General features: G+C 41.4%; 6 protein-coding genes, 2 non-coding genes and 3 pseudogenes across 19 annotated transcripts; 5 read left to right on the forward strand and 6 right to left on the reverse strand.

The window, feature by feature from the left end:
* Positions 1–9,926: 9,926 nt before the first annotated feature.
* LOC139440239 (protein Shroom2-like) lies at positions 9,927–108,314 on the forward strand. Of its 6 annotated transcripts, none has more exons than XM_071220414.1 (10): positions 9,927–10,178; positions 60,459–60,610; positions 70,712–70,837; positions 72,790–75,199; positions 76,446–76,543; positions 94,848–95,597; positions 98,380–98,919; positions 100,071–100,242; positions 103,404–103,676; positions 105,602–108,314. In XM_071220414.1, exons 3-10 carry the CDS (start codon positions 70,779–70,781, stop codon positions 105,866–105,868), a joined length of 4,569 nt encoding a protein of 1,522 aa, XP_071076515.1. In that variant the 5' UTR covers positions 9,927–10,178; positions 60,459–60,610; positions 70,712–70,778; the 3' UTR covers positions 105,869–108,314. The 6 variants fall into 6 exon arrangements, with proteins under 6 accessions (XP_071076515.1, XP_071076510.1, XP_071076511.1 ...); XM_071220409.1 differs by lacking the exon at positions 9,927–10,178 and adding an exon at positions 11,430–11,785; XM_071220410.1 differs by lacking the exon at positions 9,927–10,178 and adding an exon at positions 11,430–11,785 and having other exon boundaries at positions 103,407–103,676.
* A 13,112-nt stretch (positions 108,315–121,426) lies between these two features.
* Positions 121,427–122,074, forward strand: LOC139440603 (claudin-34-like). The gene has a single exon (XM_071220434.1). The coding sequence runs from the start codon at positions 121,427–121,429 to the stop codon at positions 122,072–122,074; it is 648 nt and encodes a 215-aa protein (XP_071076535.1).
* Positions 122,075–146,517: 24,443 nt separating this feature from the next.
* On the reverse strand, positions 146,518–399,331 carry LOC139440591 (lysine-specific demethylase 6A-like). 6 transcript variants are annotated; one of them, XM_071220416.1, is made up of 28 exons: positions 398,873–399,331; positions 398,625–398,688; positions 386,386–386,494; positions 341,816–341,865; positions 313,404–313,462; positions 311,017–311,137; positions 288,344–288,398; positions 285,693–285,727; positions 245,386–245,476; positions 243,819–243,945; positions 237,444–237,542; positions 237,104–237,323; positions 235,859–236,014; positions 234,221–234,316; positions 233,242–233,625; positions 220,801–221,552; positions 201,225–201,354; positions 192,478–192,583; positions 191,826–192,031; positions 183,256–183,320; positions 183,106–183,180; positions 182,533–182,681; positions 166,888–167,002; positions 164,424–164,611; positions 163,295–163,436; positions 154,926–155,052; positions 151,504–151,674; positions 146,518–149,644 (listed from the first exon to the last, which is right to left on the reverse strand). In XM_071220416.1, the coding sequence occupies exons 1-28, from the start codon at positions 399,022–399,024 to the stop codon at positions 149,615–149,617; spliced, it is 4,074 nt and encodes a 1,357-aa protein (XP_071076517.1). In that variant the 5' UTR covers positions 399,025–399,331; the 3' UTR covers positions 146,518–149,614. The 6 variants fall into 6 exon arrangements, with proteins under 6 accessions (XP_071076517.1, XP_071076518.1, XP_071076516.1 ...); XM_071220417.1 differs by having other exon boundaries at positions 233,242–233,331; positions 245,386–245,479; XM_071220415.1 differs by having other exon boundaries at positions 245,386–245,479.
* On the reverse strand, positions 248,746–248,849 carry LOC139440626 (U6 spliceosomal RNA). Its single transcript, XR_011650820.1, has one exon. It is a non-coding gene; the product is annotated as a U6 spliceosomal RNA (small nuclear RNA).
* Positions 258,297–261,137, forward strand: LOC139440572 (serine/threonine-protein phosphatase 2A 56 kDa regulatory subunit alpha isoform pseudogene; annotated as a pseudogene).
* A 5,430-nt stretch (positions 399,332–404,761) lies between the features above and the next one.
* On the reverse strand, positions 404,762–404,931 carry LOC139440621 (U2 spliceosomal RNA; annotated as a pseudogene).
* Positions 404,932–414,634: 9,703 nt separating this feature from the next.
* LOC139440592 (ATP-dependent RNA helicase DDX3X-like) lies at positions 414,635–434,820 on the reverse strand. The gene is made up of 18 exons (XM_071220421.1): positions 434,657–434,820; positions 433,819–433,950; positions 431,084–431,144; positions 429,780–429,827; positions 424,049–424,178; positions 423,145–423,300; positions 422,973–423,072; positions 422,495–422,630; positions 421,535–421,620; positions 421,010–421,108; positions 420,767–420,927; positions 418,398–418,542; positions 418,151–418,295; positions 417,729–417,910; positions 417,538–417,655; positions 417,100–417,253; positions 416,678–416,802; positions 414,635–416,497 (listed from the first exon to the last, which is right to left on the reverse strand). The coding sequence occupies exons 2-18, from the start codon at positions 433,861–433,863 to the stop codon at positions 416,418–416,420; spliced, it is 1,971 nt and encodes a 656-aa protein (XP_071076522.1). The 5' UTR covers positions 433,864–433,950; positions 434,657–434,820; the 3' UTR covers positions 414,635–416,417.
* A 46,724-nt stretch (positions 434,821–481,544) lies between these two features.
* Positions 481,545–481,651, reverse strand: LOC139440625 (U6 spliceosomal RNA). Its single transcript, XR_011650819.1, has one exon. It is a non-coding gene; the product is annotated as a U6 spliceosomal RNA (small nuclear RNA).
* Positions 481,652–481,998: 347 nt separating this feature from the next.
* LOC139440569 (U2 small nuclear ribonucleoprotein auxiliary factor 35 kDa subunit-related protein 2-like) lies at positions 481,999–565,489 on the reverse strand. Of its 2 annotated transcripts, XM_071220361.1 has the most exons (10): positions 565,421–565,489; positions 565,063–565,142; positions 558,192–558,264; positions 538,060–538,168; positions 537,734–537,820; positions 530,818–530,936; positions 528,009–528,222; positions 515,952–516,007; positions 485,134–485,243; positions 481,999–483,308 (listed from the first exon to the last, which is right to left on the reverse strand). In XM_071220361.1, exons 1-10 carry the CDS (start codon positions 565,456–565,458, stop codon positions 482,851–482,853), a joined length of 1,344 nt encoding a protein of 447 aa, XP_071076462.1. In that variant the 5' UTR covers positions 565,459–565,489; the 3' UTR covers positions 481,999–482,850. The 2 variants fall into 2 exon arrangements, with proteins under 2 accessions (XP_071076462.1, XP_071076463.1); XM_071220362.1 differs by lacking the exons at positions 481,999–483,308; positions 485,134–485,243 and adding an exon at positions 495,057–495,129.
* LOC139440600 (bifunctional purine biosynthesis protein ATIC pseudogene) lies at positions 549,425–550,550 on the forward strand (annotated as a pseudogene).
* A 4,477-nt stretch (positions 565,490–569,966) lies between the features above and the next one.
* LOC139440593 (thymosin beta-4) lies at positions 569,967–570,937 on the forward strand. The gene is made up of 2 exons (XM_071220422.1): positions 569,967–570,111; positions 570,513–570,937. Exons 1-2 carry the CDS (start codon positions 570,012–570,014, stop codon positions 570,545–570,547), a joined length of 135 nt encoding a protein of 44 aa, XP_071076523.1. The 5' UTR covers positions 569,967–570,011; the 3' UTR covers positions 570,548–570,937.
* Positions 570,938–576,716: the final 5,779 nt, after the last annotated feature.

Below are 576,716 nucleotides of genomic sequence, written 5' to 3' on the forward strand. Positions count from 1 at the left end.
TCAGAGCTGAGCCTGCTTCCTGCAGACCCGGAGCCCGGGCTTCCTGTCGGCCCCCGGGGAGGGCAGGCAGGCTCGCGCGGCCAGATGGGAAGCAGAGCCGGGAACAAAGGGCTGCCAGGGCCACCACTTCAAAAGCGTCCGCCCCCGCACGTTGGGAGCCCGGCAGCTGCTTCGCTGGAGTCCGGGGCAGGCCGACCTTGTCAAAGGCCTAACTGCTCGGGCTATAGAACGGCTGTCCTGTCCGAGCCTCGGTCTTTAGAAAGCACGAGTCCTGCCATCTGCTTCAGACAGCCCGGCTCCTCCGGCCTGCGCGCCGGGAAAGCCGAGGTCGCTTCTGAAGACGAGGGAGTGGAATGCGCTTTGAAACAGAAGTGAGAGACCTGTCCATCGGCCCTAATGCCGAGGGTTGGGGTGGCCGGCCCACGCCCAGGTGTCTGCGTTTCAGCCTGTGCTTTCTGTCCAGGGTGCGCATCCCCACCTCTCCGCTTCCCGCGGGCCAGTCTGCACGCGCTGCGTGACTCCCGTGCCCAGCTGTCCATGCCCTGGCCAGCGTCCTCGGTGGAATCAGGTGACACAATGAAGCTGCAGATGGGCCTCAGAGCGAACCTGCAGAAGGATGGGTGTAAGGCTACATTTCTGGAGCCCTGGCCAGGTAGGTCAGTTAGTTAGAGCATCATCCTCATACACCAAGGTTGGGGGTTCATTCTCTCTCTCTCTCAAATCCGTTTCTAAGAATTAAAAACAAGAGATTTCTGAACTGTCACACCCGTGAGAGGGAACTCGAAAGTAGCCTGGAAAATAAAACGGAGACTTTTTTGTAAAACAGTGAAAGTACACCATGCAGAAAGGTAAACAGGTGAAGCCCGCACTGGCAGAAGCACCCAGAAGTACCACAGACACGGCAAGCAGCACGAGCTGACACTGCACTGAGCACAAAGGCAGAGATACCGGTGCCGTGGCACTCAGAGCCTGTAGGTGGGTGGAGGACATTTCTGCGTCCACCCCCTGCCTCGCCCTCCCTCCCTCCCACGTGAGCACCTGGGCTCCATCCTGCATTTCTCTTCGCTCCACCATCCACAGTTTGCCTGCCCTGTCCACGTGCTCAGGCACACCGACCTCTGGGAGAGGCCCAGGGGGTCCCGTCCCCTGCCATCGAGATGTCCCAACAGCAAGGCCACGGCATGGCCAGCACCCAGTAAAGGGCTTAGTCATCCACGGGGAGGGAGTGTGGAAAGAGTTAGGGGTTGAACATCATTTAAAATTAAACTGTACCTTCTCCAGACTAGAGAGGCATTGAAATAATTTTCAACCTGACAACAGAATTCATCCACTCTGCCAGGCATTCCCCTCGCAGATCTCATGGAAAGGCAGATTCTGCTCCGGGATGCCTGGGGTGGGTGTCCAAGGCTCTCTGACTCACGGTAGCATTTGTACGTCAGGGTGGAAAAAAAAGGGGGGGCAACACCCCGGCCACACTTAAGCTGGGGAGGGCTTCTTTCAAAATAGAGGCTGACACACCCTGTCTGGTGTGTCTCAGTGGATTCAGTGCCAGCTTGTGAATCGAGGGGTTGCCGGTTCGATTCCCAGTCAGGGCAGAAGCCTGGCTTGCTGGCCAGGTCCCCAGTAGGGGGTGTACGAGAGGCAACTACACATTGATGTTTCTCTCTCTTTCTTTCTCCCTCCCTTCCACTCTCTAAAAATAAATAAATAGCCCTGGCTGGTGTGGCTTGGTGGTTGAGTGCTGGCTTGTGAATCAAACGGTCGTGGGTTTGATTCCCAGTCAGGGCACGTGCCCGGGTTGCTGGCCAGGTCCCCAGTGGGGGTTGTGCAAGAAGCAACCACACATTGATGTTTCTCTCCCTCTGTAACAAAAAAATTAAATAAATAAAAATAAATAAATAAAATCCTGAAAAAAATTTTTAAAAAAGAGGCTGACAGATTGATCACCAGCCAACTAGGCCAAAGACAGTTCTAAACGTACAGGACCAGCCAGGGGTGGAAGTGGGAGGTTCGGAGAGATGAGTAACATCCTTCTGGCTCGGAAGCCCCGTCAGCAAGAAATGCCTGGGAGTCGCTTGGCTCAGGATGCTGGGAGGAAAAGGAAGCGCGTGGAAGAGGAAGCAGCCAGATAAGGGCTGGGGGAGACAAACAAGGGGTTTGTGTTGAGAGAGAGAGCACGTCCTGAGAATGTTCTCGGAGGAAAGCTAAAGAAAGGTCACTGGGTGGAGACGGGAGAGGCCAGGGCTCCGTGTGGGCGAGCGGTTCACTTCCCTCGGGGAGTGCCCGACAGATTCGGTTTTCATCACGGCCTAACCCACCATTCCGTAAAGGAAGAGAAACCGTGAGCAGGCCGACGAAGTAGGCGTAGCAAAGGCAGCTGCCCAGAAAGTGGCAACAGACCTCGGCGATGGAATAAAGACCAAGGGAAATAAAAGGAAGCCGAAAATATACCAAAAGGAGGTCGCTGGTGAGATGAGTAGCTAATGCTAGTGTTTTAAAACAAATATTTTCTTTAATAAAATAGCTCTCATATTTTTAAATCTTTTATTTAATGAAATCGAGTCTTCCGTGCAGCTTTCCCCAGGTTTGCTCTGAGGCCCATCTGTGGCTAAATCACGTGGGCTGATCCCGCCAGGTCAGTGTGGCTAAGCTGGTTGCAACATCGTCCCATAAACCGAAAGGTCACAGGTTCGGTTCCTGCTCAGGACGCATACCCGAGCTGTGCATTCGATCGCCTAGTGGGGCTTGTGGGGAAAAATTGAGCCTATCAATTTTTCTGTCCCCCTCTCTCCCCCTCCCCCTCTCTCTAAAATCCATGAGCACGTTCTCGGGTGAGGAGAAAAATAAATAAACAAATAAATATTTAATGAGCAAGAGAATGAAGCTGAAAATAAATGGGCGAGCATGACCTATTAACAGTAGTTGGATGATGAGTTAAATTAAGTCAGGGACGGTGTTTTTGTTTACCTGTGAATGCAAATGCATGTTTTGAGGGTTTTCTGGTGTGCAGGAGAGCATGAGTCATTCCCCAGTCCTCGCAGGTAAGAAACAATCACCCTTACATTTACACGTCTGAGGACCTTGCTCTATTATTCTTCATGAGGAGGACCGGTCCTGAAGCTAATCGTGCAGTGCTGGCACTAAAGGGGCGAGATGCAGAGAAAGACTTGGAATCGTCCTCAGCGTGGCTGCGTGTGGCTGCGTGTGGCTGCGTGTGGCTGCGTGTGGCTGCGTGTGGCTGCGTGTGGCTGGCTGGCTCCCTCCCACCAGAACCGGATGTGGGGATTCCCGGGGAAGCACGTATTTGGGAATTTCCAGGGAAAACCAGCAGGGGTTGGAGGAGTGTGACTCCTGGGAGAGGGAGACCAAAGAGAGGGGCTTCCCTTGACCCCACGAAGTGGATAAAGATGCTCGGGGTCATCTACAGAGCTTTCCAAGGGGAAAAGTGTCTGTCCCTCCTGTTTTGGCCTTGACCCCTTTTCTGTGCCCACGGCCCCAGGGAACTGAGTAGCGGATATGCCACACGATGAACAGGTTTTGGATCTGGGCTTAGAAGAGCCCCAGGAGCCTGATGCGGGCTTGTTGTTGGCCTTGAAACAGGAGTGTGTGCATTCTGAAGGAGCCTTGCTCTTCCCGCCGAACAACAACAGAAATTCAAGCGTTGAGACACCGCACTCTAGGGGGTAACTTCAGCTCAGCGACTTCAGGCAGCGAGTCCTGTGAGCTCAGGCTTCTCTGCCTGAGCAGACGGGAGACAGGACCCAGCGTGGGAAGGAGAGGGGCGGGGTGGGCCTCCACAGGAGGAAGAAAACTGGACTGACGTGACTATTCTCATTCCAGGGCCCTGGGTGCCTGGCGTCTTGTGTAAGGCTCACCGCCATGCTGTGCCTCATCGTTTTGTGTCTAGTTTACGTGTGAGGCAGGGCAGGAGAGGAGGAAACCTGCCCAAGGTCACGGGGTGGCCGTAGTAAGCACTTCCCCCCTGGGGGAATCTGAGATTCCCATCCCTGTCACCTGGAAGTCTACAAACTAGTCAGACCGAGGAAATGCGCCTTCCCATCTTGACGAGGCATGCGGTTTGCAGAAGTTGGAGGCAGGGCGCAGACAGCCGCATGAGATGCCACGGGACTATAACTGTACGTGCCCGGAAGGGGGCAGGGTGCCGGGAGAAGGGAAATGAATAGGGTGCCCGTGGGAAGGGAATAGGAAACCCACACTGACCTCAGGGGCTGGGCTTGTGGTTGGAACGCCAGCGGGCCCGTAGATAACACAACCAGGTGTGGACGTGGTCGCGCCCACCGCAGAGACATCGAACTGACCCGTGCGGGAGCGCCTGTCTCGGAAGGACTGCGGACACGCACCCAGGAGATGTGGACACCGGAATCCTCACAGAAGGCAGAGAGCCGGGGACAGAGACAGCGACAGAGAGAGAGAGAGGGAGCGAGGGGACATGCAAAGTTATGCAGTGCAAGCCTAAGGCACTGTGGCCCCTTCCCCCAGCCGGCATCCTGGGCTAAAGGCATCCACCTGTCCCCCCTCCTACCCCCGTTTCCCCTTTGTTTCTGTGCTTTAAATAGACTGAATCCACAGTGTGATTCCCGCATCGGCATCCTTATTTGGTCTCACTGATACCCTGCCCAGTTAGGACCGTGGCTGCTACCATTGTATCCAGGTGATTGCTCTCAGAACTCCTGCGCATCGGGAAAGCCACCGGGTGACAGAGCCAATCAGGACAGGGAAAACCTCCCCTGCGGCTGCACGGAGTCGGGCCTGGCCACACTCCCTCGCCCTGTAACCCAGCTGCCTGTCACCACTGTCCGGCCCTGGGCCTGGCGGCGACCTCCTGCGTGGCAGGCTGAGACGCTAACATCGCGTCTGTGCGTTCGTTCCTCAAAGCCATGGCCAAGTTCAGACCTGAAGAAAGAGCCAGACAAGCCTGAGTAGGGCTCCGTGCTACAAACGGCCCGGCCAGCCCTCTTCCGAACCGTCGAGGTCAAGAAGAGCAAACCAAGACAGAGGAACTCCCAGGGCCAAGAGCCTGAGGACACAGGACAGCTAGAGGCCCCTGTGTCCGGGGACCCAGAGCGGGCAAACCCACCTAAATTTGCGAGTTTAATTAGTAGCAATGTATTCATGCTGCTTTCTTAGTTTTGACGCAAACACTGGAGCTATGAAAAACGTTAACGTTCCGCTCGGGGAAACTGGGTAAAGGGTATACAAGCCCCCTCTCTATTTCCGTGGCAACTTTCCTGTCAATCTCAAATAATTCCGAAATAACATATAATTTATGTTTTCTTAAAAGTCATTCATGGGATATTTGCCGTGCCGCTTCCTACACTGTATAATTATGCAAAAGTAAAGAATGATCACAATCAGCCCCGGCTGGCTTGGTTTGGTGGATTGAGTGCTGGCCTGTGCGAACCTAAGGGTCGCCGGTTCAATCCCCAGTCAGGGCCCATGCCTGGGTTTTGGGCCAGGTCCCCAGTAGGGCGTGCGCAAGAGGCAACCACACATGGATGTTTCTCTCCCTCTCTTTCTCTCTCCCTTCCCCTCTCTCTAAAAATAAATTAAAAAATCTGTTTTTCTAAAGAAAGAATTATCACGATCAATTAAGGCTGTAGAAACTTCGTACATTTGCCCAGAAGGAATCTGTTCCTTGTAGTAAAAATTGTACCACCTTGCAGAGAGTCGTCCTCCGCTACTTCCCGGTATTTCTGCTGCTAGCCAAATACGCCTACATTCCTTGAAGTTCAGGCCAATAGATCCATTGAGACACATATTTTGGCAGGCGGCCAGGGGAGGAATTTCCTGAATTCAAATTAGCAGGTCCCCTCGAGAAGCAGTGGGTCTCGGCGGCCCCCCCTTGCTGCAGCACCCGAATTATTTCAGGTCTCAGGATGCACAGACAGTCCCTTCTCCAGGGCACATGTGGCCGTGGTTGATTTGGGGGGTGAGAGGGAAAGAATGAAGTAACTGTTACTGAGCTCCCGCCGTTTGCGGACTCTGCTGGCCGAGTCACTTTATTCCACGGCCCCGAAAGAGCTGGTCAGAAGGGCCCGTTCACGTGCCTTTGCCGAGAGCCTCACAGAAGTATCTTTATTATTTTTCCTCTCAATGCGTGGCACTGGAAAGGCATTCCGTGACCACGAGTGATATCAGACGGAAGCCGTGGAAGCTTCGCCCTGCGCCCTGGGAAGCAGTGTGTTGGAGAAGTCGCTGAACTCTTGCATGTGGAAGTATTTTTTTGCTGCTTGAAATGGCTCGTGTTGGCTTTCACTAGCCCCCCTGCATGATGTAGGGGACTCAGGCCCTGCAGTTGGTTGGCAAGGCGATCCCTACGTTAATGAGGACTCAGTTAATTGCGGTAGTAAAGTCCCTTTCTTTCTCTCTCTTATCTTTATGGGCTGAGGGCAGGACAAGCCTTTCCCCAAGCGCCCTGGGGGGAAAGCAGATAACTGGCCTTGCTGTGCAGCAACGTAAAATTAGCAGCCTGAGCTTCGGGGCTTTACCCACAGTCCTCCCTAACAGAGTGCCTTAGAGTACCTGGCCTGGTTTCCATCTGGGTGTCTGCAGGAAACTGGCTCTCGTTCCCAAAGATAACAGGTCTTCTTCCCTCCTGAACCTGGAGCTGTTACCCTGTTTGGAAAAAGGCTTTTTGCTCTTTGCTTGTGAGGTTAAATTCGGCATTTTGGGAGGAAGAGAGCATCCTTGCTTCTCCAGGGGGGTCCTAAAGGGGCCTTGCACACTAGTGTTCGCTAGAAGAGCGGCAGGAGCCTGGGCCCTGATAAAAGATGAGAACACTGTGTGTGACCTTAGAGGTGGAGGAGATGGGAGGGGCATGGCCGGCCGCCAACCCAGGAATGCCAGCAGCCACCAGACCTGGAAGGAGCAGGGGACAGCTTCTCCCCTACAACCTCCACAGGGGGCACGGCCCTGCTGACCTTGACTTCAGACTTCTGGCCTCTAGGAAGCAAAAAAAAAAAAAAAAATCTCTTGTTGTAAGCCGCTTATGGTGATTTGTGACAAGAGCCAGCCCTAGGAAGCTAGAAGCATCCCGGAGGCACCTGAGATTTCCACGTGCCCCAGAGAAACTCCTGATTGTCGTGCCTCACCTGTCCTTGGGCCACCAATTGCCATGGGTCAGCTGCCACTCAGCTCGGTCAGTTCAACCAGGATACCTCTTGTTTTTGATGCCCCCTCCATTCCCCACCACACACACACACACCGGGGGAGGGGAAGCTGAGGCTCAGCGGGCAGAGAGAGTCAAAACGAACCAGACTCACTCAGCAACTTCTACACTCATTGACGAGATTTCCACCTCCCCACAAGAAAGCATTCCTTGGCTCCCGGTTCCCACCCGCTGAACCCTGGCCCCACTTCCTGTCAGCCTTCAAGATAAAAGTTCAGTTGTTCTGTCCTGGGTGTGCTTTGAAATACTTTAGAGGAAAAAAAAAGAAATCGGCAGGGACAAAACAAGAGTTTTACTTCTGTGTCCATTGGCAATCTCCACCACGTAAGATGAAAAATTAAAACAGAAATTCCCCTCTGGTGTTCTTAACTGTTTTTTCTTCTCTTCTGTTTGCTTTGTGTCCTGCTGAAAGCTGGCAGTCACCGGCCCTTGGGCCGGGAACTGCATGCACTCTAATTGTTTCATGCCCGCTGGTTGCTTTTTCTTCACAGCTCAAGTTAATGTTCCATATTTCCTGCATCCTTCACATTCCTGCCGCACCTCTCCCCAGGACCCGGCCTAAAAAATTCTCTAGAGACGCATGCTCATTGGCTACCTTGTAAAAAAACAAAAAAACAAAAAAACAAAAAAACAAAAACATAAACCAAACGGACAACTAGCCAATGTCTTTCCAAAACTATCTTTTAAAATATAAAACCTTTGAAAGTAGTAGCGCCAGCCAGGTGCTCCCTCTTAAGTACTGCTCCTGATTTGGAGAGGTGGGTGGTGTGTTTTATACATACGTGTATATATTTCATAAAGTGGATTAGCCATTGATTATTCTTTGAAAGTTGGTTCAGTTTGCCTTTTACGTGTTGATTAATTAATTTCCTATTGGTAACATTGTATATTAAAAGTGTTTAGCCCTCGCTGGGTAGCCGAGTTGGTTAAAGTGTCGTCCGGATACACCAAGGTTGTGGGTTGCATCCCCCTGGGCAGGGCCTGTAAAAGGAACAGCCAACAAATGCATGAATAAGGGGAACAATGTATTGGTGTTTCTCTCGAAAAGCAATTAAAAATGTGTTTTAGCCCCCATGTATTTAGTCCTCTCTAGTTCCCAGCAGGTAACTTGGCTGGTTACATAACACGTTTTATTTTATTTTATTTTATATTTTTAAAATATTTTATTTATTTATCTTTGGAGAGGCGAAGGGAGGGGGAAAGAGAGGGAGAAAAACATCAATGTGCGGTTGCCTCTCATGCGCCCCCTACGGGCGGCCTGGCCTGCAACCCAGGCATGTGCCTCGACTGGGAATCAAACCAACGACCCTTTGGTTCACAGTCTGGTGCTCAATCCACTGAGCCACACCAACCAGGGTGTACCACATTTTAAAGAGCATTTCTAAACATAGCGGAATTGGAGCTGAAACACAGCTAGAGGGGCACCCAGTTTTATAGGCCAAGCTTCCCCAGCGGTCAGCTTCAGCCTCTCTCCTGTAAGTGGGTGTTTGCAGGTGAAGGGAGCTGCGCAATGTGGCCAGTGTCTAAACTTCTTACGGAGGGAGGTCCACCCACTCCCTCAGTGAAAACTGCCCTCCCTTGCTGGACAAAAAAGGAGACGTGGACTGCACCGTAATGATAGCAGGGGAAGCGCATGCGTCCTCCAGGGGAATGGTCAGTGACCTCAGGCCAACCGTGCAATCCCTCGGGGCAGGGGGCGAGGCACGCCCTGAGAAAGTGCGCCAAAGTTAACCAGGACGACTGTTTCCTAGCGGCTCTGGCTGCTTTCTCCCTCAGCCGAGCGCGGGGCCCTCAGATGCAAACTCCACACGTTAAGTTAAGGGGTCTGCACAGTAGGTAAGGGGGCCAGCACAGGCGGAGACCACGGGTCTGTCCCTCACTGCCCTGCCCGGGAGGAAGTTTCTCCCCTGCAGGTCTGTAAAGATTCCAACTAACAAGACCCCCGGGCAAACCCTTAGGGAGGGGAGGTGGTGGGCGGGGGCCTGGGGCATTCAGCCTTCATCCCAGGACCAAGATCTGCTGCAAAGTGACATTGCAACGTTTACAGTAAGAGCTGAAAGGTCACAGGTTCAATTCCCAGTCAGGGCACATGCCTGGGCTGTGAGCCCGGTCCCCCAATTTGGCAAATGTGAGAGGCAACCACACATTGATGTTTCTCTCCCTCTCTTTCCCTATTTCTAAAAATAAATCAATACAATCTTAAAAAAAAAAAACCCTCAGCAAAGTGGTGTTAAAGATGAGTGTACATTTGCACCGCAGTTTAAGAAACAAAGAGAACAGCCCTTCTGCATGACAGATGGGTAATCTCATCGCAGAGACACAAGGAACATAAAATGTTAAAGACGGCTTTGGCTGTGATGGACAATGACATTGGTGTCCCTGCTTTAACGAATGCAGTGGCCTGAATTGCAGCCCTGGGTGAGAACTGGGATTTCGGTCAATACCACCTGTGGGGGGGATGGAAACAGGTGGCTGTTTGGGGGCCTGGGGACTTCGGAAAACTCTACGTGTGTGTGTGTGTAATAGGGTCCTTTATCATTTGGCTTATCATAGGCATCCACTTTGTAAATGAAACTTGTTATTTGCAGATGATCACAGATTCACATATTGATGCAACAAATAATACAGGGGCATCCTTTGCACCCTGCCTCTCCCAACGGTTACATCTTGCAAAATTGCGGAGCAACGTATTAACGTTGATACAATGATACAATGCGCCGAGTGTATCCAGATTCGCCGTTTACGTGTCCTCCTGTGCGTGCGTGCTTGTTTACTTCTGTGCAATTTCATCGGTCTGTGGGGATTCGGGTGGCCACCGCCGCTAAGGTACACTTGAGAGGGATTCTTCCCGGCGTACGCACTCCTTAAGTCTCGGTGGAAACGGGAGAAAAAAAATTGCATCACTGCCGTAACTACAGGCATTCAGGACACTGCAGGCTGGAAGGTGTTCACGGGGCAGCAAGCACTGCTCAGCCAGCACAGGCGCTAGGTAAGTCTGCATCCTTATTTCAACTGCCTGGATGCTCCGCAGGGCGGGCCACGGAGTGCAGACCCGTCGCCACTGGACCGCTGAAGAAAGAGACCCGAGCTCGAACTGCTCGCCCTGGCGGTGCCGCGGCAGAGCCCAGGCAAGGACCCGGGTCCCTCACACTCTGTCCAGTGCTGTCCCCTCCCGTCCTTGCCTCCTACTCCCACGGTCATCACCAGCTCGCAGTGCCCGGGTGGAACGGCTCGGAGGCAACAGGTGTGCGTCAGCGTCCAGCTACACAGCAGCTAACACTACAAAATTGTGGTCTGCAAAGCGTGCCAATGCCCACCAAGACAGGTTTCTTTATTCCGGACTTGCACGGACATTGGAGAGGAGCGGCACTAGGCGGCACGAGCTCCATTCACACACATTCTGTCGTTCCAGACCAGCACCTCGCCTCCGTAGGGGATGCCGCCGTGGGTCACCAAGTCCCAGCGACAGAATTTCGTGACCGGGAGAACAGGCTTTGGACGGACCAACTTTCTGGGATGTAACTATAAGGAAGGCCGGCAAGAGGCCCCATTTCTCATCTGGGCTGGGCGCTGTAGGAGGGAGTTGGTGGGAGGACGGGCAGTCCCTCCTGCGGACAGGTCCAGCGCTGGCGTCCTGGCTGCGGGGGTCGCCCCTTCCAGCGGGTCGGGGCTCACGGCCCGTGCAGCCTGGGCGCTAGCGGGGGGCCAGGTGCGTGCGCGCGGGACAGTTCCGGCCTCACCTGCGCGGCCGCCCGCAGCCCGCGGTCCGCGCCAACAAAGGCGGCCGCGCAGGGCGGGCCGCGCGCTCCAAGATGGAGGCGCCAGGGGCTCCAGCCGCCGCCTGGCCCGCCTCGCGCGGGCGCTTCCGCCGACTCACCTGCCGCGCCCCGGTCTCCCGGGAGGCGGGCTGACGCGCCCCGAGCCTCCGGGGGCGGTGCTTGAGCCGGAGGGGCGGTGCCTCGCGCCACTGACCCGGTCCCCGGGCCCCGATCGCGCGCCCCCGGCCCGGGAGAGCAGCGCGCGCCCTGAGCGCGCCCCCTTCCCGCCCCGGGAACCCGGGGGACCCGAGCGCGCGCCCCGGCGCCTGTCTCCGCCCCGCTGCCCCCGCGGGCACCTCGCCAGGCCCGAGCGCGCCCCACCCCCAGCCCGCGGAGCGGCGCAAGCCCCCCGCGCGCCGGCCCACCGCTCCGCGCCCCGCCCCGCCGGCCCGCCCCCTCCTGGCCCGCCCTCCCGCCGCAAGTCCTCCCGGCTGCCTCCCGGCCCGGCCGGCACTTTCCTCTCAAGTTGCAGCGCAAGTTCGCCGGTGGCTGGCGGCAGGGAGGGCGCTCGGAGCTTCCTCGCCCACGGCCAGCCGGGGCTCCCCGAGTGCATGGGCGCGGGCCGCGAGGGCCCGGAGGGCTGAGGGGCCCCGCAGCCCGCGCGTCCCGCGCCATGGAGGGCGCCGAGCCCCGCGCGCGGCCCGAGCGCCTGGCCGAGGCCGAGGCGCGGACGGCCGACGGCGGGCGCCTGGTAGAGGTGCAGTTGAACGGCGGCGCCCCGTGGGGCTTCACCCTGAAGGGCGGCCGCGAGCACGGCGAGCCGCTGGTCATCACCAAGGTGAGGCGACCGCGGGACCCGCACGGTGACAGCCCGCAGGCGGGCGGGGGGCTCGGAGCGGGTGGGGGCAGAGGCCGGCGCCGCGCGATCGCGCCCCCTCGGCTCCAGGGCGCGCGTGTGCTCGGAACAGCTGTGGGGAGCGGGGCTCCGGGCCACTCATAGGTGTGTGGTCCGGACGCCACTCCCGCCGCCGTGTGGCGGCTTCCAGCCCCGCTGGCTCCCGGCGCCGCGGAGAGTTTAAATGGCTTCTGTTCCGGGTCCCCTCCCCTCCCCCTCCGGGAAGGGGCCCGGCAGGGTCTCCGGTCACTGCGGGTCTCGCACCTGTGGGGCTGCCCCGAGGTGTGGCAGAGACGGCCCCGGGTGCCCAGGGGTGGACAGAGCCGGCCCCCCGGTGCTTGCCGCTGCGGACCCCCGCGTCCTGCACCCTCGGAGCTGCGCGCTTAGCCCCGGGAAGCCCAGAGCAGCAGCTGCTGCCAGCGCGGCGTGTCGATTGCCATCAGCCCATCAATATTTACTGACTTTCGGCTCCCAGGGCCATGGCTGGCTGCACTTGCGCCGACGCGCAGAAACTTTTCGGCCGCCTTTTGTGAAAGTGGAGCTTGAACTCCCACAAGAAGAGAAATGCCTCGATGTGCTTCCCTAGGAAGGTGGTTTTTGCAAATGTGCGGATATAAGAGGGGCTACTTCTGAACTGAGTTTTCTGGTCTGGACACAGAAAGGCCGCCCTTGAAACGGGCCAGCGGAACCTGTGAAAACGTCCCATCTCCCGTCCTGGGTACCTTCGGCTTAAAACGTGCGGATTGGTCAGCTCCTTTGGGAAGGGTTGGGCCGGATCCTTGCTAGGGACAAAGGTCCCTTTAAAATGGAAAAAACGCTTGGCTGCTGGAAGCGCTTGAAGGTGACCTACTGGTTTTCGCTGCTTTTCCGGGCTCGGCCGCCGCAGGAAGAAATCTGGCGACTCCCGACCCCCCCCCCCCCCCCCCCCCCCGCGCGCGGTGCTGGATTGGGGAAATGAGTCTCGCTTTGTCATTCAGAAAGCGGAGGCTGTGACACCACACCTTTCTCCTCTGTGTTTTCTCTTCGTTTTTCTATTTACACATCTGGCGATGTTGAGGGGAGGGTTGGGTAGGTGGGTCCTGGCTTCAGGTTGAGCTGGGTTCTTTGCAAAAGAGGGTGGGCGGTCATTGGAGGGTCCAGCAAGGGCGCTTTGCCCCCACGTGGGTGCGTTACAGGGTGTTTGGCCTGGGCCTTTTCAATAAAGGCTTGCCGGCGCATTTCTGATGCCGAAAGTTCAAAACATGTTGGGGAAAGGACTCAGACCTGTAGTATTTCATGCCACTTTTTAAGAGCTACACAGCCCCTGCACCGTTACAGGAGGTCAAAGGAGGTTTGCGGTTGTTTTGTATGGAAAATAATGCCATAATTAATGAATACAGGCCCCAGCTGGTGTGGTTCAGTGGATTGAGCACTGGGCTGTGAACCAAAGGGTCACCGGTTCCATTCCCAGTCAGGGCACATGCCTGGGTTGCCGGCCAGGTCCCCAGTAGGGGGCGCATGAGAGGCAACCACACACCGATGTTTCCCTCCCTTTCTCCTTCCCTTCCTCTCTCTCTAAAAATAAAGTATTTAAAAAATAATAAAAAATAAATATTAATACAACTATAAAGCCTGTTTTGTGTGCTCGCGATTGTAAGCCTATTTTTGCTTCGCCGTGCGTCTTTTTCATACTTGCCTTGGTAGACGATGCAATGAGTTGTAAAACATGATTTAAGGGGAGGTCTGGGCTTTTGGCCTGAGACAGTGTGACGCAGCTGGGAGTCACTTTAAAATGGATTTGTTTTAGCCCTGGCCGGGTGGCTCGGTTGGTTAGAGCATCATCCCCGGACACCAAGGTTGTGGGTCTGATTCCTGGTTACAGTGCATACAAGAAGTGACCAATGATTGCGTTAATCAGTGGAGCGACAACTTGATGTTTCTCTCTCGTTCCTCTCTCTCACAAAAAAAGGAGTTGTTTTACCAGAAACTGGGTAAAGGGACTCTAAACCACCTCCTTGTATATATAGATACCCCGAGTTCTTTTCTTAAAAGAGATTTTATTCATTTTTAGAGAGCGGGAAGGGAGGGGGAAAGCGAGGGAGGAACATACCAATGTGAGAGAGAAACGTGAATGGGTGGCTTCTCCAACATGCTCCAAAGCAGTGTTGGGAAGCTGGAACCAACGGTACCCCTCGCATGTGCCCTGAGTGGGAAGCAAACCTTTCACTTCTCAGGACGAGCACCAGCCAACTGAGCCACACTGGACAGGGGCCACCTCTTTTTTAAAAAAAAAAATTTGCGCCCTGGCTGGTGTGGCTCAGTGGATTGAGTGCCAGTCTGCAAACCAAAGGGTAGTGGGTTTGGTTCCCAGTCAGGGCACATGGCTGGGTTGCAGGCCACATCCCCAGTAGCGGGCACGAGAGGTAACCATACATTGATGTTTCTCTCCGTCGTCCTCCTTCCCTTCCCTTCACTCTAAAAATAAATATATAAAATCTTGATTTTTTTTTTTTTGCTTGACAGTCTATTAGTTTTTTTTCATTACAATTGACAGTACTATGTCTGTTCTAGGTGTACAAGGTAGTGATTAGACATTTCTGTAACTTACAAATAGATCACCCTGATAAGTCTCGTATCCATCTGGTAACCGGTACCCCAAGTTCTAAAAAACCCCGTGTATTCTTAGTGGGCTCCCATTCTCCCTGTCCAAGTGGCCCCCATTCTAGAAACTGAAGGTGGGACAGCCTGGGGCCTTGGGGGGGGGCACACATTTGAGACACTTTGCTCCTGATTTGGCCTGTGGGTTGGCTCTGTGTTTAGCCCTTCCAGATTGTGTTTCAGGATTTCACAAAATACAGCGTGTTTGATCCTTCTCTGAGGTGCTCATAATGTCCATCCCTTAAAGTGCTGCTTAGTTGTGTGTGTGCTTTTTAAATTACATGGGACTGAAGCTTCTTTTCTTTATTTATTTTTAGAGAGAGGGAAAGGGAGGGAGAGAGGGAGAGAAACATCAATGTGCAAGAGATGAACCAATCAGTGGCCTCTTGCACACCCCCAACTCAGGCATGTGCCGGGACCAGGAACCGAACCCATGAACTTTCAGATTGCGGGCCAGTGCTCAATCCACTGCAGAGGTTTCAGAACAGTGTGGGAGTTGTGTATGAGTTTTTCTGCACACTCATAAGTGGTATTGCCCATATTACTCACAGACTCGTCTTTTCTTCTGGATTGGTTATTAGTGATACTGGCTTACAGTGTAACAGTTGCTGGTTATTAACAGTCTCGTTAGTAGAAAGGATGAAGCAAAGTGTGTCTACTTGTAACCACTTCAAGAATGGAAATAGACTACTTTTGTGATGGAGACTGCCTGTGAATGTTTCACCAACAATTTGGGTTAATCCCAGTTTCTAATCTTTTCCTATAGCTACAGAAAAAATCTTCAGGGCTCATTAGATAGTAATTCTTCTCATTGATTTTGTGCATTTTTTTTAACTATCACCCAAGCATATGTTTACTGATTTTATAGAGAGGAAGGGGGAGGGAGACAGAGAGAGAAATAGGTATGAGAGAGAAACATCGATTGGTTGCCTCTCGTGGGCAACCCAACTGGGATCAAACCTGTGACCTAGGTATGTGCCCCAACTGGGAATTGAACCCTCAACCTTTTGGTGCCTGGAGTGACGCTTCCACCAACTGGGCCACGTGACCAGGGCTTGATATGCTGTGCATTTACAAAAATTCCTGATTAGCCCTGGCTGCTGTGGCTCTACAGTGGGTTGCATGTCAGCCCTATAGACAAGGTTCGAGTCCCCGTCAGGCACATTCCTGGCTTGTGGGCCAGGTCTCCTGGTTGGGGGGTGTGAGAGGCAACTGATGGATGTTTCTCTCCCTCTCTTTCTCCCTCCCTTCCCCTCTCTCTAGAGGTAAATAAATACAACCTTTAGCCCTGGGCTCCTGCCCCACGCACTTCCTGTTTGACAGCACTGAGGTGGAAGGGGCTGGACCCAGCGTGGGAAGCACACTCGTCTTCTGGCAGTGAGGCCTCATTTTAACCTCAGGGCCGTGAGCACCTTGAAACTGGAAGGCATGCCCCAGCAGGGCCGCTCCTATCCCAGTCTGCAGGCGGAGGCGGAGGCCTGCCGTAGCCCAGTTTATACATGGGCCCTGGGGCCACAGCCCTGGCAAGTGTGGAGAAGGACCTTGCGGACCAGGTCTTGACCTTGGACGTCCGTGCTGTTTGTTTGTGCAGTCCCTGCCGTCTGCTCCCGTGTGGGATCGGTTGCCATGCCACGTGGAATGACTGTCATGCCCGTGGCATGCCAGTTTCTAAACCTTGGCCCTGTGGAATGCTGGGCTGCGTAGTTTTGCGTGGGGCTGTCCTGTGTGTGGTAGGATGTGGAGCGGTGTCCCCGGCCTCGACCCACACGGGCACCCCTTCTCCAGCTGTGACAACCAAAAAAAGCCTCTAGGCTGTCCCATGTTTCCTGGGTGCAAAATTGCCCTCGTTGTGTTAACTGTGTGTCTCCCACCTTTGCTCTGGGAGCACGTCCACTTGCAAAGCCCGTGAGTCATTCTCTGTGGAGACACCGGCCTTGTCCGATCTCCTGGTTGTGGTTGGAGGCCCCTGGCGCGGCCAGGGCCCGCGTCTAGGGCTGTTTCCCTCCCAGGCTCTAGCCCCGATGAAAGGCTTTATTTACCTAGCAAAGCACAAACAGATACTTGCTTCATCTGCACTTTTGTAGCTGGAACAAGGAAATGGAGTAGGAGCTGCCCAGCACTGTGTTGTACCAGCTGGGTAGGGACTGGCTTCCTCTAGGGAAGGGGACACCCACTGCCCGGGAGTGGCATTCTTGGCATTTGAAGCACCTGTGTGAAGTACCACGGGGCTGCCACTGCAGCTGGCCATTTGATGAGGCAGAGGAGAGACATCAGCCGCTTCTCCCTGCTGCTGCCTGGGAGGGTCCGGCCCTGCCCCTGGCCTGCGGAGCCTTTCACTGGTTTGAATTCCTGGGACTGCCTTCACAGTGGGATATCTTCAACTGTAAGGAGATAAGACACCGAAAACCCCGCTATGTCTGCCTGTTCCTCTCTCCGTCTGTTCCACAAAGGAGACCTTCCGCGGGGGTGAGGAATGGATTGGAGGGGGGCCGATTTCTAAAATGTCAGTGGAGGGGTCAGAATTCCAGGGAAGCATTCAGGGCCCCAGCTGGGTGTCAGCAGGCCCCCTGTGGCCTCAGGAATGTCTGTGCCGGGGAAGGAATGGAGCCCCAGCCCCTCCTTGCGGCATTTCTTGGAGTCCCCCATCTCAGGATGCCAGAGTCTTGGCCAGCGGCCTCTCAGGCACCCTTAGAGGGGCCTGGCTGCGCCTGATTTCAGGGTGCCTTTCGGGGACCCAGAACCGCCCTGGAGTGGGTGGGAGGCTATGGGCTGGGGTGCCCCCCACCTTGACTCACCGTCCCAGGGGCTTCAGACTGTTGAAACATTTCAGTACATGGCAGATGAAGGCCTTCAACGTCCTTTCTAGTTTGGGTCCTGCAGGTGACTGAAGGGAGTCCTGGTATGTTGGGGAAGGGGCTGTCTCACAGCCAGGTGGCAATGTGCCAAGTAACCACGGCCAGATCTCTGGGTAGCGCACAGTGGGAGGGCCTCTGGTGATGGGTGGCAGTGGGAGGCACTGGCACCTGATGTGCCGTCCCTGGAAGTTTGAGAAGGGGCCTCATTGTATGGGGCCATGGTGTCATTGGTGACTCAGACACCCTGATCAGAACAGGTTGTCCTGATGGAGTCAGATTTGCTCCCAAGAGCCAAGTCCTTTGTTGGTGATCTCTGAGGGTTTGGAGAACGAAGGGTGTGTTCATCGAGCAGGTCCTCAGGGGCTGACGCATCTCAACCTCTCCGGGGGTTTCGCTGCATTTCTGGGTCGAGCGCCGGCCCTGAGGTTTGCTGCTGCTTTTCCAGGGCCGGGCAGAGCTAAGGGGCAGCGGTGGTGAGGGCCGGGCTCCCCCGAGGCAGCACACCCAGGTGCTGTGGGTGCTGCGGTCTCAGCCACAGTCGGATGAGTGATTCTGAAGACTCATTGGTATAGAAGTATTATGGGGGAGTGGGGGGAAAGAGGTGACTTTTTTTTCCTGTGCTCAAAGACCCTTTCCGTGGCCAACCAGCTTGCCAGTGGGCACTCCGATCTCTCTGTGTTGCCCTGTCCCAGCCTGCGCCTGCCTTGGCCAGGCAAGCTCCGCCCCGGCTGCTCTGCAGGCTGCTGGGTGCAGGGTGGGGAATCGGCAGGCAGTCTCCGGTCCCATGGGCGGGGGGGGCTGGTGCCTAGGGTTTTGAGGTTCCACCCATGGAGAAAAGTCTTTCGCAGGAGACGTTAACTTAGTGGGACTCAACCTCTATAAATGCAGAGGCTTGTGTGGTGAGAAAGCTGCAGGCGGCTTCTCCACAGCCCTGAATTTGCTCTCCCGGGTTCAGTTCTGAGTGTTTCTTCACTTGTCATAACAGTTGTCTTTGGGGAAGACTAGAACGAGTTTGCCTGAGAGCTCAATGTAGAGTAGTGCGATAATAAAAGGCCTATGAAAAGAGTGTTTTACCCAGTCCCGAGGAGACAGGCGGGGGTTTCTGAACTCACCTGTCTGTTGCATGGCCAAAGGAATGCCTGTGAGGTCGTTCCCCACCCCCCCACCCCCAGCCGGGGTGGTGGTTCTGTGTCAGCATGCAAATAAACCTGGGTCTGTGGCTCTCTTCCGGGCTCGGTGGAGCTTTTCTTGGACGCTGGGCACAGTGTACACGGTCGGCAGGATCATTTAAGGATTTGAAGGCTGAACAGACGTTTTATTCAGGTCTGTCTTTTCACTTTCAAACCCTGTGGCCAGGCAGGAGGGTGGCTCTTGGAGCAGAAATTGCCCCCCAAGTTCTCCCGAGCTGACACCTATTCCCCCCCCCCCCCCCGCAGGGAGGATTGGGAAAGAGCTCGCTGCTGCATGGTGCTGTGTTTGTTTTTTTAATGGGATAAAACTTACTAACTTATTTATTTTAGAAGGGGGGGATGAGAGGGAGAAAGAGAGGGAGAGAAACATCAGTAGGTTGCCTCTCGTACACGCCCCGGACCCAGGGACCGAACCTGCAGCCCAGGCAAGTGCCCTGACTGGGAATCAACCAGCGACCTTTCACTTTCTGGGACAACGCCCAACCAACCAAGTCACAGGGGTCAGGAGTCTTTGGCCTTTGTAAAATATGGCCAGTGCCCACCAAAGGGGGTCTATCCTGGAGGAACTGTTTCCCGTTATCTTCCCCCAGCGGACATTTGCATTGTCCTGCGGTAGATCGAGCCGGTTCTGTTCCACCGTGTGAATGTCAAGGCTACTTTTCCCGGAGAACAGAGCTTAGTAGAAGGAGCCTAGAGTTTTGTTAAAAAAAATGATTGGACTAACCCTTTTTTAGGTTCAGACGACTGGGGTTGTTCTGCAAAGCCAACATGTTCTGAAGTGCAAAGCAAAAGTATCACTTTTTACCTGGGCTGTTTTGTTGTTGTTGTTTTTTTTAATCTCTAGGGTATTTAGTTGTAGGGACTATCAGCTGCCTCCCCTGGGTGGGGATGGGAGGGAAAGTGTTTCCCAGATTATCTTTCTTTTGAGCCAAAGGGACTGAGATTTTCAGATCAAAGGCAAAATGTGAAGGTCAGCCCCAGCCCAGGCAAGGGAGGGTCTGAGAGGTTGAAAGTCAACATTTTTACTTCTCCCTAGAAGGAAGGACAGGGCCAAAATGTTAGTGTATCTTTTTGAGTTTTTGTTTTTATCAGAGTGGTTCTTGTGCAGTTTAAATAATCAGAAAGTTCCTCAGGCTTGTCCTTAGCACACCAGCTCATTTCCTGTTCCCTGGAGACAGCCATTGAAACTTTGTAGCCGATTTCTGTTGGCATTTGCTCACCTTCTGTATTGCTGCTACTTTTGTTTGCTCTCATTGGAGGTAAACTAGTGACTTCCTGCTGTAGCAGACTGGGATTTAGCCTCCCTGCCCCCACACCTCCTTCTGCCACAAACTAACTACCCAGGCCCCTTTTTTGGGTCCCTACACTGCCAATGTGTACTTACATTATCATTTTGGTTAGAAAAGAGTTTTTCTTTTTACAAAGATTTTATTTATTTGTTTTTAGAGAGAAGGGGGAGGGAGGGAGAAAGAGAGGGAGAGAAACATCAGTGTGTGGTTGCCTCTCATGCCCTCCCTACTGGGGACCTGGCCTGCAACCCAGGCATGTGCCGTGAGTGGGAATTGAACCAGCGGCCCTTTGGTTCACAGGCCGGTGCTCAATCTACTGAGTCACACCAGCCAGGGCCGGCCTTTCTGTTTCTTGACCCTTCGACCCAGCTCTCACTTTTTCAATCTGATGTTTTCATTTCTTAGTTTTTTGTTCTTCTAGGGGAATTTTGTGCAACTTTATCTTCCAATTTTTCCACTGGGTTTTAAATGTGTGCTCTTGGTTGTTTGCAATTTCTAAACTTGTTGTCGTTCTCGACTGTTCCTTGTTGATACCAGAGGGATCTTCTTTCCCCATGGTGGAGGATATTTAGTTGTTGTTTTTAATGTTTTTTCTGCATGAATTCAAGTGCTGACCTCTGCTGCTTTTTGTTTGTCCTGGCTTCTCTCTTCTCTGCTGGAGGCCGTCTCCAGTGTCCCGTGTCTTTGCTGCTGCAGGTAGTTGAGAGTGGGTGGTGCAGCCGGCTGTGGAGGCCGTGTGCAGGGAGAGAGGGCTTCCCTGGGGCTCGTTGCAGGCTGTAGCTTTGGGTGTCTCTTCCCGGCTGGCTGCTCCTGCCCTTGTCAGCCATGATTTTTCCTCCACTGGAGATAAGTTTCTGGCACCAGCAGATCTGAAAGGGGAGGTGAGATCTCGGGGACCTCTGCCGGTTTAGAGGAGCCCTAATTTGTTCAGGGAGGTTAGAGGGGCCGGTCACCTGCCCCCTACTCTGGCCACGGCGTTTCCGGTTTGGGGGGAAGGTGCTCGCTACTGGAAGTGGCAGTGCTTGGAGGCAGAGCTGGATCTTGCCCTTTGTCCCTAAGCATTTCTAATCCCTAATCCTTCAGGCCAGCACAGTAGAATCATCCCCATTTTACTGTACTAACATGGGGACGAAATGAGGTTACACGTAAAGCTTGCCCTAGTGAAGTAAATTTCTTCTCTGCGCTTCCTCCCCCCACTTCCCTATATGATCCCGCTTCGTTAAGAATGTGGGAAACTCTAAATAATGTTAATGTATGGGACCGCCAATATGTAAAGAATTGAGGCTGGATTTTGTATGGGAACGTGTTAATGCATGTGGTAGAGATTCTGTTACTGATTTTGAGCATTTAGTATGGACTGGAAAGAAAGCATTTAATTAAAGGACATCTCTTGTCAATCACCAACACGTTCACTGTGCTATTTACCACCCACTGGAGTGATTCTTTCCTCCTTTCTAAACACTAACCCCATGTTACTTTTTATAATGTTTTTTCTTTTTATGATATTAGTGAAGGATAGCTCTTTCAGACCAATTCAAATCAGGTCACATATTAGAAGGTCTCCCAAGTGTAGAGTTGGACCCCACCACGCATGGGAGAGGTCTGTGCACCTGTCTTCTTCCTTCTGCACACAGTTGGACTACATTTCCCAGCTTCCCTGGCAGCTAGGTCTGGGCATGTGACAGTTCTGCCCAATCAGGTGAACTTGGGAGTGAGGGCTGCCTGTGGGAGCCGTCCCTGCAGTCCCTGCCGCTGGTGGTCTGGAACTAAGGTGGCTCTAGGACCGCCCCTGATCCTGGGTGCCTGAATGACAGCAGGGAGCTGCTCCAGACTTGGACACCCTCCCAGGAGTACCACTATCTGAGCAAGAAATCCATAAGCGTCCGTAGTGTTTGGGCCGTGACCCGGTTCTTGCATTATTTGCTCTAAGAGTGAGGCTATTCCAACAAATGGAATCTAGAGGAAAATGCATTTTACTTTTGAGAATCCACTTCGCTTCAAGAGATGGAATGTGTAGTGCTTAACATGATTGTGCACCCACGCAGGGTGCCGTGCCGCTCTCCTTCGTGGAAGCAGCCACTCTGGGCCGGATGGCCAGTTAGCGCCCAGCTGATGCCCCAGAAGGAGCCCTGCATGCCCACAGTGTTGGCTTCCTTCCCCCTTAGCTTTTTCTCTCAGCTCCTAGTGGGATGTTCACCTGGTTTGGCTTTGCCCCTCCCTGCCGAGGGTTGCCTGGCAGCTATGGAGAGCTGAGGCAGCAGGCAGGGAGCAGAGCGTCCCCTGGCCAGGCCAAGAGCCCTCACAGAGGGCGGGCGAGGCAAGGAGGCTGGGTGCCGGCTGCTGGTGTGATGTGGGGGACAGGACCTTCCTGGTTGCATTCTCCTTTCCTTCACTGCCTGGGCTGGAGCGCAGAAGATGTTGCCTGGGAGGGTTATACATTCATTCAGTCCTCATGAACGGGCTGCCTGTATCAGATGGATGAGCTGATAATGTTTGCTGGCAGACTGTTTTCCCCCTTGGGGGCCAGAGCATGGGACACATGAATTAGACCATCAGAGAAAAGGAGAGAAAGGTGGAGTTGGTGCTGGGGATCTGAGTGTGGGGGAGTGGGGATGAGGGGGGGTGCTCAGAGCCTGGGAGTGGTAGCTCCCAGGACGGGAAGGTACTTCCTTGCCTGTGGCTTGCAGATGCTGAGGCTGAGGAAATTCTGCTTCTGTCTCCGTTCACCGGGCGGATGTTAGTACATTTGTAAGCACTGCGATGTTTATCTGGGCTAATTGTACACAGGCTTGTAAATTTGTACGCATGGGGATACTGTTTTTTCTTGTTGTAGAAACATTAAAACCATCTTGGAAAAAAGTGAAGATAAAGGAAAAGAGTGATCAAAACATAGAATTATATTATTTCCGGCGGTATAGCTGTATTGATTTCTTCCCTCCCTGTGGAATTCTTTGCTTTGCACCATATATTAAAAATGGATCTAATTATTAATTGCTTCAGGGTAGTTTTCCCTCTTTTTATTGATGGTAATTTGAGACAGAGAGAGAGAGAGAAACATTGATAGGATGTTCCTCTTATTTATGCATTCATTGGTTGACTCTGGTATGTGCCCTGACTGGGGATTGAACCTCCAACCTTGGTGTATTGGGACGATGCTCTAACCCACTGAACTATGTAGCCAGGGTGAAGGTGAATTCTCTTAAGAGTTACAATGCGAAATTGCAGACAACTGTAATTGAAGAACAATCAAGTAAAAAAAAAAAATTACATTACCGCCCCAGGCAGTGTGTGGCTCAGGGTCCTCCCGAAGACTGAAAGGTTACACCTGCCTGGGTTGTCCACCCCGCCCTCGGTCGGGGTGTGTGCGGAAGGCAACCCGTCAATGTTTCTCTCTCGCACTGATGTCCCTCTCCCTGTCTTCCTCCCTCCCGTCTCCTCTCTAAAATTACAATATTAAAAACAGAATGACTTTGCCGACACTCTTTGGAAATCAGCTGATCGCTTAAAGGAGGCTTAGTTTTGTGACCGCCACTTGGAATTTAAAACACGACACGTTTTGTATTGTTGAGTATATTGCGTTTTATCACTTAGCTTTTTCTAGGCAGGCCCATACAAAACTAAAAACCGCCTGCAACTTCTGGAAAAGTGCGTCCTTTCTCTTGGTCAGGCATGTCAGTGGGTAAACAATTGCGCTTTTGATGGTATGTGTGGCTGGCTTTTCATTTCCCTTCATGTCGACATGCTGTGAATCTGGAATGAAAAGCTTCGTAAGGAAACATCTGGACTTGTAAAGATAGGCCTGCTGCTGCTTGAATCAGATTTATTTGGTGTGCCTGTGACCGCAAAAATCTCACACAGCTGATGCCACCAGGGCATAGGGGGCTGGGGGAGGGGTGGGGTAGCCCTATTTCCGGCTCCTTCCCCATTTCTGGGGGGGGGTGTTCTTGAGGAAAGGCTTTACACCCTCACAGCGGGGTGCCCGGTGGTGGGATTTTACCCACCAACGGAAACTTGATGTTCTTGTCTGCTGGTGACTGAGGGGCTCCTGCTTGTGTCCTGGGACAGGAAGTGGGTTTGCTTCCCCAGGGTGGCATTCTGAAGTGACCCCTGGTGGTATTGTCCCCTGAAAACGGTGTCTCTTGTCTCCTGGAAAGTCGTTGTTTTGCTCATACGTCTTTCCGCGGGCCCTTTTTCCCCTTTGCCGTCCACTGCAGTGTTGGTTTCTCCTGATGTCTCGTCCCTCTGCTCAGACCGCTGTTGCACGCCTGTGTGCACTCCCGAGCCCCGGGCACGCCCCTGCAAACTCGGTGGGATCCAGATGGTGCCCATTCGTCCACCCATCTGCCTCGCCTCCTTTCATTCCCCTGCTTTGCCAGTCCTGTGCTCAGCTTTAGCCCCAAGTACGGACTCTCTCTCCCTGACCTTTTGCAGCCAGTTGACCCCCAAGTGCTGTGGAGCTTGACAAGTGCCTGCTGTTTGTTGCTTCTTTCTCATTCCCGTGATGTCCTGTCTGCATTATTGCTTGTGTGCACAGTCGCAGTGGTCTTGAAATGGCCCCCTGCCTCCGACTCTTCATGTGTCTGATGCCTGCAGACGTCCAGCCGCACAGGGCTCCCGAATGTCTCACGCCCTGGCTGGGACCCAGTGTCAGGAATCGTGACCTCAGCGACGGCTCGTCGAATACTTCAGCTGGGTCCACGCGGCTCTCGCTCTCTCAGCTCCTGTTTCTCAGCCTCGTCTGCCGTGTCCTCTCCCCGGCCTCGGTCCTTTAGGCCTGCACCGTCCCTTCGTTAGCCGCTTGTCCCATGTGACTCTTGAGCCCTTGAAATGTGGCGTGTCCAAAATGAGATGTACGGCAAGTGAAAATACACACTGGATTGTAGGCTTAGTCTGAAAAAAAGGGCGATGCAAAGTATCCCATTAGTAATTCCTTTAGAGTGATTACCTGTTGAAATGGTAGTATTTTGGCTCTTTTTGGGTTAAATAAAGTCTTTTATTAAAATTAATTTCATATATATGGAGCGCGCAGGAGGTGCTGGCGGAGATCTCTGGGGCAGCAGAAGGGCAGATGGGTGCAGGGGTGTGGAGGAATCGGGGAGGCTCAGGCTGCTGGTGGGGATGAAGTGATGGGGTCTGGGTGGTCCCCCAGAGGCACAGGAGGTCCCACCCACGTTTGCATGGGGGATGCTGCAGAAGGCACCCGAACTAGGGGTGTGGCTGCAGGTGCCACTGCCTCTCCCATCCCACCCATCCTGTGGAGTTCAGGGCTGAGCAGGAATGGGGGCCCCAGCTCCGACAATGTGGGAGGCACCTCTAGAAAGTTCTGTGGGGGGAACAGGTGCGCCCAGGGCATACCCGGATCTCCCTGTGCCCAAGCTGCATTTGGACGATGGGCAGGTGCGGTCTTGACCCACCTGCTCAGGGCTGTGTGGAGCAGGTGTGCTGGGGTGGCTCCCCAGGGCACTGGCCCTTCCCCGCGCTTCCTGACAAACACATGGCTTTAGCTTTGGTCTTACGTGTGTGTTTTCTGTGCTCGGTCCTACTGCTCCTAAAGGAAGCAGTTCAAACAGGAGCCAAGTAAGGATGTCCCACGCAAGTGCAGGAGAGGTGTTGGCTGGGCTTCTCTGGAAGCAAAGATGACAGTCTTCCTTTTTTTGAAAAAAAACTAGCATGCAGCCTGCTCTTTCCGGTGGACAGAATGTGTCCAGTTAGGAGTTCTGTAGGCGAAGAAGAGGCAAAGTAGCTGAAGGCGCCCTAGCAGACACGGAGAGTGGGGCTGTGTGCACCGTGCTGTCTGCTTTCAGGGTTTACCGGGCAGGTATGGGAGTGACCTTTGGCCTGAATAGAGAAGAAGGTAATTTCAAGTTCAGACCAACGGGAAGGCAGAGTGAATGAATATTAAACAGGTTTGGGGCCCCAGGTACAATAGCAGCATTGAAGGCCAGGCTTGGCCCTGTAATGCAGCCGCAAGCTGTATCCCGATACACGTGTGTTAATCACCACGAAACTGTAACTCATCAGATGAGTCACCTGTCTAATTTTGTCCAGGTTCATAACCATTCTGGTTCTGTGGCTCCTGCCAAATTAACTCCACTCTGGAATAAAAACCGGTTGTGCAATCCAAGACATCCGTGTTCTCAAAAATTTCTTGTTAGTCTTCATCCTCCTAAGATTGTGTTTGAATTGTCCTCATAAGCAATTACATTTTCCTTTTGTAGTCATGCCATTAATTCATGTGGAGTTGTATGACGTGCCTTAAAACTCCATCAGGTATGCGTTACTCTTCTCACAAAGGGGCAGGAGGGTACAAAGGTGCTCTTGTTTATGGCTTTGGTTTGGTTGTAATCATGAAGTCATGTTTCTGATTTAAATGGAGAAGCAGCGTGTAGGGTTTAGGTGAAGGAGGTTAGTACAGTCCAGTTTCCCCTCAAATGTTTTTAGTTCCACTGTTTAATAAAGTTAGTATTTTTAAATTTTATTTTATTCTTTTGAGGATTTTATTTACTTATTTTTAGACAGAGGGGAAGGGGAGAGGGAAACATCAATGTGTGGCTGCCTCTTGCGCGCCCCCCTACTGGGGACCTGGCCCACAACCAGGCATGTGCCCTGACTGGGAATCGAACCAGTGACCTTCGACCTTCGGGTTTGCAGGCTGGTGCTCAGTCAACTGAGCCACACCAGCCAGGGCAGCTCAACTGTTTAAACGTTAAAGGACCATTGATTTCTAGTAAGAAAAACCATATAACCTGGCATATATCAAGCTAGAGATCTTCCAGTGGTTCTCCCACCGCCCAGGAATCATGTATTTGAACACCCCGCGGACAGCTTCCCTTACCCGCGGCAGAACTCAGCGCCCAGTCCCGGGCACCGCAGGGAAGGCTGCGGGGGGCGCTCTGGGTGTGGGCGTGTCGGCGTGCGATCGACAGCCCGCTAGGCGGCGCAGATCCCAGCAAGCAGGCCTCCTGCCCTGGGAACTGTGCAGTGCCTGAGCTGGGCTGCGCCCCTTAACGCGGCCGTTCCCTTCTGGTAGGACACGGCACTCCGCTTCAGCGCCTGGGGAGCGCAGGCATCGCGGCTGCAATCCCCGTCCCCGCAGATGGCTCCTGGGGGCGGGCGCCCCTGAGCTCCCGCGGGGACTTCTCAGGACTGGGGAGGAAGGAGGTCGGGCAGTGCAGCAGCTTTACTTCCGTTAAGGGAGTATATCGTGTTCAGAGGCCACAGTCGTGGCAGGAAATTTCTCTTCTGGGTGAGTTCACTCTCCTTCCACGGAAGCTTTGGACAAATAGTCCCTGAATATCACCCTGTGGAATTTATGGAGCAATAATATATGCTTGTTATAGCTTAAAAGACTTATATAGAAAAATTAAGGTTTTGAAAAATTTTCTTTGGGGGGTTTGTGGGTCCCATGGGATGCAGAAGAGACTGGGGGATTGATTGTAGAGGATGATTTTTGATACAATAGGATGCTGATGAGAAGGGGATTGTAGCGGGGTATTGTGGGTACAGTACTGTGCGGAAAAGAAAGGGATTGTGGGTCCAATATCATGCGGAAGAGAAGGGGATTGTGGGTATAATAGGAAGGGGAAGACTGGGGGGCTAATTGTAGAGTTATTTTTGGTACAATAGCAAGAGGAAGAGAAAGGAGGATTTGAGTTTGGGGTACAGCAGGATGCAGAAGAGAACGGGATTGTAGAGGGGTATTGTGGGCACAATACTATGCGGAAGAGGGGGATTGTGGGTAGAGTAGGTGGCCGAAGAGAAGGGGATTGTGGGTCAAATAACGTGCGGGGAGAGAAAGGGATTGTGGGTACAATGGGATGCGGAAGAGAAAGGGGTTGTAGGTACAATAGGATGCAGAACAGATAGGGTGGTTGGTTGTAGAGAGTTATTGTTGAGCCCAATAGAACGTAGAAGAGAAGGGGATTGTGGGTACAATAGGATGCAGAAGAGAGGGTGGTTGACTGTAGAGAGTTATTGTTGGGTCCAATGGAATGCGGAACAGAAGGGGATTGTGGGTACAGTGGGATGCGGAGGAGATACGGGTTGTAGGTACAATAGGCTGCAGAAGAGATAGGGTGGTTGATTGTAGAGAGTTATTGTTGGGTCCAGTGGAATGGGGAAGAGAAGGGGATTGTGGGTCAAATAAGGTGCAGGGAGAGAAAGGAATTGTGGGTACAATGGGATGCGGAAGAGAAGGGGGTTGCGGGTACGATAGGATGCAGAATAGATAGGGTGGTTGACTGTACAGACTTATTGTTGGGCCCAATGGAGTGCGGAAGAGAAGGGGATTGTGGGTACAGCGGGATGCGGAAGAGATAGGGGTTGTAGGTACAATAGGCTGCAGAAGAGATAGGGTGGTTGATTGTAGAGAGTTATTGTTGGGCCCAATGGAGTGCGGAAGAGAAGGGGATTGTGGGTACAGCGGGATGCGGAAGAGATAGGGGTTGTAGGTACAATAGGCTGCAGAAGAGATAGGGTGGTTGATTGTAGAGAGTTATTGTTGGGCCCAATGGAGTGCGGAAGAGAAGGGGATTGTGGGTACAGCGGGATGCGGAAGAGATAGGGGTTGTAGGTACAATAGGATGCAGAAGAGATAGGGTGGTTGATTGTAGAGAGTTATTGTTGGGTCTAGTGGAGTGCGGAAGAGAAGGGGATTGTGGGTACAGCGGGATGCGGAAGAGATAGGGGTTGTAGGTACAATAGGATGCAGAAGAGATAGGGTGGTTGACTGGAGAGTTATTGTTGGGTCCAATGGAGTGCGGAAGAGAAGGGGATTGTGGGTACAGCGGGATGCGGAAGAGATAGGGGTTGTAGGTACAATAGGATGCAGAAGAGATAGGGTGGTTGACTGGAGAGTTATTGTTGGGTCCAGTGGAGTGCGGAAGAGAAGGGGATTGTGGGTACAGCGGGATGCGGAAGAGATAGGGTGGTTGATTGTAGAGAGTTATTGTTGGGCCCAATGGAGTGCAGAAGAGAAGGGGATTGTGGGTACAATGGGATGCGGAAAATGGGGACTGTGGGCACAGTAGGTTATGGAAGACAAAGGGGACTGTGGGAGAAAGCACACGTGGTCCTCAGGGGGACTTGGTAGCTAAGGGATGTTGTGGGAGGACATATAGTGTGCTGTGGGAGGGACAGGTACCGATGGAAAGGATAAGGGTTGTAGGAGGAGGAGAGCTGTGGTCCCCAGGAGAATAATGGGACAGAGAAGGGAAAAGTACCCCACCCTTGGTCCAAAAGGAGAGAAAGCACGTGGACTGTATGTTAGGTTTCCCTCATTCGCTGCCCTTGTGACCACCCCATCCCAAGAGACCACAGTTTCACTGTGCAGAAAGGCCTTGCCTCATGAAAAGAATTCTGTGCACACGATCCCATGACAGCATGAAATTTCCATTTTGGCTTTTGGGGCTCTCAGAAAATGGTGAGAACCTTTCAGCGCTCCGCTCCCATAAACTCAGTGGGGGGTGACAGAAGGAAGGGGCTGGCATTTCACAGTTACGCCCTTGTTCGCCCTTGTTCCTTCCCCTCCTCGTCCTGCTGATGAAGATGCACCCGGGTCCCCCTTAGTGTTCGGGAGCGTGGGGCTTAAGAACGATCTGCTCGCACAGCTCTTACGAGGTGGAAGTTCCAGGACATTTACTTTATTACTTTTTAAAATATATTTCATTGAGTTTGCTGGTACAGTTGTCCCATTTTTTCCTGCTCTTTATTCCTCTCCATGCTGTACCCAACCCCCCCCCCCCCCAGCATTCTCCCCCTTAGTTCATGTCCATGGGTCGTACATATAAGTTCTTTGGCTTCTCCATTTCCCATACTATTCTTACTCTCCCCCTGTCTATTTTGTACCTACCATTTATGCTGCTTATTCTCTGTACGTTTTTCCCCATCCTTCCCCCTCCCCCTGATAACCCCCCATGTGGTCTCCATTTCTGCAATTCTGTTCCTGTTCTAGTTGTTTGCCTACTTTGTTTTTGTTTTAAGTTATGTTGTTGATAGTTGTGAGTTTATTGTCATCTTAGTGTTCATAGTTTTTGATCTTCTTCTTTGTCTTTTTCTTTAACATTTCATATAATAAGGGCTTAGTGATGATGAACTCCTTGAACTTGACCTTATCTGGGAAGCACTTTATCTGCCCTTCCATTCTAAATGATAACTTTGCTGGATACAGTAATCTTGGATGGAAGTCCTTGCCTTTCATGACTTGGAATACTTCTTGCCAGCCCCTTCTTGCCTGTAAGGTCTCTTTGGAGAAATCAGCTGACAGTCTTATGGGAACTCCTTTATAGGTAACTGTCTCCTTTTCTCTTGCTGCTTCTAAGATTCTCTCCTTCTGTGTAATCTTGGGTAATGTAATTATGATGTGCCTTGGTGTGTTCTTCCTCGAGGCCAATTTCTTTGGGACTCTCTGAGCTCCCTGGACTTCCTGGAAGTCTATTTCCTTTGCCACATTGGGGGAGTTTTCCTTCATTATTTGTTGAAATAAGTTTTTGATTTCTTGCTGTTCCTTTTCTCCTTCTGGCACCCCTATGGTTCAGATGTTGGAACATTTAAAGATGTCCCAGAGGTTCTGAAGCTTCTCCTTATTTATTTTAATTCTTGTTTTCTCATTCTGTTCTGGGTGGATGTTTCCTTCTTCCTTCTGCTCCAAACCATTGATTTGAGTCCCATTTTCCTTCCCGTCACTGTTGGTTCCCTGTATGTTTTCCTTTATTTCACTTTGCATAGCCTTCACTTTTTCCTCTATGTTGCGACCATACTCAACCAATTCTGTGAGCATTCTGATTACCAGTGTTTTGATCTCTGCATCTGATAGGTTGGCTATCTCTTCATCGCTTAGTTCTATTTTTGGTGCTTTGATTGTTCTTTTATTTGGGCCATTTTTTTTGTTTTGGCGCACCTGTTACGTTGTAAGGGGCAGAGCCTTAGGTGCTCACCAGGGCGGGGCAACCCAGGTTGCTGCCTTGAGGCACTGTATGTGGGAGAGGAGGGGCCAGAGAGGGAACAGTGCCACTTGCTCAGCTCTCGCTCAACTTTCAGTCACTTCCCCTGCTACCCACAAGCAAATTGGGCCCTTCTGGTGCTGATTCCTGTGTCGGTGGGCTTGTGTACACTCTAGGACCCTGTGGGTCTCTCCAAGGAGCTTTCCTATGGGAGTTTCTCCCGCTACCACCTGAACCCCCACAGGTGTGTTCAGTCAGAGACTTTGAGGCTTATTTCCCCGCACTGGAGCTCTGGGTTGCTTGGTCTGTCTTGCTCCACAGTGTTCCTCCCGGTTTATCTGCATGTGAATGTGGGACCGCTTGCTATGCCAGCCTCTGCCTTGCCTGCCGGGGTCCATCAGCTGCCTCGGTCCATCAGCTGCCGCCTTGCTGTGAGTCGTCTCCGCCCCTCCTACCGGTCTGGATGAATGTTCCTTCTTTATCTCCTTGGTCGTCGGGCTTCCATACAGTTCCATTTTCAGGCAGTTCTGGTTATATTTTGATTTTAAATTTGTCGTTCCCTTCTTTTGGTTGTGCAAGGAGGCACAGTGTATCTGCCTCCATCTTGGTTGGGAGTCTGTTTATTTTTAATTAGACACCATGTGCTCCAGCCACGTTCATGGTCCTGTAGGCAGGGAGTGTGTGTTCCAGGGAGAAAAGTGAGGATCTCCTACCTCTTGGTGCGCAGCCTCCCTGGATGCACATGGCAGCCGCCCCGAGACCTTGAAACAGGGTGGGCCCCTCAGGCTGCAGTCCCACCAGAACCCAGAACCACCGCCTGTGCCCTAAGCTCTCCAGGCGACCCCACCTTGGCCTGCAGCTGTGCTGGCCCCTTCAGCATGAGCTTCCCCCACTAGCAACTCCAGGGGCACGGTTCCCCTGGGATCAGCGTCCCCAACTCCTCGCCCAGCGCCTGACACGTTTTACGTACTCTGTGCACGTGCCGTGCGGCGACCTTGGTCAAAGTCAAGGATGCCTTTCTTTTCTTCATGTTCAGTTGCACGGCGGGTGTCGCAGGCCCTTCTGTCATGGAAGCCATGCCGTTTGTGTGTAAACCTAGCCTCTGCATCGCCGCTGGCGTTGGGTGGCCCACGCGGTTGAGTAATTTGAGGCTCTTGGAATATCGGAAGTTCATTGCAAATAACCGCTCGTGGGTAGCTCCCATTATACTTTCTAAAATCTCTATTCCAAAAAATAAATGTCCTTTAGCTGGTATCGGTCGTTATAAAACAGTAACAACAGCGGTATCACTACACGCCTGCTTACTTCTCACGGGGGGGGCCCGATTTGGGAAAGGTCAACCAGAGGCACAAATGCTTCGAAACAGGACCTGCTGACTGAGTCTCGGGGCCTGTGTGCAGCTCAGAATCCGCAGCAACAAGTGATTCGTGGAGACCTCCCTGTGGGTTTGGGTAGCTAGATGACAAGGAAGGACCTCCCGTTTCTCCCGGCGCAGTGTATGGAAACCCCGGTGCACATTCGATTCACTGGGGCGGGTGGCGATGCCGGGCTTTGAAAGCTGTCGCTGCCGGGATACATCCCAGACCCCTACAGTCAGGAGCTTCGGGGAGGTCTAGGGGCCCAGGATTCCACATCTCACCAGGAGATGCCAAAGATGCAGCCAAGGTGGAGAATCAGGGGTTCACGTTTTTGCCCTAACTCATGTTTGGTTATAGACGGGCCTCAAGAGTTTGTGGCAAAGCTGAAGAAAAAACAAAATTCAGTTTACCTGGCCAGAGGGAAACCTGAACAGGTGTGTCCTGTGAGTTCTGGGAGGCCATGTCGGTCGGTTCCTTTGGGCAGGGAGCAGGGTCTGGCCTTGCCTGGGCTCTGGTGGCCACGGGGTCATGGGAAGGAAAGGGGTGGTCTCTGTGCTGAGGAGGCTGCAGTGGGGGGATTTGGAACTGGAAAGAGAGTCAGGGCGATGAGCTGTGTCGCACAGGGCCCTGGGACCACTGTGGGTAGCAGGTGCGGGGTGCAGTGGGTTACAGCAGGGGTTCTCCAAGCTGGGTCTGAGAAACAGCAGCTGCCGCCTCGCAGAGCTCGTCTGCCATGAAGACTCTTGGGTGCTGCCCCAGGCCGGCTGCGCCAGAAATGGGGGTGCGGGCCCCGGCTGGGGAACCTCAGCTGTATCTTGTCTGTTCCTCACGCCGACCTATGGAAGTGCTGATGTTTCCCCTGCAGACTGGGGGAATCAGTACTGTTTTACACATTCCAGCTGTCGGAAACCGAGGCCGGGGGTGTTTTAGTCGGAGTTGAGAAGCTGGTAGATGGCAGAGCCATGTGCCAAGGCCGGGCTGGTGCCTGTGGCTGTGCAGACGGGCTCCCGGGCGTGGGGCAGCTCGCTTGCTCCGCCCCTGCCCCCCAGGTTCCCCTTCAGCACGGCTACTGCCACACTTGACAGCAGCACAAGAACGGAGGTGTGGGAGCGTGTGGCCCACACGTGGTGTGAGGTGTCTAGCTTCTAAAAAAACCTGATCTGGGCCTTTGGGACGTTGGGTTACCTTTGGGATGTGGGAGATGGGTTACTTTCCCTTTCTACTTCATGCACAACTGCAGTGCTCGGGTGGTTGGTTAATCCATTATTTCTTTATTCTTAAAAGGTTTTATTTACGTATTTCTAGACAGAGAGGAAAGGTGGGAGGAACAGAGGGAGGGAAACAATTGATGTGAGAGAGAAATATCGGTTGCCTCTTGTACGTACCCCAGTCAGGGACCAAAACAAACCAAAACCCTCAGCGAGGTGCAGCATGAAGACCCCAGAATCGGGGGCAGAAAACCGGATGGGAACCCCTCCCCGTGCACTGGCCTTGGCCAGTCCCTTAAACTCTCTGAGCTCAGCGTTTCCACGCCTGAACTTGGGAAAATAACCACGCGTGGGGCGGTGTGCGTAGTGGGCTGCAGTGTGTGTGGAAGCGCCACCGCGGTGCACACCTGTGGCTGGATGTGGTATTTCCAGCAAACCTTCGCAGGTCCTCCCCTTTCCGAACGTCCTAGCAGTAGGCGTGACTGCAGCGTTGGGGCAGGAGCTGATGCCCGGGGCAGTGTGGTGCCAGTGATTGGCGCTGGCCCCTCACTGTGCGCAGTGGGACAAACAGCTGCAGGGGGCCGCCGTGTGTGCAGACAGCAGGTGGCTGGCTGCGCGCTCTCTGCTTCCCTTTCAGGCTTTCAGCCGACAAGAGCACGTCGAGGGTCCTTGGGTGAACGCTTGGGAGAGCCAGTCCTGGTACGAGACATTTTTCCTACTTGTGAGAAGTGGGCAGAGCACCTCAGGGTGGAGAAATTCCTGTTGGCCGAAGGGGACTCACCAGCAATAAAAGGTGTCCTGAGGCCAGGCAGAAAGGATGACTCAGCCTGGAAAACTCGCACACCTGTTGGTTGCCACGGAGTTACCTGAACACGCTTGTGAGAACATTCTAGAGGGGGCAGGAACCCAGAGTGCTTACTCTGCTTGTGTTCAGGGTGAGAAAAGCGAGGCCCCAGACTTCACGTGATGATTCAGTGTCAGGTTCAGCTGGCAGACGTTCCGACCCCGTGCTCTTGAGAATCATTGGTTAGTGGTTCCAGAAAGTCTGTCAGTTTATTTCACAGCCCCGTGGCCGGGCCAGGTGCTCGTGAGGGTTTGCACCTGGAGGACCCAGGATAGGCACTTGTCTGGATTTCGTTGGCATGATAGGGTTAAGAGGAAGCAGGAAGCCCACATAGCCTGCGGGGTTAGGGATGTGGAGCCAGCCCACGCAGCTCGGATCAGCCTTTGAGAGTGCCGGGTAACCACAGCGCAGATGCCCATTGTGGGGCGTGCTGAGGGTGCTCTCAGGCAGTCCGGGTTAGGAAGCCGTTTGTTGAGAAGTGGCAGCTGGGGAGGGAGTGGGTGCGGCTTGTGCGAGGGGCGCTCCCCTGCAAGCCCGACTAGCCAGCAGGTGCGGCTGTGCCCAGTGCAGATCGGTGTGTGGCGGGGCCGGGAGTCACCGGCTCCTTATTGGACGGCAAAGCATGCACACTGCGGTGGGGCCCTGCCCGTGACACCTGGCTGGCTGGTCCACCAGGTGTTCCCTGGTGAAGCTCAAACTGTCCAGTGCGTGAGCTGTCTGTTTTGTGTCGGGGTTGCAGTAGAAATCCACCACGTCCAGGGTCAAAGGGAGGGTGAGGAGGACTTGTGTCTCCTGGTTCCCGAAGCCAAGCCGAAGGGGGCCAGGTGGGAGGGTTTTCACGGGAGGCTGCCCTTCTGGGCCAACAGGAGAGGAGAGCTGGGAGGAGGGAGGTGCCCGGGCTGCCGAGAGTGTTTCCCTGCTGCTGGCGAGCGGGTGGTTTCTGGTAGTTCTGCCGCAGGAAGAGGCAGGTGATCCACGGCTCTGTTTGCTAGGGAAGGACAGGCCTGGACAAAGCCGCAGCCTCCTGGGAGGCGCCTCGAGCACTGTTCTGTGTGCATGGCAGCCCCTTAGCCTTGCTGTGACAGGTGGACCTGTGGGCCTCTGGCACTGCTGGTCCCCACTGCCCCGTGCTGGAAGGCCCGCACGGCTGCCTGCTTTCTGTCTGGTTTTCGTCTGGGCATTCTGTTCCGCGCTGTCTCAGTACTTGTGGAATTCCCCTCCCAGGAGAGGCCTGCGAATGGTTCAAAGCAGTGGGTGGTGTTGGATTGGCAGGCGGTGGTTGCTCCCCGAATCTGTTGTGAATCTCAGCCTCCTCGGGCCTCACTGTTGGACGCCTAGACAGCGAAAGCACTTAGGAAGCTTGGAGCACTGAGTCAGGGACCCGTGGAGCCCTGGGGAGTGCGCACAGAGAAGACACCCACAGCCTGCTCCTCCGTGTGCCTGGCTATCTGAGCCGACGACGTCAGAGACTCAGAAGCTGTTTTGGTTGCAAGAAAACAAAGCGCAAATCCACACCCTCGGTGGAGAAGGGGATGCGTGGACTCGCCCAGCTGGGAGGTCTCCAAGATGCGTCAGGCCTGGTGGGAGAGGGCGTGCCCGTGTCTCCTCCACCCCCACCCCCGCTCACTTGGATCTGCTGTCTCCTTCCTGCGGGCGTTACTTCTCAGCTCTGAGCATGGTCCTTCACTCCCGCCCAGCCTCTCAGGCTCCCAGCTGTGCGGCAAGCGTCAGGCGTTTGGCTCTGGCCGGAGACGTGTTTGGTTGCAGCAAGCGGAGGCCAGGGATGCTGCTGACCACCCCGCGTGTCAGCAGGGCCGAGTGCAGGACCCGTGTGCTGGCCCCATCTCTCGCTCCACACTGCCCCGTACACGCAGCACAGTGATATGAGCCGTCCGTGTGTCCAGCTCTTAAAGTGCGGATGGACAGCTCGGTGGACACAGGATGAGATGAAGCAAGGGTTGCTCACGCGTGCTTTATAAAATACCTGCCCTGGCTGCTGTGGCTCAGTGGATTGAGCGTGGGGCTGCAAAGCAAAGGGTCACAGGTTCGATTCCCAGTCAGGACACGTGCCTGGGCTGCAGGCCAGGTCCCCAGTAGGGGGCGCATGAGAGGCAACCACACATGGATGTTTCTCTCCCTTCCCCTCTCTCTAAAAACAGATAAATAAAGTATCTGATACTGGTCACCAATGACATTGGGTGCCCCGCCCACCCTCCTGCCTGCCCCTCCTCCTCCCTGCTCCTCCTCTTCCTCCATCTTGCCTTTGTTTGTACAAACCTTCGAGCCATTTTAGCTTCCATTCCTTTTCCCTGCCTGGGAGGTCACCCCGTCCTTTTCTTCATGTGTCATCCACTCACCTGGGGACACCGTGGTGTGATGGAGAAAACAGTGAAGTCCAAGGGCATAAATAAAGGATGTGCCCCAAGGTCACGTAGCTGGGTTACAGCAGAATAACGTCCAACTGACCCCAAGGATGCCTGAAAGACGGTCTGTTCGGGCTGGGTCCTTTAAAAAAGGTTTATGTGAATGGTACAAAATTAAGTAGTTCTGGAGAGTCATAAAAATTAGTCATCCTAGCGCCGGCTTTCGGAGATGCACGTAAATTCATTGCAGGCTTCTTACTTTGCTGTCTCTCCGTTGTGGAGTGTTTTTTCCAGCTGCAAGTGTGTGGGCTGGACAGATGAAGTTATCGGGGCGACTCTGTTTTAAGACTTTCCTTTGTTTTTTTACCGGGGTTTTAGATACACAGTGAAATTGAGAGGGAGGTGCAAAGGTTTCCCCGCCCAGCTCCGGCCTCCCCCATCATCAGCATCGTTGCTCAGAGCGGGGGACATTTCCTTCTCAGGAGGGACCGGCATCGATACTGACAGTCTGTCAGAGTCCGCAGTGTACTTGGGGTTCGGTCCGCGTGCCGTGCAGCCGATGGGCGTGCGCAAGTGTGCCCACCATTGCAGCCTCACACAGGGGCTTCCCTGCGCGGTACCCTCTGTGGTCCCCTGCTCACCCCTGCCTTCTTCCCGCCCCTGGCAGCCGCTGATCTTTGTACTGCTGGCGTGGATTTGCCTTTTCCGGAACTGGAATCGCACAGCGTGCAGCCTGCTCTGGCTGGCTTTTCTCACTTACAAATGTGCATTAAGGTCCCTCCGCATCCTCTCATGGCTTCGTAGTGCTTTTTTTTTTTAGGTTTTAAGAAACAGGGACTTTTTCTTACAGCAGAAGATGTGGAACATAAAATGAACTACTTGAACCATTTCTAAATATATAATTCAGTGGTGTGTTTCTTTTTAGCACTGAAAACATCTGATTTTCACATTTCTCGTGGAGCAGAAAATTGTTCCTAGGTTCGGAAAGAAATTTTGACATTTTCAAAATGAGTCAGGTGATGGTAGTTAGCCCCTGTCCCCATGTACCCGCCTCCTGCCTGGACTGCAGCTTCTCTCCTGTCTGTGTTGCTCCCCACCGTGTCCCCAGGAGTGTTGTCACCTAGCTAAAAGGGACAGCTGTCCCCTCTGTTCCGACACGTCTTGCTCCATCCCCCCCGCGGGTTTGTCCTCTCGTTCTGGGAAGCTGATGTGTGTCTCTGCTCTCTTGGCACAGCCAGCTCCTCTGGGACCTTCCCTTCCTGTGTGGTCACCTGTCTGGGTTCTCAGTGCCCGTCGGGCACCGTTGGCTCTCGGTTCCATCTCTGCTTAGCGCCGCTGTGTTTATAGACTCAGGTGTGGTTCAGCGCTTCGCAGTCATTCCACGCTGCGGCCTCTGCTGCTGTGAAATCTGCCTTTTCCTCTGGAAGTGAAGGCGTTCAGGGCGTGGCTGGAAATGCCCTCTGTCAGGAGGTGTCGGGGAGCAAGGTCAAGGGCTGCAGGTCAAGTTTGGTGGGAAGGGGGCTGCTGGATAGAGGAATCCCCAGGGACAGTGGAGTGGGCAAGGGAGAAAGGAGGTCAGGGGGCAGGTGCAGGTGGGTGGAGAGGACCAGGCAATGGGCACAGACTGGGAGGAGGTGAGGGAGAAGGTGCAGGTGGGAGCACAGGACCAGGTGACGCGGACGGGGAAGCAGTCGAAGGAGAGGAAAGCGGACAGGGTGGAATCACAGCGGCCCAAAGGAGCTTGTTTTCTGTGTCGTGGTGGGAGGCTTCCTACCCTGCCTTCCCTGTGACTACCTCCAAATTTGCAGGTGTTGTGGGCGGTTCCCTGAAACCCCTGGAGCCCCTCCGGGAGAGGCTAGGACAAGCATGTGCAGGAGGAACAGGGAGCCCCAGATGGGCCGGCCAGAGCGCTGAGTGTGGTGCAGGTTTGCACACGGAACCAGGCTCCACGCAGACACGTGGCAGGTGTGCCGCTCCTGGGCCTGGCTTTCCTGCCGCAGACCTGCACCAGCTGGGGAGGAAGGGGGGTTGCCAGGGGCACCGTCTGGCCTGGCTGCTGGCATGGAGCGCGCAGGCAGCTGCCCTGAGATAGGTTCTCGAGTTTCACCAGCAGACTCCGAGGGAGGTGGCGTTAGGAGGGGCCCTGCCAGGTGGTCCTGCGGGGCCAGTCAAGGTCATCTCCGTTCATCCTCCTTGGTCCCAGCGCCCAAAGGCTTACAGACAGCTTGGCCGCCAGGGAAAGTAGCTTTCACCCTGTTAACCTTGGAAACAGCCCACGGATTTGGGAAAAACACCGTACCCAGGTTGACTGTAAATACGGTAGCCTACTGTTTCCATTTCAAAATTGGGAGTCAGGAAATTTGACTCTTTCCTTCTCGACAGGTGACCTCCCGTAAAACACATCCCTTAGGCTTGAGGACCAGCGGACCACGGAAGAACGGTGGTGGGGGGAGAGGAACGTGCCCGGGACGGAGGTGTCTGTCTGTGCTGACTAATCCCTGGGAATGAGTGTATCTGTCTGTGCCCTTCTTCCTGTCCCTGTCTCCCCACCCCCCGCCTTCCTTCCCCTCCCCCTCCCTCTGCTTTTCCTCCTTCCCCTCCTGGGCCCCAGTCCCTCTATTCCACTTTTTCTTGACAGGGAGCTCAGGTGAAATATGGGACCACTGTCAGCCTCCCTTTGCTCACCTGTACAAGGGGGCGGGAAACCCTACCTTGCAGCGTTCATTCTGTTATCTGAGGGATGCGTCCCGCATTGCCTGATGTTTAGATGGTGCCCGACCCATGGGAGCTCGAAATAGGTAAGAACACCTGGGAGCCTCACCTGGGCACCTGTGGGACACCTGCTCTCCCGTGCCAGCTGCCCCTTTGTCCCTGTGTCGCTGGCCTGGTCTACGCCCCAGCTGGCCGGTGTCTGTTTCTTTCTCCCTCCCTGTCATCCGGCCCCTTCCTTTTCCATCACAGTTTGAGGCAGGTACGGGATTGCCAGTCCGGGATGTTCACTAAGTTTGGGGTGAGGGACTGTCCTCCCTAATCCGTGGATTGTTGTCCTTTGAATAAAGGACATAAAATTCTTTAAAAAAAAAAATGATGTGAGAGAGAAAAACATTGATTTGTCGTTGCACTGGTTGCTTCTTGTATGTGCCCTGACCAGGGATTGAACCCACAACCTTGGCGTATTGGGATGATGCTCTAACCAACTCAGCTACCCGGCCAGGGCCAACATCAAAACCCACTCTGAGTGTGCAGTTCTGGCGCCACGCTGAACAGCCGTGGAGGCGGGTCCCACCTTCTGCAGGCACTCCGGGAGGTGGCCGGGCTCTGGGGCCTGGGGGAGGCAGGTTGCTCCGGTCTTTATCAATTCCCCCTTGTAAGCAGGCATGGTGGGTTTTTTCTTTTTTTCTTTTTTTTAAAGCTATCAGAGGATTGCTAGAAAAACCTAATAAAGCAAATATTTGAAAAATGTGTTTCATGTCGGCTGTCGGCCTGACCTCAGGAAGTAACTAAATTCTTGCAGCGTGGAGAAAAATCCCCGGCTTCATCAAACTGACAGCCGAGCGGGAGGGCCTTTGCCTCTGAAGGGGAGGCCTGTTCTCTGCTTAGGTTTCCTTCACATAAAATGCAGGGTGGGGCGGGGGGTGCACATGCCCCGTCTGGCCCTCCTGCCAGTGCAGAATGTGGTACGAATGAAGAAAAGGCCGTTTTGACAGAGGCGGGTGCCGGGGGTGTGTGACCGTGGGTCGCGCCCTGCACAGGGCTCCTCCTCTTCGTGGCCCTGTGTTCTTTGTGGGCTGGAGCTGTCAGGACGGGGCCAGATGCGTGCCCCCCTGTGCCTCTTGGGCGCCAGCCCCTCCTTCATGGGGTCACAGTGTGGCAGGGCCCCGAAGTCTCCTGTGGCCTGGTGGGGTGCCTTCCGTGGGGCTCTGCGAGTCCTCCCAGCCTAGGATGGGGCGTGATGGCTGTGCCCCCAACCTGGGCCAGGCCACTGGGTGAGGGGGGTTGTGGTGGGTCAGTGGAGGAGCTGAATCGGTGGCCTCGGCCACTTCCTTAGCCGGGGCAGGAGCACTACGGCCAGGCAATAAGTATGGAGCTGGCCGGGGCTGGGGTTGCTGGGGCATTTCATTATGTGTCGCGGAGCTTGGGGATTCAAATGCCCGGTCTGCTAAGGAGGGAGAGGTCACAGTGATTTGCACGGAACTAGGTGGACTAGGGAGCAGCTCCTCACAGTACATCCTTTGTTTCTTGTGAAAAATTTACACCAGGTCCAAATCTAAGTCTTTCAGAGTTAAGCCAAGAGGAAGAAAAAGCCCTCGAACGGGAGGCTTGTTAAGACCCCTTCCTCAGGCCTCGATTGAGTTTGGAAGCCACTTGCCTGTGGCGGGCAGGGAGGGCCGGGCGCACATTGTCTGGTGCCACCGCCTAGGGGCCGCGGTCCCGCTTCCCGGGGGGGGGGGGGGGGGGGGACATCGGAAACCCGCAGGCCTGCAAGCATGGAGTCACTTTCTGGACTGAAATTTCAGCAGGGGGCTCTCTGTGTTGAGAGCGCCGTCCCTGGGGAGTGTCAGGTGACCCCCAATATTAATTATTTCTGCCACTTCCTGGTGGGTGCGCTGTACTCTTCCGCAGCCACTGTGTACCCTGCAGGGGGCCAGCTGGGGTTGGGTTTCTATAGCGACCAGGTGGCTTGTAGTCGGCGGGGCTGGGGGGCAGGCTTGCTGCCAGGCACCTCTGGTTTGAGTGCAGTGTATGGTTAGGGGTTGGTCACCTTCTCTTGTCACCTGCGTTCATCCAGAATCTGGCCAGAGAGGAAACCCTGTCTGCAGTCTGGCTTCTCCAGAGGTTTGAGTTTCCCTGTACCCCTAATCCTCCGGCAAGCCAGCAAGCTGGGGAGAGTGAGTCTTTGCAAACTGCAGCGGAAACCCCTCGCCGCCTCGGGACCTAAGAGCTCAGGAACCACCACCAGGTCTGGGAAAAGTACCCCCGGGGAGGCTACGCCCTTGATCCGTATCTGAAATTCTGGAGAAGGGTATGCTTAGCAAGCCAACGCTTTCACCTCAGGGTGAGAATCGTCCGCCTGAATTTCCATGGTTGCTAAGTGAAAGCAGATTGAGAATTCTGTGCACTGGTTCAGACCGTGGACTGTTCCGCGGCCACTGCAGCTGCTGTTTATGAGGAGTTTACACGACCAACTGTGCTTACAATTTAACGTTGCGTATGCAACACTGAGGGAAAGGCGGGACGTGGGTGAGCGTTCCCTTCCACGTCTTTGTGTTTTTATGCAGTTTAAAAATGTCCCGTACTGAAGATGTCTTAAGAAAGCACATTACTGTTCTACACAAACTTGCTTTGCAAAATACCTGGCTTCTCCAAGCAGTGTGTTTCTTGAAGACTGAAAGATTTGTTTCTCTTTTAACAATTTTTCGGGTCCAGCCCTGGCCAGGCAGCTCTGTTGGTTAAAGTGTCGTCCTGCTGATGAGCCAAGGTTGCAGGTTCGATCCCTGGTCAGAGCTCCTACAGGAATCCACCAATGAATGTCTCAATATGGGGAACAATGAATCAATGTGTCTGTCTCTCTCTTTTCCTTCCTTTCTCCAAAATCATAAAAAAAATTTTTTAAATTTCTTCAGGTCCTTCATGGCACTGAATATGGTAAAATAGTATATATGCAGAGGTGCTTGTAATGCACAAAATGTATAAATTATTGTACACACCGTTCGGTATGTTCACCAACCCCTTCTCTGTTTGTCTCACGTCATAGCTGGTAAAACCCCGGGCCACCTTGCATTCTTAAGAAGCGAACGAGGAGACGCCGGGGGAGAAAGCAGTGGGCGAGGTAGAAGAGCGAGAGCTGTTTATTGTTTTTGCTCTGCTGTGTGCCACACACAGGTGCTCACAGAATCGTCCCTCACCCTGAGGGCTCGTGTAGCCTCTTTCTCACCCAAGGTCATGCAGCTCAGCACGGGGCAGAAGGGGTTGAGGTGGGTGATGCTGGGTACTGTGCAGCCGTAGCTCAGAATGAGCCCTGCGAGGAACGGGTACGGGTGTTGCCTGTACGCGGCCGTGGAGCTGGAGCTTTTGGGTTGGAGGAGCCCGATGCTGCGTGGAGTGCGTCTGTCATCTGGCAACGCCACGCACAGGCGCTCCGTGTGGCACATTTCTCTGGTCGATGACTTCCCGCCCTTCGTTTCTCTCCGTTCCTGTAAACTGAGGGGATGCGGACCATTTCCCTCCTAACCTGCTGCGCTGTTAATGATGGACGCGTTGTTGGTTAAAGGGATTTGTGGACGTCCATGTGGGACATGGAGAGCTTTGTCTGCAACATCCTCCTTTCTTTTCCTTTGAGGCATCCGCCTGGCTGGGTGCTCTGGAGGGAGTTTCCACCGCCAGGCCACACAGTGGCTGCGTGCCTCTTCACCCTAGACCAGAGGTGGCTGGGAGACATGGAAGCTTCTAGAGTCAAACGGCTGAGAGTCCAGGGGCTGGACCGCACCGGGCCATCAGTACTCGCTGGTTCCCCACTGTGTTTTCTGCCTTTGTCTGCCCCTCCCAGTTTGTCCCCCCCAACCTCCCCCAACCCCTGCCCTGCCCAGGTACTGGTGGCAGGCTCTCAGGGCCGTCCCATCTTGTCCGTGGCCTCTGCCACCTTGCCCATCTTCCAGAGGACTCGGCGGCCTCCTGACTGCCCTGCCCCTTCTCACTCCAGCAGGGGATGTGAGCATGTCCGTGGGCCCAGTCCTGTTCATGCACGCAGGTTCCCTATATTGGGAATGGCCTCTGCTCCACGGGCCATTAAACGTAACCATGGGCAAAGGGGGCCACTTTCCCACTTCCCCCCAGCCCGTGTGGGCTGGCTGTGTTGCCCTTCGTCAGGCCTGTGGACCTCCTAAGTACCCCTGTGAGCTCCTCAGTTGCAGGACCCCTGGTGCTCTCTGCCACCCCATTTTCTTCCGTGTGTTACCTCCCCTACAGCGCCCTGCACCTCACCCATTCTTGAATGCCACCCCGGAAATCCACTTTCCCTTGAGTTTTGTCTGCTCATCCCCAGTGGCCATGCCTTCTTCCTCCCACGGCCCGTGGACCTTTGTTGGGTCAGGCTGTGCAGCCTGGTGTTTATTTCTGGGGATGTGTGGAGCCACGGGGATGCTGCTTTTGCCTCCCGATGGGGTCACCGAGCCCCCGCGTTCCCTTGGCTGTGTCCCCCCCACCCCGGGTGGGCCTTGCAGTATGGTGGGGACCCCTGTGTCTTACCAGATGGTGGTTTTGGAACTCTCATGTGTTTTTGTCCCAGCTGAGCGGTGAGCCGGGAGCTCTGGTGGGTGCCTCTGTGGGGATCGGGCAGGGGTGAAGGGACCAGGGTGGGCCCCTGGGGACAGGAGGGCCCACGTCAGTTTGCACGGACCCCGTTAAGGGAGGTAACACTTCCCGCTTCTGTGGCCTGGTGGGATGTTTGGAGTGGGGGCTTACGGACCCCTGGTTTTCTTACCAGGGGCAGTCTCAGGAAGGGCAGGGGTCCCCATCCTGCAGTAGGGGACCCAGGTGCTGAGTGGGAAACAGGTAAAGCTTACACACTCCCTTCCGGGGCCAGTCCAGGTTTTCCGACTCCTCCTGCCTTGGGTCGTGTTATCAGTCCTTATCATGCACACACATTCCAGCGTTTCAGGAACTATTGTCTGGGGGCACTGAAGGAGCGAAGGTACTTTTTAGAGCTTTAGAGCGTAGGTTCCTTCTTAAGTCCAGAGGAAGGGTGAACCTCAGCAGACCCCTTGGCCGAGGACAGGCTGACCTGGGGGCTCCCAGACCTTTACAGGCCGTGTTCTTGGGCGGGGCCTCGTTTTTCTGTTCAACCAGGACATCTGAGAACTTTCTAGGAATCGGGCTTATTGTTGGAAAGTCCTTGAAGCTCAGTTTAACTCTGTAGGGGTTTTCTGTACGTCTGGTGTCTCAGAAAGGAGCGGCTGACATATGGATGTGCACTTGGTAAAGGACAGTGAGGATGTGTTTATTACCCTTGGGGAAGTGCTCCCGCCAGTGAAACTTAAGCCTCGCCTCCGTTTTTAATATATTTCTGTGCTCAAGTGTAACTTGCGTTCAGGGAAGTGACCCAAGAATGAGTTAAACAGCTGGAGGCCTTTTTGTGGAATGAATGTAGCACCGTAATCTGCTCCCCGGGTCAAGAAGTGGAACATCACGCCCTGGCTGGTGTGGCTCAGTGGATTGAGCGCCAGCCTGCAAACTAAAGGGTCGCTGGTTTGATTCCCAGTCAGGGCACATGCCTGGGTTGTGGGCCAAGTCCCCACTAGGAGGCGCTCAAGAGGCAACCACACTTTGATGTTTGTCTCCCTTTCTTTCTCCCTCCCTTCCCCTCTCTAAGAATAAATAAATAAATAATTTTTTTAAAAATGTGGAACATTGCTACCTGGCCCCACGGGGCTCCCCAGCGTCTCCGAAAAGACGTCAATAACAGCTCCCCTGAATTGTCACACCTTTGCGTCTGTTTGACCTTTGTAGATGTGGAGTAAATAGACTTCTTGCATGGACGTTTTTTCACTCAATGTGATGTTTCTGAGGATCATATCATGGCTGATAGCTGTCATCGTTTATGTATTTTCTTTGCTAAACTTGAGCAGTTTTTCTTCATTTTTTTTTTTTAGAGGGCATTTCTGAAAAGCTTTCATGTCTTTGGCCTTCTTGCGGTCCCTTGTCACCCGTCCCCAGAGAAGAGCCGTCTTGAACACGGACTTGGTGTCTGCGCCCGTGCCTGGCTGCCCCGTGGTGGGCGTCTGCCTGCCAGACCCTTCATTGATTCCCAGGCACGTGGTGACTGTTTCCGTGGCGCTGGGCGGCGTGGGAGCCTGTGGCTTCTGGCTGTCACGTCCTGTGCTGGGCGGCGTGCGGGCAGGCTGTGTGAGGGTGGCGGGGTGTTTCTGAGAGATGCGACCTAGGGTCCCAACGCACAGAACTTCCCACTTTTTTTTTAATCCCGACCAAGCCTGCAAGCTAGGTACGTGCCCTGACCAGGGATTGAACCAGCAAATTTTGGGTGTATGGAGCCCTGTCCAGGATGTGTGCTAAGTGGTCGTCCATACTACTGTGCCGTGGAAGAATCTGGGGCTGGTGTTTTGTTCCCGAGAGCTCCGGACGGCGGCAGCTGTGTGGGGGTGTGGGCAGCGAGCTGGGACTGGGGCCGGTTTCTGCCCTGGCTGTCGCTGACGTCCCTCTTTGTTCCCCTCCTCTCCCCTGGCACCTCCTGGGACAGTTCATAGTCCTGCGGGGTCCCCCTGATTACCTGCCTTACTATGATAAACCCCCTTTGCCTTTGGAGCCTGGAATGGCCCGGGGCCCAGAGCCCTGTGCTCCCTGGGTCCAGTCCGCCCGGCTCGCGCTCAGAGAGAAGCCACTGGGGGTGCTTCTAACTCACGCTCCTGCGCTCCTGCCCGACCCCGTGGGAGTTCCCGTGTGCAGACGGTAAGCGCTGTTCCGGGGGCACGTGGAGAAGTGGGCACACGCCCGCGAGTCCTGTGTCCTGTGCTCGTCCAGATACTGCTGCCTCCCCTTTCTGGTTACACGGTGTTATTCTTCAGCTTCTGCTTTTACAAAGAGACAAAGTTCAAAACCTTTTCCTGAGGTCCAGCTATGCCTTACCGACCGTTCAGGCTGGACTTGAACTCGAAGCCGCGGAGGTGCCCCAGGTGGCTGGAGTCTGTTTTCTCGTGTCGGAGTCTAGTTTTGAATTAACTGGGGGTCGCAGTTGTGGGGAAGAGGCCTCTCCCTGCCTCCTCCTGGGCCCGTAGAGAGCCGGGGTCCAGCAGAGGGCCTGCCTGTGAGAGGCAGACTCTCGGGAGGTGGACGGAGGTGTGTGGCACTGTGGGGCGTGACCGCCAGCTGCCTGAGTACCGGAGCCCCTCAAGTCCTTTGCAGGCGGTTAGTGCCCGAGAAGAGGCTACACGATAGTCCCCCAAAACCCGAGACTACCTCCCGGCAGCACATTCAGCGGACGCTTTGATTAATTGGCACTGTGAATTAACTAGACTTTTTTTTTCCATGCTCTGCTTTTAAGAAGAATCCTCCCACCTCCTCCCTGCCTTGGCCCCGTTGCAGGTACCTAAAGCGCTCCCTGCCGCTGCCCAGACTGCCCACAGGCATTGTCCAGCTGAGGTCTGTCTCCTGCGGCGGGCGGGGTTCTCACGGCCTCTGAGGCTCGGTTCTTGGGCCACCACCTAATTTCTACTCGGGCTGCGTCTGCCACAAGCCTACTTGTGCGCCCAGTCTCCCCTGGGGCTCACATCACACTTACTAGTGCGCAATCTGCGTGCACTCAGTTTAAGGCTCTTTTTACTATTTATTTTATTTTATTTAAAGATTTTGTTTATTTGTAGAGAGCGGGGAGAGAGGGAGAGAAACATCAATGCGTGGTTGCCTCTCATGTACCCCCCACTGGGAACCCAGCCTGCAACCCAGGCATGTGCCCTGACTGTGAATTGAACCGGCGACCCCTTTGTTCACAGGCCTGTGCTCAATCCACTGAGCCACACCAGCCAGGGCCAGTTTCAGACTCTTGAATTAGACCTGCGAGAAGAATGGTGATTGTGGAATTGCAGTTGCAAAAGTTTTTTTTTTTTTAATTCATTTTTAAAGAGAGATGGGAAAGGGGAGAGAGACAGACAGACATCCATGGGTTGTTCCACTTCTTGATGCATTCATTGGTAGCTTCTTGTATGTGCCCTGACTGGGAATCGAACCTGCAACCTTGGTGTATCGGGACAACAGTCTAACCCACTGACCTGCCCGGCCACGGCCATGTGACAAATTTTCTGCACATGGATTATATCTCAGGAAGAGCATTTATTACCCTCTTGTACGGGCCGAATTGTGTCCGCTAAAAAGATAGGTGCACTTCCTAACTTCTCGAACCCGTGGATGTGACCTTATTTGGAGAGAGAGAGGGTCTTTGCAGGTGAGACCACGTTAAGGTGAGGCCCACTGCATGAGGGTGAGCCCTGCCCCAAAGATGAGGGACATTCTTCGGACAGAGTCACACAGGGAGGGAGAGCAGCATGTAAGGACAGAAACACGGACTACGTGCATCCTTAGACTGAGGAGCACCTGGAGCCACCAGAAGCTGGGATGGCAAGGACGGGCCCCCTGCTTGAGCCTTCAGAGGGAGCACGGCTTCATCTCAGGCTTGCAGCCTCCAGCACTGTGGCACAGTAAATGCTGGCTTTGGGCTACTAGAAGCCCTAAAACACCTTTCCTTTAGCCACAAGAAAAGGCTACCAAGACCAGCACAAGGAGCTGCCGGCACGGCCACCTGACTGTTCCAGATGGGACCAGGTGGTGCCAAGCCTGGGCTTCCCGAAGAACCCACAGCTGGCCCTGCAGCCTCACCCCTCCTGCTGGCTCCGTGCCTTCTGGGTCCCAGCAGGTGGGGGAGTGCGCCCTGCCCGCCTTGGAGGCTCACAGTCCTGCCCCGGGGAGGAGAGACCAGGGCTCTGTAAGTAGAAGCTGGTGGTGCCGGGTCTGGGAGTAGGGTGAGCGCAGGGGGAGGCAGATATGAGGACCACACCACCCATGGACCAGATCTCACCGGCGGGGTGCCAGGGACTGAAGAAACAGCATAGATTTCCCGCTTTCCCCAGAGATACAGACACAGATGAGAAGCAAACCATGGACCTTTGCTGGGCCTCTCGACGTCTTTATCATCAGTTCAGCCCTGACTTTTGTCAAACTCTCTCTTAGCTGTAAAAAGTTTTGTGGCCCTGACTGGGTCACTCAGTGGGTTAGAGCGTTATCCCGATACGCCAAGTTTGCAGGTTCAATCCCCGGTCAGGGCACAGACAAGAATCAACCGATGAATGCATAAGTAACGGGAACAACAAATCGATGTTTCTCTCTCTCTCAAGTCAATATGTTTCTCTCTCAAGTCAATAAATAATTTAAACAATTTTTTTTAAAGTGCTCACATTGTAGGCATTAAAAAACATGAGCAGGTTTTGACGTGGAGAATCACACTTGAAACCTTACACCCGGAAGAAGGAATAGAAGAGACAGTCTTAAAAAACAAAACAAAACACCCAAGTACTTGTAAAAACACTCCACACCTTTTAAGGAAAGCCTCTGTGGGAAGGCATTTCCTGGAGCTCCTTGGTAGGGGCTGATCTGGGCCTCCGCTGACTGCCAGACCCTCCTGGATGCTTTGATCCCAGGTAAATAGCACAAATCATTTCACCGTCTCTCATGTGCAGCAAAGCCATGGACGGTCCCGAGATGATCCAGGGCCTCTTTGCCTCTTTAAGGGAGCCTGTTAAAATGTACCTTTCCTTATCTTCGGATGGTGCCCTCAATGTCAAGATTTGCCAATAGGCCTTTTTTTTTTTTTTTTTTTTTTTTTAAAGCAGCTATGTTTGGAATCCTTCACCTTCCTATGCTGGTTTTGTTTTCATTAAGAATCTGTCCTGGGAGAGAGCCGCCCCCTCCCTGTTTTGCAGCCCAGTAAGTGGAACTCGGAAATATTTCCTTATCCGCCCTAACAGATAAGTGTATGTTTCGCGTCCAGTTCTGTCCCGAAACGGATGGAACAGGGTGCAGGAGGTGGAATGAAGCCAGGCTGTGGCCAGCTGCGAAAGTGGCGCTCAGCAATTCAGTTTTCCACTCGGGAGAAAGTAGAGGCAGGCTCCTAGGTGAGTTCTGACCCCTGGTCGAAGTTTGCACCCCCGGCCCCCAAAGCAACGGCCAAAAGGCTTCTGAACGTGCCTTGCCTCCGCGGTGGAAGCAGCATGATGGTGTCAGAAGATTTAAGCGGCTTTGAGTCTTTATACCTTGAACAGTACTTTTTAAAAAAGAGATTTCATTTATTTATTTTTAGAGAGAGGGAAAGGAAAGGAGAAAGAGACGGAGAGAAACATCCATGTGTGGTTGCCTCTTGTGCGCCCCCTACTGGGGACCTGGCCTGCAACCCAGGCATCTGCCCTGACTGGGAATCGAACCAGTGACCCTTAGGTTCGCAGCCCGTGCTCAATCCACTGAGCCATACCAGCCAGGGCTGAGACTTTATATTTGAAAGATTTGAGACTGTTTCTGTTTCCTGCTGAAGCTGTGAATGAGCTCGGGAGCTGTGAAGGGGACTCACGGAGCAGAGGTGTCGTCTCGTGGGAAAAGACAGCAAAGTGTTCCTCGCACGGTCTCCTCATGAATGGAGTGGTGGTGTGAATGTTTAGTGTTTCCTTTTTTTTTTCTTTCCTTTTTTTATGTGACAGAGAAGGGTTACAAGTTAGATAATAATCTGGCTATTTTGGTTTCATTCTAGCTTCAATGTGCAGTAGAGAAAGGAGACTACCGATGAAACGGGGAATGTGTTTAGTGTAATATAAACCCTGCTTTCATGGAGTCCTGTTACATTTACACTACTTAGTTTTTGTAAGTGTCTAACTCTCATTCCCCTGCAGTGTGGTATTACTGTAAAAAGAGCATTCTGGCCCTGACCAGGTGGCTCAGTTAGTTGGAGCATCGTCCGTATTATAGCAAAAGGTTACCGGTTCCATCCCTGCTCGGGGTACGAATAAGAGGCTACTGATGAATGCTTTTCTGCCTCCTTCTCTCTCTTTCTCCTTCCCACTCCGTCCCTCCCTCCCTGTCTCTCCCCCTTCTGCCCTCCCTCCCTCTCTCTAAAATCAATAAACGTACCCTTGGGTGAGGACTTTTTTTAAAGAAAGCCTTCTACCAGTCCATCCGTGGGTCAGCAAGGAGTATAGCGCCAGATGGGCAGAAGTGTAGTGACTCACAGCTGGTAGGTAGATTTTTCGGGCAGGTGCTCCGTGTGTTACTGTTGAATAAAAACATAACCACAGCCACACAGTAGTTTCTCTTCGCCTGTTTCTCCGCCATGGTGATACATTATACCTCTCAATGTTTTTTTTTTCCCCCATTATAAAAGCTAACAACACTTTGCTGTTTTGAACGGATTCTGTGTGGTGGTGAGTTTTACACATCGCAGACGTTGGGGAAGTGCTGTGGGTTTGTAAAGAATACTGACTCATTCTGCAGTACCCATGTCTGTGGGTGAGTTCCTCTGGGTGGACACTGTACCTGGCCCCTGGCTGCAGGCCCCGGGCTGGTCACCTAGGCTGGGGGGGGGCTCGCTGCTGCTGCGCAGGCGGCGTCTGGCTCTGGTCCCAGCTCTGGGACACATGAGGTCTCTCCGTCCTGGCTGCCCGGCACCTGCTGCCTCTGTGGGCATGTGTCTTTGTTCACGGCCAGAGGAAAGGGACAGAGTGGCCCCAGATGTCTCTGCCCCTTTGATGCCGAGCCCAAGGCTTTCCTCAAAGCCCCCAGCTGGCGCCGGCTTCCCTCTCCTGCCAGGAATGTCAGGGCCAGCCCTGCCTGCGTGGGCCACCCCTTCCTGCACGCACGGGCCACTGGCTCGGGGGTGGAGGGGGCAGGCTCCAGCTTCAGGGAGAGCAGGGCTGTTGCCCACCAGCGATGGTGAGATGCTCGGCATGGTGGGGGGGGCGCTGCTTCTGAGAGACGCCATGTGCGAGCTGGGAGAACTTGGCGCCTGAACGAAGCTCCAAGAGAGGTCTCCTCTGAAGAGGCAGGGAGGGGACACGAAGGTTGGCCTCTCTGCAAGGTCCCGGACAAAGAGGAGTCGCAGGGACTTGAGCACCCCGGCTGGCTGGGTGGGTGGGGCTCCCACGTGGCACCGTGGGTCCGCACGTGGATGGGGGAGTGTGTGCCGCAGACACAGGCCGGGAATTACCCAAACCCACAGTGCCTTGGGGTGACTTGTGGGTGACCTTCCAACATGATTTGGCTTTGGTCTGTTCTGGCCTTAAAAGCAAAGGGTGCCCTGGCCGGTGGCTCAGTGGTTGGAGCATTGTCCCAGGTACGGAATGGTTGCGGGTTCGATTCCCCGCCAGGGCACATGCCTCGGTTGTGGGTTCTATCCCTGGTCAGGATGCCGTTGATATTTCTCACATAGATGTTTCTTTCCCACTCCCTCCCTCTCTCTCTCTCTCTCTCTGCTCTTTCCTCTCTAAAACCAATAAAACATATGTTGTCCTCACTGGTGTGGCTCAGTGGATTGAGTGCTGGCCTGCAAACCTCAGGGTTGCCGGTTCGATTCCCAGTCAGGGCACATGCTTGGGTTGCGGGCCAGGCCCCCAGTAGGGGGCGCACGAGAGGCAACCACACATGGATATTTCTCTCCCTCTCTTTCTCCCTTCCTTTCCATCTCTCTAAAAATAAATAAAATGAAAAACAAAACCAGAAAAACTCGGAGGAAGTTCGGCACCCTGCCCATTTGGGGTGTTGGTGTTCATGGACATGGGCCCCCCAGTGGCCAGCTGTGGGTAGGGGTTGCCTCGTTGCAGGGGACTCCCTGCCATGTCTGCAGGGGCCCCTCTCGAGGTCGGGTGCCCGTGCAGCCCCTCCCCGGCGGGCAGGTGCACGCAGGCCTTCCTGTGTTCCCCACAGTGTGCTCAATGTCCGTCTGTGTCTGCTTGGGCTGCTGGAGCAAAATGCCCCAGGCCGGGTGTCTTGGAACCAAGCAGCGTTGCAGATGTTGCCAGGCCGGGGGTCTCCCTTGTAAGAACTCCAGTGCCACAGAGGAGGGCTCCACGCATGGGGCCACGTCCCGGAGTCCCCACCTCCTCCCAAGTCAGTTTTGGGGAAACGCATACTTTCCGCCCTGAAAAGGGTTTTTCGAAAAGAGAGCCAGCTTTCAGGGTGGGTGAGATCGCCTGCATTTTGCCCAAGAAAAAGAGGAAGAGGACTTTGCATGCGACGCCCAGAGGCGTGGTGAGGGGGCCTTGGCGGGGGTCCTTCGGAGCAGCCGCGTTATCTGGAGGAACAAGCCAGGCGGCTGCCTCTTTGAAACATCAGCAGGCTGGGAACGGCCATTAAAAATAAACAGCCGCGGCTTCTGCAAAGCAGGGACACTTTGTTCTCGTGTCCGGCAGTTCCTTTTCCTGCTTCTTCACCGCCTATCGGCTGATCTGTCAGATTCCTGTTTCGCTTTGAAAGCGGCAGCATGAAATCATGCCACTTAATAATGCCTGTCTGAACCGGTGCTTTACATGTTCCCGCTGCTGGTGTCCAGAAAGTCGGCAAGGAGCGGTGGGGCTGTGTGTCCAGGCTCAGGGGCGCTCGGCCCTGACCGTGCCTGCCCGTTCCTGAGGTGGCCATGGCCAGAAAGTGCGCTTGGTTTTTTCTGACCGATGGTTATCTTTAACTTCACCTGAAGCAGTTTTGTTCGATGGTATTGTGACAGCTGTCCTCTCAGTGTGCATTTTTCAAGCACTTATCAAAATTGAGTGAGTTTTTGTGTAGCTATTTCAGTATTGAACACGGAAGAAAAAAAACACAACATTACAGCATATGTATTGTGCTTTGTTATTTCAAGAAAGATAAATATACAGCCGAAATGCAGAAAAAAGATTTCTGCCGTGTGCGGAGAAGGTGCTGTGACGGATGGAACGTGTCAAAGGTAGTTTGCGAGGTTTCGTGTACTGTTGACATTTCGGCCAAATAATTCTCTGCTGTGGGGCTGTCTTAGGTAGGGGAAGATGTTCAGCAGCACCCCTGCCTCTGCCCACCAGAAGCCCATAGCGGGAGACAGCTGACATACTCAAAACATCCAAATCGCTGAAGTTATTGGTGAAAATGAAAACCGTGCCTTTTAGTTCATGGAAGAAACGTAACAGGCATTTTGGCCGACAGTAATACCAACCAGACAGCACAGGATGGTGGGTGCTGTGGCGTCCGCAGGGCCGAGCCGGGCGGAGTGTGTGCTCGGGCAGCCCGGGGGGTGGGGCGGAACAGAGGGGACCCTGTCCAGAAGGCCTGCAGGCAAGAAAGACCCTTTTCTCTGGGCAGAAAGGCTGCTTTGTTGGGACGTGTGATGCAGGGGCGGACGGGTGGTGTCCAGAACCGCAAGGCCTGTCCTGCATGGTAATGCTGTGGCTTGAGTCCACGCGGTGGCCGGTGGCTGTGCCCAGCGCCGTCGCAGGCCCTTGCTGGAGAAGAGGCAGGGAGACTGGAGCTTGGTGCAGGGCGGGCCGTGCAATGGGATGGTAGAGGTGTCTTGTTTTATGTAGGTCGTCTCAGATACTCGATCCTTTTTCTGCAGTAGTGGTTCTCAGCTGGGAAGAGGGGGATGTTTTCGGTCACCCAGGGGATATTGAGTAATACCTGGAGACATCTGTGGTTATTACAAGTTGCGGTTACTGGCCTCTTGGGGGGGCGGGGACCCGGGACGCTGCTGAATCTCCTGCGGTACATGGCACGCCCCACAGCGGAGGGCTGCCCAGTCGCAGACTTCAGAGTGTTGCTGCGGAGCCCTGGCTGGGTGTTCCCATCGGTTACGGCGTCGTCTCCGACCCACCCAGGTTGAGGGTGGGCCCCGGCCACGGCTCCGGCAAGAATCCACCCGTGAATGTATCAGTAAGTGGAACAAGAAATCAGCCCTTCTCTCTCACTCTCTAAAAATCAATGTAAAATTGTTTTTTATTTTAAAAGACTATTTCATCGTACAGCATGCACATGCCTCATTTCTTTATCCTCTCGTCTGCCGATGGGGACTTGGGCTGCTCCCGACACCTGCATTGCTCATGTGACCTTGAATTGACCACCTGGGAAAACAGCCAGGACACCCTACCATCAGCGACGCGTCCCTGTGTTAAGCAAAAGGCCCACACCCAGCGTCGTCAGCATCACGCCAGCATCGTCCATAGTAGCTGAAAACCGGAAAGCACCCACACGTCCGGTAAATAAAATACCGGCGAGGCAGACAGTAGGGTACCGCTCCTCCGTACTGTAAGCTGCAACAGGGTCTTCTGTCTAACGCAGGGCCATCCGGATGGGCACTCTGGAAATCGTAGTCCTAGTTCAACCAAGAGACCCTGCTTCTGTGGCTCAGCGCGGAACACCCGACCTTGCATGCTGGACATGTTCAAAAGGCCGTCTGCGGAAAGGCTTGCTTCCCCCCGCACCACCCCCACCCCACCCCGTTGCTTGGTTGCAATGCCAACTATTTAAAGCATGACATATTTTAAAGAGGTATTTGTGTCTCAGCCTGAGAACTTAACTACCACTTAAATCATGTTGTTTTTATGGCGGAAATGTGGCCTGGCGTCCACATGATCCACTTAGGCAGAGCTTTTCCAAAACACCCCTTTTGTAAATTGTAACTTTCTGTGGTTTAGAAGTGTCCCGTAATGCTACAGTAGCTAAACAAGGGGGGAAAGAAACTTGGCATTTAAAGTAAAGAGTAAGAGCATCTAAATAATTGAGCTTGGGATTTTTTTTTTTTTTTTCTCCTGGCAAACAATCTGTATAAAAGGACTTCGTTAGAAACCACGCTACAGTAAACACCTTGGCTTTTGGGACATGAAGCTGTCTTGCTGGAGCGCTTGAGTTGCTACTTCCCTCATGTTGCAAGAAGGGGATTGTTTGTGCCTGAACTTGAGAGGCAAACAGCTCAGCGTGGGCTGTGCCGCTGCTTGGGACAGTAAAAGTGTTAAAACACACAGAACAGTTTGTAAACATATTCGTGCAGTTCCCGAGGGTTTACAGTGTATTTTTCATGGTTATGTCAGCTCGTTTCCCCCGATCGTCCCGGGACGTCAGACAGCCAGCTCTCGTTGCCAGTTTTGGGGGTGGCAAACTGTGACAAAGAGGAATTAGGTGACGTTATCCCAATGTCATAGTTAAGTAAGTGGTGGAGGCGGGTTTTTTTGGATTGGATCGCCCCTCGTCTTCTTGAAGCTTTCCCCGATATTCCGCTGCTCCTCCACGCCATCTCCCGCACCCTGTACTTCTGTTCCCCCCTGCCCTGTGCTGCCAGGGTCTCGGGCGTGTCTCTGTTACGGCACTTGTCACAGAGAATTTATGTCCATCCGGGCCCAGTTAGGAGGTGGAAGCCACACAGTGCGTTTGAACCGGGGACACTTAATATAAAGCTGCATCCAGCAAACTGGCCAAACACCCGAGACAGCCCTCTGCTCATGTGTTGTCTGTCAGGCTCGGTGGAGCCTGCGCCCTCGACATCCAAGGCCCCGCAAAGCCTAAAATATTTGTTGCTGCGTGGCTCTTTACTGTAAAGAACTTAGCAATCGCAGCCCTGAGGAGCACCCCTCAGCCCGGGCTGAGGCAGGTCGGTTCCCTCAGGGAGCCGGCTGCAACCCCAGCCCTTGCAGACTCAGTGTACTCGGACTGGGTGGGACTGAGCCGCGGACGGTGGAGAGGCTCGTCCAGTGCACAGGCCAGCTGGCTGGGGTGCCAGGGGAGCCGCCAGACAGCGGGCTGGCGTGCCCTTGGAACCTCCTGGGAGGCCACCCGAGGCGCTGCTATACAAGTCACTGGGAAGGCACCCACGGCAGTGCCGCTGGGGTTTTCTGGGGAGTGGCTCTGGGGCGGTGCCACGCCGTTCCACACGGTGGCTGCCAGGAACGCAGGCTGCTCCTGCAAGCCTGTGCTCTGCCAGCGTCCCGCCGGCGCCGCCTACTGCCACACCGTGCTTACCGGGTGCCAGGCAGCCGGTGAGGTGGGGAGAAATGCTCTCAGCCCTGCACCCCTCTCCCAGTGGAGGACAGCGACGGGCGTGTTTGCAGGCTCTCTGTGCTCCACGGACGGTGTTGGAATCGGTTGTTCGCACATCTTCCTGTTTCTGGATTGTAGCTCCCCTGTCAGGGTGTGGTGTTTAAAATACAGAGTCCTGGAGCTGCCCAGTGTCTGCAGAGGAGGCACCCCCTCGGCCTCGCCCTGCCCGCATGGGCCCTGGGGCCACGGGCCCTCCATGAAGGTGCCACCTCAGGGTGCAGTCCAGTGGTCCTGGCCTCCGCGCTGCCCCTCCCGACTGCCTGAGGCCAAGGCCCTTCCCTGGCCGCTGTCCCTCCTCGTCTTTCCTGGAGCTCAGTCTGCTCTCTTCAGTTTCTCTCTTGACCTCAACTTGCTAACGGCGGCCTCCACAGTCTCCAAATCTTGTTTTCGTCTTCCCCCGAGTCTTCTGTTGATGTTTCAGGTGGCCTTGTGTCCCCTTTGCCCAGGTGCTGGTCACCCCGCCAGCACTGGCCTTCCGCAGCTCGCTCTCGCCTGGCTCTGCCCCGGCCGGCTGGGCCACGTCCACCTTTCTCGTCATAGGCCCCACTGCCGCCCGATGTTCGGGGGGCTGGAAGTGGCCTTCGAGACGCTCAGGCCACAGCCTCCTGTTGCTCGGCACTGGGCTGAATACCGACTTGTTCATCTGGGTGGGGTTAGGGTTTATTTTGTTAGTTTTCAAAAAATATTGTTCTCTCGTTTTTCTTGCTTTCTGGGTTGTTTTTTTGTGTGTGTGTGGTCAACCATGAGGAAAGGAATTTTTCTCTCGTGGTTGAGATTTTATGGGTTGTTGGGAGGATCGGTGCGCAGGCATTTCCACGTGTGCAGAATGCTGACGGTGGTGCGTGCCGACAACCTAAGTTACGGAGCTGCGATTCTTTTCTGAAGGGTTATTGCAACGACGTTCCAAGGTGACATGGGGAAGTCCACTGCAGGGCTGGCTGTGCAACCTTCTGGCGTCTCTGAGCCACACTGGAAGAGGAACAGTTGTCTCGACGTGGAATACGTGGCAACATGTAGTCACAAAGAAATCCCATCACGTTTTAAGTAAATTGACGATGTTGGGCCGCATTCACAGCCGTCCTGGGCCGCATGCGGTCCTCGGGCCGCAGGTTGGACACCCCTGCTACAGAGTATGAAGTACCGCTATCTTCAAACGCATCCGTCCCACGCTCTCACACTTCCAAATCAGGAAACGACATGCCGCCGTTCTGATTTTTGTAGCAAATTAGTGAAGGCACTTGGGAAACTGGATGCTTGTGCCCTGGGACAGGGACAGGCCAAGATCCCCCAGTGGTTTTTATTAGGAAAAGTACTGAAAACAACATGGAGATAAGAGGTCATTTTATGAAGATTTTATGTATTTATTTTCAGAGAGAGGGGAAGGGAAGGAGAAAGAGGGAGAGGGAAACATCAATGTGTGGTTGCCTTTCACACGCCCCCTACTGGGTAGCAGGCCCGCAACCCAGGCACGTGCCCTGACTGGGAATCGAACCGCGATGCCGTGGTTTGCAGGCCTGCGCACAATCCACTGAGCCACACCAGCCAGCGAAGAGGTAACTTTAAATGTCCCAGACATAGTGAGTGTAGACTGGGACTGCAGACTGCCTTTCACTGTGTTGTGTGTGATCAGCTGTACACGCCCCCCCCCCACCCCCGCAAGGGGGTGCCAAGACCAAGTGCCGGCTTTGCTTGCGGATGCATGGGCGGTGACAAAATGAGCATCGCTGTCTGTGGAGCGGGCTGTGGAGTCCCAGCTGGCAGAGCCCTCGGGCTGTGAAGCAAGTGCCAAGTTGGGCTTTGTTTCTCACCAAGTTCAAGTGTGATCAGTTCCACGTCATGTGAGACAAGGGGCGGGGCACACGGGAGAGGAGGGACGTTCAAGAAGCTGCTTTTTCTTTTACTGAAGATGTTTCTCTGGCAGCACGAGAAAGGTCAGAGAGATACTTTCTCTTGGCGAGGAAGCCACGGGGAGGAACACAAGCCAGCTGCCTCCTCTCCCAAACCCAGGCCCGTTTTCGTGGGAAGGGCACTCAAACTATACCTGCTGGGGCTGGAACCTGCCTTTTCACGGACACCTGGGGCATTTGCCTGCACGTTGTCGTTTGAGAAATACGGGTCCACCCGCCTGTATGTGTCTTCCAGGTACAAACTGTCTCTTTCAAGACCCCCCCTCCCCGTCCCCTGCACTTTTGTCTGGCCCCTCCCTCCCCAGAATTCTAAATGGGTGAGGCCCAGGAATCTGTCCTTGGTGGTTTGTCTCCTGTCCACGTGGCCTTCTTTGGTCTCCCCACCTCTCCAGTGTTTACATACCTCCTGCCGGGGGTCACTCCATCTGTGGGTCACCTTGCTATGGGAACCCCCTCCCCCACCCAGCTGCTCACTGCATCCTCCCTGTCGGCGGCCCCTTGGCCTCTCCCATGGGGCATGTTCGCCCTTGAGCCCCCCACCCTGAGGAACCGACACCCTGGCTCCTGTGGCTGAGGGGTCATCTTGGGTGGGTGCAAATTTATTTACAATCCGTCTATTACTAGGTGGGGATGCAATTGTCTAGACTTTGGAAACCTGTTGTGGAGTGATTGAGCTGCTTCCTGTGTGCGTTGGGGGTGGTCTTCAGTTTCGTCTGTGGTGTTGGTACACGGTGCAAGATGGCTTTATTAACTGAAGGGGTCCGCTGTCCTCAGGTCGAGGTGGAGATTTTGGGAAACTGTGAGGTTTCAGAATCGAGGCATCGTCAGGGGCTTAGTTCCCAGCTCACGAACTCTCGGAGGAAAACCGACCGCTTCAGCGGCCGGTGCGCCCTTGACCTAGCTCCAGAGAGGTTCTCTGTGGTGTCCAGTTCCGGGACTGTGAACTTGGCACACGGCACGCCGCTGTGCTCCTGACTGTTCCTTTTCTTCACGAGTTTTCCTAGCGGTTTGTAAAGAAATGGCTTTTTTGGTACAAAGCTGGGGTTGGCAGACTTTTTGTGTAACCAGCCAAGCAGTAAATAGTTTTGGCTTTGTGGGCCAAACTTCTCGGATCCGTCCTGTAGCAGCGTGTAAACACGTGGATGGTGGTGTATTCCGATAAAATTGCATTTCCCGCCCCGAAAACAAGAAGGCAGCTGCCTGGATGTGCTCGTGGGCCGACGCTGGCCAAAGAGTAGTACAGAAAATAGGCTGGCTTCAATGATACTGAATGGGAGTATTACTAGGTCGGAAAAACGAGGGTAAGGGTTTAAACATCAAGATTTCTCAGAATGGGTAACAGTCACGCTTCCAGGAAGCCCATGAATACATATTAATGCATATGTGTTTAGCCCTGAGTAGAAAATATGGTAAAAATGCTGTCGTTACGACCATACTTGAAGAACCCAGGTAATACGAAGGTGCAGGGTTGGGGGAAATTGGAACCTGCGTACGCTGATGCGGAATGGAAGGTGAGGCAGGCGCTTGCGAAAGCAGCGGGGCACGTCCCCAGAATGCTCACTGTCGTTCCCATGGGACCCGGCAGTTCCACTCCTAGACAGACACCCAAGGGACGTGAGGACACGTACGCAGAGACTGGGACGCCAGTGTTCGTAGCAGCAGATAGCCCAAATGCACACACAAGTCCAATTTCCACCCCCTGACGAGTGGATGAAGAAAACGCCGCCTCCGTACAAGGGAATGTTACGCAGCCATGGGAGGGAATGAGCCTCTGACACCTGCCTCCTGTGGGGGAACCTGGAAAACATCACGTGGCCTGGTGCGGGGGGGGGGGGGGAGAAGCTGGGCACAGAATGCAACATTGTATAGCTTATTTGGTTGACGCCCCCCTAGGACTGCAAAGCTGTGGAGACAGAGAGTACATGAATGGTTGCAGGGGCCCCAGGAGGGTCAGGAACAGACAAGTTCATGGGCTTGCGGTTTCTTGTGGGTTAGCGGCGCGTGCCAACATGGATGATGCTGGTCTCTGACAAGTCTGTGACTATATTGGGTATTGATACGGTTGAATGGCGGGGTGTTTGAATTAGATCCCAATACAGCTCTGACACATCATGTTAAGGAGGCCCAGGATGAAAGCATGAGACATTGTGCGTGAGTCATGCAAATGACCCGCCGTTATTGTTTGCATAAAGGAGATTCAGAGAATGTATCAGAGTGTCTGAACCCACCGGGCTTGGTTGTGTGTCCTGGCGGAGGCAGACCCTGTGTAGAAACCGCCCAGCCTCTGGGGCCAGAGGACCCCTTTCCCTCCTCGGAACTGCAGGCCAGTCAGTCATGGGGCCTGTGGGTGGCTGGCATGTTGTCCTCCTGGCTGAGCCCTGGGCCCCGGCTTTGCTGATTTCGGGGGGCTCACCGGACATGCTTCTTTGTTGCAGATCGAGGAGGGAAGTAAAGCCGCCGCGGTGGACAAGTTACTGGCCGGAGACGAGATCGTGGGCATCAATGACATCGGGCTCTCAGGGTTTCGACAGGAAGCGATTTGCCTGGTGAAGGGGTCCCATAAGACCCTGAAGCTGGTGGTAAAAAGGTAAGGCCCATTCCTCCTAGCACGGTTACCAGCACACACCGCGCGGAGTGGAGCAGCAGCACGGGACGTCTGTGGCCATCCTGATGTGGACTTAAATTGTGTGTGTGAGGGGGGGATGGGTGTACATAGCTGTGTTTCTGCATTCATGCATGCACACATATGAGATTGTTATCTCTTGGCCAAGGATGAATTAAGCATTAAACATTTAAACACATTCCTTGTATGACCACTGCTTGTTTATTTTGATTTGTTAAGTGAATCTCAATAGTTGTATCTTTCTTTGGCAATGTGTGGATTATTTTCTTGGCAGAAAAAAACTGTGCTTTTTGTTCCAAATGAAGTGATGTGTGGTTGCGTGTTGCTTCCACAGGGTGGCAGTGTGCTGGGATTTGGGGTTTTATGGCGAGAATTGTGTTACTGCAGGTGGACCGGAAAGTAGCTCCCAGGTGTTCCCAGAGCTGCGCCCAGTCTGAGGGTGGCCAGCGGCCGGTTCCTAGAAATTAGACTGTTGGTAGCAATTTGGATGATGTGGAGACGTTAGAAAGTGAAATTAAGGACTTGGCGGTTTCATACACAGGAACTATGTCAGTGTCCCTGAATTCCACAAAGGTATTGGGGACTTGTTTTCACATAGAAATAATTCTCCACCTTGCGTTTGTTAGTTTTCTAATTCCCAGGAAAGCATGCCTTTTTTTTTTTTTTTTTTTAATAGCAGGATTAGTGCGGTCTTTCCAAAGCCGGCTGTAAATTTTAAAAAATAAATGGACTCAAGCACTTCCTTCAATTCTTTTTTTTTTTTTTTTTAAATGCAGACTTGAAGACAAATTCCCAAAGGACTTTCCTTTTCAAAAACCTTTTGGGGACAAAAACAGCATTTAAGGAAGGGGGTTCATAAATGAAGAAAGAGAAGCTTTCATTCTTTGCCAAATTACTTTAGCAACCTTATCTCGAAGGGGTATAGGCTATCCTTCTTGTCAATCAGAAAAAATGACATCGCAGGATGGCCGTTTCGGAGCCCTTTGGGGAAGATGGGGCATGAGAGGTGCAGCCATATCGTATAATTATTCCTTTTTGGCCGCCTTACTGAGCCTCCTCACGCGGGCCGTGTGTTTCACCACAGTGCAGGTAGACGTGGTGCTGTGGTGGTGAGGATGCTGAGGGAAGATGGCCTCAGAGGTCAGGCAGCAGTTAGAAGCATCTCTGGGCTGATTGCGGGCCCCTCTCCTTCTGTCTCTCCATTGTGTGGTAGAGCTGCCAGGGCCCCCGAAACTCCGAGCCTGTGGGGACAGAGTTGTTCCTTCTGCAGGGCAGGTGCCAGCTTCGTGGTTGCCGCAGGCAAACTTGAGGCTGCTTACCGCAAGTGCATGGTGCACAAAGACGAAGGAAGGACGTGGTCATGTTGAATCGAATTGAGGTGGACAGCACCTGGATGCACATCACTGAGCATCTCTCTATGTGATGGGGATGCTGAGACCCAGGTGTGTGTTCTGTAACACCTGTCAGTGTGACTCCACCCAGCCCTGGGAGGCAGCAGCAAATACCAGGGGCAGAGCCATTGACAGTGGGGGACAGAATCGGGAGACAAGACTGTCTTGACCCACTGCATCTAACGAGATCAGACAAAATGTTTGGTTGATGTTGGGTCTTATTCTAGGGTCCAAAAAGCACATGTCAAATAACAAAGTTGGCAAATGGTAATAGAGGAAGACAATGGGATTGGTTGGCACCCCAGGAGGAACTTGGGTGAAAGACACACGCTGGCAGTTCCTGCAGCAAGAGGTGTAAATAGGAAACAAGCTTGTAGGAATCAACGTCTATTTAAAAACGAGACCCTGGGTTTTGAGTTGCAAGTTATGTCATAGAGCAGCAGCGCCGCCTGCTGGTGAAAGTGTGGGAAGACAAGGACTTAGTTGATAGGATGCTGATTCAGTGACAAATTAGGCATTTTTCCTGGCGAGCAGTTTGGCAGTGCCGTTTCAAAAGGCAGAGCGTGGACGCAGAATGTTATTTCTGGGACCATAGACACTGAGCGGAGGGAGGTTCCCCAGATGACTTAGGGACATCCACACTTAGGAACGCTGAAAGCTTTGATAGACGCGGGAGGCTGCTTGTAAAGTCCCCTTGGATGGGACACACACATGCATTTATAGCTATGTCCCGTCTCTAAAAAAAGTTGTTTGTTTTTAATAGTGGTAAAGTCCACATACCAAATTTACTGTCTTAACCAGTGTTAAAGTGTGCTGAGTGGATCGTGTGCTCTTGGGAAAGCTGGTGACTTTATTTAAAGGCCCTGTGTGAATAATTCACTGACGGAGCCACAGACACAGAAATGTCATCTTGCTCTTACCCAAGAGTGTGTCTGAGTACTCAGTTGGCTTTGTTGAATCTGGTTCAACCACCTGCCTGCCTGAGGCGCCCCAAGAAAGAGTAGCCTTGTGATACACACAGAAGTTAGGGTTCTGAGCGGTGTGGGGAGGGGGGCGGGCCAGGTGTGGCTGTTGTGGGGAGAGAGGTGTGTGTGCCTGTGTGTAAAACACCCACGGTTCTGGAAATGGAATGGGCACCGTGGCCCACGTCCTGACTCCCTCCAGCCTGGGGGCAGCTGCTGAGTCTGCTGCCCCGCAGGCCGGTGTGGTTTGGGGGGGGTGTGTGTGGCGGGCAGGGCCCCCCTGCAGGCGCAGGTGGGGCGGTTTCACAGAGCCTTGGCGTCTGGTTTCAGGAGGCCTGGGCCGCGTGTATCTCATCATCTTGCAGGAGCCAGGCCTGGGGAGCTGTGCATGAGGAGACACAGGATCCCTTTCTCTCCCAGTGAAGTTTCTTCCCCAGACAAAGGAGCGAGCGCTGCCTCTCCCCGCTGTGCTGCCAGCTGGAAACAAAGAGTTGTAACAGGAGCCTCGCCCAGTGCACAGATGTTCTCCTTGGGGTGCCCAGGCCGTGTTGGAGGGCGGGGGTTCTGCCCAGGTGCTGCAGCAACCGTCACACCGGCGGGAGAGGCTGAGCAGGAGGTTTTTGCCTTGTCCTTCCTCCCTGGTGCTTTGCTGTTCCATCTCTGCTTGGCCAAGGAGGTGCTGTGGGCAGGAAAGCTCAGGGCGCACGGGGTAACCTTTTCTTTGTCTGTCTTGCTGGTTGTCCCCTGCATTTTTGTCCTGGGTGTGCAGGCCGCAGCCCCCGGAGACCCTGCTGGTGAGTTCTGCAGTGGATTGGGCTGCCAGTATGGTCCTAGTCGGCCCCAGGAGATTTTGCCAGTGGTTGTACCGCTGCTTTAAGCCAATGAGCTTGCAAAAGGTTAAGACCAGAAACTGGGTCACCAGCGGCACTTGCTGATAATGCCGATTAGTGCTGCTCAGGAGGTAAGCCCCTCACTGCGGCCGGGCAAGAGGCCAGTGGCCTGTGCGCCCCTGTGGCTAGGGCTGTCCCTGTGGGACACACTCCCCCATTTTTGTCACTTCAGAGGCAAATCACCGTACATCCAGCTCTTAATTACGACATACAATGTCGAACGCCTTGGGGGAAGTTTCTTTTAAATACCATGTTACAAACTATTTCGTACAGCTTGTTATGAGAATTCCCATCTTCCGAAATTTACACGGTGACTTTTGCTGTGTGTACAAGGATACTTCACCAGAGATCTTACTCCCCCCATCCACCCCGCTTTTTTTTTTCCAGTCTTACTCCTGATCGAAAAATTTCGCCAGGGCCAAATTATCAAGAGGGTCCATTCAGCTCATTTCCTACGTCTTTGCTGCCCGCCTTGAAGCCCGTGTGACTGATTCCATCCGTCCCCTCTGTTGGCGTCCAGGAGCTGGTGAACTCGCCCTGGGAGGAGGTTCCTGGCAGGAACTGTGGGGTCAGGCAGACGGAGTGGCGGGTGATGCCCTGGGAGAAAGGAGAGGCCAGATCTGGTGGCAGCACCGATAGGAGCGTGTGCCTTACAACACGCACGGGTTCGTGATGTCCCTCGGTTGCAGTGAATTGCGCACGCGGCCGGCACCGTGTCCCCCACGCCTGGCTCCTTGGCGCTGTCCTGAGCGGCCAGGCCCTTTGGCAGGTTGTGTCTCCCCACCGTCCCCTGTTTGTGGGCTCTTCCTGGGGGCAGGAAACAGTGTGTATTCTGAAGGAAGGTTCGTATCTTAGCGGGGGTGCTGGTGGGAGCTGGCAAACGTCGGTGCTTGGGGGAGCGGAGTCTGAGATCATCTGTTCAAGTTGCAAGGGAAAGTTTGCATTTTGAGAATATTGGAGATGATCGTCAGTTGCTCCTGTGCCTGTTTTCGTGATAAAACAGAGTAAAGCTGGAGGTTTATGCCGGAGAGACACCCTGACTTGTTTGGGCTGTTTTCCATTATTGCTTTTTTTTTTAATGGTGATATAACTGACGTATATTAGTTTCAGGTGTACAACGTAATGACTCAATATATGTACATATTGCAAAATGATCACAGTGAGTCTAGTTAACAGCCGTCACCACGCAGAGTTACAAATCATTTTCTGGGGGTGAGAACAGTATAGCTTTTATTAAAATCAGGAGGGGAGAAAACACCATGGAGATCAGAATGGTTTCATTTTGGAGAAAGTTGCCTGTGTTGAGATTTAGAGTTTGCGTATGGCATAAGCACTGAATCAGATGAATCTCTAATTATGTGAGATGTTTCATTTTCTAAGTCAAGTCGAGGCAGGTAAGAAGATGTTTTTCCCCAGCAAGGCATGAAAGCGATGTTTGTAAAGTTTCCTTCGAAAACATTGCTGGTTTGTACTCTATTAGGACATGCAGAAAATGTTTCACTTAGTTTTGTTCCTTGGTTGTTACAAATAGATAAGACTCTCAGCCCTGCCGCTCATCCTTACGCCTACTTGTAATTAGTTACGTGAATGGTTACACATTGGTTGGAACGTCCTGCGTTTCTTTGCAAAGACACCACTCCGCTGAAACGTGGCGTGGAAGCGTGTGGGCGCCCTTGCACACATTTGGGGTGCTGCACTGTGGACGCGTGGTTTGGACAAAGCCTTTTCAGCGCTGCTGGTGCTGGTGAGACGGTCTGTGCTGCTTTTTCCCCAACACGAACAGGTTTCTCGATGGGAAGATGATACGAGTGAATAGAAAAAACGGAAATCTCTTGACTGTGCTCCAGTGCTGCCTGGGTTCATGACGTGACATTTCCACGTGGTCTTTTCTGCTAAAGCAGCCCGGAGGAACTGCAGAGGCCGAGCGAGAGCCGAGCACTCCCCTTGCTGGGGCAGATAAGGGGTGTGGGCCTGGGGCAGAGGCACCCCGCCAGGTTTGTCCCATGGGGATGCTGCTGGCCCTGGCGTGTGTTTAAAATGCAGCGTTGATGATTTCTGTCCGTGCCAGCCACTGTGGTCCTTTGGGAATTTGTATCTTTCCTTAATTCTCCTCACGTGTAGAGGCAGGAACTGCTCGCCCCTCGTCCCGTACGACTGTAGGTTTTATCAAGTGTGATCACCCCATGCACAGCCTTGCCCTGTCTGAGAACTCTGTGCCGTAGAGAGTTCCCCAAAAGGCTGGCAGGGGCTGGGAATTTTTTTAGGGTAAATATATGTGGTCATTTATACCGTGCTCTGCCCTGTGTTTCTGCATGCATGTCACGTATGTAAGAAGCACGGCCGGCAGGTGGTTAAGCTCACACTGTTGAGCCTTGCACTCTGGGGGGCCAGAGGCTGAGTATTAGGCTGGCAGGCACGCCCCCGGCAGAGGGACGGGAGGACGCACACCGTCTGCAGTTTGTCCTGAGGAAAGATCACGGAGCTGTTCTTTCAAGGCCGAGCCAGCTTCGAGACCCAGGCGTGGACGCACATCAGTGATCCCACAGACAATGCACCACAATGAGTGTGGGGAAGGGGCAGTGAGGGGGCCGGGCTGGCACCGGGCTTCTCAGGCCTGGGCTTGCGGCTGAAAGGCCAGGGGTCTGGGCCAGGTGCCTGGGGCCCCGGAGCATGAGCTTCCTTCTGTGGAAAGCAGGAGCAGATGAAGGCTTTGGAGAGAGGCTGAGCACTGGCCAGACTGAGGGGCAGGGACATTGGTCTTGCAGGCGGTAGGCAGGTGGCCTGTACCTGTCAGGGACTTGTTGCTCTGTTTCCCTGCACCCTCTCCCGTGCCTAAGTCGTGGGGTCTCCCTGCATCTCCCTGCACGGACCCTTGGCAGGGCTTCCCAGCCCCCCACATTCACACCTTGGCCTCCCAGCCCATACCAGACTGATACTGTCAGACGCCCCAAGTTCATGGGGAGCAATGCAGCCCTTGTTTATTTTGTGAGGCTGTGCCTGTTGGCCTCCTTGGAAAAGGTTAGAGAAATACCCCAGCACTCAACGGGATTTTTTGTGTTTATTTTTTGGAGGGGCAGTTCTGGTCTTTAGGGGAATGACAAGTATTTCATTGAAGCACTTATCTTAATTGATTTTTTAAAAATGAATTTTGGTATCTAGTTCTTAACGCTGAGTGATGTCCTAGCATTTTTATGGATTTGTGGTGTAACCCCTGTCCTTCTAAAAAAAAAAAAAAAGACCAGAGGTGGTCATTGGGTGTTTACATAGCATGTAAGGTGGTTGTTTTTTAATTACATTTATTGGGGTGACGTTGGTTAATAAAATTTTACAGGTTTCAAGTGTACAGTTCTGTGATCCATCACCTGTCTATGCATTGTGTGCCCACTAACCAAACGGACATGTTCTTCCATCGCCATATATTTCGTGTCCTTAAAATTATTATCCTTATTTTTAAAGATTTTACTTATTTATTTTTAGAGAGTGGGGAGAAAGGGAGAGAAACAGCCATGTGTGGTTGCCTCTCGTGTGCCCCCTACTGGGGACCTGGCCTGCAACCCAGGCATGTGCCCCTGACTGGGAATCGAACCTGTGACCTTTTGGTTCGCAGGCCGGTGCTCAGTCCACTGAGCCACACCAGCCAGGGCAAAATTATTTTTAAATTTTGAAATAAGTTTAGATTAGCTTTGTTGTGCAGTTTGCGGGAAAGGTTTCATGGGGAGCCCTCATTAGAATGAGTGATTTTACCTGGAATACCGTAAAACCGAATGTGAATTGGCCATACCATGGCTTTTCGGTAATTGGACGAGAGGACTCTTATGCTCTGTGCTGATTAAAGGTTCTGTTTTGCAAGGGTGGCCGTGGTACAGAGGATGCTCCCAGAGCCCTTGGGCTGCAGGATGCGAGGGACCCGGCCTGTGCGGGACGATCTCTTCTGTGTAAAAACACCCAGAAGGAAATGCACAGAGATGTGTCCTGGGTTATCCTTACATCATGTGGGATTCCCTTTTGTCTTGTCGTAGGCCTCCTAATTTTTTTTCATTAAAAATTTGTTGTTGATTAGAGAGAGAATGAGAGAGAGAGAGAGAGAGGGAGAGAAACACCGGTTTGTTGTTCCACTTATTTGGGCATTTATATGTTGACTTGTGTGTGCCCTGAGCGGAGATCGAACCCACAACCTTGGCGAATGGGGACGACGCCCCAGCTAACTGGACTACACAGGCTGGGGCAGGGCTCTCCACGTTTAAGTGTTCCGTGTTTTGTACAATAAGATGTCCAGACACAGCAGCCCTTTGACTGAGAAGAATCTGCAATATAGACACTGGGATGACCAGGAGGCCTCAGCAGTGTCTCCAGGGGGCTTGACTGTGGGCTTGTCCTGCTGCGGTGGTGGGGGAGGTCTGTGCAGGGGAGGGGTCAGCCCTTCCCCTCGCTAGGTTCCTCCCTGGGGTCCCTGCGCAGAAGCACTGTGTCTGGGCTGACCTGTGCTCTCCTCCCTCTACGGCTGGAGGTATGGATCCGCAGCTCTCCCAGCCTTTCCAGTCTGCCTCTGGGGTGGCTCTCCCATTCACTCATTCATTTCTATTGAGTGTGGGAGTGTGTCTCCTGACCTAGCGGACACCTGGTTCAGGTGTGGTTTGCAGCATCAGCTGGCTGCGTTTTTTCGCTTGCAATGCTCACAGCTCCGTCAGGAGGCAGGGCAGGGTTCCCCCCACCCCCGCCTCCCCCTCCGAACCAGCACAGCCTGGTGCTGGTCTCCCAGGCTATCCCGGCAGGGCGCTTTGTTCCCCTGTCTTGTGGCCCGTCTGTGTGCTCCTCCCACATCTCCAGGGACTGGCGGTTTAAAGCCACCTGACTGGGTACCGAGCGTGGGAAGAAAACACCTGAATGATGGGGCCAGAAGGGTGCTCAGCCTGCCCTCGGTTCTGCCGCATCCGCGGCTGTGAAGCTGCCCGCAGGGGCGATGACTGTGTGAGGACGCTAGGTGGCACCAGACCTCTCTGTCCCCACAGCGCGGCGCTGATTGTCAATCCCGCCGTTAAAGGCCTCAGGGTGCTGGCCCACACACCCCAGGAACCTCCTGCGGTCCCCAGAGGTGGTCGTTGGGTGTTTACAGTGCTTGACAAAAGCACATACAGTTCAGGAACATTCCACTCTCCCCTCTGCCAGTGACACTCTCGGCTATACCTTGCAGGTGTAAGCCTTTCCACTGGATTTTCTTTTATTTATTCTTAAAAAAAAAAAACAGCCCCGATTAGTACTGTAACTGTTGATTGTGCCTTTTATTTTTTTATTTGATTTTTACAAAATCCTTACCCAATGATATGTTTATTGAATTTAGAGACAGAAAGGGGGCGAGAGACAAACATCGATCCGTTGCCTCCTGTATGCGCCCTGAGCAGGGATCGAACCTGCAGCTTTTGGTGCATGCTCTGGGATGATGCTCCAGCCGGCTGAGCCACCCGGCCAGGGCACCCGTGTCTTCTTGCAACACACACATGGACCTGCGGGTTAGCTTTCTAGAAGGAAGAAAACACCTACCCCTGCAGTGGTGGTCCAGGAACCGCAGCCCTAGCCCACGTGGAAGGCATTTTTCCTCCCAAGCCTGCCTTTCCTCTTCGCTGTCTGTTCCAATCAGCCGGGGCGATTCCCTTCATTAGCTAGCCCTGAAGGACGATGAAGGAGGTCGCGGACGTGGTAGCGCAGAGAACGCCCTCTGAGCGTGCCATGCAGGTGGCCAGGACCTTCCTGACGAGGATCCTGCGGCACGCCATGAGGTACAGTCTTGGTTCTGCCGCCCGTGTGCTTCCGCGGTGGGCTGTGTTCGTCTGTTGCTTCGGTGCACGGGGAACTGTCATGAAGTCAATGTATTCCCCCTTCTGCCCGCCAGGTGTTCTTCCTCACTAATGCCCAGAGTTGTCAGGTGGTTTATGTTCGAAATGCTTTTTGGTCTTTCCTCTCGAATAGCCTTTATTGCATGATACCTTTGACTGCATTTGCCTGCTTGGGAGAAGGCTTGATATTCTACAGGGACCCAACGAGGCTCGATTTTTGGGCTGTGTGCCGGCCACTACCAGGCTCGTTCCCTGCTAAATTGAGGAACTGCAAATGCCAGAGGTGCCTGGAGGCTCTGTTATGCGTGCACCGCACCTGGAGGGACTTCCTCCTGGGCGCATCTGCCACACCTGGGCAGCTGTGGCCAGAAAACTAACAGACCACCCATGGGATGGTGGGGACCGTGGAGCGAAGGGTGGGGAAGGCTCACACCACATTCAGAAGCCGTGGACTGGCCCTGGTGAACGAGGGCATCGTGAGTCCCTCAACAGGGCCCGGTGGTTCACATCCCAGACACCTGAAGAGGTTCGGAGGCGTATATGTCTGCTCATCTGAGGTAACTACAACATTGATACATGTACTCCAGGGAGGAAATAAACAGAAGCAATCCCAACGGGGACCCAGCCTAGCGGGTGACTCCTTGCGCTTTTCTCCAGCCCTGGTGCTTTGCTCCCGGCCAAAGCTGCTCCGAAACGGGAAGACTGAGAGGTTCTGTCTGCGGTCCTACTGTGGGAGGGAAGGACAAGTTTGTTTTACTTAGCTAGAATACATTGGAAGAATAAGGGCTGGCTCCCCTTTTGGAGCCTGTGGTCGGCATTCTACACTGGCATAAGAGACGTTTCAACACAGCGTCCGTGCCCAGGGACAAGCAGAAGAACCTGAAATTGATGCTCTCCAGCAGGTGGAAAGAGCTGGGGCTTCTCTCCACACTTGGCGAAGAGCTGTCCTGGGTGGGGGTGGCGTCCCTGAGTCATCTGCCTTCTTTTTCAGGAGGAACGAGCTGAGCTGGCGGCCTCACTCCTGGCACGCCACCAAGTTCTCCGATAGCCACGCCGAGATGTCCACCTGTCAGCTGTCCTCCGCCGGCCCCTCCTGGCACGGCGGACACCACGCCAGGTAGGCCTGGGATTCCGGCTAGCAGGGGCAGTTGGATGCTTGGCGCACAGCCTCACCTCTGTCATGACGGTGTCCGCCTTGCCTTCAGTGATTGTGTTTTCAGAGGAGAAAAGGCCGCTGGTTGACACCCCATGGCTGGTAGGAGGCACTAAATCCGTGCACGGTGCGGGCAGGTATGCCGTATTTGAAAACAAACCCTGGAATACCAAGAGCAAGGACGAACAACTTGCTCTTCATTTATATTGTGTAATGGACCAATCGAGAGCCTGGGGCTGACGTCCTTGGGCTAGCTGAGCCAGGAGTTCTGAGCCACCATGAGCCCACAGCCACACCCTGCGTTTGAGATGTCTTCACGCACATTGAAAGGTCAGAGCAACATGGGTTGAGCAGGTGTATCGTGCAGAAGCTCGCCCAGGTGCTGCTGTGGAGGTAGGGAAGCCCGGGGCTTCAGAGCCTGCACGCCCCAGTGGCGACCGGCCTTGAGCCCACCTTCCCGCCAGCGGTTCCTCACTGAGTGAGAGATGGAGAAGGTGGCCATTCAGTGGGAGAGGCTGTGCTGGTTGACCCAGCCCATCAAGGTGAGAAGGCTAAGCCAGGCGAGCAGGGCACAGCACCTGGGCACTGCGGCTTCACGGGGCTCCCGCTCGTCATAGCGTAGCGGCCAGTGTGCCAGAAGGATGACAGTAATAGTAACAGTGTGGCTGTTCTGTGTGTGTATGTGCACGCCCATGAATCCGTGTGCTGGGCTGTGGGTCTCTGCGTGTGCACATGTTCACACACGCGTGCAAGCACACATGCATGCCAGGACACGAGCACACTGCATTTGTTCATGCATATGTGCATGTGCGATCTCACACACCTGCATGTGTGCGTGCGTGTGCACCCACGTGTGCAGATGCACACGTGCATGCCAGTGTGCACACGTATGTGTGTCTACCGGCATTTGTTTGCTCATGTTGCATGCATGTGAGTGCAGGCATGTCTGCACACGTGTGCACCTGTGTGCCCGTGTATGTGTGAGCGCGCGTATCTATATAAGTGTGCTTGTGCCTGTCGGTGTGTGTGTTTGGGGCTGCCATAAGCAGGTCAGGTCGGGTTTGGGCAGCTGGCACTAGTCTTCTGCAGCGTGGAAGCGAGCTCGTGGGAAGTGACGGCCGTCCGTGCCAAATACAGCACGAGCTCTTCAAAGGGACAGGAGGTGATGGTAAAGGGACAGGAGGTGATGGTGAGGGAGCCCCAGGCAAGTTTGGAGAACCGCCGACTCTCTGCCGAGTGGTAAAGCCCCGGTGAAAAGTGTGCCGTTTAGTTTGTGATGGAGCCGATTCATATTCTAGGATCTCCATGAAGCCCACATTGAAGCCCACATTTGGTGGTTTCTTGATGGAACAGACAGATGTGCGGCCACGTTTGTATGTCCTTGCCCATAGGATGTCATGGAAGAGTGAGCTCAGGACTGTTGGTGGGAGGGTGGAGAGGACAGGCTCCGTTTCTGTGAGGGGTGCCTGGTCTGTCTGCACAGCGGAGAATGCAAAGCTCCCTCCCTCGCATGACTTAGCCAGCACACCGCCCTGGCTTCTTCCTGCTCACTCATCGTGGTCCTCTGCAACCTAGCCGTGGGGCTTTTGTTTGTTTTTAAGATTTCATTTATTTTATTTTTAGAGAGAGGGGAGAAAGAGAGGGAGGGAAACATCCACGTGTGGTTGCCTCTCATGCGCCCCCTACTGGGGACTTGGCCCACAACCCAGGTATTTGTCCTGACTGGGAATCGAACCCGTGACCCTTTGCTTTGCAGCCCTGTGCTCAATCCACTGAGCTACGCCAGCCAGGGCTGTTTGTTGTCGATTTTCACCTTGAAGCACAAATGTTCTAGATCTGCTGAGCATGACTGAAACCACTTGGCCGGCCTGGATACAGTGCCAGCCCTGAAACCCTGTGGTTCTTCTCGTCCCCAGCTCGTCCTCCCAGGACCTGTCGGGCGCGTGGGAGCAGACGACCCTGCAGCGCACCTCGGGCCACTTCAGCTCCCTGGGCAGCGTGGACAGCCTGGACCAGCCCTCGCAGCCCTTCCCCTCTGGCCGCCTCTCGGCTGCCAAGTCCAACAGCAGCATCGACCACCTGGGCGGCCCGAGCAAGAGGGACTCGGCCTATGGCTCCTTCTCCACCAGCTGCAGCACGCCTGACCACACCTTGCCCAAGGCGGACGCCTCCTCCACGGAGAACATCCTCTACACAGTGGGCCTGTGGGAGGCCTCTCGGCCAGCTGGCAGCCGGCATGACCCCCCGGGCCTGGAGGACCGGCTCGGGCACTTGGCGTGCAGGCTGCCGTGCGAGCGCAGCAGGAGTCCCAGGCCAGAGGACGGGCCCGAGCCGAAGCTGCCCACATCGGGGCGGTCCAGCTTTGGGCCTGTCTGGTACGTTCCTGATAAGAAGAAAGCCCCCGCTTCCCCGCCCCCACCCCCACCCCCTCTGCGCAGCGACAGCTTTGCTGCCACCAAGAGCCACGAGAAGGCCCAGGGCCCTGCGTTCTCAGAGGCGACCGCCACACAGCACTTGGCGGGCTTGACGCGGGCCCAGCCCCGCGGCGACTGGCGAGCAGAGCCTGCCGATGCCCAGCGCAGGCCAGCACGCCCGGGAGACAGCAGGAGACCTGGCAGCTCGGGCTGTGCTGCGGATGGGCACCTGGACTGCTCATGGCTGTCCACCACCCACGGGGCCCCCAGCCGGCTGCAGGCTTCTCTGTCCAGCACCGACGTGCGCTTCCCGCCGTCCGCCTACGGGTGCCAGCACCCGCGCCAGTACAGTGACGAGAGTCCCTTCTTGCATGAGGTCCCCGGGGCTGCCACGGTGCCGGCAGGGCAGCTGCGTGGGGTCCTCGCCAGGGTTCGGCAGGAGGCTCCTGCCCAGCGTTTTCAGGATGACAACGCCTCTCAAGCCAAGTGGCCCCATGCTGCTGACCGGAAGGGGGGTAGCGGTGGGCAGAGCTACCACCGCTCTGTGAGCACCAGACAGGGCCTTCCTGGGGGTCCTCAGCTGTCACAGCCCCGTGACAGCTATTGGCGTTGCGGCTCGCCTCTGGGTGCCCTGGACGGTCCCGCCACACAGCTGGTGGGCCAGAAGCCCCGCGGTCACTTCCCGAGGCACGAGGGTGCCCAGGAGAGGGAGAGGGCCGACCCAGGGGACAGAGGAGTGGGCGGCTGCTCCTCGGGAATGGAGGAGCCCCCTGGGGCCGGCCACGGCGACCGAGCCAGCGTGAAGCAAGTTGCTGATGCCTTCAAGTGGGCCCACGGGGACAGTGGCAAGATCTCCGCCCACAAAACGCCCATGTTGCACTCGCTGACCCAGGAAGGCAGCCGGTGGCCTGTGGAGGGCCAGGAAGCGGGCACTGAGAGGCCTCCGCCCTTTGATGCTCAGGTGGGCAAACCCACACGGAGGAGTGACCGCTTCGCCACCACGCTGCGGAACGAGATCCAGCAGCGGCGAGCCAGGCTGCAGAAGAGCAGGAGCACCGTGGCGCTGGCTGGGCCCGATGAGGCCGAGGGAGAGGCCAGCGGCTGGCGGGGGGCCGCTGCCCCAGGACCGTCTTTCCTAGGTACCTACAAGGACCACGTGAAGGAGGCCCAAGCCCGCGTCCTGAGGGCCACATCATTTAGGCGCCGTGACTTGGATCCCAGCCCCGCGGAGCGTTGCACAGGGTCCCCAGAACCCACGGCCGGGAGCCACCGCCCACAACCCAGCCCTGTGTCCCCGACTTGGGAGGCAGGCCAAGCCCGGCCACCCCCGTGCGCAGGTGGCGCGCCCCACGTGGCTCGCATCGGGGGCCGCAGGCGGTTCACGGCCGAGCAGAAACTGAAGTCCTACTCCGAGCCAGAGAAGATGAATGAGGTGGGGCTCTCTGGGGACCGGCACCCCCGCCGGCACCCCGAGGACACCGTGGGCACCTTCGCCGACCGGTGGAAGTTTTTTGAGGAAACCAGCAGGTCTGTTGCGCAGAGGGCTGGCCCGAGGCAGGTGCTCTCCGGAGGCCCAAAGGAGAAGCTGGACAGGCCGTGGGCCGCCGGCCCCGGGGACCAGGGCCCCGAGCTCCGGCTCCAGGGAAGGGCCCGCACCACCTCCTTCGGAGAAAGTGCTGGCGGCCCCAGGAAGGCGGGAAAGGTGGGCACGCCGGAAGCGCCGCAGAGGCTGGGAACCTTTGCGGAGTATCAGGCCTGTTGGAGGACGCAGAGGAGAGGCCCGGACGCCAGGGCCTCGGGACGGTACCACTCCGCCGACGACATCCTGGATGCCAGCCTGGGCCCACGCGAGCCGCTGCAGCACGTGCACGAGCGGTCACGGTCATCGCCGTCCACGGAGCTCTACAAACAGGTGAGCCTCGCTCTTGTTTTATCCTCACCTGACGATGTATATTTACTGAGCGAGGAAAGCGGGAGAGAGAGAGACAGACAGACAGACATCGATCAGTTGCCTCCCCACTTGGGGCGCAACCTGGCAACCTGTTTGGCGCGCAGGAGGGTGCTCCAAGGCGCTGAGCCGCAGGGCCAGGGCGACGACAGTGTTCAGGGCCCTAATTTCCCCTGGAGTTCGCAGCCCTGTTGCTGTCATCCCGTGGCTCCCCTGCCTCCCTCTGCCCCGTGAGCTGGTCCCTGTGACCTGGGAGGAAACTGTGGAAAACGGTGCCTTGTCTTCAGAAATGAAAAGTGGCGTTTTAGGTAAACGGTTAAGAAAACTAGTAATAGCCGCTTTTCAAACGTGGGTGCCATTGAGTATTTTTAGTGTCTGTTCTTTTAGTATTCTTTTTTATTTTTTGCCAATGTTTTAAAAGACTGCTCAGGGGCAAACGTAATGAAAAAACCCTGCATTACACTATACAGAATTGCACTGTTTTTGAGGCGAGAGTGTTGATGGTCAAACTTGACGGGAAGCTTTCGCACAAGCACCGTCTTTGTATCAGTGCTTCTGAGTCGATAGCTGCCGTCTCCCTCTCTCTGTCTCTGCGTTTGGGGCTCCCGAACCTGCCCGTCTGTGTGTCACACAAAAGGTTTCCTGTGGCAGCCCCTGGTGAGTCTCGGAAAGAGTGAGCGGCAGGATTAGCACAGAGCAGTCAGGGAGAGAGGCCTGGGCCCGTGGGCTCGGGGAGCACTGTGTTGTGCCCTGAGGGTGCCCTGGCCCATGGCCCGTGGCCCGTGCAGAATGACCGCCGAGAATTCCACGTTTGCTCCGTCAGGAGACAGGAATCCCAGAATCAGCACGTCTGGGGCTTGGGGCTCTGCTGCAGTGAGTCGGCAGCAGCTGGGTTGCATTTCACTTTGGTTGTGGGTTTTTGGGGTTTTGGTGTGTTTTTTACTTTTTTTTGGGGGGGGGAGCCAATTGTGTCCCACGGCTACCAGACCTCATGGAGTGGACTCAGGGTCTGGCCGCATCGTCCTGGTACAGCCCGTTGCGGAGCTGAGCTCCCAGCCCTGTGGCCGAGTGCCAGTCAAGGCGGCAGGCTGCGTCACTGACCCCGTGGTCCTGGCTCACGGGGCGAGCCCACAATGACAGGGTTCATAATAACAGATGTCTTGAAGGAAGCGGCTTGTTGACACGAGTGTCCCTGTGCCGCCCTTGGCAGGAAGCGCCTGTTGAGCCGCGGCGACAAGCAGAGGACCCTGGGGAGCACGGAGAACTTGCCTCCGCAGTCCGGGACGAGGAGCAGTGTCCGGCCCCAAGGTAGGCGCCTGACTTTGGGTTTGGGGTTATCGAGAGAGCTTCCGGGGGTGGGCATCTTGATGGGGGTAGTTGCTTGGTGAACGGGGTTGGGCGTGTGGTTTCGGCGAAACCCAAAGGGGTTGCTAACGGCATTCCAGTGTCCCCGGGTGCCCCTCACCCCTGCCCTCCACTGCGAGTCTTGGCCGGAGCCACAGCCCCAAGGAGGAGGAGCCCCAAGGGCAGCAAAGCCTTCTCATGCCATTGCGGTATTTTCCGTTCTGAACATGGCTGCTGCGTGTTGTGTGTGGTAAGGTTCTGTATGTTGGCAGGAGAAACCCGGTGTCATGCACTTGAATGAAATGCTTCATCCAGGATGCTGACAGAAGGGTGCTTTCGTGACCTCGCTCGCAGCTGGGTTGCAGGGGCGCGGTCTCCGAATCCGAGATGCCTCCAGGGTTTGTCAGTGAGAAAGGAATAGGGCTTCTCCGAATTGGGCGTATCTCATGAGTCGATTCTGAGCCTCATTGTAGACGTCAAGGCCGTTGGCTCCCGACGAAAGCTCAGAGCACCTGTAAGGACGTGGGTGGCGGCGGGAGGGACAGCTGCATGCCACAGTTGTAAAGTGTTGCAGGTATAGCCGTTTCATCGTAGCGAGGAAGGAGTTCACATTAAGTACATAGTGTCCCTTGCCCTTCACGCCGGAGGGATGCGGAGGAGAAAGGATCAGTGCCCGCGGGAGCTGTTGCGTGATCCCATGTAACAGGCCGGAGGGAGGGGAGGGGCGGGAATACACGTGTACGGTAGGCCCGCTGCGTGCCGAGTGTTCTCACACCTTGGGAATCTCTGCCGATGGGTGCGATGTTCCATTCAGACACCACCCTCAACGTTCCAGGTTCCCTGGCAGAAGTAACCCAGTGAAATGTTTGCTTTTGAGAGCTGGATGGCATGGGGTTGTATTTCACTTGCCTGGAAACTGAGTGCTGTTAGCCGCACACGAGGGGATGGGTGTTTCTGTGGCTCTGCGGACCCGGGAGTGGTATTGTGTGTGTGTGTGTATGAGAGAGAGAGAGAGAGAGAGAGAGAATGGGAAGTGAGGAACCAAGCACCCTGCACGGCTGACCCTGAGAAGCCCCGGGTAAGAGGGAAAGGCCGATGCTTAATACACCTACAGAGTGTGAGGGGCACAAATACAGCTTTATTCCTGCGGATTCCAAACAAGTCAGAGCCGAGTGCTGGCTGGACTTTCTTCAGAGCCCGCTCCTGGGCCCTGCTGGGAGGGTGCGCCGTGGGTGCGGCCGCGGCTTTGGGTGCAGCTGCCCAGGGCCCCCTGCACCCCAGCTCTGGACTTGCTTCTGCGCTCAAGCCTTGAGTGTGTAACTGAAGCTGCAGAGGGTTGGTGTGCTGCTTGGAGCTGAGCCCCCTGCTGTGAGCAGAGTCCCTGTGAACAGCCGGGATGGACGTATTCTGTGTTGTAAGGGGCTCTATCAATAGCGAAAAGGTCGACAGGAAGGGGGAGGGTCCGCACTCTCCCTGTGTCACGGCCGGGTCTTCCAGCAGACTGTGTAACTGCTCTGCTCTGCAGAAATTAGTTCCGGAAGCTTTCTGCTTTTGAGCTACAGACCTAGTAATTTTCAGAATTGTGGGTGCTTTTAAAGCGTGGCAAGCCGCAATGAAATGCTAGCACAGGACTAGGGAGAAGTGGTTTCTAACTTTTTTCAAGACAGCGTTTCTTTTCTGAAGTGTTGGCCAGAAATATTGCCCTGGAAACATTAAATTTGATAGTGAAAGGAATGAAAATTCAGGCAAGGGACGGTGTTTTACTCACTCACCCCCAAAAACTACAAATGCAAGGATTTCAAGATGTGCAAATATTTCACATAAGTTTAAAGTAATGTAAACCAGTCTGTATAAAGAATATAAATTGTATAAATTGCAGATCTGGTACACGGTACATGAGTATAAAAAGTTTTTCGTTGTCCTTTTTTGGGATGACAGAAGAGCATTAAAATATGATTATTTGGGCAAGGGAAATAAAGGAAAAAATAAACAAATGGGACTACATCAAATTAAGAAGCTTCTGCACAGCTAAAGAAACCAGCCTCAAAATGAAAGAAAAGGGAACCGACTGTGTAGGAAGACATATTTGCTGATGATACCTCGGACAAGGGTTTGATGTCCAAATGTATGAAGAACTCACACGACTCCACTCCAGGAAGACAAACAACCCAATTAAAAAACGGGCAAAGGACCTGAACAGACACTTCTCCAAGGAGGACATTCAGAGGGCCCAGAGACATATGAAAAGATGCTCAGCATCACCAGCCGTCAGAGAGATGCAAATTAAAACCACAATGAGGTACCACCTCACACCGGTCAGGACGGCCATCATAACCATGGATGGGTGGGCGGGTGGGTGGAAGAAGGGACTGATTGGTGGATGAACGGACGGATACCAGCCTGAGGTTCCTTGAGTGAGTCCTTGTAGATGACGGGGAATGTGATTCCCTGTTGGCCCACTTTGGGAGCTGAAGTTCTGTTTAGATTGTAGAATACATGAGTGGAAGTGAAATGGGCTTTCCTTTCCTTGTCCTTCTGTGCTCACGTGCCATTTGGAATGAAGACACAAACATCTCAAAATACAGGTGGGGAAGCATGGGTGTGTTTTCCGGGCCGGTGTTTATAACACGTGTCAGAAAGCAGAGCAGTTCCACGTTTGATTATTGCTGCTCCACTCGGAGCATCTGGGATGAGCATTGTGTTCTGGGAGGTGCTGGAGCTGAAGCTGAAAGGGGACCTGGGGGTGGAGCAGTCAGGGGCTGGAGGCTCTGGCAGGTCCCTTCTTCTTCACCGCCTTCTGGCCGCTTGCACCCCATGTGTGTGAGGGGCTGGTGCTGAGCGGCACCGCTATATTCCATTCGCACAGATGGGAGAGGAGGTCGGGAATGACCACTTAGCCCCAATCGCAATCACAGCCACTAAATGGAATCCAAATGAAATCAAGGTCTTCAGGGAAGATGTGCCTTCATATGTATTTATTTATATGTTTTTGATCAGAGGTTTTATTTATTTTTACAGAGAGGGGAAAGGAGAGAGAAAGGGAGAGAAACATCAGTGTGTGGTTGCCTCTTGCACGCCCCCTACTGGGGACCTGGCCCACAACCCAGGCATGGGCCCTGACTGGGAATTGAACCAGTAACCCTTTGGTTCACAGGCCGGCGCTTAACCCACTGAGCCACACCAGCCAGGGCTGCTTTCATATTCATAAGCAAGCTAAAACCCACCTGAGGGTCACCTTCCCTTGTGTTTTTTCCACAAGTTACCATGCGAGAGGTAACTTGCTGGACAGAGGTGAGGGCCAAGAGTGGTTATTCGTGTATGAGTAGATTTCAGGGGAAGACAGACAGATTTCCCATCCAAGCTCCACCTCGTTTGTGGCTTTAAGGAGGGCGTTTACGTCTCCGGGCCTTCAATTACAGGAGGGGCAATTGAAGCTTTCTATTCTGAACTGCCTGGCTGGGTAATTAGGAAGCTGGAGTAACAGGGCGAAACTCAGGCTTGGGGGACTTGCAGGGCTGAGCCCTGTCAGGCCTGGCGTCCTCCCACCGCATGCTGTGTGCACTTCTCATCATCTGAGAAGTGAGAAACAGCAGCCGGCGGAACAATTCTGTACCCAGGGTCTGCTAGCTTGTGTTCTATGTGCGTGTGTGTGTGTGTGTGTTTATATATGTTCGTATACTTTTAATTTTTTTAAAGATTATTTATTCTTAGAGGGGAAGGGAGGGAGAGAGAGAGAGGGAGAGAAACATCAATCTGTGGTTGCCTCTCAAGCGCCCCCTACTGGGGTCCTGGCCAGTAACGCAGGCATGTGCCCTGATTGGGAATTGAACCGGTGACCCTTTGGTTCCCAGGCCAGCGCTCAATCCACTGAGCCACACCAGCCAGGACTTAAATGGTTTTTTTACAAAGAGAAACATCGTGCCCTGACTGGGCTTGAACTTGCAACCTGAGCACCTCAGGACCATGCTCTGAGCTCCCAGGCAGGGTGCTGGCTTGATTCTGCGTCTTCACTGGCCCCTCTGTTTTCTCCTCGCGTCTCCGCCCACATGGTTTTAGGAAACGCAGAGTCAGGGCAGGCGGCCGCAGGTTTGCTGACTTGCTGGTGTGGTCGTGTGGCTTCATGTTATTTGGGAGGCAGCTTTTCATGCCTGTGGTTGCAGGGTTATGGGGCTTGGGGTTGGGCCGGGGAGAGAGAGGCTGGGGAGAAAGGAGCAGAGGGTGCAGAGGAGGCTGGGATAATCCCTTACACGAAATGCGGAAGCTGGGGGGAAGTGGGGACCCACACTGAATGAACCCTGACGTCTGTGTGGACAGGGTAGGGAAGCGGGCCTTCTGGTGGGATTCTGACATGCGCGGGTGGGGTGGCTGCTGTCCAGGCCTGCAGATAGCGGCAGCTTCCTCGGGCGGTGCCCACCCTGGGGACGGCACCAGGGCTCCCCCTCCAACCCTGTATGAAGCAGGCAGGAGTCCAGGGCACTCTCTTCCTGAGTTGGATGGGCGTCCACGGCTTGTTCCGAGGCCATAACCACTCTGCTCGTGTCTCCTTTTATCTGTCGATGGCTCTGCTCCGGGCCTGGTCGGTGCATCTGGGTTGACGTTGCATAGGAAGTTATATCCTGCGGTGCTCGTGCCTTCGTCCAGAACTGCATCCGAGCACCCCGGCACCCGGCACCTCTGGATCCTTCCAGCCACACTTCCTTCCCTGTGCCGGGGTTTCAGCCAGTGTCCGTGGTTTAGCGCCGAGATGGACAAGGCAGCGGCCACTCACATAGCCATCCGGATTTCAACAGACACTATTGTGTCCTCATAGGGCGGTGACAAGACTGAGCATCACCTCGAAAGCAGGTGTTAGGGAAGCAGGAAAGAGTAGAAACCTGCTTCAACGGAGATAAGGAGGTAGGTCGTCTCTGACCACCTCCTAGAGGCCCGGCCACGTGGGTGCATCCTTGCTGCCCGACCCCGGGCTGCCCGCAGCCTCCTGCATTTTCAGGACAGACGGAAAGCAGGCCCCCGAGGCAGGCAGCCTCTCTATGTGGGGTGAGTGCAAGGCCATTACCGTCTTTGTCTGTAAGGTTATGTTGATGACTTGCTTTTAATTTTTTTTTTTAAACTTTATCGTCCGTGCTATTTCAGACACCCCCACTTTGCTCCCCAAGACTTGCTTTAATTTTTAACTTACTCGCCGTTACTGGCTTTTTTTGAAGTGGGCTGTTAAAAAAATTTTATTATTTATTTTTACATTGTGGTCGGATCCACATCGTGTAAAATTTACCAATGGAATGGACGTGTGTAGCTCAGCCACATTCTTCGTGGCGGTGCACAGCCATTGCCACTATGGAGTCCCAGAACGTCTTTGCCATCCCGGTGGGAAACTTGGTGTCCGTTCAGCGGTCACCCCTGAACTGGGTTTCTTTCCACGCTGAACTCGCAACGGTGCCCTGTGCCTGTCGTTAGAGTGTGCGTAGTAATGCGCTCTTGCCGCCCGAGGCTGGCCCTCAGAATCCCTTCCCCGCACGCTCCGTGTTGAGGGGGGGTCGGTTTTGTGTAGCTCCTCTCACCGACGGATTCACCTCGTCAGTTGTCTGAAAGCCCACACACTGGAAGTGAAAAAGGAGACTGGTTCTGAGCCACCCCTTTCTCCGAAGCAGTCATAAATGCATGCGCCTATTTCTCAGTGTGTGAAAACCTACACGTACCCCAGAATTCATGAAGGGGCGCGGGACAGTCAGGAGCACTTTTTACGTCGGCACCTTTTTTAGAGCTCCCCCCCCCGCCCCCTGCAGCCTTGTTTCCTGCCCCTGCCCACGACAGAGCTCCCCACCACCTGCAGCAGCCCCGGGACTGGGAGGAGAGGGAGGTGCAGGCGGTGCAGGAGGTGCAGGCAGAGACACAGAGCAGGTGCCTGAGAAGTAGCGTAGCCTTGAGGTTTCCTCACACACAGCGCTTGCAGCCTGCGCGCCTTGCAGTTTTGATGTTTTTGGTGAAGTGCATGACCACACCGTGTGTGTGTACGTGTGTGTGTGTGTGTGTGTGTGTGTGTGTAGAGGGTGTGTTTCCTTGTCCGTGGCGATAACGTCGTCGTCCCTGGTGGGACGACAGAGGAAGGCCAGGCTGTCCCGTGTAAACCAAGCTCTGGCTCTAGACAAGAGACAGGACGTCGGGGTGACAGGCCGACAGAGCCACGTGCTGTTCGTCAAAAGACGAGCGATGCATCATGTGGTGGCAACAGGAGCCCAGGCAGCTCGACCCAGGAGAAACCCCTTGGCAGTGCCTGGGGCTCAGAGTCACAGTTCACTCTCAGCGACCCCGAGGCGCCCCTCCCTTCGTTTACGTATTGTTTTAAATGTTTGACTTCAACCAGCAGCGGTATTGAACGATGTGGACAGTCCAACCCCCCTGCCCCCACGACCCTGGCAGCCTCGGCCTCGGACGGGGGGCGTCCGGGCTCCCTGCAACCCGCCATTGTGTCAAAGTAGTGTAGACATCGTTTCTCTCTCCTGTAACTTACAGGTTGCTTTGTGTTGGATCCTCTAAGGAGTGTAGAAATAACGAAGTAGGTATTTTATACTGAGGCACTATTAGCAACGTAATGAAAGATAAACGGAGCTATGTGTTGCTGCATCTGACACGTTCCTAACACCCGGAGCGGGCGAATCCAGATGGACTGAAGTTAGATGAGCGGTTACCAGGAACTAAGGGATGGGGGGCAGGGCGTGACAGCCCGCGGGCAGGACAGTGTTCTGGAATTCCATAGCCGTGATGGTTGTATAAGCTGTGCATATAGTGTTACAGAGCAAGGGGGGGGGGGTTCACGATAAATTATTACAGAAAGGATCCCCCCATTTCTGTCTCTAGAGGTTCTTCCCCCCCACACCCACCTGCTAGGTCCGCAATGCCCGCCACCAGAGGAAAGATGTCTCTCAATGCCAGAGACTGGTGAAAAGGAAAGGAATTGTTTATTTAAAAGTTACACAGACTTAGAGTAATGACTTAATGTCTTCAATAAGATACTGAAGTCCTCTAGAATACCCACAGATGCATAGCCCTTCCCTCTCCCTGTGCCCAGTCCGGGGTACCGTGTCTCAGGAAAAGAAGTAGAAGTCCGTGATTCAGGCTCCTGGCACCATCAGCTGTGTGGCTGCTGCAATCTCCAGTTAATCCAAAGCCATGTGGCACCTTCTCATGGCCCACCAGCAAGAGCCCTTTCTCCCCTTTTCTTCCTGGCAAAGTCTCTCCTGCTGCCTAAGACGCGTAGCAAAAAGAAGCACTCCAAAACCACATGGTCCTCTCTACTCTCCTTCAGAACCGTGTGGCCCTTTTCCCCATTTCAGAACCGCGTGGTCCTCTTCCTTTCCCCTCAGAACCTCGTGGTTCTCCTGTTCACTCCAGAACCGTGTGGCCCCCTATTTACTTAAGAGCCGCGTGGTCTACTCTCTATTCACTTCGGAGCCGTGTGGTCTACTCTTTCTATGGCTGCTGGGCCTAGGTTTAAATCCCAGTGCCCATCTTCCTTTGCAGCCCCATTTCCGACTCCTCCTACAGTCAGTTACACCTGCCAGCATCCCTGTATTCTTCCAGCTTCACTGGGCTGCCATAGTAAGTCTGGGCAGGTGTGGCCCCATGGCGTGGAGCCAATCATCTCCAAGCTCTCACGCAGGCCCTGTAACCAGGGGGAGTTGCTTCCCAGACCCGTCTTGGGTGGAAGTCACTCCCATCTCCCTGGCTCAAAGCAGGGCCACAGGTATTTAACATATCCATGAAACCAGTTAAAGGGTATAGATATGTTAAATGACTGTGCCAGAGGTTAGCTGCACAGCTGTTGCTGTACGAAACAGCTCTGAATGGCCCTGCTCCCTGTGTCCCTTCCCCCAGCTCAGAATTGTAGTGTTGAATTGTACTCTTTCAGAGGGTGAATTTCACGGTGCAGTAGTGCCCCCCACCCTTACCATGGGTTCAGTTACCTGAGGTCGGCCGCGGCCCCCAAACAGTAAGTGGAACACTGCACACCTCAGCAATTTGTAGGTGTTACACCGTGCGCCGTCCTGAGCAGTGTGGTGACATCTCGTGTCCTCCTGCTCTGCCCTGCTGGCGCCTGGTGCCACCCCTGTGTGCGGCGAAGTGTAGTGTGTAGTATTGGGGCGAATGAGCAAGGGTCAGAAATAATTGCTGTGACTGGGGAACAGGTTCCAAGAAGCAGGTAGAAAAGAGGAAGTCCACCCCGAAGGTTAAGTGCAGGACTCCGGGTGTGGGGTGGGTGGGGGTCTCCAGTGGGAAGGGGCTGGGAGGGACCCCGGGGGGAGCGGCACTTCCGGGGCAGAGCGGGGACACGGAACTCTCAGCTGCATGGGGGTTGGGGGCAGCGCTCAGGGGCTTCTCAATACAGATCATTGTGAGGGGGACAGAGTGCGTGGGTCGGGGTCAGCCTACGGCTCCTTTGTCTGCTCCGCTGAATGCCTGGCCCACAGTGAAACTTCTGCAGACACTTTCTTCCTTGTTTGCTAGGCTACATTCCTAATGAGTGCGTAATAAGCCGGAGACTTGCATACATACGCATGGATGTGAAACGCGCTTCTGAACGTGTCTCTTTAAACTTCCTTACCCCATCGCACTTTTTGTTAGGGTTGCAGAGTTGAGCCGTGGATGACAGACGTTACGTGATTATTCCCCGTAGTGAATAGAGAAAGCCTTGAACACGAAAAAGGAGGGCACTTAAGCCTTGGGGGGTGGGGTGGGTGTAAAAGGGCTCCAAGCCCCCCAGGGTTGGAGCGCAGGAGCCTTGGGAGCGTCCCCAGAGGTCAGGAGTTGGCCGGGAAGTAACATGAAATCCAAGGGCGGCTGAGTCACGGAGCAGCGCGCTGTCGGAGCCTGCGTGAACCTGCCTGTCACCAGGCAGCAGGCACGGACAGGCCAGCCGCAGGGAGCGTGGCTTCGAGACTCCCTGCTGCTGCAAGCAGTGACCCACAAGGGCAGCGGCCGACAGGGGCTGCGGGTCCCTGGAGCAAGCTGCATGTGCCCGGTGCAGCGCGCAGAGAGCCCGGTAAGACAGCCCCGTGTCCTCCGGACAGCATGTCCAGGACGCGCCCCGGTGCCTGCCGCCTGGGCTTGCAATGCCTCTTTTGTTCTCCCGTCTGCTGGAGCGGGCTGTCAGCTCGCAGTGAGGACGGGGAGGCCCGGGGACATCTGCACACTGTCTCCGCGCTATTGTTCCGCCTGAAGATGAAAGATCGTGCGCATCGGGGTGCAGGGTCCGGGCACGCGCGCTCGGCGTGCGGCGGTGCGCGCACGCGCGTCCGAGCTGCCTGTGTGCCTGCAGATACATGCAGTTTGGCAGCTGCAGCAGCTTGGCTTTGGCCTTGGGACGAGAAGGCAGTGCTTCTGAGCACCGCTTGTGCTGGGGTGGGGGGCGGCTCCTGTGAGGTGTGCAGACCCTCCTTCCCTGCAGAGGGCTGGTGGTCGGCCCAGGAGGCTGGCTCAGGATGCCAGCCACGCGAGAGGACCCGCTCTCCCTTGCTTTCTGCCTTTTGCTTTTGCATGGCCCGGAGAAATCAGCGTTCTTACTACTGAGGCGTTGAATGTGGATATTGAAAGGACATGGTGAGTCAGCTGCATCGAATTGGGGAGAAAAAAAAAATGAAGCGAGGTGTGCATGTTCGGTCATGAAGAAAATGCTCTGAGGCTAGATTCACAGGCGGCCGGCTCGCTGCGGTGCGGAATGTCAGTGGGGAAGATGGACTCTGGTGCCGAGTAGTTTCTGGTGCTTCGGCTCCGCTCTCCTTGGTGTGCTGACCATGTAGAGGCTAAATTTGCTGTACGTGTGCCGTCATTTTCTGGGGTTTTGTTTGTTTGTTTGTTTTTTATTGCCTTTTGTAGTCTGATAAAAGAAACATTGTTATTACGTTCGGCTCTGTTTCTCTGCGATGGAAATGTGTCTGCTCACGGGTGCTTTGCTGTGTGCGGACAGAGGGTGCCGTGTGACAGGGAAATTGCTGCATAGTCCCGTGTGCACATGCGTGCAGACACGGGCTCGGCATGTGCGGGCTCGCACGGGTAGGAGTCGTTGGGAAATGCATGCTTACTGGTCATGCCAGGTGAAAGGGCAGAAGGAACAGCTTCACCCATCCACCGGGCAGCACTGATAATTGGACGGCCGGCCGGCGGTGTTCCACACGGTTGGAACACGGACCGATTGAGTGTGTGAGAAAAACCCCAGTATTTTCACGTGTCACAAAAAATAACAAGCTTGGGGACAGATTTGATGGCTGGCCGGCATACTTCTCTTTCCTTTGCAGAGCAGGGCCTTTGAGGGCATATCGTAGACATTTTTTTGTTTTGTTTTTTTTACGATTGTGTTGCAGAAAACTACTTCGTGGGTGGTAGAAAGAGGGGCAGCTCTATGCTTTTGTCACGCATAGGGAAAACATTCTACACTTTGTGATCTCTCTCTCACACACACACAGGGATGCATGCTCACACACACACACACACACACACATACCCCTTAAGGAAAAGTATCTGCAGAGGTAGCATGAACCACATGCACACAACAGCGGTTTTACATGGGCCGCTGCGGCCCAGCTGCAGTGAGAGACACCCCCCCAGTGAGTGTGCCCCAGCTGCTGCTTTCTTAGCAGGGACTGCCCCCTCTCCCAGAGTCCACCCCTGAATGGGGGGGGGGGGGGAGACGCTAATATTCCATGCAGCCGTCACAATGCATTTCCCTGGCTCTCACCGCCTGGAAGTCTTTACCTCTTCCCTGCATGACGGTGGAAGAAGATCCAGGTGGGGAAGCAGTCGAAACCCGGGCCGTTGCTTTCTGTGCATCCTTTCTAACCGGTCTTTCCCCCAGTCCCTGCATGGCTGGGTTTTTTAGCTCGCTTTGCCCCCAGGAGTTGGGCAGTTGGGGCATTTGTAGGAGACTCGGAGGCAGAGATCTTTGAGTTAATTCCGTTTTTCCCCCCTTGAAATAGTGTTTGCAGAATGCTTTGAGTTAATGCCTTGAAGTTCACAGCCTTTTGACACGAGTGCCTTGGGCCTCCCCTGCAGGTGCCAGGCTCATTTTGCAACAGGCAGGCTGGCGTTTGGGACTGGATTCACAGGGCGGCTGATGTGTGGAGTGGCCCTTATGTGCAGTAGGGTTGGTCTTGAACCGGTGGGTTCCTGCGAAGTCATCCCCCACCCCGCGCGACGTGACAGGTGCTACAGATGAGCCTGGCCCGCATGTAGACCTGCTGCAAGCTGCCGGCTCAGCCCGTTCTCTCATTAACTTGCTCATCACGTGTCTGCTGTGCCAGCAATGCAGAGGCAAGGGATTCCAGCTTGCGCTTCCCGGGAATGCAGGACGGGGACCCCCAGCCAGGCTGAGCGACCGGGCACGCGGGTACCAACGCTGCATGCACGCGGACTTCCCTATTTTCATCCATCAAATAAGGCATTTGGGAGAAATGATTCTTGAGGCCCCTTTGAGCTGTGATGATTTTTGATTCCCTGGGAGAGAAGGCAGGACTTGAATTCCCATTTAGAAATTGCACATCCTGCCCTGGCTGGTGTGGCTCAGTGGATTGAGCACCAGCCTGGGAACCAAACTGTCAGCGGTTCGATTCCCAGTCAGGGCACAGGCCTGGGTTGCGGGCCAGGTCCCCAGTAGGGGGCGTGAGAGAGGCAACCACACATGGCTGTTTCTCTCCCTCTCTTTCTCCCTCCCTTCTCCTCTCTCTGAAAGTAAATAAATAAAGTCTTCAAAGCAAATACCCATTTAACATTTATACCCATGTGCACACACATGTATGTTTATATGTATACATACACATCACACAGATACACATGCCATAGACATGTAATAGTAGAGCATATCAGGTTAACTTTCATGTGCAATAAATATCTGGAGTCTATTGGATACAGAGTTCTTTTCCAAATGTGGTTCACCTGAGTGGCAGTACTCCGACAGTAACCTGAGCTGTGCGAGTTTCAGCATTTGGGGTTACCTGCAGTTGTGACGGAAAGGAAGACACCTGCCCTGGGTGGGGGGCTCAGTTGGTTAGAGCATTCTCCCACGCACCAAAAGGCTGCTGGTTCGATCCCCAGCCAGGGCACACACCCGCGGTGCAGGTTCAATCTCCAGTCCGGGCACGTACAGGAGGCAACAGACTGGTTTTTCTCACACCCACGTCTGTCTGTCTGTCTGTCTGTCTGTCTGTCTCCCCCTCCCTGTCCTGGTGAATTTAGGGGGAGACACAGCATTCCCTTCCTCTCTCTCTAAAGATCAGTTAAAAATAATATCCTCAGGTGGGGATGAAAATAAAATTTAAAAAGGAAGACAGCCGAAGCCAATGATTTTTCGGTTAATTCATAGCGATGCTGTTCGAATCCTCCCCCGAGGACATTTTGTAAGTTTTTCCTTCGGCGAGCCACCTGACTGCATTTGAACATTTGGGGTGCGAATGTGTCAAAATAAATAGAGGTCCTGTCACCACTGATGGAAACTGACTGACAAGGGGGAAGGGCTTCCCAGTAACCACTTCATACTTTTATAGGGTCATTGCTTTGTGGAGAGATTGAGTTACTTCAAATGGCCCTTCGTGGGCAGACACACCTAATTAGCGTCTGCCAGTGGCGTGTGGGTGCGTGATGTTGAACTGGAAGACGGGAACGGCGGCGTGGAGATGGGGCCGCCCATGCCTCTTGGGGGACACGTCCTTGCCCAGAGCTTTGAGCCTTGGCACAGGTGCCCTCCAAGGTTAGCTCGGCGGCCCCTCCGTGTCCGGGAGCGCTGAGTTGGAAGAACCGCTAAGTCAGAAGAACCGCCTTCTCGGGAGACAGTTTCTTAGGTGCCATTGGCATATTGTTGCATTGGTTATGGGTGTGTGATTTTGCTGGGGACCAGGGAGCCTGCAAAGTCCAATGAGGCACAGACAGCAGCTCCCTGGAAGGAGCTGTCCTCTCTCGTTAGGGAAAATGACACCAACGAATGGCCCTAGATTTGGTGCTTAAACAGCAGGCTTTGATTTCTCACGCTTCTGGAGTTTGGAAGGCCAAGGTCAAGGCAGCAGGCAGTTCGGTTCCTGGCGGGACCTATCCCTTGCTTTGCCCATGGCCGTCTTCCTGCTTTGCCCTCACGTGCTGGAGAACTGAGGGGAGCAAGCTCTGTGAGGTGTCTTTTATAAGAGCCCTCCTGGAACGGATGGGGGCTCCATCCTCAACGTCCCAAACACCTTCCTGCCTGGTGGCATCCTGTTGTGCATTAGGTCTGAACAGGCGAATTTGGAGGGGACGCAGCATCCAGTCCCCAGCAGCAGCGTACGTGGCTGCGGCGCTGGGTGGTCGGAAGGCTCAAGAAATCAGGTGGGCGGCAGGTGGGTGGGGGTGGGGGTGGAGCAAAAAGGACAAGGAACATGGATGTGGACCACAGCGTGGCGACTTCTGTAAATGTACATGCTGAACGTGAAAACTACATTAAAGATTAAATTTTTAAAAATTCGCCGGCTGGCTTTGCTCCCCTCCAGTCTCCTCCCCTTCCTTCCTCTATCCCTCCTCCCTCCTTCCCTTCCTCCTCCCTCCTCCCTCTTTCCCTTCCTCCTCCCTCCTCCCTCCCTCCCTTTCGGCTGACTTTGCCTCCCAAAATTCAAGTTGCGAAAGCTGTCAATAAAGTCACCCTGTGATTTGTTGACACGGGGTGATTCCCCACCCCTGTCACTTCCGTGGCAGAGAATTTAGGTCCTTGGCATCACCTGCATCGCGCTGGCCACCCTTGCAGGTGAGGACGTTGCATCGTTTAGAAGAGTTTTAGGCAGGGACACAGTGAGGGCCGGGGAGAATGTTCCGGGCACCGGAATTGCAGTCGGCTGTGACTGGGGGCGTGAACACTGCACTCTATACACTTGCCAGGGCTCCCCAGACGGCACACGGCCCACCGATCAGTGAGTGTTATGGTACGTAAGTTGCATCTCGTGGTGGGGTGCGGGGAGGAATGGACTTGGAAAGATTGGATCACGTGAAAACCTTCTATGTCCAAAGCTAGATTTCTGGGCATTCAAACACACATTAACAAAAACAAACAAACAAAAGTGAAGTGGCTCAGAAGCAGAGTGTGTAGATACAGGCGCCAGATTTAATGTGAACCCAGATTCCAATACTGCTTGCGACCGGGGCCCTAACCTACGTTTTTATCAGCGACAGATCATACCTCATGGACACCGCGTACCTCAGCTTCATGGCTGAGCTGAAGGAACGTCTGCCGCACAAAGTAACACTTTTCCAGGGGACGCGGGTCTGGTGGTACCTTCTGATGGTGACGACTTCCAGTGACAGGCCGCGGAGCTCCGCTAGCTCCCCACACAGGCCGCCTCGCGGCACCGGTGCTCCCTCTAGTGGCGAAAAAGAGGCCAGCAGAGTTCAACAGTGTAGCTTTAAAAACTCATTTTACCCACCACTGCGTGTAAATAGTCTCTTCCGTCTCCCTTCCCTAGCATCCTGTTCAGAGTGCTTATGAAAATGAGCAATTATGTGCTTGGTTTTTTTTTTTTTAAACACATGGCTTGCCTTTTAGACCGAGGGGGTCAGCAAATATACAGGCCGAGGGCCCCATCCCTGGGCCCAGGGTTCGAGACGCCTTTCTGGGTTAGGAGGAGTAGGATGGGTCCTTCCAGGCCTGGTGGGTGCTCCAGCTCACCGTTTTTTCCCGGCGATGAAAATCTCATTGGTGGGGGGGGCATGTGAAGCCAAAGAGAACCTCAGGAGTGGCTTTTCGTCTTCACAGCCAAGTGGGTGGACACGCGGGCGGACAAGTGGGCAAGCCGTTGGGCAGGGGAGGCCCCACACAGCGGGTTGCCATTGCTGGCTGGCCATCTGGATTTCCTGGAAGGTTTTATCCGAGACAGAGGCTTCCTCGCCGGGCCCCACCTCTGCCCAAGGCCTGCCTTTCTGATGGAACACTTGGGTTTCAGGAGAGCTTGGATTAGTGCGTCTCAAACGCCCAAGTGTACTTCCCGTCAGAATGCCCTTGAGGAAAAGGGGACGGGCCATGAGCCCAAGATGGTTGGCTCTGCGTCCTGGAGACGTGGGGAATGGACCGTGTGTTCTCTCCTGCACACGGTGGAAACGTTCTTGCTCACAAAACTTTAATACCCACGTGTAGAACTAAAAATGTTGCCCCCCGTCAGGGCAGGGGATATCGTGAGTGGGAGGGAAGTGACAGTCACCTGGTTTTCTGAAGGCATTGCTTTCCCCACGTGGCATCAGAATCACGGAGGAGAGCACGGTTGGGGCTGGCGCCGAGACAACAGCTTACGTGGAGCCCCCGCCGTAAAGAAGTGACTGAGTCCGGGTCCCAGACTCGGGTCTGCAAGACACAGCCTTGGGGTCGAACTTGTGGGAGCAGCTCTCTCCTTCAGCATCGCGGGCGTCTGCCCGTCCAGGTGGTGAATGTTGTCTGCGTGCTGGACACTGGGATGTAAGGATGGTCAGGTGCCATCCACGTTGCTGGCGTGGGATCTTATCGTGGCAAGTGTGTGCCTAACAAGACCCCATGCCAGTCAGACGGGGGCTCGTGCTTTCCGATGGCGCCTGAGCCGCACGGGGACCGCGTCAGAACACGCGGGGTATCCCGTGTCCCCCGACTCCAAAGTGGCTCGCAAGGGATGGCCCCCTGGTGCGTGTGATTTCCGTCATCCAGAGAGTCAGAAATCGTCCTCCCATGCACACCCACACACATACACGGCACACGATCCAGACAGACAGAAACACACAGACTCTGTATGTTGCAGTCCCTTGGAACCTATTAGAAACACGGATTGGAACGTGACCCTAGCAGAACCCCCAATTCCCACTGTTGTTCCTTTTTTGGGGGGGGGCCTGATTTCCTGAGTTCTTACCAGCTGGGACAATAAAACCAGTTCCTGCTTCGATGCCTTTGAGTTTGCAGGTCTGGGGGGAGAGGAGGAGAAAATGGAAGGTGGGCTGGTCCCGAAACTGCTGTGTGTAGGGAATGGAACTGAGTGAGGTGTAGGGCCGCAGCACGGGGAAGCACGCTTGAGAGTGAGCAGCGACCATCAGCGTGCCCTGTCCTGGGGAGCAGCGTGCCCCGGCACGAAGGCCGGACGGAGCCGCCCTGGGCAGCTGGGCTTTGTCTCTGGGTTGTTACTTACTTCACAGCGGGTCTTTGCTCCCGCAGGTGAGCCCTCCGCCCACATCCGGCTGCATCTGGCAGCCTAGCCAGTGTCAGGCACTTTGCCTGCAGAACTCATCTCAATTAACACACTCGGTGTGACTGCAGATGGTCAGAGGCACCGAGATATGAGCAGTAAATTGTCTCGAATTGTATTCTGCATTTCTGTGGGGTGGGGAGTATTTATTAAATAGCGGGCACCCGGTGCTTTTATCAGCGGGCAAGAGTTTTAGCAGGACAGGAAGGAAGAGGTCTCGGTGTCCCTGGAGTCTGTGGACAGCGATACTGGGCACACACTGCTGAATAGGCGTCAGCCGTTTCATTGTCCAGAGCAGCTCAGTGCCTTTGGAGGACGGGAGCACTGGGGCCTCCCGGCCCCTGGAGGCTGCAGCTGCACCCCCATAATACGTTGTCCACTGCGGTGTCTGTTTTTGAGAGACCCTTCGCTGCTCTGCTCAACTCATTTAGGTCAGTTTTAGTTGCCTAGTACACATTTCTGTAAAACGTAATATTTGCCGAAGCTCTCACACTTGACTCTTTGCTCACAGCTTGTTTTCTAAGTGGACGAGGTATCATCAGTTTCCGGGGAGCAGAGAACACGCCTGTCCTCTGTCGGGGTCCCGGTGGGATGTGACATTTTCTGTTATCTGTGAGATGCTGAGGAAGCCCGTTTCCAGCTTGGGGGCCGGGTCCTCTCTGTCTACCTGGATAGTGCAGGGTGGGGAGTGCAGCCCCAGGGGGCTGACGAGGGAGGCAGGGGCGATGGACGGCCTCAGGCGTGATACCTGCCTTTCTACTTGAAAGCATGTAGAGCATCCACCGAACCTGGAAGGGGCTTTTCTCCTGAGGACGTAGCGGGAGAGACATGGACCTGGCACATGGCAGGTGGCACAGTGGCGGGGATGGCATACCTGTACTGCCCAGCCCAGGTTCATGTCTGAGGCTGCAGACTCACGCCTGGACCACAAGGGGGCGCTGGTGGCCAGGGCAACGCATCAGAGCCTGGTCCTTACAAGTTACAGATGCTTTACCTGCTGGTTCTCTGTCCACTGCCCTGGCCAGGCTCTCCTTTAGTGACGCAGAGCTGGTCTTCCCGACAGAAAACACCTCTTGCTTTGACTGGGAGGCTCGGTCGGGGGCTCGTGTTACTGCTGTGTCGCGTTGCAAGAGGCAAAGATGTGGCCGGCTGATGTGTTGCAGATTTGAGAGCTGTTAGGCTGTGGGCTCCGGCTGCGGCGCAGACAAACATGTATGCAGCACGCACACGTGGTTTTGCAGGCATGTTTGTGTGCATGTGTATGCACATAAAATACATGCACATGTACCTATTATGGAAAGAAAGAAGCAGATTTTGGAAATGGGTAAGAGCATGAAAAGATCGTTAAGTCATCGCCATTTACAAAAGTTTTTTTTTTTTAAATTTTTGCTGACACACTCCTGATTTTAATGCTTTTATTAATACGTTAGTTTGCAGCCCACCTTAGAAAACCCTTTCCCGTTATATATGGCAATTTCCTGGAATAAGCCACAAAAAAGTATTATTGCAATGGGAACTAGATATTTCTGAATAGAGCTGGGTTTGAGAATTTTCACACTGTTTTCCAAAGTGGGTGTGGAAATAGTGGTCTTTGCCCCCAAAGGCACTTTCTGTGTACATTTGCGTGTGTCTGTTATCTAACATGGGTGCGTGTGTTCTTATTTTTTATGCTTTTAAAGAATATTTATTTATTTTTAGACAGGGGGAGGTGAGGGAGAGAGGGAGGGAAACACCCATGTGTGGGTGCCTCTCACACGCCCCCTACTGGGGACCTGGCTTGCAACCCAGGCATGTGCCCTGACTGGGAATCGAACTGGGGACCCTTTGGTTCGCAGGCCGGCACTCAGTCCACTGAGCCACACCAGCCAGGGCGGGTGCGTGTGTTTTTAATACCTCACACCCCATTGCAGGGCATGCCAACACGCAGCGGGATGGTGCCCGGGATGTGTCGGGGCTCCCGACCTTGTATTAGGAACTGCCATGGGAGCAGGTGGGAGAGCATGCCTGTGCGTTTCATTCCTTGCAGTCCTGTTTGGGACTCGCTTGCTCACCTTTCTTCGTTCTTCCCCTAGACAAGCAGATGCCCAGGGTCCAGAAGTCAGTCCAGCAGCACACCGGGACCCGCGGCCCCTGGCCCGGGGCTCTGAGCCGTCCCATGCCCAGGACGGTCCAGAGGTGCCCCACGAGGGCCGCAGCAGAGCCGGGACCCTCCCGTGTGATTACAGATTCTCAGAGGACCACACCCCTGCACACCCACAGCCGCCTGCCCCAGGATCCCAAACGCACAGCGGCCTCTCGGCCCTGCATGCTCGAGTGCCAGACCCCCGGCCTCTGAGTGCCACGCCGCTCGTCAAGCGACCTGCTCCGCAGAGGCCGCCGCCGCCCAAGCGCGAGCCCAGACATCTCAGGGGACCGGCTGGTGCCACTCCCATAGGCACACCTGCGGCTGTTGACCTGGGCGCACCTGCAGGCACACCTGTGGCCAATCACCTGGCTGCGCCTGGCACGCCCCTTCCCCCGCCATCACCTGAGTCCCTGGAGGTGTGTGTGGACCGCCTGTCCCTCTCCCGCAGCCCCCGTGCCTTGGCGGAGAAGCTGAGCAACGCCCAGCACACAGACCCCACAAAGCCCTCTGGGGAGCTGGACCGGCAGCATGTAGAGGAGCTCCCAGCCTGTCCTCAGCGGGAAGCCCCGCTCCCTTCCAAGTCCCAGCCCCCGCAGACGTCCAGCATGGAGACCTCTCGCTCCCCTTCTCCTCAGTTCGCCCCCCAGAAGCTGACGGACAAACCTCCCTTGCTCATCCAGGATGACAGTTCAACCAGGTACCGTCCTGGGGCTGGGGGCCTCATGCATTCTCCTTCCACCAGCTCCCTTCTGACCGACGGAGGTTTTTGGTGCGTGTTTCCTGCACGGTGCCTGAGTGGAGCCTTGCATCCGCCCCAGATGTCGGGTCTCCAGCTGGTCCTTCGGACAAATGTAGAGGGAACCACAGCTCCAGTGGTTCGGGCCTGTTGGGGATGCAAAGGAGGGTATAGGCCCTCCTCATCCCCTTCCCCCAAGCCCCTAGCCTGTGATGTCTGTGACGTCCACAGACATCTGCAGAGTTTTCTGCTTGTAATCAGAACCTGTTTTAATGACATGGGTGTGTTTCATGCTATGCAGCCCCTCCATGCTCCTTTTTGTCTGGGTCTTGCCGTGGGAGAACGCTAAGCTGGCATGCGCCTGGTCTGAAAGCAGGAGAAACATTGCTTTCGTCCCCCGGTGCTGGTGCCAGACTGTCAGGCACGCGGTTGTCGGCAGTGCCCGCGGAGGCACTGGTGCGTGCCGGGGGTGGGGGAGCCAGGACCGGCCAGTTAAGGGCTCTGACTCTCGAGGCGTTGGCCCCTCCTGTCTTAGTGCCTTTGAAGAAGTGAGACCTGAAAGAAGTGGAGAGTTTCTGTCTCATTCTGAAATGAGGGTGGGGGGCGATTTGGGTCCCCGGGGTTTGACCTGCCCCCGCGTGTCCGGGGTGTCTTCCTGAAGCCTGCTTCTGGGTTGGGCCGCGTGGGAGAGCCGGAGCCAGGAGGGCTGCTCGGTCCTTTGGGCAAAATAGTTATCCTTGGTTCTTCGAGCATCGTGTTCGAGTCTCCTGAGTGGGTTGTGGAGTGTACCGGACCCAGAGTGGCGTGCAAGCTGACCAGCTCCAGAAGCAGCTGTGTGTGCGGAGCAGGGTGGCCTGTGCGATGCTGGGGGCTGGCCTGTGTGGGCGGCAGGTGACTTACCTGCAGGGAGCGCCCTCTGAGGGCTGCTGAGTCCCCAAGAGGTTGCTGCGCTTTGCCCCGCCCGGCCCCTCTCGGTTAGGATTGGATGAGATCTGCCGGCAGTAAGGTCTCATCCATTTTCTGCTCATTTCAAAGTGGCCGTTTCTTAAACTCTTTGTGAGGAAGTGTTGGGTGCTCAGGCGTGACCAGGAAGAGATGCTGTGTTGGGAGGTTACGCCCACCCGTGGCCGCCCTGCTTGCCTTCTTTGTTTTCCCAGTACTTGCTCCTTCCTCGGAAACGGTGTTTCTACGCCCGTGTGGGGAGCTGTGGCCGGCCTGAGGAGTCGGTAGCTGGTGTCGGGGGCTGGGAAGTGTGCAGTATAGAAGGAGGGAACAGGGACTCTTGTTTCTTCTTGCTTGGATAACAGGCCAGAATTTTCCCTCTAAATTTCAGCAAAGCGAGATGGTATTTTCTGCAGTTAGCCTGTTTAAGCAAAAATTTTAATCATCACCTAACGATATGTTTATTGGTTTTACACAGAGAGAGGAAGGGGCATGGGGGGGGGAGAGAGAGAGAAAAAAATAAACATCAATCAGTTGCCTCCCATACATGCCCCGACCAGGGATCGAACCCACAACCTTTGTGCCCTAACCAGGAATTGAGTGCATAACCTTTTGGTGCGTGGGTTGGTGCTCCAGCCAACTAAGCCACCCAGCCAGGACCGCGTAGCTGGGCTTTTAAAATCTGCACGGGAAGGCGGTGTTACAAGGAGGGGACACAAATGCCTATATTAAACATGTCTGCTCTTAACGTTTGCACTGGAGGAAGAGAGAATACACATTTGTTCCATGTGAGCCTGCACACCGCATGCTTATGAATGGAGAAACACCCCTCTGCCAGGTACAGGGTGAGAACAGCATTGTATTTGGAGCCTAGAGCGTCCCACGGGCCCCGTAAAGCTAGGTCTGCCAGGGTCACGTTGCAGAAGTTGGATTAAGCCCACTGAGTTGGAAATAAGCTGGGAGTTGAGCTTGTGATTTTGGCTTTTTTTTTTTTTTTCCTTTTTCTTTCTTCCTGGGCACCACTAGAGGGCTCTCTTTCTCCCATATGTCCTTAAAAAGTAGTGGGAACAGCTTTTTGTCCTGGCAGCGGTCCTCTGCAGGGCCTCCCAGAGTATGGCCCAGCGAGGGGCAGCGGGGACACCCGCTGCCATCCGGGGTGTCCAGAACGCAGCCCCATTGTATTGGCCAGGCTATTTCTGTCCATCATCTTTTTCCTGTGGGTGCTCTGCATGCCTCTCCAGCTTCTTGTACTAAGATAGTTTTTTTTTTTTTTCTTTTTTAAAAGGAAAAGTAGGGGAAGGGGGGTCAGTTGGTTGGAGCATCCTCCCTCGCACCAAAAGGTTGCAGGTTCTATTCCCCTCAGGGCACATGCCTAGGTTGTGGGTTTGATTCCCGGTCAGGGTACATACAGGAGGAAACCAATGGATATTTCTCCGTTTCTCTCTCTCTCTCCGCTTCTCCCCGCCCCCCGCACCCCCCCCCCTTCCCCGCAGCGTGCGTTTTCTCCCCCTAAAATCAGTAAACATATCCTTGGGTGAAGATTAAAAACAACAAAAAAGGGGAAAATTGTGTACTTAGTGAGTGGTTTCAGATAATCCAGAAGCAGCATGCCCCGTGTTTGCTGCGAGGCCCTAATTATCTCACCTGTGTGACACGCTGTGCGCGCAGCTTGGCTTCAAGTGTTGGGTGGTGGCCGTGTGGAACGCAGGTAGAGAGGGACACCCCGCTGGTCTCTCCTCCTGGGTGGGAGGGTGGCCCCGGGCGCACTTGGCCTTCCAGCAGCCGGCTCCTCTCTCGGCAGGATCGAGCGGCTGATCGACAACACCACAGTGAAGATGGTGCCCATCAAGATTGTGCACTCGGAGAGCCAGCCGGAGAAGGAGAGCCGCCAGGGCCTGGCGCGTGCCGCCGCCGCCGCCGCCGCCGCCGAGCCGCCCGCGCTGCCCAGCGGGCTGGAGCGCGACCAGATCAAGACGCTGAGCACGTCGGAGCAGTCCTACTCGCGTTTCTGCCTGTACAGCCGCCCGGGCGCCGAGCCCGAGCCCCGCGCGCAGCCGCCCGCGCCACCCGGCGCCCCGGACAGCCGTGCCTCCCCGCCCGCGCTCAGCTACATGAAGGCCAAAGAGCGGACAGCAGAAGACCTGAAGTCGGAGGAGCTGGCCCGGGAGATCGTGGGGAAGGATAAGTCCCTGGCCGACATCCTGGATCCCAGCGTGAAGATGAAGACCACCAGGGACCTCATGGAGGGCATCTTCCCCAAGGACGAGCACCTCCTGGAGGAAGCTCAGCAGCGCAGGAAGCTGCTCCCCAAAATCCCCTCTCCCAGAACCACGGAGGAGAAGTGAGTAGGGGCTACGCTCTGTTCTGCCGGGGCCTGTTGGGCTTCAGAGGGTGGGGGCGGGGGGCCTAGGTGTTTGTGTACTCTCTCGATTGCTTTTGTGGGGGTGTGGGTGTCCCTCAGGACCAGCCCCCATGTGCGTAGCCTGCTTTGGCTATGTGTGACTGACCCTCCCTAAAGAGAAGGTCAGGCATTTTGACACCGTTCCTGGGCTTCCTGACCTGGGGTCTGGCACAGAAATGATCTACACACACCGTAGGTTCTGAGCCTTGTGGCTCGAGGCCAGGGTGGCTTTCCGTGATGTCCCGTGGGCTTCCTTTCTCACAGCACAGCGGTTCTTAGCGGGCTGCTGTCTTCCCCAGGACATGGGTAGCAATGTCCAGATACACTTTTTCTGCTCTCCAGAGGGAGAGAGGCTCCTGGCGTCTGCTGGGTGGAGGCCAGGGATGCTTGTAACGTCCCGCAGTGCACAGCGCTGGCCCTGCCACAGGGCCAGCTACCCCAGGGTCACAGTGAGGAGGCTGGGACACCTGTCCCAAGAGGATCGAAGGTGTGTACACGAGCAGACGTGTTTAGCAGAGAGCAGAGCCAGCTGTGTGTGCATGGGAGTGAAAGAAGTAGTTTTCACGGGCTTTGCACACGCCACCCTCAGGGCCTCACGCAGCCTTCTGCCTGCAGAGGAGCACGTGGCGCCGTCTGTCCCTTACTGAGGTGCGCTGGGTCCAAGTGCGTGACAGAGTGCCGGAGTCCCAGCACAGGGCCACAGATGACAAACAGGGCGCAGCAGGGACCAGAGCAACAGGGAGCCAGTGTGGCCACCAATAGGGGGGTACACAGGGGGCGTCTCTAATGGATGACATCCCTCGCACTGTGCTCGTGGGCCTCGGACGCTGCCAGGGAAAGCTGTCTGTCTGTCCTCTTCCCTTCCGTGTGCAGATGTTTATACACCCTGGCTCATTGGCCTGTCCCCTTTTTTATAAACCACGTGCCTTAGATCGTATGAGTATGCACCTGGCCAGGTACATGTGGTCCCGATCTTGCCATCTGCTTCTTCCACTTTGGCTGTGTCACCACCCTGGCGGGTGTCCTTCCGTGGTGTCCCAGGTTGTCAGCGAATGCTGGTGGCTAACTGACGTTCTGACGCTTTTACCCAGGAGAGAGGAGCCCAGCGTGCCGGCGGCCGCATTCCTGGCCACCAATTCCGCCTACTACAGCACGTCGGCCCCCAAGGCGGAGCTGCTGATCAAGATGAAGGACCTGCAAGAGCAGCAGGAGCCCGAAGAGGATTCGGGGAGTGACTTGGACCATGACCTGTCTGTGAAGAAGGTAGGAAAGAGGGGCCCCAAATGCGAACGCGCTGGGAGGCAGGCAGGGGTGGGCTGACAGGCGCCTCCACCCCCCGGCGTGGGCCCTGCACTGTGTGTTGGGGGCGTCTGAGTTTGTCTTTTGTGAATGAAAGTCACAGTTGGGCGGTCGTATTAAGCCCTTCTGCTTAGTCTTCTGTTCTAACAGCGGTCCTTTCCACCTGATGAGGTCCTTTCCACCTTTCCTTATCATTTGATCAACTCCAAGAACTCCCCCAGGTACTTGGGAATATAGTGGTAGAGAGAACAGAGCCCTTCCTTCTGGGAGGAAGCTTTGGCCCTCACAGGACAGGTAGCCAGCACACAGACAAAGAAGCACAAGCTGTGGGTTGGGTGGCTCGGTTGGTGAGATCATCATCCCGATTATGCCAAGGCTGCAGGTTCGATTCCCAGTCAGAGCACAGACAAGAATCAACCAATGCAGCCCTGGCTGGAGTGGCTCAGTGGCTTTTGAGTGCGGGCCTGCGAATGAAAGGATCGTGGGTTTGATTCCTAGTCACGGCACATGGCTGGGTTGCAGGCCAAGTCCCCAGTAGGGGGCACATAAGAGGCAACCGCACATTGATGTTTCTCTCCCTCTCTCCCTCCCTCCTTTGCCCTCTCTCTAAAGTAAATAAATAAAATGTTTTTTTAAAAAAGGAATCAACCACTGAATGCATGAATAAGTGGAAGAACTTACCGATGTTTCTCTCTCTCTCCCCTCTCTCCAAAGTCAATCAATAAAAAATTTTTTAAAAAAGAGATGTACAGCACGAGGTCAGCAAACCACGGCCCACGGGCCCAAGCTGGGCCACCACCTCCTTCGTAAACAAAGCTGTGCAGAAAGAGAGCCGCTTGGGTGAAGGGGGACAAAGTCGTGAAATTGTAGAAGGGCTCCGATGAGGCGCCATTGACCAGGGTCCTGGGGTGATGGGAGGGGCGGCCCCGTGGGGGCCTGCCCATGCCCAGGAGGAGGTCCGGCAAGTACGTGGGGCCTGGGGGAGGAGCCTGGTGGCGTGCTGGAGAGGCAGCCGAGACCAGTGGCAGAGCTGTGTGCGGGGGAGTGGGGGTTGGAGGTGAGGCCGAGGAGTGTAAGGCAGGAGGCCCCGTGGTCATGCTGCAGACAGAATTGTTGGCACCCGGGCCGCCGTCACCACTGCTGTATTAATTGGCTGTCAGTCTTCAGAGCTCGTCGGCAAACCCGACCTGGGACGTCTAGGTGACAACCTGTGTTTTACAAGAAATACTTAGAGCACAGAGGGGTGAAGAAATTGCCCAAGCACGTGACTTTCAGAGAAGACCGTGCTTGCCCCGTATTTTGCTCCCGAGTGTAATGCACACCCACGTTGTTGGCCCAGACTTTCAGGGGGAAAAAACATCTATCGTCTTAATTTTTGACTCAGTTATTTATTTATTTATCCATCTATATTTAAATACCTGTTTTTTGCATTATAAAGGAGTTTGTCATTTAATTTTGAACGTAACGGATATCATTATTGCTTTCTAGAGTTATCCTTTTAACACATACGCATAAAATACAGGAATTAAAAACATTTGTGTAGATACGGAATTAGTACAACCCATGTGTAACGCTCGCAAGTACAGTGGATGTTGTCCGAGAGCTGTGTTGCAAGAGCCGCACGCAAAGAAACGTGCTTTTAATTTAGGAAACTATGGCTGTGGTGGAAGGAAATGAAAACGAAGAGTTTTTGTTGCGGGACTTTCACAGGCCCACTGGCGGGCTCGGAGGCCCTTTTGTTTCCTTCCAGTGCGTTCCAGGCCGAGGGTCGCCCGCTGTTCTCTCTCTGAGCTATTCCTGTCGTTTTTCTCAGGCATGATGGAGGAGGAGGCGGGTCACCTCAGACCGTATGGTGCGCTTCACTTTGGGACGGTGGCCGGTTTAAAGGTCTTAATACATTTTACTTTTTAGTTTTACTGTTTGAAATTAATCATTTACAGGGCTGGCAGGAAGGGAGAATGAGGAGTTAGTGTGGAAGGGTCAGAGTTTCTGTTTGGGAGGATGAGAACTTTCTAGAGGCCGACGGTGGTGATGCTGACGGGAATGTACGTAATACCACTTTTCAGAAGTGGGGAAGATGGTAAATTTTATGTTGTATCTAATGTACCACAGTAGAAAATCAGCCATGTATTTGTATGTTGGTCAAGTTGAAACCAGTAGGTTATTCTAAAAGACTTAATTTAAGTTCATCGATGTCCCTTTATTTGTCTTAATCACCCGAATATAGGTTTATTGGTTTGTTTAGAGAGAAGGAAGGGACAGAGGATATGGCTCTTAATTATTTTTTCAGAGAGAGAAGGAGAGAAACGTCAATCAGTTGCCTCCTTACGCACCCGGACAGGGGATCGAACCTGCAACCTTTTTTGATGTGCAGGCTGATGCTCCAAGGAACTGAGCCATACGACCAGGGCTTGTCTAAATTTTTAATTGCTAATTCTGTGTAGAGCATACTTTTTAATCATGGGATTCAGTACTGGACGGAAGTCTCAGTTCCCTCTGTACATGTAAGTCTTTAAATTGGGAATTCCCAGAATATGAAGCACGGAGTTTCACATGGCCCCTCAGAATTTCTGCAAAGATCCAGGTTGAAGTGAGGCTTACCATGAGCAGCCCAGAGAAGTCAGCTTCTCTATAATCCGATACAACATTAAGAGGATGAGAATAGGTCTGTTTTATTTCTGTTCTTGTAAAGATTTTATTTATTTATTTTTAGAGAGGGGAAGGGAGGGAGAAAGAGAGGGAGAGAAACATCAATGCGTGGTTGCCTCTCACGCACCCCCCACTGGGGACCTAGCTCGCAACCCAGGCATGTGCCCTGACTGGGAATCAAACCCTTTGGTTCCCAGGTCGACCTTCAATCCACTGAGCCACACCAGCCCGGGAGGTTTATTTTATTTCTAAATTCAAATGATTTATTCAAATAAATTTGAATTTATTCAAATTCAAATAAATTTAAATCATTTATTTCTAAATGATTTAACCGGGAGTCAGTATCCTTCCCCTGGTCTTATGTACGCTCTGTGGTTTGATGCTGCCGAAGGCCCGATGTGGTTTGCCCGATGCAGCCATAGTGGTAGAGGTAGAGGGCTGGGGGCAGCGACCCCAATGAGTCCTGTGCCCCGCAGCAGGAGCTCATCGACAGCATCAGCCGCAAGCTTCAGGTGCTCCGGGAAGCCCGTGAGAGCCTGCTGGAGGACATCCAGGCCAACAGTGCCCTTGGGGACGAGGTGGAGGCCATTGCCAAGGGCGTCTGCAAGCCCAATGAGTTCGACAAGTTCCGGATGTTCATCGGGGACCTGGACAAAGTGGTGAACCTCCTGCTGTCCCTGTCTGGTCGCCTGGCCCGGGTGGAGAACGCCCTCAACAATTTGGACGACAGTACTTCTCCCGGTGATCGGGTATGTACAGCCGCATCTGACCTGGAAATCAGGGGTTGGGGGGCTGGTGTGGCAAGGTTGTCCTTGGGGTGTTGAGTGAGTGGCTTGACGCCTCACGGAGCGGCCTGTCCACCTCATAGTACAGGATGCTGTTGAAGTGGGGCGGGCCCTCTCTTCCTGTCATACAGGGGTAACGTGGCCCTCCTGGTCCCGGCTTCACCACCCTCACCTCCCAGTGTCCCTCGGAGCAGATGGGCTACTATCCCCGTGGCTGTATACAGCTACCTCGCCTCCCACCTTTCATCGCCACGTTGAGGCGCCCATTGGCGGCCAGGTCTTCGATGTGGCTGGGATTGGACAAGCCCCGCCGTGTGGGTTTGGGGCAGCTCAGGGTTTCAGAGACAGACAGGCCGATGAGTGAGGAGGCGTGGAGCGAGGTTTAGAAGGCTTCCTCCATGTCTCCAGGTAGGCAGTGAACACACAAACAGACCCACGAGGTCCTCCCCACCGTGTCTGCAGTGTCCAGTCACTGGGCAGCCCAGCCGATTTTAGCCTGAGCTGGATTTCTGGATTCCATTACGACCTCCTTCCTTCCCTTTTGGCTTGGAATTCATTGGCATAGCCTGCCCTCTTTCCGTCCGAGCTCATGGCACCCTTGTTTCCCAAGCACCTGAGTGCAGGTGTCCCCAGGGGCGGGTGGTGCACCCTGGCCCGGTGTGTGCTCAGGGGCTGCACACCCACAGCGGCATCTGTGGCAGCCCCCGCTGAAGAACACCTCGCCTTCACGGAGCTCTCGCTGTGTCGGCATGCTGCGGAGTGCGCCCGCCTCCCGGATGCTGGCGCATGGCCGTGTCCAACAGTCCTCCGCCCAGCTGCCAAGCAGCAGGGCAGCAGGGAGCCTGTGTCACAGCCAAGTGAAAATGAGGAAGTCACACCGAGGAAAGAATTCCTGGCACACTCCCCACCCCCTGGCCCCCGCTGACATTGGAGTTGCCTTCCTGGCTTCCTCTGTCCGCGTTCATGACTTTTGGGGGACCTAGGGAACCGACGCGTGTGTTCTGTGGGTAGAGCGTGACTGTGAGTGCCCGTTTTGGGGATGGGGTCGTCTGTGTGTCCAGAGCAAGACTCTTGCAAGGAGAGAGGGAACCTACCCTCCCACAGCCTGGCAAGTCTCTCCTACCCCCGTCTCTACTCCCTCTTGCCTCCTCGTCTGCAAGTCTTCTTCCCTCAGACTCCTTCCTACCGGAAGAGTTTAGAAACCCCGCCTGAGAATTTGTTTAGAATCTATTCCTTTTGCCACTATATTGTCACGGGAAGGCCCTCGATGGAGGTAGGGTTGCTAAGTCCTTCGCACCTTTGGAGCATATCCAAATTCTGTCGGGGTTTTTTTTTTTTTTTTTTTAATTTATTTTTGTATTGGGTTTTTTTAAATTTGTTTTTAAGATTTTAATTTTTAGAGAGCAGGGAAGAGAGGGAGAAAGAGAGGGAGAGAAACATTGATGGGTAGTCAGCTCTCACAAGCAAGCCCCTAACCAGGGACCCAGCCCGCAACCCAGGCATGTGCCTTGACTGGACATTGAACCGGTGACCCTTTGGTTCACAGGCCGGCACCCAATCCATTGAGCCACACCAGCCAGGACCAAATTCTGTTGTGTTTAGTGTGTTGATCACTCTTGGGCTGGTTGGGGCTATTTCTGTTAGCCTTTGGGAGCGGGCCGGTGGGGGAGACCCAAGAGCAGTGGGTGGCTGGGGGGTGGACATGAGGACTGGACTGGGGCCTGTCACAGCTGTGTGTCCGCTCTGCGCACATTCTCCAGCGTTCTGTGCTGGGCCCGTCAGGGCTGCGTAGCACCGGTCCCCGAGCGACTGGAGTTGGCAGGGCATCAGCCAAAGCCCCCTGCCTTCACTGTGGCCCTTCACAGGCTTGTGTCTCCCCCTGTTCACAGCAATCGCTGCTCCAGAAGCAGCGGGTCCTCATCCAGCAGCACGAGGACGCCAAGGAGCTGAAGGAGAACCTGGACCGCCGGGAGCGCATCGTGTTCGACATCCTGGCCAGCTACCTGAGCGACGAGAGCCTGGCGGACTACGAGTACTTCGTGAAGATGAAGTCGGCCCTCATCATCGAGCAGCGGGAGCTGGAGGACAAGATCCACCTGGGCGAGGAGCAGCTCAGGTGCTTGGTGGACAGCCTGCAGCCCGACAGGGGCAAGTGACAGCGTTGTCCCCCGCGGGGCACAGAGACGGGGCCTGGGTGCTGCGGTCCCCGGGCTGCAAGCCAAAGCACAGCCCGTATTTATGTCCCGCAGCCAGAACCCTCCCGTGGCGAAGTGGCCCTGAGGAAAGCAGTCACTCCCGCATTTGGGATGATTTATGGGAGGTGTTGGTTTCCCTTTAGAACGTGGAGCCCCGTGGCTCCCGGTCAGCTGTTCTCCTTCCCAAGGAACCAGACGTGGCGCTAGTCGGTGGTTCGTGGCAGTTTCTGCCCTGCAGCCTTGGGCTCCGGGCCTGTCGTGCATGCAGGGCTCCTTGGCAGTGGTCGGTGGGTCCTGCCTCCCACCTTGTTGCTGAACCAGCCGCTCAGGAAGCAACTGAGGGCGTGTGCAGGGTGCACAACGGGAGACCCCGGTCCACCTCTCCTCGTGGGACTCCTCTGGGCCACGGGCTGCCCTCTTTCATCCACGTCTGTCCGACGGCGTTAGTGTTCCTTGTCTGTCTCCTGTAATGATGTGCCCTGACCTAGCAAAGACTGGTGGTGGTGGTGGTGATGATGATGGTGATGATAATTTATTAACATTTTGTAAAGGTGACTACTTTGCCAGTGGTTCAAAACCAACTGTGAAATGCGTAACGTGTATGTTGGGTTTTCCCTCATGCTAAACCCGCAGCGCAGATTGTGAGCATGCTTTCACACGCGTGCACGGGGCGAAGACCTTCCGCCCGCCTGCCCTGGCGGCACGGGGCGGATGGTTTCCTGCGGCATGCAGTGACGTGGTGAAACGTGTGTCTGGTTGTCTTGTGCTCGCTAGATATTTGTCTCATGACTCCAACGAGGTGTTTCCTAAGTTCCTTTTCCCCCAGGACAGTTACTTTGTGTGTGTACGGTCCCATTTCTGGTAACCAGCTACTTTCCTGTTTTTCTGTCTTCAAATCGACCAGCAAGCCGTGAAGGCTCCGATCCGTTTCCTGTAAGAACCCGGCCTCCGGTTTTTCAGAGGTCCCATCGCCGGGACAAGCCTGCCACCGAGTCTAGGGACTCTGTGCCCTTTGTTTGGGTTGAAACGGCAAAATTCTAAAGAGAGTCTGTTCACTTAAACAAAACAAAACAAAACAAAACAAAACAAAAACCACCGTCCTGCTCTCCGTTTCTGGTTGGCAAGCCGTAGACTGGGAGAAAATATTGGCAAATCACACATGTGACAAAGGAATTGTCTCCAGGATAGGAAAGGACTCTATAAAAATCTACCATCAGAGAAAAACAGCCCCGTGGAAGCGTGGCCAAAAGATTTCACCAAAGAGGACCTGCGCGGCACACAAGCACAGGGGAAGGGTGGGGAACCGCCGCCGGCTTGGTTGGAACTTCCTGATTTCTACCTAAGTTGCCGTAGAGCCAGTGCGTGTCTCCAGGGATGCCCGTCTGACCACGCACCTGGTTAATGGCGGGGGAACCCCTTGGATGAGTTCATGCGAAGGTAACATTTGGACATCGGTTGGGTGGAGGGGTCGTCTCCTTACCCAGTGCCCCTTGTTCCCGTCAAAGAAGTTTTCCAGCAGGTGGGGAGACGTGTCTTTGTCAGGGGGGACCGCCGCCTTACCAAAACACACACACACAGAAATGTCTCAGGGCACGTGTCCGACCTTCAGGAGCCAGAGCTGGGGAGCCGGACTCCCGTGCCCCCGTCCCCTTGCTGCGCAGAGGGGTCTGAACGGGCACGCCCCGCTAACGCAGGCAATAAGCCTCTCTTTGGCAACCGATCCACCCCAAAAGGACAAATGCGTCTTTATTCCCACCGGATTCAGCCCTGTGACTTGAACACCACGCCAAGGAAGTGTCCTCCTTCGCACTCGGCCGCTTGCTCTGAAGACTGGCCACGTCAGAAAGGGTCCAGCTGCCTGTTCGCGGACCTCCGTCCCGTCTCCCTCCCCGGGGAGGCCAGCCCACTCATTTCCGTGTGTTTGCTTGTTAATTTAGACCACAGTTTTATCTGCGATCCCTTCCCCTCCGATACAGTATTGTGCTGCTTTTGATGCTCTATGTGTCCAGTGTGAATAACAAGAGTTTGTGTGTCTGTCCCCGGCCTTCGATGTGTCCCGCGCACTTTCTCATATGTGGCAACATGCAGTGCTGTTCTCCTGTTGGCCTGTTCAGTGTCTGGGTTAGGGGGTACCCAAAGATTCCGGCGACTCGGTGTATATACATGACGTTGTACGTAGTTCCATTATTGCCTAGAGAACCCGTCTGGTGCTACTGTTTGCCCTTGGCGTTCTTGGAGGGGTGGGGGCTGCCTCCTGAGCCGGTGGCGTCACTCCGCTGCGGAACGCTCCGATTCCGGGCAGCCCCTGCCTGCGGTTCACTGTGGAAAACGTGCAGGTGTCACGCCCGACACTTACCTCTCAACACATCGTCCTGCTTGACTTTCACGAAATAAATAGTGTCTCCGAGTGCATGGCGCGTGTCTCTGATTTACCGACGTGACAATGACGGCTTTTGTGAACAGTCCCAGAGTCCTCCCCGTTGGTCGGATCCCAAGACCGTTGATTCGCTGTGGGATGGGATGATGCGTGTGCGGCTGCTGATGCCAGCTGCTACATCAGGCCAATCCGTTCACAGTCCAGAAACATCAGGGACGGGGGATGTGGGTTAGCTGTTGCCCCAGGAACACTGCGTGACTAGCAGCTGTAAAACGCCAGCCGTGTCCAGGGCGAAGTAGTTCTTAGCTCACGGACGTGCATGTAGATCAGCAGGCTGTGGTCCATAGGTGCCTGTCCTCTTACTCCTGGCCAGGGCACATCAGGTGGCAGGTATGCACCGAAAAGAGACCAGGGACAAAGGTGTGTTTCACGGCTCGGCACCTGCTGAGCTTCCGTAGAGAAAGCACATCCCCCAGCCAAACCTGAGGTCCAAGGGGGCGGGGCAGGCTGGACCCCTTCCGTGCAAGGACCTGTCCAGTCCCGTGGCCAACAGGGCGGCTACAGGGAAGAATTGGGGCCGCCCAGACTGCACCCCCACACCAGGGCCCGCACATGCAGAATGGCTGCCGCAGATCCTGACCCACAACCCAAGTTCCTGGAGCAGAGCCCCTCCTCCCCCGTCCCTCGTGGCTTCGCCTCCCTGAGCCTCCATTTCCCCCTTCGTGTTTGGAGAAGAGCTGATGTGAGCACGTGTTTTAGAACCCAGGCCGGCACAGATAAGCCTGTGTCCCTCGGTTTTCGCACCGCAGCCTGGGTGTGGGAAAGCCCCTTTCGTGCCTGAACACCCCCGACACACGGGGGCTGCCCTTGGTCGGAGGGGTGAGCAATGCTTGTCACGGAGCATGTCTGCGGGACCCGAAGCTCAGACAGTTGAGAAGCAGGGCTTCTTTTTCATAAAATCCATCAAAGGAGTGAATTTGTAGAACGGGAAGCAATTAATGCAAGTTACATGTTTTAAGTAGTGGACACAGAGCATACATGTTCTAGTTAGTCCCTCAAGGGCTGTGACGTCGGGCCGTGCAGCTGTGTGACCCGCGTCCCGTGGCCCATCGGTGGCTGTGTGCAGCGTGCTGTCCAGGAGCACCTGTGGGCGCAGGCTGACGGAGGTTCGTCTGCACTTGGGCGTGGGCCCTTGCACATCTGGGACCCTCCAAAGTGGTGGAGAGGCACAGTCTACCACCCAGGGAGACGGCTGTCGCTTTGTGCTTGGCCCTGCTTGCTGTTCTACCACCACCCCGGACCCTGCCAGCCCAGTCTGTTTTCTGCATGTCCCGTGAGAAAAAGGCAACCAGGGCAGCGGATCTGTTGCCACCAAGACAGACAGGGAGATGGAGAGGAAGGCGGGGGTGGGGTGGGGCAGAAAGACACGGGAGGTAACTGAAGGCGTGACTTCGCCATCTCTGGCAAGTTTCCCCAAAGCATAGGGCTGAGCGAGCTGGTCGCTGGCCCCGCCAGCAGCTGGGAAGGAGCAGACGGCGAGAGGCCCCGAAGCTCAAGCTTACGGGCTGCCCGGGGCACCTGTGGCCAGTTTAAACCCAGGTATAAAACAACTAAATACCAGGACACAACCATGTCGAGAGGCATTGTGGGCACAGTTGACAGGAGTGAGATGTGGACCCGGGACGAAGGCACTCCATTCGGACACCATCTTGCCCAGACTACATCGCACAAACCCCAAGTGAGGTAAATGGAAAACAAAACAGGCCGGTTCTCCCGAAAGGGGCCAAAGCAAGGAAAAGGTGATGGCAGATAAGCCCACACGTGGCTCAAAACGGGAGGGAACGTAGGCTCCTGCCAAGAGCCAGACCCCTGCTCCTGGATGCTTCCCGGGCAGGAGGACGGGAGTCGGACCCCAGGGGTGAGTGGAATCGGGTCTGTGGGTCACGCCGCTGTGTCATCGTTGACGTCTGCGTTCTCTCTGCTGCCCTGGGGTCCGGCACATTCTTTCCTGTCGGGAAGTCTGGGGGAAGAATACCTGGAGGTCTTTGTGCTCTTTGCAACGTCTGTTTGCACATCAGAAATTATTTCAGAATGGAAAGTTGAATAAGGGCAGTTTTCCTTTGGCCTCTTCCAAAGACCCCCGTTCTCCTATCTTGTAAGTCTAGTGCTGTCACCTGGGATCTTCCGAGGGGCTTTAAGGAGAGTTCCAACCCGGCTGGTGTGGCTCGTCATCCTGCAAAGTGTAAGATCGCCAGTTCACTTCCAAGTAGGAGCTGTACCTGGGTTGTGGGTTCAGTCCCCTGCCAGGGCGCGTGAAGGAGGCAGCGGATTGATGTTTCTCTTTCATCCTGATGTTTCTCTCTCTCCCTCCCTTCCCCTCTCTCTAAAAACAACTAAATAAAATCTTTCAAAAATAGAGTTCCAATATTTTGTCGACAGAGGGATAAATCACGCCCCGGCGGAGGCCGCTGTCTGGGCGCAAAGTGTCATCCTTACCACGGCTTTGTGGGTTTGGTCCGGGCACTCTGGCACCTTCTCACATCTCAGAGGCATGTCCGTGGAGCAACAGGTGCTGCCTACATTTGTCATGGGGGTGAGGGGCCCTGCGATGGCAGGGGACCTGTCCAAGTGGGTGTCACCTGGCGCCCTGTGCTGCTGGGAGGGGCTCCGGCCGCCACGACCCTGAACTGGACTCCGCAGGTCAGAAAATCAAAAGTCATTCTTTTGCTGGTGTGTGTGTGTCTTTCTTAAATGTACGTGTCGCTCCCGTTTATTTCAATATTTCCTGCAGGAGTGTTTGGGGTCTTTATTTTGAAGCTTGGTGGTGTTTTGGGACCAGAACTATGTTGTCGGCACTTCTGTTTATATCCAGTAGCTGGCGGTTAGTGAAATGGGTTTTGTCAGATGTTGTTTTGCTTAAAGTCTCCATGTCTGAGAACCTGCCAACAACGGGAAGGAAGGACTCCCTGTGTTTCTTTCCAAGGGATTTTCAGAGCGTGGTACGGTGTAGATTTCTATCCAAATAAGCTTTGGGCATGATAGAAAACACACACCCACATGTGTGTGTGTGTATGTCCAGAGCTAACAATACATTTTACCCACACGTGTGTGCCAGGTACATACTGGGCATCTCGGACTCTCCGTGGAGCCGCCTACTGGTGACGGCACAGCTGGCATTAGATGGCAGGTCTCTGGCTGCAACCCCTTCTCCCACATCCGTCTCTCCAGCGGCCCCGCCTTCCCCACTGCCAGCTGTGCCAGCTGCGCCAGCTGCACCAGCTGTGCCATGCAGCATGCCAGCAGCCCCGTGCAGCATGCCAGCAGCCACAAGGCAGCACCAGCATCCGGATGCTTGGAGAAATGACTGGCCTTACATGGGTGCTCTGCCATGCCACCCCTGTGGTGGTCATTTTCATTCCTGTGAGGTGACGCTGAGACTCTTCAGCAGTGCCGGGGACCCAGTGATACATCATGTACCTGCTCCCCCTCTTTCTCTCTCCATCTTCTTCCTTCTCTCTCTCCCCCCCCCATTTGTTTTTTAAAGAAACAGGGTTATATTTTTTACAGAGGGGAAGGGAGGGAGAGAAACATCAATGGGTGGTTGCCTCTCAGACATCCCCTACTGGGCACCTGGCCTGCCACCTCCCCCACCACGTGCCCTGACTGGGAATCGAACCGGCGACCCTTTGGTTCACAAGGTCGTGCTCAATCCACTGAGCCACACCAGCAGTGACTGATCCCATAGTTTTGGAATCTGCTTTTTACTAACACTGTTAGAAACTCTTCCCCCAAATTATTCTTCAACGTAACATTGAACTCCTGTGTAATGTGTCATTATAAAGACATAAAATGGTTCACTGAACACATTCTCTAAACGGGGTTTTCAAGATTCTTTTTCTATTTGTCCCCATTGTAACCTCAGCTAGGAAGTTCATTCGGTGTGTTTTTCAGGTACATCTTTGTACCCCTCTGCGCTCATTTGCTTAGAATAATATCCAGATCATAGAAAGTGTAAGCAGAAGATTCCAGGGGAACTTGGACCCCCATATAAAATTTAGTCCTGAGCCCTGGCTGGTGGGGCTCAGTGGATTGAGTGCAGGCCTGCAAACCCCAGGGTCACCAGTTCGATTCCCAGTCAGGGCACATACCTGGGTTGCGGGTCAGGTCCCCAGTTGCGGGGCGCACGAGGGGCAACCACACATTGATATTTCTCTCCCTCTGTCTTTCCTTCCCTTCCCCTCTCTAAAAATAAATAAAATCTCTTTAAAAATTAAAAAAAAAATTTAGTCCTGAGTGCTGGCTAGCTGACCCCGTGTGCCCGTTTGGTAGCCTCATTTATTACTAAAAATCCCACTTGCCACCATCCCCAATCTTAGCCGGCCAGTTTCTCAGTGGGAGGCATCACCTGACATATCCCCTCCTGTCCGGCTCACGTGCACCAGGTTTCAAGAACTCGGTCGAAGAGTGTGTCTCCTCCAGTGTTCCCTGTCCCTGGTGTTTGCTCACTGCATCTCACCCATTGGCAGCCACTTCCGCTAACACCTGCTTAGGTACGTTGTCATTGTGCTTTTCAAGCAGGGGATCTGTTAGGGACCATTTCTGGGGACGAGAGAGCGTGGTGGGAAGGCATGGCTGAAGTCAAGCACACCCTGAAAGGACTGTGATGGACCCTTGCTGAGCCTACCCCACCCTGGCCCGCCCGCCTTCTGGCCCTGGCAAGTTGACAGACCAAGCGGGGACACACTGATGAAAAGGAGCCAAGGCTGTGCTCATCAACCACAGTGGCAGCTGTCATGGGGGGTGGGGCCTAGCAACTGAGAATCTTGAAGGTGGGATGGAACGCGGTAACAGGCCGGAAGCCTGCGGAGTGGTGGGGAATCCGGTTGGCCCGCAGCTGGGAGCTGGCTGAGAGGACCTCCCGGAGTGGCAGGGTTGGCCGCCCCCCAGGCTCGACGCAGACGCCCGTGTGCTGGGAGACGTCGCACTGGTCAGTGGAGGCTCTGCGTGCTGTGCTGTGTGGTCCGTCGTGGGAAGGCTGATGTAACAGCACTGTGCCCTGTCACCGTTTGTGAGGGGCACAGTTCACTGCTACTCAGGACCAGCACACGAGTGCTGCCGTCATTCCAGAACGTGCTCACCCTCCCACACGGAAAGTCTGTCCCCATTGAACGCCAGCTCCCCGGCCCCCTCCCCGGCCCCCGGGCACCTGTTGTCGCTTTGTGTCGAGGACTTTGACTGGTCCAAGTGCCTCGTGTAAGTGGGATGAGACCGTATTTGTGTCTGTCACTGCCTGGTTTCACGTGGCACAGTATCTTCTTCGTCCATCCATGCCAGAGCATGTACGACAGTTTCCTTCCTTTTCGTGGCTGAATACTATTCCCCAGTGTAAACAGACCACAGTTTCCGTATCCAGATATCCATTGCTGGACACAGGGCTTGTTCCCGCCCCTTGGCTATTGTGAATAATGCTGCTTTGAACACGGGTGTGCGAATGTCTGTGTGAGTCCCTGCTTTTGCTTCTTTTGGGTATGTGCCCAGAAGTGGGGTGGCTGGATCTGGGGGTGATTCCACGATGAATTTTGGGACTTGACGTTGTGCTTTCTCGGTCCTTCTTTATTGTATTTTGAGGCCCTGGCCACACGCTGCTTGTTTCACTCACTCTCGATGGCAGTCGGCTGCGTCTGTGTGTCATTTACATTTTGATTCCCGTTCGTGGGCTTCTTCTGACACAGGTTCAAGCAGCAGCAGGTGAGTGTTACTCACCTGTGGAGACTAACGGCGGTGGAAGCAGCGAACCAGTCCCTGACCACAGCGCCCTTCCCACCAGGCCATCTAATCCCGCTTTGGCACCTAGCAGGTTCTGTCTCCATTCTGCAGCCTGGGTACAGGGCACCCTCATAATGTCATCGTCAAACAGCCGTCCTAATTGTTCTAGGTTATGGTAGTTCACGACCCTGGTTCAAGGTCATTTACACATTCGACAACATCCCCTTCTCCCGATTGCTTCTCTGCGTGTCTTCTTGATCTCATCCCCCTTTCTCTTGTATGTTCCCAGTTATCTAACACCCATTTAGTCTAGCAGGGACAAAATCAGGCCGCCCTTGAGAAGAGGCACTTTGTGCCCTCTGTCCCCCACCCTCAGCTCCTGGAGATGCTCACCTGAGCCAGTGACACCTCAGAACTCAAGCAACATGTAAGGGCTTATATGGCCATTGTCACCTGGAGCCAACATGCCCCAGGACATTGCACGGACAGGCTCCTCATCTTAGGGAAACCGTTTCACGGTTCCTAGAGCCGTGTTTAATTCAAAGGAGGGACGCCATGGGCTTTTCAGGTTATGAGCCGGAGTCTGGCTAGATATTTGAGTTTTAATCACTCTTAAAGTGCCCCTCATCCCCAAGGTTCCTGCCCACCAAGAGGACATAGCAATTCCAGATGCGCAGCCACCAAAGCCAAAGCAGGTAGGAAGGAACAAGTGTCTAGGGGATGGACATGTGGCTGTGGAGTTGTCACATGGTGCAGCCGCTTTGGGAAACACGGAGGGGCCCTCGAAATGTAATGCAGTCCCCTTGTGACTCAGCAATTACACTCCTATCTACATGCCCAGGAGAGATTAAAACATACATGCAGCCCTAGCCAGGTGGCTCAGTTGGTTGCAGTGTCGTCCCCACACACCAAAGGTTGTGGGTTCGATCCCCAGTCAGGGCACATGCCTAGGTTGTGGATTCGATCCCTGGTTGGGGTGCGTGCAGGAGGCAACCGGTCGATGTTTCTCACATTGCTGTTTGTGTCTCTCCATCTCCCTCTCTCTCTAAAATCACTATAAATATATCCTCGGGGAGGATTAAAAAAGAAAGACAAAATCAATTGAGCAAATACATCCACTCAGAGACTCACACATGAATACCCATGGCTGCATCATTTACAGATGCCCCAAAGTGTCAACAGCTGCCCACCCACTGCTATAGACAGATGAACAAGCTGGAGGGTGCACACAGGGTGATACACCTGCACTGTGGGAAGGAATGAAGTGCCGATGCATGTAAGGATGAACCCAAAAAACACTGTTCGGTGACAAGCCGGGCCCAAAGGCCGTGGGTTGTGTGGCTGCTTTTATACAAAGTGTCTGCAATAGACAGATCCGCAGACACAGAGAGTGGGGCAGGGGAGCCCCAGGGCCTAGGGGAGAAGGAGGCGTGACCGCCCACAGGTGATGAGAACACTCTGGAATGAGAGACTGGCGATGGGTGCATAGGCTTGTGAAGACACAGAAACCACTGCATTGTAGGCTTGCAAATGCTGGATGTCCTGTGTGTGAATGACGTGTCTGTGAAGCTGTTTTGACAAAGGAAACGCAATGGAGCCACGGTACAAATGTGCCCAGGGGGGGCAAAAGAATGAGCTGTAGGCGCCTGGGAGCCACAGCAGAACTGTGTCTTGTCTTTATGATTCTCTCTGAGGTTGTCCTGCCCTGGAGCCAACACTACAGAACCCACAAAGTGGCCCCCCTTTCCACTCAGCTCCACGTCGCGGGGCCTCCGTATTCCAAAAGTTTCTTTCTTTCTTTTTTTTTCTTCTTCTTTAAAAAATTTTTATTGTAATTCAATTACAGTTGTCTGCATTTTCTCCCCATCCTTCCACCCCACCCCAGCAAAATTTTCTTAAAGGATTTTAAAGTGTGTAGCTCGCACCTCGTACATAAGTGACCCCCAGAAGTTTGATAAGGGGACATCCATACCAGTGTGGCAGCACCCTTCCAAGTGCCCTTGGTCTTGTCAGGGGGTGGACTGGAAGCGGCCCATTAGCAGAGAAGGGGCCAGCTGATGTGTGAAGGGAACGTCAAGTTTCTGGGGCGAGTTACCCCAGCGTGAGGGCTAGAAGCCTCATCTGGAGCCAAAAGCAAAAGTGTCCATTTTCCATCTCCTTCACATTAGCTCTTGGAGTTTTATAAGATATGTATCAGAGTGAGAAAGTTGTCCTGTGCCTTGCAATGACCTCGTGGCTTGGGTGGCCGAGACGCTGGGCTTCTTTCTTACAAGTTCTTATTCAACAGCTCATCAGCCCTGGGCAGAAAATCGTTATCCAAAAAAAAAAAAAATTTTTTTTTAGCGTGGACATCATAATTCATTCCAGCACCCTGTCCACGATGACCCTTCAGGTCTTTCGTCCCTCTGTTCCTGCACATGTTCTGGGGGTCCTTCACCATCCCCGCTCCCTCACAAACCTCCTTCACCTGCCCTCACTCTCCCTGCCTTGCAAAACCCCCTAACCAGGCAGACACATGTCCCTAGAAGTCCTTATTCTGTTGGGTTGCTCAGCAGGACAGCCAGGGCTGCCATACAAACTTGTTTGGAAGAATCCGCCGAGTTGAGGATGAAGGGACTTCTCTCATGTGGCTTTGCCAACACTACAGGACAGCTTAGCCCTCGGGTTGGAGTGCCCAGAATCTCTGGCCCGTGCCTGGGATGTCAGAGGGAGCCCAGGACTTACATGTCCATTACTTTCAATGTTCCTCTGGGGATTATTCTCTTGACTGTCCCATACAAAAGGTGAGTGGGCTTGAATGGTCCCCTGTCTCTTGGTGACAGACTAAGCCACTTGAGCCTGTGGCAGCAGAGGTGGCACGCTGTCTCTTCCCCGCACTGGCATTTCCTCTCAAACACCTTCCATCCACTTGAGCTTGTTGGTCCTGCTCTCCAGCCCTCACCAGCCAGCTTGCAGCTAGCTGCCAGTTTCTGCATTTATCGCAGAAGAAATGCTCCCAGGCAACTCAATACACTCGAGCTGACTGCCTCATTCCTGCCAACACGCCAGTTGAAGTGTTCCTTCCAAGGAGTTTGCTCAGGACTACTTGGCCCAAAGGAATGATCTTTCTATATATGCATCTTCTATGAATGCCTGGCCACGCGAAGGGATTCCTGGCATCGGTCACGAAGATCTCTCGCCCTGGGGCCACGGGATAAAATCTGTACCCCTCAATGTGCTCCGTGAGCAAGCTTCAATGTCCACTGCTGCTCGCCCTTGACTCCTTTCTGTCCTTTTTATTGCTCTGTGTAACCCTGTTTTCTCCTCTGAAAAAAAAAGGAATGGACTGTTACCTTCAAATGTAAAGACAAGATAAAAATCACTAGTGATCCCAGTTGTCTTATCTTTTGCATAATCTGTGATGTAAAAAATAACCTCATGCCCGATACATGCTTACAGTTTTCTTACCCATAGTTTTTTTTAACCCTCACCCAGGATATGTTTGTTGATTTGAGAGAGAGAGAGACATATGTCGGTTGCCTCCCGTACGTGTTGCAACTGGGGATCGAACCTGCACCCATCTGGTGTGCGGGACGATGCTCTACTCTACTGAGCTCATTACCCTCATTTTCACTGTGCTCCACCACAGACATTTCCCATGGTACCGAATACTCTTATTTTAATGTCTGCTACATACCACAGTGAATGAATTACTTTATTTTTAAGTCTATATTATAGATTACAATTGGGTTATTACAATTGTCCCAATTTTTTCCCCCTGTATACCTCCTCTGTCCTGCACCCCACTCCCTCCAGCATTTCCACACCCCCTTCGTTCATGTTCATGGATTGTACTTATAAGTTCTTTGGCTTCCCCATTTCCCATACTATTCTTAGCCTCCCCCTGTCTATTTTCTACCTACCATTTATGCTTCTTATTCCCTATACCTTTTCCCCAAAATGCCCCCTCCCCTTCTCGCTGATAACCATCCATGTGATCTCCATTTCTGTGATTCTGTTCCTGTTCTAGCTGTTTGCTTAGTTCGTTTTTGGTTTTTTAGGTTCAGTTGTGGATAGTTGTGAGTTTGTTGTCATTTTACTGTTCATATTTTTTATCTTCTTTGTCTTAGGTAAGTCCCTTTAACATTTCATATAATAAGGACTTGGTGACAATGAACTCCTTTAATTGGACCTTATCTGAGAAGCACTTTACCTGCCCTTCCATTCTAAATGATAGCTTTGCTGGACAGAGTCATCTTGGATGTAGGTCCTTGCCTTTCATGACTTGGAATACTTCTTGCCAGCCCCTTCTTGCCTGCAAGGTTTCTTTTGAGAAATCAGCTGACAGTCTTATGGGAACTCCTTTGTAGGTAACTGTCTCCTTTTCTCTTGCTGCTTTTAACATTCTCCCCTTATCTTTCATCTTGGCTAATGTAATGATGATGTGCCTTGGTGTGTGCTTGCTTGGGTCCAACTTCCTTGGGACTCTCTGAGCTTCCTGGATTCCCTGGAAGTCTATTTCCATTGCCAGATTGGGGAAGTTCTCCTTCGTTATGTTTTCAAATGAGTTTTTCATTTCTTGCTCTTCCTCTTCTTCTTGTGGGACTCCTATGATTCGGATGTTGGAATGTTTAAAGTAGTGCTGGAGGTTCCTAAGCCTCTCCTCACGTTTTTGAATTCTTGTTTTGTCATTCTGTTCTGGTTGAAGGTTTCTTTCTTCCTTCTGGCCCAAACCGTTGATTTGAGTCCCATTTTCCTTCCTGTCACTGTTGGTTCCCTGTATATTTTTCTTTATGTCACTTTGCATAGCCTTCACTTCCTTCTCTTTTTTGTCACCATACTCAACCAATTCTGTGAGCATCCTGATGACCAGTGTTTTGAACTGTGCATCTGATAGGTTGGCTATCTCTTCATTGCTAAGTTCTATCTTTGGAGCTTAGATCTGTTCTTTCATGTGGCCCTTGTTTTTTTTTTGTTTTTTTTTTTTTTTATCTTGGCACACTTGTTAGGTGGTAAGGGGCTGAGCCTTAGGTGTTCACCAGGGTGGGGCAACCCACTTTGCTGCATTGTGGCACTGTATGTTGGGGAGGGGTCCGAGAGGAAACAATGCCACTTGCTCAGCTCTCGCCCCACTTTCAGTCACTTCCCCTGCTACCCACAAGCAAGTTGGGCCCTTCTGGTGCTGATTCCCAGGTGAGTGGGTTTGTGTACATTCTAGGACCCTGTGGGTCTCTCCAATGAACTCTCCTGTGAGGCTGGGAGTTTCTCCCACCACCACAAACCCCATAGGTTTTTACAGTCAGAGGTTTTGAGGCTTTATTTCCCTGTACTGGAACCCTGGGTTGTATTATCTGTCTCGCTCCCCAGTTGTTCCTCCTGCACACAAATGTGGGATTGCCTGCTCCACCAGCCACTGCCTCACCCAGCCAGTCCTCCTATTGCTGCCTTCCCATGTGTCCTCTCTGCCCAGCTTCCTGTCTCCGCCCCCGCTACCAGTCTGGATGAATGTTTCTTCTTTAACTCCTTGGTGGTCAAACTTCCATACAGTTTGAATTTCTGGTGGTTTTTGTTATTTTTTGCTTTTAAATTTGTTGTTGTCCTTCTTTTAGTTGTGCGAGGAGGCACAGTGTGTCTACCTATGCCTCCATCTTGGCCGGAAGTCTAAACGAATTACTTTAATTCCTACCAGGTATTGCAGTGTGTTTATGTGCCAGAATTAATGCTGCATTACTTCACAAGTTTCTTTCTTTTTAATTCATATATATATATATGTATAGTCATGACAAATATCTGAAAGTGTTGCTCAGCCACACAGTACTTTAAAAAAAAGTCATCATCTGCTGTCCTGAACACCGTTTGGACGGCAGGAAGCTAGTCACTCAGGGGTACCTACAGCACGGTTGCTGTCTTGAAAATCATGCAGAGCCGTGGCTGGTGTGGCTCGGCGGACTGAGTACTAGTCTGGGAACCAAAAGGTCAGCAGTTCAATTCCCAGTCAGGGCACAAGCCTGGGTTGCCGGCCAAAGTGCCCAGTAGGAGGTGCATGAGAGGCAACCACACACTGAGAAAATAAATAAAAAAGAAAAAAAGAAAAAGAAAAAATCAGGCAGAAACTGAACCAAGGTGTTTGGGGACACACGCTGAGGGGAAGAACTAATGACCAGCCGGGATGCGGGAGATATCGAATCTCTGAAGCCGACTGGTGGCCGTGCATGTTTTTGCTGTACACTTAGATTTTGTGCTTTTCTTCGTGTGTGCAGTTGCTCCCAATGCAGAGAGTCTGACAAACCCATGACCCCTGCAGGCCACTGAAAATGTCCTTGGAAGTCAGCACAGAGACTCCCAGGCTCTTCATGCCCGTGACTCTGTTGTACACGTGACTTTGCAGCGTGCTGCTTGTGCTTGGTATATTGCGAACATTTTCTGTTTGGTCACAGCATGATTTTTAAAAAAGATTTTATTTAGTTATTTTTAGAGAGAGGGGAAGGGAGGGAGAGGGCGAAAGAAACGTCAATGTGTGAGAGGCCCATCGATCGGCTGCCTGTCACACGTCCCCAAGTGCCCAGCTTGCAACCCAGGCACATGCCCTGACTAGAAATCCAACCGGTGACCTTTCGGTTCACAGGCCAGTGCTCCATCCACAGAGTCACACCAGCTGGGGCTGGTCACGTTATGTTTTAATGGCAAAAAGAATGGCTGTCATCAGCAGGACTAAAACGGTCAAATATTGGAGAAGATACGGAGACAATGGAACCCTCACACGTAGCTGGGGGGAATGTAGAAAGCTCCTGACCGGCAGTTCCCACAATCATCTCAGAAGGGCGGCTTCTTGGGGAAACGGCTTAGCAGTTTGTTCAAAGTTACACACACACGCAGTAGGACCCACGCGTCTCAGTCCTGGGTACCTACCCGCCGCAACAAATGAGAACATTTATGTTCGTACAAGGTTTTATACAGATGTTCAGCGCAGCGTTATTGATGAGAGCCAAAATGTAGAATCCATCTGCACGTCCCCCAAAGTGACAAATGCATAGACCAACTATGGTGCATCCCTACATCTGAACACTGCTCCGCCATGTGGGTGAGCCTTAAGAACCCTAGGCAAAGTGAGAGGAGCCAGACAAGACATATCCCAGCGGGAGGATCCCAGTTAGACCGGCCACGTAGCCTAACGCTGAGCTCCAGTGCATGGGCAGCGCGGGCGTTTCCTAACCAGAGCCTATTGTGGGACTGCGAGTGGCTGTCCTTTGTCGCAGAGCGTGCGAGGGTCTCCCGTGGGCCTCGTCGGACATGGCGCGTGGCTGCTCCCAGGGGAGGGGACGGGCTGTGCCAGCCTGTGGGTCCCACGCTCATGAAGCCTTGTACTGCTTTGCAGCTCCCCCGGAGACGTGGCCACCATGAGCTTGCCTGTGCAGAGCGCGCGCCGCCAAGTGGCGGGTTTCGCGGTCGGCACCCTGGGCTGCATATTCTGCATGATGTCCATGGGCCTCACCGAGTGGCGCGTGTGGCACGTGGAGCACGCGCCGCCCTCCCCCGCGGGCCTGGCCTGCATTGGAATGTGGAAAGTCTGCATTTACCGCCACAGCAGGTACTCCGGCAGAGACATCGCCTGCCACCTGTACCACTACGCGGACACCTACCTGCCTCTGGACGTCCGCGCCGCCCAAAGCCTGCTGCTGGCCGCCAGCGTCCTGGGGCTCCTGGGCAAAGGGCTGCTCGTGTTGGCGCTGCGGCACGTCTTCGTGGGCAGGCTGCGCACGGACGAGGCCCACGACCTCTTTCTCACCGCGGGCATCCTGAAGGTCAGTGCTGGCACCTGCATCTCCGTGGCTGTGGTCTGCAACTACTGCTCCGTGGTCAGGGCGGCGGGCATCGCCTTCCCGCCCTCCTTCGCCCTGCCCTTCAAGCCGAAGGCACAGCACGTGGGGGGCACCTGCGGCGTGGCGGTGCTGGCCGCGCTCATGTTGCTGCTGAGCGGGCTGCTTTCCTTCTTCTACAAAGTGCCCCCCGAGAGCCAAGTGCATCCTGTCATTTCAGACATATGAAATTCGTGCTTGCGTCAGCTCTGCAAAGGCAGGTGTACCAGGTGTTTAGGGGGAGTGTGATCAGGATGCTCTAGAAAACATTTCCAAGGGCTGGAGACCGCGGCCAAGTGGCCCTTCGCTCTAGGAGCAGATGGGGCTCACGGGTTGCTTCAGGCCCTTTGGTTAAAAAAAATTAAAAAGTACCCAAAGACCAACTGTCTACCTGTCTTACTGAATCCGAGTTTTAGTTATTGCTGAGTAAATAATAAGAGTTTCTGAGAACCTTGCATCTCTTACACTTCAGCTAAAAACAACAGACCTTATTTCCTGTGGCATGCTACTAATATGTATCATGGAAAATTTTCCAAATGTGCAAAAGTACAGTAGTATAAGGAATGCCCCCCAATTACCAAGATTCTGCCATATCACCTTAATCTCTCCTTTCTTCCCCTCTTAATCTACAGGGTCCCGCAGAAGTAACACCTGCTTGACTGTGGTTGGTAGGGTAATACTACGGGTGTAATAATTTATAGTTTTAATTTCAACATTTCACCTGAAATGTCATATAGTATGCTTGGTGTAATATTGTTATGTTACAGAATTACATACTAATAATTTTGTAATTAAAGATTTTATGGTAAAAAGGGGTGTTATTTGTGCCAGACCCTATATTTTCCATTTTCCAAAGGACTTTATGTTCTGAGAATTTTATTTTAGATTTTGGAGAGAAACATCGATGTGAGAGAGAAACATGGACTGGTTGCTTTCCGTCGGAGTCCTACCTGGGGACTGAACCTGCAACCCGGGCATGTACCCTGACTGGGAATTGAACCCGTGACCTCTACGTTCGCAGGATAATGCCCAACCACCTGAGCCACACCGGCTGGGGCTTTCCAAAGGACTTTAAAGCAAATCCCAGACATCAGGGGTCTTCATTCCTATACATTTAAATATTACTGTCTAAAAAAATTGGACATCTCCTTGCATAACCATATTATACCTAAAAAAGTAACAATTATTTCTAGTGATCATCAAATACTTACCACAATTCTTAAATGCCTCAAAAGGAATTCTACAATTTTATTATTTTTTCACAGAATGCAGTCACCCTGCCTCTTAAGTCTTAATTTAAAGCACTTCCTCTACTACACTCTCTTTTTGTGTGTGTGTGTGGACAAAATAAAAAGAAAAGAAAATGGTGGTGGGAAAATGGAGACAACTGTACTTGAACAACAATTTTTTTAAAAAAGAAAAAAAAAAGACCGATTTATAGAAGACAGTGATTCAATTGTCCTATCTTTAAACTGATTACCTCTTGAGGTTTGATTAGATTCCGGGTCAGTGCTTTGAGGAAGAGTATTTCAAAGTTGCTGCCTTGTATCATTATCCCGATGACATACGGTAATTGTCCTTTTTAGTGATGCTGAGGTTAACAGGTGGACCCCGGAGGGGACAGCCCAATCCCTCTTGTAACTTTGATCAAACTCCCACCTCACCGGCCATCTACGGAATGACGTTCCTCGTTTGAATCAATTATTGCGCTGAGGGTTACAAGCGGTTGGTTGCCATCCAACGGGACCATGCTTGCCAGATTTATCAGCTGAGAGGCTTTTGTAAAGAAAAACTTTCCCTCACCATGTAGGACTCCTTGGTTATTCTAAAATTCAGCTCATATTAAAAAAGGCAAGGTAAGTGCATCATTTCCCCCCTCTATTTGTTCAATTTCTAGCGTAAGGAGGGAAAATGCCCTCGTTAACCTTTGGTGTTGGCCAGTGTATTTATTTTACATTTTTTTATCAGCATAGAAATCTATATAAATTCAAAATAATATGGTTCTATTTAGAAAACTGTAATAATTACCTAAAGCAAATATCATTATTGGCTCTGAAGCAGGTCTAAAGGTATCATTTTTAAAAATATATATATTATTCACTATGCTATTACAGTTGTCCCATTTTACCCTTCCCTTTATTCCCCTCCTCCCTGCACACCCCCTTCCACATGCATTTCTCCCCCCTCTTATTCCATGTCCATGGGTCGTACATATAAGTTCTTTGGCTTCTACACTTGCTTTACCATTCTTACTCTCCCCCTGTCTATTTTCTACCTACCATTTATGCTTCTTATTCCCTGTGCCTTTTCCCCTACTCCCCTCTTCCCCTTCCCCACTGATAACCTTCCATGTGATCTCCATTTCTGTGATTCTGTTCCTGTTCTAGCTGTTTGATTAGTTCGTTTTTGGTTTTTTTAGGTTTGGTTGTTGATAGTTGTTAGTCTGTTAATATTTTACTGTTCATAGTTTTGATCATCTTCTTTGTCTTAGGTAAGTCCCTTTAACATTTCACATAATAAGGGCTTGGTGATGATGAACTCCTTTAACTGGATGTTATCTGGGAAGCACTTTTTCTGCCCTTCCATTCTAAATGATACCTTTGCTGGATAGAGTCATCTTGGATGTAGGTCCTTGCCTTTCATGACTTGGAATACTTCTTGCCAGCCCCTTCTTGCCTGCAAGGTTTCTTTTGAGAAATCAGCTGACAGTCTTATGGGAACTCCTTTGTAGGTAACTGTGTCCTTTTGCTGCTTTTAAGATTCTTTCCTTCTCTTTCATCTTGAGTAATGTAATGATGATGTGCCTTGGTATGTGCTTCCTTGGGCCCAACTTCTTTGGGACTCTCTGAGCTCCCTGGACTTCCTGGAAGTCTATTTCCTTTGCCAGGTTGGGGAAGTGCTCCTTCGTTATGTTTTCAAATAAGTTTTTGATTTCTTGCTCTTCCTCTTCTCCTTCTGGGATCCCAATGATTCAGATGTTGGAATGTTTAAAGTAGTGCTGGAGGTTCCTAAGCCTCTCCTCATGTTTTTGAATTCTTGTTTCTTCATTGTATTCTGGTTGAATGTTTATTTCTTCCTTCTGGTCCAAACTGCTGATTTGAGTCCCATTTTCCTTTCCCCCACTGTTGGTTCTCTGTACATTTCCCTTTATGTCACTTTGCATAGCTTTTACTTCCTCCTCTTTTTTGTGACCATACTCAACCATTTCTGTGAGCATCCTGATTACCAGTGTTTTGAACTGTGCATCTGATAGGTTGGCTATCTCTTCATCACTTTTAGTTGTTTTTTTTTCTGGAGCTTTGATTTATGCTTTCATTTGGGCCATCTGTTTTTTTGGGGTTTTTTTGGTCTCAGCTTGCCTGTTATGCAGTTGTGAGTCGAGCCATAGGTGCTCACTGGGGCAGGGCAACCACATTGCTGTATGTGGGGGAGGGGCCTGAGAGGGAACAATGATGCTTGTTCAGCTCTCTGCCAGCTTGCAGTCACTTCCACTGCTACCCACAAACAAATTAGGCCCTTCTGGTGCTTATTTCTGGGTGGGTGATTTTGTGTATGTTCTAGGACCCTGAGAGTCCCTCCAATGGACTCTCCTGTGAGGCTGGGAGTTTCTCCTGCTGCCTCAACCCCAACAGATTTTTTCAGTTGGAGGTTTTGAGGCTGTATTTCTCTGTGCTGGAGCCCTGGGTTGTGCGGTCTCTCTTGCTCCCCAGTTGTTCCATCGAGTTTATTCACAGGCAAATGTGGGACCGCCCACTCTGCCAGCCACCTGTTTGCCTGCTCAGGTCCTCCAGCCTTCACCTTACCGTGAGTCCTCTTCACCTGGCTGCCCATCTCCGCCCTTCCTACTGGTCTGGATGAATGTTTCTTCTTTAACTCCTTGGTTTGTCGAACTTCCCTACATTTTGATTTTCTGGCAGTTCTCGTTTTTTTTTTTTTAATTTTTTTGTCATTTTGGTGTGCAAGAAGGCAGTGTATCTACCTACACCTCCATCTTGGCTGGAAGTCCTAAAGGTATCATTCTTTTGAAGTCAGAAAATTTGTAGTAGAATGTACAAGGAAGGAAAAGTAGTCAAAACAAGTTTGCTGAGTGTCGGGAATTGTTACAAGAGACACACTAAGATACTGTAATGGAGTCTGAATTATAAAACATGCTGTGAGGAGTTCTGTTTATCAGTGCCCTGGAAGGTGACCCAGTGACCTTGGTAATGCAAGAACACCGGGACTCGGTTAACAGGACAAACTCTCTGAGGGGCACAGGCGGTAATGGACTCTACTTCCCCTTTCTCTAACTCTTTTCCTCACACTGATTTCCTCCCCCCCCCCAAGATCGGTTTCATCCTGTCGAAGAATATTTGGCTTCATTTGTAACGTGGAGTCAGTAATATCCTGACTGCAGTCTGCAACCATTTAGCTGAAGTTGCTTAAGGATCAAACTTCTCAAAAGGGTCCCTCAACTAGTTAGCAGAGAGCACCAGAGGCTTGCAGGGGGACAAATTCAGATAATGCACGTTTGCTAAAGAGAGAAAAAGAACAGACGGTTTAAAATGGACAAAAAGGGCCCTGGCTGGGTATCTCAGTTGGTTAGAGCATCTTTGCAATATGCCAAGGTTGTAGGTTTGGTCCCTGGTCAGGGCACATACAAGAATCAACCAATGATGCATTGATAATTAGAACCACAAATCTCTCTTCTCTCTCATCTCTCTCTCTCAAAACCAAAAACAAACAAACAAACAAATCCCAAGAAATCAATAAATAAAGCTTTGCAACTACCTCCTGTCTTTACAGAAAAGATTCTCAACTGCCACTGTGTTCCCCAGGAAACATTCAGCAATGTCTGTGGACATTTTCGTTGCCGCACCTGGGAAGGCAGGGCTGGACTGGGTGGATAGAGAGCCGGTTTGCTCTTAAACAGCCACAGTGCACGGGACAGCCCCCGCACCCCACCCCCACCCCCAAGAAATTATGCTGCGTGAGTGTCACCAGCACGAAGGAGGGGAATCTTGGAGCTGCCCCCTGGGATGGGTGAGGAGGACCATTGCTCACAGACACTGGAGAAAGTGACGGAAGCCAATCACTGCAGCTCCCACCAGCAGGTCCCTGTGTTGAGTATATCTGATGTTTTTCTATGGGGAGAAAAAAGAAAAATCAATTTGTTTTACTCCAGACTGAGAAAGAAAGTCTTAATATTTTTATGAGGATGATGCTAAGCGTATGTTAAGTTAGGCAAAATTGACATAATATTGACTCCTCTTCTTCAAGAACGTGGTATGTCTTGCCTTTGACTCAAGTTTTTAAATGTGTTTTGAGGAATGTGTAAAGCAGTTTTCTTTCCATTGGGTTGTTTCCAGAATGGGGATGTTATGAAAAAAGTTACTGTACACAAGTGTGCTTGGACTTATGCATCAGTGCAAACTTTTGTCTCTCTGGTTACAGTGCAGCGGGAGGGCTGGGCCGTGTGGTGGGTCATTCCCACACCTTCCATCCATAGTCACTTACTCCATTCAGCATCTGTACTTATTTGCGGGTGGTGCTGGTATTTCTTCTCTTTTGGCGATTCGTAATACAACCACTCACATAACTGTTACGACATTTGCTTTAGAAGCATAGGTCTTGTTTATGCAAATCTCGGTAACTGCTCCCAGAGCCCCATGCAACAGGTGTATACCCTTGTGGGGAAAAAAGATGCCTTTTTCTCTCACATTTCATGGGTGGTCTAACTAACTTTAATGCCCTCGATTGATTACATTCCAAAATTATGCTTAAGGCCAACTCAGGAGGGACAAGAACCAGCTGCCTCACTCGCCCATGGCTTCTTTCAGCAAATATTAATTGGACGTCTTTCACGTGGGACGTGCCTCCCAAAACATTCGATCAAAAACCTTGGGGGCATAACATACACATGTCACAAACCTCTGCTTAATGGCTCACAGCTCTTCCAGTGTTTAAAAGGACTCCCTCCAAACTAAACAGATGACTTGGGGGAGAAGTCGTTCGTAGGTTAAAAATTAGACGTTCTCCCTTCAATCTCTCAGTCGCTCACAGAGGGTCCTGTGGAGTTCCCAGGAGAGAAACCAGAGGGCTGACCTGAAATGTCCTTCATCGCAAAACCCATTCAAGTCTGTGAGAGCACGGTGTTTGAGAACAATTTTCCCCATGACAGAAGTCTATCAGCTCTTTTATTTATTTATTTATTTATTTGTAGAGAGAGGGGAATGGAGGGAGAAAACGAGAGAGAGAGAGACAGAAGCATCAATCAGTTGCTTCTCATGTGCCCCCAAGTGGGGACCTGGACCACAACACAGGCATGGGCCCTGACCGGGAATCGAACCCACAACCTTTTGGTTTGCAGGCTGGTGTTCGATCCACCGAGCCACAGCAGCCAGGGCTAGTGTATCAGCTATTTAAATACGTGTTCTCAAAACACTGCCTATGATCCCAGGTAGGTTGGGTGTTCTGCTAAAATGTTCAATAGACCCTTTGCCTCTTTGGGGTTTAAACTCTTTTTTTAAATTGAGTTTATTGGGGTGACATTGGTTCACAAAATCACACAGGTTTTGAGTGTACAACTCAATGAAACATCATCTGCACACTCCACCATGTGCCAGATGTCCCAAGCAAAGTCTTTCCATCCCCATTTATTTCCCTGTGCCCACCTGCACATACCCCCCTTTCCCTCTGTGTCTATGGGTTATGTGTATATGTTTTTTTGGCTAGTCCCTTCACCTTCTTTCATTTAGTCCCCGCCCCCTGCTCCGCTGACAGCTGTCAATCTGTTCCATGTGTCCATGCCTCTGTTTGTATTTTGTCCGTTAGTTTATTTTGTTCATTAGATTCTACATATAAGTGAAATCCTGTGGTGCTTGTCTTTCTCTCACTGGCTTATTTCATTCAGCACAGTAATCTCCAGGTCCATGCATGCTGTCACAAAAGGTACGATTTCCTTCTTTTGTATGGCCACGTCATATGCCATTGTGTAAATGCACCACAGCTCTTTTATCCACTCATCTACTGAAGGGCACTTGGCCTGCTTGCAGATCTTGGCGATGGTAAATAATGTTGCAATGAACTGATTTGTAGGCAACCGGCTCTTCCTCTCTGATGGAGATTTTGTAAAATTGTGACAGCATTCTTTAGTAAGCGTCCTTTCCCTGCTGGCCGCTATTTGCATATGTCCTTAGAACTGGGAGGGAACCCCATAGTTTTGCATTTAGTTACAGATCCTGGCTTCCTTTGCATGTGTGTGAAGGAGCTGCATGACCTCTGAGTCCCCTTTGGACCTGCAGGGCTGGCCTTGGCCTCAGCCTTACCCATTCTCCATGCAACTACAAGAATGGTTTATAAAATGCTTCTTAGGTAAACATCTCATTTCCTCCAATGAAATCTTACCCTCATGGTAGGTCTACTTAAGGCCAACCTTACATATAGGGTTGAAAGAGGATGCGTGTTATTTGAGTGGATCAAACCACGGGTTACTTGGGAAAAAAAGAAGCTTTGGGGAGACACGGTTGTTATGAAGGTTGCTCGAATTGTCACCATGCAGAGGGTGGCACGTCTGCCAACTGGTGGTCACTGGGGGAAGTGATGGAACTGGTTTGGGCTGTGAAAAATAGTTTTTGATCTTCCTCTGCCTTCAGTCTCAACACAGAGCAAGGTGATGGATCCTGAAGGCTTTAGGCACAGAAAGCAAGGGGAGCCCTGGCTGAGGGGCTCAGCTGGTTGGAGTGCCATCCTGTAAACCAAAAGGTGGTGGGTTTGATCCCCACTCAGGCACATTACTTATGTTGCAGGTTCAATTCCCGGGAGGGGTGTGAACAGGAGGCAACCAATCTGTTTCTTGAAAATCAATAAACATATTCTCAGGTGAGGATTTTAAAAAAGGGGGGAAGGGGACCACCTTGGCAGGGTCTGCTTTAGGGTAGCAGGGAAGAAAATTTCAAGACCTTCTGAAGGACTTTTTGGAGAGATTTTTAAGGGCTACTCAGGTTATTTTTTTACAGGAATAAGGCAAGGCAACGTGTCCTCTGCATTTCCCTTTAGTGAAATACAATACCAAAGGTTCCATGAGGCCTGGCAGAGTCTCTTTCATTCTTCCTCCCCCAAGAAATCCTTCCAAGGGAAGCAGGAGCCAGAGGGTGCCTCCTGGTGTTTGGGCTGCAGGCAGACATGGAAGAGGCCAGGGCATGTGTTGTCGACACCAGGCAGGAAGGCGTCCCTGGTGATGGCACTCGCAGCAGGAGGCAGAGCAGAGTGAGTGGGACAGGTCACTGCTGGCCATGCCCATCTCCTGCCCCAGCCATCCCCTCAGTCCCAGCTTGGACTCCCTGGAAACACCCGCAGGTGACAGTTGTCAGAATGCCCAGGGGGTTGAGGGTCTCATGGTTCATGGGTCACTTTGATGTTTCTCTTCCTGGCAGTCCCCGGGTAGCCCTGGGGCCTGTGCAAGGCTGGCTAGAGCGACAGGAGGCTTGGTGTTCCTGGGACAGAGAGGACACTGAGCAGGTGGCTCCATCTCCCAATGCGGGATTGAAATGCAGGGGCTCCAAGTGGCTTGTCTCTGGTCAGAGGTGGCGCTGGGACAAATCCCTAGGTCTTCTCGATGCAGTCCATTGTCATCATAGTCAGAGCAAGTAATACTGTTAGCATCTGCTAGAGAGATTTTTTCTGACCCCGAAGGTCATTGTTCCCACAACTGAGGTGGCTGATTGGAGATGTCACACATCGTCACAATGTCCTCTTCATATTCTCCTTAAGACACCTGTTCTCCCTCTGGGAGACAGGTCACAGCAGATGGAAGATCACCCCTCTTGGCCTTGCCTAGAGTCCTCATCTCAGGGTATGGGTGAGGGGGTTCCCCCAACAGAGGCAACCAGGCCAGCCACGGTAGCATGCATGGCACTCTGGGAAATGTCAAAAGGCTACCAAGACTCCTGACTGGCCTCAAGTTCTATTAGAAACCTAAACATACAAAGCACAGATTTCCTCCTGTTGTTGAAGCATAGGCATGAAATTACAGAGAAAACATTGCCTTCTTCTTGAAATATCAATAAATTCCTCCTTGGCCCTGGCTGGGTAGTTCAGTTGGTTAGAGCATCATCCCGATACACAGAGCTTGCAGGTTCAATCCCTGGTCAGGGCACATACAAGACTCAACCAATGGATGCGTCAATAAGTGGAACAACAAGTTGGTGTTTTTCTCTCTCTTTTTCTCTTCCTCTGTTCCTAAAGTTAAATAAATAAATAAATAAATACATGTGTAGATAGACAAATTTCTCCCCATAGTAGCTGCAAACTGGAGACACCCTGCCCCTTCATCAGTGGAAGAATGGCTATACAGATTGGGTATGTGCCCACTTGCAGCACTACACAATAAACATAAACAAAGTGGTGCGGCACTAACAACACAGGTGGCTCTCAAAAACATGATGCAGAGCAAAGGGAACCCAAAGCTGGTGGGAAGGGGTGAGGGCAGAGGGGTCAGGCATTTGTGGCCCTTGCCTGGCAAGAGGCATGAAAGAATTTGGGAAGACACAGGAATATTCTGTCTCTTGATCTGAGTGGAGATTACAGGGGAACGCGCATACAAATTCCTTGACTGGCCACAGCGATCAGACAAGAAAAAGAAATAAAAGTCACCCAAATTGGAAAGGAGGAAGTAAAACTGTCATTGTTTGCAGACAACATGATAGTGTACAGAGAAGACCCTGCAGTCTCCACCAAAAAACTACTCAACCTGATAAGTGAATTTGGCAAAATAGCAGGATACAAAGTCAATATTCAGAAATCAAGGGCATTTCTTTTTTCAAAGATTTTACTTATTTATTTTTAGAGAGAGGGGAAGGGGAGGAGAAAGGGAGAGAAACATCAGTGTGTGGTTGCCTCTCATGTCTCCCCTAATAGCAACCCAGGCGTGTACCTTGACTGGGAATTGAACCGGCAACCCTTTGGTTCACAGGCCAGCATTCAATCCACTGAGCCACACCAGCCAGGGCATGAAATCGAGGGAATTTCTGTACATCAACAATGAAATAGCAGAAACAGAAACTAGAAAAAAAAATCCCATTACTATAGCAAAAAGAAAAATAAAGTACCAGAAATAAACTTAACCAAGGAGGCAAAAGAGCTGTACTTGGGAAACTACAAGACATTGAAGAAAGAAATTAAGGAAGACACAAATAAATGGATATATATACACATACATACATACACACACACCCCGCCCCCATGTTCATGGATTGGAAGAATTAAGATAATCAAAATGTGCATACTACCTGAACTAATATTTCAAAAATGTATGTAGAACCAAAAAAGACCCCAAATAGCCCCAGCAATTCTGAGAAAGAAGAACAAAGTAGAAGGGATCACAATACCTGGTATCAAACTATACTACAAGGCCACTGTAATCAAGATAGTCTGGTGCTGGCATGAGAGCAGACACATAAATCAATGAACAGAAGAGAGAGCCTAGAAGTAAACCCATGTCTCTACAGTCAATATTTGACAAAGGGGGCATGAGCATCCAATGGAGTAAAAATAGCCTCTTCAATAAATGGTGTTGGGAGAACTAGACTGGTACATCCCCCCAAATGAAACTATACCACCAGCTTACACCATACACCAGAATAAACTCAAAATGGATAAAAGAATTGTAAGTTGTGACAACATATAAGTCCTAAGAGAAAACAGTCAGTAAAATTTCAGATAACCCATGTAGCAATATTTTTACCAATGTATCTCTTAGGGCAAGGAAATAAAGGAAGGAGTAAGCAGAAGGGACTACCTCAAATTAAGAAGCTTCTACATGACTAAAGAAACCAACATCAAAATGAAAAAGGGAACCAACTGTATGGGAGAACATATTTGCCAATGATACCTCGGACAAGGGTTTGATCTCCAAATATAAAAAGAACTCACATGGCTCTGCACCAGGAAGACAAACAATCCAATTAAAAAATGGATAAAGGACATGAACAGACACTTCTGCAAGGAGGGCATACAGAGGGCCCATAGACATATGCAAATTAAAACCACAATTAGATACCACCTCACACCGGTCAGAACAGCCATCATTAAATCAACAAACAACAAGTGCTGGTGAGGATGCAGAGAAAAGGGAACCCTAGTGCACTGTTGGTGGGAATGCAGACTGGTGCAGCCACTGTGGAAAACAATATGGAATTTCCTCAAAAAACTAAAAATGGAACTGCTTTTTGACCCAGTGAGTCTGCTGCTGGGAATATACCTTAAGAATTCTGAATCACCAATTCAAAAGAACCTATGCACCCCAATATTCATACCAGCACTATTTACGATAGCCAAGTGCTGGAAGCCTAAGTTTCCATCAGTAGATGTGTGGATCAAAAAAAACTATGGCACATTTACACAGTGGAATACTACACGGCAGAGAGAAAGAAGGAGCTCCTACCCTTTGTGACAGCATGGATGGAACTGGAGAGCATTATGCTGAGTGAAATAAGCCAGTCGGTGAAAGACAACACCATATGATCCCATCCATAAGAGGAACCTAGTGAACAAAATAAACTAGCGAACAAAACAGAACCAGAGGCATGGAAACATGGAACAGACTGACAGCGACCACAGGCAGGGGGTGGGGATAAGGGTGGAAAGAAGGGGAAGGGACTAGACAAGGAACATGTATGAATGACCCATGGGCAGGGACACCAGGGTGGGGAATGCCTGTGGGAGTGGGGGGTGGGCTGGGTAGAGAAGGGCAAAGGGGGAAAAACTGGGACGACTGTAACAGAATAACAATAAAATATTGAATAAAAAAATTCCTTGAGCTGCACACTCCAGATTAGTATGTTTCACTCTTTGTGAATTATACCTCAAGTAAAATATAAAACCCAAAGAAGTAAAAAATAAAAATTAAACTACAAAGCCTTGGCCCAGTGGCTCAGTTGGTTGGAGCACTGCCCCATACACCGAAAAGTTGTGGGTTCGATCCCCAGCCAGGGCATGTGGCTAGGTTGAGGGTTCAATCCCTGGTTTGGGAGTATACGGGAGGCAGCTGATTGATATTTCTCTCTCTCTCTCTTTCTTCCCCTCTCTTAAAATCAGTAAACATATCTTTGGGTGAGGATTAAAATTTGTTTAAATTAAATCTTATCAAATATGGTCAATGAAGAAACTTAAACTTTAAATAAATCCACAGGATATTCCCACTTTCTCCCTACTTGCCATCTCCCATCTGCCTTTTCCCCCACCTTCTGCCCACTTGTATCCCAGGTTCATGCTTCGCGTTGTGAGTTTCTAGACGGAAGGGTTCGGTCAAAACTGTGTACATTTAGAAGTGTGAGCACTGACAGGTGGCAGCCACATTGAAGGGAGAGTAGAGGGTGGGGAGAGTAACACTGATCTGTGTGATGGGAACAGGACAAAGCCACGCCACACATGGGGGCCCCTGGCAGTGTGGATGCATGGCTGCTTGTCCAGGACCCTTCAGGAAGCCTTGTTCCTGCTGGCCTTGACCCTGGCTCCCACCACGACACACCTTTCTTACAATCCCTGAGGCTCTGCTTACAGTTCTCCTTAAGGCTCTCATGAATTACAATTACTCTTTGGTCTGGGACCTGAAAAAAGAAATTTGTATTCCAGAGAGACTTAACTTTTCAAGGGCGGGGTTGGGAGGGTCCATGAGACGCTGGCCCTTTAAGAAACCTCTCGTCAAGGACCAGCTGAGTAGCCATGGAAACGTAAGAATGCTTGGAGTTCCCTATTTCTGTTTAACCTTGGCAGTTACTACCGTTTGGGCCTCTGACAAATTCTCCCCCTGCCTTGTTTTATTCGTTGGGGAACCATTGTGGTTTGTTTATTTTTGCCCTGCTCAAGAAGAGCATGGCGATTTTTGCGGGAGGTGGGGGTTCCCTTTAGTTTCATCGTTTCGTGTGCTCTGTGGAGAGGTTACCCCTGTTGTGGGACGGTTCTGTCAAAGAGGTGAGCCCAGGATGACTTTGTTTGGACAGAAAAGAGCATCCTTGCTTCTGAGCCTCTTTGCTTGTAGCTTTGTCAAAGGAAGCCACCTGAGTATCTTTTGAGTGTGAATTATGACTCTCAACACTGGGTGATCTTGTCTCCACCCTCACATGTGCTTCGATGGGACAGTGACAGGGTGGGGGTGCGCGGGTGGGACAGCGAATACCTAATGTGGACCTTAGAAATGGAAGGCATGGAGGTGCCAAACCACAGGGTCTCGCTCCTGTATTTTTAAAAATAATTTATTTATTTACTTTTAGAGAGACGGGGAGGGAGGGAGAAAGAGGAAGAGAAACACGGATAGGTTGCCTCTCCTGTGTGTCCTGACTGGGGACCGAACCCACAACCTAGGTGTGTTCTGTGCCTGGGAATTGAACCGGCGACCTTTCGCTTTGCAGTATGATGCCCAACCCACTGAGCTACACCGGTCAGGACAGAGCTATCTTTTTGTTGATAGTCTTTTGATGTGAATAACTGTCACCTGATATTAGGAGAGCCAGAAGGCTCTGTGCCAATGACGAGGGCCTTGGATCCCGGGTTTGCCGGCTGCATCTGTGTGACCTTGGCTAAGTTACTTAACTGGTCTGTGCTGAGTCTGGCTCCTATAAAATGGGGATCACAGCTGTCTACCTATCACTGTGTGGTCATGAGCACTGAATGTGTTAATATTCATAAGGTATTTGAAATAGGGCATGACCTGAGCAAAACACAAGGTCCATGCAGAGTTAAGTCTTCAGTGAGGGGCAGGGAGCAGGTAGGCTTTGTTCAGAGCCCCAGACTCTACCTAACCGTTCTTCTTCCACTGCAGGTGACTCATCTCTGTTTGGGGATCGCTTAATGTGGGCTGGACCTTCCCCTTCCCGTTCAACATTTCCTACTGCTACGAACAACATCTGCTGTGCTCCCATCTTCCTCAAAGCTTCACTCCTTCCACGTCCACAGCTGGTAACATTTTAAACTAAGAAACACGGAGTCTTTCAAGTTTAGTCTTCAGGGAAACACTTGGGAACTTGGGAACTTCCCAAGTGTGACGCTGCCAGCCTCGTGCACTTATAAGATGCATTCCCCAGACAGTGCAAGAGTGGGCACCCTGCTGGGGTTAGCGGGCTTCAGGGCAAGGAGGTAGGGGGTGGAGGGCGCTGAGTGCTTCTGAATGGGCACGTGCCTAAGGTCTCCCCTCTCAGTGGACCCTGCCTCACTCCTTTGAATTAATCAGCAGAGAGAGAAGCCCTTGGGCACACCGTTTTTCGATTAGCCCAGCAACTTCTTCCAAGGGTTCAAATCGAAAAGAGACCCAAATCAGTTGGTCCACAATCTAGAGTTTGCTTCGTAGAATGCATTTGCCTCATGCAAAATGCGTCAGAGTCTTTTGAACTCCCTCCCAAAAGAAGCCAACATCTAAAGGTGGAGTCTTGAGCAAGTGATGGGTAAGAAAGTAAACAGGTGTGACCTGTTGTATGCAACATATTATAGATGGTCAAGGTCATGCTTATTTTTCATTACAAAAGTACATGTGTTCTTTCATGAAAAACCATACAAATTACAGAAAAAATATATAAATAAGACTGAAAGTCTACCCCTCTCAACTCATCTGCCTAGAATTACTGCCTTGGTGAGCACCCTTCTAAATAATAATAAAAAAAAAATTCGCATATCTACTTGTATCAATAAAGAAAATTATACCTGTTTTTCTTTTGACACAAATGATCATATCATATGTATTATTTATTCACTTCGTGCTTTTTTTCAGTATAATGCAGAAATTTCTTCAGACAGTTTATTCTTGGTAATGGCCACTATATTCCTGCATGTAGCATAATTTATGTAAGCATTCCTCTATTAACAAACTTTTAGGTTATTTCCAATTTTTCTCTGTAATACATGGTGATAAAACTAACATTTCTCCACATACATTTTCACAATATAAGAGTTGTGAAAATCTTATTCTTGGAATCAAAGGTGGTAGAGGAGAGGTATGAACATTTCACCTTTTTTAAGTTATTGTCACATTGTGTTTCCAAAATGCCTGGCAATTCAATGCCCTCACCAGGGTCACAGATTTCTCGGCATCTTTTATTGTCATATCAAACATTTAGAACACTAACTGAAGACCAATCTGTATGTGAGCCCCCTAAATATAACTTAGAGATGACAAGCACCAGATGTAAACTTTCAGCATTCCATCAATGGCTCCTTGAGTCTGTTTTTGTTTTTTGTTTTTTTCCTTTGGTTGTTCCTGGCTTGACTTGGTGATGCCTTGGCCTCGTCTTCAGTGAACCCTAATCAATGCGCTTCTTCATCAAAAGGCTGGCCCTGGTCCTTAGTTATGTGTCCTGGGCTTGCAGCTTAGGCATAGCCTTCAGCAAATCCTGGCGTGTGTGGGAATTTGACAGCGATGTTATTCCCATGATGTACATTGGACTTTGGGAAATTTCCTACGTGCAAAGAATTAACATATCTGGCTATGTGCTGAAGTTGCCCGTGCATGCCGCATTCAACGACAGCTGGGACATTCCAGACGAAATCTACTATGGGCAGGATCTCATGTTGCTGGCAAACTTTATGACGCCGGTCACGTTGTACTTTGGCTCCCTGGCCGTGTGGGCCAGCTGGTCCAGTGCTCTGTACCCAGATTTCTTCCAGGTCTGCTACAACATATCTGCCTTGTTTCTCTTCTTCAGCTGCTTTTGCATCACTCTTACCACGGGCTGGAATTTCATCGTCGACATTTACGGCGAGACCACCCTTGAGTTCCCACTTGACTTCCCGGTGGGAAGAGAAATGGTAAAAGTGAAGTACATTTCTTACGTGTTGCCGCTGGGCGTCATATCGGCCAGCCTCGCGCTAGTGAGTGCCCTGATGTTCTCCTATGAATGGTATTCAAACATACAGTGGTTCCAAATGAAGCCAACTCCTATGCTGACAGATTCAGAAAAAGAGGTCTGAATGCAGAGCCTTCTCTTTGGAATGGCTGAGGCGATTGTTTTCTTCAGGACATTTCCTATGTACACATCCTATTTTCATCATTCAGACATTCCCAATAAAAGACACTTGGTTTCCCAGGGCGTGTCTGAAGTTTATGTGCTCATTTCCTGCTCTTTCTGCAAAACTATTCCTTTCTTTCAAGGTTTTCATGTCCTGAAATCTGTAGGCAAGTATATTCTGTAGAGACGGTCAACATTCAAAGGCAGGCAAAAAGTGCCGGCATCTGCCTGTGGGCACGCAGGCACAGTATCAATGAACACAACCAACTCTGATGTTGTAAATAAGCTCACATACGATAATCACATTTAAAGCTTACAGTCCTGGCTTGTGTGGCTCAGTGGATTGGGCACTGGCCTGCGAACCAAAGGGTCGTCAGTTCAATTCCCAGTCAGGGTACATGCCTGGGTAGTGGGCCAGGTCCCCACTAGGGGGCATGCAGGAGTCAATGACACATTGATGCTTCTCTTCCTCCCTTTCCCTCTGTCTAAAAATAAATAAATAAAATATTTTAAAAATAAAGCTTAGAAATCTTCAGGACATCCTAACCGGTTACATTACAGTAGGGTCTCTCCACCTCACCACAGCTGAAACTTTAGCCTGGGGTTCCTTGGGGGGTGAAGGGCCGTATGTACATTCCAGGGTGTTTAGCAGCATATGTGGGCTCTACCCAGTAGATAGTGGTTGCACCCTTTTCCCTCCAGTAGAGACTGAACAATGACTCCAGACATTTCCTAATGTCTTCTGGGGGACACAAAATTGCTCCTCATCAAGAACTGCTGGGGGAGACTTCTGGCCAAGAAGGAGGTGTAGGTAGATACGCTTTGCCTCCTCACACAACCAGAAGAAGGACAGCAACAAATTAAAAAAAATAATAATAACCAGGACTGCCAGATATAGAAGTGTATGGAGGTCCGAAAATGGAGGAGTTAAAGATGAAACATTCATTCAGACTGGTAGGAGGGGCAGTGATGGGCAGCCGGGGTGGAGAGGACTCACAGCCAGGCAGCAGCTGGTGGACTGGGTGGTCCCACATTTGTGTGTGGATAAACCAGGAGGAACAACTGGGGAGTAGGAGAGACCACGCAACCCAGCATTCCAGTGCGGGGAAATAAAGCCTCAAAACCTCTGAATGTAAAAATCGGTGGTGGGAGAAACTCCCAGCCTCACAGGAGAGTTCATTGGAGAGACCCACAGGGTCCTAGGATGTACACAAACCCACTCACCTGGGAATAAGCGCCAGAAGGGCCCAATTTGCTTCTGGGTAACAGGGGAAGTGACTGAAAGGGGGGTGAGAGCCAAGCAAGTAGCATTGTTCCTTCTTGAACCCCTTCCCCACATACAACACACTGATGGGGGTTGCCCTGTCCTGGTGAATACCTAAGGCTCTGCCCCTTACTAGTATTGGTGTGCTGAGACAAAAAAATAAGGCCCACATGGAAGAACAGATCAAAACTCCAAAAATAGAAGTAAACAATGAAGAGCCAATCAGACGCAGAGTTCAAAACACTGGTAATCAGGATGCTCACAGAAATGGCTGAATATGAAGTGAAGGGTATGAAAAGTGAAATAAAGGAGAATGTACAGGGTACCAGTAGTGATGGGAAGGAAACTGTGACTCAAATCAATGGTGTGGACCACAGGAAGAAAGAAACATTCAACCAGAACAGAATGAAGAAACAAGAATTCAAAAAAATAAAAAGAAAAAAGAGGAGAGGGTTAGGAACTTCCAGAACACCTTTAAATGTTCCAAAATATGAATCGTAGGCATGCCAGAAGGAGAAGAGGAAGAGAAAGAAATTGAAAACTTATTTGTAAAAATAATGGAGCACTTCCCCAATCTGTCAAAGGAAATAGACTTCCAGGAAGTCCAGGAAGCTCAAAGAATCCCAAAGTAGTTGGACCCAAGGAAGCACATCCCAAGGCACATCATCATTATGTTACCCAAGATTAAAGATAAGAAGAGAATGTTAAAAGCAGCAAGAGAAAAGGAGACAGTTACCTACAAAAGAGTTCCCATAAGACTGTCAGCTGATTTCTCAAAAGAAACCTTGCAGGCAGGAAGGGGCTGAAAAGAAGTATTCCAAGTCATGAAAGGCAAGGACCTACATCCAAGATGACTCTATCCAGCAAAGCTATCATTTAGCATGCAGGGGCAGATAAAGTGCTTCCCAGATAAGATCAAGTTCGAGGAGTTCATCATCACCAAGCCCTTATTATATGAGATGTTGAAGGAATTTATCTAAGAAGATAAAAAATAGGAACAGTAAAAATGACAGCAAACTCACAGTTATTAACAACCACACCTAAAACAAAAACAAAAGCCAACTAAGCAAACAGCTAGAGCAGAAACAGAACCACAGAAATGGAGATCACATAGAGGGTTAGCAACAGGAGAGGGGAAGGGGGAGAGTGGGGGAAAAGGTACAGAGAAAAAGTAGCATAAATGGTAGGCACAAAATAGACAGGGGGAGGGTAAGAATAGTATGGGGAATGTAGAAGCCAAAGATCTCATATGTATGATCCATGGACATGAACTAAAGTGGGGGAATGCTGGTGGGAGGGGAGGTGCAAGGTGTAGGGGAATAAAGGGGAAGGTAATGGGACAACTGTAAGAGCATAATTGATAAAATATATTTAAAGGAACAGGTGTGTTAGGGTAGCTAATGACCTAGTGAATGGATGCTATAGCATGGTGAGAGGGTTTGGATCAAACAAAACCACAGGTGCTCAGTACTCGTTAGTACCTGTTAGCCTGTGTGTGTGTGGCTACCTTTAACTGAAAACTCTACTGGAGATCATTTTTTTTTCTCTCCCTGGGACATTGGGACATTTGACAATATTATTGAAAAATGTAATTTTTAAAAACAATTTTGTTTATATTTAGAGAGAGGGAAACGTGGGGGAAGAAACATCAATGTGAAAAAGATGTATTGATTGGTTGTCTCTTGAATGTGCCCAGCTGGAGACCTGGCCCAAAACCCAGCATGTGCCCTGACCAGGAATTGAACTGGTGATCTTTAGCTTTGCAGGGTGGTGCTGAACCCACTGAACCAAATCAGTCAGGGCTGAAAAATATAATTTTTAAAGTGTAAAACTCTATGGTAGGATTAGACGGCTAGATGGATAGAGCTGATGAAAGGATTGGGAAACTGGGAAGGTAAATTGGACAGAAGTGCCTGAAACAGAGTGAAAGGTAACTGGAAACATGATGGAGGACTGAAGAGTAAAGGAGAATACCATGAGAAGTCCCAATGTCTCCATGCATTTCAGGGAAATAAAAGCAGATTAAGAAAAAGGCAATTGGAAGTGAGGTTGAAATTTTTCCATAGTTAGTTAGCAAAAGATTGAATCCTCAGATTGAGAAATCTGATGTCTTGAGTAGGATGACTAGGTTCATACCTAGAGATTATCAATGAAAATGCAGAAACTTCGGATACAAAGAAAAATTCTTTAACCCTCTGCCCCCCCCAGCGAGCAAACAAAAATTCATGATAAAGGATTTAGAATTAGATTAACAAATCTGAAATTACCCAAGAAAGAGCATAAAGAGTAAAATGATGTTCCAGCCCTGATTGGTATGGGTCAGTGTTTTGGGTGACATTCTGGAAACTGAAAGGTCACTGATTTGACTGCAGATCAGGGCATATGCCTGGATTGGGGGCATTTGAGAGGCCACTGTTCAATGTTTGTCTTACACATTGACTAACATTTTTCTCTGCATTTTTTACTTCCCTTCCCCTTTCTCTGAAAATGAGTAAATAAAATTCTTTAAAGAAAATACATCCTCAAAGTGCTAACAGCAAGTAATTCTATATTTACTAACCCATCACTCAACAATGAATACATTTTCATATAAAGAAGTTAAAAAGGACACACTTTGGGCGGAAAGTAATTGGACCCAGAATGAAGGTGTTGGATCCACAAGCAATGAAGAACACAAATTGGTGAAGACATGGGTAAGTCCAAACCAGCACGAATTATAATGTTCACTTTTACTTATTTATACAGTTAAAGATTTTATTAAAAATAAAATTGCTATGCACATCACTTCCAACCTCAGGACCTGATGCATTTCTTTGCATTCAGTCTTCATTTATGCTGTAAAATGTAACTGAGCAATGGTTAAAGGAATGCAGATCTGGTAGTGTGACATTGGTAGATGCTCCTTAAGAAACAGCACTGTTATTTCCACATATCCCATTCCAGACCCCTTCATCCTGCTGCCCAGTCCTCTGGAGGACCAGAATGTTTCTGCCACTGTCTACAGATTATCTCTGCTGCAGTTGGATGACATGGGTAGGGCCCTTCTCCCTGCTTCCATTTTTTAGAAATTATCCTTATTCATTAGACTTTCATGACCATTTTACTATAGTGATAGCCTTTTATTATTGTTTGGCATTTTGTAATTTTGTGCATGTTTGTGAACAGTTCATTGACCATTTGTTTTTGAATAAGCAGAGTTTTCTTCCATTGATTTCTTACTGCTTTGCCCCCTCAGGTTTTTATTTGTTTTTGATTTTTGTAAGGAAAAGTGTTTTAATTGGGTGGACAAGAAGCATGATAAAATGACTTAAGAGGAATATCTGGAAGGGTTGGCTTTTCCCCTTGGCAGCTACTACTTGACCCAGCAATTGTCCTGTTGTGCAGTAATCCCAGAGAAATAATCTTATGTCCACATAAAAACCTGTACATTAATCTAGCTTCATTTATAATATTCTAAAGGTGGAAACACAGGTTTTCTTCAATGTGAATGGTGTAATAGATTGTGATGCACCCATAGCATGGACTACTATTCAGCAAAAACAAACAAACAAACAAAAAAACCTGTCACAAAATCAACCTAAATAGATTAAAATACATGAAAATTTCCTCTGTAGAAGTTGACATACTATGAACCTTACTTAAGTCACCTTTGGCATCTTAATCCAAGTACCTTGAAGTGACTTAATTATATAAATAGAAAACAAATTGTTGTCTAGGAGTTAGAGACAGATAATAGATGGGTGATGAAGATGAATTTTAATATTAAAAGGGCATCATGAGGGCTCCGTGTGGTGAAAGGAAAATTTTGTATGTTGGTGATATAAAAGATATATTATACCATCCGTTTGCAGGATGTTACCATGGGAGGAAAGTATGTAATGGATACAAGACCCTCTGTATTATTTCCTTCAATTGCATGTGAATTCCCAATTATGAAAATATAAAAATTTAATCAAAACAGTATACATGGTTTACTCTTACAATATAACAATTACAGGCTAACACATTCAAAGTCACAATGAAAAGTGTTTTTAAGCATGTTGTTCTTGTAAAAGATGTAGCAATTCTAAACTTCCTGTTGTGGGAGGGAGTAGCATTTCCTCTAATGGAGTCAAAACACCCAGAATTTTAATCTTTACCTTTCTGACCCTTAATCCTTTATCTGTAAAATAAACACAAATAACATCAACCTCAGACAGGATCACTGTTATGGTTAAGTAGAGAAATTTATGGTAAGCCCTTCATATATGAAATCACAAGTGCACAGTAAATAATACATATAGTTCAGTCATACTTACATAATTTAACAAAATTAGTGGTTTAGCTGATTATCACCTCAAAAGCAAAATTCATGTTGGTTCAAAAGGAAAGAGATTTTATCCAGGTGCTAAGTGACCAAGGAGAATCAGCGTCTTCTGTCTCAAAGACCATCTCCTCTTTATGCCATGGAAAAAGTCCAACCATTCTTACCAAGACCAACACAAAAGCCAGTGTTGAGTTCCTGCTCCATTTTGCAGTCCTTTGTAGGGCGCAGGGGACTGCTGAGTGGTCATAGTCCCCCATCAAGGAAGCTTAGCTTATTTCTGGGTGCTCTTCTTTTCAAACTTCCTCCTGGACCCTGTGAGGAGCCTGCAGGAGTCACATGGTTGCATGCTCTCATATGAGAGTGTGCACAAGTCCATGGGCTATTGTATCACCAGGTTAGGGAAGAGAGTGAGAGGCTTCCATCTGAAGGCCACCGAGAGAACAGGTGAGTATAGTATATGAGTGAAGGTTACAAGACAGTCTCTTTGTTCCACGGGGATTGTATTAGTTTGGATGTCAGAAGGACCACATACTTTCTCAGAATGACCAATCAACTTCCCAAACTTTTCAGCACTTTGGGTGGGTCTACCTCCCAACCATTCCTTCTTTCCCTCTGCTACATGGACAGGCCTCTTTGGTCCAGCACCTCCCCTCCCCCATTTTGGCTTCTGTGGTGCATATGTCTGCCTTCCCTAGGCCCCATCCCTAATCTGGTAGTAGAGGGTGGGGAAGGTCTTTTTTCCCAATCCAATTATCTTGCTAGCTTTTCATTTACTTGGATCTTGTCCATTTATATTTCTAGGCTGTGTTTGGTCTAAGAAACATCTGTGCTGCCATCTTGGCTAACAGGGGAAGACTCCCTTTGACTATCTTATGGTAACACTTAGGCAAGTTAAAAGGTACTTCTTAAGACATCAGCTCAGATGTTTCAAACACTGAAACATGAGCACATAAGCACTCTAGGTCAAAGCCACAAAAATGCCATAGTTGGTAATCTGTGTGGTATGTGCTGACTCTGAAGATATTCCGATTTTTTCTGGACACAACTGACCTTTCAAATTCACAATTTTTCTCCTTCCATGGCTATCATTCCCACTAAAGCTGCTCAGCCCGTTACTTGCACTAAACATCCCTTCCTGTTTTTATCTTTTCAGGATGATATGGACATAGTTTTCCATTATTGTTTCCTGTTCTAGTTTTCTTTTTAATGTCGCCTCTTTTCCTTCTGGTGATTTTCCAAAAAATACTTGGTCCTTTTCTCTCCTTCGTTGGACTACCCTCCTGTCCAAACTACTCCTAAATTCCATACCTTCCTGGCCATCCATACTTTCCTAAATATTTACTCAAGAAAAATTATAACCTTGGGCTCTGTCCCTTTTTCTTGTTAAAAGGGTTCTCATGGGAAGAACAATTTAAATATGGTCTGTGGAAAAGATTTTCTTTTTTTAACCCTCACTAGAGGACATTCTCTTTTGCTTTTTACAGGGAGGGGAATGGAGAGAACCATCAGTGGATTGATTGCTTGCCTTAGTATAAACATACTCAGGATCCACACTGGGAACTTCAGTGTTCAGACCTTGGGTTGCATGCACCTTTGTCTGAACAGGGAGTTAACCCAAAACCTAGTTATGCGCCCTGACCAGGAGTCAACCTGCAGTCTTTTGGTTACTGAAGGACACTGCCACTACTGAGCAACACTGGAGAGAGGGGTCTGTGAACTTTCAAGCCCCACACATTTCTTTGTTGGTCTTCTATTTTTAGTACTATCCCTCTGGCAAATGTTTAAAGAACAAACTCTATGGAACAGATAAGTTTCAAATGTAATATTCTTTGCTTAAAACTAATCAATAGTTACATTTATTAACTGCAGGAAATATCAAAAAGAACTGAATAAAAATATGTAAGTTAAAAACAAAACAAAACAAAACAAAGTTTTACCACCACATCAGGTTCTATTTCTCAAATTGTCTGTTAACTTCTCTAATGCAGTGTCTTATAAAACCAAATTCCCCAATATTCATTCTATGAGGTGTGAACACTGACTTAATCTGTAAGAATATATCCTGTCCTTTACACAAACCCTAAAAATACTCTACATGAATCTCCCATACTAGATGACTAAATACTTTTGTGTAGGAAGGATAACAAGTTCATATCTTACACTAGATTTTTACAAGATGGTAAACAAGTAGCTTTCAGTAGATGAAGATACCATATTAACATAAAAAGTCAAATATTTAAGAATTTAATATTGATAGTGAATTAAATAATAAATTTTAGTTGACCAAATGTATTTTAAAGATTTAATTTTCTAAAAAAATACTTGAGGTATAGGTAATATATACGAAATTTTGAAGTTTCAATTTACTATTTTGGAAAAGTAACTTAGGTTTTAATTGAAAATGCAGAAGCCCGAATTTTGTTTGGTAAATACTTATCTAGGTTGAACTGCACACTCACTGTGCAAATAAACACTAATTTTATAGTGTGCAGCACAAAAAAGTTCCTATTTAACTGGTAACAAAAACCAAAAAAATGACTTAGTTCCCAATTTCTCAGTTAATAAATGCTGTTTTACATAATTTGTTATAAAATTTTAATTGAAAAGTACTTTTGCAGAATTGATCTTAACAAGTAAACTAACACAAGTAAAATAACAGGAATAAAAAAATCTGTTTCTTTTCAAATTCTCAAAATTCCATTTAAATAAAATTGATGAAGAGGTAACAAAGGTGCTTCATTGATACAGTCTTCTAAGTGGTGGTGATACACTTTTTTTTTTGGTTTTGAAAGATTTTTAGAAAGAGGGTAAGGAAGAGTGAGAAAAACATCCATGTGTGGTTGCTCCATGCACATACCCCACTGGGGACCTGGCCCACAACCCAGGCACACACCCTGACTGGGAATGGAACCTGCGACCCTTTGGTTTGCAGGCTGGTGCTCATTCCATTCAGCCACACCAGCCAGGGCCACTTCCTGTTCTTTATCCATTTAAACTTTGTTGACATATACTTCCAACATGGATTAATAAAGGAACACAAGTCATTTTTATGTCCAGTTAAATTCAATTTATATTAATCTTGGCAACAATGTCTAAAAAAAAATAAGACAATAAAATGTTTTATAAGTAACACAAAATAGAAGTGGTCATGAAAAAAATCAGATGTAGCACTAGTATTTTACAGTGTTTGTTTCCTAATGGTTAATTTGTAATTTTTGTTTCAAAAAAATGTTTTCACTTAAAAAAATTATGAATAGTCTTCGAATGGGATTTCTTGCAAAAGAATCACAAATATATTAGCAGTTAAAAAAACCTGAACCACATTTAGTCAATCAGTGGACTTTATCGTAACCTTAATAAAAGAGATAGGTTTTGAGAAATGTATGAAGATGATTTTATTGTTGTGGGAACATCAGAGTGTACTTATCCACAACTGGACTGGTAGAGGATACTACACTCTTAATTCCTATTGCTTCTAGTCTACAAAGTTGGTACAGCATATTACTAAATACTGTAAGCAATTGAAACACAATGCTGTGTACCTAAACATATCTAACTATAGAGAAGGCATAGTATGAATAGGGTGTAAAAGATAGCAAATGGTGCACCTGTCAGGGCATGTATCATGAATGGAGTTTGCAGGACTGGAAGTGGCTGTGGGTAAGTCAGTGAGGGTGAGTGAATGTGAAGGTCTATGACAGCACTGTATGTGACTTTATAAACACAGTACAGTAACATTACCAAAACATGTAATATACTGTGCTATGAAATTATGAGAACTATGTTACTAGGAAATAGAAAAATTTTAGCTCCATTATAATCTTGCGAAATTCCTATAGCACAAATAGTCTACTGTTGCCTGAAATGTTGTCATATGGCATATGAGTATCCCTTTTGAAAAGTAGGTCTGCAAATATTTCTTTCTAAGTTACTATATATGAAAATTACTGTAGAGATTTTAGTTCTTGAAAAATTAACTAATTTTATGAAGTATCTACAAGTTTTTGGTCTTTAAACTATTGGGTTGGCCAAAAAATGTTGTATTTTTTTTCCATAAAAGACATTTTTCATTTTTACCATTACCTTTATTGATTTTGATACTTTGATTATGTTGCCTATTTGCTGCTGTTGGCTTCCAGTGGGTAGCGGCCAGGGCTGCTGCTAACCATCTTCCAATGCATTAAGTCAGCTCCTCAGCAAAAAATTACTGGCCAAAATGTCAGTAGTACCAAGAAACTTCACAAACCACTTTTTTCATGTTCAATCAGTCACAGCACCTTCTCCGTACATGGTATACTTCATGTTTTGCATTTCAGTTGTGTTTTTACCTTTCTTGAAATAATAAAGCATAATATGCTGCAAATGTTGCATATTTTCTTGCATCTTAATATTAAAATGGCTACACAAAAATTCACCAATTTTGTTTTTTATTTTTATGTGCACACTGATAGGACAGCTGTCACAATACAATCTATCACAATTGTTTCAAATGAAGTTAAAGACAACTAAGCACTACTGGAGCCACTACTGTATGGGAAAAAGATAAGAGAATTTTTGGCCAACTCAATACTTATAGGGAGACAAAATGCTCAAAGATTGTCTGAAAAGGGTAGTTCATTAACAGAATCATCAAGGCATTTCACTACATGGAATTATAAATTGTTTTTTGATGCTTGGATAAAGTAATTTATAGGACTCTACCAAAACTCCCTGGAAGATTCATAGAATGAACCATGTTATAAAATGAGAATACAAGCCAAACTGTTCAGAAACTGGAAGTGTTGTTATAAATACTTTAGAAAGAAGATACTATGGTTACTTAAAAGTAATCTGTTCATGTGAAATAAAAGCTTTAAGAATTTATTAAAATTCATTGACTTAGTGATACAGAATTTGAATATGTCTCCCTCCCCTGTTGTACAAGCAGAAAAGGTTGGAATTTCAGAGTCATCTAAAAATTAAATTAAAAAAAAGTCACTTACTGTGTTTATTCTTTAAAGTGAAGGCTATCATATACTCTTTCATAGCAAAATCAGCAAATCTATGTTTCCTTTACAACCCTCACTCACCGTTTTCTATGATACATTTTGTCAGCAATTATTACTGGCCATCACTGCAGTAAACTGTGACTTAAACAAGACTGAAGGACATACACTTTAAAAATAAACATTTTTTGTAAGCAATGTTTTGCAGTAGTTACCTCAAAAATTACCAGAGATCAGAAAAATTTTAAGTTTTACCTTTATACAATTATATATTTTATGTTATATATGTGTATCTTTCTATGTAAATATATAAAAACATTTAAAATTGAACAAAAACAGTATTTACAGAAGTTTTTCTAAAACTGAACAGTGGAAAACACTTTAAACATTAAACAATTTTAATAGACATTTCTGTACAATGCAAAGTAGTTTTCTTTACACATAGAAAATGTAAAAGTAGTATGTAAAATGACAGAACTCCTTTATATTTAATGGCAGGTAAATCGAAAACAAATAAGCAACATTCCACTCACATATATTTTCAAGCAATAAATAAGTACTCATAAATAGTGTGAATCTGTATCAGGATTAATAACAAAAATCACAAATCCGAAGTTTATTCCTTCCACTTTGTATGCAATTCATTATCTTTGTGTGCTGACTACTATGCTCTCAATTTTTAAAAAATTTACTTTGCAACCAAAAGTATAGTTGTTGTGGCCTCAAAACAATGCAGAAAACCAAAAATCAGTAAAAAGACTTTTTCATCTAATTTTTCACATAAAAAAATTTGATCAAAGATTTAAATTAGTTATCCTAACTAAACAATGACTAGTTAGGACAGTATTTTCCCCAAGGAAAATTCTTGAAAGGTAGAATATAGATGAAACCAAACTTATCAGTCCAGAAATACAGAAATGTAAAAAAAAGTGTCTTCAAGTCAGTAGTGTGTTAAAAATTGCCAGTTTTGTCAGATATCGTGAAATATGTTTATTTTAAGTAAGTACACTGGATCTGCTTTGTTGAGAGTCTTAAGTAGAGGGAGTGCTCTCATATATCAAGTTGGTTGACACTCTGTTCTTGGGAGATTGCATAGAAATAGCTTTTAGTCAGCTGTCTTATGAAACAGTTACAAAATCCAGCGGTGCAAAACTTTCCTGAAGAGCAGAAAAGGCATCATTTAATATTCTTGGGGCAATATCAAGAAGAGGAGGAGGATATCGAAGGAGCCTAAAATTAAGAATAAGTTATGTTAATTGTTTTGGTATATTATTCTTGCTGGTATTCCCTAGCTCATACCTATAAACAACATACTGCATACTTATAAAATCAGTTAGGAAGACAATAAATGTCCCAAGCTCACCAGCTTGGTACATTTAAAGTGTTCTGAAGCATTAACCTCATTTTCCTGTGCTTCATTATTTATTAGAAATTCTCATGAAAGATAATCAAATTCCCAATTTTCTAGATACTAAAAGAGAATCTTGTGGAAAAATAATTGAAAAAAAAATTAAATTTATTAGAGTTATGTATTTCACATACAAGTTCTGTCCAGAAAAATCTCAGCTATTGGTAACATAGTGAGAATGATTTACGTGACATGGAAGTAAACTGGCAGCCAAAGAGAGTGGACTGGAATGCACATGTGTGAACAGTGACGACTTTGGTCATTTGGCAGTAGGTGTCATCGAGTGAGCATCTACACTGTGTGGCTGTCACATTCAAAATGATTGAGTGAGCAGGGCAACAAATCTCTATGCAATTTCATGTTATGCTTGAACATTCCTCCGTGGAAACAATCTGAATGACTCAGAAGGCCGCAGCTGTGGGCAACTGGTGATTGGCAGGTTTATCGTGATAGTGTGCCCACTCATGCATCACATCTAGGACAGAGTTTTTTTTGGCAAAACATCATTATCACCCAGGTAACTCGGCATCCATACAGCCCATATTTGGCACCCTGTGACTTCTGGATTTTCCCAAAACTAAAATTACCATTTTTTTTTAAAGAAAAAGCTTTATTTATTTATTTTTAGAGAGAGGGAAGGGATGGAGAAAGAGAGGGAAAGAAACATCAATGTGTAAGAGAAACATCGACTGGTTGCCTTTTGTATGCCCTCAGTTGGGGACCTGGCTCAAAACCCAGGCATTTGCCCTGACCAGGAATTGAGCCAGCAACCTTTCATTTCATAGGCCAACACAGAATACACTGAGCCATAGTAGCTAGAGCTAAAATCACCTTTGAAGGGGAAGAGATTTCAGACCATCAATGAGATTGAGGAAAATACGACTGGACAGCTGATGGCGATGGGAGAACTGTGTGAGGTTCCAGGGGCCTACTTTGAAGGGGACTGAGGTGTCATTGTCCTATGTACAATGTTTCTTGTATCTTCTTCAGTAAGTGTCTACATTTCATTCTACATCATGGCTGGTACTTTCTGGACAGATGTTATATGTCATGTTATTTTCTTTATCAAGAAATCCTAAGAGGTATGCAATCAAAAAACACCAGAAACTTAATTTCAAAATTTACAACCAAAGGCACTAGGACTGAATCAATATCAAGAACTCATGATTAACTAACATGCTTGTATTCTACAGCCACAAGTAAATGCAGCATATTCTTAAAATTAAATACTATTGATTTCATAGTATTGTTAATTTAATTTTATGCATCTCATGTACCACCTTGTCCAGATGTATCTATTATTCCATCAGTTTTAAATAAAATTAACTGCAAACAAAAGTACATTAAAAAAATACTGATGTCCTTTTGGTTCATCCTTATGGAATTAAGTTCCACATACTTCATTTTATTAATTAAGTCAAATAAACACAAATATTCAGCTAATAATCTACAGATACACAAAAATTTAAAATGCAATTATTGTGACTAGGTGTTTTCATTGAGAAGAAAACTAGTAATACATGTTTATTACATGTAAACTGCTTTAAAGTTTGAACACACAGAAATATCTTTTTCTTATGTACTGGAAAATTTAAATATCATACTAATTAATATGTCAGGTACCAAAAATAAACACTGTGCTTCAAACCCAGCCATGTATTCACATGCTGATTTCACTTACTAATGTAAACTGTTCATAGACTTGCATTAGGTCCTCCATTTTGTACTGTTCTAGCACCACAAAATTATCCAAATTTCCACTTGTTTTTCGTGCACAGTCTTGGCAATATACTATGTATGTCTTTTGAGAATTGCTTTCATTTGTAACAAAAAGCAGATCAAAAACTTCCACCTATTTCATAAAGAATAAAAAAAGAATAGAGATAGTTAAATTTATACCACTTTTGTATAACTATGATCCAACATATCTGAAATTGTGGGTAGTGATGTTTTCATTGACATTAGCTACTTGAAGGCTAATGTTACATATTTAGAAACTGACCTAAGGAAAGTAAATACTCATTATAACCACTAGTTAAAAGTCTATTTTAATTTTACCCAAAATACAACATGAACATAGATTAAGTCATTATTTGGATATGTGTCTTTCCTTACATAAAGGTAGCAACTATATACTATTCACTTTTGAACCTCTAGAGCATATGATTGTGCTTAATGTTTAACCAAAGCTCAGAGGTTAAGAAAAACAATGAAAGAAAATCACTGGAATGAATTAAGCATGTTATTTTCAAAAGCTGAAAATTCATAGATGAGTAGCAGCAAATGTTCAGTTCTAAGACTCATATATTAAGGGAAATAGTGAACAACTAGTGAGCATTAATATACAAAGTAAATAGATCTTACACAGAAAGAATGACCAGTTGCAAAGGCTCAGCCAGGATATTGGATAACATAGATGTATCACTTGTTTCCAAATACTAAAAAGATACATTATTTATCTGAAGTATAATACCTAACCAGAATCGGTTTTGTATTATAATACTAAACTATGATGAGTTACACAACATTAAAATTTAGCAAATGTACTTAATGAGTTTATCTCAGAAGCATACAGATTCAAGGTTTAGTGTGAAGCTTTAATTGCCTAGGCATGTGGTCCTAAGACTTACTGAGTAAAAAAACTCAACATCTCAAATTATTCTATGAACAGTTCTCCTAAAATTCTGGAATCCATAAAGTTTTCTATTACTGCTGATAAAAAGTGATAGGTTAGTGACCTCAGTTGAAAGTTTTGGAATTTTTCTTTTTAAATATATTTTACTGAGTATGCTATTATACTTGTCCCATTTCCTCCCATTTCCTTCTGCCTTGCACCTTGCCTCCCACCAGCATTCCCCTACCTTACTTCATGTCCACAGGTTGTACATTTAAGTCCTTTGGCTTCTCCATTTCCCATACTATTCTTAACCTCTCCCTATTTTCTACCTACCATTTATGCTTCTTATTCCCTGTACCTTTTTCCCCAAGCCTCTCCTTCCCACTACCCTGCTGATAACCCTCCATGTGATCTCCATTTCTGTGATTCTGTTCCTGTTCTAGTTGTGAGTTTGTCTTTATTTTACTGTTCATAGTATTGATCGTCTTCTTTTGTCTTAGGTAAGTCCCTTTAACATTTCATATAATAGGGCTTGGTAATGATGAACTCCTTTAATTGGACCTTATCTGGGAAGCACTTTTCCTGCCCTTCCATTCTAAATGACAGCTTTGCTGGATAGAGTCATCTTGGATGTAGGTCCTTGCCTTTCATGACTTGGAATACTTCTTGCCAGCCCCTTCTTGCCTGCAAGGTTTCTTTGGAGAAATCAGCTGATAGTCTTATGGGCACTCCTTTGTAGGTAACTGTGTCCTTTTCTCTTGCTGCTTCTAAGATTCTCTCCTTCTCTTTAATCTTGGGTAATGTAATGATGATGTGCCTTGGTGTGTTCCTCCTTGGGTCCCACTTCTTTGGGACTCTCTGAGCTTCCTGGACTTCCTGGAAGTCTATTTCTGTTGCCAGACTGGGGAAGTTCCCCTTCATTATGTGTTTCAAATAAGTTTTTAAGTTGTTCTTCTTCTGGCACCCCTATGATTTGGATGCTAGAATGATTAAAGTTGTCCTGGAGGCCCCTAAGCCTCTCCTCATTAAAAAAAAAAAATCTTGTTTCTTCATTGTATTCTGGTTCAATATTTCTTTCCTCCTTCTGGTCCAAATTGTTAAGATTTGAGTCCCGGTTTCCTTCCCATGACTGTTGGTTCCCTATACATTTTATTTTATTTCACTTTTCATAGTGTTTACTTTGTCCTCTATTTTGTGACCATATTCAATCGGGTCTGTGAGCATCCTGATTACCAGTATTTTGAACTATGCATCTGATAGGTTAGCTATGTCTTCATCCTTTGGTTGTATTTTTTCTGGAGCTTTGATATGCTGTTTCATTTTGTTCATTTTGGGGTGGGAGGGAGTTTGGTGAAACTGTTTGGTATGAAGGGGCAGAGCCTTAGGTATTCCACAGGGCAGGACAACCCACATCACAGAGTTATGATGCTGTCTGTGGGAGAGGGGTCCAAGACAGAACAGTGCCACCCGCTCAGCTCTCTGCTGGATTTCAGTCACTTCCCCCACTACCCACAAGCAAATTGGTCCCTTCTGGTGCTGACTCCCAGGTTGGTGGGTTTGTGTATGTTCTAGGACCCTGTGGGTCTCTCCAGTGAACTCTCCTGTGAGGCTGGGAGTTTTCTCCTGCTGCTACCTCAATCCCCACAGGTGTTTTTAGTCAGAGGTTTTGAGTCTATTTCCTTGCACTGGAACCCTAGGTTGTGTGGTCCGTCTTGCTCCCCAGTTGTTTCCCCCCATTTATCTGCACATAAATGTGGGATTGGCCCATCATGCAGCTGCTGCCTTGCTGACAGTGCTCTTCACCCACCTGCCTCTCTCCACTCCTCCTACTGGTCTGGTTGAATGTTTCTTCTTTAACTCCTTGGTGTCAGACTTCCATACAGTTTTATTTTCTGGAAGTTCTGGTTGTGTTCTGTTTTTAAATTTATTGTCATTATTTTGGTTGTGCGAGGAGGCACAATGTGTCTACCTATGCTCCATCTTGGCTGGAAGTCCCATGTTCATTCTGGAATTTTTCAACTTGCCATCACTCCCCATCTGATCAAGTAACCTGTTGATTTCACTTTTTTTTCTTTAAAGATTTTACCTATTTATTTTTAGAGAGGGAAAAAGAGAGAAAGATCCATGTGTGGTTGTCTCTTGTGTGCCCCCCCACTGGAGACCTGGCTTGCAACCCAGGCAAGTTCCCTGACTGGGAATAGAAATGGTGACACTTTGGTTCACAGGCCCGTGCTCAATCCACTAAGCCACACCAGCGCGGGATGATTTCACTTTCTAAGTACTTATCCCTAACATTATGTATTAGTCTAGGGATTTAGTTAATTCCGTAAGACTACTCTAATAGTCTTCAAATACAATCATATAAACATTTAATACAATAGTTGTAACAATTTCAATACAAGGCATTATATAACTTTATAGGTAAATTTATAAATAAAAAACCATAAAGGATCTACAGTGAAACTACTCTCAGTAAGAATGGTTACCTCACAAATGTTGCAGTAATGTGCTGGTTCATCTTTTGTCCTCCCATGCCATATAATCTCTTTTCCTGCAGCAATGAGAGCTTCCCTCAATGTCTGACATTGCTTTAGTATTTTCAGAAGGCAATACCTATTATGAAGGAAAATTATTCATAACATCAAATGAATATTGAATATTCTTAAAATAAAAGATAAAACTGACAAGAACTAATTTTTAGAACTTTGCTATATTGACATGAAAATTTCTTTGTCAAGTTTTGATATGTAACAGCTGTAACAATGGGAAATTAAAGCAGTAAAAGTTAAAAATTGGTATTTGAATATAAAAACATAATAATCTTAGTCTACAAAAAGTCACCTGTTATTTAAAGTCTTGTTCCTAATATCTACTCTGATTTAGGCTTAAACCTCTTCATCTTTAAAATATGTGGTCTTCATTCCAGACTGGGACTACTTTGTTGTTTTTTTTCCCTTTTGATATTTTACTTGTTTTTAGAGAGAGGGGAAGGGAGGGAGAAGGAGAGGGAAAGAAACATCCATGTGTGGTTGCCTCTCACACATTCCCACTGGGGACCTGGCCCGCAACCCAGGCATGTGCCCTGACTGGGAATCAAACCAGCGACCCTTTGGTTTGCAGGCCCATGCTCAATCCACTGAGTGACACCACCAGCCAACGTTGGAACTCTTTCTTCACAGTAAGGTAAGAAGGCATATATTTCTAGGCAGACACTCACAAATACTATCACTTCCATAATTAATTTTAATATTCTAAGACCACAGCATAAAATTATTTATTAATCATTAGAAGATAGGAAGTTAATTATAGTACTAAAGAGATAATGTTATTGGTTCAGTTTTAATTTGAAGGTAGTATAATGTAAACCTTAATTTACATCAACACAAACTTCCTATAATTTGCTCTTTTCTTCTGCTAATACTTCTGATACCAACAATATAGTGAATTTTCACACTGTTACTATTTCTATGATTTTGTTCCTGGTCAGAATTGTCTCCTAAAATTTCCATGAACATATAAATATTTGAAGTTCTCCTTTGAAGGCAGAGGTGCACTAGGTCTATATGGTACATTTCAGCTCTAAAATTACTGTAAAAAGCAAGAAATTGATTTAATAAAAATGTTAAGGCTTGTGGATATTCTAAGTCCCTGGAATCAGAAGAAATGTTAAGTTGGAGATCTTTGATATTATATTGTTGTTGACTTATATTTGGTTACTAAATGAGTAAGTAAATTTTACAATATGATTAGTAATAAAGGAATGAATTTTCTTTGTTTTATACATCTGTGTTACTTTTACTTGAGATGTGAAGCTGTTTTTAAAAATGAAAACCCATTCCTGACTGGCTAAGCGCCAGCCAGCCTGCCTGTGAACTGAAGGGTCACTGGCTTGGTTCTCTGTCAGGGCATGTGTCTGGGTGGGGGAGAAAAGCAACTAATCCATGTATCTCTCACACATCAATGATTGTTTCTCTCTGTTTCTCCTTCCTTTTCTAAAAAAGTAAAAAGTAAAAAAAAGGTAAATAAAAGTAAATAAACACTTACTTTTGATTTTAAAAGTAAATAAAACCCACACAAATAAACCTGGGATAAAATGATGTTAAGACATACACAATCTTATTAATTTATTTAAAAATTTGAAGAGTATGAGTAATAGCCCTCACTGGTGTGGCTGTTAGTTGGAACATTTTCTCACATACCAAAGGTTGTGGGTTTGATTCCCTGTCAAGTCACATGCGTAGGATTCAGGTTCAGTCCCCAGTCATGTCATGTGCAGGAGGCAACCAATTGATGTTTCTCTTCCTCCCTACCCTTCTCTCTCTAAAATCAGTAAGCATGTCTTTGGGTGAGGATAAAGAGTATGAATAATATCAAATCACTATATTCTCTATATTTTGTTTTCTTCACTTTCTGCCATCATTCTCATTAAACTGAGCTGTCAAATCACATTTTGTTTGCCCCAAACACTTAACCTGCAGTATTAGAAAAATTACTTAATTCTTTGTAGTTAGTATTACTCTACTTTCTGCTTAAGAAATAAGCTTTCATTTCCAACAATACTGATTATTTTGGCAATTAGATAATAGGTTTTACTATATTAGCTAGTTTAAGTTTCATATCAAAAGATGTATGTAATATACTAAAAAAAAATGGAGCTTCACTTGTTAGGAGTAAACAGAAAGCATGGTTAAGTCTTTTGGAATCAGAGGTACAGAATTATTTTCCTGATAGTGGAAATACTGAGAGCTGTGCCAATTTTTATCTTATAGTAACTTAACTGCCTCCAGCCTCTGATAAATAAATGTTTATAACTTTGCAGCCAATAGATAGCGATATAGCAGCTAACAAAAACAGAACATACTAATATAAAATAAAAAGAGCGAAAATGTAAAAATGTTTTTTACATCTGAAAAAAGATTTTGTAGTCTAATGTGGCCCCATGTTTCATAATCACTAGGGCCATTATGAAATAGATTCTCAAAGTGTTTGAATTTTATTAAGGAGATTCCTTGAAAGGAATCCCAAGTGATTCTTATGATCTGCTTGATCATATAAACTAATATGAACTAGTGAAGTCCTTACTTTGTGTATGCAAAAATTTAAACAGTTTAGTTTTAGAAGGCACACTGATACCACCTTTGCCAATTACCCAAACATTTTTTAAGAGGACCCCAATAAAGCAGAGCCAACTTCAAGGTGATATATTAAAGCACAGACTAGGCCAATTGTTTGGATTTAAATGACAGCTTCTTTTTTGCATGTCTGAGTTCCCACATCAGTAAAAGCAGATAATGCTACCTATTAGATTAGGTAAAAATATGAATACCACCCCTAAGGATGTCCACATCCTAATCCCTAGAACATGTATGTTGTATTACATGGCAAAGGAAAGTAATGTAGCACATGGAATTAAGGTTGCTAGTCTAATGGTCTGAGATGCACATTATTCTAGATTATATGACTAGGTTCAATAGTCATTTTATGACTAGGTTATAAAATGATGCTTAGAGTACAAAAGACAGGCAGAAGAATTAGTATTAGAAACATTCCAAATGAGAAACACATGAGCAGAATTGTTGGCTTTAAAGGTAGAAGACTGTGTGGAAGCAAAGAAATATGGGAAGAACCTAAAAAAGGTAAGGAAACTGATGATTTTTTTGTTGCTCTACAAAAAACCATTGCTCTGCACATTTCTTTATGTTAGCTTGGTAAGATCCATTTCACACTTCTGACACTCAAAACTTAAATAAATTTTGTGTTAAATTTATATGTTTTCTGAATAAACTATCTTTATCCCATTGGATGTTTTTCTCTGTTTTGTCAAATATTGACTATAGAGACTTGGGTTTAATTTTCATCTGTATTCTGTTCCATTGATTTGTATGTGTTTTAATGCCAGTACCAGGCTGTTTTGATTATGGTAGCAGTGTAGTATACAAGGTAATTTGATATCAGGTAGTGTTACCCCTCCAATTCCCCACCCCCACCCTGTAAGATTCCTGTTGCTATTCCAGTCTTGTGTGGTTCCATATAAATTTTTTGTAATATTTGTTCTACTTCTGTGAAATAGGTTTTTGGTATCTTTGCAGAAATTGCATTAAATCTATAGATTGCTTTGTGTAGTGTGGACAGTCTAATGAGATTAATTCTCCCAATTCATAAACATTTATTTCTATCTTCTTTAATTTCTTTGTTCACTGTCTTATAATTTTCTGACTACGGGTCATTTACATTGTTGGTTATACTGGTTACTACATATTTCATTACTGTTACTATTATTTTAATCCTCACCCAAGGATATGTCTGTTGTTTTCTGAGAGACAGAGAGAGACAGGCATTAAATGGTTGCTTCCTGTATATGCCTTGACCAATAATCTAACCAGTCACCTAGGCATGTGCCCTGATTAGGCTCAAACCCACAACTTTTGGTATAAATAATGACACTCCAACCAACTAAGCCACCCTTGCCAAGAATGTATTTTATTATCACTATTTTTATTAGTTTTAACATTTTATTTATTTTTAGACAGAGGAGTAGGGAGGGACAGAGGGAGAGATACATCAGTGTGTGGTTGCATCTTATGCGCCCTCTACCACAGACCTGGCCTGCAACCCAGGCACATGCTCTGACTGGGAATCGAACTGGTGACCCTTTGGTTTGCAGGACTACATTGAGCCTCACCAGGCAGGGCAATTTTTGACGTAATTGTAAATGGGATTGTTTTCTTTATTTTAGAGAGAAGGGAAGGGGAGAGGTGGAAGTGAAGGACACAAACAGTGATGTGAGAAACACTAATGTGAGAAACATGGGTCAGTTGGCTGTCACATGCACCCCAATGGGTACCACACCCTCTACCCAGGCATGTACCCTGAACAGAAATCGAAATAGTGACCTTTTGGTTCATGGAGGGACACTCAACCAACTGAGACATGATGGACAGGATGAGATTTTCTTGGATACCCTTCCTGATAGTTTGTTATTGGTGTATAAAAAGGGAACTAATTGGTCTGGATATTTATTTTGTATCTTGCTATTTTTCTGAATTCATTTATCAATTCCAAAAGTTTTTGGTGGGGTAGAATCTTCAGGGTTCTCTATATTCAGTATCATGTCATTTGTTCATTACATTTTTAACTGGAAATTATTCTTCAATTACTTATAATTGATACAACCATTACATTCTTAAATGTAAATTTTAAAATCTATGTACATACATGTGCTTTTACTCTCCTACTTCCATTGTCTCTCCCTATCTCCCTAATGAAAAATACATAAAGACACAAATATGTAGAGAATGTTTTAAAATCTCCAGGGCTTCTCTGGCTTGTGTGGCTCAGTGGATTGAGTGCAGGCCTCAGAACCAAAGTGTCACTGGTTTGATTCCCAGGCAGGGCACATGCCTGGGTTGCAGGCCACATCCCCAGTAGGGGACATGTAAGAAGGAACCACACATTGATATTTCTCGCTCTCTCTTTCTCCCTCCCTTCCTGTCTCAAAAGATAAGTAAAATCTTAAAAAATATTAAGAGTAAAAGTAAAATCCCCAGGGCTCCAGCAAGTTCCTTCTATTCAGTTAGCACTCAAATAGTGTATTCACTAAATTGAAGGTAGGACAAATAAATACTGTTGACTGATGTAAGTACATTTTCAGAGGTGGCTGAATAACACTGGTTAACAGTTTCAGAGTGGTGACAAAACTGGTGCTAATTAAACATTAGACAACCAAGGGTTGAAGTAGAATTCTGAAATTATAGTAAAGATAATTAGTATTCAAAGGAATTGCGTATGTTCTAAGCAATTATGAAAAATGCAAAACCCATCTTAACTGGTGGCTCAGTGTGTTGGAGCATCATCCTGTACACGAAAAGGTTGTGCATTTGATTCCCAGTCAGCGCACATATGTAGGATGAGTGTTCAATGCCTTGGTTGGTATGCATACAGGAGGAAACCTATCAATGTTTCTCTCTCTCTCCCTGTCACTCTAAAATCAGTATGTACATATCCTTGGGTAAGGATTAAAAATAATAATAAACCAAAAAGAAAAAAACTCAAGCTGAACCAGAGTGCTGATAAATGCATAGATTCAGTTACCTTTTAAAAAAATGTATAACAACATGGATAAAAACTATTTTCACTTATTTAAAGGGGAAAAGAACCTAAATTTGTATATTCAAGTTCAATACTAAGAGGATTGCACAACAAAGACACTGAAATGTAAATTGCCACTGTACAAAAAGTTGGGAACATCACAGTTCATGGAAGGCAAAGTCATAGCTTCCCATGTTTCAAATATGGAGAGGGAACTCTTGAACTAAAAAGGGGTGTAGAAACATGTTAAGAATAGTGAGGGTTGAGAAAAAAAAATGACAGAAGTGAGATTTTTTTAAAAAAAATTTATTCATTTATTTTTAGAGAGAGGGAAAGAGAAGGAGAAACAGAAACATCAATGTGTGATTGACCCTCATGTGCCCTCTACCATGGACCTGGCCTGCAACCCAAGCATATGCCCTGACTGGGAATCGAACTGGAGACCCTTTGTTTCACAGTCCAGCACTGAATCCACAGAGCCACAGCAGCCAGGTAAGTGACAGATGTTTTAAGTTGGCAAAAAAGTAATAACAAATAGGTAAGGTTGATAATCATCTTTCCTTGATTCCTTTTTCCTTATATTACTATCCAATGTATGAATAAGCCCTAAAGTTTATGCTTCACAACAATTTGTACTATGATTCCTTCTCTCTACTCCCACTGCTACAATGCCAATCCAAGTTAGTTCAGGTTATTCCAACTGCATTCTGTTTTCTCTAGTTCTAACCTCACACTTTCTAATACATTTGCCATGCAGTTAACATATTCAAAATTTTAAAATACAAAAAAAATCTAGCCCTTTCCTTCTTTAAATCTTTTGTTAGTACCCTGTATTTCTCAGAATGAGTATCTGAAGTTCTTAACATACCTATAAATCCATGTATAATTTGGTATTGGAACATTTACATAAAATCACTACACCTATTTTATTCCTTTCCTTCATTCTACTACAGTTACTAATTAGGCCTTTCTACCCTGTAAGTACACCAAAGCCTTTCACTTGCTTGGAGGGGGGATGTCCTAAAATGTTCCCACTATCAGATCTATGATTGTCTCATTTTCATTGCTTAGGTGCAGGCATAGAAAACATGCTCTCAGAATATACTTTTATAAAGCAGCATTCTTCATATCTCTAACCAGAAAAATATATTGCCCTATTTAATATTACTCATATTACTTAACAGTTACCTATTTATCTATGTGCCAACTTGTCTGTTTGGCAAAGATTTTGTTTTATACACTGAAGCACCTATTCTCATTGCCAAGAATAATGTACGCATAGAGTTTTGGTTCTAAAACATCTGTTGAATGCAATTCATTTTGCATAAATCTTAGTAACATCTCTCTGGGAGAAAACATTAGTTTTCAAGAAACTAACTTGATATAATAAGCACAATAAGAAAATTTACCAAATGACCACAAACTGTGTAACTTTATTAGAAATTATTACACTAAGTAGGAGTTTTGACTATGTGTTTTCCCCAACTTTTCAAAGTTTATACATCCACGAAAACTGAAATGAGTTATTAGTAAAATAGCACATAGGTACATGACCCAGGCATCCCAATTTTTGTATGGATATAGTAGATAGAAGAAAATTTTGATTTTAGAGTAGAAATTATTTATAATAAGTCAGCACTATTTAAAAAATTTTTATTTATTGATTTATAGAGAGAGGGCAATGGAAGGAGAAAACTTCCCCTAGTTGGGCAGTGCTAGGGTCAAAACTCACAACCCAGGCATGTGCCACAATCGGAAATTGAACTGGAGACCTTTTCTTTGCAGGATACATCCAACCAAGCATACTGGTTAGGAGAAGCCAGCAGTGTTTTTAACTAAACAAAATTTATATGAATATACATATGCTGAAAGGACTTAATAAAAATATACAAACACTGGTTTAACTATTAAGCCAGAAATTTCCCAAATTTGTTTGACAACAATTATTCTTCAATGATCAAAAGTGAACGGGAGAGGACAATTTGGAGAAAAACTACTAAATGGCTCTGTCTAAACATGCATACTAAATGGAGTTAATAAATGGAATAGAAACTAGTCTAACAAATGATAAGCTACTATATATATATATGCATACTATATATATATATGTATATATATATATATATATAACTGCTTTAGTTAAATCACTATTCTGAATGTTAATTTATGAGATTAAAAAAAAAACCATTTTATTTATTTATTTTTAGACAGAGGGGAAGGGAGGGAGAAAGAGAGGGAGAGAAACATCAGTGTGTGGTTGCCTCTCATGCAACCCCTACTGGGGACCTGGCCCACAACCCAGGCCTGTGCCCTGACTGGGAATCGGACTGGCGACTTTTTGGTTTGCCGGCCGGTGCTCAATTCACTGGGCCACATAAGCCAGGGCAATTTATGACATATTTATATTATATTGTCATTGTCTATTGATGCAGGCAAACTTCCAGTACCAAAAATTGTTAAAGTCCTGGGAAATCAATTTGGTCAGAGGTTAAGAGAAAGCACAGATGTGTGAATTTAGTATAGAATCATGTATGCCTTAATTCTTCTCTGTAACATAATCATAGTCTATTTGGAAAGAAAATAAACATATACATACATATTTTCCTTATGGAAGAAAGTAGTTTTAACACGTCAAAATGTCAGCACTGTTTTATAATTTCAGGTCAGCTGACATATTCTTTGGGGAAACAATATTGATTAATACTCCTCATTATACTTCTCCATACCCACAAAAAAAGACGCTATAGCAGTTTTGGAAAGCACTTACTTAATCATTTCAAAAAGCTTGGGATCAGAGACTTTGATATTCCGAGCCATATTCCAAGAAAGATGAACCATAGGCACTAATGACTTCACATTTTGCAATTTGTTCCATTCATATCGTTCCACTGCCAATTTATACTGGCAGGCTAGGAGAAAAAAAATTTCTTAAGTTATGAAGTAACCAAAAGAAAGGAAAGATATCACCTCTCAGGTGACAAGTTTAACACCAATTCTGAAAACATGAAGATACTAAAGACTGTTTTACAGTATCAATAGTTTTAACAGGATTTATTATGTAAAAAGCATTGTGCAGGGCTTTTATCCCTTATCTCATTTCACTGTTTCAAATAAAGCCCTGTGGATTTTAACAATTCTCATTTTGTAGATTAAAAAAAAAACCCAACAATAAATGAGGCTGTGAAAGTTTCAAAACATTTGAATGAAGTCATAAGATTTAACAAATGAAGTCATAAGATTCAAAACATTTGAATGAAGTCAGGTCTTTCTTGATTTAAAGGCAGGATTGTTTACATTAAGTGTATTAAGCAATTTTAGCCCATTATGGCTGTGCATATAATGTACCAGACAAAATAAAAATTGTGAATAACAGTTCTACTTTGCTTTTGCTCACAAAAGGCTTCCTTTAGGAAAACACAAAAGACTCTGGTATCAAAACAGTATCCTTTATGTCTACAACGTATACATTTGCTACTTGTCCAAATAACTGTTCTTGGATATCCAATTCTTTGTCTTTCTTTGTTTCTTTCTTTTTTTAAAAAATCTTCACCCAATGATACATTTATTGATTTTAGATGGGGAGAGAGGAAGAGGAGGAGGGGAGAGAGAAATGCTCATTTAAGAGAGAAACATTAATTGGTTGTTTCTTATACACACCCTGACCAGAGATCCAAACGGCAGCATTTTGGTGTATAGGAGGATGCTTCAATCAACTGAGCCACTGAGCCAGGGCTGGATATCCATTTCTTAACCTAAGTAAACTCCCTGTACTAAGAACATTTTCCTAGCAGACATAATCTTTCAATTTTTAATGAGTTATTTTTCAGTGCAGAAAAAAATCTACATTAAAAAAATCCTTTAAAATGTAAAATCTGTTAATGTACAATTTGAAATACCTGTAAGTGGACCAACATTCCAAGCAATATTGTTGCACCAGCCAACAGCTTGAACCCAGTGCACAGTGCCTGCGTTTATCCAGACCAAATCACCAGGTCTTTGAATAAACCTATATACAGGAACGTTTGCTTCATAAAGCTCTTCAAGGTTGGGCCACCAAGAACTCATGAGGAAATTCAAATTATTTCTGAAAAATAAATGTAATAAAAGAAGTTGCTCAATATTTCATCAATATGTGTTAATTAAAAAAATGTTCTCAGTGAGTATTTCATTAAAACTTAACAGCATTGAAATTAGAACTGCATTGCACAAAATGAAGGCTTCAAAACAAACTTAACAGCAGGTGAGAATAGGTAGATTTAATTAAAGATCTGTACAATATGCTTGAACTGATTTTTCAAAAATCCAGTATTAAGTGTCATATTTTACTTGTATATACTGATTTTTAATTTGCTTTTAATAATGAATATTCTGACATATTCCTTCCTGAAGCAGCTCTTAATAAGTAAAATCCCTGAGAAAGAAATTTGAAAATGAAGACATCTGGTTACTTAACTTCTTAATCAAAATCAGTATGGTAGTAGTAGAAATAAGAAACTTTCCCTGATTTAGCAATGAACCAAGATTTTTTCTACCTTCCATTTTTCTCCAGGAATTTTGACAATGTCCCTCATATAACATGAACTACACCATCAGCACTACCAACACAAACACAACCAATTATTAAGCTTTAATTTTAAATTTTGATTATTTACTACTCTCCTTCATGACATTATGTAACTACATTAAGATTTTTTTCTATAAAGAATTTAGTAACATATACTTTAGGTATTTCAAATTATTTAATTTTCTCAAGAAGACAAAATTCACATTATAGAACTCTTTTTTGAATATTTAAGAAATGATTTTTATTTTATTTTTGTTTTCTCAAAATGTAATAAAGTGTGTCTTGGAGTTGTCTATATGGAAACTTCCTTTCTTCTTTCACTCTCCTAAAATGGGAGACTTTTCTTGACATAAGTCTAGCAGATGCTAATATATCAAGGAATAAAGAAACTGGCATGTTTTTTATAAGCTTTCAAATATTTCCAGTAAAATATAGGCAAAAAGACAAGGAAGGAGGAAAGGAGGGGGAGGGAGAGAAGGAAATTGCAATATAAACCAATATAAACGTGGAGAAAACTTGCCAGTTTAAAAAAAAAAAAGGAAGAAAGGAAAGCCTACAATGGCAAATAGATCAAGCATTTGTTTTTTTTAGTAAACTTCAAAACAATAATTGATTTCAAGGTAAGTGTTTTGTACAATCATAAAATTCAAATAAAGATGATAACATTGGTGGCAATATCTTATGAAAATAAAATTACTCTGGAAACATGCGAGAATAAGTGCCATTTCTGCAACTTTAGATAAATGAATCACTCTAACTTGACGTTTTTATTACTCTGAAATTCAAACATTTTGGACACTACTTGTCTTTTCCAATTATTTTTGACCTACTTCACCTGTCTATTTGAAGGCAACAAAAGTTTAAATCCTGAAAACAACCAGTTCTTACACAGAATAATAAGAATAATGTATGGAACACGTAATAATTATTATAATTTAATTTTAAGAAATAACTGTTTTCTGTAGCACAAGGAAGACTTCCCATAATGACAATTCTCTTTTCCTTCCTTATTTAAGCTTTTAGTTAGCTGATACATAGAATTAATATAAAAGTAGATTATTTTCCTAATAAGTTTTTTAAAATTTCACATTAATCTAAGGAAACTTTATACATAAGACCAAATTTAAAAAGTCTTGCCAGATTCTCAAATCTTGCCAGAATATAAGTAAATTTCAGAGTATTATTTTTTAACCACTATGATGTACTTTTTACTAAATATATTGATAAAGATCCATAACCTCATGAGTATTATGAGAATTTCATGCAATTTTTATCATGTTATAAGTAGATAATGTATAATTTACATTTCACACATAATAAGTATATAAGTTACATGGTTACAACAATGTCATTACCAACTATGAAAATAGCAGGTGATTTTCTTGGTATTGAAGAACTGATAATTTTATGCTGATTTACAAAAGTACACAGCTTGAGTCATTTACAGTATAAGGGTATTTAATTTTAGAATTCTTATCATTCCCAAATTCAAGTACAACAAGCCTAATTATCTTTAAAACATGTTTACCAAATGAATGTGGATTCAAGCATCTTATGTTCATTTTTAAATGAACATAAGAAACAATTCACTTGCCTATCTTCTGCATTTATGCCTGTTACTAAATGGACTGGTTTCATGGACTTTCATTTATTATTCTATATAACAATATACAAACATTGAAATAAAATTATTTAAAATGAAATTTCTACTAAACAATAATCACATATTTAGCATTATACTTTTGCCCTTTATTAAACCTTTGTTTCAAAATTACTTTAAAAGTTCAGGAACCCACTTTTCACAGAAGTCATTCAGAACACCCCAGTAATCTTCAGGAACGACAAACCATTCACAATCACCTGGACCAATATTTATGTTAACAGAACAGAAGTTGTTATTTTCTTGATGACCTGAAAATTAATGGGGAAAATGTCATTATCATACTGTAAATTCAATGGGACAAATGTGTCTTTAAATAACTTGGTTGTTTTAAATGTTCATAGGTACATGGATAGCATATGACAACCAATAACTATAGGTATTATCACTGTTATTACTATTTCTAGTATGAACTATTAATTCTTAAAAGAGTATCAGAAAATTATGAAGAGGTAATATTTCAAAATGTAACTGCTCTTCTAACAGTCTATATGGCTTAGCTCCTACAACATCTCAAAGTGACATTGGTGCACACTTTAAATGCTGATAGTTCTCCCACCACAGGTGGACTGATGGCACTGCTCTGGCATGAAGTGTTAAAATTAGAGATACCATGGGATACCATGACAGATTGACTTAAAAAATTTCAGAACAGAGCCTCAGAGCAATCAGAATTTTTCAGCATACATTTAAAAATCATGTCAGAATGTAAACTCTTGTAGTAAGTACCATTTAGAATGTATGTGACTAACAATAGACACAAAACTTTCACCAAAGAAATGGAACCTCAAAAATGTTTCTTTGAATTACACTGGTTAAAACAAACATACCACATGGTTGTGTTGAAGAAGTAATGCTACACAAAAATCAATTCCAAGAAAGAACAAAGGGACAAAGCAGTGTAAAAACATGGAGGTTGCCTGCTCTCCCAAATACTCTGAGCATACATCTATATTAAGAACAATTCCTCCTGAGAGACAAGTGAGCGACAACTTAACAGCTTTTGCACAAAACTAGGCGGGGAGAGAGAATGAGAGAATGAGAGAATGAGAGAATGAGAGAATAAGAGAGAGAGAGAGAGGGAGAGGGAGAGAGACAAGTTTAGAGAAGACTTGGGAAGCTCTGAGAGATCCTGCCAAGATTAAAGGAGCAGGTGGGTGGCACTATTTGCATTCCTGTAACTTGGATAGCTTACTTATGAGTTCTATCCAGCAGCTCTGGCTGCTGTGGTCCATACGCACCATCCCTGAAGCCAGCTGAACTGGAAACAATATTGTACCATACAGTGTACATAAGCTTGCTTGTCCTAGCCAGAGACAGTGGGTCTAGCAGGGAGCTGAAACACACACACACCAAGCCACTACCAAATGCACATGAGGCAGCACTGCCTCTGTAAGAGAGATACAGTAGAGTCATAACAGGGGGCTCCAAAACAGACTAGGCTCAAGTAGCAGTCAAATCAATACAAATGGGTACAGACTGGGCAGCCCTGCCTCAAGTAATAGGAAACTAGCAAGACAGCCAGTGGGCCTACTCTCAAAGGGCTGCCCTGTACAGCACAAACTTTGCTCCTGGAGAAGATAATAAAATCAACAAGGATTATGACATTCAGAGCATACCAGAAGACCCTCTCTGGACCAACAGTGGGCCAACAGGGTGCTATGTGGCCATCCACAAGGATTACCAACTAGACCAGCTGGGCACAAGGAAGCAAACACTTACCAGGCTGTCCTGCCCACATGTACTCCTTCTGGGCAGGTGACAGCCCAGTATGGCAGATGCCTGTTCCAACTCCGTCCAATCTAAAAATATCCTTCACATAAGGTACATAATACTATACAACGTTTTTAGCATTGGGACAGACAGCCATCTCATCTAAATCACAGGAACAAACACAGAATATCTAACAAAATAAGGGACAAAATATTCCGTAAGTTAAGGGAAAAAAATTAAAAAGGCAGAAATAAACTGTTATGAAATGCATATCAATAATGTACCTCATAAAAAATTAAAGAAACTGTCAAAACTGTCCATGCTGAGCAATTTCAAAGTAAAATAGAGAAACTCAGAGAACTTCAGCAGAGTTAGAAAATATGGTAACATTCAGATATGAAGAATATAATAACTGAAATGGTAAACATTTACTAAAAAGAAAGAGTAAACAGCAAATGAGAAAATACAGACAGATCAGAACACAAATACTGAAAACTGCCCAAAAAAGGGGCAAAAACAATTCTTTTAATGAAAATAGTATTAGGGACCTCTGGGACATCAATCACACTAACATGACATTATGTGCATCCAAGAAAACAACAGAAAGCATACTTCCTTAATCTGGGAGAAGAAACAGACATTCACATCCAAAAAACAGTATGTTCTAAATAATATGAATCAGAGACCCACACCAAGACATACTAAATTTAAAATGACAAAAGTTAAAAATAAAGAGATAATCTTGAAGCTATAAAGAAGGCATCAACAAACCATATAAAATAGAAACCCCCATCAGGCTATCAGTTGATTTCTCAGCAGAAGAGTGTCATGGGAAATAACTGAAGTGCTGAAACAAAGTAACATACAACCTAGAATCCTATACCAGCCAGGTGACCATTCAAAATTGAAGGAAATGAATCACATTTATTGATTTGCAACATTATATTCCCAGAATAAATGTCACTCAGTCATGGTATATGACTTGGTATGGTATATGGTATATGGTATATGGTATATGGTATATGGTATATGGTATAAACCATGGTATATGGTTTGATGAATTACTGTATTTGGTTTGCTAATACTTTTTGAGGATTTAGCATCTGTGCTCATCAGGGATACTGGCCTGTAATTTTCTTTCTTTGTATGTCTGTTTATCTAGTTTTGGAACTAGGATAATGGAGGCCTCATAAAATGAGTTTTCGGACCATTGCTCAACATCACTAGCCATCCGAGAGATGCAAACTAAAACCACAGTGAGGTATCACCTCACACTCACGTGAATGGCCATCACCAATAAATCAACAAACAAGTATTAGTGAGGTTGTGAAGGAAAGGAAACCCTAATACACTGTTGGTGGGAGTGCAGACTGGGGCAGCCACCGTGGAAAACAGTATGGAGTTTCCTGAGAAAACTAAAAATGGACCTGCCTTTTGACCCAGAGATTCCATTTCTAGGAATACATCTGAAGGAACCCAAAGCATTAATTCAAAAGAACATATGCTCCCCCACTATATTCACTGCAGTGTTATTTACAATAGCCACCATTTGGAAGCAGCCCATGGGTCCATCAGTACATGAGTGGATAAAACAGCTCTGTGACATTTACACAATGGAATACTACTCGGTCATAAAAAAGAAGGAAGTTTTGCCCTTTGTGACAGCACAGGTGGACATGGAGAACATCATGCTAAGAGAAATAAACCAGTCAGGGAAAGACAAATATCATACAATTTCACTCATTTGTTGAATCTAATGAACAAACTGAATTAACAAGCAAAATGGGGACAGACTCATAGATGGAGAGCAGAGGAGAGCTAGTTGGGGAGTGGGGTAGGTTATGGGGTGGAGTGATTCAGCAAAAAGGGAAAAGGACGGATGGACATGCACAACAGTGGGAGAAGGGGAAAAGGGGGACTAAATGATAATGGAAAAAATACAATAAAGATTAAATTTTTAAAATGCTGTTTACAAAAATAAAATCAAAGGAGAGAAAATGAGTTTCCCAGACAAGCAAAAACTGAAGAAGTTCATCACCTCTAAAGCAGATTTACAAAATATTTTTCTTTGTAAGAAAACAGAAAATACAGAAATGGAAAGTATAGGACAGAAAATATAGATATATAAAATATAAAATATAAAAGAATATGTCAGAAAATAAAAAACACAAGAATAGAAGAAAACATAAAAAAGAAAATACATCTCACAGTATAGTCAACTATAGATTTAATACAGTGAATTAGCCTCTTAAAATCTAATAAAAAGTATAAAAGACAAAAAAAGCAAAATGACTGCTATTACAATAAATAATCAGGAAACACACAAAACAAAGTTGGATGGGAGAGAAAGAAGTGTGGATGGGGTAGTAAAAGTACTGCTTTATGAATGTATTTGAACATATATCAATAATTAACTTCAAAGTAAACACAATAAATGCACCAATCAAAGGACAGAATAGTACGGGGTACAAATTACAGCATACTCTAATAACTATGTATGGTGCCAAATGGGTACTGAAAATATCAGGGTGATCACTTTGTGAAATATGTTGTACTCCTGAAACTAATATAGAATGTTGAATATAAATTATAACTAAAGGTAAAAATAAAATTAAATTTAAAAAAGAAATAATATAGCACACCCATCTATACCTTGCCTATAAGAAACACATTTTCGATGAATTGAGATAGACAGACTGAACTGAAGGGATTGAAAGACAAAGTCCTTGCAAACAGAAATATAAAGTTGAGGTAGCAATATTCCTATCAGATAAATAGATATTAAAACAAAGAAGGTAAAAGACACAAAAAGGACATTACACAATTTTTAAGGGATCCCTTAAAAACAGAATATAATAATTATAAATATCTATGAACCTAAAAGAGGAGCACCTAAATATGTAAAACAAATATTAATGAACATAAAGACAGATATTAACAGCAGTAACAATAGTAGGGATTTTACTGCCCTAATGTAACATTGTTGGAGAGATCATTCAGAGAGGAAATTAATATGAAACTATTGGTTTTGTTATGTTAGACAACATCAAATTAATAGGACATTTCATTCCCAAAAGCACAGATACATTTTTACAAGTGCATGTGAAATATTCCTCAAGATTGTTCAAACATTAAGCCACAGAAAATGTATTAATTCACTTTGTCAAGGAGACTGAATTCATATCAAACATTTTTTCTGACCATAGTGGTATGAAACTAGAAATCAACTGTAAGAAAACTGGAAAAAATACAAACAGGCACACATAAGACAACATTACTAGGTAATGAGGTAACCAGAGGACCAAAGCAAAAATCAAGCAGGAAATAATATATATCTAGAAACAAAAGAAAATAAAATACAACTCCCCAAAATTTACATACAGCAAGTTCATAGCTACATGGACCTATCCCAAGAAACAGAAAATCTCAAATAAAGAACTTAACTTTCTATCAAAAGGAAATAGAAAAACAAGAAACAAACCCCAAACAAGTAGAATAAAGGAAATAATAATTACCAAAATGGAAACAGAGACTAAGAAAAACAGTGGAAAAGATGACTGAAACTATCAATGTATTTTTAGCCAGATTTAACCAACACAAAAGAAACACCAAGTAAATGAAATAGAAGAGTTTACAACAGACATCACAGAAATATGAAGGATCATTAAAGAATAATATGAATAATTATATGCCAACAAATTGAACAACATGGAAAAAAGAATAAGTTTCTACTAATATACAACCTCTAATTGTGCAAAAAGAAGAAACAAAGAAACTCAACACTGACTACAGCAACACAAAGCAGTAATCAAAAATCTTCTAACAATGTCCAGGGAAGACAGTTTTACAGGTTAATTCTAACAACAATTCAACAAATTAATTATCAGACTATTCCTAAATATTTAAGAAGATACATTTTCAAACTCATTCTATAAGGGCAGCATTATCCTGATGCCAAAACTAGACAAAGGCACTGAAAAAAAAGGGAGAATTAATGCCAAATATCCCTTATGAACATAAATACCCAAATCTTCAACAAATTCTGGCAAACAAAATTCAACAATGTATCACATACGTACACCATGTGGTATATATAAAGTGGGATTTATGCAATTCAGTTAGCATTATACACCACATCAACACCACCTATGATAAAAATCATTTGATCATCTGAGTAGATCCAGAAAAAGCCCTTGACAAAATTCAATATCCTTTATGTTAAAAAGCCTCTCACTGAAGTAGGCATAAAGGATGTTACCTTAATATAACAAAGGATATATGAGGGGGGACCCAAAAAATGGAATTTATTTATAAAAGTTGTATATTTATTCTTACATGTTTAAACTTCAGTCACCTTCAACATACCCTCCATTTGATGCCATACATCTATGGAGATATTTTCCCACTGCTCAAGTGGTTTTTTAATCCTATTGGTTTTTACATCCAGAAGTTGTGATGACTTATCCTCCTGGCACTGGAACCCTGGGCTGGGGGATATGCTGTGGAGCTTGGACCCCTCTCTCCTGAGATATCTCTCTTAATTTTTGTCTACCACATGTGGGTGTGGGATCAACCCAGTCTGTGTCTCTAAACCTCCTACAGTCTTAATGTGTTTTTTTTTCTTTAATTCCATAGTAGCACTTTTTTTAAGATACAAATAAATGGAAGAATGTAACCTACTCGTGGACAGGAAGGATTAACTTAATACTGTTAAAATGTCATACTATCCAAAGCAATCTAAAAATTCGGGTCAGTCCCTATCAAAATACTTATGCCATTCTTCTCAGAACTAGAAAAAATAATTCTAAAGTTTATACGAAAAAAAGATCCAAGACAGTGGAGAAGTGAATATAAGTTATACTACCCACCTCCCAGGAGCAATCTGGAATTACAACTAAATTGTGGAGAAATCACCCTGAACAAACTGAACAATAGCTAGAGAGAAGCCTTATAATCTCAGACAGACAGAAGAATCAGCTTCAGCACAAACTGATTGATAGGGAGTGTGGTGCAGACTGGAGAGGGCTGGCTGGATGCCCACTGGTGGCAACTGAAGTACTGGAGGGGTTATTAAGCAGCCAGTTTGATTCCCCTGAGAAGTGTGGGGTCTAAACCCTTAACTGGGAACCGCAGCCCAGAGCACCAGAGGCCACAAAAGAATACAGATAACAACCAGTGGCTAAAAACTGCAGGGTTTCTCTCTGCCAGAGAGAGATGGCTGGAGATGCAGACAGCCATTTAAAGGGCCAATACATAAGTTTTTACTTGCAGCCACTTACCCTGTGCTTTGGCAAAGGCAGGAGCAGAGTGGCATGGAGAAACCTGAGAAGAGGCTGGAGATGGAAGCTTTGGGAAGAGAATTGCGAGACCAGCTGCCCAGATCCCAGAGCTGAGTCAACTCTCATACAGCACCAGTCATCCTGCTAAGGCAGACCACTCTCCTCCAAGTGGCAGCAGCCTGAGGGGAAGGAATAGCCCCGACCAAAGTAGGCTCTATCCTGACCTTGTAGTACTTAAATCTGACTGCTGAGTGCAGAGTGAGCAGATTAACAACCAAAGAATAGAGCCAGAGCCATATGACATCACCAGAGGCAAATCCAGTAAGAAAAAACCAAACCAAAACAAATAAACAAAGTGGTAAATACTAAAGGTTACTGAGACAAAACCCACTGGGGTCTTTTCCATGATTTGCGATATTTTTGTTCCTGCATAGTTTTTTAACATTCATTTCTTCTACACAAGTTTGTGCATATGGAGTCACTAGATTCTATACTACAGTTTGTCAATTCACATATTTTGCTCCTCCCTTTGCTTACCCCATTTTACCTTCTTTACTGTTACTAGTTTTAACTTTTGCTTTTTCTCTTGCTACATCTTGTTTCCATTCCACACTCTTACAATTTCTACCCTGTCCAGCCTCTCAAAACCAATTTTCTTATCAATGGTCATTTTACATTCTTTTCCCCACTCTTAAAATATCTCATTATCTCTCCAACCTTTAGCAATCTTTCCTTAACGGTTGTGGATAGGGTAGATATTATTGCATTTTTTCAATTTTATCTCTAGATCTTTATTAATTTTGTATTTCAAATCTTAAATTTTATAATATCCGTCTCAATATTTTTTGTCTCAAATTTTAATTTTCCTCAGCCTTAATTTGGTTTTTGTTCCTCACTCTTAGCATTTCCTCTCCCTCCATCATTTCAAAATTAATTATTTCCTCTAGACATCTCATGCTTTTCGTTCTTCCTATTTCATCTCTCATTCCCATCCCACTTATGTTAATTTTAGCTCATTTACTGTTGATAGTGCTGTGGTAGATCTTTCTCTCCAATGCGGTTCCTATTTTTTCTCATTATTTATTTACATTTTTTGTTTCTCTCTGATGTGCTTTAAACTTTTTATCTTTTAAAGATTATGTATTTATTATTACAGAAAGGGGAAGGGAGTGAGAAACAGAGGAAAAGAGACATTGATGTGTGAGAGATCACATCAATTAATTGGTTGCCTTTCACACACCCTCCCACCCCCACTGGGGACCTGACCTGCAACCCCAGCATGTGCTCTGACAGGGAATTGAACTGGCAATCTTTCAGTTTGCAGGCTGGCAGTCAGTCCATTGAGCCACATCAGCCAGAGTCAATTTCTGTTTAAATCTAGTACTACATGCTTCCCTTCTCTTAATCTATTCCTCCTTCTTAATTCCATTTTTTAGTTTCTGGTGTAAATTTTACTCTCTTCTCATTGCTACAAGTCCCTGCTTTTATTAGTGTTATACTCTCTACCCTCTCAAAATCATTTTTCCTTCAGCAGGTCATCTCATATTTACTCACCTTTCTCCTAATAGTCTTAATCTCCTTACACCCTGCTTAATAATGTCCCATTTGCTGTTGATAATGGGGTTGTGGGTGGGAGTTACTTCTGTGGGTGTGGATTTGTTTCATGGGTTATGTGGTTTTGTTCTGGCAGCACCTGCACAACAGCACACAAGATGAATGGAGAGACTCTCAGGCAACCAGCTGGAGGGAGGGACCTACCAAAGAATGACTCAAAAATAATCAAAAACCCAAATGCATCTAGCATGCCAACATAAATGGCATAAAGGGCATCGCAAGAACATGAAATTCAGGAGATCAAGGAGAATGCACCACAGAATGTCACAGGTCTCCTACAATAGAAATTTACACCACAAACTCAGGGAGTCAAAACATCAATTTAAGAAGAAGTAAACAAGAAAAGTCACCCTTCAAATGAGAAGACAAAGAAACAATTCTCAATAGAAAGGAATGGAGGAATCCACAGGAAGAATGTGAAACGAAAGGCAAGCAAACTATCAGATACTGAGTTCAAAAGAATGGTTATATGGAAGCTCAACGAGCTCAGTGAGAATTACCAAAAACTACAGGGAAGCTACAAGGAACTTCCTACAAATTATACCAGCGTGAACATAGAAAATATCAACAAGAGTCAGGAGGAAATGAAGAATACAATTTCAGAATTAAAGAACACAGTAGAAGGAATCAAAATCAGCGAGCTGGAGGACAAAGTAGAAAAACTCCCAGATAGAGCAAGAAAAGGAAAAAACACTAAAAATGAACAAAGAGTTGTTAAGAGTACTGTAGGAAACATGGAACATAACAATATCCATATAATAGGGGCATGAGAAGGAGAAGAAATAGGGCAAGGGATAGAAAACCATCTGAAGAAGTAATCATGGAAAACTCTAATTTGATGAGACACAAATCCAGGATGCACAGAAGGTCCCAATGAAGAGGAAGACAAAGAGGCCTACCCCAAGACACACAACAATTAAAACAGCAAAATCAAAGACAAAGAGAGAATCTTAAAGGCAGCAAGTAAGAAACAGGAAGTAACATACAAGAAAGCCCCAATAAGGTTAGAGGCTGATTTCCCATTGTTAACACTATAGGCCAGAAAGTAATGGCAAAAAATATTCCAAGTAATGAGAAACAAAGGCCTGAAACCATGATGGCTTTAACCATCAAGGTTCTCAATTAAAGTGGAAGGAAAAATAAGGAGCTTCCCAGACAAAAGAAGGCTAAAAGAATACACCTCCACCAAACCAGCATTGCAAGATATGCTATAAGAACTGCTTTAAGAAAAGGGAGAAAAAGTGTGACAGAGAGAGGAACACAGGTACAAAGGGGCAAAAAAAAAAAAGTACCCATCAATGAAAACTTGAAATGTAAATGGCTTAAACGTGCCAATCAAAAGACATAGGTAGTTGAATGAATAAGAAATTATGACCAGCACATATGCTGCCTACAAGAGATGCCTCTCAGACAAAACACCTACACAGACTCTAAGTGAAGGGCCGGAAAAAAATATTTCAAGCAAATGGACAGGAAAAAAACAGTCAGTGTGGCATTATTCCTATTAGACTTCAAAACAAAGCCTACAGAAAAGGACAAAGAAGGATACTTCCTAATACTCAAGGGAGGAATTCATCATGAAGACATAAATATTGTAAACATATATGCACTGAACATAGGATCACCCAAAAATATAAGGAAAATCTTGGTGGATTTCAACAAAGATACTGACAGCAACACACTTATAGTAGGGGATTTTAACACTCCACTATCAACAGTGGGTAGATATTCCAGACAAAATATCAACAAGGATATTGTGGCATTGAATGACACACAAGATTAACTGGATGTAACTGAGATATTTATATATATATAAAACCTTTAATCCTAAAGAAGCAAAGTAAAACACACCTTCTTTTCAAATGCATATGGAAAATTTTCAAAGATAGATCACGTGATAAGACACAAAACCAGCCTCAAATAAATTCCAGAAATCTGAAATCACATCAAGGATTTTCTTAGATCACAATGGCTTGAAACTAGAAATAAACCTCAAGGAAAAAAACTAAAAAATATTCAAATTCATAGAGATTGATTAGCATGCTATTAAACAAGGAATCGGCTAATAATGAGATGAAGGAAGAAATCAAAAAGTTTCTGCAAACAAATGAAAATGAACTCACAAACAGGTCACAATGATACAATGAAGGCACTCCTGGGAAGGAAGTTCATAGCAATACAGGCCTACCTATAAAAAACATAGAAATATTTCATATAAATAACCTAACCCTACAACTACAAGAATTGGAGTAACAACAACAAAGCCTAGGGTGAGGATGGAAATAATCAAGACCAGTGCAGAATTAAATGACACGCCGACTAAAAGAATAATTCAAAAGATCAATAAATCCAGGCAATAGTTCTTTGAGAAGATAAACAATATGACCAGACTCATCAAGAAATAAAGTGAGGACCCAAATAAATAAAATTAGAAATGAAAGAGGAGAAATTACATCTGACACCACAGAAATAAAAATGACTGTAAGAAATTACTCTGAATATGCCAAGAAATTTGAAAACCTGGGTGAAATGGATACATTTCCGGAAACATATAGTTTTCCAAAACTGAATGAAGCAGCAGCAGCAAGCCTGTATAGATCGGGAATAGCTGGTGGTATCAAAGCAGTAACTGAGAAGCTCCTGGAACACAAAAGCCCTGGACTGGACAGTTTTACTGGATAATTTTATAAGACATTTATGGAGAAGCTACCCCTTATCCTTCACAAACTATTCTAAAAATTCTAGGAACAGGGTATAGTCCCAAAGTGTTTTTATGAGGACAGTACCCACCCAAACCCACAATCAAATAAAGACAACAAAAAAGAAAATTACACACCAATATCACTGATGAACATAGATGTTAAAATCCTCAACAAAATATTGGCAAACTGGATCCAGCAAGATATCAACAAGATCATACACCATGACCAACTGGGATTCATCCCAGGGAAGCAAGAGTGCTTCAATATTTATTTATTGACTATCTGCAAATCAATAAACGTAATACTACATCACATAAACGAAAGGAAAGACAAAAACCACATGATCATATGAAGAGATGTGGAAAAAGCACTTGATAAGGTAAACATCCATTTTAATAAAAACACTCAGGAAAGTGGGAGTAGAGCAGTCCTCAACATAATAAAGGCCATATATGAGAAATCCACAGCCAGCCACTCAATGGGCAAAAACTAAAAGCTTTCCCACTAATATCAGGAACAAGACAAGGGTGTATACTTTTAGTACTTCTATTCAACACAGGATGGAAGTCCTAGCCACACAGATCAGAGAAAAAAGAGAAATAAAAATCATCCATGCCTTGGCTGGTATGACTCAGATTGACTGCTGACCTGGGAACCTATGGGTCACCAGTTTGTTTCCCAATCAGGGCACATGCCTGGATTGTGGGACAGGTTCCCAGTAGTGTATGCACGTGAGGCAACTGGACATTGGTGTTTCTCTTTTTCTCCTTCCCCTCACTCTAAAAATGAATAAAAAACATTGAAAAACCAAGAAAATAAATAAAAGGCATCAAATTTGGAAAAAAAGGAAGCAAAGCTGTCATTATTTACAGACAACATTATAGTGTACATAGAAAACCCTATAGACTCCATCAGAAAACTACTTGGACTAACTAGAGAATTTGGCAAAACAGCAGAATACAAAGACAACATTCAGAAATTGACCACATTTTTGTACACCAACAATGAAATATCAGAAACGGAAAGAAGGAAAAAAGTCCCATCTGGTATGGCAACAAGAAAAAGACCTAAAAGACCTGTACTCAGAAAACTACAGAACACTGAAGAAAGAAATTAAGGAAGACACAAATAAATGAAAGCATATACCACATTCACAAATTAGAAGAATTAATATCATCAAAATGTCCACACTACCCAAAGCAATTTATAGATTCAATGCAATCCCTATTAAAGGACAAATGACATATTTCACAGATATAGACAGTATTTCAAGCCCACTGTAATCAAAACAGCCTGGTACTGGCATAAGAACAAACACATAGACCAATGGAACAGAATAGAGAGTCCAGAAATAAACCCAAGTTTCTATGCTCAATTAATATTCGACCAAAGGGGCAGAAGCCTAAAATTCAGTAAAAACAGTCTCTTCAACAAATGGTGTTGGGAGGTCTGGACAAGTACATGCAACCCCCCCACCCAAATCCTGAAATCAGAACACTACCTTACCCCATACATAAAATAAACTCATGATGGATAAAACACAAATATAAACTGGGACACCAAAAGTGCTAAAGGAGAACATAGACAGGAAAGTTCCAGATTCTACAGAGCAGTATTTTCACCATTATATCCCGCAGAGCAAGGGATGGATATAAAGGAAAGAATAAATAAATGGGATTACATCAAATTAAAAATCTTCTGCACAGCCAAAGAAAACATCAGCAAAATGAAAAGAGAACCAACTGTATGGGAAAATATATTTGCCAACGATACCTTGGACAAAGGGTTTGATATCCAAAATATAAAGAACTCATATGACTCCACTCCAGGAAGACAAACAATTCAACTAAAAAATGAGCAAAGGACCTGCAAAGACACTTTCCTAAGAAGGACATTCTAGGGCCTATACAAATATGATAGGATGCTCAGCAAAACAGGCCTTCAGAGACGTGTGAATTAAAACCAAAATGAGATACCACTTTCACACTGTTGAGAATGGCCAACATAAGTGAATCAACAAACAAGTGTTGGTGAGGCTGTGCAGAAAAGGGAACCCCAGTGCACTGCTGGTTGGAATGTAGACTGCTGCAGCCACTGTGGAAAAAAGTATGGAATTTTCTCAAAAAAGCTAAACATGAAATGTCTTTTGACCTGGTCATTCCACTTTTGGGATTGTAGCCTAGGAACCCCGAATCACCAATTTTAAAGAACCTATACATCCCAAAGTTCACAGCAGCACAATTTAAAATACCCTAGCGCTGGAAGCAGACTAAATGCCCATCAGTAAATGAGTGGATCAAAAAACTATGGAACATTTACACAATGGAATGCTACACAGCAGAAAGAAAGAAGGAGCTCTTACCCTTTGTGATAGCTTGGGTGAAACTGGGGTGAAACTATTATGCTAAGTAAAATAAGCCAGATGGTGAAAGACAAATACCATATGACCTGACCTATAAGTGGAACGTAATCAACAATACAAGCAGGAGTAAAAGAACCAGAGACATTGAAAAGAACAGAAATATAGTTACCAGAGGGGAGATTGAAGGGGTGTAACAGGGGGAAGGAAGGGGAAGGGTCAACTCAAGGAATGTGTATGAAAGACCAAGGACAAAGACAACAGAGGGGAGGATTGAATATGGGAGGTGGGGGTAGGTAGGGATGGGAGACTAATGGAGGGAAAATAGGGACAATTGTCACTGAAGAACATTAAAATTTATATGAAACCAAAGAAAACCACTAATAGCCCAAGCATTCTTGGGAAAGAAGAACAAAGAAGAGAGATTGTGCTCCCTGATTTCAAACTACATTACAAAGTTTTAATAAACAAAACAGCATTGTATAGGCACAAAACAGACACACAGAACAAGGGAACAGAATATAAAGTCCAGAAATAAACCCTTGCTTGTATGGTCATTTAAGACAAAAGTAAAAATACCCAATGGGTTAAAGAAAATCTCAGTCTCTTTAATAGGTGTTAGGAAAACTGGACAAATAAATGAAAAAACAGTGAAACTGACAACTCTCTAACATCACGTAGAAAATAAGGTGAAAATGAATTATAGATGTAAACATAAGGCCTGAAATATAAAACTGCTTGAAAAAAACAGATAGTAAAAGCTTAAATATCAGCCTTTGTAATACTTTTTTTTGAATACCTCCTCTTAAGGAAGAGAAGCAAAATGAAAATGAATGGGACATTGAAGTAAAAAAACCTTGTATACTTCGTGTGGTATTGAAAATTAAACAAAAATGTAGATGTTCACCTGCTTTCTACACTTTGTTTGACATTAAAAATTAAACAAATTTAGATGCCCATCTGTTCAATCATCTGCACCATACATTTTTTACTTAATTTTAGCCAAAAGGCTGAGAAGTGATTGTAGCATGTATTTTTCAAGGCAAAGTAGAGTTCTAGCACCATTTTTCAAACCTCAGTGCAAGGGCACAGAATAGTTCTGTTTTGCAAGAGGTCTTTGTGCAACACAGAAGCTTCCAGCTGACCTTTCACTGGAAAAGATTAATCTGAAACGCAATGAAATGTTAAGTAAAACATAAAGCAAAAAAACAAGACAAAATTCCTCATATGTCTTCTAAGCAATTAATATGTTCAATAAAACATGCCCATGCATTGACATCAGTATTTGATAATATGTATTATTAAGCAAAGATGTTTTAAAGATAAAATATGTAATATCTCATTGCAGAATATAGCTTTAACAGATATAGATTTTCAGTTGGTTTTGATGATAAAGCCACTGATTTTGAGCGTAATAAGATGAAATTCTGACCCCTTTAGGAGAAAAAATTGTATTAATTATTATATATTTTGATTTTTATCAACAAATGGCAAGGAAATTAGTTTTTTCTATTGGTGTCTACATAATATATTCAATTCAACCTCTTGGCTTATAAAGCCTAAAATGTTTACTCAAACTCTTTGAAGAAGAGTTTACTGACTACTGAACTAGAAAGTTTTTGAATTCCATTTTTTAAAATGTAGCAAAATATGCAATTAGAGTATATCAGTACAATATCAGTATGTACTTGAAGTACTTTTAGTAGTATTTTTATTATATAGAGTAAGCATACTAAGTTAATGATATGATATAGTTCTTAATATAACTGTGGGTAAATAAATTTGGAAAGCTGTCCGCTTGCAGCCAATGGGATCAAGACAAAGCTTTTACACTGCCTTAAGTTACTTTACTTAGTGAATAACTTAATGCCTCCTACCCATGTTATATTTTCTTGTTTTTGTGTTTACCTATAAAAAAAAAACACATGGAGACAACAAATTAATTCTCTCATCTCAATTATAAGAGTGATTACAAATATTTTTACCTATAAGAAACACTAAAAATTCTTTGGATTTAATAGTTACAAATGGAAAGACAATGATTTTCTAAATGTGTCACATTGGATTAATGGTTTTTTGCAATTACATAAGATATGTTAGTCCATAAAAATAACCTGGTGTTCGACTCCCTGGAACTTTCATGTATAGTTGAACTGTATTCATGCCCAGAATGGTATGACCAAGATGGCTTAGAAGATTTCCTGCTGATACCACCCGAACAAAAGCAGGAAGTTTAGTCAGCTCATGTAGCTGCAACTTCCACCTAAAATAAAGCAACAGATCAAAAGTATAATTTTGGTGAAAATATTTAAGAGAATTAATTATATCTCAAAAATCTCATGATCTAATCAGAAAACATTTAAATCTCTAAGTCTTATACTTTTAAGGTAAAAAACTGGAGTGTTAAAGTTCTAAAACATCAAGATAATTGTATTAAAACCAAATATTTATAATAATCTTGGAAATGAAAGAGAATTTTTATTTTTAAATTTATAAAATTAATGTTTTGACATTCTTCGCTGAGAAAAATCTAATTCAAAACTTTAAAATATTTCAAAATGATGATATTGCTGCTAATAACATAAAATTACTAGTAATAAAAAACAAGCAAAGAGAAATCCCCCCAAATTAAGCAATTTCCAATTCTACAATCCTATTTTTACTTCATAAGAGAATGGGGGACTTACTTTTTGTCATCAGAGAGGTCAATGTTAGTCCCAAACTTTATGGTTTTAAAAGGTCCTTTCCTTCTCTTTCCAGAACTTCAAAAAAATAAAATTACATTAAATTCATGACTATTGGGCAGAAATATTGAGTGAACACTTAAAGTTACTCACAAATCTGAAGATGTGGATTCATTATCTGAACATTCTTTATGTTGCATTCTTTTCTCATTTTCTTCCTACAGAATAAACAAACATTCATGCATAGTATTCTATTATGTGCTGTTGTTTAATTACACAAGTGACTAAAATAGTTTTACTTTGAAAACTAAATTTCTAAAACCATAATTCATAAAAAAGTATCTTCAATGGGCACATTGAATAATACATCAAAAACAGTCAAGCCAAATGTCATGAAATTCAACCTCTTCCATCCACAAAATAAGCATTATAAAAATTACTTATGCAAATAGGAAAACACTTACCTACTGTGGCCAAGAGATATTCAAAAGGGAAATGAAGTTCATTTAAAATAATGTGAAAAGATTTTGAGAGAGAACAACAACGAAACAACAACAACAACAACAAAAATAATATACCAAACCTGATGTGGGGGATAAGTAGATAACTGTTCTGAACAACAGAAAAAACAAAACAGAACAATAAACCTGACAGTATTTTAGGAATAAGAAATTTTCTAAGTGCATATCTAAAGAAAAAGATTTTATTCTTTTTTTTCAAAAACAAAGAGCAGAGTATGTTTTTCTTTACTGACATTTTTCTCTAAGAATGAAATCTGTAGTTTTAAAATATTTTCCACGTTTGAAAAGTTAATGGATAAAAAGTAAAGGAAGATTAGGGGACCAAGCATCAAAGGACTTATAAATGCCAAGTAGCAAAGCAAAAGCACATGTTCTAAACTGGGAGGGGTATGTTTGCATACAAATATAAATTTATGTAGGTAAAAATATATACAGTGAAAAATAAAAATTAAGATTTTCTACTTCTAATTATTATTTTGTTTAGTCATCTGACCTTGCCTGTGGGGATCATACTAACAAAATTATAAAAATTTAAAGAAGTTCTTAATAGTCTAAGTTTTTGACACAATAAATTCTATATAAAAATAAAACATATAGCACTAGTAAAAATATTAAATGCTGAATAAAAATACGTGAATAAAAAATCTCTTGACAAAGCTGCCAATATAATTCAAGGAGAATATGAAATTGAAACAATTAGGAATTCATATTTTAAAATGAAGATGGAAATTCCAAGATAGCAACAGATTAGGTGGAAGCTACACTAACCTCCTTCCAGAAGCAAACTGAGTTGCAAATAAACTGTAGAACAACATGCTATAAACCAATTGAAGTCTATCTGAACTGAGGTCTTAAAACTAAGGATATACAGAAGAAGCCACATTGAGACTGATGTCATCTTTCTTGGGCAGAGTACTGCCCTCCATTCAGCATCAGTCTGGGTGGGAATAAGAAATAGCCCCATTAGCTGGAATCACTTTTGCAACACCCTGTGGAGTTGATGACCTTCTTCAGAGTGCAGCTGAAGGCAGTTTTAGTGAAAGAACCTAACATGTACCTGGCAGGCAGAGGCAGACTTTGGGGTGTCTTGGGACTTTTACTGAATAGCCTACTGGGCTCAGTCCTGGTAAAAGGTGACCATGGTGCACAGCTTGTTCTTTATAACAGTTTATGAAGGCAGTGAGAGCTACAAACTGTGGACTGCTGATAGCTCCAAATAGGTGGCCCAGAGCCAGATATAGGAGAAAGTTGCCTGACACTAGGTTGCACCAGAGTCCCTCTCAAGAGGTCCAGAACCAACACACTCAGTGCCTAGCTTCAGACACGGATAGAGCAGAATCCCATTAGCTTCACAAGTGGCAAATCCAATGGGAGATCTCTGCAGGCGCCACTCCCTGCTCAGGTGAATTCCACTTCATGTGGTTAGCAGCTTGCACAGTATGTTAGGGCTGAGCCTCACAATCACTTAGTCTAAGGGATGTTCTCACACACAAACAGGCCAACAGCAATCAAGACTCAATTACAGGAGGTCCCAAATAACACACATGAGGGACATCCCAGAGCACCCAGCTCAAGTGATCAAGGAGACTGTGCCACTGGGTCCCAAAGGACACCTCCATAATGCTGGGTGGGCCACTATACACAGTCCAAAATGGGAAGACAAAGAAACATGCCCCAAATGAAAGAACAGGTGAGTTCTACACAAAATGAGCTAAATGAAACGGAGGCAAAATATTTATCAGTTACAAAATTGAAACTAATGGTTATGTTATAAAAATGCTCAACAGCATGAAAAAGAATGTAGAAACACTAAAGGGCCAGTCAAAAATGGAGAATATCTGAAATACAAAAACACACTGGAATGAATAAACAATAAGTTTCATGAATCAGAGGAATTCAATCAGTGATTTGGAATACAAGGTCGAAAAAAACACCCAATAACAGCAGAAAAAAAAGAAAAACAATTTTTAAAAAATGAGGTCATTTCATACAACGTTTGGGATACCATGAAGTGGAACATCTGCCTTATAGGTGGAAGGAGAAGAGACTGCGCAAAGGACTGAGAAAGTATTTGAACAAATAACAATTGCCCTGACCAGGCAGCTCAATCAATTATATTGTAAAAATATTGCCAAGGTTTTACATTTGATCCCTAGTTAGGGCACACACAAGAATCACCTAATGAATAAATAAATATGTGTAACAGTAAGTCAATATTTTTCTCTCCCTTTCCCCTTCTCTATAAAACCAATAAATAAACATTAAAAGGGAAATAATGTTCTGCTGCTGCGGTTCAGGTGGTTGAGTGCTGGAGTACAAACCAAGTGGTCACGGGTCCAAATCCCAGTCAGGGCACATGCCTGGGTTGTGGGCCAGGTTCTCTAGTAGGGGGCGTGTGAGAGGCAAAGACTCACTGATGTTTCTCTCCCTCTCTCACTCCCTTTCCCTCTATCAGTCAACCAATCAATAAATCTTAAAACAAACAAACAATAAACCCCATTCATCAATATCAATAGATAAATCTCCCAGGCAAAATATCAACAAGATAATAATGGTGGCTTTAGATGACATACTAGGGTCAGACAGATTGAATAACTTCAGAGCATTTCACCCCAAAGTAGCAGAATATAAATTATTTTCAGGTGCACATGGAGCATTTTCTAGGACAGACCACATGTTACAACACAAAACTACTATCAACACATTTAAAATGACTACAATTGTATAAAGCAATTTCTGACCATACTGGTATGAAATTAGAAATTAATCATTGCAAAAAAAATTAAAAACATGAAAAAAACATGGAAAAATAAATAACATGTTTCTAAACAATGAATGGATTAATAATGAGATCAAGCAAGAAATGAAAAGGTAACTTGAAACACATGAAAATGAGAGCACAACCATCCCAAATCCATGGAACAGAACAGGGAGCCCAGATATAAGCCCAAGTCTCTAGGGTCAATTAATATTCGTAAAAGAGGGCAGAAGGATACAATGGAGTAAAAATAGCCTCTTCAATAAAGGGTGTGGGAAGATGTGGACAAATACATGCAAGCAAAATGAAACAAGACCACTAACTTGCACAATATACAAAAGTAAGCTCAAGGTGATTAGAAGACTTAAGTTGTGACACCATAAAAGTCCAAAGGAGAACACAGGCAGCAAAAATCTCAGATATTCCACACAGTAATATTTTTACTTATATGTCCCCTAGAGCAAGGGACATAAAGGGAAGAATAAACAAATGGGACTACATGAAATTAAAAACCTTAAAGAAAACATTAGCAAAATCAAAAGGTAATGAATTGTATGGGAAAACATACTTGCTGGTAATACCTTGGACAAATAATTACTTTCCAAAATATATGAAGAACTTCACACTAGCAAGACAATCCAATTAAAAAATGGACAAAGGATCTGAACAGATAGTTTGCCAAGGAGGACACAGAGAGGATCTGCAGGCAGATGAGAGGAGTTCAACATTGCTAACCATCAGAGAGATACAAATTAAAACCACAGTGAGATACCACTTCACACCTGTCAGAATGGCCATCATAACCAAATCAACAAACAAGTGCTGATGAAGTTGTAGAGAAAAGGGAACCCTAGTACGCCATTGGTGGGAATGCAGACTGGTGCAGCCACTGTGGAAAACAGTATGGAATTTCCTCAAAAAGCTAAAAATGGAACTTGTCTTTTGACCCACAATTCCATGGTTGAGATTTAACCTTAAGAATTTTAAATCACCATTTCAAAAGAACCTACGCATGCAATGTTCATAGCAGTGTTATTTACAATAGTCATGTGCTGGAAACTCCTTAAGTGCACGTCAGTAAATCAGTGGATCAACGAATTATGGCACATTTACACAATGGAATACTACGCAGCAGAGAGAAAGAAGGAAGCCCTACCCTTCCTGACAGCATGGATGGAACTGGAGAGCATTATGGTAAATGAAACAAGGCAGGCGGTGAAAGATAAATACCATATGATCTCACCTGTAAGTGGAACCTAATCAACAAAACAATCAAGAAAAAAAGAACCAGTGACGTGATAGGAAAATCAAACTGACAGTGACCAGATGGGTGAGGCTGGGTGATAAAGGGTGAAAGAAGGTGAACAGATACAAAGGACTCATGAACAAGGACAATGAGGTAGGGCTTATCTTTGGGAGCAGGGCTTGACAGTAACAGGAGACCAACAGGGGACAAATGAAGACAACTGTAACTGAACAATAAAAAATAAATTAAAAACAAATAGACAGGGGGATGTTAACAACAGTATAGGCAATGGAGTAGCCAAACAACTTATATGCATGATCCATGGATGTAACTCAGAGCAAAGGGTTCTTGGAGGGAATAGGGGTGACTGGTGGAGGGAAGCAAAGGGGAAAACTTAGGACAACTGTAATAACAATCAATAAAATATATTTGAAAAAGCAATTCTTTGATATTAATGGTGGGAATATATTAATATGGTGCTTCCATTTTGTAAAACAATTTGACAAGTTACTTTATTACCTAGCAATCCTGTCAGGTATCAAGAAAAATAAAAACATGTCTCCAAAAATTCTTCTTTATGAGGATGCACAGCAGCTTTATTGCCAATAGCTACAAAGCACCAAAACCTAAATGTCTATAAGCTAATGATTGACTAAAAAATGTTTAAAATGATATTTATTTGTTTACTATTTTTTGGCAATAAAGCAGAAATAATGTTCTAACACTTGGTACATCTTGAATATACTTAAAAAAATTTTAATGTAAAATTGGAGGCCAGCCCTGATTGGTGTGGCTCAGTTGGTTTCCATGCTGTCTCATATACACCAAAATTTTGTAGATTCTATTCTTGGCTAGGGCACATACGTAGGTTGTGAATTTTACTGCAAGACAGGGCACACAGGGGCACATACAGGAGGCAACCAATCACTATTTCTCTGTCACATTGATGTTTCTCTCTTGACTCCTCTCTCTGTCTCTTTGTCTCTGTGTGTGCATATGTGTGTGTGTGGGTGTCTCTCACAAAAGCACTGAAAAAATATGCTTGGCTGAGTATTAAATAAAGGGGTGCCCAGTGATTAAAGACCACATATTATATAATTCAATATACATTAATGCATAATGAGGGAAATGTACAGACACTTGATTATATTGATGATCGCACAACTACAATTACTCTAAAAGCCATTCAACTGTTCACCTGAAATGGGTGAATTACATGTTATGTTCATTATACACCAAAAAAGCTGTATGAAAGGAAATGGTGTATAGGTGACATCTGCCAAAATTGTGGGCAAGAAAAAAACACACAATTTTCCTCCTTGAAAAAGTAAATCTGAAAAACCTAAGAATAAAAACCCTTGTCGAGTAACAGATGTATAGCATTATAGCAAGAAAAAAAAAATCAAGAAATATTAGACAACTTTAAAACATGAGGGACTCTATTATTGTCTTATTTGTACTTTTCTATTCATTTCAATGTATGCTGCAGACTTCATCGGAATGATGGAGAAAATTAATTCCAAATTCTTTACTTCAACACAGGGACATCCAAGCATACCTGCTTTACAAAAATCTAAAATATTTAGGGTCTGACCAAAAGATTGGTCTCCATTTTACCTAATACTGGGAGTTTTCAAAAATTTCTGAAGAACAAAAAACTTTCATTTTAAAAGTCTGGCATTGCCCTGTCACCTGAAACAAAGGTTCTTCAAAAACTTATAAGTAATTATCCAAAAAAATATGAATGAAGAGAATTCAGCAACATATTAGAAGGATTATATTCAAAGACTGATTAATTCCTCACAATTAAACAAACAACCAACCCCCCCCAAAGTGATGAAATTAAATAATCACATCAACAGAATAAAAGACCCCCCTACAAATATGGAAGATAAACCCTTCAAGTTCACGATATCCACATACAAAAAACACACAAATAACATTAACACCCAATGATCAATGACTAAATACTTACACTGTAACATTATGAAAAAGATAAGAATTCATGGTTTGGAAAAATAAATACTGTTAAGATGTCAATACTATCCAAAGAAATCTACATATTAAATGTAACCCACATTAAAATTACAATGTTTTTTCTCCCAGAAATAACAAAACCCATCTTAAAATCCATATTAAGTCTTAAGGAATGCAGGTGGTAAAAACAATCTGACATAGAAGAACAAAGCTGGGGGGTCAAACATTTTCTGATTTCAAAAATTTTTGTAATGAATAAATAAAAGAATGCAGTATCAACACAAAAGCAGTATGTTGGAATAAGAACCTGGAAATAAAACCTATCATTTATTGACAACTGAGTTTTCATGAGAATGACAAAACTAATCAGGGGCAAACTGGACAATGCTTTTGAACAAATAGTATAGGAAAACTAGACATCTACGTAGAGAACAATGAAGTTGGACCATTTTACCTACACTACATCACACACTACAATGCACTAAAAAATGGATCAAAAACTCCTTCATAGGAGTGAAAACTGTAATATTCTTTTAAAAATTAGGGCAAAATATTTTGGCAATGATTTTGTTGAAAACGACAGCAAAATCACAGCCAACAAAAGAAAAATAAATTACATTTCATTAGAATTAAAAAATTTATGTATCAAAGCATATTATCAATAAGGTCAATTACACCATAATCATTTTAGATGGAATTTGAACATCATGTAACTGGTATGAGGAACAATACTCAGGATATAGAGAGAATTCCTACTACCCAACAGCCAAGTAACAAATAATCCAATTAATAAACAGGCAGAGAGCCCAGTAGACTGTCAGCCTGTGAACTGAAAGGTTGATGGTTTGATTCCCAGTCAGGGCACATGCCTGGTTTGCAGTCCAGGTCCCCCGTGGAGGGTGTATAAAAGGTAACTGATTTATGTTTCTCTTACACAGTGATGTTTCTCTCTATCTGTTTTTCTCTCCCTTCCCCTCTTCTCTAAAACAGTAAATCAATAAAATCTTTAAAATTATATACATAAATAAAATTAATAAAAAAGAACCAGGCAATGAACCTGACTAAATATTTTTCCAAAGTCATACAAATGGAGAATAAACAAAAGAAATTCTGATCATCACTGATCATTAGGGAAATGCAAATCAAAACCATGAGATACCACTCCCTACTCCTTAAAATAGCTATTATTTTTAAAAAAGTGGCAAGTACTGGTGATAATGTATAAAAACTAGAAGTGTTGTTCAATACTGATAAAAATATGAAATGATACAGCAACTGTAAAATCACACTGTAATAACTTAAGCATTAATCACTGTATGGTATGGTTATTCACTCAATTTCTGGCAATAAGCCCATGAAATTGAAAGTAGGTATTGACACATTTTTGCACAACAATATTCACAGCTGTATTACTCACAAAAGCCAAAAAGTGTAAATAATATAAATACTTATCAATAGATGAAAGTAACAAAATGTGTTATATACTCAACAATGGAGTACTTTTTAGCTTTAAAAATAAATTGTGAAACATGCCACAAAAATGCAAAAAAGTTGGAAGACACCACATGAAGTAAAATAACCCAGACACACACACACAAACAAATACCATTTGATCTGACTTCTTTTTTTAAAGATTTAAAAAAATTTTTCAGGGAGAGGGGAATGGAGGGAGTAAGAGAGGGAGAGAAACATCACTGTATGGTTGCCTCTCATGTGCCCTGCACTGGGGACCTGGCCTGCAACCCAGGCATGTGCCCTGACTGGGAATTGAACTGGGACCCTTTGGTTCACAGGCCAGCACTCAATCCACTGAGCCATTCCAGCTAGGGGTACAGTTTTCTTTAAAAACTAAGATTGATACATGGAGAGTGATGATTTTTCCTATAGAAGTTTCTTTCGGATGAAACAAAATACAAACAATTTTTCATTGACCAAAAGAAAATGAGAGCTAGTCACATAATTTTCTTCACGTTAAAATCATTCTTCAGCTTTCAGTAAACTATTTAAAATTCTAAATAAAAACATTTCAAAAGTAGAGGGTTGTCTTATAAGATTGCAAATTTCTCTATTAACAATATTTTATGAACTATTTGTTTAAATTTTTAAAATCTTTAATAATGTGTATGTTACAGCATGTATAAAACCTAATTACATAAACTAAACAGATTGTTAAAAAGTAATATGCACTTAGGGAAATAATATCCAGGAAATAAACACTTACTCTCAATGATTCCTGGAAGGAGGAAGCCTGGTACTGTGCATACTTAGCAATTGTAGTATGAGATCTATTACTTTCACAACGCCAGATTTTCTTTGTTCCAGTGGGATCCCAGTTTTCATCAGAGGGTTGCAACAATTGTGTCCTTACTTCTACCACATGTTCATTGTTAGCTTCTACCAAAGTTTTGGTTGAGAAAAGTCCAAGGTCTCCATAAATAAATAAATTGCATTAATTAATAAAATTGAATTTCAAACAATGAACACTTCAAAAGCACTTTTAAAAGAAAATGGATTTGGTACCACATTGTCATAGTAGCCCCTTGAAGCACCAGATCTAACCATCATGAGGTGTAACAAGGGGTGGGAGAATTTATAAGGTGGATCTAATTTTACATGTATTTTATACAGAAAAGGATCTTGGTTATCTTACCTAGCCTACTCATGCTGCATAATGACACTAAATTAAAAACTAAAAATTTAACTATATATCCACCAATAATCAATATTGACAGTATGTATTAACACTGTAAAACAGAACATTAAAAACTCAAAAACTTAAAATCATTGATAGCTTTCTGCCTGTGTTTTCAAAAATTAATAATTGCAAAAGAAATGTTTAACTTTTTAAAAGAAAATATTTAAGACACCCTTACCTAATTTAAGAGCTGCAGCAAGGCCGCGTATAACTGTAACAGGGTTTTTGGGATTTGTACAAAATTGATGTAATGGAGGAAAGAAAGCATCACGCTTATTTTCCAACTGTAAAATTAAAATGTTTTGTTAAATCTCAAATAAGATTAACTATTACACTACTAATTTGTATTCATTTCTCATTAACCAAACATTTTAACATCTGCAAATATATCTTAATCATTAACATTGTATCACTACATTTTATAGTATTTATCATTAGTCTTTCCAGGAAATTATTAAGACAAAACTACTATATAAATTTCTCCATTAGACAAATATATTTTAAATTAGATAATTCTCGAAATGGAGTTACTAACCACTTAAGAGCACAATATTTACAAATATATTTAAGTATTTTAGCGTTCAAAAATATTTCCTGAGCTTATTTTTCAATTATAATTCTACAGTTCTTGTATAAAAAAGTGAGAAAAGTGAAATTTTAAGTTCAATGGTTTTAAGACCATTATCAAAATACAAAATGAATGATTTGTTATGACCCACAAAAGGTGAGTCTGCATTTTGTATTTATTGTTCCAAAGTTTAGTTTGAAAGGTTTATTTTCATCTTAACGACAGAACCTTCCTATCGTGTAATGTATCAATAAATTTTAGCTTATTAAAACATTTAAAATCACAACCGAAGCAAAAAGCAAGTCTCTAAAATCCTCTCATCTATAAAATCATTCTAAAATCTTAATCTTAAATTTTTAACTGAGATTTTTTATCTTAACTTGTGTGTTAAGGGCAATGCTAAGGATGGACAACAGAAACTGGGGAAAAACTAAGAGGTTATTTTAATTTAGGAAAATGTTAAGATGGTTTTTGAAAGAGGGAGAAGATGGCGGTGAAATAGGTGGGAGCGGAATTAACTTCCCCCTGCACCTGGGTGAAACATCATCTACACATTCTACTAAGAAACAAAGCGAACAGCCAAAAGCAGCCCAGCGTTTATGAAGATAGGAGACTAAAAAGTACAGAGGACCCTGAGAAAACAGAAGGTAAGGGGATTGCTTCAGGACAAAAAGATCCCTGGGATCAATCAGGGGACCAGGGCGGCTGCAGCCCGAGGCCTGCCCCTGCTGGGCCTGCCACAGTACTCCTGGGAGAGAGCTGGGTTAACGGCCCCCTCTGCTGCCAAAGAAAGCCTGAGCAACACTGTGAGAGACCTGGTTGCCTGAAGTCGCAGGGAGGGGAATGAGGTCGAAGTGGAAAACCCAGGGAGACCTTGGGCGCTGGCCAAGGAGAGCTGAAAGTTAGGCTGCATATGACCCAGACCCGGACAGCCCCTGGCCTAGCTAGAGACGTGGACTGTGTGAGAGGACAAGCCCTTCCTTGTATGGAGGGAGCCACAGGATTGAGCAGGAGGATTTTTCCAAAAAAGAAAAAGACCCTCTGGGGCACTTGGGGAATTCCCCTGCAGAAACAGCTCCAGTCTCCTCTCCACCCCGCCACCCGTCAGGGGACTGTGTGCAGCTCATCTCGGAGGGAACTGAGACTACAGGCACCACCCAGGGCAGGGTGCCCAGCGACTGGGGAGTGCCCGCACCTCATCTTGGAGGGAGCTAAGACTGCGGCACCCCCTGGGGCAGGGTGCCCAGTGACCGGGAGTAGACAAGCTACCAGGGAGTGTGCCTATCCACCGGGGGGTGCCTCCACCTCATTTCAGAGGGAGCTGAGACTACAGGTACCACATGGTAGAGAGAGCCCAGTGACCGGGAGTGTGCCTGGTGACTGGGGAGTGCCTGCATCTCATCTCAGAGGGAGCTGAGACTATAGGCACCACCCGGGGGAGGGTGCCCAGCGAATGGGAGTGTCTGACCTCATCTTGGAGGGAACTGAGACCACAGGAACCAGGGAGAGTATGAATCAAGGAAGGCTCTGCACACACACCCATAGCCCAGAGAAGGCCTACCATAAAAAAAGAGTGGGTAGAAACTGGGAACACCAGGATTCCTCCTGGAAGAGGAAACCCACCAACAAAGGAATCACCAACAGATAAGAACAGAAGAAGGTGAAGGAGGGAGTAGAAGTCACACTAACTCAACCCAGAACCTATCTGGAGATACAACTACATAGTGAGAACAAACAACTGAACAAGAGAAAGAGAAAAGCCTCAAACATTGTAAACATGGAAGAGCCAGCTCCAACACAACCTGCCCACACCTGGGCAGCAGAAGACAAGAGGTGGGGGACAGACTGACCCAGAGATAACCAGCTGGTGGGAAAGACCCACCAAAGAAAGACCCAACAAGAACCAAAAACCAAAGACATACACAGAGCCAACATGAACTACAGCCTAATATGAGTAAGAAAAGGAGATCAAGGAGACTGTACCACTAAATCTCACAGGTATTCTACCACAGAAGTTTACGACATAAACCCAGAGATTCAAAACAGAGCAACTTAAGAAGCAGAGGCTAACAGGAAGAGTCTTTTCAAACAATGGGAAGATAAAGAAACAATCCCCAAACGAAAGGAAAGGGGGAAGTCTCAGAAACAATTCTAAATAAAAAAGAGGCAAGACAACTACCAGATACTGAGTTCAAGGAACTGGTTATGAGGAAGCTTAATGAGTTCATACAGAATTGCCAAAAACTACAGGGAAACTACAATGAACTCACTGCAAACTATATCAACATGAAAAAGGAAATAGAAACTATCAACAAGGGCCAAGAGGAAATGAAGAATACAATTTCTGAACTGAAGAACACAGTAGAAGGAATGAAAAGCAGACTTCATGAAGCAGAGGATCGGATCAGCGAGCTGGAGGACAAGGTAGAAAAAACACCCAAAATGAACAAGAAAAGGAAAAGAGGCTCAGAAAGAATGAAGAGGGATTAAGGGAAATGCAGGACAACAAGAAACTTAATAATATCCGTATAATAGGAATGCCAGAAGGAGAAGTGGAACAGCAGGGATAGAAAACCTGTTTCAAAAAGTAATGACGGCAAATTTCCCTAGTTTGATGAGAGAAAAAGTCACACAAAGCCAGGAATCACAGAAAGTCCCAATCAAGAGGAACCCAAAGAGGCCCACTGCAAGCCACATCATGATTAAAATGGCAAAATTCCAAGACAAAGAGACGATGTTAAAGGCAGCAAGGGAGAAACAGGAAGTAACATACAAGGGAGGCCCGATAAGGTTAGCAACTGACTTCTCAATGGAAAAGCTCCAAGCCAGAAGAGAATGCCAAAAAATATGCCAAGTAATGAGAACCAGAGGACTGCAACAAAGACTACTTTACCCAGCAAGGCTCTCAATCAAGATAGAAGGCCAAATAGGGAGTTTCCCAGACAAAAGAAGTCTAAAAGAATATACCTCCACCAAACCAGCTCTGCAAAGAGAAGCTAAAGGGGATGCTGTAAGGAAAGGAAAGAAAATAGAAAGAGACAGGAACACAGGTAGGAAAAAATGGTAATGAGTAACTACCTATCAGTAATAACCTTAAACGTAAATGGATTAAATGCTCCAATCAAAAGACATAGAATAGCTTAATGGATAAGAAAGCATGACCCACACATATGCTGCCTACAAGAGACCCATCTCAGGACAAAAGACTTACACAGACTGAAAGTGAAGGGCTGGAAACAAATTTTCCAAGCAAACAGACAGGAAAAAAAAGCAGGGGTAGCAGTACTCATATCAGACAAAATACACTTCCAAAGAAGGGCCATAAAGAGAGACCCAGAAGGTCACTTCATAATACTCAAAGGAAGAATCCACCAAGAAGACATAAACATTGTAAATATATATGCACCCAACATAGGAGCACCCAAATACATAAAGAAAATCTTGGAGGACTTCAAGAAAGATACTGACAGCAACACAATTATACTAGGGGACTTTAACACCCACTGTCAAGAATGGACAGGTCTTCCAAACAAAGTATCAACAAGGATATTGTGTCACTTAACAATACCCTAGAGGAAATGGACTTCACTGATATATATAGAGCTTTTCAACCCAAAGAAGCAGAATACACATTCTTTTTAGTGTCCATGGAACTTTTTCAAAGATAGATCACATGATAGGACACAAAGCAAGCCTCAACAAATTCAAGAAAATTGAAATCATATCAAGCATTTTCTCTGACCACAAGGGACTGAAACTAGAAACCAACCCCAAAGGACAAAACCCAAAACACTCAACATGGAGACTGAATAGCATGCTATTAAACAATGAATGGGTCAAGAACGAGATTAGGGAAGAAATCAAGAACTTTCTGGAAACAAATGAAAATGAACTCACAACAACCCAAAACCTATGGGACACAGCAAAGGCAGTCCTGAGAGGGAAGTTCATAGCAATACAGGCCAACCTTAAAAAGATAAGAAACATTTCAAACAAACAACCTAACACTACGCCTAGAAGAACTCGAGGAACAACAACAAAGACAGCCCAGAGCAAGTAGAAGGAAGGAAATTACTAAGACTAGAGCAGAATTAAAAGACATAGAGACTAAAAGGACAATTGTTAGGATCAACGAATTCAGGAGCTAGTTCTTTTAAAAGATAAAATCGACAAGCCCTTAAGCAGGCTCATCAAGAAGAAAAGAGAGAGGACTAAAATAAACACAATCAGAAATGAAAGAGGAGAGACTACAATGGATACTACCAAAATACAAAGGATTGTAAGAAAGTACTACAAAGAACTATATGCCCCAAAATTTGAAAACCTAGTTGAAATGGACAAATTTCTAGAAAAATATAACCTTCCAAAACTCAATAAAGAAGCAGAAAGCCTGAACAGACCAGTAACGCCTGATGAAATTGAAGCAGTAATCAAAAAGCTTCCATCACACAAAAGCCCTGGACCAGACGGTTTCACAGCAGAATTCTACAGAGCATTTAATGGAGAGCTGACCCCCAACCTCCACAGATTATTTGAAAAAATTCAAGAAGATGGAAGACACCGAAACTCGTTTTATGAAGCCAACATCATCCTAATCCCAAAACCAGATAAAGACATAACAAAGAAAGAAAACTTCAGGCCAATATCGCTGATGAACATAGATGCTAAAATCCTCAACAAAATATTGGCAAACTGCATCCAGCAATACATTAAAAAGATCATACACCATGAGCAAGTGGGATTCATCCCAGGGATGCAAGGATGGTACAATATTCACAAATCAATAAACATAATACACCACATCAACAACAGCAAAGACAAAAATCATATGATCACATCTATCGATGCGGAAAAAGCATTTGATAAGGTACAGCACTCATTTCTGATAAAAACACTCAGCAAAGTGGGAGTAGAGGGCGCATTCCTCAACATAATAAAGGCCATATATGAGAGACCTACAGCCAACATGAAACTCAATGGACAAAAACTTGGAGCTTTCTCACTAAGATCAGGAACAAGACAAGGATGCCCTCTCTCACCACTCCTATTCAACATAGTACTGGAAGTCCTAGCCACAGCAATCAGATAAGAAAAAGCAATAAAAGGCATCCAAATTGGAAAGGAGGAAATGAAACTGTCACTGTTTGCAGATGACATGATAGTGTACATAGAAAATCCTATGGACTCCACCAAAAAACTACTCAACCTAATAAATGAATATGGCAAAACAGCTGTATACAAAGTCAATACTCAGAAATCAAAGGCATTCCTGTACACCACCAACAAAACTGCAGAAACAGTAATCAGGAAAAAAATCCCATTTGATATAGCAACAAGAAAAATAAAGTACCTAGGAATAAACCTAACCAAGGAGGTAAGAGACCTGTACTCAGAAAACTACACAACACTGAAGAAAGAAATTAAGTAAGACACAAACAAATGGAAGCATGTACCATGCTCATGGATTGGAAGAATTAACATCATCAAAATGGCCATACTACCCAAAGCAATTTATAGATTCAATGCAATCCCTATTAGAGTACCCATGACATATTTCACAGATATAAAACATACATTTCAGAAAAAATATATGGAACCATAAATGACCCCGAATAGCTGCAGCAGTTTTGAGGAAGAAGAACAAAGCAGGAGGGATCACAATACCTGATATCAAACTGTAGTACAAGGCCACTGTAATCAAAAGAGCCTGGTACTAGCATAAAAACAGGCATATAGACCAATGGGACAGAACAGAGAGCCCAGAAATAAACTCAAGCCTTTACGGTCAATTAATATTTGACAAAGGAGGCAGGAGCATAAAATGGAGCAAAAACAGCCTCTTCAACAGATGGTGTTGGGAGATCTGGACAGCTATGTGCAAAAAAAATGAAACTCGATCACCAACTTACGCCATACACAAAAATAAACTCAAGATGGATAAAAGACTTAAATATAAGTCATAACACCATAAAAATATTGGCAGTAAAATCTCAGACATTCCATGCAGCAACATCCTCATAGACATGTCCCCTAAAGCAAGGGACATAAAGGAAAGAATACAAATGGGACCTCCTCAAAGTAAAAAGCTTCTGCATGGCTAAAGAAAACAGCACCAAATTACAAAGAGAACCAACAGTATGGGAAATCATATTTGCCAATGATACCTCAGACAAGGGACTGATCTCCAAAATATATAAAGAACTCACATGACTTCACTCCAGGAAGACACACAACCTAATTAAAAAATGGGCAAAGGACTTGAATAGACACTTCTGCAAGGACATACAGAGGGCCCAAAAATATATGAAAAGATACTCAGCATCACTCGCCATCAGAGAGATGCAAATTAAAACCACAATGAGGTACCATCTCGCACCAGTCAGAGTGGCCAACATAAACAAATGAACAAACAAATGTTGGAGAGGATGCGGAGGAAAGGGAACCCTAGTGCACTGTTGGTGGGAATGCAGACTGGTGAGGCCACTGTGGAAAACAGTATGGAATTTCTTCACAAAACTAAAAATGGTACTGCCCTTTGACCCAGCAATTCCACTGCTGGGATTATACCCTAAGAACCCTGAAACACCCATCCAAAAGAACCTGTGCACCCCAATGTTCATAGCAGCACAATTTACAATAGCCAAGTACTGGAAGCAACCTAAGTGCCCATCAGCAAATGAGTGGATCAAAAAATTATGGTACATTTACACAATGGAATTCTATGCAGCAGAGAGAGAGAGAGAAGGAGCTTACACCCTTCGCAATAGCATGGATGGAACTGGAGAGCATTATGCTAAGTGAAATAAGCCAGGGGATGAGGGACAAATACCATATGATGTCACCTTTAACTGGAACATAATGAACAAAAGAAAAAAGCAAACAAAATTTAACCAGAGACATTGAAATTAAGAACATTGTAACAATAGCCAGAGGGGAGTGGAGAGAGGAGTCTATAGGAGCTACTATAAAGGACACAAGGACAAAATCAAGGGGGAGGGTAGAGGTGGGGGAGGGAGGTGGGACTGGCTGCGGTGGGGTGGAGGGATGGGGAGAAAATGCAAACAATTGTAACTGAATAAAAATAAATTTAAAAAAAATATGGTGTTTGAGGGTACGTAACCCGCCATCTTCTCAGATTGCTGGCATCTGAATAAAACTCCCGTAAAGAATAAAAAAGAAAAAGAAGAAATTATTTTAATTTAACTCATATCAACTTTTTGTATCAAACGCTTCAATTTCTGAAAATTAAAAATAGCACTCAGTTTTAAATTTAAAATTAAACAGTTATATTTTAAACTTTCTCAACACATGTACCCACCAAGTTTAAATTCTCTACCATTCTTTTATTTATTTATTTATTTTTAAAGATTTTATTTATTTCTAGAGAGAGGGGAAGGGAGGGAGAAAGAGAGGGAGAGATATATCAGTTTGTGGTGGTCTCTTGTGTGGCTCCCACTAGGGACCTGGCCTGCCACCCAGGCATGTACTGTGACTGGGAATTGAACCAGTGACCCCTTGGTTCACAGCCCATGGTCAATCCACCGAGCTACACCAACCAGGGCTCTACCACTCTTTTTTAAAGGTATAATTTTTCTTTTAAATTTACTGATTTTAGAGAAAGGGAGGGAGGGAGGATGGGAGAGAGAAAGAGAGATTTTTCCACTTATTTATGCATTCAGTGGTTGTTTTGTGTATGTGCCCTGACCAGCCACTGAACCCATAACCTTGGTGTAATGAGATGATGGTCGAACGAGATGATGGTCTAACCAACTAGGCTTCCTGACCAACATCAAAACATTCTTCTTTTTAATCAAATAAAATCAAATGAATTTGAAGATCCATTCAACTAGCAGGTGACAGAATGAAGGCTTAGAAACATGTTAACAAAAACTGACACAAAAGATATTATCTTTTGCTATTCATATATAATCCCATTCCATTTATGAGAAAACACTTAAATTTAAATTCTTGAAACACTGTTTCTGAATACACAAGTGGTCAACATTTTCCGTAAAAAACAGAATAAATGGTTTTAGTTTTATGAACTACATATTCTCTTTCGCAAATACTAAACTAGTGCAAAACAATCAGAGGTAACATATATATATCACCTTGTATGTTTAATCTAAAATTTTTATGTATAAAAATAGGCATTGGCCATATTTAGACTGAGTGATAACAGCTGTCATCTACCCTCTAGCATACAAATATGTTTTTGTGAAATATTCATCTACTGAGAAAACAATGAAATATTACCTAACCTTCTGAAATCCACTTAATTTACACTGTTTTAAAATGTATCTTTAAAAGACAAATTCAAGCATTTGATGTGTGTCTAATTAGTTAATAAAACTCACATAAATACTAGGTGTAGGTGGATTCAATTTGTCCTTTGGCAAAGGAGGGTATGGTGAAGTTGGTGGTCTTGGAGGCGGACATTTCTCCAAAAAAATGCAACTATTAGACAAGCCATTTTTACCTAAATTCCTGAAAAATAGTAAGTAGAAGAACTGTGTCAGATACTAATTTTGAAAACTCTATTTTAAGCACAGGCATTTATAAAAATAAAATCATTCATGACATATGTAATCCATTGTTTAATAAAACCAGAATAACTTATTTTCACCACATATTCAATTTGATTTCTTATATCTCTGAAGAGAAAATTAACAAGATAAAATAATATAAATTATGGAGCAACTTCTTTCTCCTCATAATTTCCCAATATATTTTCTCACCTAAAGACAATAAAATAAAAAAAAACTAGGAAACCCAGATTATCAGTATGTTTCATCCTTAGAGTTTCTTCAAGGGTTTCTTCTTCTAAGAGTTTCTTAGAAGCTTCTTCTTAAAGTTAAAACAGTAATCTGTGCAAAAAACCAGGTTTAGATACCAATGTTTTCATAGTAAGATTTGTTTATGATACCATACTTCCAGAATACCTATATGAACACTTCAAAATTTTCAAACACCACTTCCTCTCTATGATCAAAAGTGATTATCTTGTTCAATTCGGTAACATTTAGCAAGACTCCACTTTGGTAAATTATAGATTGTAATAAATTAAAAATGAATTGTATAGCTGCCATGAATGTTCATATTGTATACAATTATTACTTAACATTACCTGGATTAACTTTTCCTCCCTTTAATTAAAGGATAATTAAAGGATACTTGCTAAACTTACAAATTCTAAACTATGAGATACATTATACCCAAATGTAAATGTTTTAACTTTTAAACATTAGATACTTATAAGTCCTTAAAATTTTAACTCAGAGAACAGATACAAAAAATTGGTAAATCTTTGAAAAAGTTTGTCTTATTATTCAAATTCAAAAGTAATTTATTAAATATATGAAACAGATGTTAAAACATTACTATTTCAGATATTGTAAAATGCTACTTTGGAGATTTAAATACACAGAGTGGGACAAAAGAAGATTTACAGTTATGAATCTGTGAAAGTTTATCTTTGCATTATTTATTAATTACTGTATTATTTTCCATACAAACTGTCAACCTACTTTTGCCAAAACCACTACATCAGCAACTGCATATACTGAAGAACAAATTATGTTTTTTCTTTAAATTTTATATTATATGACACAAATGAAGTGCATTATCATTTTACGTTTGGCTTTAAATTTGCTAAAGGAAAACTTGTAAGTTAGGCCTTTTGGTGGGACTAATTAAAACTAAGTCTTGATTTATCAGCTTTTACCATAGCATCCTAAATAGTCCCTAGTATATGGAACTTCAATTTTAACTACAACAAAGAAGGAATTATGATGGAGTTTTTGGTTGTTGATTACATGTTTAAAATTATTGAGTTTTCCTGAATAAAATATACAAATACATATCCCACTAAATACTACATTGTAGTAATTAAGTTTAAATACTAAACCAATATATGGTTTCAGTATCTGCCCACAAAGTCTGACGAACCATATGTTTACACTTAGAAATAATACATTTCAAACTTTTAAACTGAAATATAAAATTGATAATTTAGAAATTCAACAGACTTTTATATTTAACAATTAATAAATCCCGTTTGAGGCTGATAGAGGGAGAATTCAAATGTCTGAATTATACAAATGCAATTAGTTAATTATAATGTCCACATAATAAAAAATTGGTTTCATGGTGAATTATATATCAGTGATTGTTTCTATTTTACACAAAATATAATTTAGTTTATGTATGTGTTACTTCTAAGACAGATGATATATAACATAAATAATATGTTCTTTTTTAAAACTTTTATTTATTTACTTTTAGAGAGGGGGAAGGGAGGGAGAAGGAAAGGTAGAGAAACATCAACGTCTCTGGTTGCCTCTTGGACACCCCCCAACAGGGAACCTGGCCCACAACCCTGGCCTGTGCCCTGAGTAGGAATGGAACTGGTGACCCTTTGATTCCCAGGCCAGCACTCAATAGTGTATCTCTATGAAGAGATACACTAGCCAGGGCAACTTTTTCAAACACAATAAAATATGGTTCAAGTGCTTAATTGTTCTTGAAATGTTTTTATGCCAGTTAGTGGCTCAAGCTTATTTAATATCCACAGTATGAAAAATGAGTAGGTAATAACACAAGTGGGAACTACTAAAATTCTGCCTCTATATATAGCTCTATAACAGATAAAATAGGAATATGAAGAAAAGTCAAGCAATGGAAAGTATAAATATCCATACTGAATGAGATACACTAGCAAGGGAACCAGTACTAAATCAATCTAATTAAAATTTTAAAATCTTACAGCAAAGATGCTCTAACTACAACCAAAATAAAACAAACATCACTTAAGAAACAGATGTCATAAGAGGAATATAGATGCAAAACCCAGAACAAATACTATAATGCAATCACATCTGCAGTCCTTTAGTATAGCTTTACTTAACAGGGTAAAATGAGAAGTTATAAAATTTTCCTAAAAATAATGTACTGCATATCCCATTGTACTGCATTTAGCTTAATGAGCTCTTCAGATTTCTTACTTAATTGAACATCTGTAGCAACTCTGAATCAAGTAAGTTTATTGACATTTTTACAACAGCACATGCTACTTTGGGTCTTTGTGTCACATTTTGGTAATTCTCACAATATTTCAAACTTTTTGATTATATTACAAATATTATTATAAAATATCAACAATGAGTGATCTTTGGTGACTCCCATTTCTGGAGACACCACAATATTAAAATTGAGCAACAACAATACAATAAACTGTTAAGAGTTCAGGGTAAAGAAAGAGTATCGCACTTTAAAACAAAATCTAGATAATATTAAACTCAGTGAGCAAGGCCATGATAGGTCCAAAGCTAGTCAGTCCTCCTACAACAAAGACTCAAGCTGTGAATGCTAAGAAAAAGGTTTTGAAAGAAATGAAGAGTGCTATTGCAGTGAAGACTGCAATGACAGGAAAGTGAAAGACTCAGTGCTGCACAGGAGGCTCCAGTGGTCTGCAGAGAAGATCCAAGAGCCTCAACATTGCTTGAAGCCAAAGCTTACTGCACTCAAAGTCCCGTCTCTCTTCACTTCTGTGAAGGCTGACAGTGGTGAGCAAGCTGCACGAGAAAAGCTTGAAGCTAGCAGAGGTTGGCTCAAGAGGTTTAAGAGGCTGCCTCCATTAAATCAGTGTGCAAGCAACTGCTGATGTAGAAGCTGCCTCAGGTTAGCCACAAGATCTAGCAAGGAAGATTAATGAAGGGGGTCCACTCAACAAGTTCCAGTGTAGACGCAACAGCCTTATATTGGAGGAAGCTGCCACATACCACCTCACACCTGTCAGAATGGCCATCATCAATAAATGAACAAACAACACAGGCTCGTTTCTCTTTGTGGAGAAAATGGAACCCTCGTGCACTGTTGGTGGGAATGCAGACTGGTACAGCCACTGTGGAAAACAGAATGGGGTTACATCTTATAGTCTGAGAGGAGAAGTCAATGCCTGGCTTCAAAGCTTCAAAGCACAGGCTAACTCTCGTTAAGAGGTCAGTGCAGCTGCTAACTTTAAGCTGAAGTCAATGTTCACGTACAATCTGAAACTCCTAAGGCCCATAAGAGTTATGCTAAATCTACTCTGCCTGAGCAATATAAATGGAAACACAAGGCCTGGATGACAGCACATCTGTTTCCACCATGGTTTACTGAAGGTTGTAATCCCACTGTTAAGGGACCTTCTGCTCAGAAGGCAAGGTTCCTTTCAAACTCTTACAGCTCACTGACAAGGGATCTGGTTACCCAACAGCTCTGCTAGGGATGTACAATGAGATTAATGTTGGTTTCATGCCTGCTTACACAACATGTATTGTGCAGCCCATGGGTCAAGGCATCATTTTGACTTTCAAATGTTTTTAAGAAACATATTTCAAAGGGTTGTAGCAGCAATACATAGTAGTTCCTCTTATGAATCTAAGCAATCTAAATTAAAAACATACTGGGCTTCCAGCCAAGATGGAGGCATAGGTAGATACACTGTGCCTCCTCACACAACCAAAAGAAGGACAACAACAAATTTAAAAACAAAAAGCAACCAGAACCGACAGAAAATTGAGCTGTATGGAAGTCTGACAACCAAGGAAATAAAGAAGGAACATTCATCCAGACTGGTAGGAGGGGTGGAGATGGGCAGCTGGGGCTGAGAGGACTCATGGCAAGGTGGTGGCTTGCAGACCCAGAGAGGTGGCGGATTGTGGAGCTGACAGGCCAGGCTGCAGCTAGCAGACCCACATGGTACTGGCTGACAGACCCTGAGGCCCAACATTCATGCATAGATAAACCGGGAGGAAAAGCGGGGGAGTGAAGCAGACCACCCAACCCAGGGCTCCAGTGCAGGGACATAAAGCCTAAAACCTCTGATTGAAAATATCTGCGGGGGTTGAGGTAGCAGCAGGAAAAACTCTCAGCCTCACAGAAGAGTTCATTTGGGGAACCCACAGGGGACTAGAGATTACGCAAGCTCACCCACTTGAGAATCACCAACACAGGGGCCCAATTTGATTGTGGGTAGGGGAGGCAGTGATTGAAATCCAGCAGAGAGTGGAGCAAGCATCATTGCTCCCTCTCGGCCCCTCCCCCATGTACAGTATCACAGTGCAGCGACCAGCATTACCCAACCGTATACCTAAGGTTCTGCCCCCTTTATGTAACAGGCGCGCCAAGACCAAAAAAAAAAAAAAAAAAAAAAAAAAGCCCCAAATGAAAGAACAGATCAAATTTCCAGAAAAAAACCAACTAAGCAACAAAGAGATAGCCATCCTATCAGATGCACAGTTCAAAACACTGGTAATCAGGAAGCTCACAGAATTGGTTGAATTTGGTCACAAATTAGATGAAAAAATGAAGGCTGTGCTAAGAGAAACAAACGAAAATGTACAGGGAACCAATAGCGATGGGAAGAAAACCGGGACTCAAATCAATGGTGTGGACCAGAAAGAGGAAAGAAACATCCAACCAGAAAAGAATGAAGAAACAAGAATTCAAAAAAATGAGGACAGGCTTAGGAACCGCCAGGACTTTTTGAAACGTTCCAACGTCTGAATTATAGGGGTGCCAGAAGGAGCAGAGGAAGAACAAAAAATTGAAAATTTATTTGAACAAATAATGAAGGAGAACTTCCCCAGTCTGGCAAAGGAAATAGACTTCCAGGAAGTCCAGGAAGCTCAGAGAGTCCCAAAGAAGCTGGACCCAAGGAGGAACACACCAAGGCACATCATCATTACATTACCCAAGATTAAACAGAATGAGAGAATCTTGGAAACAGCAAGAGGAAAGGACACAGTTACCTACAAAGGAGTTCCCATAAGACTGTCAGCTGATTTCTCCAAAGAGACCTTACAGGCAAGAAGGGGCTGGAAAGAAGTATTCCAAGTCATGAAAGGCAAGGACCTACATCCAAGATTGCTGTATCCAGCAAAGCTATCATTTAGAATGGAAGGGAAGACAAAGTGCTTCTCAGATAAGGTCAAGTTAAAGGAGTTCATCATCACCAAGCCCTTATTCTATGAAGTGTTAAAGGGATTTATCTAAGAAAAAGAAGATAAAAAATACGAACAGTAAAAATGACAGCAAACTCACACTTATTAACAACCACACCTAAAACAAAAACAAAAGCAAACTGAGCCAACAACTACAACAGGAACAGAACCACAGAAATGGAGCTCACATGGAGGGTTATCAACAGGGGAGTGGGAGGGGGAGAGAGGGGGGAAAGGTACAGAGAATAGGTAGCATAGATGGTAGGCAGAAAATAGACAGGAGGAGGGTAAGAATAGTATAGGAAATGCAGGAGCCAAAGAACTTATATGTATGATTCATGGACATGAACTATACGGGGGGAATATGGGAGGGAGGGGGTGGGCAGGATGGAGTGGAGCGAAGGGGGAGAAATGGGACAACTGTAATAGCATAATCAAATATATTAAAAAAAATAAAACAAATGAAGAAATTAAAAACATTCTGCAAAGCACCGGATGGATGACTCAGTTGCCTAGGATGTTGTCCCTGAGCCAAAATGTTGTGGGTTCAGTTTCAATCAGGGCTCATACACTGGTTGCTGGATTGATCCCAGGTTGGTGTGTATATGGCAGGCAACCCATCAATGTTCACTCTCTCTTTCTTCATTCCTGTTTTCTGTTAAGTGAAATAAGCCAGACGGTGAGGGACAAATACCATATGATCTCACCTTTAACTGGAACATAACAAATAGAAAAAAGAAAAAAAGGAAACAAAATATAACCAGACATTGAAGTTAAGAACAATCTAACAATGGACAGAGGGGAGTGGGGAGGGGACAGTGAGGAGAGGGGATTACAGGAACTAGTATAAAGGACACATGGACCAAATCCAGGGGGAGGGTGGAGGGGGGGAGCGAGGGGGATTTGGGTGGGGTGGGGTGGAGGGATGGGGAGAAAAGGCACACAACTGTAATTGAATAACAAAAAATGTTAAAAAATAGAAAAAAAAAGAAGTTGCCACACCAATCCAACATTAAGTGGCCACTACCCTGACATCACTATCAACCTCTACCAAGAAAAGATTATGACTGGCTGAAGTATGAATGTAGTTCACATTTTTTACCAAGAAAGTATATATATTTTTTTTACCAAGAAGGTATTTTTAAACTAAGATATGTACATGCTTTTTATAATGGTAAGAAACACTTAATAAATTACAGTGATGTATTGGAACATAAATTTTATGTGAATTAGGGTATGAAGAAATTTGTGTGACTTGCTTGATTGTAGTATTTTCTTTATTTTATTTATCTGGAACCAAACCTACCATATCTGCAAGGTATGTCTATATTCTATGACAAGAAAAAATCACAAGTCCTGTGTAAAAATACAGAACATTCATGAAAATGCAAAAGCATAGCAGTGTGGACTGCAGAAACAGATGGTATTCTAAACAGGAAGGTTTCCAAAACTGTTAAAGAGAAACTTTATTATAAATAACCCATGCAGGTAAGAAATAAGGGAAAAATAGTAGATGTGAAAAAAATTACAAGCATGTTATTTTGAAAGCTTTTTCTCACACCATAGTTGGGTTTTCACTGGAGAAATTATTATGTAATTCAGTATAAGAACCACCCCAAAAGGTGCAGTATGTATAAACTCACACTAAATTTGTTTCATTTTTCAAGAAGTATGTTTCAAGAAGTAGAGAGACTAACTTTCTAAAAACTTTTTTTTTTTTGCACTATCAGAACAAAAATTCATGTCCAGAGCAAGCCACTATTCAATTAACAGACTTGAACTTCACATGACAGTTATGATTTACCACTCTGGTTGTTTAATTAATAATTTTATCTTCAACTTCTAGGATAACATTCAGAATAATTTAATCCTCTACCTCCAGAAACAATTATTATTTTGTTTCCTCTGTCTTTATTTTTCCCTTTTTGATACTTGGATATTTCTAACTTTTCAAAATGAAACTACTTATCTGTGGTAAGATAAAACTCCTTGTAGTAGTTTCAAAGGCCCTACCCTTTCCCTAAATAAACCCTCTAAAAATGAATTCAACCTTGCAGAGGTTTCCATACATTTCAAAAATGAGATATACAGATTGATTGATCATGGTTATGGTTGAACATATATGGGAATATACTAAAAATCACTTAAATGAGTACATACACTTTAAATGAGTGCACTGTAAGGTATGAGAATTCTGTTTCGAGGAAGAATTTTTGTTTTTAAAATGATTCATTAGTGTGTAAAGGAGGGGTAAATCTGTATGATGTAATACTGTCATAGAAAATTCTCCTCAGTCTTTGATTCTTGTTTTTTTTGTGGAAAGAAAATAAAACCCATTTAAGAAATAAATTTGAGGGTCATTTTATGTAAGAATAGCAGAATATAGCTGCTTTTTATACAGTGGCAAATAGTCTATAATATTTCTCAATTGTTTGTTACCTTTCCTCTCATATCTTAATCATTTTACAGAAAACATTACCAGAAAACAAGCAGTAAGATTTTCCAGGCTTTGGTGTTTTCTATCAAATATAATTTAACTGCATTATGTAATTTTTCAATCCACCAAATAAGGCTGATCACAGAGAAGCTGGAAACTCTTGGTAACTACCAAGAGATGAATACTCCTAGATAAATGAGGTTGTAAAAAAGGCTGATGCTCACACGAAAAAGATTCTGTACAGAAAACATAACCATCAACAAAAGAAAAGGACAACCTATTTAATAAAAAGCAAATTCACTAATGACTCACTCATCTGAGAAAGGGTTTATATCCAAATTTATAAAAATGTTTTATGAGTCAACACCAAAACAAACAATACAATTAAAAAATGGACATAAGATAGATCTAAACAGAAAGTGTAAAGAAAACGTAAATGCCAATAGGTAGGAGATGCTTAGCATCATTAATCATTGGAGTTATGCAAATTAAAACCACACTGAGATACTAACCTTACACCTGTCAGAGTGGCCATCATTACGAAATCAACAAAATAGTGTTGGAGAGGATGTGGGGAAAAGGGAACCCTAGTGCACTGTTGGTGGGATTGCAGACTGGTAAAAAATAGTATTAAGGATCCTAAAAAAATTAAAAATGGAACTGCCTATGACACACTGACTCCATTTCTTGGAATTTATCCAAAGAAACCTGAAATACTCATTTGAAAGATTACACGGAACTCTATGTCCATTGCAATGTTATTTATAATTGCCAAGATTTTGAAACAGCCCTAGTGCCCTTCAGTAGATGAGTGATTAAAAAAACCATGGTACATTTACACGATGGATCATTGCTCCACTACTGATGGATGCAAATGGTGTTATGAAAACTAAAACAAGTCACTATGACAAAAACAAATACTATATGATTCTATTTATATGTGGACTAAAAAATAGCAATACAAATGAACAACAACAAAAAAAGAGAGAAATACTCAGATACAGAAAAAAGAGTAATGACTGCTAGATGGGAGGGGTTGAGGGATGAGGTGAAAAAAGATGTACCAGGTTGTTAACGTTAATAAGCAGAGGGATATCTATTGCAGTTCCCAGTAACCCCAAATACCACAATTACAATGACAGCAGCATCTGGCTGCAGAGACAGCCCTGGGATTTCAAAGATTTGGAGCCCCACTGCACACCACTGTCCCTTGCAGGATTGGTTCCCTGTAACTGTAATCACCAGATCACAGGGGAGGCACCTATATGCCCATTTTCCACTGCCCTGGGAATATCTTAAAAGTGACAGAAGAGCAAGGATTAAAAAAAAAGTGATTCAGCATCACCTACTGGAAAATTAAGAGAAGTGACACTCATAGATGCCAAGACAGACAAAATTCATTGAAATATCATGAATAACCAAGTTAGTGAAGCAGCTCAGAAAGAAAATAAAAAGTCTCACAAACCAAACTTAAAGACATTGAAATACGTGATATAAGTAACACAGAACTCAAGATTGCAGTTATAAAAAACTCAACAATATGCAAGCCACTACATCTCAGTCGGATGGAGTGTCGTTTGTTAGAAATGTTCCAGGCTTGATTCCAGGTCAGGATACATAGCCAAGATGCAAGTTTGATCTCTAGCTACTAAAAGTACAAGAAAGCAAACAACTGATGTTTCTCTCATATTGATGTTTCACTCTCTCTCCGTCCCTCCCATTCTCTTTCTCTAAAAGCAATGAAAAAATTAAAACAGACCATAAACTAGCAAGCACAGGAAACAGTGGAGCAGATGGACAAAATGATCACTAATATTTAAGATAGAAATCTAGAAATAACATAAAGAGGGAGATTTGAACTTTAAAACATATTAACATATACAAACACAGGAATGAAGAATGTATTCATACAAAGAATGGATGTGAACTTCCAAAACCTATGTAGAGAGCCAGATCCTCAAATTCAAGAAACAGACAGAATATCTAATTATCTAGGTGCCCCCCGCCCTGCCCAAAAAACCTTTCCTGCCCTTGCCACGTAGCTCAGCAGTTTACATCATCATCCCAAAACACCAAGGTGACAGGTTCGACCCCTATTTAGGACACATACAAAAATACACCAATGAATGCATCAATTAATAGAACAACAAATCAGTGTCCCTCTCTCAAATCAATCAATAAAGATAACAATTTAAATTTAAAAAAGGTCTTTTCCAAAGCACACTGTATTAAAATTGCTCAAAAATTAATGACAGAAAGAATTCTCAAGGCAGCTAGGTAGAAGAAAAACCTACAAAGTAAAGCCCACTACATTATCATCAGACTTCTCAGCAGTATGCCTTCATGCTAGAAGACAGAAGAACCAAATATTCAAACTACTGAAAGGGGAAATATTCAGCCAAGAATAATATATGCAGTGAAGTTATCCTTTAAATATGAAGTAAAAGTCAAGATTTTTGTAGCCATACATAAGCTGAGACACTATCACCAGAAAACTTCCATTTCAGGAAATACTCATGGAAGATATTCTACCTGAAACAAACAAAAACAACGGTTACAAAATTATCAGTGAGATCAAAATGATTTAACAGACTAAACAGGGATAATCTGTGTCAACAACAATATAAAAGGGGAGAGAAAAAATGTCTGAATTTACAAAGAAGGATGGATATCACATACATTCAAAAGAAAAAGGACAACTATACATAAAATACTTTCTTTGTCATATACCTGATAGTAACTGTACACCAACCTCCCCCGCCCCCGCCAAAGCGAAATACATACGTTAAAAAAAAGGAAACAGAGGGAATAAGTATGAAATGCTACCAAACAAAAACAATACAAACACAAAGGAAAAAGAACCAACAGAGGCACAGAGCTACCAAAAAACAAAAAGGCTGTAAAATTCTCATACATCAAAAATTTTCTTAAATGTAAGACTGAATTCACCAGTAAAAAGATATAGTAGCAGGTTAGATAAAAACAAAATCCAGGGAGAAAAGGCATACAACTGTAATTGAATAACAAAAAAAAAAAAAAAAAATTCCAATTAGCCCTGGCTACTGTAGCTCAGTTGCTTGAAGTATTCTCTCAAAGAGTTAAGGGTTTTGAGGCTTCTGTCTGTGATGTGGGTTCAATCCTCAACCCATGCAATTATAGGAGGTAGCAGTTGATGCTTCTCTCTTCTATCAATGTGTCTCTCTCTTCTCTGTCTAGCAGCAATAGAAAACTGTCCTTGGTTATGAATGAAAAAATTAAAAAAATATATCCTGCCTTCAGGGGACACAGCTAAGCTGTAAAGAAAATTATAGGCTCAAAGTAAAAGGGTGGATAATGATTCTCCAAGGAAATGACATTCACAGAAAAGCAAATGTAAGCATACTTATGATAACAAACGTAGCATGAGACACAGATGGACAATTTCTTTTTAAATATATTTTATTTATGGCGGAGAACCAAGATGGCGGCGTAGGTAGACACACTGCGCCTCCTCGCACAACCAGAACTGACAGAAAATCGAACAGCAAGGGGGACCAACACCAAGAAAATAGAAAATAACCATTCATCCAGACTGGTAGGAGGGGCGGAGACGGGCACCGGGGTGGAGAGGACTCGTGTGGCTGTGGCGGGACTGAGACTGGCGGAGTGTGGGACAAATGGCGCAGGCAGTCCGAGCACTAGCAGACCCTGCGGCCCCACATTTGCACAGATAAACCCAGAGGGCCGGACTCAGAGTGGCGGAGAGCGGGGCAGGCAGAGCAGCGGGTAGCACCCTGCGGCACCACATTCGCCCACAGATAAACCGGACGAACGGCAGGGAGAGAAGCAAACCGCGTAACCCAGGGCTCCAGCTCAGGGAAATAAAGCCTCAAACCTCTGATTGAAAACGCCCGTGGGAGTTGGGGTGGCAGCAGGAGAGACTCCCAGCCTCACAGGAGAGGTTGTTGGAGAGACCCACAGGGGCCTAGAGTGTGCACAGGCCCACTCACTCGGGAACCAGCACCAGAGTGGCCCAGTTTGATTGTGGGTAGCGGAGTGAAAGATTGAAAGCCGGAGGAGAGTGAGGCGGCCGCCATTGCTCCCACTCGGCCCCTCCCCCACGTACAGCGTCACAGCGCTGCGACCAGCATTACCCCGCCCCGGTGAACACCTAAGGCTCCGCCCCTTAAAGTAACAGACGCGCCAAGACAAACAACAACAAAAAAATGGCCCAAATGACAGAACACTTCAAAGCTCCAGAAAAAATACAACTAAGCGACGAAGAGATAGCCAACCTATCGGATGCACAGTTCAAAGCACTGGTTATCAATATGCTCACAGACTTGGTTGAATCTATTCGAAAAACAGATGAAAAAATGAAGCCTATGCTAAGAGAAACAAAGGAAAATGTACAGGGAACCAATAGTGATGAGAAGGAAACTGGGACTCAATTCAATGGTGTGGACCAGAAGGAAGAAACGAACATCCAACCAGAAAAGAATGAAGAAACAAGAACTTGGAAAAATGAGGAGAGGCTTAAGAACCTCCCGGACGCCTTGAAACGTTCCAACATCCGAATTATAGGGGTGCCAAAAGGAGAAGAGGAAGAACAAAAAATTGAAAACTTATTTGAACAAATAACGAAGGAGAACTTCCCTAATCTGGCAAAGGAAATAGACTTCTGGGAAGTCCAGGAAGCTCAGAGAGTCCCAAAGAAGCTGGACCCAAGGAGGAACACGCCAAGGCACATCATAATTACATTACCCAAGATTAAACGCAAGGACCTACATCCAAGATTACTGTATCCAGCAAAGCTATCACTTAGAATGGAAGGGAAGATAAAGTGCTTCTCAGATAAGGTCAAGTTAAAGAAGTTCATCATCACCAAGCCCTTATTATATGAAATGTTAAAGGGAGTTACCTAAGAAAAAGAAGATCAAAAATAGGAACAGTAAAAATGACAGCAAACTCACAGTTATTAACGACCACACATAAAACAAAAACGAGAGCAAACTAGGCAAACAACTAGAACATGAGGGTTGTCATTAAGGGAGTGGGAGGGGGAGGGGGGGAAAGGTACAGAGAATAAGTAGCATAGATGATAGGTGGAAAATAGACAGGGGGAGGGTAAAAATAGTGTAGGAAATGTAGAAGCCAAAGAACTTATAAGTATGACCTATGGACATGAACTATAGGGGGGGAATGTGGGAGGGAGGGGGGTGGGCAGGATGGAGTGGAGTGGGGGGGGAAATGGGGCAACTGTAATAGCATAATCAATAAATATATTAAAAATATATATATATATTTTATTTATTTTTAGACAGAGGGGAAGGGAGGGAGGAAGAGAGGGAGAGAAACATCAATGTGCGGTTGCCTCTCACACACCCCTAACTGGGGACCTGGCCTGCCACCCAGGCATGTGTCCTGACAGGGAATTGAACCACCAGCCCTTTGGTTCACAGGCCAGTGAGCCATACCAGCCAGGGCGAAATGGACAAATTCATAATAAAGGGGACACTACATCCAGAGGACACAACCCTTCCCAATATACACACACTTAACCAGGAAGCACTGAAATATATGAAGCAATTACTAGCAAAAGTAAAACGGGAGAAAGTGACTAAAACATAATTGTAGCTAGGGACTGTAATACTCCACTGACAATCTAAGACAGATTATCCAAATAAAAATCAACAGACATATCACTTATATGGCACATGAGAGCAAATGGACATATTAACATTTCCACACCCTTTCATCCCAGAATATCAGATTATACATTCTTCTCCAGTGCACATGAAATATTGTCAAGGAGAGATTACATTGTTACATCACAAAAGTAGCCTCATCAAATCTGAAAAGACTGAAATGATACCAACTATATTCTCTGACCACAATAGTTTGAATTTCTAAATCAACCGAAAATAGGAAGTAAAGAAACAAATGAGATTAAACATCGTACTACTAAAAAGTGACTGGGTCAAAGAACAAATAATAGGTGAGACTGAATGGTGCATGTATATATATAGAGACAGAGAGAGAGACTGATGAGAATGATAATACAACATATCAAAACTTCTGGGATGCAGCTAAAGCAGTAACAAGAAGAAAATTTTTATCCACAGTCCTGACGCGGATCTCGTCCCGCAAGATCTGCTGTTGAGGTTTCAGTATTCAAACACACATACACATGGACTATAGAAATCCTGTGGAGAAAAAGGGGCTACGTGGCCACTCTCCAAGTTAGAGAGAGACCCCTCCACCCCCCCTCCCCCGCCTGGACAGGCTTTATTGTTTTTCTAAGCCTCCTACATCAAAGATGGTCCTCATTTATTATTCATAGGTTTGTTTGGGGTGGTTATCTTTGCAGACACAGGAGAGGAAGTCACTGAGTACATCAAAGGGGGATATTTGCCATGTAAAAGGAGAAATGGTCGAAAAGGCTTTGTCCCATACCTGGGGGGTCTAGTCCAGATTCTGGGAAGATAAAGATACTCAGTAAACATTTGCTTCCTCAATTCAGGGTGAGGGAGTTTTTTAGCAAGAGGAAGTCTCATAGCAGTCTGGGTACAATGCAGGCCTCATTTCCCACTGGAGAACTTATCCATGGACGTGGGTCCTGCCCACCAACCTCGCTCCCCACTGGTTTTCCAAGTGGGGGCTGAGCCACATTTTCCACGCTTGGAATGGTTCTCCACACAGTCCTATCTCAATTAACAAGAAGAATCCCAAGTAAACAAACTTACATTACATCTGTGAAAACTAGAAAAAGAACAAAAGTAATTCAAAGTCAGCAGGAAATGAAATATTAAAAATTAGAGCAGAACTGAATAAAATATAGAACAAAATATGCAAAAAATTAATACAATAAACAGCTGAATCTTTGAAAATATTAATAAAATTAACAAATTGTGGCTAGACTACCTAAAGAAAGAAGACTCATATAGACAAAATTAGAAATAAAAGAGAAGATACAAAGATATCACACATATATAGAAGATCATAGCAGAGTACTATGAAAGGGTATATGCCACCAATTCAATAACATACAAGAAACAGTTAAGTTCTTAGAAATATATAACTCTCCTAAACTGAATCATGAAAAATTGACAGTAAGGAAATTGAAACAACCATTGAATGCTCTCAAAAAATAAATGTCCAAATGTCCAGATGGCTTAATAGTGAATTCTGCTGAACATTCAAAGAAGATTTGGTACATGTCCTTCTCAAACTCTTCCAAATAATTGAAGAGGCAGTATTCTCTGACACATTTTGTGAAGTCAACATAACCCTGATACCAAAACCAGGCAAGGATGAACTCAGACCAATATCTTTGATGAATATAGAAACAAAAATCCTAGGCAAAATACTAGCAAAGTAAGAATTAAAAATAATACTACATTATAACAAGTGGAATACATTTCAGGGGTACAAGGATGATTAAACAAATGAAAATCAATCACCTTAATATGCCACAGTAACAAAACACAGCATAAAAACTGCACCTCATTAATACATGCAGCAACAGCATTTGAAGGATACAACATCCATTTCTCATTCTCAATGAAGTCGGTACAGAAGGGAAGCCCTTAAACGTAAGGACCATACATGACAAACCCTCATTATACTCAGTTGTGAAAAACTGAAAGCTTCTCGTCTAAAATCAGGAACATGACAAGGATGCCCCCCTCTTATTCAACATAATACTAGACGTCCCAGCCAGAGCAATAAGGCTAGAGAAAGAAATAAAAGGCATCCACACTGGAAACAAAGAAGTAAAAATCATTTTTTGCAGATGACATGATTCTGGATATAGAAAACTCTAAAGAGTCCACCAAAAACTTAGAAACAATAAACAACCCTGGCCAGTGTGGGTCAGTTGGTTACTTCATTGTTCTAAAACCAAAATGTTGCAACTTTGATTCCTGATATTAGAAAATTCTTAGGTTGATGATTAAATCCGCAGTACCCACACATGTGGGAGGCAATTGATTCATGCCTCTCTCTCACATTGATGTTTTTCTCTCTCTCTTCCTCTCTATGAAAAGTAATGACAAAATGTCCTCAGGTGAAGATTAAAAAATAAAAAGAAAGGAAAATAAAACCCAAAACAGTCATGTTGCAGGATACAAAATCAAGATACAAAAATCCACTCTTTTCCTGCCACAGCTGTACAGCTCAGTTTGTTGGAGCATCACCCTGTACACCAAAACATTGCAGGATTGATCCCTGGGTGAGGTGCATACAAGAGTCAACCTATTAATGTTTTTTTTTCTCTCTCTCTCAAAGCAATAGGCATATCCTTGGGTGAGGATTAAAAAAATTAAATAAAGTTGAAAATCCATTCCTTTTCTATATACTAACAACAAAACTTCACACACAAAAAATTCCTTTTGCAAACCAACCACAATAATAAATACCTAGGAAGACTATACTTTCAGGCATATAGTTCATTACAATAATAAATACCTATGAATAAATTTAACAAAGGATGTGAAGAACCTATATACTGAAAGCTACATAGAATTATTAAAAGAAACTAAAAGACACAATGAAAATATACCCTACACTGTGAATTTGAGAAGCAACAGAGTTAAAATGTCTATATTACCCCAAGCAATACATAAATTTAATGCAATCCCCATCAAAATCCCAATATCATTTTTAAAAATAGAACATAAATTCATCAGATTAGTATGAAACCACAAAAGATCCCAAATAGCCAAAGAAATCCTGAAAGAAGAGAACAAATCTGCAGATATTCCACGTGACCTAAAATAATACTACAGGGCTACAATCGTCAGAAGAGTACAGTACTGGCAGAAAAACAGACACACAAAGTAATGAAACAAATTTAAGAGTCCAGAAATAAACTGACATGTGTAACAGCAAATAATTTTTGACAAAGGAGGCAAAATGGGGAAAAGAAAGTATAACAAATAAACGGTGCTGGGAAAAATTGGAAAGCCACATGCAAAAGCATGAAACTAGATTATAGTTTGTCCCATGTACAAAAATTAATCCAAAATGGATCAAAGACCTAAATATAAGATCTGAAACAATACATAACATAGAAGAAAACATAGTGCTAAATCTTATGGCCCTTTGTCATAGTCAACATTTTATGATTTTGATCCCAAAGGCAAGGGAAGTAAAGAGAAAAATATAAATTAATTAAAGTATAACAAACAAAATCTCCTTGAGAATAAAAGAAAATACCAACAATAAAAAAAAAAGAAAGGCAACCAGCTGATTTGGAAAATTTTTTGCCAACAATGGTCTGGACATGGGCTTGATATCCAAAATATGTAAAGAATCCACACAACTACCAAAAACACACAATCCAATTAAAAAACGGGCTAAGTACCTACCTGGTCAGAGACCTTTCCCCAATAGACATGGAAGAAGCAAACAGATATATGAAAAGATGCTCACTTTCATTAGCTATTAGGGAAATGCAAATCAAAACCACAATGAGATACCACTGCAGACCAGTGAAAATGGCTATTAGCAACAATAAATAGCAAGTGTTGGAGTTTTTGCAGAAAAAGGAACCCTCGTTCAGTGCTGATGGGAATGCAAACTGGTACAGCCACTGTGAAAAAACTATGGTGATTTTGTTTTAAAAAATTAAGTACAGAGTTATCATTTGTCCCAGCATCTCTCTTCTGGATATCTACCCCAAACCCAAAACACATTTGTTTGCAAAATATATGCACCCCTGTGTTCATTGGAGCATTATTCACAGTGCCAAAGACATGGAGATGAGACACTACTGTTTCCAACAACATGGATGGATCTTAAGGATATCATCTGAAGCAAAACAGGTCAGATTTTACACATACATGGGATATAACACTGGAACTCAAAGAGACTGACAACAGTATAGTGGTTACCAGAAGGACTGGTTTAGAGATATCAGAGGGTAAAGGTGACCAAATAAATGGTGACAGAAAATGATTTGGCTTTGGGCAGTGACCACACAGTGGAATCTACAGATACTACATCACAGAAATGTACACTTGAAATCTATATGATGTTATTAACCAACAGCACCATAAAAAATTTAGTATTTTTTTAAAAGGAAAAAGACGTGCTCATTTGTAGTCACAAAACTATCACAGGGATGTAAGTAAAGTACATTAAAGGCAATATAGTCAACAATATTGTAATTATGTACATAGTACAAGGTAGGTACTAGAAATATTGAAGGAAACACTTCCTAAAGTGTATGACTAACCACTATGCTGTACACATGAAACTAATACAAGATAATACTGAATGTCAACTGTAATTAAAAATAAAATTAAAAGATAAAATTAAAAAATAAACTGGACAGACAGTTGTGTTAGATATTAACAGACTGAACGGAATTTTAAAACTCTGAATGGAACACACAGGTCTTTCTAGTATGCAAAAATAAACAAGTTACTTTTGAAACAATGTAAAATTTTTAACTATGGATGGTATTTAACTTTGAAATTTGATGTAAAAAAAACCCCCAAAAACCAAAAAGGGAAAAGAACAAACAGAAAGAAAAAGAGTAAACAAGCAAAAAACTAAATTTGATACAGAAAAAGTGGAATTACAAATTGGAAAAGAAACTTACAGTACGTTTTCATTTTGCTTTTAAAGATTTTATTTATCTTTAGAGAGAGGGGAAGGGCCTAAGACTGGAACAGAAACATTGATGTGGAAGAAATACAAATATCAGTTGTTTCTTGCTTGCTCCCAGCTGTGGACCTGGCCCACAATCCAGACATGTGCCCTGAACTAGGAACTGAACTGGAAACCTTTTGGTTTGCAGGTCACTGCTCAAACCACTCAGCTATACCAGCGAGGGCTCCTTTTGGTTTTAAAATAAGTAAGTGTTCATTATATATAGCAAATGTCTGGGGGGATATAAACAAAGATGCACGTATACACACACTTATACATGAATATATTTACTTGTAGACAATAATCTCTGAGAGGCTGGAATATAGTATTTTTGTTATCTATGACTTCTAATTTTTCATTTATTTGTTTTTTAAATATTTATTTGTTTTCAGGAAGGGAGAAAGAGAGGGAAAGAAACATCCATGTGTGGTTGTCTCTCAAACGCCCGCTCCTGGGGACCTGGCCTGCAATCCAGGCATGTGCCCTGACTAGGAATCAAACTGGTGACCCTTTGGTTCACAGGCTGGCACTCAATCCACTGAGCTACACATATAAAGATATCTACATATAAAGATAGGGTATATCTTCTAATTTTTTAATGTATATGTAATATTTTATAAAAATTTAAAAATAACATCCATATTTTTATTAAAGCAGAAGACCTCAAAAAAACTGCAGAAATTAAGACCTCAAAAAACTGCTGATAAACTGATATTGAAATATAAGAAAGATCCTGGTGAAACAGTTAAATGAATCACTACATTACTTTTCATATAATTTCAATTTTTTTATATAATGAACACATTATCTCAGTTTTCTGATTTGGACAGTAACCAACTATTTTTACTTTGTGATGACATTTCTCATACTAACCTGCATGCCTTCAGAACTTCTGTGGAACTTGAATATATGGATACAGACATTGATGGTATAATCTGAGGACTAGACTTGAGGCTAATTACAGGCAGGTCTGGTTTTGTAGAGCTCTGTAAATTATCTAGTTCTTCTCTATTAATTGTGTGTAAGTTATTTTGAGGACTGTTAAGGCTGGTAACACTGTGTGTAGTTGTCTGTGCAGTGGATTTTGTAGAAGATATGGTGGGAGAAATAATAGAAGAGGGTGAAGAGGCAACAAAATTAGTCTTTGTATGAATAGGTGGGTGATTATTACTGGCTTTGTCACTAGCTTTTCCAATCATTGTGGCAGAGATATGAGGACTGTCTGATATTAGCAAATCTGGTGAGGTACAGTCTCCATGGTGAGGACTGCAAACAGGTTCTGCTATGAGTTGCTGAACATGGTTAGAAAGTCCCTTCACAACAACACAGCCATTAGGTGTGTCTCCAACATGCCTGTTTATTTCAGGCACCAAAGATCTATTTCCTGAAGGTTTGTTCTCTTTGGTAAAATTTATGCTTTGTTGTCCACCTGAGGTAGCAATATGAGAGCAGAGGTGATTCAAAGCAGCTCCCTGTGTTACTGAATTGCTAGGAAGAGTTTGATGTCCAGTCTGTTTTTGAAAGCCCACTCTAGGTGCTTGGAGGTACTGGGCAGACCCAGTGGAAAATGGAGGTTGCTCATCATTAGGTCCTGACATATGTGAACTCTGACCTTTATGAAGCACCTAGAAAAAACATATAAAGAAATTAAAAAGATTTGTTTACATATCTTACGAGTAAACTAAACAATTAGGACTAAAAAGACTAAATAAAAGCAAAGCTATAAAAAATAATTAAATGTATAATATATGTTATCCTAAATCTTAAAAATTATTTTTTAAAGTTCCCATTACTAACTAATTAAAACAGTTCATATATTTAGGGAAAATTATGTAACTGGGCTCCTTCATTTGATTCTATTTGTTAATGTTATAATATTTCTTCACGTAAGATTTTGAGATTCTTTTTTCAATTCTGTTGCACACATTTTCATCTTTACAGAAATTTATCAGTAAATTTAGATATGGAAAACCACACCTATAGTAACTACCAATTAAAGCCACAAACACAAATTAAGTGAAACAAGGCATTGATCTACAATGTACTGTAAGTTTAATACTGAAAATGTATTCATGCAACCTTTAAAATTTTTAGCAATGTAAACCCAGCAGCTATCCTTAGTCCAACAAGCAAAACTATTAATTCTATAAAAGTATTTGAAGAAATAACAACTAAATTTTCACCTTTTCATTGATTGTCTCTAGTCACAACCCATAAAAATATTTTAGTAGAGTCTCAATGAATTTCTTAGAAAGAGAAATTTTTCCCAAATTCACTTAATTTGAAAAATATACTTATTTTAATACACTTTCTTTAAATATACTTAAATAATTCTGATGCCGCAGTTTATCAAAATTAATAAAAGTTTTGGACACAGATATATTCTTCCATGGAATAAAAATTTGCAATGAATTAATTAAGGCTTTTCCTGAAATCTGAACTAAAACTGTCATACATTAAAATACAAAATTTCTCATTTCAATTTACTAACAAAGTAATTAATGAACTAATAATATATCAATACTAATTAAAGTAATATGGGAATACTAAAACAATAATGTAAGAGCTTCCAAACAACACCAAGAAATGAACATGAAAGCTAGTAACATCTCAGAAGTTAGACATATAATAATACACTAACATATTTTTAATTTCAAACTGCATATTAAGTGAACTTCAGAATGATGAATAAAATTTTAGAGTTGCTCCTTTCTGAATTTGGTAGTTTAGTAACAGGCTAAAAGCCTATTTGCTTTCATAAGAAGGGAAATTTTTCAGCAATAACCTGTAAAGTAATAAAAATTGAACTGACAAGTTCTATATAAACTAGACACTTTTTTAATCATTTAATTAAAATTTGCTATCATGGTTTTCACATTGAGTTTCATAATTTAAAACATCATGGAACAGTAATTTAATGTTTTATTCAGATTATGTACTACCTACTTTAATATTTGACATTAAAGTGACACAAATTAAAAGTACAATATAAATACTTTTGTACAATAAAATCCTAGCTATATAAAAAATCCATGGAAAAAAGCAACTATTGTAACTTAATCAATGATCAAAATTTCACCCATAAAAAGGTTTGGGTAGGCAAATCAAAAATTCCATTCATCACCATCAAAATTAACTCACATGTTAAACAACTAGAAAACAAGCAACTGAATGAAAAGTAATAATTTTATAATATTTCAACCTATAGGTCAATGTATTTTGAGTTTATAATTTGTTTTGAGGGAATCCATAGTGAAGTGAAAGCAAAGGGAGACTTCAGAGCCGACTGCAACTTTAAGTGTGTGTCTAAAGGAAGACTATACAGGTTACCTGATGGCTTACAAACACAATTTTAGCTCTAATAATTACGTGATAATCAACATTTAATAAACACCAAGGAAAATCTAAGGAAATCAGGGTAAAATTAAACTAAAAGAAGAAGAAAAACAGTAGCTGCCAACTGCAGATGAGAATGCACAAATTGCAACTTACTAAGGTGAAAAAAAAATAAGTTTATTTAACAACTAGCTACAATACAGATTTTAAAATATGCCAATAAAAAATTGCTGAGCATAAATGTACAGACCCTCAAAAACTGTGTGTGAAGAAATCAGGGAACAACACTTCCCATATTGACAAAAAACTTCATCAAATATACAAATTCAGAAACTTAAAGAAATCCTCAATAGCACACACATAAAAACTATCATATACCTGACATGATAATAAAACTAGTAAATGCTAGAGTAAGAAATCCCAAAGCAGGAAATGACAAGTCTCATTAAAAGATAAAGTGATATGAAAGCAACACACTTCTCATGAAAACTGGAATCCAGGTATATGGAATGAAATGTTCAAAGTAGTAAGAAAATAAATTCCAAATAAGAATGCTATTTAAAATGAAACTGTACTTGAAAAGCAAAGGTAAACTAAAGATATTTCTCAAAAAGAACCAGCTAACACAGTAGTGCAAAATAATAAAATACTAATATAAAAACTACGAATATATAGTTTATGTGAAAGAAAATGACACTGATTAATAATTTAGGACCATAATAAGAAATAAACAACAGTGGAAAATTTTTAGATACTATAAATGTAAAAAATTGTGTGTATGGATACATTTTAGTTTTTGCTTTTCAAACATGTAAATATTTAAAGCAAGTAAACACTATTACTGGGTTTATATGCATATAAATAATATATATAACACATATCACAAATGGGAGAGAAAAAGGATGCAACTCATTCTGTATTTAAAGATTTCACTACTACAGTTAATACATATTGGGTAATACAATGAAAAACAGTAAATATGGCAGAAGAGACAACAGGCATTATAGGCAGAAAACAAATAGTAAATGAAAATTAACCACATTAATAACAATATTAAATATAAATGGACTGAATATTGTCCCCAGAAACAAACCTTGTCAGTTTGCTTAAAAATACCAATATGCTATATGCAAGAGAAAATTATCTTCAAAGACATAACAATTTTGAAAGTAAAAAAGATGACCAATGATATACTTTGAAAACAGTACCAAAAAGAATTACAATGATAATATTAATATCAAAGAACATAATATAGAAAAAATTTAACATGAGAGAAACATTTTTCAATGGAAAAAGAATTGTTAAGTTGAATATATTTCCTTTAAAACCACAAATATGTACCATATAAGACTCTACAGTATATGAAATAAAACACTATAGATGTGAAAGACAAATATACAATTCAACAATAGTTGCAAATTTAAATAGCACATTGTCTATAATTGATATGAAATTAAGTAAAAAAATAGGCAATGATATGAAAAAATTTAGGAACACTACAAACCAACCTAACATGGCATAGTATAGTACACTTCACTAACACCAAGAAAATCTTACATATATTTCTGCAGTTTATGTGAAGTATTGTCCAAAATAGACTATAGACTAGAAATGAAAACATGTCTCAATAAAATTATAAACGTTAAAGTCAAACAACGTGTTAAAATAGAACTACGTTAGATATCAAAACTAAAAAGAAATACCCAAAATTTGGAAGATACACAATAGAACTTTACATATTCCATGGGTTAATAACAATAGAAATAAAGAAATTTCATGAAAATCAAAACATAACCTATCCAAATTTGCCTGAATTAATAATTAGATTATTTATAACTTTAGAGACATTGTCAAAGATAAACAAAGTAAGCTACCACATTGCAAAGCCAGGAATATACAAAACTGAATATAAGGAATAAATAGATACAAATAGATACAAAACTGAATGTAAGGAAAATATGATATAGATTGGAAAAAAAGCAATGATATATAAAAAAGAATATAAAAGGAAAATTTAGGAGAAAAATTAAAATTTATCTTTAATAAGATTACCCAAACATATATTTTAACAATTAAGTACACAGAAAATAATAATAAGTAAAATTTACCATTTCACAAACGAAAGACTGACATCATCACAGATCCTACAAAAACACTTTAGCTAACACTGTACTAATCCTGCAGAAAACTCTTTACGAAGTATAGGGTTACTGCAATTCATTATACACTAATATCAAAGCCAATAAGATAGACCAATATCCTTAAATACATAGGAAAATACCCTTGAGAAAATATGAGCAATTGAAATTAAGGAATATAAGAATCATGGACCATGACCAATGATGGATTATCCATGAAATAAAGGTTGGTTTCACATCTGAAAAGTCAATGCTATCAATATAAAGGCAATAGCAACTAAACATGGATACAGGAAAAGAATTTGACAAACTCTAACACAGACTCTCAGATTACTAGAATGAGCACTTATCAAAGTTACAGTCAACATATTTAATGTTGATACACAAAATGCTTTCCCCAAGTAACAGGATGAATTCAAGGGTATCTGTTATTAGCACTTTTACTCAACAATGTACTAGATGTTCTAAGATAATTACACAAGAAATAAAAGAGATAAAGTTTGAAAAAGGTAATAAAGTCTTTATTTATGAAATCTACAATCTTGCAAAACCAAAACCAAATGTATAATAATATTACAAAATAAATGAGTTGAGTAAGGTCTCAAGTTATTAATCAATTATATTATTATTTCCATATTCTGATGAAAAACAATCTGGAAATAAACTAAGAACACACTTCTACTGATAACCATATTAAAACACATCTGACAAATATTTAGAAGGAATTAAGTAGCCATGGCAGCTAAAGTGTGGCTCAGTTAGTTGAAGCCTCATACTGAAATGGAAAGGTTGTGTAGTTCAACCCCTGGCTGAGGAGGCAGCCAATCAATGCTTCCATCTGACATTGATGTTTCTCTCTGCCTCTCCCTCTCTTTCTAAAGGCAATGAAAAAAAATGTACACAGGTTAAGATTAAAAAAAAATTAATTTAATTTAAAATAAGGAGAACTATGTAAATGTAGAGACACTACATTCATGGTTTGAATATCACAATTTGCCCCCAAATTGGCTTATACATAAAATACAACACTTATTAAATGCTTGTAGGCATTTCATACAAATTGACAAGCTGAGACTAACAATTATATGAAGATATAAGGAACATATCATAATCAAGTCAACTTTGAAAATAATTACAGTAATAAAACTAAAATTATATATGAGCTATATAATTTAGGTTCAAAACAAAATATAAAGTTAGTGATCAAAATTATGTAGACTTAATAAAATATATTGATAAATATAACAGAATAGTCAAAAAATTCATCTAAAAACCTGGTAAGTTAATTTTGACAAAGCTAGCTGGGTGAAAAAATAAAAGTTTTCTATAAATGGTACTGTAATAAATGCATATCTATATGCAAACTACATATCCTCAAAAAATTTAGAGTACTTAACTCACAAGTACAGAACTACCCTGGCTCGTGTGGCTCAGTGGATTGAGTGCCAGTCTGCAAACCAAAGGGTCGCTGGTTGATTCCCAGTCAGGGCACAAGCAGGCCAGGTCCCCAGTAGGGGACAAGTGAGAGGTAACCATACATTGATGTTTCTCTCCCTCTTCCCCTTTCTCTAAAAATAAGTAAAATTAAAAAAAAACCACAAACCTCCATTAAAAAGAAAAGTACAGAACCAAAAGTACAAAAATACAACACTAAAAATGCTGTACAAAAACACAGCAGAAAATCTTTGTAACCTTAATTCTGTTAGAGGTTTTTTTTTAAAGATTTCATTTATTTTTTTAGAGAGAAGGGAAGGGAGGGAGAAAGACAGGGAGGGAAGCATCAATGGGTGGTTGCCTCTCACTCACCCTGTACTGGGGGCCTGGCCTGCACTTCATCCACTAACCTATGCCAGCTAGAGCAGATTTTTAAAATATGAGAAATGAAAATACAATAAATCCATTTTTATATAACATTTAGCAAAATTATGTATTTCTATTTCAAAGACATCACCAATAAAATAAAATATAACTCAGAAACTAGAAGAATATCTGTCAAAACAACCTATGTTTCAAGTACAAGTTGTACGCAGAATTTGGAAAAAAAACTATACATCATCAACATCATCTAAGAAAAAACCTGTAAATACAAAATGGCAAATAATCATGTGATTTTATTAGTTATGAGATAAATACCACCTAAGCATAATTATGAAACATCATTTACCCATTAACATGTATAGAATCAGGGACTTACAAGTATCAAGTATTAGCAATTACATCAAATAAATGTAATCTCAAACAATACTATAATATAAATGCAGAAATGTAAAATTCAGTAACTAGATTCTCAAAAGGTTTAACATTTATAACACCTCAACTCCACTCACAGATACAGACTTCTAGATTCAGAAATAAAGACACATCCACAGAAAAAATTTCATACAAATGTTCATAGCAGCACTACTACAAGAAAAAAAAAACCACAAGTATTTGTAAAGCAATAGATTAAAATTAAAGAGATACATAACCATCCCACACAATGCAATAATAAATACCTTTAAAAATAAACATTAAAGATCTAAATGAAATTAGTGACTCTCAATAACATGAACAGAAGTAGGTATTGAAAGCATCTGGTCACAAAAACACATTTTCGGTTACAGATATACAAAAATTCTTGAACAACATGGGGCTTGGTTTCTAATGGAAACTGGCTGCATGTTATTACACAGAAGTCATAGACTATTTATTTATTCCTAGCTTATACTGAGTCATGCTAGCCATTTGAAAATAAAAACACAACTTACTAAAATTTGTGAGATTAACGCAAAGCAGTGCTTGGCAGGAAATTTAGAACAATCAATACACTTAACAGAAAAAAAAAAGGCACTGAATCAATTATCCATGTTCCCCCTCTAGGAAAGTAAACAGAACACCAAATTCAGTCCAGTACATGCAGAATAAAAAATATTAGGAATTAAAACAAAAAACAAGTGAAAACAGAAAATCAATTTAAAAAAAAATCAATGAAGCCAAAAGATAATTCTTTAAAAAGATCCATACCATTGATAAAAGCAAGGCTACCTGATGGTGAAAAGAAACAAACACAGGTTGCCACCTGCTAATTACAGAGGTAGAAGATGGAACATCATTACAAATGTCATGGTCATTAAAAGTTTATACAACCCTGTGCTCACAATCTGATAACTCATTGAACTAGACAATCTACCTAAAATAACACCAACAGAGAAGCCTAATGTGAATAAATGTATAAACATAAGGAAATTGAATAAATAAAAATAACTTTTCATAACAGAAAGTAACATTATGTCCAGGAAAATTTTCTGGTAAATTCCACCAAACATTTAAGAAAAGAAAATGTCAACAGTCCACAGTCTGTTGCAGAAAGTAGAAGAGGTAACATTTCATAACTATATTATGAGGCTGGGATAATGATTACCGTAATGCCAAAACCTAATTTACAAGATATTACAAGACAACTACAGACCAAAATGTCTCATCAACATAGATGCAAAAGTCCTCAACAACATACCAGCAAAAGAAATGTATGTATAAAAAGAATTATAAAGTCACTGCCAAGTTTGACTTATCCTAGGTATGCAAGGCTGGTTCAATGTTAGAAAATCAATCATTGTCATCCATCATAACAGCAGGCTAAAAAAGAAGTATCACATAATCATAAGGAGAGATGCAGAAAAAGCACGTGATGAAATCAAACACCCATCCCTGATAATATTATTCTCTGTGAGGTAAAAATACACAAGAACTTCCTCCACTTCATAGGAATACATGAGAAACTCAAAACATTACCTAGTAAGTACAGGACAAGGAAAGGATATTTTCTCACATGCTTTTTTAGCATCTTTATTCAAACAACCAACCAAGCAAAACCAAGAAAGATTTTAAAAAACATTAAAAAGAAACAATCTTTCTTTGTTCAAGGGTAACTCATTGCCCATGTTTAAAAAAAAAAAACAACCAAACCAATAAAAATCTCCTCCACTTAATTAGCAATATATCAAGATCGCAGCATTCACAGATAATACACAGAAGTAAATAACATTCCTGTAGGAGTAATGGGAATTCAAGTTGGATTTTGAATTAAAATTATAATACCATTTAGCTCTCCCTGTAAAATAAAATATTTAGAGATAAATCTAACAAAATATATGCAGAGCTATACAAAGAAAATCTCTTAAAAAAGTATTCATTAATTTTTAGAAGGAGAGTATGGGAGGCGGAAGAGGGAAAGAGCCACCCTGATGATGTACATTCATCAGTTGCCTCTGGCCATTGACTCTTGCAAACCATGCAACTAGGGATATGGCTCACAACCCAGGCATGTGCCTTGACTGGGAATTAAATTGGCAACCATTTGGTTTGGAGACCTGCGCTCAGTCCACTGAGCCATACCAGCCAGGGTACAAAGAAAATCTTTTTATGAAAGAAACCAAAGAATGAAATAATTGGAGACATATTCTTTGCTCACCAGTAGAAAGATTTGTTATTAAGATATCAGTTCTTATAAACAGAACATACAGAATCAATGCATGCAAATATAAAGTTTACCATTATTATTATTGATATTATCAAAGTGGTTGAAGTTTAAATTGTAAGGTAAAGAGTCAAAAGAGTTACCAAAATTTTAAGGAAAAATAAAAAAGGACTTGACATAACTTGATTTCAAGTCCTATTATAAAGCTATATTAAGCAACTCAACTTGGTACTGATTGGTGAGAGCAATTGACAAATTTATTAATGGAACAAAATGCAAAACCGAGGAATAGATCCACATGAACACAGTCAACTGATCTGTAATATTTTAATAGAATACTGGTAGTCTTTCCAACAAATCGTGCAGTAAAAATAGGTAATCCACATTCAAAACAGGAAATTTACCAGAGATCTTACATTCTTCTGAAAAATCTAGTTCAAGTGAATCATAAGACTTATACATAAACACAAAAGACTGAAACTCTTACACAGGGTAGAGTCTAGATACTTTTGGCGTCATGGTGATGACGTCTTAGGAACAAATTTTAAGGGATAATTATGAATGAAAGAAATGGTAAACTGGAGTAATTAAAATTAAAAACTTCTGCTCTGTCAAAGGATGAGAAAGATAAACCCAAAGTAGGAGACAATATTCATTAAAAAACCCAGATATGATAGAAATGCACCCAAATATTACAAAAACAGCTCTTAAAAACTCAACAATAACAAAAAGAACAACACCATTAAAAAATGGGCCAAAGCTTTTAAGAGACACCTGGCCAAAAAATATATACAGAAACCAAATCAACATAAAAAAGATGGTCCAAAAATCATTAAAGAATTTTAAAGATTAAGACAATAACAGAACTTAAAAACTGTATCACTGTAACTGTATTAGAATTACTTAAGTTCAAACTAATGAGGGCAAAAGTCATCCTAAAATTTATTACTCAACATCACATGTGGTAATGAGACCTTTGAGACTTAATAATGTCATGAAGACAGAGTCCTCAAGAAAGGAATTAGTGCCCTTATATGAGACACTAGAAAGCTCCCTTGCTCTCTCTGCTTTATGAGGATACAGTGACAAGACACAGTAAACAGTGAACCATTAGGAGAACCCTTGACAGACACCAAATCTACCAATGCTGCAATCTTGGAATTTCCAGCATCCATAACTATGACAAATAAATTTCTGTTGTTTATAAACCACCCAGTTTAGTACTTTATACTTGCCTGAAATTACTAAGACAACTTTCCACATGAAATACTGGGAGAAGCTAGAGCAAAACGGAGCCTGAAATGTTATGGGTAGGAATGCAAAATGATATAGCACCTTAAGAAGATATTTGTAGGTCTTACAACACTGAATCTCTATTACCATATAAGCTAGCAATCATGCCCCTATGTTTTTACCCAAATAACTTGAAAACTTATGTGTATACAAATCTGTAGTGAATTTCTGTAGCAGCTTTATTCATAATTGCAAAATGTAGAAGTAAGCAAGAAGTCCTTTACTAGTTGAATAAGCTGTCAGAAATCCAAACACACAATATTATTCAGTGATTAAAAACAAAAACAACTATCAGGTCAAGAAAATACATAGAGGAACCTAAATGCGTAATACTAAATGAAAGAAGCTATTCTAAAAAGGATACATATTACATGATTTTAACTTTAATTTTTCTGAGTGTCACAGGTTAAGAGCAAACAACGAGGAATAAATAGATGAAGTACAAGGTATGTTTAGGACAGTGAATTCTATTTTGTAGGGTACTGTAAAGACAAATGCATGTCATTAACATGCTTGTTAAAACCTGTACATAGGCAACACAAAGAATTATAATGTAACTTATACAGTTGGTTAGTGATAATGTAGTAATTAATGTAATGAGGCAGGAAAGTAGAATAGGGAACAGAGGCCTTAAAGTCTACCCCTTCCCTTTTGTATCCTGGCTGAAATCACATATGTGAGCTTAACTGATCACCTGGCTCCCTATTTCTGTCTCCCCAATTTCCTGTAGTTAAGATAAACAATACCAGTCTTATCCAAATTCAGCAACCATGCTGACCTAAAAGAGATCTATGGTGCCTTTATAATATTGTTATAATAAATCTGTGTTATAGTTTGGGGATTACTCCCCACTCCAAATCACCATGAAAGCTCTGGAACAATGGGCCAAGTAGATGGTCAACTCACCAGTGTCCCACCTCAGATGCTGAAGACCACCCTACCTGCCCCACTTCCTCACGGCCCACAGTTGTAAAAACTTCCTATCCAGCACTGACTGGTGTGGCTCAGTGATTGAGAACGGGCCTGTGAATCAAAGAGTCAACAATTCGAGTCCCAGTCAGGGCACATGCCTGGGTTGTGAGTCAGGTCCTCAGTAGGGACATGCAAGAGGCAACCATACACTGATGTTTCTCTCCCCCTTCTGTCTAAGTCCTTTCCCCTCTGTCTAAAAATAAATAAATAAAATCTTAAAAACAAAAAGAACACAAGATCCTCCTACCCAAAACCAATCTGGGTATTGTTCTCTTAAGTTGCTCAAGACTGCATGATTACTTTAATAAATATACTATGCTTTGCTCTTCATTTCATTTCATATCCATTCTTCAGCTGTGATAAGAAACTGAATACCAGTATTGGGTTGAAGTCTCCCTTGGCCTCTGTGAGTGCCACGTGGCATTAGTACCACATTATTATAAGGTGTTTAAGAAGGGAAAAAGCATGGATGGTGAAAGTTTTGGAAATGGTTTGAACTTCCTAACTAAATTATCTGTAATACTAATGTGCTCTAAAATGTAGCCTAGTAATTAATAACTCTTTAAAAATAGGTCTGAATATAGTACAGGTTATATTTTGTTTTAAGTAAACTTTTACTAGTCTTTTTATGACATTAAAATAAATGCTTAATACTTGGTATAGTGCTGACCTTTTTTTTTGTCTCATGGGAGAACCTTAAGGTTAAGGGAACATTTGGGGAAATCACAGGGTACATATGGAATTCAAAGGATAAGCCCTGCCCTGGGAAAACCACCTTTATGATCATGGTACATGAGCATATAGTACTCATCTCGTGCAAGAAGTATTTATGGATATTTATTAACTGCAAATATTAAAAACGTGGTCATCATACCTTAATTACCAATGAAATTTGGGGAAAATATTTATTCTATACTATCATAATTAAATTTAGACAACTAAATCTAATCTGTAGAGACTGAACTTAAAATGTAGTATTAATAATTTTACATTTAAAATACTCATTTTATTAGTAGAGATAAAACATTCTTTAAATATTTTTTCTTCTTCTCAAAATGTACACAAGCCAAAGAAAAATTATTGCATAATAACAAGTAAAGCAGCTAATCTTTCTTTTACCTGAGTGGAGTTAGATAGCTGTTTTCTCCATGGTTCTTCCGCGCTGCTGGTCAGCTTTGTGCAGTTACGAGGTTGAGTGAGTGTGTTTTGCTGTAGGTAAGGCACATTTCCATTACTTCCATTTCCTGTTACATAATTATTGCCTACCAAAATAGTATCTGTACTCCCTAGTGTTTTTGGTATGCTGCAAAAAGCACAGCCTGCAGAAAAAGGTCCACTGGACAAAGGTTTTTCAAAACAAGCAGAGCAAACTGCAAGCTGAAACACACTAGATACTCTGGGGACAGAAGAATATGATAGCTGGCTAAACATAGAGTTTGTAGGCAGTGATGAGTCAGCTGTTGGCACATTAGGAATTCCAGTAGTTTGTCCTGTTTGTCTTATCTTCAAAAACAAAAAAGAAAACCTGCTTGTGTAACTCTGAAAATGTATCACCAATATATCCCTAATTTAGTATAACATTTAATCCCTCTAGATTAAAAAAACATACATTTTCAAAATGACACACTATATTCATATGGGTAAAGCAGAAATCTTTTTAATTACATAGATAAAGAAACCACCTTCATTAGCAAAAAACCAGCTGAAAATTATAAATGAGTCAGAAGTTTAAAGATCTTATTTTCTATCAGTAAGTAAAGGGGATTTGAAATTTCCATTCTATTCCATTTATGCCAAATTCTTGATATCAAACAACCTTTAAACACAGCTCAGTATGGGTAATATGTTAACTACAAACTAATAAAAATAATCCTAGAGAACACACCTGAAATAGTATGCAAATATAGACTAAAATACCAAGTTAATTATGGCTATTTAAAATAAAATTCTTTCTAGTAGTTTTTAAATTCAGATATATAAGTTCTATTGAATATAGGAAGAAAGTGGAAGTGAGCATTAGTATATTCTAAAATAACATTTTAATTTAGAAAAATGTTTTACATTACAGTAAGTGTCAGAATAAAAACAGTATACATACTTGTTGTATTAAGACAAACTGGTTTTCCAATTGTTCCACCATCAGTTTCTGTGCTGGATTTAAATGGTCTTTATTTGCACACAGCTGTTCCAAGTGCTACAAAAAGAAAAAAATTTATACAAAGTTTAATCTAAGAAATAAGACACTATCAGGCAACCTGTCACTGAAAAGACTAAAAGCTCAGAAACTTTATGTAGTAAATATAGTGATTCCCAACTCAAATTAACCCCAACGTGAAGTCATTTCAAAATAAGCAAGGTAAGAAAACCTATAAATCCATCAGAAGAAGGTTAAGTGTTTTATTACGAATATTTTATGGAAATGAAATTACAATCTTATCTAAGGAAGTTATTTAAACCTTAGAATGTGCTGAAGCAGAGAAGTTTAAAAGCAACATTGGTTTCCAATGGAAATACCAGGAATGTTTCTGAAAGTTCAACAATAGGAATCTAGGTAAATAAGCAGTAGTCTCCATGGAATAAAAGTAATGTTATGTAGCTATAAAAGAACAAAGAACCAGTATATAGATATGAAGAAATCTGATATATACAAAAATCTCTAAGGGAAAATAAAAATCCTGAATATGTACAACATTCTACCTATATTTACTGTACAATAAAGGCAAGAAGGAAAACCTATAATAACAAGTACATTTTCTTGTACATATGCAATGGTTATCTTTAGAAATAAAACCACAAAACCTATTAACATTGATTATTGGTAGGAAATGGAAATTAAGTGGCTAACTGCAGGCATTGGAAGGAGACTTTAAGCAGTATACTCCATGTTCTATGAATTCTTTAAAACAAAACAAACCAAAAAAGAATTATGAACTCTATTTTTTTCCCATAAAAAAGTGGACTTAACATATTTAAGTGTGTTTTCTTTTAGTTTGCTATCATTCACTTTAAAAATTCATTCCTAAAAATAGCTTAAAGCTTCCTATTTAAAATGGGGGATAGGAAACTATGATTAGAATATTTCATAACTGTAATTTCTGTGATGTCAAGTAGCATGGATTAACCTGTTACTGTACTGAAACAATGTGGCCACTATTAAAATTCTAAAAAGGTTTCTTTGGAAAATTTAAAGAAAATTGAAAAATATTTAGTTTACATCATATACTAACAGTTATGCACAGTGTGAGACATCATGTGACTAATTATTAGAGAATAATTCACATACATAGGACTTAGCATTTAAAATCATTTTAAACATAATTTTAAATGAATAATCATTTAAAAACAAATGAATAAAAACATTCATTCATCCTTTACTCCAGTTTAAAAATTCACTTATGTAGGTCATGGTTCAATCACCTAACATGATGTATATTTTCTCCAAAATTCAATTTATTTCAAAGTCAACACAAAGTGGTGAAAGATGTGTGTTTATTTTGTAAAGGCAAAAAAAAAAGCATAAAATTATCTGAGTAGCATTAATGTATCCATACCTCTTGTTATTTCAATGCAACTGCAATTTTAGGGCAGAATATAATGCTAAATAACAGTACAATAGCTGAACAAGTTTTTAGTCTTTGTATAGAAATTTAAAATACAAGACAAGCAGAATTTGAGAAGACCTAAAAGCTTCATTTTTTTAATTGGGATTTTCCATTAATCTATAATGTACATGTACCTTTGTTGGACTAGATGTTCTTTTCCTCTTCGCAGGGCTGGACAGTCCATCTACTGGGCTAGAATGAATCATGTGTACTGGCAAGGATTGCTGTAAAATTGGTGTTTGACTGAGGCCTAATACAGGTTCAGTTTTTGGATGATGAGCTTTAGAAGCCTAAGGGGTATAGAAGTAAAAGAAAAACATGGTTCTACATATCCTTAACTCATTCCTTCCAATTATGAAACTTTGTAAGTGGCATATTTTTCAAAACTATGTGAAGTTATTGAACATGAAATTCAAATGAATCATCAATGGAAAAATATGTACCTCATTTCAAAACACTTGTTCTTTAACTAAGTTACAATGATAGTCCCTTACAGATCCCTTTTAAAATCATGTGAAAATTTAAAGGTTATAAACTATTTTCCCAAGTTTCTTCCCATAGCAGAGGAAATTATTATTTTGATCTGAAATCCCTTTGCAATTAAATTTGAAAGAATTTTATTTTTTTTAAATGTCAATCCTGCTCTTAGTAATTTTAAATTTGATCACCACAAATTGGAAAGAACCCTTAAAGCTGGGCACCTACGGAACATAACCCAACTTCTCACCTGCTGTGTTGTGTTCATGGCACCCTGCCTGGAAGTAAGCTCTGCAGGTATTGGTAGGCTCCACGCCTCCTCAATACTAGGAAGTAATTTAGTTTTATTCTGTAGACTACCTTGTGGTAGGTTACACAACTGAGCCTAGGAAAAATTATGTAAAAAGCAAATTTAACACAGGCCTACTAAAGTAAGTCCACTAAATCCTCCTGAATGTTACAGGTATTTATTTGCTAAATAAAAGAGATTTTAATTGTGGGGTTTCAGATATATGGTAAGTATAAAGAAGGTGAGTAAAATATAACAATATAAATCAGAACAAAGCTAGGCTTTGTTGTAGAGAATTCTCATGAATATCATGTCATGAAATTTCAATAAAGACTGAAACCAATGTGTTCTTTTCTCTAAAATGCTCTAACAAACATGTAGATAACACAAAAAAAGTCATGCAAATTAATGTGAGTCAAAGAGTGCACGTACAAAAGGCATTTTAAATACTGTATATCTTAACTAAAATGAAAAGTAAAATAATAATCATAAAATATCAAAAATTTAAGTTGTTGACATCAAAACAAAAATAGCCAAACTTTCCAGCCACCCTCTTTGTGCCAGTTATCATACTGACATCTGTCATGTAAAACATGGTACTTAAAATTTTTACCTGTAACAATTTAATTCTTCCTGCAAGTGAAGAGGTATTACTACAATTTTTGCCTCTAGCTGCATTTAAGTAGCATTTAATGGCATCCTGAGGTTGACTGCAGGATTCATATAGAGTGCCTAGGTCCATCCAGGCTGCAGCATGACCATGATCTAATTGTACAGCACAAATATATGCCTGTAAAGCATCCATTGGCTGGTTTTGCTGCTGATAGAGAACACTGGAAAGAAAAACAAGGAACAGGCTGTCAAAAACAGATAAGAATACAGTATACTCTATGTGCTTCAACACACATATATATCAAATAAAATGTTATTAATTTTATAGATGCAAGTCTTACCCGATGGAACACCACGTATCTGCACTTGCTTCTGATTTATCAATAGATTGCCTATAAGATATAAAAGCATCCTGAACTTTCCCAATACTTGAATAACACCTGTAAAGGGAAAAGGGAACAAATATATATGTAACTTCCCATTAATATTTAAATTAGCTATAATTATTTGCAAAATGTTATATATGGAAAAGAAAAACAGTAACAACTTAATATATACATATTTGTATATATTGCTTGCATATTTATATATAATGCAAGTTTCCTGCTAAACTCTTGTTTTTACAGCTGCTATCATGTTATATTATGAACTTTATTGAAATAATCATAGCCTGGATTTCTCACAGAGTTCTATTTGTATAAAGTTTGTACTATGGTTTTGTACACTACACAAATATAGATCAAGAGAAAACAAAAAAACAAAGAGAAACTAAAATTGATTTAAGGACATCACAATTTTGATTTCTAAGCTTCCATACCTCAGAACAGACATTTCTTTCCTTTACTTTTTTTTTTAAAGATTTCATTTCTTTATTTTTAGAGAAAGGAATAGGGAAAGAGAAAGGGTGGGAGAGAAATATCAATGTGTGGTTGCCTCTCCTGCACCCCCTACTGGGACTCAGCCTGCAACACAGGCATGTGCCCTGATTGGGAACTGAACTGGGGAGCCATTGGTTCACAGACCGGCACTCGATCCACGAAAAACTACACCAGCCACGGCAGCACAAACATTTCTTAATTTATAAAAAGTACAAAACTGATATAGTTCATACCAGCTATTCAATTCATATGTAAAGTATTTTAAATACTTTATTTAATAACTTTTAATATAATTTACAAAATTTTAATTCTAATTTTTTTTAAGGAGAATGTTGTATTATGTTAAGGGACAAAGAAAAGCACAATATAGACAAAAGTCAAATAAGTCATGTGGGGAAGTTGATTATGATTGACTTGAATGTTCAGAGGTTTCCGGGGAGTAAACATAAGCTTCCCAGTTTGACACAGTCCCAGCAGGGTCTTGTACTTGAGGCCAGTATTTTCTAAGCAAGTCACATCTCTCTTCCACTGGGATACTGAGCTCATTTCCAAAAGACTCCAGAAAAACAGCACAACTGCTTTCAGATACTGTTTCTTGAGACGTGCCTTTTTCTTCAACTTTGATTTGAAAAGTTTGATGTGCCTTCAGTAGTTAATGAGCAAAATGCCTTGATAGAGAGGGTCATATTTGGGATGAAGAGAACTTTGGATGGTAAGTTTTCCCCACATTGCTCCTTGATAAATTACTTCAATCAAAGCTATTAAGTCTTGTTGGGTTTTGAAACTTCCCAGAAACTAGTGTGATCTGGAGACCCATAATCCATTTTCATATGCTGCCTACTGAAGAAAAACACAGTAGATGGAATATAACTGATGTCAAAATACTGTGTACTACTGGAGTTTAGTCCACATCCACCAGATAAGTAGCAGCCATTTTACTCAAGTCAGAAGTCTTAGAAAGAATATCCTGTAATTGCAGACAGACAGGATCCTCATGTCTCCCAAACCTGAGAACCAATACCTTCTCTGCAGTGCTCTTTATTGCCTGTGTGACTTCTTTTTTGCTGGTCAGTTTGGGCAATAGGAAGGTCATCATGAAATAATCCAAATATTAATCCCCTACTGTCATCATTGTACAAGTCGCCTCCCTCTTTCTCTTCAATTTAAGACAGTCGACAACCATGTTCTCTTTTCCGTAGTCTGAACACTGGAGGCTACTTTCCTAATTGCATATTTTTAAAGAAAGCTTTTCTAAAGGTATACAGTAGAAGGACAGTATAGCGTAGTTTTACCAAACAACCAAATAACCAAACAAAAACACAAAATTGTGTGTATGTGTATATATATAAAATGAAAAACAAAATCATTGTTCTATGTTAGCTATTGGGAAAGACAACTGAATCTATTCTAAAACTATTCCTCAGTAGTTGTCTTTGTTTTTTAACATTTATTTTTTTAATGAAGAAATTCTTTGTCTATGTGTTTCTATGAAATTATTTGTATAATTTTACTTCTTGCAGCACTGGGTAATAGAAAATAACAAAACAAAAATTTTTGTATGTTTAATTGTATAGACTACCTAAGTAGGGTACAATAATTAATGTTTAAGATTTTGGTAATTCATGTAATGCAAATGTTCAGAATCAAAGATAAAGCAGAAAAGAAGATAAAGGGCATTTCATCTGGGTTTCAAGACTAGAAGCAAAAATTACTCACTATACAAATATAAAACTTTAAATGCAGCTGTGATCTACTTGGGTTTTGTCTTTCCAAAAGGGCAGTGGCATGTCAAAAACACTAACATTCTCTTAAGAGAGTGAAATGAAAATAATCAGACAAAACTACAAAGCTGGTATACACACTTGAGGCAGGATTATAGTGGAATTAATGAAAATGGTATGAAAGAATAACACCAAATATTCAATAATGATTTTAATGATTTCATTAGATATTTGAGAACACGTAACTATTTATAAACCTATTCTGTATTTAAAACATCAACCATTGTCCTAATACAATAAAAAGGTAGCTGATTTGAGAAAGGCCATGAAAGAAGTTTTTTAAAAATGCTGCCAACTTTTATAATAAGTATAAAGTGGACTAAAATTTAAGTTTAGACAGCTTAGGCATTTGACATTTAAATTTAGAATTCACTCATATGACAGAACAGTTTAAAGGTGCAGGATGTATAAAGAAGAGTAGAAGTAAGCCTAAGGAATGGCAAATTTGTGAGTTGATGGCTATAAGAAATGGCAGTCCAAGAAAGAGAAAGAAGAAGAGGAAGAGAAAGAGAAAGCGAAAGCAATTTCAGGGAGGGAGTGCAAACAACCTCTATGTTAGACGGAGAATATAAAAGTTAGCTGTGATGCAAACAAGAACAGACAAAAGAGACAAAATGGTAATGACAGAAAAAACCATTTTTAATAAAAACAAATTTCAGATTAGCAGACAAATCCTCCTAAATGTTAAGGGAAATAAAAAGTAATCCCTGAAACCCAACATTTTCACATTCAGATTTAAAGTGTCAGAAGAAGATAAGTGTGCCACATACTAACATCTGAGTCCAATTACCACACACTTTTCCTCTATTACAATTTATCTAGGTTCCTTTAAGGATGGGTTATATAATAGAGTAAAGTCAATCATAGCTCTTTCTGAGACACTAATTAGTCATGTAACCTATTAAACCACTCTTCATCTCTGGTCCCACTCCTTCCACCTGTAAAATTAGAGAGTATACTACAATAGACTGCTGCCTGATCACTCCCAAATCTTTAACAGTTCTGTGAGTATGGGAGAGTCATTACCAGGTTACTTTGCTACCACACCCCCATCTCATTTTGATACATACAACCTAAGAGACAACATTAACATGCAGTACATAGTTGAATGCCGAACAGTAAAAGCTATGAAAACACTAGGGAAACCAAATCACTATGCATTTTATAACAATGAAATCTTCATTGAGAACCTTAATAAGTTTTAACATAAAATTTTAAAATACAATATTTGACAAACTTTTGACAAACTGTAATAACAAAGCCAATCAGACATATATAATAAAAGGGAGTACATGAAACTAAGAACAAAATCATCAAAACAAATGTAACAAACTAAAAATAATTACTGTGTAAAATGATAATGCTGATCAGATGTTTTATTTTAGAAATTAAGGAACTTTACTATACATTCAGAAAGTTTTATCTGAAATTGTTAAAGATAAACCACATAGCAATGTTTAATTTCAGATAACTATGAAAAAGCCCTTTATAAAGTATTACTGTCCTGAAATATATGGAAAAGTATATCATTACTAAACTGATAAACATGTATCATTATATCCTGGCTATACATGTCTAAATAATAAATAATAGTAACAACAATACCTTATAGTAAACAGACATATACAATGTATATTATATTACACTATGCATTTTACATCTTGAACAAAGGAGTAAAATATCTAGGTTCATATTCTTTTAATGTATTACAGTAGGAATGTTAGCAATGCAGATAATGTTTATACTTCCTCTCTTCCTAGTAATAGCCTCTTTTACAGTCACTGAATTAAGATACATGAGAGGGAATCCCAAAAACAGAATTTATCAATAAAAAAATTGTGTATTTATTCTTACATGTTTAAAATTCAGTAACCTTCGAGGTACTCTCTATCTGATACAATACACCTATTGAGACATTTATTCCACTGCTTAAAATAATTTTTGAAGGCATCAATTTTGATGCCTTTTTAGTGCTTCTCCCAGTTTTTATTTCACCTCTTCTACATCAGCAAAATATTTTCCTTTGAGGACTTTTTCATCCAGGAAGCAAAACCAAAATATCATTTGGGCCCTCGCTGATGTGGCTCACTGGACTGAGCACCTGCCTGTGAACCCAAGGTCACCAGTTCCATCTCCAGTGAGGGCACGTGCCTGGGTTGTGAACCAGGTCCCCAGTAGGGGGAATACGACAGGTAACTTGATCAATGTTTCTTTTGTACATTGATGCTTCCTCTGCCTCCCTTCCCCTGTTTCTAAAAGTAAATAAATAAAAAGTTTTGAAAATGTTGTTTGGGATGAGACTGGCTGAATAGGCAGAATAAAGCACAAGGGTCATACCATTTATTGTCCAAAAATAAACCACTCCGCTGTGTGTGGGCATGTGTGCTCATAAATCACCCACCATGAAATGTTCAAATGAGTTGAAAGAATCTTGAAAACAACTCACTGAAGCTGGTACACAGAACATGGGTTCCTAGAACACTCACCTAATGGGTAACCCTGTACTACAAGGGCCCTGCCCTCCAGAAGACAATTCTGGTTGCTTTTGGTCCCCTCCTGTATATTGTACTAACAGTTTTAATAGCGTTACCTTCAAACCCAAGTGGTACTTATTTATTCCAGTTCTAAAATAGTAGACACAAAAATTCAGCTATTCTGTGAGCACTTTAGTGGAAAAGACTAAGTCTGGACACTCAAGTTCTACAATGCAAACAACTCAAATGTGACTCGTTTGATAAGCCTTGTAGAAGACTAGAAAACACCCTACTAGATTTTATTGCAGCATTATTCACAATAGCCAAAACACAGAAGCTACCGAAGTGTCCAGAAACAGATGCATAGTTAAAGAACTGGTACATATACACAATGGAGTATCACTCAGCTATAAAAAAAGAATGAAGTCTTGTTATCTGGGACAGCATGAGTGGATCTAGAGGGTGTTGTGCTGAATGAAAGAAAACAGAGAAAGACAAATACAAGATGATTTTACTTATATGAGGGATCTAAAGAACAACATAAATAAAGAAGCAGAACAGAAATAGACTCATAGATACAGAGAACATTTTGAAAGTTACCAGATGACAGGGGCTTTGGGATGCTGGCTGAAAAAGGTGAAGGGATTTAGAAATACAATATGGAAGTTACAGAATAGATATAGGGATGTGAAGTACAGCACAGAGAATATAGTCATTAATACTGGAATAACTATATGATAATCAGATGGATACTTAAAATATTGGGGGTATCACTACGTAAATTATAAAAATGTCTAGTCATGAGGTTATATACCTGAAACTAATGCAATATTGTAGATCAACAGTAATTTTGAAATAAAAATATCTTTAAAAAATATCAACAAAAAGTAGCTCACTAAACCACTTGTTAGCTGTGTGAATGATTAATAATCAAATTCTGGAAAAGAATTATCATAATAATCTCCCTCAAATATATAATATTTAAAGTAAGTTTAAATTAAAAAAAGAAGAGAAAAATACATCTAAAATTAACATGAAAGCTAAATTGCAATTAGTTTCATCACAAACTTCTGCAAAATAAACCATCTTATACAAAATGTGGCAGGATTTACAATGAATGTAAAGTAGTACAACTGAATTAAGTTTATAACCTTGAGAAAATGTACCTGACTGATCTAATCCAATCCTTTTATTTTATTGGTGAAATGAAAATTGAGACCTTCACATATTAAATGAAATTTTCAAAAGGCTTCTAATGATCATCAGGTAGAATTTTAAAAATTAATAAAAAATCAGAGGGAACACAATTTAAATCCTGAATTGAATAACAATACTTCAAAAGTTTTAAAGAGGTGAAAAATTGGCAATAATTCAAGGCACATAAAAACAATGTAAAAACAAAAACCAAAAGCAAAATAATTTCTCAGTAAAACACTTAATTTAAGAGACCCTGTTTTACCTCCCAAGAATTTTGGCTATAATGTATTTTAAGTAAAACGTAACTATCAAAGTTATATTATATGATCTAACATTTTAGATTCTAAGTCAACTCTAGACAGGACAATCCAAGTGTCTGGTCTCACCTCCCAAGGAAATACCAAGACAGGCCAGAATTAGGATCTGCCTCCAATGACTTTTGGAGATACTGAATTGCATAGCTTTCCTTGGTGGCTTTGTCTCCCAGTAGATCCACATTATGATGCATCCATCCTATAATTTAAAAAGTATATGCATTTACCCATGATTCAACTATTCTACTAGTTTTAAGAACACCAATTAAAATACCCTCTCTAGTACATTTATTTATGTTGGTTTGAATTTCCTGAAATTTAAAACTACCAAAGATAACTATAGAAAATCTGGTTCACACAAAAAGATAAAATCAAAGCTACCAAAAAGCTCTTAAGGAAGAGGGAGAAATTAAAGAGATTGCACTGTACTGGCACTAAGTATGTTAGAAGTTATAGTTTCTCCTTTCTGAGTTTAAATTAAAAAAAAATCCCACTTATAAGCAACATAATATAAACATGATTAATTTAATGTTTCTTTAAAGGTTAAAGTATTTTTTGAAAAAATGAAAAATAAATAAAAACACATAATCCAAGATAAACCATTTAAATAAAAAACAAACTTATGGAAGACCCTTTGAGATACTGGCACTGGTTATCTTCATTAACACCCTAAATATAACAAAATTTGAACAAGAATAAAAACAAAACACTGGAAACCTCTATGTTATATTGAATTCTAAGTGAAAAATGGGTTCAAGGCCCTCTAAGAGCAGTACTAAGGGTTTGATTAATAAAATGGTTCAGAATTCTTTGGATAAAATATGTTAATCACTTAAGACAAATATAAACCAGTGTTTCAGTTGTAAGTCAATTCGAGTGTATTAAATAACCTTTTAAATTCCTTCCTGCAGTTTGCTACTGATGTTATTAAAGATAAAATGATGTGATTATGAAAATATTCATGTTATCACTTGTAACGCTGATTGAAATTTAGGAACTTTGATCAATGCCAAATAGAAACAATTAAAAGGAAAACAACAAACACTGAAATATCAAACAGACATAAGTAACCAACAAAAGGAATTAATTTTAAATTTCATTTACTATAGACCTCTAAGTAAAAAAAATACTTTTAAATATGATTTTCTTTTAACACACAATATAATGAACTGCTAAAAAAAATACAGAATACTCTTTAACTTTATGTGAACTGTTTGCATGAACTTATATTATGAATGAACCTATGAAAGCAAGCTCAAAACCACTTGTTAGCTGTGTGAATGATTTTAATTATATTAATTCTATGCAGGTACCAAACACATACAGGAATAATGTTGAGAATTTAAAGGGACTAGCTACATTGATAGCATTGTATTTAATCAAATTTTTAGATGAAGCGTGATAGATAATGGGTATAAATACAATATATCAACTCAACACAAAAAAAGGTATATATTTATAGTAGAAACACTTGTAATATATTAAATGCAATATTAAAACATGTCATAATCCTAAAACACAAAATTCTAAATAGAAATTGACTTTTAAATCAGAAAATTGTTCCCATGCATACCAAATTTTTAAAAATTAATGATATATATATTTATTTATATATAATAAAAAGTAAATTTGCATGTACCTAACTGTTGCAAAACAGTTGCTTTTACTTGTGCAGGTAGGTTTTCTGTCTGTAAAAGTTGTTCATAGGCTTCTTTTGCAAAGTGATACTTCTGCTAAGGAGTAAAAAAAGGAATATTCATAGAAAAATTAAAAGCTAAATCTTTAAACAGAAAACACTCTAGACTGTAAAAAGGAGCTAATGAGTTATATAACTTCTTAAGTAATAAAAGAAAAACTAACACATATTTGTAAACTGGCTTATGTATAAAAAATTTAGATAAAAATGAAATCTTTACTCTATAAAAAAGAATCTGTAAGTCAAATGCTAATTTACTGACTAAATATTTCTTTAAACCTGGACAAACTTGTTTCAGAATAACAGTTAAAGTACCCTTTCAAAGTAACAAGTTGTCAACAAAATGACATTAAAAAAATCTGATTTATCCAAAAAGTTACCAAAAATATATTTTGACCTCGTGTTACTTGAATTTCACAAAGGTATAGATGTATTCTATTATTGAACGTAGAATTAGCATACACTTTCATAAATACACACAAAGTTTTTAAGAAAATAGAGCATGTTTTACTATCCTTTACAAAATCTATGATGGCATGAGTAGTTAAAAGCTTATTTTAATTTCAAAATACAGTTGGCCCTTGTACATTGTAGGTATATGAGTGCTGACCCCCATGCAGCTGGTAGTCCACACTTAGCTCCTATTTTCAGTAAGATTCATTTTGCCATATTCAAGTAGAAGCCAAAGAAAATTTAACTGCTTCTGGGCAACTCTGGGCCTTCTGTGCTGATACTTTGTAGGCACAAGATGCCAGATGGTGCACAGTAGCTATAGAATTCCTTAAACATGGTTGAAATGATGTCCCAGTAAATAGAGGTGGCTACATATTGTAACAGAGTCCCTTCAGTGGCTGCTTGGCCCTTCTTCTGTCCTCTGTTAATATAAACTTTGAAGGCAATGCATACTAATTCATGCCTATTCCTCCTTTTAATGTCTGGTTTCTTTCTTATGTTAGGAGCACGTTGAGAGGTATAATAACACAAACAATATGGCTTCATTACTAGATGTGTGGCAGGAGCACAGACTAGTGGAGTGAAATAGATAGCCAGGAATAAATCCACATATACATAGTCAACTGATACTCAAAAGCATACCAAGAATACACAAAGATATAAGGTCAGTATCTTGTAAATGAGTCCATTGCCTACAGTTCTCTCCCCAAACCTAGGAAGACTATAACATATTTTTGTTACTGTGATATATTTAACACCTCTGAAACAATAGGAAAAAAATGTTAACAAGAGAAAACTCAAAAGTATGTTATTTTGAAAAATATACTTGGAAAACCAAAGGCTTGAGACTTAGAAATACATTTAATTAAGGAAGTAAAAGATTTGTATACTGAAAAGTACAAAACATCTATGAAGAAGATGGGAACAAATGGAAAAACATTCCCTATATTGTCAGATGATAGTATTATTAAGTTGCTTAGAATACTGTGTACAGATTTTGGCAATTTCTGTGAAAAATCCCAATGACATATTTTTATACATATATATGTATATATATAAACAACTCTATAATTTAATGGAAATATAATGAGCACAAATAATCAAGTTGGTCTTAAAAAAGAAGAACAAAATTAGAGGTCTCACATTTCCTGACATTCCTTATGTACAAGCTTTTATAACTTTACATTATAAAGATGCAGGTTAAAACAGGTTGGTGGCTCAGAGAAAAAAATTTGCCTGTGGAAGATGGCAAAAACTCTTCTACAAGAGAGGTACTGGGATAATCAGGGTGTTATGGCTGCTGCAAGCATGGTTAGGGTTCCCACAGCCGCTCCATCCCCTAACGAATTGTCTTCCTTACAAAGCTGAAGGAGCCAAAGGTGTGAGCCTGAGAAGATCTCTCTATACTGAAGCCATAATGGAACGAGGTTTGGTGGAAAATAAGCCCCCGCTGGGTCATGGCAATATACCCTGAAAACACTTCCAGTAGGACTAAGGCCAAAGCTTTAGACCTCTGATATTATTTGGCACATGCTATGTTTCCTACATTATATCTGTTATATGGAAGACTCAGGGACGATCTAACTAAAATGACAGACTTAGTTACATCAATTTTGCCACCCACCACCCAAGTTGGGCAGGCATACCAGACTTACTGAATATTGTACATATGGTGGGTGAGCACAGTTTGGTATTAAAGTCAATGAGAACACTCAAAGGAGACTGCACCAAGAAAATCTACAGGGAACTCCCAACACTACTAAGGCAATACCTTTAGCAGAGGCCAACTGGGACCCTAATGAGAAACTTCATATCTTAGAGCATTATAAGAGGTACATCGTTAAGGGACTGAATATATGAGTCCCTAAGCAGAAAAGTCTGAATATGGTGCAGGTGGTAGAACAAAAGCCCACAGAAGGCTCCTGTGAATTTCTTGAAAGAGTCTACCAGCCTATAGAAATATACTGATTTGGATCCACAAGCCCCTGAAAATATGAGAAAGGTGAATATGACTTTTATCTCCCAAAGTGTACGTGACATAAAGACACCAGACATTAAAGGGAGAAATTGGCATGAATCCTTCCCAACTAGTATGCACTGTCCTTATTAACAGAAGACAGAAGAAGGGCCAAACAGCCACTGAAGGGACTCTGTTACAATATGTAGCCACCTCTATTTACTGGGACATCATTTCAACCATGTTTAAGGAATTCTATAGCTACTGTGCACCATCTGGCATCTTGTGCCTACAAAGTACCAGTAGAGAAGTCCCAGAGTTGTCCAGAAGCAGTTAAGTTTTCTTGGATATATCACAAAATCAGTCTTATTGGAAAAAGAAAAGAAACCATAATTCAAATGAGAGTTCCCAATAACAGGAAACATTAAGGAGGATTCATGGGAAGTTGTAGGCAACTGTTACATTTGGGTTCATGGGTCAATTAGTGTATGAAGCTCTGAAAGGATCAGAGTGTAGCCAGGCTTTTGTTCCTTGAAGGTGCAACCTGCTTTTGCACTGCACTTGGGGCTTCCAAATCTTCTAAAGTCCTTTCACTTATATGTTCACAAAAGGCAGGGTATTGTCCTAATAGTTGCCACCCAAATGCTTAATGACATTTCACAACCCACTGCTTACTTGTCAATGAAACTAAATCATACTGCAAAGGGGTGGCCAGACTGTTTGAGAGCTGGGACAGCCACCTGTGAGCTCTTACAGGGAGGTAAAAATTTTCCTTGGGACAGCTCATCACCATTTGTGCACACCACCAAGCACTGAGCCTGCTGGAGCAAAAAGGGAATTTGTGGCTCACTGATGGAAGAATGGACAGGTACAAACCCCTCATCCTCTTTCTGTTAAATATAGAATGCTTCATGAATTTGTATGTCTTGCCTGCACAGAAGCCACGCTAATCTCTGTGTTGGTCCAATTTTACTATATGTGCTGCCGAAAAGATCACCCAAGCCCTTCTTGACAATCCCAACATCTTCATCAAACCTCTAAGTTAAGTCGTGCCTCTCTTGTCCCAGAGCCTATCTCAGCTGCACAAATGCACGATCATGCTGAGGTAATCAATGAAGTTTATTCTAGCAGAACTGATTTACAGGGTCATTCTCCAGAAGAGGCAGACTGGACTCTATATGTAGATGGGAGCAGTTACATAGACAAAGGTAACAGAAAGACTGGGTATGCAGTTGTGAGTCTTGAAGGAATAGTAGATGCTAAGGCCTTGCTGCCGGGAACCCTTGCTTAGAAAGCTGAGCTGATTGCACTGAGAAGGGCACTAGGATTGTCACACAAAATAAGAGTGAATGCATTAAGACATTTAAGGTAAGAGATTAAGATTTTTTTAATTTGGCAATCTCACAGTTCAATTCCAGAAAACAAGAGTACTATTAACCTCCAATAAAAAGATGAAGCATGTACCAGCAATTTTACAGGTAGCAGTTATGTACTGTCTGGCACACCAGAAAAAGGAAATTGAAGTGGCTAAAGGAAACAATCTAGCTGACTGAGCAGTGAAAGAGGCTGCCAAAAGAATCTTTATAATGTCTTTGGTACCTGTTCTAGACTTGTCACATTCTGAACCTGAATATTTGTCTGCACACTTAGAAAAAGCTGAGAGCTGAAGATGTGATAAACAAAGCCCTGGGACTTCCACACAAAATGGAAGAGTAGGTAAGACATGCTTTACCTCCTCATGCAACCATAAAAAGAATTATAGTTAGATCTCAAAATAAGTAATGCCCTGGCCAGTGGAAAGCTGAGCTGTGTGAAAGTCTAACAACTAAAGATTTGATGAAGTGTCATTCATCCAGACAGGTAGAAGTGGAGGAGAGGCACAGAGATGTGGTGTGGAATGGAGAAGCAACAAGAGTGGGGGATAGAAGGTCCACATTCATGTGTGGTGGACAGAAATCAGGAGGGATACCTTGGGAGTGAGGAATCCCAGCCCCACATGAGACAGCACAGCCCAGGGTTCCAGACTAAGGAAGACAACTCCCTATAACTTCTGGTTATATAAACCAGTGGGGGTTGCAGTGGGGAAAGAAACCACCAGATTTTCAGGAGACTGTTTAAAAGGTCTCCGTGGACTTACAATGTACACAAACCCATCCCGTCTGGGATTTACCATCTGGCAACAACTTGAAGGGCAACAGTCACATATGGGGAGCATATGAAGGAAAACCTCCCAAGGCCAGACAGTGGCATCATCCCTTCTTAAAGCACTCTTCCCACACAGAGCCACAATGTGGTGAAGCTTGTTGCTTCTCTATGGTAATCATCTAAGGTTCTGTCCCATAGAATTTATAGATGCCTTTTCTTCAATAGGCCACATAACTAAGATAGGGAGTCAAAGCAGCTCTACCTAATACATAGAAACAAACACGGAGGTTGCCAAATGAGGAGACAAAAAAATATGATCAAATGAAAGAACAAAATGAAATGGAGATAGCCAACCAATCAGATGCAGTGTTCAAAGCACTTGTTATCAGGAAGCTCAAAGAACTCATTGACTACGGTAACAATATAAAGGAAGAAATGAAGGCTACGCTAACTGTAATAAAGTAAAATCTACAGGGAACCATCAGTAATGGTAAGGAAGCTGGGATTCAAACAATTTGGAACTAAGCAAGAAATAAGCATTCAACCAGAACAACAAAAAGAAAAATGAAAAAAAAAAACAGAGAGAGAGAGAATAATATAAGGTCCCTAAGGGACATCTACAAATGTACCAACATTCTAATCATAGGGGTGCCAGAAGGAGAAAAGTAACAAATTGAAAACTTATTTGAAAAAACAATGAAAGAAAACTTCTCTAATTTCCTGAAGGAAATAAACATAAAGTCCAGAAAGCCTAGAGTCCCAAATAAGTTGGACCCAAAGAGGACGATGCCAAGACACATCATCATTAAAATGCCAAAGATTAAAGATAAAGAGAGAATCTTAAAAGCAAAAATAGAAAAGCTGAGAGTTACCTACAAAAGAGTTCTCCTAAGACTATCAGCCAATTTCTCAAAAAACTTTGCAGGCTAGAATAGATTGGCAAGAAGTTTTCAAAGTGATGAAAATCAATGGCCTACGACCTACATTACTTTATCTACCAAAGGTTCACTTAGAATGGAAAGGCAGATAAAGTGCTTCCCAGACAAGGTAAAACTAAAGGAGTTCATCATCACCAAGCCATTGTTATATGAAATGTTAAAGGGAATTATGTAAAAAAAAAAAAAACCAACAAAAACAAGAACAAAAACTATGAACATAAAATGACAACAAACTCACAACTGTAACTAAATCTAAAATCAAAACCAAAACCAAAACCAAACAAACTAAGCAAACAACAAAAACAGGAACAGAATAATAGATATGGAGATCACATGGAAGGTTGTCAGTGGAGAGAAGGAAAGGGGAGGATGCAGGGAAAGATACAGGTATAAAGAAGCGTAACTTGTAGGTACAAAATAGATTGAGATGAACTGAGGGGTTATTGCTGGGGGGAAGGTGGGTATCAGGTGGAAGGGTCAATAGGAAAAAAAGCGGGAAAATTATAGTAGCACAATTAATAAAATTTTCTTTAAAAAAGAACACCCTGATAGTAGATGAAGGAAAAAAAAAAGAAGAAAGGAGTTACAATTCCTGAAATTTATTAGAGACAGTCAAGAAGCATTTGCATAAGGCCTCTCACTACAGAAAAGATTCTTTAACCACCTTCATTAAAACTGGGATAACAGGTCCCAGAATTTCTAAAGCTATATGGAAAACAATAGCTAGATGTGTTTATGTGCTAGAAAAACAACCCAAGACAGATGTCCATCAGAAGAAAGGACACGGTAACAGGACAGTGCCCATCTGAGGACTTGGAAATTAACTTTACCCAGATACTGAGGGTCTGATGGTGGAAATATTTGCTTGTTTTTGTTGATACCTTTACAGGATGGGTAGCAGTCTATCCTACCAGAACTGAGGAATCCCCAGAGGTAGTGAAAGGCTTACTGAGGGAAACAATTTCTGGCCTATCCAGCAGCATCCAGAGCAATAATGGACCTACTTTTCTTTTAGAAGTCACACAGAAAGTTTGTGAATTTTTAGAAAATCAGGTACTCTACCTGGTTTAGAGATCTCAGTTTGCTAAGAAGGCAGAGCAGAAAAATCACATGTTAAAGAAAAATATGGCCAACCTGTGTTAAGTCATCCCCATCAGGAGGTTTCCTATTTCCCTGCTCAGGATAAGGGTGGCTCCTTGAAGTGGGATTCAGTTGAGTCCCTATATAATTGTGTATAGGCAACCATTTCAGGCTATGATTAGAGTGGGAGATATGTATATAACAGACCAAGAAGAGGGAGATATGTATATAATAGACAGATAAATTGTATTTTTAAGTCTTAACTTAGCTGTAATTAAACACCTTGCTTGTTAGTAATAACCACTCCCCAACAGGTATGGTGACATTCCTTAGAGCCTGCAGATAAGGTGCTACTCAAGACTTGGATGACATCATCACCAGAAAGCCAACTAGAAGAAAAGTGGACAGGACCTTGGGACATACTCCTCACCATCCTGTCTGTGAAGTTGGCAGAAATAAAACCTTTGACCCATCACAGCAGAGTAAAGAAAACAACAGAGGAACAATGGACTGCTGAACCTCAAGAAGACTTGAAAATCATGTTTCAAAAACAATGACATATTTTTTTCACTGCTTCTTGTTTAACCTCACATTACAGAAAACTTGTTACTTTCAAATGAGATGAAAATATTTGGGTATATTTACCAAAGTGTTTTACACATCTCTTTGTATGAAAAACCATTTTAGATAAATTGTAACAACATCATTTACATGTCTTATGCCTTTAGTCACATCAAATTACCTAATCATGGTTTGTTATGTGTGGAAGGATGTATATTCTATAGTAAAATGATTATTTCCCTATGTAACTAATCTTATAGAAATAAGGTAATTAAAAACTAACAATGGGGAATGATAGGGAATTTAAGAGTTAAAAGATTGTAGGTTTAGTTGTAGGCTTAACTGACTAATGTATGGGGAAAGCTATCATTCCAGGAACTGTAATGCATGACCTACATGCCTCCAGTATGCGGACATGCAGTTCAATCTTTGTGTCCCGGGTGGTCTGCAAGGTATCAGGAGAAATTTCTTCTGTAGAATACAGTGGCTCAGATACCCTTGATATCAAGGTATCTGAGCCACTGTATTCTACAGAAGAAATTTCTTCGATGCAGATGAAGAACCGTCGATCAACAGATAGGGAAATACTATGAAAATCACTGTAGTTCTGCACTTATCTGATTAACCTTTTCCCCCAAATTCCTTATCTACCTTTGCTTCTCCTTATAAAAAGGGCATTTTGTAGTGAGAGATTAAGATGGGTTTTAGGGAATATAAATTGCCATCTTCTCAGATCTGTTATTTCAATCAAGTGCCCACAAAAATTCAATTCTCATATCTGCTTATTGGCTGGGTGGTGACAGGAAGAACTAATTCTAACTTTTGAGTTTCAAGCTTCAGGGGCAGCCCATATGTGGCAGTGGGACTCAATGTGCCTTGGGTCTTCTACTGACTGCTTCATGGCATGATACTGGTGGGAGCTAACCTCAGTGTCCATCTTGGCCCTCCCTTATACCTCCAGCATAGAACAGGCAACTACCAAACATACATCACCCTGTATTTCCTAACAGGTAGACTAGGGCCAGTCACAGCCTTTGACAATGACCAGCATGGAAATCACACACAAGGATTATCCAAACCAACATATGTGGTTGCTAACTTGAGGGAACATTAAAACACAACACAATGAACTTAACAAGCATCATAGTTAAAAGGAAGGTCAAGTCAGGACAGAAGTTGATGGGGTGAGTACAGTTTCATGAAGTCAGGCAAATTTTTCATAGAGAAATTCATATACTGTGGTCGAAGTGATCATCGCAGTCAGGCAGTCTAATAGTCAACTCCATCTATAGACAGGCCATACAACACTATTACACAGTGGTACCATGTGAAGAACAAGCAACAGCAGATCTAATACACAGAAATGAAAACAGAGGGGCAGACAAAATATGATGACTAAGAAACATCTTAAGTGGGGGGAAAAAACCCAAGGACAAAATGCCAGAAAAAACCCCCCAACAAACCTAAATGAAACAAAGGCAAGCAACCTACCAAATGCATAATTCAAAATAATCGATATCAGGATATTCAAGGAAATTAGACAAACAGTTAAAAAAGATACCATCAGAAATGAATACAATTCTGAAATGAAGAATACAGTAGAAAATTTCAGCAGTAGGTTAGATGAGGCAGAGGATCAAATCAGCAATGTGGAGGACAAATTAGCAGAAAAATTGAATCAGATCAGCCAATAAATTAATAAGTAAATAAATTAAATGAAGATAGTTTGAAGAACCACTCAGATAACATTAAGTGAAACATTATGTGGGTAACAGAAGAGGAGAGAAAAAGCAAGGGATATAGCCTATTTAAAAAATAATGACTGAAAACTTCCCTAACCTGATGAAGTAAAAAGCCACATAAGTCTATGAAATACAGAGAGTCCCTAACAAGATAAACTGAAAGAGACATACACACCCTATTAAACAATTATGCACTCAACATAGGAGCACCCAAATATGTAAAGCTAATCCTGAAGGACTCAAAGAAGAAAGATAGGCAGAAACAGTCATAGTGGGGCATTTTAATACCTCACTGATTTCAATGGACAGATCTTCCAGGCAGAAAATCAACAGGGAGACAGCAGCCACAAATGACACACTAGATCAAATGCACTTAATTGACATCTTCAGAGCATTTCACCACAAAGCAATAGAATATATATACTTTTCAAGCGCATGTGGAATGTTTTCTAGGATAGACCACATGCTAGGACACAAAACAAGTTTTAATAAATATAAGAAGCTTGAAAAGATATCAAGCATCTTCTCTGACCACAATTCTATGAAACTAGAAATCAACCACAAGAACACTGGAAAACACGGAAATACATGGAAGCTAAATAACGCATTAAACAATGAAGGGTCAACAACAAGATTAACAAAAAAATGAAAAAATACCTTGAAACAAATGAAAATGAGGACACAACAATCCAAAATCTGTGGGACACTGGGAAAGCAATCCTGAGGGAAACTCATAGCATTTTAGGCCTATCTCAAATAATGAGAAAGCTAAAATAAACAATCTAACTTCACACTTAAAGGAAACTGAAAAAGAACAACAGCCTCAAGTGTTCAGAAGGAAGGAAATGAAAAAGATCACAAAAGAAATTAAAAAAATAGTCTAAAAAAAATGATACAATCAATGAATCCAAGAGTGGGTGCCTTGAAAGGATAAATAAGTTTGAAAAACCTTTAACCAGTCTCATCAAGAAACAAAGACAACAGGTCCAAACAGAAATGAAAGAGAAGTAACAACTGACACCAATATTATGACAACAATATGCTAACAAACTGGACAAACTGAATGAAATGTATAAATTCCTAGAAACAAATAATCTTCCAAAACGGTATCAGGCACAATCAGAGAATCTGAATAGGCAGATTACACCCCAGTGAAACTGAACAGTAATCAAAAATTCTCCCAAAACAAAAGCCCTGGAGCAGATGGCTTTGCAGGAGATTATCATCAAACGTTGAGAAGAATGGACACCTCTCCTTCTCAATCCATTTCTTAAAATTCAAGAGGATAAAGGCTCCCAAACTCAATTTACAAGGCCAGCATTACCCTGATTCCAAATTGTAGGCCAACATTCCTGAAAACATAGATGCTAAAACGCTCAACAAAATATTAGGAAATAAAACATAGCAATGTATCAAAAAGATCATATACCATGATCAAGGAATTTATTACATGAATTCAAGATTGGTACAACATTCATAAATTTATAAATGTGATTTACCACATAAAAAAATGAACGATAAAATCGACCTGATCTTATCATTAGATGCAGAAAAAGCATTTGATAAAATCCAGCACCCAATTATGATAAAAACTCTCAGCAATGTGGGATTAGAAGGAACATACCTAAATGTAATAAAGGCCATAAATGCAGCAGAATATATATTCTTTTTAAGGGCACACGAAACATTTTCTAAAATAGAAAACATGTTAGTACACAAAAGAAAAATCATTAAATTTTTATTTTTTAAATATTTTATTTATTTATATTTAGACAGGAGAAAAGAGGGAGAAAGAGAACGAAACATCAATGTGTGATTGCCTCTCAGGCAGACTCAACTGGGGATCTGGCCCGAAATCCAAGCATGTGCCCTGAATGGGAACTGAACCAGCAACCTTTGGTTTGCCTGCCAGTGCTCAATCCACTGAACAACACCAGCCATTGCTCAAGAAATTTTTAAAAGTTTGAAACTGTATTAAGCATCCTCTCCAAATACAATGGTATGAACACATATCAGTTAAGAATAACACTTAAAAACACAAATGCATATATGCTAAATAACATGTCACTAAACAATAAATGGGTTAACACTGAAAAGGAACAAAAAGTTAAAAAAACCATGACATGAATAAAAATGAAAACACAAAAAACCACTATCTATAGAATCTGGCAAAAGCAATTCTAAGATGAAAAATTACAGCATTACAAGTGAATCTCAAGAAACAAGAATAATCTTAAATGATCTAAACTTATACCTAAAGAAACTATAAAGAGAACAATTACTGGTCATAGTGAGTAAAAAGTAAGTATAATGTACTAGAGCAAAACTAAACAAGTCTAGAAATGCAGTACAAAAAAAATCAATAAAAGAGGTAGTTCTCCAAAAAGATAAGAAATATTCATAAACATTTCACAAAGAACACCACAGAAATACGAAATATTTAAAGGACATAGTACAAACAATTATATGGAAACAAACTGAACAATTTGGAAGAGATACATAAATTCCTATAAATATACAATCTTCTGAGACTGAACAAACTGATCATGAAAATGAAATTGAAACAATAATAAAAAGACCTTAAGCCAACAAAAGTTCTGGATCAGATGACTTTACAGGCGAATTTTAAGCTGGTAAGATCAGATACTACACTCGATATTATCCAATATGCAGAGAAGCAATTCTCCCAGGTGAATTTTAGCAAACACTCAAGAAAGATCTAGCATGTGCGTGATCTCCATTCCAAAAAATTCAAAAGGTGATTTTAGCAGTCCAGCCCTGTCCTGATTGCAAAAGCAGATGAAGAAACTACAAAGAAAAAAAAGATTACATCCAATTCCTTAATGATCACAATACAAAAATCCTCAACAAAATGTTAGCAAACCACATTCAATAATACATTAAAAAGATCAAAATCATGATCAAGTGAGATTTATTCCTGGGATACAAGTTTCATTCAATAGCTCCAAATCAATTAATGAATACGCTACATTAACAAAATAAAGGATAAAAATCATGTGATCATATAGATAAATGCAAAAAGAAAGTGTTCATCAATAGACAAATGGATAAAAAAGTTTTGGTACATTTACACAATAGAACATTACTCATCCACAGAAAGAGTAAGATCTTACGTATAGGGTATTATGTTCTGTGAAACAAGTCAATCAGAGAGACAAATGCCATACAATTTCACCTATATGTGTAATCTAAAGAGAAAATAAACAAAATTGAAACATACTTATAGATATACAAGACAGACTTGCTTTCAAGTGACAAGGGAGTTTAGGGGTTGAGAAAGGGATGAAAAAGCACAAATTAGTAGTTAAAAACAGTTTTGGGGATGTATGCTACAGCCTGGGAACTATAGTTAAAAATATTGTAATAACTACCGGGTTAGCCACAAAGTTTTTCCTGTACAATGGCTCTTACTCTAAGACAAGTAAGACTGCTTACTTGTCTTTAACTATATTCCATACAATTTTGAAAGATTATATGTGACAGATGTCATATCAGTGTGCATTTATAAGATATTTTTTAAAGATTTTATTTATTTTTACAGAGAGGGGAAGGGGAAGAGAGGGAAGGAAAATCAATTGGCCACCTATCAACACGCCTCCAACCATGGATCTGCCCACAATTCAGGCATGTGCTCTGACCAGGAACTGAGCTGGCAACCTTTCACTTTGTAGGCTGGCACTCAATCTAGTGAGCCACACAGGCCAGGGCTTTATTTTTTTTTTAAGTTCTATTTCTTAAAGGTTTTATTTATTTTTAAAGAAAGGGGAAGGGAGGGAGAAAGAGGGGTGGGCATCAGCATGCATGTAAAACATTAGAAGGCACAGTGGCTTCTGCTTGCCTTGATGCCAGATACCTCAGCCTCCCCTTTTGTCACCACTGGTGTCCCTCAACTGCCAACCCCACAGCAGACCCCACAGAGAGCGAGTCTCAGTAGATACCACTTCAAATGGCAGAAGTATGCAACAGTGTTGCATACTGTTTGATTTCATGGACTCTGTTTCAGACTTCAAGAACAAAGAAATTAAAAGAGCAGCACTGAATGAACTGGTTGACAATATTTCAGCTAATTCTGGTGTAATTGTTGAATCAGCATATTCTGATATTGTAAAAATGATCAGTGCTAATTTCTTCCATATTCTTCATCTAAGTGATAATCCAGATTTTGATACAGAAGAGGATGAACCCATGCTTGAGGGTTTGTGGCTTCACATACAATTGGTTTATGAATTCTTTAGATTGTTTTTTCTTTCAATATTTCTTTTTTGTTTTTTTGATATATTTATTGATTATGCTATTACAGTTGTCCCATTTCCGCCCCTTCACTCAACTGCATCCTGCCCATCCCCTCCCTCCCACATTCCCCCTATAATTCATGTCCATTGGTCATACTTATAAGTTCTTTGGCTTCTACATTTCCTACACTATTCTTACCCTCCCCCTGTCTATTTTCCACCTATCATTTATGCTTCTTATTCTCGGTACCTTCCCCCCCCCCTCCTCCTCCCACACCCCTGTTGATAACCCTCCATGTGAGCTCCATTTCTGTGGTTCTGTTCCTGTTCTAGTTGTTTGCTTAGTTCGATTTTGTTTTTGTTTTAGATGTGGTTGTTAATAACTGTGAGTTTGCTGTCATTTTTACTGTTCCTATTTTTGATCTTCTTTTTCTTAGGTAACTCCCTTTATCATTTCATATAATAAGGACTTGGTGATGATGAACTCCTTTAACTTGACCTTATCTGAGAAGCACTTTATCTTCCCTTCCATTTTAAATGATAGCTTTGCTGGATACAGTAATCTTGTATGTAGGTCCTTGCGTTTAATCTTGGGTAATGTAATGATGATGTGCCTTGGTGTGTTCCTCCTTGGGCCCAAATTCTTTGGGACTCTCTGAGCTTCCTGGACTTCCCGGAAGTCTATTTCCTTTGCCAGATGAGGGAAGTTCTCCTTCATTATTTGTTCAAGTAAGTTTTCAATTTTTTGTTTTTCCTCTTCTCTTTCTGGCACCCATATAATTCGGATGTTGGAACGTTTCAAGAAGTCCTGGAGGTTCCTAAGCATCTCCCCATTTTTCCGAATTCTTGTTTCTTCTTTCTTTTCTGGTTGGATGTTTCTTTCTTCCTTCTGGTCCACAGCGTTGATTTGAGTCCCAGTTTCCTTCCCATCACTAATGGTTCCCTGTACATTTTCCTGTGTTTCTCTTAGCATAGCCTTCATCTTTTCATCTAATTTGCGACCACATTCAACCAATTCTGTGAGCATCCTGATTACCAGTGTTTTGAACTGTGCATCTGATAGGATGGCTATCTCTTCCTTGCTTAGTTGTATTTTTTCTGGAGCTTTGAAGTGTTCTGTCATTTGGGCCATTTTTTTCTTTTTGTCTTGGTGTGTCTGTTACTTTAAGGGATGGAGCCTTAGGTGTTCACTGGGGCGGGGTAACGCTGGTTGCTGCCCTGTGACGCTGTATGTGGGGGAGGGGCCGAGAGGGAGCAATGGCGCCCGCTCCACTCTCCACCGGGTTTCAGCCACTCCCTCTGCTTCCCACAATCAAACTGGGCCCCTCCGGTGCTGGTTCCCAAGTGGGTGGGCTCGTGCACACTCTAGGCCCCTGTGGGTCTCTGCAACGACCTCTCCTGTGAGGCTGGGAGTCTCTCCTGCTGCCGCCCCAACCCCCACCGGCGTTTTCAATCAGAGATTTGAGGCTTTATGTCCCTGGGCTGGAGCCCTGGGTTGAGTGGTCTGCTTCGCTCCCCGCCGTTGGTCCCACTTTATCTGTGCGTGAATGTGGGGCCACGGGGTGCTACCTGTGCTCTGCCTGCCCCATTCTCCGACACTCTGAGTCTGGCTGTCTTGGTTTATCTGCGCGAATGTGGGGCTGCAGGGTCTGCTAGTGGTCAGACTGCCTGCCTTGTTCGTCCCACACTCTGCCGGTCTCAGTCCCGCCACAGCCACGCGAGTCCTCTCCGCCCCTCCTACTAGTCTGGATGAATATTTATTTTTTATTTACTTGGTGTTAGACTTCTTTGCTGTTCGATTTTCTGTCAGTTCTGGTTGTGCAAGGAGGCGCAGTGTGTCCACCTGCACCGCCATCTTGGTTCTCCCCCTCTTTAGATTTTTTGAGAGCCCTAATTTCCAGCCTAGCACTGTAAAGTGGTACACTGATTATAAATTTATACAAAAGCTCCTGGATCTTTTTGATAAACAAGCTTCCAGAAAATGTGACTGCCTGAAGACGGTTCTGCCTTAAATTTATTGGAAATTGCCTAGATTAAGAACATTCATCATAGAAAAAATTAACAACATTTCAAGCAATTTTACCTATGAAACAGAACATTTCAATGGTGTTGCTGAACTCCTGCAAATATTAGGAACTATTATTAATGGCTTTGAGTTGCCACTGAAAACAGAAAATGAACAATTTCTAATGAAGGTCCTTATTCCTATGCATACTGTGAAAAGATTAGTTTTGTTTTATGCTCAGCTAGGCTACTGTGCGGTCCTGGAGAAGGATACAACACTAACAGAACTAGTGATCAGAGGATTATTGAAATTTAGAGCAAAAACATGAAGTCAGAAAACGGTGATGTTTTTAGGATAAACTGAAGAAATCTTAGGTGTCACTTAACACAGTTCAAAACAAAATTTAAGAGCACTTTTAAAGCAAATATCCAAGTGTGTATCCAGTTCTCATTTTCAGGTTGCTCAGTACATTCTTCATTTGAGGAGAACATTGATAAAATTCTGTCAATAATGATTGGCAGTTTTTACAAAATCCATGGAACAATGGAATCTGACCATTAAGGTTTTCAGTTCTGGTCTACATACAAAGTGCTGGAAACCCTAATGGAACGGAGTGAAGTGGTAAGTCATTGTGGTTTTCATTTCCATCTCTCTTGGGGCTAGTGATGCTGAGCATCCTTTCATATGCCTCTGGGACCTCTGGATGTTCTCCTGGAAGAAGCATATGTTCACCTGCTTTGTCCATTTTTAAATAGGGTTGTTTGTCTTCGTGTGATGGAGTCTTATAGGAGTTCCTTTATGTATTTTAGAGATCTACCCTGAGGTATCATTTACAAATATATTTTCCCATATAGTTTGTTCCCTATTCACTTTGTTGATGTTTTCTTTGGCGATGCAGAAGCTTTTCATTTGGATGAGTTCCCATTTGTTTACTCTTTCCTTTCAGTCCCTTTCTCTATGGGTCCTATTAGTGCAAATATTGATGTATGGAAATACCTGAGATTTTCCTGCCTAGGTTCTCCTGTAGAACTTTTGTGGTGTTGTGACTTATATATTTTTGTATTCCATCTTGACTTTATCTTTGTGTATGTTGTATGTTATTGAGTTCCATTTCTTGGGAGGCTATTTGTACTTTTTGTTTTTCACCCTTTGTTTAATATTAATTGACCATAAAGACGGGTTCATTTCTGGGATCTGTGTTCTGTTCCATTTGTCTATGTATCTGTTCCTACCCCAATCCCATACTGTTTTGATTAATGTGGCTTTGTAATAGTTTCATGTGAGGTATTGTGATCTCTACTACTTATACTTTCTCAAAATTGCTGTGGCTATTCAGTTGTTTATGGTTGCATACACACTTTTGAAATGTTCCTTCTATACCTATACAATGTTATTCATATTTTAACAGGGATTGTTAAATATGAATTGATAAATTCCCTTGGGTAGTATGGACACTTTGATGATGTTAATTCTTCCAATCCATGCACAGGGTATATGCTTCCATTTGTTTGTGTTTTCCTTAATTTCCTTCTTCAGTGTTGTGGACTTTCTTGACACAGATGTTTTACTTTCTTGGTTAGATTTATTCCTAGGTACTATATTTTTCTTGTTGCTATAGAAAAGGGAAGTTCCTTCCCAATTTGTCTTTCTGATAGTTCATTGTGGATGTACCAGTATGACTTCTATTTTTGAATATTGACTTTGTATCCCTGTTTCGCCAAATATATTTATTAGATCAGGTAGTTTTTTGGTGGAGTCTATAGGATTTTCTATGTACACCATAACGTCTGATGCAAACAATGACGGTTTTCCTTCCTCCTTTCCAGTTTGGATGCCTTTTATTTCTTTGTCTTGTCTGATTGCTGTGGCAAGGAATTCCAATACTATCTTGCATAGAAGTGTTGAAAGTGGACATCCTTGTCTTGTTCCTGATCTTAGTGGGAAAGCTTGTTGGTTTGCCTACGTAATATGATGTTGGCTGTTCTTTTCTCATATGTGGACTTTATTATGTTGACATATGATCCCACTTCACTGAGTGTTGTTATCATAAATGGGTGCTGTACCTTATCAAATGCTTTTCTGCATCTATTGATATGATCACGGGAATTTTGTCTTTCATTTTGTTTATGTGATGTATTAAGTTTAATGATTTTCAAATATTGTACCATCCTTGCATCCCTGGGATGAAAACCACTTGATCATGGGGTATGATCTTTTTAACGTATTTCTGGATCCAGTGTGCCAATATTTGGTTGAGGACTTTAGTGTTTCTATTCATCAGTGTTATTGGCCTGTCATTTTCTTTCTTAGTTGTGTATTTACCTGGTTTGGGGATTAGGATGATACTGGTTTCATAGAAGTGTTTGGGAGTCTTCCATCTTCTGGGATTATTCTGAAATAATCTGTGGTGGACAGGGTTTACCTCTTCCTTAAATGTTTTGTAAAATTCTCCAGGGAAAGCATCCAGTCTAAGACTTTTGTATGCCAAGAGTTTTTTGATTACTGCTTCAATTTCACCAGCTGTTCTCTCTCTGTTCAGTCTTTCTGCTTCTTCTTCATTCAGTTTTGGAAGACTACACATTTCTAGAAATTTGTCCATACTATTCAGGTTTTCAAATTTTTTTGGCATACAGTTGTTCATAGTAATTTGTTACACTACTTTCTATTTCTGTGGTATCAGTGTAACCTCTCCTCTTCCCTTCTGATTTTGATTTCTTGGGCCATATGTCTTTTTACTCATGAAAAGTCTGCTTAAACGCTTGTTAATTTCCTTTTTTAAAAGAACCAGCTTCTGGATTTATCGACCCTTAAAATTGTTCTTTTAGTCTCCATGTCATTTAAATCAGCTCTGATCTTGGTTATTTTCCTCTTGAGCCAACCTCTGCTAGCTTCAAGCTTTTCTCGTGCAGCTTGCTCACCACTGTCAGCCTTCACAGAAGTGAAGAGAGACAGGACTTTGAGTGCAGTAAGCTTTGGCTTCATGCAATGTTGAGGCTCTTGGATCTTCTCTGCAGACCACTGGAGCCTCCTGTGCAGCACTGAGTCTTTCACTTTCCTGTCATTGCAGTCTTCACTGCAATAGCACTCTTCATTTCTTTCAAAACCTTTTTCTTAGCATTCACAGCTTGTCTAACTAATTTTGTGCAAAACGACTAGTTTTAGGGTAGTCTTGGCTTTCAACATGCCTCCCTCTTGATTTAGCTTGATTTTTTCTAGGTTTTCATTTAAAAGAAAAGATATGAGTTTTCCTAATGCTTGAATGCAGTTGTGTGGCCTCAAAACAATTACAATATTAACCTCAAAGATCATGATCCCAAGTCACTATAATATAATAAGAAAAAGGTGAAATGACATGAGAATATGAAAAATGTGGCAGGGGCATGAACTGAGCAAGTGCTGTTAGAAAAATGGCTCATGTACAATTGCTTAACACAGGTTTCCAACAAACCTTCAATGTGAAAAACCCAGGATGAGCAAAGTACAATAAAGCAAAGAATAAGTGCGGTATGCTTGTAGTATCTCATTTTCTTTGCAAAAAGACTACTCTGCCTAATTCTACTTGCGACACTTTTGATGGCTAATGTGTGTTTGAAGTAATTAATCCACTTTACCTATGTTATCACCTTTGTGGGCATACAGTAAAGACATACCCATAGTTTACTGGTAATGTCTGTGTTGTTAGTTAACCATGATATTATGGTTAGTGTTTTGTTTTGATGTGACTAGAATGAGGTTTCTACATAGGTGGTGGAGCATCATTTCCGGGTGTATTTGCAAGGGTATTTTTGAAAAAGATTTGCATCTGAATATAGTGAGTAAAGAATCTGCACCAATGTGACTGGCCTCAAAAAATCCAAGGACCCAAGTACAAAAAAAGAAAGGCAAACAGACAACTTTACTGACTACAAAGTTGAGCTGTCTTTAGATTTTAATGTTTCTCCAGCTTATTTCGGGGCATAACATGGCATTCTTGGTCTCCATAGTTACATGAGGAGAATTTCTTATATATGACCTCAGGCACACAATTATACGTATGTGTACAATCTCCCTATTGGTTCTGTTTCTCTGGAATATTCTCACCAATACAAGTAACAATCGCACTTCCATTCTTTGTAATGGTAGTTACATCCTCTTTCTCTTAGTTGGCTGCGATTGGCTCAAGTACTTGAGCCAATAATCTATTTTGAAAGTTATTTTTAATGAATGAGTTTCAATTTTATTCCTATTTGTTTTTAATCTCATTGATTTCTGAACTTTCTTAATTCCTTATTTCTGCTTCCTTTAGGCTAATTTTCTCCAATTTCTTCAATAAAGAAAAAGGTGATATCCCATAAATTGAGGGTTGTCTTTCATTTAGTTCAAAATTAGTTTTTTTGACTTTTCATCTGTAGTTCATACCTGTGATGACTTTCACGTATACAGGAATTTCTTTTTAGCTACCTTACTCTAAGTTTTCTGAAAATGTACTTAATGTAATTTGTAGTCTCTGTATTTCATGGGACAGAAGGTTTCCTACCTTTAAGAATATTATGTGTGTCTAAGTCATAGGACACTGCTAAGAAAAACTGTGGCATTCTACTGTTAGCAGTGTCCTATGTCCAATTCAATTCAAAGGGTGATTGATAATACTGTCATTTAGAGTAAACAAATATGTATTGTGCCCTGCTCAACATAAAATTTTTGGGTCAGGCAGGTTATTTAATTATTGAGTAAGAAGTGTTGGAGATACCAATGATAAAAGATTCTTCTCCATCATGAAATATGTCAGTTTTAACATCATGTATTGTTATGGTGTCAATTGTGCATATATGTAGGAGTATTCTTTTTAGAAAGTATGCTTGCATATCCCTTTAATTACAAGGTATTTGTCTTTATAGCTTATACATTTATATATAAAATTGTTTATATTTAAAATGTTTAAAATATACATTCTTAAAAAACTTAAGAGCTAAGAACTCTAGTTATATAGTTCCAAGTATACCGTAAACTATCATTTTTGGGGTAATCCTAATTCCCCTTCTTATTTCTGCTAACATTATTTCATTTTACATATTTCTATGCTATAAACACCCCATATATTCTCATTATCAATGCTTTAAAGAGAGAGCTACTGCAACGCATTCATGTTATATTACTTAAGATGAAAAAAATGAAACCTGAAGGTGGTGGTGAGGGAGGCGAGAACAGAGCCCAGATCAACCTGTGCTCAGCTGGAACACCTACCTGATTATATGAGGAAAAGAATGAACACCCAATGGAACCGGAGCCTATCTACATGAAGTTTGGAGACCAAAAATTTCAGAAGACATTGCAAAACAGACAGTGAGGAGATTGTGCTGGGACGTTAAGTCCCTGGGATCTGCACAGGGACCCAGGCCTCTGTGGCCCCAGCCTGGCTCCTGCCACAAGATACTTGGGAGGAGAGTTACATCACCAGCTCCCTCCCCTACTAGGCAGTGAGAGCAAACCAACACCTTGAGGGACCTGAATGTTGGAAGTCACTGAGTGGGATAGAGACAAAATAGGAAACACATAGAGACAGTATTCATCTGCTGGGACTATGGGCCCTAGAACTGAGAAACTGGGTTGCCAATTGGGTTACCTGGAGAAGGGAGGAGTTGGGCTGTAGGAAAAGCCCTGTGCTTGTTAAGAACGGAGAGCAAATGCTTTGTAAAGAACTCTGGAGCAGCAGTGATCTCATGTGACTTGAGATTTGTGTGGTCACAGACTGAGTGGCTAAGTGGAACTTTGTGCCGGAGCTTATCTAGTACTGCATGACCCGAGAATGAATGACTGAGTGACACCAAAGGCCCGAGTTTGACTCCAGTGGCACTCCCAGGCTCTGAGTGGCTTATTTGAGCCTGGCAGCTCACAGAGGACCTGGACCACAGACTGGGCAACTATGAATATTGTGGCCAAGACCCGATCCCCATTCCCTCAAAAATACTGGAAGGGAGTTAATGGAAGCCCAGCCTCCCTTCCTATGGCATCTGGAAGACCAGGAGAACTTGTTGAACAGGTTTAAAGCCAACAGGATGCTTCTCTTTTCCCCCTTTTCTTCTTCCTCCAAGTGAAACAGTAAGACCTGCAGTTACAAAGGGTCCAGAGACAGATCCAAAGGGGGAGTATGGGGTTAAGCCACAAAACTGAGAAACTGAGACAAGTATCACTTTGCTATCACACAGAGCTGGCATAGTATTGTTTATTTGCATTATTTTTTTTCATAATTTTCACTTTTATTTTATTAGTGTTTTTCTTATTTGTCTACATTTTATTTAGTTTTTCTCATTTATTTCTGTTCAATTGCATTATTTGACTGGTTTTCTTATTCTCTCTTTATTGTATTTTAATTTTCCTTTTTCCACTTCCCTTGTGTACCAATAACACACTACTCTTGATTGGGTACTTTCTGATTCCCAAGTGGGTAGGCTTGTGCACACTCTAGGCCCCTGTGGATCTCTCCAGTGAACTCTCTTGTGTAGGCTGGGAGTTTCTCCTGGTGCTGCTTTAACCCCCACAGGTATGTTGAATCAGAGGTTTGAGGCTTTATGTCCCCGCACTGGAGCTCTGGGTTCTGCACTCTGCTTCACTCCCCCGTTGTTTCTTCCAGTTTATCTATGCGCGAATGTGGGGCCGCAGGGTCTGCCATCTGCAGCCTTGCCGCAAGTGCTCTCCACCCCGGCTACCTGTCTCTGGCCCTCCAATGGTCTAGATGAATGTTTCTTCTTTATCTCCTTGGTTGTCGGACTTCCAAACAGTTCGATTTTCTGTCAGTTCTGGTTGTTTTTTGTTTTTAAATTTGTTGTTGTCCTTCTTTTGGTTGTGAGAGGAGGCACAGTGTATCTACCTACGCCTCCATCTTGGCTGGATTTGTTATTTGATGGTACTTTCACCCACTGTCTAAATCCATTTTGCCTATCCCCTGCCATTGATCACATACAATAGGTCGGAGCTGTGAACATCAGTATACTTGCTATAGGAGAAAAACCACCAACAAAGGAACCACCAAAAGATAAAACCCCAAGGAAAACAAGAGAGCCCACACAAACAAAAGAAAGGGCAAACCTAGAGGGTCTAGGCAAGGATCAAAGAGACCACACTACTAAACCCAAGAGAATTCCTACCATAGAAGTTCAACCTACAAAGACAGCTAGCAAAGGAATACATCAGGAAGCACAGAAACAAACAAAAAGAGTCAAAATGTGGAGACAAAAAAAGAACATGCAATCAAAATAAATACAACACTTCCCACTAGAAGAGCTAAATGAAATGGAAGTAACCAAATTATCAGATATAGAATTCAAAATAATGGTTGTACAAAGTTGCTCAAGGAACTCACAGAAAACTACAAGGAACTGGGCTAGAAATACAACAGTATGAAAAAGGAAACAGAAACTATAAACAAAATCCAGGATGAAATGAACAGTAAAATCTCAGAAGTAAAAACACACAAACAAATTACAAGTGAGCTGGATGAAGCAGAGGGTCGAATAAGGAAGCTGCAGGACAAGGTAGAAAAAAACACCCAGAAAGAGCAAGAGAAGGAAAAGAGAAAGAACAAACAGGTGGTATGGGAGCTGCAAGACAACATTAAACATGATAATACCTCTATTATAGTTAAGCCAGAAGGAGAAGAGGAGGAGCAAGGGAAAGAAAACCTGTTTGAAAAAGTAAAGATGGAAAATTTCCCTAACTGGATGAGAGAAAAAGTCACACAAATCCAGGAAACAAAGAGAGTCCCAAACAAGAGGAATGGGAAGAGGAGCACTTCAAGACACATCATAATTAAAATGGCAAAATTGCAAGACAAAGAAAGAATCTTAAAGGCAACAAGGGAGAAACAGGAAGTAACATACAAAGGACTCCCAATAAGGCTAGCAGCTGACTTCTTAATGGAAATATCCAAGCCAGAAAAAAATGGCAATTATTATTCCAAGCAATGAAAAATAGAGTCCTGCAACCAAGATTATTCTAGTAGCTCTCAATGGTAACAGAATGCCAAATAAGGTGTTTCTGAGACAAAATAAGCTTGAAAGAATACACCTCCACCTAATTAAACTCTGCAAGGGTCTGCTTTAAGAAAAGGAGAAAGAAAAGAGTGAGAGAGGAACACAGTTAAGAAAGAATAGCAATGAGAAAATACCTATTAATAATAATCTTAAATGTAAGTGGATTAAGTGGTCCAATCACAAGACACAGAACAGATGAATGGATGAGAAATAAGGACACACACATGTCCTGCCCACAATAAACCCACCTGAGAACAAAAGACCTACACAGATGGAAGACGAACCGCTGAAAACAAATATTCCAAGCAAATGGACAGGAACAAATGGACAATAAATCCAGGAACTGACTCTTATAAAAGATACATAAATGAATAAGAGTTAAAGCATATTCATCAGCAAAAAAGAGAGGAAGGACGAAAATAAACACAATCAGAAATGAAACAGGAAAGATTGCAACTGACACCACAGGAAAAAAAAAAGGATTGTAAGAAATTAGTGTGAAAAACTACATGCCAAGAAAATTGAAAACCTAGGTTAAAAGGACAAATCGGTAGAAAAATATATCTTCCAAAAGTGAACTGACAAGGAAGTAGAAAGTTGGAACAGACCAGTAACAGCCAATGAAAATGAAGCAGTAATCAATAAACTCCCAACACACAAAAGGTACTGGATTGGATGGTTTCACAGGAGCATTCTACAGAGCATTAAGGAAGAGCTAACCCCCATCCTTCACAGATTATTGCAAAAAATACAAGAAAAGGGAAGACACCCAGCTCTTTTCATGATGCCAGCAGCTTCCTAATCCCAAAAGCAGATAAAAATATAACAAAAGAAGAAAACTTCAGGCCATTATCACTGATGAACACAGACACTAAAATCCTCAACAAAATATTGGCAAACCCCATCCAGCAATACATTAAAAAGATCATACACCATGACAAACTGGGATTCATGCCAGGGACGCAACAATGGTACAATATTCACAGATCAATAAACATAATACATCACATAAAAAACAGCAAAGACATAAATCACATGATCATATCAACAGATGCGGGAAAAGCATTTGATAAGGTACAGCACCCATTCCTGATAAAAACACTCAGCAAAGTGGGAGTAGAGTGAGAATTCCTCAACATAATAAAGGCCATGTATGAGAGACCTACAGCCAACATCAAACTCAATGGGAAAAAACTAAAAGCTTTCCCACTAAGGTCAGGAACAAGACAAGGATGCCCTCTCTTACCACTCCTATTCAACATAGTACTGGAAGTCCTAGCCTCAGCAATCAGACAAGAAAAGGAAATAAAAGGCATCCAAATTGGAAAGGAGGAAACAAAACTGTCATTGTTTGCAGATGACATGATGGTATACATGGAAAATCCTACAGACCCCACCAAAACACTACTTGACCTAATAAATGAATTTGGCACAACAGCTGGATATAAAATCAATACTCAGAAATCAAAGGCATTCCTGTATACCAACAACGAAACTGCAGAAACAGAAATCAAGAAAAAAGATCCCATTTGATAGAGCAACAAGAAAAATAAAATACCTAGGAATAAAACTAACCAAAGAGATAAACACCTTTACTCAGAAAACTACACAACACTGAAGAAAGAAAATTAAGGAAGACACAAATGGAAGTAGGTACCATGTTCATGGATTCCAAGAATTAACATCATCAAAATGTGCATAATACCCAAAGTATCAAAGTACTTTATTGATTCAATGCAATACACATTAAAGGACCAATGATATATTTCACAGATATAGAATAAACACTTCACAAACTTTTATGGAACCACAAATGACTCCAAATAGTTGTAGTAATTTTGAGAAAGAAGAGCAAAGTAGGAGAGATCACAAACCTGTTATGAAACTATACTATAAGACCACTGTAATCAAAAGAGCCTGGTACTGGCATAAAAACAGGCACATAGACCAATGGAACATGACCGAGTGCCCAGAAATTAACCAAAGTCTCTACTGTCAATTAATATTTGACAAAGCAGGAGGTGCTTTTTTCTTCATTGCTTAAAAAAAGAAAAGGCATTAAATTGAAAATGGAACCAACCATATGGGAAAACCTATTTGTCAATGATACCTCAGAGTAGAGGTTCACCTAGAAAATATATAAAGAACTCACACGACTACACTCAACTAAGATAAGCAACCCAATTAAAAAATGGGGAAAGGATTCGAATAGACACAAGGAGGACATACAGAGGGTCCAGAGACATATGAAAAGATACTCAGTATTGCTAATCATCAGAGATGAAAATTAAAACCAGAAAGAAATACCACTTCACACTGGTCAGAATGGCAATCATAAATAAAGGAATAAACAAGTATTGGAGATCTTATGGAGCAAAGGGAACGTTAGGGCACTGTTGGTGGGAATGCAGACTGGTGCAACTACTATGGAAAACAGTATGGAATCTCCTCAGAAAACTAAAAATGGAACTGTCTTTTGACCCAGCAATTCCAATGCTGGGGTTATACCCTAAGAACCCTGAAACACCCATCCAAAAGAACCTGTGCACCCCAATGTTCATAGCAGCACAATTTACAATAGCCAAGTGCTGGAAGCAACCCAAGTGCCCATCAGTCAATGAATGGATCAAAAACTGTGGTACATTTACACAGTGGAATTCTATGCAGCAGAAAGAAAGGAGGAGCTCCTACCCTTTGCAACAGCATCCATGGAACTGGAGAACATTATGCTAAGTGAAATAAGCCAGGCAGTGAAAGACAAATACCATATGATCTCACCTTTAACTGGAACCTAATCAACAAAACCAATAAGCAAGCAAAAAATAACCAAAGACTTTGAAATTAAGAACAAATTGACAGTAGCTGGAGAAGCAAGGGGAGGGGATACTGGGGGAAAAGAATGAAGGATTTACAGGAACAACTACAAGGGCCACATGGATAAAAACAAGTGGGGCAGGTGGGGATGGCTCAGGTGCGGGGGAGGGTTTTTGGGGAAAAGGCAGAAAACTGTACTTGAACAAAAATAAAATTCTAAGTACTTAATAAAAATAAGAGATAAAAAGTAGAAAAAGAATGAAAAAATGATAAAAAACTTATTTTCCATCAGTTATTACTTTTTTGGGAATATTTGAAAGCAAGATTCAAATTCATGATCAATATTGTTAATCTTGTGCATGACAGACTTCATATTTCTTGTTGGGTGTATATGCTGCCAATAAACTCCATTATTTTTTAATCAGAAATATTTTCTATTGTATCTTGTCAATTAAATTTTAATCTTAGGATATCTGTTTCTCACTTATAGAAAAATGTAAACATACTAGTTAAAATATAGCTATGAAATTTTCCCTTAGTTTTGACATATCACATTAGAATGGCATACTTATGACAACAAATTAACCAATATGGATAAACGATAATAATTACTGAAGTCCATACTGTATCCAACGTCTCTATTTTCTAATGTCTTTTTACTGTTCTGAGACATCACATTATAATGGTTTGGACAAAAAGTTTGTGTGTTTCTGTACGATGGCTCTAGTAGTGCTAAATTACCTCTAAATTTATTCCAGACATATTAGCACCCATTTAAGAAAACATCAAAATTAGTGAGTTTTTTATACAGCCATTTTAATAATGAAGACTGAAAAAATAAGCAATAATTTTGGCATTTTGTGGTTTATTACTTCAAGAATGGTAAACCTGCAACTGAAAACAGCCACAAAAAAAATGTGTACAGTTTATGGAGAAGGTGCTGTGACTGATCAAATGTGTCAAAAGTGGTTTTTAAAGTTTCTTGCTGGAGATTTCTCAATGAACGATGCTCCACAGTGAGGTAGACCAGATGAATTTGATAGCAACCAAATCAAGACATCAACTGAGAACAATCAACATTCTACCACACAATAGTCAGCTGTCATACTCACAATATCCCAATGAAAAATCTTATTGGTGAAACTGAAAAAGTATGTTTTAATTTATGGAAAAAAACACATAGACTTTTTGGCCATCTCAATACTTATCTTACTTCTGGACAATGAGACTTTCAAATATATTCCTATTTGTGATGAACTTAATATGAGTTTTATACATTTTAGATATGTTTAAAAGTATCTCTCATTTGGGTTTTGTATGTATTTTTCTTATGGTTAGATGAAAGAAATAAGTTTTAAAAGGGACCTCAGAAGTGAATTACTTTTCTCATCAGTTTGTATCAACAACTACTACTAGAGATGGGGTTAACTTGACCTGTCACACAGAGTGACAGATTATTTCCACTAAAAAATTTTACCTACCCCTAACACAACTCTGAAAGGGAATAACTATCCTTTCAAATAACATCTAATAAGATACATACTTCTGTTTTCTAATACCTAAGTAGGCTGCCCTTTAAAAGTGACAACATTTACTTTAAACTCCATTGTGCATCAAAAATGAACACCATTTTCTCTTAGTTGACTCTTTATGCTTGATTTGCTGAAGACCTAAACAAGATCCAGACACTCAATCTGGTCATGTCTCATTTAAAACTGACTTTTAATAAGATACCTTTGCCTTTCCACCACCAATTTTTTAAAAGTGTATTTTATTATTCACACTTTTACAGTTGTCCCAATTTTTCTCCCCTATCTTCCCCTCAGCCCTGAATGGTTGGCTACCCTCTTGCATTCCCCCACTTTAGGTTACGTCCATGTACTTTGGTTATCTTGATGTTCTTGTTTTTAAGCTGGTTCTCATCCTTCTGGTTGTGCAAGGGAGCCAATCATTTCTATGTCTACCACTATTTTCACTCCCCATCTTAAAAATACATTTTTAAAAATGTTCTATACAAGCTATGTTTTTATCCTGCACTGTTTATCCTGCAAGTTTTATTACAGTTGAAACCAGTTGGAAGAAACTATTAGGGTTGATTTCTGGTTCACTTTTTTGCAAGAAATAATTGTAAATGATGATGTGTCTTTTGATTAGCAGGTAACTAATTCATGATTATGTCCCCCTCATATGATATATACACTCAATGATTATCATTCCTTTGCTCTTAGGGTTGCATACTACTTCCCATTATGATTTATTAACTGGAATATTTCTATATAGAATATCTTCTTTTGAAAGCAATTTGACTGTTCTGATGTGTAGTTTATTAAAGAGAAACAGAGTAAAGATGTTATGCTTGAACCCTTACTATTTATGAGATGATTTTAAAACCATGTAAAGGTGATCAGTATTGTAATTGTAACCATGAAAATGCAATGTACTCAATGGATTTCAAAATATTTGCAATTATTGTGGTTTTTAAAGATTTTATTCATTTTTAGAGGCAATGGAAGGGAGGAAGAAAGAGAGGGAAAAAAATACTGATGTGGAAGGTAGACATCAATCGGTTGTCTGTTATAGACACTGTTACCAAGGACAAAAGCCTCATCCCATACAAGTGCCCCAACCAGGAATCTGACCAGTGAGTGACCTTCAATTTTGCAGCATGATCCTCAACCAACTCAACCACACAAATCATGGCAAAATTATTTTCTTAAATATTTCCATTAATTCACTTTTGGACAACAGACCATTTCTGAGCCTCGTGAATCTGACATGAGTCTAATCTACTTATATTTTTAAGCAGAGTGCTGTAAGAATTTTTAAAGCATGTAGTACTTGACTATTTAGTCAGGGGTAGTGACCTCTTTTTCTTTAGATTGTCAAATCAAATAATACAAACAGCCAAGAAAAAAGTCTTCTGATGCAAATGAATCTAAATTATACCTATTTTTTTGTCAGTATGGCAATAAATGTAACATTGTTAACTAAGGTGCAGAATTTTATAGTAAGTTTATATGTGCTATGATGAAAAAGGCTGAAATTCACTACTCTAATAGCTTCATATGCATGCTTTTTAAAACCAGATAGGACCCTGCATATATCTGAATGGAAATAATGCTTGAATAGCATACTATTATTACTATCCAGTGAAACATACTAGACACATACAATTCTGCAAAAAATTAGAAAAGCAATGTAATATCAGTCACAATGTAATTATAGGGAGCAAATGAAAAATTTAAAAACTTAGTATACATTTTATCAGGAATGTACAGTCAATTCAATTATGGTTTTTGAGAATATCTTTATCCTATTATTTCATGAAGTCAATTTTATAATCCTGTCCACTGGACTGTTTTAATTTTTTGTTTTTTGTGTTTTAAAAATCTTCTTTCTTGGCAATGATGTTAACAATGTTCACTTCAGTGTCAGTTATTTTTTGTAATGTAAATCAGGGCTAAAGCTTTGATCAAGGAGGCATCATTTCAAAGTGCAAGATCGACGACCTGGAGATCCTGGATAACCACAGTGCCAGCCATGAGACTATATAAAAATCCAGGACTCCACTCCTACTGTTTTTGATCTAGAGATCTTGGTTGATTTAGATAACTACAGCATTTTGCCATGTATAAAGCACAAAATTTTGCATAAATTTCTGAAGGAAAAATAAGGATACACATATATATGGATAGTACTAATTCTGCAAATTAATACACTAGAGTAGTGTAATCAGTATTACATGTAAATAAAAAACTGAATTAAAAAATTGAAATGAAAGGCTTTTTCCTTTAAAGTTTGGGCCAAAAGCATGGTGCACATTATACATGGAAGTGCACTATATACTGCAAAATACAGTTATTTCTGCAGATTTTTTCTTTCTCAGCTTTAAATTCTAACTATCGTTTTTTAAATTCATAGATAAAGACTGAACTTTCACCCCTGGATGGTGTGGCTCAGTGTGTTGAGTGCTGGCTTATGGACCAAAGGATCACTGATTTGATTCCCAGTCAGGGCACGTGCCTGGGTTGTGGGCCAGGTCCCCTGTAGGGTGGCATATGGGTGGCAACCACACGTTGATGTCTCTTCATCTCATTCTCCTTCCTTTACAGTAGCTCTAAAAAAACAAAAAATCTTAAAAAAAAACAAACAAACCCTTAACTTTCAACATTCTATCCTTCAACCGCAACAACAAGCAAAACAGAACCCCACTTGTACTTTCTAGGACCTATGCACAATAAACATGGTGTATATCAATGTTTCGTGATGGTTGTTGCTGACAATGTGTTGCAACAGGAATAAGAAACTCAAAATAAGTCTATCCACAACAGTAATTATCAAAAGATTGAGACCAGTACAGAGCAACAATTAATCCTGCTATTCCCATAATGTTTGGATAAGCATTTGTTAAAACTTCTTATAATTTGTTTTTTCACTCTTTTTAATGTAAGAGTATGCATTTTTGCAAAAAAATTATATTATCTATAAACTTGGCCTTATTTTGCTTTATATACATGATAATATGTATCATGAAGAGTAAGAAATAGTCCTAATTCCTTAAACATACAAGTGGAATATAAAGGATAATAAACACAAAATATAGTATATTTTATTCAACATTTTCCAAATGATAGACATTAGAGTTCATTTGTCCCTTCCCAGAAAAGCAATTAATGTCAGGTCTGTTTTATTATCTGCATAATATTCATTACATTGTCTGATTATTGTATCTTTCCATATAAGAAAATACATGTTTATTTTTCCTAATGGCCTAGAATTAGTTATTTATATCAGGAATGACAGGTAAGTGGAAATTCTAAAATTAGAATTAAACAAAAATAGGAAAATTTATCTCATTAAAAAATTAAAACTATGTATAAAATCTAACCACAATTTTGATGAAATATATTGCAATTTCTTCATGGTTGTAATTACTAATAAGGAGAGAATGAAAGCCAACAAAGGACAGCCTGACAAAGTATTTGCCTTTCCCTTCATGACACTAAGGGAGTATATTTGGAACCGGTGGGAGGAAGCTATTGTGCTGAAGGTGCACAGGGTAAATAGGGGGATTGACTCATGCACAAGTTTTCCTACTTCCTTCTAGTCTGGTGAAGACCTTTCAGTGTAGCCTGGAAAATGATGGAATTGGTTGTGAGGGCCAGATCCTCGAAGCCCTTAGAAGTTGAAGCACCTGGCTGGTCCACAGGGTTGGTTTATATAAAGAGAGCTATGGGAAAGAATTCCCTGGCTGCCCTGACCAGTGATTCATGAGTGGTGTGTGGACGGCTGGCTGGGAAAAGAGGGAGCCTGAGCCCAAGTAGTGACAGGAGAGAAGATGAGCTCCTTGGAGGACAACTCAGCAGCCTCCTGCAATCCCTAAAGACAAAGGATGGAATTTTGAATGGGAAAAAAAATAGGGAGTAATCTTGCATTAGCTTGGTCTTGGACCTTTGCTTCTAGGATTTGCCTTTATGGGTATTGGTCAGCAGCTGAACCCCTTTTGTTGGGTAACACTTCCAACTTTGAGAAAGGGTAAATTATAATAGAATCAGATCAGTCATTATAACATGAGAAGATGAATTTCAAATCATGTTATTAATCCACAAGATTCTGGTAATATCTTCCCAGTCTAGAAATTTGCCTGGAGAGTTAAAAGGTAAAACTGAAGCAAGCACAAAAGCTGAAACGATCTACGCATGCTTTCATATAGGTGTTTGGCATTCGGTAAGTAATTCAAAACAAATTGAAAACAATTAAGTGAACATTAGGGAGAAAATGTAAATAAAAATGAAACAAAAGAGTCAGATATTGGAATCATCAAAACACTAACTTTAAAAAAAAACACTAATATATTAGAAAAAGTACAAAATAATTTTAGGACACAACTGGAAGCCATGTGAAAATCCACACAGAATTTAAGGGGAAAAAATGGGATAAACAAAAGAACTCAAAGAGGTTTAACTTCAGGTGAGATAGAGAAAAAGATCCAAATGAAGAATAACTGAGAAAAAAATAAATGTAAATGTACAGGTCAAGTGGAAAATACATAGAAACAAAAATAGACCATGAAAACCTATATAATACTAATACTGAAAAAAAAAAACAAAAAAGACAACTGAGCAAAACCAAACTTTAAAAGAAATAATCTCCATACTACATACTACAGATTGAAGAAAGGACAAATTGAAACTAGAAACCATAAAGAACTAGATCATAATAAGCAAAACTTCAAGAAGCCAAATACAAAGAGAAATTCTTTTTTAAAATATATTTATTGATTATGCTATTACAGTTGTCCCATTTCCCCCCCCACTCCACTCCATCCTGCCCACCCCCCTCCCTCCCACATTCCTCCCCCCATAGTTCATGTCCATGGGTCATACTTGTAAGTTCTTTGGCTTCTACATTTCCTGCACTATTTTTACCCTCTCCCTGTCTATTTTCCACCTATCATCTATGCTACTTATTCTAACCTTCATGTTCTAGTTGTTTGCCTAGTTTGCTCTCGTTTTTGCTTTATGTGTGGTCGTTAATAACTGTGAGTTTGCTGTCATTTTTACTGTTCCTATTTTTGATCTTCTTTTTCTTAGGTAACTCCCTTTAACATTTCATGTAATAAGGGTTTGGTGATGATGAGCTTCTTTAACTTGACCTTATCTGAGAAGCACTTTATCTTCCCTTCCATTCTAAGTGATAGCTTTGCTGGATACAGTAATCTTGGATGTAGGTCCTTGCGTTTAATCTTGGGTAATGTAATGATGATGTGCCTTGTTGTGTTCCTCCTTGGGTCCAGCTTCTTTGGGACCCTCTGAGCTTCCTGGATTTCCCGGAAGTCTCTTTCCTTTGCCAGACTGGGGAAGTTCTCCTTCATTATTTGTTCAAATAAGTTTTTAATTTTTTGTTCTTCCTCTTCTCCTTCTGGCACCCCTATAATTCGGATGTTGGAACGTTTCAAGGCGTCCGGGAGGTTCCTAAGCCTCTCCTCATTTTTCCAAGTTCTTGTTTCTTCATTCTTTTCTGGTTGGATATTTGTTTCTTCCTTCTGGTCCACACCATTGATTTGAGTCCCAGTTTCCTTCTCATCATTATTGGTTCCCTGTACATTTTCCTTTGTTTCTCTTAGCATAGGCTTCATTTATTCATCTGGTTTTCGAACAGATTCAACCAAGTCTGTGAGCATATTGATAACCAGTGTTTTGAACTGTGCATCCGATAGGTTGGCTATCTCTTCCTTGCTTAGTTGTATTTTTTCAGGAGCTTTGAAGTGTTCTGTCATTTGGGCCATTTTTTGTTTGTTTGTTTGTCTTGGCGCATCTGTTACTTTAAGGGGCGGAGCCTTAGGTGTTCACCGGGGCGGGGTAATGCTGGTGGCTGCGCTGTGACGCTGTACCTGGGGGAGGGGCCGAGTGGGAACAATGGCGCCGGCCTCTCTCCTCCGGATTTCAATCTTTCACTCCGCTACCCACAATCAAACTGGGCCCCTCTGGTGCTGGTTCCCAAGTGGGTGGGCTCGTGCACACTCTAGGCCCCTGTGGGTCTCTCCAACAACCTCTCCTGTGAGGCTGGGAGTCTCTCCTGCTGCCGCCCCAATCCCCAGGGGCGCTTTCAATCAGAGGTTTGAGGCTTTATTTCCCGGAGCTGGAGCCCTGGGTTGCATGGTCTGCCTCGCTGTCAGGTTTATCTGTGGGCGAATATGGTGCCGCAGGGTGCCACCCGCCACTCCGCCTGCCCCACTCTCCGGGTTTATCTGTGCAAATGTGGGGCCACAGGGTCTGCTAGTGCTCGGACTGCCTGCGCCATTTGTCCCACACTCCGCCAGTCTCAGTCCCGCCACAGCCACGCGAGTCCTCTCCACCCCGGTGCCCGTCTCTGCCCCTCCTACCGGTCTGGATGTATGTTTATTTTCTATTTCCTTGGTGTTGGTCCCCCTTGCTGTTCGATTCTCTATCAGTTCTGGTTGTGCGAGGAGGCGCAGTGTGTCTACCTACGCCGCCATCTTGGTTCCTCCTCAGAAATTCTTAACTAATTACTGAAGATACAACAAAATAATCAAAACCTGATAACATTACTGGGATTAACAATGACATCATTACATTTCTCATCAAGAAATAAAAATCTGAATAAAAATTTTAAACTGAAAATAAAATATAACTCTATAACCAATGAAAACATTCATCAAAAGAAAAGATTTATAATAAAGAAGGGAATGGGGCAGACTGTGACACATAAAATTACGTTCAATTCTAATAACATACTTCCCTTAGAATTGGTTTAATAGACAATAATTTTAAAATAAAAACAGAAAGGGATATAGAAAACACCAGAGCACAAATAATTGTACATGTTAGCATAGGGTATCCAAGAACAATGAAAACATGTTCTTTCTAATAAAATCATGGATTAGATTATCTACAATGACTGATTCAATGTAAAAATACCCAGTAGTTTAAGAGTCAGCTAGAATTCAGTAACAAAAACATTCAAAATTCTTATATCATTATTAGTACATTACAGAAACTGTAGCCGAAAGACATTAATTAGAATTAGAAAATATTTTGAAATAACACGTATCAAAATCATACAATGTATCAAACCAAGTTTAAAATTACTTGAACGGATCATTTAAGTATATATGTAAAAATTAGGAAAGATATCCCTGACTAAATTAAACCATAATAAAGTAGTAAGAAAATAAAAGCACTTAATAAACTAGAAAGCAACCATAAAGTAGGTATATTTCTAAAACAACAGTACATTTTATAAACTCTAGCAAGACAATAGTATGTAAAACAATGAATTATTAGATTTTGTTATTGATTTTGTTATCATAGATCTCTGCACACACTGAATATAAACAAATGCATACTGATAATGTTTTGATAAAATGAAAAAATCTTTTCATTAAAATAGAATTCAACCAAACTAAGGTTTCAAAATTGCCCAAACCTAAATACTGATACACAGTTTATTTAAATTCACTGAAAAAGGAGCCCTAGCAGGTGTAGCTCAGTGGATTAAGTGGTAGCCTGCAAAACAAAGGGTAGCCAGTTTCTTTCCCAGTGGGTGTGGGCCAGGTCTCCAGGAGAGAGCATGTGACAGTCAACCACACATTGATGTTTGTCCCTCCCTTCCCATCTAAAAATGAATAAATAGAATCTTTTAAAAATATTAAATAAAAATAAAAATAATAAAGTCACCCCAAACTGAAATTTTCATTATGAAAAAAATCTAGTATGAAATGGCTTATCCACTACAATTTTCTAGACACTAACAAAGAAATACAATAGGCCTTTGCCAGTAGCTCAGTTGGTTATAACATTGTTCTTATATCCCAAGGATTGCTAGTTCAATCCTCGGTCAGGACACTTACACAATCAACAATAAATATGCATAAATAAGTGGAACAACAAATAGATGTTCCTCTTTATCTTTCTCTCAAAACTGTCTCCCTCCCACCCATTTCTCTCTAAAAGCAGGAAATAAAAACAAATTTTTAAAGAAATACAATGTTTAACACAAATTCTTCCAGTATACAAAATAAAGTATTATTTCAAAACACCTTTTGTGAAACAAGTATCATGAGTCCAAAGTTTCTACAAGAAATTACAAAGAGTAAAAGAAATTACAAATCTCTTTCATAAACAAAAATGCTAAGGAAGTGTAGTAAGCTATCCCTTGGCATATATGAGGACTGGTCCCAGGACTTCCATTGGACACCAAAATCCATCGATGTTTAAGTTCCTTAAATAAAATGCCATGCTATTTGCATATAACCAGCACATACTTTCCTATGTACTTTAAATCATATATATTTTATTATAATTGCAATATAAATATGAAAATAGCTGTTTTATTACATTGATTAGCATATAACCACAAGAAAAAAAGTTTTCATATATTCAGCACAAAGTAGGATTAGGTCAACCAGTAGATTATGTAACACTTCTTGGAATATCGTCAGTCTCAAATTGGTTACAATCCTAATAAGAAGGGCCAAGGATATAAAAAATAATACATCTCAACCAAGTTTTGTTTGACTACTTCAGGACAACAAGGATCAATTACAATCTGAAAGATCAATGTTAACTTCTCATTCCAGACAAAATTTAGCAAGTATATTTTTCCTTGTTCATCCCTTTGTATCAAGACAAAGTCAGTCAACATTATGTATAAAATAAACATAGGATTCCCAAAAACATTAAAAAATTTGAGCCAGTTAAGCAAACTTTCAACTCAAGGAAAAATACAACAGCAAGTTTCATGGGTTTATTCTGCTTTTATTTGGTGTTTTTGGTTTTGATATTTTGAAATGAAAATATCCACAAGATCAATCTCCTCTACTTAAAAGACCAGGAAAAAACAAAGATGACAAAACTTTTAGATAGTGAATTCTGACTCCAGAAATACATTGGCTGCATGTTCACCTTCACTGTTAGTTTAAATATGCAATAAAAAGAGCATACAGTCAAATGCACCAACTGTGCCAATATCAGTTTCCCAGGTTTAATATTGTACCAGAGACACACAAAATGTAATCTCTTGAAGAAATGGAATGAAAGCTATACTTTGTGTCTGTCCCATATTTATAACTTCATGAGAATTTATAATTATTTCAAAGAAAATTTTGAGAAAACAAGTGTAACTCAAGAGAATAATGGATTAAGTGTAAAATCCTATGTTAATCTAAAAAGCTTCAGAAACTATCTGAACAGGAATCAGCAATTGTTAAAAATTAAATACTAATTCTATTACACAAAAATGTTATTACGTAGAAAAAAAGATAACGTTAAGGATATGAGAAAATCAAATGTTTGTAAATAAGAACTTTCATTTATCAGGTAAAATAAGAAAAATCAAAAGATATATAGCCAACTATTTTTTTAATGTCTTAGATTAGTTTGAGAGATTGTTAACAATTATAAATCAAAATTTTCAGACAGGAGAACTGTCTTTGATTAGTTAAGAAAAGGTTATCCACTGACATTAAGGATTTAAAAATGGCCCTGGCTGGTGTAGTTCAGTGGCTTGAGCACCAGACTGGGAGTCAAAGAGTCGCCAGTTCAATTCTTGGTCAGGGCACATGCCTGGGTTGTGGGCCAGGTTCCTGGTTGGGGGCACAACTACACTGTTTCTCTCCCTCTCTTTCCTTCTCTCTAAAAAAAAATAAATAAAAAAAATCCTTAAAATAAAGGATTCTTTACTCTATTTTAATGTATGAAAATATACTGCCCACATTTCCCTTTTTGAGAAAAATATACTCAGTTCATAGTTCATGCCCCATTCAATTATAATATTAACTACATAATTTAATAACAGACATACGTCAATTGCTAAAGATTCAAATGCGAAAAGTCTGTAACTTAATCTTTTACTAAGGTGTAAAATTAATACATTGCGTTTATTGAAGAATGCAATAAAATTAAGATACTTTTAATTCCTAAATTACAAATGGTCATAATAGATTGAATGTACTTAAAATCATATTTCCTACATTGAAGAACTAAGAAAAATTTTAAAGACAAGGATTAAGAAAATTTTATAAATAACTATTGAGGTAAGTGTATATGGGGACAAGTAGAAACCTAGTTTCATTCTTTTGCATATGGCTTTCCAATTTTCCTAGTACAGTTATTAAAGAGGCTTTCTTTCTTTCATCCATTCTGTGTTTTAGTTCCTTTGTCAAAAATTATTTGCTCATATATACAATGTGGTTTTATTTCTGTGCTCTCAATCCTGTTCCACTGGTTTGTGTCTGGTCCCCTCCCGCCCCCCCATACCATGGTATTTTATTATTGTTTTGCAGCATAATTTGAAGTCAGGGACTGTAATATAACTTAGTTTCATTATTTTCCCCCCTTCAGTATTGCTGTTGTTTTTCTTGGTCTTTCATGGTTCCAAACAAATCTGGTGATTTGTTTTATTTCTTTAAAAAATGTCATTGGGATTTTGATGGGGGATTGCATTAAATCTGTATAATTCTTTGGATAATATGGATATTTAAAGACCTAAATGTCATACCTGAAATAATAAATTAAATAGAAAAAACATAGGCAGAGAACCTATGCACCTTGGTCTTAGGTTTTATAAATTTGACCCCAAACCAAAGGAAGTAAAGGCAAAAATAAATAAATGGAACTATATAAAAATAAAGAGCTTTGCCACAGCAAAAGAAACCAACAACAAAACAAAAAGGAAACAGGCCACACAGAAGATTTTTGCAAATGACTACTCCAGCAAGTGGTTAATGTCCAAAATAAAAAAAAACTCATGCAAGTCAACCCCAAACAAAAATCCAATTTAAAAATGGACATAATGTCTGAACAGATGCCCAGGAGGACACATGTGAAGAAAAAGGAACACTCATTCACAGATGGTGGGAATACTGAATGGCACAAATGGTATAAAAAAATAACATAGAAATTCCTAAAAAAAAAAAAAAGAATAGTGAGCATATGACCTGACAATGCCTCTTCTGGGTATCTGCCACAAAAATTTGAAAACATTTATTCACAAATATATATATACCCTTATGTATGCTGTAGTATTATTCACGGTGGCCAAGACATGAAAACAACCAGTGTCCTAATAGAGGACCGAATAAAGATGTGGGGCATATACACAGAGGAATGCTTCTCAGACAGAAGAAAAGATGAAACACTGCCATTTGTGACAACATGGATGGACCTTGAGAATATCATGCTAAGTGAGACTAAGTTGGACAGGAAAAATCTACAGCCTTACAATTTTATTTATATTGAGATATAAAACTGAATGCAACAAATGAACAAACAAGACATAGAAACAAACCAAGACTGATAAACATGGTATGGGGTTTACCAGAGGAAAAGAAAGATGGTAGGTAGTGATGAGTCAAGGAGAGTAAATGATGACAGAAGGAGATTCAACTTTGAGTGGTAAACACACAATAAAATACATAGATGATGTATCACAGAACTGTACACTTGAAACCTACATAATTTTATTAATCAATGTCACCCTGATAAATTTAGTAATAAAATTTTTAAAATGACTACTGAGAAAACTTTACAAAATATTCAATGAAAAATAAGAATATTTTATCTACAATAATCATAATATATATAAAAGGTTATATATTATGTGATGCAATCACAACATGTATCTCATAATATAGAAAGAATCCCCAATTAGCAGGATTTCCTACCTGTGGTTAATGCTCATCAACTCTGGTATAAAATACCAACTCTGATTTGGTAAATATGGGAATTTATGGTGTACAAGTGAGAGAGAAGGTGGCACGAAGATGAGCTGCAGAAATCTGATATTAGTATTTTTAAAGCTCTCCCTGATCTCCATTAACTGGATTTGGCAACCAGCCACTTGAATGTTCTCAAACTATCTTACTTATATCCATTGTTACATAAACAATGACAGATACAAGCACCTTTCCTCTTCAGGGTGTAATTTTTCAAGACATCTATCCCACCTCATTGTTTTATACGTGGACTAAACATAAAAGGATGAAATTCACAACTTTTTACTATGTAATCTGTTTCTGAATTGAAATTATGCTATCACATGCATGTTAATATCTCACAACTAAAACAATAAGTGGTCAATTACATACATTGTGGATGAACTCCACACCTAATTGTCTTCATTCTCCTATAAACTTTCTGATTTCTAACCACAGACTCTAAATTTCTGTACTACTGTAGTTTTCAATTCAGCAACCAAACAAAATCTTACAGTCACTATTCTAAAATTAAACTAAAAGTTTCAAAAACCTACTTTAAATTAATGATGATATCAAAGAAAGACTACGCTGTATTAACACAAAGGTGTTTTAAACATATTTCATTACAGAAAAACAGAATTATTCAAACACAGTGCTTTATAACATACATCCATAGGTATTTTTAATATATACCTAGATATTAAAATCAGAATGGTAAAAAGCTTAAATATAATCATTTCACAGTCTGTAGATGAGCCAATATTTCAGGCAGGTCACATTAAATGGCATTTCCTATTAAATAACAAGCACAGTGTTTGGGAAATTGATTAAATCACAGTGAGTTCAAATAGGTAATTACAAAAACCAAACTCACTGAAAATGAACCTAAATTCCCTTATTGCTCTTATAAATTTTATCACTACGCAAAATTTCAAACACATTCAATGAGAAATGCACCAGTATATACCCACAACTCCATTAAATTCACTGATATTTCTCTTAATTTCACTTAAAGCATGGATGAGGATTATGTTACTCATGTTCATATTCAAGTAAACTAAGTTAAACACTTACCTGAGTTTCATACAAGTGGGCAATATGAAACTGTACTAAAAAGGATAAAGGAAAGTAATTAGTTGCAATACGGCCAAGTTTAAGTTAATAAACAAAAAAGAGAATGAGAAAATTAAAATATACATTAAAAATGCTAAAATTAGAGCACTGATTTACGAGTGTAATTTTTGCTTTTATTTAAATATACAAAAGTAAATCAGTTAAAGATAAGCATGCCAAGGAAAGCATTATGTTATTGTTAAATAGAAATTTAAAACATTTAACACAAATAATATTTACTTACATAAAACGCATTAAAAAATAGTAAGTTTATAAAATTCAATTCAGCAATATTAAGAATAACCTTCTAAATGTATATATCTTCAAATATGATTCAGTACTGCCATCTTAAGAATATAGAAAAGTTACAGCTGAATAAAGACTTTTTAAGTTACAGTTTTTCTTCATACTAAATTCCATATACTGTATTTTGTTGTGTATTATGTGTAATTTTTTGCCCAAATTTTTGAGGGAAAAATAAGTATGTGTGCACTGTACACGGAGTACACTATACACAGCAAAATACTGTAAAATAACATTTCTGAAGAAATTATACACCAAGAAAATTCTAGTCAAATACTTTTTACTAATATTTTAGTTTATTGAACATTTTTAGTAAATAATTTTACTAAATTCTTTTTCTTCATCAGAATTAGGTAACTTTTAAAGAATAAAACTGTCAAACCACCTGAAAAGCAAGATTATAATATAATTGTATCTGACAACTCATATGAAGGCAAAATATGCTCTTTAATAATAAAGAAATTCTTCCTGATGCTAAATTCTCAATTACCTGAATATATGAATAAGAAAGACCATAAAAATAATCAACAAAACAAAACCACAATAATTATAATAACTAAATTCTAGTTATTTGAATTATATTGTTTTTATTTGTCAAATACAAATCTTTGTGTTAGGTTCCAACTAGAAAAAAAGTTGAAAATTACATGCACAATATGTAAGTATAGCGATTTTTTCCAAGGAAAGTCTCATACCGGTAATGAAACTCTCATTTAGGACTAAGTACCAAAATCATTCATTTTTTCTCCTCTTTCATCCCCAAATCTTCTCTCTCAACAAATAGCATAGAGAACATTCTTTCTAGGAGTTACAAAAAAGTTATCAATTCTTAAGCTCAGGTTTTAAAGATTCTGATTTAATGAGTCTATGATATAGTTTTAAAACTCATTAATAAGCCCAGATTTAAGAACAGTGCTTAGGTACCCCTCAAATACCATTCAATAAAAAAGGAAAAATTAGTCCTGGCTGCTGTGGCTCAGTGGATTGCATGCTGGCCTGAGAATCAAAAGGTCGCTGGTTCCATTCCCACACCTGGGTTGTGGGTCACATCCCCAGTGGGGTGTGCTTGAGAGACAACCACACACTGATGCTTCTCTCTCTTTCTCTTTCTCACTCTCTTCCCTGTCTCTAAAAATAAATAACTAAAATCTTTAAAAACAAAAAAATATTAGCCCCAAAATTTGTAATTAAAATGTAAATCAAACAACTTTCTGGTACAAATTAATTTCTTCATGTTTCTGGTCCCAGAGTCTCATATACTCATTTTTATAACATAAAACTCTTTCATAAGTAGCAACATGCTTAACATGGAAATTGTCAATTATACTAACTAAAATTTGACATTGCCAAAAAAGGTTTTGAGAGTAAACTTTATTCAGAAATATTTTTGTTAAAATCATCACCAGAGGACATTTTTTCATTGCTTGTAGAGAAAGAGGAAGGAGTGGGCGTGGGAAGAGAGAGACAAACAGATAGAGAGACATCTACTGGAAAGAAACATTGACTGGTTGCCTTCTGTAAGTGCCCAATGGGGGATCAAAACTGCACAATAAATATGTTCCCTGACCAGGAATGCAATCTGCATTCTTTCGGTTTATGGGATGACAAACTGGCCAGTGAAGGAAAACTATTTTTTGCTTTATTTTTTTTTCAAGTAAAAAAAATTATTATTATTCAATTACAGTTGTATGCCTTTTCTCCCCATCCAGAACACTATTTTTTAAATATTAGAATAAAGGACAACTTATAATGAAAGTTTCCTATTACATAAGGCTTTTCAAATATATCAACTGTATATATCTCTCCTGTTACCGCTAAAAATAATACATACTTAAAGAAATTATACATTTGTAATTTACTGATATATAAAACTACATGTCCATTCAGTTTTTTGTTCAAATTTTAGTTAGATACTTCTGACCTTCCCAATTTTACAACCACAGGTAGGAGTTTCAAAAAATAGCCATGGTATGGAGTGTACTGGAATATAAATCTTCAAAGAAATTAAAATAAGAGAAATATTTTTTTTCACTTACAGAGACACTAAAAAATAACAATAGAAATGACATCTAGCACAAAGCAGGGAACCACTACGTGTTAGTGTTCTCTGAGAAACCAGACATTTCTATAGTTCTCAACAAACCATGATTATTGTTTTTATTTATTAAGTACTCAAACGTCTCTGAGTTGATCTTGTGCCTCTTGTTCTAGTTTTAAATAACCAATAACAGGTATTCATGGTTATGATTTGAAATATCTTACAGATAGTCTATTCCTCAAGAAGACAAGAGAACTGTATAAATACTTACTTTCAACACTGGACAAAGTACAAGGATTACAGTCAATCAAGGCTAACCGAAAATGCTGTAAGATAAAAGTAAAAATATTAATGCACTAAATTTAGAGTTGTGTAAAATCAGTTTCTATATTTTAGGCCTTACAATCTACTGTATAATATAAAATCATTTTGGAGATTCCAAGATGGCTGCAGAGTAGATACAAGATATACAGTCCTGCTTCAATTCAGTACCAAACTGGATTTATAGCTATATTATAAAGCAACCAACGTGAATAACCAACTATTATCATCAAGGACTTAAAAAAACCATACAAAAAACTAGTAAGAAATCTGGAGACAAGTGAAAGGGCAGGCCAGCACACATGAGTGGTGTAACTAAGAAGAAGGAAAGATACCTGAGCTGCAAAACTCCCACCCCCAAGAGCATGGTTTTTCTACATGCTGCGGGGATATTCCCAACCTAGAACAACAGAGACTAGAAGGAAAGTGGATGTGTTGGTAAAAATCAGTGGGGTTTCATTCCACCTGAGAGAGAAGTACATCTGAATAGTGACGTTGAGCACTCCTACTGTTATACAATCAGCCTTGGGAATGCACTGCCCAGTCTTCCAACCACCGGCAACAGCACTCTGTTGTGATTGGGTCCTATGGAGGGGACAGCTGGGTATCGCCAAAATACCCAAAGGGAGGAACTTTGGGGTGATCTTTCCAAAATCTGTAATGGAGACTGAGACTGTGATGAAACTGTGTTGCTTTGGAAATGGGTTCATTACTCCCTACGTCCAGTGCACAGCTGGTGTCCCCTCTCCCTGTTGATTCACTCTGACTGCCCTGTGGAGTCCAGTCCCAAAGGGTGATTAGACTACTGCATAGAGATTTGACTTTTGGAGCACAGTCTCTGGAAAAGAATCTGTCTGGGTATTAGGCAGGTGCTAGATTGTACTGCTGTATCACAATGAACCCACTCCTATCTCCTCTGCAAGTTCACCATGCCATATGCTAATAAAGGAAATAAAGGCTACAACCCTCATACTCACAGTACCAGCACCAAAAGAAGTTCACCCTTCCCAAGTCCCAGAGGCACTGATCTGCTGAACTCAGTTCCAAGGGAGAGAGGTAAACTGCTCAGAGCAGGGACATTTGGACTGTGTCTTTCTCTAAGGGTGTTGTCTAGCACTTCTATGTGTCCCTATGACACCAGTCCCTATTGGAGATTCTTTTGATCTGTCTCCCTGAGTCCCAGTGAACCCAGCTCAATAAGCTTGCTGTTGCTAACCTGGACATGTGGCATATTCCTCCTGGGGAAGTTACTGTGGCATAGGTGCCACTTTTAGCTTATTCAGTGCTTGACCACACGAGCCACCAAATAGCAGACCTAATAGCACCCCCGCCCATCTTACCAAACCTCATTACTTTGCCCATTCTGCCCCAATGAACTTGTGATCTGTGGAAGGGTATGTGGGTGACAGCCATCCTGGACCCAGCCTGAAGTCATTCTATGGAAGGCTCCGGAGGAAGACCGGGCAACCACATAAGGAGGTGGAATAGATGACAGGTGGATGCAGACCTCAGGGATCCTCAGTGCTTATACAGATCTACCCACAGCTCTAAGCTGCAGGAAGAAATAATGGCAGAAAACTACCCTAAACTGTTGAAAAAAAAAAAGTCACACAAGGTCAGACAGCAGAGTGTCTACTAAAGGTAAATCAAAAGAGATCCATACCAAGACACATCACAATAAGATGCAAAAGGATAAAGACAAAAAGAAAATCTTTTAAAGACAAAGGGAGAGGGAGTTACCTGCAAAAGTTCCCTTCAAAATGCTGTCAGCTGATTTCTTCACAGAAACACTTCAGGCCAGAAGGACTGACATGAAGTATATAAGTGATGAAAGGCAAGGACATAAAACATAAGATTACTCTATTCAGCAAGGCTATTATTTAACATTGAGGATATAATAAAGAACTTCTGAACAAGAAAAAGCTGAAGGAGTTCATTAACACAAAACCAGTGGTGCACGAACTGTTAAAGGGCCTGCGTAAGAAAAAGATTCAGAGGAGGTAGGACTAAGCAAAAAGTAAAAAGACTCATGCACATGGACAACAGTGGAGTGATCATGGTATGGAGGGAGGAAAAGGGGATAAAATGGTAATGGAAAACTGCAATAAAAATTAAAAATAAAAAAAACAAATAAGAGACATAGAGGAACACAGGTATAGACAATAAAAAAGTAATAGATAAGTACTTATCAATAATGATTATATATGTAAATAAAATATATTCACCAAACAAAAGACCTAGGGTAGCTGTATGGATAAATAAATGTGACCCAGAGATCCGGCCAACATGGAAGTGTAGGTAAAAATACTTCCTTTCTTCACATAACCAAAAGGATGAGAACCAACTTAAAAATAAGAACAGTAAGTAAATTAAAGTGCATGTATAAGTCCAACAAACAAGGAGATAAAGAAACATTCATCCAGACTGGTAGGAGGGGCAGAGACTGGCAGCTGGGGTTGAGAGGACAAGCAGTTAGGTGGTGGACTGTGTGGGGAGATGGGGACTGGATTACCAGTCGGTCCCACATATGCGTGCATATGAGCCGGGAGGAACATCAGGGGAGCAGAGAGACATTGAAACCCAGGGTGTCAGCATGGGAAACTAAAGACTCAAAATCTCTGCCTTTAAAATCCTGTTGGTGTTGCAGCAGCAGGAGAAACTCCTAGCCTCACTGGAGTGTCCATTAGAGAGTCTCAACACAGTCCTAGAATGTACACAAACCCACCCACCAGGGAATCACCACCTGTAAGGGCAGAATCTGCTTATGGGAAGTGATGAAAAGTGGGGTGAGAACTGAGCAAGTCAACAAGCAGCACTGTTTCCTCTCAGACCCTTTCCCCACAACACAGTGAAGAGGGTTGCCCTGCCCTGGGGAACACTGAGGTTCTGTCCCTTACAATATAACAGCTGTGTCCAGACAAATAAACATGACTGAAATGAAAGAAAAGATCAAAACTTCAGAGAAAGAACCAAGCAATGAAGAGAAAACAACCTATCAGATGGAGAGTTCAAAATACTGGTAATCAGGATGCTCACAGAATTGACCGAGTTCGGTCACAAAACCAAGAAAGAAATCAAGGCAATACAAAGTGAAATAAAGGAAAATACAGAGGGAAACAACAGTGAAGGGAATGAAACCAGGACTCAAATCAAGAATTTGGAACAAAAGGAAGAAATAAAAGTCCAATGAGAACAAAATGAAGAAACAAGAATTCAAAGAAATGAGAGACTTAGGTAGCTATGGGACAATTTTAAACATTCTAACATTTGAATCATTGGGGTGCCAGAGGGAGAAGAGGGAGAGCAACAAAATGAAAAGTTATTTGAATGAATAACGAAGGAAAACTTCCTCAATTTGGAGAAGGAAACACACTTCCAGGAAGTCCAGAGAGACCCAATGAAATTGGATCCAAAAAGACACATCATAATTACATTACCCAAAATTAAAGATAAGGAATCTTAAAAGCAGCGAGAGGAAAGGGGACAGTTACCTACAAAGGAGTTCCCATAAGACTGTCAGCTGATTTCTCAAAAGAAACCTTGCAGGCAAGAAGGGGCTGGAAAGAAGTATTCAAAGTCACGAGAAGCAAGGACCTACTTCCAAGATTAACTGTGTCCAGCAAAGCTATCATTTAGAATGGAAGGGCAGATAAAGTGCTTCCCAGATAAGGTCAGGTTAAAGGAGTTCATCACTAAGCCTTTATTAAATGAAATATTAAAGGGACTTATGTAAGAAAAAAAAAAAACCCTCACAACTATCAATTACCAAACCTAAAAAAACAAAAACAAACTAAGCAAACTAGTACAAGAGCAGATTCACAGAAATGGAGATCACATGGAGGGTTACCAGTGTGGAGGGCTAGGGGGAGAATGGAGGAAAAGGTACAGGGAATAAGAAGTGTATTGAGTAGGCACAAAATAGGCAGGGGGAGCTTAAGAATAATATGGGAAATGGAGAAGCCAAAGACCTTTCATGTACAACCCATGGACATGAGCTAACGGCAGGGGGGAATACAGGAGGGTTGGAGGGTGCAGGGCTGAGGGACATGAAGGGGTAAAAAAAACTGGGGCAACTGTAAAACCATAAACAATAAAATATACTTAATTATTAGCTTAAAAAAGACAGAAAGGAAGTAAATCTGACCCATATCCATGTTGTCTACTAGAGAGCCATGTCAGAACAAAAGATATAGACTGATAGGGAAAGAATGGAAAATAATGTTCCATAAAAATGGACATAAACAAAAGCTGCAGTAGCAATAGTTGTATCTAACAAAATAGACTTCAAAACAAAGGCCATAATCAGAGACAAAGTAGATCACTATTAACACAGAAGAGATGGATCCAGTAAGAAGATATAACCCCTTAAGTATATATGTACCCAATACAGAAGCAACTAAATACAAAAAGAAAATCATTCAGACTTTTAAGAAAGAGATCGACAGCAACACAGTCATAGAAGGGGATTTTAATACCCCACTGTCATCAATGGGTAGATCTTCTAGAGCCAAAAAATCCCCCCAAACAAAAAACCCCAAACGAAAACACACATAAGAGGGAAACAGTGACCTTAAATGATACCCTGGACCAGTTAGATTTAATTTACAGTTACAAAATATTTTATCCCACAGCAGCAGAATATACATTCTTCCCAAGTGTACACAGAAAAATTCTCAAACACAGACCAAATAGTAGGACACAAAATAAGTCTTAATAAATTCAAGAAGATTAAAATTACTCAAATACCTTCTATGTCCACAATGGTGTGAGAGTAGAAATCATTATAATTTTTTAAAAATTGGAAAATCATTCAAATACATAAAGTCTAAACAGCATGTTATTAAATAATGAATGGGTCAGCAATGTGATCAAGGAGAAAAATAAAATAAATAATTACCCAGAAACAAATGAAAAGAAACACACAACACCCAAAACCTGTGGGACACCACAAAAATTATGAAGGTTCACAGCATTACAAACCTACCTTAAAAAGCAAGGGAAATCTCAAATAAAATAAATCTAACCCTATAGTTAGCAGAACTAAAAAAGAGCAACAAAGCCTAGAATCACTACAAGAAAGGAAATAATCAAGATGAAAACAGAAATAAGTGACACAGAGACCAAAAGAACAATTCAAAGGATCAATAAAGCTAGGGGCTGTTTCATCAAAAAGATGAACAAAATCAAAAAGCCTTTAATCAGACTCATTAAGAAAAAAAGAGAGGGGACACAAATAAATAAAATCAGAAATGAAAGAAGAGATGTTATAATTGATACAATAAAGATACAAAGGAGTGCAATAAAATCTTACAGACACCTACATGGCAACAAATAAGACAGTTTGGACAAAATGCATACATTTGTGGAAATATACAATCTTCTAAAACTGAATCAGGAAGAATCAGTAAACTTGACTTAAAACAATTACAAATAAAGAAGTTGAAGCACTAATATAAAAAAAAGCAAAAAACAAAAATATTTCAGCAAACAAGGGTTCTTCTAGACTAAATAGTTTCACAGGAGAATTTTACTGAACAGTTAAAAAGAACACCTATTCTTCTCAAACTATTCCAAAAATTTCAAGAGGAAGGGAGACTACCAAGCTCCTTTTAAAAAGCCAGCATTATCCTAACTCCAAAATGAAATAAAGACGCTGCAAAGAAAGAATAAAAGAGCCAACATCCCAGATAAACATAGAGCTAAAACCCTCAACACAGTAATAGCAAATAAGACCCAACAGTACACTGAAAAGATCATACCCCATGATCAAGTGGGATTTATTCTGGGAATGCAAGTTTGGTACAACACATGCAAATAAACATGATACTTCATATAAACAAAATAAAACATAAAAATCATATTCCAGTAGATGCAGAAAAAGCATTTTATGTAATCCAGCACCAATTTATGATAAAAACTGTGAGAAAGCTGGGAATACAGGGATCATACATCATCATAATAAAGGCCATTTATGAACCAACAGAACTAACGTCATATTAAATGGTCAAAAACTAAAAGCATTTCCCTTAACATCAAGAACAAGATAGAGATGTGTGCTTTCACTTCTATTCAACATAGTATTGGAAGTACTAGCCAAAGCAATCAGACCAGAAAAAGAAATAAAATGCATCCAAATTGGAAAGGATGAAGTAAAACAGATCACATGATAGGATACATAGAAAACCACAAATACTCTACCAAAAACTACTAGACCTAATAAGTGAATTTAGCAAATTAGCAGGATACACAGTCAAAATTCAGAAATCAATGACATTTTTATATACCAAATTATCAGAGATATACAAAGAGAACAATCGCACTTACTATTGCAAAAAATAAAAATAAGGTACTTAGGAATAAATTTAACCAAGGTTGTAACATATCTGTACTAAGATACTTTTAAGATGACGAAGAACGTAAGAAAGATAACAAATAAGTTGAAGCACATACCGTGTGCACAGATAGGAAAAATTATCATTAAAGTGTGCATAACTATTCAAAGCCATGTATAGATTCAACACAATTCATACAAAAATACCAAAGGCATATCTCACAAATACAGAAGAAATATTTGAAAAATTTATGTGGAACCAAAACACCCTGAATAACCTCAGAAATCTTGAGAAAGAAGAACAAAATTGGAGGTAATTGATTTTATATCACACTATTTAATATTATACTGCCCTTTAAAAGTCATAGTAATCAAAAAGGCATAGTATCATCACAAGGAAAGGTATATATCAATGGAACAGAATATAGACCCTAGAAATAAATCTACACACTTATGGTCAATTAATATATGAAAAAGGAGGCAAGAACATACAAGAGGGTAAAGACAATCTATTCAATAAGTGAACCTGGTGAAATTAGGCAGATATATAGCAAAAGAAAAAAAGAAAAAGACCACAAGAATAAATTCAAAATGGTAAGAAATTTAAACATAAGGCCAAAAACAAACAAAAAACTGTAAAAAATCCTGGCAGAAAACAGGCAGTAAAATTTCAGACATTTCTAATAGCAATAGTTTTGTTGAGAAATCTCCTTATCTCCTTGGTCAAGGGAACTGAAGGAACAAATAAAACAATGGGACTACATCAAATTAAAAAGCTTCTGCACAACAAAGGAAACCAACAATTAAGTGAAAAGAGAACAGACTGTTTGGAAGGACATATTTATCAATGGTACTTAATAAGTGGTTAATTTCCAACATATATAAAGAACTTAAACAACTCAATCATAAGAATACAAATAACCCCATTAAAAAAATTCACAAAAGACCTGAATACACACTTGTCCAGAGAATACACAGAAATGGTCAATAGATACAAAATAAGATGCTAAACATCAGAGAAATGAAAATTAAAATCACGAAGACACCACCTCACATCTGCCAAAATGATTATCATCAGTAGATCAACAAACAACTGCTGATGAGGATGTGGAGAAAGGGAAACAAACCTTTTGCACTGTTCTTAGAAATGCAGACTGGTATAGCCCCTGGGGAAAATAGTATGGAATTGCCTCAAAAAATAGTAGTGCCTTTTGACCCAACAATTCCACTGGTGTGAATATATCCAAAGAAACCTTAACACTAATTCAAAATAGTATATGCACCCTTTGTTCATGGCAGTGTTATTTACAATAGCTAATATCTGGGAATTGCTCAAGTCCCATTGTTGTTGAGTAGATAAAAAGGTGTGGTAACATTTACACAATGGAATACCAGATGGCTGTAAAAAAACAAGGAACTCTTACCTTTTGCTTAGCCTGGATTGACCTGGAGAGTATTATGTTAAATGAAATTAACCACTCAAAGACAAATACCTTATGAACTTATTTCACTTACTATCTGGAAAATAATGAACGAAATAAACTAACAAAATAAAAAGAGAGGGATAAACAACATTGAACAGACTGACAAGTGTCAGAGAGAAAGTGGTTTGTGGGTTTCCTTAAAAGAAGGGGAAGGACCTTGGATTGTGTGGCTCAGTTGGCTGTGTATCAGCCATGAACCAAAATGTCACTAGTTCAATTCCCACTCAGGGCACATGCCTGGTGAGTTTGATCACCCACTGTGGCTCCTGTGAGAGGTAACCAATCAATGTTTCTTTCTCATGTTGATGTTTCTCTTCATCTCCACCTCCCTCCTTAACCCTCTCTCTAGAAAATAAAGGGAAAGGATTAAACAGAAAATTTCCAAATATATGTATATGAACTCATAGACAACTTTGGAGATAGCCAGACAGATAGGGGGTGGGCAGTAGTATATCATAGTGCAACCAGGGGCCCCCCAAAGGAAGCATTTCAAATGAGGTCCAGAACTTGGGTTATCCAGGAATTATGAAATATTGGATCTCCTCAGACCCGCAAGTCTTAACTGTGGGATGGGACACTTGTAGCAGGGCCATTGAGAGTTATTTTGCATACCTGTAACTTTTGGCTGGCTTCACAGATATATTAAAGAGCTGTGGCCTGCTCTGAGCTAGGAAGATGAGAGTGACTTCCACTCATCATGTAACTGGAAAGCAGCTTCCCCTGGTAACAGAGCCTGTGTAAAACCTTGGAGATGGTTTTCTTCACAACACATGGCCACATCTGCCCAGAATTATTATGGTGTAACCAACTGTGGGAGAAGACTGAAGTGGGGATGCAGAAGAAAATTTGCAGTGGGATTTAAACCCAGGCACGGCAGCCACACAGGGTTGGAAACATGTGGCTTTGGGCTACCTTTGCTACATGGCTTAGGAAGCAGAGGACACCTTGCAGGGAAGAAAAGTGGTGAAGGGATTCTTGCTGGTGGGCCAGGAGAAGGTGTCACATGGTTTGCATTGAGAACTGGAGATCATGGCAACACAGCTGATAGTGCTGGGTATCATGGGAGGCCTGCCAGCCAAGCTTGGACTACTGGGAAGAACTGGGGGCTACCTGAGCCATGGACTTCTATTTGTTTTTCCCTGAACTACAGTACCTGGACTAGGCAAAGGAGGTAAGGAAGGGCTGTGTGTGTTTGTGGGTGTTTTGAGGGACTTTGGGATTTTAACGAAGACATGAAGACATTACTCTAAGTCTGTATAACTTCTGAATAAGTATTTCCTTTCTTTTTCACCAAACTCTGGCATTGGGAGCCATAATTCTAATTCCATGGCAGTGGGCAAGGTGAACCTAGTACAGGGGGGACTGTGGTGGGGTGGGGGGTCCATTCAGTAAGAGTATCTTGTCACTTTCTTCCATGTCTGTTTTGTAACAGTAGGTGGATGTGGGAAAATTGGGATTGGAAAGACAATTGATTTCTGGCAATGGAGACACGATGCAGTGTGCAGGTGATACTTAATTATTAAGTTGTACACTAGAAACCTGTATGACATTTCAAACCAATGTCGCATCAAAAAATTGAATTAAATAAATCAATGATTTCTAAAAGGAAAAAAGAAAAAGGAAAGGAAAATTGTGTCATGCAACAAAAATATAGTAGCCAACATAGTAAGATCATTATTACTCAAAATTTATTTTGGAAACAGTGTTATCAGGTTACTTACATGAGATAGTTAAAGACAGTTTGTAAGGGAAAAGTAACTATCTAGTTATCCTATATGTATATTTAATAGGTAAGAAATGGTTTACATATTTAAGTATTCAAGTTAACAAAAACTTTTATATAAATGTTTGAATTAGACATGTGTTCAATTCATTACACAGTAGGCCCCATTATCTACTGTTTCATTTTCTGTGGTTTCAGTTACCCATACTCAACTGCATCCACAAATATTAAATGGAAAATTTCAAAAATGAGGAATTCACAAACTCTGAATTACTTGCTCTTCTGAGAAGCTTGATAAAATCTTGTACCATCCTGTTGAGTCCTGCCAAGACTGCTACATGAATCATCCCTTTGACCGCTGTCTCCATTCCATAGAGGTTTCCTGCCCATTAACTATTTAATAGTTATGTCTAAGTTATCAGAGTATCATGGTACCACAATGCTTGTGTACAAATAACCCTTATTTAATTTAATAATCACAGCACAGAGCAAGACTAGTGATGTTGGCAATTTAGTATGCCAAGGAGAAGGTATAAATAGTTCCTTTACATGGAAAGGTAAATGTTTTCAGTTAAGGAAAGAAAAAAATGTGTGTAGAGGTTGCTAAAATATATGGTAAAAATCAATCTTCTTTCCATGAAATTGAGCAGATAAAAAAAAAGGAAGAAAAAAGAAATTGTGCTAGTTTTGCCTTCTCAACTAAACTGCATGAGTAATATACATAATGTGTGGTGTTTAGTTATGATGGTAAAGACACTAAATCTGTGAGTGGAACTTATGAACAGAAAATATGTTATAATAATGGTAAACAACATGTATTGCCAAAAAGTCCTGAGGCTATACAAAAACTTCAACAAGAGATCCTCCGAAACAAAATACACCCAGCCATTTACTACAAGGGATGGTTCCACACATTCAGAAATAGGTATGAACTAAAAAAATAAAGAAATGCTGTAGAAGTTGCATCTGTCAATTAAAAGGTATTGCCACAGAGTTGAAGTTGTTTTTAACGGGTAAGAATACCATCCAGAGCAAATCTTCAACTGTACACCTGTTAAGCTGAAAAGGAGGTGCCATGGCATGAAAACACCAAAAAACATTCAGTATTGCTGACTCTCTGAACTCCTCAAAGCTGAAACAAATTGATTACAAACACAATTTTTGATTTAGCTTCCCCTTATCTGAAGATGAAAGAAGTGAATATTAAAGACTTAACAGGGATCAAGGATGCAGTTAGAAAAATCACTCATACAGCAAAACAAGTTGGTTGAAAATTTTCCAACATACTTGATAAAACAGTGGAAAAACATATTTAGGTCCATGAAAAAGTGTTAATATATGAAAAATAGAAAGAAGTTGGTTAGTCATCTACACAGAAAGATGAAAATAAAGAAACTAAAGCAGAATCACAATGTTGACATTATTAAAATTTGTAGGTGTTTTGAATTCAAAGACATTTAAGGACAAAACTGAGAAATACCAATCTCAGTTGTAATGCCACATTTAGGTCACCACCAGTATTATCAACTGAGAGACTAGAAAAATTGCTCTAACACTTGGGTGACTTAAAAAGAAAAGGCAATTTGTGATCATAATTTTCATTCAAAAGAAGTAATGAAAAACTTGAAAGCAGCATAAAAACAACTGCTTTACTGTTCCAAACAAAAGACAGTATGAAACAGTGAACATTTTCAAAGACCTTGTTATGATTTGTCCTAAAATTGAAGGATAAAATACAGCAAATCTAATTAAGTTTTAAAATCTTTCCATCCAAAAAATATTCACGTATAGCAGAAGTATAGAACCTAAATTCAATTCTTCACTCAAAATTACTTTATAGTTAATTATAGCTTTATAGGAGAAGCTATGAAAAACCGCTACTAAAAATGTTCTTTAAAAAGACATCATGACTTGCTCTATTAAAGTTGAATGTGTTACAATTGCTCCTTCATTCTTGTTAACTTACTTTTGTGGGACTAGTTTCTCCCTAAATTGTTGGGAACTGCCCAGCCAGGTTTCAGAAGCTGTAACCCCCCCATGGGTAAGGATGAGTGAGATATCTTGGGACCATAAGCCACTAAGCGGACAAAGCTTATCTCCCTGGCAGTAGCGCTGCCTCTGCCCACTTTATTTCACCCTGCTTGGCCCCCAGTGCACAACCAGTTAGCCAATGATGGGTAAGATCCCTCAAGGGAGGGATGACCTAAGACAGGCACAGTCATGAAAGGGCTCTCAGGGGAGGGCTTGGGCGCTATAGGAAAAGGGAGTGATGGATCCTCACCCCTCGGCTTTGAACGTAGCCTGAGTCCTGATTCTGCCTGCAAGAAGTCTCCTAATCTCTTGGCTGCCTTACTTCCCCTCACCGACTTAAGCTTGAAACAATGACAGAGGTGGGTGCAGCCCTGTGCTGGAAAGGACGGGTTCCCTAGGGCAATTAAAACCCTAGGAAACGTACTTTACTAATACCTTCAATTTTCTGATAAGGGATCATGCATGGGATGAGTTTGTTCCCCAGTGTTTTATGGCCCTTTAACTATCTGTCCCTGACTCTGATAAGCCCTCAGAGTTCTTTGAATGTTATCTATTATTTAATCATTTCTGCATGACAATGATTGATGAACTTTACGAGTATACCCTGTATTCCTATGCAAATTAAACTCAATGAAAGCCCATTGAGGAACAGGTTCTTGGCCCTTCTCCTTTGAGAGATTGGCCACCTTTCCTCCCCAAGGAGATCATGTCTTGGTGGACTTATTCTCATCTGTGGCAGCTGGGGGACCCTGCAGGTGGAGCCCCATCACAATAAATATTTTTACAATACATTATAAATAGTTTGAAACTGACACTGGCTGGTGTGGTTCAGTGGATTGAGCACTGGTCTGTGAACCAAAGGATCACCAGTCTGATTCCCAGTCAGAGCACATGCCTGGGTTGCAGGCCAGGTCCCCAGTAGGGGGGCAAGTAAGAGGCAACCACACACTAATGTCTCTCTTCCTCCTTTCTTTTCTCTCTAAAAATACATAAATAAAATCTCATTACAAAAAGAGTTTGAAAGCACGTTACATTTTGTGAGTAGCTTTGTGAATTAGAATTCCCAAAAGTTACATGTATAAAAGTGATGGTTTATACTACTTGCCTAAATGTACAAGTATAAATTTTTATAGTTCTCTTTTTCTAATCTTCAAATTGTTTTCATTAAATTTATTGAAATATTCTTATGTCACTTAAATCTAATAAAAATAATTTATGGGTATACTTTGTAAGTTTTAATATTTCATTTATTTCACTTTTAGGAACTTACCTGCATTTCACTTTACAATATAATAAAACAACCTATTAGAAGTTTATGAGAGAAACTTACTGGTAATCTAATCAATGTATGCCAAAGAAATGATCAGGATGAGTTACACAACAGCAACAAATGAGGTAGAAATTATATTCATATTAACCCAAGGGTTCCTGTGCTGACAAATTCCCCCATAAATCAGACTATCTTTCTTGGCTGGAGAACTCCCCTCCTTATGACATTAGCCCAACCCCCTAAAGCTATATGAATCAGGGCTTAGGAGAGAATCTTAATAGCAGCAAGAAAAAGACAGTTACCTAAAAACAGTTCCCATAAGACTGTTAGCTGACTTTTCAAACATTTGAGGCAAGAAAGGATTGGCATGATATTCAAAGAGATAAAAAGCAAGGACCTATATCCAAGGCTATTTTAGAAGAGAATGAATAGAATTAGGAAGAGAAAAAAGAACAAGAGAGGAACATAGTTAAAACAATAAAATGGGAATACATACAAACCTACCAATAACGTTAAATGTAAATGGCTTAAATGCTCAAATAAAAGACTTAGTATAGCTGGAATGGAACGAAAACAAGATGCTTACACACGCTACCTTCCAGAGACCCACCAGAGAGGAAAGGTACACACAGACTAAAAGTAAAGAGATGGAAAAAGATACTTCATGGAACTAGAAAGAAAACACAGAAGCATCTAAATATATAAAGCAAACCTTGATGGCTGTAAACAAAGAGATTGTCATCGCAGGGGATTTTAACACTCCTTTGTCACCAGGACTGAGGTTGCAGGGTTGGGTAAAAAAAGGTGAAACAATTAAGCATACATGCAAATAAACAAACACAGTCAACAGCATGGAGATAACCAGAATAAAACCTGGTGGAGGGAGGTACAAAAGGGTAGGATAAATGGTAACAGAAGGAGACTTGCCCTGGGGTGGTGGGCACCCAGTACAATATACAGATGATGCATCATCGATTTGTACCCTTTAAATCAGTATAATTTTATTAAACAGTGATATATCAATAATCCTAAGTAAAAAAAAGCGCAAAGGAAATTATCAGAATAAGCACCATCTTATATTCAACGTTCTTTCAATACTATATAAATCATATTCTTATGCAACTGACACATGCAAACATGTTATGCAAGGTGAACAATGTAATATTTCTGTAACACACACTGTGAAGTATGTTTAAGCATACAACAAATTTTAGAAACTTGCTAATTAAAACATTAATGAGATGTCATACCAGACATTGTTCCTAGAGGATATATAGATGCAAGTAAGTTGATGAGCTGAGTAGAAGAGAAACAGGAAAAAACTTCCTCAAGTGAAGACAAATAAAGAAACAATAAATGTGTATTTTCTGCCAAAAAAGTACATTATTCTCATGTCATCAAGGTACCTTGCTAATGGAGGAAGAAATATATCATACAACATCAGGCATGTTCTGGGTGGTATGGCCATAGATGAGGAGCTAAATCAAAGAAACAGAAATGTGTTTCCTCAATAAAAACCCTATGCCAAGTAAGAGAGGAAACAGTTTCTGCTACTGAGGACATGTAGACACAGAAACTCTGCCACTGTAGTTCAAAGACAACAATAGATAATTTATAAAGACAGCAGCTGTGTTCCCAATAAAATTTTATTACAAATTTTCTTTAGAAAGGCAACTCCACCAACATGATTTACAAACCAATACTTTAAATTATTCCAGAATAAAGTGCTAAAATTCTTAGTATGTGCCTGGTAGTCTCTTGAAAAGTAATCAGTAACAAAAAAATTACTGTGGAAACTCTAAAATACAAAATATAGTAGAACTAAAACATAAATTTACCTTTTTGTTATGCATGTGACTTGATGATGAGAAAGCTAAGTTCTCATCTTTCTGCCCTTTTTATGTGTTCCTTAAATAAACAGGTTTTGGTACTGTTGTTATCATTGATGTTGTTGAATCCTCACCAGATGGTGTGTTTTTTTTAAATCAGTATCAGACAGAGGAGAACCAAGATGGAGGCGTAGGTGGACACACTGCGCCTCCTTGCACAACCAGAACTGAGAGAAAATTGAACGGCAAAGAAGTCCAACACCAAGTAGATAAAAAAGAAACATACATCCAGACCGGTAGGAGGGGCGGAGACTGGCACCAGGGTGGACAGGACTCACGTGGCTGTGGCGGGACCGAGACTGGCAGAGTGTGAGACTGGCAGAGTGTGGGACGAACAGGGCAGGCAGTCTGACCACTGGCAAACCCTGTAGCCCCACATTCGCACAGATAAACCTTGAGGGCCTGACTGAGAGTGGTGGAGAATGGGGCAGGCAGAGCTTGGGTAGCACCCCGTGGCCCCACATTCGCACACAGATAAACTGGGACAAACGGCGGGGAGCGAAGCAGACCGCACAGCCCAGGGCTCCAGCCCAGGAAAATAAAGCCGCAAACCTTTGATTGAAAACGCCCGAGGGGGTTGGGGTGGCAGCAGGAGAGACTCCCAGCCTCACAGGAGAGGTCGTTGGAGAGACCCACAGGGCCCTAGAGTGTGCAGGAGCCCACCTACTTGGAAACCAGCACCAGAGGGGCCCAATTTGATTGTGGGAAGCGGAGGGAGTGGCTGAAACCTTGTGGAGAGTGGAGCGGGCACCATTGCTCCCTCTCAACCCCTCCCCCACATAGAGCATCACAATGCAGCATCACAGCGCAGCAACCAGCGTTACCCCGCCCCAGTGAACACCTAAGGCTCCATCCCTTAAAGTAACAGATGCGCCAACACACACACACACACACACACACACACAAATGGCCCAAATGACAGAACACTTCAAAGCTCCAGAAAAAATACAACTAAGCGAGGAAGAGATAGCCAACCTATTGGATGCACAGTTCAAAACACTGGTTATTAAGACGCTCACAGAAGTGGTTGAATTTGTTCGAAAAGTAGATGAAAAAATGAAGCCTATGCCAAGAGAAACAAAGGAAAATGTACAGGGAATCAATAGTGATGGGAAGGAAACTGGGACTCAAATCAACGGTGTGGACCAGAAGGAAGAAAGAAACATCCAACCAGAAAAGAATGAAGAAACAAGAATTTGGAAAAATGAGGAGAGGCTTAGGAATCTCCAGGACATCTTGAAACGTTCCAACATCCAAATTATAGGGGTGTTAGAACAAGAAGAGGAAGAGCAAAAACTCAAAAACTTATTTGAACAAATAATGAAGGAGAACTTCCCTAATCTGGCAAAGGAAATAAGACTTCCAGGAAGTCCAGGAAGCTCAGAGAGTCCCAAAGAAGTTGGACCCAAGGAGGAACACACCAAGGCACATCATAATTACATTACCTAAGATTAAAGAGAAGGAGAGAATCTTAGAAGCAGCAAGAGAAAAGGACACAGTTACCTACAAAAGGGTTCCCATAAGACTGTCAGCTGATTTCTCCAAAGAGACCTGACAGGCAAGAAGGGACTGGCAAGAAGTATTCCAAGTTATGAAAGGCAAGGGCCCACATCCAAGATTCCTGTATCCAGGAAAGCTATCATTTAGAATGGAAGGGCAGATAAAGTGCTTCTCAGATAAGGTCAAGTTAAAGGAGTTCATCATCACCAAGCCCTTATTATATGAAATGATAAAGGGAGTTACCTAAGAAAAAGAAGATCAAAAATAGGAACAGTAAAAATGACAGCAAACTCACAGTTATTAACAACCACATCTAAAACAAAAAGAACTGCGAACTAAGCAAACAACTAGAACAGGAACAGAACCACAGAAATGGAGATCACATGGAGGGTTATCAACAGGGGTGTGGGAGGAGGAGGGGGGGGGGAAGGTACCGAGAATAAGAAGCATAAATGATAGGTGGAAAATAGACAGGGGGAGGGTAAGAATAGTGTAGGAAATGTAGAAGCCAAAGAACTTACAAGTATGACCCATGGACATGAACTATTGGGGGGGAATGTGGGAGGGAGCAGGTGGGCAGGATGGAGTGGAGTGGGGGGCAGGAAATGGGACAACTGTAATAGCATAATCAATACATATATCAAAAAAATAAATCAATATTGGAAAGAGAGGAACAGAGGGAGGTGGAAGGATGGAGGGAGGGAGATTTAAGTGGACATGCCAGCCAATGATCCTAAATACACACACACAGACAATCCTTCTTTAAATACCATGATTTGAAAACCCACACAAATCTACTCTTGGTGTGTCTCTAAGAACAGTATTATAAATACAAAAATCAAAAGATCATCTCTACATGAGTTTCCAGAATTAAGTAGATTCCTGAAGAATATGAGCATTATATATTATATTTTGTATACAAAGGCATACTCATTTTGTTTGTTTTTTTGTCTTCCTAGATACTTCAATTTTTACAAATTAAATGTAGCACAGTTATATTTAGCAAGTCTATTGATGTTATTTTTCCAAAAGCACTTGCTCAGTTCATGCCTCTGTGCCACATTTTTCATATTCTCATGTCATTTCACCTTTTTCTTATTATATTATGACCTGGGATCAGTGATGTTTGAGGTAGTATTATAGTTATTTTGAGGCCCCACAAACTACATTAAAGTATTAAACAGCATACTTACTCTATAAATGTTCCAAATGCTCTGTCAATGGACAGTTCTCCCATCTCACTACCTCTCTTGCCTTCCTATAACCTGAAACAACAATACTGAACTTATCCATAACTCTGGACTGTATGGACTGAACTGAAAGGAAGGGTCACACATCTGGTCCTTCAAATCAAAAGGTGGAAAAAAACAAGCTGAGTGAGGGAGGCATGTTGAAAGCAAGACTACCCTAAAACTAGTCGTTTTGCACAAAATTAGTTAGACAAGCTGTGAATGCTAAGAAAAAGGTTTTGAAAGAAATGAAGAGTGCTATTGCAGTGAAGACTGCAATGACAGGAAAGTGAAAGACTCAGTGCTGCACAGGAGGCTCCAGTGGTCTGCAGAGAAGATCCAAGAGCCTCAACATTGCTTGAAGCCAAAGCTTACTGCACTCAAAGTCCCGTCTCTCTTCACTTCTGTGAAGGCTGACAGTGGTGAGCAAGCTGCACGAGAAAAGCTTGAAGCTAGCAGAGGTTGGCTCAAGAGGTTTAAGAGGCTGCCTCCATTAAATCAGTGTGCAAGCAACTGCTGATGTAGAAGCTGCCTCAGGTTAGCCACAAGATCTAGCAAGGAAGATTAATGAAGGGGGTCCACTCAACAAGTTCCAGTGTAGACGCAACAGCCTTATATTGGAGGAAGCTGCCACATACCACCTCACACCTGTCAGAATGGCCATCATCAATAAATGAACAAACAACACAGGCTCGTTTCTCTTTGTGGAGAAAATGGAACCCTCGTGCACTGTTGGTGGGAATGCAGACTGGTACAGCCACTGTGGAAAACAGAATGGGGTTACATCTTATAGTCTGAGAGGAGAAGTCAATGCCTGGCTTCAAAGCTTCAAAGCACAGGCTAACTCTCGTTAAGAGGTCAGTGCAGCTGCTAACTTTAAGTTGAAGTCAATGTTCACGTACAATCTGAAACTCCTAAGGCCCATAAGAGTTATGCTAAATCTACTCTGCCTGAGCAATATAAATGGAAACACAAGGCCTGGATGACAGCACATCTGTTTCCACCATGGTTTACTGAAGGTTGTAATCCCACTGTTAAGGGACCTTCTGCTCAGAAGGCAAGGTTCCTTTCAAACTCTTACAGCTCACTGACAAGGGATCTGGTTACCCAACAGCTCTGCTAGGGATGTACAATGAGATTAATGTTGGTTTCATGCCTGCTTACACAACATGTATTGTGCAGCCCATGGGTCAAGGCATCATTTTGACTTTCAAGTCTTATTATATAAGAAATAGACATCATACTACTATAGCTGTCATATTCTTTTGATGCATCTGGGTAAAAGAAATGAAAAACATCTGCAAAGGGTTTACCATTTGAGATGCCGTTAAGAACACTTGTTATTTGTGCAAAGAGTTTGAAATGTCACCAAACCAGGAGTTGGGAAAAATTTGATTCTAACCATCATGAGTAACTCTGAGGGGTACAAGAGTTCAGTGGAGGAAGTAACTGCAGTTTGGTGGAAACAGGGAGACAACTAGAATTATAAGTGTAGTCTGAAGATGTGAATGAAGACAGATTTGTATGGGTGAGAAGATGATTTTTGTGGTTGAATGAGATGGAATCTACTCTCCTGATGGACATACAGTGAAGTGTTGAATTAACAGAGGATTTAAGTTTTTTTATGCTCAAAGACTTAATTTTTTCATTGTTTTTAGAGAAAGAGGGACGAAGAAAGAGAAACATCAAACTGGTTGCCGTCTGTATGGCTCACATGGGGCCCATAAAATTAACATAGGATTTCAAATCTTACATAAAATTAGTTGATAATGCATCAGCAGCATTTTAAAGAATTGCACAAATTTTGGAAGTTCTGTGGGAAAAAAATAGCATCACATGGTACAGAGAAATCTTTTGTAAAAGGGATGGTCTATTGATGCAGCAAACTTCATTATAGTCTTAATTACTATAGAGGCTTGTTTCCATGCTTCTGGCAACCACCAGATGTTAGCCTCAGAATGCTCCTGAAAGGATAAACACCAGGAAGAGAAAGACTGAATGCTAAAGAAGCAGCATGCATTGTACAAAGAACAGCTGGCTATAGACTGAAAGAGAGCAGCTCAGAAAGCTGCTTAAGAGACAGAAGCAGAGTTTAAATGTTATGCAATTCATCCAGTCTGTGTGAATCTGCAGGCGAAAATCACTCAGTGTAACTCCTGGAACGTTCTGAATTTCTGTGCCCTGGGCAAATAGTTTATGCACTGTGTCAATCAGGCTATACAGAATATGATTGAAAAGGGAGAATAAAATCAACTGTTAGAAGAATGAGAGAGTAACTGACTTAAGAAGAAAATCCGAAAGAGAAGTAGTAGAGATCAGGTTCAATGGAACCATTCAAAATTTGATCAATAATTTTCCTAAAAGCCAAGGGCTAGATCAGACCATATTTTTTAATGACAAAATGATAAAGGCAGCCCTCTGTACCTTTTATCCTTTCTGTATGACTTCCTTGTCTAAACAAGCAGCATCATTCAATGATTTAGCACTCCAGCAGATCATACTGGGGCAAATACAAGAAACAAACAACATGCATAAATAAGTGGAGCAACAAATCATTGTTTCTTTCTCTCTCTCTAAAATTATATTTTCAAAATGTCAAATTTAAAAATGGCAGAGTTTGAATACACACTCCCCAAAGAGGACATCCAGATTGCCAACAGACATGAAAAGATGATCAATGTCACTAATAATCAGATGCAAATTAAAATCATACTGAAATATGATCTCACTCTTATCAGAATGTCTATCATTAGCTGTGGCTGGTTTGGCTCAGTAGATTGAGTGTTAGACTGTGAACCAAAGGGTTTCGAGTTCTATTCCTAGCCTAGGGTGCATGCCGGGCTTGTTGGCCAGGTCCCCAGCATGGGGAATGCGAGAAGCAACCACACATGGATGTTTTCTCTTCCTCTCTTTCTCCCTCCCTTCCCCTCTCTCTAAAAAAGAATAAATAAAATCTTAAAAAAAAAAAGAGAGAGAGAGAATGGCCAATAAATTGACAAACAACAAGATGTGGAGAAAAGGGAATACTCAGCACTGTTGGTGGGATTGCAGACTGGTACAGCCTTTATGAATACAATGCAGGGTCCTGAAAAATTAAAAAATGGGAGTGCCTAGGACCCAGCAATTCCATTTCTGGGGGTATATTCAAAGAAACCTGAAACAATAATTTAAAAGAACATAAGAACCCCTATGTTCATTGTGGCATTATTTACAATAGCCAGGCTATGGAAGTATCCCAGTGTCCACCAAAAGTTGAATAGACAAAAAAGCCTTCATATGTACATATGCCTAAATATATAATATGTACCAATGTATGAAGTACACAAAGAAATACTGTATTTTTTCCCAACCTGACAAAAATAGATATAATTTTGATTCAGTCACACCAGAGGGCTATTGTTGTGTTGGCTATACTCATTTTTTATTTCACCACCTAAGGAAAAACAGGTGAGTGCCTGCCTGTGACTCCATGGTCAGGGGGCGAATGTTTTAAAAATTCTTTTGGCTCACTGGTTGAAATTGCTGACCTAGAGATATTACACTAAGTGAAATAAATGGTTCATAGTAAGAAAAATACTATATGATTTTACTTATGTATGGAAACCCGGGAATAAATAAATGTGCAAACATAATTGAAAGTGTGTTAAGTGTGGAGACCAGTCTGATGATTGCCAGAAGGAAAGGGCTTGAGGGGACTGGGTGATATGGGGGAAGAGGTTGACAAATGCAATTGGCAGTTACAAAATAGTCATGGGGTTGTAAACTACAGCACAGGGAATATAGTCAGTAATCTGGTAATAACAGTATGGGACTAGGTGGGTAATGGAAGTATCAGCTGCATGACTTTGTAAAGTATATGATTATGTAACCATTATGCTATACACCTGAAACTAATAGAAAGTAATATTAAATCCAAACTATAATTAAAAATAAAATAGAAAAATATAAAGAATTGTGGAAAGACTTGGATATTTTCCATAGTTGGTAATACTCCATGTGTGTAATCAATCACACATCACTGTGGGAAGAATTAAGAGGTAGCCACTGACTACAAAGGGAGAGAGGAACTGGACTCTCACATGGAGTGTTTCCTGGACTCTTTTTGGTATCTTTTTCCTGTTAACATTTTAATTTGTATTTTTTTACCATAATAAAAAAGAACTTACAAATGAAGCTTCCTAATTTCACTGAACTTTAGGAAATTACTTACCCTGATGTACAGTGTTCAGCGTAAGTCATATGTCTCTCTCTCTGCCTCTGTCTCATACTCACGTACACATACATGCACACACACCCTTTGTATAAAGATAATGTGTAACTGACCTATTTGAAAAAAACATTCTAAGTAGTCACAAAATCATAAAACCTTGTGATTGTGCAGAAATCCATATTGTTTTGTAGAGCAATGCCTTTGCCAGGCAGAAAATTCCTATTCCCTTTAAAAAGCTTAAAAATTATAAAATGATAGCACAAACCCAAAAACTCTGGTAAACAAAAAGTTTTAAAGTCAGTTCAAATTGGCATCAGAAAGCATTTAAAATTTTTGCATTATTTTTTTCCAAACATTTTATCCTTACATGTCCTCCTAACTAGAAGTGAGTGGTTGCATTTCTAATCAGACCAATAGGAAAATATTGTCAATAAATAGATCCCAGGTACTACATCATTAACCAACTCTTCGGTGTCTTTTGTCATCACATACACAAAAGTGTTTTACATGCTAAAACGAAGTAAAACCATTCAATGTTTCCAGATCAGTAACTCTAGTATTACCTTTTTTAAAACAAATACCCACAAAAATTTAAACTGCTAAAAAGTTATCTTGGGCATGGATAACAAGGAGGGGATTGACTGTGGGAGTAGGAGTTGGAATTGGGCAGGGGACAGCAATAGAGGATCAATTAGGATAACTATAATAGAACAACAATTTAAAAAAGGAAAGAAGTTATCCTGCAAATCTTCTTATCATATCTACTTTGTGCCATTAATCCAATCTATTTTTCAAATTTCAGGTCAAATCCTTAATTCATTCATTTTTAAAGTCTTAATATAAATTCCAAATTGCACTATGTTCTTATCATTTAAACACACATGCACACACACACTCTCTCTCTCTCCCTCAAATGCACAGATATAATGTATGCAGGAAATACCCCAACAACTTACCTTTAAACTAGATTCATAGTCTGTGTTCACTTTGAACATAAGCCCAAGTCGTAAATGAATTTCCTTGGCTCGACAAAAGCTGGGATCAACATAAAGCACCTCCTGAAATGCTTTAATTGCCCTTAAAGAAGATAGACACAAGAAATATTTGTATGTATTTTCCTTGGTAGTATGAGAAACATACTGGCACAAAAATTTTAACAGAAATAATAATTTTATAAAAGCACTGAATAGTAAACAATGTTAGCAAATGGAGAGAAATCTCAGTTGAATTTATTTAAATTTTCTCAAATTGTTCAACAATATTTAAAAGTTTCTTAACATTTTGAATGTAAATAACCAACTTAAATATTTCTGAAATATATCAGAAAGCCTCCAGTCTGAAAGTTTTTAATGGGGCAACAGGTAAAAGTATTAATCCTGAATCTATACCGTTCCATACAAATCACCTTTTAGAAGTTTAACTTCTGCCTATCACATTTGGGGTTATATTCCAAACGTGCTGTCAATATAATGTAATATAGATAGTCCCTACTTTTTATGGCTTACATATATGTAATCCCTATGGAAGAGGCTAATATGAAAAGTTCATTCTTACTCTCACAGCAACGTAGTGCTGCCTTTGCCATAAATCAATGGCCCTTATTTATGAGACTTACTTCTCCACACACTGCAAACTGCAGCTTAACTGTGTCAAAATTGTATACTATCTTAATTATTTTAACACATGTCAGTTATCAATAAAGAAAATGTAGACACAATGAACATATTTTCAATATCTGGTGGCATTTAAGTTGCGAATTGTTGATGAGTATGAACAAAGACAAAAGGAAAAAAGTTTTATTTGATCTCAAGTACTGAATTCCCTAACCACACTAAACACATTACAGATCAGTTTTAAAATCTTAACATGTTTCCAAAGTCAATTTTATCTGCAGTACAAATAAATGTATATACCATTCAGACCCCAATTTGAGAAAGCAACATACCACCTGTCTTCAGTCAGTCATTTATGTTAAGTCCTACTTCTAGTACTGTGTAGCTATACACACTTACTACAAAATAGTTTTAAGCAATCATACAGACATCATTTAAAAATGAGCTATCAAAATTTGTAATCATTCTTCCAGAAGCAACTTAATATTTTCACATATATTCAGGGGTTAGCAAAAGTAGGTTTACAGTTGTTAGTACACAGAAAAGAGTTTATTCTTGTATTATTTACTAATTATTATAATATTTATTTGTATTACAACTGTAAACCTACTTTTGCCCATCACTGTATTTAAAGCAATTAATATATTCCATATAAAATGACTTATCTCCCTCACTAATTTATTTTCTTATATTTAATGTAAGGAAGGTCATGGGTTATATCAAATATTAAAAAGCTGTTTAATGTTTAGAACACATGTGTATTCTTAAACTGCAAAGTTCTTCGTTCCTTAATACCAGATATCATGTAAATTTTTCTGCCTAGCTAAAGTGACTGAACAGTCTGTACCTAAAATCTATTTGAACTATAAGTACTGATTAAAAAACAGACATCATTCCACTTTGACCTAGCACAAAATGCAATGTATTATTCCATTAAAGTCCTGTCTCTGACTCGTGTAACCTCCTATCTTCGTCCCATTTATAAGCAATCACAAATCTATGAATATAATGCCATTGACAGTCATGCACAAAATATGCCATTTTTTCTTTCAGTATGGCATATACTTTAAATTATTAAGGCAAGGTCCTGAATGTAAGGCCTGCTTCTGCCACTAAACAACTGGTTAAAAAACACCAAGTAAAAATTAATACTTTGAAAAGTTCAGAATTATAAATCAGAACTGTGAATAGGATATTCAGAGAATTTACAGAGATCTTTAAAACAATCCTTATCTAGGCTTAGTGTGAAATATGGTTCACTATAAAAGAATTAGAAACCTTAAGGTTAAGATCTCAAAAAGCAATATGTAATTCAAGAGAAAAAAATTTAAATTATAATTCACAGGCTCATTTTAAGAAGCAATGCAGTGCATCAAACTATGACACAATTAAAAAAGCCCAAAAGACAAAGAATTAAGAATATTAGTAATCAAACTGTCCAATTAAAAGCTAAATATTGACCTGTGGAAAATCACATGAAATATTAGTCAATGTGTATTTAAGAACTCTGTGTATTTAAGAACAATGTGTATTTAAGAACTATTGCAGTTAATCCTCCACACTGAAAGACATATCCTAAATTATTACTAATTGAAAAATACTGACATTTGTAATAAGAGCTAAACCTCATTAGAAGCTTAAAAAAATAAACTGCTGCTAATGAAATGTATGTTTCCTCACATTATTTTGTTTATTACACCCATACACACCCCTGATGTAAGTCAACTTACCAATGAAATGCATTGTAGTAGAAGTAAACCAAACCAAGGCCATATAAAAACGTAGCATTCTGTTAAAAAGAATAGTAAAAGTTGTACATTTTAGATTTCTAAGTTCCAAAATTCTTTTTTTCATATCATATAATATGCTTAAAAGAAACAATCAAGTCAAGTAACACAGACGACAAAAAGCTTGCAGAAATATTTTCAGTTTTATTTTAATCAATTCCACAGGAAAGAAAAGTTCTAAACAATTCTAAAATTTGTGTAAAACCACAAAAAAAAGAACCACAGATAAAGCAATTTAGATAAAGAAGAAAAAAGCTGCAAGTATTACATGTCCTGACTCAAATTATACTACAAAACTATAAAAATAAAAGCTGGTGGCACTGGCGTAAAAGTATACACGGGGTAGGAAACAGAACACACAGCACAGTTATAAAACCCCACAATTACAGTTCATTAAAATTCAACAAATGAGCCAAGAAAATCCAATGACAAAAGGGTTGTTTCTTCAACTAAAAGTGCTGGGGAAAAGTGAAAACATAGGTAAATTTTGTGTCTATAAGAAATTAAAATTTAACTCCTATTTCACATGACTCATGAAAATCAACTTGAAAGAACCAGACTAAATTAAACATGGAAATTGATAGTACAGACGTCCTAAAAGAAAATTTATAAGAAGCACCTTGATACCTGCCTTAAGAAATTATTTGGGATATGACACAAGAAATATAAACAACAGACACAACAACCAACAAAGAAGGCTATAGCAAATTTCAAATATTCTGCACAGTAAAAGTAACAATTAAAATAAAGACAATCTACATACACAATGGGAGAAAAATTTGTGAAAACTGTATGTCAATGAGTTAACATGTAAATTATGAAAACAACTCACATAACTTAACAAGAAAAACAAATCTGATTAAAAGCAGAGGAATTAAACTGATATTTTTCCAAAGGAGATATCCAAATTGCCAAGAGGTACATGAACAGATAGATGATCAATATTAAATTACCACGGAATACAATAAAAAATCAGATTGCGGCACTGTTACAATGTCTTTAGAATTATCAAGAACCACCCCCCTCCCCAGAGACCCCTATGATCCTTGCAGCATTATTTACAATCACCACAGTACAAAGTTTGCTAAAAACTCACAAAGACCCACAAGCACCAAGAACACTATAGATGTCCTCACAGTGACTTGTGTCTCTTGAGAGCCCCAAACCCAGCACTTGAGGCAACCTAGTCAGAGTGCCATCTTAGGTGGCTCAGGACACAGAACTGGCACCTACAACCACTGATTGCTGTTGTTCCCATTTGGTGGCCCAGGGGAAGGTATAAGCAGTAGATGACCTTGGTCTATAGCAGAGCCCTGCCCAAAATGTCGCAGAAACAAACAATGGTGGCCAACTTCAGACAACAGCAGAGAACAACCTGATTAAACTCTGTAAACGACATAACGAAAGGATAGTTTAGGCAGGTACCAGAACCTGAATGGAGCATATGCCACTCTATCAGTTTGGACCCCATAGAGTAACTTGTCATATGTAGTGCTGACCAGTCCTCATATCCAGCAAGTCAAGAGGTTAATACATACACATGTGCCAACAACAATGAAGACTCAACTACACAAACTAGGCACAGACCAACACACATCAGGGCCAGTCCTGGAGCAACCAGCTTAGGTGATGATAAAAGTCTGTACCACAGGACCAACAGGATACTGACAACATAAGTCACCCCAACAAGAGTGGGAGATGTACTAGATGTAACACACAGAAACAAACACAGATGGTCACAAAATGAGGAGACAAAGAAATATGTCCAAAGGGAGAGAACTGGACATACCTCCAGGAAAAAAGCAGTAAACGAATGGAACAATAAATATGCCAGACACAGACTTCAATACAGTATTATAAGAATACTCTATGAGCCCTGGCCAGGTGGTTCAGTTGTTGAGTGTTGTCCTGTACACCAAAAAGTTGAGGGTTGATTTGATTCTTGGTCACGGCACATAACTAGGTTGCAGATTTGATACCTGGTTGGAGCATATATAGAAGGTACCAATCAATGTTTCTCTTATATTGATGTTTCTCTCTAAAATGAAGAAATACATCCTGTGGTCAGAATTTTTTAAAAAGAACCTTCAATAAACTAAGGGAAAGAACATATGAACTTAGAACTTCAACAAGAGCTATAAAGCATAAAGAAGACAGAAATAAAAACACAATTAACTGCAATGAAAAATACTCTAGACGAAATCAATAGCAGACTGAATGAAGCAGAGAATCAACTCCGCAATTAGAAAGACAAGGAAGCTGAAAATACCCAATAAGAACAACAATATGAGAAAAAAATCCAAAAATACTAATAATAGTTTAATAAACCTCTGGGACAACAACAAGCGTAGCACCACTCATCATAGAGAGATACCACAAGGAAAAGAGAGAGAATAAGCCACTAAAACATGTTTGAAGAAATAATGACTTAAGATTCCCTAAACTGGTGAAGAAAATAAATACACAAGTCCATGAAGCATAGAGAGTCTCAAACAACATAAACCCAATGAGGCCCACACCAAGACACATCACAGTTAAAATGGCAAAGGTAAACACAAAGGATCTTAAAAACATCAAGAGAAAAGCTGTTACCTACTAACTGCTTTAAGGGAATTTCCATAGGCTGTCTGCTAATTTCTCAACAGAAACTTTTCAGGGCAGAGAGGTTGATATGAAATAGTCAAAATGAAGATACAGACAAACCTACAAACAAAACTACTTATGGAAAAAGGCTATCTTTCAGAACCAAAGAACAGATAAAGTGTCTCACAGACAAAAAAAAAATTAAAGGTAATGTTAAAAACTTCATTAAAAAATGAAGAATATAAATATGAATAAAAATGGCAATAACTAATAGCTATCAATCAACATTTTTATATAAATAGATTAAATGATCAAATAAAAGACACAATTTGGCTTAATGGATAAGAAGATAGTGTTTATACATATGCTGTTTACAGAGACATACTTCAGATCTAAAGACACGCAGTCTGAAAATACATGACAGAAGAAACAAAAAAAAACCCACGGGTAGCAATATTTACCTCAGACAAAATACAAAGGCTAAGTAACCAAAGACAAACATGGACATTTTATAATGATAAAGAGATCACTGCAGTAAGAGGATACAACTCTAATAAACATTTATGGGTCCAATGCAGAAGCCCCAAATACAAAAAGCAAATACGGACAAAAAAAGACACAGAAATACAGTAATGTACAGGATTTAAACACTGCATCCATATCAATAGATACATCACCTGAACTGTAAATCATTAAGGAAACAGTAGCCTTAAATGACACAGCAGTCCAAATGTATTTACATTTTTATAGCTTTTCACCCTAAAGGAGAATAGATATTCTTTTCAAATCCACATGGAACATTTTCTGCAACACATCTCCTGTTAGACTGCAAAACAAGATGCAATAAATTTCAGAGGTCTGAAAAACTATGAAGCATTTGCTCCAATCGCAATGGTATGAAGCTAAAAAAATCAGTGAAAGACAAATAAAATACAATGACAAAATAAAATGAAGCTAAGTAATATTCAAAACAATAAAAAGGATGAAGTTAAAAAAAATCAAAACTTGAAGGAAAATGAGACAATTAAATGAAAAGAACCAAAAGTCTATAGGAAACAAGACAGTTCTAATAGAAAAATCCATAGCAATACAACCCTACATAGCAATGCAAGACACAAGGAAAATCTCACATAAATAATCTAACTTTACACTGAAATGAGTAAGAGAGAAAAAGAACTAATCACAAACCCAGCAGAAGGAACTAAAAACTTTAGAACTGCAATAAATACAATGGGGTGTTTAAAAACAATTTAAAAAATCAACAAAACCAAGAACTAGTTTCTTGAAAAGATAAAAAGGATGAAACTTCAACAAGACTTATTAAGACAAAAAGACAACCTAAATAGATAAAATGAGAAATAAAAGAGAAGTGATACCTGACTCCACAGAAATATAAAGGATTATAAAACAATACTATGAACAATCATTTTGCACTAAATTACACAATCTGAAAGAGAAGGAAATTCTTAGAAACATACACTTTTCCACAACTGAATGAAGAGAAAACACAAAATATAAACAGACCGGTAACTACTAAAAAAACCAAATTAGTAATTAAAGAACAAAGTACTAACAAACAAAAGGCTTGGACCAAATGGTTTTCGGATGAATTTTACCAAACATCCAATGAATAACTAAAACCTATGCTCAAACTATTTCAAAAACAGAAAGATAAGGCAAGCCTCCCAAAATTATTTTAAGGGGCTAGCATTATCCTCATTCCAAAATGAGACAGAAACATTACAAAATAATTACAGTATAGGCCAAAATCCCTGATGAACACAGATACAAGAAGCCTCAAGAAAATATGAGCAAACTGAACCGAATTAATACATTAAGAATACCACATACCATCTTCAACTAGAATTTATTTCTGAGATGTAAGGTTGGTTCAATATTTTCAAATAAATTCTTATCATATACAATACATGATCAAAAACCTGTAAATATGTCAACAGATGCAGATTAAACATTTCATAAAATCTAGTACTCACTTATGATAATAACAATCAGGAAAGTGGGAATAGAGTGGCCATACCCCAACATTATAAAGGACATATGACAAACCCACAGACAATATTAACACACCAAAGAAAATCGAAAAACTCTTTGCTTAGGACCAGAAACAAGACAACAATGTTTACTTTCACCATTCTTATTCAAAAAGGTATTGGAAATCCTAGCCACAGAAATCAGACAAGAAAAAAAAAATCATCCAAATTTGAAAGAAAAAAGTTAGTCTGTCATTATTTGTAGATGACATGATACTATATAGAGAAAAGCACCAAAAACTACTGGAACTGATAAGTAAATAAGTTGTAATAAAATAAAATACAGTAAAGTAGCAGAATAAAATAGTAGAACACATAAATCAGCTGCATTTTAATACACCAACAATGAACTATAAGAAAGGGCACCTTAAAACTATCCTATTTCTAACTGCATTAAAATATGTATATTTAACTCAGGAGGTAAGAGAGCTGTATTAAAAAAATTTTAAGAAACTATAGAAAAACGTTGAAGATACAAGAGAGGATATACTGTGCTCATGAATAAGGAAAACTGACGTTTTTATAATATCCACAGTACCCAAAGCAATCTATGCATTTATAGCAATTGCTATCGAAATACCAATGCTATTTTTCCAAGAACTAGAATAAAAATGACAAAGAACTACAAACAATTCTGTATGACCAAAGCAATCCTGAGAAATAAGAATGTTGTTTCAGGTATCACACCACCTGAAATGAAACCATACTACAAGGCTACAGTGATGAAAACAGCATGGCATAAAAAACAGGCACACAGATCAACAGGACATAACGGAGAGCCCTGAAAAAGACTTGATGTCTATATGGTCAATTAATTTATTACAAAGGAGACACAGATATACAATGGGTTGAGAACAGTGTATTCAAAAAAATAGTCTTGGAAGTAATCTCTGGCCAGTTTGGCTCAGTTGGTTGGAGTGTACTCCCATACACCAAAAAACTCCAGGTTCAGTTCTGGTCAGGGTAAATACACAGCTGGCGGGTTCAATCCCTGGCTCAGGCACAGTAAAAGAGGCAACAAATTCTCTCACAACTTTGTCTTTCTGTCCGTCTCTCCTTCCTCCTCACCTATTCCCCATTACTTCTCTAAACTCAATACATGTATTTTAAAAAATAGTAGTCTTGGGAAAACTGTACAGATATATGCAAAAAAAGAAGTGAAAAGAAAAAAAAAACCTATATCACAGGAATAAATTCAAACTGAATTAAATATCTAAATGTAAGATACAAAATCATAAAACTAGCAGAAAATAAGGCACTGAACAGTTTGACATCACTTTTAGCACTTTTTAGAAAAAATGTATTTCTTCTGGCTTGGGAAACGAAAGAAAAAAATAAACAAATGAACTTCATCAAACTAAAGAGTTTTTGCACAGCAAAGGAAACCATCAACAAAACAAAAAGACAACCTAGTAAAAGACAAAAGATTATTTTACAAGGATACAATAAAGGGATTAATACCTAAGTTTTATAAGCATTTCATACAAATTAACACAAAAGTAATAATAAATCTCATTTTAAAGTGTGCAGATTTGAATAAACATTTCTCTACAGACATATGAAAAAATCTTCGGTGTTACTTATCATCAGACAAAGTAAAAATAAAGCCATTATTAACAATTACATCTCATACCTGTGAGAATCGCTATCACCAACATTAACAAATATGTGCTGGCAAATATGTGGAGAAAAGTAAATCTCCGTGCACTGCTTGTGAAACTGCAACTTGGTGTAGCCACTGTGAAAAACTGTATGAACGGTCCTCAAAAAAAATTAAAAATAGAACTACCTTATTATCCCAGCAATTCCACTTCTGGGAATACATCTGAAAACATGAAAAAACACTAATTTGAACAGATTAATCTCTGTGTTCACTGAAGCATTACTTATCATTGCCAAGATATGGAAGGAGCCTAATTTTCCCTTCTTGATAGAAAATTAGGTAAAGACATGGTACACATGTACCATGGAATATTATTTGGCCATAAAAAGGAAGGAAATCTTACCGTTTCAACAGCACAGATGGAGCTAGAGATTATTATGCTAAGAGAAATGAAACAGACTCCTAGACATAGAGAACAAACTGATAGTTGCCAGATGGGAACCGTTAGGAGGCTGGGGGAAAAGGTGAAGGGATTAAGAAGTACCAATCATAGTTACGAAATAGTGACAGGGATGTAAAGTACAGCACAAGGTATTCAGTCATAATATTATAGCAATTGTATATGGTACCAGATAAGTACCTGAGTAATAATACTGAATGTCAACTGTAAGTAAAAACTAAAAGCTTTTTTTTCCAAAACAGGGTACATAACAGACATATACACATACATGTTTATTACAACATAGTTCACAGTAGTCAGGAAATGAAAACAACCTAAGGTTCTATCAATAGATAAATGAATAATTAAGAGAGAGTATATATAAAATGGAATATTATTCAGACATAAGTAAAAAAGAACATTCTTCCATTTGTGACAGTTTAGATTGACCTAGAGGTGTTATGCTAAGTGAGATAACTTACACAGAGACAGACAAATACTACATGATTTCACTTATATGTAGAATCTTAAAAAGCCAAATTCAGTACAAACTGGTACTTACAAAACAGTCACAGGGATGTAAACCACAACAAAGGAAATATAGTCAATAATATTATAATAACTGTATGGTGTTAGCTGCATAATTGAAACATTGGGATATCACTTTGTAAATTATATGATTATCTAATCAATATGCTGTAACCTGAAACTAATATTAAATTATCTTTAAATGTAAACTTAATTCAAAGAAAAAAGAGTCAAAAAGAAAAAGTAAAATACAGACAGTAAAATGTAGATTTAGAAGAGGATGGGGATTGAGTAACTGAAACAGATTTTGTTTCGAGACACAAACTTTCAATGAAGAATAAAATAACCCCCAGAAATTTAATGGACAGTACTGTGAATATGGACAACCATACTGTATTATAATCATCACACTAACTAGATCTTAATTATTCCAACCATAAGATCCATGGTCTTACAATATATTTTATGAATTTGACACAAAAGTGAGGCAAACCAATTAACAAATAGGATTATGTCAGACTAAAAATGTTCTGTACAGCCAAAGAAACCATCAACAAAACAAAATGGCAACCACTGGAATTAGAGAAGATATTTGCAAACAGTATCTTTGATAAGTGGCTAATAATATCCAAACTACAAATATTTTATTTCACTTAAAAATAAATTTTAAGACTTCCCACCAAGATGGAGGCATAGGTTGACAGGTTGACACACTGTGTCTCCTCACACAACCAAAAGGACGACAACAGAAAATTTAAAAAGAAAAAACAGCCAGAACTGACAGAAAATCAAACTGTATGGAAGTCTGACAACCAAGGAGATAAAGAAGAAACATTCATCCAGACCAGTAGGAGTAGTGGAGATGGGAAGCTGGTCAGAGAGGACTCCTGGCAAGCTGTTGTTCTACCTGTGCAGGAGCAGAGGGGCAGCTGGCAGACAGGGCGAACACATATTCGTGTGCGGATAAACCAGGAAGAACACCTGGGAAGCGAGACAGACCATACAGCCCAGGATTCCAGTACAGGGAAATAAAGCTGCAAAGCCTCTCACTCAAAACACCTGTGGGGGTTGAGGCTGCAGCGGGAGAAACTCCCAGCCTCACAAGAAAGGTCGTTGGAGAGACCCACAGGGTCCTAGGATATACGCAAATCCACCCACCTGGTAATCAGCACCAGAAGGGCCCAATTTGATTGTGGGTGGTGGGGGAAGTGACTGCAAACTTGCAGAGAGTGGAGCAAGTGGCACTGTTCCATCTCCGACACCTCCCTCACATTCAGCACCACAACGCAGCCACACGGGTTGCCTTGCCCTGGGGAACAGCTCCACCCCTTACTACATAACAGGTAAGCAGAGACAAAAAAAAATGGCCAAATGAAAGAACAGATCAAAACCCCAGAAATAATTCAACTAAGCAGAGAACAGATAGCCAACCTACCAGATGCACAGTTCAAAACACTGGTTATTAAGACGCTCACAGAAGTGGTTGAATTTGTTCGAAAAGTAGATGAAAAAATGAAGCCTATGCTAAGAGAAACAAAGGAAAATGTACAGGGAATCAATAGTGATGGGAAGGAAACTGGGACTCAAATCAACGGTGTGGACCAGAAGGAAGAAAGAAACATCCAACCAGAAAAGAATGAAGAAACAAGAATTTGGAAAAATGAGGACAGGCTTAGGAACCTCCAGGACATCTTGAAACGTTCCAACATCCGAATTATAGGGGTACCAGAAGAAGAGGAAAAACAAAGAATTGAAAACTTCTTTGAACAAATAATGAAGGAGAACTTCCCTAATCTGGCCAAGGAAATAGACTTCCAGGAAGTTCAGGAAGCTCAGAGAATCCCAAAGAAGCTGGACCCAAGGAGGAACACACTAAGGCATATCATCATTACATTACCTAAGATTAAATAGAATGGGAGAATCTTAAAGCAGCAAGAGAAAAGGAGACAGTTACTACAAAGGAGTTCCCATAAGACTGTCAGCGAATTTCTCCAAAGAAACCTTACAGGCAAGAAGAGGCTGGAAAGAAGTATTCCAAGTCAGGAAAGGCAAGGACCTACATCCAAGATTGCTCTATCCAGCAAAGCTATCATTTAGAATGGAAGGGCAGATAAAGTGCTTCCCAGATAAGGCCAAGTTGAAGGTGTTCATCATCACCAAGACCTTATTATGAGAAAAGTTAAAAGGACTTATCTAAGAAATAGAAGACAAAAACCTATGAAGAGTAAAATGGCAACAAGCGCATAACTATCAACAATGGAACCTAAAAAACAAAACAAAACAAAACCTAATCCAACAACCAGAACAGGAGGAGAATCAGAGAAATGGACATCACATGGAGGGTTTTCAGTGGGGGGTGCGGGTGGGGGTGGGAGTGGAAGGTACAGGGAATACAAAGCATAACTGGTAGGCATAACATACATGGGGAGGTATTAAGGATGGTATAGGAAATAGAGAAGCCAGAGAACTTATATGTTCAACCATAGACATGAATTAAGAGGTGAGTATGCTGGATCTGAGGGTTACAGGGCATAGAGGGATAATGGGGGGGGGAGGGACTGGAAAAACAGCAATAGCATAATAAATAAGACACGCTTTTAAAAAAAGGACTGAAACAGATAGAAAGAGATAATGTTCAGACCAATTACAAGTGATGATTGAATCAGTTATCAAATTCTCTGCCAGCACAGAAAATATCAGGATTATACAAGTTTACTCATTAATTCTACCAAACATTTAAGGAAGAATGAAAACCAATCCTTGTAGTACTCTTCCAAAAATTAGAAGAGGAGGAAACACTTTGATACTCATTTTACAACACCAGGATACAAAATCCAAAAAAGAATACTACAAAGAGGAGAAAGCTATACATAAAAGTCCCTAATGAAATACACATATAAAATTCTCAATAGACTGTTAGAAACTGGCTTCAACAAACATCAAAAAGATTATACATCATTACCTAGTGGGATTTAAAACTGCAGTACAAGAATGATTAAACCACATTATGTAAATCAACCAATGTGATGCACCATATTAATAAAATTTAAAATCACATAATCATCTAAGTAGATGCAGAAAAAGCATTTCAGTAAGTACAAATCCACTGATGTCAAAAACTCAAAATTTAAATATAGAGGAAAGACATATCAACATAGTAAAGGCCAAATATCACAAGATCACAACTAATTGTTCAAAGAACCAGTATTGGTCCTCTATCCTGTTTCTAACAAGGGTGTATTCCCTTTTCAGAGTCAACAGATTGAGTTGGGCAGCAGAAAGCATTTACAATGGACAGAACTTTGACCTCCCAGTGTACACAAAACAAAACTCTCACCTTATCTGCATCCCAAGGAACCAAATGACAAGGACATGAATGAAATCTGAACATCTGAACCCTTTAGAAGCAAAGCCTTTGTTGTGAAGATAGAGCTGGTGCTGAAGCCTTTACCATAACTGACGAAGTTCCAAGATCCTCCAGTTAAAACCTGCTCCACCAAGCTCTTCTGCTAACCTAGTCTCCAAAATCCTTTAAAAAGATTTTCAGAACTCTGGATCAGGAAGACAAATTTAGTCTTCTTCCTTAAGTCATTTAAAAGCCTCTTGAAATAAACTCTTTCTTTGTTGCATACTCAAGGCATTTGTAGTTATTACTGCACACTGGGGATAAGAATTAGGGTTCAGTTGCAATATACTGGATAGTGAAAGGCTGAAGACTTCCTCTAAGTCTCTTTTTGCAGATGACATTTTAGAAAGAGAAAACCCTAAAGACTCCATCAAGGGGGAAAAAAAAGACAGAAATCAACTACAAATTCAGTATAGCTGCAGCATAAGAAATCAACTGTAAATTTTGGTTTTGTTATACAACTTAACAAGCATCTGAAATAAAGCAATCCCACTCAAAATAGTACCAGAACAATAAAAACATTTAGGGATGAATTTAACCAAGGAGTTGAAAAATCAATACACTGAAAACTTAAGACACAGATGAAAGAAACTGAAGAAGATATTGCCCTGGCTGGTGTTGTTCAGTGGGTTTGGAGCTGTTCCACAAAGAGAAAGGTCACCAGTTTGATCCCCAGCCAGGCCAACATGCCTGGGTTGAGGGTTTGGCCCCAAGTTGGGACACTTGGAAAGGGAACCATTCAATATTCCTCTCTCACATCAACATTGCTCTCTCTCCCTCCCCCTCTTTCTAAAAATATAAAATCTTAAAAAATAATATTTAAAAAATATTAGAAACTTCAGAACACATGAATAAATGGAATGACCTGTTTTCACGTAACAAGACAATTAATATTGTTAAAATTCTCCATACAACCCAAACCAAACTGTATATTCATTGCAATCCCAGCAAAACTCCAATGACATTTTTATAGGAATAGGTAAAAAAAATTGTAAAATTTGAATGAAATCTCAAAAGACTTTGAATAGCTAGAGTAGTCCAGAGAAAGAACGTGATTGAATGTTGCAATCAAAAACATATAGTGGTTGAATGAATAACAAAGCAAGATGCTTACAAATGCTATCTACAAGAGACTCACTTTAGATTGAAAACACATGGACTGAAGCTAAAGGGATGGAAAAAGATATTTCATAAAAATGGAAATGAAAAATACCAGATGGGGCAGAAATACATACATCAGACAAAACAGACTTTGAAACAAAGGTTATAACAAAGAGAAAAATGGACTCAGCAATTCCACTTTTTTGTAGTTATTTAAAGAAAGGCAAAACAGTAGTTCCAAAAGACAGGCATACTTGTACTCACTGCAGCATTCTTTACAATAGCCAGGATACCAAAGAAATCTACTGTCCGTCAATAGATGACTGGATAAAGAAGAATTATCTTTATATATACAATGAAATATGACTCAGCAATGTAATCTTACCTTTTGTGAAAATATTGATGGACTTACAGGTATTATGCTGACTAAAATAAGTAACACAGAGAAAGCAAATGCCAAATGATTTCACTTATATTTGGAGTATAAAAAAACAAAACAATCCAAGGAAGACATACAGAGGGCCCAGAGACATATGAAAAGATGCTCAGCATTACCAGCCATCAGAGAGATGACAATTAAAACCACAATAAGGTACCATCTCACACTGGTTACCATAGCCAACATAAACAAATCCACAAACAAATGTTGGAGAGGATGCGGAGAAAAGGGAACCCTAGTGCACTGTTGGTGGGAATGCAGACTGGTGAGGCCACTGTGGAAAACAGTATGGAATTTCCTCAGAAAACTAAAAAGGGAACTGCCCTTTGACCCAGCAATTCTGCTGCTGGGATTATACCCTAAGAACCCTGAAACACCAATCCAAAAGAACCTATGCACCCCAATGTTCACAGCAGCACAATTTACAATAGCCAAGTACTGGAAGCAACCTAAGTGCCCATCAGCAAACGAGTGGATCCAAAAACTATGGTATATTTACACAATGGAATTCTATGCAGCAGAGAGAAAGGAGCTTATACCCTTTGCAACAGCAGGGATGGAACCGGAGAGCATTATGCTAAGTGAAATAAGCCAGACGGTGAGGGACAAATACCATATGATCTCACCTTTAACTGGAACATAACAAATAGAAAAAAGAAAAAAAGGAAACAAAATATAACCAGAGACATTGAAGTTAAGAACAATCTAACAATGGGCAGGGGGGAGTGGGGAGGGGACAGTGAGGAGAGGGGATTACAGGAACTACTATAAAGGACACATGGACAAAATCAAGGGGGAGGGTGGAAGTGGGGAAGGGACAGGGGTTTGGCTGGGGTGGGGAGGAGGGATGGGGAGAAAAGCCACACAACTGTAATTGAATAACAATAAAAAATTAAAATAAAAAAAACCACATAAAAAACCCCACAAATGAACAGAAAGATATTCACAGATACAGAGAATGTTCATACAGAAGTAGGGTTAAAGCATAATGAAAAAAATAAAGGGATTAAGAACTATAAACCTATAATTACAAAACAATCACAGGGACTAAAAAGTACAGCATAGAGAATATAGTCAATAATACTGTAATGCCTGTGTATGGTGTCAGGTGGGTACTACACCTATGGGGGGAAATATAATTGGAAGTTATATATATGTCTAATCAGTGGGTTGTAAACCTGAGACTAATAGAATATTGTAAGTCAACTGTAATTGAAAATAAAAAAAAATTTTAATAATAGAAAATAAGGCAGAAAATCTGAATACATTTCTCCAAAGAAGACAGAGGGCCAATAGACATATGAAAAGATGCCGAACATCACTAATCTTCAGGGAAATGCCAATGAAAACCACAATGAGATAGCACTTCACAGGTGTTCAGAATGGCCATCAATAAGTCATAAAATAGCAAGTGCTGGTGAGGAGATGCACATTGTTGGTGGGAATGCAGACTGGTACAGCCACTGTGCAAACCTAAAAATCAAAATTAGAACTACCAGGATATTTATTTGAAGAAATCCAAACACTACATCAAAAAGATATGTGAACCCCTACTTTAAATTGAACCCCATAGCCAGGAAATAGAAGTGACATAAGTGTTCGACATCAACGAATGGAATATTACTGGGCTATTAAAAGGAATGAAACCTTGTCATTTGTGACAACCTGGATGGAGCTAGTGAAAAGTTAAATGAAATACATCACACAGGAAAAGACAAAAATATGATTTCATGTACACGGGGAATCTAAAACACAAAATAAATAAGCAAGATAAAAAGAAACTTATAAACAGAACAAATTGATAGTTACCACCAAATACAAAGGAGATGGAGGGATAGGTGAAAAAGCAGAAGATATTAAGAATTATAAACTGTAACTCACAGAATGTCATGGGGATGTAAAAAACAAGGGAGGGAATATACTCAATAACATTGTAATAACTACATATGATGTCAGATGGGTACTAGACTTATGCCAATTACTTTGTTAAGTTCTATACATTTTTGACCACCATGCTGTACTCTTCAAACTAACAATAGTGTATGTGAACTGTAATTAAAAAAATAATAATTAAAAAATTATAGAGCTCTTTTGTCTCAGATCCCAAAGTGCTGTTACTCTCCAGGCAGCAGTAGTGACTTACTTGTTGTCATTCATAGGGCAGAGGCTCTAACTTGTGGACAGTGCACTTAGATGATAGTCACATAGAAGAGGCAGGCTGGAGACATAAAGCTTACTGCCAATCACTGTAGCAAGCAAGCTACTATTAAAAGACGGGAGTATTATAGGAGACAGTTCTCCGTGGCATGGACCCAGGTCCCACTCAGAAATGCCAGTGGGGAGCGAGGTCCAGCATACAGGACCCATGCCCACAGATAAGTTCTCCCATGGGAAATCAGGCCCTCATTGTATCTAGGCCACTTTGAGACTTGCTTTTTGCTAAAACTACCTCACCCTGAATTGAGGCAGCAAAGGTCTACTGCATATCTTTAAAGTAACTTCCTTAAAATCTATGCTGAACCTTCCAAGGACCAGTGTAACTAGTTCAACCACTTTCCCCTTTACATTTGCAAATATCCTACCTCTTTGATATAATTAGCAACATCCTCTCCTTTGTTTTATGTAACTGCCTAAAGTGAACCTGTGCATAGTAAATGAGGACCATCGAAAAGAAATAAAAGCCTGTCAAGGCAGGGGTTTGGGTGCTCTCCCCTTCAGAGAATGGCCCTGCTGTCCCTTTTCCTCCGCAGGACTCCGTAGTGCAGGTGAATTTGTCTTGCTTCGGCCACAACGTTGCAGACACTGCAAGCCAGTGTCCACATCAGAGTGTGAATCACAACACTAACTGTTTCAGCTGTCAACAGAGCTGTGGTTCAGAGATTTTCCCATGGGAAAAATGGTCCACTAAAGCTAAAATACTCAAAGTAACTGACCTCTTCACAAGACAATTTAAGAAATTTAAAATTTGAAATTTAAGCCTAAGGCACTCTAAAAACCAGTGGACATTTTGATAAAAAGTAACATGGAAGTGACTGTTAAGATACATTAGAGAAATAATAAAAACCTTGTGATATTGTTTTATAAGAAGAAATATGTAGGTTGAACCTCATTTCTAGCATAAAGGTCCTGAAATCCTTGACATTTCCTAAGTGATAAGAGCAATAAACGTGTCTTTTGTTAAAACAATGAGGAGAACGTTGTAATGCCCTATGTCATGTAAGGATGGGGGTTGATCACTGGAACAACCATGTGATAGATTTGAAACTTTCAAAGTTAAATGACTGTGTCAGAGGTTAGCTGCAAAACTGTTGCTATACAAAACAGCTCTGAATGACCCTGCTCCATGCATGCCTTCCCCCAGCTCAGGCTTGGATAAGATTGGCTCCAAGCCATGGGACCACACCTGCCCAGACTTACTATGGCAGCCCAGTAAAGCTGGAAGAACACGGGAATGCTGGCAGGTGTAACTGACTGTAGGAGGAGTCGGAAATGGGGCTGCAAAGGAAGACTGGTGCTGGGATTTAAACCCAGGCATGGCAGCCATACTAAGGAGAGGACCACACAGCTTTGGTAGCGAGAACACAGAGAACCATGCAGTTTTGGTGGACTAGGGGAGAGGACCACGCTGCTCTGGCAGAGTGGGGACCCCATGGTGGCAACACAGCTGACGGTGCTGGGAGCCTGAATCATGAACTTCTACGTTGTTTCCTGAGATACAGTACCCTGGACTGGGCAGAGGGAGAAGGAAGGACTGTATGCGTCTGTGGGTATTCTAAAGGACTTTAATATTTAAATGAAGACATTAAGTCATTACTTTAAGTCTGTATAACTTTTAAATAAATAATTCCTTTCCTTTTCACCAGTCTCTGGCATTGAGAGATGTCTTTCCTCTGGCAGTGGGCAAGGCGAACCTAGTAGGTTGGTGGGGGGGACCCCCAGAGAGAGAAAGGGAGGGGGTCCTTTCCATAATAGTATATTGCCCACCCCCTCCACTTGTCCTATGACACTACTATGGTAGATCTTAAATGTTGTCAAGGCAAAAAATGATACTAATTACATGACATGATGGAAGAGTCAGCTACCACTAGTGTCAAACATGTAACAGCAATAAATATGTATCAAATCAACACAGTGTATACGTTAAACATACATAATGTTGTATGTACACTTTAAACTGACACTGTTATATATCAATTATCTCCATAAAGTTGGTATGAAAATAAAATACAAAGTATCATCCATGAAAAATATAACAATTATAAACAAAGCTGCACCTAAAAAACAACATACCAAAATACATGAGACAAAAACCTACAAAAGTAACCCCAAAAGCAGGCAATTCATCAACAGTTGAAGGCATTTATGTCATATTCAATTTGAACAGAAGTAGTAAAGAGAAGATCAACAAGGAAATGGATGTTCCAAGATCACTAGTAGATGCCTAAAACCAGATACTACCAAATCTTATATTCTGTTTTTTTTTTCTGATACCTGTATACATATGATAAAGTTTTATTTATAAATTAACACAGGAAAAGATTAAGAATAATATGGAATATAACAGTTTTAAATGTTACATAAATGTCTCTTTCTATTCTGAGGAATTTAATTTTCAATACATACCCATTCCTGAATCTATGTAACCATTCCTTACTTGCTGTAAATACTTGGTGTTATGTGTTTCATAAAGGCTCAATATTTTGTGGCAGAACACACTGTGGTCAGTCACTTCTCATTTTCTGATTATGTCTTCAACCCAGAAGTATAACACCTTTTCCATTTCAACCAAACAGTTATCACACATAGATGTCATGGGTTTTTTTAATTGAATTTATTGACATTACAATTAATAAAATTACATAGGTTTCAAATGCATATCATCTGTATTTTACATTATGTGTTTCACCACCCCAAGTCAAGTCTCCTTGCATCACCATTTATCCCCTCTTTACTCTCTGCTACCTCCCCCAGAAGGTACCCTCTGCTACCTTCTTTTCCCTCTGGTCATCACCATGCTGTTGTCTGTGCCTTTCAGTTTTGGGGTTTTGTTTTGATTTTTGCTTAATCCCTTCACCTTTTTCACCCAATCCCCTCCCCTCTGACAGCTCTCAATTTGATTTCTGTATCTATGAATCTGTTTTCTACTGTTTATTTATGTTATTCACTAGATTCCACATGTAAGTAAAATCATATGGTATTTGTCTTTTTTTCACTTAGCAAAATGCTCATCACACTGTCAGAATGGGTATACTTTTAATCTTTTTTATAAACAAATAATAGTCCACTGTACATATGTTCCACAGCTTTTTTATCCAACCATCTACTCATGGGCACCTACCTAGACTGCTTCCAGATTTTATCTATTATAAATAACAGTGCAATGAAGAGAATCTTTCAAATTAGTGTTTCTGGTTTATTCAAGTATATTCTCAGAAGTGGTTATGACTTGCAGTTTTAGGTGCAAGAGCAAAACTAAATTTCTTTTTCCTTCTTCACAATTCAACAGAAGCTGTATTATTAAATCTTAGCAACCTCATCATAATAAGTTGAGAGCTTTCACTTTATCTCTTAAAGGACAGAACTTTCTCTGATAGTGTCCAACAGGCAAGTAATGCATACAGAGTGAATATGTGGACAAAGAAAAATCACATTCTATGTGAAACGAAGTGGGACTGTGCAAGATATCTAGAACAATGCATAATTTAAAGCTTACCATTGTTGATTTCTAAAATTTTTCTTTCAGTTTTTCAGACCATGAATAACTGAAACCACTAAAATCACAACCACAGAAAGGAGATGAAGCTATCTCTATTTTCCAATATCATGATCTTGTATGTAGGAAATACAAAATAATCCATTAATAACTATTAGACATAATGAGTTCAGCAAGGTTGCTATTACAATACTTATAAACAAAAATCACCCTTAATATTACATACTTAGAGGGAACATTTGAAAAGTAAAGTTATAAAAGTGATTTTATTTATAATAAAATATGACTCAAATATGTTTATGTTGTGTGTGAGACAATATTTAGATTCAAAGATACAAGAGACATAAATAAATATGATGCAAACTGTGTAATGGCCCAGTGATAGAAATTTTAAAAATGGAACAGAACTGGGAGTTAGTTCTATTAGTCAGAACACCAAATTTACACATCTACACCCAAAAGCCTTGTGACAGTGGTGTCAAGACAATCCAAACGGAGAAAGAATATTCTTTTCAACAAATAGTAGTACGACAACTAAAGATAGTCACATGGAAATAATGAAGTTAGAACTTGATCTTACACCACATATAAGAAGTAACTCAAAATGATCAAGTGCCTAAAAGTACAAGGTTTATCTGTGAAAGTCTTTAAAAAAACAGTATGGTCATTACCAGAAAAAAAGGGTATGAGAGGAGGTAGAAGAGCAGAAACGGGAATAAATGATGATGGAAGGAGACTTGACTTTGGGTGGTGAACACAGCATAGAATACAGAAACAATGTATTATAGAATTGTACACCTGAAATCTGTATAATTTTAAGAAGTAATGTCACCCAAATAAATTCAGTTAATAAAATAGAAATAGATCTTTTATAATTTTGGATCAGTAACTGATATATGGCACCAAAAGCACAAACATCCAAACAAACAAACAAAACATTAACTGGGAATTAACTTTTATGCCTCAAAGAGTTCTAACAGAAGTCAAACTACAAACAAAAGAATTGGAGAAAACACCTGCAAATGAACTAGGTATACAAGTAACTCTCCCAATTAATAAAAACAATTAAAAATTTTAAGTGGAAAGGAATCTGCAGACACTTCTCAAAAAAAAAAACCCCACAATGAGCAATAAACAATGTTCAGACATAGTTATGAGAAAAAATGAAAACTAGTGAAAAGCCATTTCATACATAATAGGAAAGTAAAAATTTTGTGAAGGCGTAAAGATCGAGTGTTGGCAAGATTAAGAAATGGGTCTTGATACACTGGGTATGAGACTGTAACATGGTACAGTCATTTAAAAATGAGTTACAGACCATCCAATTTTAGATTACTGTGTAATCTCACAAAATCCACTCTTAGGTATATAAACACACACACACAGATAAGAATATGTACTCGAAAAAATACGAACAGAACTGTTCATAGCAGCAAAATTTATCATGGCTGAGAAGTAAATACAGGTGCCATTAACAAAAAATATAATATAAATAAAATGAATATTAATATACTGGAATTTATTGTCATAAAATGAATGAAATACTTTTTGATATGCAGTACATTAAAATGCTAAGTGAATAAAAGCAAATCAAATCTAAGCAAAGATTTAGAAACAAAAGGATATATTAATGGTTATTTAGGGGAGGGGTTATAGAAATTGAGACAGACAATATATATAATACTCTTAAAATTCAATGTGGTAATAGATATACAACTTTGTAAATGCACGTCCACTGAATGGTACTCTTCGAATTGATGTATGTGTGAAAAGTATATTATTATGTTTTAATTATCATGTTCAAAAAACACCTTAACATAAATTTACACAAATATTTTTGAATTAAGTAGTCTTCATTTTTAATTGTGTGTATCCACCATAAATAATTCACAAAAACTAGCAATGCTTCTTACCTACACTAGGGATCAACACATGTGCTTTCAAGGTCTTTGGATACTCTAATTTTCCCTTTCATTCACTCAGCAGTATATAAGTATTACTTCTGAGGATTACTCAGAAATAATCCTCATATCATAATAGGTATGGAATAAGGTTTAAAATGGCATGTAGGTTGAGAAGCCCCCAAATGCCCCAAGCCTAGTTTGGGGACTGGGAAAAGCAGAAATACAGGGACTGATTTTTTTGGCATAGCAGTAACAGCTGGTTAACCTCACAGAAATACTGAAGAGTCTCCATGGCCCAGGGAAACGGGCACGACTTTGACCCATGATGTATCTGAGATGGTTAGCTTTAGGACAGGGAGCCATGCCTGTGAGGACTTACTGTCGCAGCCAAGGAAGGCAGAAAACATGGGAGTGGTAGTAGATGTGGCCTACTGTGGGAATCATCAAAATGGGGTTACCACAAGAGGTTCCCATCTGGGATTTAAACAAAAATGCAGGCCGCCAACTGGGACAGGTACAGTGTGAGATAATGGGGGACCGTGTGGGAAGGAAAGAGGTGAAAGGACTCTCACTGGTGGGCCCTGAGGAGCTGCCACATGCTACTGAATTAAGTACTGGAGATCTCAAGACACAGCTGATGGTGCTGGGAACCTTGTGACAGCGGCCTACCTGAACACGGATTACTGGGCGTGCCAGGAGAAGTAAGCAGTTGACTTTTGTATTTTCTGGTCCTGGAAGGTACTTCTGAGTGGCATGCTCTGAGACAGGCCCCACTGGACAAACAAGGGAGGACAGGAATGTGTGTTTCTGGGTATATCTTCATCTCTCCAGGGAGTGAGATTTAATAGTACAATTCAGCCAATTTTCTAAAAGTATATAGCTTTTAATTAAGTAGTTCCTTTCCTTTTTACCAAACTCTGGCCACAATGCCTAAGGGTAGCAGGCAAAGAACCACCATAGAGTAACAAGACACCCAGGAGGGATGGTTTCTGTAACAATATTACTTACTAATATTACTATGACTTTTATTGTTACTTTTAAATATAAATATTATTAAATAACATTTAATTACTTAGTAAACTAAGATTAATGTTACGGGTTACACCTTATAAGATATATTTGTAGTTGGTTGGAAGATGGCGGGGAGATAGGTGGGAGCAGAGTCCACTTCCCTTCAACGCCAGTGAAACACCTAGCTGATCTGAGGAGCAGAGCGAACAGCCAATGGTATTCCAGCATATACGAAGATCAGAGACCAAAGATAGAGGACATTGAAAGATCAGAAGGAAAGAAGAGTGCTTAAGGACAATAAGATCCCCGGGACCCCTGCGGGGAAGAGGGCGACTAAAGCCCCGGCCGGGGCACAGGGTCTGCTGCAGGATTCTTGGGAGAGAGCCAGGCTGGGCTGTGTGAGCAGCCAGGTGCTTGTTTGGACCAGGGGTCGTGAATAGGAAGAATTTCTCAAAAAGGAAAAGAAAATACAGTCACATAGTAGTTAGTTAGAGAACTCTCCGAAGCAGCCGCGGCCTCTGGCGCCCCTCCCCCCTCCCCCCTGGACTGTGAGTGCGGAAAAGCAGCCCCACTCACCTGAAGCCAGGCGGGCGGGCGTCTAGGGGCCAACACCTGAAACCCCAGGTGAGTGCAAGCCCTGATAAGCGGCCCACCTGCCTGGGCGCCAGACCCAAAATGCCCCAGTGGGTGTGTACCCCAGTCAGTGGCCTGGGGCCCACACCTGACACCCCGGGTGCGGGAGCGCCCTGATAAGAGCCAGGCTGCCTGGGAGCACAGACAAAAAGCTCCTGGGTGAGCCCACAACCAGATCAGTGGCTGGCTGCCCCCTCGCACAAACCCAAAGCAGGGGATCAGCAACCAACCGAAGTCCAAAGCGGAGATTGGCGACACACCCGATCAACGGCCTGGCTGCCTACAGGCGAACAAAGCCAAAAAAAGCACTGGTTCTGAAAACTCCTACGTAGCCCCGGCGCACAGAACTCTGAAGGGCCTACTGGCTCTCTAGGAGAGGGGCAGAACGCCCAGCAGAGGAGAGCTACACATCTAGGAGAGACTGTATTCCCTGGAAAGACTCGACCCAGTAGGGGGATGAACCACCCCATAGCAGCACCGAGAGCCCCTAGCACCTAAGACAGCAAAGAGCAACAAGGTGGAATGTGAGTTGCCCCTAATTGGTGGAAATCAAGGACAGCACAACTAAAGACCTAGTGGGGAGCAGAAGGACCCGGAGGAACTAGACTGAAGGCTGAACAACAGAGAGGAGTGTGGATCAGGAAGGGAGAAAAGTGAAACCAATCCTTCCAACCACCCCCTCCCCTTCCACATACAGGACCACCAGCAGAACTAACCTGACCAGTTTAAAGCCAGAAAAAGACCTTCTTTATTTTTTTCCTCTTTTCTTATTTCTTTCCTTCTTTCCCCCTGAATTCCTTCTTCTTTTTTTATTCCTTCTTCCTGCCTTCTTTTAATTATTCTGTTGTTTTAATTTTTGTTAAATTCCTTCTTATCTTGCCTCCGATTTTGCTTTATTCCTACTCCCTTCCTTCCTTTCCTTTCTATTCCCTTTATCCCTCCTTGCATTTTTTTTTTTTTTTTTTGCCTCCATTCCTCTTTGTCCCACAGGTGAGACAAGAAAACCTGGAGTGCTGAAAAGACCAGAGTAAGACTGTGTTACACCCATAAACATCAGCTCAAGACCAGTGAGCACAGGAGATTAAGGAGACAGCACCACTGAATCCCATTGGCATTCTACCATAGAAGTTCATACTATAAACCCAGGGAGTCAGAATAGATCAATTTAAGACGCAGAGGCCAACAAGAAGAGTCTCACAAACAATGGGAAGACAAAGAAACAATCCCCAAATGAAAGGAAAGCAGGAAGTCTCAGAAAGAATGCTAACGGAAAGAGAGGCAACTCAACTATCAGATACTGAGTTCAAAGCAATGGTTACCAGGAAGCTCTCTGAGCTCAAAGAGAACTACCAGAAACTGCAGGGAAACTACAATGAACTCACTGCAAACTATATCAACATGAAAAAGGAAATAAAAACTATCAACAAGGGCCAAGAGGAAATGAAGAATACAATTTCTGAACTGAAGAACACAGCAGAAGGAATGAAAAGCAGACTTGATGAAGCAGAGGATCGGATCAGCGAGCGGGAGGACAAAGTAGAAAAAACACCCAGAAAGAGCAAGAAAAGGAAAACAGGCTCAGGAAGAATGAAGAGGCAATAAGGGAAATGCAGGACAACATGAGACGTAACAATATCCATATAATAGGAATACCAGAAGGAGAAGAAGAGCAAGGGATAAAAAACCTGTTTGAAAAGTAAAGATGGAAAATTTCCCTAATCTGAGGAGAGAAAAAGTCACACAAATCCAGGAAACACAGAGAGTCCCAAGCAAGAGGAACCCAAAGAGACCCACTGCAACACACATCATAAATAAAATGGCAAATTTCCAACACAAAGACATGATCTTAAAGGCAGCAAGGGAGAAAAAGGAAGTAACATACAAGGGAGCCCCAATAAGGTTAGCAACTGACTTCTCAATGGAAAAGCTCCAAGCCAGAAGAGAATGGCAAAAAATATTCCAAGTAATGAGAACCAGAGGACTGCAACCAAGACTACTTTACCCAGCAAGGCTCTCAATCAAGATAGAAGGCCAAATAAACAGTTTCCCAGACAAAAGAAGTCTAAAAGAATACACTTCCACCAAACCAGCTCTGCAAGAGGTGCTAAAGGGACTGCTTTAAGGAAAGGAAGGAAAAGAGAAAGAGAGAGGAACACAGGTAGGAAAAAATGATAATGAATAACTACCTATCGATAATAACCTTAAAAGTAAATGGATTAAATGCTCCAATCAAAAGACATAGAATAGCTGAATGGATAAGAAAGCATGACCCACACATATGCTGCCTACAAGAGACCCATCTCAGGACAAAAGACTTACACAGACTGAAAGTGAAGGGCTGGAAACAAATTTTCCAAGCAAACAGACAGGGAAAAATGCAGGGGTAGCAATACTCATATCAGACAAAATAGACTTTAAAAGAATGGCCATAAAGGGAGACCCAGAAGGTCACGTCATAATACTCAAAGGAAGAATCCACCAAGAAGACATAAACATTGTAAATATATATGCACCCAACATAGGAGCACCCAAATACATAAAGAAAATCTTGGAGGACTTCAAGAAAGATATTGACAGCAACACAATTATAGCACCCCACTATCAAAAATGGACAGGTCTTTGTTGAGAGCTAGGAAAGAGGGCTAGACAACTATAAGCATTGCTAAGCAGAAAACCTCTTGAAGGTCACTAGAATGGATAAGGAAGAGAAACAAACTGTCATCCGAAATAAGCTTATCAACAGGACACAGACAGATAGTTCCTCCTGAATCCAGAGCAAAACTCCTCCAGAGCCAAGAGCTATGCAGAGATAACAGCAACTCCCGCTTTTGTAACTTGCTTGCTTGCTTCTCACTGTATAAAAGAGCTAGCCTGTGAGCGTTCGGTGAGGCTCTCATCTGCAGCTCTTCTGAGCACCGTGTCTCCGGGACACATCAAGAGTCCGCCGCTGCGCAGGTTAAAAGAGTTGTCCATTAAAGTAACATCTCTGTAAACGTCCTGAAAGTCTCCGAACATCTGTTTCTTGCGTCAGTGGGTGCAACAGTCTTCCAAACAAAATATCAACCAGGATATTGTGTCACGTAACAATACCCTAGAGGAAATGGACTTAACTGATATATATAGAGCTTTTCAACTCAAAGAAGCAGAATACACATTCTTTTTAGTGTCCATGGAACTTTTTCAAAGATAGATCACATGATAGGACACAAAGCAAGCCTCAACAAATTCAAGAAAATTGAAATCATATCAAGCATTTTCTCTGACCACAAGGGACTGAAACTAGAAACCAACCCCAAAGGAAAAAACCCAAAACACCCAAAATCATGGACACTGAATAGCCTGCTATTAAACAATGAATGGGTCAAGAACAAGATTAGGGAAGAAATCAAAAACTTTCTGGACACAAATGAAAATGAACTCACAACAACCCAAAACCTATGGGACACAGCAAAGGCAGTCCTAAGAGGGAAGTTCATAGCAATACAGGCCTACCTTAAGAATATAGAAACAGTTCAAACAAACAACCTAACCCTACGCCTACAAGAACTGGAGGAACACCAACAAAGACAGCCCAGAGCAAACAGAAGGAAGGAAATAACCAAGATCAGAGCAGAACTAAATGACATAGAGACTAAAAGCACAATTCTAAGGATCAATGAATCCAGGAGCTGGTTCTCCGAAAAGATAAACAAAATCAAGAAGCCTTTAAGCAGGCTCATCAAGAAGAAAAGAGAGAGGATCCAAATAAACACAATTAAAAATGAAAGAGGAGAGATTACAACTGATACCACAGAAATACAAAGGATTGTAAGAAATTACTATGAAGAACTGTATACTAAGAAATTTGAAAACCTAGATGAAATGGACACATTTCTAGAAAAATATAATCTTTCAAAACTGAATGAAGACGAAGCAGAAAACCTGTACAGACCAATAACAGCAAAGGAAATTGTAGCAGTCATCAAAAAACTCCCATCACACAAAAGCCCTGGACCAGATGGTTTCACAGGAGAGTTCTACAAAGCATTTAAGGAAGAGCTAACCCCTATCCTTCACAGACTATTCGAAAAACTCCAAACTGATGGAAGACTCCCAAACTCTTTTTATGAAGCCAGGATCATCCTAATCCCAAAACCAGATAAAGACGCAAGGAAGAAAGAAAACTTCAGGCCAATATCGCTGATGAACATAGACGCTAAAATTCTCAACAAAATATTAGCAAACTGCATCCAGCAATACATTAAAAAGATCATACACCATGACCAAGTGGGATTCATCCCAGGGATGGAAGGATGGTACAATATTCGCAAATCAATAAACATAATACATCACATCAACAACAGCAAAGACAAAAATCACATGATCATATCAACAGATGCGGGAAAAGCATTTGATAAGATACAGCACCCATTTATGATAAAAACACTCAGCAAAGTGGGAGTAGAGGGAGCATTCCTCAACATAATAAAGGCCATATATGAGAGACCTACAGCCAACATCACACTCAATGGACAAAAACTTAGAGCTTTCCCACTAAGATCAGGAACAAGACAAGGATGCCCTCTCTCACCACTCCTATTCAACATAGTATTGGAAGTCCTGGCCACAGCAATCAGACAAGAAAAAGCAATAAAAGGCATCCAAATTGGAAAGGAGGAAATGAAACTGTCACTGTTTGCAGACGACATGATAGTGTACATGGAAAACCCTATAGACTCCACTCCAAAACTACTTGATCTAATAAATGAATTTGGCAAAATAGCTGGATACAGAGTCAATACCCAGAAATCAAAGGCATTCCTGTACACCAGCAACGAAACTGCAGAAACAGAAATCAGGAAAAAAATCCCATTCGATATAGCAACAAGAAAAATAAAGTACCTAGGAATAAACCTAACCAAGGAGGTAAAAGACCTGTACTCAGAAAACTACACAACACTGAAGAAAGGAATTAAGGAAGACACAAACAAATGGAAGCATGTACCATGCTCATGGATTGGAAGAATTAACATCATCAAAATGGCCATACTACCCAAAGCAATTTATAGATTCAATGCAATCCTTATTAGAGTACCCATGACCTATGTCACAGATATAGAACAAACATTTCAGAAATTCATATGGAACCATAAACGACCACGAATAGCTGCGGCAATTTTGAGAAAGAAGAACAAAGCAGGAAGGATCACAATACCTGATATCAAACTGTATTACAAGGCGAAGGTAATCAAAACAGCCTGGAACTGGCATAAAACAGGCACGTAGACCAATGGAACAGAACCAATGGAACAGAGAGCCCAGAAATAAACCCAAGTCTCTATGGTCAATTAATATTTGACAAAGGAGGGAGGAGCATAAAATGGAGCAAAAACAGCCTCTTCAACAAATGGTGTTGGGAGATCTGGACAGCTATGGGCAAAAAAATGAAACTCGATTACCAACTTACGCCATACACAAAAATAAACTCAAGATGGATAAAAGACTTAAATATAAGTAATAACACCATAAAAATCCTAGAGGAAAACATTGGAAGGAAAATCTCAGACATTCCATGCAGCAACATCCTCACAGACATGTCCCCTAAAGGAAGGGACATAAAGGAAAGAATAAACAAATGGGACCTCCTCAAAGTAAAAAGCTTCTGCATGGCTAAAGAAAACAGCACCAAATTACAAAGAGAACCAACAGTATGGGAAATACATTTGCCAATGATACCTCAGACAAGGGACTGATGTCCAAAATATATAAAGAACTCACATGACTCCACTTCAGGAAGACAAACAACCCAATTAAAAAATGGGCAAAGGACTTGAATAGACACTTCTGCAAGGACATACAGAGGGCCCAAAAATATATGAAAAGATACTCAGCATCACTCGCCATCAGAGAGATGCAAATTAAAACCACAATGAGGTACCATCTCACACCAGTCAGAGTGGCCAACATGAACAAATCCACAAACAAATGTTGGAGAGGATGCGGAGAAAAGGGAACCCTTGTGCACTGTTGGTGGGAATGCAGACTGGTGAGGCCACTGTGGAAAACAGTATGGACTTTCCTCAGAAAACTAAAAAGGGAACTGCCCTTTGACCCAGCAATTCTGCTGCTGGGATTATACCCTAAGAACCCTGAAACACCAATCCAAAAAACCTGTGCACCCCAATGTTCATAGCAGCACAATTTACAATAGCCAAGTACTGGAAGCAACCTAAGTGCCCATCAGCAAATGAGTGGATCCAAAAACTATAGTATATTTACACAATGGAATTCTACGCAGCAGAGAGAAAAAAGGAGTTTATATCCTTTGCAACAGCATGGATAGAACTGGAGAGCATTACGTTAAGTGAAATAAGCCAGACGGTGAGGGACAAATACCATATGATCTCACCTTTAACTGGAACATAACAAATAGAAAAAAGAAAAAAAGGAAACAAAATATAACCAGAGACATTGAAGTTAAGAACAATCTAACAATGGGCAGGGGGGAGTGGGGAGGGGACAGTGAGGAGAGGGGATTACAGGAACTACTATAAAGGACACAGGGAGAAAACCAAGGGAGAGGGTGGAGGTGGGGGAGGGAGGTTGGTTCAGCTGGGGTGGGGTGGAGGGATGGGGAGAAAAGGCATACAACTGTAACTGAATAACAATAAAAATTAAAAAAAAAAGATATATTTGTTTTGCAGTGTACAATAATGGCACGTATTTTAAAAAGAACAGTATTTTTTTTACCTGATTTCATTTGCTGTTAAAGTATCACCCTTAGAATTAATGTGTTTTACTAATAAAGTGTCATAAAAAATTCTACTTTAGAACCACATGCCTCAGACAAATAGTTAGAACAAAATAATACCTCCCCCCTTTCCATGTACCTTATTTACAGTTAGTGTTTTTTATTATTTGCCCACAAATGGAAAAACAAAACAGGCATTTAAGTATGTACTAACCTTCCAGTAGTCAGACTGCAAATTGTGATATCTCTGATATGCAGATAATGCTGAAAAGGGGTAAAATAATTATTAGTCAAGTTATGTCTCTTTAAAAACCTACAAGAGATAGTATTTTTAATATAAGATGTTCATCATGCCCACTTCTCAGTGAACAGCAATATAAACACCAAACAATTTAGTTTATATACTAATAATTACCCATGGAAATAATGGAAATTATAATAGAAATGAATGATCTACAGGAAATCAGCTATATAAAACCATACCTAATGTTATTTTTGCATTTAAACAAATGTAAAACACTGGCAATTTAGTTCAGTAAGTTTGGTCTCCCTCATAAAGCAAATCTCATGGAACTTTTAATTTGTTCTCAAAATGTAGGTCACTTCTCAGAAAGATAAAACCCCAGCTACAACAAAGCCTTATTTCTAATATTTCCCTTCACATAATGAACATTACCTGGGCTACTAGCTTTAATTTAATTTCAAGATGACTATTGCCATGCTCTCTAATCCATATACAGGCACAAGAGGCCTGGGATTACAAAAAGTAGCTCCTGTCAGGCTGAAAAACGCAAATAGATATGGGTGCATCACCATTTTGTGTACAATGTGGTATCAGTTGTGGGGAAAAGAGGCACACAGATGAAAAAATGAAAGAGAAGTCACATAAACACATTAGAATCAGTGGGGCAGTACAAAATTAAAAAAACAACAACAGGAACTACATTGTGATTCCAATGGAATCAGAACATGCATGAATCTGTTAAGTTCCCAAGAGATTTTTAGTCAAAATAAAAGGGAATATAGCAGCACTCCAAAGGCGGAACAGTGGAAATATTTCTTTAATCATGTTATGAGACCAGACTTTCCTAAAACCCAAACCAAAGACCTTACAACACAACCATATACCAGTATCTCTCATGTCCATACATCTAATAGTCCTAACAAAGTAAAGGGAAACAATTCAACAGTAAATAAAAACAGTAACTGTTAGGTATGATAGACAGCAAACCAAGGCAGGGAGGAGAAGGGATACGGGTCCCACCCACTAACCTAGCAATCCTTGAAGTTCTCTGTGTCTTTTCCATTATCTAGGAAAGAAAGCTTTTGAAACTGTGCTTTCACCCCAAGGCGTGAAAAGCCAGAAGGGCCCATAGTGACTAAAGGAAGAAGCCCATTAATACCTTTGGGTAGTCAAGCCCTAGTCTAGGAAAGCTAGCACCACCTTTACCTGTCAATCAATATGTAATTTCTTTACACCACCACCTCCTCCGCCACCCCCCTCCATCCCACCAACTATATAAGTTCTCAGGACAAAGGCTCTTGCTCTTACCAGCTATGCCCACGCCACCCTTACTCTTGCCTTTCTCTCCTACCTTGCCAAGGTCTGTTTTCTTCCATGAGAACATGTTACCAATAAATCCTGCCTGCACACTAATAGATTAGCTAATCTGTAATTCTTTATTGCATTGGCAAGAAGGACCAAGTTCCTCAGTTTCTTCCATAACATGACAATCAAATAAAATTTATTCTAGGAATGAAAGGAAGGTTCAACATTCAAAAAACATTTATTGTAATCTATCACATTAATATAATTTTTTAAATCACATGATCATTTCAATAGATACTGAAGCACATGTGGCAAAATCAAACAGCTTCTGATGATTTAAAAATAAAGCAACTCACACTAAACTGAGAACAGAGAGGAACTTGCTCAATATGACTAAGAATATTTACCAAAACATGACACTAACATCTTATTTAATGGTGAGGAACTCAATACTTCGCACTAAGATAAAAAATCACCACTGCTGTTTTACATCATAATCTGAATGGAAGTCCTAGCTAATGAAATACGATGAGAAATACAAAAAATATATACAAACTGAAAACAAATAAAACTGTCTTTGTTTGGAGATGACATAATCATGCATAAAATTGAAAAGAATTGACATAACTCTTGGAACTAATAAATGAATAAAAGTAAGACTGCAGGGTCACAAGACTCCCATGTTGGAAAACATATATTTGCAAAGACAAATGTGATATAGGATCTATTAAAAATATACCAAGAACGTCAGAAAACAAACTCAAAAACAGTCCATAAATCCTAGCAGATACCCTCCAACAACGATATACGAATGTCAGATAAGCATATGGAAAGATGTTTTACCTTACATACCATCAAAAATGCAAATTAAATGTACACATATATTAGGAAGGCCAAAATCTAACCCTGCCCAGTATGGCTCAGTTGGTTGGAGTGATATCCGTTGGACCTAAGGGCTCAGGTTTGATTCACAATCTGGGCACATATCCAGGTGGAATGTTCATTCTCTTCTGAGGGCTTGCACCTTCTGAGAAGGCAACAAATTCATGTTTTTCTCTCATATCAATGTCTATCCATCTTGTGTGTCTATCTGTCTACTCAAAAAGTAATGGGAAAAAGTCTTCAGGGAAGGATTAAAAAAAGAGAAAACACAGGCCAAAATCCAAACACTGACAATACCAAATGCAAAAAGAATTTTCATTCATTCCGGGTGGACATACAGAGTGGTGCAGCCACAATTGACAGTTTCTTACAAAACTAAACATACTCTTAACATGTGATCTAACAATTGTGCTACTTGGTATTTACCTGAAACAGTTAAAAAACACACAAAAACCTTGATAGGAATGTTCATAAAAGCTTTAATGACTACCTAGGAGCAGAGGTGATATCCTTCGGTATGTAAATAGATAAGTAAATTATGGTTCATCCAGACCATGGAATATTATTCAGTGCTAAAAGAAAGAAGCAAACTGCCCCAAACAGTATGGCTTGGGTGGATTGAGCACTAACCTGCAAACCAAAACACTGCTGGTTTGATTCCCAGTCAGGGCACATGCCTGGATTGTGGGCCAGGTTCCCAGTGGGGGTGTGTGAGACTCAAACACAAACTGATGCTTCTCTCCTTCCCCATCTCTCTAAAAATAAATAAATAAAATCTTTCAAAAGAAAGGCTAGCAAGCCATAAAAAAGACATGGAGGAACCTTAAATGTCTATCACCAAGGAAATGTAGTAAATCTAAATAGGCTACATACTGAGATTGCAATTTACAGCCAATTTGCAGCTAGACTGAAAGATACTTTTAACACTAAGATTTACTTCTGTGGACATAAGCTGTGTACCTTTCACTCGTGCCAATGAATTTCCAAGAAAAAAATGTCCTCTCAGTGACCATCGAACATGCTAAAAAGCAAATATCTGGATGGGGATTTAACAACTAATGACATACATGATATATGAAGCAGCATGTAGTTTTACTGCAGAGGTGCCAGACTTCTGTCTCTACAGACTTAGATTTCACACTTAGACATTACACTTAAATGTCATCTTATCTGCAGCAACTTGTTTAAAATGGTTCCCCTGCTTTAGTTCAGAAACCAAATTTTCTCTTTGTCCCATGAAACGTTTCCCTGGATCTATGAGTTTCCTAATAAATTTTTCATGAGTATTATTTTTGTGGAAACTTCTTGTTTTCTCTCTCAGGAGTTCTCAAGAATCCTCTGGTGGTTAAGTGGAATGCTGACCTGTTATGCAGAACACCCAGGTTCAATTTGACCAATGCACTGCATTGGTTTCTAGTGATCTCTCTTGATTTCTATTCTGGGACATCACAAGAACCAAGGATGATGGCAACGACAGCCAAGAACAATAAACAGATCACAGAGGATTCTTAATGCAGTGAAAATTAATTAGACTATAATAGTGGATACAGGTCATTCTGTATTTGGCCAAAGTAATGGAATAAACTATACCAATAATAAAGCATGAACCTCATAGAGTTCCACTGATTGAATATAAATGTATGTTCATTAATTGCAACAAGTGTTCCCATTTTGGTGGGGATGCTGATAATGAGGAAGTGACACTGATATGAGCAGAGACTGAAGGGCCTTTTGGAATCCCTTGTACCTTTCCCAAATTGTCCTGTGAAACTAAACTAGTCCAAAAAATTGTCTTCATTAAAAAAAAACAAAAACAACTTGGGGCAATACTTTCACAACACCTCAAAATTAAACAAAATAGGATCCAAGATGGTGGTGGAGTAGGTGGCTGTTTCACTCATCTCTTCCCAGGACCAAACTAGAATTAAAATGTAATTACGGAACAATTAATCTGAATAACTAACCGAAGACTAGCTAGAGACAAATCTTATAACCAACAATCTTCAGAAAAAGCAACATGGAGACTGTTAGGAAGGGTGGAAATGTAGAAAGACTTGGCCTGCAGTGGATGAGAATCCAGAGCAACATCTCAGCTATAAATATTTTCCTGAGGAACCTGGTACTGAGCACCACAGCCAAGAAAAGGAGCCCATGTAACATTTGGCTGTGAAAATCATTGTGGATGTGCTTCTCAGGGAGAGAGGAAAGTTGGCCAGAAAGCCATGTGCCCTCTTAAAGGGCCAGCACAAAAATTTCATTGACAGACACTTACCCTGGCTTATAGAAAAAGGGCAAGTAACAACAGACTACAGTCATAAAAGCAAACACTGATTTATGTCACTCCAGGGACAAAACCAAAGAAACAGATGCCAGAATCTGTGTGCTCACCCCTTTTCCCACACTGCCCAAATATGCCCTCTTCCCTGTGTAAAGTACTCCACTCCGCACAAAATTAGTCTAGTGAAGTGTACAAGTCCCACCTTCCTAACTTTGTATTCCTGCTATTAGTGAAAATAAACACACAACAACAAAATCTACAGGACACAGCTAAGACAGTCATAATGTTACAGGCCTGTATCGGAAAATACGAAAAATCGAAAATGAACCATCTAACATTACACTTACAGGATCTAGAAAAACAACAACAAATATAGTCCAAAGTGAACAGAAGAAAGGAAATAATAAAGAACAGAACAAAAATAAAATACAGTTTAAAAATAAACAATAGGAAGATTAATGAATCCAATAGCTGGTTCCTTGAGAGAAGGTAAAGTTTGGTAAACCTTTAACAAGATGCATCAAAAAAAAAAAAAAAAAAAAAAAAAAAAAAAGAAAGAAAGAAAAAAGAAAGAGGACCCAGAATAAAATGAGAAAGGAAAGAGAAGTGACAACTGACACCACATAGATACAAAGAATTTTAAGAAAATAAACAATTATGTGCCAATTATTGTGCAATCTAGAATTTACAGTAACACATAATCTTCAAAGACTGAATCAAGCAAGATCCATTACACAGATCAAAACTGAAGCAGAAATAAAAAAAAACTCCCGACAAAAAATAGTCCTGGATCATATGGTTTCAAAGGCAAGTTTTACCAAACATTCAAAGAAGAACTAATCCTTACCCTTCTCATCTATTTCCAAAATTTCAAGAGGAGGAAAGACTTGAAAGTTCATTTCTCAAGGCAAGACAAACGCACTACAAACAAAGAAAATTATAGGCCATTATCCCTGATAAACACAAACGCAAAAATCCTCAAAAAATATTAGCAAACCAAATCCACAAACACATTGCAGAGATAATAACAGTATGATAAAGTAGGATTTATTTCTGAGTTTCAAGGTTGGCGCAATATTTGCATATCAATTAACAAGACATGTCATATGAATTCAATTAAAAATAAAATCATATGACCCTATCAATAGATACAGAAAAAGCATTAGAAAAATCTAGCACCCACTTACAATAAAAAACTCTCAGCAAAGAGAAAATGATGGAACGTATCTCAACATAATAAAGAGTGTATGTGACATAAACACAGCTAACATCCTACTCAATGGGAATCATTATGTTTCCCTTACAGTCAGGAACAAGAAATGGATTTTCATTTCACCACTGTTATTCAAAATAGTACTGTAAGTCATAGACAAAGCAATCAGCCAAGAAGAACTAAAATGTACCCAAACTATGAAGAAAAAGTAAAACGGTATTATTTGCTAATGACATGATACTATATGAAGAGAATCGTAAAGAATGCACCGAAAAAACAACATGGGCAAGTGTTGTTCAGTTGGTTAAAGCATCATTTGGAAATCAAAAGGTTGTGGGTTCAATCTCCAATCTCCAACTCCAGTCTGAGTGCATACAACGGCAACCAAGTGGTGTTTCTCTCTCACATCAGTGTTGCTCTCTCTTCCTTCCTTCCTCTCTCTTTCTTTCTCTTTAAAAGCAATGAAAAAAAATGTCCTCAGCTGAGGATTAGCTGGTTCCACAACCACGTGTAGTGGATAAAGATTGGCAGGGATATCTCCCAGCCCCACACCAGGACCCCCAACACAGGATTCCACTGTCAACAAATAAGTCCCCCATGGCTTCTGGGCAGACTGAGTTATTGAAAGAAACTTCTGGAGTCAAGCACTTCCTATTAAAGAACCCACACATGAAGTTACTAGATTCACTCCTTCTGAGGTCCAGCACAGGGGTAGCAGCTTGGAGTTACCATGTAAAATTATGTACCATACAGAACTAAGTGTCTGGTACCAAGACAAGAGCCTGGAGACAGCTTTCTTTGAGATAGAACTGCTGGCAGAGGCCACTGTCCCTTTTCTGAGACCTCAGCCCACAGAGCCATAGAACTGCAGGCTCTGAGAATCTATTAACCTAACATCTCCTGCCCATCCTAATGATTCCTAGAAGCTCCACCCCATCCAAATTACAGGCCCAACCAAGCAGATTTTCCTTATGAATAGGTAGTCTTTTATCATGCTTCAGATCTGCCTAAATCCTCTAAAACAAGAAGTAGGTGGCCTCAGTGAGCCCCTTACCATCTTGCTAAGTGGCCATAAGTTTGGCACTAGCAACGGCCAGCCTTGGTTCCCACCCTGGCCATGCTTCTGCACCTCCAAGACTAGCACAAGTAGCAGCCACTTATAATAAAAAAAGCACAGTGCTGTATAGCTTACCTTATGTCAAATGGCCTCAGACAGAATATAGGCAATGGCTGACTTTGGCCTGTACCACTAGGAAAACCTCAGAGCCTTCATACACAGTGGCAGTTACAGACCACGAGGAAGCACCACCACCCTGCCCCGCACAGCTGATCCTCTATGGAGGGTGGAGGTTGGTGGTTCAGGGTTACAGTCACTACTTGCAGCCACCTGGCCCAGTGAAATCCCTCCTGTTGATTAGCCTCCCATTGATCGCCATTGACTGGCAGCAACAAAGGCTCAACTACAAACAGGATGCACTCAACCCACATGAAGGTTATTCAGCAATGAAATAGTATTCAACAATAAATTGAAATCAGCTAGAAAATCATACAAAGATATGTTATTGGAACAAGCCTGTCTGAAAAGGTACACATTGAATGATCCCACTTACATGACATTTTGGAAAAAGCAGAACTATGTAAATGGCAAACAGAAACCTATTTACCAAAGATTCAAGAAAAAAGAATGATTAATAGGTAAACCACATATATTTTAGATCAATAAAAATTACAATCTGATTAATGACAAATACTGTAATTTGTCAAAACACACATGACTTTACACAAAAAAGAGCAAAACATAAAGTAGACTACTTTTTAAAATCTTCACCCAAGGATCTGTTTATACCTTTTAGAGAAAGACCATCTAGTTTTAGAGGAAGAGGAAGGGGAAGAGAGAACAACATTGATGTAAGAGAGAAACATCCATCAGTTGCCTCCCTTAGGTGCCCAAACTGAGGATTAAACTAACAATGTAGGTATGCGCCCTGACTGAGGATTGAACCTGCAGCCTTTTGGTACAAGAGAGGAAGCTTCAACCAATTAGGCCACTGGGAAAGGCAAAGTATACTAGTTATTTCTAACAAATCATTTAGGTCAGGGAATTTGCTAAATGAAATGCATACTGTGACAATTATCATACTATAAAAATATGAAACAACCTCACTGAACAGAATAGGGAGAAAACTGCCTACCTAAGTATCTTTAAAAGTGAATGGAGTTTATAAAATAAAGGCCAAAGGATGTGTGCATAAGTCCTGCACTCTAGTTGATATTACAGATAAGCAATTATTAAGAAATGAATGATCAACCTATGACTTAGAGACATAAGTATAAATTCATGTTTAGCTTAGTAAGTGGTAGCATCCTGAAGGGAAACAACAGCCCTGCCTCCAGGAGAGACTCTACCCCACCCTATGGTGCTTAACCATGACTGCTGAGTGCAAAGTGACTAGATTAACAACTGAAGGAGACACCCACAGACAGTAGATCCCTGGCAGTCTCAAACAGGCTACCTAAACTCAGATGGGGTCAACATCTAATATCACCAGAGGTAGATCCAGAAAGGAAAAACACTGGTAAATACTGAAGGCTACCAAGACAAAATCCACGCTCAAAATCCATGGTCTTCTCCATGATTAACAATATTTTCTTTCTTTCACAGCGTTTTAACATTCATTTCTTGTCCTTCAGGTTTGTACATATAAAGTTACCAGATTTTATACTATTGTTTCTTTCTCTCCTTTTTTATAATAGTCTTAATTTCTTTATACCCTTATTAATACTGGTTCATTTATTATTGATAGTAGGATATTGGGGAGTATAGGAGGATATTTTTGTGGATGTGGGTCTGTTTCCTTGGCTTTGTGGTTTTGTTCTGGCAGCATCTGTACATCAGCACATAGTACCTGGTGGGAGGAGAGACACTCAAGCAACCAGCTGGAGAAAGGGACCCACCAAAGAATGACTCAATAACAATTGAAACCCAATTACATCCAGAAAGCCAACATAAACGGCATAAAGGGCATTCCAATAGCATCTAGTTCAGGAGATCAAGGAAACTGCACCACTGAACCTGACAAGTCTCCTACCACAGAAGTTCACACCACATACTCAGAGTCAAAACAGATCAATTTAAGAAGCAGAAGCTAACAAAAAGTGACTCAAAAATATCGGCAACAAAAAGAAACAACCCCAATTGAAAGGAAAAGAGGAATCCTCAGAAAGAATGCTAAATATAATACAGGAAAGTCAGCTATCAGATACTGAGTTAAAAAAAATGGTTCTAAGAAAGTTCAATGAGCTCAGTTAGAATTAACAAAAACTATAGGGAAAAATGAGGAACTTACTACAAATTACACCATCATGGAAAGGACATAGAAAATACCAACAAGAGCGAAGACAAAATGAAGAATACTATTTCTAAACTGAAGAACACAGAAGGAATCAAATGCAGGATAATGAAGCAGAGGACCAAATCAGCAAGCAGGAAAACACAGTAGAAACAAATCCCAAAGACCAAGAAAAGGAAGAGACACTCAAAAAGAATAAAGAGGGTTTAAGGGAATTGCAGCACAACATGAAGTACAATACTATTGGTATAATACGGACACCAGAAGGAGAAGAAGAGGAGCAAAGGGTAGAAAACCTGTCTGAAAAAATAATGACAGAAAATTCCCCTAGTTTGATGAGAGGAAAAGTCACTTAAATCCCGCAAACACAGAGGATCCCAATGAAGAGGAACCCAAGGAATCCCACTCCAACACACATCATAATCATACTGTAAAAATTCCAAGACTAAGAGAGAATCTTACAGGCAGCAAGGGAGAAACAAGAAGTAACATACAAGGGAGCCCCAATAAGACTAGCAGCTGACTTCTCAATGGAAATGCTCCAAGCCAGCAGAGATGGGAAGAAATATTTCAAGTAATGAGAACCAGAGTCCTGCAACCAATATTACTTTATCCAGCAAGTCTCTCAATTAAAATTGAAGGCCACATAGGAGTTTCCCAGACAAAATAAGTCGAAAAGAATACAGCTCCTGCAAACCAGCTCTTCAAGAAATGCTAAAGAGTTTGCTTTAATAAAATGAAGAAAAAGACTGAGAGACTGAAGTACATAGGTACAAAAAAATGGCAATGAATAACTACCTATCAATAATAACCTTAATGTAGCCCTGGCTGGTATAGTATAGCTCAGGGGACTGCGCGCAGGCCTGCAAACCAAAAGGCCTCCAGTTCAATTCCAGTTGAAAGCACATGCCTGGGTTGCAGGCCAGGTCCCCAGTGGGGAGCATGTGAGACGTAACCACAAATAAGGCAACCACATATGGATTCCTCTCTCCGTCTCTTTCTCCTTCCTTTCCCCTCTCTCCAAAAATAATAAAATCTTTAAAAATAATAATAAGAAGAGCCTTAAATGTAAATGAATTAAATGGTCAAACACATAGGACAGCTGCATGGATAAGAAAAAATGACCCACACAAATGTTGCCTGCAAGAGGTCCCTCTCAGAACAGAAGACTAGCAGAGACTGAAGGGTTGGAAAATAATATTCCAAGCAAATGGACTAGGGGGGAAAAAAAAGCCACAATAGCAATACTCATATCAGACAAAACAGTCTTCAAAACAAAAGCCATAAAAAGAGACACAAAAGAACACATCATACATAACTCAGGGAATAATCCATCCAGGAGACATAAACAATAAAAACGTTATAAACATACATGTATCCAACACAGGAGCACTAAGAAAAACCTTGGAGGACTTCAAGAAAGACATTGACAGCAACACACTTACACTAGGGGATTTTAACATCCCACTGTCGAAAATGGATACATGCTCCAAACCAAGTATATTACAGAACTGAACAATGTTCTAGATCGACTTAACTAATACATAGCATCTTTCACCCCAAAGAAACAAAACACACGATCTTTTCAAATGCACATGGATCCTGTTCAAAGACAGACCACACAAAACAAGCCTCAACAAACTCAAGAACATTGAATCATATCAACCATTTTCTTGGAATAGAAGGGCCTTAAATTAGAAACCAACTTCGAAGAAACAACTTAAAATATTCAAACTCAGAGAGATTGAATAGAATGCTACTAAGCAATGAACTGGTTACGAATGAGGTCCAGGAAGACATCAAAAAGTTTCTGGAAAAAAATAAAAATGTACTCACAACAATCCCAAACTTAGGAGACACAGAAAGCAGTTCTGAGAGGGAAGTTCATAGCAATACAGGTCTACCTAAAAAAGGTAGAACCTAACCCTACGCCTACAAGAACTGAAGGAACAAGAGCAAAGACAGCCCAGAGGAAGTAGAAGGAAGGAATTAACCAAGACCAGAGAAGAATTAAACTACATAGAAACTAAAAGAGTAATTGAAAGGATCAATAACAACAGGCGATGAAGTGAGACAGGACCCAAATAAAAAAAATTAGAAATGAAAGAGAGATTACAACTGATATTACAGAAATACAAAGGATCATAAGAATTACTATGAACAACTATATGCTAAGAAATTTGAAAACCTGAGTGAAATGGACAAACTTCTAGAAAAATGTAGTCTTCCAAAACTGAATAAAGCAGCAGCAAAAAGCCTGGAAAGAACAATAAGAGGTGGTGATATCAAACAAGTAATAGAAACACTCCTGGCATAAAAAAGCCCTGGACCGGACCGTTCAACAGGAGAATTTTACAAAACATTAAAGGAACAGCAAACCCTTGCCCTTTTCAGACTATTGCAAAAAATCCAAGAAGAGGGAAGATTCCCAAATCCTTTTGGCAAAGCCAGCATCATCCTAATCCCAAAAGCAGATAAAGACCCAACAAGTAAGAAAACTACAGGCCAATATCACTGGTAAATACAGATGCTAATATCCTCAGCAAAATATGGGCAAACTGCATCCAGCAATACATTAAAAAGATCACACACCATGATCAGTGGGATTCATGCCAGGGATGAAAGGATGGCACGCCATGCACAAATCAATAAGTGTAATACATCACATGAACAAAAGAGAAAACAAAAAATTACACTATCATATCAATAGGTGCGAAACAGCATCTGATAAGGTACAGCATGCATTTATGATAAACACACCCAAAAAAATTGGAGTAGAGGGAGCATAATTCAACATAATACAGAGAAAGCTACATCATAGTCAATGGGAAAAAGCTAAAAGCTTTACCACTAAGATCAAGAGCAAGACAAGGATGTCCACTTTCATCATTTCTGTTCAACATAATTGGAAGCCCCAGCCACAGCAATAACACATGAAAAAGAAATAAAAGGCATCCAATTGTAAAGGAGAAAGCAAAGCTGACATTGTTTACAGAAGACATGATAGTGTACACAGAATACCCAACAGACTCCAAGACAACAACTACTCAACCTAATAAGTAAATTTAGTAAAACGGCGGGATACAGAGTCAATATTCAGATATCAAAGGCATTTTTTGTACACCAACAATGAAATATCAGCAACAGAAATAAGGAATAAATCCCACTTGCTAGAGGAACATGAAAAATATAGTACATATGAATAAGCCTTACCAAGGAGGTAAAGACGTGTACTCAAAAACTGCAGAACAGTGAAGAAAAAAAGTAAGACACAAATAAATGGAAGCATGTATCAGGTTCACGTATTTGAAAAATTAACATCATCAAAATGTTCTTAGTACCCAAAGCAATTTACACATTCAACCCAATCCCTGTAAAAGTACCAATGACATATTTCACAGATACAGAACAAACCTTTTAGAAATTTACATGGAACCCTTAACAACCCCAAAGAGCTGCAACAATTCTGAGAAAGAAGAACAAAATAGGAGGGATCACAATACCGGATATCAAGCTACATTACAAGAGTACTGTAATCAAAACAGTATGACACTGGCATAAGAACAGACATATAGATCAATGGAACAGAACAGAGGGCCCAGAAATAAACCCAAGTCTCTATGGTCAATTAATATTCATCAAAGAGGGCACAAACATAAAATGGAGTAAAAATAGCCTCTCCAACAAACAGTGTTGGGTAATATGGACATGTACATGCAAAAAATGAAATACAACCACCAACTTAAACCATATACAGAAATAAAGACTCAAATGTAAGTCATGAAATCATAAAAGTCCTAGAAGAGAACATAGGGAGGGAAATCTCAGGTACTCCATGCAGCCATATTTTCTCCAGTATGTCCCCTAGAGCAAAGAACACAAAAGAGTAAACAAATGGGAATTCATCGGAATGAAAACCTTCATGGCTAAAGAAAACATCAGCAAAATGAATAGGGAAACTACCTGTAGGGTATTTCAATTTTGCCAGCAATACCTCAGACAAGTGTTAGTTCCCCAAATGAGAACTCAAACACTCCACACTAGTAAGACAAGCAATACAATTAAAAAATGTGCTAAGGACCTGAAAGACTGTTCTCCAACCAGCACATACAGAGGGCATAGAAACATATGAAAACATTAGTCGGCATCACTAGCCAACACAGAGATATAAATTAAAACCACAATGAGATACGACTTCTCACCAGTCAGAATGGCCATCAATAACCAGATAAACAAACAACAAGTGCTGGGTGATAGAGAAAAGAGAATCCTATATCACTGTTGATGAGATTTCAGACTGGTGAGGCCACTGTGAAAAACAGTATGGAAATTCCTCAGAAAACTAAAAATGGAACTGCCCTTTGACCCAGCAATTCCGCTGCTGGGATTATACCCTAAGAACCCTGAAACACCAATCCAAAAGAACCTGTGCACCCCAATGTTCATAGCAGCACAACTTACAAAAGCCAAGTGCTGGAAGCAACCTAAGTGCCCATCAGCAAATGAGTGGATCAAAAAACTGTGGTACATTTACACAATGGAATTCTATTCAGCAGAGAGAAAGAAGGAGCTTATACCCTTTGCAACAGCATGGATGGAACTGGAGAGCATTATGCTAAGTGAATTAAGCCAGGTGGTGAGGGACAAATACCATATGATCTCACCTTTAACAGGAACATAATCAACAGAAGAAAAAAAGGAAACAAAATATAACCAGAGACACTTAAGTTAAGAACAATCTAACAATAGCCAGAGGGGAGTGGGGAGGGGTCAGTGGGGAGAAGGGTTTTCAAGAACTACTATAAAGGACTCATGGACAAACCCAGGGGAAGGGTGGAAGCAGGGGAGGGAGGTGTAGATGGCTAGGGTGAGGGGGAAATGAAGACCACTGTAACTGAAAAACACTAAAGTAATTTAAAAAAACCTTTAAAAAAATAAAAATAAAAAGAGGAGAAAGAGAAAGACTAATGCAGCCCAGAGCACTGTAATTCAGTGGGTTAAGTGTTGGCACAGAAGGTAAAAGGTCACTGGTTTGTTTCTAGGTAAGGATAGATGCCTGGATTGCAGGCCCTGTCCCTGGTCTGGGCATCAGAGAGGTAACCAATCATTGTTTCTCTTACACATGGATGATTCGGTCCCTTTCTCCCTCCTGTCAGCTCTCTCTAAAAATAAATAAGTATTTTTTCAAAAAGCAAAGAAAGAAAAAGACTAATATAAATACAACCTATTGGTGGAAAAAATACCATGCCATAATAACAGAACATGGTCACATTCAACCACATTGCTATGGAAATATAAAAATTAGTAAAAGCTTGCCAGAGAACACTTTGGCATCATCTAAAAATTTATTTTAAATTGTTTATTTGCACAAATGTATCCCTTGTCTGCATAATGCTGATAATACCTGAATATATAAAATTATAAATGGGCAAAAAATTTAGAAAGTGTGCATGTTAATACTGCATTATGTTAATAGCACATAAAGAAACAATGGCCCTAACGTGAAAATAGAGGGAGTATAGCTCAACAATATAAAGCTCATATTGCAAAACACATAACCAATAACATGCTCAACAAGCAAAAGCTACAAGTATTTCCCTTAACATCAGAAACAAGACAGCAGTGTACATTTTAGTACTGGAAAGATAGTACTCGAAATTCTAGCCACAGTAATAAGACAAGAAGAAATAAAAGACATCCAAATTGGAAAAGTAAAACTGTTATTTGCTAATGACATAATATTGTATATAGAAAGCCCGAAAGACTTCACCAAAAAACTATTAGAACTGAAAAATGAATTCGGTAAAGTAGAACACAAAATTAATAATCATAAGTAGGTGGCATTTTTATACACCAAAGATTTAAAATTTTTTTTACCTTCCAGCACATATAAACAATTACTAGATTTCTGCAGCACACCAAAAAATGTGTTGTAATTTTTGCCAATGTGACATACAAAGGTACAATTTGGATTTGCTCACACAGGACTACTACTGTTTTTTAGGCTGCTGTCATTTTCATATTAGACAATTTAAAGAAAAAGAAACAATACACCTAATGTTTTCAAAATTCTTGCAGCACATTAGTATGCTGTGGTATGCTAATTTAAGCTGACTGCCATACACCAATAATGGACTATCATTTAAAAAAAGCTTAAAAGCCCTGGCTGGTTTGGCTCAGTGGATTGAGTGCCAGCCTGAGAACCAATGGGGTGAGGGTTCAATTCCCAGTCAGGGCACATGCCTTGGTTGCAGGCCAGGTCCCCAATAGGGGGAGCCAGAGAGGCAATCACACATTGATGTTTCTCTCCATCTGCCTCCCTCCCCCTCTCTAAAAATAAATAAACTCTTACAAGAAAGGAAGGAAGGAAGGATGGAAGGAAGGAACGAACGAAGGAACAAAGTAAGGAAGGAAAGAAACAAACCATTATCAAAATGAAAAGGAATCAAAAAGTATGGGAGAACATATTTGTCAATGACACATCTCAAAATGGGTTAAGTTCTGAAAAAATACATAAAGAACTTATAAAACTCTACACTAGACAGGTAATCCAATTTAAAAATGGGGGAAAAAATCTGAATTATACACTTCTCCAAAGATGACACAGACCTAAGAAAAACTGCTCAATGTTACTAATCTCATGCAAATGCAAATTGAAAGCACAATGAGATACCACCTTATACCTTCCAGAGTGGCTACCATCAATAAATCAACAAACAAGTGCTGGAGAGGATGTGGAGAAAAGGGGTATTTGTACACTGTTGGTGGGAATGCAGACTGCAGCAATAGCTGGAAAACAGTATGAAGTTTCCAAAATAATTAAACTGGATGGGAAAATAACTTTTTCCCTTGGGAAGCAGTAATTATGTGTAAGAATCCCAGTGGAGCATGCTCTCTAGTTCCAGGTATCTATGAATTGCCCACAAGTTCCTGGAGGTGAGCTTTTCCTACCCTGGACCAACTGTTTAGGCCCATGAATCCCAGGTAGGGCAGTTCACATCCAACCGTAAATATTAACCTAAATGAAGGAGGGTGGATTCCATGTAAGACATAATACCTCCTTACAAAGGCAGTGTTAGAGGGAATTCGACTATTATTACAGAAATTCTTAACATCAGAATTAATTTGTTCATGCCAGTCTCTCTGTAACAACCTCATTGGCCAGTCAAAAAAGCCTCACTCTGATGAGTATCAATTTGTACAGGATCTAATAGCCATAAATGACACTCATTCTACAGTTTTCAACCCTTCTAATTTGTTGACCACATTGCCGAGGCATAGCAAATTGTTTTCAGTCCTAGACTTGAACTATGACTTTTTCTACACCCCAACAGATGAACAGACAAAACTACTGTTCACGTCTGAATGGAAGGGCCCAGAAACTAAAACCACAATCTGATACTGCCAGACTGCTGCCACCAGAATTTAAGAACTCCCTGACTGTATCTGCAAAAGACTTAAGGCATATTCCAGAGAAATCGTATGTTCTACAATGTAGATTACCAACAACACCTCAACTCCATCACAAATCATTTAGGGGAGGGAAGGGAGGGGAAGAGAAGGCAGAAGATGCCAGCAAAGCAGGGAGTTCAGAATTTTGTGCAGCAAAAGGGACTCAAGGTCATGTCCAACCTTGCCTCACGCACAGAGTACCATCAACACCAAGCAGGAGAGAGATGACCCTCTTATATGTAGATTGCCCCTCCTCCTATGAAAATGACAGCTAATTAATCAGAAACTATAAAGTACTGAAAATAAACTGGGACAAACCAAAACTGGTGGTACACAGGCAGGAAGAATACACCCACAATCTTCCCAGAAGAGTGAACAGAGCATCCCAGAAGAGACCTACTAACCCCACCATGCTGATCACAACAGAAGCTCCCTCTAGAGACAGGTGAAGATGATAGAGGTGGGCTGCCAGAAGTTGGATAATTTACCCCCAAGACCTGGAGCTATTTAAAACCAGTGGAACATGCAGAAAAAGAAGTCAGAACTCGCCCTGGCTGGTGTGGCTCAATGGATTGAGCACCGGCCTGTGAACCAAAGGGTCGCTGGTTCGAATTCCAGTCAGGGCATGTGCCTGGGTTGCACTACGAGTTCCCTGTGGGGGGTGTGCAAGAGGCAACCACACAATGGAGTTTGAGTTTCTCTCTTTCTCTCTCCTTTCCCCTCTGTCTAAAAATAAATAAATAAGATCTTAAAAACAGAAAAAGAAGTCAGAACTCCAATACCAAATTGCAGAGAAATATTTTACCCTCCTGTTCTTCAGAATTTGCATTTTTTCTTTCTTTCAAAAAGCCTTTTATTTTTTTTTTGCTTCAATTTCATTTCACCTAATTTATTGCTCTTTTGTTTTTCACTTTTTATTCATTTTCCAATTTTATTTTATTATTTCAAATTTCATATTGCACTCTTCCCTTCACCTATTCCATTTTGCTTTCATCCTGCCCTTTCTTATATGTATTGTAAACTTTATTTTCTCCCGCACTAGACCTTGTTCCTATTCCTCGCTCTTACTATCTCTCCTTCCCTGTCCTTTCAAAAGCATTTTTCCTTCCTTTAGTCAGCTAACATTCTTTTCCCACCTCTTATATATTTATTTCTTTTCCAACTTTTTAACTTGTGGCTTTTGGGTATGATGACCATGGTTATTGTTGTTCTTCTTCAACAGTATTCCTATTTCTTCACTATTTTTTGTACTTGAAATCTCATTGGTTACTTTCCCCTTATCTTACTCCTTTGAGCCTCCCCCTGCCCTGGTTTATTTGAGTTAGGGTTTTTATTTTTTTCCCTTCTTAGGCTGCATTCTACTTCTTACTCTTATTATTTTCATTCCCTGTGTCCTCACAAAATCATTTTTACAGTAGACATCTCATATACCCTTTCCTCTTTTGTGTAATATTCTTATTCCCTTTCCACCTTTATTAATCTATGCTCAGCTGTTGTTGATATTGCCCCTCCTGTGATATTTCTGCAATTTTCTTCCCTTTGGTTCACTAAGTTTTTAATTTTATATCAAACCTCATTGTATACTCTTCCCTTTTCTTAGTCTATTTGCCATTACCCTTCCCTGTCTTATGTTTTAAATTTAATTCTCTCCCTTTCTTCACCTTGTTTCCTTACTCTTCCTTACTCTTATTTCTCCTCTCTTCTCCCTCTCAAACTCATTTTTCTTTCCTTTAGTTATCTCATACTTTTTTCTCATACTTCCTTTTTCCTATCTTATAATATTCTTAATATCTCTTCACCTTTGTTAATCTTTTCTCAACTGTTGTTGAGACTGCTGATGTGGTAGGGGTATTTCTGATGGTGTGGGTTTGTTTTTCTAGTAATATTGCTTTGTGAACCAGTACCTGGTACAACAACAGCATACAAGGTCTTGACTGACAGAAAGACAGCTGGAGGGGAAATTCACCAAAAAATTAGCCATTAATAATCAAAGCCTAAGAACAATAAAAGAGCCCAAAGAACTGAATAAAGGGCATCCAGATCAGGAGATCAAAGACACTGCACCACTGAGTCCCTCAGAACTCGTACCACAGAAGGCCACCCCACAAAATCAGTCTAGCAAAGCAGAGCAAAAACAAACATCCTATGATGCAGAAACAACCAAAAAAGAGTCACACAAAATGGAGAGAGAAAGAAATAACCTCCAATCAAAAGGAACAGAGGAATCCACCAAAGAGAGATAAATGAAATTGAGGTAAGCAATCCATCAGACACAGAATCAAAACAATGGTTATAGCATGCTCAAGGAACTTACGGAGAATGACAGGGCAATTAGTAAGAACTATAGCAGCATGAAAATGGACATTGAAACTATGCACAAGAACCAAGAAGAAATGAAGAATACAATATCTGAAATGAAAACTGAACCAGAAAGAAGTGAAAGCAGGCCAAATGAAGCAGTGGACTCAATCAGTGAGCTTGAAGACAAGGTAGAAAGAAATAAATGTTCAGAATGACAAAATAAAAAAAGACTCAAAAAGAACGAGGATAGTTTAGGTGAGCATCAGGAGAACGTGAGAAATCAAAACATTCTCATTGTAGGAATAGCAGAGGGTAAGAAAAGGAGCAATGGGGAGAAAAATTTTTTGGAAAAAATAAAGAAGAAAACTTCCCTAACTTAATGAGGGAAAAAATCCAGGAAGCACAGCAGGTCCCTATCAAGATGAACTGAAAGAGACCTCCTCAAAGACACATCACCAAAACAATGGCAAATTTTTAAGATGGAAAGCGAATCTTAAAGGCAGCAAGGGGAAACCATCAAGTAACATTCAAGGGAGCTCCAACAGGCTATGAGCAAATTTCTCAATAGAAACACTACAAGCCAGAGGGATTGGCATGAAATATTCCAGATAATGAAAGCAAGGACCTTAAACAGAGACTACTTTATCTAGAAACGTTGTCATTTAAAGTAGATAGTGAAATAAAGAGCTTCCCAGGAAAGAAAAGCTAAAAGAGTACATCTCCACCAAGCCAGCACTTCAAGAGATGCTAATGGGACTGCTATAAAAATAAGAAAGTCAGAGAGAGGAAAACAGAGATATAGAGAGATAGAAATAGTGATAGATAGAGATAGAAAGAGAGCTATGCAAAACTGGCAATTGATAACTGCCTATCAATAACCTGAAATGTAAATGGATTAAATGCCCTAATCAAAAGGCACAGAACAGCTGAATGTGTAAGAAAAAACTACTTGCATATACGCTGTTTACAAGAGACCCAAGTCAAAATAAAAGATCTATACAGGTTGAAAGTGATAGAAAGAAATATTCCAATTTATAGGACAGAAAAAATATTTATACAAGACAAAATAGACTTCAAAACAAAAGCCACAAAAAGGGATAAAGCATGTTGCTACATAGTACTCAAAGGAACAATCCAACCACAGGATATGACCCTTGCATACATATATGCACCCAACATAGGAACATTTATATATAAGGAAAATCTGGCAGGACTTGAAGAAAGATAATGGCACCAATACAGTCACTATATAGGGCATTTTAACCTACCACTGTCAACAATGGACAGATGTTCCAAAGAACCAACAAGGATATTGTTGCATTGAACAACACCCTACATCAAATGGACTAAATTGATATATACAGAACTCTTCACCTAAAGAAGCAAAATGTGCATTCTTTTCAAATGCATAAAGAAAATTTTCAAAGATAGACCACAGGGTAGGACATGAAACAAACCCCCCAAAATTCAAGAAAACTGAAATCACAACAAGCCATGTACTCAGATCACAATGACTGAAACTAGAAACAAACCTCATGGAAAAAACACAGAAACACTCAAATACATGGAGACTGAATAACATTATAAAACATTATTATATAATGAATGGATCAACAATGAGATCAAGGAAAAAATCAAAAAATTTCTGGAAACAAATGAAAATGAACACACAGCAACCTAAACCTATGGGACACAGAGAAGGCAGTCCTGAGAGAGAAGTTCACAGCAATCTAGACCTACCTAAAGAAGACAGAAAAATCTGAAATGAAGAACCAAACCCTATGTCTAAAAGAACTAGAGGAACAACAATAAGCAAAGCCCAGAGTTAGTAGAAGGAAGGAAACAATTAAGATCAAGGAAGAATTAAATAACAGAGACTAAAAGAATAATTGAAAGGATCAGTAAATCCAGGAGCTGTTTCTTTGAAAACATAAACAAAACTGACAAATCTTTAACCAGATTCATCAAGGAAAAGACAGGAACTGAATAAATAAAACCAGAATTGAAAGAGAAGTTATAATGGATACCACAGAAATATAAAGGATTTAAGAAGTTACTATTAACAACTATATGCCAAGAAATTGGACAAACTATGTGAAATGGACTAATTTCTAGGAATACACAATCCACCAAAACTGAATCAAAAAGTAGCAGAAAGCCTAAATAGACTAATAACAATGAGTGAAATTGAAGCAGTCATTTAAAAAATCCCACCACACTAACTAGACTGGACAGCTTTACAGGTGAATTTTACCAAATATTTAAGGAAAAAATAACTCCTATTGTTCTCAAACAATTCCAGAAAATTCAAGAAAGGAGAAGACTCTCCAGTTCTTTTTACTAGACCGGTATCCTAATTCCAAAACAAGGTAAAGACACAACAAAGAAAGAAAACTACAGGCCAGTGTCTCTGATGAATACAGATGCTAAAGTCCTCAAAAAAAATAGTGACAATCCAAATTTGCAAGTACATTAAAAAGATCATATACCACAGTTGACTGGAATTCATCTCAGGGGTACAAGGATGGCAAAATATTCACAAATCAATAAACATAATAAACAAAAGGAAGGACAAAAACCACATGGTCATATCAATAGATGCTAAAAAGGCATTTGATAATATCTAGCATCCACTTATGATAAAAAACACTCAGCAAAGTTAAGAACAGAGGAAGCATATCTCAACATAATGAAAGCCATATATGGAAAACCTACAGACAATATTATACTCAGTGGGCAAAAACTAAATGATTTCCCACTAATATCAGGACCAAAACAATGGTGTCTATTCTCACTACTCTCATTCAACATAGTACTGAAGTTCTTAGACACTGTGATCAGAAAAGAAAAAGAAAAGGCAACCAAATTGGAAAGAAAGAAATAAAACCTCTCATTATTAGCAGATAATATGAGTGCTCACAGTAACTGCTACAATCTCCACCAAAAAAAATACTTGATCTAGTAAGTGAATTTAGCAAAATAACAAGGTACAAAGTCAATACTCAGAAATTGATGGCATTTTTAAATACCAACAATGAAACATTAGAAAGAGAAACTACAGGAAAAAATATCATTTACTATAACAAGAAAAATAAAGTACTTAGGAATATTTTTAACCAAGGAGGTAAAAGATCTGTGCTCAGAAAATTATAGAACACTGAAGAAAGAAATTAAAAAGGATACAGGTATATTGAAGCATATACCATGTTCATGGATTGGAAAAACTAACATCATTAAAATGTCCATATTGCCCTGGCGGGGGTGGCTCACTGGATGGACTGGGGACCTGCAAACCAAAGGGTCGCCGATTCGATTCCCAGTCAGGGTGTCTATGGGGGGCGGGGGAGTCACGAGAGGCAACCACACGTTGATATTTCTCTCCCTCTTTTTCTCCCTCCCTTACCCTTTAAAAATAAAATAAATAACAACAAAAAATAATAATTAAAAAAATGTCCATACTACCCAAAGCAATCTATAGACTCAGTGCAATTCCTATTCAAATACCAATGGCATATTTCCAATGGCAAATACCAATGGCATATCTAAAACAAATATTTCAAACCCAGAAAGATCCTACCTGAAAAGTTTCTGTAGGGCTAGAGAAATCATCATCAAAACGAAAATGGTACCAAGAGTATGGGAGAACTTACCTGCCAATGATACATCAGACAAAGATTGACCTCCAAACTATATGAAGAACTTACATGACTCCTCTCTAAGAAGACAAACAACCCAACACTTCTCCAAGGAAGACATACAGAGGGCCCAGAGACAATATGGAAGGATGCTCAGCATCACTAGACATCAGAGATGCCAGTTAAAACCACTGGCAATGAGACACCGCTTCACACTGTTGAGAATGGCCATCATAAACAAATCAACAAACAAGTACTGACAAGGTTGTAGAGGAAAAATCCCAGTGCACTCTTGGTGGAATGCAGACTGGTACAGTCACCATGGAAAAAAGTATGGACTTTCCTCAGAAAACTAAAAATGGAACTGCCTTTTGACCCAGAAATTCTGCTGCTAGGATTATACTCTATGAATCCTGAAACACCACTTCAAACCAACCTATGTACCCCAATGTTCACAGTAGCACAACTTGTAATAGCCAAGTGCTGAAAAACAGCCTGGGTGCCCATCAGTAATTGAGGGGGTGAAAAAAACTGTGAGTCATCAACACAATGGAATTCTCTCAGCAGAAAAATAGGAGGAGCATTTACCCTTCACCACAGCATGAATGGAACTAGAGAATATTATCCTAAGTGAAACAAGCCAGGCAGTGAAATACAAGCATTGTATGGTCTCAGCTGTGAGGGGATTCTAATGAATACAATAAACTAACACAAAATAGAACCACAAGCATGGAAACAGGGAATAGACTGAAAGTAACCAGAGGAGAGTAAGGAGGAGGACAATGGCGGAAAGAAGGGGAAGGTGCTAGTCAAAGAGCATGTATGAGTGACCCATGGACATGGACACTCTGTGGGGATTGACTGTGGTGAGGACTGCAATGGGCAAAGGAGGGCAAAGGGGGAATATCTGGGCAAGTGTAATAGAAGTACAATAAAAGTGATTAAAACTATAAAAAAGAATCTACTGTATATTTTCAATTAAAATATACTGAATACACTGCAATGTGTAACACTTACTGTATGTAATATCACACATAATGCATCCATGTAATATGTACATACGATGCATTTATATATGTATAACATCTTATGCTGTATACATATAAAATACATATTATATATAGTATCCAAGATGGGAAAAAACACATTATATTTGGACACACCAACTCAAAAACTATCAGCAAGCATTTTCTCTTTATGTTCTACTGCTACATATCTCAGGACAGATCACTGGTAATCCACTCAGGGAGATAAAAAAGCCAAAGGAGAGGAGAAATCTCATCAAGCTTTGATAAACACTGTCAGTCAGTCTTGGCCTACAAATGTCAACCTACTTATTAGTCAACATGCAATAACCTAAACATCAAAGCCTGTATTTTTAACAAAAGTACAGTCAACAAAATGACAAATTATTTTGAGAAAAGTTAGGATATTGACCTCTTTCCCCTTAGACTGTCAAATTTAAAAAATGGCAATAGCCAGCACAATAATGGCCATTCAGTGTGAATGAATCAAAATTATACCTATTTTTTGTCAGATCAACAAAAGGTGGTTGTTTTTTTTTTTGGTGTGCTGCAGAATTTTTGTAGTAAGTTTAAATGTTCCATGAGATGAAAAAGGTTAAAAATCACTGCTCTAAAGGAATATAAACTGTATTGTAAAAATTACTTAGTGAAGTAGGTAATTTTCACAAATACTCATTTTCACTCACCATTCATAAAACAAACCCCTACATGAATGAAGCAGGGATTATGAAATGAACTTGACAAACTCAGGGGGTACCACCTGGCAGGGAAGACAGGCTGAGTGACAGAAAGTAACCATACAGAATGGTCTGATCACAAATTCATACCTAGGCAGGTATTTTCATCTTAGGCGCATAAATTCTTTGACAAAGGTCAACCTTTACCTTAAGGAAGCCCTGTCCCCTGTTTGTATGCATCTGAGATAACATGATATTTTAAATGTCAGAGTAATTTTCTATTCCAGAGCCTTCAGGAAATGTGCACTACACTTTACACAACAGCACACAGCCCCTCATTGGTGTCTTGCTCTCTCTATGCCTTCTCTCCATACTAAAAATATTGTACCAACCTGTACCCATCACTGTTTTAAAAAAACCTGTTTATTTCTTTTATTACTTTTTAACCAATCCCAAAGGTATTCCCACTTTGTTTTCTCCTTGAGTGAATTTCATGTAACTTCCCTTATGCCTTCTCCTTTGATTGTAACATACAGTATCAGATGTAACAATGCTATTTTCCAGGGCATTTTCTCAATCCATTGAGATTTTGATTCCCAACAAGTGTCATGACTTTGGCTCAAGTAAAGTCATAAAAAGATCTACACAGGTTTCGATTTATCTTATGTTAACAGCTAAAAAAACATTCATAAAGTACAGTTGGGAAGTTTTTTTACATAAATACCTCTATTACTCTTACCCAATTTACAGACTAGAAGAAAGTAGTTCAGGGAGATTAAATAAATCTGTTAATTTAATACATTTTTAAGTAACAGCCCTGCCTGGTGTGGCTCAGTGGATTGAGCACGGGCTGTGAACCAAAGGGTTGCTGGTTCAATTCCCAGTCGGCACATGCCTGGGTTGTAGGACAAGTACCCAGTAGGGGCCACGTGAGAGGCAACCACACATTGATGTTTCTTCCCTTCTCTTTCTCCCTCCCTTCCCCTCTCTCTAAAAATGAATAAAATCTTAAAAAAAAATTTAAAGTAACAAAGTTATAATTTGGATATAAATAAAAGCAACCTGTGTTTCAGTATAGCATGCTACATACAGTGTCTCAAACCTGTGGAGAAAAATAGGCCACATACTGAACTTGAAAAGCTCAGGAAAGACCTGTGTTATAGCGCAACAAACTCAGAGACCTAAAGTAACTTGTGGGGTTCACGCTTGACATGGTTCTCCCAACACCTAAGATGAGGACTGGCCAGAGGACCCCTGGCCAGAAGGAATACATATAGTCTTGAGGAAATGAAGTTTAGCCCCCCCCTATCCTCCCTGGGTATTGGTTTGTTATCTGATGACTATTTCTTGACCTTTTATTTTTTTGTACATACACACTGATAAAATGTGTCAGTTTATATATATGATGTACTACAGAGCTTACATGGTATATATATAGTTTATGTATATAATACATATGTACATATGGCTATATGTGTATGTGTACACACACACACACACACACACAGCTTAAGAACACGAGAGAGCATATGTAACCTGAGCCCATGCTACCTCTGTCTGGGACCCCTTATAATGGGTCTCAGACTAGATTGGTTTGGCATGGTCCTAAGGATGAGCTGGGGAGACAGGTAGAACAGACCAGTGACCCATTACAAGATTGCACATGCTGCTTCACTAAGATACAGGGTTGGTGAATAGCACCCAGCTGTACATGAGCAATCGTGGCACAGTCTGAGTGGAATCCCCAGAAGTGAGATCCTATGGCCAAAAGCAAAATTGACACAGACATAGAGATCATAAAGCATGAGGATGGGGAGCATATAAAACTAAAAGAAGATAAACTTATACCCCATCCCATTATGACACAGATTTTAAGACCCAAAAACCACAGGTGCCACTGGGCACTCCAGAGCCACCTCCCCAGCAGACCTCACACACCATACTATGGTGATATACCCCCACCAATCTAGTAGAGCTGGCTAATAAATTCAGACAGAAAGGGTCAGAATCCACCATGGGGTGGCTATTTAGGTTATGTGATACACAAAATGACGGCATTTTGCTAAAAGGGATGAACTGAAACATATGTCTTCTGTCACCACCCATCCTTCTTTAACATAAAGAATCCATTGTCTTCATAAGGTCTAGAGCTCATGCTGCTCACACAAACACCTTCCTTTCATGGCTAATGGTTCACTGCTAAGTAGCATGGCCTAATGAGGGATTCTACAAACCTCTAGCCTTTTTAGCACTAACAACCAGCTTTCTGAAAGATAATTTTTCCAGGACCCAGAGGAAGGTACGCATGATTCAAGTGCATTACCTTTATTGTACTTTATTTTACTATTATTACATTGTAATATATAATGAAATAATTATACAACTCACAACAATGCAGAACCAGCGACCCTGTGGTTCACATTCCAGTGCTCAATCCATTGAGCCACACCACCTAGAGCAGATTTTATTCTTTATATGTACACTCTTCTGCCACTTCCTCCTCTTCCTTCTTCTTCAAAACTTCTACTTAACATTTCTTATAATACTGGTTTGTTGTAATCAACTCCTTTAGCTTTCTGTTGTCTGGGAAGCTCTTTATTTCATCTTCAATTTTAAGTGATAGCTTTGCTGGGTACAGTAAGTTAGTTGTAGGTTCTTGTTTTAATCATTTTGAATATTTTGTGCCAGTCTCTTCTTGACAAATATTCTTGTTGAGAGATCAGCCCTTGTAGTTAAATGACAGTCCTTTGTCTGCTGCTTTTAAGATCCTCTCTTCTTTTACCTTAGCTGCTGTGGCTCAGTGGAATGAGTAGTAGCCTGCGAACAAAAGGGTCACTGGTTTGATTGCCGGTTAGGGCACCTGGCCCAGTTGCAGACCAGGTCCCCAGTGGGGGGGTGGGGCATGCAAAAAGCAACCATACATTGATGTTCTCTCCCTCTCTCTCTCCCTTCCCCTCTGTCTATAAATAAATAAATAAATAATTTTAAAAAAGATTATTTTCTTTAACCTTTGACATTTTTAATTAAGACAGGTCTTGTCATGCACCTCTTAGAATTCTGTGTTTCAGCTGGCTAGGAAATTTTTGGTCATTGTTTTTTCAAGTAGATTCTCAATCCATTGTTCTCTGTTCTCTCCTTCTGAATCCCGTGTGATGAGGAATGATGTTGTTGAACAGCCAGAAGTTATGGGAGTACTTTTCCACACACTGGAACCCTGGGCTGGGTTTGACATTGTCCCAGAGGTCCCTTACACTATCCTCACTTAATTATTTTTCTGCTGGGTAATTTCTGCTTCCTTGTCATTCAAAACACTGATTTAATCTTCTGCTTCATCTACTCTACTGTTAATTTCTTCTTGTTCATTCTTCATTTCTGACTGGCTCATTTTATGTTCCCTATGTCTGTTTGTATGTTTCCTATGTCTTTGTTGAAGTTCTCACTCTACTCTTCCCCTAAGTTCATTAACATCATTATCACCAGTGTTTTAAACTGTAATAGCTGGTGGATTGCTTGTCTCCATTAGCTTTTTTTCCTCAAGATTTTAAATATTTTTTCATCTGGGAACTGTTTCTTTGTTTTCTCATTTTGGCTGCTTCCCTGTGTTTGTCTCTATGTTTTAGGGAGAGCTGCTCTGTCTTCTAGTCTTTGTAGAGAAGCCTTATGTTGTACCTGACCTGTTGGGCCCAGTGATGCAGCCTCCAGTCACCCAGGTGCTACAGGTGCACCTCCCGTATGTGTGCTGTGTGATCCTCCTGTTGTAATTGAGCCTCTATTGCTCTTTGCACATCTGCTGTGAACCCTGGCTGAAAACACCATGGAGGATGTGCTGTAGGGGCCAACCCCACAAGGCACAATTCACGTCAGCAGGTCTGTGGAGCCTACGCTTTCAGAGTAATGCTTGTGGAGAGGGTTGGGTAATGCTTTGGTGTCATTTGAAGGTGTCCACCAGTTGCACTGGTTGTGAGGCCTCCCATATGGTGCAAGCCAAGGTCAGCCATGGCATGTACCCTGCCCAGAGACTTCCAGAATGCGCTACAAAGTGATCTGCAGATGGCTGCTACTTGTGCTGGACTTGGAGGTGCCTGAGTAAGGCCAAGGTGCAAACCAAGGCTAACTGCCTAGTTGCCAGGTCTAGGCACACTTGGTGAGATATACGAGGCAAGTTGAGGCTAGATGCTGCTCGCTTCAAGTTTTTGAAACTTTGAGAAAATTTAGGGAAGTCCATAGTGTTAGTCTGTATGGACATGCCACTAGAAATGGTTTCAGTGGGCTTGCAAGTTGGGTGGGGTGGGAATTCATGGAATCACCAAGAGGGTCAAACACAGTGAGCCAGGTGGATGGAGAGTCAGATATGGTATCTATTGGCATGCTGAGATCTGGGGGAGGTGGGAGGGGACTCAGCAAAACTATGGCCTCTAAAAGCACTTTTGTCTGAGAGGAAAGTGCTCACCCCCAGCTCTTACCCTGGGACCATACAGTTAGTTCAATTGCTTCCTGAAAGTCCCTGGAGCTTTCAGAGATCCTGCCCCCATGCTAGAGCTCAGGGCAACTGGGTCCAAGCAAGTCCATGCACTGGCCCTTTAAGAGGTACTGCCTGGACACTTATTTCCCTACTACTTTTTTTCTTCACACTACTATTTGTTTACTCATTTCTGAATTGCTTAATCAAGTGCCTGCTCTAATAAAAACAATAATTATATTTGACATCTTACTTTACAGAGATCTTCATGACACAGCTATGCCTCTGTAAATCTTTACAAAAGCCTTGGGTATTGCCTTTTTAAAGTGCCTTTCCTTTCCTCAGCTGTTCAGTCCCAGGGATCATAAAGTGCAGGGTATGATACAGATATGACCCCTTTGTTTAGGGAGCTGGCAATTTTCAAAGCAAGGTCTCTCCCCATTGTTAGGTCAGAGTGGCTCAAGAAACCAGACAGGGGAGCTAAGGAGCAGAATTTATTAGCTGGGAATAAGAGGGGAAAATGGAGCTAACCAAGGGAGACTGGAAAGTGGAGAAAGTGCAAGATCTCCCCAACCTAGGGAGGTCGGGGAACCAACCAAGGAAGGTTGAGACTTGCTCAGTTGCTCTTAGATCAGGGTTTTTAACTGCAAAGCCATGGGAAGGGTAACTAACTGGTTGGGGTGTCAGTGTCTGATTGGCTAGAGCTGGCTGCTGGGTGCCATTTCTGCTGACCATTGTTCTTGATACATCTTGTCAGGCTCAAGTTAAAGCTGCATCCTGTTACGCTGGACAGGCCGACCCCAGGCCCCAATCTTAGCTGGGCATCTGTTTGTCCTGAGTAGGGTCGGCAGGCAGTTTCCCAGGCAGGCATTTTCCCAGGCTGTGCTTTTCCCACCTGGTGATTTTCCATTCCTCCTAGGCCTACCTGGGTCTGTCAAGTTTAAGTAAACAGGGTCCTACTGAGAGAAGGTGTAATAAAATGAGGAAATGGGTAACTAGGGGCAATAGCAGTGCCTTGAGTGACGGGGAGAGATACATAGCAGAGTTGAGAGCCAGCTTCCGCTAGTGTACAAGTGAGTGGAGAACTAGACCTAACAGTTCTGGCCCAGGACCTACCCCCTAGCTTGGTGAGTTGGGAAAATGGGAGGTCTCAGTACCCCTTGTGGTATTGTTCGTTGGCAGAGGACACATTGCTGTTATTTTCCTAGAGTAGAGAGTAGGGAATGGTGTAGGAGGGTCTGAGAGAGAAGAGAGGCAAGGGGTCTTGCACTGATGTGAAATTGGTTGTGCAGGTCAGTAAGGATTTGGGTGGCATGTTTTTCTGGTAAAATAATTTTATTGTTAAGAGTACACTACCTGTTGGAGGAAAAGGTCGCTCCCAGTTTGGGGAGATTTAGATGTTCCTCTTTGGTGCATGGTGGTGCTTTAGAGGGCATTACTAACAGTTGGTAAGTGATTGAGTGGGCTAGCATTTTGGTCTCAGTGTCTGATTTATGTTTCCTACAGAGTTGTGATCTCTCTTATATTGATGTCCCTTGTAGGGAATTATAGCAACACATTTGGGTAATGAGGCTTCCTGGAAGAGCTTGAGGATGAGGTTTCTGTTAACGATGGGGTAATGTTTGGAGGTGAGGTATCCTCTCTCCCTCCATATGGGGATGTGTGAATGTATGATATGGAAAGCATACTTGGAGGCCGTGTGTGTGCTCACCATCTGTCCCTTGGTGAGAGTTAGCACCCTGGTTAGAGCTATTAGGTCTGCCTGTTGGCAGGTTGTTCCTGGAGGGAGAGATTTAGTCTCCAGGATATTGTCCAGGGTGATGATAGCTGTAGCCTGCTCCCTGCCTGAGGGCCTTAAAGGAACTGCCACCCAAGAGCCAATTGGGTGTAGGTGACAGGAGAGGGCCGTCCTGGAGATTAGGGTAGGGATGTAAAAAGTGGTGAATGACCTCACTACAATGGTGAGTCTGTAGACAAGTCAGAGAGAGACAGCAAGGAAGCTGGGTTAAGCCTTTGAGGGGAGGGATGGATTTGGACTTGAGGGTTTTGTAGGATTTTAGCATGGAGAAATTGTAGCTGGGAGGGAGAAGCAGTAGATATAGCCGAGTGTGTGATGAGATGGTTTATGGAGAGGGAGGAATATACCACCATCAGGTTGGCGTATGGAACTAGCTTAAAAGCCTCCTGAATGTGGACGGCTAATGCTGCCAGATCCCGCAGGTAAGCTGGCCAGCCTAGGAATGGAGAAATAAGTGGCTTAGAGAAATAAGCTACGGACCTTAGGCTGGGCCCATAGAGTTGAGCTAAGAGGCTCAAGGCATAGCCATCCTGGGTGTCCGTATATAGGATAGATGGCCATTGGGTGTCTAGGAGAGCTAAAGTGGGGCCTGCCCAATGGTGTCCTGAAGTTTCTGGGAAGCTTTAAAAATAGACTTTGCATTTTGTATGGACTCCTGCAAGTCACCAGTGGTCCCCTGGTATAAAGGTTTAGCTATTGGGCCCAAGTTGGGAATCCAGGTCCTAAAGAGGTGGGCTAGCCCCAGGAAGGAAAGTAACTCCTGCTTGGTCTGAGGTAGAGGGGTGTTAGTAATGAGACTTCAGCCCTGCCGTGGGTAGGAGTTACTAAAAGCCCTAGGTAGGTGACCTGAGTCTGTGAAAACTGCACCTTTGCCTTGGAGACCCAATGACCCTTTTTTAATAGGAAGTTAAGAAGGGTGATGTTTCAGTCCTGCAAGATTTCTTCAGATGGACGGCAGAGTAAAAGGTCATCTATATATTGGAGCACAGTGCTAGGGTCTCGGTCTTATCTCTCGTAGGTCAGAGGTAGGGCCTGACTGAAGAGATGGGGGCTATCCCTGAAACCCTGAGGGAGGGTGGTGCATGTCAGTTGTTTGGTTAAGTTTGTAGCTGGGTCTGTCCACGTGAAGGCAAAGAGGTCCTGTGAATGGGAGGCAAGGGGAATGGTAAAACGTGACAGAAGGGTGTTCTGTGTCCCAAATGCAAGGGTCAACAGAGGAAAGGAAGGTGGGGTCTGATGAGTTAGGAGCTGGGGAATCACGGTGGTTTCCTAAGGTTAGCAGCAGGACTGTTTGTGGATTTAGAGCATAAGTTACGCTCTGCAATGAGGGCATTAGAAGGGAGGCATGTGGCTTGACATTTTAATGTCCCTCCCTATTAGTGGGACAGGCCACGTAGGTGTAACTAAGAAAGAGTGAGCAAAGGTGTGTTTCCCTATGTGGCAGAAGAGCTGAGGAGTGGCCCATGGTTTTGTTAGTTTTCTCTGTATTCCTACAACAGAAGCTGAGGAGGGGGTCAAAGGCCCCGAATATTCTAGCAGGACTGAGAACGTGGCTCCAGGATAAAGGGGATGGGCTCACCTGCCACTGGTAGGGTTACCCTGGGTTCAGCGGTGGTGATGGCAATGGCGGGGGCTCATCACTCTGCAGCTAGACCGAATAGCTCAGGGACTGTGCACTCAGGGGCCACTTCTCCCACAGAGGAAGGAAGTCCGGTCCCTTGGCTTTTGGTCGACAGACGGTCATCCTTCCAATGCCCTGTCTTTTTGCAGAGCTGCAGAGCTGCCGAGCAGACAGGGTCTGGGAGGTGGCCGTGGGTTCAGGCACAGCCTCACCCAACATCCCTTCTTTCTGCACCTGAAAAAAGGACCCTGGGGAGCCTCTGTCTGAGTGGATTTCTTTCCTTTCCCGTGACCCCTGGGGGTTTGTCCCTGGAAGGCAGTGGCAAGCATTAGGTCTCTCGCATTCTCTCTTTCCTGCCTTGCCTTTTCCCTGCTGTTTCCTCTCTCTCCTCTCTCTTCATCTCTCCTTTTTTGTTCTAGTTTTTTCTCCTCCTCTCTGTTGTTGAATACCCAGAAAGCCGTCTTAATGAGGTCCTCTAGTTGTTGGAGCTTTTCCTGAATATCAGGTAAGCTTCCTTCTGCAGAGCCTGTGTCCAGATTGCTGTATTTGAGAACTGCCTCACTGAGGTGGTTTATGAAGGCCACAGGATTTTCATTTGGGCCCTGGGTGATCTCTAGAAATTTTGTCATACTCCCTAACACAGTTTGTGGGGTTCCCAGAAAAAAGGTGGAACCTGTGCTCTATCTGTGCTAAGTCTCAGAGTGAAAAAGGAACATGAGGCCACATCACTCCCTCTGGTCCTGCTGCTTTCCCTGGAGGAAACAACCCCAAGGAGGCCTTGGTGGAGGGCAGACATTGAGGGATGTTAGACAGGCCTGCGAGAATGAGTGTGAGACCGTGAGGCAACAGGCAGTATAAGGGCTTTGTTCCCAGGGTAGGAGAGTTGGGGCTGAGGCTGTGAAAATTCTGAGTACCCTGAAGAAAGTGACCTAAGAGTGGGGGAGGGACCTCCATAGGGAGGAGGGTGATCTTCGCAGTCAAATGAAGTGGCTGAGGAGGAGTCGGGAAGGAAGAGGGAGCGGAAAGGATAGGGAGCTCAGACCACTTGCCAATGCACCACAGGGAATTGCCAAGATCTGAGAATTTTGAAATCAAAAAGTGTGATTTTCGGCCATCGTCCTTAAGGCTGTGAACCAGGCAGCTAAGAGGAGTGTCCTGGGCGGGAAGACACCAAGATGTCCCTACAATTATGCTGAGAATGAGAGTGGTAATGAGGGACATTACTAGGGAGGTGAGTCTGAGTGCAATGATTTGAGTGCTGACTCCTGGAGTCAGAAATGGGGCCAGTCCGAGTACAGAGGCAGGGTCCCTGCATCCGTGACACGGATCTGCGAGTAGGTGGGCCTCACCGGGGGAATCCCGGAGGTCAGACAGGACCACCAATTCTGTGGAGGAGGTTTCCAACTGAGCACTCAGATTTGGAGGGCTAACTCCTAGAGTCAGAAGTGAGGCCAGTGGGGAGGGACAGAACCCCCAGAGTGCTTAGAGTCAAAGGTCAAGGACTCACCCTAGAGAGTAGTGACCGGTATTAACTGGAAAGGTCCGGTGCAGTGGCAAGGGTCCTTGAAGGGAGGGTCCTCTAGAGTGAGGAGTGAAATGGGATGGAAGAGCCAAAGAGGAAGCTCGATCCACTATAGCCCAGGGTTTCTGAATGACTCTGAGGTCTGGGAATAGGGGCAACTGGAGGCCAGTCCCTAACCTCCCTTGATTGTCCCCACTTTCTCCACTTTTCCCCAGGAGTCCCAACCGCCCTTGGTTGGCTCTACTTTCCTTCTTATTCCCTGCTAATAAACTCTGTTCCTTAGGTTGCTGCATCCGTGTGGTTTCTTGAGCCACTCCAACCTAACATTCCCCATCTTCATTTATTCTTTCTATATACTTCTTGACCTCCACCCACACTCTCCCTCTTAAGTTTTAACTCTCACACAGCTGTTTCCACCAGTCTTATAGCCTTAGTTACAAAGTTCTGTTCAACTAGATTTCAGGTAGTTCAATAGAAAGATCCACAATAATCACTGGTAACTTCAATACCCTACAGAAAGTCACTTTATATAAAGGACGTCAACAAAAACATAAACTACCTACACTGAAGATCTGTAACACTCCAATCCAAACAATGTGATAGCCTTTCTTCTCAATACCACATAAACATCCTTTAGGATGGATGATATTCTAGACAAGGGGTCGCCAACCTTTTTGACACCACGGATCTGTTTCATGGAAGACAATTTTTCCAGGGGTGGAGGGAAGTGGGGGATGGTTTTTGGATGATTCAAGTGCATTACATTTATTGTGCACATTACTTCTATTACTACTACATTGTAAGGTATCATGAAATAATTATACAACTCACGATAATGCAGAATCAGTGGGAACCCTGAGCTTGTTTCCTGCAACTAGATGGTCCCCTCTGGGGGTGATGGGAGACAGTGACACCCAAAGTGTATTGTTTATGTCCAGTCTACTCCATTATCTTGTTTTGGTTGCTGTCACTGCAGAAAACCCTATTTCACAAAGGTGTGATATTGGAAATGGAAGCAGGCTCTTCAGTGCTTCTTTACAATCTCAGCTTTGACTTTCCACTTTGACTTTAGTCCAGAACATATGGAGATTTGAAGTTGTCTGAAACATACTTTTAAGGCCACTATAATTTGCAACTTCAAGCAGTTGACCCTCTCCTAACATGGACAAGGTCAATTCACCTGGCTTATTCACAAATGGGTGGAGAATCCATTCCGTCCCAGTACGGGGTCTGTTGTGGTGGGGAAGTAATGCTCAAAGTCTTTTGAAAGCTGAGATAGGAGATCATGCACCAGCTGGGAGAAAGAACGCTGTGGCTCAGTGTCTTTCAAAATCTCTGCTAATATTTGAAAAGTGTCAAAATCCCAAAGTTCACTCATCACCCCATTATTCCAGTTTGGGTGTGAATGAAGCCCCTTTATCTGCCAACTTGAACACAGTTGCCTTTCTCTCCTGAAGTGACAGGTTGAGTTCGTTGAGCAGGTTGAACATGTCACACAAGTAAGCAAGTTTTTCGACCCATTCTGTGTCACTGAAATGTGCTGCCAGTGGTGACTGTTCTCAAAGAACTCTCTGGAGTAGCTTTCGTAACTCAGAAGCTCTGGCCAGTGATCCACCTTTAGAAAGCTGCCTCACTTCTCTGTGTAGGAGATGTGTGTGCTCTGTGTCCACCTCCTCACAGAGCTGCATGAACAGACATGAGTTAAGGGCATGTACTTTAATACGGTTGATAATTTTAATCATACCCTGCAAAACGCTGTTAAGTTCCAGTGACAATTTTCGGGTAGCCACACTCTTTGTGGATGACACAGTGCATACACTCACATTCAGAAATGACCTCTGTGACCCGAGTGGTGAAACCACAAAACCATCCAGTCATGGCAGCCACACCATCCCTGCATATACCAACACAAAATGACCAATTCAGTTTTCCTGGTATGTAATCGTTCAAGGACTTGTACAGTTCTGTGGCTGCGCTGAGTTGCCAACAAAAGTGCACATTAACACATCCTCATGCACATCTTCCTGAAAAACGTATTACACATAAACAAGCATCATTGTCTTTCTGTCAACATGAATAGACTGGTCAACCTGGATTGCACACCAGTTACCCATTAATCCTCTCTAACAACTGTGCCTCAATATCCTCTGCTATTTCACCAATTCATCTAGTTACAGTGCAAGCCCAAAGAGGAACACATGCCATCTTTTGAACTGTAGCCCCTCCTGAAAGTTCATGACAAATGTCCTTACCAGAAGGCAGGATAAACACTTCCTCAAGAGTAAAGGGCTTCTTTGCTTTAGCAATGCGGTTAGGCATGAAGAATGATGCATTCAGTGCAGACACACCTGATGAAGTGGTGGCCTCCACTAATTGCTTCTGTTCTTCGCGTTCACGTTTTTTTCTTTTGCAAAAGTCCAAAGGCTTGTCTTTTAGTAACAAGGTGCTTGGTCTCCATGTGGTAAAGCACTTTTGAAGGTTAGCTGGCTTGGAGAATGTGAATCACCTGTTGCAAAGAGCCCATAATTTTAAGTAGGACTCTCGGTATTTTCTTTTAAATGCAGCTCTCTTTTGGTTGGCAGTCTTACAGTCTCTTGTTAAGTCATCCTTGCAGAGACAAGAGTGCATTGCAGGAAAGAGGCATGCATGGAAGTGGTAAATAAAATAATGGGCAGGGCATGTGCAGACTGAAATAAGTGTCGGGTTCTAACTTTAAGCCTGCCACCATATAGAAGCTGTGCAATTGAAGTACATCAACTCACCACTATAAAGCCTGGTACCAGATGCAGCTTAATTATCACCTGCCACTCAAAGATAGGGATTCGATAATGAGTCTGCAAGCACCTGATTTATTATAGTCTCTGTGCAGTGAAACCACTCTGCTAATGATAATCTGTATGTGCAGCACTCCCCAGTGCTAACATCACTGCCTCAGCTCTACCTCAGACCATCAGGCATTAGACTGCCCTAAGAAGTGTGGAACCCAGATCCCTGACATGTGCAGTTCACAGTACGGTTTGCACTCCTATGAGGATCTAATGATGCTGCTGATCTGACAGCCGGTGGAGCTCAGGAGGTAATGTGAATGATGGGGGCAACTGTAAATACAAAGTTTCGCTCGCTCACCTACTGCTCACATCCTGCTGTGTGGCCCTATTCCTAACTGATCACCAACCAAGATTGATCCATGGCTTGGGGGTTGGGGAACCCTGCTCTAATCCATGTTGCACCAACTTCCTGAAGGTCCAGCAGTTTATCCAGGAGCTAAGCATTTGACACACCATCTATAACCCATATTCCAATGGGCATGATATAGAAAGATTTATTGCAGGAATGAGGGAGTGCGCTGTGAGAACAGTGCCCCTGGCTTAACTTGGCACCTATGTTTTTTCACTAAGATAGATGTACAGGATGTAGCACAGGCAGTTGCCAATTTAGGAGAGAGAGAATTACTAAGAGGAATAAAAAGGGATAAGACTGCTAGAAAGCAACAAAGAAGTAAACAAGGAAGAGAATATAAGTGTGAAAAGCGAGCAGAAAGATCCTGTGGACAGGTATGGAATCAACTGGTGAAGGATGGCATAGGTAAAGATGAAACAGACAAAAACCCTAACTGCATTCTTAGTTGCTGCAGTCTGCAGCAGCAATAAAAATCTCAGCAGCAGTTCCAGCCTGTAGTGACATCTACTATTCAGATGTTGGAAAAGACTCTCTCAATTGAGCTGGTACTATCACTGCCACCACCCCCATAAGATTTCCTCTACAGCTGAGTATATCCTGGGAATTGACATTCTAGCCAGCCTGTTCCTACAGACCACCATGGTGGGGGGGAGGGGGAGGGGACTCTGTTTCCAAATATGGCTTGGGAAGGCCATGTTAGGGGACATGCCAGATACCCCATCACTTAGGACTGTAGAGTAGTGTCTATAGAAGAATACTGCCTTCTAGGTGGCCATAGGAGATTGCACAGATCATATAAGAACTAGCTAAGTAGAACATCATCAGACCAGACCATAGTCCCTACAACGTACCACACATGTCCCGTATCTGAAGAAATTAATGGCAAAGAATGTAAGGTAGAGTAGGGATAATGCTGGACATGACTCTCCCACAACCCTTAATGAGTGATGGCAAGAAGAGCCAGAAGGAATGTGTATTGTCTTAAGGAAATGGATTACAACTCCCTCCTTATCTTCCCTGAATTATTCATTTTTGTTTTTAGATTTTATTTATTTATTTTTAGGCAGGGAAAGAGAGGGAGAGAAATATCAATGTGTGGTTGCCTCTCAGGTGGCCCCCAGTGGGGATCTAGCACACAACCCAGGCATGTGCCCTGACTGGGAATCAAACTGGTGACCCTTTGGTTCATAGCCTGTGCTGAATCCACTGAGGCACACCAGTCAGGGCCTTGAATATTAGGTTCTTGCCTGGTGACTGCTTCTTGACCTTTTGCTCCTGCATGTACAGACTGATATAATGTGACCTGGCTACATGCAGGTTTGTGAAACTTAAACCCATGCCACCTTTCTCTGGAATCCATTTTTAATCCACTTAAGTTTTGCTTTGCAGCAATTGTTAATTGGCTCAACTAAACTCATAAAACTTCTTGTAGATTTGGATGTTTCTTATGTTAACCACCAAACATCATTCATTAGTTAAGTACTGGCTTAACTTATAAAAAGTAATCTAATGGGTACAGAGCAAGGTTCAGGACTAGGTATCAGTTGAGAAGCCCTGTAGCCTCTAGAGCCATAGCTAGGGGAAGGTACTTATGCAAATCCGCAACAACCAACAACCGACCAGTGTCTCAGTCATGCTAAAAAGTTTGCCTTATAGGCTAGGAGCTAGGGCTATAGATGTGACTTTGACTTACTGCAGGAGGAGCCAAGAGAGCTTACCACACCTACACAGGAAGCAAGATGCCCCACAACAGACAGGCTCAGCCTCAGGCACAGGCTCAGCCAGAGGATGCTCAGGGTGAGTATTTAAACTGCAGCAGCCACTTAGGCTTTGGCCACAATGTTTGAAAGGGTGCAGAAACAGACAGCATTGAGAAGGGAGACGTAAGCAGGCAGCTATGTAGTTTATGGCAAGGAAGGAGGCCATGGGGCCAGAACTAATACGAAGAAAGGCTGATGCTGTGATAGTGCCTGCCCTAGCTGACTCCAAAGCTACAAAGGACTTCCTTGCAAGATCCTGGCCTGCTGCACCTGGAGTTTACCTGAACTTTTAAGACCTGTGCCCTTCCATGCCCTGGCTAGCGTGGCCCAGTGGACTGAGTACCAGCCTGCAAATCAAAGGGTCACCAGTTCAATTCCCAGTCAGGACACAAGCCTGAGCAGTGGGCCAGGTGCCTAGTCAGGGGCAAGCAAAACACATTGATTTTTCTCTCCCTCTCTTTTTCCCTCCCTTCCTCTGTCTAAAAAAAAAATAAAAAAGAAAAGAGATGACCTGTACCCTTCTTGAGTTTCATCATGATCCAGAGTAACATGGTACCCTGCCTCTTCTGGACTTTTACATGAAGCTGATGCAATGTATTCTACATCCTGCACAGATAATGACATGGGAAACTTTTAGGGCTTTTGGCTAGTAGCCTGGTGGGGATAATGGGAATTGTTGGGTCACATGGGAAAGGAGGGCTCTGATCTGAGGTGCTCTGAGCCAAGCCAAGAATGGATTATTATAAATAAAGATCTGCTCCTTCCAGCATTAACTGTTGGGTTGTTCACCAAGGTGATAATGTGGACAGGCGTGGGTCTACTTGCTTACAGTTTTGACAGGCTGAATAATAGTAACAGAGGATGTCCTTCTGGCACAAGAGTTATTCTGAGCTGATGATTTTTACAGGTAGCAAGTAAAAGGAGACCTCTGAGACCATGTTATAATTTTCTGGCCCTGGACAGGTAACTCAGTTGGTCACAGAATTGTCCTAGTAGGCTAAGGTTGCAGGTTCAATTCCTGCTCATGGCATCTATAAGAATCAACCACTGAATGCATAAATGAATGGAAAAATCAAATTAATATCTCTTTCTCTTGCTGTCTCTCTCTCACACACACACACTTTCTCTCTAAAATCACTATGTTAAAAACCTTTAAATAAAAAATATAGAAGTTTCCCTTTTAGAAAGTAAATTTACATTTATCAATTGCTCCATATGTAAAAGTCTAACTTCCAGTACTAGGAATAGGAACACTTTAAATTAGTAGAAACTCTTAAAAATATAAGAGGCATTGACTTAAATCTGTATAACAAATTTGAGCTTTCTTTAGCTTTAAAGATCAGGTGGCTTCAGGTAGTTAAGCCCTGTGACCTAAAAAAGGAGTGAAGTACTAAACCTGAGAAAGTCAGTGGAGGCCTGCATGGTGGCCTCATAAACTGAGACCAAAGTAAGCAAAATATAAATTAAAAGTTTTTAACTGCCCTGACCAGTGTGTCTCAGTCCATTAGATATTGTCCTGAGAAATGACAGATCAATTTGATTCCAGGTCAGGGCACATGCCTGGGTTGTAGGCCAGGTCCCCAGTCTGGGGGCATATGAGAAGCAACCAATTGAAATTTCTGTCACACACTAATGTTTCTCTTCCTGTCCTTCTTAAGTCATGTCCCCTCTCTCTGCAAATAAGTAAATAAAATGTTTTAAAAATGTTTTTAAAAGCAGTTGATTTCAGATAGTTACATCTTCACTGACAAAAGTCAATCTTTACCTTAACTGAGCCTGTCTGTTTTACTTTATTTGCACCTATAATAACATATCTCATAAAAATAACTTTAAAATATCAAAGTAATGTCCTTTTCCCCCACACACCCCTCAAAGAACAAAGAACAACTATCTCACCAGAGCAGGAACCACAAAAATCCCTTCATTGTTTTCATGTTATAGTTAACTGTTAACTATGCTATAAACCTGTGTAAAAGTATGTGTCTATATGTTTTACTTTTTGTTCAATCCCAGAATTTTCCCCACTTTACTTTCTCTCTAATCTATAACCAATAGATTTAATCTAACTGCCTTACACTTTCTCCTTTGATTATAATGTAGAAACTAATGTGAAGCACTGCCATTCTTTGGCATTTTATTAATCCACTGGACTTCTGCTTCTCAGAAATAGTCATCAGTGTGGCTCATATATACTGATAAAATTCTTACAGGTTTTGGTCTTTCTTAAGTTGACATGAATAATGGTTATATGTCTGAACCTCTGGCAGGCTAAAAATAAAAATCTTGACTTAATATATGTTTTAGCTCCAAAGCCCTAAGGCAGAATGAACCCACCCCCTGGATACTTTTCCATAAAATCTGACAGAGAGACACCAGAGCAGACCTCAGAGCTGTCCTCAAAGCCTGAAGAAATAATAATTATTATTCTTACCTCATCTCTGACCAGTCAATGCTTTGCACAACCCTGAAATTCCTAGTCCATGGTATCTTGTCATTTTGCTCTATGGAATCTGTAACCTACAGGCCACCAGGGAAGAGCATAATCTTGGGCACATTGCAGACTGGACAATTCTATAAATTACCTCTTTTATACAATCCAAACTGCTACTCATGCTTTTCTTTCAGCCAGTGAGCATAGCCAAACAAGCTCAAATACTGAGGTCCAGTAACATTAACCTGCCTCTTACTGCTTAGAGGTTTCCATCAGTAACTCAAAAGTACAATAAGTAAATAAATTTTCCTTGTCTATACTTACCAAACTGTGGAAGACATTAAACTATGTCAAAGCACCAAGTAACATACCAGCAACTCTACAGTCTACTCCTAAAACAATTAGCTTATTGATTTTGCTAGACACATTTGCTAAAAATAACATGTCTACTGAGTATCTACCAAAATATTTACTATCATGAAAAGATTAATTACATATTTTACTTGTAAGACACTTTTTTCTTTGACAAGGGGTTTTGTTTGAAAGGAAAGTGTAAGCATTTTTCTGGTCACTGTAAATTCAGAAATAACTAATGGCCGTGGAGAAACTATGACAGCACACTTAAAAGGATAAAGCCAGTAATATTTATTATTGTTATTGTTATTTGTTGAGCAGGTCTATGAAACTGTTAAACATGACTGCCAGTTTACTCTTTTGAGCTTATGTCCCCAGGACTGCAAATTATTGGAAAGCAAAGATAGAATGTGGCTAACCACCCCCAACACCTACAAACAAAAGATAACAATGGAAACTACAGTTTACGCAAAACCACCAAAAACCTCAGTATAACAACAGCCCAGGGGCTATACAACCAGAAACCCCACACCCTTTTATAATTCAATTATAACCCAGTAAAAGCTCAAAAGCCCCCACCCCTCATGGATGGTCCATGTCTCTGAACAATATACCTCTCCTCTCTTGGAGAGTGAATAAAAACACAACACTCTACACTTTTTTCTTCGTGAATTCTTTCTCAGCCCATGTCATGGACCACCCTAACACATATCTTACAAGATTTTCTCAGGTTATTTAGCTCTACCCATTTCTGAGAAGAAAAATACTCCAAATGAATAAAAAATTTTCATTCAAGTCTCAAACTTAGAGAAGATTATGTGTATTGTTACTATAGGTAGTTAATTAGTTACTCAAAAGAAAAGGGAGCAAAGGGAATTAAATACTGAGCTTAATTAACATGAGTCTGTTTGCCTAGTCATGAAGCAACAACTTTATACACCAGGGAATCACAGCATTGCAGTGTTAAGGGGCTCAACATTCCTCTCTTCTGGACCCCCAATTGTTTAGGCACAGGGGAGGAGACTGACACAGATGCAGCTTACTCTAACTAGGGGTTGGACCTATCAAAAGCCTGCAAAAGGTCAAAAACTTGGCCATTTTGAGAAAGTTATTTGTTAAAATTCCACAAGAAAACAGAAGCTCTTTTTCTCTGTCTCATTGGTGACCTGAACTCACTAGTTCATTGGTGTGTTCTTTCTCTGTCTCTCTCTCTCCTGGGAACACATGAGAAAATGAATCTATGTCCCCTGGGTGACATAGACAAGAGATGGGCTTTGGGAAACCAAGGGGCAGACTACCCAAATAAACGTTGCCATATCACAATCTCCTGTGTATGGATCCTTGCCTCCTGTATACACTCTGACCAAGGTTTGAACCCACAACGTAGGAGGTACGTGCTCTGATGGGGATTTGAGCCTGCAACCTTTTGGTGTATAGGACAACAATCCAACAAACTGAGCCTTCTAGGCTAAACTGGAAAATTTTAAAGAAAGTCAAGAACGAAAATGATTTTCCCTGGCTAGGTAGTTCAGATGGCTAAAGTGTCATCCTAATACACCAAGGTTGCAAGGTTGATTCCAGGTCCTGGCACATACAGCAGTCTACGAATAAATGCATAAATAAGTGGAAAAACCAACTGATGTTTCTCCTCTCTCCTCCTTCCTGTTTCTCTCTCTGCAATCGATCAACCAACAAAAAGGATTTGAAATGCTGTTTGTGTTTGTAGTAATGAAAATTATTTTAGCCTATACTGGTTCATGGCAGAGAACTCCTAAGAAACTTGGAGTTTTCTCAGTGATAGAACTTTTTTCATATTCCTAAGAGCCTCTTTTGAGCTCACCAGAATTTCTGCTGATGATTTACCATGGTTCCCTTATGTAGCCTCAACATGAGACAGGAATCTACGAGAATGAATGCAAAAGAAACTCTTGATACCGATGTGTGATGAGTTTATGCAGCTTCCTGGTCAGTAAATACATCCTGGTCCTCAACAATAGAGGCCCCTAAGCTCTGGAAAGTTCCAGACCTTACCATGTGTTCTTCATCTTTTGACTGTTTATTTGTATCATTTACATATCCTTTATAATAAACTGGCAGATCTTTCTCTGAGCTTTCTGAGCACAGTTCTAAAAAATTATCAAATTCAAAATAGAAGTCTCGGGAAACTCTGACTTACAGCCGGTCTATCAGCAGCACAAGTGAATACCTTAACCTACAATTGGCAGGTGAAGTGGGGTAGTCACGTGGAAGGACCTGAGTCCTTTAACTGTTGAATCAATACTATCTCCAAGTATATGGTGTCAGTTAAATGAGTAGGACACCACTGAGAATTGAAAATTAATGAACTGCATGCTGGTTCTGGGAAACATTGTAGCGCTACTCTTTCCTAAATGCCCACATGTAGATGAGGATATAAAAACTAGATCCCTTTCTATTGTAATAAGGTTTGAAAAAAACAAACAGTTTTGCCCTGAGCAAAGGAACTCAGATGGTTAGAGCATCATCCTGATACACCAAGGTTGTGGGTTCAGTCCCCAGTAAGGGCACATACAAAAATCAACCAATAAATGCATCAATAAGTAGAACTACAAACCAATGTTTCTGTTTGTCTGTTTGTCTCTGTCTGTCCTAAAATCAATTTAAAAAAATAAAAAACAAAACAGAACAGATTTTTCACAAGAGCAAGCAAAAGAGCAATGCATATGTACATTGTTACCAGTTTTACAAAATGACCCATGAATATTTACATTTCACATTCCTGCCCTGACTGAAATTCAAAATAGAAGTGAAATTCAGTCGGGTGTTATCCTATAAAGAGAAAAGGTTGCCAGTTCAATTCCTGGTCAGAGCACATTTGGTCCCCAGTCAGTGTGCTTATGAGAGACATCCAATTGATGTTACTTCCTTAATGTCAATGTTTTTCTCCCTTTCTCCTTCCATTCCCATCTCTAAAAACCATCAGATAAAATCTTTTCTTTTTAATTCATATTCCATCAACTTTTTAAAAAAAATTGAAGTGGCATTGGTTAATAAAACTATGCAAAGTCAAATCTTCCATCATCATACATTTGACCCCTTCCACCCTTTACTTCTCCTCTGACTTCTCTCCCTCTGGTAACCACTCTATGAAGTTCTCTTTGTTCATTTGTTGCTTTTAGTTTTATCTCCATCTACTCTTTTTTACACTGCCATTATGTTTATGAGCTTACCAGAAGAAACTAAAATACAGTAACATATGCTGACATTTATATATTATGCAAACAAATTAAGCACAAATTTTAAAAGAGAAAACATTACCTTTTGGATAATCTTCCAACAAGAGGTTGAAGTGACCTAATTGACAAAAGAAATCAGACTCCACTTTTCCTTCAGCTTTTAAGATTAAAGATTCGTAGTAGCGAACAGCCTAGAAATGAAAAATATATGTATTAAGAAAAAAGGAATATCCTAATTGCTTCCTTTGTGAGAGAGTGCAGTACATACTACATGGGAGTACTCAAGAAGTCAAAGCAATTCATGTGACATCTACCAGAATCAGGAATCAATTTGAGAACAAACACCTACATATTTATTTAGTGGAGACATCAACTTACGATATAATTGCTTTCCTATATAAAAAGGGGGAATAAGCTACCAAATAAAATAATAAAGGAGTTCCTTAATGACTTTATATGAGTTACAAATCTAAACTGTTACTTTAGTCTTTTTTCATATAACAAAACTACTCTCAAGCAGGCACAGGTAGAATGAAGTTTACTAAATTTCAGCAGCCAATAAGCACATGTCTTTTATAACCCACAGAACGAGCCCAAAATAGTCCCATATGCTTTAACCAGACTGAGCTGGTTTTCAGAGGCACAGATCAAAACCACATTATCATCCAGCAGAAGCATGTTAACAGAGAACTTTGATGAACATGTAATTCTCTGAACCCCACTCCCTCCAACACATATAGAACCAAAGGGCCAGGACATAGCTAGAACTCTTTCAAAAGCAAAAGGCCCTTGTCCTTTGGTGTTGATACCTCTTTACTATAAATGGTCTAGCTCCAAGGTCTTCCAAGTAAAACCTGCCCCACCAGCATTTACCCATACCTGTTCCCACTAACACCTTAAAAACTTTTAACCTACTCCAGCAAGAAAAATGAACTTGAGGCACCAGTAGGTCTACCACCTTCTTGGTTGGCAACTGCTCAATCAACAATCCTTTTCTTACTCCAAACTCTTAAAATTTTGAAGCATCCAGCACATGAAGTTGGGTTCACTAACAGTATGGGTTTTGAACATTAGAATGACAAGTCCAAATTGACACATGCTGTAATTGTAGATTACACAACAGATTTCAAAGACTGCATTCAAAAAGTACAAAATATTCACCAATCATTTTATGTTAACCAAATTAAAGTATTACTTAGTATTAATTAAAGTCAAATTAAAGTTTGACTATGTTAGGTTAAATTAGATATTAAAGTTATGTTTCCTCTTTACTATTTTTAATACAGCTGTTATATAATTTAAAATCACATGTCACATTAAAAATGTCTACAAGAGTTGCTCAATAGTAGCTATCATTTGCACTAAGCAGCTATTGTTTTTACAAGGTATGCTGGAAAAGTACACTACCATATACTGTCTTTCAACTGTTTACTTCCTAATCTCCCTCATATAGTTTAGCCATACTAACTCAAAACATTTTCTCAACCCAAACACATAGACAGAGATAACCTCTCAACATTCTTTCTAAAGAATATTCTTTTTGAACCTCGTAAGTTTGAAGAAGAAATAAAGATTTTGTACTAAAACATCAGAAAGAATAGTGTTCTGGTATTCTCTGCAAATATACTTGTCACTATCCACAGGAGATTTTACAAATTTAACCACTTCCTGTCTCAACATTAACAACACAGTGACTTGTGTATTTGTTACAGAACAGATGGAGGGTGCAGTGAACGATATACTATTAGTGAAAAGACCCCCCCTTTTGCTCCGGGAGGCTCTTCCCAATCCATACTAGCTTTGTCTTGCCTGCCGCCAGGGGAAAGATGTCTCTCAATGACAGAGATTGGTGAAAAGGAAAGGAATTATTTATTTATAAGTTATACAGACTTAGAGTAATGACTTAACGTCTTCATTAAAACACTAAAGTCCTTTAGAATACCTACAGACGCACACAGTCCTTCCTTCTCCCTCTGCCCAGTGCAGGGTACCATGTCTCAGGAAAAAAAGAAGTCATCTGTGGTTCAGGCTCCCGGCACCATAGGCTGTGTCGCTGCCACAATCTCCAGTTAATCCAGAGCCATGTGGCACCTTCTCACAGCCCACCAGCAAGAGTCCTTTCTCCCCTTTTCTTCCCTGCAAAGTCTCTCCTGCTGCCTAAGCCTCATGGGAAAAGGGAGCATCCCAAAGCCACATGGTCGCAACCAGACATGGCTGCGACTGGGTTTAAATCCCAGTGCCAATCTTCCTCTGCTGCACCATCTCTGACTCCTCAATTGGCCACAGCTGCCAGCATGCTCGTATTTTTCCAGTTTTACTGAACTACCATAATAAGTCCAGGCAGGTGTGGGCCTGTGGTGTGGAGCCAATCATCTCCAAGCTCTTACACAGGCACTGTAACCAAGGGGAGTTACCTCCAATTACATCCTGGATTGAAGTCACTCCCATTCCCCTGGCTCAAAGCAGGCCACAGCTATTTAACATACCCATGAAACCAGTTAAAGGTTATAGATATGTTAAATGACCATTCTAGAGGTTATCTACAAAACTGTGGCTATACAGAAATCTCAATGGCCCTGCTGCATGTGTCTCATCCCCCAGCTCAGACTTTTGGGGGTGAGAACATTATATGTATATTTGTATATATACAATAATATATATTTTATATAAATAATTATATAATAATCATTATATATAAATAACACACACACACATTATATATATAAATATATATATTCCCCCCTAATATTTCCTGGACGAGTTCTGGACCCCATTACAAATCCCTACTTGGTCCCCCTGCCCGTGGCTGCACCCCATTACATATTTAGAGGGACTACTAAGAAATACACATATTCTTAGATCTCTGGGTACACACCCCCAAACATTCCCAGGTTGGTACCTTTGAAAAAGTGCCTGACATCAAGTATTCACTCTCTCTCTCTCCCTTTCTCTCTCTCTCTCTCTCCCTCTCTCTCTCTCTCTCTCTCTCTCTCTCTCTCTCTCTCTCTCACACACACACACACACACACACACACACACGCTCTTGTTAATTAATACCCAAAGAAAGCAGAGTAATTTCTCAATATTTTTGAAATCTCACCTCTTCTCAGGACTCTTGCTGGAAATGCTCCTGGGATGACAAAATGCATTGTGAGACAGAGTCCCACATCAAATGCCATCATTTTTTTTTTTTCGTTTAAGAAAGTACATTTCAAATATAGAGCCAAAAAAATTATATAACCAAAGCAGTACTTAAAAATAAGTTAAAGATCTACTATAAATAAAGCTATTCTGACAGCTATCTTTACAGAAAGATATAAAAGAGGACTGTTTCAGTTTTTATTTTACTCTTAGCTAAGTAAATATGCATCAGTACCCAACTACAACCACTGCAAATTAAATGTCTGAATCTATTCTTAAATCCCACAAGTTACTATAATTTTAAGATATAAAATTTCAACTTCCTCTTTTACCCAAGTCATCTATAATTTCTCTCTGGTAAACAGTTATAATACAAAATACAAACCTTTATCCCTGGATGGTGTGGCTTACTGGACCGAGTGCCAGCCTGTGAACTGGAAGACAGTTCAATTTGCACTCACGGCACGTGCCTGGGTTGCATGCCAGGTCCCTAGTTGCAACTGATCAATATATCTCTTGCACATCAAGGTTTTCCCCTTGAGAGAGGGAGAGAGTCTCTCTCTCTCTCTCTAAGAGTAAGTAAAATCTTTAAAAACAAAACAAAATACAAAACTTTAAAACTATCAGGCTACAGTATATTTTTAACTTGTCACTAGTAAAACTAAGATTTTGACATTTTATTTTTTAAAAGACTTTATTCATTTATTCTTATAGGGAAAGAGAGGGAGAGAAACATCAATGTACAGTTGCCTCTTGAGCACCACCTACTGGGGACCTGGCCAGCAACCCAGGAAGGTACCCTGATTGGGAATCAAACCAGCAAACTTTCAGTTCACAGATGGCACTGAGTCCATTGAGCCATACCACCCAGGGTGAAAGTGGTACTTTCAGGTTAATATGGACATTGTAAATAAATTTCTAATAAGCTGTGATGAAAAAGGGGCCACATATGAAACCTGACTAGCTCAGGGGAAGCTAGTATGGCAGACCTTAAAAACTCAGAGACCTAAATTTACTTTATATGATAGTTTAGACATCAAAATTCCCAACTAAAAGTAGGTTAGGTGGTATTCCTATCACAGGTCTGCAGCTTTCTCGACAGATCCATCTTTATCTTCCCTGAGCCTCTTTTCTCTTCTTTGAAAATATTTATTTATTTATTTTTAGAAAGAGGGGAAGGGAGGGAGAAAGAGAGGGAGAGAAACATCAATGTGTGGTTGCCTCTCACGTGGATCCCACAGGGGACCTGGCCTGCAATACAGGCATGTGCCCTGACCAGGAATCAAACTGATGACCCGCTGATTCATAGCCCGGGTTTGATCCACTGAGCTAACCAGCTAAGGCTCTTTTTTTTTTTTTTTTTTGCATGTAGGACAACAGAGCCATTTCCACTGCCCCAGAGTACTAAAAGCACTAGATTCTTCATTGTTCCTGCATAGCATTTCAGTACTGTGTTAACTATTTATACCCACCAATGTAAAAGTATTTTATGTCTCTCCATTTTAGTTTTTATCTACTCCCAGAGATTCACCTACTTTACTTTCTGTACCTTCTTAATCTACCACCAACCAATAAATTTCCTTACAGTGGTAACCATCCTTACCACTGTAAACCTGCCATTCTCTAGAGTGTTTTAGTCTATTGAGATTCTGCCACAGTCATCAATATCTCTATGGGTTTGGACATTTTTTAAAACCGGTTACTTTCTTATATTTTTAACTGTATCTTGACAAAACTTCTCTTTTTATATCTAGCTAAATATTAAATTTACAAGCAAATAGTTTTCAGATTCGAGAGATTCAAAATGTAAACATAATAAACTTGTTTCATGATTAAACGAAAGGATGCTACCGTAACATAGTAAACATCCTCCTCTTCTGGGTGTACTTTTGGGCCACTATTACTCTGCTATAGAAAACCTCCTTTCAAAAATTTATTTTTATTTTTTAGATTTTGTTTATTTATTTTTAGAGAGAGGGGAAGGGAGGGAGACGGGAGGGAGAGAAACATCAATGAGTGGTTGCCTCTCATGTGCCCCCCATTTGGAGACCTGGCCTGCAACCCAAAAATGTGTCCAACCTGGGAATACAGTGACCTTTTGGTTCGCAGGCCAGTGCTCAATCCACACCAGCCAGGGCACCAAACTTCCTCTTATTATAATAAAGAACTTCATACAAACTAACACTGTTAATAGTTCCCTTATGAAAAATAACGTTCAGTAAGAAATAGAATTGTATTATGTTCTTTTAACCTTCATCTAAGGACATTTTTTCATTGATTAGAGAGAATTAAAAGGTGAGAAACACCAATATGAGAGAGAAGAATCGACTGGTTGTCTCTTGAACATGTGAGGATTGGGGACTGGTACCCTTACCGGAAACTGCAACCTACGTACGTCCTCCAACCAGATATTGAACCCACAACTTTTCAGTTAAAGGACAATGCTCCAACCAACGAAGTGCCACTAGCCAGGGTAAGAAATAGAATTTAAATATTTCAGCCCATAAACCCACACTTGTGTACCAAATCCTTCAGTTTTTCCTCACTTAGCCACTGCTCAAATATGCTGACAGAATTGGACATCAAATAAGATTGAAGTGAACAAGCAAGTAGAAAAATGACAGTTTTCAGATACTTTACATGTCTGGCTGCTCCATGACAAAAACTGCTTTTATCTGCAAAAAACAGAAACAGAAACAACACCAACAAAAAGCAAACCTCTTGCCTCAGACTCTGGTTTCTCTGTACTTGATGTGAAAAGAACCCCCAACTTTGGTCAGTAACAGTTCCCAAAGGAACACAAAGTGAAACAGAGGGGAGGGACTTGCTCCTCTCCCATGGGCTGTGAGAAAGTATGGAGATTATCTGATAAATATCCAACAATGCAGACACAGGCCATGTTCCCACCACAGATTTATCTAACTGAAAATTTCATTAATGCCAACATTGAAAATCTGACTTAAAGGCATAATTTTATATACATTAAAAAGAACCAGAAAGACATCAAACATGTTTAAAATTTACTATACGATTATGCTGAATTTGTTTTTCCATACATAGTAAATGTCTCAAAATTAATGTTTTTCTTGGGGAATATCAAAATCCCTTGCCCTGGCCAGTGGCTCAGTTAGTTGGAGACATCAAGGTTGTGTGTTCAATTCCTTGGCTAGGGCATATCTTGGGTTTTATCTCTAGTGTGGTCATGCGTGGGAGGAATCAATGTGTCTGTCTCTGTCTCTCTCTCACTTTCTCTCTAAAATCATTAAACATATCAAGTGAGGATTAAGACATAAAAATAAAGTAAAAACTCTTTATTGAAGAAAAGTCTTCAGATTCAGTCTAAATTCAATTCAAACTTATTGAATTTTACAAATAGTCCAACTTTTTAAAGACCAGTGAAAAACTTTCAGAAATGGAATTACTAGCATGTATTATATTTTAAGGCTTAAATCAAACTGAATATTACAGACCATATAATATCAAGGAATAACATTTTTTTTTAAGGCGTAAGTAAGGTTTTTGAGATTTCTTTCTTTTTTTTCTTTAAGATTTTATTTATTTATTTTTAGAGAAAGGGGAAGGGGGGGAGAAAGAGAGAGAAATATCAATGTGTGGTTGCCTCTCATGTGGCCCCCACTGGGGACCTGGCCAGCAACCCAGGCATGTGCCCTGACTGGGAATCGAACCAGCAACCCTTTGGTTTGCAGCCCGCGCTCAATCCACTGAGCTACGCCAGCCAGGGCGGAATAACTTCTTATTAATAAAAACATATAAAACAATGTTATGTCTTGTACTTAAGTCAAGCAATTATTCTCTACAAGAATAACTACCTCATGCTATCATAGTTTTACAGATGAATTATACATATACAACCCCTATGGTCTACTAAGAAAAACAATTAAATAGTACATCATCAAGTAATATAGTTAAAGCAACATGTCCTTTTTCACAACAGTAAAACCTTTTTAATTTCATTTAGTTGAAAACTTGCCCTGGCTGGTGTGGCTCAGTGGATTGAGTGCCAGCCTGTACACCAAACAGCTGCCAGTTCAATTCCCAATCAGGGCCTGGATTGTGGGCAAGGTGCCCAGTTGGGGCAACTGATCCATGTTTCTCACCCTCCTTTTACCTCTCTCTAAAGATAGATAAACAGACAGATAAAATTTCTAAAAAAAGAAACTTACACTGACTGCATAAAACCCTTGGATTTATCACACTTCAGTTTTTGTTGCTCTGCCTTATGATTTCAGTTCATAAGCCAATTGTGTTATCCCAATGGAAGGAAATAAAATTTGCTAACAATTAGAAAAACTCCATTAACAGTCTAAATACATATGTATATACACACTGTAATTTGTTAACTCAATCTTGTGGTTTTCAAAAATATTAGCATTGTTCACTTAGCATCAGTTGCAAATTGCTCAAAGCATCACAAAAATGAACACTAAAATGAAAATATATCTATTTTAATTCTACAGTTTGCTAAACACTATGTCTCATTCTGATTTAAATAGTGAGGCTTATAAATCAACTTTATAACCTAACTCAAAAAAATCATATCTGGCAAAAGTTTTACTCAGTACATTAAATAACAGCAGTCAAATCTTCCAGTTATTTTATTTGACTACATAAATACCTATTTAATTTTAAAAAACAAAGTGAAAACTAAGAATGTGACTGTTTATAATCTGACAGTTCTAGATTGTGTTCCCAAATATGAATTTTCAATAATCTCTCCAATCTACAATGATATCCTCAATGACCAGTATTGTATCAAAATTTTACAGTAACATTCCTATTCCTCACACTTTGTCCAGTAATATGTACCAAAAAAACCCAAAACAAAAAACATATTGTTTACACGACAAATTTCCTAACAAGAAAATACACTTTTTAATACATAAAATTAAAGGCTTAATTTCTAAACAATAAAACAGGACATTATTTCTATGGTCACCTGAACTCAAACTACCTTCTAAACTGGAAATAAGTACATGTTCAAATGCCAAAAAGCAGAATATACAGCCCTGGCTTTTGTGGCTCAGTTGATTGGAGCATTGCAAACTAAAGAGTCACAGGTTCAATTCCCAGTCAGGGCACATATTTGGATTGCAGGTTTGGTCCTAAGAGAGAGGAAGGGAGGGAGAAAGGGAAACAGAGGAAATCGATAGATGTTTCTCTCTCACATGGATGTTTCTGTCCCCCTCTCTTTCCCTCCCTCACCTCTCTCTAAAAGTCAATAAGCATGTGAGGATTAAAGTAGCTATAGTAAACTAAAAATAAGCTAAAATAAATTAAACAAATATAAGCTGAAATAAAATAAATTACAGAACATTCATTTAGTATAAAATTATCTTATTACTGTTCAAGTATTACAGTATAAAAAAGCGTATCTGCAACTAAATTTTCAATGTAAGAAAATCACATTTAGAAAAACACTTTAATATATTTTAAACTATTTCCATTATCCCAAAACTTTTAAAGAACTATTTTTCTGCCCTGGATGGTGTGGCTCAGTGGACTGAGTGCCAGCATGCAAACCAAAGGATCGCCAGTTCAATTCCCAGTCAGGGCACATGTCTGGGTTGTGGGCCAGATCCCCAGTGGGGGGGAGGGGGCGCATGCGTGCGCATGAGAGGCAATCACACATTGTTTCTTTCCCTTTTTCTTCTTCCCTTCCCCTCTCTCTAAAGAATAAGTAAATAAAATCTTTAAAAAAATGAAAGAACTTTCCTAAAACTATCCCCAGGTCAAAAAGTATACATTGTTGAACAGTAAACATGACTTCCCTATTAATCATTTTACCAACTAAAATAATTACCAAAAAAGAGTTCAGTAAAAAATTACCTAGATCAAACTATAAATTGATGAAGATACTTCTAAATAAAAAACAGGAATGGGCATTTTAGCAATAGTTCCTTGAGACACATTCCTCAGGCCTCAAGCATTATGTTAAAGTAACATTTTAACAATGATATTGTCTCAACTCTACTCTTTTAATCTACCATACATAATCAAAATCAAGCCAAAATATTTCCAAAATCCAATAAAACTGTCATTAATTTCTGTAAAAAGGTTTGGCTAATTACTTAAATTACACTGTAATTTAAATGTAAGTTAAAACCTGCATTAGTATAAAAGCAAAGGTTAGCATCAGTTTAACTGCAGCCTACTTATAGCCATGATAGTTCAAAAACTGATGAAGCTACCTGATACTTGTGTATAGGTTATTTTTCAAGTTTCACTAAAAACAGTACCCTACATTTTTACTTTTAATTTACTTTTTAAAGTAAAACTCCCCAAACTGTCTATCTTATAGCAATCTCACAAAAATTTCTGCATTACAGAAATTTAAAAGTATATTACTATAATAACCATTCTAATGGTTCATAGTAACATCTACATTAAAAAAACTTTTAAGAGACTAAAAGAAACTAGTTATTGGAAGAAAGTACCCCCAGTCTATGAAAACTGAGGGAAAAGACCTAATTCAAACACAAGTTTTGAGGATAGATGAGGTCAAACATTACTTAGTAATATTTCACATCTAATTCAGACTGACAAGGAAGCAGTGAAGAATGGCATGAGACAACAGAATTCTACTTAGTATTTAAAAGGAACAAAATATTAACGATATATGTGGATAAATGTAAAAATTATGGTCATAAAAAGCCATACATTAAGGGTGCACACTGAATAAATCCACTTATATAAAATCCCAAAAATGTAATCTATGGTTTATATGATTACTAAAGTCAATGAACATCAGTAGTGTTAAACAATGACAAAGTAGGAAAGGAAGTTCCAAGGTGACACCTTTGGAGGTGACGGAAATGACATTATCTTAAAATGGATATGCATAGATACCAAAATTCATTGAGTCAGTTGTTTTAAATATGTGCAGTTTTATTTTATGCCAACTTTAATTCAATAAAGCTGAGGGTAGGAGGTGGACAGGAAAAGCAGAGAGGCAGAGACCATGGGGTTACTAGCATATATCCCAAAGTATTTTACTGCATGTTAATGTTAAAATTAACAAGGCTTGACCTCAGCAGATGGGAATTGATAAAAGTCTCAAAGCTAAGTGAAATCAATTTATTTGCATTTAACACAAAATATTCATAGTTTAACAAACCCTTATCCACTATTTTATGAATTCTTACTAACACAGTAGTTTTAAGCTCATATTTAAAGTATTATTGTAATTGTCCTGGCTGGTGTGGCTCAGTGGATTGAGTGGTGGCCTGCAAACCAAAGGGTCACTGGTTCAATTCTGAGTCAGGGCACATGCCTGGGTTTTGGGCTAGGTCCCTGGTAGGGGGCACACAAGAGGCAACCACAGTCTGATGTCTCCCTTTCTTTCTCCCTCTCTCCCCTCTGTCTAAAAATAAATAAAATGTTTTAAAAAGTAAAATAAAATAAAATATTATTGTAATTAAAGATAGGCACACCTTCAAAATTAATTGAAAAACATCAGCGCCTTGAAAGTTAAAGCCATGTGGCACATATCTGAACAGTTCATTCTAAAATGATGTCTAATATTAATCAGCACAGATTAACAATTTACCTGAAAGTGTCACTTAGACACTTTAGATATTTCAAGTTCTTAAAGAGCAGTTCCACAAAAATATAAAAGTTCACCACATCGCTTTTATTTCTTTTTCATCATAACTGAAGTACGAAATTTGTCCATTCTTTTTCAAATACCATGAGTATAAACAACTTTACTAACCTGAAGTTAAATGATAAAGGCAGTGCAATGTAAAGTAACTTTGTGTAAGTTCAAAAAATTAATATAATGAAGTGACTTTAAAAGCAAAATATTTACTCCAATCTCTTGAAAAAATTAACATGATTACAATGGCTTAAATTACAAGAGAGCTGGTATATAGTCTTCCAGTGATTTTTTAGTGGAAGAATTGTTACCTACAGCATGAAAATGGAGTGGATTTACCAAAAAAATTTTTACACTTCAGGTTCTGGTGATTATTTGCCATCAAAAGAAACTGGTAAATGAATCTTAAGATTCTGCATAGTTCAAACTACAGATAAGAACACTTGTGAGAAAATTTTAAAAACAAAAATTTAATAATTTCTTCTAAATTGCAGCATTAGCTATGTCAAATTCACAACTAATTTCAGATGGAATAATTAGCTAGTGGAAGCAACATTTACTGCACACAGGCCTAGTAATGACGTGGTACTGAGTGCAGGTAATTTTTTAATGAGATTTTGTTCAGGAAATAAAATATATGTATATGACACAGAGATAGACATTGCAGTGGCCTTTGTGGAATACCTTACATGAGAGTGTATGCTATGTAAGTTGATGAGTACATTGTAGATTTATGTACGCTGCTGAGAAGCTTATAAAACACATCATATTGTTAGTTTTAAATAATAGTGGTCAGTCTTTATAAAACACCAACAAACCACCCTCTTGGGAGGTAAGGCCTACTCACCTTTAGAATTTGCCTGGTCACATCTCCTCCGTCCTCTAAATCAGCCCTTCATTTCTCCTCCCACTCTTTCCCGCCATCTTGGCCTATAGGGGCAGCCATTAACTAAATCACAGTGCCAAGAAGTTTCCATACTAATTAACAGGGATTCCAGTCTTGATTTTCACCATATACTGGATACAAGGCACAGGGAAAAACACAATAATAAATCTTACTCAAACAAGTATTTCTGTGGCCGTCAGAAGGAAACAAATACACAAACCACACAACTTCAGGTACAAAAGATACTGATTAATAAATTGCTGCAATACCCAAGACAAACTCTACAACTGTAGCCCGCCGCACATGAGAAAAGGAATATAAAGAAGCCTGAAAGGTGTAGCTCAAATTAGACATTCCAGCTGACTGTCAAGAAAAAAATAACACCATAGGGGCACAAAAGTAGAAATACTGAAAACAGGACACGTTCACGACCTTCCAATTCTAAAATTCACAGATCTTGTCACCGAAGTACTCTGAGAGAACTGATGACCTGGCTCCAATGCACCACCATCTCTGCACCGCAAGCTCCAAGAGACAATTTCAGAAGACAGCGAACTATTTGCACTGAGATCAGACCAAAAAAATTATTTTTCGTTTGCAGCGACAATGAGCCTCGGGGTCCACAGGACCGAGAGCCAGACCACGTAGACAAAGCAGTGTCGGCCCGCGGTTGCCTTACCTTGCCCAAAAGGGTCTTGGTCCTGGCGCCATCTTCGTGAAGCCTAATGAACCCAAAGAGCCGGCTGTGGAAGGAGATACAGGAGGCTCGTCAACACTGTGGAAGAGCCACTGACCCGTCCCTTCCCGAGCTCAAGGCCCCAGTATCCGACTCCTGGAAAGCCCCGGAATCACCCCCAGTTGCCACCGACGGCAAGCTGTATCCTATCTGGGCCTCCCTAGAGCCGAGTAAGAGAATGTGGTCCGTACCTGTCCAATCCGCCCAGCACTTCCTTCTCTTCGGATGTCAAGCTTACAGCCCCGTCCTTGCGCTCGGCGATCTCTTTTCCCGTCGCCATTTTCTTTCCGTCATCCCGGAAAGAAGACGTGGAACTACCAAGCGACACTCCGCAAGATTTCATGGAAAAGCAACAAATTGGAAGTCCTAACTCCGAAACTTACCAACCCTCACAACACAGCTAAAAGGCCCTCGCACAGTGAGACCTGAACACTAACTTTACCGTTTCCACCTCCTCCACCGCGGTCGGCGGCGAAAAAATCCCGAAGTGATGGCGAGAGCAGCAGATGCAGGGGCTACAGCCCTCTGCTACCAGACTCCATCTCGGAATAGGTGGGGACACCAGAAAAGGCGCAATCTAGGGGTGCTGGGAGGATTTGGGAGAATCACAAACTTCGCCAGCAGTAACGCAAACTTGTAATTGTGTCACAGGGCGAACCCCAAGTGCCCGTGACACATCCCCCATCCGACCAGCCACATGCTGCCAATTGGAGCGACCAGTTTGTCCCACGTGACCTTTGTTGATCAAGTCAGTTGTAGCTCAGCTCAACTTGCTGACTGCCGGAGCCCTGCCCACACATCAGCCCGGAGTAGGGAGGTGACAACTCTGCGTGCTCACTGGCTGGTGGACACGTCTGTCGAGTAGCAGTAACCAGATGGAGTAGTCGTTTTCCCCTGATCAAGGAAACTTCTCTAGAGAAAGGCTCCCGGGCCCTGTCACTCAATAGGTGACACGTACCGGAAAAGAGCGCTGCGGCAGGACTCAGGAAGATACTGGAGACAATGTGAGTGTGGTGGATGACGCATGGACTTCCATTACTTGCCCTGCACGCCAGAACCTCTGCCCCTGGCCAGGGGCCCTGGATTGGTCAACAGTGCATGGTACTGTACCTGCGCTGTCAGGAGACACCACTTTCAGCACCTCTGAAAGTAATGGGCCCGTGGCCGACTCTTCCCGTGCTCCCGGGCCCCTTCTCAATCACTCCTGCAGACCGAGGCTGATGTCCTCCCTACACAGTGCCGTTGACGTGTCACAAGCCTCTTAACTCCAGTGTTTTTGTTGTGCATTTTTGTTTTTGTTGTGCATTCTTTTGTTTCAAACTTTATTCCCAGGACTCTTCAACATAATTAGCTACAAAGATTGATTTATGGCCCTGGCTGGAGTGGCTCAGTGGATTGAGCACAGGCCTGTGAACAAAAGGGTTTCCCCGATTGGATTCCCAGTCAGGACACATGCCTGGGTTGTAGGCCAGGTCCCTGGATGGAAGCTGGGAGAGGCAACCACACATTGGTGTCTTTCTCTTTCTCCCTCCCTTCCCCTTTCTCTAAAAATAAATACCTTAAAAAAAATATTGATTTGTGCAAAAGCAAAAACTAAAAAGAGCTGCACAGTCCAAGGGGCTTGGGCTTAAAAATATTAGCTATCTAGATTTTATCAGGTGCATAAACAAAATTTGAGAAAGCAGTCATAATATAAAATAACACCTCCCAGTAACTTCTAGTTTCATCTTCTTAATTACTTGATGTAATTAACTTTGCTTCATTCTTGGAACCTTCATCACAATTCTCCACAAGATCTTAAACTACATCGTCATCATCCTCTCCTGTAAGCAAGTGGTGCATTTCCATCCACAGACTGGGGAGAGCTTCAACCAGTCTCCTTAAACTAGTGGGACTGTCTGTACCATGCTGGTGTAGGATTCTGTGTAGCATTTCCATCATGTTCTGTATCTCAGTGTGGGCTATAATAGTGAACGTGTTCACTGCCACAGATGCCTGAACTTGTTATTTAAATGGATCTCTGTTGCTTGGTTTGTGAATATGTTTGCCTCTTTAGTACCAGAAATATTGTTACCCCTAACATCTTTAAGGAGAACGGAAATGTTTTATCTTCTGTACCTATTCTATGAACCACCTTCTGTGAACAGTTCGTTTTTCACCAATGAGCAGTCATGCCTGCAGTTTACTGAGGTTTTCTTGGTTCGTGTTAGTTTCCTTCATCATGTTGGAGAGAAAACGAAGGCCTTAGGAAGACCACCCGGGAATAAGCATGCACAGAAACACTGGGACACAAGATGGCAGGTAGAGGACAATGCCAATGTTCTTTATTTCCCCTTTTTAAAAAATCCGTACCCAAGAATATGTTTACTGATTTTAGACAGAAAGGGAGAAACAGAGAGTGAAATATTGATGTGAGGAAACATTGATTGGTTGCATCCATATGTGTCCTTACTAGACTGAGGCTGCAACCTTGGTATGGGCCCTGAGGGAATTAAACTGCAAACTTTTGCTGTATAGGAGGATGCTCCAGCCAACTGAGCTGCCTAGACAGGATGGAATTCCAATGTTCTTTTGATGACATCTTCATGAATCATCAGAGTCACACCTCCCCCCCCGCAAAAAAAAAAAGAATCAAATGCAATTAGAAGTCTAAAGTGCTCTGATTTCACAGTTGTGGCCTTAATGTGAGCTGCTTGTATACAACTCTTAACAGAAACAGTTAAGACCATTGCAGTTTGAAGATCCTTTAAGCCTTACACAACATAATACCACTTCCTTAAAATTTTGGTTGTAAATTAAGCATCTTATTTTGGAGAAAAACAGGACTACCAATTACTATTTTCAATAGATACAGTTCATAATTCCATTTTATGTAACATCTTTTATGGGCTGTACCTCCAATAATTAAAGGTACAAAAATATTATTTCTTAAAATGCATTTGAAGTAATACAAACTTTTGAATGTTTGGGATAAATAAATTTCCCAACACCTAAAATTTACAAAATATGTGTAAACTTTGATTTATTTAAAAAGGAAGATAACCCTGGTTGGTGTGGCTTAGAGGAGTGCTGTCCTGCAAACCAAAGGATTACCCGTTTGATTTCTGCTCAGGGCACATAGCTGGATTATGGGCCAGGTCCCCCTAGTAGGGGGCACATGACAGGCAACCACACACTGATGTTTCTCTCCCTCTCTTTCTTCCTCCCTTCCCCTCTCTAAAAATAAGTAAAATCTTAAAAAATAAAAGAAGAAAATTTAGAGAGAGCTGGCTAAATTCAACAGTATTTAGTTATTAACAGTATTAGTAGGAGCTATGGAAACCCCACTATTTTGCATACAAGCATGTCTTTTACTTATTATTTTGAAATAACAACTAAATGTAGTTATGTGGACTATAGTCTCTCAATACCCTTTCTTAAACACTTGTTCTTTCCATATTCTATTTTAGATGAATGATTAGATACCTGAGTATTTTTGTTAGCTGTATTTACATAAGTAATAACATCTATGTAACACATGGTGATGTGACAATTTTTTGTTTTCATCATACCTACTCATGTTAAAAAGATTATGTACAGGCATACCTATAAGGCATTGCAAGTTTGGTTCCAGACCACCACTACAACTAAATATTACAATGAAGTACACAATTTTTTTTATTTCTAGTGCATATAAAAGTTATGTTTGGAATTAAACTTTACTATAGTCTATTAAGTGTACAACAGCATTATGTCTACAAGAACAATGTATATACCTTAATCTAAAAAAATACTTTTGCACTAAAAAATGCATCATCTGAGCCTTCAGCTACTCTTAATCTTTTTGCTGATGGAGGGTCTTACATTCATGGTGATGGCTGCTGACTTACTAGGCTGATTTGTGAGGGTTGGCATGACTGACAATTTCTAAAAACAAGGATGAAATCAGCCTCATCACTTAATGTATAATTTCCTCTTATACATTATTATATAATATAATGTATATTCCTTTCATGTATAATTTCTCCGTAGCAAGAAATACTGTTTGATATCATTTTCCCCACAGTAAAACTTTCATAACTGCAGTCAGTCCTCTAGAAACCTACTGCTGTTTTATTAAGGTCACGTGACATTCTAGATCCATTCTTGCTTTTTCAGTCATCTTCACAGTATCTTAACCAGTAGATTCCATCTCAAGAATCCACTTTCTTTGCTCGTTCTTTTTTTTTTTTTTTTAAGATTTTATTTATTTATTTATTTAGAGGGGAAGGGAGGGGGAACGAAGGAAGGAAAGATCAATGTGTGGTTGCCTCTCTTGTGGCCCTCACTGGGGACCTGGCCTGCAACTCAGGCACATGCCTGGACTGGGAATCGAACTAGTGACTCTTTGGTTCACAGCCCGCGCTCAATCCACTGAGCTACACCAGCCAGGGCTTTTTGCTCATTCTTAATAAGCAACTCCTCATTATTTTATGTTTTAAGAGTAGAATACAACAATTCAGTTACATCTTCAGGCTCCACTTATAATTCTAGTTGTCTCCCTAGTTCCAAAACTGCAGTTACTTCCCCCACTGAACTCTTGTATCCCTCAGAGTCGCTTGTGATGGTTGGAATCAACTTTTTCCCAACTCCTGTTTTGGTGACATTTCAAACTCTTTCCACAAATAACAAATATTCTTAACAGCATCTCAAATGGTGAGCCCTTTCCAAATGTTTTTAATTTCTTTTGCACTGAAGCCTCCTGGGCAGTAATAAGTCTTTCACCTTCGTATCATTCCAGTCTTCACTGGAATAGCAGGTTTTCTATTTTTTATTTTTGTTTTTCAATTACTGTTTATATTATTTTCTATTGGTTTCAGGAGTACAGCATGGTGGTTAGATAATCATAAACATTGCAAAGCATCCTCCCCAATATTTTAAGTATCTATCCAGCACCATCCATAGTTATTACAATATTGTTGACTCTATTTCCTAGATGATACTTTATGTCCCCAAACTATACAAACAAAAATTTTAAAAGATTTTATTTATTTTTAGAGAGGAGATGGGAGGGAGAAAGAGAGGGAGAGAAACATCAATGTGTGGTGTCTCTCGCACACTCCCTACTGGGGACCTGGCCTGCAACCCAGGCATGTTCCCTGAGTGGGAATTGAACCGGCGGCCCTTTAGTTCACAGGTCCATGCTCAATCCACTGAGCCACACCAGCCAGGGCTCATTTTGTTCTTTAGATTCCACATATAACTGAATCATAAGGTATTTGTCTTTTTCTGTGTAACTTATTTCACTACCATAACACCACCTAAGTTCATGCATGCTGTTGCAGATGGTAAAATCTCATTTGTTTTATGGCTGAGTAATATTCTAGTCTATACATGCACCACTGCCTTTTTTAATCTACTTGTCTATTGTTGGACATTTGGGTAGCTTCCATAACTTGAATATTTTAACACTATAATAAATTTGCATATGTTTTTTGACTTAGTGTTTCAACAGACAGAGGCCCAGAAATGACATGGCTGGGTCTAAAAGGCAGTTCCATTTTTGTATTTTGACATAACCCCATAGTGTTTTCCACAGTGCCTGCCCCAGTCTGCATTCCCAACAGTGTACAAGGTTCCCCTTTCTATACAACCTTGCCAGCACTTGTTTGTTGATTTATTCATGGTAGCCATTCTGATAGGTGTGAGGTGATATCTCATTGTAGTTTTAATTTGCATTTTTCTGATGATTATGTAACCAAACAAAATGGACATTTATCAGTCTGCCACCACAATACCCAAACACACGAGGCAGGTTTTGATACAAAGGGAAACAGGTTGCCCTGGCTACTGTAGCTCAGTGGGATGAGTACCAGCCTGTGAACCAAAGGATCATTGGTTCGATTCCCAGTCAGGGCACACGCCTGGGCTATGGGCCAGGTCCCCAGTGGGGGCACATGAGAGGCAACAACACATTGATGTTTGTGTTCCCTACTCCCCACTCTAAAATATAATTTTTTTTAAAAAAGGGAAACAGGTTTATCCAGGCACCGGGCAACCTGGGTCCATCTCAAATACTATCTCCTCTCTCTGCTCAAGTGCACACTTTTTATTGGGAGGACAGGGCTTCTTTCCTTTTTTTTTTTTTTGGCGGAGTGGACAGAGGAAGCTCCTATTCCATCTCCCAGCTCCAAAAATCCATCCAATATAATATCCTCAAAGGATGTATCAGATACTAAACTGACATGAACAAATTCTACACTTAATCTCAGCCAAAAGGCCAAGAAGCAATATCTAATTTTTTTTGTAGCTAAGGGATCTATCTATTTGTCTTTCTAGCTTGCCACATGTTCTGGGGTCTATCCATTCATATTTCTGGCTTTCTACTCTAGCTTTTAGGGCCTTCAGTGTAAGAACCTCACCCTGCTGCCATTTGGACAATGAGAGAGACTCCTCTGTGTTCTAATTGTGTATAGTAACAACTACTGACATTGAACATCCTCTCAAAATGTCATTTGGCCAACTGTATGTCCTATTTGAATAAATTTCTGTTTAATTGGATTGCTCCTCTGTTGTTGTCTGATATCTTTATAAATTGTGGGTATTAAACCCTTATAAGATGTGTCACTGGCAAGTATCTTATTTTATTCAATAGGCTCTTCTCATTTTGTTTTTTTGCTGTGCAAAAATCTTTTTAGTTTGACCATCAGCCCCTTATACCACCTGCTTTATCTGAGATATGTGCCTCTATCTAGTGGTACTGATCTCTATTAATTACCAGAGTTTTCAGCTTCTCTGTGATTGGCCTAATAATCACCCGGGAAACCCAAATTAAATTCACAATGAGATATCATCTCATACCTGTCAGAATGACTCTCATCAATAAATAAATAATAAATGTTGGCAAAAGTGCGGAGAAAGGGGAACGCTCATGCACTGCTGGTGGTCATGCAGTGAAGACAGAAACAGTATGGACTTCCTTCAAAAAATTAAAAATGGAACTGTCTTTTGACCTGACATTTTCACTTCTAGGAATATATTTGAAGAAACCTAAAGCAAAAAATCAAAAAAAAAAAGTACATTTTTTGCAGCATTTTTAGAATGAAGACACTGAAGTGACCATAAACAGATGAGTGGATAAGAAGCTATAGTACTTGTATACAAACCAGTATTACTTACCCATAAAAAAGATTTAAAATTTTACCATTTGTGACAGCATGGATGGACCTAAGAGTTATTATGTTAAGTGCAATAAGTGAGTCAGACAAAGACAGGTACCATAAGATTTCACTTCTACATGGAATCTAGAAGACAAAATAAATGAACAAAGTAAAACAGATTCATAGATACACAAAAGAGACTGATCATAACCAGAGAGAGCATAGGGGGAAATGGGGGGCTGGGTAAAAAAAGGATGGCTTTAAAGGTTTGTGTGTTTAAGATTTTATTTTTAGAGAGAGGGGAAGGGAGGGAGAGAAACATCAATGTGGCAGAAAAACATCAATTGGTTGACTCTGGCACACCTCAAACTGTAGACCTGGCCCACAATCCAGGCATGTGCCCTAACCAGGAATCAAACTGCCGACCTTTTAGTTCATAGGGAGGCACTCCACTGAGCTACACCAACCAGGTCTGTGTCATCTTTTAAGACTTTTCTAAGAGTAGTATTTTGTGCCGTTTTTATGCAATAACCAGATAATATGTCTTTAAACACTGTTGGGTATTTAGAGATTTGTTTTTTTTAAAGATTTTACTTTCAGAGAGCGCGGAAGGGAGGGAGATAAAAAGACATTGATTAGTGACCTGTCATACAAGCCTATTGGGGAACTGGTGCAAAACCCAGCTATGTGCCCTGAATGAGACTCTGATGATTTTTCGGTCTGTAGGCTGGTACTCCACCCACTGACCACACCAGCCAGAAGAGAGATTTGGGTGCTGAGTAATACATGTTAGAAGCATTATCTTTTGGCATGTCTGTATTGCAACAATACAAATGTATAAAGTTTTTTAAAAAATATTTTAGTTTTAGAGACAGAAGGGAAGGAGAAAGAAACATCTATGTGTGAGAGAAAAATCAGTAGCCCCCAACCAGTGATCTGGCACACAACCCAGAGGCATGTGACCTGACCGGGAATCTAACTAGACCTTTTGCTTTGCAGGATTGATGTCCAACCAACTGAGCCACACCTGCTAGGACCAAATATATGGAGTGTATATCCACAGTGGGTAAGGGTAAATGCTTTATAACTTAAATTTTAAACCTGTACACAACAACCACTACATTTGGGATAACATTAATTTTACAGTACAGTGTGCTCATAATTTTATCTCAATTTAGTTTTTGTAAAGTGGGAGGGGAAATTGTTTTACTATATTATCTAGTTGGAAACAAAGGCACAGTTTTAACATACATGTTTTAAATCCATCTTAATAGGCTGTTCTATATAAAAATCAGTTGAGGCATTTACTTTGAATTGGAATACTGCAGAAATTCATGTATTAAGCCCTGTATTTAAAATAAAGCGAGTGAACAGTTTGAATATCTAAGAAAAAGTTCATGTGTGTAATAATTAAATGTCTTTGATTCCTTCATTATAGTTTTATAATACTTCTATAGATTTTAGCATTTGTTGGATAATACTTTAATAAACAGACCAGTTAGAGAGTATCAGTAGGCAGGACAACAAAGTAATCTGTAATAGGGCAAGTGTGGATCACAACTTATCAGAAGCAGTGTGTCCCAGAACTATAGCAGCATGACATGTACTACAGGGCTAGCTATCTGTGGTTTGTACTCGCTGTTTATGCCTTGATAAGGGAATATATTTCCATGTTGACTTAGAAACATTACTGTCATTCCCCCTTCTTTGAGATAACATTCTTCCAATATACAAGGTGGGGCAAAAGTAGATTTACAGTTCATGTAGAAAATATAGTAATTAAAAAATATTAATACAAGAATAGACTTTTATGTACTCACAACTCTGTAAACCTACTTTTCACCCACTGTGTACACTATGGCTAAGGTTCATATACTGTTTGTAGATGTCAAGTGAAATGTTTTCATACTCACTCGTGGCTGTATTTATTTACTTGAGAACCTTGCAAAAATACCACCAACTTTGTTACTTGTGCCTTGCAGTTTATAGTTTCTTCTAAATTGAACACCTACTACCAATCTCTTCTACATATTAAATGATGTAATTTTTTTCTGGTCTATGATTTATAAACAAAATATTAAATAAACTTGTTTACCAGATTTACCACACAATTCGCACAATACTATAAATTAAACTCTAATCAGTTATCTGTTATGTGACAGGGAAAAGAATATTGTATTAGCTTGCAATATTCACGGTACAGGATTACTATATTCTTTTAACACTTTGCAGAATATATATACCTATAGGATGTTGTATAATAGAAAATAATAGAACTGGTGTCTGAGTCATTTCAAAGTTGGACAGATAAATTACAAAAAGTACAAAACAAAGAATCAGTTGTCTAATCTGTTTACATGAGGCAAACTCCAAAATAACTGGGAAAAGGATATAAAACCAAAATTTTAGAATCTCTCTCAAGGTTTCACAAAGGGCACAGAGAAAAACCCTTGTTTCTCCTAGGTTCCTATTTGCAATCCTAAAAGTTATCCATGAGTACTAAAGACTGCAATTCAAGTATTATTGAAGCATGAATTTGTTGTTCCAGTTTACTTATGCTTCATTGGTTGATTCTTGTATGTGCCAGCAGGGTGGATATACTATAAATTAGGAGTTAACTAACTCCTATGTTTCAACCAGATTGTTTCCTGTATTAGCCATTACAAACAATGAAACAATGAATATTATTTAAGAGTTACCTTTATTTACTTGTCCAATTACTTTAAGTAGAATTCTTCAAATACTTCCTTTATTTGTGATACATGCCAAATTTCTGAAAGAATACAAACTTCTGAAAGAATTGTCAATTCAAAAACACTATGAATGACACAGACTTGCCTTATACCACCAAGACCATAGGCTTAGAGGGGAGGTACTTTCAACCCCCATCCATTGACCTCTGAGGAACATAGGAAGTAGAGACTGGATTATATAAACTCTGGGACAATGATAATCAGACTTCCAGATTTGTGAACACACCAAGGTGCATAAAGGATGGCATCTTAAGAAAGCATGTAAGTTCTTTGCCACCTCCCTCTTTCTTCATACCTTGGCCTATGAATCTCTCCCAATTTGCCCATTTCTGAGTTGTGTTCTTTGTGCTTTCTCCAGAGTTGTTATACTATAGCAAAATTATTAGTGCTGTCCAGAGTTGTTATACTTTAGCAGAATTCTTAAACCCCAAATTTGTAATTAGGCAGAGTGTGGGTACCCTATACCCCCATTTACATCTGCCATTAAATAAGGGGGATACTCTTGTGAGATTATGAGCCTTTAACCTCTGAAGTCTGTGCTGACTCCAGGACTTAAATGTCAGAATTCACTTGTCAGATAATTGCAGAATCGGTTGTAGTAGGAAAAACCCCACAAATCAGAAGAAAACATTGCTGCATGCAGCAAAAAGCTACTAATGTTTACATTTCAAGCTTTCTTTTTAGTAGAAAGCCTCTGGAAGCACCACATACTTTTGCAAAATAAAGGCAAAAAAACCTTGAGGAATAGCTACTTGTACTTGGCTTTTCCCAGGATTGCTTTGCATATCCATGAAATAAAACATATAATACCTAAATTTAATAAAAAGTCTAGTTTTCCATGCTCATACAAATACAATTTTGGGGACATGTGGTCAGTATAGTGGCACAGGTAAACACAGCTTGCCTCCTCAGAGAACCACATGAAAATTACTGTTAAGTGTAGAACCATCAGAAATTGAGTTGAATGGAAGCCTGACAACTACAAAATTAAAAACCCATCCATCCAGATTGGTAGGAGGGGCACAGATGTGGAATGGGCTGCTCCCTCATGTACGGTGTATAAATACTTGGGAGGGGTATCTTGGGACTGAGGGGTCCCAGCCCCATGCCAGGCCCCAGCCTAGGGTTCTACTGTCAGGGAAGATATGTTCTGGTAACTTCTGGCTCTAAAAATGAGTGGGTATTGAGTGGAAGGAACTGCTGGATTCGTAAGCAGTTCCTCTTGAACCCACACATGAACTTACCTACCTCCTCTGCGCTCCAGCACCAGGATAGCAACTTGAAAGCACCAGTGGCATATGGGAAGAACTGAGGTGTCTGGCATCAGGCAGTGGGCTAGGGGACAGCCTTTTCCCTAACAGAAAGGTGGGCAGAGGCCACCGTCCCTTTTGTGAACCCTTTCCCCATAGAACCAGAAAGCAGGTGCCATATCTGAGACTCCAATAACCTGGCTTGCACTTAACCTGGAAATGCCCAGAGACACTGCCCACCCAACTTCCAGGTCTAACCAAGCTGCTTTTCCATGTGAATGGCTGGTCTTAGCTCATGCTGCACAACTTCCTAAATTCTTTTAAACAAGCAGTAGCCAATCTCAGTGACCCCCAGCCCCTTACCTCTTGCCCCATGTATGGCACTAGCAGCAGCCAGCCTACGTTCACAGCTTGGGTTCACCTGGGAATCTCCAAGCCCAGCACAAGTGGCAGTCATCTCAGATTGCTTTATAGCTCAGGCACAATGGCCCTGGGTGAAATACAGGTGGGGGGCGCTCTCATACACCACCTGGGAAATACCAGAGCCTGCACACCCAGTGGATACCATACACATCAGAGCACCTCCACCCTGCATAGAAGATCCTCCATAAAGGGTGGAGGGTGGGTGGTGCAGAGTGGTTGTCAGTGGTCACAGCCAGTCCTTGCAGCTGAGTGGCCTGGGTAAATCCCTCTCACTGACCTGCCAACAGGAACCAATGCTCAACTACAACAGGAGGGTGTACTCAGCCCACACAAAAGGCACATCTCAAGTACCAACTTGGGTGGTAGAGGCAGCTGTGGCACTAGACCCTACAAGACACCTACTACATTGGGCCACACTACCAAGAGACAGAGTCAAAGCAGCTCTACCTAACACACAGAAGCAAACACAGGGAGGCTGCCAAAATGAGGAGACAAAGGAACATGGCACAAATGAAAGAACAGATGAAAACTCCAGAGAAAGCTCAATTAAATGGAAACAGTCAATTCATCAGATGCAGAATTCAAAACACTGGTCATAAGTAACGCTCAAGGAACTCAGAGATGACCTCAGCAGTGTAAAACAGATCCAGTCAGAAACAAAGGCTACACTAATTGAAATAAAGAACAATTTATAGGGAAACAGCAGTAGAATGGATGAAGTGGAGAATCAAATCAATCAATCTGGATCATAAGAAACAAAAACCAATCAGAAGAAAAAAAGATCCCCCCAAATGAGGATAGTACAAACAGCCTCTGAAACAACTTCAAGAGGTCCAACCTTTGTATCATAGGGATGCAAGGAGAAAAGAGAAAGAAATTGGAAATCTACTTGAAAAAAAGAATTCCCCTATTTTGTGAAGGAACTAGACATGCAAGCACAGGAAGCAGAGAGTCCCAAACAAGTTGGGCCCAAAGAGCCCCAACTCCAAGAGACATCCTAATTAAATGCCAAAGGTTAATCTCAAAAGCAGCAAAAGAAAAGCAGTTAGTTACCTACAGGAAAATTCCCACAAGACTGTTAAGAAACATTCAAAGTCAAAAGTGGGGATGTACAGCCAAGTTTGCTCTACCCAAAGCAAAGCATGTATCTTTGCTTTGAAGAGCAGGTGAAATACTTCTGAGACAAGACAAAACTAAAGGAGTTCATCATCACCAATCTACTATTATGCAAAATGTTACAAAGGGGCTTAAGAAAAAATTCAAAACTATGAGCAATAAAAACCTATCAACAACTGAATCTAAAAAGCAAACTATGCAAACAGACAGAGAATCATGACTATGAAGACATTTTGATGTTTACCAGATGGGAGGGGTATTTGGCAGAAATGGGTAAAGAGGTGAGTGAATTAAGGAGTACAATTGAGACCTAGCTTGTGTGGCTCAACAGATTGAGTGCCGGCCTTTGAACCAAAGGGTCACCACTGTGATTCTCATTCAGGGCACATGCCTGGGCTGTGGGTCAGGTTCCCAGTAGGGGGTGTGTGAGATGGAACCTTACATTGGTGTTTCTCTCCCTTCTTTCCCTGCTCTCTCAAAATAAATAAAGTCTTAAAAAAAAAAAAAGTACAAACTTGTAGTTACAGAAAAGCTATGAGGATGTAAAGTACAGGAAATGGAGTGGCCAAAGAACTTGTAAGCATGACTCATAGACATGAGATGTTGGTGGGGCACTACCTAAGGGAGTAGGGGGTGCTGGGTTGAGGGTGGCAAAAGGGGAAAAATTGGAACAACTGTAATAGCATAATCAATAAAATATAATTTCAAAAAAGCAAATACAATTTTCTAGTTTAAATTGTAATAATGAGACTATTGAAAAATATTCTCATTTAAAGATTGTATTTATTTTTACACGGGGGTGGGGGTGGGGGAAACCAAGGGAGGAAAACGTCAATGTGATAGATACATCCATTGGTTCCCTCTCAACCTCCCCAAATGGGGACCTGGCCCACATCCCAAGCAGAGTCCTAAGAATTGAACTGGCAACACTTTGGTTAGCAGGCCTGCACTTAATCCACTGAGCCACAACAGTCAAGGCATAAAACATATCTTTAAACTGTAGGGTTTTTAAAATGTGAAAGATACAAAACATTAAACACGTTATTATTATGTGATTCATTATATTAAGGTATCTAATTTCTACCTATTTACATTGTAAACTTAAAACATCCCTGAAAAAATTTTGTCATGTGTACCAGAATACATGTGTGAAAATAAGTAACTGATGGGGGAGGTATGTATTTTTTACTGACTTTTACAACTTAGAAATCATTAGTATAATTCTTTTAAAAATTCCTCACCTGATAATGGTTTTTTTGATTTTAGAGAGAAAAGGAAAGGGGAACAATGATATGAGAAACATTTATCGGCTTCCTCCCATAAACACCCTAATGGGATCAAACCCTCAACCGTTTGAGGCACAAGAGAACACTCCAAGCTTCCCAGCCAAGGCCTGAGTACCATTCTTAAAAATTTCAATCTCACTGCCCAGGCTAGACTGGCTCAGTGAATTGAGCACTGGCCTGTGAATCAAAAGGTCACTAGGTCAATTCCCAGTCAGGGCACATGCCTGTGTTATGGGCCAGGTCCTCAGTAGGGGCATGTCAGAGGCAACCCCCTTCTTTTAAAAAATTAAAAACAAATTTTCATTTTCCCAGTATCTGTTACAGATATGAATTATCACATAGCAATCACATTTCAGCTTTTGGAGCAAGATACAATTTTAAATAGTCTAACCCATTAGTACAAGTCACTTTCTCAAAAATTTCAGTGTGTTGAGAAATGAAAAATCATTGCAAATCCCAGGGCAAAATCACAAAATGGTGAACAGTTCTTGTGTCTGCACTGCCCAATTTTAGCAACAAATTAGCTTACTCTAGAATCCCATGCTCAGTATGTGATCAATCTCAAAGACAGTGAGGCTCTTCATTCCCCATTCTATATTCTCCAAATCTATTCCAGGTGTTGTCTAATGACCTGGTACACCTTCACCAACAGTCTTGTTTAGGTAAGCCAGAATTCTTCCACCTTTACCCCATCCCCATGTTTCTGTCCTCATAGTAATTTTCCATGCACTGATGCCTAAGCCATTCCTTGGCTATAAATTCCTATCACTAATCTATGCTAAATCAACCCAAGGACTCAGCATATAACTTAATTCTACAAAGCTATCAGAGTAAGACTAAAAAGTATACACATTGCTACCTCAGAGGTAACAATATGTGAAAGAAATTATACAAGAATATAAAATAGTACTTACCCTTTATACTAACAAGAAGTTAGGTGGAAGAGGACACAAAAAAAACTGGTGTTGATTCCCTTAACTATTTTTCATATTATAGTGTTTAAGATGGTTTGGCTCTTATAATCTGCTAATTCATAGTGTTTGTCTACATGAGTGTAACAGTAATAGATTATCAGCCAACAAAAGGAACTGAAGTTGGAGACTAGGCACCTATGCCATCTTTGCTATCCATGACCCATTCTAATTAATTCTGGATCATTACAAAGACTGATGTTATACATGCCATAGAAGTTATAGAAAGGTGTTTTAGATTCCTGTGATTTGTAATAAAAATCCTGCTTCAAGCATCCCAACCAACCTTATACCAACTAAAAGCATAGGAGAATATACTGCTTCATGAATTACTTATTTCAAAAACAGGTTTAGTGGTTAATCAAGAAGTGTCCAAGAATAATCAAGAATTTTCAATTATTCAGTTTGACAGCACTAACGGTAGAAATTACATTTCTACCTTTCTTATTAAGTCACAACTGAGAGCAAAAAGATTCTGTTCAGCTTTTTATTTTAGTAAAATCAGAATAAACACAGCACATGCACTACTAGCATGTACAACTAAAACAATAAACAACTACTAAACCTACGGTATGTTGAGGCTCAATGACTTCTTCACAAACTAAATTTAAACCAATCCTTCCTTACTTACTAATAAAACTGAATGTAAAAGTCACAGATTATGGCAATATACACAAAGATAACCACATGGTTGAGGACTGCAAATAAGCCACAAAGTCAGTAAAAACTAAACCAAACACAACACATAACTAAACTCAAAACCTTTGGAAATGCGGACTTTTCTTATCAGTGTTCAGCAAGTATATCATTAATATTTTAAGACAAGTGTATCAAAACCTTGGCAAATCTTAAATTGCCAATTTTGCCTTAAATTTTGCCAGAAAGTTACAACTAGTTACACTGCCAATGCCAGGTCTGCTAATTTGACTCAAGTTTAACTGGCCTCAACATTAAAAGCTCACACTAACTCTGAAATGTATGATTTCACATATGGTGACATTTAAGTGCCAGTGTTTTTCTACATCTTTTGGTCAAGTTTCTTTGCACTTTCAAAGTATCACTTTTAGGCTTACAAAAATAAATATCTGTCAATATGTTCAATAAATATTACACAAAATAGCAGCAAAAGTATCTAAAATCTGTCATGTGCAAACAATTTCTTCACAACTATCATTCAATGGTCCCAACAAAATTTTAGAATCTCGTTCTTAAGCTGTATTTAACAATCTCCAAGAGATAAAATAAGATTCTAAGTTTACAGATACACACACAAAACATGTGTGTGTGTGTGTGTGTATAAATTTCTGAATGTGCTATAAAAAAGTACTCTGTAAAAAGTTATGGGTGAGGTGTACAAGACTCTACACCTATACTAATTGAAATAGCACCGTAACAAATGATTGCAATACTGTCGAGTGCACATACTTAATAAAGTTTTAGAGCAAGGCACAATATGCTTGAAAATCTATTGCACTTTTAAGAAATTTTTGCTTCCTGAATACACTATAAACATTAGTTTGTAAAGATCACTAGTATCTAGCCACAGAATCAGCATAAAACCCCAAGTGGCTGAGGCATTTTTAGTGGTAAGCAATCATCTTTGGCCAAATTTAACATAAAGAGATATAAATACAATGGAAACCCATGCAACTAAAATAAGGCTAAAATAGCACTATATAGAAAAACACCTTGTACAGTTTAGTATGTTTTTACAACATGTAATTCTCAAGGATTTCAGTTTGTTGTTACTTGATTCACGAAGTCTACAAGTGTAAGCCATTTTAACATTCAACACAGCTTAGAGTAATGTGAATTTCTATATTAAATTAAGCCTGCTGTATAATTCTCCCTGTTCATATCTCTTGACCAAAATACACCAACACTTTGCATGCATTACAGATCAAATTCCAACCATGCCCAAAAAGAGGACAAGTCACTGCCATGGTCAACCAATTCTACCGTTTCAATTTTATTTATGGCAGGCATTAAAATAATCTAAATAGTCTAAATTCTCCCCAAACACTTAAAAAAAATAATCAAACACTTGAACTGTCTCTGTAATAATATGGCCACACTTGACTAGCTTATAATTATATATATTAAAAGAGAAATCATTGTACATACTTGCATTAACTTTGAAAAGTGCTGTGTAAAACGCAGAGATGTATTCACACATGCCACCTTGTCATGATTGGAATGTCGTATAAGGTTTTAAGTGTTTTTCCAGCAAAGGGCGAGCAAGCCAGAACTTTAACAAAGTACATTCTGCCACATAAGAAACTAATTTTGTTTAAGATGTTTTTCCCCAGCCTGCAAGTATCAAAAATTACTACAGGCTACTGCCTATGTTTTTTAAAACGCTGGAATATTTATCGATAAATTGATGACTCCTATTAAGGTGTTATCACATCTGTGTGCCAAAGCTTGATTTTAGCCCAAGTTCAGTAATTTATTTTGTCAAAATAATTGATATCTTGACCATTATTGAGCCAACAGGACATCATATATTGTCTAAAGTTAAAGTTACAGTACATTAACAAACAAATGATTCTCAGTCACAAAATTTAAATGCAGTTTGGGATGGGAAATTAGCAGAAGGGTAGTAAACCAAAGTAGAGCAATTAAGGCTTTGAATCAACTTCTGAATGGCGATGTTATTGTTCCTTTCTTCTTGTGACTTTGGGCTTCCATGAATTTTTAGGAGAATCATACCTAATAATGTACTGCATGTTCTTAAAGCTACACAATATAGTCCGGCTAAGTTATATGTGGTTTCCATATTAGCTTATTTGAAATGGTGATGTTGCTGCAGAGGTGGTTCAGTTGCCCCACCAGTCAACCCCCTGGGAGTTATAATTTCCTCCATATCCGTCACTAGTGTAGCAGCCTCCATAGCCACCTATGAAAAAAGTTTAGAGAGACATTAGGTTAGCCAGTGTACTGTGATGTAAGTAAAAGAAACAAATAAAAGAACCCTACGATATTGAATGTTGTATTCTTTGAAAATAAAATTTCTCCAGTACACTATTCACTGAAAAAGCCTCTTCCCAAAGTTATAAAAGGGGAAGATTAATATTACCTCCACCAAATCCTCTGTTGTTGCTGTGACCACCTCCACTACTGCGGCTACTACTTCCACGGCTGCTATTAAAGCTGGAACTGCTACTCTGTCGATAATCTCTAGCACCAAATCCTCCACTGAATCTACCATAGAGAAAAACATTGTATGATGACTTGGGAATATAAAATTCAATTAAAATGACAATCAACATACAGATCCCCCAAACCCTATTTTCTGATTTTCCAAGTCATTTTCCATTGTTGTCAATACTTCTATGTTTCCAAAGGCCTCAGAAGTAGAGGTGATACAAATCCATATCACTCTTTCTAATAATATTTTGTCCAAAGCATGTACCCAGCAGCAATGTTTTAGTTAACATTCAACGTAAGTCCTATCCAAAGCAAAGAGTAGTAAGAATGAAGGCTCAAAACAACCTGTACCTCTTAGAACGTCCACGACTGCTACCCTTATAGGGATGTTCGTAAGCCATATTTTCTAACCAAGATGGCACTTCTTGTTTAGCTTCAATGAGAAGATCCAATAAATCCTTCGTAATATTTATATTTCTTTCATTAAAGAACGAGGTGGCAAGACCTGTAACAGTTAAAAAAAAAAAGAAAAAAAAAGGAGAGAGAGACAACAAAAACCAAACCCCCTAAAAGACATATAGTCTGTATTTCCATCAAGTAGCCCTTTATTCTTACTTTAATATGTAGAACACTTGCTAAAACACAAAAACTTGACACTACAATCTGAAATGCAACCAATACAAGAAACTGAACCCAAAACTTTTCAGTGTCTGACATGTGATGTCACTTTTCCCTTTGAAATACTATCTAAGCTTCTGTGTGAAACTATCAAGTAACTAAACACTTTACCAAGGTTTCCTACACGTCCAGTACGACCAATCCGATGTACATACTCTTCGATATCACTTGGCAAATCAAAATTGATAACATGTTTTACATTAGAAATGTCTAGTCCTCTTGCAGCCACCTGGAAAAATAATTTTTGTTAGGAAAGAAGCAACATTCAAACATGCTTAACTCAAAAATAAAAATATGCTCACAGCTGTAGCCACTAGAATTGGGCTTTTTCCTGAGCGAAACTGGTGAAGCGCTTCCTCTCTATCTCTTTGTGATCGGTCTCCATGGATACTAGTACAAGCATATCCTTCGTGGTATAAGAAATCCTCCAGAGAATCAGCGCCCTTTTTGGTCTCCACAAAAACTAAAGTAAGAGAATCTCTCCCTGAAAAATTATACATAATGGCTTTGTTTACTAACAGCAACACAACATAAACCATTGATTAGATCTAAGTATCAAATGGCTTCATTCTCTTTGACCTTAAGCTATCATGCACACTTCAGTTAATTAAAATATGCTTTGTTTTAAAGCTTAAAAGTTGGGAAAGAGGCAGGGTAGGAGTTAAAGCAATCAAAAACCATTTTCCTTACATGTAACTGACACTATTGCTATTTGTCACTTTACCTGTTGCACTTAACAGGTCAAGAAGAAATGACCGTTTGTCTGACTCTTCCACCCAAACTACTTTTTGTGTGATGTTCTCAGAGGTAGAGCCAACTCTGCCTACAGCCAGAAAGATATAGTCATCCAAGAAATCACGAGCAAGCATCTGAAAGGTAAGAAACCTTATTATCTACTTTAATTTTTCTAATTATCTGAAGACACGTTACTTGTAAACAAAAATAGTCTAAAAAATTATATCAAAAAATACCTGGATTTCCTTAGGAAAAGTAGCACTAAACATCATTGTGTGGCGAACACCTTTTGGTGGCATAGTATCTTGTTCAACTATACGACGTATCTGAGGTTCAAACCCCATGTCTAGCATCCTATCAGCTTCGTCCAATACTAAGTATCTGTCACAAAAGATGAAGTTTATAATTTGATGAAAAACTGACCACCGAGTATAGTTGTACTTGTAGTTATATAAGGTATTAGCCTAACATTTCAACACATGTGAAATACACAGATCCCACAATCTAATTACTTATCATTTGTTCAATCAAGTATACAGGTTAATTGTAATTTTCAGTAAAAGATACAGACTTCTTGTCCAGATGGTGGGTAGGTAACCCACAACCACAGCAAAATTACAACTAAACTACAAAACAACCAACATTCAGAACCATCAATCAACTGCCTGAATGGGAGTCCTACTATGAGGGAATTCAAGAAGAAGCCACATCAAGACTCGTAGGAGGGGCAAAGATGCAGACCCTATTCCCACATATAAATGATAAAATCAGTTGGGACTTCTTGGCTACAGAAGTTCCTGTGATGAACAAGGGGTCACAGCCCCACACTAGGCTCTTCAAACTCAGTGTTCCTGTGCTAGGCAGAGAAGTCCCTGTTAACTCCTGGCTGTAAAAACCAGCATAGATTGAGGCTGTGGAAGACAGAAACTGCTGGAGTTCCAGGCAGTTCCTGTTAAAGGGCTTGCACAAGGACTTACATGAAAGTCCTGAACTCTAGCACTGGGACAGCAGCTTGAAAGGCACCATAGACATATAGGGAGGAATTGAATTGCCAGGTATCAGGGTGAAAGACTTAGACACTGGCAGAGGAGAAGGTAAAACATGGCTTACTCACAGAGAGAAGGGCTTGCAGATAGGCCACTGCTCCTCTGCTGAACTCTCCTGGGAATCCATCAGCCTGCCTCGCACTGTTCATAGCACTCTAGTGATTGCCTGAGGCACCACCTCACCCAATAGCAGGCCAGTTCAAGCTGTTTACAATGGTTTTTTGATACAAATAGCCTCAATTGACTCATGCTTGAGACCTTCCTAAAATCTTTCAAAGGGTCACAAAACCCAATAATAAGCAGCATCTGGCCTCAGCATGCTAACTGACCTCAGGCCTGGCAATAGTAGTTCATAGTTAAGCCTCACCTGGCCACCTCCAAGGCCACACAAATAGCAGCCAATTTGCTCTGTAGCTCATGCCAGGTAGCCCCAGGCAGAACAAAGGCAGTGGCCAATCCTGGCCTGCACCTCCCAGGAGGCAGCACAATCGGACCATGTCAAAGTACCACCACCCAATCATATCAACAGATTATATACTCAAAAGGTAGACTCAATAGGCACCAGAAGCCCTGCTGAAGTTAAGTCCTTGGGAGTGGTCCCCTGCTTAGCTGATCCTCCACAGTAGAGGACAAAAGTTGCTGCCAGTCCTTGCAGCTGACTGGCCTCAGAATAAATCCCTCCCAGTAACAATAATCAATTTACCAACACCAATCAATACTCAACTACAAACGCAAAGTGTGACTAGGCCATAGAGGGAATACCAGGAGCATACCGATTGAGTGAATGGGGAGGCTGTGCCGTAGGACCCACCAGGATACTACTACATTAGGTTCTATTACCAAGCTTAGGAGAAGTGGTGGATGTAATTCATAGAAACAAACAAAGGGAGGCTGCCAAGAAAGAGAAGACAAAGAAAAAACAAAACACCCTTCCTTAACCTGGTAAATAAAAGAGACACAAGTCTAGGAAGTGTGGAGAGTCCCCAAAGAGGCCCATACCAAGACCCATTATAATTAAAATGCAAAAGGTTAAAGATGAAGAAAGAATCTTAAAAGCTGCAGAACAAAACCAATTAGTTACCTACAAGGGAGGTCCTATAAGAGGTCGGATGATTTCTCAACAGAACCTTTGCAGGCCAGAGGGATTGGTAGAAAATTCAAAGTGATGAAAAGCAAGGACCTACAACCAAGATTACTCTACCCAGTAAAGGTTTATCATTTACTACCAAAGGACACATAAGAAGTTTCCTAGTCAACAAGAAGTTAAAGAAGTTCATTACCACCACACTAGTGTTCTTACATAAATGTTAAAGCATCTTTTAAAAAATAAAAATAAGAAATGCACACAATAAACAAAATGACAATACACATCTACAAGTGAATTGAAAAAAACAAAATAAATAGGACAAAAAAGATAAAAACATGGTTAAATTTTCAAAAAAATATGTAAAAAGTTAAAACTACATTTACATCTTAAAATTAATATTAGTAAATGCTAAGAAATTAATGATTGCTAATATTTTTAAGACATTATAACCCATATATAAAAATTAACATACTTGCAGAAGTCTAATCCAATCTTTCCCCGTTCCATCATATCTACTAGACGTCCTGGAGTGGCTACTAGTAAGTGACATCCACGTTCTAAGTCTCGAATTTGGTGACCAATATCAGCACCACCATAAACCACACAAGGACGAACTCTAGACCGGTATGAAAACTATAAGCAAAGAATTTATTAGGTGGACATAAAAACAGCAGAATTAATGAAAATGCCAATACTAAGTAAAATACACATTTACTTTTCTGGCTTCCTCATAGATCTGTACAGCCAATTCTCTTGTTGGAGCTAAAACTAAGGAGATTGGATATTGTTTACGGCGTCCATACCTTCCGGTTTCCTAAAAAATAAGTATAATTTATAATCACATTCAAAGACCTAAAACTTTTTTATTCTTTTGAAAAGTCCTAACAAAAAAACTCCCTTTATAATTTGAGAATAAAATGCAAAAACAAGTTATCACTGGAGAAACAAAATGAAAAGAAAATGTACAGCTCTGATCAGTAAGTCATGTGCATAACTGCCTTCCAGATATACTGAGGTTGTAAATTTGAGTCCTGGTCAAGACATATATGACAATTAATCAATGAGTGAATAAATAAGCAGAACAAATTGATGTGTCTTTCTGTCTCAAAGCAGTAATTTTTTTAAAATGTACAGAATTATAAATATGGTATATTTGTCAGAGTTTACAGATAAAGGCGCAAACAAGTATTTACAAAACATTTCCTAAAAAAAAGTTACTAATTTATTCAAAAATCTTTACCTTCACAGCCTTCAAAGTCTCGCCTGGACCATCTGTATAAATTTGACTCAAGATAGGCAAAAGAAATGCTGCAGTTTTTCCAGACCCTGTTAAAAAAAATAACTTGCTTCTAAATTTAAAATATTAATATAGTGTTCAACATTTTCTTTTGAGTATAAAGTAACTTTAGTTCCTCTAATGCATAAATTTTTTGGATAATATAGTATATTTACACAGCTAAGCAAATAATGCCAAATGACAAGTATGATCTATATCAAACAATGTGATATTCATTCCTGTACATGTAATTTTTATAAAAACAAAAGCCTATATACTGGCATCAACTTCCATCCATTTCAGTATTTTTTTGTGTTATTATACACTTTTGGAATGTAAAGCAGCAATCAGTAAACTTCCTGAATAGTCTAATTGTGAAGGGCTTTGCAGAACAGTGTGTATCCCTTTGGAGAATATATGATATGAGTATAGTTGTTTCAACAAACATTACTGGGTTTGGCACAAGGCCTTAGATATAAGAGATACACTTTTTTTTTTAAAGAAGGAAATAATACTGACTATGACAAATGACTCAAGTTTTACAGGTTAATGTACCCTAGCCCTTCCATTCCCTGGTTTCCTAAATACTAGAAGGTGGGAGGAACCTCTTCCTTATTACATTTTCCATAGATCATAAGATCTTCCCTGATTTTATACTTCCTATTCCAATTATACTGCTAACCTTCCCTCCACTGCATTTTCAATCTCCCATTACAGTAGTGCCAGGCTGACAAGGTGATTTAACTTTCCCAAGACATCCATTCGAAAATTCTTTGTTTTATCCATAAAAAGAGACATCTTCACTAATCTTTACTTCACTCAAGATAATGTTAACCAGAGGACTCAGACATCCAACCAGAATAAATTATTTTTAGAGTTAAACCCAGTTAAGATTATTTTTTATTGTTTAGCTAGTGAGCTTACCTGTTTGGGCACAAGCCATCAAGTCCCTTTTTTCTTTGATAATAGGAATGGCATATTTTTGCACTGGTGTAGGACGAGTATAACGAGTAAGCGCAATGTTCCCCATGACGATCTCTCCCATCTCAACATCGCTGAACTGTCAAAAGAAATTTAACCAGTCTGACACATACAACTAGAAATGCGTTATCTGTTGCAATTTGTTCTTACTCACATGAGTATAAAAGCAACCAACTAAATTAAATGTCTGGATGTAACTGAGTTTATAGTTGCTTTGATTTTAGGCAAAATACCATTTTTTAAAAATGGACTCCTGAGTCTAATGTACCATAGTTTTTGGATTCTTACTATATTTGGTACTTTTTCTACTCCAGGACTACTCATAATGGTGAAATTAATTTGTGTCTCCCTTTTCATAACTGAACTGTCTTTGGTATTACCTCTGAAGAACTGTTAAGAAATTTTTTTTCAAACAACTTACACTTTCAATATGTGGAGGACAGTTACTGCCAGTAGCCTCTACTGGAATATCATCATACTTCTCAAAGTTAATCCCAGTGTTTCCACCAGAAAACAGTTCCCTGAAATCAAATGATTATTACATGTTATAATAGTAAGTTTCATAACAATCAACATTTGTTTCAAAAACTTACTGCTCCAAACGTTCACTTGGTGGAAGTGGTTTTGACCAATCATCTCCATCTGATTTGTCACACCATCGACTAAATCCACCACGATCATATTTGCCAAAACCAGTCCTGTCACGACTGCCAATACCATCAGAGTCACTCCGTCCACGATCACCAAATCTGAGCAGCACAAGCAATCAATTAGAGTATGTCATTTAGCCAATATCAAATTATTATCTTTGTAAATATGTACTTGTACACTTGTTGAACTACTAGTTATCAAGTAACTTTCAAAGATATCAACAATTCAATTTAGGCTATCTCACTTACGAAATATGGCTCTCTAGTTACCCAGTGGTTGTATGTAATTTATACATATTTAGTGTTTTCTAAAACAGCATCCTTGACTGTTTTCAGATTAAATGGGTTTCATATACTAAGCTTTAAAATACTTGTAAATACTATGTACTTTACATTTTATAAAAATCTAAACACGTTTAGTAGGAAAACAAACAACTACTATGAATGTCAATTATCCTGGATATACAGGAAAAGTCTCTTATTGACAGGACTTCGTATTTTTAGTTTTATTTGTGAAAACAGATCCACTTATCACCCTTATGCAGTCACATAAAATGTTTAACTGCTGGAGATGCCATAAATAATTTTGTAAAAACAACAGATCCATTCTGTCAAAGAGCATGTTCTTATTGTGTGTAATTTGTTTTACAAAAATAAAAAAAACCTGATAAAGACTTTTAAAAAGAATTAATAAACCAACATTTTGCTTAAAGTCCTTAATATGGTCTGTTGAGGGGGAAAAAATCATGACTAAAGATCAAGAAAAGTTCAAAGAATGAAAACATATCAAACTAGAGGTCTTTTCTAAACTGCTACTTGTATACACATTTGCAGACTTAGAATTTACCTTCCCCGTGATCCACCTCCACGATCACTGTAGTAACTGGACTTTCCTCTTGAATCTCGAGACCAAAAGCTGCTATATGCATCCTTATCTTTACTATAACTCCACCCTGAACTCTCTTTATCATGGAATCCTTAAAAAAAAAAATCATGTTTGGAAGTTGACAATATTTTAGGAAGATTCCCAACTTTTCAACTAAGTGGTTTCCTTATATTATTCTTCCCATGGGGAAGGCACCAAGTGTTAGTGGGATTATTTTTATCAAGATAAGGTCTACAAAAAATATGCTAAATGAACACTACCCCTAAGAGATTAAAACAATGAAACAAAAGCCTACCACAATGAGATTAATTTTTACATGACAATGGCAAGAGTTTTTTTTTTTTTTTTTAAACTTGACTGCAAGGACATTGGTTCACATACAGATTTTAAGTATACAATTCAACAAAACATCATCTAAATCATCTAAACTAAGACTGCTAAAAAAAGAAAAAGAAAAGAAAAACACAAAAACATGACAGTTTAAGAGGAACTTCCTAAAATTTGAAGGTCAAAAGCTGCAACCAGGGCAGCTCTTAAGTTACCTTTTTGTTATGTCCCATCCCTAAATATATAAACTCACAAACCTTGAATACAAATACTGACTTACAATATATACTCTAATAGCACATACAATACACATTTTGGAATTTTCCATTAAATACAAAGTTACCTTGTGTACAGTCAGTTACACCTAGAGAAAAAAACTTAAATGAATATACAAAATGATTGCCAGTAAGAAGAAATATGTCCAATGTATTATGACAGTTTCAATATTCATAAAGGATAAAGCTCCAATTACAGGCATTGAATTATGCTCAAACTACGCATATGGGATACATGTAGTAAGTGGTGTGGTGAATACAGGGACTTAATAAAAAAAACTTGGGAGAAAGCAAAGTCGCAGTAACCTACCAACAACAATGTAAATATGACATATCAATTGATTATCTTTAATACAGAAGGAACAATCTGGCTGAGTCTATTGTCTAAAAGAATTAAGTGAAAGCAGTCAATATAAAAAGTTTTAATGCTATATAAATTGTTGTAGCAAACTTTTAAGGGAAGAGTACCCTCAGAAGCACACATATAGAAATATACCTGTATTCAAAAACTACAATTGGATTATTAAAAAAAAAAGACACCTTTACAAGTTTAGGCACAGAACAGTGAAACATTTATAGCAAACAGATTTTCCCATGAGAACACTAATTTTAGAAAATTCACAACCCACTTCTTAAATAGTTAAAACACTCCCAAGTACTTGAAAGGTTTTCTTAGGCTCTGCCGAGGAAGAAATGCCAATCAGCCACAAAATTAGGCAGTAGAGCTTTATTGAGGTTTGTGCACCAGGGCGAGGTTCCCCGTGGTAGACCAGGGCCAGGGAAGTTGCCTGAAGCAGGGAATATGGCAGGGCTTTATTCACCAAATTCTGATTGGCTCTCCTTGGGGGCTAGGGATTGGTCTCCTGGAACAAAGCTGCAGTCCATCATTGGTGGTTCCCCTGGGGCTCAGGCTGCCAGGAGGATATCCCCGCCCATCCTGACATTCCAACCTCTTTGACAGAATAACAGGCGGGCTTAGGTTGCCAGGCGGACATCCCCGCCCATCCTCACATTCTGACCTCTTTCATAGGATAAGGGTGCTGTGTTCGATCTGGCTGCTTCCGGCTGTCTGGGGGCATAGAGGGGAGGGGCTAGGGGTCAGCTGTTTTAGATGGATGAGACGTGTGTGTGTGTGTGTGTGTGTGTGTGTGTGTGTGTGTGTGTGTCTGTCTGTCTCTCTCTCTCTCTCTCTCTGTGTGACGGGAAGCAACAGTTGGGGTAGAAGTGTCCTATACTTGTGGATTGATGAGGAAAGGGGAAATAGGTGGAGCTGGAGGAGGAGTTGGATTTTCTAACAGCAGAAGGATAAGGGAGGAGGAAGGGGTAGCGTTTCCTGTGACCTGGAGAGTGACGCCTAGCAGTTGGAGAATGTCCCTTCCTAGAAGCAGGATAGGGCAGGAGGGTATGGCAAGGAATGAATGGGAAAAGGGAAAGCCGTCCAGACTGAAGTTAAATAGAGGGGGTTCAATACAGGCGAGATGGGGTCCCATCAAACCCCATGACCGAGATCTGGGAAGGAGTAAGAGTTCCTGAAAAAGATAGTAAAACAGAGTAGGTAGCCCCCATGTCCACCAGAAAAGGGATGGACTTACCCACTACCTGCAGTGTTTCCCTGGGTTCAGCGAGGGTGATGGGGGTCTTCAAGTCTGGGCTGCTTCAGTCATCTAGGATTCTGAGAAGTTCTGGCGTGGCCAGGGAAGAGTCCGCACTTTGATCGGCTAGTCCCCTGCATGGAGGCGCCAAGGGGCGAGCCTCTAAGGGGCCAGGCATCCTTCCAGTGGCCAAGCTGTCAGCACTCGGGGCAGGGCTTCAATAGTGGCTGAGGTTGAGGACACTGGCGGGCCCAGTGTCCTTCTTTGCTGCACTTGAAACAGGCCCCCAGTGGGGTGCTCTTCCACCCGGACTTAGGCTTCTCCCCCATGCTGGTGTTTGCCGCTGCCCGCACAGCCACCTTTTGCTGTAGGCGTGCCTGGTGGGCAGCCTCAGCCTCTGCTTCCAGATTATTGAAAACCTTAAATGCCATATTTACCAGATCTCGGATGGAGGTTTGGGGGCCATCCTCAGCCTTTTAAATTTTCTTCTAATGTCTAGGGATGACTGAGAGATGAAGTGAGTAGCTAAGACAGTGGCCCCAACGTTAGAAGCTGGGTCAAAGTGGGTATAGAGTACCATTGCCTTGGTTTGGCTGGATTTTCTCCAGGGCCTTGGGTGACTTCTCTGAGTTTATCATAATTGACTGCCTGAGATGAAGGGCAAGGGGAAGGCAGAGCCCTCCTTTTGGGAATTACAGTTGTTAGAGGTGGCAAGAGCCTTGGCGTTTCTTAATTGAAGACAGGACAGTGAGTGAGAAGGGGACATGGACCCAAAGGACACCCTCTACTCCTGCCACTTCCTAGAGGGGGCAAATACAGGAGTCTAGGGGCTCTAGATTCAGGCGAGAGCGGGTGTGTGAGCTGACTGGGGAGGAAAGGTCTTCAGAGGGAGGGGAAGGCCAGGGCTAGAGTAGTCTTTGGGGGGAGCTGATGAGGAGGAGGAGGAGAAACAAGATCTTCAAGGGAATCAGAAAAGGAGGAAGGGGGTTCTGGGGCAGTTGGCTTAGGAGGCCGTACAGGTCAGAGTTCCCTTGGGCCAGGAGAACCTGAGCTGTGAAGCAGTGGGCACACAGATCAGGGCGGGAGTGCAAGGCCCAAAAGCCCTGAAAGTATGGGACCTCAGACCATTTGCCAGTCCATCTGCAAAAATTATCTAGGTCAGTAAGGGTAACGAAATTGAAAGGACCTCAGGAGTCCAGGTTTCCGATTATTGAGTTGATATAATGGCCAGGCCATAGTGGATAGAAAAATCAGCCATTTTTGCTTGAGGCCAGGATCAATACCTGGCAAATTTTTCAGGAGGCACCCTAGAGGTGGCTTAGGATCTGGTTTGGACTCCTGCCCCCTCAATCCTGGTCCCATGAGGATTAGCAAGTGGGAATCGGCGTCCCTCAACCCAAGTTGCTGATCTGGTCTGGTAAAATTGAGGATCTAGGCCCAGGGACGTCTCCTCCGGTGCCTAGAGCCTCTCAGCGGAGGGAGAGCAGCCTCCCCTGGAAGGGTCACCCCAACACAGCGCTGAGATTTGGTGGAAGAGCAGTCTCTCCCAGCAGACGGGGGCCTGGAATCAGTGTTCGGGGACCAGAAACAGGGCAACAGCACATACCCTGGTTCTTAGTCCGGACTGGTGGGGTGGCTGTGAGGCCCCTGGGGGAGTAGGGAGAGGAGTGGTCTTCAGCAGACAACTCCTTCCGGGTTTCAGCACCAAATGAAAGGTTTTCTTAGGCTCCGCCGAGGAAGAAATGCCCATCAGCCACAAAATTAGGCGGTACAGAGCTTTACTGAGGTTTGCACACCCAGGCGAGGTTCCCCAGTCCGCAATGTGGGGCTGGGGAAGTTGAAGGGGAATATGGCGGGGTGGACCCAAAGGACACCCTCTATTCCTGAGGGTGGGGAGGTTATGCACCAAATTCTGATTGGCTCCCCTCGGGGGCTAGGGATTGGTCTCCTGGAACAAAGCTGCAGTCCATCATTGGTGGTTCCCCTGGGGCTCAGGCTGCCAGGAGGATATCCCCGCCCATCCTGACATTCCAACCTCTTTGACAGAATAAGAGGCGGGCTTAGGTTGCCAGGTGGATATCCCCGCCCATCCTCACATTCTGCCCATCCTGACAATACTCAATCCACTGTCATGAATATCTCTCCTGCTTCACTTCTAACAGCTAAAATAAAGAGTCTCAAGAACCATTATTGTACTTCATAGTCATGTATACTACTTTTCAAACTCTGGTGTCCAACAATATTGTTTACCCATGGACATGTCTCTAGAGCACATCTACTGAAAGATGATGTACTCAGTCAACAATTAACTACATTCACACATTTTGAAGTTTACAAATTAATGAGGTTACTTTCTTCCACTAGGAATAACCAGTCATTTGATCAATACCCTTTATTGGCTAGAAAAAGAATGTCAGATTGCTTTTAAATATTTTACTTACTTACTTACTTTTTTAGCGAGTGGGGAACAAAGGGGAAAAAAGGAAGTATCAACTGGGTGCCTCTCACATTCCCCCACCTGGCTTGCAACCCAGGTCTGCATCCTGTCAAGGAAGTGAACCAGGCCTACACACTCAATCCACTCAGGAACACTAGCCACAGCAGAATGTTAAAGAGTTTTAACTTCTCAACTTCCTAAGATAATGCCATTTCCTCTGAAACACCTACTTTAGATGGAAATTCCAGGCAGAGAGATTTGAAGATATACTCATAATAAAGAAAACACTGTAGTTACTGTGAAAAAAAAAATCCTATGATCAGCTAATTGATCACTTTGTAAACACAAAAATCCATTTTAAATGCTGTAAATGATACACCACTCATGGAGGCATAATGCCCAAATACCACCTATAATTTATGTTTACCCCTTTCTAATACTATCCACCTACCCCAATTCCTAATCTACAACCTTCTTTCCTATTGGCTTCACTTTCCCTTCTTAAAAAATTTGAGATGTGTATCTTGGTAAATACATAAGCCTACAATATGATCCTAATAACCTATCACTCTACATTAAAAACATAACACTAAAAGGTATCAATATTTTAATAACATTTCAGTCCAACCCTGTAATATCAAGTTAAGGCAAAAAGGTGACATGATACAATACCTCAAACCTATTAAAGTTGTCCAAAGCTTTAATTTGCAATTGCGAACTATTCTGCAATAACTTCATTTTCACTATGACAACATTTCAAGACAGCAGTAAAGTAGGAGTTCATTGCATGCAGTTTTACATAATTGGGCACCCTACAAACACACCTTTTTCAAGTGAAATCATATGTTTACAAATACATAAAGCACAGAATAATAAAATTATACTAAAACTTTCAGCTCAAAATTGGTTATTAAAGAAAAACAAAAACAAAAACCAACCCATTATGTAAAATTAGATTCATTTGTTCAAAGTTAGGAAATGCTAGTTCTTGAAAACAGAAGCACAAAAGAAAAACTGTATACACTTCCCAGAATTACCTGCCAGTTGCCACAAGCACCTACCTTTTGACGCTTCTCTGTTCCTTAAGTGAGGAGGTATATAGCGCCCTTCTAAAGATAAAATGTAAAATTAAAAGCCTATAATATTCTCCAAGACAGAAAATTTAAAAATTGCTTTAAAAATATTTTGCTGGAGGAACATACATGAAAATCAATTATGAACAATTAATAGGTTTTTAATCCTAGCCCCGCATCCCTCATCTAAATGGGTGGGGAGAAGCAAGTTTGTCAACATGGATTGTAACAAAAGAAATCTTCAATCCAAGTACACTGCAGTAGCTATTACTGATTATTTAACAAATGTTTTTAAGAGGCCCTGCTATTCCAGGAAATAGTTAACATGAATTAAAGCATTTAATAAATACAGCCATTACTATAATAAAAAAGCCTCCTGAATCAATTAACCAATTTCAATTACCCCAAAAGATGCTGCTACTACTCTGATAAGATAACCATACCATAAAAATACATAAAAGCTGGAAAGAAAAATTATTTCAACAGGGAATGGAGTTTCCTGATTCAAGTCAACAATCTAGCTTATGATTAAGAAACAAAAGAACCTACAAAGTTAACTAAAATAAGTTAATTAGGAGAAGTTAACTAAAAAACCAATTTTTAAACTAAATCTCTAACTTTTGATTAAGTATCCCAAACTGTTAGTATGATTAAATCCTTTTAGTATTCATATAATGGCAAAAAAAGATAGAATATGAATTAACCAAATTTAAAGAGGCTTTTCAGAGTATTTGTGTCCAAGCTGGGATCTGCTGCCAAATAATAAACCACCAAACTCCTTCCCTACAGAACACTAAACTCTAACAAATCTCAAAAAACCCTAAATAAGTATACTAATGAAAAACTACCCAGACTCTTTTCAAAGGTCATTTCCAAACATTTAATACTGCCTGACGGTTTATCACTCAAGAATCAGTATAGCCTACATGTATCATTCAGTCTCCACACTTCATGGGAAATGGTACCAATTAGCTCTAACACATAAATGTAGGTTGTCTTTATTAGGGTGTCCAATTCCCAAGAAAAAGGACATATCCTCATATGTTTCATGCTTAGCCATGATTTATACTGTACATATATGTAGTTTTCTAAAAAATTATATAACCTTTACTTTTTTTGTAACTGATAATTGTTTCAATCAAAAAGAACCAACCAGTCTCTTTTATTATTCAGATATGCCAAAATACTTCAACTGTATAATAGGGAAAATATATTTAAAAATTATAAAGTACTATGAGATATCAACATTAAGCTCTAATAAAGATTCTAGACAAAAGGAAATGTTTACTTACTGCTTGCTGCACTTCCCCCTTTACTTTGATTATCAGAAGAGTTCAGCTCTAGACCAGCAAACTAGGAGGAGAGAGATATTAACAGCTCACATGCTTACACACTACATATACTAAGGGGCAGAAAGTCAAGCACAGATGGCCTTGCAAAAGACCAACCAGGTCTTAAAATCCAGTCCTACCCAAGTAGCATTTACTAGCAAGCTGCCCTGTTTTTCTGGTATTAAGAATGCTTTAAAACAAGTCTACACTGTATGACACATGCAAAAAGGCAGGACTTGGATGACAGAAGCACACCAATATAGATAGCTCTAGTACATTCATCCAAAACAAGTTTTACCGTAACAATTTTCCATAATAAAAAGTCTGCAATCACCGAACAAAATGATTAACATCAGTTACAGCCACTTAAGTTTTACTTGCTTACTTAAATCCTAAAAGTTCTACCTGAAAAATGTCAGATGAATTTTAACATGACTGAGTTTCTTCACCCCTAAAAACTGTGCAACTTTTTAATTTAGATCGATTCCTATGCAGTGACACCAGCACCCATGACCTGTTATGTAGTGATAATTATTTTACTTGGCACTGTATCATTTAATGCTTGTCACATGGTGAAGACAATACTTATTTCTTCCATTCTGGAGATGAGACAAGCATAGAAAAATCACTGGCCATATAGTTACAAAGTGCCACAAATTGGTACTCCAAATTTTCAAAGGAGACCTGTAGTTTTTATTCCTACCTGTCCCTTTACATTGATACATTTCAACACTACAGGAAAAGTTAATTTTACTGTATTGTATTATGTATTACTAAGAGCCACTTACAAGCAGTATGTTAATTATATATACTACGATAAATTTTTAAAAATTATAAAAGACCAAAATAAAAAAAGCAAGGCTGTCACCTTGTTTTTTAATGTTTAAAAACACTTGCTGTATGTGTATAGACACTAGATTAAAAAGTTCAAGACATTAGCAAGTTTACATGTACCACCAATTGATATCATTCTTTAAACTATCACTCTTCCAGACTGAATTTGCTTAGTACGAAATTCAAATGACAGATATCACAACTTATCAAAAGTTAAATGTATTCTACAGTTAAATATAGCTACACATAAAATGTTATAAATCATATTGTTTGTAGTATTTATATGAGATTTGAACATACCACACAATTTTCATGTCATTAGTCTTTGTTTCAGGAAAATTCAGCAGTTAAACATATTTTGTAAAAGGTTCATGTTCTAAATCAACGATTTTAAACTGGTGTGGCACAAGAATTTTTAACACAGGCAATACACAACTAGTAAAGGGTTCTGATGTATTTTGCCTTTTATGGTGAAATAAAATGCTGTCAGCTATCCAGTGTGAAAAAGCCAAAATTGTATCTTCTTTTTGTCAGGTTGTCCAAAAAAAAAATTGGGGGGAGGGGGTGTGCTACACAATATATTAGTTTATGTATGCCCTCAGATTGAAAACGGTTTCCCTAAATCATTCCATCAATTAAATGGTTTAAGATAAAAGCCAAGATAAGGTGTTGTTCACTTAAGGTGTTATCTCCCAAAGATTCACTAGAAAAGTTTTGTAGAGGCAATACTACTAACAAGAGAGGCTTACTTACTCGGAAAACAGGCTTGTATCTCCTCCTGTCAGATATAATATTCTAAACCACACTTCGAAGTCAGCAGTTTGAGCTATATGCACGCTCCCTCCACCCCTCACCCCCGGAGACAGGACAAATCAGTATAAAAAACTTTGCATGTCTTTATTTTCTTGAATTTTTTCATGTTTGACTCCAGACTGTTCTACCATGTAAACACACATTAAACTTACTGTGTCTTCTCGGTCCAAAGAAAGTGAGTAAACCCAGCTAAATGGCCATTCAGTTATTGTCTGAATAAATAAAGGAAGATGTACATCTACATTTCTCAGATAGTTCCCAGCCAGGGCCTAATTTCTATTATCTGTACACGTGGTTAAAATAAGGACGGCGGCCATTCTTTCCCCTCTGTAGTACCTCTTTCCGGGTCTTCAGAGTAACAAAACTTTACACTTTATAAACAACCTCATCAACCACACCACCCCATGGCAATAGCCAGGTAGCAATAGCTCTGTGGGGGAGAACAAGCCTAATTTGGTAGTTTTCACAGTCATTTGCCAGCGCGGTTCCGCTAGCGCGGATTTTCCGTTAGGGTTGCTTAGCGGTGATGAACCACGTAGCCCAAACAAAGAAGACTGCCGCCATCATTCCGACAAAACCCCACTTCCTGCCAGCTAACATTCCGTGGCCGCACTTATATATGAACCACGCCTCAGGGCCTAAACAAGGTCCGTAAAATCAGATCTAATTCCCTCAACAAACAACAAAGGGCCCTCTTTCCATACCTCCACCCCATCACCTCTGAGCCGTCGCTCGTACCAGTGCGTCCGTACGGGATGGCGCAAGCACACAGAAACCGCCATTGCGCGCCGGCTGGTATTATAGTACACGCTGAGCAACAATTCAGACCAGTAATAGTTAAAATCAACACCACCACTGCCGTTTTGTTTCCTTCACACAGCCTCCACAAAGTTCAATAAACACAGTTTCTTTCCCCGTCCGCCCACCGTCCCTGCCACAGCAAGTCCTGAAACCTGGATAAAGTACATGCCGGTAGTTATCACTACGCGACAGTCACGTTAAACAAGGAGAGAGTCCACAAGTACACGTATAGGCATATTTAAACTCACCTGCTGGTCCAAGTCGAGGGCGTTTTCCTTCGCCACAGGCCTCATGGCTGAAGAGAACCCAGGACTCGGAGTGTCCAGCGGGTGATCCAGTTTGGCAGGATGTGTACAACACTTCCGCGTTCACAGGTTTGCCTAGGCCGCAAAATACAGAGTTCGAGGGTTTACGTCAATACGTAAGACGTCAGGATTCCTCTTCTGCCCCGCCCACCGCCAACTGCATTATTAGTACCGTTACTTGTGTCTAATTCGCGTTTTTTAAATCCTAAACTCTCAAGCTAACCTCGCGACATATCTCGTTCACAAACGGTTTCAAAATTCGCGAGAGCTCCGCACGCCCCCCGCCACCCCCAACGCCCCGAACTCCCACCCACTGCCTTTCTAAAGTCTGGGAATTCTTGAAAAGTAGTGAAAACTCACCGATTTCTACGTTGGTACCAATTGGGAGGTCTTAAACATAGTCCAGGAGACCATTATCTCTCCCATTCTCTCCACTCTGCCAGTTTTCCTCTTTAATCTACTGCTTTCCTTTTTCACTTCCGGGAATCTTAATTTTGGTAAAACCTCTCCATTTTAACTCACTGATGCCCCGCCTTTCTGGCATCAGACACTGGTTTCGAGGAAGGCAATTTTTTTCATAAACCAGTGTGGGTGAGGCGGGGACAAAGGAGGCAGAGGTCAGGCGGGAATGCTAGTGAACCTTCGCTAGCGTGCCCACGGCTCACCTGCTGTGCCGCTCGTATCTACCCGCCCAGGCCGCCTTGGGGATTGATCTAACTAACTAGCCTGACTGAAACCGAGTAAATTGACGGTCACAAAACTAGATATCAACTACGTTTACCATTCTGCAGAGGGATCAACGAGGACGTCTATAGCAGCTTTCAGCTGCGGAGGCGAAAGTACAGATATGAACTGTTACTCTGCGGCTGGTCCGAGCTGCCCGGCGTGAAACAGCCGTCTCCAGTTTCCAGCGGCGACCGCGCATTTTATACTCCCGTGGCCTTCGCGTCACCAGTGACGACACAATGAAACAATGCTGAGGCTAATGAATTCTTAACGCCTACTCCCCACCGCAATTCCCCGCCTCCTCCACCCTGCTTCCAACTGCCCCTCCCCCAGCAGTCAGGCTATATTACAGTTTTAGATTGCTCCACCGATCCAGGTCCTGTAGACGCTAGTAGTGCACGAATGGGTCATTGCGAATTTTGAACGACCCTCTTGAGGGCCAAAAAACTGAAAGCTGTTTGTGGCCTGCCGGAATTAGTCAGTCAAAAGTACCTTGTAGTTATCAAACTAGACTCCAATTAAGTGATCCAGAGGGTGCTGCAGTGGCCCGTAAATAGAAACAAGCTACTGCTTTCAACAGTTGTTTATCCGGGTCTTCTAGGTACATTAGTCCCGAAGTACATTAGTCGGTTCCATAGGTTCCTTAAATGTCAGAAAACTTACTCACTACTGGATCCGCGGCTTTAGATAAGCGGCACCTTTTACATTAATTCCCTGAACCCTTCCTTGATAATGATCTCCTGCTACTATTACAATAGATCCATTCTCAAACCTTGACCACATAAATGACTTTCCTGCTTTTCCATTTTCAAAATTGGAAAATTCAGAGCTGGTCTGAACAAGTTACTTTGTCAACTTTTTGTTATTAGCTGACTCATTCTATATCAAATACTTTCCTAACGACATTTTTATGTACTGAAATTAAGTTTATAGGTGACATAAGTTAAAACCTCTGATACAGTTTCTCCCCCAAACTGACTTAATTGTAAAATAAATAAAACGGAAAACAATAATAAAACAGTTAATACATAAATGTTCTTTACTATCACACTAACAACAGTCTATAGTGGTTATCCCATTTAGCCACAGAGAAACAATGTGTTCACACATTTTGTACATAGTATCACTGCTGCTGGTATTAGTTTCAAAAAATCGATGGAATACAAATTTACGTGATGTTATACAGTACTTGCAGAAAAATCCTAAAAAAAATCTCATTACATTGACATTGTTTAAAAAATACTGTTTGTATTGTTAAACAAATTTCAACTAAGTAAATGTAATCACAAAAACGGCTTCATTCAACCATTGGTGAATCCCATCTAGGACTCCATCGGGCCAGCAGAAGGGAGCTCAGAGGGGCTATATAAAATGAAAGGCTTGTATAGGCAGAACGGAGAAAGTGGATTGTTTCAGGCAGAACGGAGAAAGTGGATTGTTTCAGGCAAGGTCACTTTTCTTTAGGAGACTCCAAAGAAGTCTGTTAGTTGAATTACCATAGTTAATGATGACCAGCATAATTCTAGACGGGCAGGTTGAAACTACAATTAGGTTAGGAATTAAGTCTTGGTTTGGTGATGTGGGTTTAGCACAAGCCGCTCCATTTAAGCAGAGTTCTAATGAACAGCATTTTCTTTTCTTTTTTTAAAATTTTTATTGTTACTCAATTACAGTTGTATGCCTTTTCTCCCCATCGAACAGCATTTTCAATGCTGTGAATGATTCTTTTTAAATAACTGTCCCCAGAGAGTGGAGAAGTGCAGAGGAGGACAAATGCTTGCGCCTCCCAGGCCACGGCTAGTGGATAGGCTCAAAGACAGTGGAAAAAAAGAGGAGCCCGCAAGGAAGGAGTCAAAAACTAGGAAGGTAATTGGATAGGAGAGACAAACTCTACCGTCTACTTCCACTGCGCTAGGGATTGGGGTTGGGGTTTTTAAAAAAACATAACAGGCACTAAAGCCAGGCTTTTCACTTCATGTTTCCTTGGCTGGTGGGTCTACAGGTAGGAATTCAGTTTCCTGAGCCGGCTACCTAGCCTGAGTGAGGGATCTCAGTGTCCTCTGCCATAGCGTTCCAGGACCTGCCTCTTTTGGAGCGGGGCAGTCTTTAGGTAGGAGAGAAGAGGGGTTAGGGGCTCAGGCAGCAGGCAAGGAGGGGGAGTCTCAGGCTGTAAGACACTCAGAGAGGCTTGGGCCGGCAAGCCCCATGCCCCTTGGTCAGGCAACAAGCTGCAGTGACTCCTACCCACCCAACGCCCAGGCCACTGCGAGGCAGTTCACTTATGACTGCGGTGCAACCAGGGAGTGTTAACCAGGCGCCCCTCCTTGAGCACTTTGGGCCTGACCAGGAGCACGGCATAAGGCAAGTTACCAGTGAAGTGGTGGGGGTGCAGGGAGGAGATTTGGCCTGGCACATCAAGGGAGGCATATACTGGGAGATTGCTGGGCAGGCGACAAACACTGTGTCCCTACCAGGCACACGAAGACGTGAGAAATGCCAAGGTGGCAACCCACCAGCAGTCTGCTCACTCCTCTGGCAGTAGTGGCGGGGGTAGGCGTCAAGAAATCTGTGTGAATCTATAAGAAAATAAAAATTCGTTTTCCCTTTTTTCAGGACTCTTGTCTTCAAACTTAACTAGCTGTGCAGTTACTGTAGTAGTGGCGAACATCCAGCCCTGCCCACTTGTGGCAAGTGACCACTTCCCCTACCCCTCAAGGAGTACCACTGTAAGTTATCCCAGTTGCTGGGAATTTCTCAGCAAACCAGCTGGGGTTTCACAACTTAAAAACACCTGGTAGTTGGAAAGAAAATTGATCTGGGAAGGGAAAAGACTCTCAGAAGAAGGAAGGAACACCTGAATTTTAAGGTTGTGAACTGGGGTCTGGTGCGAACTGGTAGAGCTTCAAGCCTGTTGATTTCCTTGTAGATATAGGAGCTACATACTTAGTACAGAGTACAAAAGTAGTCAGGAAAGTTCAGAGACAGTAATGGTTACTGGAGTGACTGGACAGTTACAAAGTCAGGCATTCCTTCAACCCCTAAGAATGTCAGCTTGGTGATCAGAGGATTGTGCATAGTTTTCTCTACATGCTAGGTTGCTCTACTCCACTGCTGGGCAAAGTTGCTTTACAAATTATACACCCAAGTAACTTTTTTCCTGAAAATTAGCAACTATGTATACAGGTCACACTGGAACATGCTGTCCAGCTCCAGGCACTCCTGACCTGTCCTGAAGGTCTTAGAGGTGAACACTTCCCATCTGACTTCTATGAATAGGTTGATCAAACCATTTGGGCTGATAGAACCCAGGAAAAGAGGTTAATGTCCAACCTACAGAAGTTAAAAGAGGGGGCATGGATCCCATGGATGAAACAGTACCCTCTCAAAAAGGAGGCATTAGCTGTTATTTGGCCAGCATTAAAGAAATTTATAAAAGTGTAACTAATTTAGTAATGCCAATCACCAAAGAACACTCCCATTTCACCAGTCAAAAAGCCTCTGATGAACACTGATTTGCATAGGATCTTAGAGCCATAATGACATTGTGCCGGACATTCATCCTGTGGTGCGCATCCCGCCGTACTCTGTTGGCCATGGAGCCTGGCAAGTGCAAATTGTTTTCAGTCCTAACTTGAAGGTGCCTTTTTCTGCATCCTGGTAGACAAACAGGCTCAGCTACTGTTTGCCTTTGAATGACAGCACCCAGAAACAAAAGCCATTCTCCAATACTGCTGGACTGTGCTGCCACAGAGATTAGAGAACTCCCTGACTATATTTGGTGGATGATTAGCCAAGGACTTAATGGATGTTCAGTTGCAATCAGGGGTCCTTCTGCAATATGTAGATGACATGCTGACAACTAGCAGTACCCACTAGGACTGTTCAACACCAGCACAGTCCTAAATCATTTGGCAAAAGGAGGATATAAAGTATCAATTCATAAGGCCCACATTTGCAAACAGGAAGTGGCAAATAAGGGATTTGAACTGCAACAGGGCCATAGGAGCTTGAGACTGGATAGAAAACCACCCATTGCTACACAGAAAACCCCAGAAAACTGAAGGCAGCTTTGTCAGTTCTTAGGGATAAATGGTTCTGCCAAATTGGATCCAAACTTTGGGCTCATAGCAAAACAACTGTATGATTCCTTGAAAGGACTGGACTCTGAAACTTTCGAATGCACAAGGGAATGTCAGACAGCATTTGATACCTGGAAGGAAAAGCTATTTTCTGCTACCACACAAGAATTTTCCAATACACATAAGCCTTTCAAATTGTATGTTTCTAAAAGGCAGGGGAGTGGACTGGATTTACTAATCCAGACTTTGGCAAACGTTCCCAAACACACTGTCTATGTTTTACAAAAGTTGGGTCATGTGAAAAAGGCATGGCCACCATGTCTTCAAGCAATAGCAGCCACCTGTGACAATTTACGGGATCCTGAGAAGTTCAATTTGGGACAGCCTAGAGCAGTACGGTGTCATACCAGGTGTTAACTCTACTGGAAAAGAAAGTAGGGTATTGGCTGATGGCAGGGAGCATGGGGACATACCAGGCCATTCTGTTGGGCAACACAAATGTTACTTTGCAGACTCATAAAACTTTGAAACCAGCTACTTTGCTCCCAGACACAGAGGGAAACTCAGCCCTCCAGCATGATTGCTTGAAAATTATTGACCAAGTTTATACTAGCAGACCAGATCTACTGGACATACTATTATTGGTGGTCCAGCCTTGGAACTGTACCCAGACAGCAGAAGCTTCATGGGCAATGTCCAACGATGAGCCAGGTACACAGTAGTCATTGTAGACAAGGTAATAGAAGACCAAGCCCTTGCAACTGAAATTTCAGCACAGAAGGCTGAACTGATAGCCCTCATAAGATCCTTAGTACTGTCCCAGGGAAAGAAGGTTAACATCTACACAGACTCCAAATATGCCTTCATAGTAGTACATGCCCATGAACCAATATAGAAGAAGTTTTTTTGTTTTGGGGTGTGTGTGTGTGTGTGTGTGAAGGAAAGAAATCTCAGTGCTTAGATTGAGTTATTCTTTGCTTTAGATTTTGTTTTGTTTCTTGCTTTCTGACTTTTTGGGGACTTGGGTAACAGATGATTTTCTTACACTGGGAATCCTCTCTGTGCCATTTTGATTTTGAGCAATTTGAATCCAAGAAAAGTTGTCTGGTGCTGGATGGAGTTAGCTAGAGCGAGAGAGCACATCTGCCATGAGACTGTTTGGTGAGAGGTCATCTCTGCTAGGACAGCAGTGAATGTACTGGTAGGGGAGGAAATACCTCTATCATTGGGGCTTTGTGTCATTGGTGCCAGGTAGAATTCAGCTGGGGTGAGAACATATCTCTGCCATTTGGGGCTTTGTGCTATTTGGTAGCTGAGAAATGTCATCTATGTGATAAGTAAATGGGACTAGTTGGTGGAAGACAAGATTCTAAGGCTAGTTTCAGTTCCCTCTTTCCCCCCAGCTCCCCCTTTTGGAATGCTGTCCTTGCTTTGGAGTTATGTTTTGTTTCTGGGTTTTTTTTTCTTTTTTTAAGTTTTTATTTATTTATTTTTAGAGAGAGGGGGAGGGAGGAAGGAAGAGAGGGAGAGAGAGAAACATCAATGGAGAGAAATATCAATGTATGGTTGTGTCTCACATGCCCCTCACTGGGGACCTGGCCTGCATCCCAGGCATGTGCCCTGGCTGGGAATTGAACTGGCCACTCTTTGGGTCACAACTCTGGGCTGAATTCACTGAGCTACACCAGCCAGGGTGGATTTTTGGTTTGTTTCTGTTTTGATGAGATTGAGGTTCCTAAGGGTTAAAAGTTCTCATCAAGTGGAAAAGTAATGAAATGTATAATGCATGGAAATGCAATTTTGGTACATATTGGAAGAACTAGGATTTTCTTTTTTGCTTTATATTTTCCTCCTGACTGATCTCTTAGAATTTGGCACTCTTGATGAGTAATGATATAAAATTTTCTTTCCATGAAACCAATAAGACTAATTTCAGACTGGGGTTTTAATAACCAAGAGTTTGACTGGAATGGCATGCTTGAAGGAGGCATGCCTGGGCTCTGGTTGTTAGCAGAAAGCCTTGAGGAACTGAAAGTAACTTGGAACCTAACAAAAGTCCACTTGGGAAATAGCCTGGTACCTTGTTTTGTTGGGTGGTTCGTAGTAATCTTTCTGAGAAAGGGAACAAAGGTTGCTTTCCTGAAAGATGGTAATGAGGAACCTTGAGGCATGTTGTGTACCTCAACAACTTGAGAAACACAGGTACTGGAGAGGCACAGAGCCCTCTGCTGACAAGCCCACCCTATATTGTAATGAGGCTTAAATTTTTAGGTGCTGGGCTGCTAATAGGCCTGAGCCTCTTTTTCCCCACTGTCATTAATGTTTGGGGCCCAGGGCTTCCAGCCCCACCAGGGAAGGAGATTACAGAAGGAATTGCATTTGTCCATGTTTTTTTTTGCAGTGAATCTCATCTCCCACCCCACTCCCCTTAGGCTATCCCCAGAAGGCCTTGTGTGCCTCAGCTTGCAGCAGCCTTGGTTGCCAGGGCAACACATGCATGTGCTGCTGAACCTCTGTGCCATTTCCAAGGGCAGGATTCACCATTACACTATCTCACCATATAAGCATGCCCATATAAAACAAGTTATTTAACTCTATATTACTACTAAGCAGCTTTTTAATTTGTAAATGCTGATATAAAATTATTTTACTATAAGCTGCTTTTGTTCTAATGGGATAACTGTACAGTCTTAAAATAGATTGATTACTGATCAACAGTGTTATTAATGATTATTTGAGGAAAATCCCCACTGCTCTTCCTGCTTCCAGTCTTTATCTCTTTGTCTTAGTCTTTATATTTGAATTGTTTCATGAAACATAGCTATTATATCACACCCCTACTAAAAAAGACTTTGATATCTCTCATGACATGCAAGAGAATTTAAGATATGGTTTTAAAAGATGTATTTGATCACACATTTTCTATATCTGATCTTTTCTCATCTCTCCTTCACTCTGTTCTCCAGTGCCTCAACCTCTACTACCATCATTGCACTTTTATCCCAAATATAATGACTACTCTCACTGAACACTCCAGTATTTCCCTCCTTTTATGCTGTTGACAGTATACCTAAATAAGCTCTGGCTGGGTTGCTCGAGTAGTTAGAGCATCATCCTGACATGCCAATATTATGTGTTCCATCCCTGTCATGGCAGATAGAAGAATCAATTAATGAATGCAAAGAAGTGGAACAACAAATCAACATCTCTTTCTTCCATATTCTATGTCTCTAACATCAATATATTTTAAAAAGTGACAATATAGAAGGTCGCCAATTAGGAAGGTGTGGGAGAGGCAGCTAACTGATGTTTCTTTTCCTCTCTTTCTCTTTCCCTAGTCCTCTCTCTAAAACTAGAAACTTAAAAATAAATAAAATTAAAACCACAATGAGATATCACCTCACACCTGTCAGAATGGCTACCATCAATAAGTACTGCTGAGGTTGTAGAGAAAACACAAGGGACCCTGTTGGTGGGAATGCAAAATGGTGCTGACACTTGGAAAACAGTATGGAATTTCCTTAAAAAATTAAAAATGGATCTGCCTTATGACCCAGGAATTCCACTTCTGGGAATATAGTCATAAAAACCCAAAACACTGATTTGAAAGAACATATTGCATCCTTATGTTCATAGCAGAGTTATTTACAATAGCTAAGATCTGAAAACAGCATAAATGCCCATCAGTAGATGAGTGGATAAAAAAGCTGTGGTACATTTACACAATGGAATACTATGCAGCTATTAAAAGAAATTTTTGCCTTTTACCACAGCATGGACAGAGCTGGAGAGTATTATTGCTGGGTAAAAATGTCAGTCAGAGAAAGACAAGTATGATAAGATTCACTTTTATGTGGAAACTAATGAATGAAATAAACTAAATAGGTAAGAGACTCAACAGGACTGACAGCTGTCAGAGGGGAGGGGAGTTGGGGCACTGAGTGAAGGTGAAGGAATTAAGCAAAAACAGTCAAACAAACAAAAAACAACTTATAGCCACAAACAGTGTGGTGGATACCAGAGGGAAAAGGCGGTGGGGAGGGCTGGTGGGTAGAAGAGGGTGAAGGGAAATAAATGGTGATGGAAGGAGACTGGACTTGGGGTGCTGAACACACAATACAACACACAGAAGATAGGTTGTGAAACTGTACACCTGAAATTTATAAACTAATGTAAACTAAAATCATGGAAATAATACTAGTTGGAATTAAAAAAGAAAAAAAATAGTACAAGAACATAAAAATGTGTGATAGCCCTTTGTAAGAGATGTTTAAATCTAATCCTACACTTACCTCCAAAAATTATGCATGTCTGGAAAATACAATAATTAATCAATAATAAAAGGATGGTGTTTGTGTCACAACTGTAAACCTACTTTTCCTTACAATGTATATTGATCTTGGTCAAGTAAGTGGAATGTTTACTGTAGATACTCAAATATATGTTTTGATTAAAAAAAAAAGTCCAGAGTATATATGTATGGCCTGTGTAGTAAAGCATTTTTACTTTTTCAGACAAAAGAGTTAATCTAAGCTTCAGAATATTCTGCCTAACACTGTCTTTTTGTTTACCTGTTGGCATTTGGTCTCAATGTATTATCTGGTCTCAATGTTGAATACTTTGTTCTTCTTTCTCAAAATTGCTGAGGCTATGCAGGGTCATATATTTTTCCATGTAAATTTCTGAAATATTTGTTCTATGTGTGTGAAATATGTCATTGGTACTTTAATAGGGATTGCATTGAATCTTTAAATTGCTTTGGGTAGTATGGCCATTTTGATGATGTTAACTATTCCAAACCATGAACATGGTACATGCTTCCGTTTGTGTTTTCCTTAATTCATTTCTTCAGTGTTGTGTAGTTTTCTGAGCCCAAGTCTTTTACCTCCATACTTAAATTTATTCCCAGGTACTTTGTTTTTCTTGTTGCTTTATCAAATGGGATTTTTTCCCGTGATTTCTGTTTCTGATATTTCATTGTTGGTGTACAAAAATGCCATTGGTTATTTTCTGAATATTGACTTTGTATCCTGCTGTTTTGCCAAATTCATTTATTAGGTCAAGTAGTGTTTTGGTGGAGTTTATAGAGTTTTCTGTGTACACTATCATGTCAACTGCAACAACGACAGTTTTACTTCCTCCTTTACCATTTGGATGCTTTTTATTTATCTTTCTTGTTTGACTTCTGGGGCTAGGACTTCCAATACTATTTTGAATAGGGGTGGTGAAAGTGGACACCCTTCTCTTATGCCTGATCTTCATCCAGCCAACCTTTAATTCTAGTGTATCTTAAATTTCACATCTTGTATTCTTTATTTCCTTCTGGTTCTTGTTTATAGTCTCTTTTTCCTTTTTCATGTTGTGGTTTCCACTCAGTTCCTTGTAGTTTTCACTGAGTTCCTTGAGGATCCTAATAACCATTTTTTAAAATTCTATGTCTGATGGATTGCATACCTCCATGTCATTTTGCTCTTTTACTGGGGATTCTTGCACTCCTTTTGCCTGTGGGTTCTTTCTTTGTCTTCCCATTTTAGGTGGCTCTTTTTGTTTGTTTCTGCATCTCAGGATCCTCTGCTTTGCCTGTTTGTATTCATGGGGTGAACTTCTGTGTTAGGGTTTCTGTGGCACTCAAGGGCGGTGTTTCTTTGATCTCTTTGTCTGGATGCTCTAGTGTGGCCCTTTTGTTTGTGTAGTTGGTCTCATTTTACTCGGGCTTTACTTGTTGGTGGGTTCTCCCCTCTAGCAAGTTTATTGGTAGTCACAACTCCCATCTCATCTTGTATGCAGTTGTATAGGTGTTGGTTACCAAAGCTGTATTACTAGACAACCAAAGTTATGCCAGCTAAAAGAACCCACCTACTACAGCAGCAATCTCAACTGTAATTGAGCAAAGATTAATAAAGTTGAAGAGAAATTATGAATATTAGAAGATATGACAAAGGGAATATGAGGTGACTAAAAGAGGGGAAAATGTTATTGAGTGTTAAGAGGAAAGAGAATTGATAAGAGTTAGGGTAGAACTCAGGTGAAGAAAGGGAGACAACAAAATAAAGGGAGAAAACATAAGTGAAACATGAAAGGGCAATGCGAACAAGGGTGTAAGAAAAGGGAAGAGTATATTATGGGGTTTGAAGGAAAATTGAAAATGCATTGGACCAGTAGCAGCAAAATTGGAGCAAAACCAAAGCAAAGTCAATAGAAACAACAGCTAAATGAGGTTTCATAAAGGTGGAATGGGAATAAGAATATTGTAGAAAAGTGAATATCTACCGTAAAGAAAAATGATTTTGACAGGATAGGGGAAGCTAACTCTTAAGAGTAAGGAGTAAAGCCCTGTTTGAGAAGGTGGCAGGGGGTGGGGAGGAAAGAAAAAAACAAAGAAATAGAAAAAATGGATTAAATTCTTCACTCAACTGACCAGGTACAGGGGAAGGTGAAATGGGGTAAGACAATGGGAGAGTATTCTATGAGATTTAAAGTAGAAACAGTGAATGAATAGGAGTTCTGTTGCAGAAGTGCAGCAGTGACCATGGTATTTCACCCAACTAGCCACTGCTTATAAAAGGTGGAAAATAACTATGATTCTAATAAGAGGGGAAAAGAATGTCAGCTGACTTAAGAAAGAAGAGCACTTATGCAAGGTTAATTAGAGAAAAAATAGTGAGAGGAAGGGATACAAGGGAGAGTAAGGGATGCAGTGTGGGAGAAAATAAAGTTTACCACACCAGTAATACAGCTTAGGAAGATAGCAAAATGGAGTAAGACCAAGGAAGGGTGCTGTGTGGGATTTGGAATAACAATAATATGATAAAAAATATAATTTAAATAGAATAAAAAGTAAAAGACCGAGAGTAGTGAGTTATTTGGAGTATAACTGAAGTGAAAGAAGTAAATTAAAATACAATATGAAAAGGAGAAGAAAAATCAAACAAACAGAAACTAATAAACAAGAGAAATAAAAAAATGCAAGTTCTTTTTAAAAAGATTTATTATTATTATTTTTTTTTAGAGAGAGGGGAAGAGAGGGAAAGAAACACCAATGTGTGGTTGCCTCTCACATGCTCTTTATTGGGAACCTGGCCTGCAACCCAGGCATGTGCCCTGACTGGGAATTGAACCAGTGACCCTTTGGTTCACAGCCTGCACTCAATCCACTGAGCCACACCAGGTAGGGCTTCTTTTATGTCAATAATATAATCATGAAATTCATAAGTAATATAAATGAATTTAAATTAAGTTTTCAAGAATCTCTTCAATAATGTTATACATTGGTTAAATGTAGGAACATCTCCAAAAAATGCATTGTTAGGCAATTTTGTCATTGTGTGAACGTCAGAGGGGCACTTACACACATGTAGGTGGTACAGCTTGCTACACACCTAGGCTATATAGAGAGCTAATTTCTACTCTGCAACAAGCCTGTATAGCAGGTTACAGCACTGAATATGCTAGAAAACTATAGTACAATGCTGTTTATGTGTGTCCCTAAACATATCTAACTATAGAGAAGGCACAGTATGAGTAGGGTGTAAAAGATAGCAAATGGTGCACCTGTCAGGGCATGTATCATGAATGGAGTTTGCAGGACTGGAAGTGGCTATAGGTGAGTCAGTGAGTGAGGCTGAGTGAATGTGAAGGTCTATGACAGCACTGTATGTGACTTTATAAACACAGCACACTATATTTACTTAAAATAGCTTTCTTTCTATAAAATAAATTAACCTGAGCTTACTGAAACCTTTTACTTTATAAAGTGTTAAAAGTTAAAAAAAATTGGACTCATAATAACAGTTTAAAACACAAAACATTGTGCCACAGTACAAAAATATTTCTAATATCCTTATATCTTTTTTAAAAAGTTGTACTAATAATAACAGTTTAAAACACAAGACATGCTGCAGGACAAAAATATTTCTTTTAATATCCTTATTTTTAAAACTTGTAAAACTTTTTGTTGTCCTTGTAAAAACTAAGACAAAAATATATACAGTAGAACATGCCAACCAAGGGTCAGGGTCATCACTTGCTTTCCCACCTTCATATCTGTCCAACTGAAAGGTCTTGAGGAGCAATAACACATATGAAGCTACCATCTCCTATGATAACAATAGTTACTTCTACAATAACTCCTGAAGGACCTGTGTGAGGCTTGAAGTGGTGGCATTCTTTTCACAAATATGTTGAAGGTGATTTGCTTGCTATCTTTCTTTAATTTATGACAGATTTTTATGTTAGAAGATAATGCACCACGTACATTGTCTCTAGGACTGGAAACTTTTCAGTGTTGGATTTCAAGTTCTAAAACATTTTAAGGAGCTTGCTTGAGTAATTCTTTTTCTTCTCTTGCAGTTCCCTTTTCTCTGGCTTCTTCTATAGTTACATGTTTATGTTACTGTTCCAATTCCTCATTAGTTCCTCAGAACTAGCTCTAAAAGTTCCTCAATGTCACCTTCATACACACTTAAGGTAAAATTCTCTGCCATTTCAACCATAGCCTTGATTTTTGCACTCTGACCCTTGAAAGTGGGTTTGAAGTCATGGATGAACCTCAAATGTCTGATTCCATATGCCATTTGTACAGTCCTTGCTGACATCACCCCCAGCACAAGAAATGTTTTCATGCCATCATTGGTATTGTTATGCTTCCAGAACTGGACCTGTGTTTTCTCAGTGTCTCCTTTAGTTGCTGCAATAGCCTGGTTATAGGTCCTTTTTTGCTCCTGTGATCTCTGTTTTCAGTGGCTTTCCATACAATGGCCTATCTTTACTCATGCCTCCAAATTTCCTACATTTTTCAAGTAAGCAGCATCAGGCCTCTACAAACCCTGTATTTCTTGCTAAGTGGTACCAGGCCCTGCACTAGCAGCAGCTGGCCGTGGTTCACAGCTTGGCCTCTCCTGACTGCCTCCAAGCCCAGTACAAGTGGAAGCCATCTCTAAGTCACTTTGTAGCTCATGCTTGGTGGCTTTGTGTAGAACACAGGCAGTAGCTGACCTTGGCTTGCATCTTCCAGGAGGTCCCAAAGCCTGTGCACCTAGTGAATGGCTTTAGACCAGCCTGAAGGACCTCACAGTCATCATAAGTGTTATGATGAGTGACACTCTAAAGAGGTGCACTCATCAGATAACTGCACCCTGCTGACGTGATTTCTGCTCTGTGGAGTTGGCCCCTGTAAAGCTGATTCACCACTACGGTCAAGGCTAATCCTTGCAGCTGATTGGCCTGGGAATAAATCAACTCAACTGATTTATGAACAGCAATCAAAACTCAACTGTTGTGCAACAGGTGGGTGCACACAGCCCACACAGCATCATACCTAGAATGCCAGTTCAGGTGATTGGGGAAGCTGTGTCACTGGGTCCCACTGAACACCTACTATATAAGGGCACTCTACCAATCCTGGGGGACATAATACATCTATATAATACATAAAACTAGCAAACAAAGGGAGGCAGCAAAAATGAGGAGACATAGAAACAGGTCCAGGTGAAAGAACCGACCAAAAGGGTATAGTACTGGCATAAAGGCAGACATGTAGGGTGGGACAAAAGTAGGTTTACAGTTTTATGTATGGAAAATAATACCATAATCATCAATAATAATACAAGATTAAACTATGTTTCATATATTCACAATCGCAAAGCTACTTCTGGCCATTCCTGAGTATACCAGAAAATACAATGGTTCAGAAATACACCATGCATTTATGGCCAATTGATATTTAACAATTCGTCATGATAAAACCATGAATACACAATGGAAAAACAATAGGATCTTCAATAAATGGTGTTGGTAATACTAGAATTCCCCACATATAAGAAAGAAAAAATCCCTTATGTCACATGATAAACAAAAATCAATTCAAAATGAATTAAAATCTTAAACCTAAGACTTCAAATTATAAAACTATGTATAAGTGAAGATCTAAGCCTTTGAAATAGGTCTGGGCAAATAATTTTTTTCAATACAATACCAAATGCACATGGCACAAAGGCAAAAATAGATGCCATTAAGAAGCTTCTGCACAGCAAATGAAACAATATACACAGTAAAAAGGTAAACTATGGAAGGAGAGAATATATTTGAAAACCATAGTATCTGATAAGAGGTTTATATTTATTTATTTTTAAAATTATTTTATTATTGTTCACTTACAGTTGTCTGCATTTTCACCCCACCACTAAACCCCATCCCAGAAAAACTGACCTCACCCTTGCTTCCACCCTCCTCCTGATTTTGTCCCTGTGTCCTTTATAGTAGTTCCTGAATATCCTTTTCCCCACTATCCCCTGCCCATTGTCCTCTGTTGTTAGATTGTTCTTACTTTCAATGTCTCTGAGTATATTTTATTTGCTTTTTTCTTCTGTTCCATCTTCTATTCTGTTGATTATGTTCCAGTTAAAGCTGAGATAGTATGGTATTTGTCCTTCACAACCTTGCTTATTTCACTTATCATAATGCTCTCTAGTTCCATCCATGCTGTCTCAAATGGTAGAAGCTTCTTCTTTCTCTCTGCTCTGTAGAATTCTGTTGTGTAAATGTACCATTTAGGGTTAGAGTTAGGGCTAGGGTTAGGGTTAGGGTTAGGATTCGGGTTAGGGCTAGGGCTAGGGCTAGGTCTAGGATTAGGGTTAGGGCTAGGACTAGGATTACGGTTAGGATTTAGGATTAGGGTTAGGGTTTAGGGTTAGAGTTAGGGTAAGTATTTCATGTGCTCATTTGCTGATGGACACTTAGGTTGCTTCCAGTACTTGGGTATTGTAAATTGTGCTGCTATGAACATTGGGGTGCATAGGTTCTTTTGGATTGGTGTTTCAGGGTTCTTAGGGTATAATCCCAGTAGTGGAATTGCTGGGTCAAAGGGCAGTTCCATTTGTAGTTTTCTGAGGAAATTCCATACTGTTTCCCACAGTGGCTGCAGCAGTCTGCATTCTCCCAACAGTGCACTAGCATTTCCTTTTCTCCAAAACCTCTCAAACACTTGTTGTTTGTTGATTTGTTTATGTTGGCCACTCTGAACTGTGTGAGGTGGTACCTAATTGTGGGGTTTTATAAAAATTATTTTTGTTATTCAATTACAATTGTCTGAATTTTCTCCCCATCCCTCAACCCCAACCCAGCTGAACCCACCTCCCTCCCTCACCTCCACCATCCCCCTTGGTTTTCTCCATGTGTCCTTTGTAGTAGTTCCTGTAAAGTGCTTTCCCCACTGTCCCCTCCACACTCTCCTCTAGCTATTGTTAGATTGTTCTTAACTTCAATGTCTCTGGTTATTTTTTGTTTGTTTTTTGCTTTTGTTGATTATGTTCCAGTTAAAGGTGACATCATATGCTATTTGTCCCTCACCACCTGACTTATTTCACTTAGCATAATGCTCTCCAGTTCCATCCATGCTGTCTCAAATGGTAGAAGCTCCTTCTTTCTCTCTGTTCTGTAGAATTCCAATATGTAAATGTACCATAGTTTTTGCATCCACTCATTTGCTGATGGACACTTAGGTTGCTTCCAGTACTTGCCTATTGCAAATTGTGCTGCTATGAACATTGGGGTGCATAGGTTCATTTGGATTGGTGTTTCAGGGTTCTTAGCATACAATCCCAGCAGCAGAATTGCTGGGTCAAAGGGCAGTTCCATTTTTAGTTTTCTGAGAAAATTCTATACTGTTTTGCAGAGTGGCCTCACCAGTCTGCATTCCCACGAACAGTGTATTAGGGTTCCCTTTTCTCTGAATCCTCTCCAACATTTGTTTGTGGATTTGTTTATGTTGGCCACTCTGACTGGTGTGAGATGGTACATCATTGTGGTTTTAATTTGCAGCTCTCTGATGGCTAGTGATGCTGAGCATCTTTTCATATATGTCTGGGCCCTCTGTATGTCTCCCTTGGAGAAGTGTCTGTTGAAGTCCTTTGCTCATTTTTTAATTGGGTTGTTTGTCTTCCTGGAGTGGGGTTGTATGATTTCTTTATATATTTTGGAGATCAGGCCCTTGTCTGAGGTATCACTGGCAAATATGTTTTCCCATACTGTTGGTTCTCTTTGTATTTTAATGCTGTTTTCTTTAGCCATGCAGAGCTTTTTATTTTGATGAGATGCCATTTGTTTATTCTTTCCTTTATGTCCCTTCCTTTAGGGGGTGTGTCTGTGAGGTTGTTGCTGCGTGGAATGTCTGAGATTTTCCTGCCCATGTTTTCCTTGAGGACTTTTATGGTGTTATGACTTATATTTAAGTCTTCTATCCATCTTGAATTCATTTTTCTGTACGGCGTAAGTTGGTGATCGAGTTCCATTTTTTTTCACATAGCTGTCCAGATCTCCCAACACCATCTGTTGAAGAGGCTGTTTTTGCTCCATTTTTGGCTCTTGCCTCCTTTGTCAAATATTAATTGACTGTAAAGACTTGGGTTTATTTCTGGACTCTCTGATCTGTTCCATCGGTCTATGTGCCTGTTTTCATGCTAGTACCAGGCTGTTTTGATTACAGTCACCTTTAATACAGTTTGATGTCAGGTATTGTGATCCCTCCTGCTTTGTTCTTCTTTCTCAATATTGGTGTAGCTATTCGGGGTCGTTTATGGTTCCATATAAATTTCTGAAATGTTTCTTCTATATCTGTGAAATAGGTCATGGGTACTATAATAAGGATTGCAATGAATGTATAAATCACTTTGGGTAGTACGGCCATTTTGATAATGTTAATTCTTCCAATCCATGAGCACGGTATATGCTTCCATTCATTTTTGTCTTCCTTAATTTCTTTCTTCAGTGTTGTGTGTATTTTTCTGAGTACATGTCTTTTACTTCCTTGGTTAGGTTTATACCTAGGTACTTTATTTTTTTGTTGCTATATCAAACGGGAATTTTTTCCTGATTTCTGTTTCTGCAGTTTCGTTGTTGGTGTACAGGAATGCCTTTGATTTTTGAGTATTGACTTTGTATCCAGCTGTTTTGCCAAATTCATTTATTAGGTCGAGTATTTTTTTTGTGGAGTCTATAGGATTTTCCATGTACACTATCATGTCATCTGCAAACAGTGACAGTTTCATTTCCTCCTTTCCAATTTGGAGGCCTTTTATTTCTTTTTCTTGTCTGATTGCTGTGGCTAGGACTTCCAATACTATGTTGAATAGGAGTGGTGAGAGGGCATCCTTGTCTTGTTCCTGATCTTAGTGGGACCGCTCTATAAGTTTTTGTCCATTGTGCATGATGTTCACTGTAGGTCTCTCATATATGGCCTTTATTATGTTGAGGAATTCTCTCTCTATTCCCACTTTGCTGAGTGTTTTTTATCAGAAACGGGTGCTGTACCTTATGAAAGGCTTTTTCTTCATCTATTGATATGATCATGTGATTTTTGTCTTTGTTGTTGTTGATGTGATGTATTATGTTTATTGATTTGCGAATATTGTACCATCCTTGCATCCCTGGGATGAATCCCACTTGGTCATGGTGTATGATCTTTTTCATGTATTGCTGGATGCGGTTTGCTAATATTTTGTTGAGAATTTTAGCGTCTACGTTCATCAGCGATATTGGCCTGAAGTTTTCTTTCTTCATTGTGTCTTATTATGGTTTTGGGATTAGGATGATCCTGGCTTCATAAAAAGAGTTTGGGAGTCTTCCATCAGTTTGGATTTTTTCGAATAGTCTGTGAAGGATAGGGGTTAGCTCTTCCTTAAATGCTTTGTAGAACTCTCCTGTGAAACCATCTGGTCCAGGGCTTTTGTGTGTTGGGAGTGTTTTGATGACTGCTTCAATTTCCTCTTCTGTTATTGGTCTGTTCAGGTTTTTTGCTTCTTCTTCATTCAGTTTTGGAAGATTATATTTTTCTAGAAATGTGTCCTTTTCATCTAGGTTTTCAAATTTCTTAGCATACAGTTCTTCATAGTAATTTCTTACGATCCTTTGTATTTCTGTGGTATCAGTTGTAATCTCTCCACTTTCATTTCTGATTGTGTTTATTTGGATCCTCTCCCTTTTCTTCTTGATAAGCCTACTTAAAGGCTTGTCCATTTTGTTTATCTTTTCAAAGAACCAGCTCCTGAATTCGTTGATCCCTACAATTGTGCTTTTAGTCTCTATGTCATTTAACTCTGCTCTGATCTTGGTTATTTCCCTCCTTCTGCATCCTGTGGGCTGTCTTTGTTGTTGTTTCTCCAGTTCTTGTAGGCATAGGGTTAGGTTGTTTGTTTGAACTGTTTCTATCTTCTTAAGGTAGGCCTGTATTGCTATGAACTTCCCTCTCAGGACTGCCTTTGCTGTGTCCCATAGGTTTTGGGTTGTTGTGAGTTCATTTTCATTTGTTTCCAGAAAGTTTTTGATTTCTTCCCTTATCTTGTTCTTGACCCATTCAGTGTTTAATAGCATGCTATTCAGTCTCCATGATTTTGAGGTTTTGGGTTTTTTCCTTTGGGGTTGGTTTCTAGTTTCAGCCCCTTGTGGTCAGAGAAAATGCTTGATAACTTTCCAATTTTCTTGAATTTGTTGAGGCTTGCTTTGTGTCCTATCATGTGGTCTATCTTTGAAAATGTTCCATGGACACTTGAAAAGAATGTGTATTTTGCTTATTTGGGATGAAAAGCTCTATATATATCAGTTAAGTCCATTTCCTCTAGGGTATTGTTATGTGACACAGTATCCTTCTGGATATTTTTTTTGGAAGATCTGTCCATTTTTGACAGTGGGGTGTGAAAGTCCCCTACTATAATTGTGTTGCTGTCAATATCTTTCTTGAAGTCCTCCAAGATTTTCTTTATGTATTTGGGTGCTCCTATGTTGGGGTATATATATTTACAATGTTTATGTCTTGTTGGTGGATTCTTTCTTCAAGTATTATGAAGTGACCTTCTGGGTCTCTCCTTATGGCCCCTCTTTTGAAGTTTATTTTGTCTGATATGAGTATTGCTACCCCTGCTTTTTTTTTTTTTCCTGTCTGTTTACTTGGAAAATTTGTTTCCCGCCCTTCACTTTCAGTCTAAGTCGGTCTTTTGTCCTGAGATGGGTGTCTTTTGGGCAGCATATGTGTGTGTCATGTTTTCTTATCCATTATGCTATTTTATGTCTTTTGATTGGAGCTTTTAATCCATTTATGTTTAACGTTATTATCGATAGGTAACTATTCATTGCCATTTTTTCCAACTGGTGTTCCTCTCTCTCTGTTCCTTCCTTTCCTTAAAGCAGCCCCTTGCAGAACCAAGATGGCGGCTTAGGTAGACACACTGAGCCTCCTCACAGAGAAAATCAAATGGCAGGGAAGTCCAACACCAAGTAGAAAAAAAGAAATATACATCCAGACTGGTAGGAGGGGCGGAGATGGGCACTGTGGTGGAGAGGACTCACATGGCCGTGGCGGGACCCAGACTGGCAAAGAAGGGGGCAGGGAGTCTGACCACTAGCAGAGCCTACTGCCCCACATACGTGTACAGATAAACCGAGAGGGCCGGACTCAGAGTGGTGGAGAATGGGGCAGGGAGAACGGCGAGTAGCACCCCGCTGCTCCACATTCGCCCACAGATAAACCAGACAAATGGCGGGGAGAAATGCAGACTGCACAACCTAGGGCTCCAGCGCAGAGAAATAAAGCCTCAGACCTCTGAGTGAAAACACCCATGGGGGTTGGGGCAGCAGCAGGAGAGACTCCCAGCCTCACAGGATCGGTCGTTGGAGAGACCCACAGGGGCCTATTGTGTGCACAAGCCCACCCACTCGGGAACCAGCACCAAAGGGGCCCATTTGATTGTGGGTAGCGGAGGGAGTGGCTGAGATCCGGCAGAGTGGAGTGGGCGCCATTGCTCCCACTCGGCCCCTCCCCCACCATACAGCATCACAGGGCAGCGTCACAGTGCAGCGACCAGTGTTACCCCTCCCCGGTGAACACCTAAGGCTCCACCGGTTAAGTAACAGACACGACAAGAAAAAAAAAAAAAAAAGGCCCAAATGACAGAACACTTCAAAGCTCCAGAAAAAATACACCTAAGGGAGGAAGAGATAGCCAACCTATTGGATGCATAGTTCAAAACACTGGTTATCAAGACGCTCACAGAATTGATTGAATCTGTTCGAAAACCACATGAAAAAATGAAGCCTATGCTAAGAGAAACAAAGAAAAATGTACAGGGAACCAATAGTGATGCAAAGGAAACTGGGACTCAGATCAACGGTGTGGACCAGAAGGAAGAAAGAAACATCCAACCAGAAAAGAATGAAGAAACAAGAATTCGGAAAAATGAGGAGAGGCTTAGGAACCTCCAGGACATCTTGAAATGTTCCAACATCCGAATTATAGGTGTGCCAGAGGAGAAGAGGAAGAACAAAAAATTGAAAATTTATTTGAACAAATAATGAAGGAGAACTTCCCCAGTCTGGCAAAGGAAATAGACTTCCAGGAAGTCCAGGAAGCTCAGAGAGTCCCAAAGAAGCTGGACCCAAGGAGGAACACACCAAGGCACATCATAATTACATTACCCAAGATTAAAGGGAAGGAGAGAATCTTCGAAGCAGCAAGAGAAAAGAATACAGTTACCTGCAAAGGAGTTCCCACAAGACTGTCAGCTGATTTCTCCAAAGAGACCTTACAGGCAAGAAGGGGCTGGCAAGAAGTATTCCAAGTCATGAAAGGGAAGGGCCTACATCCAAGATTGCTCTATCCAGCAAAGCTATCATTTAGAATGGAAGGGCAGATAAAGTGCTTCTCAGATAAGGTCAAGTTAAAGGAGTTCATCATCACCAAGCCCTTATTATATGAAATGATAAAGGGAGTTACCTAAGAAAAAGAAGATCAAAAATAGGAACAGTAAAAATGACAGCAAACTCACAGTTATTAACAAAAAAAGCAGCCCCTTTAGCATCTCTTGCTGAGCTGGTTTGGTGAAAGTGTACTCTTTTAGACTTCTTTTGTCTGGGAAACTCTTCATTTGGCCTTCTATCTTGATTGAGAGCCATCCTGGGTAAATTAGTCTTCGTTGCAGGCCTCTGGTTCTCATGTTTTGAAATATTTTTTGCCATTCTCTTCTGGCTTTGAGCGTTTCCATTGAGAAGTGAATTGTTAACCTTATTGGGCCTCCCTTGTATGTTACTTCCTGTTTCTCCCTTGTTGCCTTTAAGATCCTCTCTTTGTCTTGGAATTTTGTCATTTTAATTATGATGTGTCTTGCAGTGGGCCTCTTTGTGTTCCTCTTATTTGGGACTCTCTGTGTTTCCTGGATTTGGGTGACTTTTTCTCTCCTCAGATTTGGGAAATTTTCCATCATTACTTTTTCAAACCGGTTTTCTATCCCTTGCTCTTCTTCTTCTCCTTCTGGTATTCCTATTATACGGATATTGTTACGTTTCATGTTGTCCTGCATTTCCCTTAATCCCTCTTCATTCTTTCTGAGCCTATTTTCCTTGTCTTGCTCTTTCTGGGTGTTTTTTCTATTTTGTTCTCCAGCTCGCTGATCCGATCCTCTGATTCATGAAGTCTGCTTTTCATTCCTTGTACTGTGTTCTTCAGTTCAGAAATTGTATTCTTCATTTCCTCTTGGCCCTTGTTAATAGTTTCTATTTCCTTTTTCAGGTTGATATAGTTTGCAGTGAGTTCATTGTAGTTTCCCTATAGTTTCTGGTAGTTCTCTTTGAGCTCAGAGAGCTCATTGAGCTTCCTGATGACCATTGCTTTGAACTCAGTATCTGATAGTTGACTTGCCTCTTTTTCAGTTAACATTCTTTCTGAGGCTTCCTCCTTTCCTTTCCTTTGGGGATTGTTTCTTTGTCTTCCCATTGTTTGTGAGACTCTTCTTTTTAGCCTCTTCTTCTTCAATTGATCTATTCTGACTCCCTGGGTTTATGGTATGAACTTCTATGGTAGAATGCCAATGGGATTCAGTGGTGCTGTCTCCTTAACCTCCTGTGCTCACTGGTCTTGAGCTGACTTTTATGGGTCTATCATGGTCTAACTCTGATCTTTTCAGTGCTCCAGGTTTTATTGTCTCACCTGTGGGAAGAAAAGAATGAAGAAAAAAAAAACAAGGAGAAGAGAAGGAGAGAATAGGAAAGGAATGGAAGGAAGGAAGGAAGAATAAAAAAAGATCGGAGGAACAATCAGAAGAAGGAAATTTAACAAAAATTAAAACAAAAAAATAAATAAAAGAAGGCAGGAAGAAGGAATAAGAATGGTAAAGTATGGAAGGAAGAAGCAATAAAAAAAGGAAGGAAGGACGGAAAGGAAGAAGGAATTCAGGGGGAAAGGAGGAAAAAAAAAATCTTCTGCTGGCTTTAAATAGGTCAGGTTAGTTCTGCTGCTCCTCCTGTCTGTGGAGTGGGAGGGGTGGTTGGAAGGATTGGTTTTCCTTTTCTCCCTTCCTGAGCCACACTCTTCGCTGTTGTTCAGCCTGCAGTCCAGTTCCTCAGGGTCCTTCTGCTCCCCACTAGGCCTTTAGTTCACCAGTTGTGCTGTCCTTGAGTTGCACCAATTAGGGGCAACTCACACTCCCCCTTGTTGCTCTTTGCTGTCTTAGATGCTAGGGGCTCTGGGTGCTGCTATGGGGTGGTTCAGCCCCCTACTGGGTGGAGTCTTTCCAGGGAATGCAGTCTCCCCTAGTCCTGCAGCTCCCCTCTGCTGGGTGTTCTGCCTTTATCCTAGAGAGCCAGTAGGCCCTGCAGAGCTCTGTGAGCAGGGGCTAGGTAGGAGTTGTTCAGAACCTGTGCTTTTAGGTGTGGTCACTCACAGGCAGCCAGGCTGTTGATCAGCTGATCTGTTGCTTTGGGCCTGGGTCGCGTGTGGCCAGCTGTTCCACTGCTTTGGGCCTGAGTTGTGCATGGCTGGCGGGTCCACGGCTTTCGGCCTGTGTATGGGCAGCTAGCCTCTGCTCCTGGTGCGCAACCACCTGATGTTTCAGGTGTGGGCGCCTCGCCGGAGTTTCAGGTGTGGGCAGCCAGCGATGCATGGGGACATGATACTACTGAGTCGTCTTCGTGAAACTCGGCACCTCCCAGCAACTCCGGGGTATGGAGCAGATCTGCCTCAGGACTGGGTGGAAAAGGAAGACATACTCACTTGCCCCGAACCCCCTCTATTGTCTCTTATCCAGCTGTTGGTCCCAGGGAGGAGCGAGTGTATCCTTCACGGACCACAGAAGTGCCTTTACTCCAAATTCAGAGTAAGCCAAGGGGAGACACTGTGGCAAACCGCGGCAAAAATCAGGTGCAACTCCGAGACACACACACGTACACACACAGACACAGAAAACCCTCCACCCTCTTCATCCCCTCCACAAACCAAAAACACTCCAAAAGGAATTACCACCTGACCTCACATCCCCACCATAAACTAGGCAACTCAGTCCCCAAACTACCCCCACAAGGTACAAGTCCTGCCCTCTGATTCCTCCAGCCCCCGGACCTCCAGTCTTTACCTTTACTGCTCTCCCACATGCCCACATTGGTTCTTTCTTCTTCCTTCTCCCACCCCAACGTCCTCACAGTCCCAGAACTGCAACTGCAATGATTTGCTACCCCTAGCAGGAAGGTGATCTCTCACTCCTGTGCCTTGATCCTGTGAGTTTGTAACAGGGGCAAGAACACCATCAGATAAAGACAATTTTCAATTGGTGTACTGCAACAAATTTTAAAACATAAAATACCTGTTTACTCAGAGCCCTAACCTCCTTGCTCCTAGATTGGGAAATGAAAAAAATGACAACAGCCAGGATGACAATAACCACTCATTGTGAGGGCTTCAAAATTGTAACCATTCTCTTATCACAGGAGAAAAAAATATATTTTTTACTGTGCCACACAATTTTAGTAATTAGTACACATACACCATCACATGAAAAAGATTACAAATCCCTACACGAGAGCGTTCACTGTAGCATAAATACATGCAAGGGCACTAAGAAGTCTCATTTCTACCTCCTTTCTAAAGCTGAATACAAAAAAGGACACATGTAGAACTGCTCAAAATAAGAACAATGGAAGAAGCAGCTTATTCAGACAGAATCTGCCTGAAGGCCATGTGAACTGTAGAAACACAAACATGCCACGTGCTTAACCATTGAAAGGATTAAGTGACATTAATCCTCATGATGCAGCAATGTTGCTCTGACAGTATCAACTCTAACATTGTGCAGTGGGATCCATTTTCATTTCAATGATGTTATTTAAGCTGTACCGGCCTTTTAAGTTTACTATAGTCTCATACATTTTCCTTTACTTCCCTTGTTCTAGGAGGTATATCGGCAAAAATATCACTGACATATGTGAAATTTTACTGTCCATGTTTTCCACTGGGATATTTATGCTACCCTGACTGGCATTTAAGTCTTTTATCCATTTTGAGTTTATTCTGGTGTATGGTGTAAATTCATGGTCTAGTTTCATTCTTTTGCATATACCTCTCCCATCCTCCCAACACCATTTATTGAAGAGACAGCTTTTACTCCATTTCTTGCTCTTGCCCTCTTTGTCAAATTTTAATTGCCCATTGAAACTTGGGTTTATTTCTGGGCTCTCTATTCCAATCCATTGGCCCATGTGTATGTTCTTATGCCAGCACCAGACTGTTTTGATTATAGTCGGCTTGTGTAGTTTGATATCAGATATTGGGATCCCTGTAACTTTGTTCTTGTTTCTCAAGATGCTGAGGCTAGTCATGGTCTCTTTTGTTCCATATAAATTTTTTGAATATTTATTTGGCATCTGTTTAACATGCCATTGGTATTTTAAGAAGTGTCTTGAATCTATGGATTGTATAATATGAATTTTTTTTTCAATGTTCATGCTTTTATTTTTCTTTTTAATAATGCAAGTAAAGGATATTTACCTCTGAGTATATGTGTAGATTTAACTGTAATCCATGAATTTTTATATCACGATATATACATATATATATATATATATATATATACAGAAGTTTATTTTTTACTACTTTAAGATTTTATTTACTTATTTTTATTTATTTTATTTTTATAATGATGTTATTTCTTCCAATTAATGAACAAACTTCTACTTTGTACCTTCCTCAATTCCTTTCTTCAGTGACCTATAGTTTTCTGACTACAGTTTTTTTACCTGTTTACTAGGTTAAATTTATTCCTAGATACTTTATTTTTATGTTGCTATAGTAAATGAGATTTTTTTCCCTCAGTTTTTCTTTTTGATAGTTCATCGTTAGTGTACAAAAATGTCACCAATTTCTGAATATTCACATGATATACTGCTAGTCTGCTGAATTCACTTTTTAGGTCAAGTAGTTTTTCTGGCGGGGTCTATAGGGTTCTCTGTGTACACAATCCTGTAATCTTTGAATAATGACAGTTTTACCACCTCTTCTAATTTGGATGCCTTTCATTTCTTCTTGTGTGAGTGCTGTGGCTAGGATTTCCAGTACTAGGTAGACTTGAGAGTAGTGAAAGTTGTCCTGGCTGGGGTGGCTCAGTGGATTCAGTGCTGGATTATAGTCAGTAGAGTCACTGGTTCAATTCCCAGTCAGGGCATGTGCCTGGGTTGCAGGCCAGGCCCCCAGTAGGAGGCCGTCAAGAGGTAACCATGCACTGATGTTTCTCTCCCCCTCTGTCTCCCTTCCCTCCCCTCTTTCTGAAAACAAATAAATAAAAGCCTTTAAAAAAAGACTAGTGAAATTGGACACCTTTTCTTGTTCCTGATCTTAAACATTTTAGTTTTGCCTTTTGAGTATGATGTGGGCTTAGGTTTTGCGTATATAGCCTTTATCATGTTGAGGTATGCTCCTTCTACTCCTACTTCGCTGCAGGTTTTTATCATAAATGGGTATCAGATTTTATCAAATGTTTTTCTGTTTCTATTGATACTATCATGTGATTGTTTTTCTTTCATTTTGTTTATGTGATATATGGCATTTATTGATTTGCTAATGTCCTTTCATTCCACCTTATCATGGTATATGACCTTTCTAATGTATTGCTGGAACTAGTGCCAGTATTTTATTGAGGATTTTATTATGTTCATCAGCAACATTGGCTTGTAATTTTCTTTCTTTGTTGTGTTGTTACCTGCTTTTGGAATTAGGATAACACTGGTTTCATAAAAAGTGTTTGGGAGTCTTCCCTCTTACTTAATTTTTTGTAATAGTTTGAAAAGGTTAGGGGTTAGCTCTTGAATGTTTGCTAAAACTCCTGTGAAACCATCTGGTCCAGGCTTTTTGTATGCCAGGACTTTTTTGATAACTGCTTCAATTTCACTAGTTGGTATCAGTCGACTCAGGTTTTCTGATTTTTCCTGTGCATCTGTTTTAATGATCTTAGAATGTTAACATAGGCAGCCATTAGTCAAAGCAAAGGGCTGGCTGGACACTTTGGAGGGGTGGCCCATGCAAGGGCAATGGAAGTGATGTGGGTATGCTTGGATCCAGAAGTGCCCAATGGACTCTAACCAGTTCTTTAGGATATGTGGGCACCATGCCCAGCATCAGGGCATGATAGGGTGGGCTGAAGTCTACTGCATCTCCAGGTTTTTTGATGATGGGTCCTGAAGCCCCATCCCCACTAACAAAGACAGTAAAGAGGCATGAGGAAGTCTTTTCCATTAGCCAAAATGATTAAAAGAAATGTTCTTACACTAAACTTGCCAAAAGGTAGAAATATGAATGGGCAGGACCTGAGTGCATCAAAAGCCACAAAGATAATTGAATGGGAAAAAAAAATACCGTCCCCTCTCTGTCTCTATAAGAACCATTGGTCTGAGCAGAAAGAGGGCATGGACTATGAGACAAGAATGCATCATTCTTCTAGGTTGTGTCACCTAAACACACACACACATACATAAACAAACAAAAACCCTCTTTTTTGTTTTTTGAATTATCACCTGTCTCACAAGTTTAGGTTTTGTTGCAAACTTACCTTTTTAATTTTAGTTTTGGTAACTCTGGTGAAATAGCATTGGCCTCAGCAAGTCTCAGAGGGCCCAGACTGGGGTCCTGTATGTCTGAGGGAGGAGTGTTCTGTGCCCAGGACTGTGGGGACTTCCCAACAGTTACTACAAACTTTTCTCAAGAAATTTCCCTACACTTCTTTTCTAGATGTCATCTGTCTGAAATGCTTGGCTGGTAAAAGGAAATGGGTTTGTATGAAGCAGAGAGACTCCAAGACTGAGTAAGTCAAAGGGCTGTGTGCTATTTGGGTCTCCTTAGGACTATGTATGGTACAAGTCGGTAGATTCTCCTAGGTTATCCTTGGGGCATAGGCTTCGTGCCTCTTGGGCTTTGTGCTACTTGAGCTTTGTGCCTCCTTGGTCTGGTTAGGACCATTTGTGGTACTGGTTGTTAAGCTCTCTTAGGCTGTCCCTGCCACTGTGGTTTTGTTCCATCTGAGCTTTGTGTCACTGGGGTCTGTTTAGGACCATGTGTATTACCTGTTCCTGCCCCTTGGGCTTTGTCCTACTTGGGCATTGTGTCACTCAGGTTTTGTGAAACTGGGGATTTGTGCCAATTGGGCTTCGTGCCATTTGGGTCCTATCAGAACTGCCTGCAGTATTGGTTGGCAGGAGGTAAGACACTAGGACTAGTATGTGACAGCTCGTTTGGACTAATGGAACGGTGTGTTGAAGTTTTGTTCACATATTCCCATTTTATCAGAATCTTTCTATGGTTATAATTTTGAGTGTGTACATATGTACCAACAGGGTTGTTCTGTTTTGACTCCCAAAGGGGGCCCACTGGGTCAAATTTTAGTAGATTGGTCTATAGACAGCTATGGTCTAATGTGTAAGAAGGAACTGGTTTTCTTTTCTAACACTGTTTGTCTCAAGTATACTTAGACTATAGGAGGAAATGGCCTCTAAATTACAACATCATCATACAGTTGAAATTGTTTTCTGAATGGTCAGGAAATTGGTATAAAATTCCTTATGTCTAGGCATTTACGTCTTTACACAATAAGGATTTGGAAACAAGGAACAACCTGGTGATGCAGGGAACAGAAGTGGGTTTAAAACCCCTCCCTGGTAGTACAACCCAGGAATAAAAAGAAAAGAAAAAGATAAATCTCTTTAATTCCCTGAAGCAGGGAAAATAAAGATTAACACCACTACCACTTTTGCTTCTAGATACTTCTGAAGTACGTACCAGAAAAACAACAGCCCCGGCCCTGTATGAAGAATAAATGATCTCAAAGATCCAGCAGGGCACCCAGTTTGGCCACAGAGCATTCCCATCCCAAGTTGGACATTTCCTTTTGAGGCAATACCCTACAGGCAAAATAAACCAGGAAGACCACTCCACTAGACACTCCTGAACCCACACTCCAATTTCAACTTCGGATTTACTGAATTGGGAAAATTTCAACCGCCATTTAGGGAGGATCCTCAGGAAATGGTAGATCTCATCACCTCCAACTTTTCCACTCACCATCCAAAGTGGGTAATATACATGCTCTACTTAACACCTTGCTAATAGCACATGAAAAGCAGATAGTTATATAATAAATAGGGCTAATGAAGAGGTTGATTGCCTCCATCAAGAGAATTAGAATGGGACCATGAACTGACCCTAGGCAATTTCCTTGACTGAAATTAACTGGGACCTGAATGACACGAACCTATCCATCCTAACACATTACAAAACGTGCATATTGGAAGGCTTAAGAAAGTGATACCTGGATGTGAGGGCAATCTGGCTGTAACATCTGTCACCCCACTGATCGCCAGGGTTGATTCGCCTGATCTGGCTGGCTAGGCGGGTGTCCCCTTCCTCCCTCACCGATCCATGTGTGTTCCTCCCAAAGCTGCGCACTCGGTCAAAGAGGACAACCTTCCCAATTAGAGGAGAGGACCGGTCTTCGGTCAAGGGTATACAAGTAGCTGAGCTCCCCTGCTAGAACCTCCAAACAAGCTCTCAAGAAAGTGATACCTAAACAACAACAACAAGAAAAAAGCCTAAATATGATAAGGGCCTCTCAACAGAAACCAAAAACATTTCTTTCAAATTTTAAGAAAGGATATATCAGACTTATAAAAAGCACACTGATGCTTCCACAAGTACCACATAATGTCAGATAAATTTGACTTATATTGCACAAAGTGCCTTGAAAATCAGAAAGAATTTTCAATGTTTAGATAGGGCATTGGGAATGAATTTCTTAAAACTGGTGAAAATAGCCTTTAAAGTTTACCATGGCCAGGTAACAAGAACATTAAAGCAGGTCACCCTTTCCTCAGAGACAGTGTAGAGAAATTTTAAAGAAAGATGGGAGTTGGAAGAAAAAGGGATAGACTCACTTGGCACCAATCAATGCACCTATTGCAAAGAGGAAGGACATAGAAAAAGAATTGCCCTGAACTAAAAAAATAAAAAGAATAGAAACCCTCAATGAGAAATGTCAGAAAAAAAATATTATGGCTCTGATAATAATCAAGCAGGCCCAGGGACTTCCCTAGATACCCCCTGACTTATATTCATTTTCCCACAGAAACACCAGGTACAATTGACAGTGGGAAACAAGCTAATTTACTCCTTCATTCTATTTTACAAGAGATATAGCCTCAGTGCCAAACATAAGACTAACCAAGAAAATTTCAGATGCAGGAACGGTTACAGGATTGACCAGACAATTACAAAAACAGGTGTTCCTTCATCTTCTGGAATGCCAGCTTGTGCATCAAAAACTTACGCATGGGTTTCTCTGCATGCTAGACTGTAGTGTTCTTTTCCTGAGCCTAGATTTATATTGTAGATTGTGTGCACGAATAACTTTTTACCTCAGAAGCAGCAATTATGTTTAAAAGTCCCACCAGAAGATGGTCTTTTACTCCAGAAGCCACAAACGTGAAGTCTCCCCACCTGAGGCCTATGACCAAGACAATTGAGTCATTTGAACTGACAAAACCCCAGGACATTTATCCTACAGTGACAAATTGTTATACTTTTGTTACCATGGTGCCCATGAATGACCAATAGCTTTCATTCCTACGTTAGAAAAAAAAATGTTTTTCTACATTCCAATAGATAACACAGACTCAACTAGTATTTGCCTTTGAGTTGCAGAAACGCAGAAACTAAAGTCATGTTCCAATACTGCTGGACTGTGTTGCCACAAGTATTTAAAAATACCCAACCATGTTTGAAGAAATATTCACAAAAGGTTTAAGTGATATTCAATTGAAATTGGAAATTCCTATACAACATGTATATGACTTAGTAGGTAGTTGTACTTACAAACACTTTGCTGAACACACTTACAATGCTAATCACTTGGCAAAAGAAGGTACCAAGTATCACCTTGCAAGACCACTGGACAATCCTTAAAAACAAAACTAGACTCTGAACTCCATGAATGAATGAAAAACTGTCAGGAGGCATTTGACACATTTAAGAAAAAAAGTAGTTTCAACCCCAAACCTGAGATTGCCCAATTTACAGAAACATTTCCAGTTATATGTTCATGACAGGCACTATAAATTTAATGCATGCTACATGCATTTTAAAGACCTGAATCTATAGGGAAGATGGAGAAAATTAACCACACAATAAAGAAGACTCCAGTGAAAAGATGCCAAAAAACACATTTGGAATGGGACCAGGCACTCCCAATTCCCTTGCTCCAGATTGAGAAGGTGAGCTTAACTGAAGGCTTTTTAAAATAGTTTATGGGAGATCCTTCCAAGGTTTTTTTTGAAACACTGCCTTTAGATTTAGAACATGGATCAAAATTCTAACAATATGTACAACATTTAGGGAAAAAAATAACAACTGTCTACAAGTTTGCTCATTGCAGGTCTATCTACCCATCTGATGAGACTTTACCCCCATTCCAGCTGGGAGACGGAGTCTTACTAAGACTTGGAGATGCAGGGTCTTAAGCAGGATGTCCTGCCAACAACACACTCTTCCCTAAAACTCATGGAATCAAGCTTTGGATCCATCATTCATGGATAAAGTGGGTACTGCCTGGGGAGGACTCACATCATGTTCTTCCTGTTCCTAATGCAAGAAAAAGCTGGGTCTGCACCTGCAAAAGCTATTTAAAATATCTGTTTCAGCAAGTGATAATGCTTGCCAAACCTAAGTGACAGTGTTACATTTTACTTTATTATTATTTCACAATTGCTATAGTTTATGCTCATGCTTGGACTGAGAACAACTCTGTCTGATTTTCCCAGACAGTGACTTCCTCAGCAAACTCTATTGTCAGGTAGGCCACCAAAAGCCCCTTCAGGATTAAATTACAGAGATCCTTTAGTCTTTCTGCTCTCTGATTTCACTACAATTTGTGCTGTAGTACTAGGCATACCCTTCAGTAAGTACTTAACTTCTTGTCTGCATAATGGGTTTCACTTTGGACGCTTATCTTTAATCCTGCACTTGAAACATGAAGCCGTCTACCAGCTTGTTTAGCTATGTCATCCTGTAGACACTGCATGTGCTGTCCTCCAAAGACAGCAATTCTTTCCCCTCACATGAAGACTTCCCTCCATTCCTGACTTCCTGTCCCTTAGTACATAATAAGAATCTGTGGACCTGGGGATAGGTAAGACTATGTCCCATGACAATAGAAAAGAAACTACAGAAGATGAAATCTTCATCCATTTATGCTTCTTAGGTTACCAGGTTCCACAGCTTTGAAACAAGAAGTTATTACCATAAGGAGGCCACTTCAAAAGGGCTAAATCTGAGAAGACAGCATAGAACACACAGGCACACACTAAGTCCAGGAGTACCCCACACTTCAACAGGCTCCCCAGGATTTGCAGGTGGGTTAAGGTCTGCAGCATTTCTAAGCTCCCTAATGGTGGGTGTTGAAGCCCCCTCCCAACTACGGTACTCAGGGAGTGCTGGGGAATCTCTTTTATTGGCAAATATGGTGGCAGAGGAAGTTTCTTAGCATGCTTCAAACACTCAAAAGATGAATGGATTGGGCTTCAGCAGACAAATAGAGAGCCAGAGACGAATAGACAGTGCACAACTGAAGCAAAAGCTCGACAGAATGATAGGGTCCTATTGTGCCAAAAGCTGGAAAGATGAAGGGACATGGCCCAACTTCATCAAAAGCTACCAAGAAAATAGGATAGAGAAAAAATGCGCTGCCCTACCCATCCTTGTAAGAACTTCAGGTTTGCAGTGTGTGTGGGAATGCGTGCAAGTGAGGTGATTGTGCATGCATGTGTGATTGTCCATCTCTGTGGACAGTAACTGGTGGGCAGTCCAGGCGCTCTGGCTAGAGCTGCTGCCACTGCTGCCCAGCCTGGTGCTTCTGGCTATGCAGGTTTGTAGTGCATACCATTTTGTGAAATTAATTAAATCTCCCTTAGAAGCTGGGGAGAAGCTGCTGCAGCAGCCATGCCACTCTGCCTAGACTTTAATTCCATACCCTCTGTGCCAGATCAGAATCCAGTGTCTAGGGATGGCAGTTATTTGCGGGGGAGGGCACTGTTGCCTCCAGGGCCCAAGGCACCACTGGAACAATAAGCCAGACAGAGACTGAGGAGGCTGAGAATCACTGAGGAGCTGGGAATGCTGTGGGTGGAGAGAGGCAGGTGTGGCAGCACTGGCTTCTGAGGCCATGGCAGGGGTCCATGGTGGGAGTGTGAGGCTGATACTCACTGGAAGAGGTGCCTCAAGTGCCATCATCCTGTGTTATTGCTTTGGTGCTGGACTCTTCCCTCCCTTCTCCCACCCCATTAGCATTGTATGAGACTTAAAAGAAGAAAATACATAGAATATATTCTATTGACTTGGGAGAGAGAGACACAGAGGCACTGGACTGAGAGAGAAACATCAATAGGTAGCCTCCAGTATGTGCCCCAGCTGGGGATTGAACCCACACCTAGAAGCATTCTCAAGGCAAAGGTGGTCATGGTAGGGGTTGAGCCCCTTAGTCCAACAGCCAAATAGGAGATCCCAGTAACGAACAGGCCAACAATAACCAGGACCCAAATATAACAGAAGAGTCTGCATAACTCAGAAAAAGGACATATGTAGAGCATCCACATCAGGAGATCAAGCATTCTGTGCTGTGGGGACTCTGCTGAGGAGCGAGGAGAACCACTGGAAAAAAATCCACAAGCTTGTTTTTTCTTAAAGGGGAAAGCACAGGTTTTGCCTTTGGCACTATTCATGTTGGGCCTCAGTGAAGGGAGGGCAGCATGCACTGGATCCTGTGAGGCGGGTCTGGAGTTGGAAGCACTGGGGAGAGACATTGGGACAGATATGAGGAGGTAGCTGTGGTGGTTTTTGTGCTGGGATATTCCTGAACTCTACAGCAACCATCTTTCTTGAGAAGAGCTAGCCCCTCCCAGGGATAATCAGTTGCTTTACCTTGTGGGAATTCCCTTCACCACACACACTGGAATCCTGTTTGGTGCTCCCTGCAACATTTTGTATTCTTTTATCAGTTTTGCTCTATCTTCGTTTTTTGTTTGGTTTGATGTTTTTTTTTATTTTATTTTTATTTTTTCTTCCCATCCTGCATCTTAGCCCTTGCTGAGGAGACAGCAACATAAACTGACTTCTGGGTTTTCAGAGACTGGCTTTAGGGCACAGCCAATCCATGCACTATGCTGGGGAACAGACCGGTGTTTCTCCCTCACGGGACAGGTATAAAAACATACTCCCAGCATCCAGCAGAACCAGTATCTGGGTTTGAAGGCCTGCTACGGGGCCCACTCTGCCAAGTAGAGGGAAACAATCAGACGGACAAAGACTAGTGGCTTGGGGAGGGGGAACACACCAAACATCTCTGAAGTCTGAAAGGCACCTACCTGTCTGGGGGATCAAGGAATCACAGCCCTCTTTCTGTCAGAAGCCTTCCAAGAAATGGTCAACGTCTGTGACTCACCTAAACTCCACAGAGAGCAGGGACATGCAGGGGGACACTGCAATAACTTGGGACATTTGCTGACACTCCCCTGTCCCAGAACTGATAAAGGCTAGCTTTACAGAGCAGCTTGTCCCCACTGGGAGAAGCCAAGCCCAGGGGAATTAGCCACAAACTGTGGATCAACTGTAGCTTAGAAAACGCTGCCAAAGACCAAATGTGGACAGCTCCTGATGTTGGCTTACACAGGAGTGGTTTCCAAAGAAGCCAGAAAGCAAGATCTAAACTGTGCTGAGACAAGCCCACTTGTTTCTTTCTTCTTTATTTTTGCTATTTCATAGCATTATTTTTTAAATCTATTTTTGTTTTCTACTATTTTTGGTGCTCTAATTTTTCTTTCATATCTATTATATCTTTGATTACTCCATGGTTTCTCTCTTTTCTTTTTATTTTGTTATTTTATCCATGTTCTTTTCCCCCATTTTCTTCTTTCAACTGATTACAAGTAGTAGTCCTCCTCCCCTTTTTTCTCTCATAAACACTTTAGTTTCTTTGGGGCTTCTCTTATGCTTTTCTCATTCCCCCTTTCTCTAGTATTCTATTTAACTTTCCACTTTTATAATATTTTCTCTGTTGTCATTGATATTACTGTTATGGCACAGGGAATGGCTTGTTTTGGTAGTGTTTTGTGCTGTTTTTCTTTGTTCTCCAGCACATACACAACATCATAGAATACATGGTTAGGAGGGGAGCCTCTTAGCCAACCAGCAAGAGGAGTGATCCCACCAACACATGGGCCAATAATTATCAGGGCCAAAATACAACAAGAGAGTCCATATGACACGCGAAAAGACATTTCTAGAGCATCATCTGAGGGAATCAAAGAGTTTGCACCAGTGGGTCCCGCATGATTCCTAACATGTAAGACCACCCCACAGGAAGGACGGTCACAGATGATCAATCTAATACATAGAAACAAACACAAACAGACAACTAAAATGGGCACACAAAGAAACCCCCAATGAAATAAAAGGAGGAATCTTCACAAAAAGAGCCAAAAAAAATTGAGAAGAAAGCAATTTATCAGACATAGCATTCAAATGAATGATCGTAAGGCTGATCAAGGAACATAGTGACAACTACAAGGTACTTAGGGTGAATTACATCACCATGAAAAATGACACAGAAATCTTGAATGAGTTAGAAATGAGAAGTGCATTCTTTCTCTCTGCTGAGTAGAATTCCATTGCGCAAATGTACCATAGAGTTTGGACCCACTCATTTACTGATGGGCACTTAGGTTGCTTCCAGTACTTGGCTATTGTAAATTGTGCTGCTATGGACATTGGGGTGCACAGGGTCTTTTGGATTGGTGTTTCAGGGTTCTTAGGGTATAATCCCAGTAGTGGAATTGCTGGGTCAAAGGGCAGTTCCATTTGTAGTTTTCTGAGGAAATTCCATACTGTTTTCCACAGTTACCTCACCAGTCTGCATTCCCACCCACAGTGCACTAGGGTTCCCTTTTCTCTGAATCCTCTCCAACATTTGTCTGTGGATTTATGTTGGCCACTCTAACTGGTGTGAGATGGTAACTCATTGTGGTTTTAATTTGCATCTCTCTGATGGCTAGTGACGCTGAACATCTTCTCATATGTCTCTGGGCCCTCTGTATGTCTTCCTTGCAGAATTGTCTGTTGAAGTCCTTTGCCCATTTTTTAATTGGGTTGTTTGTCTTCCTGGAGTGCAGTCGTGTGAGTTCTTTATATATTTTAGAGATCAGGCCCTTGTCTGAGGTATCATTGGCAAATATGTTTTCCCATACTGTTGGTTCTCTTTGTAATTTGGTGCTGTTTTCTTTAGCCTTGCAGAAGCTTCTTATTTTGATGAGGTCCCATTTGTTTAGTCTTTCCTTTATATCCCTTGCTTTAGGGGACATGAATCTGAGGATGTTGCTGCGTGGAATCTCTGAGATTTTCCTGCCCATGTTTTCCGCTAGGATTTTTATGGTGTTATGACTTATATTTAAGTCTTTAATCCATTTTGAGTTTATTTTTGTGTATGACGTAAGTTGGTGATCGACTTTCCTTTTTTTCACATGTACCTCTCCAGATCTCACAACACCATCTGTTGAAGAGGCTGTTTTTGCTCCATTTGATGCTCCTGCCTCCTTTGTCAAATATTAATTGACCGTAAAGACTTGAGTTTATTTCTGGGCTCTCTGTTCTGTTCTATTGGTCTATGTGCCTGTTTTTATGCCAGTACCAGGCTATTTTGATTACAGTAGCCTTGTAATACAGTTTGATGTCAGGTATTGTGATCCCTCCTGAATTGTTCTTCTTTCTCAAAATTCCTGTGGCTATTTGGGGTCGTTTATGGTTCCATATGAATTTCTGAAATGTTTGTTCTGTATCTGTGAAATATGTCATGGGTACTCTTAAAAATTGTTATACATCAAGTTTTGATCCAGTAAACTAGCTGTGACTTACCTGACTTCCATTTTTTCATTAGTCCTGTGTGTGCATTTACAGGAAGCTAGGGAAAAGATACTGTCATACAAATCCAGGAATCACAGAGTCTCAATCAACAGGAACCAAAAAAGGCCCACGGCAAGACACATCATAATTAAAATGGCAAAGTTCCAAAGAAAGAATCTTCAAGGCAGCAAGGGAGAAACAGGAAGTAACATAAAAGGGAGCCCTGATAAGATGAGCAACTGACTTCTCAATGGAAACTCCAAGAGAGAAGATAATGGCAAAAAACATTCAAGTAATGAGAACCAGAGAATTGCAACCAAGACTACTTTACCCAGCACGGCTCTGAATCAAGATACAAAGCCAAATGAGGAGTTTCTCAGACAGAAGTCTAAAAGAATACACCTCTACCAAACCAACTCTGCAAGAGATGCTAAAGGGGCTGCTGTAAGTAAAGAAAGGAAAAGAGAGAAAGAGAGAAGAACACAAGTAGAAAGAATCGGCAATGAGTAAGTAAGTACCTATCAATAAGAACCTTAAATGTAAATGGATTAAATGCTACAATCAAAAGACACAGAAGAGCTCAACAGATAAGAAAGCATGACCCACACATATGCTGCCTACAACAGACCAACCTAAGGACAGAAGACCTACACATGTTCAAAGTGAAGGGCTGGAAACAAATTTTCCAAGCAAATGGACAGGAAAGAAAAGCACGGGTAGCAATACTCATATTAGATATAACAGACTTCCAAAAAAGGGCCATAAAGAGAGACCCAGAAGGTCACTTCATAATACTCAAAGGAACAATCCACCAAGAAGACATAAACATTGTAAATATATATGCACCCAACACAGGAGCACCCAAATACATTAAGAAAATCTTGGAGGACTTCAAGAAAGATATTGACAGCAACACAATTATAGTAGGGGATTTTAACACCCCACTGACAAAGATGGACAGAACTTCTAAACATAATATCAACAAAGATATTGTGTCACTGAACAATGCACTAGATGAAATGGACTTAACTGATTTATATAGAGCTTATCATCCCAAAGAAGCAAAATACACATTCTTTTCAAATGCACATGGAACATTTTCAAAGGTAGACCACATGATAGGACACAAAACAAGACTGAACAAATTCAAGAAAATTTGAATCATATCAAGCATTTTCTCTGACCACAAGGGACTTAAACTAGAAACAAATCTCCAAGAAATAATGCCCACACACAAATAAAATGAAGATTGAATAGCATGCTATTAAAAAATGAATGGGTGAAAAATGAGATACAGAAGAAATCAAAGTTTCAGGAAATGAAGATGAACTCACAACAATCTAAAATATATGGCACACCAATAGAAGTTCACACCATACAGGCTTACCTAAAAAGAGTAGAAACATCTCAAATAAACGAACTAACCATACACCTACAAGAACTCTAGGAACAACAACAAAGACAACCTAGAGCAAGTAGAAGGAAAAAATAACCAAGATCGGAGTAGAATTAAATGACATAAGAGGCTAAAAGCACAATTGTAAGGATCAATGAATCCAGGAGCTGCTTCTATGAAAAGATAATTGAAATCGACAAGACCTTAAGCAGGCTCAAAAAGAAAAAAAGAGAGAGGACTCAAATAAACACAATTAGAAATAAAAGAGGAGAGATTACAAGTGATACCACAGAAATACAAAGGATTGTAGGAAATTACTATGAAGAACTGTATGCCAGAAAATTTGAAAACCTATATGAAATGGACAAATTTCTAGAAAATTATAACCTTCCAAAACTCAATGAGGAAGAAGCACAAAGCCTGAACAGATCAGTAATGCCTGATAAAATTGAAACAGTAATCAAAACACTTCCAAGACAAAAGCTCTGGACCAGAAGGTTTCACAGGACAATTCTACAGAGCATTTAAGGAGGAGCTGACCCCCATCCTCCAAAGATTATTTCAAAAATTCAAGAAGATGGAAGACACTGAAACTCGTTTTATAAGGCCAACATCATCCTAATCCCAAAACCAGATAAAGACACAACGAAGAAAGAAAACTTCCGGCCAATATCGCTGATGAACATAGATGCTAAAATTCTCAACAAAATATTGGCAAACCGCATCCAGCAATACATTAAAAAGATCATCCACCATGACCAAGTGGGATTCATCCCAGGGATGCAAGGATGGTACAATATTCACAAATCAATAAACATAATACATCACATCAACAACAGCAAAGACAAAAATCACATGATCATATCAATAGATGCGGAAAAAGCGTTCGATAAGATACAGCATCCATTTCTGATAAAAACACTCAGCAAAGTGCGAATAAAGGGAGCAGTCCTCAACATAATTAAGGCCATATATGAGAGACCTACAGCCAACATCACACTCAATGGACAAAAACTTAGAGCTTTCCCACTAAGATCAGGAACTAGACAAGGATGCCCTCTCTCACCACTCCTATTCAACATAGTATTGGAAGTCCTAGCCACAGCAATCAGACAAGAAAAAGAAATAAAAGGCATCCAAATTGGAAAGGAGGAAATGAAACTGTCACTGTTTGCAGATGACATGATAGTGTACATGGAAAATCCTATAGACTCCAGCAAAAACCTACCCGACCTAATAAATGAATTTGGCAAAACAGCTGGATACAAAGTCAATACTCAGAAATCAAAAGCATTCCTGTACACGAACAACGAAACTGCAGAAACAGAAATCAGGAAAAAAATCCCATTTGACAGAGCAACAAGAAAAATAAAGTACCTAGGAATAAACCTAACCAAGGAGGTAAAAGACCTGTACCTGGAAAACTACACAACATTGAAGAAAGAAATTAAGGAAGACACAAACAAATGGAAGCATGTACCATGCTCATGGATTGGAAGAATTAACATCATCAAAATGGCCATACTACCCAAAGCAATTTAGAGATTCAATGCAATCCCTATTAGAGTACCCATGACCTATTTCACAGATATAGAACAAACATTTCAGAAATTCATATGGAACCATGAACGACCTCGAATAGCTGCAGCAATTTTGAGAAAGAACAACAAAACAGGAGGGATCACAATACCTGATATCAAACTGTATTACAAGGCCACAGTAATCAAAACCGCCTGTTACTGGCATAAAAACAGGCACATGGACCAATGGAACAGAACAGAGAGCCCAGAAATAAACTCAAGTCTTTACGGTCAATTAATATTTGACAAAGGAGGCAGGCGCATCAAATGGAGCAAAAACAGCCTCTTTTAACAGATGGTGTTGGGAGATCTGGAGAGGTACATGTGAAAAAAAGGAAAGTCGATCACCAACTTACACCATACACAAAAATAAACTCAAGATGGATGAAAGACTTAAATGTAAGTCATAACACCATAAAAGTCCCCAAGGAAAAGATTGGCAGGAAAATCTCAGACATTCCATGCAGCAACATCCTCACAGACACATCCTCTAAAGCAAGGGACATAAAGGAAAGAATAAACAAATGGCACCTCATCAAAATAAAAAGCTTCTGCAAGGCTAAAGAAAACAGCACCAAACTACAAAGAGAACCAAGAGTATGGGAAAACACACTTGCCAATGATACCTCAGACAAGGGCCTGATCTCCAAAATATATAAAGAACTCACACGACTCCACTCCAGGAAGACAAACAACCCAATTAAAAAATGGGCAAAGGACTTCAACAGACACTTCTGCAAGGAAGACATACAGAGGGCCCAGAGACATATGAGAAGATGTTCAGCATCACTAGCCATCAGAGAGATGCAAATTAAAACCACAATGAGTTACCATCTCACACCAGTCAGAGTGGCCAACATAAACAAATCCACAGACAAATGTTGGAGAGGATGCGGAGAAAAGGGAACCCTAGTGCACTGTGGGTGGAAATGCAGACTGGTGAGGTAACTGTGGAAAACAGTATGGAATTTCCTCAGAAAACTACAAATGGAACCGCCCTTTCACCCAGCAATTCCACTGCTGGGATGATACCCTAAGAACCCTGAAACACCAATCCAAAGAACCTGTGCACCCCCATGTTCATAGCACCACAATTTACAATAGCCAAGTACTGGAAGAAACCTAAATGCCCCTCAGAAAATGAGTGGATCTAAAAACTACGGTACGTTCACATAATGGAATTCAATGCAGCAGAGAGAAGAAAGGAGCTTATACCCTTTGCAATGGCATGGATGGAACTGCAGAGCATTATGCTAAGTGAAATAAGCCAGCCAGTGAGGGACAAATACCATATGACCTCACCTTTAACTGGAACATAATCACTAGAAGAAAAAAGGAAACAAAATATAACCAGAGACATTGAAGTTAAGAACAATCTAACAATAGCCAGGGCGGGGGCGGGGGGGAGGGGTGGGGACAGTGGGAAGAGGGGATTAAGGGAACTACTATAAAGGACACATGGACAAAACCAAGGGGGGAGGGGGTGGGGAGGAGGGAGGTGGGTTCAGCTGGGGTGGGGTGTAGGGATGAGGAGAAAAGGCATACAACTGTAATTGAATAACAATAAAAATATTTAAAAAATCTAACAATAGCCAGGGGGGAGGGGGGGTACAGTGGGAAGAGGGGATTACAGGAACTACTATAAAGGACACATGGACAAAATCAAGGGGGAGGATGGAGACAGGGGTAGGGAGAGGGGTTCAGCTGGGGTGGGGTGGAGGGATGGGGAGAAAAGGCACACAACTATAATTGAACAATAGAATAATTAAAAATAAATTAAAAATATACAAAATGAAAAGGATGTAAAAAACAACAACAAAAGAATATTGTTTTCATAGAATCCATTTAGAATATGGTCTGGTTATCTTTAAAGTTACTTTCTTCCTTTTTTATGTGTGGACTACATTGGGCACTATGTGTTTCTAAGAAAATGTCTGTAGTCCTCTACGTTTTTGTTCAATTTCCTTTCCTTGAAATTACTGACAGCAAGAACTATGTTTTCTTGCAATTACAGATTGTAGCTAGGTGAAATAATATAAATTTTGGAGTAATCTACCTAGTTGGAGGGAAATGTACTCTAGGAATCCTAGTAAATCTAGAAATCCATTGAAGGTTATACCTGCCGTGCTTCCTTGATTCCTACCTCTTCTACTCCAACAATTATTTGGCACATGCCTATTTAATCTTCTTACAAAGTTTGTATCTTTCAGACTTCAGTAGTTTCATGTAAAAGTTTCCAAGCATTTCCCACACTGAACTGTTGAATATTGTACTCTACACACCCCTTAATTTACCAGCAAGAGCTTTGTATTCCTTCTAGTATTAGGGATATCTAACTCAGCAGGAAGCAGTTTCAGAAGAAGCAAGATTAAGGAGGATAAAGTCTCTGGGTGGAGGGGTAGGGGTGACAGGCCCAGCCTTTCTTAAAATGAATAGGAATGTTCTTCGGGTATGTTAAAGCCTTTCCTACTTAAGTTTAAAATTTTTCTTCAGGCACTCTGCAAAGAGTTCTGTTCTGTGCCTGCACCAGGTGATGTCTGACGCCAGTAGGAACCTGAAAAGGAAACAGTATCACTATACGCTCGGTGAAGAATTGAGCCGTATAAAAGCAAGACCCTGGCAGCAGTTTGGCAAACTACATTCTTCACTAGAGTGTGCTCCCTGGATGCATCAAATTCCCTGCCCTTTTCCTTTCCCTCCACGTTGTTTTCAGTAAATCTCTTCTTTTCAATGTTTTTCCTCTTCTGATTTAGAGTGACGGGATTAATATCTAGAACAAATCAACATTTACAAGGAGAATATCTTTTTTTGTTTGTTTTTAAGATATATTTTATTGATTATGCTATTATAGTTGTCCCATTTTCCTCCGTTTATTCTCCTCTATCCTGCACCCAACCTCCTACCTTCATTCCCCACCCACACACTTAGTTCATATCCATGGGTCGTACATATAAGTTCTTTGGCTTCTCCATTTCCTATACTATACTTAACCACCTCCCGGTCTATTTTTTATCTATTATTTATGCTTCTTATTCCCTGTACCTTTCCCCTCATTCTCCCTCCTCCCCTTCCCTACTGATAACCCTCCATGTGATATCCATTTCTGTGATTCTGTTCCTCTTCTAGTTGTTTGCTTAGCTTGTTTTTGTTTAAGTTCAGTTGTTGATAGCTGTAAGTTTGTTGTCATTTTACTGTTCAGATTTTTTAAATTTATTTTTTATTGTTATTCAATTACAGTTGTATGCCTTTTCTCCCTCTCCCTCCCCCCACCCCGGCTGAACCCACCTCCCTCCCCCACCCCCACCCCCACCATCCCCCTCGATTTTGTCCATGTGTCAATTATAGTAGTTCCTGCAATCCCCTCTTCCCACTGTCCCCACCCCACTCCCCCCTGGCCACTGCTACACACTCCCCCCCCTCAATGTCTCTGGTGGTATTTTGTTTGCTTTTTTCGTTTGTTGATTATATTCCAGTTAAGGGTGAGATCATATGGTATTTGTCCCTCACCGCCTGGCTTATTTCACTTAGCATAATGCTCTCCAGTTCCATCCATGCTGTTGCAAAGGGTATAAGCTCCTTCTTTCTCTCTGATGCGTAGAATTCCATTGTGTAAATGTACCATAGTTTTTGGATCCACTCGTTTGCTGATGGGCACTTAGGTTGCTTCCAGTACTTGGCTATTGTAAATTGTGCTACTATGAACATTGGGGTGCACAGGCTCTTTTGGAATGGTGTTTCAGGGTTCTTAGGGTATAATCCAGGCAGTGGAATTGCTGGGTCAAAGGGCAGTTCCATTTGTAGTTTTCTGAGGAAATTCCATACTGTTTTCCAGTGGCCTCACCAGTCTGCATTCCCACCAACAGTGCACTAGGGTTCCCTTTTCTCCACATCCTCTCCAACATTTGTCTGTTGATTTGTTTATGTTGGCCACTCTGACTGGTGTGAGATGGTACCTCATTGTTGTTTTAATTGTCATCTCTCTGATGGCTAGTGATGCTGAGAATCTTTTCATGTCTCTGGGTCCTGTGTATGTCTTCCTTGGAGAAGTGTTTTTTGAAGTCCTTTGCCCATTTTTTAATTGGGTTGTTTGTCTTCCTGGAGTGGAGTCGTGTGAGTTCTTTATATATTTTGGAGATCAGGCCCTTGTCTGAGGTATCATTAGCAAGTATGTTTTCCCATACTGTTGGTTCTCTTTGTAGTTTGGTGCTATTTTCTTTAGCCTTGCAGAAGCTTTTTATTTTGATGAGGTCTCATTTGTTTATTCTTTCCTTCATGTCCCTTGCTTTAGAGGATGTGTCTGTGAGGATGTTGCTGCGTGGAATGTCTGAGATTTTCCTGCCCATGTTTTCCTCGAGGACTTTAATGGTGTTACAACTTATATTTAAGTGTTTTATCCATCCTGAGTTTATTTTTCTGTGTGGTGTAAGTTGGTGATCCAGTTTCATTTTTTTGCACGTTAGCTGTCCAGATCTCCCAACACCATCTGTTGAAGAGGCTGTTTTTGCTCCATTTGATGCGCCTGCCTCCTTTGTCAAATATTAATTGACCGTAAAGACTTGAGTTTATTTCTGGGCTCTCTGTTCTGTTCCATTGGTCCATGTGCCTGTTTTTATGCCAGTACCAGGCTGTTTTGATTACAGTGGCCTTGTAATACAGTTTGATATCAGGTATTGTGATCCCTCCTGCTTTGATCTTCTTCCTCAAAACTGCTGCAGCTATTCGGGGTCATTTATGGTTCCATATAAATTTCTGAAATGTTCATTTTATATCTGTGAAATATGTCATGGGTACTCTAATAGGGATTGCATTGAATCTATAAATTCCTTTGGGTAGTATGGCCATTTTGATGATGTTAATTCTTCCAATCCATGAGCATGGTACATGCTTCCATTTGTTTCTGTCTTCCTTAATTTCTTTCTTCACTGTTGTGTAGTTTTCCGGGTACAGGTCTTTTACCTCCTTGGTTAGGTTTATTCCTAGGTACTTTATTTTTCTTGTTGCTCTGTCAAATGGGATTTTTTTCCTGATTTCTGTTTCTGTAGTTTCGTTGTTGGTGTACAGGAATGCCTTTGATTTCTGAGTATTGACTTTGTATCCAGCTGTTTTGCCAAATTCATTTATTAGGTCAGGTAGGTTTTTGCTGGAGTCTATAGGGTTTTCCATGTACACTATCATGTCGTCTGCAAACAGTGACAGTTTCATTTCCTCCTTTCCAATCTGGATGCCTTTTATTTCTTTTTCTTGTCTGATTGCTGTGGCTAGGACTTCCAATACTATGTTGAATAGGAGTGGTGAGAGAGGGCATCCTTGTCTAGTTCCTGATCTTAGTGGGAAAGCTCTAAGTTTTTGTCCATTGAGTGTGATGTTGGCTGTAGGTCTCCCATATATGGCCTTTATGATGTTGAGGAATGCGCCCTCTACTCCCACTTTGCTGAGTGTTTTTATCAGAAATGGGTGCTGTACCTTATCAAAGGCTTTTTCCACATCTATTGATATGATCATATGATTTTTGTCTTTGCTGTTGTTGATGTGGTGTATTATGTTTATTGATTTGTGAATATTGTACCATCCTTGCATCCCTGGGTTGAATCCCACTTGGTCATGGTGGATGATCTTTTTAATGTATTGCTGGATGCGGTTTGCCAATATTTTGTTGAGAATTTTAGCATCTATGTTCATCAGCGATATTGGCCTGAAGTTTTCTTTCTTTGTTGTGTCTTTGTCTGGTTTTGGGATTAGGATGATGCTGGCTTCATAAAAAGGGTTTGGGAGTCTTCCATCAGTTTGGAGTTTTTCGAATAGTCTGTGGAGGATAGGGGTTAGCTCTTCCTTAAATGCTTTGTAGAATTCTCCTGTAAAACCATCTGGTCCAGGGCTTCGTTTGTTGGGTGTTTTTTGATGACTGCTTCAATTTCCTCTTCTGTTATTGGTCTGTTCAGGTTTTTTGCTTCTTCTTCATTCAGTTTTGGAAGATTATATTTTTCTAGAAATGTGTCCATTTCACCTATGTTTCCAAATTTCCTGGCATACAGTTCTTCATAGTAATTTCTTACAATCCTTTGTATTTCTGTGGTATCAGTTGTAATCTCTCCTCTTTCATTTTTAATTGTGTTTATTTGGATCCTCTCCCTTTTTTTCTTGATGAGCGTACTTAAAGGCTTGTTGATTTTGTTTATCTTTTCAAAGAACCAGCTCCTGGATTCATTGATCCTTAGAATTGTGCTTTTAGTCTCTGTGTCATTTAACTCTGCTCTGATTTTGGCTATTTCCTTCCTTCTGCTTGCTCTGGGCTGTCTTTGTTGTTGTTTCTCCAGTTCTTGTAGGCATAGGGTTAGGTTGTTTGTTTGAACTGTTTCTATCTTCTTAAGGTAGGCCTGTATTGCTATGAACTTCCCTCTCAGGACTGCCTTTGCTGTGTCCCATAGGTTTTGGGTTCTTGTGAGTTCATTTTCATTTGTTTCCAGGAAGTTTTTGATTACTTCCCTAATCTTGTTCTTGACCCATTCATTGTTTAATAGCATGCTATTCAGTCTCCATGATTTTGAGTGTTTTGGGTTTTTTCCTTGGGGTTGGTTTCTAGTTTCAGCCCCTTGTGGTCAGAGAAAATGCTTGATATGATTTCAATTTTCTTGAATTTGTTGAGGCTTGCTTTGTGTCCTATCATGTGGTCTATCTTTGAGAAAGTTCCATGGACACTTGAAAAGAATGTGTATTTTGCTTATTTGGGATGAAAAGCTCTATATAGATCAGTTAAGTCCATTTCATCTAGGGTATTGTTAAGTGACACAATATCCTTGTTGATATTTTGTCTGGAAGACCTGTCCATTTTTGACAGTGGGATGTTAAAGTCCCCTACTATAATTGTGTTGCTGTCAATATCTTTCTTGAAGTCCTCCAAGATTTTCTTTATGTATTTGGGTGCTCCTATGTTGGGTGCATATATATTTACAATGTTTATGTCTTCGTGGTGGATTCTTCCTTTGAGTATTATGAAGTGACCTTCTGGGTCTCTCTTTATGGCCCTTCTTTGGAAGTCTATTTTCTCTGATATGAGTATTGCTACCCCTCTTTTTTCTCCGTCTGTATGCTTGGCCCTTCATTTTCCCAGCCCTTCATTTTCAGTCTGTGTAGGTCTTTTGTCCTGAGATGGGTGTCTTGTAGGCAGCATATGTGTGGGTCACGTTTTCTTATCCATTCAGCTATTGTATGTTTTTGATTGGATCATTTAATCCATTTATGTTTAAGGTTATTATTGATAGGTAGTTACTCATTGCCATTATTTCCTACCTGTGTTCCTCTTTCTCTTTTCCTTCCTTTCCTTAAAGCAGTCCCTTTAGCATCTCTTGCAGAGCTGGTTTGGTGGAGCTGTATTCTTTTAGACTTCTTTTGTCTGGGAAACTCTTTATTTGGTCTTCTACCTTGATTGACAGCCGTGCTAGGTAAAGTAGTCTTTGTTGCAGGCCTCTGTTTTTCATTTTTGGAATATTTTTTGCCATGCTCTTCTGGCTTGGAGCGTTTCCATTGAGAAGTCAGTTGCTAACCTTATGGGGGCTCCCTTGTACGTTACTTCCTGTTTCTCCCTTGCTGCTTTTAAGATCCTCTCTTTGTCTTGGAAATTTGCCAGTTTAATTATGATGTGTCTTGTAGTGGGCCTAAATAATATGGAAGGCTTCACCAATTAGCGTGTCATCCTTGTGCAGGGGCCATGCTAATCTTCTCTGTATCCTTCCAATTTTAGTATATGTGCTGCCGAAGCGAGCACCAAGGTGAATATCTTAACTACTTAGTTTTTTTTTGGACTACGTATTACCAATATCATAATGGAGATCACTTACAAAACCAATTTCTATTGCTTAATAAGTACTTACAAATATCAAACTGCCAAATGCCACACTGTGAAATTCAAGGTTAATCAGTCAATAGAAAGCAAGCTACTAGGAAAATAATTAACATTTATATGAAAATAAAATGTGACTGCATGTTTCCTCTATCCCCTGAAACTAGGGATGTTTTCTTTAAGCTCTTTCTACAGAATACACTCTTCTTTGATAATTTGTGTATGTCAACTTTTGTATAATGGGTTTAGCATGGAACACACTCAGTAGCCATGACTGTAATTTTATTAAAAATTATCAAATACAAAGAACTTTACCTCTATATAAAATATTCTGCAACACAAAGCAATGGATAGAAAACTCGCAATTTAAAATAGGCTACAAATCGAGGGCCGGAGGCAGAAAAAAAACAGTATACTTTTTAGTACTTTAAAACAGAAAATAAATTTAAAAATAAAAGCAGTTTTAGTAATGCCTAGAAAAAAACATACAGATTACTAATAAGGTCCAACGAGATTCATGAAAGAACCAATAAATATTATTTATAGAAACAGTTACCTATAAGTAAAGACATAAGCAGCAAAACACAAAATTGGTCAGTCTGGCAAAGATTAAAACAATTTGGATTATAGAGTCAGCAAAATGTATTGCTGGTAAATTTTTTGTTGTCTTGTGAAAGTATTAGAAATACTTTAGTGTTATGTCAGTTAATGTAGTTTTATCCCAAATAAATGATTTTAAATTATTTGAAGATCATAACATTCTTTAATAGTGCAATATTATAAATGTTTGAAATACAATAGAGATGTGTCAAGTAAACTGACACAGCCACAATGGAAATAAAATCAGCTAAACAGATGGGCTAATAAAATATAATCAAGTATAATATGTAAAAATAAAAGTCACTTATAATCTTAACTATATGTAGGAAAATGTGTACATATGCATAAGGACAAAAAAATGTAAATCAATACTCTAATGTTGATTTAATTTCAAGGGTTAGGATTACAAATTGTTTAAACTGCTTATGATTTTTAAACAGGACTCATCTACATGTGTCAAACTAGTTAATCTTTCTGAGTTCAGGGCCTTCTACCCAACTAATGTACTGGCCATAATAAATAATTTATTTGGAGCTGGAACTTGAAATAGTTCTCTCTCTACTACCTGATCTCCTCCTACCAGGATTCCTATATCTAGAGAAGTGAACACTATGGTTGTGATGGCTCTGGCTCCCTCTAATCAGGCTGCCATGACTATGGCCATGGTCCCTTTTTCTTTCTCTGCTTTGTGAACTATACCTTTCACGATTTTCTGCCATGTGTTTGTGAGATTTCTTCTCCCTGTGTCTACTTTTCCTGCGGGGTGGACTAGGGCTTCTCCTCCTCCTGGGCCTGCCACAGTACTTATCATGGTGGCCCATCCTCTCTCTCCTCTCTGAGTTCTTGCCAAAGGAAGAGCCGGACCGATCTGGAGACAGATAGATGTCTCTATTAGCTTCCCAAAATTCATTGTTGGGATTTCTGAACACGTGAAGAAAGTTGCAGTGTTTTCCTCTTGGGCATTGTTGTATTTCAAATAAACCTGCAATGGCACAGTTAGGAAACAGCATTTATGGCTGGCACTATATCAGTTTTAGAAAGTACATTTCTCATGTTTATATCTATTTGAACTATTTTCTACTGTGAACCATTTCAAAAAATTCTAATACCTAAATAAATGACATCCTTAAAGGTAAAAAAATCAAAATTTTTTAAAACAAAGAGTGTCCCATTTCCCTACTGACTTTTGGTTCAGAACACAACTGAACAAATGATGACCCCATAATCATATAATTTTTTCTGGGTGCTACCATCCCACTGATTAACAGTGTACCTCCCTAATTAATATTCTTGAACTAGTCCTTGGTAGCAAGCTCTGTGCACATAGTGATGGCAAGACAACTATTGACCAAAAGGAAGAGCCTATTATAGGTGGAGGAAACTATATTTTATTTATACTTTAAAAAAGGATAATAAACATTGCCCTAATGCTTTAAAGTTATCAAGTTCTTTAAATACAAAAGACTCTTGACAAATAGAAATCTACTTCAATAATCTCTCTGGGGCTTTCAACCTTTTTAAAAAGCAAAGCAAATTCTCTAAATTATGTGAAATAATTCAATGTGAAATACCTTCCTCCCTGACACTAGTCAAAAATTAACTAAAAAATGGATATATTATGTATCTAACTGTAAGAATTAAAACTCCTTAAAGAATACATATAAGTAATGGTTTCTTAGTTACAATATATAAATCATAAGGAACAAAAAACATATATACTGAAGGTTATTAAAAGTAAAACTTTCTGTGCCTCAAAGACACCATGAAAAAAGTAGAAAGCGGCTGGTGCTCAATTCACTGAGCTACACCAGCCAGGGCTTAATATATTTTTTAAATGACAGAATCCTGTCCTGGCTGGTGTGGCTGAGTGGTTTGAGCACCGGCCTGCAAACCGAAAGGTTCAATTCCCAGTCAGGACACATGCCTGGGCTGTGGGCCAGGTCCCCAATAGGGGGCATGTGAGAGGCAACCACACAGTGATGTTTCCTTCCCTCTCTTTCTCTCTCCTTTCCCTTCTGTCTAAAAAGAAATCAATAAAATATTTTAAAAATGACAGCATCGACTAAGGAAGACTGGCATACTCCTGGTGTGATTCATTTCATGCATTTTTAATATCTGATTTTAAGAAGTTTTGTATAAAGCAAATAACCAAAAATAGAAACAGTAATTTTCCTCTATGGCATTACAGCTTCATCTTTTTTCATCTGAGGCTTTAATATTTTGTATAAGCCCATCTGATAGAAATTTAAAAATAGTAAGGCCAGCAAAGAACTGAGTCATTTCCTGATTTTGTGACCACTATCCATGAGTCAATGTGATTAAACTCACCCCTAACAGGTCATACAGCTACAATAAATCCCTACATTACAAAAATATGTATCTCATATAGGATGATGAATATTACATAATGACATGGCAGAAAATGATCCAAAAATCATATAAGCACAAAGATGGAAAGGAAAAACATTCCATATGAGGCAAATCAATGCATAGAAGAAACCTTTAGAACTGTGGTAACTAAAATGTAGCTTCTTTAAATTTAAGGCTTAGAGGTTAGTATCAAAGATCAGACAATGAGACTAAATTCTGACTGTTGTCATTTTGTTGGACCTCTGTTACTTCAAGGATAAGATGAACCAAAAGCTCTGTTAGAGATTAAAATGTGATTCTGCTCATGTTGGGAAATATTAAAATGATGCCTAGAGACTTTTTTTACACCCTTAAAAAGAATGCTTTTTTAAAATAGTAAAGAATATCCACTTTTATTATAGTGACGTAATAAAGATAATCATCACGTTGTATTTTACCACAAATTGCTGTTTTCCACCGGGTCACTGGGCAGAATTCACACCGAAGCTGTCGTCCTGCATACCATCGTCCGTTAAAAATAGAAAGGGCCGCTTGGCATTCTTCTTCTCTTTAAACCACAAATTAAAGGACACACTTTAAAATTCTAACATACAGATTAACCATATTATTAATTAAACCCTTTATTAATTTATTATAGGACCACCAACTCAATTATTTTTCTACTACAGAGGGAGTTCCTATTACAGCATCCAAGCTCCTAAAGCTCAACATATATTCTGTGATATGTTTAATACCCTATAATATATTTTGACGAATGAAAACTGTCTTTTAAATTCAAGAGCTGGGACTTCCAGCCAAGATGGAGGTGTAGGTAGACACATTGTGCCTTCTCTCAAAACCAAAGGACAACAACAATTTAAAAACAAAAAAACAACCAGAACTGACAGAAAACCGAACTGTATGGAAGTCCGACAACCAAGGAGATAAAGAAGACACATTCATCCAGACTGGTAAGAAGGGTGGAGAGAGGCACCCAGTGGAGAGGACAGGCAGTAAGGCTGCAGCTGGTGGACGCAGCAAGGTGGCAGATTGTGGAACGGGATGCGCAATCTGCAGCTGACTGGGGAAGCAGTAGCTGGTGGGCCGGGTGACAGACTGCGTAACCCAGGGCTCCAGTGTGGGGAAATAAAGCCTCAAACCACTGAATGAAAACACCTGTAGGGGCTGAGGCAGCAGCGGTAGAAACTCCCAGTCTCACAGGAGAGTTCACTGGAGAGACCCACAAGGGCCTAGAATATACACAAACCCACCCACCGGGAATCAGCACCAAAAGGGCCCTATTTGATTGTGGGTGGTGGAGGGAGTGACTGAAATCCAGCAGAGAGTGGAGCAAGTACCATTGCTCCTTCTCCAACCCTTCATCCACGTACAGTGTCACAGTGCAGTAAGGAACTTTAGCCCACCCTGGTGAATACCTAAAGCTCCACCCCGTTACATAACAGGTGTGCCAAGACCAAAAAAAAAAAAAAAGGCCCAAATGAAAGAACCGATTAAAGGTCGAGAAAAAAATACAACTACGCAATGAAGGGATAGCTAACCTATCAGATGCACAGTTCAAAACACTGGCAATCAGGAAGCTCACATAATTGGTTGAATTCGTTCACAAATTAGATGAAAACATGAAGGCTATGCTAACAAAGGAATATTTACAGGGAACCAATAGTGATGGAAAGGAAACTGGAACTCAAATCAATGGTGTGGACCATAAGGAAGAAAGAAACATCCAGCCAGAAAAGAATAAAGAAACGAGAATTCAAAAAAATGAGAAGAGGCTTAGGAACCTCCAGGACATCTTTAAACATTCCAACATCTAAATTATAGGGGTACCAGAAGGAGATGAGGAAAAGCAAAAAATTAAAAACTTATCTGAACAAATAATAAAGAAGAACTTCCCTAATCTGGCAAGGAAACAGACTTCCAGGAAGTCCAGGGAGCTCAGAGAGTCCCAAATAAGCTGTACCCAAGGAAGCACATACCAAGCCACATCATAATTACATGACCCAAGATTAAAAATAAGAAGAGAATCATAAAAGCAGCAAGGGAAAAATACAAAGGTACCTACAAAGGAGTTCCCATAAGACTATCAGCTGATTTCTCAAAAGAAACCTTGCAGGCAAGAAAGGGCTGGAAAGAAGTATTCCAAGTCATGAAAAGCAAGGACCTACATCCAAGATGACTCTATCTAGCAAAGCTATCATTTAGAATGGAAGGGCAGAAAAAGTGCTTCCAAGATAAGGTCCAATTAAAGAAGGTCCAATCATCACCAAGCCCTTATTATATGAAATGTTAAAGGGACTTAGACCTAAGACAAGGAAGATCAAAACTATGAACACTAAGATGATAACAGACTCACAACTATGAACAACCAAACCTAAAAAAAACCGAAAACAAACTAAGCAAACTCCTAGAACAGGAAAAGAATTACAAAAATGGACATCAGATAAAGGGTTAGCAACAGGGGAGTGAGGGGGGAAAAGGTACACAGAATAAGTAGCATAAATAGTAGGTAGAAAATAGACAGGGGGAGGGTAAGAATAGTATAGGAAATGTAGAAGCCAAAGAACTTATATGTATGACCCATGGATATAAACTATTGGGGGGAAATGTGGGAGGGAGGAGGTGGGCAGGATGGAGTGGAGTGGGGGGGGGGAAATGGGACAACTGTAATAGTATAATCAATAAAATATATTTAAAAAATAAAATAAAATAAATTCAAGAGCCGGCCATTGAAAAATGCAAAGTTTCCATTGCTAAAGCTTGTTTTTCTTCAATTAGGATTGCTGCCCTTGTTTAGAGTGAATAATTTAACCAATTAGCTATGAAATGGTCTAATATCAACATAAAGCTATAATATAGGTTTTTTTAATATATTTATTGATTATGCTATTATAGTTGTCCCATTCCTCCCCCATTCCACTCCATCCTGCCCACCCCCCTCCCTCCCACATTCCCCCCCTATAGTTCATGTCCATGGGTCATACTTGTAAGTTCTTCAGCTTCTACATTTCCTACACGATTCTTACCCTGCCCCTGTCTTTTTCCACCTATTGTTGAGAGCTAGGCAAGAGGGCTAGGCAATTATAAGCATTGCTAAACTGAAAACATCTTGAACGTCACCAGAATACGTGAGGAAAAGAAACAACATTGTCAGCCAAAGTAAGCTGAAAAGAGGAGACAGACAGATGGTTCTTATTGACATGAGACAGGGTTTCAAAAGAAAATTTTGACATCTAGCTAATGCTCCTCCAGAGCCAAGAACTATGCAGAGATAACCACAACCTCCGCTTTTGTAGCTTGCTTGCTTCTTTCGCGGGCATAAAAGAGCTAGCTTCTGAGCATTAGGCGCGACTCCCCTTTATAGCCTTAACCAGCACCCTGGGAGTTAGCCCCGGCGCAGGTAAAAATAAAGTACCATCTAAGTGCACTCCACACATCTCCCTTTGATTTTCTGCTTGCATTCAGGATACAACACTATCATCTATGCTACTTATTCTCTGTACCTTTCCCGCCCTCTCCGCCTCTCACTCCCCTACTGACAACCATCCATGTGATCTCCATTTCTATGGTTCTGTTCGTGTTCTAGGTGTTTGCCTAGTTTGCTCTTGTTTTTGTTTTAGGTGTGCTCGTTAATAACTGTGAGTTTGCTGTCATTTTTACTGTTCACATTTTTGATCTTCTTTTTCTTAGGTAACTCCCTTTACCATTTCATATAATAAGGGCTTGGTGATGATGAACTCCTTTAACTTGACCTTATCTGAGAAGCACTTTATCTTCCCTTCCATTCTAAATGATAGCCTTACTGGATACAATACTTTTGGAGGTAGGCCCTTCCCTTTCATGACTTGGAATACTTCTTGCCAGCCCCTTCTTGCCTGTAAGGTCTCTTTGGAGAAATCAGCTGACGGTCTTATGGGAACTCCTTTGTAGGTAACTGTGTCCTTTTCTCTTGCTGCTTCGAAGATTCTCTCCTTCCCTTTAATCTTGGCTAATGTAATGATGATGTGCCTTGGTGTGTTCCTCCTTGGGTCCAGCTTCTTTGGGACACTCTGAGCTTCCTGGACTTCCTGGAAGTCTCTTTCCTTTGCCAGACTGGGGAAGTTCTCCTTGATTATTTCTTCAAATAAATTTTCAATTTTTTGTTCTTCCTCTTCTCCTGCTGGCACCCATATAATTCGGATGTTGGAACGTTTCAAGATGTCCTGGAGGTTCCTAAGCCTCTCCTCATTTTTCCAAATTCTTGTTTCTTCATTCTTTTCTGGTTGGATGTTTCTTCCTTCTGGTCCACACCGTTGATTTGAGTCCCAGTTTCCTTCGCATCACTATTGGTTCCCTGTACATTTTCCTTTGTTTCTCGAAGCATAGGCTTCATTTTTTCATGTGGTTTTCGAACAGATTCAATCAATTCTGTGAGCATCTTGATAACCAGTGTTTTGAACTGTGCATCCGATAGGTTGGCTATCTCTTCCTCGCTTAGTTGTATTCTTTCTGGAGTTTTGAAGTATTCTGTCACTTGGGCCATTTTTTTTTTGTCTTGGCACATTTGTTACTTCAAGAGGTGGAGCCTTAGGTGCTCACCAGGGCTGGGGTAATGCTGGTCACTGCGCTGTGACACGGTACATGGGGGAGGGGCCAAGAGGGAGCAATGGTGCCCGCTCCCCTCTCCACCAGATCTCAGTCCTTTAGCCTATTCAACAGATGGTATTGGGAGATCTAGACAGCCACATGCAAAAAAATGAAACTCGATCACCAACTTACGCCATACACTAAAACAAAAACAAGGAAAACTAGGCAAACAACTAGAAGAGGAACAGAACCATAGAGATGGAGATCACATGCAGGGTTGTCCATAGCGGAGTGGGAGGGGGATGGGGGGAAGGTACAGAGAATAACTAGCATAGATGATAGGTGCAAAGAAGGGGGAGGGTAAACATAGTATAGGAAATGTATAAGACAAAGAACTTATAAGTAAGACCCATGGACATGAACTATACGGGGGGAATGTGGGAGGGATGGGGTGGGCAGGATGGAGTGGAGTGTGGGAGGGATATGGGACAACTGTAATAGCATAATCAATAAATATATTAAAAAAATCAACCAATAAATATACAAATTAAATGCAATAACAAAAAAAAAAGAAAAAAAGGAAAAAAATAAACGCAAGATGGATAAAAGACGTGAATATAAGTCGTAACACCATAAAAGTCATAGAGGAAAACATTGGCAGGAAAGTCTCAGACATTCCACGCAGCAAGACCATAATAGACACGTCTCCTAAAGCAAGGGATATAAAGGAATGAATAAACAAATGGGACCTCATCAAAATAAGAAGCTTCCGCACGGCTAAAACAGTGCCAACTTACCAAGAGAACCAACAGTATGGGAAAACATATTTGCCAACGATACCTCAGACAAGGGCCTGATCTCCAAAATATGTTAAGAACTCACACGACTCCACTCCAGGAAGACAAACAACCCAATTAAAAAATGGGTAAAGGACTTCAAAAAACACTTCTCCAAGGAAGACATACACATGACCCAGAGATATATGAAAAGATGCTCAGCATCACTAGCCATCAGAGAGATGCAAATTAAAACCACAATGAGGTACCATCTCATACCAGTCAGAGTGACCAACATAAACAAAACCACAACAAATGATGGAGAGGATGCGGAGAAAAGGGAACCCTAGTGCACTGTTGGTGGGAATGCAGACTGGCGAGGCCACTGCGGAAAACAGTATGGAATTTCCTCAGAAAACTAAAAATGGAACTGCCCTTTGACCCAGCAATTCCGCTGCTGGGATTATACCCTAAGAACCCTGAAACACCAAACCAAAAGAACCTATGCAACCCAATGTCCACAGCAGCACAATTTACAATAGCCAAGTACTGGAAGCAACCGAAGTGTCCATCAGCAAACGAGTGGATCCAGAAACTATGGTATATTTACACAATGGAGTTCTACACATCAGAGAGAAAGAAGGAGCTTATACCCTTTGCCACAGCATGGAAGGAACTGGAGAGCATTATGCTAAGTGAAATAAGCCAGGCGGTGAGGGACAAACAGCGTATGATCTCACCTTTATCTGGAACTTAATCAATAGAAGAAACAAGGAAACAAAATATAACCAGGGACATTGAAGTTAAGAACAATCTAACAATAGCCAGGGGGGAGTGGGGTGGGGACAGTGGGAAGAGGGGATTACAGGAACTACTATAAAGGACACATGGACAAAATCAAGGGGGAGGGTGGAAGTGGGTGGAAGGATGGGGAGAAAAGGCGTACAACTGTAATTGAATACCAATAAAAATTTTTAAAAAAGAAAAAGAAGAATATGTGGAGAAAGCAATACAGACAGAATGAATAGAAAAAGTAAAACATACAGATTACATTGAGAATATTGAGACAAGGCAAAAAACAAAAGGAATGGAGTGAATGAGAAAGAAGAAAAGAGACACTGCTAAAACTGAGCAAATGAGGAGAGAACAATAAATTCACCTCAAAAAAGGTATTACGTGGAGAAAAGGACAGAATTCAATAAACTAATATGTAAACAGTACTGAGAAAATGCAGAAAAGAGAGAAAATGAAACAACTGTAATGGTGACAATGCAGAACCAAAGAGGATGTGTAGTACACAGGAGTAAGCAGTAAGCAAAGAAAACACCTACATAACAGACAGAATGTAGAAAATGAAAAGAACGAACAAGAATAGAGAGAAGGCTGAATTTAGAAACCATGAAGAGAACACAAAAATAAAAAATAAAATAAAAGAAACATTGAAAATAATGCAGAAAACAAACGGTACAAGGAGAGAGTGTAGATAAATAACACAAAGACAAATGGGTGAGGGTGAAAAATGGAGAGAACTCAAGATACAAAGGGAAGCAAAATAAATAACAGCAAAAATCATAGCAAATATAAAATGAAAAAAGATAATGCAATAAACAAAGAGAATGTGGAGAAAGCAGAGGGAATGCAAAAGAAAAAAGAAGAAAAGAAGACGACGACGACCCCACAGAGAAAAGTTTAAAAACAGTAAACAAAAAATATAGAATAAAAAACATGAAGAAAACACAAAATCCAATGGGAATTAGAAGAGAATGAATAAAATGCTTAAAGTGGTACATTTATGGGGAACACAGAAACATAATACACAGAAGGGACAAGGTGAAAATGAAACATTGTAAATAAACAGGAAAAAGTGGTATAAAAATAAAGACTGCAAAATAAAACAGACACAAAAGGTACAGAGAAAATGTTTAAATCACACAAAAAATAGAAGAGAAGGCACAAAATAGAAGGAATGTGTAGAAAATCATGAGAATTCAGGAAAAAGAGAATTTTAATGTAACAAAGATAACAATAAATGTACAAAAAGAAAAACTGAGATCTCAAGAAACAGATATAATGGAAAAAAGAGAACCATGTACAAAGTACACAGACACAAAGACTACCTGCATAAAACAGAGAATTAAAACACCTAAACAGATAAAGTTCTAAAGGAGATAGAATGAGGAAAGATAGAACACAGAAATAGGACAAGAAAAAACACAGTTTGCAAAAAATTAGAAAAACAGGGAAAACAGAGAGAATGAGAGAAAAAAGGTAAACAGATATGTGAAAGGGAAATAGAACATGTGCAGAAATCAGTGAATATGTTAAGATAACAAAGAGAATGAAAAAATGGAGAGACAGAAGATTATTTTAAAAGCTACATAAATCAATATGAGAACTTTGAGAATGGAGAAAATTGTGAACAATAAGTGAAAAAAAGAGAAAACAGAGAAGAAAAAGAACAAAAACAAGATGACAGAAAGAATGAGAGCAAATCTCATAATTCAGACAATGGAGAGAACCAAAAAAAAAACCCCCAACAACAACAACAACAAAAACAAGAACACTAAAAACTAACAGGATGAAAAAACAAAGAATGAAAAGAACAGAGAGAAATAACAGAGAACAAAAAACACAGAAACTATAGAGAACAAGAACAACAACAACAAAAGTAACCCACAGAGAATATGCAAACAAAATCAGAAAATAAGAAGGGGACAAAGGTAGGGTAATGGGTGGGGGGGGGAAGGCAGAAAACTACTTGAACAACAATAAAAAAAATAAATAAAATACAAAATAAAGAAGAGACCAAAGGGAAATAGAAAACAGACATCACAGAGAGAGGACATGAAGGTAGAAAACAGTTCAAAAACTTGGAGAAATGCAGAAAATGGAAAGAATGAGAAGAAAACAGAACAAATACTGAGAATGGAGAGAATTTGATGAAACCAGAGAAAATGCAGAAAACACAGAGAATGATAAGAGAAAAATGAGAACACAACAAATAGAACAAGGAGACAATAAAGAAGCTGAAGAAAAAGTAGAACAAGGAGAATAACAAGTGGAAAATTGTTGTAATGAGGAAATAATAGATAGAAAAGATATCTGTGAGAAATCAGAAAATGAATAGAATGAGGATAAAATGGAGAGAATGAAGAACATAAAGAGATAATGGAGAATGTGTACATAACAAAACTAGTGAAGATATATGGAACAATGCAAAAATCCTATAATATAAATATAGTAAATATAACACAGATGACAGATTTTGTCGATAGAATTGAGAAACACAACTGTAGAGTATGAGAGAGTGAGAAAAAAAGAACACAATGATGATAACAAAGCGAACAGAGAAGAAAAGGCAAAACACAGCTTACAAGAAGAGAAGTAAGAGAATGCAGAAATAGATATTATGTAAAGAGAACTATGAGAATGAAGAGTGCAGAGAAATATAATGAAGAGACAATGCACAAAATGAAGACTATGTTGAATAAATGAGGAGTAAGCAGAGAGAAGCAAAGATAACAAAGAAAGCAGAACATGGAGTTAAGGTGAAGAGAATATAGAGAATGAAGGAAGTTTAAAGAACAAATTCAGAATAGGGAGATGAACAAAGGAATAGAGAAAACAAGAAAACAACAACAAAAAAGAATATAATGGAGAGAAAAGAAAGAATGCAGTAAGTCAAAAGTACACAGAGAGAATGGAAAGGATCCAGTAAACTAAAATTACATGGAAAGAAAAAAAAAAGAATGCTCAAAAAGAAGTAAAAATGAAATAATAGAAAGAAGACCGAAAACATGAGAGAAGAAAAGGCAAATGGGAAGAAAGTAGAAAAATAAAAATGAGAATAAAATGGAGACATTTGAAAGAATTAATTGAATGAGGAAGGAAGGTAGAGAACAAGAAAAATCACAGAAAGTGCAACTGTAAAAATAAAGAAAAAAAAGTGATTACAAAAGACAGGTGGAGGGAACACAGAAAATGGACAGGACAAAAGACAGATATATTGAAAAGAGACACTTGAACATAACAAAAAAAGGGAGTGACCAGGGAACAGAAAGACTGTAAATAAAATGGAGAGAATTAAAAAAATAGAGAAGAGGGAATGGAGGGAACACAGAAGAAGAGAATGAGTAAAGAAGGAACAGAGTACAGAAATGAAAACACCAAGGAAAGAACAAAGTACAAGAAGAGAACAGATATTAAGAAGATGGAGTGAAAAAGAATTGAACAAAGATGAAATTAGAAGCCAACCTCAAGGAAAAAACTAAAAAGCATTCAAAATCATGGAGATGGGATAGCATGCTGTTAAACAATGAATAGGTTAGTAAAGAGATCAAGGAAAAATCAAAGTGTCTCTGGAAACCAATGAAAATGAACACACAACAGTTCAAAATCTATGGGACACAGCAAAGGCAGTCCTGAGAGGCAAGTTCATAGCAAAACAGGCCTACCTAAAAAAGATAGAACATTTTCAAATAAACAACCTAACCCTACACCTACAAGAAATGGAGGAACAACAACAAAGACAGCGCAGAGTGAGTAGAAGGAAGGAAACAACAAAGACCAGAGCAGAATTAAATGAAATAGAAACTAAAAGAACAATTGAAAGGAGCAATAAATCTAGGAACTGGTTCTTTCAAAAATAAACCAAGTTGAGAAGCCTTTAGCCAAACTCATCAAGAAAAAAAAGGGAGAGAATCCAAATAAATAAAATAAGAAATGAAAGAGGAGAGATTACAACTGATACTACAGAAATACAAAGGATTCTAAGAAGATACCATGAAAAACTATGCCAATAAATTTCAAAAACTGGATGATATAGACAAATTTGTAGAAAACTACAAGCCTTCAAAACTGAATCAAAAAAAGGAGAAAGGCTGAACAGACAGATAACAGCTTGTGAATTCTAAGCAGTAATAATAAAAAAAAAAAATCACACAAAAGTCCTGGACTGAATGGTTTCACAGGAGAATTTTACAAAGCATTTAAGGAAGAGCTAATACCTACCCTCTCAGACTCTTCAAAAAACGCCAAGAAGAAGGAAGCCTCCCAAACTTGTTTCATGAAGCCAACATCATCATAATCCAAAAACTGGTGAAAGGTACAACAAAGAAAGAAAAGTACAGATGAATATTGCTAATGAACTCAGACACTAAAATTCTCAACAAAATATAAGCAAACTGGATTCACCAATGCATTAAAAAGATCATACACCATGATTAAGTGGGATTCATTCCAGGGATGCAATGATGGTACAATATCTGTAAATCAATGAATGTAATACATCACACAGACAAAAGGAAAGACAAAAATCACATGATCAAACAATAGATGTGGAAAAAGTATTTAATAATGTAGAGCACTCATTTATGATAAAAACGCTAGCAAAGTGGGAGTAGAGGAAGCATACTTCAACATAATAAAGGCCATATATTAGAAACCTACAGCTAGCATCATACCCAATGGACAAAAACTAAAGGCTTTCCACTAAGATCAGTAACAAGACAGGGGTGTTTCCTTTCACCATTTCTATTCAACACAGTACTGGAAGTCAAAGCCACAGAAAAAGAAATAGGAGGCATCCAAATTGGAAAGGAAGAAGTAAAACTGTCACTGTTTGCAGATGACATGATAGTGTACACAGAATATTCTATAGAGTCCGTCAAAAAACTACTCAGCCTAATAAGTGAATTTGGCAAAACGGCGGGATACAAAGTCAATATTTAGAAATCAAAGGCATTTTTTGACATCAAGAATGAAATATGAGAAGGAGAAATCATTAAAAAAATCTCATTTGCCATATGCAACAAGAAAAATAAAGTACCTAGCAATAAACCTAACCAAGGAGGTAAAAGACCTGTCCTCAGAAAACTACACAACATTGAAGAAATTAAGGAAGACACAAACCAATGGAAGTATATACCATATTCATGGATTGGAAGAATTAACATCATCAAAATGTCCATACTACCCAAGGCAATCTATAGATTCAACACAATCTCTATTAAAACACCAATGACGCATTTCAAGATATAGAACAAACCCTTCAAAAATGTAGTTGGAATCATAAATGGCCCTTAATAGATGCGGCAATTTTGAGAAGGAAGGACAAAGTAGATCACAATACCTGACATCCAACTACATTGCAAGGCCATAGTAATGAAAACAGTCTAGCACTGGCATAAGAAGAGAAAGATCTATCAATGGATCAGAATAGAGAGCCAATTCTCTATGTTGTATTAATAGTCAACAAAGTGGGCAGAAGCATAAAACCAAGTAAAGATAGCCTCTTCAACATGTGGTAGTGGGAGATCTGGGCAGCTACATGCAGAAAGATGAAACTTGACAACTGAATTACACCACACACAAAAATAAGCTCAAGATGCATAAAAGACTTAAGTATAAGTCACAAGAGCCTAAAAGTCCTAGAGGAAAATCTCAGATACTGCACTCAGCAATATTTTCACCTATATGTCCACTAGAGCAAGGGATATAAAGGAAAATATAAACAAATGGGATGTCATTAAAATAAAAAGCTCTGCACAACTAAAGAAAACATCAGGATAATGAAAAGGGAACCGACCATATGGGAAAATATATTTGCAAATGATACCTTCAGAAAAGGGTTTGACCTTCAAAACATGTAAAGAACTCACATGACTTCATTCTAGAAGGACAAACAACCCAATTAAAAATGGGCATAGACCTGAACAAACATTTGTCCAAGGAAGACATACAGAGGGCCCAGAGACATATGAAAGGATGCTCATCACCACTAGCCATCAAAGAGATGCCAATTAAAACCACAATGAGATATCACTTCACACCAGTGAGAATGGCCATCAAAAACAAATCAACAAACTAGAAGTGCTGGCGAGGATGTGGAGAAAAAGAGAACCCTAGTGCACTGTTGGTGGGAATGCAGACTGGTGCAGCCACTGTGGGAAATAGCATGGAGTTTCCCAAGATAACTGAAAATGGGACTTCCTTTTCACCTGGAAAGTCCACTGCAGGGATTACACCCTAGGAACCCTGAAACACCAAACCAAAGGGACCTATGCTCCCCAATGTTTATAGCAGCACAACTTACAGTAGCCAAGTGCTGTTTAAGTGCCCTCCAGTTCATAAGCGGATAAAAGAGCTATGGTAATTTACACAATGGAACACTATGCAGCAGAAAGAAAGAAGAAGCGCCTACACTTCATGAAAGCATGGTTGGATCCCGAGAGCATTATGCTAAATGAAATAAGCCACGGAGTGAAAGACAAATGCCGTATAATCTCACGTTTAAGTGAAAACCTAATCAACCAATCAAACAAGGCAACAAAATATAACAGGGAACATTGAAATAAAGAACAAATAAAGAAGAACAAAGAGGGGAGGGGTAGGAGTACAATGAGTGAAGAATGGGAAGGGTCATCAAACAATATGGATAAAGGACACATAGACAAAGCCAATGGGGGTTAGGTTCGAAGATGGGAGGTGGTGATGACTGGGGTGGTGAGGAGTGGTGGAGGATTAGATTAGGAGACACCTGTACTTGAACAACAATTTTTTTTAAAAACCCTGGCTGTTGTGCCTCAGTGGACTGTGAGCAGGCTCACAAACCTAAAGATTGCTTGTTCAATTCCCAAACGGGGTACATTTGTGGGTTCCCGGCTAAGTCCCCATTTGGAGGCATGTAAGAGGCCATCTCAATCAATGTGTCTCTCACACACTGATATTTCCCTCTCTTTCTCTCTCCCTTTCCCTCTTTCTAAAAGTTAATAAATAAATAAAATATTTTAAAAAACAATACATGGGGACACTGAAGCTTTCTCTCCAGACTGCCACTTCACTTTTTCTATCCTGTCACTACATGTTCTGAGCATTACCAGACAATTTATTGGATCTTCCAGTAACTTCCCACCATGGTGCTTTCCAATACGCCATTGGAATCTTATGAGCTAATCTCTATGGCATTTTCAAAGCTCAGAGCATGTCCAAGGATAAAATTTTCACAGCTTGCAAAACAATGCCTAGATCATCCTGCCACAAGTTGTCACTGCTCTGTGTTGTTGAGAAGATATCTGAATTATAGGACTGAATTATTGATAAATGTCAATTTAGCCAATTTCTTTTCCAAAAGACAAGTGAGACAGATTGGCAATAGACCAGATACTTTACAGAGAGCTGTATTTCACTTGAATGCATGCTGTGTTCCACAAAGCTTGCTGGATGGTTTGGGGGCAAGGTTCACTCTTTCTTGTTTCTCACTGCACATGGTAGGGAATTCATCTGTATGCCAATAGAATTGGTAAGGCTTGCTTTACCACACTCCTCTAATCAGTGGGGATTTGGCTATGTTGTCTCAAGCAATGAGAGTAAGTGAGATATTGGAGCAGAGACAATAAATCCAGATTCAAAACAGACACCATAGAAAAATGTTCAGCATAACCTGATTCTCTTTAAGATTTTTTTACAGATTTTTTGGGGGGGTGAAAATCAGCTTTTGAATTTTTTTCATTTTAGTTCCAAGACTTTCTTTGTGCTTGCTGACAGTCCATTAGCAACACTAATTATGTTCTGGAGACTTGAAATTCTGGGTTTTATCAGGTTTGCAAAATGTTTCTCATAGAGCAAAGTCCTGCTGTGATGAGAGCTTGCTGTACTATCATGTTACTCTGATTAAGCTGATTAAATTCTGTGTTTGGACTCACATTGGAAAAGGCTCAGTGGCTGGCATTGTAGATAATGATAGGACAGAGCCCAGACTCATGCACATCACATGACACCATGATTCCTCCCTGCAAATGTCACAGTGATATTTTAATATTCTTTTCTCATCTCACTCTGGACTTTGTAAGGCAACATTCACAGATGTTTCAAAGGGCATCACACATAGTAAAAATGGTCGAGAAACTGGTTCACCTACCCAAGTTTTAATGACACTTGTTCTGTGACATGACCTCAGGTGTCACAAGCTGGTCATTTCAAAGCCCATCCCAGCCCTCAGGAAATGGTCATTTCCCACGAGCAGCAAGCAGCCTGCAAGCTGCTACTGCATGAGAGGCAGAGCTGGTCCTGGGGGAGTGCCTTCCATTACTGGAAGAGAGGCAGAACCAGCCCCAGGGGATGTGCCCTCCTAATGCTGTTCCCTGATGGATAGCACTGGACTGGTTATGATATTTGGTCACACACTTTCTATACTTTTCTGTACTTTTAAAAAGTACATTTATTTTTTAATACAATGACAGGACAGGATTCCCTGAAACACTATATTTTCTGGGTATAAGCCAAGTAAGAAATAAAGCATTTAAGTACGTATGTACTGGGTACACAGTTAATAAACCTAAATTCGGATGAATTATTTCTTAATTTGAATTTGAATTTGTATCATAAATACCTCTGCCAAAGGAAATGGCAAAAGCGGATGAGGCTGTACTTCCTAGGAAGACCATGAATACTTGCTGTGATGGAATCCCACACAGGTCCTACTGAGAAGCAGCTATTCCTACATCCCACTTATAACAGGGGACAGGGGAGTCAGAGGACCCAGCACCTCACCAGTGTCCACAAAGGACAGGAGACCAAACACGCTGATGTCCCGAAGGTGGGAACCACAAAGTGTGGTGACCTGGTACTGCACATGCACTTGTCCCTCTGTGTCCTTTTGCCCACCCTGTTTTTCATGATTTAGAACAAAGCCCAATGTGCATTTTGATTCAGGGTTTGGTTTTATCAAACAGGTGACAGATGGAAAAGTTTCACGTTTGCTTTGACAAGCTGACATGCTAGAGGTCAGCCTTCAAGGATGTAAAAGAAATGAACCTGGGGACCTAGTAATTCCTTTGTCATGCTCGAATCCAAAGCCAGAACAATGCCTGGTGGTTGTATTCAGTGCAGATGCCAGCAACACACATGGCATGTCTGTGCCTTGTCATTAAGGGTGGGAAGCCTGGGAGACATCACTTTCAGTTGCCATAATCCTGCCCTTATTCTGTGATCTCTCTCTTTAGTCAAACACAGGTTATCTCACCCTTTCTTTGGCTCTCTGTTTATGCATCCTTGTACCCAAGTGGTCCCCCACACTGCACACCAGGCTGCCTACCTTCTGGAGAGAGTTACAAAGGCTTTTTTGAGCAAAATTCATTACACCTTTCTGCCTCCCACTGCAAGTTCCTTTCATTACACTTTGTACTTTGATGGATTGAAGATTCAAAGTGAATGTGAGAAATAACACCCAAACATGTGACATTTCCTTAACCCACTTCCCCAGAGTGACATCTCTCCCAGATCTACAGTCCAAAGTCACCTCCAACAAATGGACACTCTCCACCGTTATTCATCTCTCTCCAACTCTACACACACTCATGCATGTGTTTTTGTATATTTGGTGCTATCTTTATCACATGTATAATCATTTCTCCACATGATTTTGACTTTAGTTCACTTACTACTTTGATTCAGATTGAAAATATACAGTGTCAAAAATTGCCCAAACATTCAGGGAGTTTGCATTTAGCTAGTCAGCATATTTGACTCTAGGTAAATATTTTTGGATTCTGAAACTCCCTTCAGTTAACCAGTAGTCTGTCCTTTATTGGGAAGAGTTCTCTAAGATGGGGCAGGGAACCACAGGATCTAGGAGTCCTGTTTTAACAGCCAATTTCCCCCTACCCTTTTCACCCTTGTTTCCTCCTGTCTATACAACCCTGTTTTTAGATTCTACCACAGTCCAATCTTGGACCTTGAAATAACAAAACTATAAATGTTTAATACATCCGTCGATAATGAAGACAAACATTTAGAAGGAGGTGGAAGGTGATACTTCACTTTTTGACCTAACTTTACATGTTTCAAAGCCACAAACTACAACATGGGCAAGCTCTAGCCTAAAAAAAGTTAAAGACACACTTGCAGATTATATCCAGAAGTACGATGGATTGTGCTGAACAAAAGATCACATATGTGGGATTTTCAGGAAGTTTCCATAATACACAGGAGGGATAAATGGCTGTATATAGGAACACATGTGGTGTTCATAAATTGCCTGTAGAAGGGAGGGCACATTGGTGGGGTGTGACACCTCCCTCCAAAGTCAAGATATTTAAGTTCTTCTACTGACAGAGACTGACTGTCATCATTTCCTTTCCCACATCCCAACCTCAGACAACAGGCTGCAAGGACCACCATGCCCTACCAGGGGTATGATTGTGGGAGGAAATCACACGTCGTGCACCTCATTAACAACACTTCTCTGACTGTTTCTGGTTTGAGACAGCAGCCCACCATACCTGGGAAAACAACTCAGTCACATCCTGAAAGAGCCAAGTGGGGACAAAAAGGGTGTTGGCAAAGCCTTCCACTTCCCAGCACCTGCTGTCCACGGTCAGTATGCCATACTGAGAAGAGGTCTACCACACATTCAGGCCTGCCTAGGGCTGTATGTTGGGGTTGGGGCACAGGCAGAGAATAGGACAGGTAGGTGGTATGATTGATGTAAATAGGTAACACCATGAACAAATACTCCATTTCTGGGAAAAATTTCCGCTGTCATACAGCAATTGTTAAAGCAAGACAGCAACTTGGTGAGCCAGAGCTATGCTGGAATGACTCCACAGAATGGTGCTGATTGACAGGCAGAATTGAGAATCATCTGTAGGTATGCACATAGGTCATACTCTGTCTTTTCATTTCTGTCCCTTTGGTGCCTGAGTCCATGGTTCCATCCAGATTACAGCCCTCTTCCCCCACCACCCCCAGCCACTGCCCTTTACCCAACCCCAGACTCTGCAAACAAACTACACTTCAGATACCCTGAACCTCTACATTCAGCAATTGGAAAGGTCATTCTGGATTTCCCCATTAGCATTTCACAGGTTTTTCTGCACACACACACAAAGCAAAAAACTTCTTGCTAAAGAAAGAGGCTGAATTTGCTTGGTTACTTACATGCTTGGCCAGGTCATGGGTGAGTTTTATTCTGAGGCTCTTGATGCATGGTGACTCTCTCCCTGTCTCAGTCTGTCTCTGCCTCTGTGAGCAGAAATAATGTCTCCTGCTACCTCACAGGTGACTTGCGAGTTTCAAGTCAGAGGACAGGCATGGGAAGGCCAGAACCCCAACTTAGCTCCACCAAAGCAGAAAAGGGTGATTCTTATTTTTGTTGGCACCACCCTTGGTACAGGTAGGTGCTTCATAAAAGCTCACAAAACTGTGGCCTGTAATTTGAAAATGTCAACAACAGCCAGCATTTTTGTGCCTGTGTTTTCCTCTTGGCAGCCAGCCACCAGGGTCATGTTTCCTCTGTGCAAGGGACTCCTCAGGCACCATGCACTCAGCTCAGAGTCCCGTGATGCCCTCCCCACTCATGCTACCTGTACCCTGGAGACTCCTGGACACATTCTTTCCTGTCTTTTTAGCACAGAGGCCTAGAGTAATTTCCTCCCCTGCCATCCCCCTTAATCTCAGTTCCCTTTCAGTTCCACAGACACAGCTGTCTCCCTCAATAGACATTAGCTTGATTTTAAGACTTTGTAGATCACCGGGGGCAGATGAGAATCATGAGGTAGAGATCATGTTCAATGAGAATACAGGATTTGTACAAGAGAAGCTTGGGTGAGTGACAATGAGGGAGTTTGAACTAGAGACTGGATCTAGTCTCAAGATTAATGAAGGTCTCTGTGGGGTACTGTGACTTCATCCCAGCATGAGCAATGCTCCTACAGCTATGTTTGGCCCATGAAAGGTTGACTATCCTTAGGCCATGGACAACTGGGCTGCACAGGCTAAGGAGACCACTTATGCTACATGTACTGAAGCATTGTAGATGGTGCCCTTAGCCTCCATTTGGGATATTTTCAATAGCTTCAGTTTCTGATAATTTAAGTCATTTATTTTTCTTTTGTTTCTCCCAGTCACCATCCTGAAGGGCGTCTTTTCTTGCATTTGTTCAGTTTGGACCTTTAGGCTGACTAGGTTAAGATTTTTATTTGTATCCTGGTCCAGGGGTTCTTTGACAGAATTTTCCCAGATAGAGCAAAACAGTCCATAGTCTAGTTTGCAGGACATGCAGTCTCTGTTGCAACTACTCAGCTCTGCTGTTATAGCACAATAGCAGCACGTAAAAAAAAAAAAAAAAAAGAATGTTATTGTGTCCCAGTGAAACTACTTAAAAAGACAAGCGATGGGTCAGACTTGGTCTACAGGATGTGCTCAGCTGCCTCATGCTCTAGAAGCCAATGTTGTCCAGGTAGCTATAGTCCGGAGTCTGGAGCATTGTGATAAGAGCTGAAAGCTAATGGGGTTTGCAAGCAAATGTACCTGGGTCAGCTCTTACCAGTTCATCCAGTGAAATGTTTCACAAGAAGCAGAACAAATAAACTACAATAGCAGTATCTTAGGAATTGGACACTCAATGAAACAAATGAAGTCAGTGAACACTGATTATGGAGCAATGTGTTGTGCACAGCCCAGGAGAACATCAGGCTGGCCTGTCATGATGTTACTGTGCATTGAGCCCGTTCCAAAACCTAACACAAATGCCGTCTTGTGCACTAGGCTCAGTTGTGATTGGGTTTCTCTCCCTGGTACCAATTCTGAGATTCATCTGTTTTGTCACAGTAACAATAGTTTCTTCATTTCACTTCTTAGTGTCTGCCAATGTTTGTCTATTTGTTTCTCTTTCCTCCTGTTGGTAGACATTCTTAGTGCTCATAGTTTGGGTCTATTGTGGAGAAAGCCACCATTATGGCCTGTATGAATCTATGCGGAGACCTATGTGCTGTCGATTCTTGGGGGAGAGGATGGAGTGATTGCACAAATGTGGTGCTGGGCTACATCATATGTGGCATGCATAACCTTTTAAGGAAATGCCAGGTTGTTTTTGCAAAGTGGTAAAAACACCTAACACCCTACCAGCTACATATGTGCAGTCCAGCTGCTTCATACTTGCCAAAGACAGTCTTTAATTTAATCATTTGGGTCACAAAAACTTAACTGTAGGGGTAATATGTGCTGTATCTCATTATGGTTTTAATTTGCCTTTTCCAATGGTGAGCGATAACAAGAATTTCCATTGAACAGTTTCCTGGAGGTCAGCAGGCAGTGTTGGCAATTTGCTCCAAAGCGGGAGGAAATAATATTTGCGAGGGGAGTGGAAACAAGCTTCTTTATTGGGTATGACTGCATACCCAATAAAAATAAGAAAAGATGCATTTCATCACACAGAAAATAACCTCCACAAAACTAATACAAATCTATGAAATCTATCTGAAAACCCCACAAAACAAATCTTTAGTGACAAACTCACATGTATAAAAATCCTATTAAAAACACAAAGATATTAAACAGCACAGGTATTCAATAGAGTGGTATTTCAGGGAAGAGGAAGATGTGATGAAAAAGGGGTTCAGAGATACATTTAGCTTCTTCGGTGTGTGACAGGTGCATAGGGGTTAATTTTATTCCAGCATTTCATCATTTACACATTACCCATCTGTTGGTCAGATACAAAAAACACTGAATAATAAATTCTATTTCTGAAAACAAGCTCAGTGTTTCGGTGAAAATCTCAGAAGGGGCCAAGTGCCAAGCACTTTTGAAAATCCCATGTCTGAATTCTGGTCAAGATGGAGGCATAGGTAGACATACCATCTACCTCGCACAACCAAAAGAAGGACAACAACAAATTTAAAAACAAAAAACAACAAGAACCGACAGAAAATCAAACTGTATGGGAGTCCAACAACCAAGGAGTTAAAGAAGAAACATTCATCCAGACCAGTAGGAGGGGCAGAGACAGGCAGCCAGGTAGACAGGACTCATGTCAAGGCAGTGGCTGGAGGACCGGGCAAGGCAGTGGTTTGTGGACTGAGCAATCCCCCACTTGACTGCAAATAAATCAGGAGGAACAAATGGGGAGCAAGACAAACTGCACAACCCAGAGTTCCAGCACAGGGAGATAAAGCCTCAAAGCATGTGACTGTAAACACCTGTGGGTGTTGAGGTGGCAACAGGAGAAACTCCCAGACTCAAAGGAGAGTTCATCAGAGAGACCCACAAGGTCCAAGAATGTACACAAAGCCACCCACCCAGGAATAAGCACCAGAAGGGCCCAATTTGCTTGTGGGTAGTGGGGAAAGTGACTGAAAACCAGCAGAGAGTGGAGCAAGCGGCACTGTTCCCCCTAGGACCCCTCCACACATACAGTGTCACAACGCAGCGACGTGGGTTGCCCTGCCCTCGTGAGCACCTAAGTCTCCACCCCTTACTACATAACAGGTGTACCAAGACAACAACAACAACAAAATGTGCCAAATGCGAGAACAGATAAAAGCTCCAGAAAAAATACAACTAAGTGATGAATAGATAGTGAAACTATCAGATGCAGAGTTCAAAACACTGGTTATCAGGTTGGTCCAGGAACTCACTGGATACTTCAACAGCATAAAAAAAAACCAAAACAAAACAAAAATAAAACACCAACCCCCCCCCCCAAAAAAAAACCCAGGCAGCAATGAAGGTGGCATTATGAGAAAAAAAGAAAAATCTACAGGGAACCAACAGTGATGGGAAGGAAACCAGGACTCAAATCAATGGTTTGGAGCAGAAAGAAGAAAGAAACATCCAACCAGAAAAGAATGAAGAAACAAGAATTCAAGAAAATGAGGAGAGGCTTAGGAACCGGTAGGACATTTTGAAACGTCCCAACATCCGAATTATAGGGGTGCCAGAAGGAGAAGAGGAAGAACAAATAATGGAAAACTTATTTGAACAAATAATCCAGGAGAACTTCCTCAATCTGGCAAAGAAAATAGACTTTCAGGGAGTCCAGGAAGCTCAGAGAGTCCCAAAGAAGCTGGACCCAAGGAGGAACACACCACGGCACATCATCATTACATTACCCAAGATTAAACAGAAAGAGAGAATCTTAAAAGCATCAAGAGAAAAGGAGACAGTTACCTACAAAGGAGTTCCCACAAGACTGTCAGCTGATTTCTCAAAAGAGACTTTACAGGCAAGAAGGGGCTGGAAAGAAGTAGTCCAAGTCATGAAAGGCAAGGACCTACATCCAAGATTACCCTATCCATCAAAGCTTTCATTTATAATAGAAGGGAAGATAAAGTGCTTGCCAGATGAAGTCAAGTTAAAGGAGTTCATCATCACTCAGCCCTTATTATATGAAATGTTAAAGGGACTTATCTAAGAAAAAGAAGATAAATAATATGAACACTAAAATGACAACAAACTCACAGCTATTAACAACCAAACCTAAAAATAAAACACCCCCAAACAAACTAAGCAAACATCTAGAACAGAAAAGAATCAGAGAAATGGAGATTACATGGAGGGTTTTCAGTGGGGGCGTGGGGGCGGAGAGAGGGGGGAAAGGTACAGGGGATAAGAACCATAAATGGTAGGTAGAAAATAGACAGGGGGAGGTTTAGAATAGTATAGGAAATGTAGAAGCCAAAGAACTTATATGTATGGCCCATGGACATGAACTAAAGGGAGAGAATGTGGGTGGATAGGGTGTGCAGGGTGGAGGGGAATAGAGGGAGGAAATGGGACAACAGTAATAGCATCATCAGTAAAGTATATTAAAAGAAAATCCTACGTCTCCGTTGTGTGGGACCCACTTCAGTGGCCCAGATGTTCAGGTCCAGACTGACAGCACAGCAGTGACCCAGAAACAGCCCAAAGATTTTAGGGTCTACTGAGACATTTTCAAAGGGAGTCAATATTAATTTTAATATTTAAAATTAAAAGGGTTATATAATCTGATTTGTGTTTTAAAAAGAAAACTAGGAACATGCAGGAAATTTAAATGCATAATATGAGGTGAAAGAGGATAAGCTGAGGAGGATATATACCATGTGACCCCAATTCTATGATATTCTGGAGGAGACAAAATTGTGCAAAGATTCACGAGTTAGGTGGTTGCCAGGCGTGAAAAGGGAGGGGAAGACGGAGGATTTTTAGAGCAGTGAAATTACTTTGTGTCATAACATAATGGTGGTTACACATCATTATTCTTTTTTCCAGACCCATAAAATGAACAATAGCAATATGACCCTCATGTCAACTGTGGGCTCTGGGTGATGATGATGTGTCACTGCTGGTTTGTCATCGTAACCAGTGAATCATCTGGGGGAATACTGATAGTGGGAGAGACTGCAGAGATGGAGGGGGACAAGGTATATATGGGAAAGCTCTGTACCCTCCTCTCCATTTTATTGTAAACCCAAAACTGCTCCTTAAAAAATTGTCAATGAAAATCACTACTATTATACAGAAGTGGCTGAGTAGTATGGAGTCTAAAGTTTTCCCTCACAGTGGGTGGGGGGTGGTGAAAGTGGATAGAAGGAGATGGATCTGAAAGACATTCTCAAGGGAAAATGGGCAGGACGTGTTGATGCTACAACCTAATGTTAAGATCCTTCTACTATGATACTTGTGTATCTTCCTCTTTCAAGCTTCTGTAGGATACTTGATTTGTCAGAACCTGCAGGCTAGCCTGCTAGGCCATCCTATGAGTTCATAGCAGTCCTTTTGTTTTATGTTGACATGAGATTCAGAGGGCAAGTTTGACAGCTAAAAGGCAGAAATGGTAACCAAGGGCCAGTTAGGCTTTTCATTTGGATGTTAATCTTATATTTGTTCTAGAACAGGGTTAGGCAAAAGGTGGCCCTTTGGAAAATCCACACATTTTGTCCTTCTTTTTGCCATTTTCTCTGAAGAAATGCTGGTGACAAGAGACACCTGTCATTCAAAAAGAATTAATTGAACCCTGGCCAGAACCTTAGAACATCATCCTAATGCACCAAGTGTGTGGGTTCAATCCCTGGTCAGGGTACATATAAGAATCAACCAATAAATGATAAATAAGTGGAACAACAAACCTCTCTCTTTCTCCCCCCCACTAAAATATAATAAACAAAAATAAAACTAAAGAATTATGAGCTTCTTTCATAGAGACTGCAACACTGCCAGAAAGAGAATAATATTAAAATAAAAGCTTTGCACATCACAGAATTCCATCTAGTTATGAAAATACACTGCTTAAACTTTCCTTGGTTAACCAAGTGATTTTAAAGTAAGAACCAAGTTATTGTGCAACATGAGAAATGACAAAGTGCACACCCTATGACGACACATGCAGTTATTTTCTCTTCTTAAAATTGTTGTTCAAGTGTTGTCTCCATTCACCCCCAACACTACCCCCAAAGTGCACCCATCCCCATTTTACCCCCTTGATTTTATGCCCCTTTGGTTTTTATTCATGGCTCCTTTATATAGTCTCCTTGATGACCCTACCTATAATTTCCCCCATTATCCTTTTAACCCTCACCAATATTACTGTCAATTTGTTCTATATTTCAATGTCTCTGGTTATATTTTTCTTTCTTGATTGATTTGTTGATTAAGTTCCACTTATAGTCAAGATCACATGGTATTTGTCTTTCACCCCCTGGCTTATTTGACTTAACATAATGCTCCTCAGATCCATCCATGCTGTTGCAAATGGTAGATGCTCCTTCTTTTTGCTGTGTACTATTCCATTCTGTAAATGTCCAATAGTTTTTTTATCCACTCATATACTGCTTGGTACTTAGGTAGCTTTCAACATTTGGCTATTGTAAATTGTGCTGCTATGAACATTTGGGTGCATAGGTTCTTTGCAATTGGTATTTCAGGGTTCTTAGGATATAATCCCAGCAGTGGAATTGCCGAGTCAAAGGCAGTTCCATTTTTAGCTTTCTGAGGAAATTCCATACGGTTTTCCACAGTGGCGGCACCAGTCTGCATTCCCACTAACAGTGTACTAGGGATCCCTTTTCTCTACCACCACTCCAGAATTTGTTTGTTGACTTCCTTATGATGGACTTTCTGACTGGTGTGAAGTGGTATCTCATTGTGTTTTTAATTTGCATCTCTCAAATAACTAGTGATGTTGATCACTTTTTCATGTGTCTATGGGCACTCTGTATGTTTTCCTTGCAGAAGTGTCTGTTCAGGTGTTTTGCCCATATATTTTTTTTAATTAAACATTTTTTATTGTTGTTGAATTACAGTTGCCTGCATTTTCCCCCCACCCCTCCACCCCACCCCAGCCACACTCACCTCCTTCCCCCACCTCCACCCTCCCCCTTGTTTTTGTCCACGTGTCCTTTATAGTAGTTCCTGTAAACCCCTTTCCCCACTGTCCCCTACCACTCCCCTCTGGTTATTGTTAGGTTGTTCTTAACTTCAATGTCTCTGGTTATATTTTGTTTGCTTTTTTCTTTTTTTCTTTTCAATTTTTATTGTTACTCAGTTACAGTTGTATGCCTTTTCTCCCCGTCCCTCCACCCCACCCCAGCCGAACCCACCTCCCTCCCCCATCTCCACCCTCCCCCTTGGTTTTGTCCACGTGTCCTTTATAGTAGTTCCTGTAACCCCCTCTTCCCACTGCCCCCCCCCTCCCCCGGCTATTGTTAGATTGTTCTTAACTTCAATGTCTCTGGTTATATTTTGTTTGCTTTTTTCTTCTATTGATTATGCTCCAGTTAAAGGTGAGATCATATGGTATTTGTCCCTCACCACCTGGCTTATTTCACTTAGCATAATGCTCTCCAGTTCCATCCGTGCTGTTGCAAAGGGTATAAGCTCCTTCTTTCTCTCTGCTGCATAGAATTCCACTGTGTGAATGCACCACAGTTTTTTGACCCACTCATTTGCTGATGGGCACTTAGGTTGCCTCCATCACTTGGCTTTTGTAAGTTGTGCTGCTATGAACATTGGGGTGCACAGGTTCTTTTGGATGGGTGTTTCAGGGTTCTTAGGGTATAATCCCAGCAGCGGAATTGCTGGGTCAGAGGGCAGTTCCTTTTTAGTTTTCTGAGGAAATTCCATACTGCTTTCCACAGTGGCCTCACCAGTCTGAATTCCCACCAACAGTGCACTAGGGTTCCCTTTTCTCCGCATCCTCTGCAACACTTGTTTGTGGATTTGTTTATGTTGGCCACTCTGACTGGTGTGAGATGGTACCTCACTGTGGTTTTAATTTGCATCTCTCTGATGGCTAGTGATGCTGAGCATCTTTTCATATGTCTCTGGGCCCTCCGTATGTCTTCCTTGGAAAAGTGTCTGTTCAAGTCCTTTGCCCATTAGAGAAAGAAGGAGCTTATACCCTTTGCAACAGCATGGATGGAACTGGAGAGCATTATGTTAAGTGAAATAAGCCAGACGGTGAGGGACAAATACCATATGATCTCACCTTTAACTGGAACATAATAAATAGAAGAAAAAAGGAAACAAAATATAACCAGAGACACTGAAGTTAAGAACAATCTAACAATGGTCAGGGGGAAGTGGGGAGGGGACAGTGAGGAAAGGGGATTACAGGAACTAGTATAAAGGACACATGGACAAAATCAAGGGGGGGGGGAGGGAGGGGTTTCAGCTGGGGTAGGGTGGAGGAATGGGGAGAAAAGGCACACAAAGTTAACTGAATAACAATAAAAAAATTAACATTAAAAATAAATAAATAAATAAGTAAGTAAGTAAATGCTTTGTAGAATCTCCTGTGAGACCATCTGGTCCGGGGCTTTTGTGTTTGGGAGTTTTTTGATTACTGCTTCAATTTCATCTGCTATTATTGGACTATTCAGGCTTTCTGCTTCTTCTTCCTTCAGTTTGGGAGATTATATTTTTCCAGAAATGTGTCCATTTCTCCTAGGTTTTCTAATTTCTTGGCATACAGTTCTTTATGGTAATTTCTTACAATCCTCTGTATTTCTGTGGTATCAGTTGTAATCTCTCCTCTTTCATTTCTAATTGTCTTCATTTGGATCCTCTCTCTTTTTTTCTTGATGAGCCTGCTTAAGGGCTTGTCGATTTTGTTTATCTTTTCAGCGAACCAGCTCTTGGATTCATTGATCCTTAGAATTGTGCTTTTAGTCTCTATGTCATTTAATTCTGCTCTGATCTTGGTTATTTCCTTCCTTCTGCTTGCTCTGGGCTGTCTTTGTTGTTGTTCCTCAAGTTCTTGTAGGCGTAGTGTTAGGTTGTTTGTTTGAAATGTTTCTGTCTTTTTAAGGTCGGCCTGTATTGCTATGAACTTCCCTCTCAGGACTGCCTTTGCTGTGTCCCATAGGTTTTGGGTTCTTGTGAGTTCATTTTCACTTGTTCCCAGAAAGTTTTTGATTTCTTCCCTAATCTCATACTTGACCCATTCATTTTTTAATAGCATGCTATTCAGTCTCCATGATTTTGAGTGTTTGGGGTTTTTTCCTTTGGGGTTGGTTTCTAGTTTCAGCCCCTTGTGGTCAGAGAAAATGCTTGATATGATTTCAATTTTCTTGAATTTGTTGAGGCTTGCTTTGTGTCCTATCATGTGGTCTATCTTTGAGAAAGTTCCATGGACACTTGAAAAGAATGTGTATTTTGCTTCTTTGGGATGAAAAGCTCTATATATATATATCAGTTAAGTCCATTTCCTCTAGGGTATTGTTAAGTGACACAATATCCTTGTTGATATTTTGTCTGGAAGACCTGTCCATTTATGACAGTGGGGTGTTAAAGTTCCCTACTATAATTGTGTTGCTGTCAATATCTTTCTTGAAGTCCTCCAAGATTTTCTTTATGTATTTGGGTGCTCCTATGTTGGGTGCATATATATTTACAATGTTGATGTCTTCTTGGTGGATTCTTCCTTTGAGTATTATGAAGTGACCTTCTGGGTCTCTCTTTATGGCCCTTCTTTTGAAGTCTATTTTGTCTGATATGAGTATTGCTACCCCTGCTTTTTTTTCCTGTCCGTTTGCTTGGAGAATTTGTTCCCAGACCTTGACTTTCAGTCTGTGTAGGTCTTTTGTCCCGAGGTGGGTCTCTTGTAGGCAGTATGTGTGTGGGTCATGTTTTCTTATCCATTCAGATTTTCAGCTTTTGATTGGAGCATTTAGTCCTTTTACGTTTAAGGTTATTATCGATAGGTAGTTATTCATTGCCAGTTTTTCCTACCTGTGTTCCTCTCCCTTTCTCTTTTCCTTCCTTTCCTTAAAGCAGTCCCTTTAGCATGTCTTGCACAGCTGGTTTGGTGGAAGTGTATTCTTTCGGACTTCTTTTGTCTAGGAAGCTCTTTATTTGGCCTTCTATCTTGATTGAGGGCCTTGATGGGTAAATTAACCTTGGTTGCAGGCCTCTGGTTCTCATTACTTGGAATATTTTTTGCCATTCTTTTCTGTTTTGGAGCATTTCCATTGAGAAGTCAGCTGCTAACCTTATTGGGGCTCCCTTATAATGTACTTCCTGTTTCTAGGGAACCAAGACAGAGCACTGCCAAGGTTCTTCTACTGTTTCTCCTATCCTAAGTTCTTCCTTTGTTCACTGATCCCAACTTTAATAAACATCCCCTAAAAATCGTGTGGACTCATATTGTGAAATCTTCCCTGTATAAAGTCCAATACCCACAAATTACAAACAAAGCTGGGAAGACCTCCTTCAGTCCTGCTTCTTGTTTGGTGGTAAGTATGTGCATATTTGAAAATTTGTGGAATACCAAAGTGTTACATAGTAAAAGAATACTGAAAGGTTTTCTTAGGCTCCGCCAAGGAAGAAATGCCAATCAGCCACAAAATCAGGCAGTACAGAGCTTTACTGGGGTTTGCACAGCCAGGCGAGGTTCTTCCATTCGCAGGGTGGGGCCGAGGAAGTCGCCCCCAAGCTGGGAATATGGTGGGGTTTTGTGCACCAGATTTTGGTTGGCTCTCTTCCTGGGGTCTAGGGATTGGTTTCTTTGAACCAGGTGGCAATCTACCATTGGTGGTTCTCTGTTTTGAGGTCAACCGTCTCTTCCAGGTTGTAGTTCGGCTGCCATTTTGTCCAACCCCGGCCATCCTGACAAATACTATAGTCTGAATTGTGTCTCCTCAAATTCATATGTTGAAACCTAAACCTTCAATATAATTATATTTAGAAACAGGGTCTTTAATAGGTGATTAGGGTAAATGAGGTTTCAAGAACGCAATTCAAATAATACGAAGAAGATGGCAGCAAACTAGGTGGGAGCTGAGCCCACTTGCTTGTGCACTCAACTGGGACACTTAGCTGATGTTCCAAAAAACAAAGGGAACATTCAACAGAATCTTAGCTAATATGAAGTTTGGAAGCCAAAGTGTGCAGAGAATGCTTCAAAATGGGCCATAAGGAGATTTTATAAATGGACGGGGAAAGCCCCCCAAATGTGGCACCAGAAACAGAGGCTGTTGTGAGGACAATATTGGAGATCTGGGTCAGTGATAGGAACCTAGTGTCTCCCTCCTCTCCCAGGATAGTTAAATCAGAGACCTATGCCAGGAACATCTTGAATGCAGAGAGGACAGGGAGGGGGTGTGCATGGAATGGGTGGGAACAAGCAGCACAATCGCAGATAGCTGGTTATGCACCTAAGCTGGGGTGGCCTTCACCACCCTGGACAGTGCCAGAAAAGCAGGAGTTATTCTTGTGGCACCTGAAACTAGGGAAATAAGAGGGCCATGAATACCTGTGATTGAGACAGACTCTTAACCTGAAAGAGAGCTGAGGTGTGTGGAAAGCTGAGAGTGCCTCAGAGCAGCAACCCTGCCAAAAGAGACTTTTTTTTCAAAAGGGGAAGTTAGGTGACCTGGGAAGGTCCACATATGAAACCAGAAAAGACACTGGCATTCAGGCTGCCTGCCATTATCAAACCCAACAAGCAATGGCAATGATGGAATCTTTTTTTTAAAATATATTTATTGATTATGCTATTACAGTTGTCCCATTTCCCCCGCCCCTCACTCCACTCCATCCTGCCCACCCCCTCCCTCCCAAATTCCCCCCCCTATAGTTCATGTCCTTGGGTCATACTTATAAGTTCTTTGGCTTCTACATTTCCTGCACTATTCTTACCCTCCCCCTGTCTGTTTTCCACCTATCATTTATGCTATTTATTCTCTGTACCTTTCCCCCCCTCTCCCCCTCCCACTCCCCTATTGATAACCCTCCATGTGATCTCCATCTCTATGGTTCTGTTCCTGTTCTAGTTGTTTGCCTAGTTTGCTCTTGTTTTTGTTTTAGGTGTGCTCGTTAATAACTGTGAGTTTGCTGTCATTTTTACTGTTCCTATTTTTGATCTTCTTTTTCTTAGGTAACTCCCTTTACCATTTCATATAATAAGGGCTTGGTGATGATGAACTTCTTTAACTTGACCTTATCTGAGAAGCACTTTATCTTCCCTTCCATTCTAAATGATAGCTTTGCTGGATACAGTAATCTTGGATGGAGGTCCTTGCGTTTCATCTTGGGTAATGTAATTATGATGTGCCTTGTTGTGTTCCTCCTTGGGTCCAGCTTCTTTGGGACTCTCTGAGCTTCCTGGGCTTCCCGGAAGTCTATTTCCTTTGCCAGATGAGAGAAGTTCTCCTTCATTATTTGCTCCATTTTTTGTTCTTCCTCTGCTCCTTCTGGCACCCCTATAATTCGGATGTTGGGACGTTTCAAGATGTCCCGGAGGTTCCTAAGCCTCTCCACATTTTTCCGAATTCTTGTTTCTTCATCCTTTTCTGGTTGGATGTTTCTTTCTTCCTTCTAGGCCACACCGTTGATTTGAGTCCCAGTTTCCTTTGCATCACTATTGGTTCCTTGTACATTTTCCTTTGTTTCTCTTAGCATAGGCTTCATTTTTTCATGTGGTTTTCGAACAGATTCAACCAATTCTGTGAGCATCTTGATACCCAGTGCTTTGAACTGTGCATCCGATAGGTTGGCTATCTCTTCCTTGCTTAGTTGTATTTCTTTCTGGAGCTTTGAAATGTTCTGTCATTTGGGCCTTTTTTTTTTTTTTTTTTTTGCCTTGGCGTGTCTGTTACTTTAAGGGGTGGAGCCTTAGGTGTTTCCTGGGGCGGGGTAACATTGGTCACTGTGCTGTGACGCTGTACATGGGGGAGGGGCCGAGAGGAAGCAATGGCGCCTGCCTCACTCTCCTCCGGATTTCAATCTTTCACTCTGCTACCCACAATCAAACTGGGCCCCTCTGGTGCTGGTTCCCGAGTGGGTGTGCTTCTGCACACTCTAGGCCCCTGTGGGTCTCTCCAACGACCTCTCCTGTGAGGCTGGGAGTCTCTCCTGCTGCCACCCCAACCCCCACGGGCGTTTTCAATCAGAGGTTTGAGGCTTTATTTCCCCGCGCTGGAGCCCTGGGTTGCATGGTCTGCTTCTCTCTCCGCCATTCGTCCCAGTTTATCTGTGCGCGAATGTTGGGCCGCGGGGTGCTAGCTGCCGCTCTGCCTGCCCCGTTCTCTGCCACTCTGAGTCTGGCCCTCTCGGTTTATCTGTGCGAACTTGGGGCCGCAGGGTCTGCTAGTGGTCAGACTGCCTGCCCTGTTGGTCCCACACTCCGCCAGTCTCAGTCCTGCCACGGCCACGCGAGTCCTCTCCGCCCCGGTGCCCGTCTCCGCCCCTCCTACCGGTCTGGATGAGTGTTCATTTTTTTATTTCCTTGGCGTCGGACTTCCTTGCCGTTCGATTTTCTGTCAGTTCTGGTTGTGCGAGGAGGCGCAGTGTGTCTACCTACGCCGCCATCTTGGTTCTCACACTAACTGTTTTCTTAGCTGGCTAAATAAACCTAAGTTTATTCTGGCTTCAATCTCTAGCACTTTCAATTTTTTACTAGTATATTGTCTATTTTAGATATTCTTTTCTCAGCATTGCATTTTAATAACTAAATCATATAGTGACTATAGAAAAAGGGTAAAAAAGATATATATGTGTATATTAATTGCAATGTTTTCTGTATCAGCTCATCACCTTTAATTAAAAAAATATATGTATATAAAAGTTATAAATTCAGTGAATAATCCCAGAAATTAATGTAAAGAAATAAGTATACCTTTAAAAATAAGGGCTTTTATGTTCACGATTATACTTACGATTGATACTGTACATACACATTGCCCCTCAGATGAGGTTCCAGGTTGCAGCTAACCTAAGGAGTAATGAAGAATTCTACCATTAAAAAAAATTAGTAAAAGAAACCACTCAGTTATCAAACCCAGTTTGTCCAGGCTAGCGTTACCAACATAGAGGTACTAAACTACTCGTGTCTATTAAAGATAAACTTCAGCATGTAAAAGGACTGACAGCCCTAATTATGTGATCTCTGTTTACTGGGATTTTAAAAAATAAGTAAAATATCAAAATTTTATTTTCTTGTAAATGCTGGAGTCTTTTCATCTCATTAGTCTCCCCCCTCTACAGGTTAAGTATGATCCTCTGAAATCCAAACACAAATATATGTATATACGTATACATAAAACATACATAGATACATATAGATGTGTGCCACAATATATAAATTTGTATTACATGCACACAAATTTGTTTACACATGTGAACATCCACTTACTTACAAATATATATGTAAGCAAAATGTGTCTGTATTGAAAAATTTATGTAGTTTTGCCTTCTATGCTTAAAATACTTTAAATATTTTTATTCTGTATTAGTCTCGTGTACAGCACAGTGTTAGACAATCACATACTTTACAGAGGATTCCCTCCATTCCAGTGACACCATACATACTGATTACAATATTGTTACTCTGTTTCATAGGACGTCTTTTACAGCCTGTGACTATTCTACTGCCAATCTGTACTTCTTAAATCTTTCAACTTCTTCCGAGGGGTCTAGATTCAATTTTTTGCACGTAACTTCAATTTTCCCAGCACCATTTATTGAACATACTGTCTTCACCCCATTGTGACATAAAGAATATCATACTTTTAAAGATTTTGAAATAAGAATTAATAACTCTACTGGATGCTGACTGCATCAAACTATCAAGTTTATTTTATTTACACACTTCACTAATGATGGCTAAACAAAGTGCTTTCAATTTTTCATCAATAAGCAGTTCTGTAGTTAGTATCCTTGGGAGGATATGAGGATTTTTCTATCGCGCATAACAGAAGATGTACACCAAAATGTAAGTTACATGTAAAATCACTCTGTGAAGTGGTTTTACTGGTTTAAACATCTTTGTTCATTTTTGAGATTAATAAGTTTCTTGTTTGGGAGGTGTAAAAATATGCTTTAACATTAAAAATAAAGAAGAACACTTAGAATCTGCCTTCAAAAATGATGAGTGGTTTGTATTTATGTAGCAGTAGAAAAACTTTCACATTCACAGAATAGTTTACTTTTTTCTCCAAAATAATTTTGTAATTTTACAATTTTTCTCTAAAATAGTTTTACTACAGCAACCTAAGGGGGAAAGGGAATAAAAAGATCCATAATAAGTATGAATGAACTGTACTAAGTAGGTTTTATAACACCATCCTAGTAAGAAACAATAAAAGGCCTCATGAGATCTAGGCAAGGGACATTAGAGATGATTTTGCCTAACTGAATCCAAGGACCTGTTATTAATTCCTTGGGCTAAATTAACTTGTTTTTAAATTTTCTGTACTAAAAATTTACTATGTAGTCTCCAATTATAACTGCCAATTTGATTAGCCTGAGGATCCCGATTAACATAAGGAATATGTAAACTTTAGTATCTACCTAAAATGTGAGGAGCAGGAGAGCTAAAAATGTAAAGTTTAGGATCCTAATAAGTCGTTTGACCATTTTAAAACAGGGCATTAGAATTGTTAAGATATATGTTAGGCTCAAGGTATGTAGTGGTTGCACAGAACATGATAAAGATGTTAAAGTACACTGATAGCAAAACTTATCAAATCAGCAAATACAACCAGAAAAAGAAACAAGTGTACACAACAATCAGAAAACAAGTATCTTTTTTTGGGAAGATGGTGGCCAGATAGTGGGAGCAGAGTTAACTTCTCTCTGCATCTGGGTGAAATACCTAGTCCATCAACTGAGGAACAAAGTGAACAGCCAAAAGCAGCCCAGCGTTTATGAAGATAGGAGACCAAAAAGTACAGAGGACACTGAGAAAACAGAAGGTAAGGGGATTGCGTCAAGACAAAAAGGTCCTGGGACCAATGCGGGGACCAGGGTGGCTGTGCCCCAGGCCTGCCCCTGCCCGACCTGCCCCAGGACTCCTGGGAGAGAGCTGGGTTAACGGCCCCCTCCGCTGCCAAACAAGGCCTGAGCACCACTGAGAGAGACCTGGTTGCCTGAAGTCGCAGGGAAGGGAATAGGGACAAAGTGGTAAACCCAGGGAGACCGCCAGCGCTGGCCGAGGAGAGTTGAAAGTTGGGCCATGTGAGACCCTGACTGGAGCAGCCCCTGGCCTAGCTGGAGAGGTGGGCTGTGTGAGAGAACAGGCCCTTCCTTGCAGGAAGGGAGCCACACAATTGAGCAGGAGGATTTTCCCCCAAAAGACAAAGACCCTCCAGGGCACTTTGGGGAATTCCCTGGCAGCAACAGCTCCAGTCTCCTCTCCACCCCGCCACCCGTCCAGGGACTGTGCGCACCTCAACTCGGAAGGAGCTGAGATTACAGGCACTACCCGGGGCAGGGTGCCCGGCGACTGGGAGTGTGCCCAGCGACCGGCGACTGTGTTCATCCACCAGGGAGTGCCCGCACCTCATCTCGGAGGAGGCTGATACTACAAGCACCAACCGGGGGAGGGTGCACAGCTACTGGGTTATGCCCAGCGACCTGGCAGTGGGCCGATCCACCGGGAAGTGTCTGCACCTCATCTTGGAGGGAGCTGAGAGTACTGAGCTGAGTGCCCAGTGACCGGGTGTGCGCCCAGCGACTGGGGAGTGTGCTCACTCACTGGGGAGTGTCTGCACCTCATCTTGGAGGGAACTGAGACCACAGGCACAAGGGAGAGTACAAATCAAGGAAGGCTCTGCCTGCACACCAACAGCCCGGAGAAGGCCTACCGTAAAAAAAAAAAAAAAAGAGTGGGTAGAAGCTGGGAACACCAGGATTCATCCAGGAAGAGGAAACTCACCAACAAAGGAAACACCAACAGATAAGAAGAGAAGAAGGTGAAGGAGGGAGGGGAAGCCACAGTAAGCCAAACGAGGACCTATCTGAAAATACAAATAAATAGTGAATTACTAAGAATAAACAACTAAACAAGAGCAAGAGAAAAGCTAAAAAACTCGTACACATGGAAGAACCAGCTCCAACACAACCTGCCCACACCTGCACAACAGAAGACAACAGAAGGTGGGGGACAGACTGACCCTCAGATAACCAGCTGGTGGGAAAGACCCACCAAAGAAAGACCCAACAAGAATTAAAAACCAAAGACATACACAGAGCCAACAAAAAACAGAGCCGAAGATCAGTAAGATCGGGAGATTGCAAAGACTATACCACTAATCTCACAGGTACTCTACCACAGAAATTTACACCATGGACCCAGGGGTTCAGAACAGAGCAACTTAAGAAGCAGAGGCTAACAGGAAGACTCTCACAAACAATGGGAAGACAAAGAAACAATCCCCAAATGAAACAAAAGGAGGAAGCCTCAGAAAGAATGCTAACGGAAAAACAGGCATGACAACTATCACGTAATGAGTTCAAGGAATTGGTTAAAAAGAAGCTTCATGTGCTCAAACATAATTACCAAAAGCTACAGGGAAACTACAATGAGCTCACTGCAAACTGTATCAACATGAAAAAAAAAAAAAAAAAAGAAACTATCAACAAGGGCCAAGAGGAAATGAAGAATACAATTTCTGAATTGAAGAACACAGTAGAAGGAATGAAAAGCAGACTTGATGAAGCAGAGGATCGGATCAGCGAGCTGGAGGACAAAGTAGAAAAAAACACCCAGAAAGAGCAAGAAAAGGAAAAGAGGCTCACAAAGAATGAAGAGGCAATAAGGGAAATGCAGGATAACATGAAACGTAACAATATCCGTATAATAGGAATATCAGAAGGAGAAGAAGAAGAGCAAGGGATAGAAAACCTGTTTGAAAAAGTAATGATGGAAAATTTCCCTAATCGGATGAGAGACAATGTCACCCAAATCCAGGAAACACAAAGAGTCCCAAGCAAGAGGAACCCAAAGAGGCCCACTGCAAGACACATCATAATTAAAATGTCAAAATTCCAAGACAAAGAGAGGACCTTAAAGGCAGCAAGGGAGAACAGGAAGGAACATACAATGGAGCCCCAATAAGGTTAGCAACTGACTTCTCAGTGCAAACGCTCCAAGCCAGAAGAGAATGGCAAAAAATAATCCAGGTAATGAGAACCAGAGGCCTGAAAACAAGACTACTTTACCTAGCACGGCTGTCAATCAAGATAGAAGGCCAAATAAATAGTTTCCCAGACAAAATTAGTCTAAAAGAATACACTTCCACCACAGCAGCTCTGCAAGAGATGCTAAATGGGCTGCTGTAAGGAGAGAAAGGAAAAGAGAGAAAGAGAGAAGAACACAAGTAGAAAGAATCGGCAATGAATAGGTACCTATCGATAATAACCTTAAACGTAAAAGGATTAAATGCTCCAATCAAAAGACATAGAATAGCTGAATGGATAAGAAAGCATGACCCACACATATGCTGCTTACAAGAGACCCATCTCAGGACAAAAGACTTACACAGACTGAAAGTGAAGGGGCTGGGAACAAATTTTCCAAGCAATTGGACACACGGGAAAAAGCAGGGGTAGCAATACTCATATCAGACAAAATAGACTTCAAAAGAAGGGCCATAAAGAGAGACCCAGAAGGTCACTTCATAATACTCAAAGGAAGAATCCACCAAGAAGACATCAACATTGTAAATATATATGCACCCAACATAGGAGCACCCAAATACATAAAGAAAATCTTGGAGGACTTCAAGAAAGATATTGACAGCAACACAATTATAGTAGGGGACTTTAACACCCCACTGTCAAAAATGGACAGGTCTTCCAAACAAAATATCAAGAAGGATATTGTGTCACTTAACAATACCCTAGACGAAATGGACTTAACTGATTTATATAGAGCCTTTCATCCCAAAGAAGCAAAATACACATTCCTTTCAAATGCACATGGAACTTTCTCAAAGATAGACCACATGATAGGACACAAAGCAAGCCTCAACAAATTCAAGAAAACTGAAATCATATCAAGCATTTTCTCTGACCACAGGGGACTGAAACTAGAAACAAATCTCAAGGAAAGCCCACCAACACACTCAAAACATGAAGACTGAATACCATGCTATTAAAAAATGAATGGGTGAAGAATTAATTTAGGAAAGAAATTAAACAGTTTCTGGAAACAAACAAAAATGAACTCACAACAATCCAAAATATATGGGACACAGCAAAGGCAGTCCTGAGAGGGAAGTTCATAGCAATACAGGCCTACCTGATAAACATTGAAACATTTCAAACAAACAACCTAACCCTACAGCTACAAGAACTCGAAGAACAACAACAAAGAAAGCCCAGAGGAGGCAGAAGGAAGGAAATAACCAAGATCAGAGCAGAATTAAATGACATAGAGGCTAAAAGCACAATTGTAAGGATCAACGAATCAAGGAGATGGTTCTTTGAAAAGATAAATAAAATCGACAAGCCCTTAGCAGGCTCATCAAGAAAAAAAGACAGAGGATCAAAATAAACACAATCACATATGAAAGAGGAGAGACTACAACTGATACCACAGAAATACAAAGGATTGTAAGAAATTACTATGAAAAACTGTATGCCAAGAAATATGAAGACCTACATGAAGTGGAAATTTCAAGAAAAATATAACCTCCCTAAACTCAGTGAAGAAGAAACAGAAAGCCTGAACAGACCAGTAAAGCCTGATGGAATTGAAACAGTAATCAAAAAGCTTCTGACACACAAAAGCCCTGGACCAGATGGTTTCACAGGAGAATTCTACAGAGCATGTAAGGGGGAGACCCTAACCCCCATCCTCCACAGATTATTTCAAAAAATTCAAGAAGATGGAAGACTCCCAAACTCGTTTTACGAAGCCAGCGTCACCCTAATCCCAAAACCAGAAAAGACATAACGAAGAAAGAAAACTTCCGGCCAATAACACTGATAAACATAGATGCTAAAATCCTCAACAAAATATTGGCAAACCGCGTCCAGCGATACATTAAAAAGATCATACACCATGACCAGTGGGATTCTTCCCAGGGATGCAAGGATGATACAATATTCGCAAATCAATAAACATAATATACCACATACACAAAAGCTAAGACAAACACCACTTGATCATATCAATAGATGCGGAGAAAGCATTTGATAAGGTACAGCACCCATTTATGATAAAAACCCTCAACAAAGTGGGAATAGAGGGAGCATTCCTCAACATGATAAAGGCCATGTATGAGAGACCTACAGCCAACATCATGCTCAATGGACAAAAACTTAGAGCTTTCCCACTAAGATCAGGAACAAGATAAGGATGCCCTCTCTCACCACTCCTATTCAACATAGTACTGGAAATCCTAGCCATAGCAATCAGACAAGAAAAAGAAATAAAAGGCATCCAGATTGGAAAGGAGGAAATGAAACTGTCACTGTTTGCAGATGACATGATATAGACTGCACCAAAAACCTACTCGATCTAAAAAATGAATTTGGCAAAACAGCTGGATACAAAGTCAATACTCAGAAATCAAAGGCAAAATCAACAACGAAACTGCAGAAACATAAATCAGGAAAAAAAATCCCATTAGAAATAGCAACAAGAAAAATAAAGTACCTAGGAATAAACCTAACCAAGGAGGTTAAAGACCTGTACTCAGAAAACTACACAACATTGAAGAAAGAAATTAAGGAAGACACAAACAAATGGAAGCATGTACCATGCTCATGGATTGGGAGAATTAACATCACCAAAATGGCCATACTACCCAAAGCAATTTATAGATTCAATGGAATCCCTATTAGAGTACCCATGACATATTTCACAGCTATACAATGAACATTTCAGAAATTCATATGGAACCATAAACGACCCCGATTAGCCGCAGCAATTTTGAGAAAGAAGAACAAAGCAGGAGGGATCACAATACCTGACATCAAACTGTATTACAAGGCCACTGTAATCAAAACAGCCTGGTACTGGCATAAAAACAGGCACATAGACCAATGGAACAGAACAGAGAGCCCAGAAATAAACTCAAGTCTTTACGGTCAATTAATATTTGACAAAGGAGGCAGGGGCATAAAATGGAGCAAAAACAGCCTCTTCAACAGAGGGTGTTGGGAGATCTGGACAGCTACATGCAAAAAAATGAAACTCGATCACCAACTTACGCCATACACAAAAATAAACTCAAGATGGATAAAAGACTTAAATATAAGTCGTAACACCATAAAAGTCCGAGAAGAAAACATTGGCAGGAAAATCCCAGACATTCCATTCAACAACATCCTCACATTCATGTCCCCTAAAGCAAGGGACATAAAGGAAAGAATAAACAAACGGGACCTCATCAAAATAAAAAGCTTCTGCATGGTAAAAAAGAAAAAACACAGCACCAAATTACAAAGAGAACCAACAGTATGGGAGATCATACTTGCCAATGGTACCTCAGACAAGGGCCTGATCTCCAAAATATATAAAGAACTCACACGACTCCACTCCAGGAAGACAAACAACCCAATTAAAAATTGGGCAAAGGACTTGAACAGACACTTCTCCAAGGAAGACATACAGAGGGCCCAGAGACATATGAAAAGATGCTCAGCATCACTAGCCATCAGAGAGATGACAATTAAAACCACAATGAGGTACCACTTCACACCAGTCAGAGTGGCCAACATAAACAAATCCACAGACAAATGTTGAAGAGTATGCAGAGAAAAGGGAACCCTAGGGCACTGTTGGTGGGAATGCAGACTGGTGCGGGCACTGTGAAAAACAGTATGGAATTTCCTCAGAAAACTAAAAATGGAACTGCTCTTTGACCCAGCAATTCCACTGCTGGGATTATACCCTAAGAACCCTGAAATAGCAATCCAAAAGAGGCTATGTACCTCAATGTTCACAGAAGCACAATTTACAATAGGCAAGACTGGAGGCAGCCTTAGTGCCCTTCAGCAAATGAGCAGATCAAATACTACGGTACATTTGCACAATGGAATTCTATGCAGCAGAGAGAAAGAAGGAGCTTATACTCTTTGCAAAAGCATGGATGGAACTGGAGAGCATTATGCTAAGTGAAATAAGCCAGGTGGTGAGGGAAAAATACCATATGATCTCACTTTTAACTGGAATATAATCAACAAAAGAAGAAAAGCAAAGAAAATATAACCAGACATTGAAATTAAGAACAATGTAACAACAGCCAGAGGGCAATGGGGGTGGGGGCGGTATAGTGGGCCGAGGGGTGTACAGGAGCTACTATAAAGGACACAAGGACAAAATCAAGGGGGAGGGTAGTGGTGGGGGAGGGAGGTGGAATTGTCTGGGGTGGAGGGATGGGGAGAAAATGCAGACAACTGTAACTGAATAAACATTAAAAAAAATTTAAATTAAGAAAAACCAAAAGAAAACAATGTAACTAAGAACAATAGTTAGTTCCTTACAATCTCAATAATCACTGTAAATGTAAACAAAAAAATTTTTCCATAAAAGATGTAGTATGTCTGAATAAAAAGAGATCAAACGCATAACTCTATACCTAAAATAAGAAAACTATTTAAAAACTTGCATAATCTGAATATACATTTATTGAAAGACAGTATTCAGAAAGATGTCCTACATCATTAATTATCAAGCAAAAAGCAAATTAAAACCAGAATGAGATATAATGTCACACATGTTGGAATGGCTGTTATCAAAAAGACTAAAACCAGGAGGCATTGGTCAGAATGTGGAGAAAAATAAACCCTGTCTCATGCACATTGGTGATATAGTTAGTATGGAAAACAGTTATTTAGGATACTCAAAAAATTAAAAATAGAACTATCATGTTTTCTCTGCTTCTGCAGACTTGTGCAAGATGTATGTTTTGGTGTGTTTCAGATTTGGCATTATGCCCTGGCTGGGCAGGTCAGTTGGTCAGAGCATCACCCACCAAGGTTGTGGGTTTGATCCCGTCAGGGCACATACAAGGATCAACCAATGAATGCATCAATAAGGAGAACAACCGATCAATGTTTCTCTCTAAAGTCAAGAAATGAAATTAAAAAAACAAGAATCAGCATCATTTGTGGATGTGTAAAAGAGGTCAGTAATGCTTTACAAGAAGTAAAGCATTACTTCTGAAGACTCCCTTTCTCAACAATGACCTAGCATGAGGAATTTGTGCAGGTGCCAAGACTTTAAGCAAGTGCCAAGTCCTTTTTTGAGCATTTGCATGTAACTGTGACAAGCATGTTGAATTGGTGGAGAATTTTTGTTTTGAATGCCAGATGAACCTAATTAAGGTTGATGACAAGAAGAAAGGAGAATGCTTAGGCCTCTGCAAATTTGAGAGATGAAAAACCCTATACAGTCACTGGGTGCAGTTAAGGACATGGCAAAGAGTTTCAGGGAAAGAATGTCATGAAGGAGTACTTTACATGCAAGAAATGAACATAAAACTTCACTTTCCTGCCTAAAAAAAATAAAGTAAAATACAGTATGACCCAGCAATTCCACTTCTGGTTATTCATTCCAAAGAAAGTTAGAACACTAAATTAAGAAGATATATGCACCACTGTGTTTCCTATGGCATTATTTACAATGGCCCACTGAAACTGCAAAAACCATGATCACCTACAGATGAGTGGCAAGAAAAATATAATGTATAGTAAATGGAATATGACTCAGGTATACAAAGCAATAAAATCTTGGCATTTGTGACAATGTGGATAGTACAGGCATTATACCTGGTGAAGTAAGTCATAGAAATATAAATGTTGTAATTATCTCATTTACATAGATCCTAGAAACAAAAAAATCATAGAAAAAGACGTAATATGTATAGTTAACAAATGCAGGAGTTTGGTGGTGGGGAAATTTGATGGAAGTGGTGAAAAGGTAACAAGTACTACAGATAGTATACAACATTATGACTATAACTAATACAGCTGTATGGTATGTTTAAAAATTGAAGAGAGTAAAGGGTTTCTCATTTTTTGGGGGACAGATAACTGTATGACTTTATGGCCGTTAACTAAATTTATTATGGTAATCATTTCACAACACAATAGTCAACTTATTAAGATGAATCTTAATTTTATGCAGTAACATATATTAATTACATCTCAATAAAACCAAAATAAGAAAACATCATAGAGCTTGAATTTTAAGCAAAAGAAAATTTTAGATAATGGGTTAACGGTGGGATTTCCATTAATCAGTATTAAGTTTTGAAAGCATATGCGCTATAAATACTCTAAACACTTATAAAATTTAGAGGCTAAAGAAGGAAGATGCTGATAATCTACTTCTGAGGTGAGGAAAAGGCTTGCAGGGGTAAAGTGTTTTATTGTGAAGCACAGGCCTACTCAAACCCACACTTGACTCCTCAGCTATGCTTCTAACATGGTTGTGTTGTGTTGACAGACTATCCACTTCAGTTTTTATTCATTGTACTGAGAATTAGTGCAGAGATAGGAAGATATACACAAGAGAAACAACAGATCAGAAGCAAAAGATAAACTGAAAGAAAAAAAAATTTTTTTTTAATTTTAAACTCAGTAAAGAGGAGTGGAGCATTGATTTTAATGGTTGCATTTAGCCTTCAAGGGTAATAAGAGTGTTGCTGGTTGGTAACTTTATTGTATTGTCTGTTCTAACTCTTAAGTGCCATTTCTGACTATCAGAAAACAACCCAAAGGGTTAGTTTTATCTTTTTTCAAATTATGTGGTGATCTGTGCTTTTTCCTAATAAAATCATTCATGTTAGAATCTTCTGATGAAATCATAAACAAGTCAGAAGGCTTCAGTATGATAGGGTTACAGTAATGGTCCCTGACAGTAACAGCATTAGACCTGGTTTGACTTAGCTTTTAAGAATATTTTTAGTAACCAGAGGGGAGGTGGGAGGGGACAATGGGAGATAAAGGACAGAGGGTTTTCAGGAACAATTATAAAGGACACATGGACAAAACCAAAAGGGAGTAGGATCAAGGGTGGGAAGTGGGGATGGCTGGGATGGGGGGGATGGTGGGGATAAAATGGGGACAACTGTACTTGAACAACAATTAAAAAATAAATTAAAAATAGTATTTCAAAAAATTATTATGTGCACATAATAACATTTATTATTATTATACTTTTCCTTCACTCAGTATCACAAACCATAATTTTTGGACACTATGTTCACTATGGAAGTATCCAATGTATAAAAGTAATGTAAAAATATCATGATGTATGGTCTCAACTCCAAAAGGAACAATGTGCAGGTTGCTTGAAGGGGAAAGCAAGCACTGTCAACACAATGAACTAACAAAATGTTTGTGTTATGCTGCAGCTGTAGATCAAACCAACTACAAAGGAAGGGCGTGCACTCATCATCATAGACAACATGTAAGTGAATGCTGCATTAACTACCTGCAGAGATTTGCAAAGAATTCATAGGGTGTAAAGGAGCTGAACCATAAAGATACAGAATAAATAATCCTTTGCAATAAAAACTTCAGCATCTAACTAATATATGGTAGTGCTAGTTTATGATTTCATGTAGTACCTGTACTATAAAGCAATGAGGAGTGTAAAAAAGAAGGTAAGCCAGTGCACTGGCTGCTGTGGGTCAGTGATTGAGCACCAGCTTGCACACCAAAGGGTCACTGGCTCGATTCCCAGTCAGGGCACACGTGTAGGTTGCTGACCAGGCCCTTGGTAGGGGATACACGAGAGGCAACTATACAGTGATGTGTGTCTCTCCCTCTCTTCCCCTCCCTTCTCCTCTATAAAAATAAAGGTAAGCCCTAGGGGCGGAACATTCACCAAGTGGTTGGGTGGCTGACATGGGGGCAGGCACTGTGCCATCACACACGCCCCCACCCAGATGGAGTGCCCTTGCTCCCCCATCCCGTCAGGTACTTCAGCAGGGAGTGAACCCATCCCCTTCAGGCACACTGTGTATGCCCACCTTGAACTGGATCACCTTCCCCACGTTCTTGAACTCAGGGAGCACGTCCTCGTAGAAGTCTAGGAACTGCTGGTAGGTCTCCTCTTCACTGTACTCCAAGCTGGCGTCGGGGTCATAGTCATCCCTTCTGCACTGCTCCATTCCAAATGTTGTGAACATGCTTCTAATGAGGAGCGTGGGGCTCGATGTGGGGAAATTGTGTTTACGTGAACACCTGCACAGGAGGCAAAAGTTTACATTCAGTAGCCCAATAGTTATACATTACACATGAAGAGCTTGCTTTAAACTCTGAATAGAGACTTGGGAACTCAAATATTTAGACTTAATTGTAATATAATTAATTTCACTTAAACATGCAATTTCAACACTTATAAAGACTGTATTGACAGTGACAAGCTTGGATGGCATAACTTAGTTGGCTGCCTTGTTCCACAAAGCAAAAGGTCACTGGTTCAATTCCTGGACAAGACACATGCCTGCTGTGTGGGTTTGCTCCCCTGTCAGGATACGTAGGAGAGGCAGTCAATTGGTGTTTCTCACTCTCTCTTTCTACCTCCCTATTCCTCTCTCCAAAAAAAGGAAAAGAGTAGCAAAGTACGGCCTGTCATTAAAATGTACATTTGGGATTTATTTCCAAATACTTATGCCATTCAGCTCCCTTTCAATGAAGTTCAGCAAGCTTTATGTATGTAAAAGCACAGGAAAAACATCCACTTAACCCAAAAATTGTAGTAATCTGCAGAGTTATCATATGTAGGACTCTAGAGAGTACCCACTTATGTGAGAATAATGCATACAAACCTTGTGCTTCATTATTCTTCAAAGACATTATTATTAAAAAAAAAAACTGAAGGTCTGTATTGAGCATCAGCATCATATTGATGTTTATTTGCATCATTTTTCCAACATCACTCACTCACTTCCTATCTGTGCCACATTTTGGTAATTTTCACAATATTTCAAACTTTTTCATTATTTTATTCCTTAATGTAATCTGTGATCAGTAATCCTTGATGTAACTACTTTTATTATTTTTGGGTGCCACCACCATGTACATTTAAATGACAAACTTAATAATTGTATATGTTGTGACTGCTATACAGACAAACTGTCTGCCTATATTTCTAGCTCTCTTCTTGCCTTCCTATTCCCTGAAACAACAATACTAAACTTATCCATAACACTGGACTCTTTAGACTGAACTGAAAGGAAGGGTCACATAGCTGTTCCTTTAAATCAAAAGCTGGAAAAAATCAAGCTGAGTGAGGGAGGTATGTTGAAATCCAAGACTACCCTAAAACTAGTCATTCGGCACAAAATTAGTTAGACAAGCTGTGAATGCTAAGAAAAAGGTTTTGAAAGAAATGAAAAGTGTTACTGCAGTGAAGACTGCAATGATAGGAAGGTGAAACAGACTTACTACTGCAGTTTATTTATTACATGTTATTATAATCAATATAATTTTATTTTAATAAATGAGGTTAAACATTATGAAGAACAGGATTGTTTTCTTAGTTTAAATGTGGGCAATGCTGAGCTGAGTCAGCTGTATGTGAATAATTAGAGGTACCTAAAAAAGCGAGAAAATTTATCTTGGCTGGTAGTATTACCTGTAAATTGAGATTTTAGAAGTATGAAGAAGATATAGTACCACACAAGTTCCTTTCTTGAATACAATATAGAAAAGAACCATATAGTTTTGCATTATACACTTAATGAATTTGTCTATGCTTTTCTCTTTTTAGGATTAATAGATTTTCTAATGATTTGATTTTTTTTTGTAGAAATCAGAAAGAAAATGAGAGTTTGTCTCAGATGCACTCATTCATTATGAATACTTTACCCAGTTTGGTTATTAACATAATAAACAAATTACAAAAAGCAAAAGTACGTGTAAGAGCAATGTTTAAATATAAGTTGAATCAATAGACATCAACATTTACTTTTCCAGACAAATATTTTGTTTTAGATAACCCAATCCAGATGAGAATAATAACTCAGAGAACAGCAGCAACAATGATCATAGTGAAAATGCCAGCAAACGCTAAGACAACACTTGCTTTGTGCTTGGCATTGTTGCATGTGCTTCCTAAGCATTCACTCATTTGAGTGTGAACTACCTTATAGGGATAATTGTTCTAATACTCATCTATATGAAATAAAATTAAAACAAAGAACTTAAGTAACTTTTTAAAAGTGACAACTGTGAACACTTGTTTTAAAAACCAGAAGCCTGTTCCTAAGTCTGAGCATACTAAGAATAATTTCCCTCTCTTCATTGATCTTGTCCTTCAGAGATATCCAGTTGACTCCAGCAATTTTTAAAAGTATAGGGGCAGTGAAGAACACTGGGGGCAAAATTGGGACAACTGTAATTGAACACCACTAAAAACACCCAACAAACAGAAACAAACAACATAAATAAAAAATAAAAGATATTGACTAAAAAATAAAATTAAAAAAACTTATTTTGCATAGTGTTTTCTATTTGAAAAACAAAGTCAGAATGTTTCCTGAGACATCACTAATATATTAATCCCCATCTATGTTGCCCATACAGATTAGTGGAGCCATAGGTAGAAAACAGAAGGCAGAACATCTTCATAAAGTTGTGGGAAGAATTCAATGGAATCACCATCAGATAACTGGCCTAAGCGCACCTGGGGAATAGATGTTGGTGAGTAAACAATGGTTTGCAGAGGAACTGGAGAAGCTGCAAGAACAAAGCAATGCCTGTGCTTATCCCTAAAAAGAACTCAAGATCCTCAAAGTTTTCACTCTGAAACTCAGAACATAAATAAAAATTTACCTATCTCCGAATCTGCAAGCTCCTGTTTTACTGTAGAATGCACAGTTAGCTCGATCTTTCTCCATTATTCTTAAGTCCATGGGTGGTTCTGGGTTTTGCCATGTGGCAGCAGTTGCAAACTGTTGAAAACAACCATGACTTTACTGATGGTGTAAAAATCCATAAATAATTAAATGTTTAAAATGTATTCAAGTATTTTGGTCAAAAATAAAAAGATTCTTTTAACAACGTACACACTTAGGTTGTAACACTGAATTGAGACTTTAAAAAAAATTGTGCTGAGACACGACCTGTGTATCTCTCTTAGCTCCCAGTTATTGCCCACTATCATGCATCACTATGGCAACTGGGAGTAGTCACCAAGGTTTCCCTTTGTCCATCCACTCTGGAAGGGGTCAAAAGACTTGATAGAGAAGCACCACTGAGAAATCAAGGTTACTCTGAAGCAGGTTAAACAGACCATTGTCGGCTAAGAGTGTGCTGTTGTTCATCTGTACATTAAGGACTAGAAACAAGTACAGCCCACAGGGATGATTCAATACTATTTTTATTCTTCAGTAAACTTTTGTTGCTCTTCTATAAAACACAGTCACAAAAGTGACTGCATATATTCAGACTTGATCTAAATAGTTCACTACAAAATTAATGTTACTGGAACACTATTCTTATAAAGGGCATTAATAGGTCTCAAATATTTTAATAAAATATTTTGAAAATAACACATATTTCATCCATTCCAGTATCTTTTCCCCTACTTCCTGTAAATGCACACACAGGACTAATGAAAAAATGGAAGTCAGGTAAGTCACAGTTAATTTACTGGATCAAAACTTGATGTATAACAATTTTTAAGAGTACCCATGACATATTTCACAGCTATACAATGAACATTTCAGAAATTCATATGGAACCATAAATGACCCCGATTAGCCGCAGCAATTTTGAGAAAGAAGAACAAAGCAGGAGGGATCACAATACCTGACATCAAACTGTATTACAAGGCCACTGTAATCAAAACAGCCTGGTACTGGCATAAAAACAGGCACATAGACCAATGGAACAGAACAGAGAGCCCAGAAATAAACTCAAGTCTTTACGGTCAATTAATATTTGACAAAGGAGGCAGGAGCATCAAATGGAGCAAAAACAGCCTCTTCAACAGATGGTGTTGGGAGATCTGGACAGCTACATGCAAAAAAATGAAACTCGATCACCAACTTACGCCATACACAAAAATAAACTCAAGATGGATAAAAGACTTAAATATAAGTCGTAACACCATAAAAGTCCTAGAGAAAAACATTTGCAGGAAAATCTCAGAGATTCCACGCAGCAACATCCTCACAGACATGTCCCCTAAAGCAAGGGCCATAAAGGAAAGACTAAGCAAATGGGACCTCATCAAAATAAAAAGCTTTTGCAGGGCTGAAGAAAACAGCACTAAAATACAAAGAGAACAAACAGTATGGGAAAACATATTTGCCAGTGATACCTCAGACAAGGGCCTGATCTCCAAAATATATAAAGAACTCACACGACTCCACTCCAGGAAGACAAACAACCCAGTTAAATAATGGGCAAAGGACTTGAACAGACACTTCTCCAAGGAAGACACACATAGGGCCCAGAGACATATGAAAAGATGCTCAGCATCACTAGCCATCAGAGAGATGCAAATTAAAACCACAATGAGGTACCATCTAACACTGGTTACAGTGACCAACATAAACAAATCCACAAACAAATGTTGGAGAGGATGCAGAGAAAAGGGAACCCTAGTGCACTGTGGGTGGGAATGCAGACTGGTGAGGCCACTATGGAAAACAGTATGGTATTTCCTCAGAAAACTAAAAAGGAACTGCCCTCTGACCCAGCAATTCCGCTGCTGGGATTACACCCTAAGAACCCTGAAACACCCATCCAAAAGAACCTGTGCACCCCAATGTTCATAGCAGCACAATTTACAACAGCCATGTACTGGAAGCAACCTAAGTGCCCATCAGCAAACGAGTGGATCAAAAACTATGGTACATTTGCACAATGGAATTCTATGCAGCAGAGAGAAAGAAGGAGCTCATACCCTTTGCAACAGCATGGATGGAACTGGAGAGCATTATGCTAAGTGAAATAAGCCAGGCGCTAAGGGACAAATACCTTATGATCTCACCTTTAACTGGAACATAATCAACAGAAGAAAAAAAGCAAACAAAATATAACCAGAGACACTTAAGAACAATCTAACAATGGGCCAGGGGGAGTGGGGAGGGGACAGTGAGGAGAGGGGATTACAGGAACTACTATGAAGGACACATGGACAAAACCAAGGGGGAGGGTGGAGGTGAGGGAGGGAGGTGAGTTTTGCTGGGGTGGGGTAGGGGGATGGGGAGAAAGGGCACACAACTGTAACTGAATAACAATAAAAAAAAAAGAACCATCTGGGGCCATCAGCCTTCTATTTTTCATCACTTTAAATACATTATGCCAATGCCCCCCCCAAAAAAAACCTACAATTTTTAAAACCCTGCATATGCAAGGGTTCATGTTCTATTTTACTGTCCATAGCACTGACCTCCCAGACCGATTTCAAAGAAATATAGGTAAGAATTTTTATTTAGATAGATAATGTAATTAAATACACTGCAAAATATATAAAGAATATTCCTATTAGCAGAGACAACACATTCTAGGTTTTATGATGAGGTATCAATGACTGTTATTACGATACAGTACTAGCTAAAACATTTAATGAAACCTAGAATATGACATGAACAAAAGCATTTAGGATATATGGGATTTTCAAACTTACTGATATGGCAAAGTAAGTCTGCAATACTCCACTAAATTTCTACCCAACTAGAATTAAAACAAGTTTTAATTCCTAGACTTCTGTGACTTTAACCCTTAAGCATTCCATAAAATAACCTGTACCAAATCATTTAAGAGTGCTCCATAACTTGTGCTCAGAACACAACTCTTTTTCTTCCATTACTCATGCAAGTGCCCTATCTCAGTAAATGGTGCTGCAACTTACTTGCCAACTTGTTCAAACTAAATTCCTAACAGCATGACTTGCATTCCTCCTTTTGCTCCCCTCTCTTCCCTCAGTCTTCCAAGATTTGATTGACTCTACTGCAATATACCCCCAAATCTGTATACTTATCTTTATTAAGCACTAAGCTTATTCAAACTATCCTCATATACTATCTGAAACAGCAATATTCTAAGTGGTCACCTTTCTATATTCTTGGCTCCTCAGCGTTCCTTACTGCCCATTCTTTACATAAAATTGTGTGAATCATCAGTGAAAAGTAAAGACAATGACTTCCCATTACACTTAATATAAAAATGTAATCCAAGAAGCCTTATGTGTCCTGACCCTGTCTACCCTGTTAACCATGTCCTCCATCCTTAAAGCTCTCTCCTTCAATCACTACCATTAGGAGGCACTCTAGACTTCTTTGAGCTCCATGCTCATGACGTTCCCTGAGAAAACCAATGCAATAAGAACAGGGACTCTGTTCTATCTCCATCAAATGGATAACTGTCTAGCAGAAAGCAGACATACATACTGCATATCCTTCTACATACTCTAAGAACTCACTCCATTTTTACTGTTTCTGTTTAATCCCTACTAGACTTTCTTAAAAATCAAAGCATTTAAAAGCCTTAGTTTTTACCTGATCCCTCAAAGATCTCAATTGAAGAATATTCTGTTAGAACAGGAATTAATTCCTAAGAAAAGGTCAAAAAGCAACAAGTTTTGGGTCCTGAAAACCCAAAATGATCTGTCCTGTTGCACCTAGAAAGCAGTGCTCAAATAAAAGTACCTACAATTTGGACTGGAGTTAAATAATGATTCAGATACAAGGGAAAAAGGCCCTAGAAACTACCTCTACCCATCATGAATAAGATTAACCAGATGCCTATTTCCCCATGAAGAGATGGTTAACTACTCAACTTTATGTTATTCAAAACTTAGCAATATCACACAAAAAAACTTCCTTATAAAAATACTTCCTTATAAATACTTCCTTATACCTGTAATTTTTTTCCAATAAACACTAGTATTAAGAAACTATCAAAATATACCAAGTCAATGTTTAAAACCAGTCCTTAAAGATATGAAGAATATAAACACATAACTTAAAATTTATTTTCTTTAATAAGCAAAGTCTTTTACCAAGAGACTGAAAACCACATCAAGATTTAATAATCACATCAAAAAAAATCTCCTAATTTTCATCTCTAATTTCTTTAACTGAATACTTCTTGTTGATATTTTAATTCTCACTTAGGCCTTGAAGGTACTAATAAAATACGGCATTTTCCTCTAAAGAAGTCAACCCCCACACAACAGAACCCTAGAATAACAAGACCATTTGCCAGAGTGGTATATAGTATAAAGCAGGAAGCTGGCTGTCTGCTTTGGAAAAAAAAACACACAACTTTTTTGTTGGAACACAGCCACATCTATTTGCTTACCTATGATCATCATGGCTACTTATGCACTATAGTGGCAGAGCTGAATAGTTATAACCATGGATTTTCCAGCCTCAAGAGCCTAAAGCATTTACTCTCTCCTTTACATTTTTCCCCTATTATAAAGCATACACTGGGTAGAGTTAAGAAGAAATTTTAAATTAAGATGTTTTGGGGAGTTCTGGCCAAGAGGGAGGTATAGGCTGAAATACTTCACTTCCTTACATAACCCAAACAAGAATAAAAACCAAATTAAAAACAAAAAAGGCCCTAGAACTGCCAGAAAATCAAACTGCATGGAACTCTGACAACCCAGAAGATAAAGAAACATTCATCCATACTGGTAGGAGGGGCACAGATGGGCAGGCGGGCAGACAGGTCTGACAAGGAAGGCAGCAGACCACGTGGGCAAGGCAAGGTCTTGTTAACTGGTGGTCTCACATTAGCATGGGGATAAGCTAGGAGGATAAATGGGGTAAGGTGAATAAGACAGACAGAGAAACATAGGGTTTCAGTACAGGAAACTAAAGACTCAAAACCTACAGCTGTAAAATTCTGTGGGAGTTGTGAAGGCACACCAAACTCCAGCCTCACAGAAGAGTCTGTTGTAGACACCCACAGGGTCTTAGAACTTACACAAACCCACACAGCTGTATTAACACCTGAAAAGGCACTATTTGCTTGTAGGATGTGAGGGAAGTTACTGTAAGGCGGAGAGAGAGTAGAGCAAGTGGCATTGTTTCCTCTCTGAACTCTCCACCACAACCCAGCAAAGAGGGTTGCCCCACCTTGGTGAATAGTTATGGCTCCACAGCTTACAACATACCACGTGTACCAAGACAAAGAAATATGGTTCAAATGAAAGACAAGATCAAAACTCCAGAAAAAGAACTAAGCAACAAGGAGATAGACAACCTATCAGATGCAGAGTTCAAAACAATGATAATAAGGTGCTCAAAGAAATGATCAAGCTTGGTTTTAAAATGAAGGAGAAAATGAAAGCTATACAAACTCTAGTAAAGAAAAGCCTACAGGGAACCAACAGTGAAGGGAAGGAAAATGGGACTCAAATCAATGATTTGGAACAAAAGGAAGAAATGAACATTCAATCAGAACAGAAGGAAGAGAGAATTTAAAAAAATGAGGAGAGGCTGAGGGACCTCTGGGACAATTTTAAAAGCTCCAACATCTGAATCATAGGGGTGCCAGAAGGAGAAGAAGAAGAGCAAGAAATTGAACACTTATTTGAACAAAAAATGAAGGAAAACTTCCCCAATATGGTAAAGGAAACAGACTTCCAGAAAGTCCAGGCAGCTCAGAGAGTCCCAAAGAAGTTGGATCCAAGGAAGCACACACCAAGGCACATCATAATTAAATTACCCAACATTAAAAATAAGGAGAGAATCTTAAAAGCAATAAGAGATAAGGAGAGAGTCACCCACAAAGGAGTTCCCATATGACTGTCAGCTGATTTCTCAAAAGAATCCTTACAGGCAAGAAGGGGCTGGAAAGAACTATTTGAAGTCATGAAAGACAAGGACCTCCATCCAAGATTACTCCATCCAGCAAAGCTATCATTTAGAATGGAAGGGCAGATAAAGTGCTTCTCAGATAAGGTCCAGTTAAAGCAGTCCATCATCACCAAGCCCTTATTATATGAAAGTTAAAGGGACTCATCCCAGAAATAGAAAAGCAAAAACTATGAACAGTAAAATGGTAACCAACTCAAAACTATCAAACTGGACCTAAAAATAAAAACAAACAAAGCAAACAACTAGAACAGGAACAGAATCACAGAAATGGAGATTATAGGGAGGCCTATCAGTGGGGAGTGGGTGGGGGGAATGAGGGGAAATGGTACAGGGAATAAGCAGCATAAATGGGGCCCTGGCTGGTGTAGACTGAGTGCCGGCCTGAGAACCAAAGGGTTGCCAATGATTCCCAGTCAGGGCACATGCCTGGGTGTGGGCCAGGTCCCTAGTATGGGGCATCCGAGTGGCAACCACAAACTGTTTCTCTCCCTCTCTGTTTCCCTAGTATTGCCTGTTTCTAAAAATAAAAGTCAAAAAAAAAAAAAAAAAGCAGTATATGACATGACACGATATGGACATGAACTAAGACCAGGATGATGCTGGAGAGTGGGGTGTACAAGACTGAGGCGGAAAGGGGGAGAACAAAATTGGGACAACTGTAATAGCCTAATCAATAAAATATATTTTTTAAAATGACAGTTTTTTCTGACATTTAATGGACCTCCTCTAGCCAAATAAAGCATCATGAGGAAACTCTGGTGTATGTCCTAAAAAATTATGATTTTTTTCTAAACAAAAACAAATGAAGATTCAAACCTATGCAAATCTACAGCTTCAAATCCATCACACACCATATATATGCACATTATACACAATGTATTTATCTTCTCATGACAGGAATTCACCTCTCTTTCCCTCTTCTCCTGCAGCTTCTGTTCCTTCTTTTCTCTTTCTCTTCTTTGATATTCCTCCCATTCTTCCCTTAACATTCTCTTTAAAGGACAAAAAAAGACAAAGAAAGGAAATTTTTTCAGAGTTAGTTTTTAAAAACATTTAACATATAGGACAAATAAATAAAAAATGTAAATACAAGGATTACACAGAGAATACTAACTTTAAAGTTCTCTTGTTCAAGATAGGTAATTCTTCATGTGGAAAACATTTTGTATTTTATTTATATACTTATTTTAGTTAACTAATTCATGGCTAATTCATTTGACAAAGAGTATACCTCTTGTTCTTCTTGCCATTTTCTAGCTGCCTCTTCCTTCTCCTTCTTTATTCTGAATTCTTCTTGTGCCTTCTGTTCCCTCAACAACCATTCTTCATGTAAGCTTTGCCTATTGGAATAATGACATAATCAAATACAAGAACAGACATTCTATATATAAAGACACACACATATATACACATGTAACATTTATGATAGTGAAGGACACAAGGATGATTCAAATTTCATAAAAGGTATTTCATACGTCTTTCAGTAAGAATAAGAGGATTTATAACATTCTGTGTAAGTAGAAATTTTGGAAAAGCACTCTATTTCAACAACTATCTCCCTAAAATAAAAGGTAACAAAAAGGTTAAAGTCCTGCGTTGGGAAGATGGCGGCGAGATACGTCAGAGCAGAGTCCACTTCCCCTCAGCACCCGTGACACGCCTAGCTGATCTGAGGAACAGAGCGAGCAGCCAATAGTATTCCAGCATATATGAAGATCAGAGACCAAAGATAGAGGACATTGAAAGAAGACTGCTTAAGGACAATAAGGTCACTGGGACCTGCGTGGGGACCAGGATGGCTGAAGTCCCAGCCAGGCGCAGGGTCTGCTGCAGGATTCTTGGGAGAGAGCCAGGTTGGGCTGTGTGAGTAGCCAGGTGCTTGTTTGGACCACGGGAGCTTGAATGGGAAGAATTTCTCAAAAAGAAAGAGAAAGTAGAGGCACTCAGCGGCTAGTTAGGGAACTCTCCCCAGCGGCAACTGCCTCTGGCACCCCTCCCCCCTCAGCCCCTGGACTGTGAACCCAGGATAAACAGCCCCAACACTCACCTGAGGCCTGGCTGGCGTGCACCCAGATTAGTGGACTGGGCGTCCACAAAGGAAACCCCGGGTGGGCGCGCAACCTGATAAGCAGCCCGGCGGCCTGGGCGCCAGACCCAAAGTGCCTGGGTGGGAGCACACCTCCATAAGTGGCCTGGGCACCCACACCTAAAACCTCAGGTGGGTGCACATCGGGAGCAGTGGCTAGCTGCCCCACGCACAGGCCCAAAGCAGCGGATTGGCTGATCCACAGCCTGGATGCCCGCAGGTGACCACAACTGAAAGCACAGGTTCTGAACAACTCCTACCTAGCCCCTGTGCACAGAGCCCTGCAGGGCCTACTGGCTCTGTAGGAGGAAGGCAGAACGCCTAGCAGAGGGGAGCTGCAGGGCTAGGAGAGACTACATTCCCTGGAAAGACTCGACCCAGTAGGGGGATGAACCACCCCATAGCAGCACCGAGAGCCCCTAGCATCTAAGACAGCAAAGAGCAAGAAGGTGGAGTATGAGTTGCCCCTAATTGGTGCAACTCAAGGACAGCACAACTGGTGAACTAAAGGCCTAGTGGGGAGGAGAAGGACCTTGAGGAACTGGACTGGAGACTGAACAACAGCGAAGAGTGTGGCTCAGGAAGGGAGAGAAGTGAAACCAATCCTTCCAACTACCTCCTCCCATTTCACAGAAACAAAGACCAGCAAAACTACCTGACCTATTTAAAGCCAGCAGAAGACTTTATTTCCACCGCCCTCCATTCCCCCTGAATTCCTTTTTCCTTTCTGTACTTCTTTCTTTTTTTATTCCTTCTTTCTTCCACCTTTACCTTTTTTATGCCTTCTTCCTGCCTTCTTTTATTTATTCTTTTCTTTTAATTTCTGGAAAATTCCTTCTCTTGCCCAGGATCTTTCTTTATTCCTTCTTCCTTCCTTACTTTCCTTTTCTATTACCTTTTTCCCTCTGTCCCATCTCCATTTTTTTAACTTTTCCCCCTTTCTTTTTTTCCCACAGTGAGACAATAAAACCTGGAGTGCTGAAAAGACCAGAGTTAGACAATGTTACACCCATAAACATCAGCTCAAGACCAGTGAGCACAGGAGACTAAGGGGACGGCATCACTGAATCCCACTGGCATTCTACCATAGAAGTTCATACCATAAACCCAGGGAGTCAGAATAGATCAATAGAAGAAGCAGAGGCTAACAAGAAGAGTCTCACAAACAATGGGAAGACAAAGAAACAATCCCCAAAGGAAAGGAAAGGAGGAAGCCTCAGAAAGAATGCTAACTGAAAAAGAGGCGAGTCAACTAACAGATACTGAGTTCAAAGCAATGGTCATCAGGAAGCTCACTGAGCTCACAGAGAACTACCAGAACTACAGGGAAACTACAATGAACTCACTGCAAACTATATCAACATGAAAAATAAAATAGAAACTATGAACAAGGGCCAAGAGGAAATGAAGATTATAATTTCTGAATTGAAGAACACAGTAGAGGGAATGAAAAGCAGACTTGATGAAGCAGAGGATTGGATCAGCGACTGGAGGACAAAGAAGAAAAAAACACCCAGAAAGAGCAAGAAAAGGAAAAGAGGCTCAGAAAGAATGAAGAGGGATTACGGGAAATGCAGGACAACATGAAACATAAAAATATCCATATAATAGGAATACCAGAAGAAGAAGAAGAGCAAGGGATAGAAAGGCTATTTGAAAAAGTAATGATGGAAAATTTCCCTGATTTTATGAGAGACAATGTCACCCAAATCCAAGAAACACAAAGAGTCCCAATCAAGAGGAACACAAAGAGGCCCACTGCAAGACATATATAATTAAAATGGCAAAATTCCAAGACAAAGAGAGGATCTTGAAGGCAGCAAGGGAGAAACTGGAAGTAACATACAATGGAGCCCCAATAAGGTTAGCAACTGACTTCTCAGTGCAAACGCTCCAAGCCAGAAGAGAATGGCAAAAAATAATCCAGGTAATGAGAACCAGAGGCCTGAAAACAAGACTACTTTACCTAGCACGGCTGTCAATCAAGATAGAAGGCCAAATAAATAGTTTCCCAGACAAAATTAGTCTAAAAGAATACACTTCCACCACAGCAGCTCTGCAAGAGATGCTAAATGGGCTGCTGTAAGGAGAGAAAGGAAAAGAGAGAAAGAGAGAAGAACACAAGTAGAAAGAATCGGCAATGAATAGGTACCTATCAATAATAACCTTAAATGTAAATGGATTAAATGCTCCAATCAAAAGACATAGAATAGCTGAATGGATAAGAAAACATGACTCACACATATGCTGCCTACAAGAGACCCATCTCAGGACAAAAGACAGACAAAGACGCAAAGTGAAGGGCTGAAAACAAATTTTCCAAGCAAACAGACAGGAAAAAAAAGCAGGGTTAGCAATACTCATATCAGACAAAATAGACTTCAAAAGAAGGGCCATAAAGAGAGACCCAGAAGGTCACTTCATAATACTCAAAGGAAGAATCCACCAAGAAGACATAAACATTATAAATATATACGTACCCAACATAGGAGCACCCAAACACATAAAGAAAATCTTGGAGGACTTCAAGAAAGATATTGACAGCAACACAATTATAGTAGGGGACTTAAACACCCCACTATCAAAAATGGACAGGTCTTCCAAACAAAATATCAAGAAGGATATTGTGTCACTTAACAATACCCTAGAGGAAATGTACTTAACTGATATATATAGAGCTTTTCATCCCAAAGAAGCAAGGTACACACATTCTTTTCAAGTGTACATGGAACATTTTCAAAGACAGACCACATGATAGGACACAAAGCAAGCCTCAACAAATTCAAGAAAATTGAAATCATACCAAGCATTTTCTCTAACCACAAGGGACTGAAACTAGAAACCAACCCCAAAGGAAAAAACCCAAAACACTCAAAATCATGGAGACTGAATAGCATGCTATTAAACAATGAATGGGTCAAGTATGAGATTAGGGAAGAAATCAAAAACTTCCTGGAAACAAATGAAAATGAACTCACAACAACCCAAAACCTATGGGACACAGCAAAGGCAGTCCTGAGAGGGAAGTTCATAGCAATACAGGCCTACCTTAAAGAGAAAGAAACATTTCAAACAAACAACCTAACCCTACGCCTACAAGACCTTTAGGAACAACAACAAAGACTCCCCAGAGCAAGTAGAAGAAGGGAAATAACCAAGATCAGAGCAGAGTTAAATGACATAGAGACTAAAAGCACAATTCTAAGGATCAATGAATCCAGGAGCTGGCTCTTTGAAAAGATAAACAAAATCAACAAGCCTTTAAGTAGGCTCATTAAAAAAAAAGAGAGGATCCAAATAAAGACAATTAGAAATGAAAGAGGAGAGATTACAACTGATACCACAGAAATACAAAGGACTGTAAGAAATTACTATGAAGAACTGTATGCTAAGAAATTTGAAAACCTAGATGAAATGGACACATTTCTGGAAAAATATACTTCCAACACTGAATGAAGAAGAAGCAGAAAACGTGAAGAGACCAATAACAGCAGACGAAATTGAAGCAGTCATCAAAAAACTCCTACCACAGAAGAGCCCTGGACCAGACGGTTTCACAGGAGAATTCTACAAAGCATTTAAGAAAAGCTAACCCCTATCCTCCACAGACTATTCGAAAAACTCCAAACTGATGGAAGACTCCCAAACTCGTTTTATGAAGCCAGCATCATACTAATCACAAAACCAGATAAAGACACAACGAAGAAAGAAAACTTCAGGCCAATATCGCTGATGACATAGACGCTAAAATTCTCAACAAAATATTGGCAAACCGCATCCAGCAATACATTAAAAAGGTCATACACCATGACCAAGTGGGATTCATCCCAGGGATGCAAGGATGGTACAATATTCGCAAATCAATAAACATAATATATCACATAAACAACAACAACGACAAAAATCACATGATCATATCAATAGATGCGAAAAAGCATTTGATAAGATACAGCACCCATTTCTGGTAAAAACACTCAGCAACGTGGGAATAGAGAGAGCATTCCTCAACGTAATAAAGGCCATATATGGGAGACCTACAGCCAAAATCATACTCAATGGACAAAAACTTAGAGCTTTCCCACTAAGATCAGGAACAAGACAAGGATGCCCTCTCTCACCACTCCTATTCAACATAATACTGGAAATCCTAGCCACAGCTATCAGACAAGAAAAAGAAATAAAAGGCATCCAGATTGGAAAGGAGGAAATTAAACTGTCACTGTTTGCAGATGACATGATAGTGTACATGGAAAAGCCTATAGACTGCACCAAAAAACTACTTGACCTAATAAATGAATTTGGCAAAACAGGTGGATACAATGTCAATACTCAGAAATCAAAGGCATTCCTGTACACTAATAACGAAACTGTAGAAACAGAAATCAGGAAAAAAATCCCATGACATATTTCACAGATATAGCACAAACATTTCAGAAATTTATATGGAACCATAAACTACCCCGAATAGCTGAAGCAATTTTGAGAAAGAAAAACAAAGCAGGGAGGGATCACAATACCCGATATCAAACTGTAATCTAAACAGCCTGGAACTGGCATAAAAACAGGCACATAGACCAATGGAACAGAACAGAGAGCCCAGAAATAAACTCAAGTCTTTACGGTCAATTAATATTTGACAAAGGAGGCAGGAGCATCAAATGCAGCAAAAACAGCCTCTTCAACAGATGGTGTTGGGAGATCTGGACAGCTACATGCAAAAAAATGAAACTCGATCACCAACTTACGCCATACACAAAAATAAACTCAAGATGGATAAAAGACTTAAATATAAGTCGTAACACCATAAAAGTCCTAGAGAAAAACATTTGCAGGAAAATCTCAGAGATTCCACGCAGCAACATCCTCAGAGACATGTCCCCTAAAGCAAGGGACATAAAGGAAAGAATAAACAAATGGGACCTCATCAAAATAAAAAGCTTCTGCAAGGCTAAAGAAAACAGAACCAAATTACAAAGAGAACCAACAGTATGGGAAAACATATTTGCCAGTGATACCTCAGACAACGGCTTGATCTCCAAAATATGTAAAGAACTCACACAACTACACTCCAGGAAGACAAACAACCCAATTAAAAAATGGGCAAAGGACTTGAACAGACACTTCTCCAAGGAAGAGACACATAGGGCTCAGAGACATATGAAAAGATGCTCAGCATCACTAGCCATCAGAGAGATGCAAATTAAAACCACAATGAGGTACCATCTCACACCAGTCAGAGTGGCCAACTTAAACAAATCAACAAAAAAATGTTGGAGAGGATGTGGAGAAAGAGAACCCTAGTGCATTGTTGGTAGGAATGCAGACTGGTGAGGCCACTGTGGAAAGCAGTACGGAATTTCCTCAGATAACTAAAAATGGAACTGCTGTTTGACCCAGTAATTCCGCTGCCTGGATTATACCCTAAGAACCCTGAAACACCAATCCAAAAGAATCTGTGCACCCCAATGTTCATAGCAGCACAATTTACAATAGCCAAGTACTGGAAGCAACCTAAGTGTCCATCAGCAAATGAGTGGATCCAAAAACTATGGTACATTTGCACAATGGAATTGTACGCATCAGAGAGAAAGAAGGAGCATATACACTTTGCAACAGCAGGGATGGAACTGGAGACCATCATGCCCATTGAAATAAGCCAGGGGATGAGGGACAAATACCATAGGATCTCACCTTTAACTGGAATATAATAAATAGAAGAAAAAGGAAACAAAATATAAGCAGAGACATTGAAGTTAAGAACATCTAACAATGGGCATGGGGGAGTGGGTAGGGGACAGTGAGGAGAGGGGATTACAGGAACTACTATAAATGACACATGGACAAAATCAAGGGGAGGGTGGAGGTGGGGGAGGGAGGGGGGTTCAGCTGGTGTGGGGTAGAGGGATGGAGAGAAAAGGCACAAAACTGTAACTGAATAACAATAAAAATTAAAATTAAAAAAAAGTTAAAGTCACGGCTTCCACATTTGTGAAATTCTCACACTAAAAAAAAGACACTTTACTTTTAGCAGAGATGTTTAGGTGTCAATAAAGTAAATAACAAGTTTTAAAGCAACATCTATTTTTTCACACTCAAGAACCATTAAGCTTCATATTCTAACCATTTAAAAGTGACACTTGCGGTGTTACAACACTATGAAAACCTGACATCTGTCATAAATATTTGAATTGTTGCTGCATAGATTTAAGACACTCCTGTTGTTTCCTTACTGATAGAAGAAAAACATTTTTTGAAAATATGAATGCTGCAGGTTTTAAAATGATAAGCTGTCAAACTCAATTAGTATATGCCAATTTATAAAAATAATCAATTGTAAAAGAGATATTATCTTAAAGTGGCAAGTGATGTGAACATCTAGTACCACAAATTTGTAAAAAATTGGCTGTATTTCAAAGTGTATTTACAAATTAGATAAAGTAAATAAAAACTGATTTCCTATTAATTTTTAAAAGATAAATAAAATGTGAGAGAGTGTTCTGTTACGTAGTTAAAACTACGTGTTAAAATAGGTAGTTAAAATAGGTTTTTTATACTTAGACTGTGGCATCAAACCCTAATTTTAAGTATTTTGGGGGAAAATGTATTCATATCCCATCTACAGACTCTAGGAACACATCTTCAGCCATAGTGGAAGAGGGTTTATTCACTCTGACAATTTCATGTACATATTATAGAGTACAAATAAATGCTTCGATGTGTATAATTCTGACTTCAAAAACCTGAGGAAATATTAATTGCAAACAAATTTAAAGCTGCAAAAATTAGAAGCTTCAAATTTAAGTAACTTAAATACGCTATACCTTACTTAAAATACACATATAGCTAAAGAGTAACTCAATTTGGTAGCACCAGTGGAAATTTCTTCTATTCATGTAATTGTTCTTTTTCTTTTAATCAAGAAGCTATTTGAATTTCTGCCTAGATCTGTGTTACTACAATTGCAGTTGTTTTTGGTCTGAAATGTGACTGTCATTCATTTTTGGGTCTTTTGTGTTTTTTAAGATTTTACTTATGTATTTCAGATTGAGAGGAATTGGGGGAGAAAGAGGGAGAGAAAATCAATGTGTGAGAGGCACATCAATCAGTTGCCTCTGGCTCGGCCCCAAACTGAGGACCTGGCCTGCAACCCAGGCATGTGCCCTGACTGGGAATCGAACCATGACCTTTTGGTTTGCAGGCCAGCACTCAATCCACTAAGCCACACCAACCAGGGCTCATTTTGGGGTCGTAATTATAGGTTAATACACATATGGTAACGTCTAATTTAAAATTTAAATCTACTTTTAATAACAAAATGCCATTATAACTTGAATGTCTGTCAATAGAGACCTACAAATTATTAAAAACAAATTATGCTAGATTCATTTAGATAGCTGAATTAGAACTCTGCAATGATAGTCAAAATTATGTATTATCTACTCTGCAAAAAATGTAGAATATGTATAAATATCACCCTATTATACAAATACATTTGTACTGTACATTTTCCCCAAACTTTTTGTTAACAGTGCCTATTTTGGGGTATGTTGCATTTATTGAAGTCCTTTCAACAAAGTTCTTACTGAATTAGTTGGGGTTTTTTTTGTATACATATTTATGAGAAGGCAAAAGCATGGAAAAATCCTTGTGTTAAAAAAAAATGTTGAAACTTATCCAGAATCCCTTCTTGATAAAACCCTCCACAAGTTTCTCAGTTCAAGAAACCAATGTGGAGTAGCTGTTCCTTACATTCACTTAAGTCAACTTTCTCAGGCAATGCAAGGTGTTGGGGCACTGGGTCCAACTCTGGCATACGTTCAGATTAACATATTAAACACAATCCTTGAATTGTTTCAAGGATTACAGGAACCAGAAACAATCTCTACTTACGCAGAAATAACTGCTTAATCTCACTGACCACAGTCATGTAAACAACAGGCTAAATGGAAACACAGGATTGATGACCATAATTACAACAGTTTTATAACTCCACCAGCAGCCAATCAGAAGATGAATATCCACAAACTGATCACCCAGTGTAGACCCTTTCCCCTAATGTCACCTTTTAAAGTCAACTACCAACTAGGAGACATGGAATTTAGGTTTCTGAGCATTAGGTTTCCTGTTGTCCCTTCCTGCAGATACAAATATATTAAATCTAATTTCTCTACTGCAATTCCTAGTGTTCAGTGTTGGGCTCAAAAGGCAGTGGGCGGTAAACTGTTTAAGCCATCAGCTAGAGGTGGAAGTTTTTTTGTAGTGTATCTTATATGTTCTATATAAGTTCTCTAATACCAATTCTGCCCTTCAAAGTTAAACATAAATGCATATGATTAGTTCTTCATTAAAAAGAGAGAACCTATGCACCCCAATGTTCAGAGCAGCACAATTTACCATAGCCAAGTACTGGAAGCAACCTAAGTGCCCATCAGCAAATGAGTGGATCCAAAAACTATGGTACATTTACACAATGGAATTCTATGAAGCAGAGAGAAAGAAGGAGCTCATACCCTTTGCAATGGCATAGATAGAACTGGAGAGCATTATGCTAAGTGAAATAAGCCAGGGGGTGAGGGACAAATACCATATGATCTCACCTTTAACTGGAACATAATCAATAGAAGAAAAAAGCAAACAAAATATAACCAGAGACATTGAAGTTAAGAACAATCTAACAATGGGCCAGGGGGAGTGGGAGGGGACAGTGAGAAGAGGGGATTACAGGAACTACTATAAAGGACACATGGACAAAATCAAGGGGGAGGGTGGAGGCAGGGGAGGGAGGTGGGATTGGCTGGGGTGGGGTGGAGGGATGGGGAGAAAATGCAGAGCATTGTAACTGAGTAACAATTAAAAAAATAAGAAAAAAAAAAAGAAAATCTGAGTGACATCAAAAGGAATGGTGGTGTGAACGGTGATCTTTGTCTCTCTCCTTGAAATTACAATGTTTGAAGAGGTACTGTTCAACAAAGAATTCTCTATTCAACACACTACTGTATCTGAAAGATCCACACGTTGAAATATCTGAAGGAGGGCAAGTGTGAGCAAAGTTGTTAGAAGACAATGCCATGGATGCAGCATAGAGCTCACTACAAAACTCAGGAGAGAGGAGTAATCAGGTTACTACTGGCAGTCCTTTCTGCTCGAAGGATCAGAGACATACACTGAGCATTCTGGTATGACTTGTAGGTACGTACAGCAGCTGAACCCAGTGACCTGGCCAGGGACAAAGCATGAAGTTGTGGCAACAGTTGTCTAGCAACCCCTACTAAAAGGCAGAAAAACAGTCACAGAGCGTCACTGCTTCTGTGAACAGTCTCAGAGCTACCATATGAAGCTGAAGCAGTGAGTGTCAGGTGGCAGAGCACATTTTCTGAAAACCTGGAACTGGTACTACAGAAACACCATTTCCCTACATGACAGGCACAGTGTATGACTGACTGATCCCATGAATGACTGGATAAAGATGTGATACATATGTACAATGGAATACTTATTCTTCTCAAATTCTTCTAAAATAATCTGGAGGCAATACTTCCTAACAAATTTTATGATGTAAGCATAACCGCCATACAAAAACCCGGCAGCAAAGATAACACCCACAAAATAAATACAGACCCATATCTGTGATGAATACAGATGAAAAAGTCCTGAACAAAATAGAAGCAAATCAAATACAACAATACATGAAGAAAATAACATATCACAATCAATTAGTGTTATTCTAGGGACACACGATGGTTCAATATAAGCAAACTGATTAACGTAATATACCACATAATGAAAGGAAGGATAAGAGTCACGGGATCTTATCAATAGATGAGAAAACACATTTGATAAGACACAATATCCATTTATTATCAAAGCACTCCTAAAACAGGTATAGAAGGAAAACACCTTAACAGAATGAAGATCCTATATAACAAACCGTCAGCAAATGTAATACTCAATGGTGAAAAATGGAATGCTTTTCTTCTAACATCAGGAGCAACACCCCTCTCACCACTGTTATTCAACATAGTACAGAAAGTTGTAGCTAGAGCCAAAAAAAGAAATAAAAGACATCCAAATTGAAATAAAGAAATAAAATAGTCACTTTTGCTGATGACATGATTCCTACAGAGAAAACCCTAAACAAACAATAAGCAAATACATAAAGTTGCAGAACACAAAGTCAATACACAAAAACTTACTACATTTATGTGTCCTAAAAATGAAACTTCAGAAAAGCAAATAAAAAGTTTTTTGCAATTGAAACAAAAAGAATAAAACAAAGAATAAACTTAGCTAAGGATTTGGGGACATATGCACTTAAAACTATAAGACATTATTAAGGGATATGGAAAAAGACACAAAGAAATGAAAAGATATCCATGTTCATTAACTGGAGAAATCATCATAGTAAAAATGTCTCTATTACCCAAAGTGATATATAGAGTTAACGCAATACCCATGTAGATGGTATCTACTCTGCTGTTCCTGGCTGCCACAGACCCTGCGGCCTATGCCCATGGCAGCCAGCCAGCTCATCTTGTATAGAGTGTCTGACAAAACCAGTATCATGAAATTTTCCACAAATCTAACTTCTGTTAGTTTGAATCTGGTCACTTCTGGAGGCACTGTAAAAGCTATTAGGGATGCTGGTCTGGCAGTCACATATCTCTGAGCTGACATGGATTTCTGAAATGTTAGGAGTGTGTGTGAAAACCTTATATCCTGCAGTCTATGCTGGAATCTTGGCTCCCAACATCCCACAAGATAATGCTGGCATGGCCAGACTTGATTTCAGTCTTATTAAGAGTTGTTTGTGATCTGTACTTCTTTGTGAAGACAGTGGCTTGTCCACATGTAACTGCTGGAGACTGTCAAACAAACTTATATTGGTGGAGTAACCCTGCTGACAGCACAGTATGTGTTTGGTTCACACACTGTGGTCAGCAGTTCACATGACCACAGTGTGTGAACGAAAGGACTATACTGCTGTGTCCACAGGGACGCAGGGAACCAGCAATAAAAACACCTCCTTGGAGAACAAATGCCAGTTGGCCCTGAAGGCTTTTACTCACACAGCACAATAGATGAAGCAATTTCATATTACCTCATGAAACAGTACAGTAAAGGAGTATCTCATATGCCTTTGAGTACAGAAGGAAACCTTATCAAACTCCAGCCCAGTTATATACACTGAAGTCCAAGCTCCATACCACAGTTCTATATAGCGCTACTGGGTTTATTAACTTGTATTTTGCATTTACTGCCTGGAAGCTGGTGAAGAACTCAAAGAAGCCTTAGGCATTCTAACTGCTGCCTCTTTCAATAATGTCAGCAGCTTCTGTTGGAATTCCACATAATGAAAATGAAGCCAAAGTCACATGTATAAAACCCTTCCTTATTCCTGTACCAACTGCATATGCTCATGCAAAAGGGGCCAGTAAGATGTCTTCATTTGGTGACTTGTTCCATTATTTGATAAATATGATGTCCATACAGCCAAAATTATCTCCAGAGTAGTAGCTGATAGTATTGTTGCCTGAGGATATGAAGATGAAGCTTTGAAAAAACTTTCCCAAAAGAAAGATGGCAAGTACTGTGTTCTCAGACATGAAAAGAAAGCTGGGGTAGCAATACTAATGTGAGACAAAGTAGTCTCCAAAATAAAGGCCATAAAAGGAACAAAACGTGTGACTATATAATACTTAAAGGGACAATCTAACCCTTGCAAGATGGATGTAACCCCTGCAAATATACATGCACCCAACATAGGAGCACTCAAATGAATAAGGAAAATCTTGAATGATTTGATGAAAGATATTGACACGAACACAATCATCATGGAGGATTTTGACAGCCTGCTGTCAACAATGAACAGATCTTCCAAACAAAGAATCAGCAAAGGTATTATGGCATTGAATGACACTCTAGATGTAAATGCAGAAAGGGGCACTTAATTGAAATATACAGAACTTTCACCCCAAACAAAAAATATATACATTCTTTAAAAATGCACATGCAGCATTTTCAAAGTCAGTCCAATAGTAAGTAAGACACAAAACAAGTGTCAACAAATTCAAGCAACTTGACTTTATATGAAGCTTGTGGTTGGATCACAGGGGTTTGAAACCAGAAACCAACCTCAAGGAAATAACTCAGAAACACTCAAATACAGGTAGACTGAAAACCACATTATTAAATAATGAATGGGTTAACAAGAGATCAAGGAAGAAATCAAGAAGTATTGGGAAACAAATGGAAATGAACACATAAAAACCCAAAACCTGTGGGACAGTGAACGCAGTCCTGAGAGGGAAGTTCATAGCAATACAGGTCTACCTAAAAAGACAGAAATATTTCAAATAAGCAACCTAACTCTACATCTGTAGGAACTGAAGGAAAAATAACAAAAACAACTGCCAGATCAAGTAGAAGGAACGATATAATCAAGGTCAGGGCCGAGTTAAATGACATTGAGACTGAAACAACAATTCAAATAATCAACATACCCAGAAGCTTGTTCTTTGAAAAGATAAACAAAACCAGTAAGCCCTTCACAGACTCATCAAGAAAAAGAGAGAGCACCCAAATAAATAAAATCAGAAGTGAAAGAGGAGAAATTACAACAAATATCACGAATATACAAAGGATTATAAGACATAACTATGAACAAGTATATGCCAAAAAAGTGGATAACCTGAGAGAAACAGACAAATTTCTGGAAACATACATCTACCTAAAGTGGATCAAGAAGAGTCAAAAGCCTGAATAGACTGATAACAATGAGTGAATTGAAGCAGTAATCACGTTGTGTGAAACTCCTGGCACACAGCCTTTTAGCAGATGGCTTCACAGGTGAATTTTACCAAATATTTAGGGAAGAAGTAACTCCTATTCTGTTCAAACTATTCCAAAAATTCAAGAAAAGGGAAGACTCCCAAACTCTTTTTACTACACCAGTACTATCCTAATTCCAAAACCAGGTAAAGACACAACAAAGAAAGAAAACCACAGGCAAATATCTCTGATAAACAGAGATGCTAAAATCTTCAACAAAATATTGGCAATCTGGATTGATAAATATATTAAAAAGATCACAGACCATGATCAAACAGGATTCTTCCCAGGGATGCAGGGATGGTACACTGCAAATCAACATAATACACCACTTACACAAAATGAATGGCAAAAATCACATGATCATATCAATAGATGCTGAAAAAGCATTTGATAAAATGGCAGCACCCATTATGATAGAAACACTGAGCAAACTGGAAATAGAATAAGCATATTATCAACATAATAAAAGCCACATATGAGAAACCTACAGCCAACACCATAGTCAATGGGCAAAAATGAAAAGCTCTCCACTAAGATCAGGAACAAGACAGGGTGTCTGCTTTCACCACTTCTATTCAATACAGTATTGAAAGTTGTAGCCACAGAGATCAGAGAAGAATAAGAAATAAAATGCATCTGAATTGTAAAATGAGGAAGTAAAACTGTCGTTGTTTGCAGATAACATGGTAGTATATATAGAAAACCCTGAAGACTCCACCAAAAAATTCCTTGGCCTAATAAGTAAATTTGGGAAAACAATGGGATACAAAGTCAATATTTAGAAATCAATGGCATATTTGTACACCAACAATGAAATATCAGAAAGAGAAATGAGGAAAAAAATCCCATTTACTATAGCAACAATAAAAATAAAGTACCTAGAAATAACTTTAATTATGGAGGTAAAATAACTGTACCTGGAAAACTATAAAATAGTAAAGAAAGAAATTAAGGAAGACACAAATAAATGGAACCATACAGTGTTCATGGTGTGCAAGAATTAATATCATTAAAATGTCCATACTACCCAAAGCAATCTACAGATTCAATACAATTCCTATTAAAATGCAAATGGCCTATTTCACAGATCTAGAAAAACATATTTCAAGAATTTATATGGACACAAGAGAACCAAGATGGCGGCATAGGTAAACACACTGAGCCTCCTCGCACAACCAGAACTGACAGAAAATCAAACGTCAGGGAAGTCTGACACCAAGTAGATAAAAAAATGAACACTCATCCAGACCGGTAGGAGGGGCGGAGACGGGCACCGGGGCGGAGAGGACTCGCGTGGCCGTGGTGGGACCCAGACTGGTGTCGAAAGGGGCAGGCAGTCTGACCACTAGCAGACCCTGTGGCCCCACATTCGCACACAGATAAACCGGACAAACGGCGGGGAGCAAAGCAGACTGCACAACCCAGGGGTCCAGCGCAGGGAAATAAAGCCTCAGACCTCTGATTGAAAACGCCCGTGGGGGATGGGGTGGCAGCAGGAGAGACTCCCAGCCTCACAGGAGAGGTCCTTGGAGAGACCCACAGGGGCCAAGGGTGTGCACAAGCCCACCCACTCAGGAACCACCACCAGAGGGGCCCAGTTTGATTGTGGATAGCAGAGTGAAAGATTGAAATCTGGTGGAGTGTGGAGCAGGCGCCATTGCTCCCTCTCAGCCCCTCCCCCACATACAGCATCACAGCACAGCCACCAGCATTACCCCACCCCAGGGAACACCTAAGGCTCCACCCCTTTAAGTAACAGACATGCCAAGACAAAAAAAAACCACAGGGCCCAAATGAAAGAATACTTCAAAGCTCCAGAAAAAAATATAACTAAGCAAGGAAGAGATAGCCAACCTATCGGATGCACAGTTCAAAACACTGGTTATCAAGATGCTCACAGAATTGGTTGAATCTGTTCCAAAACTACATGAAAAAATGAGGCCTATGCCAAGAGAAACAAAAGAAAATGTACAGGGAACCAATAGTGATGCGAAGGAAACTGGGACTCAAATCAATGGTGTGGCCCAGAAGGAAGAAAGAAACATCCAACCAGAAAAGAATGAAGAAACAAGAATTTAGAAAAATGTGGAGAGGCTTAGGAACCTCCAGGACATCTTGAAACGTTCCAACATCCGAATAATAGGGGTGCCAGAAGGAGAAGAGGAAGAACAAAAAATTGAAAACTTATTTGAACAAAGAATCAAGGAGAACTTCCCCAGTCTGGCAAAGGAAAGAGACTTCCAGGAAGTCCAGGAAGCTCAGAGAGTCCCAAAGAAGCTGGACCCAAGGAGGAACACACCAAGGCACATCATAATTACATTACCCAAGATTAAAGAGAAGGAGAGAATCTTAGAAGCAGCAAGAGAAAAGAACACAGTTACCTACAAAGAACTTCCCATAAGACTGTCAGCTGATTTCTCCAAAGAGACCTTACAGGCAAGAAGGGGCTGGCAAGAAGTATTCCAAGTCATGAAAGGCAAGGGCCTACATCCAAAATTACTGTATCCAGCAAAGCTATCATTTAGAATGGAAGGGAAGATAAAGTGCTTCTCAGATAAGGTCAAGTTAAAGGAGTTCATCATCACCAAGCCCTTATTATATGAAATGTAAAGGGACTTACCTAAGAAAAAGAAGATCAAAAATGTGAACAGTAAAAATGACAGCAAACTCTCAGTTATTAACAACCACACCTAAAACCAAAACAAAAGAAAACTAAGCAAACAACCAGAACAGAAACAGAACCACAGAAATGGAGATCACATGGAGGGTTATCAACAGGGGAGTGGGAGGGGCAGAGAGGGGGGAAAGGTACAGAGAATAAATAGCATAAATGATAGGTGGAAAACAGACAGGGGGAGGGTAAGAATAGTGTAGGAAATGTAGAAGCCAAAGAACTTACAAGTATGACCCATGGACATGAACTATAGGGGGGAAATGTGGGAGGGAGGGGGTGGGCAGGATGGAATTGAGTGAAGGGGCAGAAATGGGACAACTGTAATAGCATAATCAATTAAAAAGGAATTTATATGGAACAACAACAAAAAATCTGGAATAGCCTCAACAATCTTGAAAAAGAGAACAATGTAGGAGTGATCTCAATACCTGATATGAAACTATAATACAAGACCACTATAATCAAAACAGTATGACACTGGCTTAAGGACAGACACATAGACCAATGAGACAGAATAGAGCGCCCAGAAATAAACCCAAGTCTCTATGATCAAAAAATATTAGACAAAGTAGGTAGGAGCATCTAGTCGAGTAAAAATAGACTCTTTAATAAACGGTGTTGGGAGATATGGGCAGCTACATGCAAAAAAATGAAACTAAACCATTAATTTACACCATATATTGGAATAAACTCAAAATGGATAAAAGACTAAAATATAAGTTATGGCACTATAAAAGCCTACAGGAAAACATAGGCAGAAAAGTTTCAGATATCCCATGTAATAGTATTTTGCCAATATATCTCCTTGGGCAAGGGAAATAAAGGAAAGAATAAACAAATGGGACTACATCAAACTAAAAACCTTCTGTACAGCTAAAGAAACCACCATCAAAATGAAAAGGGAGATGACTATATGGGAAAACATATTTTCCAATGATACCTCAAATAAGGGTTTGACCTGCAAAATATATAAAGAACTCACACAAGTCAACACCAAGAAGACAAACAATCTAATTAAAGAATGGACAAAGGACTGAACAGACACTCATCCATCCAAGGAGGACATATAGAGGGCCCAGACCATTTGAAAACAGGTTCATCACAGAGATGCAAATTAAACAGTGAGATACCACTTAACAGTACATGAGTGGATCACAAAACTATGGTACATTTACACAATGGAATACTACACAGCAGAAAGGAGTTCCTACCCTTTGTGACAGCAGGGATGGAACTGGAGAGCATTATGCTGAGTGAAATAAGCCAGGCAGTGAAAGACAAATACATATGGTCTCACTTATAAGAGGAATTTTATCGACAAAAGAAACTAATGGAGAAAATAAAACCTCAGGCATGGAAATATGGAACAGCATGGAAATATGTGACCAGAGGGAAGAGTGGTGAGGAACAATAGTGGAAAGAAGGGGAAAGTAGTAGTCAAAGAACATGTATGAGTGACCCATGGACATGGCCAACAGGGTGGGGATTGATTGGGAGGGCAGGGTTGGAAGGAAGAAAAGTTGGGATAAGTATAATAGAATAATAATAAAATTGATTTAATAAATGCAACACCCATCAAAATCCCAAGGCATTATTTAAAGAAATAAAACAAAAATCATCACATTTGTAGGCAACTACAGAAGACTCAGAATAGCCAAATCAATCCTGATGAAGTTTGAAGAATCACACAAACCAAAACACTGAGCTACTGGCAGAAAAGCAGATATCCAAAGCAATGAAACAGAACTGATAGCCTAGAAATAAACGCAGGCAAATAATTTCAACAAATGGACCAAAACATCCACTGGGTAAAAAAAAGCCTCTTCAGTATGTGGTTCTGGGAGAATTGGAAAGCTGCATGGAATGGAATCAAACCTGATTAATTTGTCCCCATGTATAAAAATTATCTCAAAATGAATCAAAGATCTAAATATATGACCTGAAACAATAGATTACATAGAAGAACACATAGGTACTTAATACATGAGCGTTGCTGTCAGAGATGATTTTATTTTTTTGATCCCAAAGGCAAGGGAAGGTAAAACAAAAATAAAAGATCTTGCACAGCAAAAGAATCTGACAACAAAACAAAAAGGCAACCAGCTGAATGAGAAAAATATATTTGCATATCTTTTTTTCATATCCTTATATATTTTGGATTAATACATATATATCTGAAATATATAAAATGTCGTATGACTGAAACAAACCACCTAATTAAAAAATGGGAAGAGGATCAGAACACACACCCTTCCCAAAGAGACATGGAAAGAGGCAATAGATACATGTATGAAAAGATGTTTAACCTCACAAGTAAATAGGGGAATGCAAATCAAAACTACATAGAGGTACCGCCTCACACCTCTTAGTATAGCTATTAGCAACCACACTGGTAATATCAAATGTAAAGGTTATGGAGAAAACCTGTTGGTAGGAATGCAGACTGGTGCAGGCACAATGAAAACAGTATGGAGGTTCCTTAAAAAATTAAGAATAGAATTTTCATATGACTGAGCAACTTCCACTCTGGGTATGTACCCCAATAATTAAAAAATTTTATTTGCAAAGAGATATGACTTCCTAGTTCATTGCAGTATTATTCATGGCGGACAAGACATGGAAACAACTAAAGTTCCCTTTTGATAGAGGTTGTAGATATGCAAAAGAAAAGTATTCAGCCATAAGGAAGATGAAATACTGTCATTTGTGACAACATGGGTGTACCTTGAAAGTAGCATGCTAAGCAAAGTAATTTGTCAGCCAGAAGAAGTCAGTAACCATATGATTTCACTCCTATGTGTATATAAAACTGAAAGTAACAAATAAAGAAACAAGAGAAAGAAAGAAAGAAACAAAGAAAGAAACAAAGAAAGAAACAAAGAAAGAAACAAAGAAAGAAAGAAAAGCTCATAAACACAGACAAGAATTTGAGAGAAAGGGGTGGCTTAAGGATACTGCAGGTCTAGTAGAGGGGCTCAAATATACGGTGATGGAAGATGATTTCACTTTGAGTGGTGGGCACACAGTACAATCTACAGATTTGTATTCTCAAAACCTATATAATTTTATTAATCAATGCCACCCCAATAAATTTGTTAAGAAAGGAGAGTAAAAACTCCACCTGAATAAAGTAAATAAAAATATGGTGTTATTAGTAATTAAAATAATCAATAAACGTAAGAAAAACTCTTAGAGAAACAAATTATATAATGACTTCTTCATTTTACAGACAAGGAAAGTAGATCAGGTAGGTTATACCAAATGCTTACATCAATAATGACAAAGAATCACCTTTATGACTTGGAGTCATACCTTACACTTTGTGTCACACTGATGACTGAAACAAAGTTTTCATGTAAACATGACCTCTATGGCTCACCTTTATATTTAAGAGTTCCTGAGATTAAAGGGAGGCATATTCTTCCTTCCTAGAACACCAGACCCACAATAAATTTAAATTATGTTGTATAACTCAGCTTTTGCTTGGTGCTAAATGGAGTGTATTTCTTTCATTAAAAATTTTCTATTTAAACAATAGACTTTAGTTGTGCAGCAATATTAGGTTTGCAACAAAATTAAGGTGAATGTATAGTTGTATTGACAGAAAACCTCATGTGATACATGTGATACCTTTTGACTCCACAAATTTTGCAGTTTCCCTTTATCATCAAGATTGTATAAGTATTTTATAAACCAAATAATACTTAGTAAAGCCATACAACAGTCAAATAAAATAACTTGAGATCACTTTGGCTTTTAAATCTCTGCTGACCTCTGTATCTCCAACAGCTTTTCTTCTTTTAGTTCTTCTTCAATAATATCCTCCTCTTCCCTTTGAGACATTCCTAAGGGAATTTAAATGTTTCTTTAATCAAGGGCTGCAACTCTTTGGTCAATATTTGGAAATATTTAAACACATGAAAATTTTAATCTTTGTAATAATGGTACAAACATGTTTTTTAAACCTACTAACACTAAAGGTCTCAAATGTCAAATTTTTGGACAATATAATCACTGAAAAAATAATACAGGTAGTGGAAAATACTTTTTAAAAAATCCATTACTCCATAGTGATATTCAAACTGTCTGTGAGGGAGGGTTGTATATTTAGGAATATATATTTTTACAAAACAAATGCAACTAAAAGAGAAATCATCACTTTGAAACAGTCACTATAAAAACTACTTTAAGCAAAGAAGCTAAAAACAAAAGGAAAAGTTATTAGGTACAAGATATTTTAACATATCTCAATACATCATCCAGCAGATGAGTACTAGTTTATAAAGGAGGAAAATGAAAATGTACTTTTACATTGGAGTGATACAGTGAGCAACACTCTATTACCACGGTCCATTGAAGATGCTGTTAACAAAATACCACAGACTAGGTGATTATAAACAACAGGAAGTTCTCAGACGAGTTCTAAGATGGAGCTACCAGAATGGCTGGGTCATGGCTCGCTCTCCACTCTCAGCATTCTATTTGTATCATATGGGAAAAGGGACAAGAGGCTCTCTGGAACTTCTTGTAAGGGCATCATTCCCATTTGTGAGGGTCCCAACCTGATGAGATAATACCATCCCAATGGCTCCATCTGCTAATACCATCATATTGGGGGTTAAGACTTCACTATTCAAATGAGGGCATTAACATTCAGACAATAGCATTGCTTCTGCCTGAAAATTCACATCCTTCTCTTACTAATTGAAGTCTAATTTGGAGTCTAACTCCAAAGTATCATCTAAATACCTAAATCAGATCTAAATCAGACTCAAAATATGATTCATTCTGAGGCACATTTGTCTCTGGCTATAAATAAGTCTGTGAAAACAAACATGTTATGTGCTTCTAATATACAATGGTGGAAGAGCTTTAGCACAGACATTTTCAAAAGGGAAACAGGAAAGTGAAGGGGTCACAACTCGAGCAAATTTAAAACTTCAAAACCCAATGGTGCTGTCATACAAGAGTGCATACAATGGTTATGCCCCAAAACTGGAAATAGCCCTGTCCTCTTCATTTTGCTGGGTAAAGCCCTTTCCAAAGCTCTCAGATTTTTGACTCCTGTGCTTGAGGATTTTCTAAGCTATAGTCAGTTATCTGTAGCTTTTATTGCTCTGAGGTGTGGGGTGTTTTCACATATTCTCAGCTCTGCTTGGGACTGCCCTAACAGAGACAGCTGTGCTTTGAAAAAATTCTGCCTCTCAGGCTCCTGCAGATTTCAAGGAATAGCTCCTAAGATCTCCTGGTCATTCTTCAATTGTTCCTGGCTGCTGTTTACATGACTGACCAATCCTCCCTCATCAGTGGTGATGAATAATAGCTTCTAGCTATTGCTACATGGCTCATACTGCTACTTCTCCTCATCAAATTCAGAGAAACCCCCCTGTTCTCTTCCAAGCACATTTTCTCATTTCTTCCAATAAGGGTAAGCTGACAGTTTTGCAGTTAAGTTCTCATTCCTTTGTTATTAAAAATTTCATCTTCAAATAATTTCTCTTCTTTCACAGTTTCTATAAGCATTCAAGATAAACCAGCCCTCCTTCAACAGTTTGCTTAGATATTTCTTCATCCAAACATCCAAATTTGCCACTCACAATTTTAGTCTTCCACAAATCACCACATATGAACACAATCCAGTTAAGCTCTTTGACATTTTATAACAAGGGTAGCCTTTCCTCCACTGTCCAATATATTCCTCATTTGCACCTGGTTGCACATCTAAATGACCTTATTGTTTATATTTCTGCCAACTTCTATTTGCAACCACTCACATATTCTATAACAACACTGATGCTCTCTTAGCACCTCTCCTCTCCTCTCCTACAATTGCCCTTAACATTACAATCATGGCAATGTAGGTTCATTCCTAACACACACTTCCAAATTCCTCTGCCCAATACCCGGTTGTGAAGCTGCTTCCATATTTTACGAATTTGTTACAGCAGCAACCACACTAATTGCTACCAATTTTCTGCCTTAATCCATTAGGGCTGCTATAAAAAAAAAAAAAAAAAAACTACTGCAGTCTAGATGAATTATAAGTAACAAAAATTTATTTCTCATAATTCTGGGGGCTAGATGTTCAAGGTCAAGTTGAGAGCATGATCAACTGAAGGCCCTCATCAATGACATATCCTATTATGACAAGAGGGACAAGGGAGCTCTCTCAGGCTTCTTTCTTTTTTATAAATTAATTTCTTTTTATTCAGTTACAATTGTCTGCATTTTCTCCCCTTCCTTCCACCCCACCCCAGCCAGTCCCACCTCCCTCCCCAACCTCTACCCTCCCCCTTGATCTTGTCCTTGTGTCCATTATAGTAGCTCCTATAGACCCCTCCCCCCACTATCCCCTCCCCACTCCCCTGTGGCTATTGCTACAATGTTCTTAATTTCAATATCTCTGGTTCTATTTTGCTTGCTTTTTTCTTTTGTTGATTATGTATGGAAGGAAGAAGGAACTTATACTCTTTGCAATGGCATGGATGGAACTGGAGAGCATTATGCTAAGTGAAATAAGCCAGGTGGTGAGGGACAAATACCATATGATCTCACCTTTAACTGGAACATAATCAGACTTCTTTAATAAAGGCTGTAATATCATCCATCAGGGCTCCCACCATTATGACTAATCACCCCCAAAGCTCCTACATCTTAATATCATTATTTTGGGGGTTAGCGTTTCAACATATAAATGTGTGAGTGAGGGGCACAAACATTCATAACACAACAATTTTAAGCACAGTTATATGACCAAGAGTGAAGAACCTTGTATTACAGACTTCTTGATATTTGTAGCAAGAAGTATGCAGTATTCTCTTTGTATTATTTTGCCACTTAAAATGTACCATAAGAATATAATCAGACAAATCCAAAAGGCAAGGCATTTTATTAGATTACATAACGTGTCAGTTTTTCAAAACAATCAATCCTATTTAAACATATAACATGTAATGTATACTGTTGGGGACCATTTTGTGTGGTATCTGAGACTGTAGCCCTGCCCAAGCCAGGCCTTGAAAGATGCCTGTAAGAGCTGACTGGACAACAGGGAATGCAGGAGGCAGGTGTCACCCGATGCTGGCACCCAGGGTCCCTGTGGTAAATCAGGCCTGAAAAATACATTGTATCCCTTGAGGCTTGCTTTGCTTTGTATAGCTCTGTTGTGATAAACTACATGTTTAGGTTCAAAGCATAAGGGAGTGAACTACTCAGCTCATGAACCATGCCTTATCACCATCTGGTATCAGCACGTCTAACAGACCCTGACCTGAGGCAGATCTCTGTGTTCCTTCAATTGTTATGTATAAATAATATCTGTTTTCTATCACTACAGCCTGTTGACATTGATTGATGACCTATGCATGCATGCAGTATACCCCTGCATTTACCCAGGTTAAAAGCTGTTTTGGAGAAGGGTTTGGGGTATTATCCACTAGAGAGTTTGCCAGTCCCCTTCCCCCCACCAGACGTTGTGTCCAGGCCAGTTAACTTCATCCTCCACCTGGAGGACTCCGCAGGATGGATTTCCTCTCAATATACCAAATTTTGCTGTATACAATGCACTTGTGTGTGTAATGCACACCCACATTTTTGGCCTCAACTTTCATGAAAAAAAACCTTTCATTTTAATTCTTTAATTCAATTATTTATTTATATTCAGATAGTTGTCTTGTGTATTAGAAAAGAATTTTAGCATTTATTTTTGAAAATATTATGGTGTAAGAAATTTTATGTAACAAATAATTACAAAACACAAGAACAGACACAAGTACAATTTCATGTACTACCTATGTATGATGCATATCCTTATTTTTCTTTCAAAATTCAGGGCAAGAAAGTGTGCATTATACATGGCAAAATACAGAATACCTGGTTATACATGTATATCAATCTTAGGTGTTTAAGAGTAATATATCTTTTATCAAATTCTTGTTCATTTACATATATGCAAATTAGGCATTATGGTTTGTAGGAAAATGCCCTTAATCTTTGCAGATCAACTAAAGTGCTTTGGTTTGAAAAAATCCTGTATCTGAAATTGATATAAAATATTCAGAAAAAAATGAATATGAATATGTATGTGTTCATGTATATAAACTTGGACAGCAAATGAGAGAAGACAAATGTTACATGGGAAATATAGGGAAACAATTCATAGATATTTCCTATTTTTTCAGCTTTCTGCATATTAGAACACTGTCAAAATAAAAGTAAGAAAAAATTATTTTTCTACAAGAAAAAAATTATCTTATTCTATGTAAATTTGAGGTGGAAAAAATCAGTAAGAGTAATGATGGGGAACAGAAGAGAAACTGAAGAAATCTTATAAGGAAATGCAACAAAAGCTATTGTAATTCAGGAGATAGCAAGCTTAAAAGACAATGATTAATGACAGGTCTAACCAAAGGCTCACCCAGTCCTACTTAATTTGTGTTTCTAAGCCCATGTATTTTATTATTTCAGTACATGAAATTAAAAGAAAATAGCACACAGAAAAGGACAGGAACCAGTAACTCACAATATTCAGAAAAATAAGTCACGTATCCTGGCACAGAAGATATTTATTTACGTAAGTATTCCACCTGACTAGACATAGCTGATACTCAAAAAATATCTGTTGACTCACTCAAGTACCTATAGGCCCCGAAAATGAACTCACACTCTACAGAGGGGACTACAAACAGTTCCAAGGAGACATGTTCTCTACAGGTATAATCAAATGTATGCAAGCATACATGTAAATACAATTTATCTAAATGTGCTATGTAGTTTTTCAGCTTGCTTTTAATGCTTGTTATATTAACATGTACCAGTTTATTTCTTATTTTGTAAGGTAGAACAGGTATGAAAAAGGATACCTATAATTCACAGGTCAATATTCCAGAAATTTGTTCCAGTCATCAGCCAATTCATTCACATGGAAATACTCCCTGTGTTCTAGACTTTGGGTACTGTTTGTACATCCAGTGTGCTACAACAAATGCACAGAAGTTTCTTATTTCATAGTATTTACTAAGGGTCATGAAGTACATATGTGTGAGTCAAAGTGGCAAAACTAGGAGCAGAGGTAATAATGCAGAGACAGTTGCTTAGCTTTGTTTATAGCATTAACTATAATGCATAACTCTGAGCAAAGTTAGTGACCTGTTTCTTCAACAAAACAATGTACCAAACAAACTTATCCACCCGACTTTCTACAAGAGCTTGGTATTTATGCACTTCACAAAATGAAAAAGAAAAATATTAACAGCTATTACTGAATTTAATAAAGGTAAGGAAAAGAGAAAGTTTTTATTTTAAACCCATGTGGAATAAGAACATATATAACCAATTTAGGATAGAGCAGAATTTTAGGAATGAAAAAATAAAATAAAATACAAGTATAAATAACTGAATGTTTCCTTTTTATCCTTGATGTTTTGTCCTGCTTTATTACATATAGTTTTGAACTAATAATAGAAAGATAACATTACATCTTGTAAGTGGACACAATAATACTTCAGTTACAAATATGTAAATTCCACTGAAATAATTACCTGGGAATAGGAATGGAAAATGTAACTACTGTAACTGTTTTTCTCTCTCTTTCTTTCTCTTTGTGTGGTGGAGATAGGAGAGTGTTTTTTCACAGCACTAGAAACCTGCTTAGCTCTTTTAATTAGAGAGTCATCCCAATACACTAAGGTTGCAGATTTGATTCCTGGTCAGGGCACACGCAAGAATTGACCAGTGATGCATTAATAAGTGGGACAAGAAATTGATATGTCTTTGTTAGTCTTATTGTCTGTACAATTGAAAGAAAGAAGAAAAGAAAGACAAAGAAAGAAAAGGAAGATGTTATTTCACGTTAAGTCTTTGTACTTTGTGAAGTGTTTGAAAATTTAATAAGCATATTGTGAAAAATGTGGATGACACTGATTACAATCCAGTACTGTTGCGTGATTTCAGTGCTTGCATGTTCATTTTTAGTCATGTTGAATAAATAGTGGTAAGTTTTGTGGGCTTTTCAGAAAGGTTAGGTTGTGCAATGTTGAGGCCAGATAATATGATGTTCAGGTGCAGAAATAAAAATCATACAATTTGTTTTCAAAAGAAGAAACAGGGTAGACAAGAATCGGTCCGAAGTAGAAGAGGAAATATAAATGAGAAGAATGAAGTTATATTCAATTGTAGAATAGTTATGTTGTGAGCATTTTTAATATATAAAGCTAAGATTATATTAATATAGATTTGAATAGGCTGTGTAATTTTATTTGGCTTTGTGGTGCAAAAGTTGCAGAACATGTAATTAAAATGTTGGAGGAGTCAGATTTTATAAAGAGAAACAATTAAGGTATATGGTGTGTGCTAGAGCTGAGGTAGGAGGTGTAGTTTTAAGGTGTTGTAATATCCGGTATTTTATAAATACTTATAGGTAATCATTGTTTGGCTCAGTATATGTTTTCACCTTGTCTTTAATAAGCTAGTATTTCCTACATGTGTGTACTAAAACTTTATTTGGAACTACGTACCAATAACTGCAAGTGTTTTTCAGATAGTGTACTTGGATTGTTAGTAACAGTGCAGTTTGAAGTTAATGGGAATGCTGTGGGGACGGTAAGTAATGTCACACACAGAGAATAGGGTAAAGAGTCCGTTACCTGAGTCTCTCCGTCGGGCAACGTCCTGCCTTCTTTTCTTCCGTTTTTCTTTTTTTAGGGCGGCCCTGTTCTTTTTGTGGCTGGAATAGAAATCCATACAGTACCCTTAATATTGCAGGAGTCGTGGTTCCTGAACTGTTGTATCGTATTATTATTAGAGATAAGAGGAAATTGCTCTCTCGCTTAAAAGTGTTGCTTGCTAGGTTTGTTACGAAATCTACATTTTCCATTGTCTCGCCGTTCTGGGTCCAGAGAGAAGGTATTGTCCAGGAATCCTGTTTTCACAGCCTCGGAATCCACCACCCTCAGCCATCTCTGCCACCTTTCCTTGACAGTTTGCGTCTCCCAGCCAGCCTACCTCCGTTTCTCCGAAAACACTTCGTCAGGAGCTGCCATTTTACCATATACCGCTGTACTTTCAAGAGGAGGCCGGAAGAGGCAGGTCTAACGGTGGAAGCTGCAAGGCATGTTGGGAGTGCCGGAAAGGCATGCATTGGAGGACGAATGCCGCCTTTCGTCACTGCTTTGCGACACAAACGTATACGTATAAATGTGTCCTCAAAAAAAAAAAAAAAAAAAAAAAAAAAAAACCTGTGGTTTTCTCTCCACGCTGAAAATAAGTATGCTTTCCACAGTACTTCTCCACTGCTTTATGCCAAAACAATAATGGCTCCTTTGGGACCAGTAAGTTAAATCACACCTCTGCTTTTCTCATCACACACTCAGCTCTTCACACACAACATTGCTACCCGACTCTCCGTCTTTTACCAAACTCCACCTAGTAAAGCCTCAGACCAAACTCCCGACTTCCGCTCACAATTTCTCTCTTCAATTACTTTATTATTTTGGGCCAGCGATCTAATAAACCTATAATATACTCCAACTTTCATTTTTGAGACAATTTTCAAAAAATTAAATATACTTGAAACGTAATTAACGTCCACAACATATTCATTTGGTACATGTATATTGCAATACAATTACATTATCACAATAATAAGCACCTCCGCCACTAACACAGTTGTTACTTTTTAATGGTTGCCCAGTTAACTTCCACTCAGCAACCTTGATGATTATAACACAAAATTACCTAGATTCACAGAAGTTCATTATATCTGTCGTACTTATTTACTAATTGTTAGAAATTAATTACCTAAAATAACTTTTCACTTTACTTTTAAAGATAACACTTACCCAGGGACACAGTAAAGACATTCCCAAATCATATAACTAAAAACAAGAAGAAATGAAACAATGTGGAACCTTCCATAAACCGCAAAAAGGCAAACATGAAATTTAAATCGCAATTTCACAGTTTCAGGAAACACAAAGATACATGTCAAATGATGCTCCATTTTGGATGAGTAAGTACTAACCCATACTAGCCACCTACGATGATCTCCTATATGCAATAAAGAACTATGTAAAGATTATACTTATTTTTAATTTTTTTAATTTGTATTGCTGGTATTTATACATGTGCCCATCCTCTCTCACCTCACCACCGCCAGCTAACTCCATACCCTCCTCCCTGCATCTGTACCCCACTGCTGTCCATCTCCGTGGATCAGGCATACGTGTTCTCTGACTACTCCTGTCACCTTCTTTCATCCAGGCCCCTTCCCTGCCCCTCTGACAGCTGCCATTCTGTCCATTTATTCTTGCTACTCTTTCTACTTTGCCCCCCCACCCCTCATATTAGGTTCACTAAATTCCATTTTCACATAGGTGATAAGAGCATACAGTATTTGTCATTGATCCATTGCCCTATTTCACTTGGCATGATGTTCTCCACACTGCCATGCTGTCCCCAAAGGTATGATTTCCTTCTTCTTTTTAAAAAAATTTACTTAATTATTTTTAGAGAGAGGGCAAGGAAAGGAGAGAGAAACATCATTTGGCTGCCTTTCACACAACCCCCTACTGGGGACCTGACCCACAAACTAGGCATGTGCCCTGACTGGGAATTGAACTCATGACCCTATGGTTCACAGGCCTGTGCTCAACCCATTGAGCGACACCAGCCAGGACTCCTTCTTTTATTTTTTTACTCATGACTACTATTCCATTGTATAGATATACCACAGATTTTTGATTCACTTTTTTATTGATGGCCCTGCGGCTGCTTCCAGCATTTGGCTATTATAACTAACACCGCTTTGATCATTGAGGTGCATAGGATCTTTTATTTTATTTATTTATATTGTTATTCAATTACAGTTGTCTGCATTTTTTCCCCAACCCTCCACCACACCCAACCCAAACCCACCTCCCACCCCCACCTCCACCCTCCCCCTTGATTTTGTCCTTGTGTCCTTTATAGTAGTTCCTGTAATCCCCTCTCCTCACTCTCCCCTCCCCACTCCCCTCTGGCTATTATTAGATTGTTGTTAACTTCAATGTCTCTGGTTATATTTTGTTTCCTTTTTTTTTTTCTATTTATGATGTTCCAGTTAAAGGTGAGATCATATGGTATTTGTCCCTCACTGCCTGGCTTATTTCACTTAACATAATACTCTCTAGTTCCATCCATGCTGTTGCAAAGGGTATAAGCTTCTTTCTCTCTGATGCGTAGAATTCCATTGTGTATATACCATAGTTTTTGGATCCACTCGTTTGCCAATGGTCACTTAGGTTGCTTCCAGTACTTGGCTATTGTAAATTGTGCTGCTATGAACATTGGGGTGCGCAGGTTCTTTTGGATTGCTGTCTCAGGGTTCCTAGGATATAATCCCAGCAGCAGAATTGCTGGGTCAAAGGGCAGTTCCATTTTTAGTTTTCTGAGGAAATTCCATACTGTTTTCCACAGTGGCCTCACCATTCTGCATTCCCACCAACAGTGCACTAGGGTTCCCTTTTCCCCGCATCCTCTCCAACATTTGTTTGTGGATTTGTTTATGTTGGCCACTCTGACTGGTGTGAGATGGTACCTCATTGTGTTTTTATTTGCATCTCTCTGATGGCTAGTGATGCTGAGCATCTTTTCATATGTCTCTAGGCCCTCTGTATGTCTTCCTTGGAGAAGTGTCTGTTCAAGTCCTTTGCCCATTTTTTAATTGGGTTGTTTGTCTTCCTGGAGTGGAGTCGTGTGAGTTCTTTATATATTTTGGGGATCAGGCCCTTGTCTGAGGTATCGTTGGCAAATATGTTTTCCCATACTGTTGGTTCTCTTTGTAATTTGGTGTTGTTTTCTATAGCCATGCAGAAGCTTTTTATTTTGATGAGGTCCTATTTGTTTATTCTTTCCTTTATGTCCCTTGCTTTAGGGGAAGTGTCTGTGAGGATGTTGCTGCGTGGAATGTCTGAGATTTTCCTGACTATGTTCTCCTTTAGGACATTTATTGTAATATGACTTATATTTAAGTCTTTTATCCACTTTGAATTCACTTTTGTGTATGGTGTGAGTTAGTGATCATGCTCTCCCCAAAGGTAAGATTTCCTTGTTTTTAAAAAATATATTTATTTAATTATTTTTAGAGAGAGGGCAAGGGAAGGGGAGAGAAACATCATTTGGCTGCCTTTCACAGACCCCCAAACTGGGGACCTGGTCTGCAGCCCAGGCGTGTGCCCTAACTGGGAATGGAACTGGCCACCCTTTGGTTTGCATGCTGCACTCAATCCATGGAGCCACACCAGCCAAGGGAGAGCTTGGCGTTTTGCTTGTCCTATTTTTTTGCAACCTTGTTGGGGTAAGTGTGCGTTGGTGGACGTGGGAGGGTGCGCGGAACACCTAGTAGCCCCTTCCTTTATCACAGGGTGTAGTCTGAGACCCAGCCCAAGAGTTACACTATCAGGCGGTGACATCATCTCATTTCCATATCAGCGTGCACCTAGCAGTGCTGGACCACATCCCACCCTCCGCGGCGGTCAGGGAGCAGATCGGACTCCTGTCTTTTGTGCACCTCTCTCCGGTGAGCCCTGGGGCCCTTGCACTAGACTAGAATCAGCTTCTTTCCCACCTGGCGCCCGCATCACTATTGTGGCATTGCGCACGTGGCCTTTGCGACAAGGGCTGCTTTGGGGAGCTGAGGAATGCCAAATCCTTGCAGATGCTGGGTAAACGGCTCAGGAACGGGGTGTTTGAAAATTAAAAACAAGCAAAAAACCAAAATACCACACACACAGGAAAATAAGAAACAATAATCTTGGTGTTTTGCTGAGCAGCTTTCAGGGAACGGGTTTTCCCTCCCGCCCCCCGGAGGGCATTCTCCATTGCCTCCCGGGCGGCAATAAATCAGGAACAGAAAGATTCTTTGTCCCTACTCACACCCATCTTAGCCCGGAGCTACAAGAATTACATTTCCCCTCTAGCCTCGGGTGGCTTCCTGGCCAGTGGTGTGAAATGGGTAAAAAGCCCTTGCAGGAGACTGGGTGCAGAGGCTGCCCTATTGCCCCTGGATGCGGATGAGGATGATTTAGGGGGGCGGGGGGCAGCTTTGTGCGGCTGGCTGCATTGTTGCGCGCCGGGGAGGAAGCGGGTAGGGCGGTGGTCGGAGGCGCCGCCTTTGTCACAAAGGAAAGCGGCAGAGGCCGCGCATTTGGAGGGAGAGAGCACCAGTAGGAAATGGAAACACTTTCTGTGCAACCTTAGCTTTATTTTAAGAATTTTTTATTAGATTTTCCCCCCTGTAAACTCATTGCGCTCTCCTCCTAGCCAGATTTTCATGTTGAAACGTTGCAGTTACCGCAGCGCTCAATCGGCCTCCTAATACGAGAGCCATCTTCCCAGGCTGGTCCCCACATTTCGAAATACTGCAACGGGATGGGGGGGACTTTTTTTGTAGAAAGAAGGGGTCTTAGTCGTGAATGACTGCGGAAGGAGGCGGAGGTGGGGTTTCAGGCTGGGAATGCGAGGGCCAAAGCGCACTAAGCCAGGAGAAACGAGACTGGGTGGCTTCAGCCCTCACACTCCCTCCTTGGCTTTGTTATCTGCAGCTTCCTCAGCAACCATGTCTGATAAACCCGATATGGCCGAGATTGAGAAATTCGATAAGTCGAAATTGAAGAAGACAGAAACGCAAGAGAAAAATCCACTGCCTTCCAAAGAAAGTAAGCTCAAGCCCCCTCCCCCCCACCCACAGTAAAGGCTGGGCGGGGGGTGGGGGGGGACGGAGGATGGGAGGGGCCGGGAGTAGAGTGGGGGGGGCGGGGGAAGAGCCCACGGTTCCTGAAGAATGTGGCCTGGAAAGTTTAATTAAAAATGCTTCTGCAGCCGACAAACACGGCTTTAATAATTAATGCAATGATTAATATATTGTATAAATAAGCGTACGCTTTTGTCTGGTATTTGTTCCTAGTTAATATAAACTTTCATGATGAAATGCCTATTGATAGTCATAGGATTTTTACAGTTAGGAAAGATGTTTTAAATGAAAGTACTATGATCTGACACTAGGCCACACCGAATCCGTGTAACCGAACCCCTCCATCTTTTTTCTTTCTGACCACAGCGATTGAACAGGAGAAGCAAGCAGGCGAATCGTAATGAGGCCCGCACCGCCAATATGCACTGTACCTTCCACAAGCATTGCCTTCTTATTTTACTTCTTTTAGCTTTTAACTTTGTAAGCTGCAAAGAGGTTGGATCAGTTTAAATGACTGTGCTGCCCCTTTTCGCATCAGAACTACTGACAAGGAAGGCCGCACCTGCCTCTCCCATCTGCCTCTAGCTGGCAGGGCAGGAAAAGAGCTTGCAGGTTGGTGAAGGAAGCAGCTGGGTGGGACGGCAGGGAAATCTAGAGTAAACCAAGCTGGTCCATGGTGTCCTGCAGGCTGTAAAATGCCGTTGAATCAGAGTGCCATTTTTTTTTTTGTTAAAATGATTTTAATTATTGGAATGCACAATTTTTTAAATATGCAAATAAAGTTTTCAAACCTGCCTCTTGTAACTGGTTCAAGAAGTGGCTATTCTAAGAAGAAGTCTAGGCAAAATGTCCTGCCTGCCTCATGTTCTCATTACAGACAAATGACAGAAATCTGATGATTTTGGTAACTTCTGTTACAACATAGAAATTGACTTCAACAATTACATAGACTAGCTAACAGCAAGATCATTTTCTTAGGCTGACAATTACTATGAACTTTATGAAAAGTTTTAGGTATTTGCAACCAGGTTTTCATAAGTTAACAAAATATAAAATGAAGGCAATATTTATGCCATAGAATTTCTGGCATGGAATTGAACTTAAAGAGTTCTTGACATTGGTACAAAAAGAATTCAAGCAGTTTTTTAGAAAAAAGTGAGTAAAAATTTCATTTTTAACAGCTGAGTTTAAAAGGAATTTTCTGTTTGCGATTCTGTTGGTGGTGGAAATGGTTTCCTATCACAGAATCATTAGAAAGCATTTCTAGAGACTGATACTTGACATGATGGGGTTAGTAACAGACAGGATTCTTTGGAGAAGCAAAATCAAAGGGCTGCCCCTGGATTCTCAGTGTTCCATCTTTCATCTGTACCACTTTGGAAAAAAAATCCAGCCTTGTCTTAATCAAGTCCAGTACAGTTGCCATGGTCCAAAATTTTTGTGCCATGCTAAAGCTTAATCCAGTTTGGTCCATGTCTTAATTGGATGCCATAGTCTTTGCTCCTAGTTATTCTCCGGCCAGTGCTTTGCTCAGGCCTCTGTGGTCTTCAGTGGATGCAGAGTGGCTGCTAGGGCCACATGGCTGCTATGGAGAGAAAATGTGAGCAAGAACAGGGTGAGCAAATGTACTGAACAAGACAGCAAGAGGGTTAGAGTTCTTTGTTAAACTTGTGTTATGTTACTTCAGGTTTGGAAAGGACTGGGTGCCCTTTCAAACTAACCAATCAGCTTCCCAATCTTTAATGGTCCAGTGCTAGGTCCTCAACCTAACCACTATTTTTTAGATCTTCCTGTGTCCTTTATCTAATCGGATCATTTTCCCAGGTCAGACTGGCTTCTATGGTCAACATCTTGGTTTCCTCTGTGTCATGTCTCAGAGTAGAAGTACCTCTGTACCTTCATGGCTTCTGAAGTACATATGCTCAGCAGAGTTATTTCCCCTTCATTGCATTATCCCTCTCCTGATAGCAGAAACTAGCAGTGTTAATTTGCTTGACAAGGAAATACTGTGATGCCCAGGGTTGCCTGTGAATGCTACAACTTTCCAGTGAAACAAGCAGGCTTACTTTCCAATTAATATCCCAAATTTATTATGCTGCTTAATGTCTCATTTCCTTTGCTCCCTTTATTAATGTCTAGCTACCTGCACTAACAATTATTCATTTTGTAATGACTTTCACTTAAAATTATTTAAAAGCATATTATATAAACAGTTACATACGCTACTTATACATGTGCTTTGAGAACAATCGAGTTTTATTTAAGTAAAAATCTGAATTTTAAAAGATAATTTATCAAGTTATCAGTGACATTCAATTTAACATAAATTAATTGGCTTACTTCCAGGTTTTTATTCTCAATAATTTATAATGTTTCTCAATTATTTATAAGTAAAAGTTAACTCTTTAGTGTTTGGTTATTTAAGTGTAGAATGAAAGAAATAGGTTTTTGTTGCCTAATAGCCAACATGTTCTTTAATTGCATTGTACGATTTCAGAAAGGTTCAATATAAACAAAAACAATTTAAAATGAATAAGTTGCCTAACATTTTATTTCAGCCTTACAATGCAAATGTCTAAGAAGTTAAACTTTTTCCCAAAAATTGACTTCTGAGGATACCTTTTCAGAAGTGCAGTAGGGATTGATGATGGGGGTGAAGGAGACTGAAAATTATTATCAAATGGTTTACTTTAATTTCCTTTGCTTAACACTTATTTTGAGAAATACATAGGAAAATAGTACCTATGGTTTAGTGTTAAAAAGATAATCAGCTAGAACCCTTCATTTGCATTGCAAAGAAAAGGAATGTAAATTAGAGTCTCCACAACTGGAAGTGCCATAACCTGATAGAGAAAACATAAGAACAATGATCTAGTTTTCTCAAGAGGTAGCAGGGTGTTCTATGACTACATTTTCTTTTCCTGCCTGTTAGTCCAAGGCACAAAGATAAACCTATCACACAGACTGGAGGTTGACGTAGCTGTGTACAATATCAAACAATGAACATTAAAATGAGGTTTTAAGAAATTAATAGAACTCTGACACTAATGGAACAAGATAATTTACAATATCAAATGATGACATATAAGACCTGCTTTTTCTTGAATGGCAAAACTAAAAAAGCTAAAGTAAGTAATATTTTGGTAATATTGGCTGTTTGATATGTAGCATAGAGAATCTAGAAATCTCTTGCTTCAAACTGGATTCACTTTTTGTACTTCTGATTAGGCATTATGGGTGTACTTGAAGAAACTACATTTTTAAACTTAATTAAGGAAGGAAACTCTTCATATTCAGGAAAGGATGAAAATCATGCCAGAGGGGCATGGATATTTATGAGTTATCCAGGAAATGTATACTGCCTTAGGAGCATGTATAGGATGATCTTTTTAGATGGAAATATTTCAGATTGAAGAAATCACTCATGCTGCATATTTGACCTCTCCACACCTCCAAAGGTAACAGTCCTATTTGTACTTCTACAAATTTTGTGTTTATCAGTACAAATGGAGCAATATAGAGGAAGCAAAAACCACACCAAATTTCTTAGAACACATGCATTTTTTTTTCTTAAAATTTTTATTGTTGTTTATTACAGTTGTCCCATTTTCCCATTTGCCTTTCTGCACACAGCCCACCCCCCAGTACCAAAATCAATCCCCACACTGTTGTCCATGTCCATTGGTCATTTATAAAATTTTTTGACTAGTCCCGTCCCTTTCTTTATACCAATATGCACCTACACTTTCTCCTCTGGTTGCTGTGAGTCTGTTCCATGTTCCATGTCAACCGTTCTATTTTACTGTTAATTCTGTTCATTAGGTTCATGTTATAGGTGAGATCATATGGTATTTGTCTTTCAGTGACTGGCTTATTTCACTTAGCATAATGTTCTCCAGTTCCATCCATGGTCTCATGAAAGGTAGGAGTTCTTTCTTTATGCTGCATAACATTCCATCGTGTAAATGGAATGTTATGCAGCATAACATTTTTTTCATCCATTCATCTACTGATGGGCACTTAGGCTATTTCCAGCACTTAGCTGTTGTAAATAGTGCTTGTATGAACACAAGGGTGCATAAATTCTTTTAAATTGGTGTTTCTGGTTTATAGGGTATCTTTGCAGCATTGGAATTGCTGGATCAAAAGGCAGTTCTATTTTTAGATTTTTGATACTCTTTTCCACAGCGGATGCACCAATCTGTATCCCCACTAACAATGCACTAGAGTTCCCTTTAATCCACATCCACACCAGCACTTGTTTGTTGATTTATTAATAATGGCTATTTTGACTGGTGTGAGGTGATATCTCATTGTGGTTTTAATTTGTGTCTCACTAATGGCTAGTGATGTTGAGCATCTTTTTATATCTGTGTGGGCCCTCTGTATGTCCTTGAAGAAGTGTCTGTTCATGTCCTTTGCCCATTTTTTAATTGGCTTTTTTGTCTTCCTGGTGTGGAGTCATTTGAGTTCTTTATACATTTCAAAAATCAAACCCTTGTCTGAGGTGTCATTGGCAAATGCATTTTCCCACATTGTCAGTTCCCTTTTCATTTTGGTGATGACTTCTTTAGCCATGCAGGAACTTTTTAATTTTATGTAATTACATTTGTTTTTTTCCCTTTATTTCCCCTTTCATAGGAGATATATTGGCAAAAATATTGTTGTGCTGGATATCAGAAATTTTCCTGCCTATGTTGTTCCCTAGAACTTTTATGGTGTCATGACCATAATTAAGTCTTTTATCCATTTTAAGTTTATTTTGGTGTATGGTGTAAGTTGAATGTCTACTTTGAGTCTTTTGCATGTACCAGTTGAGTCTTTTCAACACCATTTATTGAACTATTTTTACTCCATTGTATGCTGCTGCCCCTTTTGTCAAATACTTATTGACCATAGAGACTTGGGTTTATTTCTGAGCTCTTTCTTCTGTTCCATTGATCTATGTTTTTGTTCTTATGCCAGTACCACAATATTTTGCTTGCTGTGGACTTGTAATATAGTTTGAGATCAGGTATTGTGATCCCTCCTGCTTTGTTTTTCTTCCTCAAAACTGTTGTGACTACCGTGGGTCATTTATGTTTCCATATAAATTATTGCAATGTTTGTTCTATATCTATCACTGGTACTTTAATAGGGATTGTGTTGAATCTATAAATTGCTTTGGGTAGTATGGACATTATGATGATGTTAATTCTTCCAATCTATGAACATGGTACATGTTTCCATTTCTTTGTACCTTCCATAACTTCTTTCTAGTTTAAGATCTTTTCTAAGATCTTAGTAGTTTTCTAAGTATAGATTTTTTACCTCCTTGGTTAGGTTTATTCCTAGGTATTCTATTTTTCTCATTGTTATAGCAAATGGATGTCTTCCCTAAGTCCTGTTTCTGCTATTTCATTGTTGGTAAACAAAAATGCCTTCAATTTATGAATATTGACTATGTCTCCATCTTCTTTGCCTAAATGACTTATTAGATCTAGTAGTTTTTTGGTGGATTCTATAGTTTTTAAATACACCATCAGGTCTTCTACAAACAATGACAGCTTTACCTCATCCATTCCAATTTGGACACCTGTTATTTATTTTTCTTCTCTGATGGCTGTGGCTAGAACTTCCAATACTATATTGAATAGAAGTGGACATCCTTGTCTTGTTCCTGTAGTGGGAGAGCTTTTAGTTTTTGCTCATTGAGTAGGATGTTGACTATATATAGCTTCAAGTGTGTTGAGGAATGCTCCCTCTGTTCCCACTTTACTGAGTGGTATAAATGGGTGTTGTATCTTATCAAATGCTTTTTCCACATCTATTGATGTGATCATGTGGTTACTGTCTTTTCCTGTTTATGTTGTGTATTACATGTATTGATTTGCAGATATTCTATCATCCTTGCATCCCTGGCATGAATCCCACTCGATCATCAGGTATGATCTTTTGAATGTATCACTGGATGTGATTAACAAATATTCTGTTGATGATTTCAGCATCTGTGTTCATCAGGGATATTGACCTGTAGTTTTCTGTCTTTGTTGTGTCTTTATTTTTGGGATTAGGATGATGCTGGCCTAAGTTTTTGGATTAGAATGATACTGCTTTGTGATTATTGCTTCAATTTCACTAGCTATTGGTCTATTCAGGCTTTTCCTTCTTTTTGATTCAGTTTTGAAGGATTATATGTTTCTAAAAATTTGTCTATTTTATCCAGGTTGTCAAATTTCTTGGCACACACTCATTTGTAGTAACTTTTTACAATCCTTTGTATGTGTGTGGTATCAGTTGTAATTTCACCTTTCATTTCTGACTGTATTTATTTGGGGCGTGTCTTTTTTCCCTAATGATGCTGGGTAAAGGTTTTCAATTATGTTTAGCTTTTCAAAGAACTAGATCATGGATTTATTGATCCTTTGAATTCTTCTTTTTTTGGGGGGGTAAGATTTTATTTATTTATTTATTTATTTATTATTTATTTATTTTCAGAGAGAGGGGGATGGAGTGAGGAAGAGAGGGAGAGAAACATCAATGTATGGTTGCCTCCCATGTGCCCCCTACCAGACACCTAGACCAGGCATG

This window comes from Desmodus rotundus, chromosome Y (assembly GCF_022682495.2).
Source record: "Desmodus rotundus isolate HL8 chromosome Y, HLdesRot8A.1, whole genome shotgun sequence".
In the NCBI taxonomy this organism is placed as follows: Eukaryota; Metazoa; Chordata; class Mammalia; order Chiroptera; family Phyllostomidae; genus Desmodus; species Desmodus rotundus.

What these genes read in the sequence shown, in the direction of transcription:
- LOC139440591 (XM_071220415.1), bottom strand. Translation starts at nt 399,024, where the DNA reads ATGAAATCTTGCGGAGTGTCGCTTGGTAGTTCCACGTCTTCTTTCCGG. An exon ending in CCAAGACCCTTTTGGGCAAG is followed by an intron (nt 386,495 to 398,624) that starts GTAAGGCAACCG and finishes TTTCATTTCTAG; the next exon opens with GCTGTTCGCTACTACGAATC. An exon ending in AACTGTTTTGCAACAGTTAG is followed by an intron (nt 243,946 to 245,385) that starts GTACATGCAAAT and finishes TTTAAATTATAG; the next exon opens with GATGGATGCATCATAATGTG.
- LOC139440603 (XM_071220434.1), top strand. Translation starts at nt 121,427, where the DNA reads ATGAGCTTGCCTGTGCAGAGCGCGCGCCGCCAAGTGGCGGGTTTCGCG.
- LOC139440239 (XM_071220409.1), top strand. Translation starts at nt 11,621, where the DNA reads ATGGAGGGCGCCGAGCCCCGCGCGCGGCCCGAGCGCCTGGCCGAGGCC. An exon ending in CACGGCGGACACCACGCCAG is followed by an intron (nt 70,838 to 72,789) that starts GTAGGCCTGGGA and finishes TCTCGTCCCCAG; the next exon opens with CTCGTCCTCCCAGGACCTGT. An exon ending in ATGACCTGTCTGTGAAGAAG is followed by an intron (nt 100,243 to 103,403) that starts GTAGGAAAGAGG and finishes TGTGCCCCGCAG; the next exon opens with CAGGAGCTCATCGACAGCAT.
- LOC139440592 (XM_071220421.1), bottom strand. Translation starts at nt 433,863, where the DNA reads ATGAGGCCTGTGGCGAAGGAAAACGCCCTCGACTTGGACCAGCAG. An exon ending in TGACCTGTTAAGTGCAACAG is followed by an intron (nt 417,911 to 418,150) that starts GTAAAGTGACAA and finishes ATAATTTTTCAG; the next exon opens with GGAGAGATTCTCTTACTTTA. An exon ending in TGGACGTGTAGGAAACCTTG is followed by an intron (nt 417,254 to 417,537) that starts GTAAAGTGTTTA and finishes TAACTGTTACAG; the next exon opens with GTCTTGCCACCTCGTTCTTT.
- LOC139440569 (XM_071220361.1), bottom strand. Translation starts at nt 565,458, where the DNA reads ATGGCAGCTCCTGACGAAGTGTTTTCGGAGAAACGGAG. An exon ending in GTGTATGTACAGTATCAATC is followed by an intron (nt 485,244 to 515,951) that starts GTAAGTATAATC and finishes TGTGGTTTAAAG; the next exon opens with AGAAGAAGAATGCCAAGCGG. An exon ending in GTGGAAAACAGCAATTTGTG is followed by an intron (nt 483,309 to 485,133) that starts GTAAAATACAAC and finishes GTGCCATTGCAG; the next exon opens with GTTTATTTGAAATACAACAA.
- LOC139440593 (XM_071220422.1), top strand. Translation starts at nt 570,012, where the DNA reads ATGTCTGATAAACCCGATATGGCCGAGATTGAGAAATTCGATAAGTCG. An exon ending in TCCACTGCCTTCCAAAGAAA is followed by an intron (nt 570,112 to 570,512) that starts GTAAGCTCAAGC and finishes TTCTGACCACAG; the next exon opens with CGATTGAACAGGAGAAGCAA.